This window comes from Lissotriton vulgaris, chromosome 7 (genome assembly GCF_964263255.1).
Source record: "Lissotriton vulgaris chromosome 7, aLisVul1.2, whole genome shotgun sequence".
Taxonomy (NCBI): Eukaryota; Metazoa; Chordata; class Amphibia; order Caudata; family Salamandridae; genus Lissotriton; species Lissotriton vulgaris.
In genome coordinates this window covers 1212059874-1212636589 of record NC_141695.1, presented here as the reverse complement: position 1 = coordinate 1212636589, position 576716 = coordinate 1212059874, and the positions used below count along the sequence as shown (strand labels likewise).

General features: G+C 43.7%; 1 non-coding gene across 1 annotated transcript; it reads right to left on the bottom strand.

Annotated features, from left to right (window-relative positions):
* Window positions 1-407824: 407824 nt before the first annotated feature.
* On the bottom strand, window positions 407825-407931 carry LOC147703260 (U6 spliceosomal RNA). The gene has a single exon (XR_015298495.1). It is a non-coding gene; the product is annotated as a U6 spliceosomal RNA (small nuclear RNA).
* Window positions 407932-576716: the final 168785 nt, after the last annotated feature.

Genomic DNA, 576716 nt, shown 5'->3' with positions numbered 1-576716 from the left:
TCATATAGATTTTGTAGAGTTCCTCAAGGCTATACAGAGAGAGTCCCAGTATTTACAGTCAGGCTTTGAAAAGACAGCTTGATTCCTTTAAGTTACTGCCTGGAGTCACTCTTATTCAATATGTTGATGATATTTTGTTAGTGGCAGATACACCAGAGCAATGCGAGGATAGCACTCTCTCCCTGCTTTCTTTCCTTGCCAAGAATAATCACAAAGTGTCACAAAAGAAATTACAATATTGTAGACCAAAGGTGACCTACCTCAGTCATCTTCTGTCTAAGGAGGGGCGTGCGCTGACATCAGATCGAATTCAAGCAATCCTAAATACACCAGTTCCCTCCACTCAGAAAGATGTTCGTGCTTTTATAGGGTTGTCGTCCTTTTGCAGACAGTGGATATTGGGATTTTCACACATTATAAAACCTTTGTTAGCTTTGTTGTCCAAAAATACACTGATTCCCCTTGAATGGACAGATGAATGTCAGAATGCTTTTGAACATCTGAGACGGGCTCTTTGCTCTGCACCAGTGTTAGGTACGCCAGATTATACAAAGATTTTTACACTGTATGTACACGAGAAGGATGGATGTGCATTGTCAGTTTTAGTGCAGACACATGGAGATAAACAGCAACCCTGTGCGTACTTCTCAGCAGTACTTGATCCTGTAGCATGAGGATTACCTGGGTGTTTTCGAGCGGTTGCAGCAACAGCAGTGTCTATACGACAGAGTGAGGGAATACGAGTAAATTCTTTATTGCTTGGTTAGTTAAAACCGTTACAATATATAACATTCTACGACGTTTAAAACAACTTTTAAGAAATAGGGAAGGAATAGTAAGTAGCAACAGGGAAGGGGAGGAGAATTTTAAAAAATGAGGATAAAACTATGTTACAAAAAGGCCGCCACTGATTTCAGTGGGCTTTGCTAGAGCACGAGTTGTTATTCAAACAGTGTTCTTAGCTCTCGACGAAGGTCGGTTCGATGGCTGTGGGCCTCGTTTTTTTTCACAAAGCTGTCCAGAAATTTTACTGATCGGCAGATCAGTTGTGGGTCCGCTGAACATAGAATCTGGACAATCGCAGATCGACAGGTGCGGACTCCTTGCTCGTTGAGTTTGTCTTTCAGCCAGTGCCTTCGATCTTGATACATTGCAGGACAGATACAGACTATGTGCATAATGTCTTGTTTACGACAGAGTGAGGGAATAGTTTTGTCACACAAATTATTGGTGTTAGTGCCCCATGCTGTAGACGCCTTATTGAACCAAACGAAAACACAGCATCTGACTAGCTCTCGTTTAACGGGATACAAGTTAACGCTGTTGGCGCCACATGTTACACTGAAAAGGTGCACCACTTTGAACCCTGCTACTTTACTGCCATATCCTGTTTCTGAGTCTCAGAAGGAAGAACAACATGATTGTGCTTTTCTAACTGAAGAACAGACAAAGGGCCATATTGACTTACAGGATACGCCACTTTCAGATGTAGATGGGGAACTGTGGGTTGATGGGTCATGTTTGAAGTTGCCAGATGGTACGACTCCTGCAGCGTATGCAATAACGATACTTAAGACAGTGGTGGAAACAGCCCGCATCCCTTATAAGTCGGCCCAAGCAGCTGAACTGATAGCTCTAACGAAAGCATGTGAGCTAAGTGCTGAATCATGTGTGAACATTTACACCGACAGTCGCTATGCTTTTGGAGTAGTGCACGATTTTGGCCTACTCTGGAAGGAGCGAGGATTTTTGACTTCACACGGGTTGCAAATCATGCATGGAGAGTTAGTACGCGATCTCCTGAATGCATTGATATGTCCAAAGCAATTAGCAATAGTTAAATGCAGTGCACATAAAAAGGTGACAGACAAAATAGGCAAAAGAAATGCTTTTGCAGATTACACAGCCAGAGAGACCGCAATGTTAAAGAATGTCTCTCCCATGTATGTGGTAAAATCGCAGGCTGAGAGATGGCACGATGTCAGAGAGGGAATACTGGACATACAGAAATCAGCCTCTGAAGCAGAACTTAAAAGCTGGGCTACAGAGGGAGTGTTGGATGATGAGGGCTGTTGGCATAGCAAGAATATGGAGAGATGGGAATTGCCTGCTGCCTATTTGCAAGCAATGGTTCAAATGACACATGAGCTGGCACATGTTGGCGCTCTTGCTGTTAAGGGTTAATGTGTATATAGGTCTTTTCATGGTGCCTTTTTGATATGATATTCTTCAATCAGAAAAGTATTGTTTAAACCACTCTCTCCAGTTGGTGTTTTCATGATATCATAGCTATATGCATCTTAATACAATCCTAATTGAATTGCTGCATTTACCAATGCTTGTTGGGTTTTCCTCTACAAGCCAGCGTTTACCGATAGACGGTTCCATAATTGAACACGTTGCTCAACCGCACGTGTAAACCGTCTTTTAACCCCCACGTGTGCAGCATGTGGATGCAGGGAAGCAGCAAGGTATAAAAGGCTGCTAGAAACATGCGATGACTCTTCGCTTCACCTGAGCGTCATCGTGAGTGCAGCTGAGTGTTTCCTCCTCCCACCCTTCCTGCTGAGTCCCGCCCTCGGAAGCTTCTTCTCCTAGAGACTCTAGGGACCGAGCTGATTTCCCGACTTACCTGGGCATCTTCGATTCCTCCGGACACTTCTTCGGTCTTCTCTGCACATCGGAGCAGTTCCTGGTGTTTCCCTTTCGACGGCACATCATCTCCGGTTAAGGAGTACAGTAAGATTCTGTTAACCTCTTCCCTCCTGTGAAAACAAGAACATTGAGACATTTTTTAGTCCTGAAAAAACGATCGTTTGAGACTTAAATGTACTGCGAATAAGAACCTTGACCAAAAGCATTGGAGCCTTGATGTTAAGTATTCAAAGAAAACAAACAATCATTGACTCAACCTAATCGAGCAAACAAGCATTGGCTCCTCTAAATTGAACAAGAGTGTTAGACTGATTTAAGTCTGATGTTCAGTAATGTATGTTCTAATGTATTGTAATTAGTGCTTATTGAATATAACCAGTGCTGTGAAGCAGGCAGCAAGCATTGGTGTGACACAAAGTATTGATCAGAGGTTTTCTGAAATAGGGTGCTTGGTATTTTCTTGTTTTGTCTTTCTTTATGTACCTTGCAGATCAGAACTCCATAATCCTCGACAAGACAACAATTAATCAGGTATGCTGGAGTTGTCTAGTATAATCCAAACCCCTACTGATAACACTGACTCAGTTAACGACAATATTTATGTAATTTGTTCATGATTCATTATTGTGTACTTTTATTTAAGGCCTTCACTAAACACGAAGAGTTTGATAATTGTAGAAGTGTAAGCCAGGGCCGAAATCTAAGAAGTATGTTCATTGTATTTATGTAGAATAATTTATCAAGGATTTCGAATATTTGCCGTGAGTAAGTGATTATTATTTATAACACAAAAGAAATCAATGCAGAAGGCCCGGCACACTTATCCAGAGAAACATTGTTGGACCAGACAAGAACCAGTGTTTTGTCTTTTGTTTCTCACTCCACTTCCCCTTTCCCTTGCGGAAAAATCAGAGTAGTCAAGAGTAAAGGCCTTGCTACCTGATTGGTCCAAAAGGGGGTTGGGAGCTTGCAGCTACAAAAAGAAACAAACTCAGCAGCCTCGTGGTGGAAGCTCAACAGAAAGCGAAGCCACTATAATTGTTTCTCTTTGTTGCTGCAAACTAAGAAAGTTATCTAGGATGGATGTTACTCAACTTACTCAGTTGGTACAGAAATTGAATGAAGAAATGCAGGAATTGCGTTCAGAGAATCAGTCATTACGACAGGAACTTGATAGAACCAGAACTGGTTTTACAACTTGGTGGGGACCCTCTGAGGAAGGTCGTCCTATTTTGTCACCTCCTAAGTTTGGTGTATCAGCTTTTGGCTCGCCAATTTTTGCACCCAGTCATCTTCTGTTACAGAACAACCAGTACAATTAACTGTGGTAACTCCCACACCAGTTCCTTTGGCAAACCAAGAAAGGTTTACTGGGGATTCCAATAGATTTACTACTTTTATGAGCCAGTATCAGTTGCATTTTTTATGTAAAACACAAATCTTTACTACAGATACAGCTAAAGTGTCTTTCATAATTTCATATTTGAGTGGGGTGGCAGCGGATTGGGCTATGCCTTTGGTAGATGCTAACGATCCTCTTTTGCATAATCTAAACTTTTTTAAAACAGCCATGACTAGTTTATTTGCTAAACACGTTTTCCTTCAAGCTTCAGATAACAAATTATTGAATTTAAGACAGGGTTCTAAAGATGTAATCACCTATATTACAACTTTCAACAGTGTCACTCTTCGATCAAGAAATGAGATTAAGGACTCTTTAGCCCATATAGTCGAATTGCCTAATGATTTTGCTGGATTTCAAGAATTAGTTGTTGAGCTCGATCATCGTCTAGGAGAAGGTAAGGGAAAAAGACCCAAAAGTGATTTTAAAAATCTACACTTTAAGTCAGAGAAAAAAAAATGACATCAAACCCTCTTCTGTAGAACCTATGCAGATAGGAGGCATAAAGGGACCTTTATCAAACAACGAAAAAGAAAGAGGTAGAAAAGGTAATCTATATTTATATTGTGGAAAGGCCGGTCACTTTGCTAAGAACTGTCCTGTAAGACCAGTTAAAAAGAATGTTCTAGCTATTAGTACCGATAGGGAGTCGGAAAACCAATCATCTCAGGGAATGTAGAGACCGATTCTTTGAGTGGAATGTCTAATCAGGTCTCAAGATATGCACCTTGTGTATTGAATCAAGTGCCCAAACACTTTACGGTGAGATTACTTCTCATTTTGACTACTCAGAAGAGACATAGTATTCCTGTGCTCATATATTCAGGGGCCAAGAGTAATTTCTTCAATCTAACCCTAGCCAAACAGTTACAGTTAAACCAAGTACCCAAAAAAGAACCAGAACCTGTAAGGGCTGTTGATGGATCAGCCCTATCCTCTGGTCTGATAAGGTTTAATACTACACCACTGTTGTTTGTTGCTGAAAATGGCCATTCTGAATATGTAGTCTTTGATTTAATAGACAGGCCATCATTTTGGGTCATTCTTGGCATCCCTTGGTTGGAGTATCATAATCCCAAGATTGATTTGGTCAAACGTACTGTGACTCTTGATTCTGCTCACTGCAGATTGTTACCAAGATATAAGAGATCCTATTATGCCACTTTGTTGTGCTGCATTAAACCCCACTCACTCAGAATTACCTATTGAATATTAGGACTTTAGTGAGGTGTTCGATCCAGTTAAGGCAACTACTCTTCCGCCTCATAGAATCTACGATTGTAGAATTGATCTCATTCCAGGGGCTAAGTTACCTTGTAGCAGAATATACGCCTTAACGGAACCAGAAAATCAGTATTTACAAACCTACTTAGACGAACTGTTAGAACTAGGTTTCATTCGTCATTCCACCTCACCTGTATCCTCGCCTCTTTTTTTTGTAGCGAAGCAGACAGGAGATTTGCACGCTTGCATAGATTATCGCGCGGTTAACAAGGCAATCATTAAGAACAGGTACCCTTTACCTTTGATCTCCATTCTCCTTAACCAAGTAAAAGGTTCCAGTGTATACACCAAATTGGACCTGCGTGGAGCCTACTACTTAATTTGCGTAAAAGAAGGTGACGAGTGGAAAACGGCTTTTAGTACCAAGTTTGGTCTTTTTGAATATACTGTGATGCCTTTTGGTCTATGCAACGCTCCTGCAGCGTTTCAATACTTCATAAATGAAGTATTGCATGATTTGCTGGACATCAGCGTCATAGTATATATGGACGATATTTTAATCTACTCAAAGAATCAAGAAGAACATACTAAACATGTGCGTTTAGTCCTTAATAAACTCAGAGACAACACTTTGTTTGTTAAATTGGAAAAATGTGTCTTTAATTCCTATAAAGTGGAATTTTTAGGGTATTGGTTGTCCCCAGAAGGAATCACTATGAATCCTAAAAAAGTGGACGCTATCCTTAATTGGCCTTCACCAAAATCTGTAAAAGATGTTCAGCGCCTTCTTGGATTCGCGAATTTTTACAGGCGCTTCATAGCAAGATTTTCAGAAATTGTTGTGCCAATCACTACATTGCTAAAAAAAGATAAGACATTCCTTTGGACTCCAGAAGCCGAAGAAGCTTTCTTGATCTTAAAAAAGGCTTTTACTTCGGCTCCTATTCTTGCACATCCAGATCCGGATATGCCTTTCTTTGTAGAGGCTGACGCCTCTCAGACTGCAATAGGAGGAGTCCTAATGCAGAAAGACAATAGAACAGGTCATTTACATGCAATTGCCTTTTTTCAGAGGAAATTGTTGCCAGCTGAGCAAAATTATACGATAGCTGAACGTGAGTTGTTTGCTATTAAAGCTGTCTTTCAGGAGTGGAGACATCTTCTCCTAGGTGCTAAACATACTGTGACTATTTATTCAGACCATAAGAATTTGCAGTTTTATTCGACAGTGAAAGCCTTCACTCCAAGACAGATGCGATGGCTACAATTTTTCAGTGAATTTGATTTTTTAATTACATACCGTCCTGGGGAGAAACAGTTAGTCTCAGACACTCTCTCTAGGTTAGTGTGTGAAAAGCAAAGAGATCAAGTCAAGAACTCTCAGAGCATAATTCCATCTGAAAAAGTGTGTGCTGAGATCTCTTCAAATACCTTCTTTGATCTAGTTAAAGAAAAGGTTAGATTACTTGATCAAGAAGATTGGTTATCTCAAAATCACAATTCAATTAAGAATGATTTTTTCTTTCACAAAGAGAAATTGTTTATTCCAGATGAAGAGTTATGTCAGCAAATAATAAAATGGAATCCAGATTTGGGCACAGCAGCACACCCGGGAATCAATAAAACTTTAGAGTTATGTCAACAACATTTTAGGTGGAAGGGTATGTTTCCGGATGTTCAGCAATTTATCAGCACTTTTCCGGTGTGTACTCGTCAGAAATCTGTGCACACAGCCCCTAGAGGTTATTTGCAGCTAATGACCATACCTCCACATCCATGGCATACAATTAGTCTAGATTTTATCACAGACCTACCAAACTCTAAAGGCTTTACCACAATCTTGGTGGTGGTAGATTTGTTGTCTAATATGGGACATTTCATTCCATTAACTAAATTACCGTCAGCAGATGAATTCAGGCAAGTATTTTTACAACACATAGTAAAACTACATGGATTACCAAGAAAAATTATTTCAGACAGGGGCCCCCAGTTCGTGTCCAAATTTTGGAAAACATTCAGTGACAAATTAGGAATAGAATTAGGTTAATCATCTGCCGTCCACCCTCAAACAGACGGGCAAACCAAAAGATTAAATCAGAGTGTCAAGCAAAGTTTACGTTGTTCATTAAATACAGTATCATCAAATTGGGATGAAACATTGCCTTTAGCTGAGTTTTTTTATAATAATACTATTCATTCTGCATTAGGATGTTCGCCATTCTATTTCATGACCGGTCTGCATCCTCGTTCATTGCCAGAAACAATTCCTGAATTAGATCAAGACATGCCAGCTGTAGCTGAAAGATTAGCTAAATTACAATCTATTCAGGAACACGCTAAGAAAGCCTTGGCTAGGATTAAAACAAGATGAAAGAGAACGCAGACACGCACAGATTACCAAGTCCTGCCTATAAGAAAGGAGACCTGGTTTGGTTGTCAACAAAAAATATCCAAATAGAAGGGGCCAGAAAACTGAAATTGACCATTTCCAATAGATAAAATTCTAAGTCCGGTTTCCGTAAAATTGCAACTTCCTGATGAATATTCAATCCATCCAGTCTTCCATGTATCCCTCCTCAAACCCTTTGTCCCTTCTACTAGATCAAACAACCCCCCTCCACCAGTTGTAATTGGGGATCACCTAGAGTATGAAGTGTATAAGATAATTGACGCCAAAAGATTCCATGGTGAAATCTATTACTTGATTGACTGAAAAGAGTATGATTCTAGTGAAAGATCCTGGGAACCGGAAGCTAATGTTCATGCTCCCCGTTTGATTAAAAGATTTCATGCTCTTTACCCAGAAAAACCCCGACCCATTAGACGACTTTTCGGGGGGAGAACAGTTTAGGGTTAATGTGTATATAGGTCTTTTTATGGTGCCTTTTTGATATGATATTCTTCAATCATAAAAGTATTGTTTAAACCACTCTCTCCAGTTGGTCTTTTCATGATATCATAGCTATATGCATCATAATACAATCCTAATTGAATTGCTGCATTTACCAATGCTTGTTGGGTTTTCCTCTACAATGCCAGCGTTTACCGATAGACGGTTCCATAATTGAACACGTTGCTCAACCGCACGTGTAAACCGTCTTTTAACCCCCAAGTGTGCAGCATGTGGATGCAGGGAAGCAGCGAAATATAAAAGGCTGCTAGAAAAACGCGATGACGCTTCGCTTCACCTGAGCGTCATCGCAAGTGCAGCTGAGTGTTTCCTCTTCCCGCCCTTCCTGCTGAGTCTGGCCCTCGGAAGCTTCTTCTCCTAGAGACTCTAGAGACCGAGCTGATTTCCCCAAGTACCTGGGCATCTTCGATTCCTCCGGACACTTCTTCGGTCTTCTCTGCACATCGGAGCAGTTCCTGGTGTTTCCCTTTCGACGGCACGTCATCTCCAGTTAAGGAGTACAGTAAGATTCTGTTAACCTCTTCCCTCCTGTGAAAACAAGAACATCGAGACATTTTTTAGTCCTGAAAAAACGATTGTTTGAGACTTAAATTTACAGCGAAAACAAACCTTGATCAAAGCATTGGAGCCTTGATGTTAAGTATTCAAAGAAAACAAACAATCATTGACGCAACCTAATCGAGCAAACAAGCATTGGCTCCTCTAAATTGAACAAGAGTGTTAGACTGATTTAAGTCTGATGTTAAGTAATGTATGTTGTAATGTATTGTAATTAGTGCTTATTGCATATAACCAGTGCTGTGAAGTAGGAAACAAGCATTGGTGTGACACAAAGTATTGATCAGAGGTTTTCCCAAATAGGGTGCTTGGTATTTTCTTGTTTTGTCTTTCATTTTGAACCTTGCAGATCAGAACTCCATAATCCTTGACAAGACAACAATTAATCAGGTACGCTGGAGTTGTCTAGTATAATCCAAACCCCTACTAATAACACTAACTCAGTTAACGACATTATTTATGTAATTGGTTCATGATTCATTATTGTGTACTTTTATTTAAGGCCTTCACTAAACACGAAGAGTTTGAGAATTGTAGAAGTGTAAGCCAGGGCCGAAATCTAAGAAGTATGTTCATTGTATTTATGTAGAATAATTTATCAAGGATTTTGAATAATTGCCGTGAGTAAGTGATTATTATTTATAACACAGAAGAAATTAATGCAGAAGGCCCGGCACACTTATCCAGAGAAACATTGTTGGACCAGACAAGAGCCAGTGTTTTGTCTTTTGTTTCTCACTCCACTTCCCCTTTCCCTTGCGGAAAAATCAGAGTACTCAAGAGTAAAGGCCTTGCTACCTGATTGGTCCAAAAGGAGATTGGGAGCTTGCAACTACAAAAAGAAACAAACTCAGCAGCCTTGTGATGGAAGCTCAACACTTGCAATTACCAAATTGCTTACACGAGTTTGGGAGCATCCTGAGATTGCCAGCACGGCTAAAAGAGTGGTGCAAACCTGCTTGATATGCTTACAGTATAATCCTGCAAAAGGGACTTATACTCCTAAAGGAAGGTTTGCTCCACTGACTGCACCATTCTAAGTAGTACAGATGGATTACATCCAGTCTGAGTGCTGGAATAACCTGCAGTACATCCTGGTGGTGGTGTGTGCCTTCAGTAAATGGATAGAAGCCTACCCCACGAAGGACAATACAGCGCTGACAACAGCTAAGGTGTTGCTCAATGAGAACTTCCCAAGATATGGTGTTTGTTAATTTTTGTGGAGCGACAATGTGCCCCATTTTGTGGGGAAAATTGTGGAGTATGTCCTGAAAGGATTGGGGATAAAACAAAAATTCCATGCTGTGTTTCACCCGCAGTCAGCAGGTTTGGTGGAAAGATACAACGCTACTTTAAAGCTGAAGCTAGCAAAGATCGTGGCATCCACGTCTTTGAAATGGCCAGACGCCTTGCCCTTAGCATTGCTATCTATCAGATCAGTGCCACTCTCCTGATCTGGCCTCACACCATATGAGGTGGTGTTTGGAAGGCCAATGAATATCTGGGGAGTCCCTAAACCCCGCCCAGTGCATGATGTCCCATGTATAATGATGAACGATTATTTGGCACGATTAACAAATGATTTGCTTTCCATTCACCAACAGGTTCGAGAGGCTCTTCCGGACAAATATATGGGTGAGGCTCACAATCTCCGACCTAGGGGACCATGTAATGGTCCGATCGTTTGAGAGATCCAGCAGTCTAGAGCCGAGGTGGCGTGGACTAGAGCAGGTGTTGTTAGCGACCCGAACAGCAGTACGAGTCACGAACAAGGAGCGGTAGGTGCATTCCTCGCACTGCCGCCGCGTTTCTCCGGACCTGGTGAAACCTGCTGTGTTGTCTGATCATCAAGACATCTTGAATGCGGAGAAGAGTCCAGCCACCACGCCCAGCGAATCTGAGGAAGCCCTCCCAGACCACACAGTTTCTGGTGCAGCGAAGTACAATCTGCAACCGAGAAAAGCAGCTGTTTTGTGCGAGACTGGTTGAGTTACCACCTTGAGGTTTGGGAAAACGGATCCTGAGAATATCAAGGGGGGGATCAGTTCTGTCTAGTGTAGAGACACCCGTCTTGAATCTCGGAGAAGATACCAACGGCTACCTTGGGGTCAGCACTCATTTTCGTCTTGGCGTTATTTTAGTTATTTTGTTTCGAGACTATGGCATCTAATATGGCAAGAAATAAGAAAATTCTTGGTGCTGTAATTTTTCTTTCAACAATTGTGGTAATAGCAATAATAGCTTGGGTTGTAGAGAGAATGGCCCGGCAAGAGAGTATTTGCTTCCTACCACTCCAGCTCCATCCAAATATTTCCATTTTACTTTACCCTATCATGAAGAGAGACATAGACAGACTTACCTGAACAACACTTTCATTCAAATTCTCCATCACACCCACAATATGACCAACACTTCGAACTGTTGGGTGTGTGGTATGTTGCCTGGACATCAAAAGAAAGGAGGAACTCCTCTTATTCCTCTTCCGTTTTCTCATGATGGTTCCTGCAATGCCTGGTATACCCTTTTGTTCACTTTGCGATGGCCAACAAAAGAAGGATTACTTTTTCGACTTAATAAAGTTTGCCACAATGATAAAGATGGTCACCCCCAAGCAGAAGGGACTAAAATTAAGTAGGAAGAATACCGACCGGACAATATATCTTCATCTCGTATTTTTATTAATTTGAGAACTGTGAATATGTCCAACCTATTCGTAATTACGGTCATTAAAGTAAGAGCCGAGCTTTGTGTTAGAATTAAAGGTACTATCCCAGTTGGCAAGAGCGAATGCGTTACCACACTAGCATTTGATACACCAAATAATGTTGCCTTTGTAACGTTATGTAACACCTGTTTCATTTGTGGGGATAAGGGCTACCACCGTCTTCCCGTTGGGTGGTCAGGAACATGTTATATATCTTTTTTTTTGCCCCCTGTTTTTATTGCCTACCCATGTACCACAATGATTTTGTATTATACCATGATTTTTTACTGAATAGAGAAAAAAGGGAATTAGATTTTGACGATATTGATCAGACAGATACCGCCTTACAGCAATATGTTGATTTTAATGTGGGCTTATTTTCATTTGTAGGAGCAGCACTAAATAGTAGGAAAATAAGGCGGCTGACACATGTTGTGGAAGCTGTCACCAACCAAACTACCTCTGCTCTAGGGAACGTGACTGAGGAGCTTCAAATTACTAGAATTGTGACGCTTCAGAATCGAATGGTTCTTGAAGTCATGTTGGCCGATCGTGGGGGTGCATGTCGCATTATCGGGAGTAGTTGCTGTGTATACGTTCCCGACAACTCACCTTCTGTATATGATGCTATTTCCAAATTACATTAGATTGCAACAGAAATTCACCCCGAAAATGGTACAGGGACCTTCTCAAATTGGTTCTGGATTTTGCTTAGTACCTGGGGTTGGAAATTATTGACTATCCTCTGTATTATTGTTGGAATATTCTTTATGATCTGCCTATGTATCCAAGTGGCCCTACGCTTGTTAGGGGTGTTACAGGTCGTCTAGCTTAATTCAGGTTTTCTAGGTTCAGTTGTGTATAGTGAAACAGCAAATCTAATTTAATTTTTTAATAAGTCACAGAATTTGTTATTGAATGTTATTTCTAAACTTCAGTCATTGTAAATAGAAGGTTTGAAGTTTGCTTTTAACAATGCTTGTTGATTTCTTGTCTATGGGTAAAGCTTATTTATTTTCACTGCTTAGATTGTGCGCTCCTTGTGAGAGAGGCTCGCGCTGGTTTTCGTGGCTGGAATCCTCTTGAATGGGAGCTCGCGCTGGCTCTCGTGACAGAGCTCAGTCTATAAATACATGTTCCTGTCAACGGTCGGCGCTTCGTCTCATGTTGGTATCCTGCCGAGCGCTTCTGACCAAATGTTGCTGGATCGAGTTTACGATTGCTTTCCCCTCTCGGAATCCACTCCTGAGGTCCCTAAATTCAAACCATTTATTTCCCTGCCCCAGTCGTGTCTTTCAAGTTGACGGCTTCCAGCTGATGAGAGGCTTTGCTGAAAACCAAAGCTCCGTGTCTCTCTCGTCAGTCAGCTGGGATATCGAGTTTCATTTCCTTCGCGCCTGAAGGCGGTTCGAGTCTCCAGTCGTCGTGTCAAGTTAGAAGGGACAGTAAGATTTATTATTTTCTGCTGTAAAGAACTGAAGAGTTTAGCGCTTCTCCAGAGCAGACGTTCATAAATAGAATTTGAAGACCTTCGCTGTTTAAATGTTAAGAGAATATTTTTTGTAAACAGTCAGGAAAAAACAAACCTTGGCAAGTCAAAAGGTTAATCCAGTGAAACAATCTGAAGAGTCTATTTTGGAGTCTACAGGGTACTTTTAAAGCTAAAGACTAAACTCCAGTTTAGAAGCAAGCCTTGGCAAATGCAAGGAAACAATTGTTAAACAGGTTGAGTCTGTATTCATGTGTAAATAGGAAACTGTTAAGACTCAGGGAGGAAGAGTTTATTTTTCAAGTAGCTTGCTGGTTTTTCCAACTAGATAAACAGCTGTTTAGGAGTAGGTTATTGTATTCTTCTTCTATCATCCAACTGCAGATATTCCATAGAATTGATGAATTGCAGAAGTCTCCAGGTATGATTCTTGCATGAGTTAAACCAGTTTAGTTCACTAACCTAATATGGGCCGGGATGCCCGCCACCCCTCCCAACACCAGTTTCCCCATGGGAGGAGACAGACACAGGTTTGAACTTTTGGAAGGCGTGGGGGCCTCACTACCCCCCCGGCCGTATTTATTAAAATATGAAACAAAATGTAAAACTTTAGATTAAAAACGTTTCATGAATCATGTACAAATTCAACTTCAATTACATTTTTTAATGAAGACAGGTTTTTCCGGCTAACCTTAACAAATCTCTAATACAAAGGTTTCCTAGCCGAGTCTAGCATCCTGATAAAATGCATTACATTTTTGAATTTGTACAACCTAGCATTAAGGGCCAACGGCAAGGTCTTAAACGGGGTCAGATCCCTATCACCAACTTCCCGCCCTCACGGTGTGAGTGGCGCATGCGCAGAGGACTTTACCCTCGCAGCCAACTGTAACTTCCCTTGTCGTGGGGGCCCCCTTTCACTCGACGCCATCTTAAGGTCGTCTGAGTTTGTGTGCGAGGTATCCGTGAGAAGGACAGCGTGGACTCCCCCCCTTCCCCACACTCTCTTCCGCCAGAGCGGATATCCGGCCCCCTGGAAATTCGTGGGAGGGGCATATAGCCGTCTCCCCCTGGGAGGAGCCGATGGCCGTCTCCCCCTGGGTGACCCATTCGTTGTGGGTGCCGCCCCTCCGTGGGAGGGGCCAATGGCCGCCTCCCCCGGGCGCTCCCATCCATAATGGGTGGCGCCCCCCTAGGGACCTTGGAATCACTGCTCACTGATCATGACCTTACCGCCCGACCAAAAAATAAATACAACAGTTGTTTTACCCACTAAGAAAAGAAAACTATGCCTAAATCTGCAACAGTTTGATAATTCACCGACGTCAACTTTACTACAAAGGGAAAAAAGTCCTAAAGCAAAAAAAAAAACACAATCTTTATTGAATCCATTCCTTTACGTCTCTACAAAGGGAAAAAAGGCCTACAAGCAAGTATTCGATTATATGCATACTCCGTCATACATTCATGATGCAAGAAATGACTGTCATACCTTTTATTACATAAAAATAAACACCAAGCACATTTCTTTATTTCACAAAAAATCTGCAATAAGGGGCTGGTGGGTGGGTCAAAAAAGTGCAGCTTTTTCCCTTGAGGGCTCACGAGCGACGAGTGGTGCAGCCTTCAGAGCACAGGAACAAGAAGAAGCTTTGTTGTATTCCCGCACTATTTATCCAGCTGCGGGAGGGCGGGGGCCCGCCTCCAGCACGCCCATACGGGCACTGACTTCCGGCGGGTGTTTCAGGACAACCTCTTCTGGGCGGGAGGGGCGTGCTCCGAATACGCCGCTTCGGGCATACCAGCCGGGTCATGCCCCCCGCCCACAATGGCTTCCCGGGGGATCGGGGCACCCATCCATACGTTTGGGGGGACCGAGTGGTCTCCCCTTTCCATTAACAACGAAAGCATTATTAGGAGGAGTTTTTTTTCTGAATTATAACTTTCATTTTTAAGGAGTCTTGAGATTGAGGCAGAGCAATTCAGATTCAAATTGAGTGAGAACTAAGGCCACAAGAATCTATGGTCAGTAAAATGTGTGTTTAAACAATTTCTGAGTTTAGATGTTGGCTAAGAAGAATATTTACTGTAAACCTTTAACTACAGAACTGCGTGGAACCAGTAGCGCATTCTAAAGAAAAAGTCAACGGCCTGGAACACTATCAAGAGAAACAACAGCAGAAGCCAATGTTTCTTTATATGTTGTTAGTTTCTCTGTCCACTTCCCCTTTCCCTTAGGGAAAAGTTGATTCAGTCAGAGTTGAAGTCCTGATTGTGTTGATTGATCCTTGAGGGAGTTGGGAGTTTGCAGCTTAAAAGGAAACGTCGGAAGTGACTCCCAGGACTTTCTCAACAACGCTATGTTCCATATGTATCACAGCTTGTATTCCGTCTAGACGAGCTATTGCCAGAAATGAACAACTAACTAGCAAAGAAATAACGAAAATAATGCTAATAAATATCGATGATGAATATCCAGATTGCTTTAGATATGACGTAGCTTCAGCAAAATGCTAAAAGGGCCGTCTGTCATATTTTGACAGCGATTGGGTTAGCATTTGCTTCAGCTACACGAGTTTTCCCCTGTTAACTTGACAATATACCGGAGGCCATTTTGTATTCCTAACCTCCATTTTAACTGAATGAACTGCCTCGTGGTCAGCATGCCCTTTCGTCCTTTCTCTCTTCCAATGACCACTTGATCTGCCCGGCAACAGGCTACCTTTTAGTGTTGGTCAAGCCTGCACATGCGCACTCAGGCCCCTGAGGTTAACGATCAGTTACTGCTCAGGAACGCTCCTAAAACTGACCAGTAGTACTAAGCTCCTCCCACAAGTTGGCTGTGCTCCAAAAATGCCCTGATATGTACCTGAAATTGTTCATATGTGTGTACCGCCTATTTTTCAAACCTCTGTATCTGTATAAAAGAGCCACTTGCTCGATATTCGGGGTGCTACTTCTTGCATTGCCGAAGGGTATTGTTAGAATGTACCACCACCCCATGGGGTATTATTAAACTGGTCTTTTGTATTTCAGTGTCCGTGCCAACTTCTGTTTTAAGTTGTCGTAAAGTTTGCAGAGCATGTAGACCTGCTAGAACCGAATACCACAGAGGCGCAAGTAGAGGTGCAAGGAGATGCGCAAGTAGAGGCGCAAGGAGAGGCGCAAGTAGAGGTGCAAGTAGAGGCGCAAGGAGAGGCGCAAGTAGAGGCACAAGGAGAGGCACAAGTCGAGGTGCAAGTCGAGGCGCAAGGAGAGGCGGAGTAGAGTTGCATGAAGAGGCGCATGGAGCGGCACAAGGAGAGCCACAACTGCCCACAATACTTGTACCTCCAGAAGTAGTGGCACATCAGGAAATCGAGATTCATGCAGAGGTTTCAGCCGAGTAAGCCACTCCTGATGATCCATTGTCTTCCATATCCCCAGCAAGGAAAAGGAGGGCTAGTACAACTTCTTCTTCAATCCCCCTTCCTTCTGATGATCTAGATCTTGATTGGCAGCCACCACCAATTCAGTCTGAGAGGTAGGCACGCCATGAGCTGACAAAGCAAGGTAAAAGGAAGGTTTCCGCAAGGCTTTCACTTATGGGTGATGAAGAAGAAGAGGTAGAAGTGGTGTATTCTGCAGATGAAGAAGAGTCTGACGATGACAAGCCAGTCATGACAGTCATCAATCCAGCCCCAGTGGGCATACAGCAGACAGACATTTTTACCCTATCCCGAAATGCTGCAGGGGATGTGGGCGGTATGGCACTGTTACCACCACCAACACAGGTAACTACTACACCAACATGACCCACAGCTTCCATATTTTCTCTTCAGAAGGGCTGGCATGGATCTCCATCCAGCTCGACCTCCATTACCTCAGGTAGTGGTGCTGTAAGTGCACAACCAAGTCAAATTCCGCCACGCCAATCCTCAACTTCATTTGGCATTGAAAGTAGGACCTCCACCACCACCAAAAATCGCAACTCCCCAGTTTGGGACTTCTTTAGTATTAGCAAAAAAGCAGAAAATCTAGTTATTTGTTCGATTTGTAAAGGAGTAGTTAGTCAGGGTAAGCTTGGTACCAACTATGGCACCGGAGGCCTGAGAGGTCATCTCCAAAAACACCACATCATCCAGTCGGAGGCGCACCTAAGTAACACCTTGAAAGCCAAAAGACCGGAAATGTAATTGTTAGATATTGAGCTGGAGTGAGTGTTTTATATTTGGATATAACCATACAGGCGTGTTTTCTTGCACTAAAATGGTTTTGTCAGCTAGCAGTGAGTGGAATTTTGCTGACTTATTTATAGCTTGCTTAAAGGCTGGGTCGGGCTGATTGGTTTCCTAGAGGTTTCTTGTACAGGTATCTGTTAAAGCTTTGTTTAGAAATTGATTGCGTCCGTTTTTATTTCATCCCACAAGGCCTTGTGCAATTCTGAAGCTGCTGTATTCTGTTTCAGACTATACCAATGCTTGATCGTTGCATACATCCTTCCAATTGTTTCATTTAGTACTCCAAATTTTAATCTGATCTACACTGGTGAAACACCCTGGTTGATTTGGAAGGTTGATTTGTAGATGGCCGTCTGTTCTTTATTCAGCAGGTCTGCATCTTTCCCGTGGAGGGCTACGCCGCTGTATGTCAGCGTCGAAAGCACCTTGGCTTTTATTGTTGCCAGTAAGGGTTTGTATGATGGCCCCTTGAGCTTTTTTGTTAGGGACCTAAATGAAAATGATAGAGCGTTTGCTCTCTGGACAATGTAGGCTTTTTGCCGCTGGTGATTGTGTCGATTATCAAAGTAAAGGCCCAAGTATTTGTAATTAGGCACTGCTTCTATCTGTTTTCCCTCTATTTGGGTATGTTGATTGACTGTCCGTCGTATGGTGATGAGCATTGTTTTTGTTTTTTGTGGTGTTTATCTCCAAGTTGTTATTGGTTATAAATTCTGCCAGTCCCCCCTCAAGTGACCCTTAAAGGCCGATCTTAGGTAGACTCATCAGTACGACGTCGTCCGCGTAGGATAAATGGGTTAGAGGTAAAGAGCCTACTTTGGGTGGATGGTATCAAATCTTGTTAAGACTTGGCGCTAGGTCTGCCATAAAAAGATTGAAAAGACGAGGGGCTAGAACGCAGCCTTGCTTAAGCCCTTTGCTGATTTTTATTTTTCTTGATAGCCGCGCTCCGTCCCCCAATTTTACTTCCATCCATGTGTTGGGATAAAGGAGCAGGATTCCTCTAAGTGTTTTGTCTGGAATATTTCAACTGCGCAGTTTCCCCCATAAGATATTTTGATCTACGCTGTCGAAGGCCACCCTTAGGTCAATGAAACAGAGATGCAGCTGCTGTTTCCTTCGTAAATATTTGTCGGCTAGCAGTGAGAGTGATAGGATGTGTGTCATTGTCCAGCTCCTATTCCTGAAGCCTATTTGATTTGGCGGGATTCTCTTTATGCTGTCAGCCCAGCTGATCAGATCTTCAACGAGTAATGATGCATAATACTTTGCATCTACATCCAGGAGAGCGATCAGTCTGTACTTTGCTGGGGATGTTCTGTCTCCTCCTTTGAAGATAGGTTGGTTGGTTGATTGCTTTATTTCGATATGCATATATCATACAAGCAGTACAAAAGATAAAAACAGCATGTCGAAAAAGTATGACTGTACATTAGATAAAAGAGTAAAACACATTTGATCAGCATAAATTAGTTAAAAAAAGGATTAAATTGATATGGACAGTCTTCTAAGTCTAATCAACCAAGCCCATTTTAAAAACTTGGCAACGGCACAAACAATAGGAGGGGCTGTATTGGTTAAAAGAATCCGAAGGGCGACAGAGAACTGGCGGGTACCCAATTCTCTGCAGATAGGTCCAAGCCAACGTGATCTGGGGCGACCATAGTCCGGGCATTCGAAAAGAAAGTGTGGCACCGTCTATGGTTTATTGGGACAAAGAGCACAATAGCGTGATGAGGGCTGGGATTTATTCCACCTGGAACAGAGGTCGGCCAAGGGTAGAGTTCCTAGCCGGAATTTGATGTACAGGGACCGGTCCATGGCGATTGTTATTATGTCCATGTACGGCTCGTAGGCGACGACATCTTTTATCAACAGAAAAGCTGCGGTGGTTTTGCAGTGCTGCTGATTACTGATGCGCTTCACTCGGACCCACTCCCAAAAAAGATTTTTTAAGGTCTCCTTCGGGGGAGCGGAGTGGCTATGCCAGCAGGAGTCCAGGCCTAGGTCCCCTAAAAGATGTTTAATGTCCTTCAGCCATTTAATGCTGTGCCAACCGTCGGAGTGCATCACCTCAGCTAGGCCATCGGCATAAGGTTTTAGCTCCGGTACCCTCCACAGGCGAGCCCAGAGCAAGAGGGGTCGAAGACGGGCCTGTTCCCCTATTGCTTTACAGCCAGCATCCATGAGCACTGGGATAGTCGGACTACTCGATGGGATGGCAAGGAGATCTTTAATGAATTTGTTTTCAGCCTTGCTCAGTAAATCCACTTTGGCCAGGCCCAACAGTTCGGCTCCATAAAGTGACGCAGGGACTGCACGTGCTTTATATATATCCAGTAGAGGGGCAACACAATGTTTTGTTTGAAGATGGGTGAAATTATTGAGCCTTGCCAGCTTGATGGAATTTGGTTTTCACTTTCTACCTCATCAAATAGTTTTTTTAATCTTCCACTCCAGAAATCCAGGTCAGATTTAAAAACCATTGGGGGGGTGCCGTTCGGGCCTGGAGCTCCACTGTTCCTAAGTATTCTTCTTATGTCTTCCTCGCAGAAACCTGGATGTCCGAACGTGTCTGCTGTCCCATTGCTCTCCAATGATTGTGCATCTTCTTGATAGGACAGTGATGACCGTTGACCAATATCTGGGGGTTGAGTTGCACTGCATTCTTCATTCGGGTATGCTACGTTTGTACAAGGAGTTATATGTTGGCCATTGGTTTTGAAGCTCATTTTTCTTTGTAAGGCCTTTTTGTTGTTGATTTGCTCTTTATTAATAGTGCAACCCAGTCCACTTCTTGGACATTTGAAGTTGTTGAGTTTGCAGGATGGTTTAGTCCATTAATGGTTTTCCAGAATCACTTGAGTTGGTGTTCTTTGCTGTGCAGAGTAATTTTGCCCAAAAGTCATCCTTCAGAGTTCTTTTATATTCCCACATTACCTTTTTGTATTTTTTCTTGAGATTCTGTCTTTGGGCCCAGTCCTTTGATGACGTAATTGTCTTTTTTAGTGCTCTTGCACTTCTCCTTATTTCTAGTTTGAGCTTAACCAGACTTTTTGGAAGTGCAATATTGTGGGTTGGGGCCCGTATTTTTTTCTGAGAAGTGGACATAATTGTTGTTTACTCTTCTGTGAAGCTCTCCCATTGTTGTATCTGGTTACCTATGGTTGTCTCACTTCCCATTTTTATTCCCTGAACTATTACCTGAAGATCTACAATGTTAGCCGTTGTCCAATTCAATCGTTTCAGGTTGGTAGAGGAGGAACTTTGTACAAATGTCATAGTGTTACGATGTTTGGTGAGCTTTAAATTGAAATAAGTATCCTGGTATGAATGGTCGCTTTTTGATGTAAATTCAATTGAAAATTGCTGAACAAAGGCAATAATGGAAGTGAGACTGCTGTATAGTCAAATATAGATATGGTCGAGCCTCCCAGATGGGTTTAATGTGGCGGATTATCACCCGGAGTTTTCCCATTAAGGAACCGGAGGCCAAGATATCCGAGGGTTGTTACCAGCTGGATCATGACCCTCTGTTTTGAGATGGTTTTGTGGCGTCACGTCCCAGAATTCGTTGTCTGCAGATAGCTTTTCGTCCTCATCGGTGTATGGATTAAATTTGAGTTGAAGTCACCTGTTAAGATGACTTCCCAGGTGTGATTGTTGTTTCGAATTTTACTGATTGTAGTTACTAGCTGGTTTAACTGGACTTGTTTCTCTTTCAAATAAGGAGGTACATAGGAGTTCACTAGTAATACAGGGGTCGCTTGGCCTGGGTGAGACAGTTTTATTAATTGCATGTTTGGCCCGCACAGGGCTATTTGCTCTGATCTGATGTCTGTTGCAATGTAAATGACAAGCCCCCCTTTTGGGCGGCCATATTTGCTGTTTTTTTCTGCTGGAGAGCTAAAGTGTGTGTATCCAATGAGTGGTAGCCCCTCTAATGCCCATGTTTATTGAAGGGCAATGATGTCACATGATGGCCAATTATAGAGGGGCAAACCGTCTTCCAGCCATTTTCTGGCACCGGCTTTGTTCCATGATAATAGATGGAAAGTGTCTTGGCTATTATCCTTTGATGGTTTTTGGCAGGGTCAATTGTCTTTCTCTTGATTCAGTGTTCTAGTTAGCCAACGCCAGTAATCAACATCTTCTTTGGTTTTTTCTTGTTTTCCTAAGATGTTTTGCCGGTGGTGGACTGTTCCCTCTTCCGTTCTGTAGTACTGAGTGAACCTGCTCTTTTTTGTCTGGTGTGCGTTTCGTTTTGCCCTTCATCACCAGTGGTTCCCTGAATGGACCTGGATAACGTGGTTTTGCCGGTCTTGAGAGCCTTATGCCACATGTATCGAATATTTTCCTTGAGAACAATATTAACTGTGTAATCTCCTCTGTTCGCCAGGTTGTAAGTGTTTGTTCCAGTGTGTTATTATTTTCTTGTTTGCAGAATTTTACTGAAAGTAAATCCCCTGTGGTTAGGTGTTGTAGCCCTTAAATGTTGGCATAGAGTTAAAATATATTGCCCCTCTTGAGAATGTCATGCATCCCCTGTATTTCATATTCTGGAGTAAAAGTCAGATGTTTAAGATGTTGGTCATCCTTACTAGTCCAACTTCCGGCACTTATTTCTGGTTCAGGTCTGCAGTCCGTTCTAATTCCGCAATGAGGACCCGTTGAGGAAGATGTTTGTGATACGTGCATACCACTTGCCTGTTTATTGCTTGATTCAGCATGTTGGAATATCAGTGACCATTAGGGCTGATTGATCTCTTTCCTCGGTTCCTGGTTTGTGTCAAAGACAGTCGGGGAGTCTCTTGTGTAGTCTGCCCCTGCCCCTCCCACAGGGCTGGCTTCCTCCTTATTATTTATATTTACCCTTCGGTCACCATGATGTAGTAAGATCTTTATATCAGCGGTAGGGGGTGAGCTCTTTTCTATCCTTACAGGAAATTTCAGAGTTTCAATGCCTTTAGCATTTTTGGATAATTCTTCTTTGTTATTGCTTACGTTTTCCAGCTGGCCTTGGTCATTTATCCCTCGTGCCGTACCTTGTTTCTTGCTTTTTCAGGGGTTTGATTCTTCTTTGCCTTATGTGAGACGTGTAGTCCCTTCGGGCAACTTTTCCAGATTTATGTTGAATTTAGGCCTAGTCGATATAGATTTTTTATTTTGCCCTACCTTTTTATGTTGTGGGCTGGTCTCGGAGCTGCATGGACACCCTGTGTGTCCACTTATTTGGGGGAAGCCCGCGTTACCTTTGCGGGTACTCTTTGCCACAACCCCATCTATACAAAACTTGCTCTGTTGTTTTGGTGTGTCTTCTTTCTGTGTTGCATGGCCCACACTCGACCTCGGACTTGCATCTCTGTCCCTTACGTCGCCTATGGACTCTACTGCGTTGTGTGTAGAATAGTGGCTTTCTTCCTTTATGGATAAATCATCCCTTCCTTTTTTTGATAGAAGCGTTTTTTTTGGGTGATTCGAGCAATAGGTCCATCAAGTCTTCAGATAATCTTGTCGTATTTAATGTGTGGCCCTTACTTTTAGCTGTAGTAAATATGGGGAACATTCTCACCCCTTCCTCTGTGTTCCCTGCTGTTTGTTTATTCCTTGCTTTCCTTTCCCATTTTTTTTTTACGTCTATTTAACGTAGTTTGAGTGTTTGGAACTAATGTATTTGACGTTGGATCTACTTTTCCCAAAATCTTCCCTTTTTGCTTTTCTTTTTCTAATTTTTTGAAGGAAGAACATTGTGTATTGTTATCGGCAGATTTAACTTTTGAGGAAAGTGAGCCTGATTCTTTGAAAGCCAGTATTTGTTCTATAAGATTGGGAAGAATGTTCAGTTTGTCTATGATTTGGCCACAGGAACAGGGGCTTTGTTCCAGTATGTACTTTGATTGGGCAGTTATTATCAGATTATTCAATTTGTCCAGTTTGGTATCAATCCCCGCAATATAATGAGCTATGGTATTTATTAAATCTATTTGAACATCCATTTGATCAGATTGCCAGTTTAGTGCCTTTGCTGACGACTGAAGGGTTTCTATTACAGACAGAGGCAGCCCTGGATGGGTTGCGCTGACCCTATGTTCAAACCTTTGGTGCGATAAGTAGTCAGCACTTTCTTGGTGAGGTGAGCTGTTACTGGAATTTGGGGTTGAGGTTATTCCTGCTCTGTTTTTTTCCGGAGTTTTTTCTGGCTCCTCGCCTGGATGAATTGCTCCTCTTTTTTTGCCGCAGGTATTTTTCCTTAAATTTAGTTTTGCTTATGTCTTGCAGCGATTCTTTATTTGCTATTGGGCTTGATGTAGAGCTTAGGAGCTTCAACCATGAAGTTTCTGAGTCATTCTGGTTGTTTGGTTCCATTAAACTTGTCTTTTGCGCCCTGTGTATCTGTGCTTCAGTTCTCCAAGTCTCTTTGGCAAGTGATTCGTGTATTGGTGACTTTATTAAGGGGCTCGGTGATATGGATTTTTGAAATGTTGTGAAGAATGTTAGTGCTATTGTAAGTGTTTAATTAGATTCTGATCTTTCTCCATGCATCTGTTCTTCCTTCATCCTGTTGCAATCTAAGGCAGCCTAGATTGTTGCTCCTATCGCCTGAGTTTTACCCTGGCCCGGTGCAGAAATTTCTCCTATGCTAAGCCTTTCCTGGGAGGTAGCTCTCCAATGGATTCTCTCGCCAGTTTCCTTCCGCTGTTGGTTGATTGCTGTTAATTTGTCTTGGTGTGGACTTTGGTGGCTTGAAGTCATTTGGTTTGCAACAGGGGATATTGGACCCCGGGATGGCTGGGGGGTAGATGCACTTGATGTGGTAATTAGACCTTTGTTGTAGGCTGCTTTCTCTGGAGTTAAAGGAGCAGGCAGGCCTGGCAAGGCTCGTGAAGTCATGAGGAGGATAGCTCCTGGGTGTTTTAAGAAAAAGAAAGCCTTATTTATCCCTGGTTTCTCTCCCCCTCCTTGCTTTTTATTATTGTTCATAGTTGCAATTGGGGAGATTAGTGGACTTTTGGAGCTGTTGATGTTTCTTTTTTTGTTCGCGTAGGGCTATTGGATACTGCTTTTTTTTTTTTGCTTTCCCCTGATCGACGTTAGGAGATTTCGTCGCCTTTAAAGTTTTTTCAGACTGCTTCGGTGTCCGCCTGACCCTGCCTGATCTCATCCTCCGTGGGCAGGTGGCTAAGTTATGATTATTGATTCCGATTTGAAAGTTTTTTTTGTTTTAGTTTTCTGGTCAGGGTTCTACACACCGAGTTTCAAGAACTGCTCTGATTCACTCTGCCCCTGAAGTCTCTAGCCCAGCAGGCTTACGAGGGAGACGGTGGAGAAGCACGGGCTGTGAGCAACATCCTCAGCTCCACATCGACAGCATTTGTCTTCACTGAGGGGGTAAATAGGGAAAGCAAGTGCTGCGCCATCCAGCCGGAGATGGAAAAGCGCAGCTGACCACTGCAGGCCACACCACTGAAGCCAGTGCCCTCTTCCCCCTCTGCTGTGATTAGCTGGTCCCTCCCTTCTGCCGCACACTGCTGCCTGCATGCTGCGGCACACTATTGCCTGGGCTTGCTGCCCCACCCTTCGGCCCAGAGCCCACAGCCCTGCCTGCCCGGACAATTGTGCCACTCTCCTGCTCACTGGCAGCACACAGCAGAAGGAGCAGATCCGTTCACTCCGGGGCACTCCGGGGGGGGGGGGGGGAAGGTGAAAGGCAAAAACACAGCCGCACTCCCATACTTAGCTAGTAGAAGTTACAAACTGAAGTCAAATAGAACTATGAGGTGGAGTGGACAAGCATGACCTTTAGTGCTGGAAGGATGATGATGCTTTCAATTATGACTATTGAATACTATCTGTGCATGGGTGGGCAATCTATTGGTTATATTGCCAGAGTGGGCTATAGTAATACTTCGAGCAGAACATAAAATCCTTGCCCTGCTTGACCTCCTTGAGTTGGTGTTGGTTTCACCACATCCACTCCACAAAGTGTGTGATCAATTAATGGTGTAAATTTTATTTAGTCACACCAATAAATCACACAGCTAGGGGGAAGAGCAATAGGGGTTCAATGAATGGATAGGAAGGGGAATTTGATGGAAAGGTTTGACAAAGACAAACACTACTACAAAAGAACAACACATTAATCATGGCAGCTGACCATCATAAATCTGTTACAGTATAAAAAGGAAATTCATGCATGATGATGAGTACTACTTAACTGGTACATGTAAATTAATTTTCTGTCTGCCCCCTAAGAGACCCATGCTATAGTTTGTTCTTGAAGCGGTCTTTGAAAGATAGCAAAAATAAATGGAATCTCAATAGGACTCAAGTAAACAAACATGAACAACACACACAGTTGTAATGATTGAAGAGAAACAATTATACTGTTTTGTCAAATGAGAGTTGCATCTTTCTGCTCTGCATTCCTCTCGGACTGTCCGTTTATCTTGGGTGCCTGATGGATGTGGTTTGGTAAGGTAAGTGTGAGTTGTTTTTCCAGTATGGTGCAGGGTAAGGGCCAGTAGATCGGAAAAAAAAGATATTGAAGAATCAAGGGGGAAAGTTAAACTGCATAAAGAAGTGCAAAAAGAAGACTTGTTTTCAGAGGCAGCATGGCTAAATGTCTGTTTCTGGCAGTTACCGCCTACAACAGGCCCCTACTCAACCTTCACTTAACTTTGAATTTGATCTAGACAGCACTGAGCACAGACACACACAGTCAGCAACATAGCATATAACCACAGACAAAACATATTTCCTTTTATTCCTTTCTTTCCAGTTTGTCTGGACCATAGAAATGCACCCCGCCCCTGGAGGTGTTTCTATTTTCAGAGCCGTTTGTTTTATCAGTTATATACCAGAGTCTTTTTATAGACCCAGGTCTCTTGGGGTTACCAGTCTCTGTCACCCCCAAATAGTGACCTCCCTCTTATTGGACCGATTTATCTATTGTCTTTCCACTGCGTAACCTTGAGTGGTAAGCCGTTTAGTCGTCCACTTGGGCGGCTATTCGTCACTATCACATTGTAGACTTTAGGACAGCCCATTAACATCTTGCATTTATAGTCCCATTTTTCAGATATACCCTGGGACTCATTTTTTCATTTATCTTTTTCACATTCCTGTTCAGTATCTTTGCTGAATCGCAGGTAGCGCATGGTTGCGTTTATTTGTTAAAGTCTTCTGTCCATTTCTTTTTGAGTGTGACCATCTTTTTAATGGGCATCATTCCTGTTTTTGTTAATTGAATACCTTCTGGGGTCACTATCACATTTCTTTAGTTATGCACTTTATGTCTTTTTGATGTACCCACACGAATTAACACTTGGGTCGGGACACATAAATAAAGGTTTTCATCACTTAAGAGCACTAGTGACGGGACTATTCGCTTTTATCTTCCTTTGATTGTTTATGTTTCTTTCTTTTCTGTTTCATTTACTAAGCACTAACCATGGGCACGCGATCGCTTTTATCTTCCTTTGATTGTTTATGTTTCTTTCTTTTCTGTTTCATTCACTAAGCACTAACCATGGGCACAAAGTAGTGCTATGCGTAGCTATGCGAAGTGACTTCGCACTATGTGAGCTACACGTAGCTACGTGTAGCTACGCGAACTGCGTAGGTCACTGTGCAAAATGCTGCTCGCACTGATTGCACAGTGCCGGATGCTTGTCCACACTGTGCAATAAGTGCAAACTGCATCTTGCACAATGCAAGCGGTTATTTTCTGCTGCTCGAGTAGATTTCTACTCGAGTAGCAGCTTTCTCAACGCGGACTAGTAGTTTCTCATCTCGAGCGGTCACGAGCATACGCGACCACCCGCAATGAGAAACCTGATCTCCCCATGTTGAAAATCTCATGGGGAGGTTTATTTTCCACGCTCGCGATTGGCAACTTGATGTTGCTGATCGCGAATGAGGTAAAAGTCTCGCCGGGATGTCATTTTGCTTGCTCGTGGTCGCAAACTTGACGTTGACGACCGGGAGCAAGCAAAAAATGACCGCTGTGCTACGCTACGCTGCACTACGTGTGTTTGCACTGTGCTATGTGCAATTTGTATAGTGTGAAGCAGCGCAAACTTTGCAAACTATGCGAGGGCAGCGTAGTGCTTCACCCAGGGTTACTAAGCACCCATTTAACTTCTATAAGACTTTTAATCCTGTACTGCAACTCTGCCTTTTAACTGTAATTCTTTTGGACCACCAAGATTGATACATCCATCACTTGTATGATTATTCCAGATGTTGTAATTAGGAAAATCCTTGGACTATTATGTATTTTGTTTATTTCAGGCACATCCCTTGGTCATTGTTCTGTCAACATTTAAGCCCTGAACATGTGTCAGTGTCTAAAGATTTCTGTGGACCCCTTCTGATCATCATCCTTTTTCCTCTATCCCTTTCTAGTTTTATTGCTGTAACTCAGGTTTGAAGTATATATGTTTAATTTGATGATATAGTGGAAAAATTTTATCTACCACTTATCTTGTTCATGTTGTTTCTTGCAAAAAATATTCTGTACCCCTAAATGCAACAAACATTGATGTTATTTATGAAGGAAATCGGTCCACCTGTTTTTTCCAATTGTTAATAATGCATTACTGGATCCTTGAACATCTGGACGTATGAATATGTGTGGGTATGTAACTGGTTGTTTGGATGATTGAGTGTGTGCAGTGTGTGATGTGCCTTAATTTTATTATGTTTTCGTCTATTGACATTTTTCACCTATTTATGAATTGAAAAAAATAAAATTCATTTTGATATGACTTGGTAATTCTAGACTGGTGTGTCCTTGTCAGTTGGCCAGTAATTCAGATGTTTATATAACTGTGATGTTATGCACATTATTATTAAGCATAGGTAGAGAATTCCTAATTTGGAGTATTCTAACTCCACACCAACAGTGTCCTGAGTAAGTGTCAATGCAACAGATCGGCCTGTAGTAGTACAATTTTGTTATTGAACAACAAGTCAGGAAAGATTGACTTGATGGAGTCACTTTTAGTTTGTGTAGAGTAGATTAGAGTAGAATAGATTTGTATTTGTAAGCTTTGCATTTACAAAGTGACTGGTCAGGTCTGAGTTTTTGAGGAATATGAGTAAGCATAAAACAATTTAAAAAAAAGCAGTGTGCACAGTGTGGAGTGGACTCGGTGAAGGAATCTCATTATCCAATATTTCAAAGGGGAAGAAAAAAATAACCTTCTGGGGAAAAATGAATGTTCAGCCATTGGTAGGCCACCACAACATCGTGAATCTCAATCATCATCATTACTAAAACAATAAGCGTAATAAACCCAAACGCAGTATCACACTGCCTACTTCCACCACATAATTCGTCTTTTCTTCCCACGTCTCAACTCAAGTTGACAGACACCTGATTGATGATGATGACATGTCATCAATTATTCACAAGTTGACATCACAACAAACAACATTCACTCAGTGTGCAATGTATGCCATCATTTGCCTTTTTTCTGACGTGCTTACCGTGATCGATTTGTGGCACATTGCAGAATGCATATCATCCATTGCGTTGTTGTAAATTGAATTATTAATAATCTGACATGTGGGTCAGTCCCTCTAGGCTAGGAGGAAAGAATATATATAGATAGTTAGGGCCCAGGGTTGAAGGCAAAGGCAGTTACACATTTGTTTGCATACTTCATAGAAGGTCTGGTTTGAAGCAAATGGCGTTAGGGCAAGTCGTGAGTTCTTCACTGCAGACTGTGCAACTCCAATCGGCAATAAAATATGTCAAAGAGTGAGATGGTGGGTATGGATTGTCAACCAGACACAGAAATAATAAAGTAAATAATGTTCCTTGGCTATTTCTTTTTTGTGTTTTCTGGGATGTCAATGAAAGCAAGGAAGGAACTAGAAACTGAAGCTTAGTTGTCAGAGAAGTAGAGCTCATCCTCAAACTCTGGTGTTATGCCCAGAAGTAGGTCACCTAACACACTACTTCCATGACCTGAGTCACCATCATCACTGTGGTACTTCAGGTATGGTGTAATCCAGTGGTGTAAAGTGCTGATTAATTTTGATCGTGGTTAACCTCTCCACATTTTGGTGTGAGAGAATGGTCCTTCTCACTGTCAGAATACACCACGGAACTAGTGTCTCTTTCTGGTTTTTAGAATTGTATAATTTTTGGGGCGGAGCCAAGATGGCGGGCTGAAGCCGCTCTGTGGAGGAGCCTGCATGGAGCCCTCACCGCGCACGGAGTGAAAAGAAACTGTCCGTGTGAGACATCGATTTAGAACACTTTCTTTTTTTTCTGCAGTACACGCTGTAGCCAAATCTGTATGCTGCGACTTGCCTGCTGACTGGTCGGAGGGGCTCCATCGACCGGGAAAGCCTGGAATATCGGCTTCTTTCGCCTTCTCTGCCGGGAGTGGTGCTGGGCGGGTCCTGGTCTACTCCCTGCGTTTACTACACAGCTGCGGGAGGACTGCGGAGGCAGAGAAGACCGGACAGCACACCTCGCTCCGCTGCGATTAGCCGATAAAGTCATAACGGCACACTCATCACCGGGTCTGAACCTTTCTGCTGCTATCGTGCAGATGACAACACGGCAACACCCCCGGTCCACCCGAACTACCAGAGCTGGGAAAGCGGCGAAGACCGACGAACCAGGTATGTCAGCCAGCGAGATTAAAACAATGACGGGGGCTCGGCTGCCAAATTGAAAATCGTTGCAGGACCTGCGGGTCTTACAGGCACTCCCCCTCCAATCGATGCTACTAGCAAAAGCGGCAAAGGCTGCAAGGGCACAGTGGGCGCCGGGGGAGAGAAACAGGCACACGATGTAACTATCAATGAGCACAGTGCGGCAGCGCCCTCTAGTGAGGAAATTACACCAGGGGTTTTGACCAAGAAAAACGTTAACTCTATCTCTCCAGATAATGCAACTACAAGTCTTGGACATACTAAAGAGAAAGTCGCAAGCAAAAAGACTACAGACTGTATAGATAAAGTGGGAACTAATACAGCTGATATCCCTGCACATGCTGCCATCGCTGCTCCTGAGCTCAGCACTACCTTATATCTCGATCCTATCTCTACAACCAGCCATGGCCTCTCTAACATTGATGAGAATGTCAATAACAATCTGGCATTTACACCTAATGCGTCTGAAGCTACTATGGATAAGGATATGGATAAAGAGCAAGAGATAGAGATAGAGACTAACAGATTAACCTGCAGCCCATCTCCTGTATTGACAACCATGCTCAGTAACTTAGAGGACGACAATGAACCCAGAAGGTCTGAGTGTATGTTAAATGAGGAAAACGTAAGAATTGAAGAAAACTCAAATCAAGAATATGAAGAGCTATCCGAAGAAAGTGAACAAGAAGTGGAAACTAGGAACAATACCGGTCGAGCTATGGACTCAAGAAAATCTAAACTAAAAGTTAAGGCCAGACAAAAATCCACTACCCGTAAACTACTGAGCAAAGACACTACTGTAAATAAAAAAGGACGCAAGGCCCTCATCGATGATAGCCCGCTGAGGAGATGGATTAAATCCAAGGGAGGAGTCAAGGGCATGGCCCTAAGATTATCCGGTGCAAGCTCTGATGGAGACCTGTATTTGCAAAACAGGGATACACTTCCCGGAGACGAGAACGCAGAACATGTGGAATTCGATAGTCAGACCAATGAAACGCTAATGGGTCTACCAACTACATCAATCAAAAATGGATCAAACGCTGGATCAACTACTGCCAAGACTGCCGATACTGCTGACACCTCAAGAATACTGCCTTGCGATCCTTCCACCTCCCACGCCGCCAATAATTTGGAGACCAGCAAACCTACTAACACACTTACTCTGACACCAACAACAAATTTTAATATGAGGCCAATATTGATAGAAACTAACTTGGAACCATACCAGCTAGAAGCTTCGAATAACTCAACGGGAACAATGGGAACAATACCTATCAATACCAATCAGACTTCTCAGGCTACTAATCATTTGACTACACAAACTACAACGCCAATACCAGATGATGAGACACCGCATCAGCAAAATAATATTTCTATGGATTTAATAATGCAAACTCTCATCGCTCAGAGGCAGGAGAGCCACCAACAACACCTCCAGCTGAGAGATGACAATATAAAACTACAGGCTTCTATGAGCGAAATGTGTCAGAAACTTGGCGGGGTTACACAAGAGATTGAGGATTTGAAACAACGAGCCGTGACAGTTGAAGAAGAGACTTCACGCTCACAGTCAACTGCGAGAAACCACTCTTCCCGCATTTCTCAACTAGAATCCAAAGTCGAGGATTTGGAGAATAGAGCTCGCCGACATAACCTCAGACTGTTTGGAATACCAGAAGGCGCTGAGGGGGGCGACCCTCGTACCTTTGTAGTGAAACTCTTTGAAAAAGCCTTCAGCGACCTATCAGACTGGGATTGGGACTCTCAATTACAGCGTGTACATAGACTGCCTTCTTTTCAAAAAAATCAGAATAGCAAATTCCCTAGACCAATAATGATATATTTTGGAAACTTCCTACTGAGGCAAGCTGTTGCTCTCAAAGCCAAAATCAATAGCCCTGTCACCGTAGGCAATTTTACTTTCTTCGTCCGCTCAGATCTCTGTAAGGCTACAATGGATCGACGCTGGGAGCTGCGTAAATTTATCGATCCTTTTAAAGCTATCGGCTGTACAGTGTATCTGCAAGAGCCTGCACGCCTCAAAGTTATCAGGGGTGGACAATCTCTATTTCTCACTGAACCAGAAGAGGCAAGCAAAAATCTAGAGAAATGGACAAGGGAAAAAGAATAAGGGAAAAAGAATATGAACTATACAAGATAGAAAGCTACAGGACATAACTTCTCTTTCTTTAACAATTAGAGCAATCTGAAAATTAATTAGAATGCAATATAGCCACTGCCATCATGTCTGAAACATGAAACTCTTATTTTCCTATTTTTCCTTTCGATCCTTTATATTCTATCTCACTATCAAGGGGGGGACAAAAGGAAACAATATATTCACTATGAGTCACTCTAGCGGTGGGGGAAGGACTCCATGCTCACGACTCCACTATGCTGCCCTATCAGCGGCAGCCAAGATAGAGGGGTGCTTCCCCTTGGGGGCATCAAGGTTAAGGGGGTGGGAGGGCGGAAAGAAGCCATCTGGGTGGGTTGGGCAAGAAAAAGGGGAAAACATTTTTTATTGCAAGAACAAGAAATGTATTAAAAGTTGTAACAAGGTCAACGAATTCGTTTTGTGGAAGAGATTGAGAAACAACAATATAAGATATGTCTTCTCTTAAATGCTTAGTCTGGAATGTGGCCGGTCTCAACCATACAGGCAAGAGAAAATTGGTACAAGAAGAAATTAATATGTACAAACCACACATGGTATTTATTTCGGAGACCCATATTAGATATCAAGATCGCAAAATTTTATCACAAATGGGCTACGACCTGGTTGTTTGCTCTACTTTAGGGGCACCAGTTCGAGGAGTCGCCATTCTAAAACAGAAATGGCTTAGAACAAACGTTATCAAGACTGCTGCCGATGTTAACGGCAGATGGGCAATTGTACAATTGCAATTTAACAAAAAGCGATATGTATTTTGTATAGTTTATGGGCCAAATCTAGATATACCGAAACTATATGAACAATTGACCATTGAATTACTGGACTGGGACGGAGAGTTATTGATAATAGGGGATTTTAATTGTGTGATGAATTATGCTATAGATTCTACAAGCAAAGGAAATAGAAACAGGATGGGTAAAGTGAGATCGTCCATTCTAGAACTAGCCAGAATACACAACCTAAAAGATGCCTGGCGCACTAAATATCCTACTACACCCGGTTTCACTTATTACTCCTCTCCACATCAAACTCTCTCTAGAATCGATATGATTTGGGCAACAGACTGTATTCTAGAAAACTATGAGATAGAAATTTGCCCTAAAATCACTTCAGACCATAACCCAATATTATTCGAATTTAAAAATCTAGACACTAAGCCTATCGCCCGACAGTTTTCATTTCCCAGATATTTATTAACTGACCATCAATACATTGCCGGTATTAAAAAACACATTCTAGAATATATATCATTTAATATTAATTCAACATCTATCAGATATGTATGGGATGCATGTAAAAGCAGCATCAGAGGCTACACTCAGCAATATATATTCAAGGATAATGCTGAAAAACTAAGACTAGAAAAAATCACTATATCAAATATTTCTCTAGCCGAGCAACAACTTTCTGACGCTATAACAGAGGGCAGAACTAACATCAAGGAGCTAAGTCTAGGACTTATTTCACTAAGGGCATCACTTAAGAAAACTCTCAGGGAAAAATTCAGTTCCAAAATACACAAATATAAACTCGCACAATATGAAGGTGGAGACAGAATTGGGAAAATTCTGGCGTATAAGGTGGCTGATAAAAAGGCTAAAACTACTATTAAAACTATCAAAGGACTAGACTCTAAAATATATAGAAAACCAGAACAGATTTTGGAACAATTTGCCAAATACTACTGTCACCTCTATACTCCAGAAATAACACCTACTCCAGAAGCAATTAAATCATACTTAGAGAAATACGTACCTGAAAGTTTGGACACAGAAGTAACAAGATCACTTAGCACTGCAATTTCTATTGAAGAGCTTGGTAAAGCTGTCAAGGCGCTCCCCTCAGGCAAGGCCGCAGGAGAAGACAGTTTACCTGTGGAGATTTATAAGATTTGTGAACAGGAACTTCTCCCCCTACTTAAACAAGTGATAGATTCTGTGGGAGAAACAGGAGATGCCCCTACCTCTTGGCGTACAGCTAAAATTGTTTTCTTTTTAAAAAAGAACAAAATACCGGAAGAACAGGGTTCATATAGGCCTATTTCGTTAATCAATACCGACGCCAAAATATTTGCTAAAGTACTTGCCAATCGATTAGCGCCCATAATGCCTTCTCTAGTCAATTGTCAACAACACGGCTTTGTGGTGGGCAGAGATACTACTGCCCACGTTAATACTGCAATAACAGCTTTCGATGTTGCGGCGACCACTCTCACCCCACTTGGAATGGTCATGTTAGACGCAGAGAAGGCATTCGATCGAGTGGGGTGGGAGTACCTCTGGGCAACACTAACGGCGTATGGCATACAGGGGCAGTATCTGGGATGGATTCAATCCTTGTATGAGACGCCTACAGCAATAGTTAGCTATTTAGGGAAGAATTCCGATAATTTTCTAATAAAAAGAGGCACCAGACAGGGGTGCCCTCTATCACCATTATTATTCGCTATAGCTCTAGAGCCATTCCTCAACGCACTAACTGCTCAGGTACATATAACTCCAATAGAACATGAAGACATGTGCCTTAAAATCACAGCCTTCGCTGATGACATTGCTATATATACTACAGACTTGGTGCGGGCCATACCTAAAATCATCCAGGAAGCTAGAGAATTTGGCGACATATCGGGATATAGACTTAACGTAAACAAAACACAAGTGATAGCTAACTATCAACCTGCACACCCGATAATAGGACTTTGTCATAATGCTACTTATTTAGGAGTCAAACTCACTGCAAATATCGAGAAGATTGTCCCTTTAAATTATGACCCCCTATTCAAAGATATCGACTCCATGCTTAAAAAATGGAACAAAATACCCCTTAGCCTGATCGGACGTATTAATATAATAAAGATGAAGATAGTCCCGAAAATATTATACTTATTTAGATCTATCCCACTGCAACTTAATAAATCATACATTAAGAAAATAGAAAGTATCTGCAGTAGATACATTTGGGGATACAAAAAAGCCCGTCGGTCAATGACGATACTGAAATTACCTGTCGACAAAGGGGGACTAAATTTCCCGCATTTAAAAATGTACTTTCTTGCCACTTTTATGCAACGCATACGTAGCCTTTTAGCTAGTGAGGTCTCCACATTCTATCACCAATTTATGCTAGGCTCACATAGCAATAAGTTTCTATTCAGGGTACACGATCCAAATTACTATAAGAGAGTCAAATTCAAGACCGCGAGAGCCATTAAAAGAGTTTGGGACCAAATTATGGACATTGAAAAAATGTCCTTCTACAATGCTGAACTCCCAATATGGGGAAACCCTGGGCTGCCAACCATCTTCGCAGATAGTGCTTGCACCTTATGGATAGATCAGAACATCAACAAGCTAGGGGATCTTTATGGCCCTGATGGCCTTCTAAGCTTTAATGCTCTAAAAACACTATATAACATCAATGAGACAACATATTTTAAATATATTCAGATACAAAATTTCTTAACTAATCACAAGAAAATTGAGAATGTTGAACATTCAGATATCTTACAATTTATTTTTTCTAATCAGACCAAAGCGATTATTAGTAAGAGCTATATTATCCTTAATAAAGGTCAAGCTGGAGATTGCGAGAAAATGGCAGATAAATGGACCACTAGGCTAGGAATCAACATCTATCCTAACCAGATTGAAAGTTCACTAAAACAAATAAATCGAGTTGTCCAGTCATCAAACCTGAGGCTACAACATTATAGGACAGTAACCCAAATTTATTACACGCCTCAAAAAATCTCCGGCTGGTCATCAGGCAATATCTCTACTGAACGTACCAAATGCCCAAAATGCAATTTAGAAGCAGCTGGCATAGAGCATATGCTCTATGAGTGTCCTTATCTTACAACTTTCTGGTTGGGAATAGTGGACGTCCTCAACAGGAAACGTATAACTATGCCTGTACTCTCTTCCCATCTGGTCTTGCTGGACATACAAGATACGAATAGTATCCATAAAGATCTGTTAACAATCGTCTTTGCATGTGCCAGACTGGTTATCGCGCGCACATGGATTTCGAACGAACCACCTAGCATTAATGAATGGTGGTACCTCATTAATGAAATACACACTATGGAACTCTCTTTGGCTAAATTAAGAGGCCCTAAAGCGCTTAAAAAAAGGGAGAAAATGTGGGGTACATTTACTAGCTAAATGGATAAATATACTGTGAGACCGACATGCCACACTCCTTTGACACGATTTTTTGTAAAATTGTTTTGTTAACATCTGTGTTTTTTTCGTTTTTTTTTTTTTTCCCTTTAACTCTCTTTCCAATGACAATAATATCTATCGAGAACTATGTATATGTATACGATCGAGATGATTTTATTTGTTGTATCCATGTTTTTTTTTCTTGCAATAAATAAAAAAACAATTAAAAAAAAAAAAAAAGAACATCTGGACGTATGAATATGTGTGGGTATGTAACTGGTTGTTTGGATGATTGAGTGTGTGCAGTGTGTGATGTGCCTTAATTTTATTACGTTTTCGTCTATTGACATTTTTCACCTATTTATGAATTGAAAAAAATAAAATTCATTTTGATATGACTTGGTAATTCTAGACTGGTGTGTCCTTGTCAGTTGGCCAGTAATTCAGATGTTTATATAACTGTGATGTTATGCACATTATTATTAAGCATAGGTAGAGAATTCCTAATTTGGAGTATTCTAACTCCACACCAACAAAGTCCTGAGTAAGTGTCAATGCAACAGATCGGCCTGTAGTAGTACAATTTTGTTATTGAACAACAAGTCAGGAAAGATTGACTTGATGGAGTCACTTTTTGTTTGTGTAGAGTAGATTAGAGTAGAATAGATTTGTATTTGTAAGCTTTGCATTTACAAAGTGACTGGTCAGGTCTGAGTTTTTGAGGAATATGAGTAAGCATAAAACAATTAAAAAAAAAGCAGTGTGCACAGTGTGGAGTGGACTCGGGGAAGGAATCTCATTATCCAATATTTCAAAGGGGAAGAAAAAAATAACCTTCTGGGGAAAAATGAATGTTCAGCCATTGGTAGGCCACCACAACATCGTGAATCTCAATCATCATCATTACTAAAACAATAAGCGTAATAAACCCAAACGCAGTATCACACTGCCTACTTCCACCACATAATTCGTCTTTTCTTCCCACGTCTCAACTCAAGTTGACAGACACCTGATTGATGATGATGACATGTCATCAATTATTCACAAGTTGACATCACAACAAACAACATTCACTCAGTGTGCAATGTATGCCATCATTTGCCTTTTTTCTGACGTGCTTACCGTGATCGATTTGTGGCACATTGCAGAATGCATATCATCCATTGCGTTGTTGTAAATTGAATTATTAATAATCTGACATGTGGGTCACTCCCTCTAGGCTAGGAGGAAAGAATATATATAGATAGTTAGGGCCCAGGGTTGAAGGCAAAGGCAGTTACACATTTGTTTGCATACTTCATAGAAGGTCTGGTTTGAAGCAAATGGCGTTAGGGCAAGTTGTGAGTTCTTCACTGCACACTGTGCAACTCCAATCGGCAATAAAATATGTCAAAGAGTGAGATGGTGGGTATGGATTGTCAACCAGACACAGAAATAATAAAGTAAATAATGTTCCTTGGCTATTTCTTTTTTGTGTTTTCTGGGATGTCAATGAAAGCAAGGAAGGAACTAGAAACTGAAGCTTAGTTGTCAGAGAAGTAGAGCTCATCCTCAAACTCTGGTGTTTTGCCCAGAAGTAGGTCACCTAACACACTACTTCCATGACCTGAGTCACCATCATCACTGTGGTACTTCAGCTATGGTGTAATCCAGTGGTGTAAAGTGCTGATTAATTTTGATCGTGGTTAACCTCTCCACATTTTGGTGTGAGAGAATGGTCCTTCTCACTGTCAGAATACACCAGCAGCACTGAAAACCCACTCAGCAGAGACACTTGCTACGGGCAAGCCAGATATTTTATCGCCAGTCTGCTGAGCACTGGCCATTGGCCCCTTTTCCCATACTATACAGCAATGGGTTTTGATCAAAGTAGACCTATGTTGGGTCATCCAGAAAGGCCTGGACCATCTGCTCAATGGTTATGGGTTCTCCACTTTGCTCAGCCTCTTTTGCCTTTGCCTCAGCACTGGACTTAAGACCTGCCAGTAGAAACCATTCCTCTGAGGATTTTGGGGCTGATGCTCCTGTTCTTGTTGTTGTTAATCATTAACCAACCATCAATGCAAGCACATGGCAAAGGAGCACACTGGCTGACTGCATAAAATGGCTACCAGCCACATGGCCAGGCCACAACAAGAAACAAAAAGCCAAGAGGAACATAGGGAAGACATGTAGGTCTATAGCAAAAGAACACTGACTGCCTCCGCAAAATGGCTGCCAGCCACATTGTCACAACAACAAGCAGAAGGACTGGAAAACAATCAGTACAAGCAGGCCTATGGACAGAGTGTTTATAAAATGGACCCTGGCCACATGGGGAACCAAGGCAAATGCTGGCTTTCTATTGCAAATACACTCACACATGGCCAGATAAATGAGGCATGCTAATTAATACATCTTTAATGCAACAATGACAAAAATGAAAATCAACATGGCTAAAAAGGTTTGCAAGTTACAACCACACACACCCAACAAAGGCATTAATTTAAAAATTATAAAAAAAAGAGTAATACCACAAACCACCATTTTGTATTTCAATCCAATGACATGCATGCCCTAAATAATGCTTTATTTAAACAGACAGCACAAAAACAGTTGTTTGATGCACCCATGAGTAGCTCTGGGCCTACTGGCTGAGAATGGCCTATGAATTGGCAGAGTACTGGGATACATAGTGAATTAAATAAATACTGCAAATTGATTTCAAAACATGGAAAACATAGAGTGAACTGTGCAACAAGTTTCTTTTTTAAAGAAGACAAATTACTCACAAAAAACAACTAGGCCTCTAATGAAACTGCAGGCTACCCACCACAATAAATTAAAAAAAATCAATGAGAAGTACAAATAAGTTTAGGTGCAAGGCTTCAATCAAACAAACAACACCAGTTTTCGCTGTAGATTATGTGAAATCAGGATCGCGTTCTTTACAAAACCCCCGCTGGTGAGATTGAATGATGTGTTGGTAACCGCAAACTCTTGTAGGACAAAATGGCCACTTAACAAATCTTGTGGCTCTCACAACCAGCTCAGAAATCTCATTAGCGAACTCAGTCACCCTGTAAGTCGCTCCCGAATGGGGGAAAGTGCATTTTGAGCAAGTAAATGCAAAAAAAACTCTGTTCAATTACAGAGTGCAGAGTTTTTTGGCAAGTTAGCTATCTACGCGGAACGTGGAGATGCCATAAGTCTGCAAACTCTGCAAGTGTAGGGGAGTTTTGTGCCCAGGGTTAGCAGAAAGGAGGAAGTGGGGGCATGTACGGAAACATCACAGGGCAAGTGGAAGGAGAGAAGGAGCATCAAGCTAAGCAGGAGGGCAATGATGAGGCAGGCATAGAATTGGGCAATGGAGGGCAGGAGGAGGGGGCCAAGACCTCAACCTTAATGGAGGGCAATGGCAGCATATCAGGCCATGCAGGGCAGGAGGGAGGGGGCTTGTGCATGGCATTGGACAACAGAGAGTAGGAAGGAGGAGGATAGGGCAGCAGGCTAACTGTTTAGGGCAGGGAAGAAGGGCAGTGGCAGAACAATAGTTGTAAATGGCTGTAATGAGGGAGCAGAGTCATGGACTTGGCCGATAGATGGCAAGGAGGAAGGGGGCAGGAGCAGCATGCTTGGGTGGGGACAGTACATGCCAGGCCCTGTGTTTAACCCCCTACTATGTATAGCAATAGGCATTTTACCTAATGTTAAATCAACTGTAGAAATTTCCTAAAAAAACAAAGGTTACAGGGTCATTACACTTAGGAAATAGAATTAAAAACCTTAGAAATTGACAGAAAAAACAAAGGTTACAGGAGTGTTATAGTTAGGCTCAGACGTCACTCATACAAAACCAGTGAAATTCAACAGTTATAGTTCCCGGAGCTAAATATAATGTGCGCCCCCACAATGCCCTGCTTATGACCTTACACATTAGGGGCCAGATGTAGGTAAATATCATTTATTGATTCTAAAATACCGAATTTTACCGATTTAGTATTTTAGAATCAGTAAATGATATGTAGCTAATGATTGGGTACATTTTACCGAATCGGTAAAATTCGGTAAATACCGACTCGGTAATAGGGGCTAGACCTACAAGGGTGGCAGGGTGTCACATTGACACCCTTTTGTACCCCTGCATAGTGCATTGGTGCTCATGTGGCACACATACATGCCCTAAGGGCATGTATGTCTGCCACATGGCACAGTTGAAAAAAGCCCAAAATTGATTTTTCTACGGTTTTCGATATTTACCAACAACTATTAGTTGGTGGTAAATAAGGAATCCTTACAAGTGAAAAGCCCTCACGTGAGTGCTTACTACATTAAGGATTCAGTAATTTACCGAATCAGTATTTAAGAATTTGGTAATTTACTGATACCTTAAATTACTGATTCCGTAAATTACCGAATCCTTAAATTAGGCCCCTACATCTCAAATGCCTTATACCGGTCGGTAACGGCAAAAATTCGGTAATTTTGGCTGTTACCGACCGGTATTAGGCTCCCTACATCTGGCCCTAGATCACTCATGACGTGGTCAGTGACATTACTCATGACATCACTGATGTCATCTTAAATGACATCCCTGAAGATATTATCCAGTGATAGTTAGTGTTTTCTAAATGTTTTTGCGTTTTAAACATATAAATTAAGGTACCACAAAAGTACCATATATGCCCGGATATACAAATCTGGTTTCCTATATTATTTAAAAAAATAGTGAATTGATTTACACCAAAACAGAAAAAGCACAATGTCTGGAATAGAATCTACCTGACTCCTAGATTTTGTGTAATTCTGTCCAGCGGTTAGGACTTTTGAGTCCTCTCTTTTTCTATGCCCCCAAAACTTCCCATACACAGCTAGAATCCCTGGCACACTTTTAAATAACATTTTGTGAAGATTTGAAAACTGGTGCAAAAGACATAGACAAGTCAAAAAATACTAACAATTCCCTTGCCATCCAATAACCCATACCCACCCTAACCCCTATAAATTCCTTTGGCAATCAAAAACCCATACTCAACCTAAAGCCTAAACATGTGCCTGACACCCTAAACCCCAGAATATCCATTGCAACCCAAAGAACCATACCCACACTAAACCCTAAAAATTACTTGCCACCCAAAAACCCATGCCCACTCTAAACCCTAAATAATCCTTTGCTACCCTAACCCCAAACCAATCCCTTACTACCCACAAACCCATCCCAAATCTAACCTTAAAAAAATCCCTTGCAAAACAAAAAACAATACCCACACTAAATACTAAAAATTCACTTGACACCCAAAACCCCCCAAACCCTAAAAATGTCCTTATCACCCAAAAACCATAAAAAAATACCACCCAAATACTTCCACCCACCCTAAAACCTAACTATGGCCTCGCCACCGAAAATCCTTACCCCGTATACCCTAAAAATCCCTACCCACCCAAAAACCCATTCCCACCCTAAAAAAATATTTACTAGTCAAAAACCACCCAAAACACATTCTGACCTTAAACCATACTTAACCCATTGCCACCCAAGACCCATATTCACTCTGAAACCTAAAACATCCCTTACCACTGAAAGACCCAAACCCACCCTGAACCCTAAAAATGCTCTTGCAACTCAAACCCCTATATCCACCCGAAATCCCAAAAAATCTCCTCTCACCCAAAAAACCATACCCACCCTAACCCCTAAAAAATACTTTACTACCCAAACACACACCTGCCCTAAACCATAAAAAAATCCCTTAGCACCCATAAACCCATACCCACCCAAAACCATAAAATCTCCCTTACACCCAAAAACCTATGCCCACCCTAAGCCCTAAATATTCCCTTGTCGCCCAAAAACCCAGTTCAACCCTAAACCCTAAAAAATCTCATGCCACCAAATAACCGACACCCAACTTAAATGCTGAGAATTCCCTTGCCACCCAAAGTCCCATACCCACCCGAAACCCCCAAAAATGAATTAGCAGACAAAAACCAACACACAGCTTAAAGTTCCCTTGCCACTCCATCCCAACCTTAAACCTAATAAATCCATTGCCACCCAAAACCCATTTAAACCCTGAAACCTAACACATCCCTTACCAGACAAATTCCCATACCCACCCTGAACCCTAAAAATTCCCTTGTGTCCTAAAACCCCATACCTACCTGAAATCCTAAAAAAGGCCTTATCACCCAAAAACCTATACCCACCGTAAACTCTAAAAAATACTTAACCCCTAGATATAGACACCTGCCATAAACCCTAAAAATCCTCTTAACACCCATAAACCCATACCCACCCAAAGCCATGAATTTTCCCTTACCCCGAAAAACCTATGCCAACCCTAAACCCTAAATATTCCCTTGCCACCCAAAAACCCAGTTCCACCCTAAATCCTAAATAAAATCTCTTTGCCTCCCAAAAACCATACCCACCCTAAACCCTAAAAAATCCGATGCCACCAAACAACCCACACCCAACCTAAATGCTGAGAATTCACTTGCCACCCAAATCCCATACCCACCCTGAACCCTAAACAATCCCTTACCTCCCAAACATCTATACCCACCCTAAACCCTAAAAAGTTAATTAACAGCCAAAAACCAATACCCAACCTAAACTCTAAAATTTCCCTTGCCACCCAAAACCCATCCCAACCTTAAACCATAATAAATCCATTGCCACCCAAAACACATATTCACTCTGAAACCTAAAACATCCCTTACCACCCAAATACCCATACCCAACCTGAACCCTAAAAAATACTTTACCACCCAAACACAGACGCCTGCCTTAAGGCATAAAAATGCCCTTAACACCCAAAAACCCATACCGACCCGAAACCATAACATTTCTGTTGGCACCCAAAAACCCACACTCACCCTAAACCCTAAATATCCCCTTACACCCAAAATCCCATTTATACCATAAAACCTAAAAAATCCCCTGCCACCCAAAAATAATACCCAACCTTAATGCTGAGAATGCCCTTACCACCCCAAATCACATACCCACCCTCAACCCTAAAAAAAACTCTTACCACCCAAAAACCAATACCCTACCTAAATCCTAAAGAATCTCTTACCATCTAAATACCCACACCCACCCTATATCCTAAATATTTGCTTTCCACCCAAAAACCTATACCCACCCTAAACCCTAGGAAATCTCTTACCACCTAAACCCTAAAAGAACCCTGCCACCCAAAAATCATACCCACCTTAAACATTAACAATCCCTTGCCACCCAAAAATCCATACCCATCCTAAACCCTAGAAATTCTGTTGGCACCTAAAAACTCATACACACCATAATTTCTAAAAATTCCTTATCACACAAGAACCCATACCCACCCTAAAAACTAAAAAATTCATTACTACCCTAAAACCCAAACCCACCTAATCCCTAAAAAGCCCCTTGCCACTCAAAAACCCATACTTAACCGAAACCCTAAAAAGGCCTTATCACCCAAAAACCTTAACCCCTAAAAAATCCATTACCACCCAAAAACCCATATCCACACTAAAACCTATAACATCCGCACCAATACCCATATTCACCCTAAACCCTAAAAGTACCCTTGTTACCCAAACACCCATGGCCATTCTAAACCCTAAAAATGTGCTTGCCACCCAAAAACCCATACCCATCATAAATCATAAAAATGCCCTTACCACCCAAAAACCCATATCTACCCTAAACCCCCAAAAATAACCTACCAGCCAAAAACACCAACCCACCCTAAACCCTTATAATTCCTTTTAAGCCCAAAATCCACACCCATCCTAAATCTTAAAAAAAATCCCTTGCCGCCCAAAAGCCCATACCACCGTACACCCTACAAAAAAAGCAGTAGTTGTGTTTAAAATCCCTATAGGAAAATGAATGGGGAAAAAATGTTTTAGGTCCCTCCTTTTTTACCGGCCCCCGCTTGACAGAACTTTCAGCACAGCAACTGAACCAATTAAAGTATATGATTTTGAAAGTCTTGTGCAAATTTATCAAGCGACACCAAAGTTATAAACAAATCAAAAACACTCTTCCTATGGTGACTACCTCCTAACGATATATTTATATATATTACCTACAGGGGGTCACCAGTAGGTAGTTATAGTTAGGTCCTAGTTACCATAGGAAAAGTATTTTTTGACTTGGCTATAACTTTGGCTTTGTTTAACTAATCTGCATGAAATCGTGCCAAAAAAGTGTCACAAATCTGTGTGAAAGCAGACATAAGGGGTCAGAGTAGAGATACTCCGACCCCATGGTTCAGAAATGGAGGTGTTAGTGACGGAAGTTATATGTCTAAAATTGATTGTTTTAAATGCATGTAATATTTGCTACATTGACGTAACCTCTAGCACTGCCCTTGTGTACCTTTGTGGGGACATCGCGACTATCAATGTTGTTGCGAATATTGGTGAAATTTTTTTTAAAACATATACGTGAGTTATCTACTGTGATGGTTAGAATTAATTATATAGTTAACATTTTTTTATGTGGTGATGGCTATTGAAATACTGCTTTTGTTTTTGCAACATAACCGCAGGTATGGCGATAACTGACATCATTGCGATCACGGCCTCACAGGAAATAGGTTTTAGAGATGGTTGTTTTAGAAATACAATAGAAAAACATGAGTTGGGAGTGTACAGTAAAATTCCTCTAGTGTGTAGAATACTGTAATGTGTGTGCATATACGTGTTTTCACTTAATGGGAAAGGAGCAATCATCCCAGTTAACAACACCATTACGACCTCCCGAATAATCACGAAAACGGGAAATAGGACTGGAAGATGGTGTTTAAACATGCTTTGAAAGAAGTATGCATATAGTAATGAGTGTGGGCCAATGTTCAGAACATTTTATTTTTGGATGTGTTGGTGGCCATTGAATGTCTGCTTTGGTTTTCTGTTTTCGTAACTTGTCTATGGGGATCGCAACGTCATCGCGAAGATTCCCAAAAACTAAAGAAAAAAAACCTTTTATTAAAAAACTTCACAACATTTTGGGTACTTGGGTGGTTCTGACAAGAACCATGGTGTTGATTGTGTGTATAAGGCTGCTACAACTCAGACTGACGCAGAGTTTCAGGTTATTTAGAAACACACTGTTGCCTTCATCTGTAAAGTGCACTCCATCATTTCTATAAATTCAATGCATGTGAAAATGCAGATTGTTGTTCTAGATACAGCCCATACAATGGTATCTGAGGAATGCAGAAACAGGTTTATTAACATTATAATTATTAACAAGTTTCCTGCCTTTATCAATCTGTGGACTGAATGTATATACCACTTCCCTTTCTGTCTTGACATATATTAGAGTTGCAGTTCCAGGATCCTGGGCGGTCTCACAGTGCAGAGGCTTGTTTGCTAAGTAATCTGCTAAATTTACTGAGACCAATCTTTTCTATAACTTTTAATTCTTCGTTTATTTCATTCTTCAATCGTGATATTTTTCTTCACAAGTGTTAATTCATCATGTTTCAATTTTCATATTGCGCAACCACATAGATCATAATCCATCTAGATACTTTCTCAAGATGTGTTTATTATTCCCAATGCATTTTGGCTATTATGTGCCTTCATCAAGGGACATCTAAATGAAAAATATTTACCTTTGTTACAGGAAACCTCACAATTAATGTGCAGCCACCATTAGCAATGTGGGTTTAGTACTTGTGAACGCTGTTAAATATGCTTTTCTACATGTTGAAAGTTTGTGTAATATTGACAACAATTTGCAAATGCCTGTTGCAAAATTCAGACTCGTTTAATGTCTTATGCAAGTAACGCACTGTATCTTGTGAGTTAGTGACCGCTATAGTGCCTTTACTTAAATCGCGTTTCATTAATGATCACTGTGTCGGCTCGCTGTGCGGTAAATACTGTGTTAATCCTGATGCCGAATATATGCTAGCCAAAACACGCCCGGTTATATATTACGGCACTTACCGGTTGCTTAAGTGTGTATCGCTCCTCTGTTGACCGGTGTAACGCGCGTGTAGCATATATATGCATATGCATTTATATATATGTATGTGTGTATATGTATATATAAACATATATAATCTGCATATCTATATAAATACAAATATAAATGCATGCATACATATACATATATGCATACATATGCATGTTATTTACATGAAAGTTTTAAAAACACTAATAAAAGCAAAGCTAAAAAGCCACCTCATTGCAAACAGAATGGCTTTAACTTAAACAAGGGCGAGATCTATTGCATGTTCAATGCTTGTTTACTTTGGTTCCATCATCAAGAAGGCATTCAGATATGTTGCACATTTGCCATAAATTCTGAATGTTAGTACTCTAGTTGCTCATTAGATCACTGTAGTAAAGCTACTGCTCACCAGGGAAGTCTGCTGCTGGTATTCAAAGTGCATGTTTCAGTCTACATGTCAGAATTTTTTTAATGAAATAGAAGAGGATTTGAGAAGTCACTCAAAATGTGCCCTAATTTTTCTTTCAGAAGCACCAATCATACCTTCTATGTCAAAATGAGCCCCCTCATTTTTGTTCCTTTTCAAATTAAATGTTTTCAGACTTACCACTTCATTCCAATCAAGATGGCTTCTGCTGTGCCATACCGTTGTCATAAGTAAGACTGTTAGCGCTCAAGTTGTTCTTTAGAACACTCTGGGACATTCTGTCATTGGGCTATACTTGGGCTACATCTGGGTGATATTTGGGCTACATTTGGGCTCTTTTGTCTCTGGTGGCCATCTTGGGAGACTGCATGTCAGAATTCTTTAATGAAATTGAAGAGGATTTGAGAAGTCACTCAAAATGTGCTCTAATTTTTCTTTCTGTAGCACTAATCATACCTTCTATGGCAACATATCCCCACTCATTTTGTTCCTTTTTAAATTAAATGTTTTAAGAGTTACCACATTATTCCAATCAAGATGGCTTCAGGTGTGCCATACCTTTGTAATAAGTAGGAATGTTAGCGCTCTAGTTGTTCTTTAGAACACTCTAGGACATTCTGTCAATAGGCTATACTTGGGCTACATCTGGGTGATATTTGGGCTACATTTGGGCTCTTTTGTCTCTGGTGGCCATCTTGGGAGACTGCATGTCAGAATGTTTTAATGAAATAGAAGAGGATTTGAGAAGTCACTCAAAATGTGCCCTAATTTTTCTTTCTGCAGCACTAATCATACTTTCTATGGCAAAATATACCCTCTCATTTTGTTCCTTTTTAAATTAAATGTATTAAGAGTTACCACTTTATTCCAATCAAGATGGCTTCTGGTGTGCCATACCTTTTTAATAAGTAGGACTGTTAGCGCTCTAGTTGTTCTTTAGAACACTCTGGGACATTCTGTCATTGGGCTATACTTGGGCTACATCTGGGTGATATTTGGGCTACATTTGGGCTCTTTTGTATCTGGTGGCCATCTTGAGAGACTGCATGTCAGAATTTTTTCATGAAATAGAAGAGGATTTGAGAAGTCACTCAAAATGTGCCCTAATTTTTCGTTCTAAAGCACTAATCTTACTTTCTATGGCAAAATGAACCCCCTCATTTTGTTCCTTTTTAAATTAAATGTTTTCAGACTTACCACTTCATTCCAATCAAGATGGCTTCTGGTGTGCCATACTTTTGTCATAAGTAAGACTGTTAGCGCTCTAGTTGTTCTTTAGAACACCCTGGGACATTCTGTCATTGGGCTATACTTGGGCTACATCTGGGTGATATTTGGGCTACATTTGGGCTCTTTTGTCTCTGGTGGCCATCTTGGGAGACTGCATGTCAGAATGTTTATTAAAATAGAAGAGGATTTGAGAAGTCACTCAAAATGTGCCCTAATTTTTCTTTCTGAAGCACTAATCATACTTTCTATGGCAAAATGAACCCCCTCATGTTGTTCCTTTTTAAATTAAATGTTTTCATACTTACCACTTCATTCCAATCAAGATGGCTTCTGGTGTGCCATACTTTTGTCATAAGTAAGACTGTTAGCGCTCTAGTTGTTCTTTAGAACACTCTGGGACACTCTGTCATTGGGCTATACTTGGGCTACATCTGGGTGATATTTGGGCTACATTTGGGCTCTTGTGTCTCTGGTGGCCATCTTGGGAGACTGCATGTCAGAATTTTTTAATGAAATAGAAGAGGATTTGAGAAGTCACTCAAAATGTGCCCTAATTTTTCTTTCTGCAGCACTAATCATACCTTCTATAGCAAAATATACCCCCTCATGTTGTTCCTTTTTAAATTAAATGTTTTAAGAGTTCCCACTTTATTACAATCAAGATGGCTTCAGGTGTGCCATACCTTTGTAATAAGTAGGACTGTTAGCGCTCTAGATGTTCTTTAGAACTCTCTAGGAGGTTGCATTAGAACGCAAATGAATCAACTGACAGTCTCTGTCCTTGTTGGATGTACATGTTTTACTGAGAATGTCAGACTTCATTCTCACATGACTGAGAAAGATAATGTGAATTTACAGAAAATATGCTTTCAGTTTAGCTTATAGACCCCCTTCCAAACCACTGTGGGAAAAGCATGAGATAATAGTTTTCTTTGAAACATGATTCATGATATCCCAGCAGAATTACTTTTTCACATGGTAAAATCACCTAAGAACACACCACAATTCCTAAAATGAGAGTGGTACTGATGGAGCAAGGATTCGCACGTAAAGCGACTTGCTCTTACTCATGAACCTCGCCTAACTTATAATCATATTAATCCAACTGTCCGTCATTTATTTAGCATTTTCCCCAACACGCGGGTGTCCCCGAGAGGCTTGCCTGTGTGTCTTTTCATCCTAACAATGCTTGCACTAGGGAAAAGGCTGCTTTGCAGAAATCCAGCCTGCGCATGCGTCGGTCATACTCACGTGATGTGACGCACTCGCATTTTGGAGGGACTTTATTGCTCATGCGCACTGTTGCAAGCATGGCCGCTTGTATCTCACCACGCTCTCTGCTTGCCACTGCTGCCTCAGCCTATCTGTCTTTTTGCACTAAACTTTAATGCTATAGATATTATAAATTAAGGGATGCAGAAAAGTCTATAACGGTATACAGTGTGATCATTTTTACGTATGATTCTAATTTGTTTTCGCTTACTTTTCATGTACCGCGTATCTGGGGGCTGGGGAAAACGGGAGCTGCGCCATACTTGAAGCTCTTCTGAACCCTGTCATGTGACATGGGAGAAACCCCACTGCGCAGAAGCTAAAACCAGCCAGCTGGCTCCTGAAGCTCGATGCGCCTGAGAACCCACCTAGAAGACACGGCAGTTTTCCTTGACTGTGCAACAATGTATCTGTAACATGCTCTCTCTCATTGTCTTCTATATTCCTATGCCTGGGAACGTGAACCCAAGGGGCGGGTATGCAAAATTGAATAATAATGATGGGAACACTGAATTCTAGGAGGTGACAATGACCAAATCACCTCTCCTGTCCAATCATAATGTGGGAAACTGTCACTTGCAACATTTGTGGGTGGTCTAAGGGTCCCCAAACCGTATAACTGGCCTAGTGTCCGACTTGTCCGAGTAGCAGACCTGTCACTGACCCTACGAACTCTATAGGTGATCAATCTAGAGTGCTGCGGAGCACTCTGTCCATACTTTCCACAAACTCCTAGGGGTGGAAATAGTCCTAAGTGCTGGCGAAGCACTTTGCTGGGGAAATTCGAAAACCCAATCGGGGTTACTGGCGGATTACTTGCAGAGAGGGGTAACGCAGGCGTTGCATCCGAAGCTGTGGGTGTTGGTCGTACCTTGGTGAGCCCAGTCCTGCCCCAAACCTGAGGGGTATCCTGTCCTGACTGTCCGTGAGCTGTACCTGCTCGCATTCTGGTATTCCACTCCTTGAGGGTCCTTGTCCCCGTCTTTCCAAACTGACCCGTGGCCAGGGTTAGTCCTCATTCCTATCTAGGTAATTATTAAACTGTGGGTTTACGTCTTGCTATCTCTCTTTCTTTTCTTCTTAATAAAGCACTCTTGCCTGTGATATTGCCCTATCACCTTTGATTGCAAGTTATATGCAATTGTTTATTAGAAATGTTCCACTTCTCTCCCTACCTGTAGGATATTATTAAATTGTCGTATTATATTAGTATGTTCCACTTTTTTCCCTTCCCTTTAGCATGGTTGCAGTGAACTTAGTAAGAATAGCATAAGTAGCCTAGTTTAAAGTATGCTTTTTAGGCCCTGTTCATGTCCCATGCCCTCTTGTTAAACTTATGGTGAATAGCTCTGTTCCTACTTCCCGTACCCTGTAGTGTTCTCACTTACCCTAATGGTACTTGCCCTAATCCATAGTTACATTGTGGCATTAGTTTTATTGATTGATGTGTTAATTTGTATTTGGCTTATCATCTCGGCATATTCATTCTGAAATTTCTTGATAAATCTTTAAAACTCATCAGATGTCTGTGGTCATTTACAGTATAAAGTGTGGATAAATGTACTTGAGATATAAAGGTTTTCTCTCCCTTTAGGAATCTTGTCACCTATCCACTGCTAGCTCCTGATCCGTCAGGAGTAATGTGCCTGTGGTAAGTCAGGTACATGAACAGTAAGTGGTGTAAAAGTCACCCCCCGAATTACTCATAGTAGCGTGTAAGAAATCACCCGGTTCACGCAAACTCAGTCATCTATATGCACGCCAGGGCCCAGTGCGTGGAAATTGGTAAATTAGTGACCCGGGTGACCTGCGCGCTCTATCAGTAATTTTCTGGTAGCAGTAGTATGGTTAGGACTAGTTAAGATAGGCAGACAGGATAGTTGATAAACAAACCGTGAAAATAAAATGTGCTGCTGAAGTTTATATTGCATTGATTCAAATATTGCGCAAATGTTTAACGGATTTGTATATGTATGTACCTGATTTTTGCATTGCTGCTATAAGTGTTATATGTAATATTAACAAAGAATTGTTTGTAAGTGTTCAGTGTAGTCCGAATCCCCGGGGAGGTATATAGCTAACGGTGAGCAGAATCCGGTTAGCTGGAAAAGTCACTTGTTGTCAGTCATTAGTGCAGGGTTAGGAATACCTGGAAGCACTAATTAGGATCTTCTTGCATCTGAATAAATGATAGCTACGAGTCCGTTATTAAACTTCCATTGTGATATCACCTAGTAAGGGTCACATACGGGAGGAGTAATAGGGTCTCCGAGGCTTGAATGGTAAGTAAAATAGTCCGCTGGTGAAATTCTGACTTAGTATATATCCCGGAAAGAAGTGGATGAGTCAGAGGAGTAACAGGTTCTATATTGCTCGAGTGAGAGGTTAGGCAAAGAAGTCTATCCGGAGTGAATGAAAAGTAGACAGAAGTGGTTTACTTGTAGTGAAAGAAAACTTTTCTATCTATTTAGAACCCTCAGACACAGTGGCAAACGTTGCGTGTTGTTGACTAAGATTTGCACTAGCACTTTAGGAAAAGTTAAAAGTTTCCGTTACCTTGTGAAGGAGGGAGTCGGTCGGAAGACTGCTCTGACGTCACTCCGTGCCGCGCTGGTATTGGTCGAGACAGTGGGTGTGTAGTGAAGCTGAAATTGTAAGGGAGGGGTGAGTGCCGGAGCGTGAGACCTCGTCTCGCGAAAAGGCCGCGCACCCATTGGACAAGGATTTTTGTAATCACAGTGTTGATTGGTTACTACGAAATAAAAGTCGCATTAGCATTGGAAGCACAAAAGTAAACAAAATTAATCAACGGGAGCTTGAGAGAGGTCTGGAAAGGTGTATGTGGTATCCTGAGTTCTTACCCAATCCGCAAAACTTAGGCTTCTATAAGGAACAGATTTTACGAGGTAGACCGCACATGATGTATGGAGTAAAAAAAAAAAATGTCATTTACCGATAAAGTAAAGAATTTTTTTTAAACGGACAAGCCCATTAGAACGAGGGAGGGGGTGATCATCCCTCCACCGAATACTCCTGCTTCTTTCATGTTGTTTGAAAAGGGGTATCATACCTGTGTATGGCTAGAGAATTGGGCGAAGTATACTGCAGATGACGGAGTTCTAGCATTTCCTATTGATGGTACATTTAATGGCAGAATCTTGTTTAATTTGAGGACCCGTATGAATGAATTACATCCCAGACCCAGGTTAACGCAGTACGAAGCCCTAGAAGAATGGGAAATTGAGGCTGTAGAAAGAGATAGGCCCCGGATGGACAAGGGAGTAAGCAAATGGTATCCGAGGGTCCATAGGGAAACCAAAGAACAGAAAATGAAACATTGGAGACAAAACATGATGGTGGAGGGATTGTTTCCGATGATGGGGGTATTAGAACAAGGTAAAAGGAAATGTAAAGAGAAAACCCATCACTTAATGGCCGTGGGAGACTCTGAAGATGAGCACCTAGAGGATTTATTGATGAAAAACCCCCCTCCCTATGTTGCGGAGTCAGAGCCTCTGAGTTCACCAAACCCGTTTTCCAAATATCCTAGATGTCGGAGGGATAGTGAGACAGATGGAACGGGAACAGATAGTAAAACCAGTGATGGGGATGGGTTTTGCAAACCTAGTTCTACGGTCCCGAATTACCGCCCATTTGGAGAAGACCCACCTCGGTTGGTTACTCCGACAGCCCCAAGTATATACCCTCCCTTAGTACCCCATGTATTGCATGACAATTCCGCAGAAAAGGCTTTACGTGAGCGAGAGAAGGAAGCCCTGGCTAAACAGCAAGATGATTTAATTCGGACTATCGCCCAGATACATCCTCATCCAGATTCACTGACTATCCCAGTAACCATTGGCCCGGCTATTCCTCTTTACGGAGATAGGCTGGCTAGTCCACATCCTCCGGTTATGACTCCAAATATGCCCACTCCTAGCATTCCACTCCCGAGAAAGGAAGTGCTCATAGATGATGATCAAGAAAGCGAGTGCGAATCAGTGGTCCTAATGGATATGCCCATTAGGGAATCTAGAGCTAGCATGCCAGGACCAAGGAGTCAGAGTAGGGCAAAAGAAGTTCTGATTGAAAGCACATCAGGGGTTAGGAGTGCCACAGTAGTATCTCCAGAAGAATTGGACAGATGGACCAAGGAGTTAGAAAAAGAGACCACACCCCAACCAAAACACTTAGAAATCTATACATTAAGGATAGAAATAGAGGAACTAATGGCTGGAAATGTAGGATTAGACCGATTAAACTCCTTTAGCGAAGAAGAGTTACTGTTCATCAGCAAAAACCTTACCCGGAACGCTAGATTGCTACATGAGAGATTGATGGACACTGCCACAGAAATGGGAATTGATGTCAGCCGCTCCAAAATCCTTCAGAAACCCTACAGAGTAGATTTTTCAGACAAAGACTTAGAGAGTTTGAATGTGGTAGGAAAACAGATCCAGATAAAAGAATTGCTGAAACTCTTACAGAAATGGGGGGATGTAGGAAAATGGAGAACCCGGTGGGCAAAGAAAAAGGAAGACAGTAGGGCTAAATCCCAAACTTCAGAATACGTACTCAAAGAAGTAGGTCCCGCAGAAAAATTGTGTCCCATGAGAGAGGTCCCTGGGGGAAAATATGTCCATGTCCCTTGGTCCCGACAAGACATTGTGTCATTTACTAATGACTTTCCAAAATTGCGGGAGAAACCAGTCGACTGGTACCGACAGGTTGAACGCTTCATAAAGGTTCAGAAATGCCTTTTGAAAGACCTGGATGGGTTTTTCGACATTGTGGTGCCTGTAGATTTATGGACTGAATGCAAAATTGAAATTGATTGGCCAAATGATGAATATGTGAGAGATCCCAAAACTGAGGCTCCCTCACCCGAAGTAATGAGGAAGTATGATCAAGTCATACAATACCTCAAGAAAAAAGTGCCCGCAAAAGAAACCGATTGGACTCGGATAGATAGAACTACCCAAGAGCGCGATGAAACTGTCCACTCCTTTTATGAAAGGTTGCTGCAAGTATTCAAAACTTACAGTGGAATCGATAATGTGGACATGAAGGACATGACCCATTTCAGTTACAGATTCGTGCTAGGATTAAGGCCTGAAATATCCCAATGGATTCGAGACAATAAAATCAGTTGGCAGGGAAAGCCCATAGATGATGTCCTTAAGTACGCCAAGTACTGCGAAGATGAAATAGAGAATAAAAAGAAAGCCCTCAAGGAAAAAGTTATGTGGGCACAAGTGAAATTGGCTGAACAGCAAGAAAAACAGTTAAGTAAATTGAATTCTAATAATAATGCCCAGAATACCAATGCTGGGGGAGGAGGGAAGGCCCGGGTAAAAATGAGCCGGGAAGAGGGTATGAAGAAGTTCCCCTGCCACGGGTGCGGCCAGATAGGGCATTGGAGAGACGAGTGTCCACACCTACAGGCCGGTAATGCCCCTATAAATGGTTTAAATCCACAGGTGCAGAAAGAGGGGACAAGAAAGAACCAGCAACAGGTAAAACTACCTCCAGTACCTCGCGCTCCTAGACAGAATTATAAGAATCAGGGTCAACAGAATGAAAGGGCGGAGGTATGGGAAGGAGAGAATGAGAGAAATGCAGCAATTCCACAGTACTTGTTGAACGATTCTTTCCTCTGTGATGAACAAGATTGACGGGGCCTGAGGGGGGAGGATAAGGAGTGCGTGCTTGGCGCCTCCTTACAGGTAGACCAGACTGGACCATACATTGAAGGAAAGGTTGAGGGAAAAGACGTCACCTTTTTGTTGGACACTGGTGCTACCCGGTCCACTGTGAGAACAGTGGATGTTCCTAACCTACCCCTCTCGGGAGAAGCAATCCAAGTAGTGGGTGTCTCCAATCAAATAATCAGTACTCCAGTAACCGAACCCATGGAAATCTCTATAGGAAATTTTAAAGAAATGCACAGATTTGTGGTCTGTGATTCCAGTCCTGTGAACCTTTTAGGACGCGATTTGTTGTGCAAAATGAACTGCACCATCTTTTGCACACCAAAAGGTGTCGAAATTCAGACCCCCGATGAAGATGGCTTGTACAAACTGATGTTAGTGAGACCTGACACTGATATTAGACCCTTGTCTGTTGAGGACTTACCTGAAGAACTCCAGTTAAGAGTGGTACCCGAAGTATGGGATTTCACGGGAAAAGATGTAGGCTTAATGGCAAATGTGGACCCAGTTAAAATAGCAATAAAAACAAATGCTGTATACCCCAGAACAAGACAGTACAAGATGAGTGCAGAAGTAAAAGCAGGAGTCGCAATTGAAATTAACCGGTTGCTCGAAGCAGACATCATACAGGAAGTAATGAGCAGTCCCTGCAATTCACCCATCATTGGGATTAAAAAGCCTAGTGGAAAGTACCGGGTAGTGCAGGACCTACGCAAGGTAAACCAAATTGTTGTACCTTGCTGCCCCATTGTGCCCAACCCTGCAGTGATACTATATCAGATTCCTTGGAATGCGGAATGGTTCACTGTCATTGACTTGTGCCATGCATTCTTTTCCATCCCCTTGCATCCAGAAAGCAAGTTCCTTTTTAGTTTTGAATTTGACAGCCATATCTATGTCTGGAATCGTGTCCCTCAAGGGTACACTGAAAGTCCATCGATTTTCAACCAGATCCTAAAGAAATGCCTTGAATCTTTAGTACTGCCAAGAGAGTCCGTTTTGGTGCAGTACATAGATGACCTTTTAGTGGCATCTAAAACTCAAACTGACTGTGTCACAGACACCATCGCCTTGCTGAATCACCTAGGAAAGGGAGGACATAAAGTATCCCCTGACAAATTACAGTTCTGTAAAAACTCAGTAAAATATCTGGGGCACCAGATAGAGAAAGGGATCCGAAAAGTCACTACAGAAAGGATCAAGATAATTAAAGCAATGGACCTACCCCGAACTCAGAAAGAGGTAAGGATGTTCCTAGGAGATGTGGGGTACTGCAGGCAGTGGATTGTGGGATTCGCAACTCTAGCCAAACCTTTGATAAAATTGACCAAGAAAGGAGTAGAAGACCCAGTCAGCTGGGACAGTGAAAGCATGTCCGCTTGGGTAACCTTACGAAATTGTCTATGTACCGCTCCAGCATTAGGTATGCCTGATTATTCCAAGCATTTTGAACTATTCTGTGACACAAGAGAAAATTGTGCGCTCTCAGTCCTGACCCAGGAGCATGGGCTGGTCAGGCGTCCCGTGGCCTACTTTTCGGCCACTCTAGATCCAGTGGCTGCTGGATTACCCGGATGCCTGAAGGCAGTAGCTGCTACTTGTGTCAGTCTAGAACAAAGTGAGAATATTGTCATGGGACATCCTGTCACCGTATATGTTCCACATTCTGTTGTAATCCTACTGACAAGAACCAAGACTCAGTATCTCACACCTAGTCGGCTAACTAAGTATGAGAGAATTTTGATTGGTGCTGAGAATGTAACAATTTCTCGGTGCAATGTCTTAAACCCTGCAACTCTGTTACCTGTTCCTCTGGATGAGGACGCCGAGGATGAAATGGAACATAACTGCATCGATTTAACAGAATTCAGCACTAAGCCCCGTCCTGACATCCGAGAAATAGCCTTACTTGATGGGGATCTTACAATCTTTGTGGACGGCTCGTGTTTAAGACATGAGAGTGGAGGTCTGTGTGCTGCCTATGCTGTAGTCACATTGACAAACACCCTGGAAGCCTCTTACCTAAGCGAAGTGAAATCTGCACAAGTAGCAGAGCTCATCGCGTTGACAAGAGCATGTAAGAGGGGTAAAAACAAAAGAATAACTGTTTATACTGACAGCCAGTACTGTTATGGGGTTGTTCATGACTTCGGCCAACTATGGTTACAAAGAGAATTCATGACTTCCTCAGGTACCCCTATCAGGAATGGAAAGGTGGTACAAGACTTACTGGAAGAATTAGCTGTGGTCAAGTGTGCGGCTCACAGATCCGGAAATGATGATGTGACAGCCGGAAACCGATACGCTGACCCGACACCAAATGTCCCTCCAAATTGGGTTATGGGGTGGAAACAGCTGCCAACTGATGTTGTTTGAAAATGTGTCAACATGGGAGGAATTGAGAGACCTACAGCAAGCCACAGACAGGGAAGAAAAAGGTAGATGGAGGGCGAACGAATGCAGAATATGAGATGATGGTGTGGTGGTAAACTCGACTGGGGTACCTGTACTGCCCAACAGCCTGATAGATCCCATGATCAGAATGATACATGAACCAACACATATGGGAAGGGACGCAATGTGTCGTGTGTTTGACAAAGTGTTCTATAATTCAAAGTTCAGGAACCAGGCGGAAAGGCTTTGCCAGAGGTGCCTAGTGTGTCAGCAATTCAATGCAGGAAAGAGGACTGTAGTAGAACAAAGTACCATCGGAAAGGCAGTAGGTCCCTTTGTCAGGATGCAGGCGGACTTTATAACAATGCCCAGATGCAAGGGATATAGGTACGTCCTGGTCATAGTGTGCCTGTTTTCCAGGTGGGTGGAGGCCTACCCAGCAAAGAAAAATGATGCCTTGACTGTAGCCAAATTATTACTCAGGGAGTTGATACCTAGGTTTGGAATTCCTGAGACGATTGAAACAGACCAAGGTGGGCATTTTGCCAACAAAGTCCTAGAAGAACTCTGTACGGCCTTTAAAATGAAGCAAAGACTGCACTGTGCATACCATCCCGAGGCTTCTGGGGTGGTTGAGCAGATAAATGGTACAATCAAGTCCAGATTGGCGAAGATGTGTGATTCCACCAAAATGAACTGGACAGAAGCTTTGCCCCTTGTGCTGATGAATTTGAGAAGTATTCCAAATCGAAAAACAGGCCTGAGCCCCCATGAGGTGCTAATGGGGAGAGTGATGCGACAGGCATGGGTACCTGGACACAAACTGCTAAGCATTTCTGATGATTTGGTGCTAGAATACTGCAAGCAGCTGGGTGACCAAGTGCGTTCTCTCTCCCACCAGATTGGAGAGACAGCTGACGACTGGCCCAAGACTCCAGCACATAAGCTACAACCAGGTGATTGGGTGGTGTTAAAGAAACACACCCGGAAGAGTTGCCTTGGACCAAAGTGGAGAAAGCCAAGACAAGTGATCCTTGTCACCACTACTGCTGTAAAGTGTGCTGGTGTACCGAAGTGGATCCATGCCAGCCACACGAAGCGGGTAACCGGAGAAAACGCGACTGAAGCTGAAGGCAGCACAGCTGAGGAGACTCCCGAAGAGGGTCCGGATCTCGCTGACATCGAACTGCCGAGCACAAGTCGAGACGTTGATTGGTACCCTGCCGACGACCAGGTTCTTGATCCAATACGAACCAGGAAATATTCCTACCTAGACAGTGAGTGGGATAGTCCAGGTGAGACAGAACTAGAGGACGAAGGTCAGGTCAACGAGACTCACATCACACCTGATCAGGAAGTAGGACAAGTAGGGACAGATCAAGACATCAACACTCCTCCTGAAACTCCGGAGTCTGGAAAGGGACAGATAGTGGTCAAAGTTGAAGTTCATGCGGAAGAAAATGAAGGGAACGAAGTGCATGAACAAGAGCAGATAGAAATAGATGAATGTGTTCAGGAATCAGAATCCAGATCGTCTGAAAGCAAAGAAGACATACAAAGCAAACCTGAACAAGGCCAGCATAGAAACCAGGCAGAAGAAATAGATGAAAGACCTGGAACTAGTCAGACAGGAAGGGAAATAGACTCTGTCAAACCCAAAGAACAAATAAAAAGAGTGCACGAGGAAGGCCAGGTGTCCTCAACCACTGAAAGTCACAGAAGCAAGGGTGAACCCCGATACGTCAAAAGGCTGAGACTCCGAATAAAGACAGTGGAAGAAAAACTAAAAGACCGAAAAAGGGCAGAAAGTGAAAGAAAAGCAGCCCGAGGCAAGTCTCTGAGAAAGAGCGACAGAGTAAAGAAACAGAACAGGCTGTATCGGAGCCCTGAATGGACATACTTGGTGTTGGAAGAGATTGATGAGCCCAACCTCAGTGGCAAAAGTGACGAAGAGTCCGGTACTGATCGGAGTTCTGACGAAGACCCTCCTTGAGACAAAACCCGAGTGAACTTTTGGTGTAAGAAGACAAAGAGGGGTTGCAAAAGCCACCTGTAAGCTATATTGTCTGATTCAAACGTAGCTGGAAGATCCAGATTTAGATGTTGCAAAACGTGCTGTAAAATATGCTTATGTAGTTTAGCTATGTTGATAGTGATGTTGATAGGACTAACAGTCTTTATTCCTTTCATGATAAGTAAAGATCCTAACTTGTCCCCTACTGAACCTGAAGCGTTAGACACAGACGTTGTACAGACTGTAGAAACTCCACAAATCTTAGAACGACGTGACAACCCAGTTAGTCTGAGACACACACGACCAAATTTAGAAGCATCAGATGAGGGCGGACTACATTTTCACAAGATGAGAAACCGGACACATTTAAATGTTTTCGCTAACCTTTTAGTGCATTACGTAGAAGCTATGGAAATAGAAGATTGTTATGTCTGCATGAAGCTACCCACTTCTGTAGCTGAAGGTGTGACATATCACCACTTACCCCTAACCTACGGAATTTCCTGTAGTATATTGGCAAGTTTGTTTTATAGAACCACTTTACAGTACTACTATTCAAATGCTGATGTAATCTTTTATGAACTTCCTATTAGGGGACACCTGAACCTTGTACATATTAGGAGCGAGGTAACCCGTTATATGGGAGAATATTTCCTGACAATAGGTGACATAGACTTAAATGAAGCAAGACAAGCTAATCTGACCTGTTCTTTGCAAGAGCAGGAAAAGATGTTTATAAAAATGGCAGACAGAAGGAGGGAAAAGTTTCAGAAAAAGGCAAATGACGAAAAGGATAGAGTCCCTAGGTGGGCAGGGCACATGGACAACACCTCGCAAGGCGAAGCTACTCCTGCTTTGTTGCTGGATTTTGAACGGAAAGGGAAACTTTGTCTCCATAGAGAAAGGACAGAATATTATAACAATGTATTCATCGGTTCCAGCGAGTGTGAACATAATTACAAGGTAATTGGAGGTTGGGGTTTCAAAAATGGGTCAGAACCTGTGTTTCCTGGAATTTATTATATATGTGGGAACAAGGCTTATTTCAAATTGCCGGATCACTGGTATGGAAGCTGCTACTTTGGCATTGTCTTCCCGAAAGTAAACCATGTGAATAATGCTGCTGGAAGCAATGAAGAGACTAATGGCTTAGTGCGTAGAAAACGTGAAAGCGTAGGCGAAATTATAGGTGATATTTTTAGTGCACTGATACCTGGAATGGGGGTAGTTCTGAATACTCACAGAATCTGCAAATTGTCTACAGTAGTGGATCGGTTATCTACTGACACTGCTGCTGGATTCCTGCTGGTCAATACTGAGATGGTTGCGATCAGATCAATGGTTTTACAGAATCGCCTTGCTCTTGATACCTTATTGGCAAAAGAGGGCGGAGTCTGTAGAATGCTGAAGGCGCAACATTGTTGCACCTACATACCTGACAAAAGTATCGAACTTAAGAAATATGTAAGGAACATAACTAATTTGGAAAAAGAACTCAAACCATTGGAGGTTGACAGTGCCTGGACGAGACTGACTGGAGGTCTCTCCTCTGTAGGTAGTTGGTTTTCTAACTTAGGTAGAAGTCTTCTGTGGAAAATACTGATGCCAATAGCTGGAATAGGTGTGGTCGCACTGATCATATTCATCTGCTGTAAATGTCAAAAATGCAAAAAGTACACTGTAAATAAGAGAGGAGTGAAAAGAAATATTGATGAGTTAGAATTAGAAGAATTGAAGAATAAAATCTACAAAAAGGCCAAGAATCACCACTCTCATAGAGAAGCCGAAAGAAAACTCAACAATAAGTTTATCGAAATTGAGATGCATGATATGGAAGAATGAAAGTTGGCATCTGTTTTCTTTGTAGTGATGATAGTAAATATCATCAACGAGGGGATTGATGGAGCAAGGATTCGCACGTAAAGCGACTTGCTCTTACTCATGAACCTCGCCTAACTTATAATCATATTAATCCAACTGTCCGTCATTTATTTAGCATTTTCCCCAACACGCGGGTGTCCCCGAGAGGCTTGCCTGTGTGTATTTTCATCCTAACAATGCTTGCACTAGGGAAAAGGCTGCTTTGCAGAAATCCAGTCTGCGCATGCGTCGGTCATACTCACGTGATGTGACGCACTCGCATTTTGGAGGGACTTTATTGCTCATGCGCACTGTTGCAAACATGGCCGCTTGTATCTCACCACGCTCTCTGCTTGCCACTGCTGCCTCAGCCTATCTGTCTTTTTGCACTAAACTTTAATGCTATAGATATTATAAATTAAGGGATGCAGAAAAGTCTATAACGGTATACAGTGTGCTCATTTTTACGTATGATTCTAATTTGTTTTCGCTTACTTTTCATGTACCGCGTATCTGGGGGCTGGGGAAAACGGGAGCTGCGCCATACTTGGAGCTCTTCTGAACCCTGTCACGTGACATGGGAGAAACCCCACTGCGCAGAAGCTAAAACCAGCCAGCTGGCTCCTGAAGCTCGATGCGCCTGAGAACCCACCTAGAAGACACAGCAGTTTTCCTTGACTGTGCAACAATGTATCTGTAACATGCTCTCTCTCATTGTCTTCTATATTCCTATGCCTGGGAACGTGAACCCAAGGGGCAGGTATGCAAAATTGAATAATATTGATGGGAACACTGAATTCTAGGAGGTGACAATGACCAAATCACCTCTCCTGTCCAATCATAATGTGGGAAACTGTCCCTTGCAACATTTGTGGGTGGTCTAAGGGTCCCCAAACCATATAACTGGCCTAGTGTAGCTTAGAGAAATTGTCCGACTTGTCCGAGTAGCAAACCTGTCACTGACCCTACGAACTCTATAGGTGATCAATCTAGAGTGCTGCGGAGCACTCTGTCCATACTTTCCACAAACTCCTAGGGGTGGAAATAGTCCTAAGTGCTGGCGAAGCACTTTGCTGGGGAAATTCTAAAACCCAATCGGGGTTACTGGCGGATTACTTGCAGAGAGGGGTAACGCAGGCTTTGCATCCGAAGCTGTGGGTGTTGGTCGTACCTTGGTGAGCCCAGTCCTGCCCCAAACCTGAGGGGTATCCTGTCCTGACTGTCCGTGAGCTGTACCTGCTCGCATTCTGGTATTCCATTCCTTGAGGGTCCTTGTCCCCGTCTTTCCAAACTGACCCGTGGCCAGGGTTAGTCCTCATTCCTATCTAGGTAATTATTAAACTGTGGGTTTACGTCTTGCTATCTCTCTTTCTTTTCTTCTTAATAAAGCACTCTTGCCTGTGATATTGCCCTATCACCTTTGATTGCAAGTTATATGCAATTGTTTATTAGAAATGTTCCACTTCTCTCCCTACCTGTAGGATATTATTAAATTGTCGTATTATATTAGTATGTTCCACTTTTTTCCCTTCCCTTTAGCATGGTTGCAGTGAACTTAGTAAGAATAGCATAAGTAGCCTAGTTTAAAGTATGCTTTTTAGGCCCTGTTCATGTCCCATGCCCTCTTGTTAAACTTATGGTGAATAGCTCTGTTCCTACTTCCCGTACCCTGTAGTGTTCTCACTTACCCTAATGGTACTTGCCCTAATCCATAGTTACATTGTGGCATTAGTTTTATTGATTGATGTATTAATTTGTATTTGGCTTATCATCTCGGCATATTCATTCTGAAATTTCTTGATAAATCTTTAAAACTCATCAGGTGTCTGTGGTCATTTACAGTATAAAGTGTGGATAAATGTACTTGAGATATAAAGGTTTTCTCTCCCTTTAGGAATCTTGTCACCTATCCACTGCTAGCTCCTGATCCGTCAGGAGTAATGTGCCTGTGGTAAGTCAGGTACATGAACAGTAAGTGGTGTAAAAGTCATCCCCCGAATTACTCATAGTAGCGTGTAAGAAATCACCCGGTTCACGCAAACTCAGTCATCTATATGCACGCCAGGGCCCAGTGCGTGGAAATTGGTAAATTAGTGACCCGGGTGACCTGCGCGCTCTATCAGTAACATCAACAAATGATTTATAATGTAACTAAAGTCCTAAAACCCTCTATTAACTACAATGCTTTTTAATGAGGTGCTATCATGTATATTGGTCCCAAGATGGCTGCCAACACTTCTTGGATGAAGTGCTGACAGCCAATCAGATCTCACAATGAGATGTGTGGTTAGGCTTCGCCCAGATATATATGTGTTTCTGAAGTTCATTTTTGAAAAAACCACTGGAGCAATTTTCACCAAATATAGCAAAGGCACATCTGCGTACCAGTTCCTACAATTTTGCAAAGTTTGGCGTAATTCAGTTCAGCGGTTCGTGCTGTAGCCGTGTCAGAACGTCCTACGGAAATTAACATGGGGAAACACGTTTTGGGACCCCATTTTTTCTCAGCCCCCACTTCACAAATCCCCCCAAAACTTTCAGGAAAGGAGCGGAGCGGAGCTGGACAAAATTTTGGAAAATTACACGCAAATTCTTCAACCGGCGCCAAAGTTATTCCCAATAGAATGTTGCGGATTTCCTATGGTAGCTAGGTCCTAACTATATATGATAGAGCGCGCAGTTCACCCGGGTCACTGGGTTTCCCGATTCTCACACGCACTGGGCCCTGGCGTGCACATTCAAACCAATGACTCGCGTTTTGGCGTGAACCGGGTGAGTTTATACGCGCTACTATGAGTAATCTGTGGTTGACTTGTCACCACTGCTGATCATGTACCTGACTTACCACAGGCACATTACTCCAGACAGATCAGGAGCTAGCAGGGAAGAGGCGACAGGGGTCCTAGAAGAAAATACACTTTACAAAATCACCATACATTTTCCACATTATAAATCGGTAAAAATAACCACAGACACCTGATGGGGTTGAAAATTTATCTGAAGATTTCAAAGTGAATAGGTTAGGACAAGCAATATACAAAATAACACATCAAGCATTAGAATCACAACTAAAATGTAACTATGAATTAGAGCAAGGACCATTTGGGTATACGGGAGAACTATGGGATATGAGTATTGGGAAACACACTATTGAACCCAAGCTTAAACTAAACACGAGGGACCTAAAATGTATATTTAGACTAAGCTACTTATGCTGTTCTTACTAAGTTCACTGCAACCATGCTAAGGGAGAGGGGAAAACGGGAACACACTAATAAAATATGACAGTTTTGACAATCTCCTAAAGGTGGGGAGAGAAGTGGAACAGTTCTAATCAATACTTGCATATAATTTGCAGTTCAAAGTGATAGGGCGATATCACAAGCAAGAGCGCTTTATTCAGGAAAAGGAGAGTAAGTGAGAAAAAGACGCAAACCCATAAGGCAATATTTACCTAATTAGGAATGAGGACTAACCCTGGCCACGGGTCAGTTGGAAGGACGGGGACAGGGACCCTCAGAAAAGGAATGCCAGAATGGGAGCAGGTACAGCTCACGGGCAGTCAGGACAGGATACCCCTCAGGATTTGGGATCAGGACTGGGCTCACCAAGGTACGACCAACACCCACAGCTTCAGAAGCAACGCCAGCGTTACCCCTTTCTGCAAGTAATCCGCCAGTAACCCCGATTGGGTTTTCGAATTTCCCAGCAAAGTGCTTCGCCAGCACTTAAGACCATTTCCACCCCTAGGAGTTTGTGGAAAGTAAGGACAGAGTGCTCCGCAGCACTCAAGATTGGATCACCTATAGAGTTCGTAGGGTCAGTGACAGGTCTGCTACTCGGACAAGTCGGACAACTTTCCTAAGCTACACTAGGGTAATTATACAATTTTGGGGACCCTTAGACCACCCACCAATGTTGCAAGTGACAGTTTTCGCATATTGTGATTGGTCAGGAGAGGTGGCTCGGACATTGTCACCTCCTAGAATTCAACGTTCCCATCACGAATTTGAATTTTGCTTATCCGCCCCTTGGGTTCACGTTCCCATCCATAGGAAGACAATAGAAAATACGAGTGTACAAGGTATGGCAACAAAGTCTCTGGGTTTCAAGGTGAATCACATCGTCTTGTGCTGGGTTCTCAGGCGCATTGGGCTTCAGGAGCCAGCTGGCTTATTTCAGCTTCTGCGCAGTAGAGTTTCTCCCAGGTCACATGGCAATACTCAGAGGAGCCTCATCATGGTGCCGGTTATGATTTTTCCAGCCCCAGAGACGTGATACATGAAAAGTAAGCGAGAACAAATTAAAATCACACATAAAATGATCACACTGTATACCATGATAAATTCTACACACCCCTTACTTTATAACAGCAATAGTATTAAAGTTTAGTGTGAAAAGACAGATAGGCTAAAGCAGCAGTTGCAAGGGTAGAGCGTGGTAAGAGACAAGCGGCCATGTTCGCAACAGTGCGCATGAGCACAGATTCCCTCCAGAATGCGAGTGCGTCACATCACATGGGTATGACCGACGCATGCGCAGACTGAATTTCAGCGAAGCGGCCATTTCTTTAGTGCAAGCTTTGTGAGAAATGAAAAGACACATAGGCAAGCCTCGTGGGGACACCCGTGTGTTGGGGAAAATGCTAATTACAAGACGGACAGTAGGATTAATATGATTATACATTAGACGAGGTTCTTGAATGAGAGCAAGTCGCTTAACGTGCAAATCCTTGCTCCATCAATCCCCTCTTTGATGATATTTACTATCATCACTATAAAGGAAACAGATGCCAACTTTCATTCTTCCATATCATTCATTTCTATCTCAACGAACTTATTGTTGATTTTTCTTTCAGCTTCTCTATGAGAGTGGTGATTCTTCACCTTTTTGTAGATTTCATTCCTTAATTCTTCTAATTCTAATTCATCAATGTTTCTCTTCACCCCTCTTTTGTTTACAGGTTTTCTTTTGCACTTTTGACATTTACAGCAGATGAAAATTATCAACACAATCATACCTATTCCAATTATTGGCATCAGTATTTTCCACAGAATGTTTCTACCTAGGTTAGAAAACCAACTACCTATAGAGGAGAGACCTCCAGTCAGTCTCGTCCAGGCACTGTCAACCTCTAATGGTTTGAGCTCTTTTTCCAAATTAGTTATGTTCTTCACATATTGTTTTAATTCGATACTTTTGTCAGGAATGTAGGTGCAACAATGTTGTGCCTTCAGCATTCTACAGACTCCGCCCTCTTTTGCCAATAAGGTATCAAGAGCAAGGCGATTCTGCAAAACCATTGATCTGATCGCAACCATTTCAGTATTGACCAGCAGGAATCCAGCAGCAGTGTCAGTAGATAACCGATCCACTACTGTAGATAATTTGCAAATTATGTGAGTATTCAGAACTACCCCCATTCCAGGTATCAGTGCACTAAAAATATCACCTATGATTTCTCCTACACTTTCACGTTTACTACGCACTAAGCCATTAGTATCATCATCATTGCTTCCAGCAGCATTATTCACATGGTATATCTTCGGGAAAACAATGCCAAAGTAGCAGCTTCCATACCAGTGATCCGGCAATTTGAAATAAGCCTTGTTCCCACATATATAATATATTCCGGGAAACACAGGTTCTGACCCATTTTTGAAACCCCAACCTCCAATTACCTTATAATTATGTTCACACTCGCTGGAACCAATGAATACATTGTTATAATATTCTGTCCTTTCTCTATGGAGACAAAGTTTTCCTTTTCGTTCAAAATCCAGCAACAAAGCGGGATTAGCTTCGCCTTGTGAGGTGTTATCCAAGTGCTCAGCCCACCTAGGGATTCTATCCTCTTCATCATTTGCCTTTTTCTGAAACTTTTCCCTCCTTCGGTCTGCCATTTTTATAAACATCTTTTCCTGCTCTTGCAAAGAACAGGTCAGATTTTCTTGTTGTGCTTCATCTAAGTCTATGTCACCTATAGTCAGGAAATATTCACCCATATAACGGGTTACCTCGCTTTTAATATGGACAAGGTTCAGATGTCCTCTAATAGGAAGTTCAGAAAACACTACGTCAGCATTTGAATAGTAGTACTGCAAAGTGCTTCTATAAAACAAGCTAGCTAATATACTGCAAGAAATTCCGTAGGTTAGGGGCAAGTGGTGATATGTCACACCTTCAGCTACAGATGTGGGTAGCTTCATGCAGACATAACAGTCTTCTATTTCCATAGCTTCTACATAATGCACTAACAAGTTAGCAAAAACATTTAAATGCGTCCGGTTTCTCATCTTGTGAAAGTGCAGTTCACCCTCATCTGATGCTTCTAAATTCTGTTGTGCGTGTCTTTGCTTAACTGAATTGTCATGTCGTTCTAAGCTTCGTGGTGTTTCTGTAGTCTGTGCAACGTCTGTGTCTAATATTTCAGGCTCAGTAGGGGACAGGTTAGGATTTTTACTTATCATGAAAGGTAAAAAGACGGTTAATCCTATCCACATTACTATTAGCATTGCTATACTACACACGCATATCTTACAGCAAGTCTTACAACACCCAAATCTGGATCTCCCAGCTACGCTTGAATCAGACATTTTAGCTTACAGGTGGCTTTTGCAACCCCTCTTCTTTTCTTTATGCAAGGCTTCGCTCTGATTTGTCTCAAGGAGGGTCTTCGTCCGAACTACGATCAGTGACGGACTCCTCGTCACTTTTCCCACTGTGATTGGGCTCATCAATTTCTTCCAGCACCAGGTATGTCCATTCGGGGCTCCGATACAGTTTGTTCTGTTTTTTCAATCTGTCGCTTTTTCTCAGAAACTTGCCTCGGGCTGGTTTTCTTTCACTTTCAGCCCTTTCACGGTCTTTCAGTTTCTCCTCAACTGTTTTTATTCGGAGTCTTAGCCTTTTGACGTACCTGGGTGTACTTTTGTTTTGGTGACTTCCAGTGGTCGAGGACACTTGGCCTTCCTCGTGCACTCTCTTATTTTTCTGCTTGTGCTTGGCAGAGTCTATTTCCCTCCCTGTCTGACTAGTTCCAGGTCTTATATCTATTTCTTCTGCCTGGTCCTCAAACTGGTCCTGTTCAGGTTCGCTTTGCAGGTTTTCTTTGCTGTTAGGTGAACTGGAGTCTGATTCCTGAACACGTTCATCTATTTCTATCTGCTCTGGTTCATGCACTTCGTTCTCTTCACTGTCTTCCGCATGAACTTCAGCTCTGACCACTATCTGTCCCTTTCCAGACTCCGGAGTTTCAGGTGGAGTGTCAACGTCTTGATCTGTCCCTACTTGGCCTATTTCCTGATCAGGTGTGGTGTGTGTCTTGCTGACCTGACCTTCTTCTTCTAGTTCTGTCTCACCTGGACTATCCCACTCACTGTCTAGGTAGGAATATTTCCTGGTTCGTATTGGATCATGAACCTGGTCGTCGGCGGGGTACCACTCAACGTCTCGACTGGTGCTCGGCAGTTCGATGTCATCAAGATCCGGACTCTCCTCGGGAGTCTCCTCAGCGTTGCTGCCTTCAGCTTCAGTCACGTTTTCTCCGGTTACCCGCTTTGTGTGGCTGGCATGGATCCACTTCGGCACACCAGCACACTTACAGTAGTAGTGGTGAGAAGGATCACTTGTCTCGGCTTTCCCCACTTTGGTCCAAGGCAACTCTTCCAGGTGTGTTTCTTTAACACCACCCAGTCGCCTGGGCGTAGCTTATGTGCTGGAGTCTTGGGCCATTCGTCTTCTGTCTCTCCAATCTGGTGGGAGATAGAACGTACTTGGTCACCCAGCTGCTTGCAGTATTCTAGCACCAAATCATCAGTAATGCTTAGCAGTTTGTGTCCAGGTACCCATGCTTGTCGCATCACTCTCCCCATTAGTACCTCATGGGGGCTCAGGCCTGTTTTTCGATTTGGAATACTTCTCAGACTCATCAGCACAAGGGGCAAAGCGTCTGTCCATTTCATTTTTGTGGAATCACACATCTTCGCCAGCCTGGACTTTATCGTGCCATTTATCTGTTCCACCACCCCAGATGCCTCGGGATGGTAGGCACAGTGCAGTCTTTGCTTCATTTTAAAAGCCTTACAGAGCTCTTCTAGGACGTTGTTGGCAAAATGCCCACCTTGGTCCGTTTCAATCGTCTCAGGGATCCCAAACCTAGGTATCAACTCCCTGAGCAATAGCTTGGCTGTAGTTAGGGCATCATTTTTCTTAGCTGGGTAAGCCTCCACCCACCGGGAGAATAGACAAACTATGACCAGGATATATCTATATCCCTTGCATTGGGGCATTGTTATAAAGTCTGCCTGCATTCTGACAAAGGGACCCACTGCCTTGCCGATGGTACTCTGCTCTACTACAGTCCTCTTTCCTGCATTGAATTGCTGACACACTAGGCACCTCTGGAAAAGCCTTTCCGCCTGGTTCCTGAACCTTGAATAATAGAACACCTTGTCAAACACACGACACATGGCATCCCTTCCCATATGTGTTGGTTCATGTATCATTCGGACCATGGGATCTATCAGACTGTCGGGCAGCACGGGCATTCCACTTTTGTCTACCACCACACCGTCATTCCTCATTCTGCAGTCATTTTCACTCCATCTAGCTTTTTCTTCCCTGCCTGTTGACTGTTGTAAGTCTTTCAATTCATCCCACGTTGACACATTATCAAACAACATCAGTTGGCAGCTGTGTCCACCCCACAACCCAATTTGGAGGGACATTTGGTGTCGGGCGCAAAATTGGGCAATTTGGTCAGCGTATCTATTTCCGGCTATCACATCATCATTTCCTGACCTGTGAGCCGCACACTTGACCACAGCCAATTCTTTGGGCAATTGAATAGCTTCCAATAATTCCTGTACCACCTTTCCGTTTCTGATAGGGGTACCTGAGGAAGTCATGAATTCTCTTTGTAACCACAGTTGGCCGAAGTCATGAACAACCCCGTAACAGTACTGACTGTCGGTGTAAACAGTTATTCTTTTGTTCTTTCCTCTCCTACAGGCTCTTGCCAGGGCGATGAGCTCAGCTACTTGGACTGATTTCACTTCGCATAGGTAAGAGGCTTCTATGGTGTTTGTCAACGTGACAACAGCATAGGCAGCACACAGACCCCCACTCTCATGTCTTAAACATGAGCCGTCTACGAACATTGTATGATCCCCATCAAGCAATGCTACTTCTCTGATGTCAGGACGGGGCTTAGTGCTGAATTCTGTTAGATCAATGCAATTATGTTCCATTTCACCTTCGTCGTCTACATCCAGGGGAACAGGTAACAGAGTTGCTGGGTTTAGGATATTGCACCGAGAAATCGTTACATTCTCAGCACCAATCAAAATTCTCTCATACTTAGTCAGCCGACTAGGTGTGAGATACTGGGTCTTGGTTCTTGTCAGTAGGATTACAACAGAATGTGGAACATATACAGTGACAGGATGTCCCATGACAATATTCTCACTCTGCTCCAGACTGACGCAAGTAGCAGCTACTGCTTTTAGGCATCCGGGTAATCCAGCAGCCACCGGATCTAGAGTGGCAGAGAAATACGCCACAGGACGTCTGACCAGCCCATGTTCCTGGGTTAGGACTGAGAGCGCACAATTTTCTCTGGTGTCACAGAATAGCTCAAAACGCTTGGAATAGTCTGGTATACCTAATGCAGGTGCGGTGCATAGACAATTTCGCAATGTTACCCATGCGGACATGCTTTCGCTGTCCCAACTGACTGGGTCTTCCACTCCTTTCTTGGTCATTTTTATCAAAGGTTTGGCTAGATTTGCGAAGCCCACAATCCATTGTCTGCAGTACCCCACAACTCCTAGGAACATCCTCACCTCTTTCTGAGTTCGGGGTAGGTCCATTGCTTTAATTATCTTGATCCTTTCTGTGGTGACCTTTCGGATCCCTTTCTCTATCTGGTGCCCCAGATATTTTACTGAGTTCTTACAGAACTGCAATTTGTCAGGGGATACTTTATGTCCTCCCTTTCCTAGGTGATTCAACAAGGCGATGGTGTCGGTGACACAGTCATTTTGAGTTTTAGATGCCACTAAAAGGTCATCTATGTACTGTACCAAAACGGACTCTCCGGGCAGTATCAGGGTCTCAAGACATTTCTTTAATATCTGGTTGAAAATCGAAGGACTTTCAGTGTACCCCTGGGGGACACGATTCCAGACATAGATATGGCTGTCAAATTCAAAACTAAAAAGGAACTTGCTTTCGGGATGCAATGGGATGGAAAAGAATGCATGGCACAGGTCAATGACAGTGAACCATTCCGCATTCCAAGGAATCTGATACAAGATTACTGCAGGGTTGGGCACAATGGGACAGCAAGGTACAACAATTTGGTTTACCTTGCGCAGGTCCTGCACTACTCGGTATTTTCCACTAGGCTTTTTAATCCCAATGATAGGTGAATTGCAGGGACTGCTCATTACTTCTTCTATGATTTCTGCTTCGAGCAATCGGGTAATTTCAGTTGCGACTCCGGCCTTTACTTCTGCACTCATTTTGTACTGTCTTGTTTTGGGATATACCGCATTTGTCTTTATTGCTATTTTAACTGGGTCCACATTCGCCATTAAGCCTACATCCTTTCCTGAGAAATCCCACACTTCTGGAACTACTCTTAACTGAAGCTCTTCAGGCAAGTCTTCGATTGGCAAGCTTTTAATGTCAGCATCAGGTCTTACTAACATTAGTTTGTACAAACCATCTTCATCGGGGGTCTGAACCTCGACGCCTTTTGGTGAGCAAAAGATGGTGCAGTTCATTTTGCACAACAAATCGCGTCCTAACAGGTTCACAGGACTAGAATCACAGACCACAAATCTGTGCATTTCTTTAAAGTTTCCTATGGAGATTTCCATAGGCTCGGTTACTGGAGTACTTATTATCTGATTTGAGACACCCACTACTTGGATAGCTTCTCCCGAGAGGGGTAGGTTAGGAACATCCACTGTTCTCACAGTGGACCGGGTAGCACCAGTGTCCAACAGAAAGGTGGTGTCTTTTTTCCTCAACCTTCCCTTCAATGTATGGTCCAGTCTGGTCTACCGGTAAGGAGGCGCCAAGCACGCACTCCCTGTCCTCCCCTCTCAGGCCCCGTCAATCTTGTTCATCACAGAGGAACGAATCATTTAACAGGTACTGTGGAATTGCTGCATTGCTTCCATTCTCTCCCTCCCATATTTCCGCCCTCTCATTCTGCTGGCCCGGGTTCTTATAATTCTGTCTAGGAGCGCGAGGTACTGGAGGTAGCTTTACCTGTTGCTGGTTCCTTTTCGTCCCCTCTTTCTGCACCTGTGAATTTAAACCATTTATAGGGGCATTACCGGCCTGCAGGTGTGGACACTCGTCTCTCCAATGCCCTAACTGGCCGCACCCGTGGCAGGGGAACTTCTTCATAGCCTCTTCCCGACTCAATTTTGCCCGGGGCTTCCCTCCTCCCCCAGCAGTGGCATTCTGAGCATTATTACTGGAATTCAATTTACTTAACTGTTTTTCTTGCTGTTCAGCCAATTTTACTTGTGCCCACATCACTTTTTCCTTGAGGGCTTTCTTTTTATTTTAGATTTCATCTTCGCAATATTTTGCGTATTTCAGGACATCATCTATGGGCTTTCCCTGCCAACTTATTTTATTGTCTCAAATCCATTGAGATATTTCAGGCCTTAATCCTAGCACGAATCTGTAACGGAAATGGGTCATGTCTTTCATGTCCACATTATCGATACCACTGTAAGTCTTGAATACTTGCATTAACCTTTCATAAAAGGAATGGACAGTTTCATCACGTTCTTGGGTGGTTCTATCTATTCGGGTCCAATCTGTCTCCTTTGCGGGCACCTTTTTCTTGAGGTACTGTATGACCTGATCATACTTCCTCATTACATCCGGTGAGGGAGCTCCTGTTTTCTCATCTCTGTGATATTCTTCATTAGGCCAATCATTTTCTATTTTACATTCGGTCCACAGATCTACAGGGACCACAATGTCGAAAAACCCATCTAGGTCTTTCAGAAGACATTTCTGAACTTTTATAAAGCGTTCAACCTGCCGGTACCAGTCAACAGGTTTTTCCCGTAATTTCGGGAAGTCATTGGTAAATGACACAATATCCTGTCGGGACCAAGGGACATGGACATATTTTCCTCCCGGGACCTCTCTCATGGGACACAATTTTTCGGTCGGGGTTACTTCTTTTAACACGAATTCTGACGTTTGAGACTTAGCCCTGCTGTCTTCCTTTTTCTTTGCCCACCGGGTTCTCCATTTCCCCACCTCTCCCCATTTCTGCAAGAGTTTCAATAATTCCTTTATCTGGATCTGTTTCCCTACCACATTTAGGCTCTCTAAGTCTTTATCTAAAAAATCTACTCTGTAGGGTTTCTGAAGGATTTTGGAGCGACTGACATCGATTCCCATTTCAGTGGCTGTGTCCATTATCCTTTCATGGAGCAACCTAGCATTTCGGGTAAGATTTTTACTGATAAACAGTAACTCTTCTTCACTGTACGAGTTTAGGCGCTCTAATCCTATGTTTCCAGCCATCATCTCTTCTATTTCTATCCTTAGTTTATAAATCTCTAACGGTCTGGATTGGGGAGTGGTCTCTTTCTCCAACTCTTTGGTCCATCTGTCTAATTCTTCGGGTGATACTACTGTGGCACTCCTAACCCCAGATGCACCTTCAATCAACACCTCTTTTGGCCTACTCTGACTTCTTGCCCCCGACATACTAGTCCTAGGTTCTCTAATGGGCAAATCCATCAGAACCACGGATTCACATTCACTCTCTTGATCATCATCTATGAATACTTCCTTTCTCGGGGGTGGGATGCTAGGAGTAGGCAGTATTGGGGAGATAACAGGAGGACGAGGACTAGCCAGGTTATCCCTATAAAGAGGAATAGCGGGTCCAATGGTTACTGGGATAGTCAGGGAATCTGGATGGGGATGTATCTGGGCTATGGTCCGGACTAAATCATCTCGCTGCCTAGCCAGGGCTTCCTTTTCTTGTTCTCTCAAACCCTTTCCTGTGGGATTGTCATGCAAAACTTGAGGTACCAAGGGAGGGTAAATACTTGGGGCAGTAGGAGTGACCAATCGTGGTGGTCCTTCTCCAAACGGCTGATAATTCGGGACTGCGGATTTTGGTCTGCAAAACCCATCTCCTTCACTGGTTTTACTGTCTGTACCTGTTCCATCTGTCTCGCTATCCCTCCGGCATCTGGGATATTTGGCAAACGGGTTTGGTGAGTTCAAAGGCTCAGACTCGGCTGCATAGGGAGGGGGGTTTTTCATCAATAAATCTTCTAGGTGCTCATCTTCTGAGTCCCCTACGGGCATTATGTGATGGGTCTTTTCTGTGCTTTTTCCTTTTCCTTGCTCTAATACCCCCATCATTGGAAACAATCCCTCTGTCATCATGCTTTGTCTCCACTGTTTCATTTTCTGCTCTTTGGTTTCTCTATGGACCCTCGGATACCATTTACTCACTCCCTTGTCCATCCGGGGTCTATCTCTTTCCAAAGCCTCAATTTCCCACTCTTCTAAGGCCTTGTACTGGGTCAATCTGGGTCTGGGATGCAATTCATTCATGCGGGTCCTTAAGTTAAACAGGATCCTACCATTAAAGGTACCATCAATAGGAAATGCTAGAACTCCGTCATCTGCAGTATACTTTGCCCAATTCTCTAGCCACACACAGGTATGATACCCCTTTTCAAACATCATGAAGGAAGCAGGAGTATTCGGTGGAGGAATGATCACACCCTCTCTTGTTCTAATGGGCTTATCTGTTTTAAAGAAATTCTTTACTTTGTCGGCAAATGACATTTTTCTCTTTATTCCATACATCATGTGCGGTCTACCTCGTATAATCTGTTCCTTATAGAAGCCTGAGTTCTGTGGATTAGGTAAGAACTCGGGATACCACATATGCCTTTCCAGGCTCGCTTCTAACTCGGCCTGATTAATTTTGTTTACTTTGGTACTTCCAATGCTAGCGCGACTCTTATTTTGTAGAAACCAATCAACACTGTGAATGCAAAAATACTTATCCAATGGGTGCGCGGCCTTTCGCGAGACCAAGTCCCACGCTCCGGCACTCACCCCTCCCTTACAAATTCGGCTTCACTATACACCCGCTGTCCTGACCAATACCAGCGCGGCACGGAGTGACATCAGAGCAGCCTTCCGCCCGACTCCCTCCTTCACAAGGTAACGGAAACTTTTAACTCTTCCTAAAGTGCGAGCGCAAAACTTAGTAACTAACACACAACGTCTGCTACTATGTTTGAGTGTTCTAAATAGATAGAAAAACTTTCTCTCACTACAAGTAAACCACTTCTGTCTACCTTTCATTCACTCTGGATAGACTTCTTTGCCTGTCCCTTCACACTAGTAATATAGAACCCGTTATTCTTCTGACTCATCCACCTTAGTCGGGATATGTACTGAGCCAGGATTTCACCAGCGAACTATCTTACTTACCAGACAAGCCTCGGAGACCCTATTACTCCTCCCACATGTGACCCTTTCTAGGTGATATCACAAGGGAAGTTTTATACAAAGGACTCGTGGCTATCAATTATTCAGATATGAAAAGATCCTAATTAGTGTTTCCAGGTATTTCTTCACCCTACACTAATGACTCGAAACACGTGACTTTTCCAGCTAATCGGATTCTACTCACCGTTAGCTATATACTTCCCCGGGGATTCGGACTACACTGAACACGTACAAACAGTTCTTGTTTAGTATTACATATAATTATCTATAGCAGCAATATATAAATCCTTAAACATTGCAAAATATTTAAAAATGCAAATAGAGAAATCAGCAGCATAGAAATTTTAGCAGCACATTTTAATTTTCACAGTTTGTTTATCAACTATCCTGTCTACCTAATTTAACTAGTCCTAACCATTACCTCTGCTACCAGAAAATTACTGATAGAGTGCGCAGTTCACCCGGGTCACTGGGTTTCCCGATTCTCACACGCACTGGGCCCTGGCGTGCACATTCAAACCAATGACTCGCGTTTTGGCGTGAACCGGGTGAGTTTATACGCGCTACTATGAGTAATCTGTGGTTGACTTCTCACCACTGCTGATCATGTACCTGACTTACCACAGGCACATTACTCCAGACAGATCAGGAGCTAGCAGGGAAGAGGCGACAGGGGTCCTAGAAGAAAATACACTTTACAAAATCACCATACATTTTCCACATTATAAATCGGTAAAAATAACCACAGACACCTGATGGGGTTGAAAATTTATCTGAAGATTTCAAAGTGAATAGGTTAGGGCAAGCAATATACAAAATAACACATCAAGCATTAGAATCACAACTAAAATGTAACTATGAATTAGAGCAAGGACCATTTGGGTATACGGGAGAACTATGGGATATGAGTATTGGGAAACACACTATTGAACCCAAGCTTAAACTAAACACGAGGGACCTAAAATGTATATTTAGACTAAGCTACTTATGCTGTTCTTACTAAGTTCACTGCAACCATGCTAAGGGAGAGGGAAAAACGGGAACACACTAATAAAATATGACAGTTTTGACAATCTCCTAAAGGTGGGGAGAGAAGTGGAACAGTTCTAATCAATACTTGCATATAATTTGCAGTTCAAAGTGATAGGGCGATATCACAAGCAAGAGCGCTTTATTCAGGAAAAGGAGAGTAAGTGAGAAAAAGACGCAAACCCATAAGGCAATATTTACCTAATTAGGAATGAGGACTAACCCTGGCCACGGGTCAGTTGGAAGGACGGGGACAAGGACCCTCAGAAAAGGAATGCCAGAATGGGAGCAGGTACAGCTCACGGGCAGTCAGGACAGGATACCCCTCAGGATTTGGGATCAGGACTGGGCTCACCAAGGTACGACCAACACCCACAGCTTCAGAAGCAACGCCAGCGTTACCCCTTTCTGCAAGTAATCCGCCAGTAACCCCGATTGGGTTTTCGAATTTCCCAGCAAAGTGCTTCGCCAGCACTTAAGACTATTTCCACCCCTAGGAGTTTGTGGAAAGTAAGGACAGAGTGCTCCGCAGCACTCAAGATTGGGTCACCTATAGAGTTCGTAGGGTCAGTGACAGGTCTGCTACTCGGACAAGTCGGACAATTTTCCTAAGCTACACTAGGGTAATTATACAATTTTGGGGACCCTTAGACCACCCACCAATGTTGCAAGTGACAGTTTTCGCATATTGTGATTGGTCAGGAGAGGTGGCTCGGACATTGTCACCTCCTAGAATTCAACGTTCCCATCACGAATTTGAATTTTGCTTATCCGCCCCTTGGGTTCACGTTCCCATCCATAGGAAGACAATAGAAAATACGAGTGTACAAGGTATGGCAACAAAGTCTCTGGGTTTCAAGGTGAATCACATCGTCTTGTGCTGGGTTCTCAGGCGCATTGGGCTTCAGGAGCCAGCTGGCTTATTTCAGCTTCTGCGCAGTAGAGTTTCTCCCAGGTCACATGGCAATACTCTGAGGAGCCTCATCATGGCGCCGGTTATGATTTTTCCAGCCCCAGAGACGTGATACATGAAAAGTAAGCGAGAACAAATTAAAATCACACATAAAATGATCACACTGTATACCATGATAAATTCTACACACCCCTTACTTTATAACAGCAATAGTATTAAAGTTTAGTGCGAAAAGACAGATAGGCTAAAGCAGCAGTTGCAAGCGTAGAGCGTGGTAAGAGACAAGCGGCCATGTTCGCAACAGTGCGCATGAGCACAGATTCCCTCCAGAATGCGAGTGCGTCACATCACATGGGTATGACCGACGCATGCGCAGACTGAATTTCAGCGAAGCGGCCATTTCTTTAGTGCAAGCTTTGTGAGAAATGAAAAGACACATAGGCAAGCCTCGTGGGGACACCCATGTGTTGGGGAAAATGCTAATTACAAGACGGACAGTAGGATTAATATGATTATACATTAGACGAGGTTCTTGAATGAGAGCAAGTCGCTTAACGTGCGAATCCTTGCTCCATCATATATACCTACTGGCTACCGGTCGCCAGTAGGTAGTTATAGTTAGGATCTACTTTCCATAGGAAATCCGCAACATTCTATTGGGAATAACTTTGGCGCCGGTGGACGAATCTTCACGAATTTCTCAAAGTAGGTGGCCCGCTCCGCTCCGCTCCTTCCCTGAAAATGTGGGGGGGAGTCGTCAAGCGGGGGCTGAGATAAAAGGGGGTCCCAAAACGTGTTTTCTCCATGTTAATTTCCATAGGGTGGTCAAACTCACTTTTAGCCCGAACGGCTGAATGGATTTCCACCAAACTTGGCAAAATTGTAGGGACTGGTAGCCCGATGTGCCTTTGCTATGTGTCAGGATATGTTCTCCAGTGGTTTTTGAGTAATTTAGGTTAAAATAATATATATATCTATAAGCGCGCCCCGGTACGCGCACCGGGTGCGCTACTCGACTTGCGCATGGAAAGCTGACTGGCTCTCGGGTGTCTGTAATCATTCGAAACAGTCCGGAGCGGCCGCCATCTTGTGTCTCGGTAGGATTGAGACACAAGAGGTGGCAAAAACAAAGGGGGAAATGACCATAAGGGGGCAGGGTAGACCTCCCCTGACCCCCTAGTTTCGATGTGGGGGCCATAAAAGGGCCCCGGCGCTGAAAACAAAAAAAAAATCAATTTTCGCGGGGGGAGCGACTGGTACGTGCATGACAGAGTTTCCCAAAAAAGTTGCTTTTTTTTTATACATTAGAGGTAGTTCTAAAAAGAACTTGTTTTTTTTCTTTTTGTTTTATATTGTTTTTTTAGTTTTTTTGAACATTTTTTACTTCTTTTTGACTTTTCTGAACAGTTTTATATTTTTTTTGTATTTTTTAAGGGGAGAAACAAAAAACAGGGAATTCTAAAGGGCTTAACAGGAGCAAAAAAAAAAGCGGAAAAAATGAATGTTTCCTTGGGCACTTGTGGTTATCCCAAGCACGGTTAATAAGTGTGATGCATTTCTCTCCATAGCATATTGTTTGTCCACAAAAAATACAAACCATTTTAAAATTGGAAAACTTGGTTTGTATGGTGGAGCACATCTCCCTAACTTCCGGTCCTGATGGGGTGGAAACATTAGTTTGGGAGGTGCTGGCAGAAGATTGGACAGGGTTTCTGGCCAGTTCCCTGACCTCTGCCCTAGCATAGTTATTTGGATGCTTTCGTTTTATATGCCTGATCATGGTGTGGTTGCCAAAGGAGTATTTTTTGTTGGGATTCCCCCTTGACAGCTCCTGATGACATATTAAGCAGGTTGCCTTAGGCGCATTTACTTTTTTTTTGTCGATGGGGATTGAAAAGAACTTATAAACAATTGTTGTACAAAGTTCCCCAAGAAGTGATGTTCGAATGGCAGGAGGGGTCTCTCTCTCTCTAAGAGAATGTGTAGAGATTTGTAAGGGAAACAGTCCCTTATCGGAACTTAGGATGCCTCACACAACTAATTAGCTTGACGACAGCTGTCATCTCGCCAGATGGTTGTCTCGTCTCATCATCAGCTTCCTGCTCCAACGTCAAGCCGGCGCTGCAATGCCTGATGGGTAGCACAGAATGCTACACTTTTGTGGAGTTCTTTTGTTCCTGGCCGTTAGTTGGGTGCGTGTGAGGGGCCTAAGGGGGGAATGTGAGCATGCAAAGGTGTATCTAAAAAAGGTAAGTTAGTCTACTAAGAAAACTAATCCCTCAATCCAGACATACGACAATGATTCCAATAAACTCCGTTTACAATCTTCCCCTCATTCTTTACTCCATTTAAACATGGCGCACCATTACGGCGCCCCGTCATGAAGTTGCTCCCTCCCACATGCATCTCCTGACTGAGTTTGGTCACGTCGTTTAGCAACGAAGCCTTAGACACGCCCACAAACAATGGCCTCGCGGGACCGTATTTAACAGTGGCAGTAAGCACTGTACTGTGCCAGCTGTTCTACGTGCCGAGCCACGTCGTATTGTGGGGGCAGGTGTTTAGAAGCCACGACCAAACGCTGAACAGGTAAGGTGTTGCACTGTGCCATGGGACTAACTATCCCGACATACTCGGACCCTCCAGCGAGGCCGTCTGGGTTTTGGTCCCGCCACGAAGGGGTGCCAGGAGACTGCTCTCCACCGGGTGAGTGGGGTAGTTCGGACCCGCGTGAAGCCTTAGGGTTATCAGCCACCACGGGGCCCCACGGGGATCATCGTGATCCTATTTGCTACCCTGTCAAGGACTATGGAGTTACCACCACAAGGGGTATGGAGTGCGAAGCATTCCAGGGGCACTGTGTGACCAGGTTGAGGCCCGATAGACACCCGCGGCGTCTGTTCTTGCGCTGCTGCCTGACTCGAGTGGTATGTCTCACGGGCACCGTCGGGTGGTGGGATGAGACCACAGACGGGCAGCTGGTCTGTTCCTTACCACCCCGGGTTGTCACATTGCCCACTATTCTTTTCCTCCATTTACAGGTATATTAACTGACGCAAAGGTCCCACAAGAACAGTCTGTGGAGACTATTACTAGGGACTGGGGGTAAGATTTCTCTCTTCCACACCCTCTTTTCCCTTCATCGCTGTTCTTTTGAGCACTCATAGCTCCTCGCTTTTTGCACTACCAATCAAACCTGACTGACGAAATTGGAGCAGGTCTTTGGTTAAGCACAGAATATAGACACAATGCGTCTTTATACACGCATGAATAGATGTTTGGCAAATTGTGTGTGTGTGTGTCTCTCTCTCTCTCTGTCATTTTTTTCACACAACCAATTTGAGGCGATATCCCACGCTCAGACTATGGTCGTTATATACAACCTTGACCCGCATTGAACAAATTGTATGTGTTCTTAAACAAAACATTTTTTGACTGGGTTAATTTCCTTTCAAGACTGATCTTCACGCAGGACCCCTTCCTGCCATGGTGACTGATCCCTCAGGTTGTATATTGCTCGATTCTTAGCCCACACCGGGTTCCGCATGAGTTTATGAGCACTGTTAGGTCCTGAAGAATTGCCTATAGGGCATGAAACATGTTGACCAGAACATAGGTGAGTGTTGAACGAGGCCAATCTACATTGCTGTTGAGCCTCGGTACCCCTCCCTTCACTCAACTTTTAATAAGGCAGTTAGCTACACTAATAAAGTTTTCTTAGTAGACTAACTTACCTTTTTTAGATACACCTTTGCACGCTCACTACTTCACCACTTAGGCCCCTAACACTCACCCAACTAACGGCCAGGAACAAAAGAACTCCACAAAAGTGTAGCATTCTGTGCTACCCGTCAGGCATTGCAGCGCCGGCTTGACATTGGAGCAGGAAGCCGATGATGAGACGAGACAACCATCTGGCAAGATGAGAGCTGTCGTCAAGCTAATTAGTTGTGTGAGGCATCCTAAGTTCCGATAAGGGACTGTTTCCCTTACAAATCTCTACACATTCTCTTAGAGAGAGAGAGACCCCTCCTGCCATTCGAACATCACTTCTTGGGGAACTTTGTACAACAATTGTTTATAGCTTCTTAGGACACGTACACTGGACCCCCATAAATATTGTCCTTTTAGGTCCCCCCCTGTTGTATACTTACTTTACGTGGGTTCCCCCCCACCGGACTCTGAGGTTACCAACAGTGACACTACTTCACTGTCTTGGCCCACCACCTAACCGCTATAATTGAGAAGGCCACAGGTACGGCTTGAACTCTCTTGGTTAGCATATATCCCCAAACCCGGCCGCCCTCCAACAAACATGGAAGATGTACCGGGACTTAGCTTCGATGAGGAAACCATCGCCAAAGCCCTAAGAACAGCACCATCACTACTCAATACACCGACAACCTCTACTCCAGGCATCTCTAATGATGATTGGGTGACTCTAACTGAGATGAAGAAAGAACTGATCAGGATTACCATACATGGTATAATGATGACAGAATACCTCAGGAGCAATATAGCACCACAGGGACTGGTTGTGAACATTGTTCCAAGACTCTTCTTAGAAGACAAACAATTCAAGGTTGACTGGTGCCAGGTGTCCTGGAAATGTACCAAAGATTTACTTTTCCTCATAACACAAACTGCTAAACGACTATCAGACGCCTTATTAGAAAAAGTTGCAGCCATAGAAGCCACGATGAAGAGTGCTGTCAACAAAAACAACAAAGCCGCTTTTACCACCAAACTAGCTGACATAAATCAGGAAATGGCAGACCACCATGAATACCTTCTGAAACAGAAAACTGCAAAACTTCAAAAAGATATTTCGAAATTTGAGAAAGAGAAGGAATACCCTTATCTAAAGGAGGGTTACAAAAGCAAAAGAACAAACTACTCTTCAGATGACAGCACGGATGCCAACAATAGACGAGGCTCTACGAGTAGCGACTCCAGTGGTAGCTATAACCCAAAAAATAACTGGTTCCCACAACGACCAAATTGGCAACAAGGCTACCAACAAGGACCAATACTCCACGGCCCTCCACAGATGACTCCACCATGGCCGTACCCCTTCTACCCACAGGGTCTACCGCAATTTTACCCTTTGAACCAGCCACCTTTTCAAGGCAGAGGTTGGGGCAGAGGAAGAGGGCAAAAGCGAGGCGGACAGAAAGGGGTACAATGGCAAGATCAGCCCACACCACAGAACATGATGGAAACCAGGAGCACCACGACCAGAAGGAGAAGAGTCTAATAGTCAACCTCTCAACAAAAGTCCTGTCCCCAACAGAAAAGAGCGTTTTAGAAAAAGGATTGGGGTTTTTTCCCTACACCTACCCCGGACAACTTCCAAGAAATGATTGAAATCAGACAACTGTTCAGAAAGATACGCTTATGTGCTTTCTTTGATGACAAACCGGAACCAAGGAGTCAACATACTGGATTAAGGAAACCTTCCACTTTTACTCCAACAGATGGGATGGTCCCTCCAGAGGTCCTTACATTTGAGCGAGCAGTTCTAGCCAGCCTCAAGTACAAACCTCACATTAACCAGTTCCACAACTTGTCGAATGCTGAGAGACAAGCGTCCATCACCTTGGGTAATGACGAAACCATTGTCATTAAACAGGCAGATAAGGGGGGTGCCACGGTCATCCAAAATCATGACGACTATGACCGAGAATGCAGACGGCAGTTATCCAATAACACCCACTATAGACCCCTCACCATGGATCCAACGAAACGTTTGACTACTACCATCATGAGTCTGGTGATTGAGGGTGAAACGAATGAATGGATAACCAAGAAGGAAGCGGACTTCCTCATTACAACGGAACCCGTCACACCCTACTTCTACACACTCCCCAAAATCCATAAGGGTGTCACCCCTGTTCCCGGTAGACCAATCGTCTCCGGGATAGGGTCACTACTGGAACCACTGTCCCAATTTTGTGATGTCTTTTTACAACCAGTGGTGAAGAAAATCCCTTCCTATCTGCAGGACACTAGGGACGTCCTCCGCTTGATCAACGATGTGGATGGCAGAGAAGATGTCGACATCCTCCTAACATTGGACGTGGAAGCCTTGTACATGAACATCCCCCAACAGGCTACCTTAGAGGCAGTTGAGTCAACTTTGAGGTCTGAAGAATGGTCATCTCCTACCCCGATCTCTTTTATCATGGCATTGGCTAACATAGCCCTAACGGAGAACTTCTTCAAATACGAGTCACAACTATACCATCAGATCCGTGGAACATCAATGGGATCGACTTTCGCACCGAGCCTGGCATGCATATACATGGCCACTTTTGAAAAATACTTCATCTATTCTCGACCATAACCCCTTCCTAGAAAACCTGACCTTATGGCGGCCCTATATCGACGATATCCTGATTTTCTGGAAAGGTGACCGGGCGAGTTGTGATGCCTTTTGTACATGGATTAACCTCCAGGATCCATTCTTAAAATTCACAGGGACTATGTCTTGACACTCACTACCCTTCCTGGACTTGACAATCCTCTTAGGACCCACAGAAATTACAACAACTCTCTACACAAAAGAGACCGACAGAAACAGCCTCCTCCTCTACAACAGCCACGACACCAGGGCTTTGAGGGACAATTTGCCGTTTGGCCAATTTCTGAGGGTCCGCAGAAATTGCAGTACAGTCACCGACTACAAACGGGAGGCGAATACCCTACAACATAAACTCCGGGATAGGGGGTACCCCACCAGATTACTGAAACAATCGGTGAAGAGAGCACTCAACAACAACAGAGAATCTCTCCTAGAGACACATACTAAGGAGACAGAGGATATCATTACATGTGTAACTTCTTACACCAAGGACTCTACGTTCATTAAAAAAACTGTGAAATCTCATTGGGGGATCCTCAACTCAGCTGGTTTGGACATCCCCCGGCCTCGTTTTGCCTTCAAAAGAACAACCAATCTAAAGGATACCTTGATTCACACCCGCCCCAAGAAAACGAGTACTCGTCCCGTGAACACCCTATGGGAACTACCCCCAGTTGTGGGACATAACCGGTGTGGTAATTGTGTTGCGTGTCCCCGGTCCAAACAAGAAAAATCGGTTACACTAACTGATACCTTCACATGGCATCTCAACAAGCATACGAACTTTAATAGCAGTAAATGTATTTACATGCTCATCTGCCCTTGCGGGCTCAAGTACATTGGGATGACGATGCGTATTGTCAAGGTACGCATTATGGAACATAATAGCAACATCCGATGCAACAAGACACATACACGCTTATATGAACATTGCAAACAACAAGGCCACACTGCAGAAAGCATACAATGGATCGTGTTGGAATGTCACCCATCGATTAGCCAACAGGCCCTATACAGAATTGAACAAATATGGGTACATCGCCTACAACTAGACACCCAGGGACTTAATGACTCTATCCCGTGGAATATGCTGGCCAGATAGTTCATCCAGCTGGGGCCGTCCCTAAATTCAATGGAGAGCACAACCACCACCCGAACCCGACCCCCTTATTAAGTCATCCTGAGGGGTCAATCGTTCATAATAATATTACTCCATTGCAAGATGGCGCTGATATGGGAGACTCCCAGTGTATAGTCACCCGCGTTGTGCCGCCGGTCTCAAAATATTGGGCCATTGATTGGTTTTGGTTAGTCGTGAATATGACTGCGGGCATCCTTGCCCCCTACCCATTCCAAGTGTTACCTAGCACTGATTATGAACGTATATGACATAGTGGCCAGCGCTACCCATGACTCCCAGTTTAATGAGGATAAGTCTGGATCGACTATTCCAACACAACATAATAATCCCTCGATCCAGACATACGACAATGATTCCAATAAACTCCGTTTACAATCTTTCCCTCATTCTTTACTCCATTTAAACATGGCGTGCCATTACGGCGCCCCGTCATGAAGTTGCTCCCTCCCACATGCATCTCCTGACTGAGTTTGGCCACGTCGCTTAGCAACGAAGCCTTAGACACGCCCACAAACAACGGCCTTGCGGGACCGTATTTAACAGCGGCAGTAAGCACTGTACTGTGCCAGCTGTTCTACGTGCCGAGCCACGTCGTATTGTGGGGGTAGGTGTTTAGAAGCCACGACCCAACGCTGAACAGGTAAGGTGTTGCACTGTGCCATGGAAGTAACTATCACGACATACTCGGACCCTCCAGCGAGGCCGTCTGGGTTTTGGTCCCGCCACGAAGGGGTGCCAGGAGACTGCTCTCCACCGGGTGAGTGGGGTAGTTCGGACCCGCGTGGAGCCTTAGGGTTATCAGCCACCACGGGGCCCAACGGGGATCATCCTGATCCTATTTGCTACCCTGTCAAGGACTATGGAGTTACCACCACAAGAGGTATGGAGTGCGAAGCATTCCAGGGGCACTGTGTGACCAGGTTGCGGCCCGATAGACACCCGCGGCGTCTGTTCTTGTGCTGCTGCCTGACTCGAGTGGTATGTCTCACGGGCACCGTCGGGTGGTGGGATGAGACCACAGACGGGCAGCTGGTCTGTTCCTTACCACCCCGGGATGTCACCTTGCCCACTATTCTTTTCCTCCATTTACAGGTATATTACCTGACGCAAAGGTCCCACAAGAACAGTCTGTGGAGACTAATACTAGGGACTGAGGGTAAGATTTCTCTCTTCCACACCCTCTTTTCCCTTCATCGCTGTTCTTTTGAGCACTCATAGCTCCTCGCTTTTTGCACTACCAATCAAACCTGACTGACGAAATTGGAGCAGGTCTTTGGTTAAGCACAGAATATAGACACAATGCGTCTCTATACACGCATGAATAGATGTTTGGCAAATTGTGTGTGTGTGTGTCTCTCTCTCTCTCTCTCAGTTTTTTCACATGACCAATTTGAGGCGATATCCCACGCTCAGACTATGGTCGTTATATACAACCTTGACCCGCATTGAACAAATTGTATGTGTTCTTAAACAAAAATTTTTTTGACTGGGTTAATTTCCTTTCAGGTCTGATCTCCACGCAGGACCCCTTCCTGCCATGGTGACTGATCCCTCAGGTTGTATATTGCACGATTCTTAGCCCACACCGGGCTCTGCATGAGTTTATGAGCACTGTTAGGTCCTGAAGAATTGCCTATAGGGCATGAAACATGTTCACCAGAACATAGGTGAGGGTTGAACGAGGCCAATCTACATTGCTGTTGAGCCTCAGTACCCCTCCCTTTACTCAACTTTTAATAAGGCAGTTAGCTACACTAATAAAGTTTTCTTAGTAGACTAACTTACCTTTTTTAGATACACCTTTGCACGCTCACTACTTCACCACTTAGGCCCCTCACACGCACCCAACTAACGGCCAGGAACAAAAGAACTCCACAAAAGTGTAGCATTCTGTGCTACCCGTCAGGCATTGCAGCGCTGGCTTGACGTTGGAGCAGGAAGCCGATAATGAGACGAGACAACCATCTGGCGAGATGACAGCTGTCGTCAAGCTAATTAGTTGTGTGAGGCCTCCTAAGTTCCGATAAGGGACTGTTTCCTTTACAAATCTCTACACATTCTCTTAGAGAGAGAGAGACCCCACCTGCCATTCGAACATCACTTCTTGGGGAACTTTGTACAACAATTGTTTATAGCTTCTTAGGACACGTACACTGGACCCCCATAAATATTGTCCTTTTAGGTCCCCCCCTGTTGTATACTTACCGATTGAAAAGAACTGCCAGATGATGTGCTCTTTAGCTTTGTAGGTAATATTGTCCTCTGGGAAGAATCTCCTCTCCTCCTCCTCCTCATCCTCCTCCTCATCCTCCTCCTCGTCTTGATCTCCACCACTGTGAAGTTGTGGTGGTCCTTGTGGTGGTGGTGGTGGTCTAGAAGATCCAGCAGCTGCAGCTAATGTAGCCATTTTCGACTGAAATACCTGCAGGCCTACCTCTCTCAAAGCACAAAGGTAGAATGAGGAAAAAAGGTGGGGTCTTTCATCATTTGGAAAAGAAAACTGTTCTGAACTAATGAAAAGTGTTATTTTTAGGTCACATGACCTGGCCTTACATCATTAGGAAACCAAAAGTGAAATGAACCAATAAAAAGTTTTATTTTCAGGTCACATGACCCGACGCGCTTACGCTACGCGCCCCTGGCCGCGCCCCGGGGCACGCCCGTAGTCGCGCTCCGGAGCGCGCCCGGGGGCGCGTAGCGTAAACGCGTCAGGACGTTGCGTAATCGTATGTGCTCGTGTGCTCCCAGGTGCGCTTATGCAGTGCGTCATATGATGCATCACGCGGTTATGCGAAACGTCACGATGTTGTTTTCGTATGCAACAATAGCGCTAACGGGACGCTCACCGGTACGCGCCACGGGCGCGCCAAAGCACTGCGCTTACCCGTGCGTTCACCGGTACGCGCCCCGGGAGCGCTCCGGGGCAAAAAATTAAAAAAAAAAAATATTACATAATTATACAATATAAAATTCGTTATAAAATTTTTTACTTTCTATACCTATAAAGAAATGCTATTAAAAAACCATTGAAATACACTGAAAAAACCATAGATTTCACACCAGTTATAGTTAGGAATTAGCATTTTAAAAACCTATTAAATTCACTGAAAAAACCATAGGTTTGACACCAGTTATAGTTTGTCATGAGTAGGATTATGGAAGGGTTGCCACCTCAGCCGGGTTGTACATAAAGAGAAGAACTACAAATACCAGAAAGCTTAGCAGGGGGGAGGCGTCATCGACTATATAGTTACCTGCCTGCTGAGGCGCTGTGTACGTGATTTTGACTTGTTACCGGAGCTTCGTACTTGTGTTTCCCCGCGTTGGTTGTGAGCCAGCCAAGGCGGAGTTCTCGATTGACGAGAGAAAGCGTGCGGTGGCTGCCGTGTGCCTCAGCTGTGTTGCTGTTCGGATTTTCCCCTCAATCCCCGATGGGAAGTATCCGGCGTTACAGGAGGGGTGAAGCGGCTGAAATCCAAGGCGGCCTTTCCGAAAAGCCTTTGTTCTCTCGGCTGAGAGAACTAACGAGCGGGGAGTAGTGGCTTCCCTTTAGAGCGTTCAGCGGCGGTTGAACGCGGTTCTAGCACCGGCTGGTGTTAACGGAGTCCTTCAAAGCAGATAAGGATTGGACTTCTCCTGAAGTAAAAGGATTCCATGAGTTATGCGCAATGAATGAACTAGTGAGCACTAGCGCTTTTTAGGAGACGCAGTCTAGTACTTTGGAGCTTGATTACTAAAAATCCTGGGATGATAACGTTTCTAATTTTGGAATACTGATCATTGTGGTTGCAAGACTGTGTTCTGCTTTGGATCATTCTCGAGACTTTCAAAGAATAATCAAGTTATTTGTGTGCACATTTACCTCTTCATTTGGATTTAAGAAAGTTCACTATTAGGGAATATAATTTGGTGCAAACCCAGGAAGGCTGGAAGATTTGTGTGTTAAAGTGGAAGAAGGTCTTTACACTACCTACCGAGAGGGAGAAGAGGAAATTATAGCTAGTGCCCGTGCCTCCCGTCCCATTCCAGTCCCTTCCTGGTCTTTTTTCCCTCACCTGATTACCTTATGCTCTGTGTGTTTCGATTTCAGAGTATAGGGCAGTCTGGAGGTGGACCCCTATATAGCATCGCCCTGATCCTGAGGATACGCGGTCGTGACAGAATCACATACCCAAGTATTAACATCCTCCTGGTCAGGGGGTGCTGTAGGGATAGCCACTCTAGACGATGTGTTGCATGCGTTGGGTGTGGTTCAACATGAACTCGAGGCTTCTAGAGCTGAAACTGCAGCGTTGAAAGAGCGTTTTGATAGACAAACGCGCAACCCATTTGATACTACTACTGGTGGTTCACCTATGCAGGTTACAGTGTCTCCCCCTATACCGTTGGCAAGTCCCGAGAGGTATTCTGGGGATCCGGCCACGATACAGACCTTTTTGACCCAGGTTTCCTTACACTTCTCGTGTAGACCAGCCTCCTTCCCTACTCACATATCCCGTGTTGCCTTTGCGATTTCCTATCTAACAGGGGACGCTGCCAACTATGCAGTGCCTTTAGTAAGATCAGATGATGCTCTTTTGTCTAACTGGGAAGAATTCCGCGCGGAGTTTGAGAGGGTCTTTGATAGAAGGGCCACCACGTTGAGCACAGATAAAGAGTTGTTGGGGTTGCGTCAGGGGAGGAAGGAACGTGTAACCTATATGACTGCCTTTAACCGATTGGTGGTAGAGACGTCTTGGCCTGAGGCTAAACGGATGGCATTATATTATCAGGGTTTGAATGAGGACCTCAAAGATGTGTTAGCACAGATAGACCCCCAACCTAAGACCTGTATTGATTTGATTAATCTTACTTTGAGATTAGATCATCGTATGACCGACAGAGACGGAGAACGTAAGAGGGGTGACAGATCCGGAGGAGGACCGCCCCTGGGGGGTCGGTCTAGTGTAAAGGATGCGGGACCAGAGCCCATGGAGTTGGGGGCGATTCGGCAACCTTTAACGAAAGCAGAGAGGGAGAGTAGAAGAGCTATGGGTCTCTGCATGTATTGCGGTAAAAAGGGGCATTACGTTAGGGACTGCACCATGAGGCCAAAAAAGACTAATTATTTCCCTCCCGCGAAGCAGTTAGCGGTGACTAAGGCAGCAGTTAGTGATGTCGGTTTTCCCAATACTGAGGTTTCGTCTATGGAACGGAAGCCATCACCTGAGTGGAAAATTCCGTCATTGGAGGTACCCACATGTAAGAAGTCTGAGACTCATATCCTGTTATCTATGTTCTTGAACACTAACTACGAGAGTCATCCGGTAGTGTCCATGATTGATTCTGGTGCGACGGGCAATTTTATAGATCAAGGGTTGGTTGACAGACTGGGGTTGGTGAAGGTGCCTATTAGTAAACCTGAAATGGTGTTGGCTGTGGATGGCACGCAGTTGAAATCTGGCCCGGTTTCAGCCCATACTGAGAACGTGGAACTGGTTATGCCTGGGGGGGTAGGTAGTCACAGAGAAAGGATTGTGTTGAACATTATTGAGGCTCCTCAGTATGAGGTAATACTTGGAATGCCCTGGTTGTGGCAACACAATCCTTCCATAGATTGGAGAGCAAGGACAGTTGGTTTTGAGTCCGAGGAATGTGAAGATCGTTGTTTGATGTCCTCGGCTTCCCATGTGACCTCCTTGGCCCATGGGTTCACCATAGCTACGGCGGTGGAAAAGGAGGTGGAATTGCCCTCCGCATACAATCGTTTTCGGGATGTCTTTAGTGAAGTGAAGGCGGAAACATTGCCCCCGCATAGGGATTATGATTGCCAAATTGACTTGGTGGAAGGGGCGGTGGTACCTTCATGTAGAGTGTATGCACTTTCAGTGTCGGAAACAGAGCATCTGAGGAAATACATTGAGCACTTTAGCGCCCTTGGGTTCATTCGTCCTTCCCGCTCCCCTGCTGCCTCGCCACTTTTTTTCATCTGAAAGGCCAATAAAGAGTTGAGGGCATGCATCGATTATAGACAGCTGAACAAGGTGACTGTGCGAAACAGGTATCCGCTTCCACTCATCGCCGTCCTTTTGGATCAGGTCCGGGAGGCGGGGATTTATACACGCCTGGACTTAAGAGGAGCTTATCATTTAGTCAGGATTCGGGCTGGTGATGAGTGGAAGATGGCTTTTAAGACCTGTTTTGGTCTTCATGAGTACCTGGTAATGCCGTTCGGGCTTTGCAATGCCCCGGCGGCATTACAGTTTTTCATAAATGACATTATGAAAGAGTACCTGGACAGGTTTGTTATCATCTATATTGATGATTTGTTGATCTATTCTGTGACGTCAGCTCAACATGTGAGTCATGTGTTCTTGATATTGCAAAAACTGCAGGAGCATCACTTATTCTCTAAATTGAGTAAGTGTGAGTTTGGTGTGGAAGAGGTGGAGTTTCTGGGGGTGATCCTTAACCCTCGGGGGTTCAGAATGGCTGACAGAAAGGTGAAGGCAGTTCTGGAGTGGCCGGTCCCTTTGAATGTGCGCGACATCCAGTGCTTCCTGGGGTTCTCTAATTATTATAGGAGATTTATATCACATTTTTCACAGCTGGTTTCTCCTATTACTCGCTTGTTACAAAAGGGAGTACCTTTTTTGTGGACACAAAAAGCTGCGGAGGCATTTGAACAATTGAAATCTGCGTTCAGTTCTGCTCCCATTCTAATGCACCCCCAGATGGATGTGCCGTTTATAGTTGAAGCCGATGCCTCTGATGTGGCAATTGGGGCTGTATTATCCCAGCGAGACCAAGCAACAGGATTGTTGCACCCGGTAGCATTTCTCTCGTAAAAACTGAATCCGGTTGAAGTTAATTATACCATCGCCGAAAAAGAACTGTTGGCAGTGAGGAAGGCGTTTCAAGAGTGGAGGCATTATCTGTGGGGAGGACATCATCCAGTGACAGTATATTCTGATCACCGTAACCTTGTGTACTTGAAGACAGCCCGGCACCTGTCACAACGGCAGATGCGTTGGATGCTGTTTTTCGCAGAGTACGAGTTTACGATTACTTTCTGGCCGGGGGTAGAGAATAGAAAAGCTGATTCCCTATCCCGATGTTTGAATACTGACTGTGATAAGTGGATGGCTCCCAAACCTATTCTATCGCCAGAGGTGGTGTTGTGTTCGATCCATGTGGAACATTTTCTGGAGGTGGTAGCTAAGCAGCGTACTCCGCAGCAATGGGAAGAGTGGGCGGCCGTGGCAGTTCATCGGTCTCTTAAACATGGATTACCAATGGTGCAGAACAGGTTGTTTCTTCCGACCCATGCGCTCCGTTTGATGGCATTTAACTGTTGTCATAATGCCTTGATGGCTGGTCATCAGGGACGTCAAAAGACCGTACATGAAGTGCAAAGACATTTCTGGTGGGAAGGCCTGGTAAGGGATGTAAGACAGTGGGTAAAGCAGTGTGAAACCTGTGCGAGAGCCAAGAACATTCAATCGAAGCCAGCAGGGCTACTCATGCCGTTGCCGACTTCATTGAGGCCGTGGCAGGTCATCAGTTTGGATTTTGTGGTGGGTTTGCCCATGGACAAAGGGAATGATGGCATATTGGTTGTGGTGGATAGTTTCACCAAAATGGGACATTTCATCCCCTGCAGGAATCTTCCCTCAGCTTCTCAAACAGCCCAGTTGCTATTAACTCAGGTGGTTCGGCTTCATGGGGTTCCGCAAGTCATCATCTCGGACAGGGGTCCGCAGTTTGTGGCCAGGTTCTGGCGTACCTGGTGTACAGCTTTGAATATCTCTGCGGCCCTGTCAACCAGTTTCCATCCTCAATCTGATGGTTAGACAGAGAGACTGAACCAAACTCTGAAAAAGTATCTTCGCTGCTATGCAGATGAGGCTGCGGATTCCTGGGTTTCTCTGCTGTTGCTAGCGGAACTGTCATATAACAATGCTTGGCACTGTTCTACTGGGGAAACACCTTTTCGGGCAAATTCCGGGTTCAATGCTAACATCCTACCTGTGACCATACCCTGTGATGTGGCCAATCATCCAACGGCGGCTGACCAAGTTAAGGCGCTTTTGAAGATCCATCGGAAGGTGCAGGCCTCTTTGGATAAGGCGAAGGTGTCGTACAAGAAATGGGAAGACAAGCATCGGAGGGAAGGGCCAGAGTATAAGGTGGGAGACATAGTGTGGCTCTCAACAAGAAATATCTGTTTCCGATTCCGGAGCGTTTTCCATCCCCGCTACATTGGGCCTTACACTGTGGTGAGACGGGTGAATCCGGTGGCCTACAAACTAAAGCTTCCAGCTTCATTACGGATTCATCCTGTCTTCCATTGTAGCTTATTGAAACCAGCCTTCGCTGCTCGCAGGAAGGCAGTCCCTCCTGTATTACGCAATGGGAACATGGAATATGAGGTGCGCAAGATTCTGGATTCCCGTTTCAGGCAGAGGATATTGTGGTTTCTTGTGTCCTGGAAGGGGTATTCTGCTGAGGATGATTCATGGGAACCTAGTTCCGGGGTTCATGCTCCTGTGGCTATCCGCCGCTTTTTTGCCAGTCATCCGGGGAAGCCTGGAGCAGGTAGGCGCTGGTAAGGCGGGATATACTGTCATGAGTCGGATTATGGAAGGGTTGCCACCTCAGCCGGGTTGTACATAAAGAGAAGAACTACGAATACCAGAATGCTTAGCAGGGGGGAGGCGTCATCGTCTATATAGTTACCTGCCTGCTGAGGCGCTGGTTACGTGATTTTGACTTGTTACCGGAGCTTCGATCTTGTGTTTCCCCGCGTTGGTTGTGAGCCAGCCAAGGCGGAGTTCTCGATTGACGAGAGAAAGCGTGCGGCGGCTGCCATGTGCCTCAGCTATGTTGCTGTTCGGATTTTCCCCTCAATCCCCGATGGGAAGTATCCGGCGTTACAGGAGGGGTGAAGCAGCTGAAATCCAAGGCGGCCTTTCCGAAAAGCCTTTGTTCTCTCGGCTGAGAGAACTAACGAGCGGGGAGTAGTGGCTTCCCTTTAGAGCGTTCAGCGGCGGTTGAACGCGGTTCTAGCACCGGCTGGTGTTAACGGAGTCCTTCAAAGCAGATAAGGATTGGACTTCTCCTGAAGTAAAAGGATTCCGTGAGTTATGTGCAATGAATGAACTAGTGAGCACTAGCGCTTTTTAGGATACGCAGTCTAGTACTTTGGAGCTTGATTACTAAAAATCCTGGGATGATAACGTTTCTAATTTTGGAATACTGATCATTGTGGTTGCAAGACTGTGTTCTGCTTTGGATCATAACGAAGAAACGTGACTTTGGACTCTTCTTGGGAGAACATTTGGATCTCTTCTTTCTCTTTTCTCGTGAATAATATGCATGCTGAGCATTTATACAACATTTGGATTTCTTTTCTCTTGTGAATACTATGCATACTGAGCATTAATACTATGTCTAATTACTGGCTTTGGTGTGCAGGGTCAATTTGTTGAAATTTGATGTATGAAACAAATAGTTTTTTGTTTCATGTTTTTGGGATTTAGGGGACTGTATCCCAGACCTTATGCACCCACACTATAGGAATATTAGGAACTTGGTTACCGGTGCGGCCTCAGTAGCCTCAATCCCCTGTATTTGCTTGAACATTCACTTACTAACACACACATATACACACTCATCCATCCATACAGTCCTGCACATATGCCGTCTTCCAAACACATACAAACAGTGAGTCAGTCATTGATGCATCTATGTACTAAGTAATACCCCCACCAAACCATACAGACACTCACACTGATACTAAAAAAAATTTAATAAACTATATACACACACATGTAGCTACTCACCAACCCATGCAGCCACTTATACACAAAGTGAAACACTGATACAAACATTTAAATATTTAAATAATACTCCCTAATATATGTATTCTCTAAAATACACTTAATAAGCCAGTTAACCAATCAATTTTTTTTAAAAAAAACATCCATTAAGACACTTATTTAAACATTTATTCTTCCATCGACCTTTACATATACATATATAAAACATATTTATTTTTCAGAAAGACACACATTCACTGGATGGTGTCATCGGTGATTACGCAAGTTATAGTGAGTCCAACTAACTATAACGTGGGAATTTCAATGGTTTTATGTCAGTAAAATCTCCAGCTAACTATAACTGGTGTCAAACCTATGGTTTTTTCAGTGAATTTAATAGGTTTTTTAAATGCTAATTCCTAACTATAACTGGTGTGAAACCTATGTTTTTTTTAGGGGAAAAAAAAAAAATAAAAAAAAAAAATATATATATATATATATATATATATATATATATATATATATATATATATATATATATATATATATATATATATATATATATATATATATATTACCTACTGGCGGTCGCCAGTAGGTAGTTATAGTTAGGATTTTTTTCAATGTTAAATCTCAAAATTCTATTTGGAATAACTTTGGCACCGGTTGACGAATCTGCCTGAAAATTTCCTGAAAATGGCCTCGTCGAGCTCCGGTCCTTCCCTGAAAGTTTGGGGGGGATACGTCAAGCGGGGGCCGAGATAAAAGGGGGGTCCCAAAACGCATTTTCCCCATGTTAATTTCCATAGGGCGGTCAATTTCACTTTTAGCTTGAACGGCTGAATGGATTTACACCAAACTTGGCAAAATTGTAGGGACTTGTAGCCCGATGTGCCTTTGCTATGTCTCAAGATATGTGCTGCAGTGGATTTTGAGTAATTTAGCTTCAAAAAAATATATATATCTATAGGCGCTCTCCGGTGTAATTTACACGAGCTGTGCCTTGGCGCGTGCAAACAGAGGACCCGCTGCTTAAGTGACCCGCAAACAGTGAAGGCATCGTGGCAAAATTCACCAAGGTATTGGTAGTTTGCAAGGGTCCACCGCGAGAAACATTATGGACACGGGGCTGCTGCTGAATGCAGTCTGACATTGCACAGAGACGCTGGATCACTGCACCACGGCGTCACGGCTCCGTCCAAAACTGCTCTTGGGTTGCAGCGGTGGGGACCCGAGGTGGCCTTTCACGTCAGTTATTTACGGGACTGTCTGGACTCAAATTTGTCCCCTTCCTCCCTTGGCAACAGGTACATCAAGGCGCACTGAAGCATCGGCTTCCTCCGCACTAACTGTGAATTGATGAGTGCATTCTGGGATATGGAGTCCTGGAGGTAACAACCACAGCTGCACAACATCAAGGCGGAGCCTGCTTTGACTCTATATACTCGGAGTTACCGTGATGGCCACGAGAGGAAAAAGACAGACCTATGGCATGGTTAGGCATCTGATGAAGGCAACGAAAACGCCGAAATGCATTATGCCCTAATGCGACAAATTAAAGGTTACCTGGAATCCCCGTTGTTGTCCTCTGGTCTTTTCTGCTGAAGGGACTTTACATGGATAATTTACACGAGCTGTGCCTTGGCGCGTGCAAACAGAGGACCCGCTGCTTAAGTGACCCGCAAACAGTGAAGGCATCGTGGCAAAATTCACCAAGGTATTGGTAGTTTGCAAGGGTCCACCGCGAGAAACATTATGGACACGGGGCTGCTGCTGAATGCAGTCTGACATTGCACAGAGACGCTGGATCACTGCACCACGGCGTCACGGCTCCGTCCAAAACTGCTCTTGGGTTGCAGCGGTGGGGACCCGAGGTGGCCTTTCACGTCAGTTATTTACGGGACTGTCTGGACTCAAATTTGTCCCCTTCCTCCCTTGGCAACAGGTACATCAAGGCGCACTGAAGCATCGGCTTCCTCCGCACTAACTGTGAATTGATGAGTGCATTCTGGGATATGGAGTCCTGGAGGTAACAACCACAGCTGCACAACATCAAGGCGGAGCCTGCTTTGACTCTATATACTCGGAGTTACCGTGATGGCCACGAGAGGAAAAAGACAGACCTATGGCATGGTTAGGCATCTGATGAAGGCAACGAAAACGCCGAAATGCATTATGCCCTAATGCGACAAATTAAAGGTTACCTGGAATCCCCGTTGTTGTCCTCTGGTCTTTTCTGCTGAAGGGACTTTACATGGATATATATATATATATATATATATATATATATATATATATATATATATATATATATATATATATATATATATATTACCTACTGGCGGTCGCATATATATATATATATATATATATATATTACCTACTGGCGGTCGCCAGTAGGTAGTTATAGTTAGGATTTTTTTCAATGTTAAATCTCAAAATTCTATTTGGAATAACTTTGGCACCGGTTGACGAATCTGCCTGAAAATTTCCTGAAAATGGCCTCGTCGAGCTCCGGTCCTTCCCTGAAAGTTTGGGGGGGATACGTCAAGCGGGGGCCGAGATAAAAGGGGGGTCCCAAAACGCATTTTCCCCATGTTAATTTCCATAGGGCGGTCAATTTCACTTTTAGCTTGAACGGCTGAATGGATTTACACCAAACTTGGCAAAATTGTAGGGACTTGTAGCCCGATGTGCCTTTGCTATGTCTCAAGATATGTGCTGCAGTGGATTTTGAGTAATTTAGGTTCAAAAAAATATATATATCTATAGGCGCTCTCCGGTGCGCGCACCGGAGTGCGCTCCAGGCGCGACACGCAACTTGCGCGCAGAAAGCTGATTGGCTCTTGGGTGTCTGTAAACATTCTAAACAGTCTGGAGCGGCCGCCATCTTGTGTCTCAGTAAAATCGAGACACAAGGGGTTTGAAAAAAAAAGGGGCAAATGACCATAAGGGGGAAGAGTAGACCCCCTCTGACCCCCTAGGTTTGATGTAGGGACTAAAATAGGGTCCTGCAGGGCATTAAAAAAAATTTTTCGTTTTGCGCGGGGGAAGCGCATGGTACGCGCACCGGCGAAGCACGGGGAAAATCCAGGACCATATTTATGAAGGCCTTGCGCTGTTAGTTTTGCGCCTCCTGTGCGTCAATTTTTGTGACGCACCAGCGGTGTAAAAAAATGCGCATTGTTATGCAATATTTAAAAAGTGACGCATCTATCTAGATGCGTCACTTTTTAAATATAGTGTAACGAGGCACATTTTATTACACTGCTGGTGTTATGCGTCACTTTTCTGTGCGCACTCCTTATGACATTCCAGATGTGTCATATTTAATGTATGATGAATCATGTTGCAAGGAGTTACAGATACGTCAGTATTTCTGACATATCTGTAAACATAAAAGTGATGCGAGGCAGGTGCAAGATTTTGACGCAACAGCATCCTAAAAGTGACGCAGAGAAATCTTATAGATTTCAGTACGTCGTTATTACCAAGCTTTTTGCGGGGGAATGCCCCCTTTGCATACTTTATACCTGACGCAGATATAATGTGGCGCAGAGTTTTAAAAAGTGACCCATGTACCTAGATGCGTCACTTTTTAAAAATGGCGTCAGGTATAATGCATGCAGAGGGGGTGTTCTCCCGCAAAAAGCTTTGTAATAGCGACGCAGTGAAATCTTTGAGATTTCACTGCGTCAGTTTTAGGATGCTGTTGCGTCAAAATCTTGTGCCTGCTTTACAGCAGGTGTTAGACTGAGGCAAGACCTTTCACATGCTGCTTTCCCCATTTGAAAGGACACATTACTGGAGTTGCGTCACTTTTGTGACGCACTCCAGCAATGCGTTACTTGGAATGTCATAAGGAGTGCGCACAGAAAAGTGACGCATCGCACCAGTGGTGTAAAAAAATGTGCCTCGTTGCGTTATATTTAAAAAGTGACGTATCTAGGTAGATGGGTCACTTTTTAAAATCAAGCGCCACATTATATCTGCGTGAGGTATAATGCATGCAGAGGGGGTGTTCCCCGACAAAAAGCTTTGTAATAGCGACGCAGTGAAATGTTTGAGATTTCACTGCGTCACTTTTAGGATGCTGTTGCATCCTTTAAATATAGTGCAACGAGGCACATTTTATTACACTGCTGGTGTGATGCGTCACTTTTCTGTCCACAGTCCTTATGACATTCCAGATGTGTCATATTTAATGTATGACGAATCATGTTGCAAGGAGTTACAGATACGTCAGTATTTCTCACATATCTGTAAACATGAAAGTGACGCGAGGCAGGCGCAAGATTTTGACGCAACAGCATCCTAAAAGTGACGCAGAGAAATCTCATAGATTTCAGTACGTCGTTATTACCAAGCTTTTTGCGAGGGATTGCCCCCTCTGCATACATTATACCTGATGCAGATACAATGTGGCGCAGAGTTTTAAAAAGTGACCCATGTACCTAGATGCGTCACTTTTTAAAAAATAGTGTCAGGTATAATGCATGCAGAGGGGGTGTTCCTTGCAAAAAGCTTGGTAATATTGACGCAGTGCGTCACTTTTAGGATGCTGTTGCGCCAAAATCTTGCGCCTGCTTCACAGCAAACCTTTCACATGGTGCTTTTTCCATGTGAAAGGACACATTACTGGAGTTGCGTCACTTTTGTGACGCACTCCTGCAATGCGTTACTTTTGTGTTTACAGATATGTCAGAAATACTGACATATCTGTAACTCCTTGCGAATTGATTAGTCATATATTAAATATGACATATCTGGAATGTCATAAGGAGTGCGTCCAGAAAAGTGACGCATCGCTGTTTTCACGTAGCGATGCGTCACTTTTCAGAAATGAGGCCTCCAGTTTATTCACTGTGTCATAACTTTCTTTTCTAACACTCACCTTCTTTCATTCCTCCTACTTCACTTCCTTTCACCTCTCATACCTTTCTGTTCTTTCTTACTCATTCTCCTTTCAATTATCAATGCACTATATTTCACTTACTCTTCATTTTTTAAGAATATAGCTCTTTGATGAGAATTGGAGGTAGTTCTGAAAAGAACTTTTGGTTTTCTTCTTTTAACTGAACAGGAACAAAAACAGGGAATAGAAACTGCTCAACAGGAGCAAAAAGAAAAGAAAAAAATTAGGGGTGGGAAGGGCAGCGATGGTTCTCCAATGCCCGAACCATGAGCAGGACACTTTGCTCCCCATAGGTGAGGAGTTGATTGCAGTATCTGCATCTGACGACCCCATGGTTAAATGCAGGTTGAATGTTTGCTACCTGCTCCTGTGATTGTTCTCTTCCAGAAGAAGTTGCTCCTCCTGTTGATGTAGAGGCCCCATCTCTGGGAACCTCTTGTGCCAGAGCCCTGACACTTTCCCGGGCAAAATTCTGGGGGTGCCTCCTCTCCACATGGCGAATCATGGTGAAGTTGCCAAAAGAGTATTTTTTTGGGGGGTTACCCCGTGACAGGACCTGTTTGCAGATCCTGCACTCTACTTTTGGTGCATTCACCTTCTTCTGGTCTGCTGGAAACTTAAAAAATTTCCAGATGAAATGTTCTTTGACCTTCGGCTGAGGAGGCTCTTCATCAATTCATTGGAGTCATCTTCACTGCTGGATGGTCTGGCAGCCATGATTAATCCAGGAATATGGAGCAGCAAAAAAGGCAGGTCTTTCAGTCACAAAAGTGAAAGAAGAAGTGAAGGAAATGGGTGGGGATTTCATTCATTGTAAAAAAAAACTGTTAGCAACCAATGAAAAGTGTTATTTTAGGGTCACATGACCCGACGCGTTTACGCTGCGCGCTCCGGAGCACTTCCGGTGCGTTTACGCAGCGCGATCGTAGGCGCTTCCGGGGCGCAAACGTGGCGCGATCGTAGGCGCTTTTGCGTGCGTTTATGCGCCGCGAACGTAGGCGCTTCCGAGGGCACTTACGTTGCGCGCCGAAGTGACGTCATCAATCTTTTATAGAAATGCATAATCATTTTCCTTATTAAAAAAAACTAATTTTATTTGTATGGTACGAAATGTTTTGCATTATTATTAACTTTTCATTCATATTTTTTTTCACGAACGACAGTTGCGCTCTGGGTGCGCTTTCAGATGAGCTCTCGGAAAAGCTTACCGGAGAGCTTAGCTGAAAGCTTCCCGGAGCGCGCACCCAGAGCGCAAAAGAAAAAAATTATATAAAAAAAATGAATACTTAAAAAAAAACAGCAAATTGTAAAAAAAAAAAAAGGTTAGAAACTCGATATACAAAGGAATTAGCATTTAAAAAACCTATGAAATTCACTGAAAAAACCATAGGTTTCACACCAGTTATAGTTAGGAATTAGCATTTAAAAAACCTATTAAATTCACTGAAAAAACCATAGGTTTCACACCAGTTATAGTTAGCTGGAAATTTTACTGATATAAAACCATTGAAATTCCCACGTTATAGTTAGATGGACTCACTATAACTTGCGCGTGCAATGCACTGCTGATGATGTCTTATTAAGCCAGTTAACCAATCAATTTTTAAAAACCATCCATTTAGACACTTATTTAAACATTTATTCTTCCATCAACTTTTACATATACATATATAAAATATATTTATTTTTCAGAAAGACACACATTCACTGGATGGTGTCATCAGTGATGTCATGAGTGATGTCACTGACCATGTCATGAGTGATGTAATATGTGATGTCATCAGCAGTGGATTGCACGCGCAAGTTATAGTGAGTCCATCTAACTATAACGTGGGAATTTCAATGGTTTTATATCAGTAAAATTTCCAGCTAACTATAACTGGTGTGAAACCTATGGTTTTTTCAGTGAATTTAATAGGTTTTTTAAATGCTAATTCCTAACTATAACTGGTGTGAAACCTTTGGTTTTTTCAGTGAATATATATATATATATATATATATATATATATATATATATATATATATATATATATATATATATATATATATATATATATATATATATATATATATATATATATATATATATATATATTCACTGAAAAAACCATGGGTTATAGACCATATATAGTTAGGAATTAGCATTTACAAAACCTTATTTTATTCACACAAAACCATTGAAATTCATATATAGTTAGTTGCAACTAACCATATATGAAATTTCAATGGTTTTGTGTGAATAAAATAAGGTTTTGTAAATGCTAATTCCTAACTATATATGGTCTATAACCCATGGTTTTTTCAGTGAATTTTCAAGGTTTTGTAAATGCTAATTCCTAACTATATATGGTCTATAACCTATGTTTTTTTCAATGAATTTCAATGGTTTTTTAATAGCAAATATCAAAAGCTGTAAAATGTCAAGTACGTGGTAGGTAAAAACATTTTCGTGTTTATGCACGCTGATGTGCTTTGAACGCTGCCCCCCCCTCTTTTCTTTTAGGAGTATTCTCTCTTTGCAGATAGTGAAGGGTAGGTAACACAGGCCTTTGCCCCCGTTATAATCCGTCGTGCCTGCTTCCCTCTCCATTTGATTGATTGTTATCCTAGCATTTATTGTTTTGGAATTGGTTCTCTTTGGTTCATTCTCTATTTACAAACAAGCACAGAGTCGCAATACTCTGTTTAGTCTTTGCAGATAGTGAAAAATCGTTAAAAAAACAACAGGAATCAAGCAAAATCAATAGGCCACTAATGGGATCTCTTTTTGACCTCGCTAAAATAGAAACATTATGAACAACCCCTCATGAGAAATACGAAACTAGTGAGAGGAACTGAACTCGACACCATGATGGCTGCAAGACAGCTCGGCTCCGCCGCCCACCCCACCCAAAATAACGACAAACCCTATGCAAATATTATAAATATATACAACACACCAGCAAAGTAACAGGGTAAAACGTTTTATTAAATAACTATTTACATGGCAGCCTGCTGCAACATCGATCCAAACAAGCCTTTGTATTTGGGACTCAAAATCAACAAGTAACAGGGTAAAACGTTTTATTAAATATCTATTTACATGGCAGCCTGCTGCAACATCGATCCAAACAAGCCTTTGTATTTGGGGCTCAAAATCAACCATCAATAGTAAGGTTTTCATAGGTGAGTGTAGGTTCATGGTTTTCCATCCACAGACTAAAAGCCTGGAGTGGGAGTGAAAGAACAATAACTAGGTAAGAAGGAAGGCAGAGGTTGTGGTAAGGACTCTGGATATAATATGTTGCTTGGTCCCTGAGATGCTTCGATGTCACTGCCTTGCACAAATGGCATAAGTCCTGGATGTTGGGTGCCATAGTTGAGGGTTCCGAGCAGCGCTTGTAACACTGTCTGAAGCTTATGTGCACCTGCTGCAGCTTCACTATTCTCAAAGTAAGTGGGGGCTGTTTGTGGACCTGACTGCATTGGAAAACAATGTGATGCGGTGCCTCCCTGAACCGCTTGACGGAGGCCCCCGAGATAATTGCGCCTGCTCCACACCTTGTCCCACAATCTGTTTGACTTGAAGACACGTCCTGCGGTGCCCTGGTCCGACCATCACATATACCTGCACCAGGAGACGGCGTGGGGTGAAATAGAAGGGAGAGGCGGCGCAAACGAGCCTCCCCTACCTCCCCAGGTGGAGGTTTCTCAGCTACACTCCAGTGCTTCACTCGACCAGCTGACTTGCGCCCGCTCTTGCGACACAGTGCCTCGCTCGGCCAGCTGAATTGCGCCTGCTCTTGCTATTACAATGTCTCACCCGCCATCCAACGGAATTGCACCCAATCTTGCAGTACAGCGACAGGCGGCTGCTACGGAGCTCACGAAAGGGCGGTCGGCTCCACAGACTTGGGCCTGGCCTGCAAAGATGGCTCTGAGCAACCGTGGAACTCGGACGCTTGACTGCTAAGGCATGGGCCCCATTCCCAAAAGAGTCCCCTCAGCCTTGAAGATTCTACAACAGTCACCGGGACCCCGACTCCCGTAGACTTCCGGTGGGGAGCGACTGCCATGATTGCTCGCGGAATGGCCACGACGTAGCCACGAGATGGTGGTGCTCTCATGCTGATGGCAGCTTCAGTCTGAAACATCCAGAAACACTGTAGACTACCAATTCGATCAGTTCCGGTGGAGCCCCAACGTGACCCGGTAGCGAAGAACTTGCCCTCCCCTCTTTGACTGATGGTTCTTGTTGCCTGTCCCTTCTGTTGTCATTTAACAGAACTTTTTGGACTGCTGAAAGGGGTTGTATTCCGACCGCTGGTTGGTGGAGACATTTTGACTATATTCTGGACCTGCGTTGTCGCGTAATGCGTCATATGACGAGCCGCGTTAGCGCACCCGGAAGTGCTCCGGTGCGCGAGGCGCAGCTTCCCGGAAACGATCCAGGTCGCGGCGCGCAGTGCGTAACCTAAGCATAACAGGTCATGTGACTTGTTAATAAAACTTTTCATTGGTTCATTTTACTTTTGTTTTTCTAATGATAGAAGGCTTGGTCATATGACCTAAAAATAACACTTTTCATTGCTTTCGAACATTTTTTTTTTCCCAAATGATGAAAGCCCCACCTTTTTTTTTCTCACTCTTACTTGTAAAGCAAAAGACCCAGATGCATTTACAGTTTATCACTAACAATGTTCCAGGCTAATGTATTTTCCCGGGAAATTTACAACTGTCCTGCAAGTAAAATATTCCTATTTCGAGAAAAAGGGCCATGAGGGAGCCGTTGAACAAAAGAGGCTCGGCCTGCTGTCTTAGTCGCTGATAGGCATGAATATCGGATTCTTATCGATCACTTTATGTTGCAGGAGTGGAAAACACAACAGCCCTTGACCATTTATCTTTACTGCGTTCCTGCGTATTATACCTTTTAACCGTCATGTAATCGGGCTGCTTTATTTCACTTGCCTTTTACTGATTCGAAAACAGTGGCTATTATTCAAAACTTTACCAATCTAGGTACTACTACCGTGTTTTGTTTTAAAAACCTTTATTGTGAAAATGTCAGTATACAAATACGGGCCTATAACCACGTGGGCCGGCCACGGAGCAAACTTGAATCGTATATGATGAAAGGAGATTAACACTGTTAAAGAACGTAACGGGCGACCCATTAGGTTGCAAGAACTAAGGTGTCTAACAGTTGCGGAATCAGTGGACGTACATTTTATAATTAAAGTACGACAGGGCCAGTTACAATAAAATTATCTAGATATATATTTGCGGGCAAGTACCATGGGTAACGTTCATTCGAACTTTCAATAGTACAGTAATCAATAACACATCAGAACTTAATATCCATAGGGATGTCCAAATGTTCAATCAGTACTCGTCCCCGCCCGCCATGTGCTTCAAAACTGCATACGTATCTTGTGATATCAAGGTTGGGCAACCAGTACACAACAAGGAGTTACGAGTCCCATTTATACCGGCGCCATTCTGGGCGAGGCCCGGCAGGTCCAGGATATAATCAAAATGTCTCCACCAACCAGCGGTCGGACCAGAACCCCTTTCGGCAGTCCAAAAAGGTTCCGTTCAATGACAACAGAAGAGATAGGCAACAAGAACAATCAGTCAAAAGAGGGGACGCTTTCGGGAATGGGGCCCATGCCCTAGCAGGCAAGCGTCCGAGTTCCAAGGTGTCCCAGGGCCATTTTAGTGGACCAGGCCCAAATCCAAAGAGCCGGCCGCCATTTTGAGAGTCCTGTTGCAGCCGCCTATCGCTGCACCGCAAGAGTAAGCACAATTCAGCTGGATGGTGGGCGAGACGCTGTAGCCGCAAGAGCGGGCGCAACTCAGCTGGATGGCGGGTGAGGCACTGTGCCGCAAGAGCGGGCGGAACTCAGCTGGATGAAGGGTGAGGCACTGTGCCGCAAGAGCGGGCGGAACTCTGCTGGACGGCGAGGGAAACGCTAAGCGGCGCCCCACTGCAGATGAGGTGCCTCCATCTGGGGAGGCGGGAGAGGCCCGTTTGCGCCGCCTCCCCCCCCGGGCACCCCACGCCGACTTTCGGCGCAGCATTGTAGGATGGCCACACCAGTACAACAACTTGCTGGACACCACCTCGGTGCCATCCGGATCTCGGCGCGTTCTGCTGCCTTCGGCCTACTGTAGCAGCAAGTGCGGGCGCAACTCTACTGGACGGCGAGTGAAACGCTAAGGGGCGCCCCACTGCAGATGAGGTGCCTCCACCTGGGGAGGCGGGAGAGGCCCGTTTGCACCCCCCCCCCCCTCCCGGGCACCCCACGCCGACTTTCGGCGCAGCATTGTAGGATGGCCACACCAGTACAAAACCTTGCTGGACACCACCTCGTGCCATCCGGATCTCGGCGCGTTCTGCTGCCTTCGGCCTATTCGCACATCGGTCCGCTACTGACGCCGCCTCACAGGCCAACGGATTTTGTAGGCTTTTTATAGCCCAAAGCCGCATAACAGGTCATGTGACTTGTTTATAAAACTTTTCATTGGTTCATTTTACTTTTGGTTTCCTAATGATGGAAGGCTTGATCATATGACCTAAAAATAACACTTTTCATTGGATTGAAACATTTTTTTTCCCCAAATGATGAAAGCCCCACCTTTTTTTTCTCACTCGGCAATCCAAAAAGGTTCCGTTAGATAACAACAGAGGGAACAGGCAACAAGAACCATCAGTCAAAGAGGGGAGGGCAAGTTCTTCCCTACCGGGTCACGTTGGGGCTCCACCGGAAGTCATCGAATTGGTAGTCTACAGTGTTTCTGGATGTTTCAGACTGAAGCTGGCGTCAGCATGAGAGCACCACCATCTCGTGGCTCCGTCGTGGCCATTCTGCAAGCAATCATGGCAGCCGCACCCCACCGGAAGCCTGCGGGAGTCGGGGGCCCGATGACTTTTGTAGAATCTTCAAGGCTGAGGGGACGCTTTCGAGATGGGGCCCAAGCCATAGCAGGCAAATGTCCGGGTTCAAATGTGTCCCAGGGCCATTTTAGTGGACCAGGCCCAAATCCGAAGAGCCGGCCACCAATTTAAGAGTCCTGTGGCAGCCGCCTATCGCTGCACCGCAAGAGTGGGCGCAACTCAGCTGAATGGCGGATGAGGCACAGTGCCGCAAAAGCGGGCGCTAAACAACTGGAAGGCGAGTGAAACGCCAAGGGGCGCCCCACTGCAGCAGAGGAGCCTCCACCTGGGGAGGCGGGGGAGGCCCATTCGATCCGCCCCCCCCCCCGGGGCGCCCCACGCCGTTTTTCGGCGCAGCATTGTAGGATGGCCAGACCAGTGCGACAACTTACTGGACACCACCTGGGTGCCGTCCGGATCTCGGCGCGTTGTGCTGCCTTCGGCCTATTCGCACAACGGACCGCTACTGACGCCACCTCACAGGCCGACGGATTTTGCCAACTAAAAGACAAACCAAAGCAGCCCATTGTTGCTTTGAGATGGATGTTGCAGCAAGCTGCCATGTAAATAGTTGTTTACATTTTTTTTTTTAACATGTTTACTTTGTTGGAGCGTTGTATATATTTATAAGTTATTAAAGAGTTATAATCCTACTACTTTTTTGGAGTGCTATATATTTTTAATGTGACACATAATTGTGAAGACTTTGATGTACAAAAAGGCATCCCTGGAATCTTCCGCTTCGGGCTCGGTCCCACACACCCTTACAGTGAGAATCCCCTCCCCAATCACAATACAGGATCGTTATCAGATAGTAGGAACGCGTGTGGTGTGACGGATCTCATGGGGTGGGGGCCTTGATCTACTGTAACTCCTTTCTTCTTTACAGTTGGGGCCATAAACTACATCTGCACGGCTAGGTGATAGCCTGGGACCGGCCTGGACAATCAGACACAGAAGAAGAGGAGTGTCAGTGGGTGCGGAAGTGAATAGGGTGAAAGGGAGGAGTCGGGCGGGCACAGGGTGTGATTCTTAGGGAAGAGCAGTGCAGATGGGGGGAGGTTTATGGCCCATGCATGAGAGAGAGAGCGGGGGTGACCAGTGCGTGGGGGAGATGCTTGCGAGGGTGGGGAGCCATGCTGAGGATCGGCGGTGTGCAGAGAGTGGTTCTGGGCAAGGCATATAAAATGGCTGCCGTGCCCGACAAAAGTTTGGCATTGGAAAAAAGGCAAGATGGCGCAGACAATGTTTATCAATACGGATTAATTTATAATATTTACTCGCAGTGACAAAATAGCGGTCAACACTTCCAGATTTCCTTCGAATCGAACGTTAACAGACGTCACGCAGACAAAAAAAAAACCCGCTCACGCGCAACCGCTGGAAGACATGTATCAACATATATGAGCATCCTCAGCCACCCTCAGAAAACATAGGGGGTCAGGATACGTCTCCCGTACCCCCTTATACCCATTTCTCGCATTGTTTTTCCTCCATCTTGTAATTTAATTAAAACGAAACACAAAATGGCGAACCGGGAAGCACTTCTACCGTGAAAAATCTAATTTTTTTTTTGCCCCACGGGACCCTTTAATAACCCCAACATCATTCCTAGGGGGTCAAGAGGGGTCTACCTTGCCCCCTTTCATTAAATTCCCCCTTCGTTTTTCTCCTCCTCTTGTCTCTCGATCCTACCGAGAGACAAGATGGTGGCCGTTCCGGACTGTTTAGAATGTTGACAGACACCGGAGAGCCAATCAGCTTCGCTTCGCAAAGTTCTGTATCGCGAAAAGTACGCGAACTGGAGCGCTACCCAGGACGCTGTCACAGATATATCTGTTTTTTAAAACGTTAATTTCTCAAAATCCACTAGAGCACATATATTGAGACCCAGCAAAGGCACATCGGGCTAACAGTCCCTACAATTTTGCCAAGTTTCGTGCAAATCCATTCAGCCGTTTGAGCTAAAAGTGAGGCCAAACGCACTAAGGAAAAATGAATGGGAAAAACGTGTTTTGGGACCCCCCTTTTTTCTCGGGCCCCCCTTGACGAAACCCCCCCCCCAGATTTTTAGGGGCTGCTCAGAAACAAAATGTGCCATTTTCCTGAAATTTTCAGCCGATTCCGTCCACAAACGCCAAAGTTATTAGACATAGAATTTTCAAAAGTCCCATAGAGAAAAAATCCTAACTATATATACCTACTGGCGACCGCCAGTAGGTAATATATATATATATATATATATACGAACAAATCCCTTTCCAGCGGGAAAGGGAATGAGGCAGCACTCACGGATACAAAGTTTCCCAAAGTTCTTTTATTCGTCTTTCCGTTGTCAAAATACTCCAACCAATACACAAACCAACGCGTTTCGCAACAGCAGTTGCTTGATCACGGTCGATTGCTAATGTGGATTCTCCTCCTATATGTTAGAGGGACCCGCCTTGTGTATACATTTACTTCCTGTTGGTCAACAGGAAGTTGCTGGGAAATGTAGTTTATATTGACACATTACATTTAAAGCATATATATAAACGGTGCAAAAAGTGAGATCCGGTTTAAATAAAACAAAACATCAGGTGATCCGAAATTAACCAGTGTCTATATGTCTGTCACATTGCTAGAGACATCTCATTCCATCTCTGTATTGTTATTTTATATTTCACGGAACCAACGGCATAACAACATTGTGCGTTACCAAATCGCCCTCTAGTGGGCAGACTCAGTATTTTAAAGTAAAATATTACAAAAATAAAGCCCTCCAGTGGGCAATTGTATGCTTCATGTTTCCTTTCCATTATAACAATTATCCAGATTCTAGCGTTGCACCACTTGTAAATAATTTAGACATCACCTTCAATATGTTCCTTAGTTACATCTCATACACCATTTCACATTTTATGTTATGTTTATCGTCCCATTGTTCTTTGAAAAGTTTTTTAAATCAATGCTTTCTCTCTGTTCCGAACAAAAAACAACTGTTATTTAGACAACACCCTCCAACAAGTTTTCACAAATGTACATACAGTTCCTCGCTCTGGTTAAGGCCCCAAGGGGTCATTGTGCGAAAATTTAGAATTTGTCGCGATTCTCTGCATCTCAGTTGTTTTTCCTGATCCCCTCCTCTTTCATGTGGCAATATACATTCTAAGGCATAGGTCTTTAGTAATGTCCAATCGCTGTTGTGTGTAGTTTCCATGTGTTTAGCAATTGCATTACTACGATCTTTGTTATTTGTTGCCCTTATGTGTTCCAGGATACGTTTCTTGAACTCCTTCTTTGTGCTTCCGATATATTTGAGCGGACACGGGCATTCAATCACATACACTACATGTGTGCTTGTACAGTCAATTAGTTGTTTTATTTGCCACATTTTTTTGTTTGGTAACCTTACTTCCTTTGTATTTACAGCTATTTGGCAGACCTTACAGTGTTGACACTTGATGAATCCTTTAGTGTTCATCCATTGGATTCCTTTCTTTCTTTTTGTATGATCTTTGTGGTGGCTCTGGATTAGTCTGTCCTTTAAGTTTCTGGCTCTTCTGAACGTGACCAATGGGTGTTTACCCATTATTTTCCCAGTTGTGTTATCCAGGTGTAACAATTTCCAGTTTTTTCGTAGGATGCTTATGATTTGTTTGGATTCCCTGCTGTAATTGAGAATCAATCTTATTTCTCGTTTTGGGTTTTCTCCATTGTCTTGGTCTTTCCTTTTGGATTTGAGGGCCTCCCTTCGATTCTTCATGTTCGCTCTTTGCCATCCTTTCATTATGATCTTATTATTATATCCTCTGTTTTTAAACCTCTGTGCCATTGCCTGACTAGTTCTCTCCCATTCCATTTCTTCTGAACAAATCCTCCTTAGTCTCAGAAATTCTCCGTATGGGATATTATATATATATATTTATACATATATTTGGGAGCTGTCAGCATGAAAGTGAATAACATTAGTTAGTTTGTTTGATGGCTCGGGAAGAAGTCTTATTATTGGCTGTTGTTTAAAAAAGGAAATGCAGTACAGCCGTTGCTCTGCTTTTGAATCTGTGGAGTAAACCACACCTGCTGCATCTCATTTGGGAGTAGCATGTTCCTTCCAGAATGTGTTGTGAATTTGGGACCTACTGGTTCAACTGGGTTGCTAGGTTCAATGAGCTAAGACAATATGGGGGAAGGGTGTTAAAGAGGCAGAACATTTTTTTTAAAGTTGAGGTGTGATGACTCAATGTAAGTAATGACAAGTTTTAATTTCCATCTCAGGACTATGTAATAAACTGTTGTGTAGTATTTAAATGTCAGAAAAATGAAGCTAGATATAGGTTTGAAATCCTGTTTTTTTTCGCAATTATTCTGCGGTTATTGAAAAAACATTGCAAAAACGCGCAGGCAATAACCTCATTTTGAAAGAGAGGGAAGTTAACAGATGCTAATCATTCGCAACTGGAGAGGAAGTAGTCTAAAATAAAAAAAACATGATTTCAGTTGCTGCTTTTCTCATGATGATAGAGTGGAAAGTTGAGTAGCTTGCCATTTTAGAGTTGGTTTGTATGAGAGTGGTGTACCATTCTTGTGCAGAGTTTTACAAATCTTAACAGTGTGAAAACTATCCAGTAAGAGTTAAAACAACAATGGAATCTACAAACTGTATTTTGGTGTATGTATATGACGTTGTAAATATTTAAAAAATGTACATTAGAGATGAAGATGTATATGGGAGTTTCAATAAAGAGAGTATCACAGTGATGAGAAAAAATATATCAGATGTACTGTATGTATTAGAGGGTATGTGTTTAAGAGGTTAGTGGTGAATATTTTTGGGATTAACAGAAATATTAATTAATGCCTCTTTATTACATTGTGTACATTGTGTATTTTGTTGCCAAATAAGAGTATAGTCATGTGGAAAGTTGCAATGAGGAACTAAGAATGTTTTAAATGTCTAATCATGTGCTGAATAGATGCATTTGTTATTTGCATTCTGGGAGATGTAGTACTTTTAGTAACATTATGAAACAGGAATAGTGTATTGAGAAATAGAAATTTAGAAAATGGTTTTCGCCTGCAAATGAATTAGAAAGAAGTAATACTTGATAGGTATATATATTGGGAAGTGTTTGTTAACGTGATGTTTAACTTATATGAACGCTTTGTATATGCTTAGATGGTGAGATATGATTTTTGTAGCGACACATAGTTATATATACAGTGGGACTCACGAGTCTGCATAAAGATGCAGAGAGGTATATATTTAAGGAACAATGGCTTGAAGGTGTACATCTATTAAGAAATCGCATATATGTTTAGATGGTGATCTATGTTCAGTAAGCTGATGGATTAATAGTGGAGACTGCCTTGAGAATTCTTGTGTTAGCTTAATTTTGTGTGCAATTTTTCCTTGAGATACGCTGAATTTATGTTTTAGAAGCCGAAGAAATTTTTATAAAATGGTGTAGGTATGCCATTTGCAAAAGGTTTAGTGTTTTCAAAAATTTCAAAATGCAATTTTCTGTTTTGGAAACTTACTGATGCATGTGCATGCTCAGTAACAAATCAATGTATGTTTATAGAGGCTATGTATGGAATTATATATCAAGTGTGATACCTAGATTTTACTCACGCATAGCTCAGGAGAAAAACATGTATACTGTAAAACAGGTAGTTTGATACTGACAGAAGAAGATAACAGATGAGTCAGAGGTATAGAGACAATTGTTATGCATGAAGGTACTTTCTTAGTATGTCATAGTCAGCACTCATGGAGTCACCAAGCCACTAGTCAGGCAATCATCAAATCAGTGATTGACTATTTATAGAGCTATTCAATTTTCCAGAAACTACACGTTTACTCTTGAAATTAGGCAGGCCGAAATTATGTAGTCATTGAAGTACGCAGCTACTATGTATACATTCATCTAATCACCTAGTTTACTAACTATTGTCTTATGCTAATAACAAGGCAGTAACTAAGCAATCATTACACCATTTGTGTAGAATCTTTGCAGCCGTCTAAACACCCACTTACAAACCATGCATTCATTGAAAGACTGAGGCACAGACGTGCACTGATGAAACACTCAGTCTCTACTTATGTACTCATGTAATTACACCTTTTAAAATCAGTGATGTTATCCATGATGTCATTTGAGATGTCATCAGTGATGTCACTGACCATGCCATGAGTGATGTAATATGTGAGGTCATGACTAGTAAATTGCAGGGGTGAAATATATAACTATAACTCCTTAATTTCCTTGGTTCCGTAGGAGTGAAATATCAGCCTAACTATAACATCTTTAGGTTTTTAGTGATATTCTAAAAACATTTTAAAATGTGAATTCCTAACTATAACGTCCCAGTTACCTTTGATTTTTTCACTCAATTTATTTGGTTTTTAAAATAGGAGTGTTGGAGAAAGGGGGCGGGCCACCGACCAAGTCTCAGGAATTCCACTGTGTAGAATATAGAAGAGGTACAAGGAGGGTTTCTTGGCCCCCAAGTTCCCTCTGCAGTGGAGTGTATTTCATCCCCCAACTACCCCTCTACAATTCCCTCTAAGCAATCCTCTAAAACACCAACCACAGCGCTGCTAACAGCAAACAAAAGGTAACAAAAAAGCTCCTCCATCACCTGTTAAACCTTTTTTCTCTATCCCAATGGAGATCCTTCTAGATGAGATCTGCGCTGACGTACCATAAATCATAATATAAGGGCTATACTTACCAATAACCCAATACCAATTAACATAATAATCAGTCAGTTGGCAGTTAAGAAAGTTCAATCTTTTATTATACAAAGTACTCGATAGAGGAGCCTCTCTCATCCTCACCCCTCAAGGTGTGTGGAGAAGACTACTGGCTTATACTGAAAGCGTTACATATATACCTTCGAAACATGCATGAGAACACTGTAAATGGAAAAATACCAGTCGGTCCTCGAGCTCCAAGGAAAGACCACATGTGGCACATGTGATTGGTTTCAATATTAGATGCAGCTATAATGGGGGAAGGTCAGTAGGGGTGACTCCCTTTCGTCTTGGGGCCTGGGAGTGCAACCACGGCACCTCCAGGAATGCACTTATCGCACTAGAAGCCAGATGCGACCTTGGGCTCCCAGGCCAGGGAAGAATTACACGTATTCAGCTGCTTGCTATAACTCATTGTACCCATGCGGCAAGTAACTCATTATCACTGCTCGGACCGGACAGGAGAGAATCAAAATGACGTCGGTCTAGTTGTGGTCTAGATTTTACATGAACAATACACCACTCTACTACTTAACTAAATAAATGCAAAATATGACCTATTATCACAAGGGGACAGGTACTTATAGATACATCATGCTAACAACATATACGTATACACCTATTATTATATTACGGGGCTGGGTAATCGGATTTTTATACCTCAGATCCACCCTTTTAGCCTGATGTAGCTAATAAGTACTACTCAGTCTTCAAAAGTCCCCTCATCGATCTGCATAAGGTTGTATATTTCCTGCTGAACCAGTTGAGCCTTAACTTTCAGGGGAGAGGGTTTGGTCATAGGGGAAGTAAGCCTGGATGCGCAGTAGGAGCAACAGGCAGGCCCACAATAAATACAGAGTCAACAAGTAAACAAGATAGCAGCTAGACCAGCTAGTACCATCAGAATTTTCCATCCCCAGGTAGATAAGAGATCCCAGAACTACCCAGACAGGGACCAAGTACCAGTATCTGCCCGAATTTCGGATGCCAAACGATGAAGCTTTTGGATGGCTAGATGAATAAAAGGGGCAGAATCAGGAATATACACGCAACAGGAGCTACCGATCAGGCAGCATGCTTCTCCTCGATCAGCCAAGATAACGTCCAAAACCATTTAATTTTGGAGCGAGACAAGTCTGGTAGCTTGAACTCCACAGTTAAATTAGTCAGTATACCAGCAGTAATATTTATTACTGTTTCCACCACCCTAGATAGACACCGTACTTCCTTACTGGTGATAATTGGTCCCCATGTAGGAAATACCCCCTTTACTAAGTGCTGCTGTGGGGTGTCAATCAATCAATCAATCAATCATACAAATTTGTATAGCGCGCTACTCACCCGCTAGGGTCTCAAAGCGCTGGGTGGGGGGGAGTCGCTACTGCTCGAACAGCCAGGTCTTGAGTTGTTTCCTGAAGGAGAGGTGGTCCTCGGTCAGCCGTAGGTGGGTGAGGAGGGAGTTCCATGTCTTGGCTGCCAGGTAGGAGAAGGATCTTCCTCCAGCGGTGGCTTTGGGAATTCGTGGGACGGAGGCAAGGGCGAGGCTGGCGGATCGGAGCTGGCGGGTGGGTGTGTAGAATGTGAGGCGGTTGTTGAGGTATTTTGGGCCCATGTCGTGGAGAGCCTTGTGTGCGTGGGTGAGGAGTCTGAACGTGATCCTCTTGCTGACGGGGAGCCAGTGCAGGTCTTTCAGATGGGCAGAGATGTGGCTGTGACGGGGATGTCCAGAATGAGTCGTTCCGACGCGTTCTGTATGCGCTGGAGTCTTTTCTGGAGTTTGGCTGTGGTTTCAGCGTAGAGGGTGTTCCCGTAGTCCAGGCGGCTGGTGACGAGGGCCTGTGTGACCGTCTTCCTGGTTTCGGTGCGGATCCACCGGAAGATCTTTCGGAGCATGCTCAGGGTGTTGAAACAGGAGGAAGAGGCGGCGTTGACTTGCTTGGTCATCATGAGGCAGGAGTCCAGGATGAAGCCCAGGTTGCGTGCATGGTTCGTTGGCTTGGGGCCGATGCCCAGGGCCGGGGGCCACCAGGAGTCATCCCAGGCAGAGGGGGATGGGCCCAGGATGAGGACTTCTGTCTTGCCTGAGTTTAGTTTCAGACGGCTGAGCTCCATCCGTTCCGCAATGTCTTTCATTCCTTCCTGGAGTCTGGCTCTGGCGGTGGCGGGGTTGTTGGTGAGGGAGAGGATAAGCTGGGAGTCATCAGCGTAGGAGATGATGTTGAGATTGTGTTGCAAAAAACACAGTTGATAGACAGAATGTAGAACAATGTCATACATTCACCCAGTACAAGGATCTGGGCCTAAATCCATCGTTTTTTTGCACTCCACACCACCCTGGGTTAGACACTGGCTATATGCAAATCAGTTCTGACCCTGTGCCTCATGGGAACAGTCCAGTCCGAACTACCAAGCCATGTCTTTCCCAGACCGGAATCAAGCATCCAAGGACCGGTTTCTGGCTATCAGCCTTCATCAGCCTGAATAGCTTGACTCCAGTGGTGTGGAGAGCCTGGGACTCACGTCTGAGTATACCCAGCACACTCGGGTGAAAATTGCAAAAAACACAGTTGATGGACAGAATGTAGAACAATGTCATACATTCACCCCAGTACAAGGATCTGGGCCTAAATCCATCATTTTTTTGCACTCCACACCACCCTGGGTTAGACATTGAGATTGTGTTAGCATACGATGGCTGCGAGATGGCTCATGTAGATGTTGAAGAGGGTGGGGCTGAGCGAGGATCCTTGCGGAATGCCGCAGATGACTTCGGTGGCCCCGGATCGGAACGGGGTGAAGCGGACTCTCTGGGTTCCTCCGGCGAGGAATGAGAGGACCCACTTCAAGGCCGTTCCTTGTATTCCGGTGTTGCTGAAGCGCTTTATCAGGGTGCAGTGGCATAAGGTGTCGAAGGCTGCTGAGAGGTCCAGGAGGATGAGGGCAGCTTATTTCCCGTTGTCGAGCAGGGACCTGATGTCGTCGGTAGCAGCGATGAGGGCGGTCTCGGTGCTGTGGTTTGCTCAGAAACCAGACTGCGAGGGGTCGAGGGATCCGTTTGTCTCGAGGAAGGCGGAGAGTTGTTTGTTGATGGTCTTCTGATGACTTTGGCAGGAAAAGGGAGGAGCGAGATGGGGCGGAAGTTCTTGAGGTCCGTGGGGTCCGCATTGGGTTTCTTCAGGAGGGCGCTGAGCCTGGCATGTTTCCAGCTTTCCAGGAAGGTGGCGGATGCGAAGGAGCTGTTAAAGATGTCCCGGAGTTGGGGTGCGATGATGGAGTCAGCTTTGTTAAAGATGTGGTGTGGGCATGGGTCAGTTGGGGAGCCGGAGTGGATGGTGTTCATCGTACGGGTGGTGTCTTCGGTGCTGACTGAGGTCCAGGTGCAGAGGGTGGTGGTGGGGGCGCTGGTTCGGTGGTTGGGTGCGTGGTCTGTGCGCCAAAGCTGTTGTGTATGTCGGCGATCTTGCTGTGAAAGAATGAGGCGAGTAAGTAGCAGAGGTCTTGCAAGGGTGTGATGTCGTTGTTGCAGGCGCTGGGGTTGGAGAGCTCTTTAACGATGCTGAAGAGTTCTTTGCTGTTTTGTTGTTGTTGTCCAGTCGTTCTTTGAATGTTGTCCTTTTGGTGGTGCGGATCAGCTGGTGTTGTTTGCGGGTGGCGTTCTTGAGGGCTGTTATGTTTTCTGTTGTCTGGTCGTGGCGCCAGGCTTTCTTGAGGGTGCGGCAGGTTTTCTTGGAGTTTTTGAGGTCGTTGGTGAACCACGAGCCTTTCTTGCTGCCGGGTCTGCTGGGAGGGTTCTTCAGTGGTGCGAGGTCATCGGCGCAGTTGGTGAGCCACTGTGTGAGGTTGCGGGCTGCTTCGTTGGGGTCCATTGTGTTGGTGGGAGGGTTCTGGCTGAGGGAGGTGGTGAGCTGGTCGGCGGTGATCTTGCTCCAGCTTCTGCGGGGAGCCTGTTGCAGGTGGTGGTGGGTCGTGGTTCTTCTGAAGTTGAATTGGACGCAGCTGTGATCTGTCCAGTGAAGTCCGGTAAAGTGGCTGAAGGCAATGTGCTTGCTGGAGGAGAAGATGGGGTCGAGCGTGTGGCCGGCGTAGTGGGTGGGGGTGTTCACCAGTTGCTTGAGTCCGAGGTTGGCGAGGTTGTCCAGCAGGGTGGCGGTGTTGCTGTCATTGTTGTTCTCCAGGTGGAAGTTGAGGTCCCTCATAAAAACACTCAATTTCCAGAAGTAGTTGTAGAGTAGTTTTATTATGTAACCATCAACAAGCACAGCAACAGCAACTGAATACTCAGCAATTGAAATGTCATCATTCTAATAATGATGTAATCAGCTAGGAGACTCTTAAAGATACAGCAAACATAACACATCCCCTTTACATAATAAAGGAAATAAAACAAAGCTTGAAAAACAGTGTAGAGTATCAATAAAGAAAGAAACACAAGCAATGCAATAATTAATGCATTACAAAGTCATTGAACTTCCTAGGAAGCTGTAAAGTCCTCCTAGAAGTAACTCTTTGGAAACCGGTAGGAGGAGCAGCACTAGGATTACTGGAGATTCTAGGAGGAGCAGCACTAGGAATATTGAAGCTTCTGAAATCACTATTGAAGTGATGCTTGACATCATTGCACTTGGCTAACTTAGACATATTCCAAGTGCAACCATTATCCAAAGTGACAACACTTTTCCTAATGGAAACAATGGTGAAAGGACCAGTGAAGTTCGAACACCCTTGTGACCAAATTTCATTTTTTTCACAAGGACACAATCTCCTACATTCCATTTCCTAGATTTGACAACCATCCTAGAATCATAACGCTGTTTGTATTTCTGCTGATAGTTTGTCAAAGCCTCTCTCCTTCTCACTACCTTTTCAACACTGTCACTACAAACTCTCTCTGGAAGCCAAGTAGGATTCAGCTTAGAGCAAGCTAATCTACCCCTCAAAGCTTCAAAAGGAGATCTCTGCATGACAGCATTAGGAGTCGTTCGATGTGCCCACCACGTCTCCCTCAAAACACTGGCAAAAGAGACCTTGGACTCCAAAGCCCTCTGCGCACAACTCTTCACCACTCTATTCATCCTTTCTGTGCGACCATTCGCCTGAGGAGAGTAAATAGCTGTTTTCTGATGAATGATCCCCAAGTTACTCAAAAAACAACTCATCTCATTGGATGTGAATTGTACCCCATTGTCAGTGAGTAAGAATTTAGGCACACCCTCAGACACAAACACTTCTTTCAAAAATTCAATCACAGTCCTAGAATTAACAACACCCATGCATTTGGAAACCACCCATTTGGAAGTGTAATCCACCAACAACACAACAAATCTCTCATGAGAAGGCATAAGTTCAAACGGACCTGCAATATCTAACCCCAACTTGGTCCAGACAGTAGCAGGAACCTCAACAAGGTAAAGCGGAGCTTGACTGGTGGTGCGTGATTTGTCATTGACAGCACATAAATGACAATCTTTGACTACAGATTCCACCATAAGATCCATACCAGGCCACCAGTACCTTTCTCTAGTCCGAGCCTTCGTGAGATTCCTTCCCAAATGCCCTTCGTGAGCAAGATTAACAACTCTTTCCCTTAGACTAGTTGGGGGCACGATTCTGTCACCTCTCATTAAATTATCTTCGAAAATAGACAAGTCATCCTTCACTGTCCAATAAGGCTTCAAATCGCACTCAAGAGTATTATAATTTGGCCACCCGTTCTTGATGACATTCTTTAATAAACGAAAAATGACGTCATCCTCGACACACTGTAACCATGCTTCCTTGGATATGCTAGACTCCAATATCCAATTTATACATGTAGTGACACCATCAGCAACACAATCTCTATGAATGGGAAGACGTGATAAACAATCAGCAGGCTTATTATTCTGTCCTGGAATATACTGCACCCTGAAATTATACTCCTGCAAGCCTTCACTCCATCTTTTTAATCTAGGAGTCATATGATCACTCTGATGACAAGAGAAAATTTGAACCAAGGGACGATGATCAGATTACACAATGAACGGTATCCCCCACAAGTAAAATTTAAAGTGAAGTACAGACCAAAAAACTGCCAACGCCTCTCTTTCAATACATGAATAATTAAACTCAGCTTCCCTTAAGGCTCTTGAGGCGAAAGCTACAACAACTTCTTCTCCATTCACAACCTGGGTAAGTACAGCACCAAGACCTTTAAGACTGGCATCAGTTGTCAAAATAGTCTTAAGTTTTGCGTCAAAATGACCCAGAGTAAGCATTTTACCAATTTCCTTTTTTACCAATTCGAAAGCTTTCTCACAGTCAACAGACCACAAAAAATGTACGCCTTTCTTCAAAAGAGATCTAATAGGCTCAACAAGACTGGCAAAACCCCTCACAAACTTGGAATAAAATTCCACCATTCCTAAGAATGATTTGACTTGATCTTTATCCACGGGTGTTGGTGCGTTAACAATACTCGCCGCCAATTCTAATTTGGGTTGAATCCCGCTCCCAGAGATGACATGTCCCAAATACGTGACCGACTCCAAACCAATGCGACATTTTTCTCTCTTGACAGTAAGTCCGCTAGCATTTAACTTATCTAAAACTGATCTCAACACCTTGTCATGCTCACTCTCTTCCATTCCATGAACCAAGATATCGTCTTGAAAAAACAATACGTTGGAAAGGCTGCCAAGAACCATTTTCATTACTCTTTGAAAACACTCTGCAGCCGAAGCTAGACCAAAAGGCATTCTTAGGAATTGGTAAGCACCCAACAGTGTGACAAAAGATGTCAAATGTCTAGAATCCTCATGTAAAACGATTTGGTGATAGGCAGAGGAAAGGTCAAGAACACTGAATATCTTTGCTCCTTTCAAAATACTAATACTCTCCTCTATGTTGGGCAATGGTTGTCGGTCCACCCAGATCCATTCGTTCAAACCATGCAAATCCACACACATTCTGATCGATTTCCCACCATCCTTGGGTGCCAAAACTACTGGACTTAACCACTCAGAGGACTCTATCTCTTCAATCACTTTCAGATTCAACAATCTCTCAATCTCATGCTTCAGAGGCTCCAGCATCATATTAGATACTTTCCTGACCTTGTGTACACATGGCTTGGCAGACTTCTTAACAATGATTCTGTGTTTGAATCCCTTCAAACACCCCAAGGTGTCAGAAAAAACTTTAGGATAATCAGCAAAATATTTGTCAGATCCACTCACAAAATCTATCTGAGTGGGAGGCAAACTAGAAAGGAAATCTTCCATCAGCATGACCTGATTCTTGGGATCTACGGCCCCAGGGTTAAGGATAATACCTAAATCATGCGGATGTCGCCATCCCAGAAGATTGTCACCTCTGAAAGCAACATAAACCTTGCCATTGATACTCTTACCTCTGAAAGAGATGTTGGCTACAGTGTATCCCAAAATTTCTATTTTGGACTTATTATAACTTAGTGGAGAAATGTCAGCAGGTAAAAGTTGAACATTTTCTAAACCTACAACTTCATCCCAAATCTTGTTTCCAATCAAGGTAAAAGGAGACCCAGAGTCTGCCATGAGCTTAAATTCAAACTTGTCAACTCTTATATCACAGAATGGCATATAAATATGTTCTGTGTCAACCAACTCATTCTTAACATTAGAAACTACAATAGTACGTACAATATCAGAATTTGATTCATTGGTGTCCCTCTTCTTACCAGACCTACACACATGTGCATAGTATCCTTTAATCCCACAGTTATTACAAATACTGTCTTTGGCATAACAATTGGGGAAATTAGAAGTGTGAGAAAAACTCCCACACCTAAAACATCGCATTGTCTGGCTGTTAAAAGGACGTTGTTGATGAAATTCACATTCCTTAGACGAAGCAGATTCTTTAGAAACAGAAGGACGATTATCAAAGGAAGTTTTCTGAGGAACTGAAGTCTTTTGAAGTGGTTTGTTTTTAGAGCCAACACTGACTTTGGCAACTTCTTCAAAACACTCACTAGCAAATTCCTCTTCTTCTAACATATGCACAGAGTCAGGAACTTTCTTTTTATTATCACTAACAGTATGACTTTCATCTTCTTTATTTTTCCTTATTTCCTTGATCCACGTAGAGGTGTTCTCCATCCCCTCAACAATACTTACAGCTTCTTTCAAAGTGAGATTCTTGGACAATAACTTCTCTTGAACCCTAGAACTATTCGTACATCGAACAAGTTGATCCCTTACAAGAGATTCAGCCAAATCTCCAAAATCGCAAGTACGAGAAAGAGTTTTCAAAGCAGCAACATTGGTCCCAACACGTTCACGAGAACCTTGGACACGAGTAAAGAACCTATGTCGTTCCAACACAACATTGATTCTTGGACCAAAATACTGTTCTAACATTGTCATTGACATCTCAAAAACATCTGCAGGTTCACCATCAGCTCCACCAACAGGTATACTGTCCATACTATCATAAGTGTGTCTACCTTCAACTCCCAAATTATGTAACAAAATGGCTTGTTTCCTAAAAGCTGAAAACTTTTCTCCACCAATTGCAACTAAATAAGAGTCAAACAAGTTCCTCCATCTCTTCCAAGGAAGAATGGGTTCACCTTCCTCTGAAAGAAATGGTGGTTGCGACATACTAGATGTAGTGGCCATAATGAAACAAGGAGTAAGTAAAAAAAATAAAATAATGAAAACTTGGAAAATGAACGTAGAAAAATGCAATGAAAACTAGAAAACTAACAAGTAGTGGTACAAGACTATAAAGTACTCAATTCCCAACTGTGCATCAACCTAAAATACAGTTAAAATTGTAGAATATAGCTGTGCTGTGCACATCAGCGTAGTGTAAATAGTCCAAACCTTAAAATTAATTGCTGTGCACATCAGCGAGAAAATGATGACCAGATTGAAGATTGAAAGTGACAGAATTATAGCTGACTCCTTTGGTTCAAGGCAAGTACGTATCAGCACTGAAAGTCAAAGCGCTGCCGTGTGTATCAGCGTATCAGCGCTGAAAGTCGTAGTGAAAGAAAGAAAGATTTACCGATGCACAGCCGTGCGCATCGGCGTTCAGACGGTTGCCATGGAAGCAGGGCAACAAATGGCTGTCAGCGTGAAGAGAAGTGACGTTGCGCGTGAGCGTCAGGACGTCAGGACGTTGCGTGTTTACATCAGGCTCTTCTCAGAGGAGACACGTCAGGGAGCGTAGAGACAAAGCGCGATGGTTACCAGGCTGCTCGCGATGTTCCACGCGAGGTGGATTTCAAAGGTAAACAGGCTGCTCGCGATGCTCTGCAATGTAGAAACGTTACACACAACAGTGTGTCAAATCCAAATAGTCAAAGAAAAGGTAAAATACATACGATTACCAGATTTCCTTGTAGCTTACACACGAGTGTGACGTGTGTAATCAGGTGACAGTAGATTTTCATAAGGAGGCAAGGCAAATAGTCAGCCAAAAAAAAGGAAATAAAAGTTCAATAAATGCACAGATCCAATAATCCAGGGTAAATTAATCCAATGAAAGGATTGCCAGATGTGCAATTGCACTAGTGAGTTCAGAATAAGTAAATCCAAACTGTCCAGACCAATCCAAAATCGATAGAAACAAGTCCAAGTAAGCAATCCCGGTGTGGCGGAGTTAATGGTTGTAGATGCCTGTCCCCAATCAGGCCTTGACCCTCATCGCCAGTGATAAAAGCACTCAATTTCCAGAAGTAGTTGTAGAGTAGTTTTAATATGTAACCATCAACAAGCACAGCAACAGCAACTGAATACTCAGCAATTGAAATGTCATTCTAATAATGATGTAATCAGCTAGGAGACTCTTAAAGATACAGCAAACATAACAGTACCCTAGGAGGATGTAGTCTGAGGAGGTTAGGGCGTGAGGGCTGACGAAGTCTGCGATGGCTTCGCTGAATTGCGTGAGTGGTCCCGGGGGCTGTAGATGAGAGTGCCTCTGAGGGTGGTCTTGGGGTCGGTGTGTATCTGGAAATGAAGGTGCTCGGCGGCGGTGAGGGTGTCGTCGGAGTTGGTCGTGATTCAGATGGTGTTTCTGTGGACGATGGCGACGCCTCCTCCGGTTTGGTTGACACAGTCCCTCCGGGTGATCTTGTAGCCATCCGGGATGGCTATGGCGATGTCGGGGGCTGGTGATGTTGTGTTGTGGAGGTTCCAGAGTTCGACGGCGTGCCTGTGTACGGAGCGGGTGTTGAGCAGGATGCATTTGAGGTGATTGTTGCTGGTGCTAAGCTTGGCGGGTGCCGGGCAGGGTCGGAGGTAGGTGAATTTGCAGGTTTGGCAGGTGAAGGGTCCGTGGGTGCGTTTCGGGTGGCTCAGTAGCTGGCGGGGTTCCGGCCAGCATTGAGTGCGTGGAGGGTGGCGGCGTTGTATGTCCGTCGGGTGAGCTGGCATCGTTGAGGGCCAAGGGTCCTGGCGCGGTCCAGGCGCGGTCTGGGTGCAGACGGGCTTGCCTTAGGCGCGTCCGCTGCACATCCGCTGCGCGGCCCCCATATGAGGGCGAGAGGGAGGGAGGAGCAGCTGGGAGGTGGAAGCGGGGCGGCCAATAGGAAGTGGGGGTTGGGACCACGGGGATCGTGTGTGGCGGGAAAGCGGGTGGCACAGAAGGCAAGAGGGGGCTGTGGGGGTAGAGGGCACAGCCGCAAAGAAAGCAAAAACACAGTGATAGGATCAAGGGGCACAAAAACGAAATAGACAAGGAACACACCAAGGGGCACAGAAGGGAGGACACAAGGGGCAGAAACCAGGGGGCAGAAAAACAAAGCACAAAGGAGAAGGGGCCCACAACCAGACAGCAGGCAGCAGAGTAAGGCACACGCCAGTCAGCTGAGGCAGCAGTCAAGAGGAGCAGCGGCGCACAGGGGGTCTGCGCGGTGGCAGAGGGAGCGACCTGCCTGGTCACAGGGTCAAGGGTCGAGGGGTGTCAGTTTGATCTGTATCAGCTGTGTCTATCATTCTCGGTTGTCTACTCAAGGACAGACTTCGTTTATTTAATTGATGATCCTTATGATAATTTGAGGCTGCTATATAGACTGGAAAATACAAGAAGTACAAATAACAATGCCCAGCCCAACCTCGAGGAAGCAAAGTATAGGCAAATTCCCCACAAACAAAATATACATTCGGAGGAGTCAATAGTGGAGGACTACTAACAGTATGTATCCGGTAAGTATAGTTACATTGACATTTTCCTACTGGGATATGACCTGTTCCCTGCAAAAGGCAGAAGTACTATTTAGAATGGGTATTGGAAGGGCTTTATCATCTGTGACATTTCGCTCCCGAAATTGCTGAAAATACTGAGTGAAGTTAAATTCCTCGAAATCTAATATCTCCGTTTTTAAACAAGTGACATTCTCGTATTCAGTATAAACATTCATACATGCTTCAGGGTCTAAAGATCCCTGTCCATCATTCCCTTGGGGCTCAAAACCTTGATGTTTCTCTATATATGCTAATATCATCTCATAATCCTTCTCTGAGTACTGCTTTGGATCTACTGTGTAATGCATATACATTGACGAGAACAACTTAAACCAGGCCTTGCAGCTTCCTAAATATGATAATGGTAAAGAGATAAACAAATCCTGTTGGTGCATAACTGATGGTAGAAGGCCACAAACCCAGCAATTTGTGGTATTGGTGGCATTATGTGTTTGGTGGAGCATTTCAATAAAAACATTCTTACTATAGGTCTGGCGGTGTGTTTCCTAATGTGGGGCCAAAGTATAAAATAAATGTTCCGGTGGCGGGATAGTTGTCCCTAAAACCATATGCATGGGATAACGAAATTCCAGATAAACAAACACACTCATTAAGATCAACAACAAAATCGCTATAGTGATTACAAAAACTATTTTCATACGCAGAGTCCAACTAGAAAAGATGGGTATATTAACAAGTTAATATCGGGGTGCAAGAGGGCGTTCCTCCTTAGGGGCAAAACGAGCAAAGGGATACATTCTAGCTAAAAGTCCAGTACTAAACTCGGGCAATGCAGTCCGGCCTGCCAGATGGTTTCTTCTTTCCTGTGTCCGTCTAGAGCCTCACAGGCAGGCTCATATTGTTCATCACAAAGAACCTCAAAAACAATCCTTGTGTTGGAGTTATTCTGCCAGTATAACTCTTGAAGAATTACAACCTGGGCCTTTCTAACGGGGTGCAGTCTTTCTTTCTGATCAGAGCAATATCAAATGTTCAAAGCTCTCAACAAGTTCAGTCCAGTGTCTCGCTCAGTACCCCAGATAGCTTCTGACCACCCTTGTAACTCAAGTCTTTACTTATCTCCTAACACCTTTTCCTGGGGTACCGTGTTGTTTTCTAGGCCGCAGGTTGTACCATAAATGATCAGGTATTTCCTGATCAGGGAACAAAACAACTCTGAGAGACATCCCCTGTATCAGGGATAGCATGAGCTCCTCGTTCAGCACACGAATCAGCAGACTCAGAGGCAATGACTGGTGCTGTTAACAAGGCTCCTTCCGATCCTGCTACACCTTTCTCTTGCACTTCAGCAAATTCCAGGGCATCAGAAAAAGGTAGAAAGCTGGTTGCCCACTCTCCCTCCTGAGTTAGGACTTCTTCTTTTCTCCACTAATCGTAGGGAAGCTGGAGAGGCAACCTTTTTACGTGGGAAGCATGAATCCAGTGTCTCTTCCGGTCCACTTTTACTGCTGTGCGGGTGGCAAGAAGGACCTGATGAGGTTTGAACCAGAGGGGCTCCAAACTAGATTATCGTTGATAGTTCTTGATCAGCACCCACTGTCCAGGTTCCAAAGGATGTCCAGGACCCTCTGGAGGAGGCTGCAATACTGCTGATACCTGTTGATGAATGGAACGCAAATCTTTAGTCAAAGCATACAGATAGTCTGTCATCATAGGATATTCTACGTCGCGAAGGATTTAGGTCTCGGGACACCCCATACATTGGCTGGTTGTCCAAAAATGACCTAGTGAGGAGACAGACCAGCTTGGGAATGTGGATAACTCGTATGGACATCTAAGCTAATGGGGGCGCACTGGGCCATTCTAACTCAGTTTCTTCTTGGATCTTAGCCATTTTTAGTTTCAAAATGCCATTGTATTTTTCAACCAATCCTGCTGGCTGTGGATGTCGAGCTGCATGGAACTTTTGCTTAATGTGTAAACCATTACAAATATGTTCAACCAGTTCTGCATTAAAATGTTTCCCGTTATCTGACCAGATCACCCGAGGTAATCCGTATTGTGGGAAAAACTTCTTAATCAAGGCTTTTTTTGTAGCTAGTGCAGTGTGTTCCTTAGTCGGATAGGACTCCACCCATTTACTAAAGGCACATACCACCACTAGGACATATTCAAATTATTGACCCGCTCCAGCTGGATATAATCTATTTGGAGCACTTCAAACGGTAGTGAGGGCGGTGCAAAATTCCGACTAAGGATGGATTCCCTTCCTCCTGGATTATGTTGCAGACAAACCATGCAATACCTAACCAAATGGGCAGCCGTTTTAGGAATACTGGGATTGTTCCACACAGGGTCTAGTAGTGCACAGATGCCTTTCGCTCCACATGAGCTGCTCCATGGGCCATCGTGACTACGGCATATACCAAGGCATTAGGCAGTAACCACTTCTGTTTTGCTGTTAAATCAGTCCTGCAATCATTCTCATCCAACCTCCCTACTTTCTTTTTCCAGTGATCTAATTCTGCGGGGGTGGACTCCTTCTGTATCTCTCGAACACTCTCCATAGTGTTATTAAACAATTCTGTTTCTGTCACCCACCTAGCTGAAACGGCCAAGAACATTGAGGACATTTTGGATTTTGCAGTTTCTTTTGCAACCTGATCTGCGAACACATTCTCTTCACCTACCGCGTCTATCACTGTTTAATGTGCACTGCATTTATCTACAGCTACCTACTTGGGCAAAGTTAAAGCCATTAGCCATCGTAGGATCAAAGTGCCATGTTGTATTTTCTGACCATGAAACGTGAGAAAACCCCTCTCTGCCCAGAGGCGACCAAAACTGTGAGCCACGCCCAAGGCGTATTGTCTATCTGCGTAAATGTTTACTTTCAATCCTTCACTTAGTTCGCAAGCTCGAATCAATGCTATCAGCTCAGCTGCTTATGCTGACAAATAGGGTACTCGTGAAGTCTCAACCACATTGTGAAGAGTAGTGATCGCATATACAGCTGTTGTTGTGCCATCTGGTAACTTAAAACAAGAGCCATCCACATACAATTCCCCTTCGGGGTCAGATAGTGGAATGTCTGTGAGGTCTACCCGTCCCTTCTTTTCTTCTTCTGTCTGAAATATAGAATCATGTATATCATTACTTGGTGCATTCAAAGGGGGGAGTAGTAACGTGGCTGGGTTCAAAGTGGCACACGGTTTGACGGTAATATGAGGAGCAAACAAAGTTAGTTCATATCCAGTTAATCATGCACTCGTAAGGTGCTGGGTCTTAGTTTTGTTCAACAAAAATCGGAGACACTCTCTTCCTTCTTCTGCTTACACGCTGTTAATTGTCCCAATCTACCATCGGAGGTGGAATCAAAGAATGCATGTATGTAATAATCCATTCTGGTAGGGCAAAGATTTCTGCTCTCGGCTTATCTCCGGTTTCCATTCCTTGTCCCAATCTTTAAACTGTTCCAAGTCTCTCCTAGTTCAGCGACATGATTTGCATCATGCACCTGACGCCATACATTGACTAGGACTAATAGACCAAAAAATACCTCGATGTCAGCTAAGGTCATGACAGCTGAGGCCGCTGCCTCAGTAAGCTCTTCATAGTAGGCAGTAGGATTTTTATGGGGATCGGGAAGGTATGATTTTAAGGAGAGAACCTCACTCCGTTTCTATGGAGTATAAACCCATTGCTCCTGGAACCGAGACTCCACCCGGGCCCTTGTTACTCGATCCTGATCATCTCTTCATTCTGGTATTTCGTGATGATGAATAGGATGGACTTCCCTCATGGGATGTTGTGAATCATATAACGGGGATTTCAAGTGCATTTGTTCCCGATATTTTACCAAGGTTGCAACATTGTTATATACATCTTCCAACCCTAACTCAAATCTATGTGCTCTATCCAAAATATTGTATATTACTTGAGGGGCTCGTCCATCTGGGAAGCTTAATTCCCATAGGGAAATCAGACAAGATGCTACATGCTCTAGAGCAACTGTTGCATAAAAGGTTCATATTCTCTAAGTGTACTTAATATATCGGGTATGGTATGAATAGGGTTCTGCATCCATTTGGATGCTTTATCTACCACCTTTATTTTTTCTTCCGGTCCCGCAGATGATCGGGTAAGCAATCTCCGGGAGTCCATATCTCCCACAGCTCGAGATGGGGTGGCCTCCATGGAAGTGGGGGGTCACACCCGGAGATTGGGAGACCCATGTCATAGTCTGAGGAGGGAAAACCACTGGGGTTACATGTGACACAGAAGATGCCATGGGCAGCAGGGTAATTAACACAATGGCTGAAGGGGAAAGTACGGGAGCAGCCCCAGCAGGGACAGAGGAGATGGGAGCAGCAGGGACTGAAACCCCCTGCACTGGTGGAAGGACCACAGGGACTGCAGGATATATACGTTGAGGAGCATAGGGAGGCGGTGGACTTACATCTAATAAATCTTCCAATTTGTCCTCAGGTTCCGTGCGGTGGTATAACTTTTAGCTATCTGTAGTCTAAATTGTCTATTCGCGGCATCAATATTCTTTTCTACCTGCTCCCTATCGTACGCTACAGCATTCTGAGTAACAGTCTGTCCTGTTTCATTTTACCTAATTTTTCTTCACAAATGCATCTCCGTTTTGCCCCTTTTTGCGGTGCATTTAAAGAATCAAACAGAACCTGCCGGCTTTGTTTGGCAAATAATCGGTCTTACAAGAATTGAATCTTTTTTTCATCAAAAGACCCGGTTAGAGGCCATTGTAATTCTACATTTTCCTTTGTATACTTATGCCACAGGGTATTAACCCCTTCAGCGCTGCGTGAATTCCGCTGCGGTGCTGAAGGTTCTAAAGAACCTATGGGCTCATGACGGAACGGTTCCGTCATGAGCACAGGCCAACCGACGCTCATGACGGAACCGTTCCGTCATGAGCATCGAAGGGGTTAAACAAAATTGGGGAAATGCCATGTTTAACGTACATATCATAACTCGGGCTACCCTCCGGTGGGGCAGGCTGACTTTCACTTAATCGCTTACTTTTCTGTCAACAGCAACATCCAAAACATAATTTACTGAAACACAGCATTTTATACACTGATTATTTTTCTCCCACTCAAAATAACAACCTTACGGACATGGCCATGTCTCACGCACTCACACTCATACACCTCATTTATTCAATCCCGATACAATGCAACAAAATACCTATATTCAAAGGTTCAAATCGACATGGCCTCTTTCCAGAACGAAAAAAAACAGAGCCCTTCGACTCTCGTTTGTGGAGAATTGATCAAAGCAGGTTCCAGGCCAACAAATACTCAAAACAGGCAGTCCAAAGACTACCCAGAGACCGTCAGACAGAGTTTAGCTACAGACTGGCCTACAGACCTTCCTTTGACCTTCCTGGTTCAGCCTGAGGGCTATTCCGACTAAGCCCGCTGCCTTAGCGTTGCTTCGGATGTGCCCCAAAGGCTACCCAGGTACAGCCACAGGCATTTCCGAGAACAGTCCGGCTAAGTGCCCACCACATGTGCTACACCAAGGCGTCCGAACAAATCTCTACAAATCACCAAAATAGCCTGTAGAGTGTCTGCCCGTGCAGCCACTCTGCTGCCCTGTAGGACCACCAATTCCAGACACAGTTAACTGTTTTCGATCACCAAGGGATGCTCTCCAAATCAACAAAGACAATTCACTCACCTGGTGCAGGCAGGTTTGATTGCAAATTTCTGCACTGCCAACTCCTGAAGAACAACGCAGTCACTCCCAGGGTTACGCCTGCAGGACTCCGGGCAGGGGCGAGAGCAGCTGGGGCTCTCCGATCACGAGAGTGGAGCACCCTCAGGTGGTCCACCCCGTTGAGCAGAGCACACCTTTTCTTGTCCTCTTTCACCCGGTTACGGGAGGACGACCCCAACATAGAGTCCCACCAGAGTCGCCAACTGATGTACCATAAATCATAATATAAGGGCTATACTTACCAATAACCCAATACCAATTACTATAATAATCCATCAGTTGGCAGTGAAGAAAGTTCAATCGTTTATTATACAAAGTACTCCATAGAGGAGCATCTCTCATTCTCACCCCTCAAGGTACGTGTGGAAGACTGCTGGCTTATACTCAAAGCATTACATATATACCTTCAAAACATGCATGAGAACACTGTAAATGGAAAAATCCAGTCGGTCCTCGAGCTCCAAGGAAAGACCATATATGGCACATGTGATTGGTTTCAATATTAGATACAGCTATTATAGGGGTAGGTCAGAAGGGGTGACTCCCTTTCGTCTTGGTGCCTGGGAGTGCAAGCATGGTGCCTCCAGGAATGCGCTTATCGCACTAGAAGCCAGATGCGACCTTGGGCTCCCAGGCCAGTGAAGAACAACACATATTCAGCTGCTTGCTATAACTCATTGTACCCGTGCGGCAAGTAACACGTGATCACTGCTCGGACCGCACAGGAGAGAATCAAAATGGCATCAGTCCAGTTGCGGCCTAGCTTTTACATGAACAATACACCACTCTACTTCTAAACTAAATAAATGCAAAATATGACCTATTATTACAAGGGGACAGGTAATTATAGATACATCATGCTGACAACATATACGTATACACCTATTATTATATTACGGGGCAGGGTAATCAGATTTTTATCCCTCAGTGCCTTGAAACCCTATATGCAGGAAACTAATACAAAGCTTCAGCCATTGTACGCCAAATGGTCTCTGATGGAAAATAGAGTTGCAAACATTGAACATTAGATGATTTCTGTTTAGGATCCTGCTCAAGTTGTAATGCACCTCAAAGCAAAATTGTCCTACCTTAGGAAAGTTACTGAAGATTTAGACAACCACAATTGAAGCAACAACCTACACGTTTACGGTCTTGCGGAGGAAACTGAGAATTCTCAACCTATTCCATTTTCAAAAATGTTCTCCCAAAAATGTTAGACATGCCTGGATCCATAACGTGCTCATAGACTTGGTCATCAATCTCAACATGTCTCCTCATCACAAATAACCCAGGTTGTCATAATATTTTTTCTGGAATATCAGGATCAGCTCACAATTATCAAAGCAGCAAAAACCAAATCATGTGTTACTTGATCAGGAAGTCCATTATATTTTTTTCAAGATCTGGTAAAACCTACAGCAGATAGATGGAAGAAATTTCTAGGCATGCAACCAGTGTTATGGTCCCTTGGACTAAGATTTGGTCTTTTTTTTATCAGTGCTTCTTTAAAGTAACTTACAATAACAAAACAACAACATAGGAAGATCCCTCTATGCTGTAAAAATGTATTGGCAACCATAAAATGGAAACAATGGACACTTCTAAATACCCTTTCTCTTGAAAGCTTTCTTTTTATGTTTCACATTGTTTTTGCTGTATTTTTTAATATCTAGATTAACCTACTTGTTAACTTAACGATTTATCATTGTATAAGATAATATATATATATTTTTCTTAAAATCTTAGGTACTCTTTTTTGTGTTGTGTCCAGCAAATACTCCTATTTTTATAACTATATCCATGGTCTGGATGTCTCCCCTCCGGCTGCCTCCAGAACTCGGTTATTGACATCTTCGCCTTTTGTGATCGCATCCCTCCCGTTTATTTTGTCCTGGTATTTGGTATGTTTTTTGTCTTATTTATTTCTGCCAACATCCTTATTTCTTGTATCCTTTTCATGTTGTCTTTTCTCTATCTGAATATCCTTCTCTTTCCTTCTATTTTCATACTCTCTCCTATGTTTTTCCCTTCTATGTTTCATATTCTTTATCTTAGCCTTCTCTTTCAACGTGTTAGTTGCTACTAGATTGCTCTTTCTGCTAAGAAATGCATTGTTTCATTATTTACTTGATTAAACAATTTAAGTAATTGTTATTCTTCACTTATAAACTATGCTAAATTCACTGCAATTCTTTAATCATGACTTTATGCATTATTACTTAGAATGAAAAAGGGCTAGGTTCCCCTATTAAAGGACACAGAGGGGCATATTACCAACGAGTAGCGATATTTATCGCTAACGAGGCTTTGCAACGATTTGTTTATCGCTAAGCATCGCCGGAAATTATCGCTGAGATAACTTGCTATTAGCAACGTTTATCTCAGAAGTGATAAAAATCCTCACGCTAACTGCCAAATGAGAGATTATCGCTGCAAAACCAATGATAATCTCTCGAAGTTTGGCATTACCTTGATGATAGGAGCTCACAAACTTAGCCATGATATCCACCTTCCATAGGATATCATGGCTAAGTCAGGAAAATACCAGGTGTAAAAAAAGCAGTGCTAACCGCGGTTAGCGCTGCTTTTTTTATCACTAACAGGGTTAGCGATATCCTTAATAATAGGAGAAATGGCGCTTAACAAATTTTCTCCTATTATTTTTCTCTGGACCGCCCCCTTTGCATCTCATTAGAGATGCAAGGGGAAGCGTAGAGAAAAATGGTGCTAACATGCGAATTTGCGTGTTAGCACCCTGTTGCTGAAAGGGAGATAATTTTATCTCCGCTTTCTTGGCTTTTAAAGCCAAAAAAGCAGACATAAATCCCTTGATAATATGCCCCAGAGTTCTTAATCATTTAGCCACATTAAATGCTGATATTGCCCTGTTACTGAATTGGAGACCAAAACATTTGTTAGACATTGGGTGGGATATGCATTTTCCTCACCAGGTAACGAGAAACATAATGGAGTTGGTATTCCGTGTAAAGAAATCTTTGGATGTTACTTTATTATCACATGACCCAGAATAAGAAGGTTGGTTGCTTCTCATAAGATTACAAGTAAACAAAATACCAATGCCTGTTTTTCATATCATCCACACATGCTGATGAAACATTTTGGCCCTCAATTGCACCCAAACCGATGTCTATTTCTGATGACTACTTATTTTTTGGGGGGGGGGATTGCAATCTGGTTATGGATCCTTTTTAAGATCGCTCCTCCAAGCCTTTTTTGTTCCTGCCTACAGCCACAAACAGTTGAGCACAGCCATCAAACAAAGATCCCTTATTGATTACTGGAGAATTTTCAACACCTGTTTACAAGAATATACTTTTTCCTCCCCTGTACATTTCTCTCAATCTAGGATTGATCACTTTTTTGTTTCTAAACCCTTATCTCAATGCATTTTACGAGCTTAGATAGATGCCTTTTTAATTTCTGATCATAGAACCGCAATTCTAGATTTAGACCTCTTTACACTTCCCACAAAAGTTAGATGTTAGCACTTCAATACTTCTCTTTTATTGGCTACCTCTTTCGCACAACATTTTGATACTTTATAACAGTTTTTTTTAAATTCCTGACTTATTTCAAAAAATGTGCTATACATTCAAAGATGTTCCTAGAGATTTTATCATTACTTTTGTTTACACAAAAAAGAAAATAAGTTAGGAAAAAGCACTTGATTTCAATGAAACATATTAAATCCTTAGAACAATCCTACTTCTTATTCAAATCTAAGATTTGTTTAGATAATTCAATTAAGGCTAAATTTGATTCCAATAAACTCTCCACAGAACAGGCTAATTCTTAGCTCCTTAAATCTAGTTTCAGATACTATGGTGGTCAAAATAAAACCAAGTAGACTCTTAGCAAATTGTATTAAAATTAAAAAAAAGTAACTAAAATAGAAATGATTTTAGGAGATGTTTCAATGTCTCTTTTAAGAGACAATGATATCCTTAATGAATTTACTAAATTACATCAAAAATTTTATACACCATAATTAGATCCTCTAAAATCTGAAATAACTCATACATTCTTCTATCGGTAAGAAATTCAATGTATCTACTGATTTTTCTTCCTGTGATTCTGCAATCAGAACCTATGATATTTGTACTGCCATTAACTCTATTAAAAAGGTTAATCTCCTGGTCCTGATGGTTTTCCTATTAAAATCTACATTCATTTCTCTGAACAGTTGATCCTACACTACATTGGTTATTTACCTTCTTTACTTATTCCAATTCTGTTGCCGGGACATTTCAAGAGCCTTAATATGCCTTATATCAAAAGATAACAAAGGTCGTAAGGTATGCAACAATTATAGACCTATTTCCTTAGTTAATTATGATTATAGGTCTTTTGCCAAGATTCTGGCGTTCCGCCTTGATACTCTCCTCCCCTATCTAATTGGTCGTAAACAAACTGGTTTTGTTAAAGGTAGGCATGTTTCTGATAATACCAGGCTTTTCTTAGATGTTCTGAGTAAATCTAAAGCTTATAAACATTCTTAAGCAGCCATTTCTTTGAATGCTACGAAAGCTTTTGATCGGATACACTGGAAATTTTTATTCCGTACACTTTCATAGTTCGGTTTTTGAGAAAAGTTCATTAACTTAGTCTCTCTTTTATATTTTTCCCCATCTGCATTTATATTTGTCAACGTCCTTATCTCCTCTCCTTTTCTTTTACACAGATGTGTAAAGCAAGGCTGTCCCCTACAGCCCCTTTTTTTTATTCTGGCTCTCGAACCTTTTCTATCTAAAATTCAACAAAATAGTGCCATACAAGGATTCAAATATGGAGGTAAACAAATCAAATTTTCAGTCTACGCTGATGATATGCTTTTATATATGGCCCCTCAAGATTCTTCTATCAAACCCTTTTTAAATACAGTTTCCTCTTTTGCCTCACTTTCAGGTTATAAACTTAATTCTGACAAATGTTACATCCTTCCACTTAACAAATGGTGCATCAAACATGATTTCCTCCCTTCGGGATTTCTTTGGAACCTGAAATAAATTAACTATTTGTGTTGGTTCACTACTCCCATAAGAGGCACTATATCACTCAATACCACTACTTTACTGTCTACTTCATCTAACCATACTTCACAATGGAATCACCTATTTCTTTTCAGGCGGAGTAGGTTAGATTCTATTAAGATGATGTTAGTCCCCATGATTCTTTTCTATCTTTCAGCAATTCCAATTATCTTTCCCACCTCTACTTTTTAGAAAAACGATGGAGAAAAAGGAATTGTCGAAAGCCCAACCAGACCAACTAGTCATACCTACAGCATCGCACGGAACAGAGCAGGCTCACAATTGTACGGAACCAGCTAATGAGTCAATGAAACGCACAATGCAATGCCCATGCCCTAGTACACAGGAACAACGATACGCACGAACCAGTAGTAGGAACCGACGCAGAGGAAAAAACTGCAATAATGCGAGACTCAAACACAACCCTGGTTAACTTGCTAGAGGGTCGCACGTGTAACGTTACACCAAAAAACCAGGAACCCAATTCTGACGTGCCTAATCACCTGCGACCAGTTAGTAAAAGGGACAACCCTCCTAAAATTCACCTGAGGGATCCACCAGACAAAGTTTACCTCAACAATCACTCAACCCCCAGAATGGTTCCACGCTTAAACGAAAATCTAAAACTGAGGACAGCTAATATAACAGACTCAAAGCAGGTACGGAACCCTGAAACATCCACAACAGCTGTCAACGACAGGTCCACAAGGCGTAGGGATTGCCCGCCCACCAACATAACTGGAAGTTGAACGGAGCAACCCAACATAAACGATAAATCACTGCTTGCTGCACTAGAGGACTCAGTAATAATGATTCACGACACACAGTCAGTAATCTTACCCCTTTCACCAATTACAGGTCCTTTGAGCACCAACCAGGTAACAACCCTCAGTGGAACAAAACCGGCACAAGAACAGATACAAGAAAATGCATTATCTACATACGCAAGCATCTGTGGCAAGGATAACTCAAAGTCAGTGTCTATACTAAAAATTTCAAGTTCCTTGACACCAGACATTGCAATCAACGAAAGAATTTTTATTATTAAACAGCTAACCCATGAATCAAAACACACAACATTGCCAAGTGGTCAGACCCACCCGGATCCGGTTACTATTCATAACAAAGAACATAGCACACAACCAGTAGTTGAAACAGATGTAAAAAGCAATCTAGAATCCATACTCACGCTACACCAGGTGCTGGGTCACATACTGGAAACTTCGATAAAAACGTTGAACATGCAGTCGGACAAACTAGATGTATAAATATACTTAAAGGGCACAATAGCGGAACACATAGCTGGCATAAATAAAAAACTTGACGCAATGGCCGGCACATTTAATCTCCTAACAGAACAAGCCTACCTAAGTAAGCCAATGCCCCCCTGCACTTGTCATCCCATACTGGAAAAACTTCAGGATTTGCCATTTATTCTGAAGGACATCTTGCAGAAATGTAAGCAGACCAACTTAATCGCCGCCAGTACTCGACCGAGTAACGACTTGATTTCCTTCGATCACAAAGAGTTTCAAGCATACAACGCAAGTAAGCCCATGACCATAGAGGCAGCTAATACAGCTGTCCCCTGCCAACAGCTGATAGAAGGAAACGACAAACGCATCAACCCGACTTTTACTATACTCAATCACCCAGAGAAGCTAAATCCAAAACCTGGCATCGCTGTGACCAACCAGTAGAGTAGCATCAAACTTCCTACCATTGACCAACCCTCTGAACTCGACTCCGGGACAAGACTCACCAAACGACAAAAGAAAAGGGCTAGAAAAAATAGAAACCAACGTCACAGCAGCGAGCTTGATCATAAGCAGATGATACCAAACTTCCCTATTTTTGACCAAGCCAAAGCAAAAATTAGGAGTGCCAGAACTACTAACTCACCTCAGATGACGAAGCCAAAAGACAACAAGCATTGGAAATGCAATAGGTCTCGCATTAGAAAAGTTGGAGCTATTGGTCTTGTAAATGACAAATATTTTATTTATGTGTTTGTTTTTTAAATAGCTAAATTGATAGCTTTGTCATTTACAATGCCAATAGTTATAACTTTGGCGAATGTCAGTACTAAAGATTTTTCAAGCATTTAGGTGGCAACACATGCCCGCTTTGGCAACAAAAGAAAGTTAGGGTTTTGGGATTAACAGCAGAAGGATTAAAATACCAAAACATATCCCAAAGTGTTCAAAAAGCAATAAATAGCAGCCAGTTCATAAGCAAAGTATAAGGGGTGGGGGTCCTGAATGGAGATCGGTCGCAGGGGTAGGCGAAGGCGGAATCTACGAGGATATTGAACAGGAAAATATCATTGTATGAGGGAAGCACGGTGGGGTGTGACAATGCAGGGTGGAAGCTAGGCTGAGCCTGCAAATTTATAACACAAGGCAAGCGGACAGGGTGTGGGCATATCAAATTCATTACATTTGCTGTTGTGTAATAATTATGTGAAATTTTTACAACATTCTGCAAAATTTCATTTAATGCCGAACTGCCATTTTGCGCTTGATTTCGGCGTAAAATTGTAATGGACGTGAGGAAACATTTGGAGTTAAAAATAATATCACAAAAAATAACAGCATTTTAAGCCGCTGAACATATTCTGCTTGTTGTGATGTTCTCATGGCAGGCAGGGGAGGAGAGTAGGAGGAGGAGGAGGGAGGAGAGTAGGAGGAGGAGGGGGGAGGAGACTACTAGAAATGAATACCCTCCATCCCTCCAAAAATAACCGTATTTTGTAGTTCAGTGCAGAAATATTTGTTGACATAAAATTAAATTTAAAGCTAACCCTGTAATATTGTTAAACCCTGGGAGAAGAACATTCATCTCCAAAATATGCCCACTCCCTGCGTGACCACCGCGTTTCAAAAGTGAAAACCTAATTACTCACTGTAACCCGGAAATGAGCCCTGCCTGGCCGGTCAGGGCAGCCCTTGGTATTTTGGAAGGGCCCGGGTGGCGAGCAGGGGGGTGGGGAAGATGAGGCGGGCGAGGGAAGGAAGACGTTTTGAGAGGGGGAGGGAAGGAAGGACAAAGGTTAAAAGGGCGCGTGGGATCAGAGGAGTAAGATTAGGAAGAAAGCGGACATGAGAATGCGAGGCAGAGGGCACAACGAGCACCCCCATGGATGAAGGACGTGGATGAGAGCCATAAAGGGGTTGTCACTGCTTGATTCGGAGGGTGAGAGCGGAGAATATAGACAAGTATTAAAGGTTGAGAATATTATGCTGGAATGAGCAGATTGCTTTGCCCAGGTAAAGGAAACAAAGTGAACCTGGGTTCGGTATGAAACCTGCAAGTTGTGTGATACCGACTCCGAGGAGTGAGAGCGCCCTCCCTCCGTTCCGTACTGGTCACCACCACATCTGTGCTTCGAAGCTGGCATTTGCAGGGTTAACCTCTCCTAGAATCTGAAACCCAGTTCAATCAGTTGCTGGGCCTTTTGTACAACCCATGCCGTAGGTTAGTGGGTAATGACGCTTATGAAGTCGGAATGTGTTACCCAACTGGGACAGAAGCGCTCTCATAGAAATCATTGAAAGCTCCTACTCCTGTCCATCCAAAGCGCTACAGCGTGTTCTCTGTAACATAAAACGCTATGTACATGCATTTGCTATTGTTTTCAGGCTTGTGAGATGGTATTTAACTTTTTTTAAGGTGCATTCTGGGAGTTGTAGTTGACTCAGTTCGGCTCAAAATCGGCTATTTGTAAAATGAAACTAACCCAAAGGATTGGAAAACCAAGGTCCACTGATTCATCTGGCAAAACCAGGCTGTGCGCAAAGTACGTGTTATCATTATTTGAGATGTCAATTTTTTTTTAAGCTAAAATAAGCAAAACCAGTCCAGTTTTTTTTTGCATGGTGGCTCTCGTAGTCCTTGAACTAAATGTAGGACAAGTATCAAGAAATGAAAAGCGGAGAGAATGCTGCCAGCGCGTGATTGGGAACCTTGCGCCTCTGATGCCTCGTATCACAGTGAAACGCGCTCAGCCAGCAATGGCTTTTTAGCCGCCGAAACGCCCAGCTGACCAGAGGGGGTGACGCGCCATGGTGGAGAGTAACAAGCAGCAGAGAGAACGGAAATGGTGTGTCCGGCTATTAGCTTTAAGCGGGGAGAGGTGCGACACGGCAGGCAGGGGAGGAGAGGAGGAGGAGGGAGGAGAGTAGGAGGAGGAGGGGGGAGGAGAGTAGGGGAGGCACGGCCTAGCGGCCGTGCAATCAAGAAGTGAGGGGGCGGAGCTGGGGGAGGCTGTGACACAGAGAGTAGGCAAGGCAGGCGGCTGGGGGCATGTGCACGCGCTTTTAAGCTCAATGCGCATGCGCATTGAGCTTAAATTTCTCGTGCACTGCAAGGAATCGCCACGATTCCTTGCAAGTTGGTTCAAGAGTGGATAAGCCCCCATAGTCTCGCAAGCTCGATGCACATGCGCATCGACAGGCGAGACCTAAAAACTCCATGGACCAGAGGACGTCAGTAATATCTGAGGCACACGCCGTGAGAATTGACCCCCACAATACGTACCCTCAGAAAAATTGGCCAAACAGAACATCACACCCAGCAGGAGTCACCTCGTCAAAAACCTTGGGCACAGGTAATATTCCGGGTACAGAACTCTGTGACTTAATGGGACTAAACGTCACTACCGACCAAGAAGACTCTCTTGAGGGTCAGTCTAACAATCCACCCGTAACTAATCTATCCATATCGGGAAAACCCAAATCACTCCCCAAACAGATCCCAGGCTCACAGAACAAGCAGAACCAGTTAACACACATTGAGGAAGAACCAACCACTGTTAAGTTTGGAAAATACAGGCCCAACAGAGAAGTCGCAAAAAAGACAGCTACTAATGACACAGCATCTCCAAACTCAATCACCATTTCCAGAGCGGCCACAGAACCTGATAGACAAGTGGCAGCAACAAATGCTATTAGGAATAACCTTGATCTCATTAAAGTAACCTTTCCAACTGACAACAAGGGGGCTAACTTCGACACAAGTAGAGAAGTGGGGGAAAGTTGCCACACAGTGAATCTAGCTAACGTAAACGACCGCGTACCAGCAATAGGGCACCCGATAAACCCAGAAAACGAAGGAAAAGCACTAAGCTTCCTACATAAGCAATCCCTGAACGTCTTTCAACCCTCTCTTGGGAACAGCCATATCGTTAATGTGAAAGATACTGGAAGCCATAATCAAATGATCCTGCGCAAAATCGTCAGAATTTGTGACAATCCACTAATGGACAAGGAGGACGCCCCCAAAGTGGGGAAACTTCTTTTCATTCCTGAATATGAGCAACAAGGCCTGCAAGACTACCTAAATTGCAGAAACATACTTCACCTAACTTCAGCTATCCCCAGCCTTGGCTATCTTACTTCAGCTGACCTCCTGTCGGTTGAGTTCATAACCACGGATGACGAGTCAAAGAAAGAGTGCACAGTCATGACTCGGAGGGAGATAGGAATAGCAACCCACATCCTCTCAGAAACTGTCAAATTCAAGGAATGGGGAATTCTTTTGAAGAAAATGGTTAAGCCAGCATATCCATCCCCGCTCCTAAGAAGGCACACCAAGAGCGCAAATTTAGTACTGAGGAACCAACCAGCATGCTCGGTCCTTCAAGGAGCTAGAGGAGCCGAAATCTCAGCTAATGAGAACCTACAGCCGCAAATGTAACTTCCAAATTGAACCCCCAACAGATCCGTTAACACTGAAAGCCACGTAATAAAAATCCTCTCCTGGAACATCGCGGGCGCAAAAGACATTGTGAACAAAAATGGCAAAGCCGCCACCTGGGACCCATATGCAATAATAGCTTTACAGGAAACGTGGCAAATTGATCCAATTGACATCCCAGGCCGTCTGTGCCATCACGTAAGTGCAACTCGCTTACAGCGTTTTAGGCGAGCCCGTGGGGGTATTTCCGTCTATATATCAACAGCCCTAAAAATGAGAACAACACAACTTTCTGACTCCACCACGGACATGCAAATCTTAAATCTAGAGAGCACAACAATGGTCACTACCAGAACGCTGATCCTAATAAACATATACGCACACCCAAAAAAATCTCTCAAAAAAGTACTGTTCCAACGTATTATTTCTGTGATCTCAAATATGCGTTTGGAACACCCAGAATGGGAGATAATTCTTACGGGTGACTTCAATTCAAACATTCTGCAAGAACCGGAGGATGAGGCCAATATCAGCGCCGCAAATGAACTCTGGAACGTTCCGCCGCAGGTGATCCCTCAGGTAAGGAAGACCGACAAGGAGGGTAAACACCTCATGCAGGACCTTGAAAACCTTGGCCTAAGAGCATTAAACGGAAGAACCAGCCAAGACAACCCCCCTTCCATGACCTACATAGGCCATAACTCCTGCTCTGTACTGGATTACACATTTGTCACATTACCCCTACTTATCCGAATACCAGACTTCCACATCATATGCTCCTTGGACAGCGACCACTCTAAACAATACTTTGAGATCATGACGGACATACCTAAACTCGCACCTGCTCCTATGCTACCAGGTAATGTCACAACAATCAACCGGATGCGGCTCAATTGGACAAGTGAATCTCTCCCTCAGATAGCAAATGACGCTAAAAACTTACTAGAAGAGTTCCTGACAGAGAACGCCCTGGAACAACTACTTGAAGCAACTTCCAAGGACAAACTTAACCAATAAAACAAGATTACCTCTTAAATCTAACATCGTACTCAATAGATCAGTACTAGAATTAAAAAGGCATCTGAATAAATTAACACACCAAGCACGTGGCCAAACCCAACATGCCAGTGTCTGGGCAGCAGTGCGCAAGGCCAGGACCCAATATAAGAAATTATTATGGATCGAAAAACAAAAACTCCAAAATGAGTTCTGGTCCAAACTGCTGCATAATATAAAGAGAGCGGACTCGCGGGCCTTCTGGCTACAAATTAATTCTGTAAATCGGACAGCCCAACCTACAAGCATGGCCTGCCTAACCGAGTCTGAATGGTCCAAACGCATAACGGAAACATTCTCAATCAACAACTTGAGCACAGCCACAGCCCTGTACACGGATACAACAGAAAATTATGAGCAGGAAGACATCTCCCGAGCTCACCAAGGGAACTGCGCAAAGGCTTCCGGAACAACTGCATCATGCCTCAGGCAAGTTGACGTACAAAGCATTGCAAAAATAATCAGGAAAAGTCGACATGATAGCGCCTCAGGTCCAAATGGCGTTCCGCAAGCCATCTATAAGGAGATGCACCGTACTGGGCTAACAAACTTAACTTACTGTTTCGATCGGTAACTAACACAGGCGGCATCCCCTAGAGCTGGAGGGGGCGATCATAACTCCTATCTATAAAAAAGGAGATCGCAAGGATCCTAATAACTATCGCCTGATCGCCCTCCTCGACGCAGAATCAAAATACTATGCATCATCGATACTAGCTGACCTGATCGAATGGTCTGAAATGAACAGCAAAATACTGCCGAACAAGACTGGATTTCGCCATGGCATGGGTACAATGACGAATGCCATGGCCCTATGCCTGATCGCTGAAAAAAGTCTACAGAATTCCCAGGAGCTTTACACGTGCTTCGTGGACTTTAAGGCGGCCTTTGACCGTTTCAATAGGCAAACGCTTTGGGCAAAACTAAAGCATCAGGGCCTACCAGACTCAATTATTTTGCCCATTATCAACCTACATACCGGAACGTGGATGCAGGTAAAAACCGACAACGGGCGCCACTTGACCAGGAAGATCTATACCGATGATGGACTAAAGCAAGGCTGCGTCTTGGCTCCACACTTTTTTAACTTGTTTATGAGTGGCCTGACAGAATGCTTTGACAAGGTCAACGCACATCCTCCCAGGCTAGGTACCCTTCGTCTAACGCACCTATCATACGAGGACGACGTGGTACTGTTGAGCCAGACAAGAATCGGCCTTCAAAGCCTGCTATACGACCTGTCCAGCTATACAAAAAGGAACCTGCTAACAATAAACATCAGGAAAACAAAGACATTACTCATAACACGACGTCGCAAAAAACAGCCAATTTTCCAAATAAATAATGATCATCTGGAAGCCGTGAACAGCTATAAATACTTGGGGGTATACCTAGATAAGCGCCTAAACTTCCAAGAGCATTTTAAAGCCGTAGAAAATAAGGGGGCAACCCTATTGCACGCCTTTGCCAGACTGGCAACTGAGCTAAAGGGTCCTCTTGTATCCCCTTTACTAATCGCAATGAAAGCAAAATTACTGCCTACAATAGCATACGGCAGCGTCTTGCACCACGGAAAAAGTGCCACCCTCCTGGACAAAATACAAACTAAAGTCTTCAAACGGGTTTTTGTGTTACCAAATAGTTCTTCTCCAGCTCAAGTTAGACTTGAGTTCGGACTACAATCTCAGGTTTTGCTGAAAAAATATAAAGCCATCAAATTCTGGTACAATGTCTGTATGAATAAGGAGAACATAATGAACGGTGCACTCTGGGAAGCAATCCAGACTAGTCCGAACTACGACTACTCAAAGTACCTAAAACTTTCACTAGAAGAAACCGAGCTGGGAACCTTGTGGGAAACAACACTGCCAGTTCCTTCGTTTAACCAGGTGGTTAAAAGGATTGCTAAGAAACACTAGTTTCTTACTGACAAAATAACTTTTAGCACCCGAACCCACGCTTGGATGGCTATTAAATCGTACACAAGGCTCGCTCCAGCAGTTTACCTAGACACCGCATTCTCACTGACACTTAAACGTAAATTTCTCCTTTTACGGATGGGCATTCTGCCCACAAAACTAGACCAACCTAAATGGAGACCGCAAGAAACAACGGAATGCGATCTTTGTGGTGCAGGTAAACAAGACAATATGCACATAGTCTGTATCTGTCCTGCTATGTATCAAGGTCGAAGGCACTGGCTGAAAGACAAACTCAACAAGCAAGGAGTCCGCACCTGTCGAACTGCAATAGTCCAGATTCTATGTTCAGTGGACCCACAACTGACCTGCCGATCAGTAAAATTTCTGGACAGCTTTGTGAAAAAAACGAGGCCCACAGCCATCGAACCGACCTTCGTTGAGACCTAAGAACACTGTTTGAATGACAATTTTGTGCTCTAGCAAAGCTTACTGGAACCAGTGGCAGACTTTTTGTAACATAGTTTTATCCTCATTTAAAATTCTCTTCCCCTTCCCTTTTGCTACTTACTATTCCTTCCCCATTTCTTAAAAGTTGTTTTAAATGCCGCAGAATGTTATACATTGTAATGGTTTTAATTAACCGAGCAATAAAGAATTTACTACTACTACTACTACTTTTTAGAAAAGTTTTTTTATTCTCACTGCATTTTTAGGGAATAATAAAAACCCTTGTACATCTTTGACCACAATACAAAGGTAAAAGCAACAAGGGGAAGTTTTTTATCCTCATTACCAGTCTCATCAAAATGCTTTATTTTAAAACAGTCAATACATGTTCAAGATGGCCCAACCACACTTCCATTACCCTTATGGTCAGAATTGAAGTTATCAATTATTCAACCATTCACCTTTGCAGAATTTGTATCCATTACTCAATGCCCTTCTTCCATGTCTCTTCCTATTCTCAAAAGTGCTTGCAGAATAGTATGTCCATTTTATATTACTTCTCTTCCACCTCTAGATCTATTCCTCCAATCATCGAAATGGTATAAAAACATTCATTAAAATTAAGAATAAAACTATCTTTTGGTAAGCCTGGAGAGATAAAGGCCTACTATGGACTTATAATTTGATACATAACCACTCACCTGCTTTTTTTGCAGGTTCAATCCATCTTTCACTTCCCTCTTTCATATCAACCCAAATTTCAGTCACTGATCTCTTCTATTTCTACCACATACTATTCATTTTATTCATTACCCATTTCCCTTCTTTCTATTTCACTTATACCAACATTACTGCTAACTTCCCCTACTGCTTCTCATATAGATACCCACCTTTCCTCTCCCACTGTTGATCAACAAAAGTCAACCCTAGAACTACAATGGGAAGCAGATCTTCACACTTCATTTCCTATTCCCTTGTGGAACAAATTATGGCTTAAAATATGCAAAACGTCACAACTCACACACTCTTGTGTGATATATAATCACCTTCTAACCACTCCTGCTTCTTTACACAAATTTGATAGTGCCACTACATCGTCTTGTTGGTCCTGCTCTGCATCGATTTCTGATATTAAACATATTTTATTTGAATGTCCCACCACCTATCAATTTTGGTTGCAATTATTGAAACAAATGAACTCTAGTTTTCATACACATATATCATTCTCCTTTACTAATTTATTTTTAGGTTGTCTTTCTGATGATTGGCATTGTTGTGCCTTTAATGTGCAAATTGTAGACTTACTAATTACTGTGGCATTTAAACAGATTACTAAAAACTGGAAGAATGCTCTGCATACCTCCTTTCAAGCATGGTGATATGGTGTAAGTTATATTCATAAACCAGATGGTGTGTATACTGTCCCAATGTGCATTACTATTAAATTAAATTCTCTCTGGTCTCCAGTAACCATATTTCTAGATTTCTCAGCATTAAAGACTTTCATACATCAACCCTTAGCTGATGAAGTATCTAAACCTCCTTTTAAATATATTTTTTTCTAATTAGAGTTTCTATTCTAATAGTGATATGTTTTTTTGTGTCCCTGATAGTATGTACTCTATGATTTTTGTAATTCCACTACTGTTAAAAATAATGCTAATTTCATTACATGAGAAGTACTTTTATTTTGCCCTATCTATTTTCTTTTTCCTTTATCCAGTTGGCTGCATATAATTGCATATATTATCCTGTTCTATCTTAATATTATTCAAATGTTTACAGTACATTCTTATTATATTATATTTTGAACCTGCAGTTTTGTTATTTCCTTTCTAGCCTATTTAAGAAACTTTACAGTTAAAACTTAAAAAAAGAAGTAGGAGCCCATACTTATATTATTAAAAGGAAAAGTAACAAAATTCAGTTTTCTGTCATGAAAAGGTATGGACTGACTGAAAGTATCACCCAAGACAAAGGGCCACTTGATATCTTTAAACACATGAGGAAAGGGAAGAAAATGTGGTTTCACCAGGATATAATTTCCATCAAGAGATTTCATCAGTTCTAATCCGATTTTCTTGGTAAATGTATAAAAGTTCCATTTAGACAAATGTCATCAACATTTGGCAAGCACCTGCGACTTAAGAAGTCTGTGTATTTAACATGTGTAGAGCATAGCTTATCTGGCTCTTCTAAATTAATCTGAACCTTCCTGTCACCAAAGAAAAGAGAGGACTTTACAGGCAAAGCATTAGCTCTAAGCTTCCAACCTGAACTTTAAAGCAAACATTTCACATTGTAATTGTTTAATGCCAAATAATAAATTTCAATGTTGGAACCTAAACTTAAACCTTAAACAAGTTATTTGCTGAATAAACTGTTTGGTTGTTCCAAATGTTATAATGGATTTCATTCTATGATTTCTTCATTTGATGGGCAAGGTAGGATGGGTATGTATCTGAGATTGCAAATTTTGGATATTTTGCAACAACGTATAAACTCCAACATATGTCCCTGTGCAAAAAAAATAGATCATAGCACAGAACAAATGTATTATTCATCAACTAAGTTGAGAATGGAAATGTTATCAAAAGTACAAGGAAAATCATTATGCATTTTGATCGATCATGTCATATCGTGTTCCAGTTATAGCAGGAAATTGTTTTCAACTGACTCCTTCTCATGTTTGAGGCTGATAAAACATATTTCCATGTATGTGTAAAATAACAAAATGTTCAGACTATGCAGTCTAGGCCCGCCAGAAGAGAATGAAGAGTTGTAGTCAACACAAAGGGCCTGAACGCACCCAAGCCATACTTTATCATGTGACACAAAGGTTTTTTTTCACCTCTTTGCACCTCCCCCTGGCAATGCGTCATCATTTTGACACATTCCAAGGTTTAGCACTCTTGGTAAATCTGGGGATGCACCAAAATCCACGGATGGATGCATGGAAGAGCCTTCCCACAATAATACAAGGAAGAAACATGCCCTCTCCTGCATCAATCCAGATTTACCAAGCAACACAGGGCCACACAAGGTGGCCTTACATTGCTTGGTAAATGTGACTTTTGTGTTGTTTTGCTCTTAAAACATCTTGTGTGATGCAAGGGCAATGCAATACCATGCTAAATCTGGGCCCTGAAATCAGCCTCACAGAAGGGCATATAATTAGGCATGGGCGAATTTTGCGAATTCGCGTTCCGCGAATTTGCGGATTTGCAAACTCGCGATTCGCAAAATCCGCGAATTCGTGTGAATTTGCGAATTTGCTGTTTTTGCCAGTTTGCGATGGTTTTGTACAAGTTCGGGAACGCAAACTTACTTGAGTGGTCACAACGGTCGCGACCATGTCATTTCTACATGTCCAGCCTGTTTGCGACCCTTTGGTTCATCGCGGCCACTCTCAGGTTCATCACTGCCATCCTCTGGTTCACCAATGCCACCCTCTGGATCATCACTGTCCCCCTCTGGTTTATCACAGCAACCTCTGGTTCATCACTGACACCCTCTGGTTGATCACTGCCACCTTCTGGTTCATCAATGCCACCCTCTGGTTGATCGCTGTCATCCTCTGGTTCATCACTGCCACCCTCTGGTTTGCCACTGCCACCCTCTGGATCATCACTGTCCCCCTCTGGTTCAAGGCTGCCACCCTCTTGTTCATCACTGCCACCCTCTGGTTCATCACTGCCACCCTCTGGTTTGCCACTGCCATCCTCTTGTTCATCCCGGCCACCCTCTGGTTCAAGTCTGCCACCCTCTGGTTCATCACTGCCACCCTCAGGATCATCACTGTCCCCCTCTGGTTTATCACAGCACCCTCTGGTTCATCAATGCCACCCTCTGGTTGATCTCTGCCATCCTCTGGTTCATCCCTGCCACCCTTTGTTTCATCACTGCCACCCTCTGGTTTGCCACTGCCACCCTCTGGATCATCACTGTCCCCCTCTGGTTTAAGGCTGCCACCCTCTGGTTCATCACTGCCATCCTCTGGTTCATCCCTGCCACCCTCTGGTTTGCCACTGCCACCCTCTGGATCCTCACTGTCCCCCTCTGGTTTATCACAGCACCCTCTGGTTCGCCACTACCACCCTCTGGTTGATCACTGCCACCCTCTGGTTCATCAATGCCACCCTCTGGTTGATGGCTGCCATCCTCTGATTCATCCCTGCCACCCTTTGGTTCATCACTGCCATCCTCTGGTTTGCCACTGCCACCCTCTGGTTTGCCACGGCCACCCTCTGGATCCTCACTGTCCCCCTCTGGTTTATCACAGCACCCTCTGGCTCACCACTACCACCCTCTGGTTGATCACTGCCACCCTCTGGTTCATCAATGCCACCCTTTGGTTCATCACTGCCACCCTCTGGTTTGCCACTGCCACCCTCTGGATCATCTCTGTCTCCCTCTGGTTCAAGGCTGCCACCCTCTGGTTCATCACTGCCATCCTCTGGTTTGCCACTGCTACCCTCTGGTTTGCCAGTGCCACCCTCTGGATCCTCACTGTCCCCAGTCTGGTTTATCACAGCACCCTCTGGCTCACCACTACCACCCTCTGCTTGATCACTGTAGATTATGGGGGGAAAGCAAAGCACACCTTCCCAGCCTCAACTGAGATGAATTAATTTGGGGCGGGTTAATGTGTCACTGAATTTGTGCTTCAAGTCTGGCACCTGCTTCCTTAGCTGTAAGACCTTCCTGTTGCAGTTATTTTTTTACAGGAGCATTGTGCCATACTTGTAACTATTCTCTGACCCTGCTTTGAGGGTCAGGGAATAGTTGAAAGTAGGCAACTGTACTCTGGAGAGGCCCCTCAGAAAGCACTACAGGGAATGGTTACAAATTAGTTTGAACTTTTGCACCTGCTAAGTGCTTTCAGTTTTCCAAAATGTGTTTTTCTTCCATTTTGCGAGATTTGCGGGACGCGAAATCGAACTTGCAATCCGCAAATTCGTGCGAATTTGATGATTTCTCTTTTTTTTGCATTTCTCGTGCAGTTTTTCTTTTTTTGCGTGTTCGTGCGTTTTTTTGCTTATTCGCGGGCCGCTTGCAACGCACCGACCCTGAGGTTGCCCATGAGGTCATGTACGGGCGCGGCCATCTTGTTTGCGTGACGTGTTTCCGTTTTCGGGCGCTCGTTGCAAGTTTGCGTCGTATGCTGCGCGCGATTATATATTTGTGGGCGTTTTTGCTTTCTCGCAGGGGAAATATCGCACAAACTTACCCACGCGGTCCTCTATGGGCGCGGCCATCTTGTTTTTCATTCACTGCTATGGTTTTGGGCATGCTACCTTTCTATCCACCCAACATCTTTGCAATCCTATGTTTTTCTGAACTTTTTTTTTTTTTGCTTATTACCTCTCTCTTCAATTTCCTACATCTATATTTTGTGTTTTTTTAAACTTTTTGTTACTTTATTACCTACTTTTTTCTTTTCCTCTCTCTCTTATTTTTTTTCAGACCTATTCTTCTTTCCTTCTTTTTGTGCCCAGGACCATGGCTAAGGGAGGCGACAAGGGCAAGGGGAAGGGCCCAGCCCCACGTACCCGGCTCCCTTGCGGGCGTTGGGGGGGGGAGAAGTACAGCACAGGGAGATCTTTTCTGCGGTGGAGGTGGCCGCCCTGCTGGTTTTTGTCCAGGTCCACCTCCCTAAGACCGTGGCAGCAGGTGGGCGGATTGCTTCCGGTTACGGCCTCCGGGAGCGTCGCCAGCTGTGGGAGAAGGTGTGCCGGCGCATGCATACGGAGTCTGGGGTCCGGGGCACCTACCACCAAGTGACGCACCGGTGGAGTGACATCTTGGACCGGGAGCATGACATGGTCGACCTGCTTGGTGTGGAGATCCCTGGGCTTGGTAAGTAGCTATTTAATAACTACTTTTTTTCCTTCTGCTCAGTTATATTGCTAATCTATTTTTTTCCTGAAGAGTACGAATGCTGCTGATTAGATTACATTGCAGGTAAATTAATGTTTAAATAGCTTCTGTTATTGCAGGTGCTCGCCTGGTTATTGGTGTTGCTACTATGCTTACTTGTTTGCAACTTTTTAGTCATTTGAGAGCATTACTACGTAATGCTAGAGACAGTAGACTCAAGTCTAGTCCTTCTTTGTACTCCTGCTGCTACCACGTTGAAGAGATAGTGGTGGATTGATACGTTGAGTATACTATTTATTACTTGTTCTAGGACATTTGTTAGTGGTCTGCAATCATGATGACGGACTGTGTCTGTCACGCGACGTCTCGTGCTGCTGAGTGATGGCAGTCGTAGTAGAACCTTTTTGTTGTTGATGTAGTTAGTGAATTACATAACTTTCCTATTAGACGGTCTGCGAATCCTGCAATTATTTACTACTATCCTCTTAGTTGACCAGATCAGATGCAATTGATGTTAATTTGTTTCCCCGACATAAATTTAGATTGAGTACAAAGAAATCAAATATTTCCCAAAAAACAATCATACATGTTGTGTTTCTTTATTTCATGATCACCAGCAACTCCCAGGGGCAAGGCGACGGCGGCGACAGAGACTCCGGTGGCAGAAGTTGGACAGGAGCAGTCCCTTCCAGGCTCCTCTGCTGGCCCCAGTAAGTTGTCTTATTGTTATCTTAATACTTATACTTCCCTAACTTTTACAGCTCCTATTTATTATCTTCTAATGTAGACTTCTTTCATCTACATTCTTATCCTGCCTCTACCATCACTCTCTGTGCTACTACTATTTACAATTATGAGTCGGTCTGTGTAGGTAGCTAAGCTTGCCCATTCGGCAAACGGTGTGAAACAAAACTCTGATACAGCAATAGCTCTAGGCACTGAGTGCAGTCCTCTGGGTTGCCCTTGCTGTCTTTTCCAGTCTTCTTAATGTAAGTGCTTTGACAATTTGCAACAACAAAATGTGATTGTTTACACCAAGTAAAAGGTATCAGTGTCCTTTTTGATTTGAGAGGAGCACATCCCATACCGCTAGTGTTTCAGGGACTATTCTGTAAGCACACAAAGAAGTATGGACAAGATGATAGTTGCAGTTCGTCTTTCGACTTACCTCAGTCCGAACAGAAGCTGAACCCCTAATCCCCTGACCGACTATCGAGAATGTCTGACCAATGATTTTATGACCCAGAAGAACAGATGAAGACTACCTCCGAGTCCCGGCCTATCTGAGTCACTGAAACATGACTGCCAAGTGCAGTAGTTCAAACCTTTCTGCTCACTCTCTCGTAAACAAAAACCACACAGTGTTTGTTAGTTTTCAAGTTTTATTTTCAATGAAGAAATAAAAACACTATTTCTTTATTTTTAATAGCGTAGTATTCTGATGGATGAAGATGACGTTAAAGTTGCAACAACATTCCCAAGAATGAAATTAGTATGACTCAAAATTAATAATAGTTAACAGACACATGAAATTATTAGAATAACTGTGCGGAAGCCCCCACCTTCTTTAAAGTACTTAAAGTACTGCTGGTGATGACTTACTAGTAGTTGGAGAATTGTCTGGCAAAAGGGCAATGGAATCTTCTTTCTGTAATGAGAAAAATGGTGCCCGTTAAGCAAGCATTCATCAGTTGTCATAAGAACAAGTGTAGCATTTAATGGAATAAGCATATAAAAGTTTAACACCCTTCCCAAAACCGTTACTTTTTTTCAATCCAAGTAATAAAAAAAATGTGTTATGTAACATTTTCTTCCGTTACGAGACAAAATAGGGGGTTGTGTATGGCATCTGAAAATATGACATGTTTTTCCTAGACGTCACAACATCTGACGCGGCACAGATGACAACCAGTGCCGGGGCCAGCAGTGCGGAGGGGTCCACTCAGGATGCGGCGGCGCCAACATGAGGAGCTGGGGGGGAAGACTCAGCGGCGGCGGACGGTGGTAAGTTATTATACTCCTTACTTATTGAAATTTTTTTGAGTAGCCTCGCAAAGGAGTGGATGATGTACTGTACAGTAGTACACAGTACACTAGTATAAGTACACTGTACTGTCAAGACCATTTACTAATTTAGAACTACTTTTTGGGCTATCACGTAGAAGACAGTCAACCTTGACTTTTAATAGCATTAGCTGCGGTACTTATCTGGTAACCAATGGCCCCCTCTCTTACACTTCAACTCAGCTGGCAAATTTTTATTGTGATTTGTGAAGCCAAGTCATATCAGATGAAGTTTAGGGATGTGAAGAACGAAAAGTTGAAGAAGGGTGAAACGAAGAACGAGCGAGTCTTAATATTTATGACTGTAAAGAATTGTTTTGTTGAATGCAATTCAACATAAGGAGACAGCGCTTTCCAAAAAATAATGAAAAGGGTGTTAGTTGGTTTTTGACAAAAATAAATTTTGGTACATTTGAGACATCAAGAAGAATCATAGACGTACTTTCGAAGCCTGGATGTTATCTTCTTTATCCTCCTCGTCGATAGCAGAGGTGTATGATGTAGTAGAGCAGACGCTGAGTGGAAGAAGTATGGCCAGTGGCAGTGCCACCCCTATAGAAAAGTAAGACATTCAGATCCCTACTTGCATGTACTGCTTAAAGTACTGCGAGTCTGCATCATCATGGCCTGTGTCTGTATTTCTTGGGTGAAAGCAGAGTGAGCTGCCATTATGGCGGCGAGCACAAGTTCACGTACCAGTGATTTCTTTTGCAACCCAAGAGAAAAAAAGTAAAAAAAGGCCTTTTTAGTACTCTCTGACTAGGTATGTAGTGGTGAGTCCACCCATAGTGCTGCTAGTGGAATTCCTGAAACTCCCAGTAATGTCACAGGCTTACAAAGACGGCGGAAAGATACATGTCAAAATGTTATACTGTTACAACAGGTATCTGTGCACATGTCGCCTTTTACGGAGTAAATGCTGTAGGTAATCAAACAACACAACCAATAGACAAACAATGTGGAAGTAGTCTTGATATAAGTTTTTCTTCCATTCAGATTTTATCCACCACGCCCAGCCAACACGTGTTTTGTCAGAGCTAGTAGCCCGCAACTTCATCAGGGCTCCCGAGGGCAGCGGTTCCAAACTATTGCTACAATGGCTAGGTGCTCTCAGCCGCTTCCAATTCCGACCCGGCTACCGGGTACTGTGAGGTTCTCGCTGATTCGTCTCAGCCGTCTCAGCTTTACAGCGTCTCCGCGTGTAAACTGTAAATGATTTCCGCATTTACACGCGGAGATGCTGGAAAGCAGTACGGCTTAACCTGCCGCTCACACGGATACTCCTATGGTGTGTCACATCTTTGGTATTAACCATCACACGGACGGCTGAGACGAATCAGTTAGAACCACGACATTACCCGGTAGGCGGGTCGGAATTAGAACCGGCTGAGAGCACCTAGCCATTGTGGCAATAGCTTTGGAACCGCTGCCCGCGTACGCCCTGATGAAGTTGCGGGCTACTAGCCCTGACGAAACACTTGTTGGCTGGGCATGGTAGATAAAATCTGAATTGAAGAAAAACTTCTATCAAGACTACTTCCACATTGTTTGTCTATTGGTTGTGTTGTTTGATTACCAACAGCATTTACTCTGTAAAAGGCGACGTGTGCACAGATACCTGCTTTATCAATTATGTTTGAATCTCTGTCCTCCTAATTGGAGGTTAAGGTTCTTCCACCTATCTGGGGCACCCTCAAAATAGTGGTTAGAAATTATAAATAACGTCACATACGGGAGGCGCCAGTTGTGGTTCGACAATCAAAAAAACCTGGTCCGTTGTCTTCAAAATGTTATACTGTGTTTGCTACTTTCTGGTGTTACTGATGCTGGTTTTACTGAGTGTCAACTTTCTGTTGAATTATTTTGACTTTATGTTAAAGACTATTGGCTACAGTATTTTTCTTTCTTTTTTCATAGATGCTACTCCCAAAAAGCTCACCCGTAAGGAGATGGCTGTCCGGGCCAGGGCCCGTAAGCTGGAGGCTATTTGTGTTGAGTATCAATGGTTGTGGGCTCGGGAGCATGAGGATGAAACTACAACAACCTCCAGTCCATCCTCCTCCACTGCCCCCGGGTCCACCAGCCACAAGCCTCCAGCCAAACGGAGCCGTTGCCCGACAGCCTCCCGCCGCCGCCGCACAGCAGGAAAATCAACAGCTGCCCCCACCCAGAGCCTGGATGGTATGCCAGCGCCGCCTCCGAAAGCGAGTGGACTACCTGGAGCGGTTGGCCGAAAAACATCAGCGCCAGCTCCGGGACCTCCCCAAAGAGCTGCGGGACGTGCAGCACCAGCTGTCCAAATGCCACCGGAGGAAGTGACTGTCCTTTGTCCCTTTTTTAAAGACTGTTGGGGGGGCAGGAATTGGGTTTTTGGGAAAGGGTACTTTTTGATTTTTGGACATTGATTTGGTTAGGGAGGGGGGTGAGTTGGGGTAATTCTATTTTTGTGACGACAACAACATCCCTAATTTATATTTCTTAATAATTATATTTTTAATTCAAAAACACAGTATATGCGCTCATATTATTTTGTGTGGGGGTTGGCGGTGGTTACTGGACGTTTGGTTTTACAAACTTACCAACATGAATGAATTATCTTGTCCTGAAATGTACCAAAATGCAAATAACCGAGTTAGTCAATTCAGTAGCCCTACTACTGTACTTTACTAGTAGTACTGTTAGTCTCTGCTCTCCTCCAAACTTAGTCCTAGCCCATTATTCTACTACCTCCCCAATATGCTTATCTTACCTGTGCTTTGCGAATCACGGTTGGTGAATAAGGTTGGTTGTTGACTTGAATCCTCGATGGATGCAATATCATTGTTGTGCTGGTAGCAGTAGTGGTACACACTGGCAGTATCACCATATGAAAAAAAGAGGAAATTAAACATTGAGTGGCCTGAGCGTAGCATTAGAAACAGTACAATAGATAGTACAGTACAGAACAGTGCCCTAGCCTAAGCAGTGCCAACATAAGGTAAGCATTAATCATTTCATTGTTGTTAACGTCGTGTAGGAAGAGGATGTTCTTATCAATCCACGATGGCGCACATGAACTTCTGGTTGCTTTGACCTTATCCTCCCCAGCAAGTGTGTGGAATTTATTGTTGTTGTCAGTCACACCTCAATGAAATACCACACAGCCCGGGCGAAGAGGGTTAGGGTTTGAAAATTGAATGGGAATGGGGTTTTTTGGGAAAGTTTGGTAGAAAGGAAAAAAAACACAGCATGGACAGTCAAACAACAAATGAAGAGAAACAAATTGATTAGAAGATATTGATGAATCTTGAAAGGGACATAAAGGAAGTGCACTACTGCATGCCATGAGTAGTAAATGGATGGTTAGGTTACTGAAAAGTAGTACTACTACTTACTGCAACTTACTAGTAACTACGAAGAAACAAGTTGACACTAGAGGGATGCAGTCATTACGCAATTTCACTTGCCTCTCTGCCCTCAGAGAGAATAAACACTTAGAACATTAAATTAGTGTTAAACATAGCAAAGATGTATCTAATTGCTGGAGGGAGTGAAGAATTTGAAGCAGAGATCAAAAAAACGCACAGAGTCACACTCGTAGAAGTAAGTTCAAGTTCACAACAATATCATTTAAAGGATAAGGAGAATTTTGGATGCTGTTACTGTTTTTTGTAGTTGTCCCGATGAATTTGTGAAGTCGATGCATCCAGCCATTCCTCTTATTCGCGGTACTCCCCTTCATTCCATCGGATGCTCCCTCGATCAATCTTGGTGACCGTACACACTGTCCACTGCCTGCTTGATGCAGATTTGCGGATCGCTAATTGTAAGCCTGAGTAGTACATCGATGGCACAGGGTAAAAGCCTGCCTGTAATTGATGATGGAAAAATACAACAGTAAGTGTTAAAGACACCTCGGAGAAAAAAATATGTAAGGCACGCTGTGTAGTGCAAAAATTATACTGTCACTTTCAGAGATGACAATCCCCAAAATCTAGAACACCCCACATCACCCTCCAAAAAACATGCAGAATACTGCTGCTACCTCACAGAGGCCTAATTTCAAATCGTTTCAAAACGCACTCAGAAAGTATGCCCAAAACCCCCCTTTCCCACCATGGATTATGTTCAAACGACTTGAAATCAAAATTAGACATTACAACAAGTTTTCCAAGACCCCACCCAGTCGTAAAAATCCATAACCCTGCCCAAACACATGCAATACAAAACTGCTAACCCTAACGAGCCCTAAGTTAAGAATAGTGGCAAACGCTTTCTTTAACTAGGCCAAATCCACCCTTTCCCACCATGGATTTTCTTCAAACCACTTGCAACCAAGATTACACATTCCCACGAGTGCTGTAAGACCCCAGAAACCAGTTGCAAAAATCTAGAACACCCCCAAACACATGGAATACTGCTGCTAGTGCTAACCCTAACAAACCCTAAGTTACAAAAAATGCCAAAAGGCTTTTCAGCATGGATTTTGTCCAAACCACTTTTATCCGGTATTAGACCTTCCCAGCAATGCCCCAAGACCCGCCAACCCACCCGCAAAAAAGCACAACACCCCCAAACAGCCAAAAAGCAAAAATGGAAAATCTTATACTTACAATATTTTTTGGCATTCTTTCAATTCTGTCCAAACGCGCTGTGCAGCTAGGCCATAACTCCCGTTTTCCACCCTGGATTTCCTGAAAAACAAATGCAATCAAAATTAGACTGTGCCAGCAGTGCTCCCAGACCCCAAAACCCACCCAAAAACACCCGGAACCCCCCCAAAGAGCACCTCAAAGACAAGCAAGTCAGCAAAAACGCAAAAAATAAATTTGCCTCCGATTTTGTCCAAACCACTTTTATCCGGTATTAGACCTTCCCAGCAATGGCCCCAGAGCCGTCAACCCAGGCAAAAACAAGTAGAAGACCCCCAAACAGCCAAAAAGCAAAAGTACAAAAATGGGGACTTTCAGCCCAATTTCCAAAATCACTCTGCGCGCGCTCTGCAGCTAGGCCCTAACTCCCCTCTGCCACCATGGATTTGCTTCAAACCTCTTGCAATCAAAAGTATCCATACCCAGCACTGCTCCCAGACAAGACCCACCCACAAACACCAGGAAGCCCCCCAAACAGGCCCCCGAAAACGCTAAATTGACCGAAATGTCAGAAAAAGCAAAAACTTTTTCCGCATGGATTTTGTCCAAACCACTTTTATCCGGTATTAGACCTTCCCAGCAATGCCCCAAGACTCGCCAACCCACCCGCAAAAAAGCACAACACCCACAAACAGGCAAAAAGCAAAAATTGAAAATCTCATACTTACAATATTTTTCGGCCTTCTGTCCAAACGCGCTGTGCAGCTAGGTCATGACTCCACTTTTCCACCATGGATGTCCTAGAAAACAAATGCAATCAACATTAGACTGTGCCAGCAGTGCTCCCAGACCCCGAAACCCACCGACAAACATCAGGAAGCCCCCTAAACAGGCCCCCAAACATGATAGTGAGCAAAAAGGCAAAAACTTTTTCAAGTCTGATTTTCGCCAAACCACTTTTATCCAGTATTAGACCTTCCCAGCAATGGCCCCAGAGCCGTCAACTCACCCGCAAAGAAGTAGAACACCCCCACAAGTGCAGAGTCTTTCTTCATTGGGCATAATCCAGCACTCTGCTTTGAGAGAAATAGGAGTCTGTAGGAGGAGGATAGAGGAGCATGTACTTGTGAACTTGTGAACCTGAGGAATGCAGACTGTGGCACCTTCAAATCAATAAGCAAATAAGTGAAGACAGTTCTGTTGATGGGCTTGTTTTTGTGATTAGGTGATTAAAGTGTTTATTTATATTGACTTTACAAAACAAAGAAAGACATACACACAGGAATAAAAGTGAATAAGGAAGAAAAAAAAAGTTATTGATTCATTGGCTCATTTTCAGGGCTCGGTGTCAGGGAAGAAGACGAGTTTGTCCTCATACTCTGCAAATTCAGGCGGGAGTAGGTCACCTAACAGAGAAGAAATTCCCTCATCTAAGTTGGTGTCCTCCTCGTCTTCTTCCGGCGTGTATTCTCGTACTATGTAATCTGGTGGTATGAGGTGCTGATTCATCTTGATCATTGTTAACCTCTCCACATTTTTGGGCGAGAGGCGGGTCCTTTTGCAAGTTACAATGCCACCAGCAGCACTGAAAACACGTTCAGAAGACACGCTTGCGAGTAGGCAAGACAAGTAGTTTATAGCTAGGTTGGAGATCTCTGGCCACAATTTTTTTTTCCCATGCAAATACGACAAAGGGTCATCATGAACATAGACCTCTGTTGAGTCATTCAGATAGTCCTGAACTATCGACTCAACGTTCTCCACGGTTCCTCCACTTTGCTTACTTTTTGCTGGGACCTTTTGAGAAGCAAACGCAAGCTGAGTTAGCCACTCCTCTTCTTCACACAATGTTACTGTTGTGTCTGGTGCAGATGATCCAGTTGCTGGTGTCTTTAACGGCTGAGAGGTCACTTCTGCCACAGCCACAGGTGCAGAAGTGGATTCTTTTGACGCCGGATGGCCTGCTGATGCTGATGTACTGCCTTTTCCTTCAATTTCCTGCCGTTCTCTTTCAAACCTCATGGCTGACACAGCTAGCCAATGTTTGTACTTTAAAACTTCTGCGTCACCAAAAGGAAAGAATGCTCTGCCTGCCAGTGCCTTTTTGTAGCGGGGATCCAGAATAGTAGCACAAATGTAACGCTGTTCTGTCTGGATCTTTTGAAGACGTTCATCGCAAAGTAGGCGCTGTAATATTTTCTCCGCCAAATCAAAAGCTTCTTGCTTTTCTTCATCTTTTTGAAACATTAACTACATTGGTGCCATTATCTGTGGAAACATAACCAATCTTGCTTTTTTTTGGGGACAGCCATTGAAAGACCTTGGTGTTAAACTCCTGCAAAATGTTTTCTGCTTTATGACTTGACTCCATGCCAAACATGGCTAGTGTTGCATGTTTCTGAGAAGCTTTGAAAACGGTTTACGGGTCAACACCTGCCCTTAACTTTGCTGTAACTCCTGAAAAAGAGACCCAGTGTGCAGTGATGCACATGTAATCAGTGCCTGCGCCACTGGTCCACATGTCTGTTGTCAGATGTATAGTGTGAACAGCACTCTTCTTTAAAGCTGCCCCAATCGCCTCCAGCACATCTGCATGTATTACTGGAACCGCAACTCTGGCAAAATAGAACCGGCTAGTAACCTTCCATTTAGGGCAGAGCGTTGCCACTAATTCAAGAAAACCAACCCATTCCACAAAAGAAAAAGGGAGAAGGTCCAGAGCTAGCATTTTAGCCAGCTTAGTGTAATACAGACGCGTCATTGGGTCGTTGCGTTCAAATGGCGCTTCTGAAAACAACATGCTTCTAATAGTGGGCTGGACCATGATTTTACGGGATCATGATGATGACTTCTTCGACGCAGTTACGCTCGGTGATGATGAACTTTTTCGCATTGGTGTCTCACTCTCACCCACACTCTTAGTGTGGCTCACAGGGGGTGTGCTGCTGACAGGGGTACTGGGTGTAGGTGAAGAAATGTTTGACGCTTCTTCCTCCTCGTCATCATCAGATGAAACATCAACGGATACAGTTTGTTGATTTCCAATTCGGGCTTCCTTGATCTCCTTTAGGAGCGCATGCCATTGGACAGTGTGCTGTCTCTCAAGATGACCTCTCTGGCCTCCGGTACCATAGTTGGTACCAAGCTTAACACGACTAACTGCAAGCTTACAAATGCTACAAATGGCTATGTTTTCCCTTCTTGCGCAAACACTAAAGAAGTCCCAAACTGCGGACTTCAAATGTCTGTGGTGGGCGGAGGAGGCGATACTGGTCATGCTGCTAATGCCAGATGAAGTGGAGTATGTGTGTTGCCGAACTTTACTATGTTGTGCACTTGCACCACCACTAATTGAGGTCGAGGTGGATGGAGGTCCCTTCTGGCGAGAAAAAAATATGGAAGCGGTAGGTGGTGGTGTACTAGTTAACTCCAATGATGGTGATCCCATTGCCTCCTCGTCGACCAGATCACGTTCAGCAGCTTTTCGGGCTAGGGTAAAAATGTATGTTTGCTGCATGCCCGCTGAGGCTGGAGTGGCGTGTATGAAGACTGCGTCGTCCTCATGAGAGTCTTCATCAGCAGGAGTAGTATACGACACTTTTTCAGCATCGTCATCATCACACCACATAACTATGAGTCTTTCGGGGACCTTCCTTTTACGCTTATCTACCTTTGTCAGATCATGGTGTTCCTCACTCTCAGACGGCAGTGGTGGTTCCCAAGTTGGATACATATCATCAGAAGGAAGGGGGCTTGAAAAGATGTAGACACCATCCTTGATCTTTTCCTTGCTAGGGATGTGGAAGACAATGAATGATCAGGAGGAGTGGCTTCCTCAAATGATACCTCGGCTTGAATGTCGATTTCCTGATGTGCCCCTACTTCGGGAGGAACAACTATTGTGGGCTCTTGTGCCCCTTCATGCACCTCTGCTTGCGCATCTCCTTGCGCTGCCTCTCCTTCCACATGTACTTGGGCTTGTACTTGCACATGTGGTTGTTGTTGCGGCTGTGGTTGTTGAACACTCGTCAGATGAGTTACAACAACCTGTGTTGATTGAGGGACATTTCTACTACTTTCTTGCGATGAGCCAACATCACTGGTCGATGGTGATTGAACAACTAGACTAAGTGCCTCTGCAGCACTCAAGGGCTTGGACTTAATTTGGAGTGGTGGTGGTGGCGGCACTGAGCTCAATGGAGCAGGGGTGCTGCTTCCAGCTTGGTCCCCAGCAGATCCCGCTGCTGCTGCAGGCGTACTTTTTTGTTGCACGAGTTGCAGAGTTGTCTTGTCTGTGGCCGCACGTGACGTCGCGTGACGTTATGCTACACACACACCGCTGCAGGACTTCTTCCTGGCACTGGGGGTTCTCTTGTGCACCTAAAAGCAATGGAAGACAGAGGAACATCAGTTATACACCCCAAAAAGTCGAAAAACACATAACAATCATCACAATCCCATGCCATCCATGCCCTCAATGATGTTAAATTCAAGACACCCCACAGAAAGACTAGGCCCATGCACCACTCACTACCCCTGGCCATAATGGATGGAAGCTAGGCAAAATGGGTGCAGGCCTGAGAACACTGTCTGCATTCAAAATGGCCCCTTGCCCCCAAGCACATGGCCAGGGACTGCCTGTACCAGCACTCAACATGGCCCCCACCCACATGGCCAGTCCCCATCAACACCCCAAAAAATAAAAAAACACACAAAAATCACCACAATCCAATGCCATCCATGCCCTCCATGATGTTTACATTAAAGAGACCCCACAGAAAGACTCAGTCCATGCACCACTCACTACCCCTGGGCAAAAGGCCCCAACAGCAGCCCAAAAATCGAAAAACACACAGAAATCAGCACAATCCCATGTCATCAATGCCCTCCATGATGTTTAAATTCAAAACACCCCACAGAAAGACTAGGCCCATGCACCACTCACTACCCCTGGGCATAATGGATGGAAGCTAGGCAAAATGGGTGCAGGCCTCAGAACACTGCCTGCATTCAAAATGGCCCCTTGCCCCCAAGCACATGGCCGGAGCCTGCCTGTACCAGCACTCAAAATGGCCCCCACCCACATGGCCAGTCTCCATCAACACCCCCAAAAAATCGAAAAACACACAAAAATGTCCACAATCCAATGCCATCCATGCCCTCCATGATGTTCACTTTAAAGAGACCCTACAGAAAGACTCAGTCCATGCACCACTCACTACCCCTGGGCAAAAGGCCCCAACAGCAGCCCAAAAAATCGAAAAACACACAAAATTCAACACAATCCCATGCCATCCATGCCCTCAAGGATGTTTAAATTCAAGACACCCCACGGAAAGACTAGGCCCATGCACCACTCACTACCCCTTGGAATAATGGTTGGAAGCTAGGCAAAATGGGTGCAGGCCAGAGAACACTGCCTGCATTCAAAATAGCCCCTTGCCCCCTAGAACATGGCCAGGGCCTGCCTGTACCAGCACTCAAAATGGCCCCCACCCACATGGCCAGTCCCCATCAACACCCCAAAAAATCGAAAAACACACACAAATCACCACAATCCAATGCCATCCATGCCCTCCATGATGTTTACATTAAAGAGACCCCACAGAAAGACTCAGTCCATGCACCACTCACTACCCCTGGGCAAAAGGCCCCTACAGCAGCCCATAAAATCGAAAAACACAAAAATCAGCACAATCCCATGCCCTCCATGATGTTTAAATTCAAGACACCCTACAGAAAGACTAGGCCCATGCACCACTCACTACCCCTGGGCATAATGGATGGAAGCTAGGCAAAATGGGTGCAGGCCTGAGAACACTGCCTGCATTCAAAATGGCCCCTTGCCCCCAAGCACATGGCCAGGGCCTGCCTGTACCAGAACTCAAAATGGCCCCCACCCACATGGCCAGTCCCCATTAACACCCCAAAAAATCGAAAAACACTCAAAAATCACCACAATCCAATGCCCTCCATGATGTTTACATTAAAGAGACCCCACAGAAAGACTCAGTCCATGCACCACTCACTACCCCTGGGCAAAAGGCCCCAACAGCAGCCCAAAAAATCGAAAACACACAAAAATCAGCACAATCCCATGCCATCCATGCCCTCCATGATGTTTACATTAAAGAGACCCCACAGAAAGACTCGGTCCATCCACCACTGAGTACCCCTGGGGAAAAGGCCCCAACAACAGCCCAAAAATCGAAAATTCCAAAATTGTAGTTGCAGCAACTGTAATGTCCCAAAGAAACTTACTTGTGAAATTTCTAATCCAAAAGTGATCCAAAGAAAGTCAAAAAGGCCTCAAATCCAAATATCCAGCAGCATCCACAAAAAGTAAACCTTCCAGGTCAAGAATCCAAATGAAAGTGACCAGCACATGAGGAAAGCACTGGGAGGAGGCTGCTGGACAGGAACAGGAAGTTGAAGACTGTGGGGCACTTCCTCCCCCCCCCCCAATGGACTCCTTGCAAAGAAAAGTGCAGGCAAATGTCAACCTGAGGAGTTATTCTGATAAAAATCATCATTTTCAGAAGGTTTATGCTGCTTGCTGGTGGATTTCTTGTGCAGAATTGCAAATTTTGCAATTTCGCTAGTGCGAGATTGTTGCTGCACGCCGCATCTACGTGTTCGCAATTGTTTACTCCTGCGATGCGTGATCGCGAGCCTTTATGACGTACTTGCGTTGACAAACTCTCGATGTGCAAGGTGGCAGGCGCGATGACGTAATCACGCAGCACACGCAAATATGGAGAAAAATAACTCTTCAAAAGCTGAATGACGGTAAGTGAACGGCGCGCGCCGCAATATTGTATTTGTCAAGGGCGACCAAGCAAAAAAATCCGCTGCGTGCGAATTTGCGAATTTTCTGCAAATTCGCGAGAATTTGCGGATCGCAAATTTGACGAAAATCCGCAAATTCCGCAAGCGGAACGGATTTTACGCCCATGCTTACTTATAATCGCAGAAGACTCCAGACAGCCCACTTTTTTTTTTGCGTGGCGGATAAATCTGCACTGAACACCAACTTACTTATCCACCCATCCCCTTAATTTAGGTAATATGGAGGTTGCAACTCGAAAAGGAGAAAAACAAAGATGAAGGATAAGTCTATGGTACCTGCTGTCCATTTAATATTAGTCTGAAGTGAATGGAATGTGGACTGATGTGAGGGGCTCATCTTCCATTGGTGCAGCAGGTGCAGTGATACCAGGCCAATGCGGCCTGAGGAGCCAACGCAACCCAGAAAGTTGCTGTATTTTTCAACTCAAATAGTAGCAAGGGGCCCGTTTCTGTCCTTGGTCTAGGACTCATGACACACTAGCTATGTCACTGCCTAGCGTATCACTGCCTCAGTAAAAACTGTCAAGTAAGCACCTAGGCATTCTCAACCGTCTTCTTTGATGTGAAGACTTTTGCTAGTGAAATAATCGCAGGCTTTAGTCTGGATGATAAAGATCTGAAGGACGAGAGAGCCACGCAGCGGTGGTGGCAAGATGGCCGCACCCTGAGGAGGCTCTGAAGCGCCGGGACGTATTGCCTCATGAAGGGACATTTTAATTACGTGCGCTTTCGTCAGAAACTGACAGGAGCTGGTGGGCGAGTTTCCAACTCACGCTGAAGATGCTGTGACCCGTTTTTTGAGGATTTCGGCTTGCCCTGATAATCCCTGATGCTGTGGCTGCCATTTTGATCCTGCTGGTAACGGAGCCTCGTAAATCCTGTCAAAAGGACTCGCATTGTGCCCTGCACAGAGAGGGACCTCCACAATACAAGTAAATTTGCTTAGTCTCTTTGTTTGTTTGGCGCCTAATACTAAATGTGCACATCTGTGGCTTATTCTTATGAGGTCTTTCTCCACAGCCTGTATTCTCACTCGAGTGCAGTCACTATTGCCTCAGTTCTTCGCTCTTGCTGTGTATACACCTAGAGAACTCAGAATCTCATTTGGTGTTACTGCTGCTGCTGCTACAGTGTGAGCACCTTTTAGCTTCGCATTTAACTCCTCACTACTCTCTAAGCAGTGTATGAACTGCCAGGAGCTACTAGGCGATCTTCCGACTTGCACCACTGACGTGTTGACCTATTTGCGGGGCTTTGTGAATCTCCTCAGAATAACCTTCGTTGTCACTGGCACAGAATAAAAACTCCACATTACAACAAACCCGCCTAATTTCTTTGTTTGCTCAGAGGTTATCACTAAACGTGCACTTTTGAAGCTTATTCATCTGGGGTATTTCTCTGCAGCGTGTGAACTCCTTCAAGTATAGTCACTTTTACTTCAGCTTGTGGCTTTTGTTGTGAACATACCTAAAAGACTCTGCGTTCCACTCAATATTACTGCAAATGCTACTCGATAATCAATTTTTACTTGGCATTCAACTCTGTATAGCTCTATTGGTAATATAGTTGATAGTTTTGCGGCAGTCATGCTATTGGCGCTAGCTTATTCCTGTCTTCAACTGTTATGCAGTGCATTCTGGCAACATCACGCTGAGTTCTCCAAAACGCTCCTCTTATAAGTGGACTATATTTGATTTAACGCAGATTTTTGTTCTGGCGGACTTATACTTGTGTTTCTCACCCAGCTTTTAGACCTTCTTCCTTAAAGCTTTAACATGGATCTTGCACTCTCTAATAAGTTGCATGGTAATGCCGGGACTTCTTCAGGAGTTCGGAAGGACTCTACAGCCAACAATAGTAAGCGCCTCAAAAAAGACCCTTCCTCTCCAACTAAGTCCCCTCGTGTCTCTTCCGCCCCTTCATGCTGGAAAACTACCACCACCCTCCAAAGAATTAAAGAAAAATGGTCTGGCCTTGATATGAGATTATCTGATGTGGAACAAAAGGTGAGGGACGCACAGGATGTCGTGGCCAAAGTTGAGACCCTTACCAAGGATGTTTATCAACTTAAGAAATTCACAGAGGATTAAGAAAATTGGAGCCAACGGAATAATGTTCAAATTCATGGTATTCCGGAAGGAACTGAAGGCTACGACATGACCACATTTCTGAAAACTCAGGTTTTGCCGATTGTTGGCCTATCAAAATCAGCAGTTTTTAATATTCAAAGAGCACACAGACTAGGGCATCAAAATGCATGTTCCTCCACCACACCACGAGGTATCATCGCCTATACTCTGATCTATTGGAAATTCTAATGGCTGCCAAACAACATAAACAACATAAACAACTGGTCAGGTCATACGTTTTTTTCAGTCAGGATTTATCCAAACCAACTGTCAGCAGACGCAAGGAATTTCTCGACCTCCGGCCAGCATTAAAATCAATGAACGCCCGCTATGGCCTCCCTGTTTCTTTAAAGTAACCTACAAGGACAGAACTTTTTCTTTTGAGGATCCAGCTGATCTCTGAAAGTTTATTCATGCACATCGAGAGGAGCACATGGAACTTGGCAAACATTGATTGTTTAATATGTCTTCTGTTTAAATTCTTAGGCTGTGCATTTAGTGTTTGTCATTGTTAATTTCTCCTTTGTCCCGGTTTTAGGTTTTCTAATGCTGTGGCTGAAGATTCCAACATATTCCATCAGTTTGTGTGTTTGTTTGATGTCTCCGATCGACTTGTCCCCCTGTCTCTGGTAAGCACCTGTTTCCTTGTCTCATTTGTTATACCTGTTTTTTTTTTCTCGGTTTCAGACTGCTTTACCCCTTCCTTTTCTTCTGATTTTGCATTCGTGCTATTTGCTTCTTGGTGCCCCCCCCCCCAGTCGTGTGGCTCTTCTGGATTTGCCGTCCCCCCTCCTTCAAAAATGTTCCTTGTTCTTTTTTATTCCATTGTCATGACTAAAGCCCCTTGGCTTTCTGTCATCTTTTCTTCTTCAGCTTCTTCCACACATTTTCTTTCCCCTCCATTGTTTTTCTGGCAACATTATCCTTCTTTTTACTTTCTTCTAACTTTTTTCCTTCTATTTTATCTCATCCTTTGGTTTTGTACTTTTCTCTCATCTTGTTCCTGCTGTGATTATTTTTTACGAATACCTTTCCTTTGGTTATTCTCCACCCTTTCTGTTTCTCCACTCTTTACCTCACTCATGTATTCTCTACTCTCTTCTCTAGCTCACCTTTCTTCATTATTACGCTTACCTTTACTTAATATGTACTCATGAAAGGTGTTCGCGTTATTTCCTGGAATGTTAAAGAAATTCACAACCCTGTCAAAAAACTGTGAGTTTTATGTCATTTGGCAAGATTGAAATGTCACATTTCATTGTTGCAAGAAACACACCTTAAACTACAAGATTTTTTCTCCGGCAGTGAATAATAAAAAGGCTGTGGTTATTTTGTTTCATAAATCATTACATGTTCAGTTATAAAATGAGTTTCATGATAACAATGGTAAATGGTTGGTTTTAAATACTACTGTTAATGATATACACCTTTCCTTTTGTAATGTATACGGCCCTAATGGCATTGATTTAGCTTTTTGTAACAAATTGTCTACTGCTGACAGCTTAATTGTAGGTGGAGATTGCAACCAACACATGGACCCCTTTTTAGATCGGAAGTCACAAACCAGAAATGTTCCTAACAAGATGAAAAATCCTTCAATAGAGCCATTTCTTCTAGTGGCCATATAGACACATGGAGAATTTCCCATCCTAATTTATTAGAATTTTCCTTCTTTTCCCCTGTTCGTAAATCTAGCTCTCGAATTGATTACATGTTCCTTATACAACACGCCTTGCAATTCATGTCTAATTCAGAAATAGGCTCCATCCTCATTTCTGACCTCTCCCGTGTCATCTTAGATATGGATTACCCCTCACCCCCTTCCACATCTCGTCGCTGGTGCTTTAATAATTCCCTGCTCTTAGATTCCCAATTTGTTGAAAAATGTACTCTCTTTATGAACACATTTTTCCTTAATAATCTTCATTCTACTCCTCAATTTCATTCTGTTTGGGATGCCTTTAAAGCTGCTGCACAAGGATTCATCATTGCTTATGTATCCCAGAAGAAGAAGAAAGCGCTCTGGCAGTCTTCCATTATCTTTAAACAGATTAAGGACCTTGAACATCAATATTTCACCACAAATTCCACTTGCACACTATTCTCTCTTATTAAAGTTAAAATGCAATACAATAAACACTCATGGGATTCTGCCAGTAATAATCTTCTTAGATTTAATGCAAAGATGTATGGGGGAAGGAATAAGGAGGATAAATCTCTTGCAAACTATCTTAAAATTAAGAAGCAAACATCCAAAATTATCGCTATTTAGGATAGTTTGAAATTTTGTCATTCTTCAAATAATGACATTCTTGACTGTTTTGTTCAGTACTATACCTCCCTATACACTCCAGAATCTATTCCGTCATCTGCGCAAATTGATTCCTTTTTCCAAACCATTCCTAAATCTCCCGACACTTCTATAGATCTCACATCTTTAGATGCTGCTATTTCAGACAAAGAAATAGTCAATGCTATTACCTAGTTGCCCAAGGATAAAACTCCTGGCCCAGATGGCTTTACTGTTCACTTTTATCTTCATTTTAAATCAATCTTAGTCCCCCATTTACTCTCACTAATTAACTTCTTTTTAACTACTGGTAAATCCGCTGCCTCTTTCACTCAGGCAATGCTATACTTGATCCCTAAAAAAGATAAAGATCCTTCCATGTGTAAAAATGATAGACGCCTCTCCTTAATTAATACTGTTTGTCAAATGTTTGCCAAAATTCTTGCCATTCGCATTAATAAAGTAATCCCTGATCGTATTAATATTTATCAATCGGTGTTTGTTAAGAACTTTTCTCAATATCATTCACCTTGCTTCAAAGATGGACTCTCAGGTTGCTGCTATCACATTAGATGCTGAGAAAGCATTTAATAGGGTGAGCTGGGACTTTATGTTTGGAGCATTGAGATGGCATGGTTTTAGTCCCCGTATTATTCAGCTTATTCAACTACTATATTCTGCCCCCTCTACTTCCATTTGGGTCAACGGTTCTCAATCTAATTACTTTCCACTCCACAGGGATACTAGAAAGGGATGCCCCCTTTTGCCTCTTCTTTTCATCCTTGCCTTAGAACCTTTTCTAGAAAAATTAGGCGCTCCTCTTCTTGTACTTGTTTTAAATTTCCTCGCCCTTTCTATGCAAACACTATTAGAGAAACCATTACAATTTATCATGCAGATATCCTGAAAAAGCTATCTAATCTCATTGATGGTTGGTCCCCCCTTTTTCTATCCTTTTTCTATCCTGGTGGGGATGACACTCTACTATTAAAATGATGCTCCTTCCCATCTTCAATTTTTAGCTTTCCATGCTCCCCATCTCCCTCCCTTTCTTCTTCTTCAGAACCATCAATCAAACCTTTATAAAATTCCTATGGAATAATCGAAAGGCCAGGATTTCTTTGTCCCGACTTCAACAACCTAAAAGTTTAGGTGGAATAAATGTTCCTAATATTAGCCGATATCATTCCGCTTTTACATTAAAACAGATCTAGCCCTTTCTTCCAGATTCCACTTGCCCGACCTTAACCACTTGGAGTTCAATTGCATTGGCACAACCTTCACCTTTTTCATTTCTTACTGCCACTCGTTTATCTCAGCCCCCGAAATGCTTTATCACTCCCTTGTTTAAACATTCTAAAGCGCTCTCTCTATCGCTGTCTCGCTTCTTTACTCTATCTATTTACTCTCCCTACAGACCCCGATTTGATACAATAAATTCTTAAAAATTCACAATAGGGCGTTTTTTGGCAGGAGTGGATCGATAAATGAATTCTCATTTATGGCCACTTACTAGAAAACAACTCACCAAAAGATTTCCCGGATATTTGCTAATCTTTTCAGCTCTCAGATACATATTCCTCCCAATACCCCCTATTTATACAGGCCCTTGCCTTAGTACTCTGTCAAAACATCCCTCAACCCATTACTGACTCGGCCCTCTCCCCTGTGCCAGATTATTCTACCCCTTTAAAAGCTGCTGGTATATATAAGCTGCTTTCTATTTCACTAGCTGTTAGGTTCAAATCAAAATTAGAACTCATATGGGAACAGGACTTAGCACAGGAATTCTCCCTCCCAACGTGGGATTCTCTGTGGTTGAAAATTCACACAGTTTCTCGCTCTGCGAGTACTACACAGACTTTATATTTATTCTACAATAGACTCCATCTCACCCCTTCTGATCTTCATACATTCAAATTAATTGATTTCAAGACTTGTTGGTCCTGCTCACATGCTAACAGTGATTTCCTTCATATGTTTTTTTATTGTCCCCTAGTTAACTCCCTTTGGTCTCGTATATGGCCTAAGCTTAATGATATTTTAAATACAAATACACATTTTGACATTGTACATATTTTCATGGCTGGCTCCTCACCTTTTTGGAATGTTGCTAGCGATGTACGAAAGTTTATAGATTTGTTCCTAGCTATTTCCATTCAGATCATTAGAACTAATTGGAAGGACACTTCTAAAATCTCATATAATGCTTTGTGGAACTTGTTTTGTCATCAACACAGACTTGATCGTGCTTATGCCACCACTTTACTTTTATTAATCAAATAGGATTTGTTATCTCGCTGCCTGTTAGAGCTCTCCCTAGAGGGAGGACTAGGGCTGCGAGCTACCAGTCGAGCAGCATTCGAGTCCAGCGATAGCATTGTGATTTTAGAACGTGTTTTTGTGACTGTTACAATTTTAATCTGAGGGGGGCTTTTTATTCCTAGAATTAAATGGGAATTGTTTTTTGAGGCACTCTGACACCTCTACACACGCTACTTCGTCGCTGACAGCCTCGCCCAGCCGCTCTATACTCCCGGTTGAGGCGGCGGCGGGCGCCATCTTGGGTGTGGGCAGGGGCTGCGCTCTAGTCGCGCCGGCCTCCCACCCTCCTCATCACCTATAAAATGTGCGTAGGGTTCAGACGGCGCAGTGGGCTGGCACAGCGGGCGCGCCGGACGCGCGCCGAAGCCACGCCTAAGCCAAGCCCATCTGCGCCCGTCCGCGACCGACCGGGGCCAGGGGCTCTAACCCCTACATCTCACGCGTGCCACAGACAGTCCTACACAAGTAAGAGGCTGAGAGATCTTTGCCCCGCTCTACCCACCCTCTGCCGTCACACGATGGAGCCTCTGGACCTAGGTCCATGCCCTCACTGTTCATTTAGAGGAAGTTGTTTAGCGCCCATTGTCCCTGACTCTGAAGCGATTCTTGTTAAAGGGGGTCTTTTAAACTGTAGATCCATCAGCAAACACACTCTCCAGCTGTGGGATCTCTTATTGGATGAGGACATGCAGATATTGTTCTTAACTGAAACATGGTTAGGAGAACACTCTGATCCAGATATAATGGACACTATCCCACCAGGCTACACCCTCCACAGACTTGATAGGATAAAAGGAAGGGGAGGTGGCATTGCCATTATCGTCAAACACCCTCCTGAGTGTGTTCTAAAGCCAGTAAAAATTGATGACAGCGAAGCAGGTGAATTTAGTATTAAATTGACTCAACACGAGGCTATCTCGGGCATCCTAATATACAGACCTCCTGGCTCCCTGGGCAACTTCCGAAGTAGCTTATTAGAAGGGGTTGCTCAGACCGCAATTAAACACAATAAGGTTTTGGTGCTGGGTGACTTGAACCTACACCTAGAGGATCCCGTACAGAAGGAGGCAGAGGATGTTCGCCTTGTTCTACAAGAATTACAGCTCAACCTGTTAAGTGTCGCAGCTACACATCAGAGGGGTCACTGTTTGGACCCTATCTTCGCCAGTTGGGATATGATAAAAGTACTCACCCCTTGTCAGCTCCCTTGGACCGACCACTTCCTGGTCCCTTTTCAGTGTTTTTACCAGCCTGCTAGGACTATTGACAATGGAATGGGAAACACTATGAAACGCAAATGGAGACAATACTCTAAAGAAAACTTTATAGGTGCCATCCAGAAAGCACAACCATTATGTGCCACGGACAGTGATCAGGCGAACAAGGAATTTAATCTACTTGTAACTGCCACCTTGGATGAGCTAGCTCCCATGAGCAAGGGTAAAGCTAGAGAAGGCAGACAACGTACTGCCCCATGGTTCACTACTGAACTCCAGCAAATCAAATCTAACTGTAAAAAACTTGAAAGGAGATGGAGAAGGAACCCGAGTGAACAAGCAAAAAACAGTTATAGCTCAGCACACCGGAGCTACCAGTATGCGGTGCGTAGAGCTAAAGCCAAATACTTTCAGACACGCATTGAGGCTGCCGAGAGCTCCTCGCGCGAACTGTTCAAAATATATAAAGAAATATCTTTAGTCTCTAGCTTTAACACCCCCATAAAGACCTCCAAGGAGGGATGCAATAGAGTCGCCGACTTTTTCTCTAGTAAAGTTAAAAAGATCTATGCTTCCTTCTCTCAACAACCAGATAAGGGCATAGATTTTATAGCAGGCAGCTCACCGGCAGCCCCTGATTCCTCATTACTAACTTTCGAGGTCCCCGCAGCTGACAAGCTAATAAAGATCTGTTGAAGTGTGAAATCCGGTTCCCCCAATGATACGGCTCCGGCCTGGGTCATCTCAGAGGGCCTGATAGCCCTGGAACCTCATATCAGACACGTCCTACAAACCTCCTTTTCCACTCAACAAGTCCCTATGGAGTGGAAGAAGGCCATAGTACTGCCAATAAGGAAAAAACCGAATGTAAGCATGGAGGTGCTGGAAAACCTTAGACCTATTTCCTTATTGCCGTACGTGGCGAAGGTGGCTGAGAAGGTGGTTAACGCTCAGCTTACGGAGCACCTGGAGAAATGGAATCTACTCCATCCCTCACAATCAGGTTTTAGGGCGGGCTACTCCACGGAGACGGCTCTTCTACGAGCCACTAAGACCTTAAGAGCAGGGGCAGATGCAGGTCATACAATGGCCTTGATCATGCTCGACCTAAGCGCGGCTTTTGACACCGTAGCGCATTCCATCTTGCTACGGTGTCTGAGCGAAGCCGGGGTCGTGGGTCCTGCGCTGTGCTGGCTACAATCGTTTCTTACGGAAAGGTGTTTCCAGGTACAGCAAGGGACATGCCGCTCAGTTGAGATGTCACTAGACCAGGGAGTGCCTCAGGGCTCAGCTCTGAGCCCTACTCTTTTTAATCTATACATGGCCTCCCTGGCGAAAGTTGTACATTCATTTGGGGTGGAATTGGTGTCGTACGCCGACGACACCCAGCTGCTGATCTCCCTATCGCAGAACACCTCCAACACCCCTAACAACTTTAAATCCTGTATGCAGGCACTAGCAGAGTGGATGGATGCCCATTGCTTAAAACTCAATGGCTCTAAAACAGAGGTGCTGGTGGTAGGGGGTAAAAGCGAAAACTGGTCGGCCGAGTGATGGCCTTCATGTCTGGGCCCTACCCCCATACCATGTCAGGAGGATAAGAATTTAGGAATCTGGATGAACCCCTCTCTTTCATATGATGGCCACATAAGGCGTCTTGTGGGCAAATGTTTTGAAGTACTAAAGACCCTAAATAAAACTTTAGACCTCCTTCCCTTAGCGGCCAGAAGGACACTAACTCAGGCACTGGTGACCTCGCGGTTAGATTATGGAAACATTCTGTTCCTTGGGGCAACCGAGGGCAGCATAGGCCGCCTACAAGTCATACAGAACTCCGCCGCCAAACTGGTGTTAAGAAGACCCAGGAGAGCTAACTCGAAAAAGGCGCTGGACGCGCTTCACTGGCTGCCTGTGAAGAAGCGTGTGCTGTTTAAGTGCCTCCTCTTCTGTCACCGAATTGTCTGGGACAGGTCCCCCGCATACCTAAAGGATCTAGTCAGCCGATATGAACCAACTAGGACCCTCCGTTCGGAGGGTGCCGGACTGCTGACAGTCCCCAGGATTAGGAAGGCTAGAATGGGTGGACGCTCTTTTGCGCTCCAAGCAGCTCAACAATGGAACAAACTTCCCCCTGCTCTGAGACTGGAGAGCAGTGAATCGCGGTTTAGGGCCATGCTTAAAACACATCTTTACACTGCGTAGATCCTAGGCTCTCTCGCTGTTCACTGATAGCTTCAGCGCGGGGACACGCCGTGATGGCGTTACTGAGCGCTCTATAAGCTCTTTATTATTATTATTATTATTATGGTTACCACTTACAGATTTTCTTTCCAGACATGTTGTTTGAAAATTCACTAGATTGTAAACTGTTATACTTTATTTAATTATATGTGAGATGTTGCTTCTTTTTTCTTCTCTCTCTATCTTTCTTGCCCTCTCTTTTTCCTCCTTTCTCTTTTTCCCTCTCCTTCCTAAACAACAAAAAAAATCCCCAATAAATGCTTTTTGTAATATTGATAGCCTTTACATTCTGGCTTGGATTCTACTTTCTCATATACTTTGTTTTGCAATTTTTAACCAATCTTATGGTTGTACTGATGTTTTACTTTGCCTAATTTATTCAATAAAGCTTTATACACTTAAAAAAATAATATCTGAAGGACATCTGGCACATTAAAAAACTAATTAAATTCATTAGGGGAAGAGATGGCTGATATCATTCCAAAAGCCAACAGCTGCTTTTGGGCCCTCAGTATTTAAGGGGAGCTGCGATGGAACCCTAATGCTGTACAAAAAAAGGCTGAGAGCATGGTTTTCTTCAATGTCTGCAACAACTTCATGAGGTAGACAATAAGATCTGCACAGATGTGAATTAACCCCTAGTTTGACCAGAAAGGTGAAGCTGGATGCATCCAGTTCTTGTAGGATAGGATTTCGTCGCACCAGAATGTCAGCAGTCCCAAAGTCGCTCCTGTAATCACAACTTCCCTGCAATTGATAAAGCACAGTTGTTTCAGCTGAGTAGAAGAAAGCGGAAGTGAGAGAGAAAGATTGGGCCTTATTTATGAGCCCTTGCATCACTTTTGCACCGTTGGTGTGTCACTTTTTGTGACACACTACCAGGGTAAAAAATGCGCCATGTTGCGTCATATTTACAAAGTTACACATCTAGGTAGATGCATTACTTTGTAAACCCCTGCACCACGTTATACCTGCGCCAGCAAATAATGTATGCAGGGGGGTGTTCTGATGCAAGTAAGCCTCGTAAAGTGCTGCAGTGAAATCTATGAGATTTCACTGCGTCACTTCTAGGATGCAAATGCGTCAATATCTTATGCCTGCCTCAGAGCAGGTGTAAGACTGATGCAGGCACATTTGAAATGGGACTTGCCCATGTGAAATGACGCATTGATGGACTTGCGTTACTTTCGTGATCCACTCCAGCAATGCGTCATTTTTGCGCCTACAGATACGTCAGAAATACTGAAGTATCTGTGACTCCTTGCGACATGATGCGTCATACTGTAAATATGATGCAGCCAGCATGTCGCAAGAAGGGCGCAAAGAAAAGTGACGCATCGCTGTTTTCACGCAGCGATGCGTCACTTTTCATAAATGAGGCCCATTGTCTCATCTGACATTTGACCCCATAGGGTTAAGGTCTACCAGTGATGTCAGATACTGAATAACATGAGTGAGGACTGGGTCAGAAGCAGCTACATAAAAATAAAACATATCAGCAAATTTAACTGATGCCTACAACATAATACAAATGTATTAGCCAACACTAAATAACAAAACAAAAATGAACTTTCACCTTAGTCCTACTTGCTTGTGGCTACTTCGTGTCCCTTTATAGTTTTTTTCTACTTACATTAACAACCAACATGGAGCTAAAAATCAAATAAGAGGAGCAAATGTCATCAATGTGCATGATTCTTGAGAGCAACGCATGCCTCCAATGATCCTCGGTGTGTTGTGAGACATTCCATAGATATAGCTCTCAATGGTTTCTGAGGTGTTCATGTCTGAACAGCTCACCCACTTCAGGCCCCTGTGGTACTTGCTGTCAGGCAGTTTTAGCTAGATATAACAACATTGGCCAAGTCAATGGGTCTGATGTACCCATTTAGCTGTAAACCAGACCTATTTGTTTTATCGTAGCTTGTTATTGTACTGTATGAGTGACGTTGTTATATTGGGCTGCTACTGTAATTCGATTGACATTTTTAGTTATATGCACAATATGGAATATATCTTTCATAGCCTACATGAACAGTATTACCTATTCAATTAGAAATACATTTTCTCACAAACGTAAGCTCTTTCCCTCACTCTTATGCGAGTGATCTATACTACGTAAATATTACTTTGAGATGAGATAGCCGTATTTTAATAATGTGGTCGCAGACATGAAAAAAGAAATACTAAATATTTGGACAAAGTGATATTAGACACTGGAAAAAAACTATGGGGCATATTATCAAGGGGGTTTATCTCCGCTTTTTTGACTTTAAAAGCCAAGAAAGCGGAGATAAAATGATCTCCCTATTACCAAGCTGTCGCTAACACCAGTTAGTGACAGCTAATAGGAGATAGCGACCATCTTGGGCCCCGCTTTGCATTTCAGTGATATTTATCACTAATGACATGCAAAGTGGGTGTGCCAAGATGTTAGCGACTGGAAACAGTCCCTAACATCGCTATCTCCTATTACCAACTTTTGGAGATATTCGCTCTAAGCGCGAATATCTCCAAAAGCTAACACCTGCCCTGAGCAGTTCTTAGCCATGTTATCCAATGGGAGGTGGATAACATGGCTAAGAGCATTTGCTCGATAATGCATGAATATCGCTGACTTTTCAGCGATATTCATGCATTGCGGCCGTTTTTTATCGCATTTGCGATAAACCTTGCTAATAGCAAGGTTTATCTGCGATAAAAATCGCTGATGTGCGGAGATAATTTTTGTCTCAAAACAAGTTAGAGACAAAAATTATCACTAGTTGTTGGTAATATGCCCCTATTGCTTTCTGTGTTGTCGAACTATTTTTACATGATCGTGCAGATTAATACGGCCCCCTTTTATAATTATTCTTATCTTTTACTATTGTTTCAGTGCCATACCTACTGTTCTAATATTACAATTATGAAATACTGTAGGACTGTGATTAACGTGGTTTGCCTAACGAAGCAACGTTTGAGCAATTAGCGATAAACTTGTCATTTTTGTTGCACTTGGGATCACTCAATATGCACTTGATTTGCATGAGTTAATTCTTTAAATTCATTCTGAGGCTGACAAATGCATAATGATTGAGAGTCTTCAAATCGATAAAAAGACAGGAAAATATACAAAAAATTCAGGATCTACATAGGTTGACTATCAAGTCATCGTGGAGAATGTGTTGTACCCTTTCAGTCTTCATATGTACACAATGATAGTATGCTGCCTTTACAAAAAGTCTCGGTACTCAGCCATAAGTCATGTGGCGGGATCCTAATGGCATTAAGGTGGGGATGGGCTGCAAATATAAAATGACGGAACATCTTTCACCTTCCCCTGCTTGACCTCTGTGGCAATGGCACAGTTTCCCTGCTGGGTGTAGAATGGCTGGTGTTTGGGGGTGAGGGTGGCTGTTCATCCAAATGAGGGGATGTGGCCTAATGGCTAGAGTAATCGACCTCGAAGGTGAGGAACTGGGTTCGAGTCTAGACAGGGACGCTTACCGTCCTGTGATTCTGTGAAAATCACTTAGGGCCACATTACAATGTTGGTCGTTAAGCCTCCGACCACCGAATTACAATTTCAGCAGTAGTAGTGTAAACCGATCTGAAGCCGCACATAATCCTTTAAGGACAGCCTATCTGCGCTTCTGCTGTCGGGATTATGATGTGGGTTTCTGACAGCCTTTCGATGTAGGAGTTCCAACATGGAAAGTCTGTCCGAATGAGACTTTGGGGGAGCGGGCCCCCATCCCCCTGCAGCCTACGATTGTGGTCATGGACACCATGTGGCAGGCCCTGTGAGGTGCATGCCACAGGGTGCAGGAATGTGCAAAATCTGGGTGTTTGCCACACAGTGTAGGGATATGCAAAAACTCCCATTTTACAATGGAAGCTTGTGCTGTGACAGGTTTCAGACCACCGCACAGGCTCCCATTGTAAAATAGGAGTTTTCGACCGCACATAGGGGCCGATTACGATGGCGGGCAGACAAATTCCGCCCGCCATCGTGGTGCAAGTGAGACCGACCGCCATAGGTGCGGCGGTCCCGCACGACAAATTAGGATGCGTCCGCCACACTGGCGGGCACATCCCGTATGTTTACATTGTGGCGGGTTACAGCACCCACCACAATGTAAAAACACTGGTTTTACATTTGAATGTAAAACGTGGCAGGAACCGTGCGGTTCCTGCCACCTTGTACATGCAAATGTAGGTGGGTACCATAGGTACCCCCCATGTGCTGCACCCCACCCCCTCATCCCCTGGGGGCTGGCAACGGGCCCCCAAAGACATTTTCCGCCTGTCTTTTTGTGGCGGAAACTCTGGCACAAAAGACTGGCATTCTAATACCCACGGCGGTGCCTGCACGGCACCGCCTCCATTGACCCCCTGTACCTGGTCCCGCAAGTTGGCCGGAACAGGCCCGCCTTGTGGGACCACGGCGGACGGTCTTTCTGTGCGCCGCGGTACCATTTCCCTTCACACCGCCATCCTAATATGGCGGTGGGAATTTTAAGGTCGATGGTGGTGAATCCGCGACCGCCGGGCCGGCGGGCCCATGGCGGACGGTCTTTCTGTCCGCCGCGGTACCAATTCCCTTCACACCGCCATCCTAATATGGCAGTGGGAATTTTAAGGTTGATGGCGGTGAACCCGCGACTGCCGGGCCGGCGGACCTCACCGCCGGCCCGGCGGTCGCGGATTCACCGTCATCGTAATCGGCCCCTATGTGTGGTCACATCATAATTGCGGTGTTAAGACTGCTGACTGGAGGTAGGTCGGTTTCACATCAGTCAGAGCCAACTCCGACCAACATCGTAATGTGGCCCTCTATCTCCCCGTGTCCAACAAAAATAAATGTGTCCATCTGAAAGCAAATGGTGCTCATGTAAAGCCCTCTGATACCTTTGAATTAAATTTGCAATATATAAAACTCTCCCCCCAAAAAAAACGTGATTTCGGGAGTGTATAAAACTTCAGCTTCCTGAGTTTGAGGAGAGAAGTAGATCACTGACTGCTATCCGTTGACAATGTTATGTTATGTTATGTTAATTAATTTGTAAAGCGTGACTGTTACCAGAGGGTGTCCTGGCGCTGTCTGCTGTCCATGAGAAAAGGTAACATACACTATCAGGAGGAAGAGTCTAGAATAACCAGGTTTTAAGCATTTTCTGAAGGGGAGTAGTTCGGTACAGCATTTCAGGTGTGTGGGGAGCTGATTCCAGAGTTTTGCTGCTCAGACCACAAATCTCTTACTACCCCAGCGAGCCTTTTTCACCTGTAGTGCGGTTACTAATCTTTGCCCTGATGAGCGCAAAGATCAGGATGGTGAGTACCATTGCAATTGGGCCTGCAGATATAATGGACCCTGCTTCTGAAGCGATCTAAAAACAAGGCACAAAGATTTAAAATGTATCCGTTGTCGTACCGGTAACCAATGAAGTTTACGGATTTCACTAGAGATGGGAGAGAATTTAGGTAGGCCCACAATCAGCCTGGCAGCTGTGTTCTGCAACAGCTGTAGCCTCTGCAACAGCCTCTCCTGGATATTTAAATAGAGGCTGTTGCAATAATCAAGTCTAGACATAACAAGTGCCGTGACCACCGTCTGCCGACTTTCCTTAGGCAGAAAAGGGAGAACTTTCTTAGTGGTTCTAATAGTGAACATTGTAGAAGAAACCACTGCGTTGATTTGTTTCCTCATGTCCAATCTATCCTCCAGGTAGACTCCAAGGTTCTTCACCTGTGTAGAAGGAACAGGAAGAGGACCCAAGGAGTTTGGCCAGCAATTTGGGGTCCAGGTGCTTATGTCGTTACCGAATAGGATGACCTCAGATTTATCTGAATTTAGTTTCAGACAATTGCTGGCCATCCAAAGTCTGACTGCTTCCCTATAATCGTGTAGCTTGTGGCAAACCACTCCTTCTGAACTAGGGAGGAGGAAGATCGCTATCTGTGTATCGTCTGCATAAGATGTAAGCTGGAACTCATAAGATCTTATTAGTGGCGCCAGGGATGATACATACACATTAAATAGGGTTGGACTTAGTGATGATCCCTGAGGGACCCCACAGGGCAAATGAAAAGGGGTTGAGCAGAAATCTCCGAGAGGTAATATATGCTTACGCCCAGAAAGGAAAGATTTTAAAACCTTCCAGGCGGAGTTCTTTACTCCGCAGGCTTACAAACGGTCCATCAACAATAAGTGATGGACCGTGTCAAACGCTGCAGAGAGATCAAGCATAATCATTGCTGCTTTGCCCCCTTGATCCAGTGCTTTCCTAAATGGTTGTTTTCTCATCAAGCTACAACCTGGAAGAGGTGACAGAGGATAATGATGCCTCCAAATGTGTTAACATCTGTCTCAGTCACTGAAATCATTACTCCAAGTTCCCTGCTGCTGCACTACTAAGGCACTGCTGGGTGGTGTTTTGTGTGCTGACAAAGGACTTTATATGCAAATCAACACAGAAAGGACTTTGAATGGTACAATACAAAAAAAAATACCAGGGCGTGATGTGCCACTCACCCAATGGATGTTAGAAATCTTGGAGATATATTTATATGGGAGTTAGGGGTGCCACGAGGTGGTAGTATGAAATGTAAAAAAAAGGAATGGGGAGATTAATGTGAGCACAAGGATTTGGGTGAATGTCGCATGAGCCACAACCAAATGAAACTGCTACTTTTGGAGTCGGAGAGAGACAAGTCTAGCAAGACTTTTATTTTTAACTGCTTTTTCCAATGAATTCATCATTCCATTGGTTACACCGAGGTGCTCATTAGAACTATCTCAGGAGTACCACATTGATAATTCCACACCCAGAATGAAATAATCGCTAAGCTACAGTTATTTTGGGGGTGCAGAACTAGATTAGGATTACAATTTATTCCATAGAGAACGTGGAATATCGATTGGAATTGGTGTTTCCAGAGCAATACAATCCGGAATTTTCGTCTTTTTCTGTTCAGTCTCCCATAGCAAATATTGCCAGGTTTTTCTTGGCTGAATGTGAGTAGGAAATAAACCTCCCAGTGTGCTGTGTCAGCAAATCTTGTAATTCCATTGGTGTTGAAAGTCCTGTCTGTGCGCAAATCAGAGTTACCATCATAGTCAGAATAAGGTAAGGGACTTACTAGTTTAAGGAACATCAGCATGCTTAACAACCTATATACTTTATTGTTCAATGTGGTAACAGCAAAGTCTCCTGCATGGTATATAGGCATATACCCAGCCCTGATTTGCCCAAATATATGAAATCACATTTATATAAGGAGGTTGGGCTTCTCGGTTAGGATGGGACAGGTACCAGCCTAAAAAATTGATTGCGGCTAGGCAGGCAGGGTTTACAAAAGTTGTGTCCCTCTTGCTAAAATGCATCCTTAACCTTTCTGCACTTAATCATAGTTTGAACATGCTTTGACATTATCAGAAGAAAATTGATGTTACCAGCATATAGAATGCCAGAGGTTTGCCGGACAAATGATCTAACTATATGACCAATCATATACTTTTATGAAAATGGATTAACAGAAGTGGGTCCCAGCTTAAATTGGGAGAGGCTCAGATTTTATACGTTTTTTATTATTTTGGTTTACTGTCGTGGATTATGGTAATTTAAAATAGCGTAGGAGTAAAAATTACTATACCCACTTTACGTACAGAAAACTGTTGGTGGCGCCAGAGAGCAGAACCAGAGAGACGGACCGCCGACCAGAGTGGAGCGGAGCGGAGCGAAGCAGAGCGAAGCGGAGCAGGAGCGGAGCGGGAGGCTCGTCGTCAATACCACGACCGAAAGAACCCCCGCCTGCCCAACGGCCCACCAGGCACCCGCAGTGTGACCCGCAACGCAGCAGGCAGCCCAAGCGGCGGTACCAACCCGTAGCGACGACCAAACCGAGACCAAGCAGTCGGGTCTCTATAGCGCGGAGCGGAGAGGAGCGGAGCAGGAGCAGAGCGGCAGGCTTGAAGGCAACTCCGCGACGGAGAGCAACCCCGCCTGTTCGCCAGCCTGTTGGGCCCCCGCAGCATGATCCGAAGCGCAGCAGGCAGCCCAAGTGGCGGTAATCAACCCGCAATCTGCTGACGACAACCAAAACGAGACCAAGCACTCGGGTCTCTATAGCGTGAAACGCAGTGCGGCGGGCGGCCCCAGCGGCAGACACGGCCTGCACAGCTAAAGGCCTGCCGTCGACTGGCGGAGCGGAGGAAATCGAGGAATGGATCGAAGCGGACCGGAGTAAGAGGAGAAGACCTGAAACAGCACTCCGATGTGCCAGCGATACGCCAGCACCAAAGCGGCTTGAAGTACCAGTGTAAAGCCCCAAGAACTGGTGGACTCAGAGGCAGGAGACGGCCAACTTGAACGGAAACCTCCAGCAGTAGGACGGTGAGAGGGGCACCTGGGACTCGGGGAAAGGGGTGGTGGTGACTTCAGCGGTCAGTAATACCATTCCCCGCCCCAGCGACCCCCCTAAAGCGCCCTACGCCTCCAAAGAGTATCCACTTAAGCATTTATCTCATGCCTAGAGTGATTCTAACACCTCCTTATAGCCCATTATCCTCCTGATAACACGTGGGGCAGCCCAAAATTACCACCCCCCCGGGAAGGCAGAATAACTACCGCCCCAGGATAAGGAAATGGCTTTCAAGAAATTTAGGTCGCGAACCATCTTTATGAAACGAATGGGAACTGAAGAGGCAATCAGAAAGTCCTCCAACAAAGCGGTGAAAAGTGGACAGATAACAAGGACTCCGGCAATAACCAATTATTTTTCCACACTTACCACCAAAGGTCAAATAGAAAGTCAACCGCAAAAAGAAGGAATAAAACCTGAGCTGAAGGAGGGTGGAGAAGACAAACCGGGAGCTTTACAGGACGAATCAGGTGAACAAAACCTAACGAACCCTGAATTTGAACATGAACAAAAAATCAGTTCATCAGTTATAGAGGAATCCCCCCTGGAATCAGACTTACCTGGCCTAACTACTCCGAGTCTATTAAATATCCAACGCAGCACTGACTGTAACAATCTATGTCCAGAAACAATTGTTAAGGAGGACGATAAGAAGCTCGAACCGCATATAAGGCCAGATGAGATACTTACCAGTACACTACAAATATCCCCGGATCGAGAAGTTGATCTCGAATATTCACCAGACCTCTACATGTACAAATCTACCAGCTTAACTAATCACAACACTCCTGTGTCTAAGTCACTTTTTACCTTGCAAGAAATTTTAGAGTCTGTCCTCTCACTCTTAGGCCATATTCTGGAGAATTCAGACCAAACTCTTGATGTCCAAATAGGAATATGAAAATTCCTAGTAGAAGAAAAGAGGAAAAAAGACCACACCGAGTCAACAAAAATACAAGAAACGCCAGTAAACATTCAAGAGGCAATAAGTAACAAGAATACCATCAACACGCTGCAAGTCCAGGGAAAAAGCGAAATTGGTACTCAAACGAGAGGAACATCATATAAGGGAACTCGGAATAACCACAAGGAACCAACTATATATTCTCTAAAGAAGCTCTTCAGAGAAGATCCAATTAACGCCCATAACCAATATCCTATTTTCACTAACACCAAAAATAAACCAATAACGTCCAATTCGGTGACTGATCAAGGAAAGAAGGCTAACATCATCCTCGACGGCGAACAAGCGAGGGATACACAAAAAATCAAGAAGAACCAAGAAGGAGCTGGGAAAAAAAGAGGAAAGCCGCAACGAAGAATCAAAAAGAAGAAAGCGCGTAGGCTCAAATTCCACATAAGCCATAATCCCTCCTGCATCCCAGCACGAGCAAGAAGAAAGTGCGAAAACTCTGACTCCCATAAAGGGAATAAATCGAAACGTGGCAGTAAACGCAGACAAAAAAACTCCTCAACAAAACACTACTTTAAACCCAAGAGCCGAAGAATTTCATCTCAATCCAACATCCACAGGGTCAAGGGAGCGCTTCAAAGGGCCAGAAGACCATGACAAAAAAAGCCCCACCCGGGAAAGAAACATCGTCAAAACACTCACAAATAGCAGAGCTTTTTCCCACAGATAATGTCCCACTAAATCGAGGTAGAATTGTTAACCTCCTCCATCGTATTATTCCGTTACAAACCTTAACAAAAAAAGAAATCGATTTAGTAATATTCCCAGACAAAAAAATACCAAAATAGCGGTGGTAGTATTTTGGTCATCGGTGTTACCAGGGATCATCTTAAGAGAACAGGAGGCCTTACATAAATGTGGCTATGATTTGATCCCAACACAGGAAACCATAGTCAACAATCCAAAAAAATGGTTCAGAGGACCTTTATGGAAAACCCCCCATATTCAAAATAAAACTACCTACAGCACAGAAGACTCAGCAACAAATTCAAAATTAAATAAAAATCTAAAGATCTCAGTAAAGAATGGAGAAAGAGAAGTTTGGAGCCATGACGCAGAAGCAAAGGAAGCAGCAAAAACGCTCCAGTCATGGTCATGGATCTCTGAGTCACTGAACGGTAGGAAAAATGCGAAGTATACGACTCATACCGTTTAGCAACTGCCTTTCGATAACATCTTGGAACATGGCGGGGAAAACTACAGACAAAATGACGGAAGCCAAAAAAAATCGACCGGACATATTGGCATTACAGGAAACCTGGTTAACAAAACTTTTAACCAGGACGGATAATTTGTTTACGATACCCCCGCGCAGGAAGCAAAACCGGGACACGCTAAGGGAGGAATAGCCATCTGTTATGACCGGATTCTCAGACCAGATAGGACCAGCTCACCAGAGCACCACCAACCCGGCCAAAACGTAACCACCTCCCTCCTCAGGACCCATCTATCCAGGCACCTGGGTACCTGCCTGAGGATGGGGAACTCACAATATACAAGTTCATATCATCAGAAACACCACTAAATCTATAGGGATTACTAGGAATACTCACTGATTACTAAGGATGTCCATGCCCTACACCACACTCATACCTCATAGTCTTGCGACCACATGGGCCCAGACCATTCTACCCTGGGGCAGTTCTGATTATATACCATTACACACTGGTCACAACCAGTGCTCCCTCAAGCCACAATCTTGTGGGTATAAATACCAGTGTCCCCCCTGGTACTCTCTCTATTTCCACACCAGTGTCCCCCCTGGTGCTCTCACTATTTCCACACCAGTGTCCCCCCTGGTGCTCTCACTATTTCCACATACACACCAGTGTCCCCCCTGGTGCTCACTTACTTACAAGCCACAATCCGGTGGGTATAACGCCGCATCCCAACGACGATCACTTTCTTATGAATACCTTCAGCTCTCTCTCTCTCTCTATATTGGGAAGTTTCTCTCACTGTTCACTAGGGGATCACTACTACAATATTATGGAATGGCCGAATTACTTAGTATATAACTTATTCTCTTAGCTCAAGGGCTCCTCTCTCCCTAATTATTCAGTTGTTACTTACCTGATCAGGGGTAGCATCTGTTCCAGCTGTAACACCTGACTAGAAGAAAAGGTTACCTGCACTATAAGAACAAGAGGCACACACTGTATGCAAAAGTTATTCCCTGATTTAAGAACAACACATGCACACTGGTTCATTAAGAACTGGGGTATATTTATTACAATAACAATAAAATGGGAATAGACACACACACAGATCTGTGGGGTCTCTGTAAAGCTTTAATACTATACCACATCCACATGTAACTAACAGGGACTGTAAATAGACTGACCACATCCACATGTAACTAACAGGGACTGTAAATAGACTGCACACCGCTGAAAGGAAAAGGATTAGCAATACAGTAGGGGAATTTAGCCTAGGAAATAAAAGACAAGATTAAGGTGTAAGTGTAAAGCAAACTAGTTTAGAATACCTCACCCTATTAGAAGGAATGTTTCTCTCTCTCTCTGGTGGAATCAGGGCTCTCTCTCTCCCTCCGTCACCACAGCTTCACTCCTCTGGCTCAATTGCTCCAGCTGGCAGCTTCAACTCCTCCATCTGACTGGTAACTGCTTTAATGCATTCTGATAAACTGGCAGCTCCAGCTGACAGTTCCAACTTTGTTCATCTGACTGCTCTCTCCAGCTTCAGCAATTATCTGCCTTCTCTCTCCATTCCAGAAAACAATTGAACTGAACTGTTATCTTCAGCTCCAAAAACCATCTTACTTCTCTCTCTCCAAGAACCAAACTGACTGACTGACTCTTCTGCACTTCACTAATATGGAATGCTCTCCCCTCATGGAAATTTCCAACAGAGGGCTGCCTCCCACCGAATTCCTGTGCCAGCTCCAGGGCTCTCCGCGCAAATGCAGTGGCCATCTGCATGTTACGTCTGGGCCCAAGAGACAAACACATTCTTTCGATAAGAACCAGTCTCGGCTGGTTTTCCCCTAGCGAACAACACCTTAAAACTAAAACATTACCTTTACCCTGCAAGCATCTCAGTCTGCAGGGACAGAAAGCAAAATGGAGTCTCTCTAGTTCTGGGCCTTGTAGGCCAGAGAAGGATGAAATAACACTTAGCTCTGTCAGAATACCTACACAAACCATACCAATATGTAATATGTAATATAAAGTCAGGACTACAGGATCCACCCTCTACTATAGGTAGGATGATGAAGGGACAAATAACTATGTCAAAGCCAATAGGCAATAGATGGATTAGAGTCAAGAATAAGGGATCTATCATCATATAAAGCAGCTATCCTCTAGTTTATGCTTCTAGGTCTGGAAAAAGGCTTTAAAAGGACCAACACAAGGCAAGAATACAGATTCAAGATGTTAGCAAGCTTAAAGTCACCATCACTCAGAAATAGAGCCAAAAACCATGTCAGCACACCATCCTATTAAGGGAAGAGTATCTCTGGGCTCAAGAGATTGTTGACACTAAATCTAAGCAATTCCAGTGTATAAAGATCAGGTTGGAGACTCATCCCTCAGACCCACAAAAAGGTCTATTACTCTTCAATGTATATGCTCCTCCCGGATCAAAGAATGATATCCAATTTGAGGAAACCTTCGACGCCATTCAGCAAATAATCGAAGCTCAATCCTATTTGCCATACCTGATCATGGGTGATTTCAAAGGTAAAATATTAAACACCGAAATCTCCAACTGGGCGAACTGGTACAAAGATGAAGCTCTAAAAATTCCGGTGCCGACATTCCCGATCAGAAGCAGGGCTGACAAAAGGGGGAAAATGTTATTAGCGTCACTTCCAATACTAAATGGAATCATCTTGAACGGGAACGTGGAAGGTGACATCCCTGCATCCCACACAAGACGGGAAATAGAACTCCTTCAATCCTAGATTATATGATTTGCAGTTTGGAGTCGTTCGAGTCCGCTTCACATTTTCGCACCTATTTTACTGAAGAGAGCGACCACTCAATCCTGTTATTACACACGCAATGGAAAATAAGAACCTGCACATCCAGTCATATCATGTTTAAACATAGCACAATAGAGGCAAAAATAAACCAAAGGCGGATCTATTGGAACTCAACCATGTTAGATAAAATAACCACCTTAATTGACACAAACCATCTTTTATCTATAGAATATTCCGCTGATCCAATAACAAATTTTGAATCCATCATCGAGAAACTAAACCAAGCTTTTCAAAACAAACTGCAACAAGCTGCACCAGTAAAGAATATAAATACAAATAAAACCTCGAATTCATCAATTGCAAAAAGACTAAATAAACTTATTAGAGCACAATACGTGGACGTTCAATCTCAAGACAGGCAGAAATTAATAAACTGAAAAATCAACTCAAGCGAGAAAAGCGTCGTTTAAAAAGAATAATGCAGGACAAAAACTGGGTCGACCTACAAATTGCGGTAAAACAGCGCAACCAACGATCTTATTGGTCATTAATCGCAAAGGAAACCGGTACAAAAAAGGTCCTGCAAGCCATCCCAGTTCCCCCTCAAAAATGGGAAATCTATCTGACAGATTTGTATAGAGCAAACACGAGTAATGAAGAGGCTGATAACACTGGGAATAACAGCGAAGGAAACAACGTTCCGATTGGAACCGCCTCCCTGTTTTCAATAGAAATGCAAATCCGAAAGGCAAGATCTACAGGAGCCTCCGGCCCAGACCAAATACCAATCAAGGTCCTACAGGCAGACCTCAAGGGTTGGAGTAAGATGCTCTCCCCCCTTTTTAACTTCATCTTCAAAACAGGATCAGTGCCAAAAAAATTTGAACTAAATGAAATAGGATAAACAAAGGTTCATCTACTAGTATGAGCACCAGGTCCTTGTCCTTGATCCTTTGATGTTGAAGTTGAAGGAAATCTTTTAGAACTTTGGCATCCATGTTCTAGAGGATTTGCCTTGGTATGGAACCTTAAAGAAACAAGGGTGAACTCGATCATATTTTGCATTGATGGTCTTAAGTTGAGGGCATAGTGATAGGAACTGTTTTCTGCAGTTAACAATTGTACAAGAAACATTCTAGGAAATCTAAATTGCATTTCCAGACCATTTAAGAGTCTTTTGCAATTTGGCAGTTGTGGCAACTTCCATTACGTCCTTGTACTACTGGGTCTGGTGGCTTAGGAGACTAATGCATCTGCTGTAGAGGCCTGTGTTTGACCTCATGATCACAGATTCGAATCCTGGCGGGTCCACCAAGCCTTTCTTCCTTCTGAAGTTGGTAAAATGAGTATCATTGAGGTGGGTAACAATAAACATTTGTTATTCAACACCAAGATACCCTTCTGGGTGAAAATGTGCTTTACAAATATACATGTTAAGTATTACAAAAAAAGCATGATGATTCCTCTGGGCTTAGATTTAGATGATGAACAATGTTTTTGACCCAAACAGTGTGCTCTTTAAATAATAATAAGTTATTTAACATTCAAGTTAACAATCTCGGGTAATATTTCTTGAAAAAATTACATTATATCAGGACCTTCAGTCACTTCCGGGCTACCATATATCTGACATTGTTTCTTTTTCCTAATCCTATTTTCCAAATTCTCTTCACTTTCTTGAGCATGTCAAAAACTCTTGAGATGTGATATACATCAGGAACTGAATCTTCAACATCACTAATATGTTGTTCCAAAGTAGACTTTATTTTAAAGAAAAGACCAGTGTTCCTCTAGTCTCTGTAACATGGTGTTAGTTTCAACAAACAAATGGTCTAACGCTCTTCGTTCATCCATCAAATCATCCAAAGTGAGAGCAAACAGAGATTTGGGATTGTAATCTATATCTACATCTTTGGTCAATTAACTGAACCTGATATATTTGTCATTTTATCCACCACCCCTTAAGCATGTGAGGAAATCGAAATATCTCACGTTGCATCAGCACCATCGATTTCTATAAATTCTAGATCTTTTAAAATGACAGGTGTAAGATGGGAAGAGTAGGTGAGAAAGGTGGACTAGTGGCACTGATATATTTTGAGCTTCTTTCCTTCTTCCTGTTAAATAAGGAGAGTGTATTTAATGAGGTAGAAGCATTTCATGTCACAAAGCAGTGGAGAATCTCTTCAATGAGAAAGACAAAAAAAGAAATGACAAGAGGAACACTCTGCTATCAAGAATTATGTTTTTTTACAATGATCCTCACAGTAGAAAGGAATAAAACATAAAGAAACATCATCATTATATGCCACAAATGTGACCTCTAGCTTTTATTCATTTTGAACAGTGCTGCAGGGTAAAATAAAGAAAGCAGCAAAATCTCCTCACTGACAACAGCTGAAAATCAAAATGGCAGCCAAAACTATCCACTTGTAAAAAAGTTTTAAAAATATAGTGATTTTGTAAAGAAAACACAAGAGATTTACATCTTTATAGACCCAAAGTGGTAACTCAGCAGTATTCACATTTTGCAAGCAGTATCAACCCACATTGTCACTGCAATATGACTGGCGTTTTTGGAGCTGGATCGGAACTTCAGGGGAATGATGCCATCTTCATCTATATACAAACCATGCCCCATGAAATATTAGTTTTTACCAGACAATTTTCCTATTTTAGAGCGTGGTCTACTGACTGCACAGGTATAAATTGGTACTTTAGTGTGATCCCCCTAGATCCTTGCCCTGACATTACTTGTAAGTACTGATTGTGTGTATGTAGTATTAATGCATAGCAAAATGTGCGATCAATAGAAAATTCTATTGTCTATCAACTCTTATAATACTTCTAATAATTCTACCCACTTGACAAATAGCACGCAAACAAGTGTAATCATGAATTATGAGGACATAGCACATTCGACCGAAGCGAGAGCAGACACTTTTGCATTTGACATTGGAGAGGCCAACAGATTTTATGCATTAATACAGGATGACATAACAAAAGCCTCTACAGTAAGGAGCAAAGAACAGAAAGTTAAACAATTATTGTACCTCCAAGCGCAAAATAAACCAAAAATTACATGTGGCTACATTGATCAAATATCATAAGACTCTTCGCATTCCAAGGGGCCCACGAATTGCCCTCAAACCTTCACTCTGTAAGAACTCTAAACCATTTCAAGATAAGTGGTATGCTATTCTTAACGAGTGCAGCCTTGATTTAATTCTCCTAATAATTGAAGAACTATCCAATATCATAATTAAAATTGAAAAAGAGATATTAGAAACTACAGAAGAACTCACCAAAAGTATACCTACAGAAGAATGGGATACATTCATTGAGGATATTAGCCGACAGCTTGACAAACACAGCAATGAGATCAATGAACAGAATATTAGGAAATACAGGCGTGATACGCTGGATTACAAACTAGGCGAGGTATACACCTGGGCGGAGGTGTAAGCCCAGAGACGAAGAGCCCACCCATACACTCAGAACACGGATACGTCTTCTTCAGGAAGTGATACCACTGAACGCCAACGTAAATCCGGACAACAGAGTGGTCGCCCCCAGGGACCACGTCAAATCGAGAGGACAGGCGAACAAGTACCAAGCACATCAACAAACCTCGGTGAAACTCCTTTTTTAGCACAGGCAGGAGAGGAAGACGACCCAGGAGGGGCAAAGCAAAAAGAACCACCGCAAACAAGAAGTGTGACCAAACCAAAGACAAAGAAATATATAAAGATAAGCAACTGGTCATCAACATTTCAGATTATACTTTCACTAACCAAGAAATGAAACTATTACAAAAAGGAACTTCATTTGTACCCACCAACAAGTCTGATTTGCTTGAATTAGAAATTAATACGTTTAAACTCACCAGGAAATTAAGATTGCGACATTATTTTGAGAACATTGTTAACCCTCAAGGTGTGAAAGAACCGGACCCTCTGATGGGTCTCAAAGTTTCTAGCACATTCCAAGTTCCGGTGAGCCACAAAACTATTGATTTATTTGAAAAACTCATCAAACAAGACTTGACCTCTATCAATTATCAAAAAGTCACCCATAAGAACGTCACTCAAAAGGATCAAGACAGATTAAGATCCATTGCGAACAATGAAGCCATAACTTGCACTAAAGCAGACAAGGGTGGCGCTTTAGTCGTCATGAACTCATCCATGTAGCACAAAAATTGAGTGAACATGTTTCAGATTAGAAAACTTACATGAAACTACCTGGCAATCCCACACAACAGTTTGCTACTGTTTTGAAAGACATTGTTGACAAGGCTTTAACACAAGGCATCATCAACCAAAGGACAAAACATTTTCTATTACTATCAAACCCTAGGAGTCCATCTATATATGCGATGCCAAAAATTCATAAGAATCTAACTGACCCTCCAATTTGTCCGACAGTATCTACCCGTGGAAGCATTCACGAACCAGTTGGACAATAACTGGACCAAAAACTTCAACCCACGACGGTTCAATCTTTGGCCAGCTATATCCGTGACACTACAGATTTTTTATGCAAATTACAAAACATCAACATTGATCCCGAAGAACCATTGTGGATGTGCACGGCAGATGTCAGCGCACTTTATACCTCTATCCCACACTTAGGGGGTATCGAGGCTATGGAACAAGCCATTTTGAAACTTGATTTAGATGAGCCCACAAAAGTATTTCTAATGGAACTAGTGATGTTTACTTTATATCAGAGCTACTTCAAATACCAGGATGACTGGTATTTACAATTAGTAGGCACAAGCATGGGAAATTGCGCAGCCCCAGTCTACGTGAATACCTACATGGGAGAGTTTGAGCAGACCAATATATGGTTGAATCCTGATTGGAGTACAAATCTGAAAATGTACGTACGCTTCATAGATGATCTATTCATATTGTGGAAGGACATCAAAGAAAGTTTAGAACTAGCCCTAACCACCCTGATCACCATCAATGAACATATCAGATTCACATGGAACATAGACGCAGAATCCATTACATTCTTGGATGTTAGGATTACACTAAAGCACAATCAAATACATACGGATACATTTCGTAAACCTACGGATCGAAATAACATCCTAAGTACACGAGTTTCCACCAGGCATCTCTCAAAAAACATTTACCAAAATCTCAAATGTTAAGAGTCAAACGGTTCACTTCAGACAGCACAATGGCTGAATTAAGAATTAATGAAATGACAGATAGATTCCACCAGAAAGGATATCCTAATCAGATACTGGAAACCGCCAAGAATCAAGTTGTCCCACTTAACCGACAAGAAAGTTTGCTAAAAACAATGACAAACTCAAAAAGCGACCGGATGGTTGTAGTTTCTAAATTTTCCAATGTAAGTAGCACATTCAGGAATATAGGGCCCGATGTAGGTAAACGCGATTTTCCGATTTCAAAATACCGAGGCGGGCCGAATCGGTATTCTGAAATCGGAAAACGAGATGTAGGGAAAAAAAACCGAATGAATACCGAATCGGTCGGCATCGGTAATGAGAATCGGTACGTTCCGATTCGGCTCGGTCCGAATCGGAAAGTACCGAATCGGCTAACAACGAATCGGAAATTACCGAATCGGCTACCACCGAATCGGATAGTCCCGAATCGGCGAATACCGATTCGGTAAATGCCGATTCGGTAAAATCCGATTCGGCAATCATAGATTCGTAGCCATGAAAACACACCCATGGCGAAAAAGCCCATAGGAATGCATTGAAGGAACCGATTCGGCTTTTACCGATTCGGATAATACCGAATCGGATTTCACCGATTCGGATATTACCGATTCGGTAAAAGCCGATTCGGCAATAGGCGATTCAGCCAATGAGGTGGCTCCCCCTCCCCCACCCAAACAGGGAGTGGCAACCCTGGCAGGTGCAGCTAATTAAGAAGTTTCTGGAAAGCCAGCCTGAGCTCAACACTCACAGTTAGCAGCAGTGGGAGAAGGAGGTTGCCAACTGAACTGGAGAACATGGCAGAGCAGTCAGAAAGCCAGAAGTCCTCCCAGAAGAGGAAGCCCAAGTTCACCACCACCGAACTTCAGGTGCTGGTCGAGGAGGTGGTGAGGGTGCACCGCCAGCTGTTTGGCAAGCTGTCCCTCAACGTGCCAGACAGCACCAAGAGGAGAATCTGGGCCGACATCGCCCAGAAGGTGAATGCTGCGGGTGTCACCCCCAGGTCCATAGAAGAACTGAAAAAGAGATTCTATGACATCCGCAGCCTCACTAAAAGGAAGTTGGGTGAGATACAGAGGCAGGCTGGACACACTGGAGGAGGCACGAACCCGGCGCCACCCCTCACCGAGCTGGAGGAACTGGTCTCCAGCACCATTGAGAGGGAGAGTGTCGTTGGAATCGGGACCCTGGACAGCTCTGCGAGAGCTACAGCTACAGGTAAGAAGCATGCACATCATGACACACCCTACCAGACACCTCCCCATTAGACACAATGCATAGGCAAACCCCAGCACAGTACTGTCACCAACATACAAGAGACAAGCATCATGGTACATGTAGTCAGCAGAAGTTAGCTAAATATGGCAGTGCAGAATCACAAGACAGGAAACAGTGTGACACAGTGTAAGGAGATGCAAGGACATGTGGAATGCCATAATTGTACTGACTGTAATACATCGGCACTCAGTTTACAAATGCTTCTTTGTACCTAGGGGCCCCATCAGGCGGAACAACAGTGACAGCAGAGGGAGCAGCACCGTCCAACACTGCAGTCGCAGGGCCGAGCACCAGCCAGGCTGGCCAGGAGGAGGATGAGGAAGGAGACACCCCAGGGCTAGGTATGGAGGGAGTCCTGGTCATTGACTTCCATGCAGTGCACTCCCCAGTACTGCCCAGCACACCCCCCTTGCAATTCTCCCCAGAGAACTCCCCTACAAGGGACACCATTCCGCCTACACCAGCTCCTGCCACAACCGTGGCCTTGCCACCTGTTCAACCTGTCCTGGGAGCAGGGGCTCAGGGCCCGGCCAGCACCACACCCCCACCAGTGGCACCCCAGCCCACTCAGCAGGCCGGCAGCAGCGGTACCCGGAGCCGTGCCATCACCACCACTGCTGCACCAGCACGGGAGGGCAGTGTATTCCTGGGCCTGGAGGGACAGATGGTGAAAATTCAGAGGCAGCAAGCAAGATCCACTATGACCTGCCAACGCCAGCTCCTGCAGCACAACATGCAGATGGGAGAGTTGGTGAAGGGATTCCAGGCCGTGGTGGAATCGAACAAGGAGGTGGCAGCAGGGTTAGGCAGGCTAACCACTGCCATCACCCACTCATCAAGCAAACAGGAGGAGCATGAGCTGGTGCGCAGGCGGGATGCCCGGGTTTTGAACCGCGCCATGGGCCGCCTTGCAGTGGCGATGGCACAACTGTGCCATCGCAGCGCCAACCAGGAATCTGTCCTTAGTCAGCATACGGCTGAGCTTACTAGGGGGATGGCCCGGATCACCACTGCCATGGAGGCCATGATAATTTCAAACACCGCCTCCAACCCGGCCCTGGACCTGGGTGATGCTGGGGACAGCAGCAGCCGCAGCAGCCTGGCCAGCGCTGTGTCTGAGCCACGGAGGAGCACCAGGCGCTCCGCTGATGCTGCAGGGCATTCAGATGGGGCTGAGGGACACCCCAGTGGGTCTGGCAAGCGGGCAAAGAAATAGCCTGGCAAGGGCGGGTGAGGCAACCAGTACCTTGGACTTTATTTTATTTACCATACTCCATTTTTTGTTGCACATCAGTGCTGTAACTGTGGTGCAACACTATTAAAATTTGTTTTTTCCAATTAACATTTAGCTGTCTTTGCATCTGTACTCAGTCAGAAATAGTTCTCAGTGATCTCCTCACGTCTGTATCTGCCATCACTTGGCGTACACACCCCAGCTGGCTGTGTCAGTGGCACAGCTTCGTCGTCGTCATGGTCCTCGTAGTCAGACAACTCCACCTCAGTGCCCTTCTTCACCGCAAGGTTGTGTAACATTGCACATACAGCTATGATCTTGCAGCAGGTGATGGGGGTATACTGCCTTGCACCTCCACTCTTGTGCAGGCATCTGAATCTACTTTTCCAGATGCCAAAGGTCCGTTCGACAACATTCCTTGTGCGTATGTGGGCCCGGTTATACCTCCTTTGGCTGGGTGTGGAGGGGTTGAGGTAGGGGGTGAGTATGAATGAGCGGAGGGCATATGCACTGTCGCCTGGAAGAGAAAGGGGTCACATTAGACACATGCATACATGTATTCCACCTACCTACTATGTGTTATGGGGGTCTGATGATGTGTCTCACCTAGGAGGTATCCTTCTCCAAATTCGCCAGCCATCAGCCGTGCATAGATGCCGCTCTGTTGGAAAATATAGGAGTCATGGGTACTCCCTGGAAATTTTGCTACCAGGTCTGTGATGGTGCACTTTGCATTGCAGATCACCTGCACGTTGATGGTGTGTGTAGACTTGCGATTGCGGTATATGTATTCGGTGTCTGCTGGTGGGCAAATCGGAATGTGCGTGCCATCTATGCAACCGATGATTTGGGGAAATTGTGCCATCTGGTAGAAGTCAGCTTTGGTTTGTAGCAGTTCTGCGTGGGTTGCAGGGAAAGAGATGTATTGGTCCATCCTGTGTATAATGGCGTCAAGGAATGTGTGGAAGAACCTTGACAGGCTGCTCTGGCTCACCCCTCCTGCTGCTGCTACACCACTTTGATAGCTGCCAGACGCTAGCAGGTGTAGGCTGCATAGCACCTGGATGTGCGCAGGGATGGCGTGTGCCCTTGGGGTGTGGTGGTCCAAGAATGGCTTGAGATCCCTGATGAGCTCAAGTATGGTGTCAGAGTCCAGCCTGTATCTCTGTAGTATCTCTGCCTCTGTGAGCATGAACAGGGTTATCCTCTGTCTGTAGACCTGTTCATTTCTTAGCCATTCCCTCTGTCCTTCCTGCTGTAGCCGTAGCCGCCTCGCAATGACATAGAAAGCTGCCATCCTGCAAGTTGCAATGCATTTTGGGACTGTTTATATGGGTTGGAGTTGGTTACCACCTGATTGCAATCCATGGTAAATACCGAGTGAATTCTACCGATTCTGAGCCGATTTTGGTGTTTCTGTGCCTCCCTACATCTCCCCAACTGTCGGAATCGGGGAATTTCCCGATCGGCGATTCCTACGAATCGGCATGTTTTCCGATTCGGCTCATGTCCGAATCGGTCTTTCTACCGAATCGGTACATGGACCGAATCGGTGATTTTCCGAATCGGTGTCACTAACGAATCGGTACATGGACCGAATCGGTGAATTTCCGAATCGGTGTCACTAACGATTCGGTACATGGACCGAATCGGTGAATTTCCGATTCGGTGTCACTAACGAATCGGTACATGGACCGAATCGGTGAATTTCCGATTCGGTGTCACTAACGATTCGGTACATGGACCGAATCGGTCTTAGCATCCGATTCGGAGTTTTTCCGATTCGTTACATATCTGATTTTCGGTATGTACGTATCGGATTCTTTCCCATTCGGTACTCATTCCGATTCGGTTTTCACTCCGATTCTTTATGTTTTTCGTTCCCTACATCTCGATGGCTGTTTACCGATCGGTAAGGGCAAAAAATCGGTATTTTCGGCCGTTACCGATCGGTAACGCCCTACCTACATCGGGCCCATAGTACTAAAACACTGACCACTATTACAATTGGAAACAGATTTTAAAGACATTTTTAAGAAAGGTTGATGACAGCCAGGTACAGAGATCTTACACTTCATTATGCTGTTTTGTTTATTATTCTTGCTTGGAGACAGATTTTTCACTTCTTGCGGTTAAAGCATCACATTGCAACAGCTAGGAGCATGTGGCCCCTGCCTTCCATGTTGCCCCATGGCAGTGGGTCTGACACTAGGCAGCATGAAAAGTGGGAACTGCAAGTTCCAGTTCCAATATTTTTGAATGGAACAATGCGTTCAGTTTAATTACAGCATTACATGTATTTCAGAATGCAAGATATATTGTTTGTGGTAATCATCATTGAAAACATTTCCTTAGAGCTGTGTATGTAAAAAGAGTGGCGGGTTCGCTGGAACAAACATGGAGAGATACGTGTTGGATTTGTTAGGGTCAGTTAGAGAAACTGGGAGGTAGGGAAAAAACTGTGATGTTCTCTGAATAGTTTGCCATGATAGGAAACCAGGGAGGAAGTGCTGTGCTGTCATGCAGCACTCTTTGACCCTTAGCACAGGGTTTACCTAAACACACCCTGAGTATATTTCCAAATTTGCTTCCTATGGTTTTCTTGAGATATTATCCCCACACCGCTGATTTCAAAAGTACCACAATCAATGACTCCGGAATGTATTTCCTTGGGTGAAGCAAGCTTGACTGGACCTAACACTGAAGATGGCATTCCAAAGAGCTAGGTTAGAGGAATAGAAGGCCAGTGTCGTAGATGGAGAAGTTGAATTTAGCTCTCCAGGATCAAAGTGAAAGGATATGATAGAGACAGGAGGAATGGGCCCAAAAGGAATGAAAAAGTAAGCAAGCAATAGGAGAGGGAAAAATGGAAAGAAAAGCAGGAAAATTAGATAGAAAGACAACACGTAAAAGAAAGACAATTGGAGAGAGATTATAGCCTTAGAGTAAGAAACACTCACAATGGCAGCAGAGGTAGCTGCACCTGAGAAAGGCAATTCCTTCCAGGACCACAGGAGGACTGCTTGTGAAGATTGCAAAAGAAATTGTTCTATGTTGAAAGCCAGAGTATTTTGGAATGTTTGGTAATTTTTTAGAATGTTTGTAGAATGCAGAGTTTAAGTAATGTGACCAAGGCACCCACTTTAATAAGTGCCTTGCCCATAAAATGTACAACAGGCATCTGTGAATAGTAGAAACTTTGAGCAAATGGAGGGAGAGCTGGTAAGATGCTTTTGGTTGAAGGTAAGAGCAGAGGATGGTACTCCATTTAAAGCTTGGTTTTATGACATGTTGCTTGATTGAAATGAATAGATAAGAAGACAATGGTATTTCAAGACCCTAACCAATTGATGGCAACAGGCCTTAGAGAACATAGTTCCCTTTCCCATATAGGCTATACATGAGCTGACAGAAGAGGATCCAGAGAAACATTCAGAGCTAGCTTACAAAGGCTTCACTGTCAATATTTACCAAGGGGGTGGAGCAGCATTCATATAAAGTAGAGGGAAGATGAAACTCTCAACTCACTGGTTGCCAACTGGAAGTTAAGTTCCAGGGTAAATCCCAAATGTCCAATGAAGCACACAAATAGAATGAGAATTTGGTTCCTAGTCATGAACAAAAGGATAGATGAGAAAAGGAAGGTTACTCCAGGCCAAAAATTATTATTTGTGCAGGTGTTACAAGAAGGGGCACAACAAAATGGACAGGCTGCTGAAAGACGATGTACCTGCTGCACTCATCACAGTCATTGTGTTAATGCTCGGTGAAGGGACACAAGAGTTTCTCAAGGCATCCAACCTAGAAGAAATGGACATTTAAGAAATGGACTCAGATATCCTCAAGCACATCCATCAAATGTCCATGGGATTTGTCTTGAAAGCAAGTATCAATGTGTAGAAGGTTTCTGCCCAGGCCCCTATTTTGGTTGTACTGTACTGGGGCATGATAAAATCACAAAGGAGATCTAACTGTTAATGTAAAGTAAATTCACCCCAGTACCATGAAATTACAAGCTAAGCCTCATGGAATGGGAAATTACAGGATAGGATTCCCCTCAATTCCTTGGGATACATTTACCATCTGATCTGAGCGTGTGGGAAATGTATGCAGTTGATGGATGTCTCTTGTGCAATTAATTGATTACCACTGGTGTAGTACCAGGACAAGAGCCCTACATGACTTGGACTGTTGTATGATTTTGCTCAGTTACAGAACTATACTTGGGGACATGGAACACCAGTATGTAGGGACTGAGTCACCATGCCACCTCATTCTCTATGACCCTGAGTATGACTAGCTATAGTGCCTCATTCGCCCTTCTTACCTTACCAGGTAAACAAGTGAGTTAGCACCCCAGAGGACAACACACTCATCTCTCTCAGGGATCACAGTAACAGGACACACCTTTGCTCTCCCTCAGTTATACTTGCCCACAATAAAGTAAAGAAAAACCACAAAGGAAGTTTAAAATGTCTTTTCATACTATTGTGTCCTAAAATGTAGTATACATGCCACAATTAGAAAACTGTTAACATGGCTATTGAACGATATATACTAGAAAAGGCCCTGTCATCGGTTAATACTGAGTAACCTAAACACCCCCCACCTTCTACAGAAGCAAAATGATTATATATCAAAGATATCTGGGATTAGTGGTGGACCTCATAGCTTAGCATATACACATGGATGCTCTACAACTCAACTGCTGCAATGTTCTCTTGTCTCAGGATTCTCGCTCCATGTTGTTTCTTGGCCTCGTCAATAAATGACAAGCCATGTATGCTCATAAACATCAGCTGAATTCTCGTCTTATGTCTTAATTCTAGTGCCTGGCCAGAAAGAGTAACAGGGGACATTGTTGTTGGACCTTGTCTGTATTGTTCAGACTAAATCCCAGGAAAAAAACAGAACACTAAAACATATTCAGGTTATGTGTGAAAATATAAAGTGGCACAAAAGCAAGCATGTTTGTATAGTAACGTGTGCAAAAGAAATGAGGAAACACACAACAGGAATACGTGTGTTTTGTTGACCAGAGCACAGACTGCATGTTTGTTTCAGAATGAGACTGGGACCATCCCAGATTCGCAATGGCAGTAAAAAGGTAGTGAGCATAGCAGTGGAGCAGAAGAAATTCTAAGAAGGCACTGTTCATGTTGCCCATTGTCCCTGCTGCAGAAGGAAAGCAGGATAGGTCCCAGAGATGTACACTAGGTGCTGAAGTCAAGATCACTGCCTCACCTGCAGGCAAAAGTCAAATGTCCTACACTTATGGGACTTCAGAACAAACCCAAGCAAAAGGTCAGAAAGTGAGTGGTTTTATGGCATTATATTGGCTGGGAGGATGAATTACCATATAATGAAACCTTGACTCCTGAGTCAAGAGCTAGCGTTTCCCGAGTATTCAGAAACTGTCACTACTATCCCTCAGGTTGTGTTTAGCAGGTCTCTTGGGCATTTATAAGTCCTATGATATGATATATGCTTTGCACTATTGCCCAGGAGTGTACTGAGAACCTTTTCCTCTTGCCAATTGATTGGTAAGCAGGAGGTAAGGCTAGAAAACTGCTAGTGTCACTACCAGAAGTTGGGGTTCCACTCAAGCTGGGACATTGCCACTGTTAGTCTATTTAATCTCTATTCAGCATAAGGCAACAGTTAAATCTTGGTTGTGGTAGATCATGCTGAAAGATTGAATAGCATAACTTTAACACTCTGGTGGCAGCAAGGGGTGGATTACAATACCCAGCAAGCCTCTTCATAAGAGAAGGCGGGGAGAGCAGAGGAGTGCCAGTCGGTGCCACAAAAGGTCTGCTTTCTTCCCACAGCATGGGCCACTTTAGTGGCGGCAAGAGATGAAGTACAATCCCCTGCAAGCCTTGTCAGGAGAGGAGGAGGTGGGAGAACAGAGGAGCACCGGTCTGGCTCCACAAAAGGCCCTCTTTATTCCAGCGGCTCAGGACGAATACAGGACATGCCTGGGTGCTTGCCCAGGCCAAGACTAATCCAAGACCAGTGTTATGTTTGAAATCCCCATTTCTACTATGCACTCATTTCATGCTATTTTATGTTAGCAGTGTGAGGCTAATTAGACACCATGTGTATTCACGTTATGCAACCCACTGAGTTATACACGTAATGTGCCGGCTTTAGTTAGCGAGTGTGACTCCATTTTGTATTTCGTAATCCCTACTAGTCTGCTTAGGCTGTGCCTGAACGAGGCCTCATCACTCGTATTGCTTGCCTCAGCAGAACACTGTATTTCATTATTTTTTTCTCTGATGTTCAAGGCTGTTTCGACTTACTAATAAATAGGCCATTCTGCCCTCGCATACCAATCCGAGTGTGTATTTCTGCTTTAGATGGGAGGCCTAGGACTTTTGGCATTGCTTTTATCGGTGACAGCATCCTAGCTGGGGAGCCTGCTTGGTTGTAGGGTAATCGATGGTCCATTGATGGGGCAGAATCCCAACTTGAAATACAAGCAAATGGTGTGTTAACTAGAGGCAAATCGGGTTAGAGGAAGAGAGTTGATGGCAGGTTAAATCAAAACATCAGTGCCCTGGCCCATCAACCCCAATACCAAGCCTTGACCTTAATTTTGGGGGGAAGGATGAGATCGGTGCCACCAAGATAGTGTAGGATCTGTGTAATCGGGTCCTGATATCTATGATGGGCTTATTGAAGCTAATCCTGGATCGCCTAGAGAAGATCAAGAAAGAACTGACAAAACTGAATCTTACCTCTGTGGCTCAGCCCCCTCCTATGGTGCCTCCTGTTGACACCCAAATGGTCTCTTTGTTTCTTAGCCCATTACAAGCATCTGCAGATCTTGCCACATCATCCAAAGGGCTGCCCGATCAAGCAAAAGGGGGCAAGGAGGAGGAACATGGCCGCAGGTTGATGCCGGTCACGGGATCTCCTGCAGCAGCAAGACTAAAAAGCATGATAGACTATGGAAAGAGCAATATATAATGCCAGAGAAATTCCTGATAGGTAATGACTACAGATGCTATACAAGTAATCTGATTTTTCAGTCTCTAAACATACTATTATTCTTGTTTATTGTTCCCTACCTTGTCTTCTGGTGGAATACGTCTTTAACGAGACGCATGGGACGGGAGGCGGAGGTGCGGTTTGAGGAGACAGCCGCGGTGCAGAACGGTGGGGGTCCAGAATGCAGAGTGATACTGTGGCGGAGAGTGCTGGTGGCAGTGGTTGAATAGATTTCCGGGCTGGACGAGGCTTAGGCTTACGGCGCTGGCAAGGATTGAAGGGAGTACAGGAGGACAGTAATACAAGGTGGAGAGACGATTTCCCGGGAGAAGTCGGGACCCGGGTAAGCTACACGTTAAATCTGGATGAGGATCAGCAGATGGAAGAACAGCCGTTTGTTTCCCACTTAAAGGGGCATATTACTAATCCCGAAGGGGGAGTTGAGGCTGGTGTTGGAGTAGGGGAAAAGGACCAAGTTCCCGCAAGATCATCGGTGGATAGTCTAGAAACAAATAGAAACGTTCAGGTTCAGAATAAGCTGCAGCGGGGAAGCAAAGGGTGACATTTGGGGTTCCCAATTTGAGGCAAAGAGCAAAGGTAGTAAGGGGAAAGGGAAGGGTACAGCTGGAGCAACAGGGGTGAAAACAGTGGGAGAAGTCCTTCCATTAACCCCAAAGAAAAAAGTAACTACATTTGGAGAGTGTAGGAAAAGGAGGGAGGCCAAGGCTGCACGAATCCATGTAAAGACCACCCCCTCGCTAAAATCGTATTTCAAGATTATGGAGCAGGTAACCAATTCTTTCAAGGGTGGGCAGGTTTTATTGCAGTCCTCCACCCCCCTTCCACTGGAAAATTGCTATAACCCATTAGCGGAAGATGTTGGCATGAGGGAAATAGGTGAGAGCGAGAAAGAAGGTCTACAGGAGGGACACCCCACCAAAGAAGTATCTCTGTCAAGTGAGGCCATACCCTTAACCTCAGGGCAGGAAGATTGTAGCTCCGTGTATAGAGGAGAGATGGACCCTTCACTGGGAGCAGCAGGAGGAAAGTCTGATTTGAAGTCTATTTTGATAAGTTTGAGGGGGGATTTTCTTTCAAAGTTCAAGATCCCTGAGGCTAATCTGAAGGGCATACAAGATAAATGTGAGGTTTTGGAGAGTAAAATAGATGATATAGCCTCCCGCACTGGGGTGCTAGAGTTGGAGGTTAAGAGTCTCTCGGAAGAAGTATCGGTTAACACGAGACAACTGGAAAACTTAAAAATTCAGAATAAAACTTTGCAGGATGATATTGAGAGATTGGAAATGCATGCAAGACGGAACAACCTCAGATTTTTAAAAATCCCGTAGAGGCAGAAGGGGGGGATTTAAAATTTTTCATATGTCTGATTCTTAAAGAAGGAATTCTAAAAGATAGACCGGATATCGACTTGGACAAGGAGATCCAAAGAGTGCACAGAGACCCTTTCAAACTGAACCCAGCAAGGAAGGAGCCAAGGAAAAAATTGATATATTTTCATTCATATTCGGTCAAAGAACTAACATTGGGAAGAGCCCTGAAGGAACAATCACAAACCTTCGGCTTGATTAGTTATCAAATTAGGTCTGATTCCCGGGAAGAGAAGTGCACAGAGGCAGTGGGACCTTGGCACAAGAATGCCAGAGTTGAGAAGCCGTAGGGCGCAAGTCCAGATGAGATACCCTGCCATGTTAAAAATAATGTGGAAAAACAAAATGTATAATTTTAGTTCCACTGAAGATGTAGATTCTTTCTTGAAAACAAGGAATCAGTAGTGAAGTGTAGTTAGAGCTGAATTTTAGATTAAGGGGGATGTACAGGGAGAGGAAGTTGAAATACAGCAAAATGGTAAAGTAAATCAAAAGGCTAGATAAAAATAAAAAATAAAAAATAAAAAAATAAAAATATATATATATATATATATATATATATATATATATATATATATATATATATATATATATATATATAGTAGGCAGTTATAGATAGGATTTTTTTCAATGCAAAATCTCAAAATTCTATTTGGAATAACTTTGGCGCCGGTTGACGAATCTACCTGAAAATTTCCTCAAATTTGCCTCGCAGAGCTCCGGTCCTTCCTTGAAAGTTTGGGGTGGGGTTCGTCAAGCGAGGGCCGAGATAAAAGGGGGGTCCTAAAACGTGTTTTCCCCAAGTTAATTTCCATAGGGCGGTCGAACTCACTTTTAGCCCGAACGGCTGAATGGATTTCCACCAAACTTGGCAAAATTGTAGGGACTGGTAGCCCGATGTGCCTTTGCTATGTCTCAAGATATGCGCTACAGTGGATTTTGAGTAATTTAGGTTCAAAAAAATATATATATCTATGGCCGCACCCCGGTACGCGCACCGGGGAGCGCAGCGGGCGCGACACGCGAGGTGCGCACGGAAAGCTGATTGGCTCTCGGGTGTCGGTAAACATTCGAAACAGTCCGGACCGGCCACCATCTTGTGTCTCGGCAGGATTTATTACTTTATTGTTATTCTTTCCATTTTAAAAACTTCAGGATCTTGATGAATAAGCCTGATTCTTCATCATTAGGTCTATTGTTTAAAGCCATGTTAAAGGATGTGATTCGGGGTCAGGTTTCTTTCCTGTACAAATATGGAGATCCTAAATTCTATAAAAAAGTAAGGTTAAAAATATTGAGGGCTGCATTAGAAACATGGATTTCATAAGGATAAAAATGGATATTCCGTACTATGCAATGCAGGCTCCAGTTTGGGACTCTCCTGGTACTCCAGAGTGCCTACAAGATCAACTGAGTATGCCACTCAAAAGAGAATTTTGGGGAGATCTGCAATATGGTGGTAATCTTATGAGCTGGCAGGCACTGTGCAGGTTAACTCAAGGATCAATCACGGCGTTCAAATATTATCAGATCTCATCTTGGTGGTTGACGCAGACATGGCAGGCCGAGGAAGTCCGTGCAGAAGCATTAGACCAAGTGACTAGAAGTGGTATATGGAAAAAGGAAGTTGCATATTGGTATGGAGCACTATTGAATTTTGAAGACAAGGGTGAAACAGAAGTACGGAGATTATGGGAGGAGGAATATGGAGAGAACGGAGGGAATAGAAGAGATATATACAAGGTCTGGTGTGATTCTTTTGTAAAGTTACAGGATGTTGTAAAACCTGCTGCACTGAGAAGAAACCATCTATTTACCGTTTATAGAGTTTATTGGTCTCCAGATAAATTACTAAGGTAACCGGGACAATATATAGTTGCCCGAGGTGCAAATTCCCAGATGCAGATGATGTACATATATTTATGGAATGTACAGAAATCAAACTTTTATTGGAACAAGGTATGTGATTTTTTGGAATCTGTTCTGGGGAGACCAATTGATCTAAGCATTAGTCTGATTTTTTGGGGTTTACCAAAAGACTATTGTATGAACACACCTATATTTAATTTTATATTTTATGTTATTATTTTGGCCAGAAGAGAAATCTGTAGGCTTTGGAAATCGGAAAATCCCCCAGTTTTTTCAGAACTTTTAAGAAACGTGATGTATACTAGTGAGAGTGACATGGCTTGTGATCTAGAAAGTAGGGTGAAGACATGGGCAAATCTGTTAACTTGGAGAGAAAGAGATACGGGGTCCAATGATTAAGCCATAACACCGTCGGACCAAGTCTCCTTAGTAACTTAGACGGATGAAACCGGATAAAGTGAACGGGATTGGAGAAGGTATCAGTGTCCTCTTGAAGGGAATGCTCTATCTTTCTCCATTGCCTGTCCGAAGGGCTGGTAAAGATTGGTATGGAGTAGTAAGCGGAATCCCATCTTGAGTCTTGCCCTATTTTTTGGCAGTATGAGGACAAATAAAAGCAAAGTGGGGCAAGAGTGTCCCATGGATTCTGTTGGTAAAAAATTAACTTCTTTTTTTGGTTGACAGGATGTCAGAATCTAAGGACCGAGCCTCCCTACCACATCAGTATCTGTCAGCCCAAATCCTGGCTAGCTCCCAGTGCCTCACCTGAACTCCTAACCTGCCCAGAGTAGCAGGTGTTTTTGGCAACCTAGAACATGACCCTCTATTCCCCAAAGAAACCATGAAAACATGTCCTCACCTTTCATCACTCATGCTTATCCATAGTAAACATCTGAAAGACCCAAAGAAAGTTCACAATACATTTATTGAAACTATTGTAATCTATTATGAAGCAATTGTGTTGCGATCACTAGGCAGATGGAGCTAAAGAAAGTAATTAGCATTACTATCAGGCTGTATAAGATACACATCTCCACTGATAGAGCATGCAGGTCACCTGACTGTGATTTACCAATACTCACCTGGGCCCATAGTTCAAAAGCATAAGATGTATTCAATCCGATAACCCACGCTCTACTACCAGTGTAATTTTGTTCTACTAATTCCTATTATCATTGGCTTACCAATCCTAAAACCATGATGAATCTGGGAGTTAAGTAAAGAAAGGCACTCAAAAATACCATAACATTTGCATTGATATAATGACCACAGACTCCGGGTAGGTTCAAACTCTTTATCTAATCATCATCAAAAGTAATAAGCCACACATTGAAAGTGATTAAACTATCAATAACCAAGATCAGAAACAGGGTATAGCTATGTTAAAGATAGATTATGCCAACCATTTAACAAACTTGAAATAAAGGGAAGGTAAGAACAAGGAACATGCTGTTTCGAGAAACGGACTTTCGCAACTTGACTAAAGGAAGGTAAAGAAAGGGATTATACTAAAGCCAAGAACTTCCACAATTATTGACAGTTTGGAAAGAACTCGATATGCAAAATCAAGACTCAAATTTAGCACATAACTATAGGGAAGGTAAGAATTGGAACAAACAATAAATTCAGCTTAACTCCTTTAAGGGGAGGGTAAGAAAAAGGAACATATACTATCTTGAAAACATTTAGTATTGACTAAAGGTGGGTCAAAAAGTGGATCATGCTAATAAACAGTAATACATGAAAACATCTCATATACCAAGAGACGGGAACGAAAAGGAACATATGCAATCAAAGCTTTGCAAATTCAGGGGAGGTAAAGAAAAGGACGCAATTTAGAATGACAATTACCCACACAGATTATATTTACCTAGAATAGTGTGAAGACCAACCCTGGCCACGGGTCAGTTGGACGGGACAGGAGAAACCCCAAAGACTTCAGTGCCAGTAGGCGAGCAGGTGCAGATCAAGAAAATCAGGACAGGATAACCCGAGAATTTGGATCAGGACCGGACCATAAAAGGTTAAGACCAGCACCCGCAGTTTCGGTTGCAACGCCTGCGCTACTCCCTCTCTGCAAGGAATCAGCCAAAACCCCGATTGGGTTACAGCTATCACCAGCAAAGTGCTTCCCCAGCACCACAACTTTCCCAAAACTCAGATTGGGTTCTCGAACCTCCCGACAGAGTGCGCCGCAGCCCTCTGCTCTTAGTCACTTATTGAGTGCGTTGGGTCAGTGACAGGTCAGCTATTCAGACAAGTCGGAAAATTTCTCTAGCTAAGCCTACGCTAATTATACTGTTTTTCAGGTCAGTGTACCACCCCCCAATGTTGCAAGTGTAAGGATCCCCAATTTTGATTGGACAAAGGAGGTGGACAGGTCATCACACCACCTAATATTCAGAATTTTGCCATCTCCTATTCAAATTTATGTTCACGCCCATCAATTTTAGGTTCTCAGGGTATCTCCATGTCACATAACAATAAATGCTCTATTGACAAATACATTGAAGTCTTTTGACTTCTTCTAGTGGGGTCAGACACAAGTTCCCAGGCATATTTTGGCGGTGGCTGCCATCTGGCTCGGGTTCAATGACACAGAGTTCATCTTCTTGCTGCAGACTGTCATGTGCCGAAAAGACTTCCAAGATGGAGTAATAAGCACCTCCCAGGCCCAAAGATTATGATACATGAAAAGTAAAAGGAAACAATTTCAGAACACAGAAATAAATGATTACACTGTATCCGTTGAATTTCTACACTCTACCCATTACTTTATAATAAACTATAGCGTTAGGATTAAGAAGAACGAACAGCTTAGCAAAAGCAGCAGTGCAAGCCTCTTGCATGTCAGAACACAGAGTGGCCATATTAACTCTAGTGCGCAGATGCGACAAACTTCCCTCCAAAACTGCAAGTAAATGTAAATGTAAATGTATAGGCATTTATATAGCGCACTACTTACCCGGAGAGTCCCAAGGCGCTTCGACCGCTGCGAAACCCTTCCTGGCTTTCCTGAGAGATGGTCCCTTAATGGGTATCTCCAGGGTGAGACCAGGCATCCCCGGAGGTCTGGTGGGGCCGTTAGTGAAGATGAGGCAAGCTAATGCCCAGAGTTGCCGAGTGTGATCGCTGATCAGAGTGGGCACCGAGGCGAGAGAATTATCGAGTCCGCTGACCCTGGTCCAGAAACCTGCCGTGCCGGGAATCGAACCCTGGTCCCGGGCCGTCCTCTGCTCTCGGGTCTGTCGCCTCTAACCAGTGAGCCACACTACTACAAGTACGTCATGTCACGTGTGTATGACAGACGCGTGCGCAGTAGAAATTCCAGCGTAGCAGCAGCCATTTTAGACGCAAGCGTATTAGTATTAGAAACACATAAGCAAGCTTCACTCGGATACCCAATGTCAAAGGGAAAAAGAAAAAAGAATTAGTAAGACAAACATGTTGATTATATAGTTAGGGTTATTCGAGGTTCATGATACAAGCAAGTCGCTTTTCATGCGAATCCTTGCTCCATCAATCCCCTCTTTGATGATATTTTATATCATCACAAATTAATGAAACAGATTCCAACTTCTCACATTTCACCCATTTCAATCTCTTCAAACTTCCTATTCTGCTTTTTCTCATTATCTTTATTTCGTGAAAATGTTTTATCTTTTTATAGATCTGGGTATTTAATTCGTCTGATTCAAGTTCTTCAATATTTCTTTTCATTCCTCGCTGATTTACGGAATATTTCTTTTTATGTTTTCAAAATTTGCAACAAATTACTATTCCTAAAACTAATAAACCTATTACCGCCATTGGCATCAGTATTTTACTCTCAACTACAAGGAGCCTCAGGGGGAAAAAAGAAGGGTTTATACAGGCCGCCCCCCACTCAATACAGCTTAAACAATCAGTGGCCTGCCCTTATGCACTATGGGGTCGGGGACCCCTACTTGTTGTATGTTAATCTAGTCAACAGAGAGTGTAGTAGATCCTTCTATCTACATGTGCTAAATAAAGTCACCACTTTGCAAAGTAAAAAGATAAAAATATAAAACAAGTAATGTGTGTGCGTGAAACCCACGTGCAAATCCCACACCTCACTAAACCTTTCTCAGAGGAACAGACCTTCCAAAAAAAGGGGCGAGGGAAGTTGGCAGAGCCTCACGGGAGCAACACCCGGGGGAGGATATAACAGGCTGGTACTCGCCTGTATCCTCACGTTCTCATCATCCGCATCTGCCAACCGGTAAAAGAACGGGGATATAAACTGTGCAGAAAAAGAAAAACCTATATGTGTTCTACGTGTTAGTGACCCACTGTGGTTTACCAAAACTCCTGTGCTTGAGATCTGGTCCCACCACCATTTGATTTGATTTGATTTGATTTGGACTTGTAGAGCGCATGGCTGCCCTGGAGCGTCCCAGCGCTAATCCTGATCTGAACCTGGTGAACTCAAGCGAGAAGCAAGGTTAGGGGATGGGAGGGAACAACAAGGTTTTAAGTGCTCTTCTGAATTTCAGGTGATCCGGTTCCATTCGAAGTTCTCTAGGGAGGGCATTCCATTTGTTTGACACGTTCAGGGAGAACCGTCGGCCTCCTGTTCGTGCTTTCCTCACTCGTGGGACAATGACCAGATTTTCTCCATCCGAGCGTAGGGCCCTGGTCGACTTATAAGGTCGGATCAGTCCTCTCAAGGCCGGAGGGCCTTTACCCTGCAAAGTCTTATGTGCAATGCAGAGAGACTTAAAAGAGATCCGCTCTTGGATGGGGAGCCAGTGCAGGGCTTTCAGCAATGGCTTGGCTGAGGCCCGTCTCGGCGCCCCCATCAGCAGCCTGGCTGCGGCATTCTGAGCTCGCTGAAGAGTGTTGATGGTGACAAGAGGGGCTGCGAGAAAAAGGGAGTTACTATAATCCAGTTTGGACAAAATCAAACCCTGGATTAGCAGCTTTCTAGATTGAAACGGAAGGAGAGGGAGGACCTTCCGGGCTGCCCGAAGCAGGCCGAAGCAGCCTCCAACCACTTTCTGCGCATGGGTCTTGAAGGTCAGTTGGGGTTCGAACCAGATCCCTAGGCTTTTAATTTGCTGCTTGGGGAATGGAAGATCTCCCATACAGGCAGGCCACATCTCAGGGGGCAGAGAGGTGAATTGATTGCCTAAGAGCATGATCTCCGTCTTAGATCCATTTAGTTTGAGTTTCGAACTGGACATCCAGGAGGAAATGGCTGTAAGACAGTTTGGGAGATCGACCGGGTTGCCCTCATGTTGCGACAACGAGACGACGAGTTGGGTGTCGTCGGCATAGCTAATGGATTTGACCCCAAATGGGGCTATCACCTTCTCCAACGGGGCCATGTAGACATTAAACAGTGTGGGGCTGAGGGAGGAGCCCTGCGGCACCCCACACTGCAGAGGGAAGGCCTCTGACATGGACCCATTTTCCCAGATCCTGAAGGATCTCTCCTCCAGGTAGGACTGCAACCATTTGAGGGCTGATCCTGTAATGCCCAACAGGGCCAGGCGTTGGGCCAGGACTGCATGATCCACAGTATCGAATGCAGCACTCAGATCCAGGAGGATCAGAGCTACTGATCCCCCTGAATCCAAGATGCATCTTACCTCTTCAGTCACCGCCAAAAGGGCGGTGTCTGTGCCCTGACCCGGGCGAAAACCAGTCTGGGAGTCACTGAGGAGATGGTTAACCTCTAGGTACTCTGAGATCTGCTTATTCACCACTTTTTCGGACACTTTGCTCAGTCCAGGTAGGAGCGAGATCGGGCGAAAGTTGGCCAGATCGGAGATGTCTAGTCCTGGTTTCTTTAAAAGCGTTTTGACTCTGGCCTGTTTCCAGCTCGGGGGCACTATGCCCGAGGATAGTGACGAATTAAGTAGCTCAGTGGCTACAGGGGCAGTGATGTTTAAAGTTTGCTTTAAAATGTGCATCGGGACTGGGTCTGAGGGAGAGCCGCTTTTAATAGTGGAAAAGATATTACAAAAGTCTTCTTTGGATATAAGACTGAAAGCCTCAAATTGAGGGCAAGTAGGGTCAAGAGAGGGGGTCTCAATGATTTCAGTGGTAGAGGATTGAGGAAGGCTATCTAGAATTTTCCGAATTTTGGTATCGAAAAATTCTGCTAACTGGTTGCATCTCAGTACTGGATCATTCTGGACCAGGGAGGGAGCTGGGACTTTCAGAAGCATATTCACAATTTTGAATGTTTCTCTGGAAGAATTAGAAGAGAGACTAATTTTTTCTTCAAAAAAGGCAGCTTTGGATTTTGTTTAAAGGACGCCCCAGACACTTCTTCCCCAACCTACCAACCTTCAGCGATAGGACAAAACTGCATGCTTATCTTAGCAAGTCCATACCTGAATACAGCGTGCTTCGAAGAGCAGCACATGCGTTTCTCAGTGTCGACCTAAAAAGTCTCTGTTTTAATAGCATTATACAATATGCTCGGGTATACAGGAAAGAGCTGGCAGTGTTGGATAGTTGTCAGGGGCTATTCAATTGTTTTTGTGTTAAGCGCTACACATGGAACATTGTTTAATGTAATTGATACCTAGTGTTAATTTGTCCTTTTTTTCAGTGACTTTGTGTGCATGCGTGCGTGTGCATATATGTATGTGTGTGTGCGTGTGTGTTTATGTGTTTGGGTTTGTTTGTGTGTGTTTGTATGTATGTGTGTGTGTATGTATGTGTGTGTATGTATGTATGTGTGTATGTACGTATGTGTGTGTGTGTGTGTTTCTCTGCAGATTATAGGTTCACATCTCTGCTGTGCAGCCTCTGCCTTTCATCCTTTGGTGTCATTCTCCCTCTGACACGTCATTGGTTTCACACGAGTCTCACTGTGGTGAGAGTGCTGCAGGAGAGTATCAGGGGTACTGGGTCTCTGGATGACAGTTTGTGTGGAATAATGTTTTTACTAGAAAAGTGCTTTAGACCGATGACCCCAGAGCCTGCTCCCTTCCAGTGTGTGGTGAGATTTTTAGGGTGTGGGGGCTCTGAAGTGACAAGTTTTATAGCGCTTGGGAGCGCTGTATTCACCTGCCTAGCGCTTGGGAGCGCTTCATTTCCCTGAAGCGCCTGGGAGCGCTTTGTTGCAGGAGGCCAGTGCCCACCCGGCATTGGCCGCGGGATTTGCCTCCTTAGCACTTGAGAGCGCTGTGTTTGCCGTTGAAGCGCGTAGTGCTCCAAGCCGGTGCCCACTCGGCATTTGCTCCAAATTGCAGCGTATTTCCACTTGTATTAAAAAGAGCTAAGCTACACTGGCAAATCCAACTTTATTCCGTGGTGTGTGCCCGCTCTATTTAAAAACAACCAACATGTTTCATCGCCGAGTTTCCTTTACCGGCAATTTCGTCAGGGTTTTGGGTCAGCGTGAATACTGCCCGTCTAGATTCTCTCTTTATTGTACCTGTGGTTGCACATGGGATAAAATCATACACACATACAATTACTCACTGTGTCTCTCTGGAATTTCAAAACGGCAACTGTACACGCGGCTTCACATGTATCATTCATACATTACTAGGTGGCTTTTTAAAGTCGAGCCTACCAGGCTCCCGTAGAAGAATCTGGGATGGTTGGACCATTTAGTTTACAATGAGTTCCATGAACCGCCCTTCGGTCGGTATCTATAAAAAATGTAAGGGCACAGTAAGTGTGGCGCTAACATGCCCCCCTCATTCACCATGCTCATATATCACTCCGGAGTCTATGCTCATATCGTTGTTTACTGTGAGCCCCTATATAACCATGCCCGGCTCCTGTGGCCCAGCCGGTACTCACAATTTCAGTGCCCCATTGTTTGATTTAAAATTGGTAGCTGATAGGGAAGTTGCGCCTTCACATGTGCAAGTATTTCAAAAAGACACCACGCTGCGTGGCGCTTATCACTCGAGAGCTATCCCGCTGTCTAGGTCACCTCTCTCCTCAATGTAAATTCTGTAGTGTCCCAAGGCCTTAAAAATTGTCTCCAAAACCCTTCTAGTTTAAAGATCGCTCTCCTTACCGGTGTTACGTGCAGGAATGGCCTCCGCTCACCCACCGATAGCAAGAGTCTCACATGTGTGTGTGTTTTGTGGACGGGACCCAGTCACGTGGTGATCGCGTCTGTATAGATAGGTTGGGCTCCTTGTTCGAATGTATTCTGCAGGTATGTCAATTACTGGAATCTAATCATCTTGACTGGTGCTCGGTTGTTCTTCTTCAGCTATTTCAGGATCGATATCTTGGGACCCTTCAGCTGTGCAACCTTCAGCCTCAGTTTCGTCAGCTCCCGTCACCTTCTTTGTGTGACTGACATGGATCCAGTGTGGAACTCCTGCACACTTTACAGCTGTGGTGGTAACCAGAATCACTTGACGTGGTTTACCCCACCTCGGTGCTAGGCAAGTCGTTCGAGTATGTTTCTTAAGTACAACCCAATCACCTGGGTTCAGGTCATGTGCTGGTGTTGCTGATCTGGCAACAGCGTCTTCCGCAACCTGGCGAGAGATAGAATGCACTTGGTCAGCCAGTTCTTTGCAGTATTCCAGTACTAAATCATCAGATATGTTTAGCAGTTTGTTTCCGGGCACCCATGCTTGCTGCATTGCTCTTCCCATCAGTATTTCATGGGGACTTAAGCCTGTGTTCCGGTCTGGAATACTTCTAAGTCCCATCAGAACAAGTGACAGAGCATCTGGCCATTCCAATCGAGTTGAATCATACATTTTTCCCAATCTTGACTTGATAGTACCATTCAATTGTTCTACCACTCCAGATGCTTGTGGACGATATGCACAGTGCAGTTTTTGCTTAATTTTGAATGCTTTGGAAAAATGTTTTCCTCTGTCTGATTCAATTTTTACTGGAAATCCGAACCGTGGGATAAGCTCTCTAAGCAAAAGCTTAGCCACAGTGATGCTATCATTCCTACGTGTGGGGTATGCTTCCACCCATTTGGAAAACAGGCAGACAATGAAAAGTACGTATTTTAGTCCTCGACAAGGGGGCAACTGAATGAAATCAATCTGCGATTGAATAAAAGGACCTTCTCCCTTTTTAATCTTTACTGGCAATACCACTATTTTCTTCCCTGGGTTAATTTGCTGACAAATCAAACACCTCTGGCAGAGTGCCTCTGCTATGTTCCTGAATTTCGCATTAAACCATGTTCGTCTGAACAGACGTATCATAGCATCTCTTCCCAAATGTGAATCTCCATGAATCAACCTAGCCCTAGGAACAAGCAGACAATTTGGTAATACTATTGTTTCATCAAGGTAAACAATGACAACATCAGCAGCCCTTCTCTGACACCCTCATTTCCTCCATTGTTCCTTTTCTTTAGGTTCTGCTGCATTCTGCAAATCTCTCTCTTCTTCCCATGTATCCACACCATCCTGTAACATAAGTTGGCAGCTGTTTCCGCCCACCTCAACCTTTTTGTTTACAGCCATTTTGTATTTTACACAATGTTAGTCTAACTGGTCAGCATATTGATTACCAGCTGTCACTTTGTCATTGCCAGATTTGTGAGCAGCACACTTGACCACAGCCACTTCTTTTGGCAACTGGATTGCTGCCAGTAAATCTTTCACATATTGACCATTTCTGATGGGGGTGCCTGCGGAAGTCAGAAAGTCCCTTTGCATCCACAATTGGCCATAGTCATGCACAACCCCGTAATCATATTGGCTGTCAGTGAATATGGTTACTTTCCAATTTTTCTCAAATTTACAGGCCTTTGCTAGGGCAACCAATTTGGCTACTTGTGCAGACTTGACTCCAGGCAGACAGGATGCTTCCACTGGACCTCCCAAGGTACACACTGCATAGGCAGTGCTTAAACCTCATTCTTCATGTCTCATGCATGAGCCATCAACAAACAGCTCATAGTCTAGCTCAACTTCTTCCTTAAGTTCTGCACTATACAAATTTGGCAGTAAGGTTGCTGTGTTCAAAATGTTACACCTAGCAATGATTACGTTTCCTGCACCTACAAGAATTCTCTTGTACTTAGTCAGTTGACTTGGTGTGAGATACTGAGTCTTAGTCCTGCTTAGCAAGATTACAACTGCATGTGGAACATACACGGTTACAGGATGTCCCATTAAGAATTGATTCACTCCGCTCAAGGCTCATGCAAGTTGCAGCTACTGCTTTCAGACATCCAGGCAATGCAGCTGCCACTGGGCCTAATGTGGAAGAAAAATAAGCCACTGGGCGTCGCACTAGTCCATGAATCTGAGTCAAAACTGAAAGTGCACAATTATCTCGTGTGGGGCTGTATACAGGCAATCTCGTAAATTCATAAAGGCAGTCATGCTTTTGTCATCCCACTCTACTGGGTCTTTGGCTCTTTTCTTTGTCATTTGTATCAGGGGCTTTGCAAGAACTGCGAATCTCACAATCCATTGCCTGCAATATCCTACAACTCGAAGAAACATTCTGATCTCTTTTTGTGTTTTTGGCAAATCCATGTTTTTCATTATACTGATTCTTTCTGTGGTAACCTTCCTGACACCTCTCCCTATCTGATGTCCCAGATATTTCACTGAGGTGGCACAAAATTGCAATTTCTCTGGGGACACTTTATGTCCTCCTTCACCCAGATGATTCAGTAATGCTATGGTATCAATCACACAATCTTTTCGTGATTTGGATGCCACCAAAAGGTCGTCTATATACTCAACCAAGACCGACTGTCCAGGTAGTACTACCGACTCAAGGCACTTTTTAAAAGTCTGGTTAAAAATTGAGGGGCTTTCTGTGTATCCCTGAGGGACACGATTCCAGACATAAACATTACTGTTGAATTCAAATGAAAAAATAAATTTGCTATCTGGGTGCAATGAAATAGAGAAAAATGCGTGGCATAGGTCAATGACAGTAAACCATCCAGCTTCCCATGGTATCTGATAGAATCACTGCAGGATTTGGCACAACTGGACAGCAAGGAACAATGATCTTATTTAAGGGTGGGCGGGCAGCTACGCTCCGTGCACGGAGTGTGCATAGTGCCGGCTTCTACGCATTTTGCGTAGCATGCGTAGAATTTGGCACTACGCACGCTCCGCAGACGGAGCGTAGCTGGCCGCCACCCGCCTCCCTCCCGCCCTCCCTAAATACTTTAAATTAAATCTGTAAAAGAATTAAAAGGCACTTACCTTGCCCGCCGCTGCCCGCCGCGTCCCCGGGGCTTGCTCTCTTCATCGCTGCCGTCTTGGGTAATAATGCGCATGCGTGGGCGGCCGCGCATGCGCATTTCTCACGAGAAATGCGCATGCGCGGCCGCCCGCGCATGCACATTAGTACTCAAGATCAAGAAGGCGGCGATGAAGAGAGCGAGCCCCGGGGACTCGGCGGGCAGCGGCGGGCAGCAGCGGGCAAGGTAAGTGCCTTTTAATTCTTTTACAGATTTAATTTAAAGTATTTAGGGAGGGCGGGAGGTAGGCCTGCGGTGCATAGTGGGGCTACGCGGAGTGCGGAGGTGGGCGTAGTTTCTCGCCCACTTCACGTAGCTCCGCGAAGCCCCACTACTCCCACTACGCCCAGGGTTAATCTTATTAACCTTTATAAGGTCTTGCACGGTCCTGTACTTACCACTCGGTTTCTTTATACCAATTATGGGGGAGTTGCATGGACTTCTCATTACTTCTTGCAAAATGCCTGTTTCCACCAAATGCTTTATTTCTATTGCAACACCTGCCTTTATTTCTGCACTCATTCTGTACTGTCGAGTATTTGGGTAGACTGCGTCTTCTTTTATGGTCACTTTTATTGGGTCAACATTTGCCATTAATCCTACGTCTTTTCCAGTGAAGTCCCACACCTCTGGGCTTACCGTCTGTTGTAATTCTTCTGGTAAGTCTTTTATTGTCATTCTTGCAATTTCTGTCTCTGGTGTTGCTAACATTAATTTGTAAACTCCGTCTTCGCCTGGGGTTTGTATTTCAACGGCATTTGGAGTGCAAAAGATGGTGCAATTCATTTTGCACAACAAATCTCAACCTAGCAAATTTACAGGACTTGAGTCACAGACTACGAACCATTGGTTCTGTGACTGGGGTACTAATTTGTTTATTAGAAACACCCACTACTTAGATCGCTTCTCTAGAGAGGGGTAGGTTTGGAATGTCTGCTGTTCTCACAGTATATCAGGTAGCACCAGTGTCCAACAGAAAGGTGACATAATTTCCTTCAACCTTTCCTTCAATGTATGGCCCTGACTGGTCTACCGGCAAGGAGGCGCCAAGCATGCACTCCTCGTCCTACCCCCTCAGGCACCGTCAGTAAGGGTCTTCACAAAAGAATGTGTCATTCAAAAGAAATTGTGAAGTTGATGCATCTCTTTTTTCCCTTCCTTCCCAATTCGAAGTAGCTACATTCTGTTGTGCTTTGCTCCTATAATTAGGCATAGGCGCCGGGGGTATCTGGTTCTGTATTACCTGCTGCTGGGTCATAAGTGGTACCTCAGGCTGCATCTGTGGATTTAAATCATTATTTTGCACATTACCATTCTCCACAGCCTTACACTCGTTGTTCCAGTGCCCCAACTTGCCACATCCGTGACAGGGTAATTTCTTTTTCGTATCTTCCCTATTGAATTTTCCCCTGGGCTTCCCCCACTTCCATCTCCCTTATTTTGATTACCGGCCATTTGATTTAACTGTTGTTCTTGTTGCTCTGCTAATTTCACTTCTGCCCACATGACTTTCTCTTTTAACTCTTTCCGCTTATTCTCTAGCTCATCTTCACAATATTTTGCATATTTAAGGACCTCATCTATGGGCTTAGCCTGCCAACAAATGTTATTGTCTTTAATCCATTGTGAAATTTCTGGTCTTAATCCTAACACAAATCGATAAATGAAATGCGTCATATCTTTCATGTCAATGTTGTCTAATCCACTGTATTGCTTAAATGTCTGTAATATACGTTCATAATATGAATGCACTGTCTCGTCTTTATTCTGAGTGGTTCTATCTATTTTCATCCAGTCTGTTTCCTTTGCAGGCACCTTTCCTTTAAGGTAAAGTATGACCTGATTGTACTTTTTCACTACATCCTCGGAAGGTGCCCCTGTCTTTGAATCTCTTGGGTACTCATCGCTAGGCCAATCAACAGCAATTTTGCATTCTGTCCACAAATCTACGGGGACTACAATGTCGAATAAACCATCTAATTCTTTCAAAAAACACTTTGACACTTTTACAAATCTCTCGACCTGTCTGTACCACTCTACAGGTTTTTCTCGAAGTTTTGGAAAATCATTCGTACATGACAAAATATCCTGTTTGGACCATGGAACATGCACATAGTCTCCACCTGGTACCTCTTCCATGGGACACAATCTTTCTACCTTTTTTGCTTCTTTTAAAATATATTCTGAAGTAATTGGTCTTGATTGAATTTCTTCCTTTTTCTTTGCCCATCTTACCTTCCATTTCTCTAGTTCTCCCCATTTTTGTATTATTGTCATCAGCTCTCTTATCTGCACCTTTGTTCCTGACACATTCATGTTTTCCAAGTCTTTGTCAGAGAATTCTACTCGGTAGGGTTTTTGCAATACTTTAGATTTACCAATGTCGATTCCCATGCTAGCTGCAGTGTCCATTAATTTCTCATGAAACACTTTTGTATTTTCTAGTGATGCTTTTACAAATAAACAGTAATTCATCTTCACTAAGGGTATTTATTCTCTCTTTGCCCACATTCCCAGCCATCATTTCTTCTATTTCAATCCTCAATTTGTATATATCTAGTGGCTTAGGCTGTGTCTTTGGTCTCTCTATTTCTTGTGTCCATCTGTCTATTTCTTCAGGAGTTACTACACTGGCACTTCTCGTACCTGAAGAAGTCTCTATCTGTACTTCCCTTGAGGTTGTAGGTGTGGTTTACCTCATTGAACCACCTTTAGGTTCCCTTATTGGTAAATCCATTAAGGATATCACTGATTCCCATTCACTTGCGTGTGCATGATCATCTACTATCAGTGGTTCTTGTCTTGGCTGTACTACTGATGCAGTTATAACTGGAGCTTTTGGACTAGCTTGCTTATCTCCGTACAAAGGAACAACATGGCCAATAGTCACTGGAATTGTCAAAGCCTCAGGACTTGTGTTTAATTGAGAAATGTTCTAAATCAATTCACTTCCCTGTTTATTGGAGGTCTCATGTATCATTAGCGGAATTAAAGGTGGCTTTAAAAACGGGGTAGTCGGATTTGCTGTACTTGACTCCTCATTATAAGGTGGTTTAAAAAATGGGTTATTCGGATTTACTGTTCTTGGTTCCTCATTATAAGGTGGTGGATTTTTCATTAATAAATCCTCCAGGTAATCATTATCTGAATCCCCACTAGTCATTAAATGTTTAGTTTTCTCAGTCCTTCTCCCTCCCACAGGTTCCTCTACAGTTAATACTGGGTAAAGCCCTTCCACTAACATATTCTGTCTCCATTGTTTCATTTGTTTTTCTTTGGAATCTCGTGAAACCTTTGGGTAAAATGTACTCAATCCTTTGTCAATTCTAGGTCTGTCTCGCTCAAAAGCCTCAATCTCCCATTCTTCTAATGCCTCATATTGCATTAATCTAGGTCTGGGATGTAAATCATTCATTCGAGTCCTTAAATTAAACAAAATTCTTACATTAAATGTGCTTTCTAAGGGAAATGCCAGAATTCCATCATGTTTTGTGTATTCCACCCAGTTCTCTAACCATAAACAGGAATGGTATCCCCTGTCAAACATCATGAATGATGCAGGAGTATTCGGTGGTGGAATAATGACTCCTTCTCTAGTTTTAATGGGCTTGTCTTTTTTAAAATAATTTCTAACTTTGTCTACAAGTGACAATTTTCTCTTACTTCCGAACATTTTGTTAGGTCTGCCTCTTAACATCTGATCCTTAGCAAACCCTAAGTATCTTGGATCAGGTCGATTTTCTGGAAGACTTGGATACCACATATACTTTGCAAAAATTAAATTTGTGCGAAAATACTTATTTCTGTTTACTAACTGCTTCCAATACTAGCGCGCCTTTTATTTTTCTTCAACCAATCAACAATACGGTTTCAAATAATTTTAACCAATGAGTGCGCAGCCTTTTTCCCGTGAGACGAGTTCCCACGCTCCTGCGCTCACCCCTCCTTCACAATGGTGTCTTAACTACACGCCCGCTGTCTTGACCAATACCAGCACGGCTCTGAGTGACGTCAGCGCAGCTCCGCAACTGACTCCCTTCTTCACAAGGTAATACGAAAACTCAAGTCTTTCGAAATCTTAAAGTGCAGATTTAATATTTAAAGACGGAAAAACATTCGCCACAGTACCCGAGTGACTAGATAGGAAAGAAATATTTCACTGCAAGTAAATCCCTTCCGTTTACTTGTCATACACTACGAGTAGAACCCTTCTGCCTACCCTTCATACAAGCATTAGAGAACCTGCTACTCCTTCAGACTGTATCCACTCCAACATATATACTAAGACCAAAGTTTCACCAGTGAACCCCTTTGCTATCAATCAAGCTCAGACGAACCTGCTACTCCTTCCGTGTGACCCTTACTAGGTTATATCACAATAGAAGTTTTGCCAGCGAACTTTTTGCTATCACTTATTCTTACATTTACACAGAAACCCTAAATAGTGCTTCCGGTTCTGCCCAACCATGCACTAACTTCCTGCAGGTAAGTGACTTCACCGCGATGTGGCTTCTATTTACCACTCGCTATTCTGCCCCCGGGGATTCCAGACAAAACATATAACAGGTACGAACGACTTTGGTTAATACATAAATTCAATATAGCAGCATCAAATTAATAAAAACATTTCAATAATACCACATTTGATCAATCAATAAAACATGAATTATAACCAATGATTTAACTACCTATCTATAACTAATCCCTAACCATACTACTGCTACCAAGTAACTATACTGATAGAGTGCGCAGGTCACCTGACTGTGATTTACCAATACTCACCTGGGCCCATAATTCAAAAGAATAAGATTTATTCAATCCGGTAACCCACGCTCTACTACCAGTGTAATTTTGTTCTACTAATTTCTATTATCATTGGCTTACCAATCCTAATACCACGATGAATCAGGGAGTTAAGTAAAGAAAGGCACTAAAAAATACCATAACATTTGCATTGATATAATGACCACAGACTCGGGGTAGGATCAAACTCTTTATCTAATCATCATCAAAAGTAATAAGCCACAAATTGAAAGTGATTAAACTATCAATAACCAAGATCAGAAACAGGGTATATCTATGTAAAAGATAGATTATGCCAACCATTTAGCAAACTTGAAATAAAGGGAAGGTAAGAACAAGGAACATGCTATTTCGAGAAACGGACTTTCGCAACTTGACTAAAGGAAGGTAAAGAAAGGGAACATACTAAAACCAAGAACTTCAACAATTATTGACAGTTTGTAAAAAGGAGAACTCGATATGCAAAATTAAGACTCAAATTTAGCACATAACTATGGGAAGGTAAGAATTGGAACAAACTATAAATTCAGCTTAACTCCTTTAAGGGGAGGGTAAGAAAAAGGAACATATACTATCTTGAAAACATTTAGTATTGACTAAAGGTGGGTCGAAAAGTGGATCACGCTAATAAACAGTAATACATGAAAACATCTCATTTACCAAGGGACAGGAAAGAAAAGGAACACATGCAATCAAAGCTTTGCAAATTCGGGGGAGGTGAAGAAAAGGACGCAATTTAGAATGAAAATTACCCACACAGATTAGAATAGAATAGTGTAAAGACCAACCCTGGCCACGGGTCAGTTGGAAGGGACAGGAGAAACCCCAAAGACTTCAGTGGCAGTAGGCGAGCAGGTGCAGATCAAGAAAATCAGGACAGGATAACCCCAGAATTTGGATCAGGACCGGACCATCAAAGGTTAAGACAAGCACCCGCAGTTTCGGTTGCAATGCCTGCGTTACTCCCTGTCTGCAAGGAATCAGCCAAAACCCTGATTGGGTTACAGCTATCACCAGAAAAGGGCTTCGCCAGCACTTCAACTTCCTCAAATCCCCGATTGGGTTCTCAAACCTCCCAACAGAGTGCTCCGCAGCCCAGTGCTCTTAGTCACCTTTTGAGTGCGTTGGGTCAGTGACAGGTCAGCTATTCAGACAAGTCGGACAATTTCTCTAGCTAACCCTACGCTAATTATACTGTTTTTCAGGTCAGTGTACCACCCCCCAATGTTGCAAGTGTAAGGATCCCCAATTTTGATTAGAAAAAGGAAGAGGACAGGTCATCACACCACCTAACATTCTGAATTTTGCCGTCTCCTATTAAAATTTATGTTCACGCCCATCAATTTTAGATTCTCAGGGTATCTTCATGTCACATAACAATGAATGTTCTATTGGCAAATACATTGTAGTCTTTTGACTTCTTCTAGTGGGGTCAGACACAAGTTCCCAGACACATTTTGGCGATGGCTGCCATCTGGCCCGGGTTCAATGACACAGAGTTCATCTTCTCGCTGCAGACTGTCATGCGCGGAAAAGACTTCCAAGATGGAGTAATAAGCACCTCCCAGGCCCAAAGATTACAATACATGAAATGTAAAGGAAACAATTTTAGAACACAGAAATAAATTATTACTCTGTATACGATGAATTTCTTAACTCTATCCATTACTTTATAATAAACTATAGCGTTAGGATTAAGCAGAACGAACAGATTAGCAAAAGCAACAGTGCAACCCTCATGCATGTGAGAACACAGAGTGGCCATATTAACGCTAGTGCCCAGATGTGACAGACTTCCCTCCAAAACTGGATATCACGTGGGTATGACAGAAATTACCGTGTAGCAGCAGCCATTTTAGATGCAAGCGTATTAGTATTAGAAACACATAAGCAGGCTTCACTCGGGTACCCAATGTCAAAGGGAAAAAGAAAAAAGAATTGGTAAGACAAACATGTTGATTATATAGTTAGGTTTATTCGAGGTTCATGATACAAGCAAGTCGCTTTTCGTGAGAATCCTTGCTCCATCACCAGCATGGCAAATTATCTATCAGTCCAGGCTTACCCTTACTGTGTGAGCACAGGGATATATATGTCATCTCTAGGATTGAAAACACGCTCCATACCTGGTGTGTGTATTAGGTGATCCGCATCATAGTGTAAACTCAGTTTACGCAAGGCCGCATGTCAGGCTCTGCTTGTGCTTGTTCAAGAATAGTCGTCTTTGGCCCCCACTTGGACAAGACACAATTTATATGATAAGAACTACTGTGTTGGAAAGATGCAGCTGTGCTACTGTGTTATGTATAAAACATTAGGAGCTGTTGCTGAACGAACAAAGAAACCACTGCACCATCTTGTTATGTGTTCTAGGCAACCTTGTAAAAAATGTACAAACTGAGTCCCAAGCAGAATCACTGAATGACTGAACAACGTGTATGTTATGTTATAGAGTTTGTAAAGTGCATAGCTGTCCCAGCAATGGGGCTTCCCAGTGCTAGTCCAAATGAAAAACAGACTGAAGCATGCAGATTTAAAACAGCAAAGAGAAAAGGGACCTTAAATAGAAAAAAGCCAGGTATTTGGGGTTTTCTTGATCTGAAAGTGATTCTGAATGATTCTAATAGAAAGGGGAAGCACATTTCAGAGAGCCAGGCCCCTTGCACAGAAAGAATGGCCTCCCGCTCTTATTGTCTTAACACATGACATAACAGCCAGATTGAGATTGGCCGAATGCAGAGGACGTGAGGGTCAATACAAAGATATCAGGTTTGACAGAATAGGAGAACCCTGGGAAAGCAGAAATGTATGGGCAGTACACAAGGTCTAAAAGTGCATACTCTGGTCCACATGAAGCCAATGTGGTCTGTGAAGAAGGCCGGAGGCAAAGCAAAACCTCGGAAGGAAAACAAATATCCTGGCCACTGCATTTCGTGCTACCCGGAGTCTTCCAGTTACAGACTTGTTGACCCCCAAATACAGAATGTTGCAGTAATCTATCCTGGATAAGATAAATGTCTTAATAGTGGTTTGCCGATTACCTTGATATAAAAAATCCAAAGATGGGTTTAAAGCCTCTCAGGAGCCCGAAGCACGAGCTGGCTACTGATTTGGCCTGCGCTTCGAAAGTTAGGGTTGTTTTTATTTGCAACAAAATTGCATCGGTGCATAGCATTTTCTTTATCATATTGGTGTGCCCAAAACAAGAAACTGACATCATCACATTCCGTACAATATTGAACAGAAAATACATCATTTTGCTGCCTCTGGTCTGTGCCCAATCCCATGTGCGATACATCATTAAACCAAGGAAATACATACATTGATAAGTCCCAGTTTTTTTTTAAAGGTCTTGGGTGTATGGGCATCTAAGGGATGGAGGTCATGTACATTTACAGTGTATTCCTAAAATAATGTCACAAAAACAAATGTATCATGTGTGGCTGTGCTGACCAGAGACACCATAAAACCTCTATTACATGAAACTAAGGGGGAACTAATTTGGGACCAGAAGGGAAATCACTACAGTTGTAGGTTGGCACAGAGGGAATTCCGTCTTCAAGGCATTCTGGAGGGTAGAGGCAAACCCTTGGAGGAAGCCAAGGGGCCTCTTGAATTTTTGAATCATGAAATGTACATTGTTTTACCTACAGCTTCTTTCAGCGTGTATGCCTTATGTCATAGGGTTGAAAGACATTCCAGTGTTAGCCCCTCAGCAGCACGACAATTTTTTGTACCTTCAAAATGAAGTAATACATTGGTTAATGACCAAGACTATTGTCTTTTACAGAAAGATTTTAATGATCAGAAGAATGTCCTAGGTAGGGCCTGGAAAGAAGAAGGTTCCCTGGGACTGTATAATTATGAACTTTAAGTCACCTAATTTGTCTGAATCATTGTTAAAACACTTTTTATCTCAGGTCCTATTCAGGTCTTACCATTGGGTTATTTATGTCTTCAGGTAAAAGGTGCTTTTCTTTAGAGCTGCTCCGAAAAGCATTTTCAATCGGGCTGTGAGTCAAGTCTTTGATGTTGAAGTACTGAATTCTTTTGAACCACTTGCATCTTTGGAGGAACTGGACGGACTTCTTCCTAATTTGGAGGGGGTACACTGTATGGATCTCATTCTGACTCAAGGGAAATGGAGTTCTATGTGCATGCAAGGCAGGAGGGACCTTTAGAGCACAGTGTTTCTATGGCCTGAGAGGCCCCTATGCCCGGTTCTGGTGGCCCACGATCAAGAAGGTGGGGTCAACATTCTTGACCTAGAGCATTGCTGGTCTCCTATATTAAGTTAACAAACCCAGATTTGCTCTCTGTTGTTGATGAAACAAATATTGTGTTAGTAAGGGAAAGCTAGCTTTTAGATGATGATTTTAGTGTCAATGGTTACCACTCCTTTTGTAGCGCAACTACTACATCCAGCTCTGGGTGCGCTAAAGGGGGCCTAGCCATTTCAATTTCTGTAAAATGAATACATCTCTCATCCAGAATAATTAGTCTACCACCCAATTTCTAACTGATTTTATTGCAGAGTTCATATTCAATCGATTTTATTTTGATTAGCTTGTATAATAATGTCTTGATCAACGAGTGATGGATTTTTTTTAAGGGAGTGGAGATTTATTATTAGAGGTTTTTATGGAGAATCACAATAGGGAAACATTATTAGCTTGTGCTGGTGATTTCAACATTAGACTGTGTGGAAATAGTGAATTCTCTCTCTGTGGATCTAAGGATAAAGATGGGGGAAACTCATTGCTCTTCCAACATACCCCAGTGGGGGAGGTTCTGAATGGGATCATGGTTTCTACTAATTTGGTCTTTGCCAAGGATTTTAGGGCAGATGGGTCCTCCCTGCTTCCCAGTTGTAATGGTACTACTAAGGGAAGCAAATCAGACTTTTTTTATCCTATCTTTGGATTTAACTGAAGTTGTTTTGGGGTATGAGGTTAGTGTATCTTGCATTAGTGATCATAGTCCCTTGGCACTGGCTCTTGATTTGCATTTGAGGGGACTGTGGGGAGCCAGGAGACCATGCCACTAACCAACTCATATAATAAGGGCACAAGCATAAAATGGGAGAATCTAAATAAGGCGGACTAACCTGGTTGAAGAGAATTTGCAATTGATTATAAGATTAACATCGGCAGAGGATGCCTTGAGATCCATAATAGATGCTTTTTGTGTACTCTGTGTTGAAATGGATTATAGTTCGCAGTATAATAGAGCATCAAAACCAAAGCCTCCTATAGGTCGGTTCAATCATGTTTGTTTCCTGGCCAATAGGAAGCTGAATTTGGCACTTTCCAAAATTCATTCTCCTAGAGAAATAATTCAGAGTGCATGGCAATCCGACTAAGCAACCCTGGATGCCAGGAGATCTATGCTAAGAACATATGCCTGGGGAGATTTGGAAAGGCTGTGAGACTAATGGACAGTGTTGCATTCTGGAAGGTTGGAAACGAGCCTGCCTTTATTTGGGTATGAAAACTTATCACTAGATGCAGTTATTCCAATGAAAGTTTGGGTTGAACATTTTAGATATATTTCTAGTCCTGGTAACAGAGAGGTTGTGAGGGACCACAGTGAGGTAGAAGTCCATAACCTAGGGATGTGTGATGCCCAAAAGTGAATCTATTGACATAAAACATGTTATTGAGGTTCTTATTCAAAGCCCTGCGGGTGAAGCTCCTGGTCCAGGCGGTATCCTTCTGTATCTCTTTACAGAAAATACACGGCTTTGGGCTCCCATTCTAACTAATGTTATTAAGGCAGCTAATAAATAGGAACTTATTCCTAACTTGAGTGAAGTCATTGTTTCCCTCCTGGACAGTACTCTCAGGATACTGGGAATGATCCTTGCTTCCAAACTGAAATCTTTGTTGCAGTAGAATCAGTGTTTGTCTAGAGTCCAGCATAGATTCTGTCTGAGGGTTGGCTCGGTAGAACAATGTCTAAACCTACAGTTGATCATTGGTAAATATGCAGAGGATAGGAGAGGGTCCATTCACCTTCCATTTCTGGACCTCTCCTCTGCCTTTGACATGGTCAACAGAGTAAAGTTATGGGATAGTGTGGCCAGGATGTGATTCAATCACGGTCTAACAGGGCTAGTACAAGAAATGTATTTGGACACCACAATAAGGGTTAGGTTTGGCAAAGATGGTGAACTTTACCCGAGCATTAAGTCTGAGTTAGAGGTTAGACAAGGGTGTGTCAAGGCACCACTCTTGTTTCCTATGTATATCAATGATCTAGAATCTTATATGGCCAAAGTAGCTAAGGGTCTGCCTAAACTAAAACCTAGAGGTCTCTTGATTGCATTAAATGGCTATAATGCAGTTTAAATGTCAAGAACTGCTAATAGACTACAGCTCCTTTTAGATGATTTTATAGTTTTATGGTGGGGTCTGAATCTTAAAACGAATCTTAAAAAATTATTTTCATTGAGTGTTGGCCCCAGAAATGTGAAAGCTATAGACCTCATTTACAAGGCACCTGCGCCGCCTGAATGTTACTTTTCGTGGAGGTCCGATGGCGCACACTGCAGGGCCATATCTACAATGCCAAGCAAAGCAACCCTGGTTGGCGTTTCATGGCCTTGTAGATATGAACTGAGGCAACGCAGCACAAGTTGCTGCGTTGACTCACCCTGTGAAAGGTAGGTGTGCCATTGGTGTTACAGTGGGTGGTCTCATGTAAGACCCAGGACATTTGACACAATCACAGATTTACGAGCCTATGCCGCCCCAGAGGTGGCAAAGGGTAGGCACAACATGGAGAAAAAACATTATTTCTCTGTGTTTGTTTGATCTTTCTCTGTATGCTGCATTTTTCAACAGACATCCCTGATCAAATAAATGGTTAATTGCAGATTGCATTGATGCCTAGTCCAAGAGAAGATTTCAGTCTGTATGCCTGCGGGTTTGTACAAGTTTATGGACATGCCTTTTAGGCTTAAGGTTACCTCTGACACTTTTTACAATCACGCATGCTATGTTCTGGATACATTTTGTGTGGTCTACCTTGATGACATTACCATCTTCAGCAATTTCTGGGTGTACAAACTGAAGAATTTTGAACAGGTGTCCATCAGGGTACAGTGAGCAAAACTGAAGATCAAGGTGACCAAATTCCAGGTGGGACATCCCTCTGTAGTCTACCTTGAGCATCAGGTTGGCAACAGGGAGATCCAACATTCGGATGCTAAGACTGAGTCTGTATTGGATTGGGAGATTTCTACCATCCAGACCTAGACAAAGCACCAGTAGCTAATTTCCATTTTCAGCATGGTCGCCTGAGATGGTTTGAAAAGAAGAACTGTGTGGCTGACCAAGGTCCAGCACCTCAGTTTCAAAGTCAATCCGCTAATTTTTGGTTTGCGCACAACACATCCAGAGCTTGCCCCACTAACGCTCCGCTGTAGAAACAGATACAAGGTTTTTTTGGGAACAAGGATGGTGCACCAAAGACAAGTCCAAAGAGCTTCATGTATTATCACAGATAGTTCTTTTTATTTTTTGCAAAATTCTTAAAAAGCCTCAGCTAATGCGTTTCCATCCTTGCAGAACTTCTTCAGGGCTCGACAAGGTAACTAAAGAGTCCAAAGTTGGAAAACATGGAAAATAAGGGTCCACCTGCCGTTCACAAAATGAGACGTATAGTTATTATAAAGCTTTTTAAAGTCTTCTTCTTAGGACGGTAAATATCACTGTGATATTAAGACGACATTCTTCCAAAGCGCTATATGCCAAAATTATCACTTGAGACAAGCCTATATGATTCTCAATCATAGTCTGAATGAGGAAAATATCAGAGTCACCATCTGGAACAGAAATCATCCAGCTTAAGTAAAAACGTTCGGGCATATATAACCCCCAGTTTCTATTCAGACAAGCGTCATCCCTTAAGTGTCAGGAACACAGCCAAAAATCTGGCGATGTCAAAACCAACATCACCGGATGAAAACCGGTCTCAGGCTCAGGATGCTTGTTTCCGGTCCAGGGAAGACATGGCTTGGCAGTTTGGGCTGGACTGTTCCCATGAGGCACAGGGTCAGACTGATTTGCATATGGCTGGGTCCAAACTGGAATGGCATGGTGAGCAAAACAATGATGGATTTAGGCCCAGATCTTTGTACTAGGGCATTTGAAGAGGTACACTATGCATTGATGTAAGATTTATTTTACAGGACTTATTAGCTGCAGAACATGTCACACAGTTTCTAACAAACCTTTCTGACTTAATGTCCATACTAGGCCACCAAAAATAAATGCTCAAAACTTCATTCCCAGATGACCAGTGATGCAATCTTTAAGAACTATATCTCTCATTTCTTCCATGGTACACATTCACCAGAACACAATTTAAAGGGGGGGGGGGGGGGGGGGAACATTTAGGAAAGCTACAGGTCCAGTACCATTGCTCCCAAAAACTGATGTAGTATTCACTAAGGGTTAACTGTTCCTAAAGAAAGAAGAGAAAGCAACCTGTTGTGGTTCTCCCAGGTGTCAGAGTGGTCTCGCTCAATAGAGTTGAGTTTTTATGACAGTGAGGGAATTGCTCCTTTTGATTATAGTGCCCTCACAAACCCTTCTTATCGTCATGCTTCATCATCAGGCGTTGCTCCTTGTGGGGGTGGCACTGCTGTCCTCCTCCGGCCCCGCAAGAGGACTCTTTATCGGAGATATTTTAATGAGACGCCGCAGTTGTGCATCTGGGTGTGTGGGCCTTGGACAGTGAGTGGGTGAATGTGTTAGAATTAACTTGGTGGTACTCGGAACCTAGTTTTATTCAAGGGTCTGAAAGGTAAGGTTAAAAAAAAAAAGATTGGGAGTACCTCTTTGAAGCAAATGCGGCTGAGGAATAAATGCCTTCACGCTGCTCTCAAAATCCGTGTGAATGGGTGAAAAGTGAGACTGTGTCAACATGTTTCCCGCTTTAAGGTGGTCCCTAGTGGATCCAGGAGTACTTCGTTAGGACCTTGAGGTGAAAATAAAAAGAAAGAGAGAATAGGAATGAGGGATAAAAAGAGAGAGAGACATACAAACATACAGAACAGCATGTGAATCACTTGTTAATGGAGGCAGTCACTGGGACTCAAGTGCGCTCACAGACAGGCATTCAAATTCTCAGACATACTTGTTAGCATGCTTAGTGAAATATGCCCTTGTCGACATACTGCCATGTAGTCATTAGTGCCAAATTTAGCATACAGATGAGACCCGTGCCATGATGCACATACAGGTCTGGTGTCTCCTAAGACTGGCTGTCTATAGCCAGAGGCAAAGGGTGTATTGCATGCATATATCTAGTTCGTAAACCTCATGGTTTACTTGGTGGTTGTAAGGCTGAATCATTAAAATCGTTTGAATCCAAGCTGCACTGTCATGCTGCTCGTGGCCGTGTGCGAGCCTTATTCGTCGGACGCGGTGGACATACTGCATGCAACTACCTCGTCGGTGAACCTAGCGGAAAACAGAGGGATGTCCCAGTTAACTCAGTGAAAGCAACACGTCACTGCCTTCTTTCTCCAGGCAGTCGCATCGCTTTAACAAATGAGTGACGAGCCTGTCAAAGACATTGCACAAATACGACAGTCGTGGCAGCAAAATTGGAGGACGTAGTGTCACAAACATACAACACTTGTGAAATAAGCGTAACTGGATACCCCGTAATTCATAATGGTTGGCCTGGCCGGCGCTCACTTCTGATATGAGGGTCAGTCTCTATGGTGCAAAAAAACACAAGACAAAGTGAAATCATGAGTATGTACTACTAACGCCGCCCGTTATTGCCAAAAGAGTCTTTACCTAGGATCTTTTGCAGCAACAGCAGGAAGACACTTACATTCACTTGCCCCTGTAGACACACCGTTACCTGCCCCTCCGTCAGTGACTCGCCTGTATTATCGGAAGGTCCAGTCTGCCAAGTTATAATGGTTGGGCTGATACTGGGAGGAACTGATGTTTCCAAAGGACGTGGTGGGAAGGGGATGTCATGCATATAGACTATGTGAGTGTTACTGTAGTCTATTGGAGCGGTGGCAGCCATATTGGAGTGGTGCCAGCACCACTTAAAGAAGCATAGTCATGTCTCATATGACTAATAATTAGCGTATGGGACACGATATCAGAAGAAGACAAATAGTCTTTTCAATTGATGGAAACAATGCCTGAATCTTCATTGTCAACGATAAAACTAAAAGTATTGGTTTATGGTACTGTATTTTTATATAGCAGCCGGCTGCCAAGTTGGAGTGTGTCCTTTATGGTCTAACCAACCTCATCTTTGTTGGTGAAGTTGTGTGGCACGTACAGATGTTGTAGGGAGAACCATGTGATGTGAACAGTGTAGTTGGATCTAAGATATGGATTGGGTGACTTAATGTTGATTCAAGTATTTCATGCTGTCCCAGCTCCTGGGTAATGTACAAGAGATGTATCGTATATATGATTGGTCCCTCAATGTTCCCAAACTACTAGTTATGTTATAGGTCCCTTACCATCGAGACTCTTAACGTATGTCAGGTTCAGCGTTGTGTGCACAGTGTATGCGGCAACACCTGCAGAGTATGGATAGGAGATGGTACATCTATCCTGGGTAGGGAAGAAGGTGTAGTGTGGGTGGTCTACCCTCGTGCCATCTAAGGTCATTGAGGAGTGTGTAAGGGAGGGATCCCGGGGGTATAAGTATGTTCTAGTTCTAGATGATTAATTCTGCCCAAGGTATTTCATTGTTAAGGCCCTCTGAGTTGCTCTTTAGTCTGTGGATCCAGCGTTCTTCCTGCTTAAATAGTGTTCTCCTTGTCCAATTAGGATTAGATTCGATTCTATAATTGTCCATCTGAGACTGTCTGGATTATGATTCTTTTCCGAGAAATGACGCAGTAGTTTGGTATTATTTTTTCTACAGCTTATGGTACTTTTTTACTCCCCTATTCAAATTTTGACTGGTCTCGTAGTCATCCCCACATACCTCTTGTTGCATGGGCCAGTGATGACATATATTCAGTTTTTTGTGTTGCAGTTGCCTCTGATGCCAAGGTCAAGCCATACCAAGGTTGATCTGTTTAGAAACCAATGTGAGGGGACACAAAAAACAATACCCACAGGAGTATTGACCTTCTACCGGGGGTAGAGCCCATAGGGTGGATTGTGAGTGGGGGTTGCCTTGGGATGTGTGTGGACCAAAAGGTCTTTCAGGTTTTGGGTGCGTTTAAAAGTGAAAAGAGGAGGTGGCCCTGGGGTAAAAACTCCTGTCTATAGGATGCCCCAGTGTTTCCTAATCACTTTCTGGATCTTGTTGGAACTAGGCATGAACGTGGTCAAACATGTGAGCGCCTTTGTCTCTTGGCTATCCTTCACCTCAAGGAGGGCTTCTCTATGGTTGTTCCGAGCCCGTTTTTGTGCCTGCGTATTATTTTCTTTTGATATTGTCACTCTGATATGTTATTAGATAGAATTTGGGTTTGTTTCTCAAACTCATTCAAGGTGTCACAATTTCTACAGAGGCTTAAAAATTGTCTCACCAGCAGATTATTCCTCTATGCTTTTGAATGGTGGCTCTCATACATCAGGAGACTATTTCTCTCCAAGGATTTTCTGTAATTAGATGCATGTAGTGACCCTTCATGTAGGGAGATCTGGAGGTCCAGGAAGGGGATGCTTTCTTTCGACTTTGTACATAAAAACCTCAAGAAGGCGTCTAGAGTGTTGATTGTTCGTTCATCATGATGGGAAATAGAGTTTAAATGGTAAAAGGGTCCGGTTGAGGATCAAAGTTGCTGTATTTGGGAGGTGATTTTGTTACATAATAATTCAGAGAGCAAAGGTCATGTGAGGGGATGATGTTCTCGGAGGTTTCAGGAGGCATGTTGAAATCTTTGACGATGCTGAAAATGTGCTTGCTGTTAATAGGGCTGGCATCGATCCAATCTGCAAGAGCTGAGCACCTGGAGTTCCATAACTGCTGGTGGCAGCATCGTAGGGACTATTTGATAATGTCTTCATCCACAGTATTTTGACTTGTTCTTCATTTATGCTCCCTGAGCCACTTGTAGTTTCCCATTCTTATTTTTATCTTTGCACATTATAGAAAAGTGTTTTTGACTTTTACATATGGAGCATTTTTCTTTTATGGCAGGGCATCTTCGAAAGTTGACATGTATAACTCACTTCCACACGTATAAAATTTGTATTTTTCTTTATTCTTCCTTTGATTGCTCAACTTTCCTTTGAAAGATCTTCCACTCGCAAAACAAATAACCTCATTTTGTTTTTTAAGTCCATCTTCATTTACTTCTTTTAGACTAGACACTGACTGTTTGATAGCTTTAGCTGCTTTATCACTTCTTCCAATGAAGGATCTCCAATTACCCTAAGGTGTTCTTGGAATCTTTTGCAATTAGTGTTGATCATTAGTTGCTCCCTGATCTTTTGATCTGTGGTGGACCCAAATTTCATGAGCATGAAACATTTCTAAGTGCTGTCATAAGCTCATCAAAACTTTAATTTTCCCTTTGACAGCACGTGTAAGATGATATCTTTCTAGAGTTTTGGTTATTGTGGATTTAAAACATGTTTTCAATCTTGCTAAGGCTTCCTCAAACTCATTTAATTTTTCTTCGCCCTGAGTTGTTTTAATTTTAGGAAAGGATCCTTCAGATCCTAGTAAATTTAATAGAATGCATTTCTTCCTTTCAACAGGCATGCTATTTGCAATCTATTGTAGTTAGATAATGAGGAATTCTTCTTTTCATTTTTCCATTCCAGTAGGGGTTCTAATTTGTACTGAAGGAACTTATTTGAATGGTCAAATTACATATTGATGTTGTTTGAATGTTAAGCACAGTAAGAGACTAAGCAAGGATACAGTATATCATGCAGGATGTAGTGTCTGAGAAGAGTTATGCTAGAGGAAATTTTTTTTTCAAAATATATATTGTAATTGTAAGGAAATAGGAGGAGCAGTGGCCAAGATAGGTAGTTATTTACTCAATAAATATATTTTCTTCTTAATTTGTTTTATTTTTTTTATGGACAATACATGAGTACAGAGCAACAACCGAAATAAGTGCGAAAAAAGAAAGAGATATGGCACTTACAAAATGAATAATTACTTCAGATGCATCAACATATGAAATTGGCCCTTATAAATATTACAATAAAGCGCATCATATGAAGCCCCAAGGTTTATATACCCATATAAGTCATCACTGAGTCCCAAATTTGACACCCTAGTTTCATTTTCCGCCTGCCTTTGAGAGTATATAAAATATACTCCATGTTAAATATAGCTAGAAACCTAGCCCTACAAGTTTCAAATGAAGGGGCGTCTTTTTGCAACCAAATAGATACGATGCAGAGTCTGACCACTGCTGAGGCTAAGAAAATTAAATAAACTGATTTTCTGGGTACCATGTCTGCAGTTGCACCCATCTCTACTCCCAACAAAATCTGCTTAGCTGACATATGCTCAGGGTTGGCCAAGATTTCAGTTAGGAATTTATCCATATGTTCAAATAGCCTGCTTAACCGCGGACATGAGTAAAAAACATGACCACATCCGCCGCATGCAGTCCACAGCGAAAACATTTTCCCTCATGCCCACCCCCCCATTTTACAATTTTGTCAGATGTGAAATATAAATTGAAAATTGTTTTATAATGTTGAGATTGAAGATTGGTAGACATAAAGAGTCGCCCCGCCAAATCAATAGAAGTCTCCAGTTGTATACCCTGACATCCCAATCTGTTGTTCCATTTGCAACTTTGAACTGCCAGGTCATAAGGCATCGTGCTAAGCATTAGAGTGTAGTGCGCACCAATTGGTGCCCCTTTCCTTACTGCTTCAATGAGGGGATTAGGTTTTTTTTTTTTTTGTTTTTTTTTTAAACCTTTATTCGCAACAAGTAGTGGAAGACAAGCATGAGATCATCAACAATGTACATACAAAGCATACAAAGAGTCAGGTGTAGTGCAGTGCAGCGGCATACAGAGAATGTCCAGGTTGCATATGCAGTAGGTAAACATAGCGGGCAGAAATGGAGTTATGGCAACAGCAGTGGCCTGTGGCGCAATACATCATTACTAAGCAAATAAACAGATCAATAACATGAACAACAAGCAAATATCGCTCAGGAGAGGAGAGCTGCGGCAGGGCCGCAGGTACGTATTCACAGTGCAATAGTCCCCGATGTGAGGCCCCATAAGCAACACCACCAGAGAGAGGGCTGTAAATCCCCGCTCCCCCCGCCGATGGCCACAGCATATTCCCCGTATGAAAAGAAGCAGCAGTGTAAATAGAGGAATCCACACATCGTGTAAACGGAACGAGTGGCAGAGAGGCTTGTAAGTCCAGCAAATGAAGCCCCATTAACCTACCCCAACCCGATCAGCACTGTCCGAGTCAGAATCCTGCACAGCCCTGGTAAGGAGGTACACCTGCAGCGGGCTCCAAAAGTCTCTGGGTCTACAGCGCACAGGCATCATCTCTGCGTAAACATTATATTGGTCCTGCCAATAAATGACATCCTTCAACCAGTCATCGAACTGTGGTATCCTGCCCCTCCCCCAGCAACAGGCCACCCGCCTCTTAGCTAGAAGTAGAGTTACATCCACAAACCTACGATATAGCGCCGGCACCGCCTTGGTATAACCCAACAACAGGACCATAGGGTCAAGTGGTACTCCATCGTCGGTCATAATCTGAAGGGCATCATGGACCTGCACCCAGTACTCCGAAACCACCCTACACTCCCACGCCAGATGAAGAAAATCGGCACCTGGCATATGACAACGAGCACACCTATCATCCTCCGCTAGCCGGAACTTGAGTTTCCGAGCCGGGGTGTAGTAAAAACGCTGTATGAACTTGTAGTGTATGATCTTTAGGCGGCAGCTAGAGGAAATGTTGGCGGTCACACCACAACAATACGTCCACTGATCATCGGTGATGGAAATGCCAAGCTCAGCATCCCACTGGGCCCGCGCCCGTCCAGGCAAAACAGCACGTTGTTTCCTGATGGCACCATATAACCTAGACACCAAGTGACGTCCATCAGAAAGTAATAGCACATGAAGCGGAAGAGTCACACCCGGCTCTCCAGGGAACTCAGGCAACAACGATCTCAGGCCCTGTCGCAGCCGGACATAGTAAAACATTTCAAGCGGGGAGTACGCCCCACCCCCGAAGAACTGCTCCAGGGTACGGAAGGTGCCCTCATGAAACAGGTCACCCCAGGTAAGTATCGCAAGACGACCACACAGGCGCTGGAACCCAGTTTCCTGCAGAAGAGACAGAGCAGGGTGATAAACCAGAGGCAACGCAGGCGAGTAAAGAAAATCAACATCCAGCGCCCTTGCGATACGCTTCCATGCATCAACAGTGCAGGTAACCGTCGTATGATGTGTGTCAATGTCCCCAGCATTACCCAGGACCATGCCCTCCAATGGGAGAGGATGAGCAACCCACTGTTCAGCGGCCACCTGAGGCATAAACGGCGTGGGGCGCATCCAGTGGTAGGCGTAGTGCGCTTGAGCACTGACATAATACAGTTCAAAGTCTGGGACGTCGAAGCCCCCGTCGACATAAGGCAGCGTCAGCGTAGCCCATGCCACTCGTGGCTGCTTGCCCCCCCAGAACAGCCGAAGCAACTCCGAACGGAGACGTGCAAAAAAGTAAGCCCCAGGATAATACGGAATGTTTTGAAACATATATAAGAAGCGGGGTAAGACCACCATTTTAATGAGAGAAGCTCTGCCTGCCATGGACAATGGCAAAGACATCCACCTCGTGACGCTATCTGCTAACTTAGTTATAGCCACACCGTAATTAAGCCTCAGCGTCTCCTCTTTGAGCAAGGATACAACAATACCCAAATACCGCAGTTCCGAGTCACACCACTCCAGGGGGTAGTCAAGTGGGAAGCGATGAACCGCTGCAGTGAGTGGAAAGAATTGGGATTTCTGCCAGTTGATATGAACTCCAGATATACCGCCAAAGACAACAAATTCTCGTAACAACGCATTAAGATTCAACTGCGGATCCTTCACGTAAAGGGTAACATCATCAGCATAGAGGGATATGCCAATCTGCCGCTGAAGACAATTAAACGCGCTTTGTTGATGCAATTGCCGAATTCTACATGCAAGGGGCTCTATAGCAATGGCGAACAAGAGGGGAGAGAGCGGACACCCCTGCCTGGTCCCTCTCGTGATCGGGAACGGGGAGGACAACACACCATTCACAATAACTCTGGCCATAGGGTCAGTATAAAGTAATTTGACCCATGAAATAAATATTCTGGGAAAGCCCATCCTGCACAGAACGTCTATTAAATAACCCCATTCCACAGAGTCAAACGCTTTTGTCGCGTCTAGAAAAACAGCAGCCACAGGGAGCTCCGGGGATATGGTTGGAATCAAGGAAAATAACGTACGAAGGTTATGGGACATCGCTCGTCCAGGCACAAAACCTGACTGGTCAGGTAGCACTATAACGGGCATAAGTTCAGAGAGACGAGTCGCCAACACCTTGGCCAGAATTTTAACATCGCAGTTGAGTAAAGAAAGTGGCCTATAGGAGCCCACGTCTAGGGGATCTTTTCCGGGTTTAAGCAAAGAGGTGATAGCAGCTTCCCTCATAGACCCTGGCAGGCGCCCTACCTCAAGGGATTCCTCAAAGACTTCCCGCAACACCGGAGCCATAATATCCACGTAACATTTATAAAATTCGGCGGGGAGACCATCAAGGCCTGTAGCTTTACCATTATTAAGAGACATGATGGCACTCCTGACCTCGTCGACCTCCAGGGGCCTACCCAGAAAAGCCCTATGATCGTCAGAGAGCCAGCAGAGCGACAACTCATCCAAAAAACCCCCATATCTCACATCTCCTGAGTGCTGGGAAGTGTATAAGTGTTTGTAGTGTTGCAGAAAGGTGTCCCGAATGGTCGTCGTGTCCGTACAGCGCGCACCATCAGCCAGGACCAGTTCCAAGACATCAGAGCTATGCCTCTGGTGTCTCGTAAGAGCGGCCAGTACCTTCCCCGGTCTTTCACCTTCACAATACCGTCTAGCCACCCAGTATTTTCCCCTATGTTTCGCTTCCCTGGCCGCTTCTTCCTCGTATTCCGAAAGTTTACCTCTAAACTGGTGTAGGAGATCAGGGTCAGAGCCAGCAAGCAGTTCACGCTCCAGGCGTCGTAGGTCGGTTTCTAAGTCAGCAAGTGTACGAACAATAGTCCTGAGTACCCCACAACTTTTGGAGATTGTGACCCCCCGGATCGTAACTTTGAAAGCCTCCCATATCACCTCCACACTGTCCACGGACCCCCTATTTCTCGGAAAGAAAGCCTCAATTTCCTCGCCTAGCTCCGCCTTAAAGATGGGGTCCAGAAGGGCAGATGGGAAGAGCCTCCAAGGCGGGCGCGGTCGGTGCAATCCAGGCACCGATACCACAACCCGGACTGGACAGTGATCAGAGTATGTCCTCGGGAGATGTTGCACCCCATGCAGTCCAGCCACCAGTCCTCTAGAAAGGAAAACATAATCCAGTCTCGCCCAGGTACGGGACTGAGTCGTGAAATGCGTGCCCTCCTTAACAGTGGAGTGTACATAACGCCAGCTATCTACCAGCCCCGCCTCCTCCACAATGCCTCGCATGACATCCCTGGCCTGAATGTTGTACTGATGACTCCCCTCCGATCTGTCCTCATGAGCCCCCATTGCCAGATTAAAATCTCCCCCCCCATACAATATGGGAAGCGTCCACAGCAAGTACATGCCCCCACAGTGCAAGGAAAAAAGCAGGAGTATCGACATTCGGTGCATAGCAATTCACAAAAAGCACAGTGATTTGCCCAACCCTCCCCCACAGCAGTACATATCTCCCGTCAGAGTCTAAGTATGATCCCATCTCCTGGAAGGCAAGTGATTTTTTAATCAATATTGCAACCCCCCTTGCATAAGAGGAGTACGATGAAAATTTCCTCACAGTGGCCCACCTCCCCCCAAACGCATGTGCCGGTGACCGGCGCAGATGTATTTCCTGCAGAAGCGCCACCTGTACGGCATGTCGGTCAAGGTACTGCAGCACATTGCGACATTTCCTGGCATCATTGAGCCCACGCACATTCCAAGAAAGAATCGATATCCTATCCAACACTTCGACCGACATTACTCACAAGGAATATGCACCAATAAACCCCGAAATCCCGCATCAGGCACACCACACGAGCCAACACAGTAGACCGTTGCCGCCACACACTCACTCCACCTAGTGACACGAAAAACACAACCATACACGCCGTCTTCCAAACCCAGAACCAAGCCCCCCCTCCCAGAACCAAACAGAGCACAACCGTGCAACAGGCACGCCGCGCCACACGTGAACATTCCGACCGCAGCACATCCAGCAAGTGAATGTAAGATTACCGAAGTGTCCCAGCTTCCCACCACCCACCTGACCAACCCCAACCGGCCAGGGCCCCCTACCACCCCCCCTCCCCACACCCCAGGCAGCCATCCATCCGCACAGAAAAACAGTCGTACAACAAAGTAAAGCGTAAACATAAAAGGGGGTATTCCCGTTGGGGGTGCCCACCAGAGGTGCACTTCACCACCCTCTCACACAATGCCGCCCTTCCAGCCGATTAGGCAAAGATACGAGGCAGGCACCGTGCAGGGGGTGGGTGCCCGGAGCTAAGAATAAAAGAGTCCAACCATCGCCACTCCAATAGTCACAACATACAGCCTCTCGGAGCGGTCCGGAGGTCCACCTATCCGCCCACAGTAGTACATATCTATGGGAAAAAAAACAGCTGTTAGCGGCAGGTGCCTCAGTATCAATATGAAGTATTCAACACAGTCAACATGTCATCAAAAACCTGATCAGGAGTCCTCCTCCTCTCCCGCCGATTGGCGATCATCCTGATCCAGTCCATCTTGGCGGCCAGCAGCAGCCCGTTCCCTCTTCAGCCGCTTCACAAAGTCTTCCGCCTGCTGCGGGTTCGTAAAAAAAGTTTGCTTCGCCTGATGAGTAATCCTTAGTTTTGCAGGGTAGAGCAAGGCGTAGTCCACCTGGAGGTCCCTAAGCTTTTTCTTAACCGCTAAAAATTTACGCCGTTGTTCCTGCACCATCGGAGTGAAGTCCGGGTATATGGTGAAATTAACCCCCTCGAAGGAGAGTGAGCGGGACGTGCGAGCCGCACGAAGAGCCGCATCACGATCCCGATAGTTCAGGAGGCGAGCAATGATAGGGCGCGGAGCCGCACCGGGGGCCGGTCGCGGTCCGAGCGAGCGGTGTGCCCGTTCCACAATAAACTGGGTAGAAAAGGCTTCCGCCCCAACTGCCCCAACCAAGAGCCTCTCCACATACGTTTCCATCTTTCCAACATTCGTCGTCTCTGGCACACCTACTACGCAAATGTTGTTGCGCCGACTTCTCGCCTCCAACTCCTCATTCTTGGCGGCTATCACTCGCAGGATATTGTCCATCCTCGCCAATTGAGTGGTATGAGTGGTCGCAGTGTCGTCGTGATCCGAGATTCGCTGTTCCGCCGTAGTCAGGCGCTCTTCGTGGACATCCAGTTTCTGCACCACCGCGTCCATGCGGGAGGATAGCTTGTCCACCTTGTCCACTATGGTGGCGAAGCCCTGTCGCATCTCCAGCATCATCTGCTGGAAATCAGGGGTGGCTGGCTGCGAGACAGCATCTGCGGCAGGCGGGGGCGGAGATCGTGAGGCCCCAGTCTCCTGTACCAGGCGTGCGCCCCTTCTAGAAGCCGCCGAATCAAAGGAGAGTTTAGGCTGCTTATTGTCAGGTTTGCCCATGGTGACACACACTCAGCCTGCACTACTGGCGTGAATAGGGAGGCAAGGGGGTCGATCTCCAGGAACAAGTCCACGGTCAACCCAGTAGTGTACTCAACAGGAGATGCGACGCAAACAACGTCAAAAGTGAGCCGCAGAATGCACACCTCCTCACAGCACCGCCAGCACCCCCAGCGCGGACACAGCAAGCTGACACTGCCAACAGGGCAGCCGCCCTGAAGAAGATAGGACGCAGTACAGTAGGGCACAGTAATGACCCCGTACACCTCACCACAAGGTAGAGAGGGTAGTGCCACTTACAGCCCTCGGACAGGGACAGCGTGCAGGAGTCAGCTCCAATAACGAAACGTAGGGTCCAGGGTGATGCAACCCAGGATCACCGGGCAGAGCGGGCACAGCAGGGGTCAACTGTGGGCTATAGCAGGCGCATGGCGCCAGTGTCGCGGCATCTAATGGAGGGTCTCGCCGTGAACATCGACATGGCAGGCTCCACAAGACAGCGGCTGTTGCAATGAAAAATGGCGCCAAATAGGAAAAAACCTAGGTCCGCTGTGCCACGCTACGCAGCATCATCTGTAGTTCCCAGTGGACACACCAAGTTGCAGCTTCCAGGAAGGCAAGAGGCAGGTACATTAACACCAAGCAAGGGGGGGGGCTGAATGAGGATAGCCGCGGACCGTCACGGCACAGCACAGCCAAGCAAAGGTAGCGCTGCTTACCGGGTATGACGGGATTAATGCGCAGGTCTTAGCAGCTATGTCGGTCATCTAGATGCAAAGCTGCACAATCCGAGACAGAATCACCACAGGGGGTGCCGGTGGGTAGGGCAGGCGGAGGGGTCCGGCACTACGATAGTCAGCATAGCGTCCCGCTGCAAGCCTTCACTCAGCAGGCTCCGCCACACAGCAGCCTCCGCAGCGGTTATGGCGCCAAACGAAGCAAAAAGAGGGCTCCCAGTAACGCGACCAGCAGGACCTCCCTTAGACCGTACCTTCAGTCACGGTCCGCCTCCGGTCCCAACAAGCAGCGCCAAAGCGTCCAGGGACGTATCTCCGACTGGGGGCACGAGCAGGCAGACTTGCCCCGCCACTCCCGTCCGTGCAGCAGTAATGTCCCAACCTCGGGGGTGAGATCGGTGCCCCCGCCGCAGCTATGCCTCCGCTGCACAGGGTAGCCTCAGTATCGACGTTGTGCTCTCACTGCCCCCGAGCACTGGCCACCGGGACAGCAGTCGAGTAGGTCCGTAGAGTCCCTGAGGGGGGAGGGGATCAGGCCTCCACCCCACGTGTGAGGCAGCGGTCCACAGTAGTCAGAGTCGCCAGGTCGCAGCGCGCCTGCCCTCCAGAGCGCCTGCCGGTGAACACTCCGGACCTCCTAACTCCGGATAGGAACCACCAATCAGTCCAGGAGTTGGACCGAGTGTAGTGTGCAGCCCTCCTAGAAAGATGCCAGGGTCAGACTAGGGATCGGCGAAGGTCAACAGGATAAATGACCGGATGAACGCTCCGGGCAGCAGGAGCCTCACGGCAGTGCGGCCATGCTGCAGTGCGCCCTCTAGCGCCCCCGGGGATTAGGTTGAATATTCAAAAGGGCTCTCAGTAAACAGTGCCGGACTTGTAGGTATTTAAACAAATCTCCCCGTGAGAGCTGATATTCCTACTGAAGCTGCCCTAAAGATTTAAGCCCACTCTCCGTATACAAATCGCCAATCATACATAGTCCTTTATCCTGCCAATTGTATATAACCGGATCCCAGAATGTAATTAGGAAGAACATAGATGATATTAATTGGGTGTACCAGGAGACACGTTCTACCCCATACATCTTCTTTGCCACTTTCCATACTTTATAGGCAGCTGCGATGGTCTTAAATCTTGTGCGCTTAAAATCACTCCAATCCATATTTACGAACAAACAGTTTTTTGCCTCACTCCCAAGCAGCATTTGATATGTAGCAGGAGACTCAGACCTATCTGTTGGTCCTGCCCCAGTAAAGAAAATGTTCATATGTTGTAGCATGCATGCTAAATAATATAAAGTAAAATCAGGAACAGCCCGACCACCTTGTACCTTTGGGAGGAGCATATAACACATTGCTGTTCGCGCTTTGCCTCGTGCCCATATAAATCGCCCGCATATCAACTGTAATTGTGCAAGGCAAGTACATGGTACCTCCAGTGGGACACATCTAAATAAATATAGCATTTTTGGTAAAATCAGCATCTTTAGTACATTGCGTCTGCCTACCAAAGATAAATGGAGGCATTGACATTGGTCCAGCTGTCTACGAACCCTGGCCATCAGTTTCACCCAGTTTGACTGGACTAACGCAGGCAAGTAGGCCCTTATCCCAATCCCCAAGTAAGTCACCTCTTGCGCTACCCTTTGATCGACATATGATCCCGTATTAATGCATAGAATTTGTGTTTTAGATGAGTTCAAATTGTAACCCGATATTGCTCCATACTCTGCAGCGAGTAGCTCTATTTCACGCATTGCCACTGCTGGATTGGAAGACACCACAGCCACGTCATCAGCATATGCGAAAAACACGGTATTGTTGCTGCTGCAGGGGTACTGACTGGATAGGGGGATTACTTTCTATCATTTTTAAAAATGGATCTATATATAATGAAAATAATAATGGGGAACAGGGGCAACCCTGCCTAGTCCCACGCATAATGTAATCTGGTTTAGGTTCGAGACCCATTGTACAAATCCTAGCAACGGGTTGATGGTATAACGTCTGGAGAGCAGTAATGAATTGCTGCCTAAACCCACATCGACGCATGACAGCCCATATAAATCCCCACAAAACTTGATCGAAAGCCTTCTCAGCATCTAATAAAATAAGGCTGATCGCGTCACCGCTGGTATTGGCGTGATCAAGCAATGTTATTACCCTATGATTTGTTGTCCCCCGTTTAAGAATAAATCCATGTTGTCTCACCAACACCAATGGAGTTATCACTTCCGCCAGCCTCTTTGCCAAGATCTTTGAGTATATTTTCCCGTCCGCGTTCAACAAAGATATCGGACAGTATGAAGCCGGGAGCTCAGGTGGCTTACCCTTTTTCCTAAAGACAACTATGCTAGCCTCAACCCATGACAATATGAGGAAATTCCGATGCACACAACTTGGTATGTGTGATATGATTGATCACAAACAACGTAGCAAGGAAGGAGAGGTGCACCCGGCGAAAACCGATACCGATGAGACACTGATTTCCAAACAGATCAAGTGCTTTACACCGCTGCCACCGGACACAGCATTACCCGCCGCCGCCGCAGCTTGTGATCACTTCAGATTTTTACCCAGAAACTGAACGCGCACTCTGGAAGTGCCGTCCACCTTGACAAACCCGACCAGGACCGGGTTGGAATTATCACCGGTCCCCCAACCCCTCCTTTCACGACCCGATTACAGCCCTAAAGAGCCAAGGGTTATCACCCTTCTTGACGAAACACGTGTCGGCTGGTCTCTTGTTCCAACTAGATGCATTCCAATAAAACAACACAATAAGAACACATTTGTACGTCTCCTTCCTTGCTACGTTGTTTGTGATCAATCATATCACACATACCAAGTTGTGTGCATCGGAATTTCCTCACAATTATTCACAAGGCAGGATCTCCTCCTCCCCTGTTTTCAGAGTTCAGGGTTCTCTCTGATCCAGTTGAACCAACCACAATTAACATTGCCCTTTGACCTAACCACTACCTGTTGTGCGCCATTCAATTTCTGAATACTTACAAACCCTACGCAGAACTCTCATCCCATGACATTTGTGGCACACCAATCTGAGGGCTTCTTAATGTAGCTAGCATGTACTCCTTTAGGACTTCAAAGAATGTTTTATAAATCTCCAATGGGAGTTTGTCAGGCCCTGCCGCCTTCCCGGCAGCTAGTTCACTTATAGCTGTCTTTAACTCTATCAGAGTGATAGGGGCCTCCAGTTTCTCCACCTCTGCCTATCCCAAATCCTGCTCACAAAAACACTGTAAAAGTAAATCACCTTTGTGATGCTCATACTCTTCACCAGTATAAAGGTTTGCGTAGAAGTCTCTAATTACTTCCAATATACCACTTTCATCTTCCACTGGAATCAAGAATAGCATTTATCCTATGAGCAGCTTCCTTGGATCTAAACTTTTGGGCAAGGCACCTGCCACTTGCCTCCCCATATTCATAGTTTAATTGACGCTTAGTGAAATATTTCTTGGCTGCCACTTGGGTCCAGCGAAGATTCATTTTTGCCTTACACCTAGCTACATACTGTAGTCAGCTCTCCAATATTAATACCGACATGTATGCCCAGTGTAAGTCGCTCCTCAGCTAAAATAAGATCCTGGCATAGTTCCTGCAATTTTGAACCCAAACGCTTTTGCAAGGATAACCCAAAACTAAGAACTTCCCCCTAAATGCAGCTTTAAAAGCGTCCCAAACAAACCTGAAATTTGCGCTACCTTGATTGATACGGAAAAAAATCACAATCCATTCCTTCACATGAGATATAAAACTTTGATCAACCAGTAACTTCCGATCAAAAGAAAACCCACAAAGCTTAACTATTACACCAATAGATGAGAGGGTTAACACTACGGGACCATGATCAGAGGTGATCCTTGGATACACCTGAATTCGAGCATCTTTCAACAAAAGATAAGGAGAAAAGGAATAATCTAGCCGCACCAGTTTTTGGTGGGGACAGGAAAAGAAAGTATATCCTGAGTCACTACCCCACAGTACAGACCATGCATCTGTGACACCATGCCCGGATACCAGAGATTGCAGCGCCTTAAAAACACTTTCGGTTTCCTCCCTACATACCTATACCTATCATTCCCCAAGCAGTTGGGCAGAAGATTTATGTTGAGATCACCAGAGATGGGGAGAGGCAAGATGGCGGCCGCTTAGTTGTGGCTGTGCACAGCGGAGCAGTGGAGATCAGGCGGGAGCCCCAGTAACCATCGGTTGTCACTCCGAAGATATCTGACCTCTCTGTCTCTTGCCGGAAAATGGTTACGTTAAGATACTGAACTAAATTAGCATGAAGCAAATGGTTTCCTCACTTACCTGCCGCGGTTCTGCAGAATGGCTGCTGCGGGAACTGATGCTGGTCTTGACGGCTTTCAACGCTGGCTGCCGAATCCACCCACGAACGAAGGGGCGGGGCACAGGTGAAGCGTCTCTGACCTTGCGGTGCAGAGTGGAGGCATCTGAAGAGTCGGTGCAAAGCTGCGGGGGTAGCAGGCTTCGGAGGCGTTGACACAACGAGACTGAAAGGAGACACGGTGCAATGGCCCCAAAAGTGAACACTGGAGGCAAAACAGCCGGCTGATAACGTCCAAAAAGCACAAACACAAACACCCCCGGTAAGAAAGCAGATCGCAGCGAGGACAAGGCTGCTACTGCCACTGCCCCAATTGCGGATATATTTACTAAGTTCAGCAAAGAGAAGGGGGTGAAGGCGATAGTGCCAATCGGCGAGGGAGTCCAGATGGAGCTAGAGGCGGGGGCTGGGGCAATCGAGGTAACCCCCTCAGGCATACTTGAAGCACAAAACAGTCCAGAGGCAGCAAAAATAGCATCCGCCCCCCCAGAGATCTGTAGTAAAACCCAGGGAAGTATAGAAGGGTCCAACGCTGCTGATACGGAGGACTCAGCGCTGAATGCCTGTACTAATGTGGAAAGGATTGCGGTTTGTGATTCAAGGCAACAGGAACACAGGGGACTCGATGTCGGGATGACCCTATCTACTAATGTAGGCAACCTTACCTGCACGAATCCAACTACGATGCAGGTGGAATCAGACAAAGCAATGGAGAAAGACCCGAGCAAATATTTTTACTCGGTGTCGGAGGGTGGTGAATGGTCAGAAGACGATGAAGGAGACCCATAGCTCTTTTCTGGAGGATAGTGACCCTGATTTGGAGAGCGACCCTGAGCATGAGTCCCCGGCAACGGCAGTCAAAACTCAAATCGGGTCAAAAGGACAGAAACCCCCCCAAAGAGAGCTCAGTTGGGATCACTCCTCTGCAATGCCTCTGCAAGGGAGCCGATTGTGGGGTAGGTGCCCATATGTCGCTCCTGGAAGTTATCCATCAGGAGATTCTTGCCCATAGAGAGGAAACCCGGCAGGACAGCCGTCCCAAGCAGCAGTAAGGAAAATGCAGGGCGTTGTCAGGAAACTTTCCAAGGTCTGCACCAACCTGGGAGACCGGGTTTCGAATCTTGAGGAGAGAGTTGTTTCAAAGGAGATGGAGGCTGCTGCTGCTACCAGCAAGGTTGATGCCCAAAGCTCCCAAGTCACGGACATGCAGTGGAAACTGGAGGACATTGAGAATCGCCTTAGGCAGGACAATCTCCGGATCCTCGGGGTGCCCGAGGGAGTCGAAGGATCTGATGTAAGAGCCTACATAATTAAGCTATTCGATCAGGCTTTTCCAGAGCTCTCAAGCTGGAATTGGCCCGAAGAAATCCAGCGGGCACATCGTACCCTGTTCAAACTGAACAGAAACGCAAAAGAAGGTGATAAACCTAGGGCAAATTTAATTTTCCTAGGCAACTTTGTGCTAAGACAAGCAATCGCGGAAAAAGCTAGACCTGATGCCAAGAGGGTAGTCGAAGGGGTGGCATTCTTCGTCTGCCCGGACTTTTGTCATACGACAGTTGAAAGACGCTGGAGACTTAGACAGCTGATTAATCCGTTTCAGGACAAAAAAAATGCAGGCTTATCTGATCAATCCGCCTCAATTAAAAATAATTAATGAAGGAAGGACACTATTTTTTGCCTCAGAAATTAAGGCTAAAGAGTATCTAGAATCCCAGGGGCAGTAAATGTATTGAATGCTGTTTTTTTCCGCATAGGTAAATGAAGCACCTCACAGAAGGTCCTGCGGGTCGGAGGACTTTGGAGCACTGTTAGTTTAAGAGATGTAAGGGGTAAGGTGATAGATGATAATTGAATGTATTGTATTTTCTCCACTGCTCCAACTGTGACCATCACGTGCACAGACTAGGTCTGAGCGCCTCACGAGTGAGGGTGCAGAGGAGGGGAGGGAGTGGGGGTTGGGCAGGGTGGGGACGAAGGGAGGAGGAGGGAGGGAGGCCAGGGAGGCCAGAGGGGGGTGGTTGGGGGGACTGGGGTCAAGGGGGAAAAAAGCAAAAAAATAGATGACTTGGTGTTTTGAGGTAAACAATTTTGGTTTGTTGGTTTCATTGAAAGCTGCAGTAGCAGTAGTAGTCAAGACTTGTTGGAAAAGCCCAGCTCAAAGACATGTCAGGCATTAGAATCTGTACAGCTAATGTGGGGGGGCTAAGTATAATAACATCGATATTCTCTGTTTACAAGAGACTAATCTCCCTTGGGCAAAAAGGAACCAGATGAATATCAGGGGTTATGAGCTGCTGACCTGTTCATCCCATACATCGACAATAAGGGGGTTCGCTATTCTGGCAAGGCCCTCACTTGGGGCAAGTAAGCGATTCAAGGCAGATAGCTCAGGGAGGTGGGTAGTAGTGGAGCTTAATATAGGCTATACCCTGTGTGTAGTTTACGGTTCCAACCAGGACGACCCATAAGTCTATGATTTTCTGAAAGGAGAGCTAGCCAACTGGCCAACTCCCATCATAGTCTGTGGGGATCTAAACATCTCGGTTGACTGAAATAGGTCAGATGGTTATTCAGGACGAAAAGCCAGAGTATTTTGTGCTCTGGACGCTCTCATGAAATCTCATGGGCTCAGGGATGACTGGGGGGCCAAGGAGCCAATGGACCCTGGCTACACATATTTTTCTGGCCCTTCTCAGCGATATTCTAAGCTTGATTATTTCCTGATTTACTCTTTAGAGATAAATAAGGTGCATATTAAGAAACTACCGAAACCAATCTCGGATCATAACCCCCTGATGTTATTCTGTGAAGTGACTAAGATGGAGAGGAAGCACACTAGCTGGACATTTGACAGGAAACTACTATCAGATGCTAGGTTTGTGGAGCACATCAGAAAATGGGCGAGAGAATTCTATGATGCAATCCGCTATAGCAGGTCGCGTAATGGTGTCTGGGAAGCATTTAAAGCCTCTTTAAAGGGGGAAACGATAAGGTGCTCAGCAAGGCTAAGGAGAGAGGATAAGAGAGAGATCAAGAACCTCATGGGGGAGCTAGCGGTAGCGGAAGAGCAGCACATCAAAGACATTGGTCAAAGGGTCGATGGTCAGGAAAACTTAAATAAAATTACTACTACTAAAGCGGTTCTCCAGAGAATAATAACACAGAAGGAAGTTAGCCAATACCAGGCTTCTAGGGCAAGATGCTATGAAACAGGGGAGCAGGCAGGGAGGGCACTGGCACTACGGATAAGACAAGAGAGGACCAAGAATACTATCTCTAGTATACAGGAAAACGGCAACGAGTATACCGAGCCTAGAGATATTCTAAGAGTCTTTAAGAACTTTTACCAAGAATTGTATGACAAGGAGGGCGGGATGTGCGATCAAAGCCCGGTTTACGAGGACGGGGGTCCAGGGCTGGACGAGCATACCAGGGAAGACCTCGATAGAGACTTGGCTATGAGTGAAATAACTACTGCCCAGCAGGAGCTAGCTGCCGGCAAGGCCGCAGGCCCAAACGGGATCCCCCTGGAGGCTTATAAATGCCTAGAAAAAGAGATCGCCCCTATCTTGCTTTATCTGTTTAACGGTATCTTGTGTACAGGTATAATACCGGACTCTTGGAAAGAGACTAATATTGTCATTTTTCATAAGAAAGGGAAGCCCAAAGAGCTGCCGGAGTCCTATTGCCCAATTTCGCTTATTAATGCAGACACAAAGCTATACTCTAAGGTCTGGGCCAATAGATTGGGGGGGATCATAGGTCATCTTGTCTCCCCGTGGCAGCATGGGTTCATGCCAGGTAGAGGCACGACGGACCATACTAGTCGAGCAATAACCCTATTTGATGTCCTAGGTGCTACTGGGAGGGAGATGGCCATGATCCTCTTCGACGTGGAGAAAGCTTTAGACCGCATGGTCTGGGACTTTTGTGGGTCATATTGGCCGGTAGAGGCTTCGGCAGCAAATTTGTGAGGGCTATCAAAGCTATGTACGCTGATCCGGTGGCTAGGGTCCTTGTTATGGGCCAGCGCTCAGATGAAATATCAATTAAGAGGGGTACGCGCCAGGGTTGCCCCTGCTCCCCGATTTTCTTTTCCTTGTATATAGACCCTCTCATACAGATAATCTTAGCCTCCCTTCAGATCAGTTGGGTAGTATGTAATGGCTTTACCACAAAATTGCTACCTTACACCGACGATCTGGCAATAATAACTACGGATCCTCATCGAGCCATGCCTATCTTGTCACAACTGGCCAAGGAATTTGGGCGTCAATCATGTTATCGGTTGAATGAAGGGAAAACTCAGATCATATGTACTAAGAATATCACTAAGACGGATCAAAGATTCGAATATTCAGCTGTATATCTAGGGGTTGGGGTGAATGCCTCGGAAGATAAGATCATTGAAGAGAACTACCCACCCCTTATGGAATCAATTGAATCCGACCTGAAAAGAATTGATGTGTTATATCTCTCTTTGATCGGCAGGGTCAATGTACTAAAAATGACTATGTTCCCTAAAGTGCTATATCTTTTTAGGGCTATCCCATTGTTATTAGGAGACAGTCTGATTAGGAAAATAGAAGCCACTTTCGTAAGATTTGTATGGCAATATGGTAAGATCAGGCGCTCGATTAACCATCTGTTACTTCCATTGGCAAGAGAAGGATTGGCTATGCCGAATCTTAGACTTTATCATCTGACGTGCCTCCTCACACAAATGAATATACTGTTCCAACTCGATCCCATTCCTCAGGAAGTTCAGGCCGAGAATTAGGGCCTCCCATCTATTTTTGAGCAGTTGTTGGGGAGGAAGGCTCTAGGGTTGCTGAATTGTGAAGTTGAGCATAGGTACTACAGGAAAGCCAGATATAAGATCCTGGAAGGGATCTGGGGGACCTGGAAGGCCATTAGAAAAATATTGAATATCCCTAAAATCAATGTCAATATGAATCTGTGGAAATCCAGCCTTTTCCCCCACCTTGGCCAGAGTAATAACTGCATGGTTTGGAGGGAACGCGGGGTAAGGTGTCTGGGGGATATTATGGTAGGCAATGACATCCTTAGCTTTGAGGTGATACAGCAGAAATACCGTGTCCCTCAAAGCCATTGGTTTTTATATGGGCAAATTGTTCAAACATTGACGACAATTAGATCAAGGATCACAGTGCCTCCTGGTAACTCAATGGTTGACTATTTAATTAGAGGGGGCAAAAAGATAAGAATAGTGTATAATCATTTGCTCCTCGGCCTGCAGCACGACCTGGAGAAAACTGAAGCCACACTGGCGCAGAAGTTGGGAGACCCTGATATCGATTTAGATCTTGCCCTGCTCCTAAATAAGAAAACATTTTGGTCCTCAAATTTAAGGGCCCATCATTACTAGACCCTGTTTCATCTCTATTACACCCCGCAAAACTATATGGATGGGGGTAAGAGAAGATGATAGATGCCTTAAATGTAATAGCGGCCCTGCAGATCTATTACATATGTTCTATTATTGCCCCAAACTTGTCTTAATTCGTAGGGAGATAACTCTGTTTCTGGAGAGGCTGCTAGGTCACAACATCAATCTAACCCCTACCTTGGTTTTAATAGGGACAGATGACAAGCTAAAGGCGGGGAGGGACGCCCAAGCCCCTGTTTTTATCTCAGGCGCTGTATTAGGAATCCTTAATTTTTGCAGGTTGGAAGGACACCACAGCCCCAACTTTCCAGATGTGGCTCGCCATACTCCTGGGCATGCACAATGTAGAGTCATGTCTATACGAATTTAAGGGCAAGAAAGCCCAAGAAATGGGCAGAAACATCGGGGCACCACTGAAAGAATGGAGGGATTCGAAATAATAAGTCTTACGATACATATTTATTTGGGGGTATTGGGTTTTACATATCTTTCTTTTTTTGGGGGGGTCATCTTAGTATTTAAACTTGTATAAATTGTATATGCCTTGACCGTTTTATAATATTGTTCAATGCCTACAAAATTAACGTCTATCAAGAATATTGTACTTTTTGTATCAGGAATAATGAACTGTATTTGTATTGGTCTATTTCTGGATTACACCATGTCTCTTAATAAAATATATTTAAAAAAAAAGAGATCACCAGAGATGATTACTGGAGTTGGCCATAGTGCAAGCTCGACATTCAAAAAATCTAGGAGTGCTGCCTTGTCTAAATTCAAACCATATATAGAGCACAGCGTAAATCTCGATGACCCAACTGTACACTTTACTACTCCCCATCTCCCAAGTCCGTCCATCAGTGTCCTTCCCGTTTTGGCAGTCTGTTTCTTAACCAATATTGCAACACCCCTTGTTGTGCATGCCTGTTTAGTGCAAGCCGCTAATGTGTATCCAAGCTCTGACAGCACGTTTCTATTAGCCCAAGTAATGTGGGTCTCCTGGAGACACATCACCTCACATCGGAGCATCTGTAGCTCACATGCAACCCGCTGCCGTTCACTAAAGTGATTCAGCCCCCTAACATTCAGCGAACCCAATCTAAAGCCCTTAGCCACCATCTATCTCTATTATACAACAAGACACCAGCGCACATCTGATACAGTCTCTATAATCCTTGCGCATTTTGCACCAACATTTCAATACAGAGCTTTTTTTATCCCCCTTTTTCTATTATGAACACAAATAGTAGAATCATGAACCTGCCATATCTAACTCTCTTACAAATAACAGATATGTACTCATGTATTGCTTTTACTTTTAACCCCTCCCCTTTACCACCCCACACCCAACCCATTCCACCCCCCATTCCTCCCCCACCCAAAACCACCCACGACGAGGCATAAGGACCATGTCCTCAATGATGGCGAGTAATATTTGTCAACTGCCCCCTCCCATGGCCCACCACCCAAGCTTGACCCTACAACAAGTCACATTATCAGCCCTGCAACAGTATACCTCACTTTCCGATATAGTTGAATTGTTGTTGTCCTATATATACATACATAAACATGTCACAGAAAAACCTTCCATTGATAATCATTTATCATTATGATTACACAACACAGAGCATTAATATCCAAATATTACCCTCATACTGAACACAAACTCTGTCCCCTGCTACACTGGAAAGAAGAGAAAATGAGGGAAATAAAAAGAGGAACTGAGAGGAAAACCCAATGTCTGAAAAAAAGAAACAGACTGACGTAGAAGAAAAGAAAAAAAAAAGGAAAGAAGCAAGGACAAACAATACTATAAACTATTAATTACCTAGCGACTTTAAGAATTCTTGCGCCCCCGCCTCTAATGTGAAATACTGAGTCTGTGACTTATAAATCACCTTCAGTTTGGAAGGATTAAGGAGAAATGCCTGCCCCCTTTGGCCTGAAAGAGTGAAATCAATTGCCTCAATTTCCAACGCTGCTGTACCGTGGCCGGACAGAAATCAGGGTGCACGAAAAATTAGCACCCTTTACCTGACCGTCGCCTATTCGGTCGAGCCAAATCATATATAGCCTCGCAAAGCAGATAATTAGTAAGGCATATCAAAATTGGCCGTGAATGCACATTTCCCTCTCCACTAAGACCCCCTGCTCTCATTCGCTGAGTAAAAGGAAACTGGTGTGCCCTAATGACCTCAGTCTCCCACTTCCAGTCCTTCAGATCAGGGAAGGCCTCCTTAAACATATCAACAATAAATTGTCTTGCATCCTGTCCTTCTTTAAATTCAGGTATGCCCAGCACGCAAAGGTTATTACGCCTTGAGCGATTTTCAAGATCTGTTAACTTCCAGTCCACATCTGTTTTAGTCTTTTGCAGTACCTCAATGCCTGCCTGATGTTTAGCCAGAGAGTCCTCTACACCTGAAATGCGTGCTTCGGTCTCCACCACCCTGGTAGTCAGATCTGCACAGGACTTCGCGATTCGCCGTACAGTGTTTAGCAGTTTACGCACAGCCCCCTGCGTACGCAGGCCTTCAGCCTTTGTCTCAGCCCGATGAGCCGTAATGATCTTATAAATAGTGTCCAAAGTGACCACACCATGTTCATTTTCCGGGTTATTCATACTAAATGCAGCTGCACGCATAGGCGGTGTGCTGTCCCATATAGGTTGTTCGACAGGATTCAACAGCTCATGCTGCGGCTGATCCCCAGGCTCATAATGTTTCCGCACAGTCTCCTGATTCCAGGACTGCTCAACACAAGAATAATCATCTTCATCTTGTATTTCCCCCCAGTCCCCAACAATACTGCCGTTATCACTCTCCTTCTCATTCTCATTCTCAGATTTCAATGATAAATCAGATATCGAGTAGAATTTGCCCCCTGAGCCGGCAGACTCTGCATCATTCTGTTTATCAGGGAGACTGCTTGTACATCTACTACAGTCTGAACTTAAGCCACCCGGCTTCTCAGTAGGCCCTGGCATTGGGTTTTCAATGAAGTTAGCATCACCCTCAGATACGCCAGTGATTGCCGATGGTAAGACCACTGATACACTATTGCTGGTAGCTGCTAGTGAAGCTTGTACATGAGCTTGTACATGATCTACCAAAGTCGTGTCTACATCTAACCTGGCTTTTGAAGTGATTTTTTTATGAAAGATAGCTGGAACAGTCACAGTTATATTTCTTCCAGGGGTATCCTGCAAAGATTTCCGCCCAGGGGCCCCAGTATCCATGTGCTCACCAAAAGCAGCGCCAGGACCAGCGCCTGTAGCATCGCATACCTGCTGCCTCCGTCTGATTGTACCTTTACCGTCTCCGCAGCCATTAGCACTTGGTGTAGTAACTGCTGCTTCGTTTGCCGCTGAGATGCTCCCGCCCTCTGAAACTAGAGCTCCTGCTGTAATGCCAGCAGCAGCACCCCCGTGGGTTTTTGCCCCTCTGCCCTTCGGGGCCATCCTCTGAAATCATTCTGACCGGCTAGATTCATTGCGCTGTACACAGTCAGATCAAGTCAGTGTAGCCGCGTTACAGAACACGTCCCCAGCCTCCGCCTCCGCCTACTCTGCTCTGCTCTGCCCCAATCCACTGCACCGCACTGCAGCTCCTCCAAGGCAGGCAGTCAGAGTATCGAGGACGCCGCTCACCGCCGCTCACCGCCGCTCAGCTCGCCAGTCTTCGCACAGCTACACCCAACAAAGCCTCGATCCACGGAGAGAAATCTGCTACTACCACGGGGGTTACCGCGAAAGCATCCATCGTCCAGGTGGGAACCACGGGTGAGAGGTGCACAAACAACTCACTCGGCCAATGCAGTGGCCGCCATCTTGCCCCTCAAGACTATTTTCTTCTTCTTTAAAGAATATATATATATATATATATATATATATATATATATATATATATATATATATATATATATATATATATATATATATATAGTTACTAGGGCAGTGGAGCCGCATTCAAGGTATGCCATCAACTACTACAGCCTGCCTTTCTTGATCCCCATAAGTGATGCACACTGTGTTGGCTTAAAACACCCTAATTTAATAAAAATTAATGATAGAGAGTCCTTCCTACCGCAGTGTACTTCTGTACTCACCAGCCTTACCGTAATTTAATAAAAATATAAATTCATAACAATATTATATATATATATATTCTTCTTCTTTAAAGAATATATATATATAATATTGTTATGAATTTATATTTTTATTCAATTACGGTAAGGCTGGGGAGCACAGAAGTAACAAAACACAACACCGATCATTTAAGGACTCAAGGGAATTTAAAGACCAAGCTATGACACATTCCCTACTTAACTCAACTACCACAAAGTGTCACAGGGTCTACAATAAATGTGTATATACAAGGAACTGGACAGGGCACCTATCACTCCCCACTGGTGTGTCTGTATCTGATAACTACCCTCCAAATAAACCTACTGAATGGTCAATTGGGGATACCCATCAGTCACCACACAGAACCTCCCTTCATCACTTGGGGTTCCTTCATGACCATTCGAAAAAGAGCCCCCAACTTTCACGGAGGAGGGCCAAGATGTTTAAAAGCCCTCTTCAGCTCAGACAGGTTTCTCAATGGTCTTGCTACTCTGTTGTGAGGATGTAGTGGAACAGAGTGACTGATGCTGCAGTGCCAATAAAGTGTAAAATAATAAAAAAAAGGGTGTGAATATAAAATTGGATGAGAGAGTACTGAAAATTATTTTATTCTGTTACTACTCACTCTTCCAATGTTAAAAAGTAGGCAGTGACAGTTTTAAACAAATAACTGTTCAGCTGAAGTACGAGGTCAACATGTTTCAGCAATTCTAAGACACATTTTGTCCTTGCTTTCTTCAGGACCTATGTAACTGGTGCTACTGTAAAAAGTGATAAATGTGATTAATCATAAATGTAGTGAAAGGGAAACAAGGAAAGAGGTCACCTGGATTTTCTAGGTGTCCAGATCGTCTCCTGTTACTGGAGTTGTGTATCCCACTACAAACACAGGAAAAAAGGTATAAAGCGAAGGTACCTATCCATGTTCATACATACACAAAGGAATATGAAGTCACTGTATATGGACCATCATATTGTGTTCCAGACCAATACACACCAACACATATCAATAAAGTGTCCCATTATCTCATCATAGAATATATCATTATATTCCCAGAGGTAATTAGCATACATCTTACGAGCTGGCCCATATTTATACCAGAAATATACAGCCATTGTTTTTAAATGGGACATATTTAAAGTGCAGTAAAATGTTCCACATTATGAACATTTTGCAGAACATTTTTCTGCACTTTAAATATCTCCCATTCAAATAACCAATGGTTGGACATTTGTGTTATACATGTAACAGTGCCACTTATGCCAAAAGGCATGTCCTGTGCTGCACGTACATACAACACATGTTCTTAGGCACCCATACAACCCATTCTTAAGGACACATGTTCATATACCCCACAGACCACGCTCTCACTCACACACACACACACACACACACACAGCTCTGTCATCCTAGTGCCCCTAATCAAAGTATTTTGCTCAATCATAGTATCTGGTTCTATGGACATTATGCTTAAAGTCAAAAAAGCTGGGCATGCAGGTGTCTGGTAACAATTCCTGAGTTGCTCACACTGATTTTCACTGATCAGAAGTAGTTCTCACTACAGAAAGGTTTGGAGACCCCTGCTCTGAGACTTTTGTTGAGTATGGTAGGAGGAACATGGGTCAGTATTTGGAAAGCTTGGTTGGTCTAGTGGATGGTTTCTTGAGCAGGGGCATGACGGTGTCATGTTTCAAGGTGTCAGGGCAAGTGGCTTAGTCGATGATGGCATTGAGGATGGGTGTTAGTGCTTCAATGATGGATAGGAGAATTTGGAGAAGATTTGGTGAGGGCAAGGGTGAGATGCAGTCCTCGAGTGAATGGTCTCCGTGATAGCAGTGATTTCAACAGTGGTGATAGCATGCCGTGGCATCAAGGTTCGTTCATCATGATGGGAAATTGAGTTTAAATGGTAAAACGGTCCGATTGAGGATCAAAGTTGCTGTATTTGGGAGGGTATTTTGTTACATAATAGATCAGAGAGCAAAGGTCATGTGAGGGGATGATTTTGTTGGAGGTGACAGGAGGTGTGGTGAAATCTTTGACGATGCTGAAAATGTGCTTGCTGTTAATAGGGCTGGCATTGATCCAATCTGTAAGAGCTGAGCGCCTGGAGTTCCACATCTGCTGGTGGCAGCATCTTAGGGACTATTTGATTATGTCTTTATCCACAGTATTTTGACTTATTCTCCATTTATGCTCCAGTTGCTTGCAGTGATGTTTTATCATCCTGAGTTCCTCTGTGTACGAGCTGGCCTGTAGCTGGTCTCTCGCCTTTGAGTTGCACTTGTTTGGACTCAAGGTATCGGCACATACAGTGATCCAGCTGCTGAGGTTTTTGACGGCTTTCAGCAAACCAGTGGTGTGCTTGTGCCTAAGTTCAGACAAGGGGGAAGCCCACTCCTCTTCAGAGATGCTTTTCCAGCTATGGCGGGTGGGGGTAGGTCTCTGATGTTGAAGGGATGACCTCTGACCCTGCCTGCATGTAGGTCGCCTCCCCCAGCCTTTTCACGGTCCTCCTGCCGCGCCATGACACTGTCGCCTGACCAGCCTGACCCCTGCAGTAGCGGTCGCTCCTCCCTGGTATCTCCTCTTGGTATCGTAGCGCTTTGCTCCCCACTGCTGCCAAAAACAATTCTGACCAGCCTGACTCACATTTAATTGTTGCCTGCTCAGTTTTGTAGCGCTTAATTGCCTGCTCAGTTTTGTAGCGCTTAATTTTGCTCCAGCGCTCGCATTGCCTATAATAATATTTGTGATTAATTGTGAATTGTGCCTGTGTACTATCATAGCGCTCCACTACTCGCATTGCCGCATAGCTTCCTTAGTTTAATTTGTGCCTGATTGTGCCCATAGCTGCATTTTCACATCGTGCCCCAGTCTCGTCCTGTTTGCCTTGTTGTCACTGCAATTTGGTGGTTGTGCCTCCAGCACGTCCCCCCACCTCGCTCCTGCCTCCCAGCTGCCCCTCCCTCCCTCCGCCCCCTCCAATATCCATTTATGACATATGGACCTACGCGCAGCGGACGCTCCCCATGCACGCCGAAGGCGCGCCAAAGGTAAGCCCGTCTACGCCCGTCCGCGCCTGGACCGCGCCCAGCGCCAGATTCCCTGGTCCTTGCAAAACCCACTCCTCCCACATAATGTTTGACACTGCTACCCTCTTTGCCCTTTACCCCGGATGCACACCACAATGCTGCGAAGCTGCCCCAGGACACACCATTGGTCCTTTCGCCTGCCACTCCTGCAAGTTCGCCTGCACCAGGACCCACACCAAATCCACTACCTCCAAACACAGCTCCAACTCCAACCACCTGAAGTGCATCCTGCGGAACACCCGCTCGGTCCACAGACATGCCACTGAACTCTGGGACCAACTCGACACTGCATCGCCGGATGTCGCCTTCCTTACAGAAACCTGGATGAACACTTCATCTGCGCCCGACATCGCCATAGCCATCCCGGACGCTTACAAGATCATCCGAAAAGACCGCACCAACCAAACAGGAGGAGGCATCGCCATCGTCCATAAGAACACCATCCGAATCACAACCTGCTCCGACGATAACCTAGCGACCGCCGAACACCTTCATTTCCAGATCCACACCGACCCCAGGACCACACTTAAAGGCACCCTCATCTACAGACCACCAGGAACCCGCACACAATTCAACGAAGACATCACCGACTTCATCAGCCCACATGTCCTCACCTCCGAGAACTACATTCTACTGGGAGACCTCAACTTCCACCTGGAAAAGAAAAACGACAGCAACACCACCACCCTTCTGGACAACCTGGCCAATCTCGGACTCAAACAACTTGTTGACACCCCCACCCACCTTGCCGGACACACGCTCGACCCTATATTCACCTCCAGCAAACACATCTCCTTCGATCACACCACAGCTCTCCATTGGACAGACCACAACTGCGTTCACTTCAGCTACAAAAAGACCACGACCCACAACCCCCCACATCCTAGTCCTCGAAGAAACTGGAACAAAATCACCACCGACCAACTCTTCACATCGCTAAACCAAAACCCTCCTGCCATATCATCGGACCCAAACCAAGCTGCCACCAAACTCACACAATGGATCACCCACAGCGCTGACATATTAGCACCCTTGAAAAACCATCAGATCAAACAAGGTAGCAAAAAGGCCCCCTGGTTCAACGATGACCTTAAGAAATCCAAGAAGTTATGTCGTACCCTCGAGAAAACCTGGAGAAAAAAAATAACCTCTGACAACCTGACCACCTTCAAGGACGCCACCCGCAAACACCACCAATTGATCCGATCCACCATTGAATCAGCATTCAAGGATCGACTCGACAACAACGCCCACAACAGCAAGGAACTATTCAACATCATCAAAGAATTTACCAACCCCACCGCCGGCACCAACGACGTCACTCCCTCACAAGACCTCTGCGACTCTTTATCCTCTTTCTTCCACAACAAAATCGCCGACATACATAACAGCTTTGAAAACCAGTCCGATGAACAGCCCACTTCACCCACCTCCGAACCAAAACAGCACTCTCACAACCTTTTCGCCTGGAACCCAATCACCACTGAAGACACCATCCGCCTGATGAACTCCACTCACTCAGGATCGCCAACCGGCCCATGTCTCCACCACATCTTCAACAAAGCAGACTCCATCATCGCACCCCATCTCCGCGATGTCATCAACTGTTCCTTCAACTCCTCTACCTTCCCGGAAAGCTGGAAACATGCCGAACTCAGCGCCCTTCTGAAGAAACCCACAGCAGACCCCTCTGAACTTAAGAACTACCACCCCATCTCACTCCTCCCATTCCCTGCCAAAGTCATTGAGAAAGCCGGCAATAGTCAGCTCGCCGCCTTCCTTGAATCCAACAATTCCCTCGATCCTTCACAGTCCGGCTTCCGAGCCAAACACAGCACCGAAACCGCCCTCATCGCAGCTACAGACGACATCCGAACGCTACTGGACAACGGAGAAACAGTTGCCCTCATCCTACTCGACCTCTCCCCCGTCTTCGACACAGCATGTCATAGCACACTCATACAACGCCTCAACAATGTCGGAATACAAGGAAAAGCTTTGGATTGGATCATCTCGTTCCTCGCCGGAAGAACCCAGAGAGTCCACCTCCCCCCATTCAAATCAGAGGCCACCGAAGTCATCTGTGATGTACCACAAGGATCTTCACTCAGCCCCACCCTCTTCAACGTATACATGAGTCTCCTCGCATCCATCGCGCGCCAACACAACCTCAACATCATCTCCTACGCAGACGACACCCAGCTGATCCTCTCCCTCACCAAAGACCCAAACACCGCCAAAACCAATCTACACGAAGGAATGAAAGAAGTATCCGAATGGATGAAGAACAGCCGTTTAAAACTTAACTCGGACAAAACGGAAGTCCTCATCTTAGGATCATCCCCCTCTGCCTGGGACGACTCATGGTGGCCACCGGCTCTAGGTACAGCACCCATACCTACAGATCACGCACGTAACCTGGGATTCATCCTAGACTCCTCCCCCTCGATGACCAGACAAGTCAACGCCGTCTCATCTTCATGCTTCAACATCCTACGCATGCTCTCAAAAAAATCTTCAGCTGGATCCCCACCGAAACAAGAAAGACAGTCACCCATGCACCGGTCACCAGCCGATTGGATTATGGAAATACCCTTTACGCCGGGACCACAGCCAAAATACAGAAAAAACTCCAACGCACCCAAAACGCCTCAGCCATACTCATACTGGACATTCCCCGTCATGCTCACATTTCCGGTCACCTGAAGGATCTCCACTGGCTCCCCGTCAACAAGAGAATAACGTTCTGTCTCCTCACCCACGCACACAAGGCCCTCTATGACCTAGGACCCGAATGCCTCAACACACGACTGTCCTTCTACACACCCACCAGCCAACTACGATCATCCAATCAAGCCCTCACCGCAATTCCGCGCATCCACAGATCCACCATAGAAGGAATATCCTTCTCCTACTTACCAGCCAAAACCTGGAATTCTCTCCCCACTCACCGCCGACTTACACAGAACCACCTCTCCTTCAGAAAGCAACTAAAAACCTGGCTATTCGATAAGTAATGCACCCACCCTCCCTCAAGCTCCTTGAGACCCTCTGGGTGAGTAGTGCGCTATACAAATACCTGAACTTGAACTTGAACTCACCTTGCTGCTGACCCTTGTGCCCTTGTGCCCTTGTGCCCTTTGCCCCTTCCCTCGTTGCTCCCTGTGCCCCATCTCCCACTCTTGCCTGGTTCTCACCCCCTTGTTTTTGCCACCGTTTTTTCCTCTCTGTTTTCCAAAGTTTTTTTCTCCCTCTCTGTGCCGCTGCTGACCCTTGTGCCCTTGTGCCCCATCCCTCATTGCTCCCTGTTCCCCTTCTCCCACTCTTTGACTGGTTTTCACCCCCTTGTTCATTCTACTGTTTTTCCCTCTCTGTACCTCCGTGCCTGTTTCCCCTTCCCCCGTTTCTCCCCCCCTGTCCCTCCGTGCCTGTTTCCCACTGCTGCGTCATTCGCCACCCCGCTCCTGCCTCCCAACTGCTTCGCCCTCCCACACCCCCTCTTAGGGAGGCCACGTGCAGCGGTGCCGCAGGCGCGCCAAAGGCAAGCCCATCTACGCTTGTCCGTGCCTGGACCACGCCCAGCACCAGGACCCCTGGACCCCGTGCCCCCACAACGCCACACTGCACTATGACTCCAGCACCCTCCAAGCACTCAACACCAGATAAGACCACCCCTGCTACCGGGCCACCCCGAAGCGTACCCAAGGACCCTTCGCCTGCCGGAACTGCAGATTAACCAGCATCCAGCCCACCAAACCACCAGCCAGAGAACCCAACCACCTCCGCTGCATCCTCCTCAACACCCGCTCCGCTCGCAAGCACGCCATCGAACTCTGGGACCTCCTAGACTCCACCAATCCCGACATCGCCTTCCTGACAGAGACTAGGCTGAATGCCACCTCAGCACCAGACATCGCCATAGCCATTCCACAGGGCTACAAGATCTCCCGCAAAGACCGCACCAACGGAGTTGGAGGAGGAATCGCCTTTATCCGCAAGGACACCCTCAAAATCTCGACCAACGCCGACGACAACCTCACCACTGCCGAGCACATGCACTTCCAGATCCACACCGACCCCAACACCACCCTCAGAGGAACACTCGTCTACAGACCACCCAAACCGCGACCACAGTTCTGCGACACCATCCCCGACCTCGTCAGCACCCAAGCCCTCGCCTCCACGAACTACATCCTCCTCGGGGACCTGAATTTCCACCTCGAGAACAACAACAATGCCAACTCCACCGCCCTGATCGATAACCTCGCCAACCTCGGACTCAAACAGCTCGTGACGACACCCACCCATGCCGCTGGACACACGCTGGACCTCATCTTCTCCACAAGCCCACACATCTCCTTCAACCACACCACCGAACCCCACTGGACCGACCACAGATGCGTCCACTTCACCTTCAGGAAGCCCGCCATACACCACTGCACCCAACAGCTACTACGCCGCTGCTGGGGCAAGGTCACCAAGGACCAACTGACTACCACCTCGCCCTGAGACCACCCTGTCGACTCCACCGACCCAGACACCGACACGACCAACCTCAAACAGTGGATTAATTACTGCGCCGACACCCTCACCCCTCTCAAGACCTCCACAACCTAACACACCAACAAGAAAGCCGCCTGTTTCACCGAAGACCTCCGGATCTCCAAGCGCACCTGTAGGAAGCTGGAGAATAAATGGCTTCTCGTCCAAACACCAGACAGCCACACAGCTCACAAAAGCGCCTGCCACAGACACCACCAACTCATCATGACCGCCAAGAGGACCGCCTTCAAAGACCGCCTGGACAACAACGCACACAACACCAAAGAGCTCTTCTGCATCGTGAAAGAACTCTCCAACCCCAGCTCCAACACCAACGACATCCCATCATCACAAGACCTATGCGACTCCCTGGCCACCTTCTTTCACCACAAGATCGCCGACATCCACGACAGCTTCAACTCCGACACCCCCGCACTCACCACCCGCACCAGCCACCTGACCGCCTGGTCTCTCGTCAGTGACGAAGACACCATCAAAACCATGAATTCCATCCACTCCGGATCCCCTTCCGACCCCTGTCCTCACCACGTCTTCAACAAAGCCAGCATAACCATCGCACCCCATCTCCGGAAAACAATCAACAGTTCCTTCGAGACAGCAAACTTCCCGGAAAGCTGGAAGCACGCCGAGATCAATGCCCTGCTGAAGAAGCCCAAGGCGGACCCTAAGGACCTCAAGAACTTCTGGACAATCTTGCTGCTCCTGTTCCCGGCAAAAGTGACAGAGACGATTGTCAACAAACAGCTAACCCGCTACCTCGAAGACAACATCCTGGACCCTTTCCAATCTGGATTCGGCAGCAACCACAGCACCGAGACCGCCCTCATTGCCGCCACTGACGACATCAGGATCCTGATGGACAAAGGAGAAACAGCCGCCCTCATCCTCCTGGACCTATCAGCAGCCTTTGACACAGTCTGCCACCGAACTCTATCAGCACGCCTCCATGATGCCGAAATTCAAGCGAAGGCCCTGGCCTGGATCACATTGTTTCTCTCTGGCAGAACCCAGACCGTCCGCATCCCACCCTTCCGCTCAAAAACCACCAAGATCATCTGCGGCGTCCCATAGGTATCCTCCCTCAGCCCAACACTGTTCAATATCTACATGGCACCGTTCACCCACGTCGCACAACAACATAACCCTTAAAATCATCTCCTACACCGACGACACTCAGCTGATCATATCCCTCACTGAAGATCCTCACACAGCCAAAGGCAACCTCCACAGAGGAATGAACGCCGTAGACGACTGGATGAAGGACAGCAGACTGAAGCTGAATTAAGACAAGACGGAGGTCCTCATCCTCGGACCCACCCAATCAGCCTGGGACGACTTCTGGTGGCCCACATCGCTAGGCACAGCTCTGGAACGCACAGACCACGCACGCAACCTGGGGGTGATCCTCGACTCCACCCTCTCCATGACCAGGCAAGTCAATGCGTCTCCGTGTCCTGCTTCAACACCCTCCGAATGCTCCGCAGGATCTTCAAATGGATCCCCCCTGGCACGAGAAAAACCGTCACCCAGGCCCTCATCACCAGCAGACTCGACTACGGGAACGCCCTCTACTCAGGAACAACAACCAAGCTCCTGAGACGACTACAACAAATCCAGAACGCCTCAGCACGACTGATCCTCGACGTCCCCTGACGCAGCCACATCACACACCACCTGAGAGGCCTGCACTGGCTCCCCGTCAACAAGAGGATCACCTTCAAAGTCCTCATCCACGCACACAAAGCACTACACAACACCAGACCCACATACCTCAACAACCGACTCAGCTTCTACACCCCTACCCGAAACCTTCGCTCAGCCAACCTCGCCATCACCACAGTTCCTCGTATCCGGAAAGCCACTGGCGGCGGCAGATCCTTCTCCTACCTCGTCGCCAAGCCCTGGAGAGCTCTTCCTACCAGCCTACGACAGACTCAGGACCTGCTGGCCTTCAGGAAACTTCTAAAGACCTGCCTCTTCGATCAGTAGCAGCCCCCCCGCCCCAGCGCCTTGAGACCCTTACGGGTATGTAACGTGCTTTAGAAATGCAGTGATTGATTTATAGATTGATTGATTGACACTTTTACTGACAAGCGTGTTGTATGTCAAGGTCATATTTGCTGGATTGTGATGCGTATCTTGAACATGAAGTGTTCCATGTTGCTTGTATGGGTGTTTGTAGAGGTGGTGCAGTTGGCGGTATCTTTGAGTATGAAGGCGACTCCATCTCTGGGCTTATGCTGATGGTCTTTCCTAAGGAACATTTTTCCAGCTGGGATGGCAATAGCTATGTTCAGTGTCAAGGTTGGGTTTTGGCATGTTTATGTGAGAAAGGGTTGTCCGGTGGGAGGTCATGCAGTAGGTCCCATATCTCTGTGGCAAGTTTGGTGATTGAGTGGGTATTGAGGAGCATGCATGTGATTATGGCTTTTTGTTTGGGTGGTGTTTGGTCTCTGTGTGCATGAGTGAGTGGGGTGCTGGGTACTGTTGTTGTGTGAGTGGTGGGTGTGAGGTGTGGGAGAGTCCATAAGAACTTGCTCAAGGCTCAAGTGAACACTCCTCCCATGGTCTGTGGTTCTGTTTGGCAGCAGTGCAGTGAACAGCTGCCAGATGAAGAGCATGGAGGAGCACAGCAGGGTATCTATGAGTAGGGGGGAGAACAAGGGTTCTCCAGGGATGTGTTGTCCTTTGGACCAGCTAGCTCACAGTGCCAACATTAGACCACAAGACCTAATTGGGGGCTCAACAGTTCTGGAAACCAATGAAAATGACAACTCTGTCCCCTCAGAAACTTATGTGGCAAACGTAACTTTTCACTGAGTCGCTCTGCTTTCTTACGCTCAGAGAAATACACAAGGAATACACAGATGGGTGTTTTCCATATTTATTGAACCGTAGTGATTCTTGCATAGAATATAAGGGCTGCGATGGTTAATAGACTGAGGCAGACATCAGTTATACTGAATACCAGAATGGTAAACAAAATGAATAGCTCGACCATTTTGTTGACACACTTATATATGCACACATATACAATAGAGCGACTATGTAGTGCAGTTCTAAAATACGAGACCATGAAGCCCTCGCCTGGATGATCTAACCCCATTACCTGATGGATAAGAGTGTAAGATCCCATCTTGGCCACAAACTGGACACCCCTCATGGAGATGTTGGTCAGCTGCTAGGCAAAAGCTTCAGCATGCATAGGTCCCTCGAAGTCAGCAGAAGTGTCTCCTCTGATCATGTTAGCAAACAAAAAGTTGTATTTAGAAAATGGTATCCTTGCCTCAGGCAAAGATTGGGATCAGCCTGCCATTGTGGAAGACATTAGGCAGGTGATGGAGGCAGGGGGCAGAGCAGCCCTGATCCTATTGGATCTCTCTGCGGCCTTCGACACGGTCCACCATAAGCTATTGGTGGACCGGTTGAGGGCCTGTGGAATTCAGGGCAAGGCTCTAAAAATCTTACAAGCCTTCCTATCTGATAGATCCCAGACAGTGGCATTGGGCAGCTACGAATCTCACTCCTCTGTACTTCCTTGTGGAGTCCCCCAGGGGTCTTCGTTAAGCCCAACCCTTTTTAATGTGTATGTGTCCACCCTCGCCCCGGTGATCCGATCGTTCGGCTTTCAACTCACGGCATACGCCGACGACACACAGATTGTGGTGTCCCTCCTCCCCAGCAACACGGAAAACACCGCCGATAGATTCAGAAACTGCATGCTTGAAGTAGGCCGCTGGATGGCACAAAGCTGCCTTAAGCTAAACTCCTCGAAGACCGAGGTTTTGCTCTTTGGTGCCAGAGACAACTTTTGGTCCCCGAGATGGTGGCCAGACGAAATGGGACCTCTCCCCGAGCCGGTGGACAAAGTGAAAAATCTCGGCATACTGGTGGACACCACCCTGACCTTTAAATCCCAGGTGAGCGCCCTCTCCTCCTCCCTCCACTTCACACTCAAAACCATCAGAAATATTTTACCTTATCTTGAGAAGAAACACAGGAAAACAATAGTCACTGGTCTAGTGCTCTCACGCCTAGACTATTGCAACAGCCTGATGCTAAACGCCCAGCAGAGCGTACTCAATAAACTCCAACTTCTGCAAAATGCAGCCGCCCGCCTAATCACTGACACACCCAAATTTGCCTCGGTATCTCAGGAGCTGGTTAAGTTACATTGGCTACCCATCCGTAAAAGAATCACTTTCAAGGCAGTATGTATGGTCTTCAAGGCCCTCCACGATACGGGCCCTAGGCACTTGAAATCACTTTTCTGCTGGCATAAACCAGCAAGAACCCTGAGGTCAGGACAACTGGCTCTGGTTACGGTCCCCAGAATTAAAAAAGCTCGCTGGGGAGGCAGGAGCTTTTCTCTCGGGGCGGCTGAGGCCTGGAATAAACTTCCACTTGCGCTCAGACAAACCCAGAATCTGATGGCCTTTAGAAGAGGTCTAAAAACATGGCTCTTCACTCAGTAAGCACGCTCCATCACACCAGTCTATCCTTCTAGCGCCAGGACACCTCCGGGTATTAGAGCGCTCTATAAATATGTAAAATAAATAAATAAATAAAATTGTTTGTATTTCACAGCTGCTGTGTCGCCACATAGACGTAATAATAAAACAAATTTTTGTCAAGCTTGTCAGGGCCATGTCTACTGCCAAGGCAGTGTGATAGTATGTTCACAAATTGTTCCATGTCAGCAAGGCCAGTGTTTCCATGAAACTAGTCTAAGAGTCACAAATGCAAATGTGTTCCAAATGTTGATGTGACAAAGAGAAGGCAACTTTAGGAAAGGACTGTGCGCATGTAAAGTGGCACTAATTCCTACGGGGCCTAACTCATGAACATGGCACCCTGAAAGAACCCCAACTTGCCACATTACTCACTCTTGCCCCAGTGAACAAAGTACCTTTCATGTTGGCAGCAGTGAAAAGTGTTGCGTACGTTCTGAAGACAGGTGCCAGAGTTGAGAGGCATCAAGCGATGAGCTGGATTCTGTCACGTAGTCAAGAGGATGCGTCAATCTTACCATGCCTCAGCAGTAGCGATATGCTGTCCGATGCATTGATCACTGGAGGCAAAGTGCTGGTTTAAGTGCGATGTGTTGATTTGACTCCTGCAACCCGATGGATTCACTAGTTCTGTTACATAATGGCAGGACAGGCATCAAAATCCATGTTGCAAGTATCTGGGCCACTTCCAGTGAGCCAGGCACAGGAGCATGTGTAGAAACGTTGATTTCCCTGAGTCTCAGACAACAGGAGGAAAGCCAATAAGACCGTAGAAATCACTTGGAGTGATGGCAGAGTCCGCCTCTTTTTTTTCAGAATCAGAGAGCAGAAGACCGCAGGGCAACATAAGAGAAAATAAGTCAGTCCTAGACTTAAGTCCAAAGATGAGTCCTTTTAGCAGCATAGCAGTCCTTTTACCAGAGGCTCAGTACAAGATCTAGAAGTGTCTGATTTTAGGGGATATCCAGTACTTATACCCAAAATTGCCTTTGTTGTGGGGGTTACATCAAAGAAGCTCTCTGAAGTGCACAGGTTCCCCTTCCAGCACAGTCCTGTCTGCCAGACAATATATGAGCTATAAATCAGGACTTTGTGTGGCGACAGGACTAGGCCTGGGCGGTAAATTCTGTTCCGCTTGCAGAATTTGCAGAATTTGGGTAATTTTGCGTTCTGCGGAGAACCCGTAATTTCCAAAACTTCCACGATCCGCCTCTTTGCAGAATTTTTTGCTTGTTTGCGCTTTCAAAATGTGTGTTCACAAGATATTTCTCCCCGAGCACCCAACCAGCGTTCGCAAACAGGAAAAAAGCATTGTGAATGGGAGGAACAAGCAATTCTGCATGTTCGCAGAACTTTTGCATGCTCGCAGAGATTTTTTACCATTTTGCAGTGCTTTGCGTAGCGCGACTATGCAAATTCCGCCCACCCCTAGTCAAGACATGAAGTGTTAGCCCCTCCGTTCCATCCTGCCCAGGCAAGGCCATCAGAATGCAAATGTATGCAGATGGGTACTCAGACACACCTATCCCTCCTGTGTTGTGACTGTCTTCAAGGAATGCACAAAGTGTAGCTACCACTCACCCCAAACATATATTGGAGACAGACTGTCAGGCATATGGAGCAGTAAGTACAGAGAAATTATCACTTTATAAAAGTGGAATTTGTAAAATAGTAATGTTAAATCCAACCTCACTAGGATGTAGAATTTATCAATACCATTTCAAAAATATGAAAATGAGAAAGCTACTCCACTCTGATCAAGAATTGTAGTTTAAAACTGTATTAAGGAATTCCCTGCAGTAGTGAAAAATGAAAGACTGTTTGTTACTACCAGAACAAGCAAAACATAGAAGTACATGTCCTACATTTTACTTACATAGAACCCTGCCCTTAGGGCTACCTAGGTCCTACCTTAGGGGTGACTTGTATGTAATAAAAGGGTAGTTTAAGGATTGGCAAGAGGTTTTAAATGCCAACCCTGCTTATAGCTGCTAACCCCTGGAACATTTAAGGGAGACTTTAGAGCTACCTGATATCTAACAATAATATAGGTTATCACTTTTATAGTGCCCCTGCCACCAAAGTCGAGCATATAGTGAATATACTTTTCAAAGAGCAGTGCTGCAACCCAGGGCTGCTTTTATAAGGACCTCAGTCACTCAGCAGTGCACACATGCAAATGCAAAGAAAGGTTGCTGGCCTCTATACTGCCAGGCCCTATCATATACTCAGAATGTATAGGTCGTTTTTCAGCTCTTTGCTCTATTATTTACTAGGGACTTATAGGGCAGGTCATGCCATTAAAAGGGTACCTCAATGCATGTGTGTGTGTTTCACAAAGCACTGGCCCTGGGCCTGACTAGCAGGGCTCAAGGTACAGTCAGAGGCAGCTACCATAAGACAGTACCAGTCAGCACGCGAAAAGTGGGGGTGAACAGGCCAAATGGGTGATGTGGAAACCATTACTTGAAAAGTAGAAGGTGAAGCACTTCAGACCTGAGGTGCCTTATTAGAGCTGTGTACTCTTAAGTGGCGTCAGAAGCAGTGTGTCCAAAGATTTTTTGTTGATGCAGATTTATATAGCACAAACTCGACCTGAAGCACCTGTTACATTACACAAGGACACATTCATTTTTTTTATTTTTAGTAGGCACGGGTTAGATTAAGTGATTTGCCCAGAATCACACGATGTGGACATGACCTGGAGGCTTGAACCTTGGTTTACCAACTCTAAAGTCGGGCAGTCTAGCCCTCAGACCACATTTTCTCCCCATGTACGAATACAACCTTCTGCAATGTCCTTCACCATTGTGTTCAGGAAGACACTTTCACAAATGCCCAGCAATAGACTATCTACATTATCATTGCTTTCAAGTTCGGTTCAGGTAACGTACAAAATGAAATTACTTGGACGATATCTAAAAGAACAGACTGTGATGTGATCGCATCTCTTACTCGATCACTTACATCAGACTCCTGAGACTTGAGTTTCGTGTTCCTACAAGACATGCAACAAATATTTACATAGGTTTAGAAGAGGCTGGTGAACCGCAACAGGCATCACGTCCCATGTACTCCATAAACTGAGCCGTCTCCTGACGCTTCTTTAAAAGATTTCTTTGGGCGGAAACGCGACTGTCGGTTATACAAACACAATCTCTTTACAATGTACACAACTTAGATGCATTTGCTTTCTTGACCTTTTCTTTTTTTCAAACAATAGCAGAATTACATTTTCCGGATTTAGTTGTATTTGCTTCCTAATCCTCCATTTTAGATACCAGGTGCGCCTAACATTTACCTAAGTTGTTACATTCTCGAAAGCTCTGCCAGTGTCACAAAATGAAGAACGCTGAGAAGCAACGTTTTGCGCACGAGCTGCAAATCCTTAGGTCCGATTCCCTGATATTCAGATCTCCTGACCATTTGCACTTAACATTCGTCTTTACAATTGATAAACAGAGGCAATTATATTATGTTGTGTTTTCTGATAAAATGAGTAATTTTGCAAAGTTTTGCACAGTTTTTTTTCCACTAAATGACAAATTCTTAGATACCATAGTAAGGGAAGGTAGTGCTCTATTCCCGTTATATTTAAAATTACTGGTGGACAATTGCTGTAGCGCCAATGCAATGCCTGTAATGATTGGGGGGAGGGGGCTAGATGTGTGTGTGGGGGGAGATATGGGGGAGGGGTTCTCTGTGGAGCTTCTGGGCAGGCTTCCACAAAAATATCACGACTGAAACCAGCACGATATTTTTTGGGTGAAATGGTCCAGATAATCACATTTACAGATTTTTCTACACACGCTACTAAAGGAACTGAAAAAAATACGAAATTAACGAGAAATGCTGCACAGGTATTGTGGGGCATATTATCAAGGGGGTTTATCTCCGCTTTTTTGACTTTAAAAGCCAAGAAAGCAGAGATAAAATTATCTCCCTATTACCTAGCTGTCGCTAACACCAGTTAGCGACAGCTAGTAGGAGATAGCGACCATCTTGGGCCCCACTTTGCATGTCAGTGATATTTATCACTAAGGACATGCAAAGTGGGCGTGCCAAGATGTTAGCGACTGGAAACAGTCGCTAACATCGCTATCTCCTATTACCAACTTTTGGAGATATTCGCGCTAAGCGCGAATATCTCCAAAAGCTAACACCTGCCCAGAGCAGTTCTTAGCCATGTTATCCAATGGGAGGTGGATAACATGGCTAAGAGCATTAGCTCGGTAATGCATGAATATCGCTGACTTTTCAGCAATATTCATGCATTGCTGCCTATTTTTATCGCATTTTGCGATAAACCTTGGTAATACCAAGGTTTATCTGCGATAAAAATCGCCGCAGCTCAGCGGTAAATTGTTGTCTCTAACCAAGCAATAGCGATAATTATCACTATTGTTTGGTAATATGCCCCTGTATTCGTTCATTCATTCATTCGCCTAATACTTTGTTCATGTATTCATTCATTCAGTGTTATCAGTAGATGCATGTTTAGCCTGCAGTGAGGGAAGAGGGCAAGAGTGCAAATTAGACTTGGCAGTCAGTCTACAACCTGTCGCAGGAATTGTTGAGCAATCATTTAAAATGAGATTGGGGAAGGGAAACTGGTTGTGAGAAATCATTTTCTGAACTTGATCTATAGAGCCAGTCATTAAAACATCAACTACCAAGAGAAGTAAATATATATGACTGTAAGAGTTGCCTTTTTTTTATGTTTACTGCATAAGCATGGTGATAATACAGTCCCCTGCAACCGCTGCTGTGCGGCCAGCCCCAAACCCTTTTGGGGGCCTCGGCCCTTCAGGGGTCCCCTATTTAGCTCAAGGTCGGTTAACATCTGTGAAATATAGTAGACTATAGGGCCCCACTTCACATATTGGGGTGTTGTAGGGAAATGGGGGAGATCATTTTGTATTAAGCCACTGTCAACATAGGGGCAGATTTGCTAGCCCCTTGCGTAATTTCACGCTGCCGTTGCATCACTTTTTGTGAAGCAATGGCAGCGTAAAATGTAGCCCATTTACAACGTGATGCATTTAGAGAGATGAATCACATTATAAAGCCCTGCGTTACATTATACCTGCATCAGGTATAATGTATGCAGGATGGGCGTTCCCATGCAAAAAAAGGACGCCACTGCTTCAAAAGCTTACACCTGCTTGAAGCAGGCGTAAGGAGTGACGCAGTGTAGTGGAAATAGGCCTCAAAATGCTTTGCTGGAGTTGGGTCATGCTAGCTACACAACTCCATCAATGCATGACCTTTGCGCTAACAGTTGTGTCAGAATTTTTGACGCATCTGTCAATTCTTGCCCCATGGTGCGCAGTATTTACAAAACGACACATCCATGGTGGGGCAAGGGTTTCTCAGGGTGGCGCAGGGAAAGTGACGCATCTCTACAGATGTGTCAGTTTCTTATAAATCTGCAACATAGTCTCTTTTATAGACTTGTCTGTGCCACCTACTCACATGGATTCTCAAATGTTGTGTTCTCCCCAGCCTGGGAGCATGGAAATAAATATGCCACTAACGGAGCTCTGGATTGAACGTCTTTAGGGCTGGCTCTAGGGTGGTGCGACATGTGCTGAAATTCCTGGACTCCAGAAATTTTCAGACAACAATAAAAATGTAAAAATAACTAGTGGATGTTTTGACTCATGGGAATGTAGTGCAGAGGGTTGATATGCCTGCTGCAAAGAACGTGTACAATTCAGATCACAGAGTGCATATAATGTAAATACACCAGTGGGTTACTGCTTTCGTCTGAGAGAACCTTTGTTACTAGCAGTTTATAAGTTATAATTTTAACATAGGACAGTGAGCTGTTAACTGTAATCAAAGAGCTGCATGCAAAGTGGCACGTATAGATTGGAGCGATAGATTGTTTCACCCAGTCCTTCTCTATCCTAATGCTGGAAAAGGGGTTTATTTGGATAGAAATCAATTCTGATAATGAAAGAGAACTCCCACTCATGTAAAGTGCTCCAATACATTCTGGGCGAGGTTTCTCAAAAAACGGAATGAAACATGAAACTTTCACCTTAAAGAATAGGCAGATACTTTGAAACCGATCCTCCTTTCTTTTAATCATCACAAATGAGGGCACCTTCAAATACGTGAATTCAGGCTTTGTATGGACGAAACAACTCTTGTGTCTGATTTAAAAACCTATAAAGTTGCTCTATCTATGTGTGCACCTACACCACAAATAGGGTACATATAACCCCCTGGCTTGCCTTTTAGTTCACTAATAGCGTTGTCTTTTGAGGGGAGGGAGGCAGGAACTTTTGTCAATTCATGTTTAAAAAAACTTACTTTTAATATATAATTTGTACATAATTTGATGTACCAAATTGAGGTGCTTTCGCGTTTTAAGTTTTTGAAACTTTAAGACACCTTACTACATTCTAACAGAATCTGTGCTTCATTATTGACATGCCCCATATTTTCAAGGCTTGCTCATGTATGGACTCTCAAGAGCCAGAGCCAACACTTGGCTCAGCTGTCCCTGTTAATTTGTAGGCTTGTCCACCTCTTCCTTGCACCATAGTCAGGGCCACTGGAATTATGTGGCAAGAGAGGACCAAATTACGTGGGAGGGTTGAAATATGCAGCAAGAAAAAGCAAGTTACACAGCGTAATGCATGCACATTTTGTGATAGTACTACTTAATTATTTACTATGCCACAGATTTCAGTAGCTTGCACACCAAACATGCTTGCATATTCACTTGTTGCTTATCTTCTGTGCACACAACCTTAGCTGCAGTCCACAAAACACCTTTATTGCTGCACATAGGGATACAATTTAGAGGGAACATTGGTCAGGAGTAACACCCCCATTAAAAAATAAGTGTCTGCGGCGTGGTCTCGCTAGCGATGTAGTGAGACGCACGCTGAGGGAGCTGCGGCGGATCGCTGCCATTAGACGCTATTACATCGGAGCTGGGGCCTTGTTGGTGCCGCTTTTTGGGGCACACTGGCGGTGTAAGGGAAGAGGCACCCCTTGGCGAGCTACAGACACTAAAGATCACCAATTGCGGTGATCCGATTGACCTGCACTGGTCCCCAGGTGCTAGAGGCGGCCGCTGCCATTTTGTGGAATCCGGGATTGATCTGCCTGAGGAGCTGGCGGGTGCTATCCTGTGCCTCCTCGGACTCCGTTGACTCTATACCGCCCTGATGATGTCGCCGGGGAGTCCCGGTGGCGGTTGCCACACGGGGGGTGCCGCTAAGCAGACGGAGGACCTTCTTCGGGGCCTGACCACCTGCCATTTTGACATCTGGCGTGGGCCTCCTCAAGGCAGAGGTGGTCAGAGGCAGACCTGCGGCGAGGGAAGGGGATCGTGGCTGGAGAGAGGGCCGGTGAGTAGCGACACTGAGTGGCTGGCGTTGGGTGAAGGTGGCAGGGGAGGAGACCCAGACGCGGAGGGCCCAATTCTAGCGTGGAGCGCTTTCACCTAGGCACACTGGGGCCTTGCATCGAGGGAAGACGAGAACCCTGCCCCTGGGAGAAGACTGTCACCGTATGTGACTATCCTGCTGCTTCACTGAAACGCTCCTGTGGGAGAGGCTGCCTGTGCCAGGTACGCTGATCGTCATCCCCGGAGTGGTCTCATTCCAGCGCTGGCCTGTGTGGGACTGGGAGGTGTCAGCTTTAACCTGCTTGGGGCCGCGGTCTCTGAGTAATGAGCGGGGCAGAGGCTGCACACCCTCTTTAACCACTTGTGTGCCCCCCTGAAGTAGCCCCACACAGCCCAGGACCGGAGGGTCCCTTGATCACCCTCAAATAGCTCCAGGGACCCGGAGGTATCTCATTATTCTTGGAGACCGGCAGGCGGGGCCCTGACGGGGGCAGTGAAATGAGCTACAAGCAGGGCATCTCAGAGGGAAAAAGACAGTGCATCGGGCTGAGAGTATCTATATATCTGCGGGCAGCTCCACACAGCCCGGGACAGGAGGGTCCCTTGATCACCCTCAAATAGCTCCAGGGGCCCGGAGGTAGCTCATTATGCTTGGAGACCGACAGGCGGGACCCTGACGGGGGCAGTGAAATGAGCTACAAGCAGGGCATCTCAGAGGGAAAAAGACAGTGCATCGGGCTGAGAGTATCTATATATCTGTGGGCAGGCGTGTACAAAGGGGCTTCGTCCGCGATCACCTCTACGCCCCGGGCTGCCTCTTACTGGTGGAGGTCGCGGCAGGCCTGGTGGAGCAGTGCTGGTGGGGCGGCCTAGAGAGACCTTGGGACACACAATCTGGCAATCACAGACTGATTGTACCAATGGTAAAAGGCCTGGATACTCTTCAGTGCTCCGAACCATCACAGGCACGAGCTGCATTGACTGCAGGTGCGCCCCGGCTATAGATATTCAGAGCCAGGCGGGCACAGCTACAGCCATCATTGCACTCTCCTAGGCCCTACGCCTGCTTTCATCTAGTACACCTGTCTCTGACGAATTTGGGCTCCAGCCGGGAGATGACAAGCAACAAGGCGCCTAAGGATGCAACAAGGTGCCTAAGGATGCAACGGCCCCCCGAAAGACAATGCTGTTGCTGCGTTATAGGGAAAAGCGGGTGCAGCAGCCCCTGAGGGCACGGCTTCACAGAATGAGGGTGGCTCACAACCTGACACCCAGGCTTTCATGGCTGGGTTTATGTCTGGGCTCTAAACTGAAATCGGGTCCATGCGTACAGAGGTGCACTCCTGTGTGCGAGAGCTTAGAAAGGAAGTCAATGATTTAGGAGAGTGAGTTGATGGTCTGGAGAAAACGGTAGATGCACTAACGGAGAACCAAGAGAAACTCTGGCAGCGCCTGGCCACCATCGAGGATCAGCACATAGAGCTACAACTGAAGCAGGAGGATTTGGAGAACCGGAGCCGATGGAACAACCTCTGCATCAGGGGGGTCCCATTGGGGGCTGAGGGGGAAGACATCATGACCTATTTGGTGCAGCTCCTGCATTAGTTCTGGTTGGATGACGACACCTCACCACCGCCTCTGGACCGAGCCCATCGAGTCTCCGGCCCCTCGTCCGCCCGGGCCTCCTGCCTGATATCCTGACCCGGGTTCATATTTTTACAGAGAAGGAAGCGATTCTGAAAGCGGCACGTGCAAAAAAGGACCTTACTTACAACAGAGCTAAAATACAAATCTTCCAGGATCTGGCGCCCACTACCCTTCGGAGACGTCGAGACTTTCGCCCTGTGACGGACAAGCTGAAAAGTTTAAATATCCAATAACAATGGGGCCATCCCTTCGCCTATATCTTCCAGTGGGAGTTCAGACAATGGATGGTGCCGTCCTTCCAAGAGGTGCACAACTTCTCCACATCTCCCAGTCACCACCGGATACACCAGCTTGCCTCCTGCCCCTCACACTGGCTCCGGCCAACCAGCCTGGTCTCTGGTGCGCCACAGCCGGCGCCTCTCACACCCTGGAGAGCAGAGAATGAGATCATCCAACACCTCCGCTCTATGGAAGGAGAAGGCTCAACGACCAGTTCCTGACCTTCGACCCTTAAATTTCATCTTTGCTGATAGCGGAGGGCACTACTTTCTAAGTCTGTCTCTTGACCCGGGGGGGCCTGGGGTCTTGCTCCCTGAATTGATTTTGCCCCAGCTCCTCATTTGCAGTGCTGATGGTGCCAGAAAACCTATCCGTAGGATAGTCTCCATGGCAGGAGACCTGCCCCCTCCCTGTTCCTGGAAGAGTGACTTCTCCGGGATCACTCGTGCCCTTGGGTCACGACCGACCTACGACTGGAGCAGGACACTATGGCCTAAATGGCAAATGTTGGTTGAATATGTTTTGGTTCTTTGTTTCTCTCCTTTCTCTTTCTTTTCCTACTGTCCTTTAATACCCTTTTTTATGGCGGGCGGGGGCACCTTTTGTAGGGATCTACACCCTTTAGCGAGAACGGCATCTTTATGCTCATTTTCACTGACGCTCCGTTCTGGTCCCGGCGGTGGCACGATGGACTAGGCCGGACGGTGATTACCCTATGGCGGTCGCCAACCACCTGAAGATCCTGTCCCTAAATGTGAAGGGACCAAGGGGCATATTATCAAAAATGGCGATAATGGGCTTGCTAATATGCCCTTGTGAATCCCCACAGAAGCCCAGGTTAACACCAGAACATGGGCTGCTATGGGAATTCACAAGGACATATTATCAAGCCCATTATCGCCATTTTAGCGGCAGTTTATCGCCGTTCTTGGTAATATGACCCTTAATTCCCCCAATAGGAGACAACAAATATGGCGTTACCATTTTGCAGTACAATCCAGATATTATCTTTCTCCAAGAGACCCACTTGCTTAAGGCTGACTTCCCCCGCATGGCTCACCCCCGCTTTCCCCTCCAATTCTGGCCGGCGGCCCGCACCAAAACGACAGGAGTAGCAATAGTTTATAGATCTGGCATCAGGCTGAGGGAATCTAGGGTTTTTCGCAGTCCGGACGGCCGCTTTGTACGAGCAGGGATCAGGATCGGGCATTGCCCTTTCACAGTATGCAACATTTATGCACCCAACCAGGCGCAGGACTCCTTGCTCCGGGCAACCTTGCGGGAGCATGTCCCACAGTCAGATCCCTCCATAATCTTAGGGGGGGCGTCGATATGGTCTGGGATGCTACAATAGATCGCAGCAATGCTTCCTTCCAAGGGACAGGAGCTATGTATGCGACCCTCAAAAAACAGCTGACTGACCTTGGTCTATTGGACACCTGGTGCTACCACTCCCCAGAAGCATGCGAGTACTCATATTACTCACAAATGCACCACTCGGACTCGCTCATTGATCATATTTTTGTCTCCCATGCCCTAATCAGCTAGTCACTGTCAGCGTCTATGTCAGACATTTCTATCTCAGATCACGTCCATCTAGACCTCCTTCTTAAGGACCCTGCAGAGTGCTTCTCTCGGAACCCCCGCTGGCGCCTGCCACCACATATTGCGCGAGATTCCGCAGATGTGGCAAGTTTTCGAAACTCTATTGACTCATACTTCGAAACAAATGACATTCCTGAAACTCCTTTCCTGTCATATGGGATCCATTCTGGGCCACAATGCGCCGTAAAATTACATCTCTTTCAATCACACGGGCACGTGAGGCATGCCTCGTGGAGGATAACCACTCCAGGGACATTAGGGCTTTGGAGAGACAAGATCAAGAGTGACCCACACTTACACTTACACTGAACGCTGTCTTGCAAACCTTCGTGGGCAAATTCGCACTCTCCGCATGAACAAGGCAGAGAGAGCACTCCTGGCATTGAAGAAGCGCTACTTTGAGGGGGAGGACAAGGTAGGAGCGGTCTTGGCCATACACCTATGAGTGAGAGTAGCATAAGCACACATAGCCAATATTCAAGCTGAGGATGGCAAGCAGACGGCCAAATGCGAAGCTTTCCACGCGTACTATTCAGCACTATACATGGCGGACGAACCGCCACAAGCCGCGGTGAAAGATATTCTAGATAATTGCTCCTGGACACGAATCGGTCCCTACCACGCTAAACAGCTGGAAGAACCCCTTATCCAGGAGGAGCTTAAGGGCGCGCTGAAAGACCTGCCCTTAGGGAAGTCACAAGGCCCAGACGGACTCCCCCTATCCTTCTACTGCATGTTCCTGCCGCAACTCCAGCCATATCTCTTGCTTCTGTTTAACTCCTTCACTGAAACAAAGGGGCCGTCCCCCTTATTGGGATTAGCTGCGATAGCCCTCATTCCCAAACCGGGAAAATACCCCACCCTATGCTCTTCATTTCGACCCTTAGCCCTCTTGAACTCGGATCCCAAGATCTATAGCCAAATATTGGCCAAAAGATTAGATCCACACCTGCCTGGGCTCATTGATCCAGACCAGGTTGGCTTCATTCGGCATCGCCAGGGGGCCGACAATGTCCGTAGAATTGCTCACATTGTAGGAAAGGTACAGCACTGGAACATACCAGCATGTTTGTTATCACTCAACGCAGAAAAGGTGTTTCACCGGGTGGACTGGGCTTTCCTACAGACAGTTGTACAAAAAAATCGGGCTAGGCCAATCCATGAGAATCATGGCACCCTACCTCTCCCCTCAGGCTCGGGTGAGAGTCAATGGCCAACTCACGAACTTCATCTCCATACGACGGGGCACCCAGCAGGGCTGCCCTCTCTCTCCCATGCTATTTTCCCTTGTGGTAAAGCCTCTAGCCATGATTATCCGCCAGGCCTCGGACGTGCATGGTATTCCTCACGGCAGTCAACAGCACAAAGTAGCTCTTTTCGCTGACAATCTTATCCTCACGTTATCTCGCCCACACACCTCTCTCCCAGCAATTAATTATTTATTGGAGTCCTTCGAGCTGCACTCAGGACTTAAAATTAATCATGGAACGTCTTGGGCCTTAAATCTGACAATACCTGAAGAGGAAATACCTGTGTTGCAATCTCTTGTCCAATATCGGTGGCCTAACGGCTACATACGCTACCTGGGGCTTCAGTTGACCCCGTCATTGTCCACCTGGTCCCAAATCAACTGGCGGGAGTGCAGGAGATCAGTCCTTGAGGGCCTGAGGGTTTGGAAATCCCTCCCCCTCTCCTGGCTGGGTCAGCTAAACGCTATCAAAAATGTCAATCCTTCTCAAAATCTTATATTTATTCCAGTATTTTCCCACTCCAATCCTGCCTCACCAAATTCAAAACCTGCAGAGAGGCATCAAGAGCTTCATCTGGGGAGGGTGCAGGCCGCGATTCTCCCACAAAATTCTGATTCCCCCGCGTGATAGAGGCGGATTAGCATGTCCCAATCTGCTCGAATATTACTGGGCCTATCACCTCCGCTTTATCTCCGAGTGGAGATAGGGCGGTAACTGGAGAAACCATCTGGGACCTGGCCTGGGTACACAGGAGCGTGCGGTCTTGTAGCGCCTACATCGCCGTACCATCAAAGATGGTACTGGACATCTGGGACAGAGTTGCGGTTACCAGGGGACTAACCTCTTTCCCCTCCCCCCCACACCCCTATCACAGGCAATCCACTATTTCCACCAGCTCAAAATCCGAAGGCGTTTGCCAGCTGGCTGGAGGGCGATTGCAAGACGATACAGGATTTGTACACAGGGATACGCTTTAAAACTTTGTGCAATGTAAAGAGGAGTTCCAGCTCCCAGTGGGAGGCAGGCTCCAATAAGCGCAACTCCGTCAGTGGCTTTCCACACAAAAAATGAAGCAGGCTGCCACACGAGCACTCACTCCCTTTGAACGCCTAGTACGCTCCTTTGATGACTCGAAGGGACTCCTTTCTCAGACATATACGATCTTACAGCACCCCCGCTAATACCCACTCACCCATACCAAATACAATGGCAATCGGCATCTCCCACTGACATTTCACATCCTCAGTGGAGTCGTTTGTGGCGAGACAGCCCGAAGATCTTTTGCAGTATACCACAACGGGAAACTGCATACAAGATTATGACACAATGGTACTATACTCCTTCCCGTCTGCATAAGATGTTCCCTACATCCTCACAAATGTGCTGGAGATGTTCGAGCTCGGCAGGTGACTTTATTCATATTTGGTGGACATGCCCGCTCCTGACTATAAAGAGGTACTTAGTCATATTAAAGTGGTGCTTGGCTTTCCCCTGCCTGAATCTTCAGCTGCAATCTTCCTAGGTATTAGGCCTAACAACCTTTGGGCGCTCACCAACAGTAATTGGTATATTGCTCTCCACATGCTAGGGGCCGCTAAACAGCTAATTGCCTTGTATTGGAAAAAAGCAGAGAACCCCCCCATTAACGTCTGGTTCACGTGCTTGTGGCACACAGGGACAATGGAACTCTTTACAGCACGCTTACAGTCACGCGACACACGGTTCAATAAAATTTGGAAACCACTGATTGACTTTCTCAGTAAAATAGAGCATGCATGTTTTCTACCCCCAAAGCTCCGTCCCCTGCACCTCTTTGAGGATGCAATACTTCCACCTGAACCTGACAGATTATTGGCATAGTCATACTGATTTCGCGCCTGACCCCATGAGATGAGTGACAAGTAACAACCCTCTAACTACATGCCAGCGCTACACCCCTAACTCCCGCCTGCCCCTCCCAACGCACCCCCCTTTCACTCTACGTTATCCTTGACCCCCACTGCCTGAAACTCAAAACACAATGGTGGTCTCTCCCTGTCCTGCGCTATACATTTTAACCCCCTTGTAGTAGTCACTCTATTTCACCTGGTTACCCAATAGACATTTCCCCCCTCTTTACTTTCCTTTAATCTCTCACTGTTCTTGTCTATAGGCTCTTTGCTGCTTTCTCTTCCTTCTTTCTTTGTTATTGAATTAAGTTTGTTTAGCAAGGGTCTTGAACCGCTACCACTGTGCAACCCTATGAGCCACACACTGTAAAACGCGGCCAGCACAATGTGGGGTGTAGGCGACTTGCTGTGTAATGCCTGCATGATGTATGTCACCACTTCAATGGTGCGGGACTGCAGTAGTGGCCTTCTACCATACTTAATCTGCTGGTGATTGAGCAGCACAGCAGGACAGCTCAGAAAGCACTTGTATTTACAAAATCTTGAATCAGATAGGTGATTGCCTTTGACCGTTAAGCCCTCTGAGCAGGGAAGAGGAGTTCTAATTTGGCATAACTAGCTTTCGAGCTTGATTTCTTTACTCATTCTAATGTGGGAACCACACTGGCAGGATGCGAGACCCCTCTCAACATAAATTTGCTCCAGGTTTACTCTGGATGGCAGGTAGCTGCTCCTGGAAGTTTCTAACACTAGGAGCACAGCTGTGTGTCTCCTCCTAGGCAGTTCCTCCTCCGGCAGTGCCAAACGCTGATGATATTTCAATGAGCAGGCAGACTTACAGGCATTAGGCAGAACTTCAGATTCCCTATTAGGTTACACATACTTCAGATGATGTCCTCTCACTTCTGGGAGACAGAAACTAGCTGTGATCACACAACTGTTCCTTTGTTGGCTACTCGTGATAGGAAGGGGGAACATGGCGGCCAACTAGGATGCCAGTTGCAAGCGTTTCTCCACTAACCTCTTTGACATGGACTCCCTTTAATGCTGCATATCTGTGGTTGACGAGGCCGTTTTGCCTCTTTTCACCTCCTCACCATGGGCAAGTTATGTGTCCTCCAGTGTACTTTGACCACTCTCCGTGCATCTTGTGAACTTTGGCGGTTTTGGGGACTCCGACCACCTATACTCCTCTGCATCTCACGGCTACGTTTCACGGCTACGATTCCGGGGCGGCAAGGAGTGTGCCGTGAGCACCTCCCATGCCTGCGAGCCTGGGGTCATCCATTTTGCCCAAGAGCTGCGAGTAAGCAGGGACAAGACGCGGCGTGGTGGTGAGCGGTTATTGTGGTACATGGAGAGCTGCAGCAACCTGGCGTTAGTGAGCCTGTACTCTCTTTTGGATTGTTTTTGTCTTTGCTCCTGGATGTACAGCGGACCTGTCTTTGTGCTTCTCAGGGCAGCCGAAGCGCTTGGTGAGTCCTGCCAAGCCCGGTCTCGTTCTTTTGAGCTGACCCCTTGTCACTGGCTCGGCTCAGGCAGAGCCAGCAGATGCTGCTTACGCTGTTCCCTAGTGGGAGCCCAGGGCGCTGGCTGGTCTGAAACTGAGGTGTGCACTTTGCCCCTGGGTGTTTTGGAGGGTTGCTTCTCGGAAGTCTGCCCTGTCAAGGATTTAAGCCAGCTAAAGGCGGATAAGTTAAGGCATGATACGGCCTCCAAGTCTATGGAATTAGCTTCTCAGCATTGTGGGGGAAAAACTGATCTATAAGGGGGATCACCCAATACAACAAAATACATTATCTGCCCTCCCCACTAGCCTTATTCTGGATAGCGAGACACTAGTAGGTAAAAGGTACAGATTAAGATCTAGTACAGTCCTTGAGAGAGAACCTCCCCCTCAGCAAGATATTTGGTCCAGTAAACTCTAGGGGTCTCACTGAATAAACATAACTACAGGAAGCTGCCAGTTAAGTCAGGGAAAGCCAATCCTGTAAAGGAGAGAAAGAAAAAAAAATATTTTAGCACCTGCAAAGGTGACCCCTTCACTCAGATCCTATTTCAAACTTAATACACAGGGTGGTTTGAAAACCACTAAGCAGGGAGTATCTATGCCAGGTGACTCTCCGCTAACAAATCCTGCCATCACTATTTCAAATAGATTCTCTCCCTTAAGCGACTCAGCCTCTGCACCGGGGGAGGCAGTCAGAAGGAAGTTGACATGATAAAAGATGCATATCCAGAGGTGGCCCCCATGGTAGCTCAGGGCTCGGATCCAATACAAGGGATGTTGAGCCTGTTTTCTTTGGAAATTAAGGAGCGTTTCTCCGCCTCAGAAATAAACCCAAAGAAGAGACAATCCAGCCAGGATTTTTATGCTCCAAGAGACACTCTTGTCAAGTTCAGAATGCAAAGCATTGTTTGATAAGCAAAGATGGGTCGATAAGATTGTAGCTTCTAAACCATCAATGTTGCTCAAGAGGGGTGGTCATAATTTTTAAAATAAACTCAGGAGTATAGCTTATTAAGATGAAGGTGGATGACAGAAGATGTTGGGTAACAGCAGAGGCGAGGTGTCAGGGTACCAAATATACGTTAGCCAACTACTATTGTCCCAACGAGGATGATATCACCCCTCTAAATAATCCTTGTCTTGCTCTGGCAGATTTTGAAGCCCCCCTGATACTAGGAGGAGACTTCAATGTCCTTTTAAACAATAAGCTAGATAGATCCTCCCCTAGAACTCAGATTGCGGCACCACGGGTTAAAGCCCATCTCTCTGCAATATTAAAAATTCTTAATCTTTGTAATGTTTGGTGGAAAAAAATTGGGTGATACTAGGGAATGCTCTTTTCACAGTAAGAAAAACAGCCATTATTTCAGAATTGATTACATCCTTATTGAACCTTCGGAATTAGGAAAAGTAAGGTTAATAGAATATCTACCTTTCCACCTCTCTGATAATGGGGCTATAGCCCTAAATTTAGAACTTCTCTCAGAGCTCAGTTTGAGGTGATCGACCCTGAATAGGAGACTTCTCCTACAACCTTTCATCCCAGACATGAAAAAGAGAGAAACAGCCATCTTTTTTTCAGCATAATCTGGATTTGCCTCCTTATATGTAGTGTGAGATGCCTTTAAGGCCTGGTTGAGAGGGACTTTAAAGGATCCTGCCCTGGGCTGGGCTCTAAAAAAAGGGAGATGGCTGATTTGGAGTAGCAGCTAGCAGTGGCTGAGGCAGCTTTAAAGGTTGGGCAGGCTTCTGGCGTGGAGAAAGAAAGTTGATTAGGGAAGGGTGACGATCTCCAGCTGAAGTTCAGACTTAAAACTGAGCAGATTATGCTTCAGAAGTGGGAGGTAAGCAAAATGAGGGACTTCGATCAGGGTAAGAATTGTGGCAAACTTCTTGCCATGAAGAGCAGAGTAGATAGATCATGCAATTATATTAGCAAGATTAAAGTGGGTAGTTAAGTTATAGAGGACAAAGGGGATATTGAGCAGGCTTTTATGGAATTTTTCGAGGCCTATATCGTGAGGATTGTGAGGATTTATCAGTTGAGGAAGATGCCATAGATCATTGGTTTACTGGGAAACAGCTTCCAAAGCTGAATCCGGATAGCCAAAAAACCCTCACCCAAGATATAACAGGGAGTAAAATACTTGCTGTCCTAAACAAAGCTAAGAAAGGGAAAGCTGCAGGACCCAATGTGATCCCAATTAAGGTCTATATTTTAATGATCAATGAATTTACTCAGTTCTGGCTGAAACAGTTTAATGAAATTCTTAGAAGCACTTCCCCTTTACGTGACTCATGGAGTGAGGCTGCCACCACACTGATTTTGAAGCCCGGGAAGGATCCAACCAAGTACCAGTCTAACTGGCCAATATCATTACTAAATTGTGATTATAAGATCTTTGCAGGGATACTGAATGCCTGGCTCTGTAAGATCCTGGGGCCGATAATTCATGAAGATCAAAAGGGCTTCCTCCGGGCAGGCCGTTGTTGGATTTGGTTTATACCGTAATTTGTTCAGTCGATCTGGCAACTGTACGGGGCGTCCCTCTTTCAATTATTACTGTTGATGCAGCAAAAGCCTTCGACTGAATCAACTGGCACTACTTGAATAGGGCCTTAAAGGCTTTTGGCTTTGGTGACATTTTCCGGGAGGTCCTTAAGAAAATATAAAAAGTCCTCTGGGCTCAGATTTTGGTCAATGCAGCCATACTGCAGTGGTCAGAATAGTGCTTGGTACAAGGCTGGGGTGCCTGATGTCTCCCATTCTTTTTTATTTGTATATTGAGCCTTTGACCCAGAGTTTAAGGCAGAATGAAAAGATCATCACCTTTGCAACACATGGGTTCACGAGGAAGTTATTACTGTATGCTGACGACCTGATTTTATTATCATCAAACGTCAATCTTACTCTATCTGAGTTACTTATTGAAGTTCAGGCTATTGGAAAACTGTCTGGCTACGAGGTTGTAACAATAAGACAGAGATCATGGCCTAGAACATCGCAGCTCAAGGGGCCAGGCTCTTCAAGGAGCTAAGATACCTTGGAGTAACAATAACCCAAGATTTCAGAGATATTCATCTGGGCAGGCAAAGGCATCGAGTTGTCCTGGAAGAAATTAAGGTGTAAACTTTCCCACAGTGGCATGAACTTGCCAGATCTACAGCTGTACTGCTGGGTGTATCAATTAATGAATTGTAGGATACTGCTTCTTTGGCCAGATAGCTCTCTGATCGGCAGCATGTTTAAAGCTATGCTACTGGATTTAGATGAGGTAGGCTTTATGTATAAATTTGGCTTTCCTAAATGATTTTAAAAAGTCCGGCTGAAGATTCAGTATGCTGCGGCCAAGCTATGGTTGGACTGTGGAGTCTGTTTGGGATTGTCCTATTACAGTGAATGGGCTTCAGGGTGGGATTCCCCAGGAACACCAGAGTGTCTTTTAGACACTTTAGTCCAGCCATTAAAAGACGCAGGTGTCACACACTGGAAGGATATTGTGAACAGCAACAAATGTTTTTCCTTGGATTTCTGGAGGAATAGTACCAGCGGAGTTCTCTCTGGATCTAAGTACAACCAAATTTCATCAGGGTGTAAGAGCCAACACTGGCTTTCCCCAGAGGACAATTCCATGGAAGATGAGTTACAAGATCTGATTCCAAAAAAGAAGAAAGTAGCACAGTGGTATAATCATCTCCTTGCTGCAGGGGACATGAAGCTAGAACACCCATACTTGGTCAGGGAGAAGTGCTTGCCGAGTGAGGAGCTGAAAAATCTTTGTCAAGTATCTTTAGACACACTTTATCCATTGATTAAATCTACTGTACTAACGAGAAACCACTTTTTTACGCTCCACAGGATGTACTGGTCCCCACTCAAACTTTCCAAAATAAAGGTCAATGGAGAAGCAAGGTGTATGAGATGTGGAGCCTAGAAGGTGGATGATATTCATGTGTTTGCTTACTGCCCCGTGTTTCAAGAATTCTGGGGCAACGTGGGTAAGACTCTGTCTGTTGTCCTGGGCATTGAGGTTGAGGTAAGCCCTTCTCTTATCTTGTTTGGCACTGTATTGATGCTCAAAGGGGCATTGGGCTTCATGGAGATACAAAATAAATTGGTGTTTTATTTGGTCCTTTTGGCAAGGAGGGAGATCTGTAAGTTATGGCATCAGGTGGTACCTCCAATATGGGGAGTCTGGTTAAACTCAGTAAGATACTATAGAGATTCAGATCAGAAAATTAATGTGTATAGAGACTGAACAGAACTTGCGTTATTTGGGAATTTGTTAGAACATTTTGATCCTGATTAGACTACTTTATAGAGTCCAATGGTTATACCTCCTGGTTAGCTCATGAGGTGTGGTGTCGGTAGCTTTCACAAGAACATCAGGTGAGACTGGACCCCCAAGTTGCAAGCAGCAGGGGTGGATCAGACTGAGAGGTTGCTTTAGCTACAGAGGTCATATGAGGACAATAAAACATTTTTAAAAATAGTTCCTTTGTTACACCACAGACATTTTCCTTCTTTGGTCAAGTAGAACTTAGAACTAGAACAAGTGGAACAGTGGTTAACTTGGGTCACACTTTTATACTAATTTTGAAGACACAGCATGTGTAACCACTCTCTAAGATCTTGAGGGCGACATATGCAAAAGAAACAATTGATGGACAGAATGCTGGACAATACAAACTTTCACCCCCAGTGACAAGGATCGGGGTTAAATCCATCACTCTTTTGTGCTCACCACACCACCCAAGTTTGGACCCAGCCATATGCAAATCAGTCTAGACCCCGTTCCGTGTGGGAACAGTCCAGCACAAATTGCCAAGCCAGGTCCTCCCAGGACCGGAAACAAGCATCCTGGGACCGGTTTCAGGGCATCATTCTTTTGCTCACTATTTAAACCATTATAAAGATTTTTTCTTTACCACAACCGTTGCATGTTTTTTCACATGGCTGGACATCTCTCTTCATGTGGATATCAAAATCCACATCAGACACACAATCTTTTCTTCTTGGTAGTTGGCAACTTACATGTGTTTCCCCGCTGTTTCTTCTTTCTCTTTAAGGCCAACGCTGATTCACTTTTCACTGACCCGGCTTCCATGTCAGTGGCTTGCCAGTCTGCTATTTCTTTGGCCCTGGCAGCCATTAGTACTTTCTCTATGCTGATCGTATCTCTTAACAAGCGTCTTCTGAAGGAGTCTTAAAAAGACAGCCATCGATGATTTGGAGATGTAGGGCTTCTTCATAATTAAACTCACTAAACTTGTACTGTCTGATTAGCTCAAGTCTTTCAACAAGCTTATCCCATGGCTTCACCAGCTTGCTGTTGTGTTTGATTGAAAATGTACCTTTCATAGTCAATGATCGGCATCAGATTGAATTTGGCTTCTAACGCTTCAATGATTTGACGTTATGATACTTTGTCAGCTTGTGATATTTTCTTCAGCACTTCTTTTACTTCATCACCCGCAAGGTTCTTTAGGTTCTTAATTATGTTCTTGACATCTACATCTTACAGGGCATCTATGAAATCATAGTACGTCTCAATCCATGCATTCTCTATGGTGCCAATATTCTGCTTCTTCTCCAAGTCGAATGGTGGTGGTGGTTTCAGAAACACAGCTGAATTGTACTTCTCATTCTTCTCTAAATGCTTTGCTGCTGCTGGAATTCCCCCCTGGCGGTGAGGAATTTTGACACATGCGTGGTTCGGACAGCCCACGGCTGTCCTCCGCACACGCCCTCCATGACGTCAGATGGCTAAGGGCCGTCCGACGCACAGAAGTGGGTAATGCCATTGAAAGTATATACTGTTCAGGTTAAGGCAACAGTTCTTCTGGGCCATGTAAGCACTGGCTGTGTGCCTGTACTTGGGTCATCAAACCCAACCAGAGGTTGTAAAGAACCATGTATTTGTTTGTCAGCTCTTTGAAATGTACCTGGTTGTGGCTGCCTCTAGTGTTTCACTTTGTATTGATAATGTCACTGTGTTATGCTGTGGTGAAGTATCCCTCTTCCTGGCCTTAACAGTGAGTTTCTGGTAGGTTTTTCATATGTGATCCTCTGCAGGGCCTTCAACTTCTTCAAGAGATTTATGTGGGCTGGAGCAGGCTTTGATTCCATACACAGCAAATTGAAACTGCTTCTCATTGAAATAGATGCACATGGCACACACAAAGAGTTTGCTGTAGCATTGTTAACTTCCAGGGATGGCAGTCTTGTTTTTTAGGGGCACAGATCCCATTTTCACCGCCAGTTGTAGCATCCTCATTAGCCGGGGAGCATGCAAATGAATATACTACACACTGAGTTTGGGATGGTACATTTCTATTCCTCAGATTACGATCTCACTCTGTCAGAACCATTATTAACCACACCTCAACACCTCCCTACAAGTTACGTACTTCCTCTATTGAGTCTGCCTATAACCTGCAAAGGTCCTAGCACACAACACTACACAAAACACAGTAAAGAATGTGTTTGAAAAAAAAATTGAGGCCTGATTCACTTGAAAATCTTAAAAACAAAACGCTTAATTGTGTGTCCTGTAGATTTACCATTTTAGGCAGCTCTCTATCATTTTGAAGGGTACTTTGGGAAATCGTGCACCATTTGCAGGTAGCCTAACAGATTCATGGAACATTTTAAGTGATTTGTTTGTGTAGGCATTTCAGCAATGTGGAATTGTATGCACAGTATAATTCCACATTGGGAAATGCAAAGCTTCTGTGCAATGTGTGAATATGTTTTCCAACAGAGAAATATTTTCATCAATATTCCACAAACATTGGGGTGGTTCTGTTTCCTTTCTCACCATGGAATGTTGTTTTCTCCAATTCCTTTCTCCTGTAACTTTCTGACCAATTCCAGGGTGGGAAGCCGACTTGGGAATACTCATAAACACATGCAGTTGTCAGTTCCAAGACCTACAAGCCCACTCCTCACTTCTTTCATAGGATTTACTCCTGTGTAATGCCATACATTTTTGGAAGCGGTACAAAAGGGGGTGGTAATGGACGGAGCATCTGAACCAATCAAACACTCACACCCAGTCAAAAGATCTGGGTTTAATCCATCACCGTTCTTTAGCCCACTCTGCCACCCCAGTTCAGACATGCCTATATGCAAATCAGTCTGATCCTGTGCCTCATGGGAACAGTCCAGCCCGAACTGCCAAGCCATGCCTTCCCTGGACCGGAAACAAGCTTCCTAGGACTGGTTTCTGGCATTCCAGCCATCTTCAGCCCGGCTTGCTTTAATCCAGTGGCAAAGTGAGCAAGGGACTCACGTCTGAGCATACCCTGCCACACTTATGGTGGCCAAAAGCGGTACAAAAGGGGGTGGTAATGGACGGAGCATCTGAACCAATCAAACATTCACACCCAGTCAGAAGATCTGGGTTTAATCCATCACCATTCTTTAGCCCATTCTGCCACCCCAGTTCGGACATGGCTATATGCAAATCAGTCTGACTCTGTGCCTCATGAGAACAGTCCAGCCCGAACTGCCAAGCCATGCCTTCCCTGGACCGGAAACAAGCTCCCGAGGACCGGTTTCTGGCATTCCAGCCGTCTTCAGCCCGGCTTGCTTGAATCCAGTGGCAAAGTGAGCAAGGGACTCACATCTGAGCATACCCTGCCACACTTATGGTGGCCAAAAGCGGTACAAAAGGGGGTGGTAATGGACGGAGCATCTGAACCAATCAAACACTCGCACCCAGTCAAAAGATCTTGGTTTAATCCATCACCGTTCTTTAGCCAACTCTGCCACCCCAGTTCATACATGGCAATATGCAAATCAGTCTGACCCTGTGCCTCATGGGAACAGTCCAGCCCGAACTGCCAAGCCATGCCTTCCCTGGACCAGAAACAAGCTTCCGAGGACCGGTTTCTGGCATTCCAGCCGTCTTCAGCCCGGCTTGCTTGAATCCAGTGGCAAAGTGAGCAAGGGACTCACGTCTGAGCATACCGCTTTTGGCCGCCATAAGTGTGGCAGGGTATACTCAGACGTGAGTCCCTTGCTCACTTTGCCACTGGATTCAAGCAAGCCGGGCTGAAGAAGGCTGGAATGCCAGAAACCGGTCCTCGGAAGCTTGTTTCCGGTCCAGGGAAGGCATGGCTTGGCAGTTCAGGCTGCACTGTTCCCATGAGGCACAGGGTCGGACCGATTTGCATATAGCCATGTCTGAACTGGGGTGGCAGAGTGGGCTAAAGAACGGTGATGGATTAAACCCAGATCTTTTGACTGGGTGTGAGTGTTTGATTGGTTCAGATGTTCCGTTGATTACCACCCCCTTTTGTACTGCTTTTGGCCGCCATAAGTGTGGCAGGGTATACTCAGACGTGAGTCCCTTGCTCACTTTGCCACTGGATTCAAGCAAGCTGGGCTGAAGTAGGCTGGAATGCCAGAAACCGGTCCTCGGAAGCTTGTTTCCGGTCCAGGAAAGGCATGGCTTGGCAGTTCAGGCTGCACTGTTCCCATGAGGCACAGGGTCAGACTGATTTGCATAAAGCCATGTCTGAACTGGGGTGGTAGAGTGGGCTAAAGAACGGTGATTGATTAAACCCAGATCTTTTGACTGGGTGTGAGTGTTTGATTGGTTCAGATGCTCCGTCCATTACCACCCCCTTTTGTACCACGTAATACATTTTTGGAAAGCATTCATCATCCTTCTATTTCTGGAAAGATAGAATAAAGCTGCCTACCTTTTTTTTAGCTACTAGTGCCCACCCACACTCCTCGTTGTGAGTTGGGAGCCGGGTAGCGAACGCAAACACACAGAGAACAGAGAATGAAGAAGGAGAGAATCCCTGCGAATTGACAGCAGAGCAAGTAGGGATCAGTTGCAGGGTGATATCCCAGACACCCTAACTTAGATTTTCCCTGCTGCTGCACCCTGTTACACATACGCACACCAGTGAGTTCTGTTGCATGGGCCATTTGTGACATCACTGTTGATGCTATCATCAGACGTGGGTCCCGTGCTCACTACGCCACTGGAGTCAAGCAATCCTGGCTAAAGACGGCTAATAGCAAGAAACCGGTCCTAGGATGATTGATTCCAGTCCTGGGAAGACATGGCTTGGCAGTTTGGTCTGGACTGTTCCCATGAGGCACAGGGCCAAGACTGATTTGCATATGGCCATGTCTGAACTGGGGTGGCTTGGTGAGCAAAATAATGATGGATTAAACCCAGATCTGTGACTGGGGGTGAATGTTTTGCCATTGTGCAACATTCCGTCCATCATCTTGTGTGCTTTGCCGTTCACCCTATATGGGAAGTGTATGCCCAGACATGGGTTCCGTGCTCACTACGACACTGGGGTCAAGCTATCCTGGCTGAAGACGGCTGATAGCCAGAAACCGGTCCTAGGATGCTTGATTCCGGTCCAGGGAAGACATGACTTGGCAGTTCGGTCTGGACTGTTCCCATGAGGCACGGGGTCAAGACTGATTTGCATTTGGCCATGTCTGAACTGGGGTGGCTTGGTGAGCAAAATAACAATAGATTAAACCCAGATCTGTGACTGGGGGTGAATGTTTTGCCATTGTGGAACATTCCGTCCATCATCTTGTGTGTTTTGCTCTTCACCCTATGTGGTAAGAGTATGCCCAGATGTGGGTCCCGTGCTCACTAAGACACTGGAGTCAAGCTATCCTGGCTGAAGACGGCTGATAGCCAGAAACCGGCCCTATGATGCTTGATTCCGATCCAGGGAAGACATGGCTTGGCAGTTCAGTCTGGATTGTTCCCATGAGGCAGAGGGTCAAGACTGATTTGCATATGGCCATGTCTGAACTGGGGTGGCTTGGTGAGAAAAATAACGATGAAATAAACCCAGATCTGTGACTGGGGTGAATGTTTTGCCATTGTGCAACATTCCAGCCATCATCTTTTGTGTTTTGCTGTTTACTCTATGTGGGAAGGGTATGCCCAGACGTGGGTCCCGTGCTCACTACGCCACTCGAGTCCTGCTATACTGGCTGAAGACGGCTAATAGCCAGAAACCGGTCCTAGGATGCTTGATTCTGGTCCAGGTTAGACATGGCTTGGCAGTTCTGGCTGGATTGTTCCCATGAGACACAGGGTCAAGGCTGATTTGCAGATGGCCTTGTCATAACTGGGGTGGCTTGGTGAGCAAAATAACGATGGATTAAACACAGATTTGTGACTGGGGATGAATGTTTTGCCATTGTGCAACATTCCGTCTATCATCTTGTGTGTTTTCTGCTTTTCACCCTATGTGGGAAGGGTAGCCCAGACATGGGTCCCGTGCTCACTGCCCCACTGGAGTCAAGTTATTCTGGCTGATGACGGCTGATAGCTAGAAACCGGTCCTAGGATGCTTGATTCCGGTCCAGGCAAGACATGGCATGGCAGTTCAGTCTGGACTGTTCCCATGACGCACAGGGTCAAGACTGATTTGCATATGGCCAATTCTGAACTGGAATGGCTTGGTGAGCAAAATAACGATGGATTCAACCCGGATCTGTGACTGGGGGTAAATGTTTTGCCATTGTGTAACATTCCGTCCATCATCTTGTGTGTTTTGCTGTTCACCCTTTGTGGGAAGGGTATGCCCAGACGTGGGTCCCGTGCTCCCTACGCCACTGGAGTCAAGCTATCCTGGCTGAAGATGGCTGATAGCTAGAAACCGGTCCTAGGATGCTTGATTCCGGTCCAGGGAACACATGGCTTGGCAGTTCGGTCTGGACTGTTCCCATGAGGAACAGGGTCAAGACTGATTTGCATATGGCCATGTCTGAACTGGGGTGGCGTGGTGAGCAAAGTAACAATGGATTAAACCCAGATCTGTGACAGAGGGCAGCACAATCGCATTATAGCACAATAGTAGAGGTGTACAGAGTGCCTCACACCAAAAAATTTCTGTGTTCAAATCCTCTGACTATGCCTTCCACAACATCCACAATTGAGTAAAAACTTGGCCCCATTCTAAAAGGAATGACCGGTAGACTAAAACCTTAACTAACAGCAAGAAAGTGGATTATGAGTTGAGGCGAGTGAGTACCCACCTCAAGTATTATTCACAATCCTTGTCAGGTTGAACTACTGAAGTCACTAAATAACCCCCTGATGCAGACAGGACTCATTTCAAGGCAATGTGTAAAGTATTTATGCAGCACTGAAACAGTACTAAAGTCACAATTCAAAACAGTAAAAATCCAAACATGAATTAGAAAAATAGAGTGAAATTTAATAAACAAATTAACACCAGGAGGACAAGAATCCAATAAGACAAACAGGAAATGTGATTTTGTAAGTTTAAATATTGGCAAGAAGCTCAAAGCACAATGATAGTCAATTGTCATGGTAGAACAGGACCTAGCCACAATGTGATGCTGACTGCAATGAAGCATGGGTCAGATACACCAACCAGGTTTGCCTTGACAAAAGATTTTATTTTTAGACTTTAGTCCTTAAAGTCCAAATCCTCCACAAGTATATTCTCCTAAAGCCTCATCGGACATCAGGGGAGGCACTTAGAGACTTACTGGGTATCAGGCAGAGTCCATTCCAGGTGCAACTGATTATCTAGGAAGCTGCAGGAAAGATCTCTTATAGCTTGTTATATCTATGCAGTTTGAAAAGAAGAACCGTCTTATGACCCATGGAGTTCACTTCTCTGTCCTAGGTATTATTATTATTATTATTATTATTAGTCGGGTTTTGTAGAGCGCAAACAACCCAAAGGCCTCGTAGCGCTAAGTACCGTCATACTAAAAGAAAAGAAGGATCAGATGAACAGGTGGGTTTTCAAATCCTTCCGGAATTTTAGGAGGCTAGGTTCACTGCGAAGGGAGGTGGGCAAAGAATTGCATTCTTTTGCAGCGTTCCAGGAGAAGGAACGCCCGCCCCATCTGGTCCGTCTGATTTTATTGACAGTAGCCAGGAAGGCAGTGCTAGATCTTAAGGACCTGTGAGGAAGGTAGGGTTTTGCCAGGGAACAGATCATAGTAGGGGCATTCTTCCACATAGCTTTGTGCATAAAGCAGAGAGACTTAAACAGCACTCTGGCCCTGACCGGAAGCCAGTGCAGTTTCCTAAGGGCAATGCTAGCTGAGTCTCGATTATTGAGGTCTAACAGGAGACGGGCTGCAGCGTTTTGGGTTACCTGTAGCTTTTTGATTGTAAAAGCAGGGGCACCTAAGTATAGGGAATTCCCGTAGTCTAGGCGGGACAGAATGATGGCTTGAACCATTATTCTGCGGGCTTCAAAAGGGAGAAGGGGCAGCACCTTTCTCAGCATACGCATTAGCCCAAAGCATGTGGCAGAGATAGTAATAGCTTGCTGCATGAAGCTGAGGTTGGAATCGAGCCAAATGCCTAAGCTCTTTATATGGCATTTTGATTGAGGCATAGGGCCCATACATGGTGGCCAGTCTAGCAAAGGAATGGGAATGGTTGAGTTACCCAACACCATAAGCTCAGTTTTCTCGCCATTTAATTTTAAATGCGAGGTTGCCATCCACTGAGCCACTGCTACCAGGCAGTTACTTAGATTGGAAGAGGAAGAGACTGCCTGATTCATAGACACGACTAATTGCGTGTCATCGGCGTAAGTTATTATGTCCAGACCGAATGAATGGACTATATCAGCCAACGGCTGCATATAAATATTAAAAAGAGTAGGGCTCAACGAAGAGCCCTGAGGTACACCTCGATCCAAGGGCCAGACTTTAGAGTAGGTAGTACCCTCAACTACCCTAAAAGAACGGTTCTCCAGGAATGACTGGAGCCAAAGCATGGCCTTCCCCGAGATTCCCATCTGGTTGAGGCGATGAAGAAGAATGCTGGTGTTAACGGTATCGAAGGCGGCACTGAGGTCAAGCAACATGATTGCTGTGGTGCCGCTTTGATCCATTTGCTTCCTGGCCAGCTCAGTTACCGCCAGGAGAGCCGCTTCAGTTCCCAGTTTTGGACGAAAGCCAGCTTGGGAATCGTGGAGGAGATGGTTGTTCTCTAAAAATTGAGTAATAACCGAGTTGACGTGTTTTTCAAGGAGTTTGCTGATCCACGGAAGGCGGGAAATAGGCCGATAGTTGGCCATATTTTCCGGATCCAGTGTGGGTTTTTTCAGCAACGCCTTAACCTGTGCACATTTCCATGCAGTGGGTACTGAACCTGTGGAAATGGAAGTGTTTAGTATGTTGAGGATTACAGGTTTGACTATATTCTCAATTTTTACTATCTGAGAGGGGGGGGCAGGGTCTGTGGGGGATCCTGATTTTATTTTCGTCATGATAACCGCAAGTGAGTTTTCATCCAGCAAAGGAAACTCAACTAATTTTGGAGTCGTGACGTTAGGTAGACTGGTTCCCATGTCCTGGGGTAGATTAGGTGGCTGAAAGGCGGAAGCAATTTTTTGTATTTTCCTGTAAAAATACTCAGCTTGACTCTCACATCGAGCCTGAGCTTTACTAGGGTCAGCGGGAACCAGGGGAATATCAATCAGGAATTTTGCTATTTGAAAGATTTCTCTAGCGGAGTTGGAGGCAGTCAAAATTTTTTCCTCGAAGTATAAAGTTTTGATTCGTCTAATTTCTAATTTGTACTTTTTGATGGCTTCGAGATGTGTAGTTTTATCTACCTTACTACGAGAGATCCTCCAATTTCTTTCGAATTTTCTGCACGCCCTTTTTAGTTCTTTAAGATGGGGGGTGTACCAGGGTGAGCCCTTGGATTTAGTTTTTTCTTTAAGGGCCTTAATAGGTGCAATAGTATCCAAGGCTGAGCACAGCCATTTGGTATAATTCTCATATTGCAGTGCTGGGTCTGTCGCCCTTTGGGGGGGGGCAGCCGAAAGCAGGTTAGCCCATTGGTCTGGAGAAACTTTGGACCAGTCTCTTCCAGTTAGGGTGGTGCGAGGAAGGGGCTGTAATGGCGTCGCTGGAGTCCACTGAATGGATATTAAATAGTGGTCGGTCCAGGTAAGAGGTAATGGGGTCGCTACTTCCAGTCTGGTGTCGTTACTGAGAACACCATCAAGAAGGTGGCCCTTTTCGTGCGTGGGCTCGAAGCCCTTTAATATAATCTGAAGGGCTGCCATACTATCCAAAAATGCCTTGGCCGTGGGGTTGTTAGGGTCCTCTAGGTGGATATTTATATCTCCTAGTATAGAAAAGTAGGATTTGCTAACCACCAGGTTGGCTATTTTGGATTGGAGTGAATCAATGAAATCTCCTATTTGATTGGGGGGACAGTAGATAAGCACACCAGAGAATGAATCTATAGGTGAGAGATCAAGAGTAAATAGCATACTCTCACAGTTAGAGATATCAGCCGAAGAAGTTCTACAGCGGTAGAGGTTTTTGTGAAGGATGCCTAGGCCGCCTCCTCTACCTTCTGGTCTGTCTAATCTCTGCAGGGTGTACCCCATTTGCAGAATGGAAGTAATATCTGAGTCAGAGGCGTCTTTTAACCACGTCTCCGTCAAGAATACCACATCTGGCTCTTTTTCCTCCAACAGGAGAGTCATTTGCGTAGCATGTTTGGTCAATGACCGGCAGTTTAGAAGAAACATTTTGTAGGATTTGCCAGGATGCTTATCTAGATGGCTAGTGAGTGAGAAAGTACAGTGAGGGCAGATCCCAGAGGGAGAGTCAGGGAGAATGGAGTGCCGACAGGCATGAGTAGTCAGAGGCATTAAGTTTTTCAGTGTGATAGAATCATACCTCATCGGTCTCCTACAATCTGGTCCGCCTTGCACAGGGGGTATGGCCCCGGGTCCCGTCCGGTCACGGACGGGCGCAGACGGGCTTGCCTTTGGCGCGCCTTTGGCGCGCCGCCGGCGCGCCCGCTGCGCCCGCCCGCTGCGCGGACGGGGGATTCTGATGTTTATATCCACTATAGGGGGCGTGAGGAGGGTGTAAGACAGAGAGCTGGTCCAGCCCTCAAGAGATCTTCTCTGGTTGCAGACAATAGGATCAGTCCTCTTCTGATCTTCCGCATGTTCAGAAAGTATTTGTAAGAAAACAGACAAGTTTCACCCTCACTTTTTGCCCCTGTTTGACCCACCTGCTGCTGGTTTTTGAGGTCTGCATGTGCACTGAGATCTGCTAACCAGACCTCAATGCCACTGTTCTAACCCTTTACAAAGTGTTTGTGGAATTGGCTAACCCCAATTGGAAGAGACTAACTTACTTATAAGTCCCTAGTGTTTGGTACCCAGGCCATAAAAAGCAGAGTGTCCAACCAGCACTGACTGTGCCACCCTGTGTCTAACAAAGTACAAAATTGCTCCCAGCCTGCCTTGCGGCCTGGAAGGGCCGTGTTGAAACTGCTAATAGCAATCTAATGGCAAACCCCCCAATTCCCTTAGCAATATAGTTAAGTCTTCTCTATGTAAGGCCCACTGTTCCCTAAGGCAGGGACTGATATATTATTAGCTAGTATGTGTGATATTTACATATGTACTCACACCGACACTTCTGAATTGTTGCTTTGCTGTGGAAGAGCTAGTAGCCCCATTGCCTCTTTCTACCTACGTCATGCACTTCCATCAAGAAAGACGTAGGTAGACATACCTGGGGCTGAGGAGTGACATGTTGCCATGAGGTTTCTGCCCCATCCCACACCTATGAGGCAGGCCAAAAAAGATTATAGGTCTTTGGCTCAAGGCCGCTGATGACTCTTTCCGAAAAACCAATTTGGATTAAAAACCCCTGGGGATACCTAACTAAAGGGCGTAAAGGTTCTTGGGGCTCAATCTACCCACGATGGATATTTTCAAGATGGCTAATATTTTCAGTCACAATAAACCTTTGCTCTGAGGGCTGTAGGTGTGTGTCAGGCGTAAACTATGGTGATTCTAGGGTCCTCCCACTTCCAGCACTAACATCCACTTTAAAGCAGGCACTAAACCCCAAACAACTTCATTGGCATAAGTTTGGTAGGTCAACCGTTCTGTTTTTAGGAACCAGACAGTAATTACACATCAATTGTTTTGCTATTCTATTTCCTTCCTTTGAGGTGCAACCCAAATGTTGTATGTAAACCTAGCAGACCATGCAAATAGTATTTGACACTGTATTATCAAAAAGAGACCCTTTGTGATTCGGGCCTGTATGGCTGGGGGGCAAACAAAGGGCCCCGCTCAAGTGTCAGCTGCCATTTGCCTGTGACAGTGAGACCTCTTTGAAGATAACCCCAGGTGTCATATTAAAATCCCAGCAGACCTGCCGATCAGGAAGTGACAACCCAGCAGGTTTGACAACGTAACATCACAAAGCCTCCTCACAGCCTCAAACTAAATATTTTTCTCAGGTTCAGATAATTCATTCCAGTCCATTCAAATTAGTTTATTGTTTGCTCCTGGGAGCAAGTTCACACTTCATTCATGCATAATCAAATGCTAATTACTGGCAGGCAGAAGTGGGAGAGCAATATGCTACCACAGACAACCCTAAGGGAAAAAACTAAATCGAAGGTATCACCATGGTACACTTCCAAACTTAAAGAAATGAAAAAACACTGTAGGAAGCTAGAAAGAACCTGGAGGGCCTCTCGTAGCAGCTCAGCTAAAACAAACCATCATGATGCCATAAGAGAATATAAAGCTGAAATTAACTCAACCAAGGCCCGCTTCTTTGAAGATAAAATTAACAATGCTCATAACTGTCCCAGAGAAATATTCTAAATTGCAAAATCTTTAATTGACACCCCACCCATCCCCCTGGACCCCAGCAAAGCACAATTCAGATGTAATAATCAAGCAGAATATTTTTACAAAAAAATACAATTAATTTCATCGGCATTTGTCGCTCCAGATCTAGCTGACCTTGAAGCAACCAAGCCACCTGGCATTACACCCTATAGACTAGTAGATTTCTCCCCAGTAGGAGCGGACGCTCTGGAACATATCATGAAAAAAGTTAAATCTGGATCCCCAAGTGATCCTGCACCTCCATGCCATCTAATAAAGATTACAGACACAATACGGCCAGTTATTCTTAACATCCTTAATAATTCCATCACTACTGGCATAGTCCCTACGGCCGGGAAGAAAGCCCAAGTACGGGCTCTTCTGAAAAAACCCTCCTTGGATCCAGATAACATGGCCAATTACCGTCCAATATCCCTGCTCCCCTGGGTCAGCAAACTGCTCGAGAGACATATCAATATATCTCTCACTCAGTACCTAGAATCAAACAATATACTTCACGATTCCCAGGCAGGATTCCGCCCCAAGTTGGGAACGGAAGCGGCCCTTCTGACAGTGACTGAGTTAGCCAGGAAACAGATGGACTTAGGCGGCACTACAGCAATTATTTTGCTTGACCTTAGTGCCGCCTTCGACACTGTAAATACCATCATCCTCATCCATCGTCTTAAGCAAATAGGAGTATCAGGAACAGCCATTCGTTGGCTACAATCCTTCCTAGAAAATCGCTCTTTTCGAGTAGTTGAGGGCACCACTCAATCCAGTACTTGGCCTCTCGATCAGGGTGTGCCTCAGGGCTCGTCCCTGAGCCCCACCCTTTTTAACATATATATGCTCCCCTTGGCAGACATCGTCCACTCATTTGGCCTAGAATTAGTCACATACGCTGACGACACGCAACTGATCGTCTCCGTGAACCAAACTATCGCCTCCTCATCTAATCTTGAGAAATGTTTAGTGGCAGTCAATAAATGGATGGCCAGCTCCCACCTAAAACTTAATGGGGGTAAAACGGAGCTTATGATTCTTGGAAACCCAAACATCCCCTGCCCACTATCTAACTGGCCCCCATGCATGGGTACCCAGCCTCAGTCCAAACCCCAAATAAAGAGCCTGGGCATTTGGCTTGATGCCAATCTTAATTTCAACCACCAAGCAACGATCGTATCTGCCACCTGTTTTGGCCTGATGCGTATGCTCAGAAAAGTACTACCACTTCTCCCCCCACAAGCCCGCAGGATCATGGTGCAAGCAATTATTCTATCCCGTTTAGATTACGGGAACGCGTTGTACCTGGGGGCTCCGGCCATTACAACAAAGAAGCTCCAGGTCACGCAAAATGCAGCAGCCCGTCTCCTGATGGGCCTTAACAGACGGGACTCAGGGACTGCTGCTCTAAAAAGACTCCACTGGCTACCCATCAAGGCTAGAACACTGTTTAAATCAATGTGCTTTATGCACAGGGCTATGTGGAAAGAAGCGCCAGCAATGATCTGCTCGCTGGCTACTCCATATCTTCCCCATAGGTCACTGCGCTCCAGCACAGCCTTTCTGGCCACTGAGAACAAAGTCAAACGTGCCAGATGGGGACGACGCTCCTTTTCCTGGAATGCGGCCAAGGCATGGAACTCTCTGCCAGTCTCCCTGCGCGGTGAGCCTAATCTCGTAAATTTCCGGAAGGAATTAAAAACCTTTCTTTTCATGTAAATCTCACTACCTTCACTTGCCCCCCAGTTACACTCAGCGCTACGAGGCCTCCGGGTTGTCTGCGCTTAATAAAATCCATTTAATAATAATAATAATAATATGTAGATTTCCAAGGACTTCAGGCATGGCAAAGATATCTCTCTAAAAGTTATCTTTCCAGAACATTTATTTTAAATCCATTCTCACTAGTGATTTTGGCTTTTATTAACTCCTTGGACGCTCATGACGAGCTCAGCTCAGCTCATGATGTACACCTCCATACACTCATGACGAGCTGAGCTCGTCGTGAACAATGGGATTTTAAAAAAACCAGCATTGACAATGAATTGTGTAAGCATTGATGTGGTTAAAAATGTCAAAAACTCCCAAATTGAAATTTGTAGCCGTTTCTTAGCCAGAGATACAATGCTTTCCTATGGCTCAGCCCACCAGTAGAGTGAAAATAGGTTTTAAGGATTTTTCACTGTAAGGACAAGTTTAATATTAAACTTTTAAATATCCTGCACCCGCTTTGTGAGCAGTAAGTCCAACTAAGGGATCACATTAATATTAGGGGTGGGTGGTAAACTCCTCTCCAGTGGTTGAATTTGTGGCATTTTTCCCACTCTGCATTCCATGTAGTGCGCAGTTCCGAAAAACTCTGCAAAGCAGAGCAGAGTTTTCTCTCTCACAAGATTCCCTGACGTTAAGTTGGCGAGTGAGGAAAATCACACAATAGACCACCTCCTGACGAGATTTCTCAAAGCAGGTGGGCATGGCTGCACCTCGAATAGAACATCCATTTGAGAGGCAGAAGGAATTAGCACCCTCTTCCGAACTGTACGACCTAACGCACTCCAGCATAGTGCAGCAGAGTTTTTGGGCCACTTTGCTGAGTTCCATGAAGGAGAACTCTGCAAACTCCACCCAGGCATACTCCTCAAATAGGTACCCTATTAGAGGGAGGTGACATCAGGCTCCAGTGTACCACTTATTTCCAGACCTACAGACCATAGAAGAGTGACATGTTATCCAGAAGTGCAGATTGAATTGTCAAACTATCCCGAATTTATGTCCTAAGTTGGAGCCTGACAGCCTACCTCACATCAATAATCGTACATCAATCCCATTACTTGTTAAACCTTTGTCAGTTTTGCGTTTTCTTTTTTACCACAGGCTCAATTCGATTCACTGTGGCTATTTCAAGTGAAATGTTACAGCCTATGCTCAGTCTGGTACTCACAGAGGTGCTAGTAGCACTTTTGAGGAATGTGGGCAGCTACATTCAGTTCCCCAGACGTGAAGATTTAGCCACTGTGAAGGCGGATGTCTTTGGATTTGGTCACATACTACATGTGATTGAATCTATTGATGAAAGTCATAATGCCTTAGTATCATCACACAACAGGAAGCAAGTCTACTGAAAAAGGAAGCACTCCCATCCTATCAATGTGCAAGTTGTCAGATTATTAGATTTGTGCATCACAAACGTCTCTGCACAGTTTCTGCCTATGATGTCTTCATAATGTGGAACAGAACCATACTGGAAGTGATGTCACAACTACTACCCAAGAGGGCCTGGCTTGTACATGAGTGTTATCTGTCCTACCTTTGTGTGGAAAATGTCAGGTAGTATGATCTGAAAGTGTGTAACTAAATGTTGCCCTTCTTTCATTCTTCTTTCTAAGAGACTCAACGAATCCCAACCGGCCATGGTTGTTGCCACCGCTGAGGAATCCTACAATGCCAAGGGAATTCTGCTTCAATAAGTCCCATGGAGGAACACAGCAACCAGTGGAGTGGGCTTTGGGTTTCCTGAAATCCAGATTCATATGTCTGAAATGGACTTGGGGAGCGCCCCTTGACTCACCTGGAAGGTATGCAAGATCACTGTGGCCTGTTGCATACTCCACAGCATCGCCCTGAGATGAAACAGATCTCATACAACAGAAGATGCAAGGCATGAAGAGCCACCATATGGGGACCCTAAAATGCCAATTTAGGATGATGATAGTGGTGAAAAGGGAGGTGCTGACATCTATCAGAATGTCATACAGAACTTCTTCGCCTGAGTGTAAGTATAGTATGCAATGTGTTGACTTTGACTATTATTTGGCGGCTTAGTGATTTTGTGAGAAGGGTGCTATTGCTACACATATTAGGGTCTGGACATATCTGGGTAAAGGTGTTTGTAGTGGTGAGTAGCCAAAATATCGAAATTAAAATATCGATATACAATAATATCGATGTTTTATTTTCGATGGTACAAAATATCGACATGCAATAATATCGATGGATAGAATATCGACTTTAAGGTAAGTAATATCGATGTTTTTAATATCGAAGTTAGTAATATCGATATCAAATATATTGACGTTACTAATATCGATTTTTTGTTTAGTGTTATGTATTTTATTCTGTATTTTTTATGTATGTTAAAAAATGTTTTTTAATGTATTTTTATAATTTTTAAAATAAATGTTTAGAAATTTGTATTTTTGTTAAAGTACATTTTGCGCTTTAGTATCAGAGTGGGTTGTGGGTTTATAGGGGAATAGGGTGGGAAGTAATTTAATTATAATTAATTATTTATTATTATTTTTTATTATTTTTGATTATTAATTATTATTTCCACACCCTCTGGAGTGGAAATAGTAATTTTTACCCCTACGCTATCCAACGCTTTCCCTACTGTTGCACCCTCTGGAGTGGGAATAGTAATTTTTATCCCTAAGCTATCCAACGCTTTCCCTATTGTTGCACCCTCTGGAGTGGGAATAGAAATTTGTACCCCTACACTATCCAACGCTTTCCCTACTGTTGCACTCTCTGGAGTTGGAATAGTAATTTTTACCCCTACACTATCCAACGCTTTCCCTACCGTTGCACCCTCTGGAGTGGGAATAGTCATTTTTACCCGTACGCTATCTAACGCTTTCCCTACTGTTGCACCCTCTGGATTGGGAATAGTAATTTTTACCCCTACGCTATCCAACACTTTCACTGCTGTTGTACTCTCTGGAGTTGGAATAGTAATTTTCACCCCAACGCTATCTATTGTCTTCCCTACGTTTGCACTCTCTGGAGTGAAAATAGTAATTTTCATTCTTAAGCTAACCAACATTCTCCTCACTTTTTAAAATTTGTTTAAAATTTTTATTTAATTTTAATTTTTAATAATATTTTATGTTTGTAGATGTATTTGTAATTTTTCATGTTTGTAATTATTTATACGTTATTAAAATATTTATTAAAAGTTATTATTAAGTAAGTATATATGATGTTTTATATATATATATGTTTAATTAATTGTTTTAATAAATTATGTATATTAGTTATTCATTTTAAATATTATAACATAATTTTAACTATGTTTATTACATTTATAAGTATTATTTAATTTATTTTACATATATATATTTTTTAAAACAATATTTTTAATTACGATATTTTTGACATTCGATATTTTTTTGCGATATTTTTGTACTTACCTTTTTGGAGATAGGATGTCGATATTGTTGACATCGATATTTTTGTCCCGACATTTTTGTATTTCGATATTATGTCTATCGACATTGTGTCAGACATTTGTTTGTAGTGTAAGTGTAGCTTTGTTCAGCTGTAAATGTTGTTTTGGACTGTGTTCTCTAGAAGTTGACCATGTGATGTTTGTCATATGTATGTTTTCCTAGCTAATCTCTCTGTGTTGGTCTGTTTAAGGTACCTTCACCATGTCATCTTTATTTGGACATTTCAGAGTTGTGACATAAGCAGGTATATGATGCTTTTCTGATGTACAAATTGAACATGGATTGGTCCTGGGAATGTCGGTCACAGAGTCTGGGAGTACAAAGCTGGTACCAAGACATCTTGCACAGCTATAGAATGGAAGTTACTTGGCTTCCATTGGACTTGTTCTTTGTGGTGCGTTGGCCCTAATGCAATATGTGAGCCATCATTTGATCCAATAGAATGTTGTGTTGTGCCCTAGTCATTCTATCCTGCCTCCACATTGGCTAATTCCTCACTGTGTATGAACTGTCTTCACCTGTTGATGTGTCTCATTGTAGGCCAAAGTGCTTGTAGCATATCACTGACATTTGTTTGTGACATTTCACCAGATGCAAGCAGCACTGGATTGAAATGAGTCTGTGGTCAGAAATGGTTGTACTGAGATGTGCCTTTTTGTTTGTATATTTTTTGTAGGATTCCTTTTGACAGGTAAGCAATATAGCTCTATCTGATGATGTAGACCTAATTTATTGTTGCCTACTGTGCAGAATATTGTCAGATTTAGCCCCTCCTTCCATGTTGTAAAAGTCTGCAAGTGATTATGTGAGTCATGTCTTATTTGCTATGTGTCTGACATAAGCATGGGCGAATTTTGCGAATCTGGCGTTCGCGAATTTTGCAAATTTGCGAACTCACAATCCGCGAATTCTCGCGAATTTGCGGATTTTTTTTTGTATTCGCAAGGATTTCTGCCAGTTCGCAAGGAATTCTGACAGTTCGCGAGGGTTTTGTAACAGTTCGCAATTGCGAACTTACATGTCGGCTCGCAACGGTCACGATTATGTTGTTTCTACGTCTGGTTCATCATCACAGGTTCCCAGCACCCTCTGTTTCACCCCTGCCACCCTCTGTTTCACCCATGCCACCCTCTGGTACATCAATGCCACCCTCTGGTTCATCATCACTGTAGATTATGGGGGGAAAAAGCAAGCACACCTGCCTGCTTCAACTGACATGAATTAATTTGGGGTTGATTTATTAATGTGTCACTGTTTTAAAATTCCAGTCTGGCACCTGCTTCCTTATCTGTAATTTGCTTTCTGTTGTAGTGCAATTTTTTTTTCTCCAGGACCTTTGTGGCCTACTTGTAGCTATTCTATGAGCCTGCTGTGAGGGTCAGAGCAGGGTCATACAATTGTTGCAACTAGCAACTGAACTCTGGAGGGGCCCTTGTCAGGAAGCACTACAGGGAACGGTTACTAATGATGAGTTTGAACTTTTGAACCTGCTTTCACTTTTGCAAAACTCGTTTTTCTGCAGAACAGCATTACAGCAACTGTAATGCCCCACCAAGCTTATATGAGAAAGTTGATTTCTAATCCAAAAGTTATCCAAAGAAAATCAAAAGGCCTCAAATCCAAAAAAGTGCAGGCAAATGTCAACCTGAGGAGTTATTCTGATAAAAATCATCATTTTCAGAAGGTCTATGCTGCTTGCTAGTAGATTTCTTGTGCAGAATTGCAATTTTTGTAATTTCGCGAGTGCGAGATTGTTGCTGCCAGCCGCACCTACATGTTCGCAATTGCGAACTTACACCACAAAGAAAAAAAATCCGCTGCATGCGAATTTGCGGATTTTCGGTAAATTCGCGAGCGTTCGCGGATTGCGAATTTACCGAAAATCCGCAAAATCCGCGAGCGTAACGGATTTTCCGCCCATGCTTAGTCCGACATCATGTCAGCCTATGAAGTGAACAAAGGAAAAAAGGTGTTCTCAGTCCAGACACTTGTATGTATGTGTTGTTGAGACATGGTAGTAATCCTGAGTTGAACATTGTTTACATACAACATACCCATGCTTTCAGCAGTCCCTAGTTTTGACATTGCAAAGTTCACCTGATAGTATATGCACATTTTTACATGTGAGAAATACTACAGGAGATACTGCTTTGGTGACATGTTTTAATGAAGTGGATAAGACCACAAAATTACCTTAAAATTTAACAGTGAAAATGAAAAGTGATGTCTTCTGTCATCGAGGATAAAACCATTGCAGTGGAGTCCAAATGGTCTGAGGTCCAAAGTCTAACATACTCCTCTCATCAGATATTGAAAAGTGGGCCTGGATAGTCTAACAAAGTGAATGCGTAGCACACACAGGAGGACATTAGGGTCAAAGTCTCTTACTCAAAGTGGTGGTTATCTTGCCATTTTGAGCTCCTGGGTTTTTGCTTGAATGTCACTTCCCTATGGGATCTGGAACTGCTGAAACTGGGATGCTTGCAGGCTTGTCGTCCTCTGACATGGCCTCCCTTCCCATGGCTGTGGCAGATGTTGATGTTGTGGGTGTACTTTGAACACAGGAAGGGGTAGATGCAGGTAGCAAAGCCCCAAAGAGGGTGGTGTTTATATCACACAGCACCCAACCAGGGAGGATACCTTGTTGTGGATGCCAGCCACCTCAATATGGACACTGTCCACCTCAGTGTGGATGACAACAATTTTCTAGTATGTGCCCCTCTGCAGCTCCTTAATTTCTTGGATTTCACCCAATACCTGGCCCATGACATTATGGAAGTCTTGGTATACTCCCAGGACTAGGGTGATGGTAGACTGGGTGTCCTTCTAGGTGGGCTCACTCTGGGGGACCACAGTTAACCTCCCCAAGCCCCTCACCACAGCCCTGTGCCCTTGACCCAGACTACACCCTCTAACTGGGTCTTGGTTCCTCCATGACTGGGGTGGTGTTAGCCATCTCAGAATCCAGGACTATGGGCACAGGATGGGACTGACTGTGCTAGGTGCACAGGTTGGGGGCATTGTAGGGCTGTGATGTTGCAGCAGTGGTGGGAGGTGTTGTAGTGGGTACAGTAAGCACTACTGGTTGCATCTGCCCAGGCTGACCAGATGTGCCAGGACCGTCATCCATGTCCACCTCTCTAGGAGCGTTGTCATTCCTGAGAGCTTAATCTTGGGGTGGAGAGAAACTCTGTTTGGCTTCTAGCATCTGTGCAGGTGCAGTGCTGGATCGACCTATTAAGAGCTTGAGAATATTGTTAATGGTGGAAGAGAGGTATCTTCATCATCATTGTTTGTGTCAAAGTAAATGGAAACCTATAATGGAACAAAATAGATAGAGGTTAGCAGTGTCATCTATTTGTGTTGAATTGAAGTTGGTTACTAGACATTTGCAGATGTAGTTGATTTCATCAGCTCATTATGGGGCCGATTCCGATTTGGGAAAAAAAAACGTTGTACGACTCGTATTCGAAGCCGTCTCCGTACGAATGGTAAAAGACCGTCCGAACTGCGTAGTACGATCCTTATCCCGAAAATACGTCCGAATATCAGCGAACCGTACGAACCATAAAGGAAGACCCGTACGAAATGGAGTCGTAACCCAACCCGTACCACTTGTAAACATGCCGTACGAACTAACAAGTACGATCCAGACCATGGACCAAGTACGCGATTTGTATGGGCAAACGTAGTCAATCATGATTCGTACGAAAACATCGCGTATAAGTGAGCCGCACCAACATATATGACCCGCACAACCCTCAATCAAGCATACACGAACCCCCCGAAAATGGACCGTAACAGCCAGCCGCACGAGCAAATATGACCCGCACACCCCTCAATCAAGCGTACATGAACCCCCCCAAAATGGACCGTAACAGCCAGCCGCACCAGTAAATATGACCCGCACACCCCTCAATGAAGCGTACACGAACCCCCAAACGGAAAACGGACGTAACAGCCAGCTGCACGAGCAAATACGACCCGCACACCCCTCAATGAAGCGTACACAAAGCCCCCGAAAACGGACCATTACAGCCAGCCGCATCAGCAAATACGACCCGCACTCCCCTCAATAAAGCATACGCGAACACCCCAAAAACGTCCCTTATGAGCCAGCAAAAACAACAAAAACTAACTGCACACCCCCCACTAATAAAGCGCACACAAACCCCAAAACCAGAACAAGGAGGGTGCAAAGGAGTTGCACAACCCCACTAAACATGTCTCCTGTGCACAAACCATAGGAAAACAATGTCCTGATCACATGCAAACAGAGGGCCCAAGTCACACCCACCCCTTATAACACACCCACTAAACATTCTACAAAAGCCACACCCACAAATGGATCAATTTAAAGGGCCCACACATACAACCCATCATCCTTTGCAACATACCTATTTGTACAAAGACACTGATAGCACACCAACAACTGCAGCCATACACCTTCACACATACACCCTATCTCCTTCACACACATACCACCCCTTCACAATCAGACCCACACACCCTCATCTATACACACCATCACCCCCCATCACACACACCCCACACCATGACCACTCCAAAGAATCCAAAGCTCACTAACCCGGAGATGGAGATCCTTACAGATGAAATCATCAGAGTTGAGCCACAGCTGTTTGGCGCATTGGTCAGACAGACCAGCATAGCGGACAAAACACGCCTGTGGGTGAGGATAGTTGATAAGGTGAATGCTGTTGCACCCATCAAGCGCACCAGGCAGGAATTGCAGGTCAGGTGGTACGATCTGCGGAGGATGGTCAAGAAGAAGATGGACCAAGACTACGCCTATGCACACCACACTGGAGGTGGTGGTCCCCGCAGACCTCCACAATACCATCCCTGGGAGGAGAAAGTCATGGCCCTGCTACCACCGGTGGGAGTTCACGGAATCAAAGGAACTGTGGAGCCTGGTGAGTATTCAAACAACTCATGTAACTCCCAGCAGTGCCTAACAGTATGGGGTGTGTGGCCATGACTCCCAGCAATGCCTAATAGTATGGGGGTGGTGTGGGTGTGTGGCCATGACTCCCAGCAGTGCCTAACAGTATGGGGGGTGTGGCCATGACTCCCAGCAGTGCCTAACAGAATGGGGTGTGTGGCCATGACTCCCAGCAGTGCCTAACAATATGGGGGTGGTGTGGGGGGTATGGCCATGACTCCCAGCAGTGCCTAATAGTATGGGGGTGATGTGGGGGGTTGTGGCCATGACTCCCAGCAGTGCCTAACAGTATGGGGTGTGTGGCCATGACTCCCAGCAGTGCCTAACAGTATGGGGGTGGTTTGGGGGTGTGGCGATGACTCCCAGCAGTGCCTAACAGTATGGGGGTGGTGTGGGGGGTGTGGCCATGACCCCCAGCAGTGCCAAATAGTATGGGTGGTGTGGCCATGACTCCAGCAGTGCCTAACAGTATGGGGGGTGTGGCCATGACTCCCAGCAGTGCCTAACAGTATGGGGTGGTGTGGGGGGTGTGGCCGTGACTCCCAGCAGTGCCTAAGAGTATGGAGGTGGTGTGGGGGTGTGTGGCCATGACTCCCAGCAGTGCCTAACAGTATGGGGGTGGTGTTGCCATGACTCCCAGCAGTGCCTAACAGTATGGGGTATGTGGCCATGACTCCCAGCAGTGCCTAACAGTATGGGGTGTGTGGCCATGACTCCCAACAGTGCCTAACAGTATGGGGGTGGTGGGGGGGGGGGTGTGGCCATGACTCCTGGCAGTGCCTAACAGTATGGGGGTGGTGTGGCCATGACTCCCAGAAGTGCCTAACAGTATGGGGTGTGTGGCCATGACTCCCAGCAGTGCCTAACAGTATGGGGGTGGTGTGGGGGTGTGTGACCATGACTCCCAGCAGTGCCTAACAGTATGGGGGAGGTGTGTGGGTGTTTAGCCATGACTCCCAGCAGTGCCTAACAGTGTGGGGGTGGTGTGGGGGGTGTGGCCATGACTCCCAGCAGTGCCTAACAGTATGGGGGTGGTGTGGGGGTGTGTTACCATGACTCCCAGCAGTGCCTAACAGTATGGGGGTGGTTTGGGGGGGGTGGCCATGACTCCCAGCAGTGCCTAACACTATGGGGTGTGTGGCCATGACTCCCAGCAGTGCCTAACAGTATGGGGGTGGCATGGGGGGTGTGGACATGACTCCCAGCAGTGCCTAACAGTATGGGGGGTGGTGTGGGGGGGTGGCCATGACTCCCAGCAGTGCCTAACAGTATGGGGGTGTGGCCATGACTCCCAGCAGTGCCTATCAGAATGGGAGTGGTGTGGGGGGTGTGGCCATGACTCCCAGCAGTGCCTAACAGTATGGGGTGTGTGGCCATGACTCTCAGCAGTGCCTAACAGTATGGGGGTGGTATGGGGGGGTGTGGCCATGACTCCCAGCAGTGCCTAACAGTATGGGGGTGGTGTGGCCATGACTCCCAGCAGTGCCTAACAGTATGGGGTATGTGGCCATGACTCCCAGCAGTGCCTAACAGTATGGGGTGTGTGGCCATGACTCCCAGCAGTGCCTAACAGTATGGGGTGGGTGCTAGGGGAGTGCCAGAAGGCTGCAAGGGGGAGGGTGACAGGGTGCAAGGTATAGGGTAGGAGGCTGCACACAACCCATATGGCCCAGGTACACACCCATGCACCATGCTCAATGCATATGGACTGTGAAAGTACTGACAAGATATCGGACACTGGGCCCTGGTGTAGGCAGCACAAGGGCCTACTGTAAGCAGTGCAAACACTAACACCAGGACAAGGGCTGGTATCCTGCACAGGAACTCACAACCACTATCATGGTAGCATGCCTCATGGGGGGACAGACACCACGAGGGACGCACACTTGCAGATCACACTCAAACTACTAGCATGGGGTGTGACACACACCCCTTACAGGAACTGATCCCCTGGGGACAGGCAATGGAGTGCACCACTGTCACAATTGTCATGTAATACAACCTAAAAAATACTGATCTGATGACCCATACAAGCAAAAAAAACACAGTGCTGAATCACAAGTCCATTGTGCCACTCACACAATGCTGTTGCCACAGTTTTTTGAGGCTGTGGATGCACTCAAGTAGCACCATGGAACTGGGTATTGACAAGGTAATGCATCTTGGAGAAGTGCCATGCTCTAAAGCCCACTGCCAGAAGTAGGTGTACTGGTCCTGGGGGGTTGGCATTGGGTGGCCGTCACGGTACAGCTACACCTCTCAAAAGTTGCTGAATGAAATCAGCAAAATTCCACTCAGTCTACATCATAAACAGCCTGCATTACAACCCTGTGCATGCTTGAACCAGGCATTAGGATTGACGTGGCATTGTGCAGATTGGGCCACACTGAGCACAGCTGGATCTGTGTGGTGGTTGCGACACAAGCCACAGCAATGGCTCTGCCAGTCACCGAAAACAGTAGCCAACATGTCAAGCACCCCTGAGCACATGTCAATCTCATCCCACAACATACCCATACACAAGTGAACAATTACAACAATCCAAAGCAGGTGGAACAGTGCTAACGGCAATGGATTTTAAAATTGGATGTTGCATTATAGTGCATTAACAGTGTTTGTCTCTCACGCCCATGGGGGAACGAGTGGAAACTACCCCCAACCAGGGGGGAGATGGATCCCAGTCCCAGGCTCAGCAGGACCCTGACCCCACCGACAGCGACGCCTCTCAACAAACCGTGGTTGACCTCAACCAACCCAACCCCTCTGGATCCAAAACCCATGCAGCAGCTGGATCAGATACATCTGTGCCAACCACCACACCCATTCCCGCCACATCCCAGCAGACATCTGGGAGCTCTGACCATAATCCACAACAGAGCCAGTCTGACAATGAGGGACAAGGTTCGCCGGGCACCCACGAGGTGGCAGATGACACCACCACTGCCAGCACTCATGGGTCCCGTCGACCTGATGTGCCCACAAACGCAGGCCATGCTAGTGTGGGCAGGGGTGGTGGGAGTGGCGCAAAGCGGAAGCGAGAAGCTGACCAGACAGTTGCAGGGCCCGGTATGTCAGAACTCAGAGACATCATGGATGTATACCGGCGGGATACCAGGGAGTTCAGCCTGGTAGTGAAGGCCCTCAACAAAATGACAGAGCAGCAGGCCCAGCTACATGCCAGTCAGGAACAACACCAGGGACGGATGGAGGCAAGACTGGATGAGCTCCTGCCGGTGCATAGAGAAATCACTCCATCTGATCGCTGCCAACATGCAGTACCCTCCCTGTGTCACAAGGCCAGAAACATCTAGTCAAAGACCAACAACAGGCACATGGAGGGAGGAGGAGGAGGATTTGTCAGACGGAGCATCCCACGCATCGTCAAGGCCTGCACATGAGGGTCCCCCAAGGAAGGTGGGACTTCCACAGACAAGACGTTGAGAGGCATAGGGCCATGCACAACTCCCAGGTCACCTGGTCTGGCATCTTGCCTTTGTGTGCAACAACATCGCCTCATTGACTTCCGGACTCGCCCACATGGACTTGCTGGTCGCAATGTGCCCAATGATGCCAAGCACTGTGGCCTGGACTCTGTTGACTCAACCTGTAAGGCATCAACTCTCCAGCTGTGAACTTTGGATTCCCCCCTTTTTGTACAGCACCTACTCACTTCTCACGCACAAGACCTGTAAATAAATGTAAATAACATAATACGCAGTGGTGGAGACATTTTTTACCCAGATGCAAAAACATATGTGTGGGGACATGGAAATAATACAAGAGTATTGAACAAACTGCATCCATTCACACACTGGGATCTGAGTCCTGTTGAGGACACATATAGGTCACAATATTCCAACAACTACATACATGGATAGCAATACACACCTGTGATGGTTGCAAAATGCAGAAGGGGAGGTTGGCTTGCAATACTGCAATTACAGACTGGTACGGAAGAGTCGCTTGGAGGTGTACAGATCATGGGTAATATGTAGGTGTCCACGGAGGGAGTACCAGGATCTGTGTCCAGAGGTATGCGAACTATCAGCCGCATGCAGTTGTACTGTGGATGTCATGAATGGTGTCCAGGCCAAGGGTGGCAGGACGGACTGCGGGCAACGGGGTGTTGGATGGTAGATGTCCATATTAGTGTATTAGCCTGGGCCTGTGGAGTGCCTACTGAGTGTGGCTTTGGATTATGAAGGAGAACCTGCAGTTGACTGTGGGACTATTGTTGGTATCTCAGGTGGACAGTCATGTCAAGACTTTTCTGTTCCCTTAGTTTTTTCCCTTTTATCAGTCCACTCTTTTAAGTTGTGTTATGTTACATCATTGTCAGGCGCCGGGACGCTCCTTTGCTGGAGCAGCTGTGCGCGTAATAAATGCTCGTAACATAACATGTGGCAGTAGCAGGGGATGTTGAGGATGAGGTGTGTGCATGCACCCTAGAGTTGCACAAGTACTCCTGGAGTCTGGTACTTGTACCTGTGTAGAGGTTCTTGCTGTAGTTGTGCTGGCTGGTGTCGTTGGTGGCGACCAGGCTGAACACCACCTCGTCAACAGACATCTCCATAGTCATCCCAGAAGACCATAAGATCTCCCGCAGACAACGCACCAACAGAGTGGGAGGGGGATTCCCCATCATCCAGATGAACACTCCCAGAGTCACTACCAACACCAACGACACACTCCACACCGCCTACCACATGCACTTACAGATACACACTGACGCCAACAACACCCTCAGAGGAACACTCATCGACAGACCACCTGAACCATGACCACAATCCATCAACTCCATCCCTGACCTCATCAGCACGCACGGCCTTGGCTACACGGATTCCATACTCCTTGGGGACATGAACTTCCAGCTTGAGAACAACAACAACGCAAGCTCCACTGCCTTGATCGGCAACCTCGTCAACCTCTGATTAAAACTGCTCGTGACAACACCCACCCACACCGCTGGACACACACAGGACCCCATTTTCTTTGCAACTCAACATGTCTTCTTAAACCACACCAACTTACACCACTGGACAGACCACAGATGCCTCTACTTCATCTTCGGTAAACGCACCACACCACCCCGCACACAGTACATGCCACGCCACTGTTGGTGCAAGGCCACCGTGGACTAAGTGACTGCCACCCTCAAACTGGGACCACCCGCCAACCACACCTACCCCGACTCTGCTGCCATCAACCTCAAACAGTGGATCAACAACTGCAACAAAATCCTTGCCACACTCAAGGCCTCCGCCACATATCACAACAACAAGATAGCCGCATTGTTCACCAAAGACCTCAGGACCTACAAGTGCACCTGTTGGAAGCTGTAGAGGAGCTGGCTCCGCAGCCAAACACCATACAGCTACACTGCACACAAGAACGCCACATGCAGACACCACCAACTCATCAGTACCGCCAACAGGGCAGCCTAGACAGCAACGCACATAATAGCAAACAGCACATCAACATCGTGATTGAACTCACAACTCCCACCTACAACACCAATGACAGGGCACCATCACAAGACCTCTGTACACCTTCTGACTCTGTAAGATCATCGACATGCACAACAGCTTCCACTCCGCTACCCCCCAAACGAGTACACCCCCCCCCCATTAGACCAACATCTACAAATATAACCTGACCGCCCGGTACTAAGTCAGCAATGAAGACACCATCAGGACCATGGACTCCATCCACTCCGGATCCATATCTGACACATGGCTCCTCAACATTTTCAACAAATTCAGCTAAGCCAGCGCACCTCTCCTCCCAAAAACAATCCACATCACCTTCCAGACACCTACCTTCAGTGGGGGCTGGGAGAATGCTGAGCTCAACGTCTTAGTGAATATACAAAATGCAGACCACAAATACCTCAAGAACTTGTGGTCCATCTCCACTTCACATAAAAGGTCACATAGAAGTTCGTAAACAGACTGCTGACCCGCTACATCGAAGACAACAACATCATGGGACCAACTCAGTCTGGATTCCGCTGCTGCCACAGCACGGACACCGCCGTCATCACCGCCAACAACGACATCAGCATCCTCAGGGACAAAGGAGAAACAGCCGCCCTAATCCTTCTGGACCTATCACCAGCCTTCCACACGGTCTGCTAAGCACCCTAACATCACGCATCCATGTCGCCGGAATCCTACATATTGCCCTGGCCTGGGCCACATCCTTCCTCTCCCACAGGGCCCAGAGCGTCTGCCTCCCACACTTCCATCCCAAGACCACTGAGACCATCCACAGCGTCCCACAGGGATCATCCCTCTGCCCCATGTTGATCAATATCCACATGGCAACACTCACCCATGTTGCACTACAACCTATCCACACCATCATCTCCTACGCCAATTACACACAGCTGATCATATCCCTCACCAAAGAACCACAGTCTGCCAAAGGAAACCTCCACAGAGGAATGAAGGCTGTTGCCAAATGGATGAATGACAGCAGGCTGAAGCACAATTCCGACTAAACGGAGTACCTCATCCACGGCCCCACCACGTCAGCCTGTGACGACTCGTGTTGGCCAACATCGCTAGGAACTGCCCCAGAACCCACCAACCATGCATGCACCCTGTGGGTCAACCTCAAATCCTCCCTCACCATGAACATGCAGGACAACGCCATCTCATCTTCCTGCTTCAACACCCTCTGCATGCCCCACACAATCTTGAAATGGATCACCTCAAACTCTTGAGAAACAGTCATCTGGGCCCTCTCCACAAGCTCACTGGATTACGGGAACGCCCCCTATGCAGCTACACCAACCAAATACATGAGACGGCTGCAATGCATCCAGAACGCCTCGTCGCGTATGATCGTCAATTTCCCCACCACGGCCACATCACACCACACCTGAGAGGCCTGCACTGGCTCCCTGTCAACAACAGGATCACCTCCAGACTCCTCTTACACGCACACAAAGCTCCTAACCACGCCGGAACAGCATACCATTACAACCGACTCAGCTTCTACACACCCACCCGCTGCCGACGCTCTGCAAACCTTGCACTTGCCACAGCCCCTCACTTCCAGAAAACCACCATCAATGACAGATCCTACCTTGCCTCAAAGACCTGGAACGCACTCCCTACAAGTCTACAACTGACCCAGAACCTGCTGGCCTTCAGAAGACTTCACCAGACTGGGATTTTTGATCTGTAGCAGCCCCCCACAGTGCATTGAGACCCTCAAGGGTAGGTAGGGCGCATACAAATTGAATAGATTTATTGTTTGATAGATGGCTTAGCCAAATTGTGTGTGTAGGATTGGAGAGATGTAGATGATAGTTACAATGAGTGTGGACAGGCAGTTGTTGTGATCCCAGATGTGCAGATGTTTGACAATGCCGAGTGTGTCCTTGGTGTTGTATGTGACTCTGAGGGTGTACCTCCTTAAGTTGGACCAATCATAATCCTGGTTTTGGTCTGTGGTCCCTGTGGGTTTTGGACTATCCGTCTGTGATGTCTATGTAGAAGTTGTGTTTTAATGTTGCGTACTACCACGTTACAGTAATGAAGGCGATGTGTGGTGCAGTTGTGTTGACGAGGTAACAGTACAATGTGGTGCTGCTGGAAGTTGTGTGTGTGCTGTACGAGGCCCATATCCTGGTTGCACGTAGAAGCACTGTTAGGTGGGGCTGCATTGTGTTGCCAGTATGAGTTGCACACACAGGCTGAGAAGCTGTCATGGGTGTGTTTGTGTTAGCGTGATACTAGGTGGATGATTGTCTGGTGTTCACTGTGTGGAGGGTGGCTGGAGCAAGAGTCTGTTGTGTCACATGAGTCATGAAAAGAGTGAGCGTCTTGCAGTGTGCTTGTTGCCGGTGCTGACGGACCTGCCTTTCTCATGGAGGTTGTGCAACAGTGGCACAGACAAGCTGCGGCATGCTTTAAGAATAGATGGATGGAGGAGTGTCTTGTAGGTGTGTGTGGTGTAGGATCTGGCCACTCGGTGTTGCGTTGTGGCTTGGGATGCAGCAGCACGAATGAGTGAACACATGACGGCAGAAGGGGTGTGACAACATGCTAAACATGCACACAAATCCAAGGATTCTAGCATGGCACAAAGTGACATGTGTATGTGAAGGCTGGAGTGTCTGGTCACCAATGGCTCACCGCGAGCTAAATGTCTGAACAGTCGCCAAAGATCATGGGCATAGGATTAGGCAGCCTAAGGCCAAGAGTGGCACAGGACACACAGCGTCAGCAGGTGTAGCCTGCACGTCGTGTGTAGCAAGCTAAACAACACATACACAACCATGTACGTCAGGCACTATATGGTACATTTGCCATTCCCAACAGCATGCATGTTGTCACTGTACACGTAATCACATATGAACAACCATCATAAACAATGCCATATTCAACGCATGCAGACTGGTAAGAGATGTGCGTTGACAGCAATGAGGCACAATGTACTGTGTTAAACACACTTACTACACAATAGGATAACGTGGTTTGTGAGGCCATGCTGCATTAGCCATTGTACATTCCCAGTGGCATTGCTCTGAAGACAATTACAGTCATGCAATGATGTCACCTGTAATGCCGCTGAAAGATTCTCCACATGACTGCCAGGGACTTGCCGTACCTTTGATCGTAAGAGTGTTGCGATGCTGAAAGGGTTCCATCTCCAAATTGCCCCTTGGTCTGAGTCCAAATGACAGACACAAAAGGGAGATCAGGCGAGGGAAGGAGATGATGGAAACAGCATGGAGGGAGATCTGAAACAAAGTTAAACATGCATAAGGATTCAATGCGTTTGTCACAGGATCACAGAATACCATTGGACCTACACTGTACCAGTCACACCTGTGAAGTGTAACCACTGATACTGTCCCTATGTGTGATCACAGATTTAGCAATGAGACTAGATCAGATGCTTGAATGCCAACAGATAAATAGGTAGTACAGTTTCTCACCTGAACAAAGCAAGTGTAACCCTCACAAGGCTGCTACTATGCAATTAGATCCATATGGCCATCAAATATTGTACAGTGTATGATTGAGGGTCCTAATCTCAGAAAATGTAATGTATAGCAGTGCTACTGACACAAGGCCTACAATCCGTATGTAGCCCTATGAATCTGTAAGGGCCATGACAGGAAAGTAGACATCACCCGCAAGAGCCGTTAGCAGCTCCTCAAATGAGGAAAGGAATGACCTAAACACAAGGAAGCCCCACAGGAGCCAGTCATTGACTCTTGCAACTGTGCCCCACTATGCTAAACATGACAAGCAGGTGTGACCAAACTCAACAGGGAGTAATGAGGAACAAAGCCACAAAAACAAGCCTACCGTGACCATGAGATGCTGCACGGCACAAGATAATCCTGTTAATTACCTCACTCGACTGGTGCCACGGAGATTTAACATTTGCTACAGACTAACGTAGTGATGACATCAGCGCAACATACATGGCATCGTGAAAATGGAAAGTGAACATCAACTCACAGAGAAGGCTAGCGAAGCAGTGTTCTCCTTCGGCAGTGAGATAACGACATGACATTGACATGACATACTGCCACTAGGGGCAATGCATCCATGCAAACAGACTCACAGGACAGTTGACAGAACATGTGGGACATACACAGGCCCACACCGACACAACATTGTGTACTGGAAATCAAACTGTACTGGCCCACAAGGTTGAGTGGATGATTCGGACACATCCTGCTGCACACAGTGAGGCTGCAGTTCTCCACGGAGCCTGTGTTTGTGATGTCACACACAATGGCAAGCCGTGTTATCCGCAATGTGTCAGGGTCAATGTTACTACACATTAATGCATTCACCAAAGTCAATACTCAACTACAGATGACTGTCAAGAAAGGTGAGTGTCTTGTCATGGGAGAGGCGCAACATTAAATTGATACATGGTAACATGACAATGTATGTATGGGCCTACAACATGCGCATGAACAGTTCCACACATTTATGAACCATACCAACAATAAACTGCCTGTTTGTAATCCTTACCCAAACTGACATTTCCACATGTCCGTGCAGGGAACGCAGATTCATCCGACGTTGCTATCATCAAGAGGAATTGCAGGAGGACCAAGATGACACAATCAGACAGCAGGCAGGGCGACCTGGAAAGGACAGGCACACAAGGGGTCACGTACTCGATATATCAATTCTGACATGGTCATGTACAGAACACTAACAATGTAGTACACTTATACATTCAAAGTTCAGTCATTGCGCTCATGTGTGTGGCATCACATCGGCACTTGGGTGACACTGCACCACAAACATCAAAGTGACATTGTAGACAGTCTGCTGGACACACAGTATGCTACACATGTCACTCCATGGTAGTAGCATGAACACTATTTTACAGGTATCCACCGTTATGAGAAGAAGTTGCGTATGAGCTGACTCCGGATATCATCATCCTCCTCCTCATCGCTAGCATCCTGGCCAAGGCCTTCATCTTCAATGGGTGGATGTTCCTCATCATCAGGATCCAGGATGAGTGGCACGTCCTTCTCCACTGCCATGCTGTGCAGCATGCAGCACACAATGAAGATGTTACATACCTTGAGCGGGGCGTATGGTAGGGATCCGCCTGTCTTGTCAAGACACCTGAACCGGCTCTTCAGGAGTCCAAACATACGCTCAATCACACGCCTGGTCTGCCCATGTGCATTATTGTACCGCTGGTCTGCAGCAGTTCTGGGGTTGCATAGTGGAGTCCTGAGCGACGGCATGTTTGGATTTCCTGCGTCTCCTACAACAATACATCATGGCAATGAGTGTGTAAAGAGAAGCCGTGAGAGAGACAAATTACATTTAGACATACATGAGAAACAGTGTTTACCCACCAACAAGACATGCATGATGGTTGCGCAGCTGCAGCATTAAATGTGGTACCCTGCTCCGCCTCATGATGAATGCATTGTGGCACGATCCTGGAAAACGTGCACAAACATGGGAAATCATCATGTTAGCAAGACACACCACCAGGGCATTTATGGAGTGGTAATGTTTCCTGTTGCGCAAGGCCTGCTCCTGAGCCTGTGGTGGCACCAGTCCAACATGTGTCCCATCAATGGACCCAATTACATGTGGCATGTTTCCAAGGGCATAGAATTCCCCCTTGACATAGGTCAACTCTTCTGGAGTAGGGAAATTAATGAATTCATCAATGTGCTCCAACATAGCAGCTAAGACATCACGTAGTACACGGCTGAACATGGTCTGGGGCATCCCCCCCACATCAGCTTTGGTGAATTGGAACGTACCTGTGGCAAAGAAATGTAGGGATGCCATCACCTTTACCTTGGGGGTCAGCGCAGTTGGATACCTGTGTCGCGGTTGGAGATGCGGTTCCAGCCTGTCCATCAACTTCTGAATCAACTCGCGAGTGAATCTGTAGCAACGTATGCAATCACGTTCCCTCATGGCATCCAAGTCAGGCAACAGCCTTGGCAGAGGGGGTACCCTGCACAACATGTTTGGGGAGAAAGGTGCACAACTATCAGCAAACAACAACTACAAAGTACATAGCACAATCATACTGCTTCAACACATAAAATCACAAATGATTCTGCCGTGGGCTATACATCATGGACACTTATGCCAGCTAGTTGGCACTCCTACAACAAAACTGATTTACCTGTTGTCAGTGAAATGGACATGACATGCACTGAAATGTTTAGCTGGGCTGGTCTGAGTCAGCAGAACAATGTATCACGTCAGTGACACACATCACGTGACCTGCATGAGTAGGTTGTCAACACATCCAGACAGCTGACTGCAAGGAACACACCCACGTCACAAGTGCTGTATTGTTAACATATCTGTGATATTGTGCCTGAGTTGTGCATTTGACTAAACTACAACACACCCATCCTCAGAATGCAGATCTGCATGTCTGTGGACAAAAGCTCTATGATGCCATCATACACATGAGCTGTAGAAATGCCCCTGTGGCATGGTGTGCGTCCATGTGAGACACTTGCAATCACAACACAGACCCATCACAGATGCACCTAAAGAGGATTACGTTTACCGGATACAAACAGCATGTCCAATCTGTTACATGGCACACACATTACATTGTCACACAAGGTAATGCTGAGCGTCAATTGGTCAAGTGAGACAGTGTCCCTGTCCCTGGCATCATGTGACAGATGCCCCTACTGAAAAGTGTGACATCCCAGTGTCCATGTGTATCACAACATGTTCATGATGTTACTCATGTGACAAGTGTGAAGGTAATGTGAATTACATAGTGGCCCATCACAAATGTCATGTCTCCACAGCCCATCACACATCAACTGTGCCACTAGATCATCTGCCCTCTGCTATAGAACTTTGTGCCATACCAAGGGCCTGCTCATGTAAGTATGCCATGCCAACACATACATGGACATTCTCATGATGACCCCACACCCAGATCCCTGCCATTTGTTTTCCTGTTCTCACTATAGTCATGGTGCCATGCGTGAGCTTGTTGAATGCACTGTACACATGCATTCACTGGAGCATGTGAAACGCCCATTACCCCAATAGTACGTGCATGTGTACGGGTTGTTTCACTATTGCATTGTAGACATACGCGAGCAGAGCCTACCCCAATAGCACATGCGTGTGTACGGGTCGTTTCACTTTTGCATTGTAGACATACGCGAGCAGAGCGTACCCCAATAGTACGTGTGTGTGTGTACTGGTCGTTTCACTATTGCATTGTAGACATACGCAAGCAGAGCGTACCCCAATAGTACGTGCATGTGAACGGGTCGTTTCACTTTTGCATTGTAGACATACGCGAGCAGAGCATACCCCAATAGTACGTACGTGTGTACGGGTCGTTTCACTATTGCATTGTAGACACACGCGAGCAGAGCGTACCCCAATAGTACGTGCGTGTGTACGGGTCGTTTCACTATTGCATTGTAGACATACGCGGGCAGAGCGTACATTAATAGTACGTGTGTATGTACGGGTCGTTTCACTTTTGCATTGTAGACATACGCGAGCAGAGCATACCCCAATAGTACGTGCGTGTGTACAGGTCTTTTCACTATTGAATAAGTTTAATTTGTGACGGATAACGCACCGTACTTGTGTGGGGATCCCAGAAAATACATAGGGAACATCAAGGGGACGAGTAGAATGCCCAGAATGCAGGCTAGTTGTCAAGGAAACAGAGATTTGAGTGTGTTCTACAGGTGTTCTGGAAAAATCAGTTGAGCAAAACTATACAATGTTGCAAAGTTTGTTGTGGTGCTCAAGCTCAGTTTTTGAACCATGCAAATGTGTGTGTCATGGCCTTATGTGTAATGGAATTGGATGAAACATAGGCTGCAGGAGACCCATAACCTGCTCCATCCAACCCAAACCGGGTTTCGGAAAGGACAGGGTACGGAGACGGCACTGCTGAGGGTGGTAGAGGATTCCAGGAGGATTCTGGACGCAGGTGGCAGCGCGGCCATTATCCTCCTGGACCTCAGTGCCGCCTTCGACACGGTGAACCACCGTGTCCTCCTGTCTCGTCTCAAAAAACTGGGCGTCAAAGGCAGGGCACTCATGTGGCTGGAGTCCTTTCTTGGCGATAGATCCTTTAAGGTCTTTACAGAAAATAGCTGCTCCCCATCAATGCCATTACAGTGTGGGGTGCCACAGGGCTCCTCCCTTAGCCCCACACTGTTTAATGTTTATATGGCACCCCTGGCGGAAGTAGTAGCCCCCTTTGGGATCCAACTGGTAAGCTATGCTGACGACACCCAGCTAGTTGTCTCTCTCAATCAGGCGGAATCCTCCCCCTCCAGGCTCTGCCGTTGCCTGGAGGCAGTAGCAAATTGGATGGACCTGTCCCACCTGAAATTGAATGGAGGAAAAACGGAGCTGATGCTTCTAGGAAAACGAGCTACATTTGACAACTCGATACATTGGCCCTCCTGTATGGGTCCAGGACCCACTCCAAAGACCGAGATAAAGAGTCTCGGTTTCTGTTTGGATGCAGAGTTGTCATTTAAGACCCAGGCAAGGAAAACAGTGGCCACCTGCTTCGGACTGCTGAAAACAATCCGGAAAATCCTTCCTCAGTTACCCGAGGCAGCAAAGAAAACCATTGTCCAGTCCCTTGTCCTATCCAGGTTGGATTATGGAAATGCGCTCTTTCTTGGAGCCCCCGTGTCGGTTATCCGGCAACTTCAGGTTGTCCAGAATTCCGCAGCACGGCTACTCACGGGCACTAGCCATCGTACATCAGCCAGGCCTGCACTCTGTACCTTGCATTGGCTCCCCATAAAGGAGCGAATCCATTTTAAGACCCTTTGCACGGTCCATAAAACACTCTATGGGAGTGGCCCCCCCATTCTAGATGATATGATCAGACCTTACAACCCTACCAGGAATCTTCGCTCGAACCAACAAAATCTGCTGACAGTTCCTAGGATCAGCAGATCCCGCACAGGAGGTCGCCTGTTCTCGCACAACGCGGCTGGGTTGTGGAATGCTCTTCCTCCACCTCTTCGCCAAGAGCCTAACCTCCTTGTCTTCCGGAAAAAGTTAAAAACTCTTCTGTTTCCAAAAAACTAGATAAAATAGTTCTCCATTTTTAATCCATCTCTGTTTGGTTAGTCTTAAGCGCTGGGATGCTCCCGAGGGGCCATGCGCTATAGAAGAGCTTTTTAATAATAAATAATAATAACGTTATCTGGCCAATCACACTGTACTCCTTGGGCTGACAGGCCCTCAGCAGCACTGATTTTAGGCTGCATGTAGCTGTGAGAGGGCACTTGCCTGCACAATATTGGAGTGGACAACACTGCTGCTGTCTCTGCATTCCCTGGACCCTGATTTTACTGAGCATGGAGAGGGCACCTGCATTCAGTGAGGAGGAGAACAAGGCCCTACTGGATGCCCTCCTGCCAAACTACAACAAGCTGTATGGGAAACCAGGGGATCAGGTGAGTGATGACTGCACTACCTTGAACTGTGCACCTGTAGTGTGTGTGACACTACAGCCATTGTGTAGTAATGGAACTGAGATGCAATGTTGTTTTGAGTGAGTGCAAGGTGTGTACATTGTGGTATCTCCTATGCAGTGAATGATGTGGTGAAATAGTGTTTAATGCTCACCTGCATTGTGCTAACTGTGACTTTCAATGCAATGTGAATCACACTTTCTGCTGTGCCACACCTTGCATGTTTTTGTGGCATGATTTACTGAGATGTGACAGTGTTCCCCCCAGAGTGGCAGATGAATGTACTCACTGTTGATGATTGTTATTCATCACCTGTGTGGATGTTGGACAAATGCATGCTTTGAAGTAATGGACATTGAAGAGTGTGAATGTTCTTTGTCACCTGGCTAATTGTGTATGTGCTGTTTAGCAACACTGATGCATGACGTATGCCACAGCTGTACCCATCTGATGTGACAAGTATGCAGTGCCGTGTGCATGACTTGGACAGTTAGCATGAGGCCTGTGTAACATCTTCCTAAAGTGTGACATGTGCAAAGAGAGGTTGTATACACTGTTGACAATGACAAGCAAATGATCTGTGCCAGGTTGTGCATGTGTGGTCTGCTGAGGGTTCTTAGGTGTAGTGGGATATGTTACAGCATGTCACGTGCTGTCCAACACCCTGAAGTAGCATATCTTGTTCAGAGTGTGCCATGCTCAGTGAGTGCTTTGCAGCCCTTATGACATCTGTAGCCTTTCAAAGACATGTAGTGCATTGGTGTTTGCTCACAGGCCACATTCACATGGACAATGATGCAAGTCCGGTCAGCATCCTATGCCCTGTTGTCATCGTCAATGTGGTGCAACTGTGTGTCTTTGGGACTTGGACCAGGTGTACTGATGTTGGTTCACTTTATCTTCTTGACAGGTACCTGCCTATGAGAAGGGAGAGATCTGGCTGGAGATAGCCAGGGCTGTCAGGAGTAAGGGGGGCCATCGCCGGAGGCTCCGTAACATCAGGAAGAGGTGGCAGGACATCCGGTGCTGGAACCGCCGTTTCGCCTGTGTCCAGCTGAAGCTGTCACCTCCACGCCGGCATGGCGGCATCCGCAAACTCACCCCCCACATGCTCCGGGTCCTGGAAGTGGTTTTCCCAGACCTCCAAAGGCAGATGCAGGAGGGACAGCAGCAAGATTGGGGTAGGTACATGTCTGTTTGTTGTCATGTGTGTCACATGCTACCTGCAGTGCTCCGAAGCCTGGTAACACTGCCACAGTTGGGGTGGTGTGGTCAGACAGGCACTTTATGCATTGTCATTTAAATGCCCCATATTCAGCAGATGCTCTTTTACATCCCTTCCCCTCCTCCACATTTGTCCCCTGCTTTGGGTCTTTCATTTTTGCGCATGTCCTCCTAGGGCGTAATGTATTAGTATGCATATTGCTTATCACATCATCATGTTGGAGGGAGGTCTATGACACGTGTTGGTACCTTAACTGTTGAACGACATGTGCACTGTGTTTTCCCTTCATAATATTTTGGCACTGATCATGAGTCTCTACATGGAGTTCAGCAGGGGTCTGCCTCAGTGGCCTTTGTCCCTGGTATGCTTTGTACTTCTCATGTGTTAGCTACATGTGCACACTGTCCATGTATACAACATTTGGCTGGTGCGTAGTCCCACTGGGCAGTGCATGTGTGCATATTCACAAGAAATGTTGCAGGTTGTTTGTAAGTAATATTGATGGGCAGCCACACAATGTGACCTTGGCTTAATTGATTTAGCTGCCCAGTTATTGATACCCAGATTAGGAGTTCTCACTACTTGAGCTGTGTGACTCACATTGACGGAGTGATTGGGGTGTTGTGCATGGGAGGTGTAATGGGCCTGCCTTTTTGGCCTTGTCAGTGGTGTGCTGTGTATGTGATTTCTGATGTGAAATAGTCACTGTGCACTTAGCCTGTGCTGCTGGACAATGCAGTCATTGTTGGATTTACAGGTGAAGTTATTGGCTTCCAGAGATGATTGTTCCACATCGTTTATTGCTACATGTATGGATTTGTGGTGCCACTCAATATTTTCTTGGTGTGCACACTACAGTATTCAGATTTACCATGTGGTTGCAGGTGTGTCAAGAATGCATCAATGTTTTTCACATTCACAATTGTAGGCACATTAGCTTTGTCATTTCCCGAATTTTGGACATACGTGCCACTTCAATTGACAGTCTGTGTGTGTTCTGTGCTAGCAACTGTATGGTGTGGTGATAGTGTCCCCTGTGAGGAGTGTCACTACAGTGTGTGAGGATGGAGGGTGCCTCTGTACCAATCATATACTCGCACCAAGTCAACAGGTCAGGGTTTTATCCCTCACCTCTCTGTTGCCCACTCTGCCCCCCAAGTTCAAACATGGTCATCTGCAAATCTGTCTGTCCAGGTGCCTCATGGGAACAGTCCAGCTATAATTGTCAAGCCATGCCTTCCCTAGACTGGGAACAAGGTTCCTGGAACCACTTTCTGGCATTACAGCCGTCTTCAGCCATGCTTGTTTGTATACACATCTGTGTTTCACACAGGCCTGGCTGTAGACAGCTGTGATGCCAGTGAGAGGTGAGTGAAAACGTGTTTCCGGTCCAGGGATAGCATCACATTGCAGTTCGGCCAGGACTGTTTGCATATGGCACAGGGTCAGACAGATTTGAACATGACCATGTCTGGAGTTGTGTGGCAGAGTAGGCACCTGAACGGTGATTGATCCACACCTATCCTGTTGACAAGCAGTGGCTCATCATTGTGACTCTCATACAAGTGGTGGCCTTGTCTGTTACTTGTATCTTTGTATACAATGAGCGTTGTGTGTATTACAAATGCGCATTACTAGACTTATATATGTGCAGAGTTATGTGGCATGTGACTCATGATGCATGCCATGAATAGAAATGTCCACAGAAGATTTGTTGCTGATATGTCTGATGTGTACAGGCGACTAATATATTTGTCATTTTCTCCTTGCCAACAGCATCATCACCACAATCTGGAAGAGACACAGGCAAGGACCGGACAGAGGGACCCAGCAACAGTACCACCAGCTTTGAGGAGTCGGAGGGAGGCAGTGGCACAGAGGGTGAGGGGAGTCAGACTGCCGGACCTCATGAGCACGACACCTCTTACCATGCGGATGGCTCGTGTTCTGACTCCCAGGAGGAGGGGGAATATGCAGCTATGCCATCTACAACAACTTTGCCTGTCCCCTCCTCCTCCGTAAAATCTTCACCCTACCAGTTGTTAGGGTCCCTAGTGTCCGTGCTACTCCCCGTGTCTCCTTTGTCCCCGGCACCACAGCCCCTGCCACTGTCTCCCCTGCTGCCCTCAGTGCTGAGTCTGTGGACCTGCTCTGGCAGATCCAAGTTGGTCAGACATCGATGCTGACTGTCCTCCATGGCCAAACACACATCATGACCCAGTTGTTGTCATACATGGATGGCATGTCATCAGCCATGTCTGGCCAAAGTCGTAGTTTGGCAGCCATAGAGTCTTCACTGACGGCATCACTGTTCATCCGGCAGCGTCAGCCCCCCCACTACGTCTGACCCATCCACATCACCCTCTCCCATACCTGTCCAACTTACACACAGACGCCACAGGTCAGACACCACAACAGACACACCCAGCACACCCACACGGCAGTAGAAACGCAAATCTCCACACACCCAATCTCAAGGGGATGTAGGCACACCCACAGGGAGAGGGGACAGATGCCACACATGCATCCACCGACACACAACACCTGACTCACAGCCCTCTACCTCCACCCCCATTGTGTCCCCGGGTTCAGGTGGTAGTTTGTCAGAACTGGCAGCAGTGTGCAGCGCTAAATATTTGTCATCCTTTGGCGCTGCACCAGACACTGTGGAGGATTCCACCCCACCTGCACCCACTACACCTGCCCTTCCCTCTCCTGTCCCTGCAGTGCCGGACAATTACCCCAATGATGCCCCCCATGTGTCCACAGACATCTGATCTGCATGTGCAGGCAAGTTTGGGTGTGACAACATCCACTACGCCACCACTGTTGAGGACATTTATTTGGACTGGCCATTGGCCTTCTGTGAGCCTGGACTCATTATTTTCGTTCTTCAATTGTGGCGCTGAATAAAGATTTTCATTTTTCATTCTGAACTTTTGTATTTCAGGACATTGCTTTGACTGCTGTGTGCCTACGAGTTGTTGTGATGTTCATATTTGGTTACTGTAACATATGTCTATTTCTGTATGGGAATGAGCTGGACCATGGTATGTTTGTGCTATCCCAATGTTGCAGCAATCTATCTAGATTGGTGTGTCTGCAGTTTGCATGCAAACATTGTCCAAAGAGTGTCCCTTCCTCAGTGACACATGTGATGTTCACTACGGACAGTTACACATTTGTGGTGATGACGTTTCTGTTGATTCCATTTAGATTTGTACCTTCCCTTCATCAATGGCCATGCTTGCTCACAAATGAATTCAGATAATTGGTCAGTGCTATCCATGCTACTCACTGTGCTTGGGTTTGTAGTATGTAGTAATGCCTTCAGGGAGACCTTCATACTTTATCAGACTATGCATGACAATGTTCTCAGCCTTGACGTTATGATTCAGATTGTACTTTTCATATCTTTGGACACACAAAATAGAATTAGTTTCTTTGTATCTAGGGGATTTCTACCCTGTTACATCCATGAGGAAGTACATGTTGCACCACCTGGACATTCACATCATGTCCGGGATGTACATGACACTTTATTATTACATTTGTGCTTCATTTGTTTGGTGGTCTTTTACATGACTGCACACTATTGAGTCATGATGGCGGTTTGGGGTGTGCCACCGAACTAGACGGGTGGATATACATTTGGGAAATGACAATACACCCACATGTGGTGTGTCACACAGTGTGTGAAAAGATACCATTCTCCGTGGAGTAGGTCACTGCTGTGTGTGATGTGTTGCTATGCAACTATTATGAGTGTTCCCAGTTAGGGATGTACATATAAAGGTGTATACTTAAGGCTTGCTGTTGGACATGCACACCCCCATGACTGGGCACTGCTGGGGGTCCTGTACACACCCCTCTCCTACGTCTGGGCACTGCTGGGGGTCCTGTACACACCCCTCTCCTATGTCTGGGCACTGCTGGGAGTCATATCCACCCATCCCTGTCATGTCTGGGCACTTCTGGGAGTCCTGTACACACCCCTCTCCTATGTCTTGGCACTGCTGGGTGTCCTGTACACACCCCTCTCATTTGTCTGGGCACTGCTGGGGGTCCTGTACACACCCCTCTCCTATGTCTGGGCACTGCTGGGAGTCATATCCACCCATCCGTGTCATGTCTGGCAACTGCTGGGAGTCCTGTACACACCCCTCTCCCATGTATGGGCACTGCTGGGGTCCGGTACACACCCCTCTCCTATGTATGGGCACTGCTGGGGGTCCTGTACACACCCCTCTCCTATGTCTGGGCACTGCTGGGGGTCTTGGCCACCCACCACTCAGATGTGACGCACCGTACCCGACATTTCAGACGTGTGTGCGGCACGTATCACTATTGGAATAGTGATATGCGCTAGCGTGTGGTGCACCATGCCCCCCCACACATTGATGGCGTATGTGTGGCATGTATCACTATTGCAATGATGATATGGGCTAGCGCGTTGTGCACCGTACCCCGACGTTAATGGCGTATGTGCGGCACCTATCACTGTAGCAATGGTGATATGCGCTAGTTTGTGGCGGACCGTACAGGTGTACTTCCGTTGTTGTGGTACGTTGTATTCACCGTCTGCGCCGTCGTCGGTTTCTGTATACGAGGTCGTAGGCGTACTGGGCTGGGAAGACACGCTCGAGGGGGTTCATGTCGTGTATATCGCGTACCGGGGTGCAGTTCGGGCCGGACTCTGGTTTTACGGCTGTTTACAGCTCTCGTAGCAAAAGGGCCGTACGGAGTGTTGTCAACACGGATCGTACTTCCTGGTTCAGAAATGGCTGCCTATTTACGTACAGACGTAGCGTACAGCGTCACCCGTAGACAATCCGTACGTAATTTCAAGTTGTACGGTGTTTGGTACGAGTCGTACGGAGTGGCGCATTGGGTTCAGATCGTACTTGTTCGTACGGGGACATTGAAGGTGTATGATTCGCACAGGAAAAACGCTTCGTACGACGATTCGGAGTGCTTTTTACCGGATTGGAATCAACCCCTATATGTGCATATATGTGGCATTTTGGCTTGAGGGATAGATATGACATCTCCATAACTCTGCTACAAACACAATGTGGTCATAACGTGTATTTATCCATTACAAGGCCTTGTTGTGTGTAATACAGGCAAACACCCAATGTGGTTGTATATTTAGCATTGATCATCATTTGTGAAGTGAAGAGCCAAGGAGTCACCTGCCATTGCTAATGAGTTGAGTTTCCTTCATGGCTGACATATATGTGGGGTAAATCTACTGGACCCCAGGAGTATCATAAGGACTATAAAAGAGGAGACCCCAAAGGAGGGGCACAGAATCACATTTTGAGAGAGCAAGAGTGCACTCTATTTTCCTTCTTGCACGCAGAAGGCTTTTTGGAACCCTCAGACCTATGATTTGCCTATGATTTTAAGAACCATTCTCTCAGCTCTTAATTTTAGGCTATCTTTGATTCTACTACACTTAGCAGACTAATTCGAATCCTTCTTTGCTGACAACCTGATTTTCTTTTTACAATGTTTTTGCCCCTTGCTAATGATTTTGCCTACTGACCGTTCTTGGGCTGTCTGGTGAGCAACCAGATTTTGCCCTTTCCCCTTTAGCCCATGCCCATGGACCTGCCCTTGGTGGACTGTAAACATGATTCTTTTGTACTTTGTTTAAGATCCTTTTAAATATTGTTAAGTTAAACAAATCATCCTTCTGCCTTTGATTTTGGTAAGGGTCTGAAGCTTTGTAATTGATGTGAGTCTTTTAAAACTCTTTTTCTGCGATGCAGTGGTGATAAAAATCAGTATGTTAATAACAATCCTCCTCCGTATTAGAACTTTGACTAAATGTGTGTTATATACTGCATGCTGTAATATTCTTGACTGAAATGCTTAAAAATATACTTTTATGTATTGATTTTGGATTATTATTACAATAGCCAATTTAACTAAATTTGCCTGAGTCCGTTCTTGTGCCCTGATGTTCTTTCTTTGAAACTGTGTTATTAATGAGTCATTTTAGGTGCATAACAGAGAGAATCATAGACTGGTTTCAGAACATTAAGTTCAACTAGAAAACTCTTGGCTTCTCATTTACAATATTTTGGCACATGGCAGTGCAGCAAGTTTTTTTGCTTTCCTGCCATGTGTCAAAAGAAAGGGGCAGGAATGTGCCCTATCTACAAGATGCAACACATTTCTGTCTGTTTCCCTTGCGCTGTACTCAATAGGCTGCCATGCGCCAATGCAGACACCCTTGTGCCATGGTTCAAGGGTATCTGCATTGTAGGGGTGATTGTTTTTGAGCAGGAAGGCACACCTTCCTGCAGAAAAACAATCTTGAGGGGTGTTTTCCTCTTTCTATGTGTGCTGCAGTATGCAGGAAGGAAAAACAAGGAGAAATAATGGTATTTCTGCTTGTTGCATCTCCCTTACACCTCTCCGGGTGAGGTATATAAATCTGACGCATTCCCAGGTTTACCAAACCTTGTAAATCTGGCAATGCATCAGCTTTCATGGATGCTTTGTTGAAACACCCACAGTAACACCCATGGAACACCCCTTCATGCAGAGTAATGCGTAAAAGGGGCCATATTTACAGGGCCATGAAAAGCCACACAGGGTTGTTTTACCTGGCCTTGGAAATATGAGCAGGTACACTGCACAACTGGTGCATCAAAAAAGTGATGCACCAGCAGTGGAATGAGGTTGTAAACAAGCCCCTTTCGGTGTATGATCCAGGTTAGACTCAATTTTTCAAGAGATTGGGTCTACCTATTGCAACACATTATTTCAATGGTATGGTCCTGAGAGTAGTGTATTTGAACCTCATCTTGAACTTGTGTGTAGGGAGTCAATTTATGGTCCTCATTGAGTGGTCAATATGGTTTTGAATACCCTTAATCCCACCCCTCAATATCTGTGGAGGAAGATCCATCAGAGGGCCATCGCCTCTGTGGTAAGGTTCAGTGATGAGAGTTGCCTGGCCATAGAGGGCCTACTACTGTTAGAATAGTGAGTGAGTCTGTAAAAATGCTTTTGCTGGATACATTTTTGGTAGCAGAGCTATGGTTCCGCCTGGTGAAGTGAGGTTTTAGGGTGGCAAAGATAGTTTTCCCCTGCCCAAGCCCAAAGATTCCCACATTTTTGATTCGGTACGAAGAATGATTGATGGAGTTTCGATTGAAACAACCTAAAGCAGCAAATAGTGTGAGTATTAATAGGGATGCATATTTTGAATGCTTTTGCTCAAGGTTACGTTTTCGAAATGGCTGTGTGTTCTTTAGCTGAGTAAAAAATTGTGTAAGCCCATATGGTTCAAGTCTATGTGTGATTGTGGTGCCTAATGCAAAGAAGTTGAAGTTGAAAACAGGTCCGGCATGGCCAAAGAGATCGAGATATACTCCTACGTGGACAACACTGAATATGTTGTCTGCTGGTTTGTTGTGTTGGTCATGATACGTAGTAAAAACATCTTATGATAAAGGTTTTCTTTTGTGTGTTAATGGTAAAATGGTTGATATGGTTGATCTCAGATGCATTAGAACATTTTTATCAATTAAGGTGAAATCCTGCTTGTTGAAGTGAATGATTATAGAAAAAGTTTTATTACCTTTTTAGGACTACTAACATAGATGAAAAAATGTAGGTTTCATTCCAAATCAGTCACAGTTTGACCCGACATGCAGAACGGTTCAGACATTTGCACCTTTTTGTTTCTCGTCTTGAAATGACTTAAAATGCTTCTGTCATGACTGTGCCAATGGGATTTTCCGTTCCAGATACATTGCATTACATGTGCAACCTGGAACGAGTACAAATTTGACTAATGAAAATTTTAATACTCCAAGAGAAAAAGCAGGATTTACTCCTCAAGAATTCTAAGAGTGGCTTAAAGGATATAGTACCCTGATTAACACCTTCGACGCTCATGACGAGCTCAGCTCGTCATGATGTACACCTCTCATACACTCATGACGAGCTGAGCTCGTCATGGAGCATGGGTTTCTGAATATTTCAGCACCCAGCGGGAATTGCTCTAGCAGCCATGGAGTTAATATTCAGAATGCTGAAACGTTCCAGTTTTAGCTCCAGTTTAAAACGTGGTATCAGTTGCAGCTCCGGCTTCGATTTCAACTTTAATCTCAAATTCAATTGCAAATTTAGTTTAAAAAAAAGGGAAACCCGATAGATGTGAGTAGAGTAAAAGGAGATTTAGAAGAAATGATTCTGGGAACTTCTAGTCCATTATGAATAGATAGCTATGAGGACTAGGAACAATTTTTTCTTTGTAAAGATATTACTAGATGAGCTAGATTTAAACATAAGTAATTGACTTAATTGGCTCAGAAATATGAAAGCAATATTCGAGATCAGAAGTTTTAAACAGGTCATATAGATGGGAATGAAATTGCAGATTAAGGAACTAATAACACTGATCAAGAAGTGCAATGAGAGAGAAAAATGGAAAGAGAGATGGTCAAAAAAGAAACATAGAGAGGTATAGTGCAGACACCCTCAGTTATTTTCGATGGAGGATATAGAGATAAATAGATGCTTCCTATGAGTGAAGTACCTGTAGGAGTTTATGCACATGCACCTTGTACACAAACTGATAATTTGTCACTTACAAATACATTTCCAAAACTGAGAGAAAATTCAGTGGAAAGGCACAGACAGGTTGAATGATTTGTGATTTTTTTTTTTAAATAATCTTTTATTTTTCAAGTCACAGGTATAGCATAAAAACAGAAAAGCATTTATAGCACCAAAAACAATAAGAACGAAAGAATAACCCGACTTATCGGGCATTAGAGTCATATCAGACAGTCAAATAGATAATATTTGTCCAAACCAGGTGAGATGAAATAAAAATACATAAAAAAATAAATGAAAAATAAATATAGTAAGACAGTCCTAAATAATATTATAGACATTGAGCATACAGCAGTTAGTCCCATTGCAGGCTTGACCAAACCCTCCCAAATGTCACCCTTGACAGTAGACCCCGAGCTTTCACTAGCGCCAGTTCCATTTCATAGACCCCCGTTAGTACTAACCAAAAGTCAGTAATATTGGGACTAGCTACATCAATCCAGGCCCTGGCAATGCAGAGCCGCGCAAAAATAATAATAATTGCAGCTAAAGGTTTGGATAAACAGCATGAATCAATGACCGACCCCAAAACTATTTATTTTTCCAATAAATGAATTGATGTACCTGATAACCGGCTCAGCAACGATGCGACCTCAGATCAGAATGTAGTTAGGCGGGGACACGCAACAAACATATGTCTAATATCAGCAGCATACATGTTACACTTAGGGCAGTATAACTTCGAAGAGACCTGGGAGGTAGCCCATTTTGAGATTAACTGCGGGGTGTAACATAGCATGAACATAATACGATGTTGTTGCAGCTTTAGGTTCATCGAAGAAACAGCAAAGTTGATTGTAGCCAAGGATTCGAAAAACTCTTCCATATTAATTCCAATTGCGAACATACGATTAATTTTGGCTACCATCACCATGTGGTAAATAAAGTATTACCCTGTCATAATTTCTATACTTAAACAAAGGGTCATGCATTAAATGAGAGGCAGAGTCCGTGGTGTCCGATTCAAAAGGGCTTTATTTCAATAACTCGAGTTAAGGGAGAATCGGGTTCCATCACCACTAAGGTTCAGGAAGGGTCTTCATCTGAACTTTATTCACAGAGTACAATATTTATACATTACATTGCATAGAGAAGGAGGAGCGCTCCAGGCAGAGCAAGAGAAAGAGAGATAAGAGCATGTGGGCGTGCATGAGGGCGTACATGTTCATGTGGCCGTTCACTTGAGGAGTCATAGGTGATTCATAGGTGGGTGGATACATGGAGGGGGTCTGCATGGCCAGCTGGAACCTTTGCCCTACTTGTGTGCGCAACTTGGTCATGACGTGCAATTGACGTGTAACTGGGGAAAGCTGGGGGAGCTGACTTTCGTTCTAGTAGAGAGGCCTTCGGTGTCAGGACGACCTGCACGTCTGGTATTATCTGATATCTTAGGTTCGGAGGATGTATTATCTGAAGTAAAGGTCGCTCAAGCAAAGGTTGCTCATCACCAAGAGCCAGTGCGGGCATATATGTCTTCGTTCATTGCGTGGGGGCTTTGGGCTTTCTATGGATGCGAGCTCTGTAAATCACTTAAACGGAGACAGAAAGGCTAGGCCCTATCTCTGCAGACGGGTTCTGTTTACCTTCTTCACCAGGCAAGAATGTGATTCTGTAGAGCAAGCAGATAACTGTTTTGCAAAATACTGTCTTGGCACCCCGGGCTGGGCCCCTCTCGGCTGTGCCAGAAGTATGCGAGAGGTCAGGGCTACGTAGCTGCAGCCCTCAGAGTGTCTGGAGGCATGAAAACCTTAATTCGGGTCCTGGCTCGGGCTGAGCTACAAAATGGGTTCATCTCGACTTTTAAACGTGCACAGTGCAAATACATGGACAACATGGGCCTCAATGCAGAATTAACATTTCTTTCGTAAAAGACTTGGTGACTGACATCCTGAGGCAGGACGTAAATGCAGAGGCATCATTATGGCGGCCATAGAGGGAAAATGCATGGATGACATGCACATACACTAAACGTTGGGGTACACGCAGGGGACACATTGGCCATGTAAAATTTCATTTTCCTCATTCCCTCCTTGTCCCCTACGTACCCTTCAGGACACATCTACATTCATGAGACCGTATATCTGATCATACAGCATCATTTGTTCATCTTTGATCATTTGTATACGTGGATGTGGAACACAGGCAGTGGCGCACAGGCCGCAAATCGCCGGGCCACATTGCAAACAGAGACAACAGCCGAATAACATAAGCAGTATCATTCCTAGGAACGACAACACTTTCCATCCCCAGGCCGCTATTACACTCCAGAGCCAACTGGACCATGTGCCTGGGTCTTGATGTATATCATGAGCAATTTTGTGGAGCCTTGTTATTGCTGCGTACACAGATGGCGCATTATTAGGAATGAAAACGCAACAACTGGAGCCGATCACTCTACAAGCCCCGCCCCTATCCGCCAGGATGACGTCAAGAACAAGGCGGTTCTGAAGAACAACAAGTCGCATGGCAGACTGCTCCTGGGTCAAGTTAGCCAGGGCAGATGTAGTCTCATTTACTACTGCTTCCAGAGTTCTTGTCAACCTGCGTATGAGTTTACTGTTTTGGACGGGACCTATGAAGAAAAAGAATCCTTTATTGAAATCTGTATATTGCTCACGAAAAGATGAGGGTATGACTCGCTACTAGGCTTAAGGCCATTATTAATAGAAAAACATTTCTCGAATCTAGAATAGAAATCACTTGTGTCCTCGTCTTGTTTCTGTTTACAGGCTGAAATAGCATCCCAATCTTCCTTTTTAGTAATCAATAATCTCGGCAAAACTTGTATTAGGAGTTCAGGTAGTTCTTTAGCTTTGTCCCCAAGACCAACCCCTGGAAGCCTTGTTCTATCCTCTGCTTCCAATACTTCCCAACTTAACTTTTTCTCTCCCACCTCCCAGTCTTTTTCCTTAAGCTTTTCATAAATACCTGCAGGCAACAGTACTTTCAATAATATCAGAATGTCAGCGTACGTGTAATCTCCGATGCGGAGAATGTCTTTTAATTCTCGGTGAAACCCCCCCGGGTCTTTATCATGACAGGGCAACATCTTTTTCATTTCCAGTATTTCTAATTTCGTCAATGGAGTGTAAACATACACTCGCTGAAGCTCACCCGCTGCATTTTTGACGGGATGTACCTCTCGTAGGGGGTTCTGTCTGTCTATGTACAGGTGCTTTCTGTCGTGGTGTAGGACAGGAAGCATGCATGTGGTCAGAGAAGTCAAGTACTTATGCCGTTGATCCAGGATCACATTAATTAAGTCAGTACCTAGGCCTGTCCATCTCTCCAGAAGTATGTCATCCAGTAATTTATACAACGGACCGGGATCAGAATATTGACTCTCATACAACGTTATCAAATGTTGGAAAAATGTAAATACCAGCCAAACGCTGTTCGTTCGGCGGAAGACTCAAGAAAGTCTGGGCCACTATATCATTGCTATATATGTTGGAATTGGACACCCATTGGACGGCTGACCGGACCAATTCCTTTTCGTGTGGGGTGTGGGATCGCTCGCTCTCTACCCGTCGTTTCAGGGCTTTTTCAGTAACTTGGAATAAGTTCTCAAGGGAATATCTTTCTTTTATAACTGGCCCCTGTTTACGGTAGTCGAGGCACTTGGGCCTGTCAAACTGTTGTGCTTTGCCTACGTAATTCATTTTGTCCTTTGCCTCATTTTCTGACTCTAAATCTTCCGTTGATGACTCAAACTGCCCGTCAGACACTTCACTGTGTATTTCTAAGATCTCCTTTCGTATCTTCTTGTACATACTTTCTGTCTGTCCCTTTTTGTCATGCCGACCGGCAGCTATGTTGTCACTCCAATCCTTCAGACCTTTCTTTACATCTTTGTCTGGTTGGTCTTGTTCCCTGATCAGACAGTTAATCATGAAACGTAGAATGATGTTCTTAACCTCCACCTTTCTGTGTTCCATGGCCTTTTCTATACATTCGGGTCCCTCCCCTGTTCTAATGAAATGGTATATTTTATCTAGGTGTTCCTTCATGTCTGGTAATGTGACCAAATAGTCGACGGCATGTCTTAATCTTAGTGAAAACACGAGCATTGAACCCTCTCCTGGTACTGGATCGTATATACACCGTGGGATCGTTACACCTTCGGAATACTTAAATGGCGTTGATGTCGATTGTGGCGTTCGTGGTGGCCCTAGCGGTGTTCGTGGTGTTGGCGGTGGCCCCCCTCCCACTGCCCCGGACCCTACGTCGTCTTTCACGATCTGTTGGAGCTGTTGGAGCTGAGCCACTGTTGGGGGCGGAGGGAAATCTGCGTTTGCGTAGTCTGGTGCGGGCTCTTCTAGATAGGAGGAAATAAAAGCTTCAGAGGCTGTCTGCTTCGTTCTACGTGCTCTAAAGGGTACTGGTGGTGGTGTATGCGACCTACGGGGTATTTCTGAGGGGGTCACTCTAGCTAGTTCTTCTGAGAGGACAGGATAAATACCAGCCCCCATCGAAAACAGCAATATCAGGATCTAAGGAATTAATTATTTTAAACCATGCACCACAGGAGCCATTGTGAGTGAACGGGTACCGAAAGAGGGGCAGAGCTCCCTTGTAATTCTGGTAGGGAGGGAGTCGGCCACATATCCAGCAGTTTGTAGCATTATTAGTCTGATGGGAATGATGAAGCATACTAATGAATGTGTTGTTGCGCAGCGCAAGTCTGTAGGAGAGTTCATGTGGAGGTAACTCGCTAAAAGAATGTTCAGCAGAGACATTGTAAGCAGATTGTTCACGCTTGAAAATAGGGTAATAGATAGGGAGAAGTATGCTTGCAACAATAATTAGAAGACTTAGAAAAAACATGATTAATAATGTCACTATACAGTGACTACGCAGTGATTTGCAGTATGTACGTTTCTTGAATTCTCTCTCTCTCTCTCTATCTCGATCTAGGGGATACATGTCAGAAACTATTTAACCGATTCACCTAGGGGAGGACTTAAACAATTAAACTGTCTGACTTGCTAGATCGGAGCTTTGATCTATATTCTTCTTGTGGAGTTTTCTCTCGTTCAGAGACTTTAAAGTCATTAGTTTTGATACAGTCTTTGGTGGGGGTGGACGAGCCTGGGTCTGGTTTCAGTTCATTGTATTTCTTGATATGGCTCGTGTGGACCCACCCCTTTCTGCCTTCCAGTTTCACTGCGGTCCTCGTTGTAAGAAGGACGGTCTTTGGCTCCTTCCAGCGGGGCTCCAGCGGACTCTTCCTGTCGAAATTCCGTACTAAAACTGTGTCCCCAGGACGGACATCGTGTGGCTTTACATCAGTGTTGTCGGGGAAAGCTGCAGCAACCTGTGAACGACATGATTGGAGTGCAGACATCAAGGAGGCAAGGTAATCTGTCAACATATTACAATCAACATCAGTAATTTTCTTAGGAATGGGCGTCCCCCACATATTCGGTGGTCTACCAAAGACCACTTCGTACGGGGATAGTCCTGATCTCGAGTGGGCAACCATTCTCATATAGAACAGTGCCACTGGCAGGGCGACTATCCAGTCGACCCCTTTCTCTTGACATATTTTAGCAAGGCGTGTCTATAATGTCTGATTATGCCTTTCTACAAGGCCTGCGGCTTCGGGATGTCGGACACAATGGAATTTCCATTGATATCCTAGCAGCAAGGAAACCTGCTTCATTAATTCGGATGAGAATGGCTGACCGTTATCTGAATACACGACACGAGGCATGCCGTACCGTGGGAAGAATTCACGAACCAACTGCCTGGCAGTGGTCGGGGCAGTATAATCTGGGACTGGATATGCTTCGGTCCAACGGGACAGAGCACAAACAATTACAAGGACATATTTGAATCCTCGACAACGGTCCATCTGGATATAATCCATCTGGAGGACTTCAAAAGGGTGATCGGGAAGATGAAATCCACCTTGCTCTACAGGGACGCTTTTACCTGGATTGAACTGACAACAGATCAAGCAAGTACGCACTTTCTGTTTTGCTGCTGCTCGTAAGTGTTTATTGCTCCAAAGATTTTGTAAACTATCTAACATCGCTTTTTCTCCTAGGTGTGCTGGACTATGTGCTGTATTGATCATGACTTGAACCATAGAATCAGGGAGAAACCATGTAGATTTTCCCTTCGTCATCCAAACTTGATCTGTCTGGATCCCTCCTAGTTCAATCCATTTCTTTATTTCTTCTGCGGTAGCATGTGCCTGAATATCGATTACATCTAGTGTGGGATCCCTGACTGTCATGCAATTTGTCGGTCCTATTGTCTTTGTCACATCCGTTGTCTGAGTGTGAGTCAGTGCTGTATGTTTTGCTGTCTGGTCTGCCAGGTCGTTACCCTGGGAAACAGAATCTGTAACTTTAGTATGTGCTTTACACTTCATGACGGATATGCCTGAAGGCAGATGTATTGCTTCTAACAGTGCTTGAATGAGGGGACCGTGTTGGATCTTGGCACCATGAGAGGTCAGAAAACCTCGTTCTTGCCATAACATGCCGAAGTCGTGTACAACTCCGAACGCATAACGGGAATCAGTATATATATTAACATTTCTGTTCTTGGCTAGAATACAGGCTCGGGTCAGAGCAATAAGCTCTGCCGCTTGAGCGGACAGTGTGTCAATACGATGTGTTTCTTTTACTTCGGTTTCAGTGGTCACGGCATATGCGGCCACTAATTCTCCTGTATTTGTTCGCATACATGAACCATCCACATAAAGTGTCAGGTCTGGATTTGTCAATGGAACATCTGTTAAGTCTCGTCGGGGCTTTGTTACTGCATTAATGATCTCTATACAATCATGCGGGGCTGGATCTGTCATAATTGTAGGTAACAGTGTTGCGGGGTTCAGAATGCTGCAGCGTCTGATTTCTATGTGCGGCTGGAATAGCGTCAATTCATAACCTGTCAGTCGTGCTATAGTCAAGTGTTGAGTCTGGGTTCTGTTTAACAGAACCTCTACAGAGTGTGGAACTTGTACTGTTAACTGATGTCCTAAAACAATCGAATCGCTCTGTCTTATTGCTAACGCTGTTGCTGCTACTGACTTTAAGCACGCAGGGAGTGCCTGGGCTACTGAGTCCAATGTACTTGAAAAATAAGCGCAAGGCTTATGTGAACCTGCTTGGTCTTGAGTGAGGACAGACAATGCTGTACCATCACGTTCTGTAACAAAAAGTGTAAACGGTTTGCTGTAGCATGGTGTCGCTAAAACTGGTGCTTGACATAATGCTTTCTTTAGTTCCTCAAAGGCTTGTGTATGTTCCTGAGTCCAAGGGAGGACAGTCGAAGTCGCTGCCTCCTGTGTCGTTAACTGGATGAGTGGTTTAGCTAGAAATGCATATTGAGGAATCCATTGTCTGCAGTACGAGGTGAGGCCTATAAAGGCCCGCACTTCCTTTTGTGTCTGGGGTCGTGGCATATTTACAATTAACTGAATGCGATCGGGAGTGAGCTGTCTCCCCACTTTGGACAGCAAGTGACCCAAGTACACAACTTGCTGAACACAGAATTGAAGCTTCGAAGGAGACACCTTGTGTCCCTTGTCGGCCAGAAAATATAAGACTGTCAGTGATGCTTGCTCACATTCGGGCTCACTTCGTGCGGTGATCAGCAGATCATCGACGTATTGCAGTAAAGCGGTGTTAACTGGCATTTGAATACAGTCTAGTTGTCTTTTCAGTGCTTGACTATAGATGCTGGGGCTTTCTGTGAATCCTTGAGGTGCGCGGGAAAATTTGAAACTTCGTCCATTTAAACTGAATCCGAAGAGATATTGGCTCTCTGGATCAATAGGTACACTAAAGAAGGCGTTCTTGAGATCAATTACAGTAAAGAACGTTGCTTCTGAATCAATAGCAGTCAATAAGGAAGAGATATCGGGGACCACAGGGTACTGTGGTACAATACATTTATTCAGCTCTCGAAGATCAATCACCAGCCGATATACTGGCGGTGCATTGGGGTCAGTACGTTTAAGAATTGGAATGATGGGTGAATTACAGATATTGGAGTCGGTCTCTACGACCACTCCTTGGGCAATGAGCTCTTCAATGATTTCCAGTAAAGCCACTACAGCATCGGGTGGTAACTTGTATTGTCTGATTCGTGGTAGAACAACTCCTGTCTTGAGTGTAACACGGTATGGTGTGATATGCATACAACCTACATCAGTTGGGCCTGTGGCCCACAAGTGATCTGGTACCTTTTTCAATCTGACATCGAATTCTCGTAAGACATAATGGCCCTTGAAATCCCGCAGAAAGAGTCTAACCCCCTCCGGGGAACAGCAGATTATGGCTCCTAAAGCCTTCAATGTTTTAATTCCTAACAGATTTTCTGGGCATGATTTCGTAAGTAACAAGTCTGTAACTCGTGATAATGGACCCACAGCCAGGGGGACTGGTTCAGATACTTCATTTACAATGGGCTGTCCTGAAAAACCAAGGGAAACATTCTGTGAGCCTGAGAGGGGTGCCCCTGGGACTTCATTATGACTGATCGTTGTGCGGCTTGCCCCTGTGTCAATTAAAAACTTTCTATCTTTTCCCAATACTTGACTGTGTACATAAGGACCCTCTTGATCTACAGGAATTTCAATAAGAGGCAAGCCAAATTCCCTCTCTAGGCTGTTTCATGTGTATCGTTGATACTCTGGATAAGCAGATTGGGCATACTGGTACATCTGTTGGGAAACTTGTTGAGTCGACGCGGTGGGCTGTGGTACCGCTACTGTCTGTGCTGTATGAGATGTAGCATGCATAGGCTGTGTGCTCTGCATAGGTTGTACATTCTGTGAGGTCTGTTGCTGGGCCTGATCTTGTCTTGGTGGATGCGGTCTTTCTTTAGTTTTACCTGTTGCTATGTTATGTTTCAGGACTGGACATTCATGTACGTAGTGACCTGGCTGCTTGCAATAATTGCATGTCCCTTTAACGGGAGCTGCAGAATGATTTGTCTGGGTCGTACCCTTTCTGTTTCCGTCGGTATGTACCGACTGGGCTACTAACATTTTCATTTTCGTGTCTTTCATACGTTTCTGTTCTTGATCCTGTTCTTCTCTAATTCTATTCTGATGGTATTGTAACATTTGTAACATCTGGGATGGCGTATTTGCTTGCCATGTACTCTCAACCTTGTATACTCGATTCTTGACTGCTAACAGGGAATTTTCAACTAACTTGGATACAAAAAGATGCGGGTACGACTCGCTACTTGGTTTAAGACCACTATTAATAATAAAACATTTCTCGAATCTTGAATAAAAGTCACTAGTATCTTCGTCTGGTTTCTGTTTACATGCTGAGATTGCATCCCAGTCTTCTTTTCTAGTTGTCAATAATCTTGGCAGAACCTGTACTATCAAACCTGGTAATGCTTTAGTTTTCTCCCCAAGGCCTACCCCTGGGACACGTTTGTTCTCTTCGTCTTCTATTTCTGCCCATACAATCTTTTTCTCTCCCACCTCCCATTCTTTTTCCTTCAGTTTCTCGTAGATGCCCGTGGGCAGCAGTACCTTTAACATTTTCATGATATCTTCATATGTGTAATCCCCCATCAGTAACATGTCTTTAAGTTCTCTGTGAAAACCTGCAGGGTCTTTATCATGGCAGGGTACTAGTTTCTTCATTTCTAACAGTTCTAACTTAGTCAGTGGCGTGTGTACATACACGCGTTTCAAGACATTATCCTCACCCATAACTGGGTGTACTTCTCGCAAGGGGTTCTGACTTTCAATGCCACTCAGGCGTTCCTTATGATACATTTTTCTTTCTGGGTGTGGGGCGGGAACATATTCGGTGCTTACAAAAGTGTTATATCTGTGTCGTTGTTCTAGAATTATTTGTATTAACTTGGTACTTAAACCTCTCCATCTATCCATGAGTAGTGCTTCTAGTATTTCGGGTAAGGGGCCTGGATCAGAATGTTGGTTTCTGTATTTCGTGAGGAGGTGCTGAATCATGTATACACCTGCTAATTTCTGCTCGTCTGGCGAAAGATTCAGAAATGTCTGTGCTACCGTGTCATCATTATATATGTCGGGATTTTCAGACCATAATATGGCTGACCGAGCTAATTCTTGTTCATCCATAGAATAGAGTACGTGGTACCCCACTCTCTCTCGGAGTCTTTTATCAGTTTCCTGGAACTGATGTTCAGAAGAATTCGGGTTGGTTAAGGCAGAGAGAAAAACTCTCTTGCTTTCTGGGCGAATACCTTTCCTAAGGTAAGTTCCCTTACCTACATACGCTATAGTATCTGTAGTCTTTTCTGATTCTTCAGGTCCTTCTTCCTCCTCGGAGGAAGCCTTCTCTTTCTCTTCTTTGTGTGTATCTATCACTGCTTTTCTAATTTTCTTGTACATACTGGCTATGCAGGTCCCCTTGTCATGTTTTCCTTCAGATATATTTTGACCCCACTTGTTTAGTGCATCTAACTCGCTCTGATCTGTCTCGGGCCTGTCTCGTTCTCTTATTAGGCAATTTATGAAAAAACGTAGTATCTGTGCTTGAACGTCAACTTTCTGACGCTCCATGGCATCCTTAATACTGTCAGGGTCTTTCCCAGTCTGAACAAACTCATATATTCTATCTAGGCGTTCCTTCATTCCTGCACAGCACAGCAGGAAATCAGTAGCAGATCTTAGCCGTAGTGATGCCATCATCATTATATCGTCTTTACCGGGAACTGGATCATATCTGCAAACTGAAAGGTTTTCTTTGAATATGTCAAGGCGGGGTGACTTGAACGCAAAAGAATTCTGCAAATCCCCGAGCTGTAACCTGCGTGTTAATGGCGGAGTGTGAAGACCCCCGGTCGCACCCCCTGAGGCGGAAGCTTGGGCATTATCTCTCTGTGGAGTCTGTACCTGAACTTGAATTTTTCTTTTAGTAGGATCAGGTAGAAGTAGTTTCGGTAGATCAACTTTAGGTACGGGAAGTGGTGGAGGTGGTGGAACAGCAGTATTCTGTTGTGGTACTGACGGAATATGGTCTTGGGGCGGGTTACCACCCCCGTCCCTGTCGTTAGGCAGGGCGCGGACAGGCAGATTGGTGTAAGCGGGTACTACATCCTCTAGGTAGGAATTCAGGAATATGTCTTTAGTGGTCTTATGCATTACTTTAGTTGGAACTAATGGTGGCGGCAGATTTTTCGGTATTTCTGAAATGGCCTCAGGCGAACCCTCGGCCGCGAGATACATACCGTTTACGAGGTTATTTCGTGCGCGGTCTACTTGCTCTGATTTTACTCGGATCCCCTCGGTAACTAACTCGTTTTCTTGGGCCTTGTCTGATTCTTTAAGTCGGTCTTCTCTACGTAGTGCTTTTTCAGTACGCTTATGTGATTCCTTACGCCAAAACTCTATGGCGTCTTTCTGAGATTGTCTGGCTTTCTTTTTCCATAGTGCTTCCTCTACCTTCATGATGCGCTCGGCATCCCATGTTCCGGTAACAGGCCATCTGTGTCTTTCGTCTAGATGTTTAGTATAGTCAGCCCATAAATCTAGATACAATATGGCATCTATGCCATGCTTGTGGTACATAAAGTTTCCTGGAGTGTCCCTAGGGGGGATAGGAATTGCTTCCTCTAGTATCCCTTTCCTAGTTCCTATCTGCTTTAACTTGTTGAAAAACGGCATCTTGTTTACTTAATACTGAATGCTCAACCCTACCTACTTAATACTGAATACAGTTAGTTATACAAGAACACAATAATGCACATTAAAAACAGTCACACTCATACCACGACATTAATCACATGAAAGGACATTTGAGACATATATCACTACCCTATATAACGGATGTACTGCTAAACAGCACAGATACACTGCTAAAACAGCGCAGAAACTTGAATAACGGATGTACTGCTAAACAGTACAGATACACTGTCTAAAAACAGTGCAGACCGGACTTGTGTACCCAAACCCGTCTAGATACGTCCCAGCAATGGTACTCACCGGGAAGCACGGAAACTGAAGGCCTCGGAAAACTCGACTGGACTGGACTCGACTCGGCACGTGGATACTTCGGAAAAACTTCGGAAAACTTCGGAACACGGGTGGGCCTCTTGACACCTCGGACCTTGCTTCTTTCGGCTAGGCTCTGGTCGGGATCCTCCGCACTCCTCACCGCCTCGTCTGGGTACTGATCGCAGTCTTCGTCACCTCCGTGGGCCAGAGGGAGATGCAGGAAATCCTGCCGGTACGCGTAGTTTCCGTCTAACTGATGGCAGGGGACAGAGCTTGCAACGCACCAACCGGCGCGTGAGGTGGGGGAGGGGTCCCTATTCGGGCGCCAAAATGATGTAAATATATAATTTACCGTCTTAATTTCTATGCAGGTAAGTACTTAATCAATAATAACTCAAATCGGAAAGAAAAAACCAGAGTCCGTGGTGTTAGAGTTCTTAGGGGTTTTATTCCTCAAAAAGGAATGGTCAAGACCAGGATATCATGTTCTTCCCACCACAGGGGTGGAAGAAGGGATAGAGCGCTACATTTTATTGACAGTACATAGCTTATATACTTAATTTACGTCATAGAAAGCAATGCAATAGGCGTAACAGCTGAGAGAAGACAAGATAACAGTATCCACGTGTTACTAGTACGTAATCAGAAGGCGTGGACTAGGCGTGAACTGGAGGTGTGTGCTAGAAACGTCACAGGTAGGTGTCACAAAAGGGGGTGGCACTAACAGAAATGTTGCAATGTCAGCAGAAATCGGAAGCTTGGATGCGCGCGCAGCTGCATGACGTGTGATTGACGTGAAACTGAAGGGTGCAGGGGGCTTGACATTTACACTGACGGAAAGAGACAGAAGTCTGGCATGTCAGATCAACTTGTACTTCTATCATATCTGATATCTGATGTTTGGGAACCATATTATCTGAACGGGAAAGGTCTCTGGGGCAGAAGCTATTCTATACTGACTGTGAATGCGTGTATAAGCGCCTGGGTGTCTTGCATGAGAAGCGTGGGGGCATGGGGCCTTCCGTGGGAGCATGGTAACAGAGGCTATGAATTACTTGCACGGAGACAGGTTGGCCCTTTGCTCTGCAGATGAGAGGGATGTTTACTGAAACTAGTAGGCAGGAATGTATTTTCGAGGAGCGGAACAGATAACTCGAAGGTTATAGTCAGTCTTGGCAGGCAGCAGGCTGAGCTGAGCGCGGTGGGCCGCACTGGAAGTAAGTCAGAGTTCACGGGTACAGAGGCAGCCTGGGCTGAGGCTTTCAGAGTCAGAAGCCAGAAAAAGGCTCGATGGCAGAAATTCAGGGCCTACTTTGCCAGAGCATAAAAACGTGTAAGGTACACTACAAAAGGACGTTGGCATAGCATACTTAGGAACGGACTAATTAACCCATTCAGGGTGGGTCTGAAAAAGGACATGTTGACGTTGGACGCAAATGTATTTGCGTCTTCATAGCTGGCACAGGAGGGAAGTTACATGCACTTTAAGCTGGTACATGGAGACGGTGGGGTACGCGCTAGGGAACACAACTTGACCATAAAATTTATATTTCCTCAGGGGGCAGGAGCTGGACCTACATCACCGGCGCGTGGGGAAGGGGATTTGTCCCTATTCGGGCGCCAGATTTATGTGGTAAATAAAGTATTACCCTGTCATAATTTCTATACTTAAACAAATGGTCATGCATTAAATCAGAGGCAGAGTCCGTGGTGTCCGATTCAAAAGGGCTTTATTTCAATAACTCGAGTTAAGGGAGAATCGGGTTCCATCACCACTAAGGTTCAGGAAGGGTCTTAATCTGAACTTTATTCACAGAGTGCAATATTTATACATTACATTGCATAGAGAAGGAGGAGCGCTCCAGGCAGAGCAAGAGAAAGAGAGATAAGAGCATGTGGGCGTGCATGAGGGCGTACATGTTCATGTGGGCGTTCACTTGAGGAGTCATAGGTGAGTCATAGGTGGGTGGATACATGGAGGGGGTCTGCATGGCCAGCTGGAACCTTTGCCCTACTTGTGTGCGCAACTTGGTCATGACGTGCAATTGACGTGTAACTGGGGAAAGCTGGGGGGAGCTGACTTTCATTCTAGTAGAGAGGCCTTCGGTGTCAGGACGACCTGCACGTCTGGTATTATCTGATATCTTAGGTTCGGAGGATGTATTATCTGAAGTAAAGGTCGCTCAAGCAAAGGTTGTTCATCACCAAGAGCCAGTGTGGGCATATATTTCTTCGTTCATTGCGTGGGGGCTTTGGGCTTTCTATGGATGCGAGCTCTGTAAATCACTTAAACGGAGACAGAAAGGCTAGGCCCTATCTCTGCAGACGGGTTCTGTTTACCTTCTTCACCAGGCAAGAAGGTGATTCTGTAGAGCAAGCAGATAACTGTTTTGCAAAATACTGTCTTGGCACCCCGGGCTGGGCCCATCTCGGCTGAGCCAGAAGTATGCGAGAGGTGTGGGATACGTAGCTGCAGCCCTCAGAGTGTCTGGAGGCATGAAAACCTTAATTCGGGTCCTGGCTCGGGCTGAGCTACAAAATGGGTTCATCTCGACTTTTAAACGTGCACAGTGCAAATACATGGACAACATGGGCCTCAATGCAGAATTAACATTTCTTTCGTAAAAGACTTGGTGACTGACATCCTGAGGCAGGACGTAAATGCAGAGGCATCATTATGGCGGCCATAGAGGGAAAATGCATGGATGACATGCACATACACTAAACGTTGGGGTACACGCAGGGGACACATTGGCCATGTAACCAAACCGTCATCTTCCATTGCACGCATGAAGCTCTGATAAGCTTTCCCAATCTTACCCTGAGCAGAGGTATTAAAGATAACCCGCAATGCATCAGAAGTATGGGGGAGGGAAAACAATCCCTTCCCTTGTAAAAAATAATTCCTGACTTGCAGGTACTTAAAAAATGAATTCTGGGATATCCCAAACTCGTCTTTTAAGGAGGAGAATGACCTAAAACCACATTCATCATACATCTGCCCTAGCTGTATTATTCCACATTGTTGCCACCTTGGACAGATGGTGTCCGAGAATATGCCCGGGAGCCTAGGATTATCCGATAAGAGAGTAAATTCTTGCAAGTCTGGCAGAGCAAAAGATTTACATATATCTTGCCAGATGCTATAAATGTGCCTAATAACCTTGAAACGAACTCTCTTAAAATATTTTGGGTCTGACATGTAATAGAGAAGAAACCCACTGTTAAGACAAGATGTAAGCTGATATTCAAACCATATTTTAACCACTGTGGGTATAAAAAGTAAACTCTGAATGCGATTAGGAAAATCAGCCTAAAAGTAAGTTTTGAAATCGGGGAGTTGGAACCCACCTTGCTCATACGTCAACTTAATATATCTAAGAGCTCTCTTAGCTCTGCGATAGCCCCAGATAAAGCTACCGATAACGGAGTCTAGCCACTTAAAAAATGAGATTGGGACTCTTAAAGGAATTGAACGAAACAAATAAAGAAATTTATGCAAGACATTTATTTTCACTATATTGCATCTCCCAATGATAGTCAGGGACAACCTGTGCCATCTCCGCAGATCTGCGGTAACTTTTTTGAGCAAAGGTTCATAGTTCAAAGTCATGAAATTGTCAGCACAGCTACTGAGACAGACTCCATGGTAAGTAACAGTGGTAGTGACACCGAGCTGAGGTGGAGGAGATGCGGACACGTAATTGAGAATAGACTGTGTTTTGTTTAGATTGAGCGTGTAGCCAGAGAGGACACCAAAATATTGTGCCTCGTGTGTGATTGAAGCAATAGTCACCTCTGGCCCAGTAGTAAATACAGCAATGTCATCTGCATAGGCCATAATTTTTAATGTTATACCATTAAAACAAATAGGTGAGATAGACTTATTCTGAAGGAGAAGCCTGATAAACGGCTCGATGTAGAGGGCAAATAATAAGGGTGAGAGCGGGCAGCCCTGGCACATACCCCACTGTATGCTGACTACCCCAGATGTACAACCAATAAGTTTAATAGCTGCAGAAGGATTGCAATAAAATCGCTGAACGCCAAGACAAATCTCCGACCGAGGCCAAATGATTGCATAGTACTCCATAAAAAACCCCAAGCAACTCGATCGAAGGCCTTCTCAGTGTCCAGCATTAGCATCCTAATCCGCTGACCCAAAGGACATGCAGCATCAAAAGCCGCAAAAGCAGTATTTATATGTGCGACCATATCCCTACTTGGGACAAAACCGTGTTGTTCTTCAGAAACCAATAGCTAAACAATTGGGGCAAATCGAGAAGCAAGAAGCTTTGAGAAAATGTTACCATCCGCGTTAATTATAATTATTATTAATTAATTATACCGTTCGATAAGACCCAAGATCCTCCACAGGTTTGCCCTTTTTGGGGAAGACCACAATATTAGTTTTATTCCAGGAAAGGGGCGCATCCCCTCCCTGCAGTATATCGTTGACCAATTCAAGGAGAACTGGTAACAACACTTCTCTAAAAGTTTTGTAGAATTCCAGCGGTAGGGTGTCCTCTCCCACCGCTTTACCGCTGGGCAGAGCCCCTAAAGCTAAGTTTAGTTCCTCAAGGCCGACGTTGCTCTCTAAGACCAAAGTGTGAGAGACATCCAAACAAGGCAGAACACTCTCTTGCAGAAAAAGCCTAGCCGCTTGGTGATTATATGTACTAGTTTCCTTATATAAACTACCATAAAAGTTCCTAAACTGCTCAGCTATATCTTCAGACTTTGTATAAATAATAGAATCCACTCCCTTGATTGTCTTGATGTAGGAATTATCCCGCTGATCTGCAAGTTGATAGGCAGTACTCTTCCCACCCTCTCTCCGTACTCATATTGCTTTATTCTATGCTTAAGGAAGTTGTTGGAAACTTTATCCTTCAGCCTTCTGTGAAATTTTGCTTTAACATCAATAATCTGGGCATATATCTGTTGTTCACCAATATCCTTTGACGCTATTGCGCAGGCATGTTGCTGTTCTAGCTCAGTATACTGCCTAAATTAATTGGCCATCTGAGTACAGTTTAGTCTATTCTGCTTGACGACATACTGGAGAGTAGCCCCTCTCAAACATGCTTTTGAACAATCCCAAACCATGGCAGAGGACGAGGTTAGGAGATTGTTCAAAATAAATTCCTCCAAAACCTTTTGCATGTGAGTAACAAACTCTGGATTGCTTAACAAATGCTGAGGAAAAGACAATTCCCTAACATGATCCTGTATAGACATTCCAAAAGTTACAATAATCATGATGGGATTGTGATCCGAGGTTACCTTTGGACATACGATCATTGATGCATTAACCAACAAATCATAATTAATAAAAATCATATAAATCCAGGAGTACTGTTTATGGGGGTTAGAAAAGAATGTAAACCCTGGTGTTGTAGGATACAGTGCCCGCCAGGCATCATCCAGTTGATGAATATGCAATAAATTACGTATAGCAGCCCTTACCTGGACCATTCTAGCTCTTGCACACGTGTTGGTAGTATCAGTTTTTTTTATCCAAGATACAATTAAAGTCACCCATAACAACAAGGTCACCATCCCAACCTAAAAGTTCAGAATGTAAGTATGAAACAACCTCAGGACAGTCAACAAAAGGGCCATTAATCATACAAACTGTAACCTTTTTTCCAGAGATCAGAAGCTGCTCATTGCCCACCTGCCCCGACTATCAGCAAGGGTTCGGTGCAGTTATTTTAGAGTGTTTATCTTTCAATAATGCAACACCCTTTATCGATACCATCTGTGAAGTGCAGATGATCAGGTCATAGCCTAATTGTTTGAAGAAACTTCTGTCTTTATAGGCCAGATGTGTTCCAGCCGATCCCACTATTTGGGGCTTAAATCCTTTAAGCTCTTTGGCAACCAAACGCCTTTTACTAGCCGTATTGAGCCCACAGATGTTCCAACTCATAAATTTGACTCTAGACATTACTGAAATTCAGAAAGGCAGAGTAAGGCTCTATTCATACCCACATATGCATTTTCCCGGCCAACAGAAGCTCATTATTATTTCCACAAATTGCCTGTGCTACTTTAAAAAATCCTTGACGTTTTAACCCCCTCCTTCCACCCAACCCCCTTCAGACCACCCCCAGTCCCCCCACCCCGTTTCTTGGAAAAGGAATCACCCCCTTGAGGCTGCCCTGACCAACAGCAAGTGAAAGACAACACAACCGCCCCTCCCCAAGGGCCCCCAACAAACCCACGCACCATCCCCCCTCCATCCAAACTACCCCAGCAGATAAAGCGTGATGAGACTCCAACAGCTATTACTGAGAGTAGCGAGAAAAGCATTTGACTATTGCACAGTTACATCCTGAAACAGCATTTCCTACTATCCAGTGCCTAAAAAAAAAAAAAAAGAAAAAAACTGAAAAACCCCAGACAGAGATTAAACCAGAACACTAAGTTAGTCAAGGATTAGGGGCGGTTTGCGAGCTGGCCAATGCTTTTTTAGCCTCCTGCTCAAATGAAAAAAAATAGGAACGACCACCCTTAACAACTTTGAGCCGAGCAGGCTCCTGCAAAAAACCTGAGCGCAGACAGACTTAAATGTGTCCATGAGCTGGCGAAGCTGCCATCTCTTATCCATGGATGACTTGCACAAATCAGTTCTCACAAATATTGACTTAGCATCAACTTGTACAGGAGCCATTGGCCTGGCCTTAAATAAAATTGCCTGACAAAGCAGGAAGTTTCCCAAAAATACCAGAATAGGACGAGAATATATTTTTTAGCTTGCAAGTTAGGTGACAGAAAGAGTGGGAGACGGTGTGCTCTTTGGACCTGCGTGTCCATATCCCAGTCCTCCAGGTCCGAAAAGGCTTTCTGTATCAGGTCCACAACAAATTCACGAGGATCAGAGCCTTCTCTTCCCTCCGGTACCCTGAAAATCCTCAAATTATGACGCTGCTGACGATTTTCAAGGTCATCAATTTTAGGTTGCATTAAGGCAAGCTGTGACTCTTGTGCGGTAACCACCTTGACTGTGTGGGAGTTGATTTGCTCCACGCCTGCCATCCACTCCTGCAGCTCAGTGACCTCCACAGCTAGGTGGTGGACCATGGTGGTTACCTAAGATAATGCTTTTTTAATTTCGGTAGAGTCCACCCTTGCCTGTTGGTAGTAGGCTTGTGCTTCCGCTCTCTGAGCATTAAGTGCCTGCATGACACTAGAGAGTGAGGGCTCGTCTCGCCTTTTATTTTCCCCGCTCAAATGGTTCTGCTCGTCATTAAGTCTTGTTTGCGCTTCTTTGAAGCCCTGAGAAGCGAGGGGGGAGGGAGAATATCCAAACACTGTGGATGAAGTATTAAATCCAAGAGGTGTTGACTCCTTTGAGTGAAGAGGCGCCCTGTCAGCAACGTTTTGAACCTGACAGCGCACAGTGCCAGTTTCTGAAGCTTTTGGACGTTCCATATTATGTGGGCTGGTATCAATGACAGAAACATTGCTAGTAATTTGTTGTACTGTAGAGGCAGCACAGGCCATAGTAACCACCGGGTAACTGCCTCCTTTCAGTGGGGTACGGGTAGGGGCAATAGTGTCCCCCTGTGACCCTGCAATAGAGAGCCTGGAGACAATAGATCGACTTCTCCCTTTGAAGAGACCCATTTTCGAAGAGGACTGACTCCCGGAATAAACGTAGAAATGCTTGATGCACCCTTCAATCGTCCAAGTGTATCATTGATCTGCGCCGTGTTGCCAGTCCCTCCACGGCCTCTACCATCTTTACCAGTCGGACCGATTTTAGGGCCTTTTTCTTTTTCTTTCGGGGTTCTCCCCCATCGGGGTATTGCCCCTTGAGCTGCTAATAGCATTGACCAAACTGAGTGAGGAAGGGTCATTAGGTGAATCCGCGCCCAAAGCCCTCCCTGTTTCCGCAATTTTGTTTGCCTGTTCCTTACTCCTTCCAACTCTATCACCAATACGATCTGTAGGGCAATTGTCGCTCCTGCCTGAACTACTCCCCTGTGCTAATATATTTAGCTGACGAAGGGGGCTTTCGTTATTTGGGCCCTCCATTTGGGGAAGGAGGCTTGCCAACCCAGAAGAAAGAATTCCAGTCCCACTAGCCCCAGCCACGAGTAGGGCGGATTCAGCAAGGCCTTCGTGCACTGAACATATGCCCCGAGAAAAAAGAGGAGAAACAGGAGAAACGGGAGAAATTTCCACTATACCATTGGAATCCTCCATGCTCTCCTACCCCTCATTAACTGCAGCGTTCAATGCCTATGCCATCTGGGCAAGGGGAACAGCAGATTCAGATCCGCAGGACCGGAGAAGCACTGTGGCCTTCCCTGAGCATAGTAGTTTAAGAATAGGTTTCCCCACCTGTGGGTCTGTATGACAACTTAAAACACCATTGCCTACTGGAGCTTTCCCAGGCATTATAACATTGTCTACGGGGGAATCATCTTGAGTACCCATCTGGCATTCTGTACCTTCAGTTGCTGTAGGTAGCCCACTCTCTGCCTGTGCCTACATGCGCCCTCATCGAGTTGAGCGAGGCGGAGCCATCACCCTTCACTTTCCCCTAAGTTTTCCCTTAAACTGAGATGCAAATCCCATCGTCAATATTGTGTTGTCTACCCGAGTGTCCCCCACTCCTCTAATAGGACTATAACAACTCTTTAAGGCAACAGATTCCATCAAAGAGAGCCGCACTGATGTTTGCAGCACCCCCCTAACTGAAACCAACCTCGCAATGCGGGCGGAGCAAATCAGGCAGCTGGTGTGGGTGAGCCGGCACATCCATCAGTAAGCAGGGACCAAAATCCGGAGGAAAACCAGGAGACTGCCGCTGCAAAGCCGAGAACACTGCAAATCTGTGGCCGTAGCCGCACCCCCACACTGACAGCAGCTGAAGCAGAGACAGAGGAAAGATACTGAAATTGCCGCTGGACACCTGCAGGAGCCGGAGCCGTTGTAGTCCTCACTGCCCGCAGACGAGAGGCCGCAGGTACCAAACACTGATTCAATATTTCTCCGACAGAAAGTCAGCCATCGGATAGATTTATTTCCAGCCGAACTGGGAGCTGGATTGGAGGGCACCGCGGCGGGCAGCTAGAAGCTCCGGAGAAATGCGGCCAAGTGTCTTTCAGTGGCAGCGCCAATCTGCCATCTTCCTTCCCCCAATTTGTGAAAATTTAAAAGGCTTTGTGGAATGATTTGAATACATTGTTTGACATGGTGGTTCCAGGAGATTTGTGGACCGAGTGTAACATTTCTGTAGATTGGCCCAATTCAGAACCACATAAGGATCTTAAAACAAAAGCACCATCTCCAGTAGCATTAAAGATATCCAACACTTTCCCTACTGTTGCACTCTTTGGAGTGGAAATAGTATTTTTTACCGCTACGCTATCCAACACTTTCCCCACTATTGCACTCATTGGAGTGGGAATAGTAATTTTTACCCCAGCACTATCCAAGACTTTCCCTACAGTCGCACTCTCTGGAGTCGGAATACTAATTTTTACCCCTATCCTATCCAACACTTTCCCTACTGTTTGACTCTGTGGAGTAAATATATATATTATTTTACATATGTATAGGTTTAATTTATTTTTAGTATTATATGTATTCGTTTTTAGTTTTTAAACATGTTTTAATATGTTTAACTATGTTTCTTTTAAATATATGTGTGATTTACTTTATTTTACAATAATTTTTTTAACATTTAAAAAAAACAATATTTTTTACAATTATATTTTTGACATCAATATTTTTTTTTCAATATTTTTGTACTAACCATGATGTAAAGATGATGTTGATATTCTTGACTTCGATATTTTTGCATCAATATTTTGGGACCTCGATATTCTGTTTGTCAATATTTTATCAATGATCAGTACAAATTAAGGTGATGCAGAAAGGTCAGAATCAGACAGGTTTTGAAAACACTGTTTCAGTTCAGGAAAGATATAATCAAGTTCCAATGATGCAAGGTGTCAATGGTTTGAAATCATAGGGTAGAGGGCTTGCTATTGCAGTAGATCCTAGAACTTGTATAGATGTGTCAAATTTGAAGAAAACTACTCAATGTCACATGTGCAGAAAATTAGGAATTGGAAATGCAAATGTTTAATTTGAATAATACAGCAAATCAGATTAAAAATGGTGGTTATGTACAGACTCAAGGAAATAACATGGTTCAGACTCAGCAGCCTCAAGGACAAATAATTAAAAATCCTAATGCATCCCAGTAAAAGCTGGGATGTACAAGTACAAGTACAAGCTCCGATGCCTCATAAGACTATTCAGGTACAGGAGTATAATGTGAATCATAGTCAGCAGATGAATGGCAATTCATACCCAGATCAGAATGCATTACAACTGTATTTGATTCGGATTGATGATTTTCATCAGGACCAGTCAGGCTGATGGTGCCTGAGAAGGGAGTAGGAGTGTGAGCTTGATTCATCCTTGAAGGTAGACCAGAGTGGGCCCCATGTGGATGGGGATGTGATTGGGAATCATGTCTCATTCCTTGTTGACACTGCTGCTACCCGCTCTACTATAAGAACACCAGAAGTTCCTAACTTACCCCTCTTGAGAGAAAGTATTCAAGTTATAGGAGTTATAGAAAACTAGTCGTCCATCCCAATTTCTGAATAGTCCCGTGACTTGATTTATTATGTAAATTAAATTGAACCATCTATTGCACACCAATAGATATTGAATTTCACACAAATGATGAGGATGGTGTTTTTAAACTTGCCCAACAGAAAGCTGATGTGTAATGTGCCCTTTCATGAAAAGAGAGAATTAGCCGATTGAACGGAGAGATACTGTGTTACTTAAAGTTTAGACTTTATAGGTAAGGATATCAGACTAATTAAAGGTTTTAAACCAGTCTGAACAACTGTCAAACTGAATGCAGAATTCCCAAGAATCCCCCAATACAATTTTACTCCAGATACTGTTACCCGGAATTACTCCTGTGATCAACTCAATGATTGAATAAGGGATCTTGAATGAGATAATGGGAAGTCCATGTAACTCTCCCATTATGAAATTTCAAAGCCAAATGGAAAGTATTGTATTGTGTAGAATTTGTGGAACATAAATGCCATTGCTATTCCAGGTTGACCTTTGGTACTGAATTCAGCTGTGATACTGTACAAAATTCCATTTGTAGGTCAATAGTTTTTAGTCATATACCTTTGCAAAGCATTCTTTTCTATTCCACTACATGAGGATAGTCAATATATTTGCGCTTTTCATTGTGGCAATCATGTTTTGATACGCAAAGACAATCTCAAATCCCTAATGATGCCAAATCACCCAGTGCTAGTCCTGTACTTTGATGACCTACCGGTGGTATCATTTACTAAAGAAGCTTGCAAATTTGATACTACTGTCTTAGTAAACTTGCAGGGAATGGACATAAAGTATCTACAACTAAGATACAGTTTTGCATTTTGTAGGACATCACATCGAGAATAAAGCAGGGAAAGTGTCACAGGAAATAATTGCAGTGATTCTTGAAATGAATCCACCTGCAACCCAAAAAAGAAGTCTACATGTCCTTCGGAATGGTGGGCTAATGTCAGCAGTGGATTTTCAAATATTACTTTGACAGAGAAACCTCTCCAGAGTTTGGCACATAAAGACGTGTTTGATTCGGTAACATGGGATGACATTTGTTTGACTGCCTTCACTGATTTACAAGAATGCCTTTACAGGGCACCAACTCTGGGAATGCCTGATTATAACAGATGCTTTGTGTGTTCTGTAGTGAAAGAGAAAGCTGCGTTCTTTCATTACTGACACAGATGCATAGAAGTAGTTGTAGGCTTATCAATTCTTTTTATGCAACCCTTGATAGTGCTGTGGCAGCTTTGTCTGGATGCTTGAAAGTGCTTGCATGTGCATGTGTGAGTCTTAAGCAGTGTGAAAGTAAAGTCCTGGGACACCCACTGACTGTATTTGTAACCCATTCAGTGGAGATACTGTTGACACTTTTGTTGTGTGGATTAGGGCCACCTTATGCGTGTATGTTATATTAGCATGGCTTTTCTGAATTTAAACACCATCTTTTTCCTTTGTTTGATTTTGCGCACAACACTGCTGCTAGTTGTTTTTGCATGTTAGCTTTCTCGAAGGTTCTCACAGAGGAAAGAGTTTGTTTTTCTCTTCCGTAGACATACATCGTACCCTCAGTCTGTACAGTGAGTGCTGAGCCGCTAAGGTCATCATAACATGTGAGCCTGTTTTTCAGCACGCCCGTGTAACACTTTCTAGACACAATATGTTGACAGCCGCGAGCTGAGTGAGATTCTGCCGCGTTTATCATAGCACACTTGACATGATCGCACACACTTGGAAGAATCCAGGGATGCAGAGAGACATGCTGATCCCAATGTAATTTATACTTATTGAACGGAGAGGTGATGGGGTCCCCAAATGCTCATGAGACCGTCTGTATTTTATAATATAATGATCCTATATAGGGAGGGTGTTTAAGCTAGGCACTATATTTTACCTAGTTGCACTATCATTGTAATATGGTTCCTCCTTTTGTGTTTTATGGAATTGTAACCCTGCTAATCACATTATTGCTAATTATATGTGTGCTTATGTTGTCTAAGATACTGTGTATGTGGACACTTCGTTAAAATAAACATTTTAACCTTAATGTGTCTGGGTTGTCTGATCATTGGTTAATTTGCTATAGGACGAAGTTCTAATGTGACACTGATTGCTAGCTGGTAAGGGTTTTTTAGGTACGAAGGGGAGTTTTTGGCACTCCATAATTCAGTAATGTCCTTATGCTCTGTGCACAGTTCTGTATATGAGCAGAAATCCATGCAACACTTATTTGTACACAGTATTTAATTAAAATCTGGCTTGCGAAGTATGAGCAGATGGCTTTAGGTGCAGAGAAAGTGGCCCTTAAAGGTGCACAATTCTAAATCCATCCACTTCCTTGCCATTGCCTGGAAATGAGCATTGACTAATGAAGTTGAATATGATTGACTTGATGTTACTGAGTTTTGTATCAAACCTCATACAGATATACAGGTAAGCCATTGTGTGATTCCGATCATGTCCTCTATGTTGATGGTTTCTGTTTTAGAGACAATGAAGGAAATCTGAAAGCTGCCTATGGTGTTTTTTCTGTTGCAGGTGTGGTGGAAGCGTCATGGTAGCAAGGAGGGTATTCTGTGCAGGTTGCAGAACTGGTGGCTTTAACACGAACCTGCAGCATTTCAGAACAGTTTAGAGTTACAATTTATAACAATAGTCAGTACGAATTTGGAGTCAGGCATGGCTTTAGGAAATTGTGGTCAGAGCATGGGTTCATAACTTCCTCAGGATCACAAATACAAAATGGTGAAAGTGAAGAAACCTTTTATGTCACTAATTGTTGATAGCTACCTCAGCCTCATTTCCCCCATTAAAACCCACTACATCTTCTATTCCAAACACCCCTCCAAATGGAAAAGCATCTTCCTTCGACATCTCCCAGTCATTAACACAACAAAAAATCCTTATGGATTTCAATTATCCACTACTCTCTCCCCAGCCTTTCTAGGTGAAATTGACATCTCCATTTTTAAAACAAGTAATATCCTCATATTAGCCGCTGAATCCCAACTCACCATCTTTAAGCACCACTTCAGCACCCTGTCTCTCCATCTTGACCAAGCCATTCCTAACCTTCAGTCTACCCAACTGCACAATGCCCTCCCGCTCTCTCCCTTACCTCCGACCCCATTCTCCTCCATCATCCCTCCAACTAATACCATCCTCCAATCACTGACATCACTCTCCCCCTACCCTGATATCTCTACAGCCAACGCCATCCCCTAATCACTGACATCCAAATATTCTCTCCCTCAAAGACCTTCCATCTTCCTGACATTCCTACGGCACACAGCCCCTTCCAATCACACACACACACTCCAACGACCTGTCCCCTCCAACCCCTATTAAAATCCGAAACCCCTATCCTTCCTTCTGCTCCTCAACCTGAATATCTACCCCTCTACCCTGATTCTCCTATTGTGCCCCCACCAGCCCCATCATCTCCCCTCTGAATCCATTATTCCACCCCCAAGTTGCACATCACCCCTAAACCCTGACGCAGTCTATCTCTACACTCTTCACGTCCTACTAACATCTCTGACCTGATCCCCTGAGTTCTTAAATCTCCTCTCCTCATCACGCCACCCCTCACGCCCAGCAGCCTTAACACTCCTCATCCCTCCCCTCTGACCTCTCACACCCTACACACAACAGTCCTCCCCCACAGCAAACACAGACCATTCCCTATCCCCCTCCACCTCCCCAAAAGTGTTTCCCCTCACTCTAATTACCCAGACTCTACATAACATAGAACATGATCTCTCTACGTTGATGACTGAACTCTCTCAACTTAGAGATGATTTTAATTCCATCAGCACCAGAACCCTCCTCAACCTTGCACACTCCGCATACTCCAGCCGAAAAACCCCAACTTACTACATTCATTGGATAACTACCCCTTTCCTCTGCCTTATTTTTGACCTATGCAACTCTTACCATCCTAGCTCATCAGTCAACAATCCTCCACTCCCCTACTCTAACATCCCTGTTATATTATGGGGTAATAGAATACCTTCCTCCCTTATTTCCCCTAGACCCCTTCCTCAACTTTACCACTATCCACTCATGCCTACCCCCCAAAAGCAACTGTTACCATCCCAGTTCATGTTAATGTTAATGTTAGTTGGGATTTGTTAAGCGCTCGTACGCCCGGAGGCTTCATGGCGCTGTAGGAGGAACCAGGCAAAGCAGTCAAAGAATAAAGCAGTGCTATCAGTAGTAGGCTTGAGAAAACAGCCAGGTTTTAAGGGATTGTCTAAAGCTGAGGATGTTATCATTCTGCTTTATATGGAGAGGAAGGGAATTCCAAAGAACCGCAGCTTGGTGGTCGAAGCAGCTGCCTCCGAGGCGTTTCCTTTTGAATGGAGGTACAATCAGAAGTGATTTATAGGTGGATCGGAGGTGACGGGAGGGGCAGTATTTTTTGAATAGATCTCTGATAAATGAGGGGCCAGAGTCGTTCAGAGACCGGAACAGAATACACCCAGCCTTGAAGGCCACACGTTGCTCAACTGGCAACCAATGTAGCTGCTTAAGGCCAGGTCTGATGGATTGCCTCCTGGATATATTCAGAAGGAGCCTGGCGGCTTGGTTCTGGACAAGCTGGAGGCGTTTAAGCTCACCAATTTGGAGGCCGAGGTAAAGGCTGTTAGAGAAGTCCAGCCTGGACAGAACCAAGGAGAGGACGATCTGTGTGAGGGCTGCTGTAGAGAAGAAGCGAGCAATTTTTCTTATTTTCTTCAGTTGAAAGATGCTGGAAGATACCACCGCTCCAACCTGTCTTTTTAGCGAGAGATCCTCGCTGATGAAAATGCCTAGGCTTTTAACCACGGAAGACTTAGTGGGGGGCGCTCCCATATTAGTGGGCCAGAAGTTGGAATTCCAACTAAGTGAGCTCAGTCCGGGCAGGACCAGCTCGGTCTTGCCCGGGTTGAGCTTCAGGTGATTGCAGCTCATCCAACTCAATATGTGGGACATAGTTCTTTGGAATTCGTCCACTGAGTCCATGTTGTTAAGAGGGAAGATGAGCTGCAAATCATCCGCATAGTTAAAGATGGTTACATTAGCATTCCGCAGGGAGTGCAAGAGAGGGCGTAGGTAGACATTAAAAAGAAGGGGAGATAACGAGGAACCTTGTGGTACCCCGCAGGTGGTGGGTATGGTGGGAGCGGAGAAGGAGCCCAGTCTGACCGATTGTGTGCGGCCCGAGATGAAAGAGCGGATCCAGCTCAATGCGGGGCCCCTGAGACCTGCCTGCTCGACACGGTCGACCAAGATGGTATGGTCGACCGTGTCGAACGCAGCAGAGAGGTCCAGTAACACAAGCGCCTGATGGATTCCTGCATCTGCATTCCGCCTCAAAGTATTTAACACCGAGAGGATGACCGCCTCGGTGGAGTGGCAAGGACGGAACCCTGCTTGATTCGGTGCCAAATATTCAGATTTTTCCAAGAAGCTGGAGATAGTCTCGCACACATGTGACTCCAGCAGTTTGGCACAGTATGGCAACAACGATATGGGTCTATAGTTGATGGGATCTAGCGGGTTAGCTCCTGCCTTTTTTATGAGGGGAACAAGAAGAGCTTTTTTCAGGTTGCATGGAACTTTGCCCTGTACAAGTGACCCATTCAATAAAGAAAGTAAGCACTCAGGGAGATTGGTGCCCACTTCTTTCAAGATGTGAGGGGGGCAAATGTCATCAGGGGAGCCAGTTTTAACTTTGGTTAATAATTTGAGTAAATTGATATTGTCTATGAGGGGGTAGAAGTCTAAAGTGGCAGGGTTGTACCAAGTGTCAGCAAACAAAAGAGGGGGCTGAGTAGTAAGAATACTTTGCTTGATCATGCAGATTTTATCAAAGAAAAAAGAGTTAAGTGTGTTGCAGAGTTCTTGGGTAGGAACCATAGGAAGAGAAGTTCTGTCGCAGGAGCTGAGATTTTCCACTATATTGAACAACTCTTTTGACTTATTTTGGGCCTTGAGAATTTTATCCGAAAAGTAGTCAGTTTTGCATTTGAGGATGAGATTTTGGTATTCCCTGCGGGCCTTGCTAAAGTTGGCTCTGTCATGTTCTAAGTAGGCTCTGCGCCATTTGCGCTCCATTTGACGAACTTTAAGTTTAAGGGCTTTTAGGTGAGGTGTACACCACCTGTGAGCATCATTGGGGCGAGAGCGGGAAAAGTTAACACAGGGGGCATGAACTTCAGCTGCCTGAAGTAGCCATTCGGAGAAAACCTCTTCTGATTTCTCTATGTCCAGATCGAATGAAGGGCAAGTAGAGGTTAGCAATTGGAGAAAGGCCGGAATGTCAACCTTCTTCCACATTCTTGCCTTCCCGCCTTGTTGAGGCAGAGGTTTGCTATTTTTTGCAATGGTTATGGTGAAATTGATCAGAAAATGGTCCGACCAAATGCAAGGCAGGATGGAATTAACTGCCAAAGAGATGTTTTGAGACCAAATTTGGTCAAGGCTATGACCTTTCTCGTGTGTGGGAAGGTGAATGTGTTGGATGAGATTAAGATCAGAGAGAGTGTCCTTCAGTGTGGCTGCCTTAGAGTCAGATTCCACCGAATCCTGCCAGAGATTAAAATCACCCAGCAGTAGAATTTTGTCATGGGAAATAATAAGGGGGGCAAGTTGTTCCGATAGGGATGCAGCGAAGGTAGGCATATTTTGAGGGGGGCGATAGATGAGGATCACGAGGAGAGATCCAGTGTCCATATCCATTTTAAAGATTACATTGTCTGATCCTGTCAGATCAAAAGATGGTAAAAGAGAGACTTTAAGGTTTTTGCGAATAATCGCAGCGACCCCTCCGCCCCTCTTACCAGCTGGCCTATCGACATGCAGTATATAGTACTCAGCGGGAACTGCCGCCAAGATGTCAGGCAGGGATGCATCATTAAGCCAAGTCTCAGATAGGCATAGAAGATCTGGTTGATCGGCTTGAAGCAGAAGAAAGATGTCCAAGTGGTGTTTTACCATGGACCTAGTGTTTGAGTATAAACATTTTAAAGTAGTCTGAGGCACATGTGGGGATAAGGGAGTAGAGCGTGGTGAGGGCTTACAGGCTTTAGTGAGCATAAAATCAGGTTTTAGAATACCATACATGGCGGCGCGCTTTAAGATGTGAGAGGGCGGGGAGAAGGTAGCGCTGTCAGAGGGTCTTAATGACAGCAGCGAAACTGAGGAGTAAATATGTTTTTGACCAGGGGGTCTGGCCCCGAGCCCCGGTCTGCCGCGGACGGGCGCAGACGGCCTTGACTTATGCGCGACTTCGGCGCGCATTCGTCGCGCCCGCTGCGCTCGTCCGCTGCGCTCCTGAATACACATTGTTTATATGGCCTGCCTCCCGTGATAGCTAGACCGCTAAGTGTGGTCCGGCTACACCAAAGATGGCGGCACGTCTCACCCTCCACACAAACGGCACCAGCCGCGATGGAACGGGGCGGACAACAGAAAGAACAACAATTGAGGTAATTGGTAACCACACAATGCTGAAATGATCTAAAATGATTTAAAATGATTTAAAATACCAATAGCAATTTTCCTTCGCGCTAGCACCTAAAATGCGCTAGAGCGAGCAACCGCTTCTGAGGAGTGACTGCGCTGCAGAGAGTAGTCAGCGGGGTTCACGAGGGCCAGGCTGCTGCCACCAGCCGAGCGTTCTCGAAAGGCCCTGGAACAGGAAGTGTTTTATGGCCTGCCTCCCGTGATAGCTAGACCGCTAAGTGTGGTCCGGCTACACCAAAGATGGCGGCACGTCTCACCCTCCACACAAACGGCACCAGCCGCGATGGAACGGGGCGGACAACAGAAAGAACAACAATTGAGGTAATTGGTAACCACACAATGCTGAAATGATTTAAAATGATTTAAAATGATTTAAAATACCAATAGCAATTTTCCTTCGCGCTAGCACCTAAAATGCGCTAGAGCGAGCAACCGCTTCTGAGGAGTGACTGCGCTGCAGAGAGTAGTCAGCGGGGTTCACGAGGGCCAGGCTGCTGCCACCAGCCGAGCGTTCTCGAAAGGCCCTGGAACAGGAAGTGTTTTATGGCCTGCCTCCCATGATAGCTAGACCGCTAAGTGTGGTCCGGCTACACCAAAGATGGCGGCACGTCTCACCCTCCACACAAACGGCACCAGCCGCGATGGAACGGGGCGGACAACAGAAAGAACAACAATTGAGGTAATTGGTAACCACACAATGCTGAAATGATTTAAAATGATTTAAAATGATTTAAAATACCAATAGCAATTTTCCTTCGCGCTAGCACCTAAAATGCGCTAGAGCGAGCAACCGCTTCTGAGGAGTGACTGCGCTGCAGAGAGTAGTCAGCGGGGTTCACGAGGGCCAGGCTGCTGCCACCAGCCGAGCGTTCTCTTCATCAATCAACATTCCTCAGCTCCCCTACTCTAACATCCCCGTTACTCTGGGGACTAACATAATCCTCTCCTCTCCTGTCTTCCGCAGACCTCCTCCTCAACTCACCACAATCCACTCCTGCCCACCCCTCAAAAACAACCCCAAACCCCTCGCCTGCATGCTTGTGAACTGTAGATCTGCCGTCCGACATGCCACTGAAATTTCTTAAACTATCCTAAGCAAATCCATTGACATTGTATTCCTCACGGAAACCTGGCTTAATGACCACTCAACGAGCATACTTGACCTACTCTCCCCTTGAATACTCCATCCTTAGAAAAGACAGACCCGACAGAATAGGGTTTAGCCATAATCTTCAAAAACAAACTCCAACTCTCTCTTGTTAACAATTCTGCCCATCCACCTTTGAATACCTTGAAGCTAAACTGAAAGTGCAAGGTCCCCTCCCAATTCATCTACATAACATCTGCCACCCTCCTGGAGATCCTCATGCCTTCATTGAAGAACTATCCGACCTTCTGACACAATCCTCAATATCCAACTCAAAAATCTCTTCCTTAGAGATCTCAATCTCCACTGGAACGATACCGATGATCCCTCAACCACCCTCCTCACCAATCTTCTTGAGATTAATTACCTCAAACAACCATGGCAGTCCCCAACCCACACCAAAGGAGCCATCCTGGACGCCATCATTACCAACAAAGATTTGGTCTTCCTGACCAATATCATCCCCATCGACTAGTCCGATCACCACCTCATACTGTTCGCCATTGCTACCACGGCACCGCCCCAGCGACTAAAATCATTAAACCTAAGAAATGGATCAGAAATCTAAAACTTATCACCCCAGGTGAACTTGAGTCTAAACTCTAAGCTCAACTTCTCCTCACTCCTCTTTAACAAAAAGCAAATGAGCTTACTGAAAACTTTAATAAATCTGTCACTGTTGTCCTTGACCAACTGGCCCGCTCAAACTTAAAAATCAAAGAAACATCCCTTTTAAATCATGGTTTAACTCAGAGCTCAACAATGAAAGACGCTTGCTAAGACTGATGGAAAGAACATGGAGACAGCATCCCTCTTCCTCACATCTGGCACTCCTCAGATTAGCTAGATCTAAATACAAGAAACACATTTTTAATGAAAAGGCGTCCTTCTTCCATACACAACTCGATTGGGCCAATAGCAAACCCAGAGAACTGTTCAACATAGCTCGTAACCAAACATCCTCCACACCTCCAGATCCGATGGCCTCAACTGCTAGATGTGTAAAAGTAGCCCACTTCTCAGAAAAAAATCACCAAAATAAAGCAATCCTTCCTTTCAACTTAGATCCCATCCAACTCCGAACATACACCCAACATCAACTCAAACGCTCATACCACATTCCCTATCCCCGATCCCTCCTCTCACTTGCCCACTACTGCACCTCACCCTAACTACTCCTCTCACATACCCACTACTTCACCTCATCTAAACTACTCCCCTCACTTACCCACAACTCCACCTATTGAAACCACCACCCTAACTCACAACTAAAAAACAATGACTCTTGGCAATACTCCCTCCCTGTAACCGAGCACAAAGTTTTCAACATCTTGGTTAAACTTAAACTGTCCTACCATACTAAAGACCCTCTCCCATCTAACCTTGTCCAAGACCTAAAGCACATCATTGCCCCATCTTGGACCACAACTATTAGCACCTTCCTCGCCACAGGATGTGTCCCTATCTCCCTCAACTTGGAAGAATCATTCCCATTATGAAATACCCTAATGTCGACCCCAATGACCTTAACAAACTCTCCCCATCTCTAATCTCCTCCTTCTTTCCAAACCTCTTGAAAAATGTGTCCTACTCCAATTAGACAAACACATCACAAATTTCAAATTACTGGACCCCATACAATGCTAAACATTGTTGATGACATTCACCACTCCTAAACAATGGCGAGACCTGCCTACTTATCCTCCTCAATCTCTCTGTAGCGTTTGATACAGTCAACCACTCTGCCCTACTTAATTTGCTCAGAGATCGTTTCAGCCTCAATGGTACTAGCCATAAATGGTTTTCTCCTATCTACAACACCGAACACAGCAAATCAAAATTGACGACCGTCTATCTAACCCCACTCCGGTCTCCCTAGGAGTCCCCTTAGGACTTATTCTTTCTCCCTCTCTCTTGAGCCTCTTTATGGAACCCCTCACCCTCATTCTAAAACATGCTGGAATCAACTACCCCCTCTACGCCGACGATACCTACTCTTCTATAAGATCAAAACCCATGCAGACATCATACACCTTAACGATACCCCTACTAAGATCCAATCTTAGTTTCAATTAAATCATCTCAAACTCAAACCTAAAAAAAAATGATTCTCTTCTCCCCTCAAAATAACCCTCTCCCCATTCAAAACTGGATCTCTGATCTTAATGCCGACCTTAATGCCCTCAACTGCTCACTCTCCCTGTTCAACTCAGTAAAATATCTTGGTATCTCCATCGATAATCGCATAACTTTCATTGTTCACATCAAAAACTTGGCCAAAGGAGCCCTTTTCACTCTCTGTCCTCTCAAAAAATGTAAGCCCTTTATTACAATGGATGACTTTAAATTAGTAGTCCAGTCACTAGTCCTCTTACGAATTGATTACGGCATCGCCATCCTCACCGGAATCCCCAAGGTCCACCTGGCTCCACTCAAATCTGCACTCAACCTTGCAGCAAGGCTCATCACCGACTGAAACCGTTTTGACCACATCTTCCCAGCCCTCAACACTCTTAAATGGCTCCCCATCGAAGGCAGATCCACCTATAAACTGCTTGCATTACACATAAAGTCCTCCATCAAAATACACTGACGAACCATTGCCAATAAACTCTGCAAAGCAGGTAGCACACGACCTATGAAAAGCACCAATGCTCTCCTCCTAGTCCAACACCTGCTAAAAAAGAAATCCACACAATCCTGCTCCTTCTCCGGAAATGCCCTCCCCAAAGACCAGCGATGCAACCCTTTCTATATCAGCTTTAAAAAAGACCTCAAAATGCACCTCCTCAATAAATGTTGGGAGTCTTATCGTGTGCCCAGAATTCGATCTCTCATTTCCAAGTTATATATGTATATAGCTATTGCTCTATCTGTGTATTTGATTTGTGTTCTTTAAAGCCGTTTCGCTTTTGTTAACTTGTTGGTATTCCATGCCGTTGAAATATTATCTTCAACTGTTACTATCTTCATATTCATGTAAAGGGCTCTGATACCTCTGGGTCTAGCCAGCGCTACATAAAACCTCTAGAATAAAATAAAAAATAAAATAAAACGGTCGATACAATTGCCTGCCCAAAGTAGTCAACTACATAGCTCACAGACATGGCACTGACAATGTGACCGTCGGCAATAAGTATGCCCACTAAGTTGGTATTGTTTATTAAATGCAAATACTTTCAATGAGGATAGTTTAAATTGTAATTGTAATTGCATTTATATAGCGCTTACTATCTATGACAAGGCGTCAAAGCACTTTTACGGTGAGTAAGTACGCTGCTCCGGAACCCAAAAAGGATTAGTGGTGAAGCAGTATAGTGAAATATGTTCTAAACACTGGAAACGCGCTTTGCGTCCCTGGCGCTCCTTCTAGCTAAAAGATGCATAGCAATGCATTGGAAGGCACCGTGGGGACACTCATTAGCGGCATGAGAGGGAGCAGTCAAAAAAATGGGGCGCAGCAGAAGAGGAGGTACTTCGGTCCGAAGAAGTTAAGGGAACACAAAAAACACCCTAAATCCATGTGGTGGGCTATTTTACTTTACTCCTTTGCACAAGAAATCTCTGACGAGTCAGGGTCCCAGGCAAACCGCTCAGCCAACACACAGCCACGCCCCCCAGGAGTCTCTGGAGGGTCCCTCTGGGGAGCAAGCGCTGACTGGGTACCGACTGGGGACTGAGCCGGACAGCGAGCACAGCATTTTCTCTATGATGTTTCAGTTGTTCCCCCATCCGCGCAGAAACAACTTGAGACTTAGCCAGACAGTGGTAACTAGACGACCCTTTTCAGGTGACTAAATATTAGACACGGTGTGCCCCCAGTTATATCTCCCCAGTTCTCCAGTTAAAATCATTGGCTGGAATATAGAACCATTTACAGCACAGGGCTGAAGTTCAGAGCGATCGCCCTACCGTAGCTACGGCCTATTGACTACCATGCATGGACTCAAATCCAGTCATACCTACCACCCTATAATAATGATATCCTGCTTGACAATGTCTGGTGTGACATGTATTCAGATGCTACTGTACTCCATGACAAGATGTATAATTAATGGATGTTACGCTACACTCTCAATAATTACTACTGTACCGTTATTTTTTTTAAATGACAATAAAAATGGTTTTATAAAAAAAAAGTGTACCCAGAGATGAGCGAAAAATAACATATGATGTTAGAGACAACGGGGATTGCTGTTGCATTATCTTCTGAAAAAATAAGAACATCATCCGCATACGCGGCCGTTTTAAGCATGTACGAACAAAATTGAAACCCCTTAATACCCTGATTTGGATTAAGTAGACTAAGAAGCGGATCTATAGATAGAAGAACAAGAAGGGGAGAAATAGGGCACCCTTGTCTAGTGCCCTGACGAAGATTAAAAAAGGAAGATGAGTAGCGCCATTGATTTTGATATTAGCTTTTTGTTGCTCGTACATGACCATATCAATAAATGAATCACCAAGGTTATGCGATTCTAATACTGCTAGTAAAAAAGGCCAATAAACTTTTTCAAAAGCCTTTTCGGTGTCAAGGGCGACTGAAGAAACTGTTGACAGGTAGTCTTGGTAGATTGATCTTTAGGAGTGTATAATGTTTCATAAAATTCTCGAAAGACCCCAAGAAAGTTTTGGTTATGGAATTTGTTTGAACAATTTTTTATCAGTAATATGAGAAATGCGAGTCGTATTGACATTCGTGTTTTGATATTTTAGTGTGGCAGCCAAGAGCTTACCAGCTCTATTCCGTAAAAATAATTGATGATATTTTTGGGCCTGTTCCCCAATATAAGCTATTTTAGTGACTATGGAATTAAATGAGTATTTCAGGTTTTTGATATCCTGCAGGAGTGATTTGTCGTTTGATTGTCTAAATAATTCCTCTTTGCATTTAACCTCATCACCCATAGATTGAAGTGATTTTCTAATGTGACTGTTCCTTTTGGTCATTTTTTTAATAACATGACCTCGTATAGTACGTTTAAATGCATCCCACAAAACAATTGGGGAGTTCACCGAAGATTCATTATCCTTAATAAAGTTATCATTTTCCACATTAAGATCTTTAAGTTCATTATTATCTTCCAAAACTTCAGCATTAGGACGCTAGTTAAAAGGGCCTCTCATATCTGTGGGATTACGAATAGTTAAAGACACCGCTGCATGGTCAGAAACGAATATTGGCTGAATCATGACATTTATAGTATGTTTTAAAAGAGAGGCCTCTACCAAAATATAATCAACAGAGAAAAGCTAGAATGTGGGGAGGAGAAAAACATGAAATCCACATCCGTAGAATTATGCAATCTCCATGCATCAACCAGATGATGAAACAAGCACATACTGAGTAAGTGTTTATGCACCCATGGGGGGGGGGGGGTCGAAATTTAAATGCAGAGTGTCTATCCAAAATAGGATCAAGGGGAAGTTTAAAATCCCCTCCAACAATTGTTCTAGAATCCTGTGGAATATCAGTAAGTTTTTTATGTATGGTGTGCCAAAAAAGTGGGTCATCAATATTAGGGGCATATAAATTCATAATGTATAGATCTTCCGAATAATTAGTCAAACAGGTAAGTAGCCATTTACCACTGGTGTCATGCTCAGCTGAAACAATAGACAAACCAGAGCTTTTGGAAATAAGAGTGACAACCCCATTTTTTCCCAGAGGCCTCAGAACAAGTAACATAAAGAACCCAATATTTCTTCTTAAGAAGAGCCTCATTAAAGGTTATCTTCGTCTCTAGAATTAGAACCACATCACCTTATAAACTTTTACAATAATCCAAAATTGTGTTTCTTTTAACTGGATGATTCAATCCCTGAACATTGAGTGAAACTACATTTAAGCCCATCATAGCTATGTATGAAACAACACAATTGAGTACATCTGGTAAAGAGGTAGAAAGGCAGTCTATAAATAATTAAAAACTAAAGGAAATGTAACATAAATCCCAAAATAAAATGAAGAAGAAGTCCAAGAATTAGGATAAAAAGAAAGGAAGAGAGTAAAAAATTAGAAAGAAGAGAAGAAAGAGCAAGAGTACTCTGGAAAAAAAATGGAGCATTAAAAAAGTGTAACCCTACCAGGGGATATCTGTAATTGACAAATTGCATGGGGGAAACAACGTGGAGGAGCAACAGCAGAAGCCATCAACCGCGGTGCAGACGGTTCAACGATAAATATGTTGCTAAGGGACGAAACAAGTGTAATAATACCAGTGTTTTACTATACTGCCTATAACCCATCAATAAGATTAAATAATGAAAAATCTAAAAGTATGACATACTTGAACATTGAAAGTGACATATATGATGTCATAAATAGTTACGGTAAGGTTATAATAGCAGATAAATATCAATGTAAGGCATTATAAATAGCAATATGAGGCATTATAAACATCAATCTAAGGTATTATAGACTGGCCCATAAAGTTAATATAAATAGGATGCAAAGAAGATAATTAAGAAATATAGAATGTAAAATAGCTAATCCCCATTAAATTGATGGAAATCAGGAACAGTCTCATACAATTAGAGCAGTAGAATTAAATAGATTATCTAACATTAAATGCAATTCAGAAGTTAAAAGAAAAGGGTCAAATCGACAAATGAGTAGATAAGTTAAAATTGTGCATATAAAACAAGAGTCAGCAAAATAATTTGGCATTTCAATAATGCACAATAATACAGATAGATAATAAACAAATATAAATAAGTTATTGCCAACGCAGAGTGATAAAAAGAGATAAGTCAAACAGAAATTAGAATAAACGAGCCAAATAGGAAAAGCTAGTAAAAGGCAGAATAAAGTAAAGAAAAGAAAATAGAATATAGAAAATAGAGGATAAGATACTTACTTTTGTCACATGACTATTGAGAAAGAAAGGTAAAATTAAATCCAAATATAAAGTGTTATTTCACCAATGAGATTTTATAACTATGACCTAAGATAAATGTATAACTATTATAACATTGATGATGAATGATGTCATGAAATAATATATCTATTAAAAGAAATTACCAACTAAAGGGACCACAGAACTGAGGAGGAACAGAGTAAGGAGCAAGATCGAAATTGGAAAAAGCAAAAGAAATAAAACACAAGGAGATAAAAAAGATAGAAATGAGTAAGAGAGTAGATATACATTGACAGTAGTACAGTTTTAACAATATACATATAGAAAAGCCTCAGAGAATTAGGTCAACCAACCTATACATAACCTGCAAGGGATGCAATCCCAAATAACATTACTAATAGTACAGCAAAAAGCATTATCCTGTAAAAAGGAAACTGAAGTAATAGAGAATAACCAATTTAAGAGGAAGGACACTTCAGTGTGTAATCACCAGTTGTAGGAAGAGCACAGAAAAACAGCAGTAAACACAAAGAATGTAGCAAGGCACAAAAAGCATAGAACTATCATGTGTAATAGATGAATGAGAAACATTAGGCACAGACATATCAATAGATATATATCAATAAGGGCGAGAAGTATCAGGAAGAGAGTCTGAGTCCATCTGCGATTCAGATTGATTGTGCAAGAATGTCGAGAGATCTGAAGGTCCATAAAAAATGTGTGGATGGCCTTTGAAAGTTATTCTGCATCTTGAGGGACCAGCAAAGGAAAGTGGAATATGCATATCACTGAGTCTCTTGCGTATATTCTGGAAGCCATTGCGACGAATAACAGTGTCTCTAGCAAAGTATTGGGATATTGATATTCTGTGACCTTCCTATTGTATTATTTTAATCTTCCTCATTTGTGCCAGAATTTGCTCAGTATGTTGGTGACGCAAAGGTTTAAAGATCAAAGGTCTTGGACAAGACATTGTTTTAGGTTTAAAAGTTGGAACTCTATGAACGCGTTCTATCTCAAAATCTTCTGGAACAAAACATTCAGAACATTTGGGATCCGAGTAAGTAAGAAGTCAATCACTGAAGGAGCAGATTTCTCACAATCCTCTGGTATCCAAAAGTATGAAGATTACTTATACAATTTCCGATCTCCCTGCTCAGTTAAGTCCCTTCTTAATGGAATATGGCTGAGCCCACCCTGAACTTTAGGAGTCAGGGTGACCCAATCAAGCACGACACTACTAGAGTGTGTGAGGGTAATACTAACAAAAGGAATTGTTTCCTTCCCCACAATCTAGTGTGTAACAACTAGAATGCTTCCACAAACCTTCCCATGTCTAATTAGGGTTAGTTTCAGAGGCCTGTGAATGTGATTTACAAGGCTGTGGGGTACTTTCTGTGGAATAGTGTCTAGCACGGGGGGACGTACTCCCACCAGAGGTTCACTCTCTGCCCTTGCAGCGCTAGAGAAGTTTCTCTTCTCTGTGCGCCTTAGTTTTCGAGTAATTTAAGCAGCGCACAGCTGTGGGGCCACTGGAAATTTTTCAAAACAGTATAAAATCCAAGCAATAGATTTTTAGTCACAAGATACCACCCCTCTCACCCACACACTACAAGTGACGTTACACAGTCTTCGCCAAGGACACTGAATACATTCTGGACTTCAGGAACAGTAACATAGTAACACAGGCAGAAGCCTTAGGCACTGGCTACTCAGATAAGATGGCATCAGCAATTTTAACAGCTCTATCATTGCTGCCAGACACTAATATTAATCAAAGTCTCAGGTAGTCCCAGAATTGGGATGAACTGAAAGAACTAAAATGAAACCAGATGAAGATATTACTACAGGGGCGATAATGACTGAGTACCTGTGGGGCAATGCTGCATCCTCGGGTCTATTTGTCACAAATACAGCCAGATAATTTCAGGGCAATCCGCTGTTCAAAACGGAATGCTCGCTAATTGCGGGGCGATGCACATGCGATTGGCATTTCCTAATAATAAATACAGCAAAACGCTTATCCGAGGCGCTCCTGATGAAGATCAAAACCAGTGAGGATGCACTGAATACAGAGATCAAATTTACGCTCTACAAAAAGAAATTAGAGGAGGTAAACAAATAAATTGGTGAGCAAAGGGTTACTTCAGGCAAAGTAAAATAAACAAACTTCAGAAAGATCTGAAAAAGTTCTTTCATGAGAGTGTCTACCCGTATATCAAGGATGATTACAAAGGGCAGCAAGACTCGGACGATGGATTCTCCAACCAGGGAGATGCAGGCACATCAGACTCTGAGCCGGATGAATGGTCAAGTGATAATTCATCGAAAAGCTGGAGGGGAAAATCTAGACAACCACCGAGAGGTGGTTTCAATCAAGGATACCCACCACAACAGATTTACCCATGGCAAGGTCCATTCGGCCCACTTCCATTCCAGGGACCACCTCAATATCAAATAGCACATTTCTTCCAGCCCAACTACAACCAAAATCTTTTCTTAGGCCAAGGAGGGAGGAGAGGAAGACGTGGGAGAAGAGGAAACAAAAGGGTCCAGTGGGAAGACGACCGGATGAGCACGAATACGAGGAGCCAGACCAGAGGCCAGCAGCCCAGCAAAAGCACGATGATGGACTAGTGGTCAACCTAACAAACATAACCCTAAGTCCAGAATACCTGATGGTTCGAAATAAAGTGTTGGGGTTTGTTCCCACCACCTTCTTGGATAAATTGCAGTTGAGATGTGAATTCAGCAAATTTGTTTGCAAAATCAGACGTAAAACATTTTTTATGGGGAAGGAGGAACTGGAAATAGACACCAGCCATACCACCCTTTGCTCGAAGTGTACCTTCCACCCTCCTACTTCACTTATGCCACCAGAAGTGATCGCTTTTGAGGAAGTAGTGACCAAGGAAGTGGAACAGCTTAAACCAAGGAGAAATGTATGCAATAACCTGAGCAAGAAGGAACGTGAGGCTTTGAATTCCCTAAGCACTAGAGAGGACATTGTTTTAAAACTGGCCGATAAAGGCGGGGCAACTGTCATTCAGAGCACCAATACCTACAGAGAAGCATGTCCGACCCTCCGGTCCGATGAAAAACATTACAAGAAGATCTAATGGGACCCGACTACACGTCTTAAGAATACTATCACGACTTTCACAAAAGAAGCACTTGAGAATAACAGGATTACTAAGAAAGAACTTGACTTCCTCATCTCTGAAAACCCCAGGATTACCCAACAATACACAACACTGAAAATACATAAGGGAAAAGGTCCGCCTCCGGGAAGAGCCATTGTATCGGGATTTGGATGACTTCTTGAACCCTTGTCAAAATATACTGACTGGTTCCTGAGACCACTGGTTACGAGGATATAATCATATGTAAGGGACACAAAACATCAGTTAAACCTTCTTGCTGACCTCGAGTATGACCCAGAGGAGAACACCATGATGTGCTTAGACTTAGAGGCACTGTACACTAGTATCCCTCAAGAGGAGAGCCTGCGTGTAATTGAGAAACTGTTACACAAGGAGTAATGACAATGGGGTGCACCAGTGGAATGGGTCATTACGCTAATGCACTTGGCCCTCACAGAAAATTTCTTCAAATTTTAAGATCAACTGTTCCTCCAAGTCCATGAGACTTCCATGGGCAGCACGTTTGCACCGAGTGTAGCAGGTCTGTTCATGAGTAAATTAGAGGAACAACATGTCTGGTCCACTAATCCATTCTCGGACAGAAAGTGTAAATGGTTTAAGTACATAGACAATATCCTCATCATCTGGAAAGGGGATGAAAACAGTATGGCAGATTTTGCCAGGTGGATTAACCAGCTCAATCCATACCAGCGCTTCACAAAGACATCAAATAACAAAAGTTTATCCTTCTTTGACGTAAACATCACAGCAAAGGGAGGCAGACTAATGACCTCACTATATACCAAACCCACAGTTAGGAACAGCCTGTTGCACTTTGATAGTGCACATCTGCGGTCCTTGAAGGAGAATCTGCTATGGGACAGTTCCTTAGGGTTTGTGGGAACTGTGCTGACTTAAATGACTACAAAAAAGAGGCCGAGAAATTGACTTGCAAACTACAACAAAGAGCCTATCCTAAAAGAATCAATGATAAGGCACAAAAAAGTTCACAAAACTGAGGAAATATAAATTTTATGGTCAAGAAATGTTCCCTAACGTGTACCCCACCGTCTCCATGTACGAGCTTAAAGTGCATGTAACTTCCCTCCTGTGCCAGCTATGAAGACGCAAATACATTTGCGTCCAACGTTAACATGTCCTCTTTCAGATCCACCCCAAACGGGTTGAATATTCCGTTCCTAAGTATGCCATGCCAACGTCTTTTTGTGGTGTACTTTACACGTTTTTCAGCTCTGGCGAAGTAGGCCCTGAATTCTGCCATCGAGCCTTTTCCTGCCTTCTGACTCTGAATGCCTCAGCCTGGGCTGCCTCTGTACCCGTGACCTCTGCCTTACTCCCTGTGCGGCTAACGGCGCTTAGCTCAGCCTGCTGCCTGCCAAGACTGTATTCAACCTTCGAATTATCTGCTCTGCTCCTCAAAAATACATTCCTGCCTACTAGTTCAAGTAAACATCCTTCCAGCTGCAGAGCAAAGGGCCCGGCCTCACTGTCTCCGTGCAAGTAATTCATAGCTTCTGTTACCATGGTAGGCCCATGCCCCCTCGCATCTCATGCAGACACGTAGACGCTTATACACGCACTCACAGTCAGTATAGAATAGCCTCTGCCCAAGAGACCTTTCCCTCTAGATAGTATGGTTCCCAAACATCAGATATCAGATATGATATAGGAACGAGTTGATCTGACATGCCAGACTTCTGTCTCTTTCCGCTAGTGTAAATGTCAAGTCCCCTGCACCCTCCAGCTTCACGTCAATCACACGTCATGCAGCTGCGCGCGCATCCAAATCTCAGATTTCTGCTGACATTGCAAGATTCTGCTATGTACCCACCTACTTGTGACACTTTCATGTGACGTTTCTAGCACACACCTCTATGTTCACGCCTAGTTCACGCCTTTTGATTACGTATTGCTAACACGTGTGTGTTTTATCTTGTTTCTCTCAGCTGTTACGCCTACTGTATTGGTTTCCATTATATGATTTAAGTATAAAAGTTATGTCTTGTCAATAAAGTATGCTCTATCCCTTCCTGAACCCCAGTGGTGTCAGGAACATGATATCCGGTTCAAGAACCATTTCTTTTTAAGGAATAAAACCCCTAAGAACTCTAACACCACGGACTCTGCGTCTTTCTTTCCGATTGAGTTATTCTATTTTTAGTACTTACCTGCATAGAAATTAAGACGGTAATTAAATATTTACCACATTATTTTGGCGCCCGAACAGGGACCATGTCCAGCCATTGCCGCAACAAAGTTCACCCGTTCGACAGCTTGCTCTACCTGCTCCTCCACCTCCACCACTTCCCACATCTAAGATTAATATACCAAATCCGATTGCGCCTGATCCTAATAAGAGACAAGTTCAGGTACACATACAGACTCCACAGAGAAATAATGCTCAAGCCTCTGCCTCAGGAGGTGCGACAGGAGGTCTCCAGACCCCGCCATCAACACGCAGATTAAACATTAGGGACTTAATGAAGCAACGTACACCCCAATCACCAAGTTTTGACATGCTTAAAGAACCCCTTCCAATTTGCAGATACGATCCAGTACCCGGAAAAGACGATAGAATGTTGTTAGCATCACTACGCTTACGACAAGCTACAGATTACCTAGTGTTATTCCCAGGGATGGCTGATCACCTAGATAGAATATATCATTTTGTCCAGACTGGGGAAGATCCTGAAAGTATTAAAGAGGCCCTGGCTCACCAAAAAGTTGATACTCAAGGTTGTATATTACGTTTCTTCATAAATTGCTTAATAAGAGACCGAGACAGGCCTGGAGCAGACAAGGAAGAGATGGAAGCACTAAACAGATGGGGTCAAAATATAGCCGAAGGAAACCATGATAAGCTGAATTGTATAGCAAGCATGTACAAGAAAATCAGAAAAGCAGTAATAGAAATACACGAAAAAGAAAAAGAAAATGACAGGAATAACTCCTCCGAGGAGGACGAACCTGAAGAACCAGAAATGACTAAAGAAATGATAGCGTATGTGGGTAAGGGAAATTACCTTAGGAAAGGCATTCGTCCAGAAAGCAAGAGAGTTTTTCTCTCTGGCATATCAAAACCAAGTTCTCCCGAATATCTGTTTCAAGTTACCGATAAAATTCTTCAAGAACAAATGGGGTATCATGTACTCAATTCCATGGACGAACAAGAACTAGCCCGGTCAGCAGTACTATGGGCTGACAATCCTAGTACATACAATGATGATACAGTAGCACAGACATTTCTGAACCTTTCCCCAGACGAGCAGAGATTAGCCGGTGTGTACATGATTCAGCATCTCATCACGTTATACAGACAACAACATTCTGATCCAGGTCCCTTACCTGATACATTAGAAGCACTACTTATGAATAGATGGAGAGGCCTAAGTACCAAGTTAATTCAAATAATTCTAGAACAACGCCGCAGATATAACACTTTCTTAGGCCCACAATATGTTTCAGCTCCGCCCCCAGAAAGAAAAATGTTTCATTTTGACAGGCAGAATCCTTTACGAGAAGTACACCCAGTTATGAATGCCAATAACGCCTTGGAACGTGTGTTTGTGTACACACCTTTAACAAAGTTAGAATTGTTAGAAATGAAGAAACTAGTACCCTGTCATGATAAAGACCCTGCAGGTTTTCACCGAGAACTTAAAGACATGTTACTCATGGGAGATTACACGTATACGGATATTATGAAATTGTTAAAAGTACTGCTGCCCACCGGCATTTACGAGAAACTGAAGGAAAAAGAATGGGAGGTGGGAGATAAAAAGATTATTTGGACTGAAATAGAAGACGAGGAAAAAGGTCGTACTCCTGGGCTAGGCCTTGGGGACAAAGCTAAAGCATTACCAGGTTTAATAGTACAGGTCTTGCCAAGATTATTGACAACTAAAAAGGAAGACTGGGACGCAATCTCAGCCTGTAAACAGAAACACGATGAAGATACTAGTGACTTCTATTCAAGATTCGAGAAATGTTTCATTATTAATAGTGGCCTAAAACCAGGTAGCGAGTCATACCCACATCTTTTTGTAACAAAATTAGTCGAGAATTCCCTGACACAAGTTAAGAATCGTGTATATAAAGTTGAAAGTACATGGCAAGCAAATACGCCATCCCAGATGTTACAAATGTTACAATACCACAAGAACAGAAATGTTAACATATACACAGATTCACGTTATGCTTTCGGAGTCGTACACGACTTCGGAGTGTTATGGCAAGAACGAGGTTTCTTGACCTCTCACGGTGCCAAGATCCAACACGGTCCCCTTATTCAAGCACTGTTAGAAGCAATACATCTGCCTTCAGGCATTTCCATCATGAAGTGTAAAGCACATACTAAAGTTACAGACTCCATTTCCCAGGGTAACGACCTGGCAGACCAAACAGCAAAACATACAGCATTGACTCACACCCAGACAACGGATGTAACAAAGACAATAGTGCCGACACATTGTATGACAGTTAGGGATCCCACACTAGATGTAATCGATATTCAGACACATGCTACTCCAGATGAAATAAAGAAATGGACTGAACTAGGAGGGATCCAGACAGATCAAGGATGGATGACGAAGGGAAAATCTACATGGTTTCTCCCCGACTCTATGGTTCAAGTCATAATAAATACAGCACATAGTCCTGCACACCTAGGAGAAAAAGCGATGTTAGACAGTTTACAGAATCTCTGGTACAATAAACATTTACGAGCAGCCGCAAAACAGAAAGTGCGTACTTGCATGATCTGTTGTCAGTTCAATCCAGGTAAAAGCGTCCCTGTAGAGCAAGGTGGATTTCATCCTCCCGATCACCCTTTTGAAGTCCTCCAGATGGATTATATCCAGATGGACCGTTGTCGAGGATTCAAGTACGTCCTCGTAGTTGTTTGTGCACTTTCCCGTTGGACCGAAGCATATCCAGTCCCAGACTACACTGCCCCGACCACTGCCAAGCAGCTGGTTCGAGAATTCTTCCCACGGTACGGCTTGCCTCGTATCGTGTACTCAGATAACGGACAGCCATTCTCATCCGAGCTCATGAAGCAGGTTTCACTTCTGCTAGGATATCAGTGGAAATTCCATTGCGTCCGACATCCCGAGGCAGCTGGCCTTGTAGAAAGGCATAACCAGACACTGAAAACACGTCCTGCGAAAATATGTAAGGAGAAAGGGGTCGACTGGATAGTCGCCCTGCCAGTTGCACTGTTCTATATGAGAATGGTCCCCCATTCGAGATCAGGACTATCCCCGTATGAGGTGGTCTTTGGCCGACCACCAAGTATGTGGGGGACGCCCATGCCTAAGAAAATAACCGATGTTGACTGTAATATGCTGACAGATTACCTTGCCTCCTTGATGTCTGCACTCCAATCATGTCGTTCACAGGTTGCCGCAGCCTTTCCCGACAACACTGATGTGAAGCCACACGATGTCCGTCCTGGTGATACAGTCTTGATACGAAATTTCGACAGGAGGAGTCCGCTGGAGCCCCATTGGCAGGATCCGAAGCTCGTCCTTCTGACCACGAGGACTGCAATTAAAGTTGAGGGCCGAAAGGGGTGGATCCATACGAGTCATATTAAAAAATGTAATGAACTGTTGCCAGAAACGGACTCTTCCACCCCCTCAAAGGACTGCCCCGATTCTAGTGACTTTAAAATTCCCAAGAGAGAGAAAACTCCGCAAGAGGAGTATAAATCCAAATTACGGTCTAGCAAGTCAGACAGTTTAATTGTTTAAGTCCTCCCCTAGGTGAATCGGTTAAATTAGTTTCTGACATGTATCCCCTAGACCGAGATAGAGAGAGAGAGAGACAACTCAAGAAACGTGCATATTGTAAATCACTTCGTAGTCACTGTATAGTGACGTTATTGGTTATGTTTTTTCTAAGCCTTTTGATTATTGCTGCCAGTATATTGCTGCATATATATTACCCTATCTTCAAGCGTGAACAATCTGCTTACAATGTCACTGCCGAACATAAATTTTAGCGAATTACCCCCACATGAGTTATCTTACAGACTTGCGCTGCGCAACAACACATTCATTAGTATGTTACATCACTCCCATCAGACTAATAATGCTACAAACTGTTGGATATGTGGCCGACTCCCTCCCTATCAGAAATACAAGGGAGTTCTGCCTCTCTTTCCATACCCGTTCACTCACAATGGCTCATGTGGAGCATGGTTTAGATTAATTAATTCTTTAGATCCTGATATTGCTGTTTTCGAAGGAAATTGGGTTTGGGGAAACCTGAACTTAGTCCTGCTTAACGCCTGTTATCCTGACAAGAAGGGACTTCCCACTAGGATAGGAACTGATCTTGAAAATGAAGTATATGGATTAGGTAATTATACAATTAACCTCATGATTCTTACTGTTGAATCCGAAGCTGCACCAGTTTTGCCTGCTATGTCAGTATTACCAGTCACAGGTGACTTATGTGTCAGAAAGAAGGGTTCAGAATCAGTACACTTAGGTCATAGTAAATGTACTACTGTGGTCGAATTCAGTGATCAAGGCAAGTCTTCATTTAGAGCTACTCGTCATTCCTACTTTGTTTGTGGCCATACCGCATACATACGCTTACCTCCAGATTGGGATGGTACCTGTTACATTGCATTCCTTCTGCCACCCGTTTTCCTGGCCCCTCCTGATTATCACAGAAATACAAATCTAGTAAAGAATAGACTCCGAAGAGATCTCCCGATTGTCGACTATACTGAAACGGCATGGGAGCAATACACAGATTTCAATAAAGGTTTCTTCCCCTACTTAGGTACTGTCTTTAATAGTAAACTGATTCGAAAATTAACTAGAACCCTCGAAGCAGTAGTGAATGAAACTACCTCCACTCTAGGCAACTTAACAGAGGAGCAATCTGCCATGCGGGTTGTTGTTCTTCAAAATCGTCTTGTTATTGACGTCATCCTAGCAGATAGGGGCGGAGCCTATAAGGTCATCGGGTCAAGTTGCTGTGTTTTCATTCCAGAAAACGCGCCAACAGTATATAAGGCTATCACACGTCTTCATAAAATTGCAAGTTTGATACATCAGAATCCCAGGACCTGGACTTGGTCTGGTTGGTTCTGGACAACGTTGACCGCTTGAGGATGGAAGATCCTATCCTTCCTAGGCATTGCCCTTCTCATAGTATTCAGTTGCTGCCTGTGCCTACAATGTGGGCCAGCGATTTGTGGTCTGTGTGCCACATCATGTATTCCGCATTCAAGTTTTCACTCAAAACGCGAAAAGAAGAAAGAAGAGCAAATGATGTTACACGAACAGACTGATCGATTCATGAGGATCGATATATCATGAAGGGTCCGTAGGGAACAAGGAGGGAATGAGGAAATATAAATGTTATGGTCAAGAAATGTTCCCTAACGTGTACCCCACCGTCTCCATGTACGAGCTTAAAGTGCATGTAACTTCCCTCCTGTGCCAGCTATGAAGACGCAAATACATTTGCGTCCAACGTTAACATGTCCTCTTTCAGATCCACCCCGAACGGGTTGAATATTCCGTTCCTAAGTATGCCATGCCAACGTCTTTTTATGGTGTACTTTACACGTTTTTCAGCTCTGGCGAAGTAGGCCCTGAATTCTGCCATCGAGCCTTTTCCTGCCTTCTGACTCTGAATGCCTCAGCCTGGGCTGCCTCTGTACCCGTGACCTCTGCCTTACTCCCTGTGCGGCTAACGGCGCTTAGCTCAGCCTGCTGCCTGCCAAGACTGTATTCAACCTTCGAATTATCTGCTCCGCTCCTCAAAAATACATTCCTGCCTACTAGTTCAAGTAAACATCCTTCCAGCTGCAGAGCAAAGGGCCCGGCCTCACTGTCTCCGTGCAAGTAATTCATAGCTTCTGTTACCATGGTAGGCCCATGCCCCCTCGCATCTCATGCAGACACGTAGACGCTTATACACGCACTCACAGTCAGTATAGAATAGCCTCTGCCCAAGAGACCTTTCCCTCTAGATAGTATGGTTCCCAAACATCAGATATCAGATATGATATAGGAACGAGTTGATCTGACATGCCAGACTTCTGTCTCTTTCCGCTAGTGTAAATGTCAAGTCCCCTGCACCCTCCAGCTTCACGTCAATCACACGTCATGCAGCTGCGCGCGCATCCAAATCTCAGATTTCTGCTGACATTGCAAGATTCTGCTATGTACCCACCTACTTGTGACACTTTCATGTGACGTTTCTAGCACACACCTCTATGTTCACGCCTAGTTCACGCCTTTTGATTACGTATTGCTAACACATGTGTGTTTTATCTTGTTTCTCTCAGCTGTTACGCCTACTGTATTGGTTTCCATTATATGATTTAAGTATAAAAGTTATGTCTTGTCAATAAAGTATGCTCTATCCCTTCCTGAACCCCAGTGGTGTCAGGAACATGATATCCGGTTCAAGAACCATTCCTTTTTAAGGAATAAAACCCCTAAGAACTCTAACACCACGGACTCTGCGTCTTTCTTTCCGATTGAGTTATTCTATTTTTAGTACTTACCTGCATAGAAATTAAGACGGTAATTAAATATTTACCACAAAACATCCAGAGATCAGCTCTTTTAGAAACTAACCAAAGGCCTGAGACAAACTTGTTGATATGTGTTGCCACATACAATTCATCCTCAAATGAAGTTAAAAAGATCATAAATAAAAAGTGGTCATGCTTGACTTCAAACAAACTAACATTTGAAAGACCAATGCTCTCTTTTAAAAGAAACAGAAGTCTTAGGGATACACTAGTCCATACAGACACATAAAACCTAAGTGCACAAACCAAATGACATTGTGAAACCAACCACCGGTCATGGGCCACTATCTGTGTGGGTTGTGTGTTGTATGCCCAGTTACGGAACAGACAAAAGAGATAGACCTAGGCTTAGGATATCCATGGGAACAACGGGCACACATAAACTGCAATTCTGACAATTTGGTGTACCTGATTGTGTGCCCTTGGCAACTAAGGTATGTTGGGATGACCAGCAGAAAGGTGAAGTTATGAATGAATAAGTGAGCACCATAGCACAATAAGACGATCCATAACAGCAACAAAACTGACGGGTCACTATCTAGACAAGGGCCATAATGACCAAGCCTTAAAATGGACCATCATACAGAAAATCAAGGGGAGTGGAACCCTGACAAAGAGGCCACTAGAAAGGGAACAATGCTGGGTTTATCAGTTGGGGACCCATGGGAATGGATTAAATGATTCCATTCAGTGGAACCAAATTAACCAGAAATGAGCATAAAATAGAGAAGGGGTCTCATGTATCTCTCAGAGACATACTTGAATAACTAACACATATGTGGTGTTAAAGGGGGTGAAAATAATCCTAAGAAAACATATTGACTGGACCCGTACGAGACCAGTCAACACAAGCACTTACATTCTTATTACCGCAACATCCATCTATATGTGGTATAATTATGGGACTTGCCTGAGATTAACAAATCCCATTGACTGGGATCTTGGGCTGAATAAAGTAGTTGTACACCGAAGAATGGGGGTATTACCCCCTTCGCAGATTCCCCTTCATTGACACCATCTTGGAAGGATAACAGTCACTGAGTGAATATTGTTGTAATGAGATTCGAAATTTAAAGGTTGCTTGGTATCAGCAAATACCTCAGAACTACATATCCCAGAATCCTTGCAGCTTCCGTGGAATTCAAGCCCACGAATTATGTACTCCGACGTGCAGACATGCCGTGTGGGCATGGCTACCCCCCAGAAAAACACGGAAATGCTGTTTTGTAAAACACGAACAATACATGCGTCAGGGCGCACGCCCGGGGAGACAGACTGACTAGGTTTGGCTATGGGGCAGGTTCCTTGGCAGAGTAAGTATATGGTGGGGCAGACTGCTGTAAACGTTGCACACAGTTATGCTTTGATCCCAAGATAATGAAACGAGTGACTAAATGCACCAGTGGGGCCTTTTCTTTCTTTGTTTTTTCTCCCTCAACCTTTTTTAATTTACAAACGGCACAGGTTGAACAACCAACAGAGTATGACTAAAGGGCTACCCTTGATATGCTGCAGTCCTCAGTGATGTTTTCAATTTCCAAAAGTAGGGTAAGGGAGAAAGTCAGTTGTGGAAAGTGTGCGTGTACATGATATAATGATGAAAGTCCAGGAACTTTTTAGCCAGCTTTTGGATTGAAACATGTCAACACTAGGGTCATAGGACCATAAAACTCCAATTGACCCCCTCCTTGTTTTAGTATTTCAATATTCCTGACAGTTCCGCTAATAAAGGGATACTGGGATCTGTCTGAGGATTTTTAGATCATTAAAATCCCCTGCCTACATCTTCATAAGATCTTCCTGGATTATGGTTGAGCCCACCATGACCTTTAGGAGTCAGGTTGACCCAATGATGAAGCATGACACTACTAGGGTGTGAGGGTGTAATACTAACAAAATGAAATGTTTCCTTCCACAAAGTCTAGTTGGTAACAACTGCAATGCCTCCACAAACCTTTCCATGTCTAATTAGGGTTAGTTTCAGAGGTCTGTGAATGTGATTTACAAGGCTTTGTGGTACTTTCTGTGGAATAGTGTCTAGCATGGGAGGAAGTACTCCCACCAGAGATTCCCTCTCTGCCCTTGCGGCACAGGAGAAGTTTCTCTTCTCCTTGTGCCTTAGTTTTCTACCCCTTCTTAATGGAACCATGGAACGCTCCAAACTTTGGATGTGTTTACCTTGTTTGTTTGTAAAGTCTTCTACACTACTCATTCGTGTTTCAGCATTGGAAACATGTAATGAGAGATTTTTGTGGTAATTTTGAATTGCCGCCACCTTTAATGAAGAAGATCTGTGTTTGTTTTGGTACTTTGTGCTATATCATGGACAGTATTAAGTTTGAGTGATATAGTTTCTAAAGTTGAAGCAGAGTCAGAATAACCCTTAGCTGGTAAGTCTGTCGTAGGTGAGGTCTGTTTGGATTGTTTCAAATTCCCCTTATCATCCCTGTCCTTAGTGGTAACACCCATACCTTCTGCAATTGGTAATGATCACAAAAATCGCCACTAAATGACTTAAAATGTGTAGAAATTACGCTGTAGCAAGTATTCTCAGAGTATTGTAGGAATTAATCAGGGAAAACGAGGTATTAATGCCAGACAGAAAGAAGGTCAACATATCAATAAAATATGTGATAATCACCACACGCTGAGAGAAACTCCTTGAGTAAAATAGAATCTTTTGACTGACAGGGTTTCACACCATGAGAAAACCAACAGCGATAGTCAGTTGTAGCCTTCAGTAATGAATGAGTTCCATACATCCAACATTAAAAGGATAAGACCAAAAGCAGTGGAATGATCTTAAAAACTAAAGCAAGCAGGACTTTTGAAATGTGAGGAAGTTAACAGATGGTTCAACACATAATCACCACAGCTCAATAATAACAGCGGATAATAGACACAAAACTGCTCATGTGGTAGTTCAGCACCATTAAAGTACATCTAAACGCTGTTCTTGAGGCCAGAAATTAAGAGATATTTTCCTCAAAAAGATCCTGTCAGCGGCCGCCATTTTGAAAATGCTAATGACGTGATGGAAAAAGTCTCACTCACTAGATTGTAAAAAATAGCGGGTCCTGACATAAAAAGTCCTAAAATTGGCATTTACAATACCTCAGGCTCAACAGAGGGATTACGCCTAGGCAAGAAGTACAAGAGCATATTCCATTTCTTGCCCTCCGTGTCATGGTGAAACTTCCGTAATAGGTGCCATTTCAGAGCCCTGACATAGTGAGCAACAGCTTCGAGTTAGGCCACAAACGGAGACGCCGACCAACTAATTTCTAATTCGTCCCCCAGGCACACACGCTGTTCCGTGGCTTATCTCAATCCAATGGTGATCGAAAATCACCCGACACGCATGATAATTTGAGCATCCGCACAGGTGATATCGCAGAGCTCAGGAAACTGCGGCCATCTTCGTTGAATGCTAATCCACGCAACCAGCATTTTCTTGTTCAAACCCTTGTATGCCTGTAGCCTATTCCTGGGTTCCCATGACAAGGTGTAGGTCATAGATGATCTTTGTGTATTCCTTCCAGACAACATAACAATAGAGGGTCTTACTTTCTCATCTATCACACTTGCACTTCAAGGGTACTGCGTTAGCTCACACACAAAGGTCTTCACACTTGCCTATTGTGCCAGCAGACAGACTGAGACCAGGACAGGGTGGCAGAAAATACTGAACACCTCTGTAGAGGGAAACTCCAGAAGCTTCTCCCACTTCAAATAAGTCTCCAGGTATAACTATTGGACCCTCAGTCCCACTCTTTAGATCACTTCTGGACCTGTGGAAGACTCAGAAAAAGGACTGCTCTGCTGCAATAAGGACAGCTCTCCTGCCCTACTGTCTGAGTAAGAAGAACTGGACCTCCACTAAGAACCCAGGACCAGCAGAGTGACTCAAAGGGTTAGATGGCAGCCTCCTAATTAGAGCCTCAGGGACAGAAACTCTCCAACCATGTTGAACCCTGCATCTTAACTTTTAATGCTGTCAGTCCTAACCCCCCAAGTGGTGCTTCTGCAGTTCTGTGACTTTGGAAGTGGGCATAAAGGTGCTCTGCCAGCCCAGCTTTGGTCCCCATCAGAACCAACACAGTGTAATGTAACCTGATCTACCCCTTGCAGTTGTATGATAGAGGCATGCAAAGCTCAACCACATGTGCCTCTACCACGCAGTCCGAACCACAAATGTGACTTAACAAAGCATTCCTTTACAACGCATGCCTTTACCCTTCAATATTGTGGTAAAGGCATGAATGGTAAGGGTGTATGCATGGCTAAGTTTGCCACTACTCCGACCCCCATCACCTCCAAGCCCTCAATTACAAACCCCCTATCTGCCCCCCTGCAATGAGTCCTAAATTACAAACCCTTACCTGCCCCCCCACCCTGAGCCCTAAAAGTGTCCCATTCCCTAAATACTCCTTAAACTTAGCCCTTAATAACTACCCCGACCCCACTGCCCTGAGCCCAAAGAACGTGTCTCTACCTTAAAAGTACCCTAAACCCCTCCCCCTCCATGAGCCCTAAAATGTTGCCACCAACCCTCAGAAAGACACTCTCAGACCTGACCCCAGCCTCACTTACCTGCCAGTGTACGCTTCCCTTTCTGATGGTCCTGTTCCTGTTTCGCGTCCCCGCCCATGGCGAACACTAGAGAGCATTCACCTTAACCACGCATACGTGTGCTTTAGAGACAAATGCGTTATTTCCGAAGTGTATTATGCTTGCAGGTTTGCGAAATGAGTGGCTCTGGCCATGTAGTTCTGGAAGTTTCCAACCCTCACAGCACCTCATTGGAACTGACGCAGCAAGATGCAAGTCGATGAAGGCCCCCACATTGCTCCTCGGAATCAGTGCTGCACATCACAATATCCTGCATCAAGGACATAATGTACAATTCCCAGCGGGTCTAACCTGGTCCCTATATACAGTCCGCACTCCATCGTGCTCAGCCTGTACCTGTGACTTTTTCCTGGTCCACCGTGACCAGATAACGACAATTGGCGATGTTTTTTTCTGGTTCTACTGAATTGTTTTTTCTTTCTTTTTGATGTCAAATAATTTATCACATTTTACTCTATTTTTCTAAACTCGTGTATGATATTTCTTGCGTTGTGTTGTCACTTTATTACTCTTTGTATGCTTTAAAAACACTTTACACATTGCCTCTAAGTTAAGCCTAGCTGCTTCTGGCCCAAGCTACCAAAGCGTAAGCACAGGTTAATTTAATGACTTCTTGTTCATCTGACACCGATTGTGGATGTTTTCTTGAGAAGGGTTCACCCCCAAATAACAGCCCAATTTCTGATAGAAGCACACCACCCTGAGCAATTTTTGTCCTGTCGCCGATGAAAATGACGTGAGAGGCACCAATTCCTTAGTAACCACAGTCTTGCCAGATATGGTTGCACAGTGAAAGTCTTACACTGCTGATTATAAGGCCAGCGGTATTCGAATGTAGCTATGACAGCTCTTCTAGAAGAGACAAGAACGAGAAAGATTACATAGGCTCGTACAACTGGATATAGGAATGGGGAAATAAAAATGCTATTGGTATGGAGGAGCATAAAAAAAATAAACTAGGTTGAGAAGAGGGACATTGTGCCACGTGTACCTTTTCCGGAGCTTGGACAAACATTCCAGGTTTTAATGCTGTGCGCACATGAAACGTCCAAACGTGGGTGGAGCGTTCCGCCTCAGTGAGAGCGCTAACACTATAAAGAGGTGGACAGGTGGAGGAAGGCCTTGCGGGGAGTCGACGCTGAATGCTTGGATTCAGCAGGCATCGATAGTTAGCCCTCTCCCAACCATGAGGGCCTCCACGGCTTTCCTGCTGGTGGCCGTTGGCTGCTGCTTCAGTAAGTGACCCCGTGACAATATGCCAAAATCTGTCATGCTTGTAGACAGTACTCTAATGCTGCCTCTGTTTAATCTGTGGACCTGTTCTAGCCTACGAACGAGCTTTTTTAGAGCGGTGCATTTTTATTTCTAATGTTGCTAATGGTACTGGTAGCTTAGAAGACTATGCTTTTGGTACGCACGGCAGAACCTTACAGTAAGTAGACCAATAGAGACTTGGCAGACATATGTTTTTATCAAATGGCCTAGAGGGGTATTTGAAGTTATCACAAATCGATGATGAGGTGAGTTGGCAATCCAGGCATTTCCGTCAGGGTTGGAGATCTTGCTACATATTTCCACATATACAATGCGGAACAATAGAGGGACATGCGCACACTTTTCAGCAAAAGTCAAAACTATTTAAAAAATTATAATAATATTTATATATTTTTTAACTTCTTGCCCTACAGCCTGACACTTTAAAATGTGGGTTAAAATGTTTCTTTTCCTTTAGGTGGGACAGCATGACAACTATAAGGACTCTTTGACAAAGAGTCTTGGGATTTATAGGGGAGCAGGAATCCGAGTGGGGTCATGAACACATCAGCAGAGTACATGAGGGTGGCTCCTGCTGGCAGCAGTTTGTCCTATGTTGTTAGTGACTCCAGTATCTTTTGCACCGGTACTGCCTCAAGAGGGAGGAGAACATATGATTAATGCACACTATGGAGTTAATTTTTATTTCAGTGTCTTGGACAGAATGGCCCCAAGTGAAAAATATTAAGGGGCAGATTTACAAGAAAGTGGCGCATATAGAGATGCGTCACTGTCCTTGCGCTACCCTAAAAAAATGCTTGCACCACCATGGATGCGTCGTATTTACAATAAGACGCACCATGGCGGAAGGATTGACAGATGCGTTAGACATTCTGACCCATCTGTTGGGGCAAAAGTCATGCATTGCTGGAGTTGTGTCTCAAGCATGACACAACTCTAGCAATGCATTTTGTGGCCTATTCCCACTACACTGCATCACTCCTTACGCCTGCTTCAAGTAGGCGTATGGTGGCATCCTAAAAGTGGTGCAGTGAAATCTTGTAGATTTCACTGCGTCACTTTTACGAGGCTTTCCTGCATAGGAACACCCCATGCATAAATTATACCTGACGCAGGTATAATGTGACGCAGTGCTTTACAACATGACGCATCTCCCTAGATGCGTCACGTTGTAAATGCGGCACCTTGTTGTCGCCGCTTTTGCATCATAAAAAGTGACGCAATGGCAGTGCAAAGAGGCGCAAGGCGCTTCTAAATCTGCCCCTTAGATGTACGTAGGTGTCACTTACGCTTGTAATACTTTTCTCTTACTCTCAGCTCAATCCTGCATTTGGAGAAAGCCAGGAGTAAGTCACAACTACTCACAGTCACAACCAAGCCCAGGATCCTTTTATTGGTGGCAAATCAGTAGGCTGTAAAGGCTGCTGGTCAACAAGAAACAATAAAATGCAGGTTAATTGACCTTTTAAGGGAAATGTTAAGCAGAAGCTATCATAACTTAGTGCATGATAGGAAATGATTGAGGCTATTCAGAAATTACATTCCTTTCCTTTAAGATCAGATGCCTTGGTCATAAACGTCAGGAGCATAACAAGGGGTCCTCAGCCCTTTAGACTTCTGAGCTATGTATGGCGATCGTCTAATACTTTTATATAATTGTGGTGTCCCCAGGCCCTACAGCATGCAGCACTGAGAGAACAATAAACGAAACACTGCATGTTAAACTTGTTGCCAAAAAATCATTTAAAGTTGAGGAAGTTGATTTTGAGCAATTCTGAGCCAGCAAATCACGGGAGGGGACCATGAGGTCATTGCAGAGCTATTGATCAGCTGCTCCACTGGGTCAAGAGAAGTACCCTGGTGTCGTAGCTCCCTGGAGTGGGGTAAAGGGGGCGAATGCTGTGCCTGCTGCAATGCTGACGCGCATAGTAAAGCTGCATGTTTTAAGGGAATCGAGCGTCTCTTTTGTTTGAAATGTTGTGCTACAGCACAGAAGAGCATATTTAAATATTGTAATAGGCAGTATAAATAATTAGAGATGACTCTGAAAAAGAAAAAAAAATAGGTCCATGTCTATTTCTCCACGGGATCTAAGATAATTAAATGAGTTCCCAATTTTGTGTGCCTTGAAAAATTCCACAGTTACATTTTAACAGATACAATCGGTTGAAATATACTGGGGAAAAGGTCCAGTGAATTCTGATACATTCTGAATTTTTAAAGAAAATAGATAATTGGACAGGTGATTCCCAGTTTTCTTGGAGAACTATGTGACCTATAAATATGTAACCATGCGGCGTCGCAATTTACAGGTCAGGTAAACACTTCACTCCCCCCAAGCTCAAAGCACTCCTCCCCACCCCCTGGTCACATGGATTTTGTTTTCTTTGTGCTAGCATTGTCTATTTAAAACATATTCCTCCTGGGTAACTTTACTTTTGTTCTGTCACATTTCTTTTGTTAAGCATCTACTGATGAAGCAAGGGATGTGTTGTGAACTATACCACACCCTCCACCCAAAACACATTATTCCCTATGGTGAACAACCTTTACAACGAAACTTTAACAACGCACTACCATTACAACGCGGTCATTACAACGCAAACCATTACAACGCATTGCGCTGGGCGGCGCTCTAGGGTAGGGAATAAGTTTAATTTGCTATCCAACACCTTCCCTAGTGTCCACGGGACTGGAGTTGGAATAGAAAATTAAACTTTTCACTATCCAGCACCTCTTAAGCGCTATGCGTTGTGAAGGTATGCGATGTGAAAACAGTGTTGGAAAGTCAGGCGTTGTAATAGCCTGCGTTGTAACGTCATACATCCTAATCCCTATTACTATCACCATTACTCTCCTCGCCTCCTGCCTCTTACTCCATTACATCCACATGTTTTTCTAGACATGTGCTCTTGCTTTTCTAATCTAGAATTGTAGGATAGGTTTCAATAGTATCTGTAATCAGCAAAAAGATGTTAACAAATGTGTGTATTTCACGAAATAAGAGCTTCATTTATGAGGAACTGGCAGAGGGCAGGGCATCAAGGCTTCTTGCTGTGCTGCCCTATGCCAATGTGAAAGGGCAGGAATGCCCTGGAGTTATGAAATATGGTACATTTCTGTCCTTTCCTGATGATCTGGTGTAGATGTTGCTGCCAAGTGCGAATACAGGCACCCTTGCACCATGGTGGGACGGTGTCTGTATTCCAGGAAGAGGCACTTTCCTGCACAGTAAAAACAATCCAGAGAGCCATTTTCCTCTTTCTATGTGTGCTGAAGACTTCAGCAAACATGGAAAGAGAAAAACGAGGAGAAATAAAATAAAACATCCTTATTACGCCTGCTCTAGGGAGCCATAAGGGGTTGGCACTGCCTCAGGTTTACATGATTAAGTAAATCTGGGGCAGTGTCAAAATCCCTAGGTGTTGCATGGAAAAACCCATCGCAACGCCTCCCTGCAGCAGAGTAAGGCAATTAATTAACCTGCTCTGCTTTGTCTTACTCAAAATCTATGAGGCCATGCAAATCTAGGCAATGTGGTTTTGCATGGAGATGCTGGCACCGCCGGAGATGTAGAAAAAGTGATGCTCTGGCGGCGCAAGCCTCTCATAAATAAGCCCCTAAAGGTGGACAGTACCTGGTTCAGGGCAGACATTTTGAAATTGTGCCCATGTATGCATTTGCTTGATCCCTTTAGCAACAATTTATCCACCAAAGACAAAAAGCAGCAGCGGGTCCTCAAACGCCGCACCTTAGTCCCAGTTCAACAGTGATTATAGAGTTTTGTGCAAACAACCCCTGCGTCAGCTGCTGAATGACGCAACAGAGGTCCAGATCACTAAAATGTTTATGGGTTTGGTTGGGGGTGCACGTAGTAAAAAGAGTCCAAAGAGAATGACATTTATATGCAAAAAGTGTCTTCTTTAGTTGAGTTTTCTTCTCAAAAAACGGCTTCACATTTATCAACATATATCAACCATGTATGTATGTTGATAAATGTGAAGCTGTTTTTTGATAAGAAAACTCAAATAAAGAAGACACTTTTTGCATATAAATATAATTCACTTTGGACTCTTTTAACTACGTGCACCCCCAACCAAACCCATAAACATCCCTTAAGCAACAAGTTAGGTAACAAACCAGGATCTGTTTGTAAGGTGCAAATTTTAAAAAAAAAACCTGCATTGAAGCATTATTGACATTTGAATTCTCATCAGGGCTTGATGTTTTATCAAATGTATTTATGGATTTATATTGTATCTAACCAGCTGCGCCTGACGACTCTTCAGAACGTCATAACAATTACAATAAATTAAGTTAAATTAAGTTAGGGTTTACAAATGAATGTGTTGGAAGAGAGAGCCTGAGATCGAACAGGTCTTCCTACACCTGTAATATCTTTGAATTTTTAATCCACTGGTTCAGCAATGGTGAACCTCTTCTACTCCCTGTAATTAAAGGAATATCCCAGAAGAAATATCGCCCTCATTTACTAATATTCTAATGATTGTATAGGGTTGCATTCTGGCAGCCTGGTTCTCTGCCTTCGAGTCCTGAATACAATCATTTTATCTAAAATGCAGGCCAAGGAAAGGTGACATTTTATTGCTGATAACAATCTTTGAGATAAAAAAGTTGATTAACCCCTCAGCTCGTCATCAGCCACGGGGGCGTGTGCGGATGACGAGCTGAGCTCGTCATCTAACGCGGCTTTTTGAAAAAAGCAGCGTTGCGCAAAAATCACCACAGCAGCGATGCGGTTAAAACATTTCTAAGTTGAGCATAGAATAGGCGGTGGCTGTCCTTGGTTTGAAGGTTAGAGCTTTGCTACGGGTAAGTGAAGCTGTTAGTCACAAGAAAGAGTGAGGAAAATGGCAACACATTTGGTTAGTATGGACAGTAACCATTGTGCAAAGGTCTGATTGAGTGAAATCAAAACGGTAGTGGCGGGGTTAAGAGAGCACTGTAATGGGGTCTTCTTTGTACGTTCATAAAAGGGGAAAGGGCATCGGTAAATAAAGAATGAAATTAAAACAGATATATCTTGGGATTTCCAAAAAAAGCCAGGAATTAATGAAAAATCAATAAAAAACGAAATAGCAATAGCGCCATGAAAGTAATCACTCCTGACAAAGGCATGTGGAGACTTTGGAGAGCTTGTGAAATGTGTTCCACGGGGTGCATAACCCATGGCAGGAGATACCACCAGCCACACTGCATGCCTGTAACACCCAGAGGTCTACAGATATGGTACAGTCATGCGGCGCAGAAGCAGCAAGTCACCTTCCTGTGCTGTGTGTCAGGGAAAGGGCAGGAATGCTCCATATTATAATAACATGGCACATTCCTGCATTGCCATATTTATAATAATATGGCACATTCCTGCATTGCCATATTTATAATAATATGGCACATTCCTGCATTCCGTGTTGTTGTTTTGTTGCCATTTTGATTGCGGCAACACAGTCACCCTTGGACTATTGTCCAAGGGTGCCTGCGCTGTAAGGAAGATTGATTTTCCACACAAAGGGGCACCTTTCTGCACAAAAGCAATCCCCTGAGACATTTTCTTCTTTCTATGTGTGCTGTAGAATGCAGCCCACATCAAAAGATGAAGTAATGAGTAGAAATAAAGATATTTCTCACTGTTACGACTCACCAGGTAAGGCATAGCATTTTGGCTCATTCCCTGGTCTACCGCTTTTGGTAAATTTGGAAATGCATCCAAATCCATGGATGTTGCATGGGAACACCCAAGCGACACACATGTAGTGCCTCCCTGGTGCTGAGTAACGCAACAGGGCGAATTGCACAGCATTGCTTTACTCTCCAGGTTAATCAAGCCACTCAGGGCCATGCAAGGTGGATTTGCCTGGATAGATAAATCACAATTTGGGCTTGTATCGCACATGCACCACATTTCCTTAAGCACATGAAATGCAGCCCCATTCATAAATATGCCCCCCAGTTAATAAGTCAACTTACTTATGGAAAACTGTTTTTCTGACTCTCCTAGTTTCAAACATACATGGCATGTTTTACGCACATATCGTTATGGCAGGTACCTGAATGCAACATATTCAGTTGCCTTACAAAAAGTTCTACGTATTGAGGAAGACTCAACATGCTACCAAATCTATATTTACATATGTAATCCGACTGTTGTCTCTACCTGCTCCCACACTAGCAAACAACACCTGAATAGTGTTCTGCGCGATTAGCTTCTCTCCAGCAGTACAGTCATCTAATAGCTTCCTTTGAAGGTTCACCATGTCTACACAGTATGGTATGTACGACTGGCATATACCAGCCAAATATATACACATGCAACTGTTCATAAAGGAGAAGGTGGAAACTGTTCTTAAACTTTTGCTTTAAGAATCATTCTCAAATGATCTCCTTTGGCAGAACCCTTAATTTGTTTGATAATAAAAGAAAGACATAGGGACATATGCACAAGCTCCTAGCACCACCGAAGCGTCACTTTTTTGACCCTCTGGTGGCAGTATGCCCTGCACCTTGCTTGCAATGTAACTTTAAAGCAACTTTCTGTGGCTTACCGCCGCTTTCACGCTGGTATCTGCATTAACGTGGCGTGCAGTGGGTGTTGCTATGGGCATTCCACCTCAAACCCCCTGCTATTTGACGTTGCCTCAGATTTACAAGGAGGTGTAACTCTGTGGCATCACCAAAAACTAACACTTTGCAAGACAAGGCGTTAGAAAGGCGCACAAGGAGAAATGTTTTTTGTTTCTCAGCGTTTTTGCTTTTGCTGTGTGTGCTGCGTTTTGCCAGAGTGCAGCGCTGCCCAAATGTGGCACAGCTCCGCGCTCTGACATTTTCTAGTAAATATGCCCCATAGTGTGTCACAATTGCCCATTGCTAAATGTATTAACCTTTGAATAAAATCTAAATAATAACCTGAACCTTCAAAGTGTACATTTCCAGAGAAGCTTGTAAAACCTCTGAGGTTAGCTATTATTCAGCAATGGATTTCTAAAAGCTAAACCAAAACTGACCTTTCTATTTGCATTACGGGATTGTTGTTTGCCCAACATTGCTGAAGTAATTTCAAAATTACTTGCCATATTACTTAATGAACAGTCTATTCATAAATGTTGAGCATTCTAATTGCAATACGAGTCTATTGTTTATACTGCCTTGCTGGTACTTATTTCAACAGTCCCTGATTTCAAAAGGCAGAATGTGTTTTTAATGAAACCCTGCCTTTTCTTAATCCCTGTATTTTTAAATACACAACGAATGACATTTCTCTTCTATTTACTGCAATTAATCATTTTAGTTCAGCATTGCACTTACTGTTTTCAATAAACCTGTTTCTATATAAAATATTAGTCACGAGTATTGAGCTAATCAATTTAAATATCAAAAATAACAATATATTCATAATTTACTCTTCTTTAAAAAAATATTTTCTATGAATCTAACAAATCTCCCGCATAGCAGCGGGCCACCACCATTAAAACAACGAAAAGATGTCACAGCAGGCGTGTGGCAGGATTTGAACCAATGCAGTATATATAGCGATCTTAGCAAGTTTCTCCATTTTCGAAACAAAGTCGGACAAGAGCACAGTAAATAAATCACGTTTCTGCTTGCACTCGTGCATTTTTTGCTCAGTTTGGCAATCGCTTGTAACTCCGTCCCACCCCCCCCCGAAATTTCACCATTGGCAATTTAAAGAAGCAAAGACTAATAATTATTATTAAAAAGAAGTAAAAAAAAAACAGTGCGCTACAGGTGTCAAATGTACATTTGGGTCAGGCCTAGCGAGAATTAAGTAAGGCACGCCAACCTTGCTTTCTTATGTGCAAAAACTGAACTATCATTTCACGATGGCTAATTCCAAGCTAGAATTCTTCATGACAACGTTTCTCTCTTGTCTACAGATGCTGCAGCTGGACTCTGGTTACCGACTCTGGGTTCCTCCCAGTCCGGCAAAGCTAAATCAAAGGGTGAGTGTTTATGTGTCTGTTCTAAACTCTAGAGCATGGGTACTCACAAACTTTCTCTCGGGGACCAAATTTACAGGGTGGTTTGTGGCAGAGGGCCGCACCAGTGGGGGTGGGGTCAGTGGGGAGGGGGCGGGGCTAGAGAAAAAAAACCTGTGACCATGAGGTTGAACACAGGCCCCTGTAGCGGATACCCTCGTTCGCTGAGCCACAAGACCCGGCATACACACATCTTTCTCTTTCTCTCTCTTCTCTCTCTCTCTCTCTCTTTCTCTCTCTGTTTCCCTCTGTATCACTCACTGTCACTGTCTCCCTCTCTCTGTCTCCCTCCCTCTGTCTACCTCTATCTGTCTTGCTTCCTCTGTCTCCCTCCCTCTGTTGCCCTTCTCCCTCTGTCTGTCTCCCTCCCTCTGTCTGTCTCCCTCTATCTGTCTCGCATCCTCTGTCTCCCTCCCTCAGTTGCCCTTATCCCTCTGTCTGTCTTCCTCTGTCTGTCTGTCTCCCTCTGTCTTTCTCCCCCAGTCTGTCTCCCTCCCTCTGTCTGTCTCCCTCTGTTTCGCTCTGTCTGCGTCCCTCTTTCTCAGTCTCCCTCTCTCTCCCTCCCTCTGTCTGTCTCCCTCTGTCTGTCTCCCTCTGTATCACTCACTGTCACTGTCTCCCTCTCTCTGTCTCCCTCCCTCTGTCTACCTCTATCTGTCTCGCTTCCTCTGTCTCCCTCCCTCTGTTGCCCTTCTCCCTCTGTCTGTCTCCCTCCCTCTGTCTGTCTCCCTCTATCTGTCTCGCATCCTCTGTCTCCCTCCCTCAGTTGCCCTTATCCCTCTGTCTGTCTTCCTCTGTCTGTCTGTCTCCCTCTGTCTTTCTCCCCAGTCTGTCTCCCTCCCTCCCTCTGTCTGTCTCCCTCTGTTTCCCTCTGTCTGCGTCCCTCTTTCTCAGTCTCCCTCTCTCTCCCTCCCTCTGTCCGTCTCCCTCTGTCTGTCTCCCTCCCTCTTTTGCCTTCCCTCTGTTGCCCTCCTCCCTCTGTCTGTCTCCCTCTGTCTGTCTCACTCCCTCTGTCTCCCTCTATCTGTCTCGCTTCTTCTGTCTCCCTCTGTCTCTGCCCCTCTGTCTCTCTCCCTCTGTCTCCCTCCCTCTCTCTCTCCCTCAGTCTCCGTCCCTCTGTCTCCCTCTCTGTCTCCCTCTGTCTGTCTCCCTCCCTCTCCCTCTGTCAATCTCCCTACCTCTCTCTCTCCCTCTCTCTCTCCCTCTGTCAGTCTCCCTTCCTCTCTCTCTCCCTCTGCCTGTCTCCCTCTGTATCCGTCCCTCTGTCTCTCTCCCTCTGTCTCCCTCCCTCTCTCACTCTGTCTCCCTCTGTCTCCCTCCCTCTGTCTCCCTCTCTCTCTGTCTCCCTCTCTCTCTCTATCTCCCTCTCTCTCTCTGCCTCCCTCCCTCTGCCACCCTCCCTCGGTCTCCCTCCCTTGGTCTCCCTCCCTCTGTCTCCCTCTGTCGGTCTCCACCTATCTCTCTCTGTCTGTCTCCCTCCGTCTGTCTCCCTCTGTCTGTGTCCCTCTATCTGTCGCCCTCTATCTGTGGCCTTCTCTCTCTCTCTCTCTCTGTCTTCCTCCCTCTGTCTCCCTCTCTCTCTTTCTCCCTCTCTCTCTCTGTCTCCCTCTGTAGCAGCCGGGGCTGAGATAATTTCCTGGGCACTTACACAACTGCACCCCAGTATTTCACAGGTCTTTAAAAGACCATTTACTTGTTAATGAGGCTTTGTTGTATTTCACCTCTTAGCACCCCTGCATCTCCACTCTGACTATCACTCGAATCGTAGTCCCTGCTGTGGCGGGGTTTCCTGACACTCTTCAAAAATAATAAAAAAAGAAAACAACGGTACAATGTCTGCAAAGTTTGCGGGCCGTGAAGAAAGGCTTGACGGGCTGCTGGCGGCCCACGGGCCGTACTATGAGTACCCATGCTCTAGAGTTTTTTATAGGGTGCATTTTATACCTACACATTTTTGTTCATTATGACTACAGCATAGATAGATGCCTAAATCAGTCACAGGGTGCTAACTGGTTACACTTGTTTTTCGTGTTTCCATTTGTCTGTCATTCGGTTATCTGTACTAAGCCAGCTAGTAATGTTAATAACACCTCTCGAGATCTCTTTCTAGCAATGTTTCCAATGTTTTCATTCTTTCCTATTTAATATGAGTTAGGTCTAATGAGACTCAAGCTGTGCCCGAATGCAATAATATTTTTCCTGCGTTATACGTGCTTGTTTTATAACATTGAATGGTTGAGTATGCAGAGTGGAACTTTTATTATTTTGAGAAGCATTGAGACTGGTTCACGTTAACAATGGTTTAATAGTGCCACCTTGTGGAAAAAAATATTCGATTCTTGTACGGGCAAATACAAAGCTTCAGATAAATAAAAGGAGGGAGACTTTTATCTATGCATAAACTGAGCCACAGCATGCACTTCAGTAAGCACGCTGACATGGCACACACGAAATAGCTTATGCAATAGAAAATAGGGAGGATGTGACTTAACCTTAGCTCCCTTATGCCTGCATTCCTTCACACACCAAAGAACTAGCGCCTCCCCATCAGGATCTTGCGATACATTATCGCCGCTTTATCGGCAGGAAACTGCCGATAAAGCTGCGATGATGGGCCTGATATTATGCCCTTGTGAATTCCCATAGCAACCCAGGTTAACACAAGAACCTGGGCTGCTATGGGAATTCACAAGGGCCTATTATAAAGCCCATTATCGCCATTTTATCGGCAGTTTCCTGCCGATAAAAGCGGCGATAATGTAACTCCTTTTGTTGATAGTATGCCCCCTTGTTTTTAGACCGTGTTCTGGACTGAAGAGACAGGGGTGTATATTCACAAGAGAATGGCGGAGTGCAGCGTTAAGCTGCTAATTCTGCGCTCCACTATCCTGCTTTTTCCATAGATATGGTGCTAAATTCAGCTGCCTAGTGCCAACGCAGGCACCCTTGCACCATAGTACAAGGGTGCCAGCTTTGACGGAATGAATGTTCCGTCAAAGGAACATTCAGACTGGGGGGTGATCGGCGCTATGCGAGTGTGACCAATCATTCAATCAAGTCGTACAACCTCACAACCTGGACACCCGATGAAGACTTGAGGCCTTCTGGTCTTGTAGTTCTTGACCTTCCTTGCTTCTTTTTTAACTGATGTGCCATTTTATGGCTGTGAAATCATTAAAAGAAATTATACAGCAGATGCCCAGGTATGCAGCAGGCCGAATGTACATTTTGCATTTTATGTTCACTTCCATGCAAGTCAGTCCTTATTACTCCCTGTATTAGGATTATGCATTATTTAAAGCTGGATTATGAATTGCTAGGGCACCTGCTTCTGTTGCCTTTTTCTAAATAATGTTTGTATCTTCTCTGCAGATGTTGCAGGTAGTGTCACCTTGAAAACTTCTGGTTCATCTCAGTCCATCGGGTTGACAGGTGGCCTTTCGGTAAAAGGTGAGTGTTGGTGGAGATGTAATTAAGGTTCTTTTAAGGGAGATTGGGTTCTTCCGTTGTCTGTTCACTATGAATGGTTATATCATAATACCACGGCCATTGATGGCCGCATCTTAGTCAGTGAGTCTGAGTTGTGCAGACAGCCACCACAGTGCATTCAACTACAATGAAGGTGCTACAGTGCTGGACAACATTGGCTGTCAAGGGGCACTTGGAGGGTGGTGAGATGTCAGGGATGCTAGATGGAAGGACGAGAATAATCTAAAAATCAATTAATATCCATGAAGAAAAGCAGACCAATCTAGGCTTTGAGGGGTCTGTTATATAAAAATATCTTGAGAAATACTGCAAACAAATTGATCTGTGAGTTATCGCCCACTTTCCGCATAGTCGAGAAACCCTCAGGGTACATCCCCAATGGCAATGAGATAGCTCCGGATATTGAGTTTCTGTTGAAGTGGTGTGTTTAAGAGAGCAAGGGAAAGAAAAGAAAGAGCTAGTGGAGCGAGGAGAAGAGAGAGACGATGGAGTTTGTTTTACTTTATGTTAGGTATTTGATATAATGTTGTGGCTGAAACTAGTTCTGAAAATAGGATAGAAGCATTGTTAATGTCAGCTGGGCCATTCAAACATATGACATGATAAGTAGAAAAGCATTGTGGGCATGGGGCCTTGTTGAAAGCAGACGTCAAAAATCACAAAGTTATTAAATAATTTGAGCTAGCACCATGTCAGTCGGGCCTAACCAAATAATACACTGAAAAGTACGTTTTTACATTACATATGTTATGTTATGTTATGTTATGGGAATTTGTAAAGTGCACAGCTGCCCCAGCGAAGGGGCGTCCCGGCGCTGATCCTGAACAAAACACAACAGAGAACAGAGAGACACCCGGAAATTAAGGGAATAAATGAGTTTTGATGGCTTTCCTAAATTGGTACAAATCATATATTTCTTGGATATGGCCTGGTAGAGTGTTCCATAGCTTGGCTGCGCTTGAACCGGAGGACTTCAACCAGATTCTGACCAGCTGAGCGAAGGACTCGCGTGGGCACATACATTTTCAGCAGAGGTTTTAGCATTTTGGGGTTAGACTTTTAAAAGAGATTCAGACTAAAGACAGACTTAATACAGACTTAAGACAGACTTAAGACAAACTTAAGACAGACTTAAGACAAACTTAAGACAAACCTAAGACACAATCCTAACTTAAGTCTGTCTTAAATTTGTCTTAAGTCTGTCTTAAGTCTGTCTTAAATTTGTCTTAAGTCTGTCTTAAGTCTGTCTTAAGTCTGTCTTAAGTTTGTCTTAAGATAAACTTAAAGACAAATTCCTCACTTCTGTGAATACCAAAAGTAGTACGTTTAGGATTTTGTCTTAAGTTAGTTCTGTGAATCGGGCCCGAAGTGCTTTAGCGAGCACCCAGAGGAACCCCGTCAATAAAAACGATCATTGGAAAAACCAATAGCTCTGGATGTAAAGGTCTATCGCTTGCAACATTAGCCCCCTGGAATGACACACATAGAAGAGTGGCAGTAAGATCGAACTGCCCACTACCACTGTAAAGTAATCCCTCATGCAATTCAATTCAAGTACAGAAGGGAAGGATCCAAACAAACAATAGCATTAGGTGAGAGATGAATACTCTTCAGGATGAACTAATATATGATTGACGTAGTCCCAAGCCACTTGCTGAAAGAGTCTGGCCAAATAAAGCCAATGGATGAAACAGGTGGACCCTAATCTTACCATATGTACATATTTTTTGCAATAGGGATGTTTGTACGTTACCGTGCAGTCAAAGCGCACGCCGAAAAAAACAAAATAATAAACCGAAAATACACACTAAGACACAGTAATGAAGATTGGGTGCACTGAGAGTCCCTCGTCCCTCAAACACAGACACCTAATAGTTGCTGAATAGCTAAACAACGGTATTGTATTTCTCACCAATGTTTCTGATTGGTTGTCTAGGCTCCAGCATTCTGCAGTGGATGCTGATGAAAATTGTGAAGAGATTTGAACGTATATACAAAAAGACAACTGCAGACTTTAAAGTAGTTATTTGTGTACTCTTATTCATTCACTCATTAAAATTAATATGAGCCTTAAGAACGATAATAAATTAATAAGAAATGTTAATGTGCTTTTAAATAGATTGTGTTGATTTTTTTGACGCCGTTTCACTCATCTCCGCAGGTACGGCTGGTGGGTCCGGGTTTTCACTATCTGGCTCAGCACAGTCTGGTGCATCGGCCGGAGGCAAACAGCTCAAGGGTGAGTGTGTATGTCACTATTACACAGTAGAGGGAGCGTTCAAGGTACCACTGATCAGATGTGTTTCCATCCCTCGAAAGCACATTAGATATTTTGTTATTCCATGACCGTGGTCTGGATATTATTTGTTAAATCTCAACGTTACTTTTCCCTTCCAAGACTATTGATTTAATTATTATTCATGTAGTTCATATTTTCAATGCTAGAAATAGTACATCAGTCATACTCTATCTGTCTCTCATTCTTAGTCTATGTCTTTTAGGTCCCTTCAAATCTATCTACTTTTGGTATTCACAGAAGTTAGGATTTTGTCTTAAGACAAACTTAAGACAGACTTAAGACAGACTAAAGACAGACCTAATACAGACTTAAGACAGACTTTAGACAAACTTAAGACAGACTTAAGATAGACTTAAGACAAACTTAAGACACAATCCTCACTTAAGTCTGTCTTAAATCTGTCTTAAGTCTGTCTTAAGTCTGTCTTAAATTTGTCTTAAGTCTGTCTTAAGTCTGTCTTAAGTCGGTCTTAAGTATGTCTTAAGTTTGTCTTAAGACAAACTTAAGACAAATTCCTAACTTCTGTGAATACCAAAAGTAGTACGTTTAGGATTTTGTCTTAAGTTACTTCTGTGAATCGGGCCCGAAGTGCTTTAGCGAGCACCCAGAGGAACCCCGTCAATATATACATAACATATATACAACGTATATACAAAAAGACAACTTCAGACTTTAAAGTAGTTATTTGTGTACACTTATTCATTCACTCATTAAAATTAATATGAACCTTAAGAACGATAATAAATTAATAAGAAATGTTAATGTGCTTTTAAATAGATTTGTGATTTTTTTTACGCCGTTTCACTCATCTCCGCAGGTACGGCTGGTGGGTCCGGGTTTTCACTATCTGGCTCAGCACAGTCTGGTGCATCGGCCGGTGGCAAACAGCTCAAGGGTGAGTGTGTATGTCACTATTACACAGTAGAGGGAGCGTTCAAGGTACCACTGATCAGATGTGTTTCCATCCCTCGAAAGCTCATTGGATATTTTGTTATTCCATGACCGTGGTCTGGATATTATTTGTTAAATCTCAACGTTACTTTTCCCTTCCAAGACTATTGATTTAATTATTATTCGTGTAGTTCATATTTTCAATGCTAGAAATAGTACATCAGTCATACTCTATCTGTCTCTCATTCTTAGTCTATGTCTTTTATGTCCCTCCAAATCTATCCATGTCAATACAAAATGTAATATATCTCGACCACAATATATAAGGGCTAGATGTACGAATAGTAGTAATAGCGATTACTAAATAGCGATCTTTTGTGAATCGCTATTTTGTAGTTGTTATTACTAATGTACAAAGCGGTTATTTAGGTCTTATTTAATGAATAGCGATTCATGCCCCGGTTACTTACCGGTAATCTTCATTACTCCGAGTATAGTCTTCCTCGCCACAAGAGTTACAAAGTGAGCTTCAGCTCCACAACAGAACCCTCCAAAGCAAAAAGAAACCACCTCCCACCCCCTCCCAACATGGCCGACCAGTCCCACCTGACCTCTATAAGAGGCGGGCCGGCCCAACCAATCAGCCTGATCTACCAAGCAAACAATGAAGCCGATAGCCAGACAGGGAGGGGGGGAGGGAACTCATGTGGCGAGGAAGACTATACTCGGAGTAATGAAGATTACCGGTAAGTAACCGGGGCATTACCTCCTCGTTAGTCTTCCTCGCCCCCTGAGTTACAAAGTGAGCCAATACCCAAGCCAACAAGGCTTCATTGACCACCATAACAACACCACCATACGGTGATGCAGAGAAACCAACCCAAGGTTGATGTAAAACAACTGAAAAGAAAAACAGGGCCCACAGGAAACCTGAAATCAAGACCTCCAGGAAAAGGAGGACAACCAGGAGTCGCAGCCCCAGCACTCCGAACGGCCCCAGCGAAGTCCCCCCCGGGACCGCTAGAGACCCACGTACCAGGCGGGTGATGACCACGCCGAAGTCAGACAAAACTCCACAGAGGAGACACCCACTAAGGGGGCCCAGGGAACAGAGCCACACCTCGCAGACCGACCCAGGGCCCCCGCCGGATCCACCGAACCCAGCGAAGCGGAGGGAAGGATGCCAGCCTGTGTAAGCCCGCGAACCATGGGGGAACGAGGGCAAGTGGCCCGAACGAAACGGGTGTAATGGCTGAGTGGACAGTGGGATTCGTACCTGTGACCTTGAGGTCAAACACAGTCCCCTGCAGTGCAGGTAGTCCACTGAGCCACCAGACCCGGTTACCCCCCAAAGGGCACAACACAGGTCATCCCACCGGGAAAGGAAAAACGTGCGGCTAAGAGAAGCCAAAACAGCACGCCGAACAACCCGCCCGGACAAGGGAGGAACCCCGCTGGTCGGAAAAAGCGGGAAGACACCACCCGAGTTCGAGGCCCCCGGGAAAGACACGGGGGACACGCCGGAGGGGCAACCCCGTCCGGCAAAACCCGCAAGTAGGGCGGGGAGCGGAGGAACGACCCCCGCACGCCCATCCGCCCGGCAGACACCAACGCCACCAGGGAAACCTGACAGGCTAGGAACCGCCACCGAGGGCCGGGTCCCAAAAGGGCGGGCCCCGAAGAGCTCGTAGAACGAGAGAGGGAGTATGCAAGTGTATTGCGATGTGCCTGGCGCACGTATCGCCCAAAAGGCAACAAGGCGCGTGCCTCGGGAACCCGACCATGTATTCACTTGCGAGACCTTTCCAGGTACCAACCAGGCCCGACCCAGCTTAACTACTGAGATCGGACGAGAACAGGCGCCTTCAGGGTGGTACGACCGTAGGCTGCAGGATACAAGGTGAGAGTCAGGCATCCCGCCACAAGGGTCCCAAGTGGAGAATAAGCAAGCATCCGCCCAGAGATGCAGAGTGTGAGCCCGTGAGACGAGTAGGCACCGGCATGAGACTTCTCGAGTTCATGGAAGCATTGACGCCCAAGACCCACCGTTAGGCGGGGAATCGAACTCAGGTCCAGGACCACTCTCAGCTACCGGGACCGCCGCCTCCAACCCCTGAGCTACACGTCTCCACTAACATGGAACGCTCCACGAATCCTGCGGGCCCTCCTCGTGCAGGAGCCGTGTCAATCTACCCTGTATCTTTCCAAATATGAATACGTGCTGCCGAAGCGAGCACTGGAATGCCTGCGGGAGCCCAGCAGCCAAGCCACAACCCCCGAGCCAGCAGCGTCCTCCGCTCCAGGACCAGGCCTGCACAAGGAGGCAGGCCAGCCGACAAGAGCCGGCTCAAACGCCGAGAGCGTGGGACCCAACCACTGCCCGGGGAGATCCGGGATCGGCCAGGAGGCTCGAATCGCCAGCCCGGACAAAGGAGAGGGAACCCGGGGCGGAGGACCCCGCCGGGAACCAAAAACAGGAACGCCCCCACTGCAACGTTCCAAACAAGGCCATGCGCCGCCGGGCGTCCATGAGCACCCCGGCCCTGCCCAAGCGCCACCTGCCGAGGAACCGCGATCGCAGAGGGCACGGGGGAGATCCAGCAGACCGAAAGGCCACGCGAAAGACCGGTAATAAGGACCCGGAAGGAGGAGTAGAACCCGGGCCGGAGGGCCGAGCCCCCCTCCGTGAACAGAGACCTCGGGGGCAGACCGAGCCGAGGCCCTAGGCGTAGAAACACCACCGGGGCAGGGCGAGACCATGCCACGAAGGCCAGACCCGACTCCGTTGGCCCCCGGGGGAAGACCGCCCGCAGGGCCAGGACCGGTGACACCCCCATCAGGGCGCCCAACCCGACCCAGACCCGGGGACCCAAGCCCCGGCAAATGGAAAGCCACACGCAAACGTGCAGGGGTCAAGCCAGTTACTCCACGTGTATTAACAGTGCTGCCGAAGCGAGCACATCAAAAAAACGGCCGGCCAGGAAGACATCCAGCAACCCCCGAAGCACGAGGTGCTGAGCGGCCGCAGGAGAACTCAACGCCAAACGACCCGGCGCCAAAGGACGCCCCCCCCCCCCCCCCTGAAAGAACCAGAGGGTGGAGGACAAGCCCGAGACGAGGACCGAAGGGACCACCGGACATGGGCCAGGAAGCCGACGGATGAGATACACCGCCAGATGTGAAGCCCTATTCCCCTGGAGACAAAAACGAGGCCGTGAGGAAGCACACGGCCAGACAGGGAACCCCCAAGACCCACACCCGGCGAAGAAGATCCACCAGGCGGGCCAGGAGTACAGCTCCCCCCCCAGGGCCAGAACGTCAGCCCAACGGAAGTACTCGTCACCGCGAGCGGGAACCCCCACTCGCAGGCATTGACAGGTGAGGCACGGGAAGGGGCCGGGGCCCCAACCCGTCGAGACGGTGGGACCCCGCGGGACAACTGCCAGACTAGCCAGCCCGGACAGCAAGCCCGAAGCGCCCCAGACAGTCAGTCTCTCGGGCGTAAAGGGGGGTGGCAGAACTAGCCCGAGACTGGCCACAGCCGAAACTCGGGCCAGGGCCTTCACCGAAGCGCAACCTGATACAAAAATCGCGCACAATACCCCAGCCAGGGTACAAGGCGGCAGTACGAAAGCCGCTGTTTCCCAACATAATATATGTCTACGGAAAGTGTCATACCCCCCTACGGGTATGTTGGCGCTGAAATACAGATGTTCGTTGTGACCCAACTCAAGGGAACAATGTTTCACGACCACAAATGGATGAAAGGCAGAGTGTACCAGTCGGTATACGAACCCGTGACCCTGAGGACAAACCCCAGTCCCTCGGAGGAGACCAGGCAACTGAAGCCCCGAGGGGCCGTGTGGAGGGCCCTCCAAAACCCAGAGGAAATAAACAGTTCCCCGGGATTTCGAACCCAAGCCCCGCCGAGGCAGGGAAACGAACCAGGGCCCGGGCTAAAATCCCAGGCCGTATGGCCGCCCGTAGAGGGAAGAGTACACTACCCCTCCACAGCGTGTCGTATGCACACAGCCCGGAGTAACGGGATGTCATCAAAACTTGGTGGAAATGGCCACCTTGGGACACCCCTACAGCCTAGGCGGGATCCGAACCCCGGCCTGCGAGGGCCGACCGCACCAAAAAGGACCATCACCAAAGAGCTATAGCTCCGAAGTACACAGGGCTCCCCAAGGGACCTGATCCCAGGATGCACCGCGCCCCCATAGAGCGCGCCAGCGCCGCACAGTAAGCCTGGCCAGGAGCCAACGTCAGGACACATGTAGAGGCAAGAAAGCACCTTGTGATGCCTGCCACCGTCAAGCCCCACAGGGTCGATATCCTGGGATACAAATGAAAAAACGCCCCTACCGAGGAGCGAACACCGGCCCCTCGAGGATGGGGCAGACGCGCCCTGCACGCCGTCCAAGACGCTTTTCTAAAGCAGTCTTTTAATCTGAGTCGAATCTGTACTTTCAGTGAAATGGTTTATGAAAACCAATCAGCTGCTCCAGGTAAGGCTCGACTCCCAACCTCGGCATGGCGCAGTGCAAGTACTGCTGTATAGGTTAAGCCTACAGCACCTGGGATTCCCAGGCGGTCTCCACTGGAGCTCTCCCAACTGAGCCTATTTCGGCCTCCTTGAGGAAGCAGGATCCGCGCCAGTACATTGGCCGCACCTGGCGGCAACCAAACTCCGCCCTCGAGAGGCGGGAGGTGGGAGGTGCTCGTTCACCTCCAGCGCGGCAACCCGCCGCGACCCGTAGGGTCCAAAATGAAGCGAGGCGGCAGCGCACAGCGCCGTGAAAACCGTGCTGCCGGGGGGAGCCCCCGGACCCGTCAGAGCCCCGAGGACCCGCCGACCTAAAAGGTAGGACCGCCCCGAGTAGGGAATTCGTCCCGTACATAACGCACGGAAAGCCCCAGTCCGAAGACCAATTGAGAACTCCTCAGGCACAGGGCTGCCATTAATTAAAACACTGTTTAAAAAACATCCCTACCGCACAGGCAGGCAACGAACCCCGTCTTGTGAGGGCTCTGCGAAGGACAAGCTCACACGCGCCTGTCGCCTCAACAGTTAACCTGCGCCCAGGAACCTCTTGTCAACGTAGGCAGAGCGACAGCGCCACCTGGTGACTCCCCACCATTATAGTGGGAACGGCGGCTCATTAGAGAGGGGAATACTCATTAATATGAGCAGGAAGATTATCCTGGTTGTCCATCCTCAAAGCCGGCCGCCCTGACGGTTGTTCATTTGCCGAGTGCATGTCCAGGCGGCCCAAAGCCAGGCCCGAGGCACTTCAGACATGGCGCAAACTCCTGCCATCAACGGAAACCCGAGTTTCCGGACTCGAACTAGGGTCCCCGCATACAGCGGACCCAGAGAAGCCCATCCGAGGCGTAGAGTCATTCTCAGAGGGGTGTATCAACCCCCCGCATGTACTACAGGAGAATGCGCAGGGCCCAAGCGTCCACCTAATGGGTAGGGCCCCACTGTAACGACCGGGGGAGCCACGGGAATGTACAGTCACCCCACACCCCCGGCCGCCCCCCCCCCCTGTAAACCCATGGCACGCTAGAGCAGCACCTAACCGGCCCCACAGGACCGGGGGAAGGAAGAGGGGGGGGGATTTAGATAGGTATAAGGCACTCGAGACCGCTAGAGCAGGTCCTCCACCCTAAACCCCAAGGGCCAGCTCACGCCGGCCCATCTTACCTGAACAGTGCTCTGGAGAGAATCGTGCAGAACAAAAAAAACAGGCTGATTGGTTGGGCCGGCCCGCCTCTTATAGAGGTCAGGTGGGACTGGTCGGCCATGTTGGGAGGGGGTGGGAGGTGGTTTCTTTTTGCTTTGGAGGGTTCTGTTGTGGAGCTGAAGCTCACTTTGTAACTCAGGGGGCGAGGAAGACTAACGAGGAGGTAATAGAGGATTATCAATGAATATTAATGAGGTAGATCGCAATTTCTGACCCACTAGAATTTGCTGCCATCACGTGGAGGGTGGCCTCCATTATGTCTGTGATTGTTTCTAAATAAAGCAATTTGATTTTCAAACACAGCCTGTTTTCCTTGAAGGAAAAAATAAAACATTTACATTTCATATTTTAAGAGTAGGTGGTAGTTCTTTGGACCACTGCCGGCTCTTAAAGAATATTTTTTCAACCATTCTCAATGGTAAAGGGATCCTTCCCATTTGTGAAAGGGTTAGCACCAACTTTGATCTGGTGGTAAGGTGCAAATGATTTAAGGCCGCATTTCGGACACTAAACAGTACATACCAGTGTGAATCAGTATTTAGAAGGGACGCCCTAAACACACCACTCCCAAATACTGATTCGCAAACCCAAATTGAGATTCAGTAACAGGTTACTGAATCGCAATTTGGGCTTTGTACATTTGGAAATATCATTTGCGTTCGTAAGTGGCCCTATTCTGTGAAACAGGCCGTTTGCGACCTCAAAAAATCTTCGTACATCTAGCATAAATCAACTAGTAGGTTTGAATGCAGTTAATACTTGAATCAAATACATCTATGCGTGGATATATCCATTTGCCTGTTTGCCAGCAATTTCAAAGCAAGAATGATGAATTAGATCTACATTCTGTTGAACGTACGACCTGCTGCATATGGAAACAAAGGGGCATATTATCAAGGGGGTTTATCTCCGCTTTTTTGGCTTTAAAAGCCAAGAAAGCGGAGATAAAATTATCTCCCTATTACCAAGCTGTCGCTAACACCAGTTAGTGACAGCTAAAAGGAGATAGCGACCATCTTGGGCCCCGCTTTGCATGTCAGTGATATTTATCACTAATGACATGCAAAGTGGGCGTGCCAAGATGTTAGCGACTGGAAACAGTCCCTAACATCGCTATCTCCTATTACCAACTTTTGGAGATATTCGCGCTAAGCGCGAATATCTCCAAAAGCTAACACCTGCCCTGAGCAGTTCATAGCCATGTTATCCAATGGGAGGTGGATAACATGGCTAAGAGCATTTGCTCGATAATGCATGAATATCGCTGACTTTTCAGCGATATTCATGTATTGCGGCAGTTTTTTATCGCATTTGCGATAAACCTTGCTAATAGCAAGGTTTATCTGCGATAAAAATCGCCGATGTGCGGCGATAATTTTTGTCTCTAAACAAGTTAGAGACAAAAATTATCGCTAGTTGTTGGTAATATGCCCCACAAACTCTATGATCCATAAATTTGGGTGAATGAGTGGAAGCAGGAAGAGCATACAGGTTTGAGAGGAGGTGTGATAAAGGTCAGTATCATCAAGAGGGAGTAGATGACAGTCAACCTAAACAGTTTCTAAAAACTCTAAACTCAAGAAAACAGTAAAAAGTACAGGTGTGATAGCAAACCTGTTCTGACCATTTCAAATGGTGACCGATAGACTGCATTTTAAAATGTTTCATGTGTGAAGACATCACTGCCAAGGAGATTTATTCTGGGGTATTGTAGTGGAAAGAGAACTATGATGGTTAATATGCTTGCTAGAGTGAGTACTGTGAAGTTGGTAATAGATTTGACTCATCAAAAATTTGCATGAAAGGTTGACTTTCTTGCTGCAGAGCTCCATGTGCAACACGAAGTTCACGGAGTTGTATTTTATGTAGCACAGCTTAGTGAGTTAATGATTTTATTCCAGAGATCCTTGTGATATCACAGGTAACAACTTACCATTGTGATATTAATGCTCAGTGCAGTATATTTACAAAGAAATGTTGAAGCGTGGAGCTGGGACAAATTTGGCAGTGCCACACTCTGACATTTTCAAAATGCAGGGATGTGCCGTATTTAAATAATACGGTACAGCCCTGTGTTTTTCTTAGTGATGGCACTAAAATGAGATGACTATTTCTGGTGGCGCTATCCTCTTTAAATATGCAGCAGTGTGTTGGAGAGCTTCCTCAAAGAGCTTAGGGCCATCATGTATCAACCAAATTTACGTTCACAAACGGGCTGATCCACAGAATCAGACCGCTTGCGAACGTAAAAATGGCTTTTTACATGTACCAAAACCCATTTCGCGATTCGTTACCGAATCACAAAATGGGTTTGCAATTTGGAATTTGGAAGGGATGTGTTTAGGGTGTCTCTTCCAAATGGTGAATCCTACTGGTATGTATGAATGTTTTATGACCATGAATGCAGTCGCAAAACATTAGCATTTTACCACATACTTTAAGTAGGTAGAAACCCATTTGCAAATGGTATACGGTCCCCACGGACCCCTTTCCCTTTGGGAATTGTTGTAAAAACGTTTTGACCACTGACTGCTCTTAAAAACATGAACATAAACTTTCCTTTTTTTTTTAAACGCACCCCGATTTCCTTTACGGAAAACGAGCTCAAATAAAAAAAAAAGATTGCTTTATTTAAAGCAATCACGGACATGATGGTCTGCAGGCCAGCATACCCATAATTTTAGTGATTCCTTAGGGATGCTTTTACCACGCATGCTGTTACAATGCAAGTATTACAACGAAAACTTTTACAACGCATTACACTTGGGGGTGCTGTATAGTGAATAGTTTAATTTACTATTCCAACTCCAGTCTCCGTGGACACTAGGGAAGGTGTTGGATAGTAAATTAAAACTATTCCTCATCCTAGAGCGCCCCCCTGTGTAATGCGTTGTAATGGTTTTCGTTGTAATGCATGCGTTGTAACAGCACTGCGTGGTAAAAGTTGCGTTCCTTAGAGAACGCAAATTGCGATCTACCTCATTAATATTATTGAGGTAGGTCGTTTGGAAATTGCGATTATCTAATTGCAATTCTCAGAAAATCGCAATTAGGTAATTCAAATTTCAAATTTTGATACATGTGACCCTAACTTGCAAGTCATAATTTTAGAGCCTCCACTATTTCTTTCTTAACTTGTATTATTTTAAAGTTGTTAAAGAGGGTTCTTTTGGGAAGTGCTAAGCACATATTAGTAAGTGATATGTGTAACTGATCCTTAGCATTATTACAAATTTAGACAGAAATACCTGAAATTCTTACTTGCGCATGTCAGTTTCTTTCTTAGCACCTTTTAAAGTCAACAGCATGTGTCTAAGTTTCGTCTTATCTGTTTCTTTCTGAGTCTGCAGCTAGGTGTGGTTTCGCATTTCTCAGGGTACTCATACCAAATGAGTTGCTTATTGTTATTTAAGTGAGGCATCTGTGCATTGGCAAGTTGGAATGAAAGTAGGAGTTGTCCCGAACCAGATGTAGGCCGGCTGCCTCAGGCAAACATGCTGAATGTCCAAGCACTACTACATTTGTTCTAGTGTTGCCAAACGGCACTAAAACATAGCGTGACTCCTTCAGTTGGCCAGTATTTTGGACTCATCTGAATAATTGTTGCCATTTTCAGAATTTGAATAGCCTCCCTCGATTCCAACAGTCGGTGAAAGATCAAACTTTTTATTTACACTAAACCAATGCAAGTTTTAACTCTCTGTCCAATGGGGTACAGGATTCTAAATGCACACACTTTTTGCTCTCAATATAAGTTCCTCGCATTCTGGTGCTGAGAAAATGTAAGATTGAACCTCCTATTTTGGCCAGTGTCCTATACACTAAGATACACAGAATGAAAGATACTTCCCCTGTATGGAGAATAACATACAGATTTAGGGGTACAAAGTCGAATTTTAAGTGGTTTACATAATTTGAGGGAAAATAACATGCACACATTACCATCAATTTATTATCTGCATTAACCAAGTGGTAAGTGAATGTGGGGTTTATTTTTTAGAACTTGGTGTGGGGCGGGTGGGGAAGGTCAGCAGTGGCGGCTCCTCCGCTATGGCGATCACCCCACTCGTTTTGCGCAGTGCAAATTGAAGGAAATATAAAATGATAATAACTTATCATTTTATGCTTCCTCAGTGGACGGGGCTGCTCTGCTCTCGGAGCAGGATGGGGAAGAGTGATCTGCCCACTCCTTAGTGCGCAATAAATGTTTGTTTGGCCTTCTTGGGCCACCCAAAACAGTCATGTCCACTTTCCTTGTTCTCCATGCAGGCTGCATTATGGCCTGCATGGAGAACATATCCAGGCTAACATTTCCTGATAGAGCGTCGAACCAGGATGCTAAAAACCAATCAGCAGCATTGTGATTTGTCAGGGGAGCCTGGCCGTTTTTCCCTGGCTTCCTGTCCCACAAGGAGAGCATGAGCAAAGACGCAGGACCCGGAGGTAAGGTAAGTGTATATATATATATATCCAAAGATTCCCCCGACCACTTCCAGCAAGCTCCTGGCGAGGAAGGAGACTCAGGCCTTGCAGCAAATTTTCAGGCAAAAAAAACTTTATTGTTCACTTCTCACGACGACGCGTTTCAGGCTGTGCAGCCCTTGATCACATTCCACTGAGGCAGGTGTTAAGGATTACAAAAGATGCCGGCGCCTTACACACTGTTTGAATCTGAAGCCTCTGAAGAAATGCTAATATATATATATATATATTTATATATTATTACGGGTCCGACGCGCTCTTTACCCACTTGATGGACAGCTCACTCGAGGGACCCCGGCGCTCTTTGGTGTGATGGCAAAGTTAATCAGCCCCCCCAAAAATGTGTGTTTTGTCGAGGCTGGGTAGGTGTGCGCTCTCCCCATATCTATAGTTGAAAATTAGCTATGATGCTTGATGGAGGCCTTTGCATAATTGACTTTCACTAGCTCAATCCCTGTGCAGTTCCTGTGACCACGAGCTTCTCTGATCCGTGCCTGTCCTTTTATACACACAAGAGGCATGTGAACTCGCATATAAGCCCCATCCGTTTGGCCACTCACCACACATTAGTGGTGTGTGCATCGTCTTTGCGCCCTTTACCTACTTGATGGACAGCTCACTCGAGGGACCCCAGCACCTCTTTGGTGTGATGGCAAAGTTAATCAGCCCTCCCAAAAATGTGTGTTTTGTCAAGGCTGGGTAGGTGTGCGCTCTCCCCATATCTATCGTCGAAAATTAGCTATGATGCTTGATGGAGGCCTTTGCATAATTGACTTTCACAAGCTCAATCCCTGTGCAGTTCCTGTGACCACGAGCTTCTCTGATTCATGCCTGTCCTTTTATACACACAAGAGGCATGGGAACTCGCATATAAGCCCCGTCCGTTTGGCCCCTCCCCACACACTAGTGGTGTGTGCACCGTCTTCGCGCCCTTTACCCACTTGATGGACAGCTCACTCGAGGGACCCCGGCACCTCTTTGGTGTGATGGCGAAGTTATTCAGCCCCCCCAAAAATGTGAGTTTTGTCAAGGCTGGGTAGGTGTGCGCTCTCCCCATATCTATCGTTGAAAATTAGCTATGATGCTTGATGGAGGCCTTTGCATAATTGACTTTCACAAGCTCAATCCCTGTGCAGTTCCTGTGACCACGAGCTTCTCTGATCCGTGACTGTCCTTTTATACACACAAGAGGCATGTGAACTCGCATATAAGCCCCGTCCGTTTGGCCCCTCCCCACACACTAGCGATGTGCACCGTATTCCCGCCCGGCCATTACCCACACAATCTGCAAAATTTGCGGATTTTGCAGATCGCGAATTCTTAAATTCGCGAATTGCGAATTCGCAAAATTCGCCCATTCTTACACGTTAAAGTTGGAAATTAGTTTTTAAAAAACCTTAGAAATTCACTGAAAAAACTATAGGTTTCAGGGGCGTTATAGTTAGTTGGACATTTCACTTGTACAAAACCAAATAAATTCCCCATTATAGTTAGTCAGCTAACTATAACTCGCGCCCCCGCAATGGACTGCTGACGAGTGATGATGTCATATATTACATCACTCATGACATGGTCTGTGACATCACCAATGACATCACTGATGACATCTCAAATGACATCACCGATGACATCACTGATGACATCATCAATGTGATAATTTGATGCATCTTCTCACACCCTAATATAACCTTTGATTCACCCATTCTAAATTACAGACTGCCATTCTCAAAACCATAAACACTCCAACACCAATAACTACATACCCATGCAGTGATTCTTAGGTTTACACACACATCCACTCACTCACCCGTACAGTCACTCATATTTATGGTCACTCAGTACAGGACTATCATATGCACTCATAACCCTATATACACATTCACACACCAACACTCATCCATAGAAGTACTCACACAACTAGTTATTCATGCAAATAATGAATCACACTGCCATTTACTCGCCTATACAGTTATACATACACCAGCTCAATTACTCATACAAATACTAGCACATTATTATGCTCTTAAACAATCACTGATACAATCACACACTCTTCCATGCAGTCACTCTCACAATCAAACACTCTCACTTATAGCCATGTATATACTCCAACACACATATATACTGCCTTTCACATATGTAGTGACTCACACATGTACCCTTGAGATATACATTCACTCACTAACACACCCATACACACTTTCACCCACCCATACAGTCCATCACAGATGCACTCTTAAAACCATGCACCCAGTGAATCTCCCACTCACACATCCATGAGCAGAGTCACACACACTCCACCCACACAAACACTCAGGCACCCATACAGATACTGACAACCAATCATTAACCCATATAGACACTCATGTAGCTATTCGCAAACCCATGCAGCCGCTTACACACCAACAGAGAGACGGATACAGACATTCACACAATTTAGTCACTAACCCATGCATTCAGTAAGATACTTTTAATCACTCACTTACAGAGTCAGTCACGCACCTACTAAATCATCCATTCAGACATTTATACACCCACTCATTCTTCAATACGCCTTTCTCTATATGTATATTAAACATATTGAAAATTTAGAGAAACACACAGTCACTGGACGATGTCATCAGTGATGTCATTTGCGATGTCTTCAGTGATATCATCAGTGATGTCCATGATCATGTCATGAGTGACATAATATGTGACGTCATCAGCAGTGCATTGCGGGGGCGCAAGTTATAGTTAGCTGAACTAACAGGGAAATTTATCTGATTTTGTACGAGTGAAATGTCAACTAACTAGAACGCCCCTGAAACCTATGATTTTTTCAGTGAATTTCTAAGGTTTTTTAAACGCTAATTTCTAACTATAACGTGCCTGAAACTTATGTTTTTTCAGTGAATATATATATAAATTATATATTCGTTTTTTTTTCCATTGCACAACAAACACGCACCCCAACCCCGATGCCCGCCCCTGCCTCACCACCCACGAGTCATACCGGCCGCCACTGGAGGTCAGCAGAGGGAAGGAGAGAGCCCGGCTGAGCTTTTGCAGCTGCCCCTGTTGTGCATAAACAGGGCATGTTTGGGTCCAGAATAGGTGTACACAGTAATTTGGGGCCAGTGAATGCTGGGCAATTTGTAAAGGTCTAGAACGTTATTCTGTTTTGAGGGTTCCGCTCCCGGTTACTCTTAATGAGGGGCACTGTGCCTATTATCACTAATGTCTGTGAATGAGTGTGAGTTTTAAAACATCTGTTTAGCAGCATATCATGAAAGCAAAAGCAACTGAATTCAAAAAGGTACATAGTTCTACGAAATCAGTACCAGTAGAACACGAGAAGTATGTGACTGAAGCTTGTAATACCACATGTACATCTTGCTTTATTCTATAAGGTTCCTCTACCAGCGCAAGAGAGAGCTCTTAATTTTACCACAAACATCTAGTCGAGGTACCTGCTTGTTTATGTCTTCACTACCCTCATGCTTCCTATCTCCTGGCAACTCCTTGCCATGCTGAGGAAAATTGATTAGAGTCCTCCTTCATTACTGTCTGTCTAATGAAATTGAGATAGATTCTAATTATCAATGTGATCAGTATCTGCTGAATTTGCCTTTTATTGATGGTGTGTTGATTCCACTGCAGGTGCTGGATCTGGACCGGGAAGTGGATCTGGATCTGGATCCGGATTCGGGTCACAGTCTCCCGGTACGTCCCAGTCCATGTCAAGGACAAGTGGGGCACTGAAGAATGGTAAGTGGCTGCGCCAGTCTTCTAATTTGCATGTAGACTTCTGCTATTAGGCCAATGGATTTTCTCTTCTGATCACCATGATAGCACCGGAAACTGCTAATGACATCTTAGCCATTTGGACATTCACAAATCAAATTAATCGCTTAATTGTTCCTGCTGAATTCATGCAATTATTACCCATTACCACGCTTGTTCTCTATCCCATTAAAAATGCTTTTTGATTAGCCCTATATCAATCCGACTTTTTCTAAGGTACTCCAATTCAGCCCCCTCCATGATTGATGGTCTTCACTCTATTATGTAGCAATATTCTGACATGGATCGATCCATATGTTTCATCTGGAAATAACACGATTTCACTACATTTTTGATTCAATATTTCTAGCCTGTCTGAATCCATCCATCCATCTACCAATCCATCTAGCCATCCTCCCGCCGTCAAACCACCTATTCATTCATCTCCCAAGATATTCAGATTTCAAACTACTCATTCTGACTGTTCATGTTTACCTGAATTTCTGTGTGTCCACCCTTTCATTGGCAGATGATTCTAAATGCACCATGCCTTCCAGTTTTCAGAGCAGCAGTCAAATGTTCTACTATTTTGAGTTGACATTTTTTACTCAGCACTTCATCCAAAACAAATGTTTCATTGACTCGCCAATTAGGTCAGCTTTCATTACTGTGAATGCCAGTTCGCACTCAGATGTGGATTGTGAGTTGTATATTATGCCTCAAACATCAAAGAAAAGGGTAGCACTCTGTTTCAAGTCACCTTGACACGTAAAAGGAACCTGCGAGAGCCCAACCGATTTAAGGTCTTACATTTGCCACAAAGCAATGCAATGTTCTGGGGTTAACATGAGCAAATATACGTACAATCAAATGGTATGGTAGTTGAAAGAAAATGTCATATTTTGCACAGTGGATGTTTTCCATTATATACAAAGCCTTGATCGTACATCATTATTACTACCTTCTAATTGATTCTTTGGTAGCTAGAATAAGAAGTGCTTTTGCACTTCTGTGGGTTTGCTGCTCTTGCCTTCTTCTTAATGTTGTGCTGCTCATCTTTCCAGGTGGTGCATCAGGATCTTGGTCCCAACCTGGTTCAACACAAACCGGTGGTGCACAGGTTAACGGTGAGAGTTTGCATCCCTGTTCTGAATGTTGTAGTGTTTCCTTTGATAATAATATACACACAAGCTTAACTCTGATATAGTAACATGACCCTCATCAATTTTCTCAAATTCTTTGAATTCTTCCTCCAACCAGCTCTACTACTTTCCTTTACTTCATTCTGAAATTAGAGTAACCATGTATCTATAGATCAATTCACATATCCATTGTGCATTACCATCCATCCATCCACCCATCTCTCTTTGGTACTCTACTTAGATGTCTATCAGTATTCACGCATTCAATGACACAGAATATCCAGGGACATATTTACTTACATTTGACACAATGCAGTGCAAAAATCAAAGTTGCTGTGTTGCACCAAAAGGAGAGAGCAGAAGAATCAATACATACTAAGATATGGTGCTGTTCCTCTCTCCCCCTGTGCTGACATGCTTCTGGCTACCTTGTGAAATGCTGTATACAATAATAATAACTGTGGTAGACCCCCAGTTATTATTATTGTATACAGTGTTTTGCTTAGGGGCTATAACTGTGATTGGGTCTCTAAATATTTCCCCTGGACCCTACTCTCTCCGTATGTGTTGCGGTTCCTTGTGAAATGCCCACACCCAAGCACCATAGTGCAAGGGTATGTGATTGGTTTAGCATACAGTTTGTACTTGAAGGGTTCCCTTCCAGTAAAACATACTAAGCTGATAAGTAGTTTAATACGTTTCAAAGGCTGCATGTGCACTGTAAAGTACAGCACATGTCTCCATTATACCTGCCTCAAGGAGGCGTAATTTGTTTTAAACTTATCCCAGTCCATCAACATTAGCAAATAGGACATTGCTTTAAAACCCCTGGATGATTTCATGGGAATGTCCGTGTACCACCATGGTATGCCCCATTAATGTAACGTAGAGGAAAGAAGAGCCTAGCGCTATTTTGCTTTAATTTATGGCTACTTTCAAGTGCAATATTGCATTGGAGAGTAAATTTCAATGATTTACTTTCTGCTAGTTTTCTTCACTTTAGTAACTCAAACGCAGGCTAATTAGTCTTTAATAAAAGCCCATTTAATTTCCACTTTTTGTATTGAAAATGTCATATTTTGCACAGTGAATATTTTCCATTATATACACAGCCTTAATTGTACGTCATTATTACTACCTGCTTCATTATTCTTTGGTAGCTAGAATAATAAGTGCTTTTGCACTTCTGTGGATTTGCTGCTCTTGCCTTCTTCTGAATGTTGTGCTTCTCGTCTCTGCAGGTGGTGCATCAGGATCTTGGTCGCAACCTGGTTCAACACAAACCAGCGGTGCACAGGTTAAAGGTGAGAGTTTGCATCCCAGTTCTAAATGATGTAATATTTCCTTGGATGCACTCATTCTATAACTTATGGCACCTTTGAGGTTCCTGCTAATAACTCATTCATCTGCCAATGAGCTAATCAATATCCCTGTTTAGTTTTTCGATTGGATTTATCCATGTTCATAAATGAATGAATCATAATATACACATAATCATTCTTAACTCTGATATAGTAACATAACCCTTATCAATTTTCTCGATTTCTTTGACTTCTTCATCAAACCAGTTCTACTACTTTCCTCTACCTCTTTCTGAAATTAGAAGAACCATGTATCTATAGATCAATTCACATATTCATTGTGATTCACCATCAATCCATCCATCCATCCATCCATCCATCCATCCATCCATCCATCTATCCATTCATATCTCCTTAGTACTCTACTCAGATGTCTTTCAGTGTTCAAACATTCAGTGACACAGAATATCAAGGGGCATACTTACTCGCAATTGACACAATGTAGTGCATCAATCAAAATTGCTGTGTTGCACCAAAAGGAGAGATCAGAATAGTGCAATTCATACTAAGATATGGTGCAGTTCTTCTCTCCTACTGCACTGACATACTTTTGGCTTCCTTGTGAAATGTGCACACCCAAGCAGCACCATAGTGCAAGGGTGTGTGATTGTTTTGGCATACACTTTGTACTTGAAGGGTTCCCTTCCACTACAAAATACTAATCTGAGACATAGTTTAATACCCTGCAGCTGTGATAATTTTTCTAGCCAAACTCTTATGCATTTTATCATGTTCTGGGATCACTATGCCGATATCAGGAAACAATTTTTGGTACCACTCTTTATAGAGGCGGAGTTCGGTCAAGTAAGGCCCGCACTCATGTACTTACAACTTTTAGGCAGTCGCCGGGTCATCTACGGGGTTGCTTGTTTCCTGGTGGCTGCGGTTCGAAACAAAGCCAAAAGATTGGCTGCAATAGAGACTGTGATGTGATTTTATTCCTTCTGCTACTCAATTTTTATCTTTTGTATTTTAACCTTTTTATGAAATGTATGTATATTTATGATGAACATTGGTTTTATTGTACTTTTAACATATGTATGAATTATTGTCACGCTTTTATGATTTTAATTAATAGAATAAAGTGTTATTTGACCTGAATACGTTTCAAAGTCTGTATGTGCACTGTAAAGTACATCATATGTCTCCATTACACCTGCCTCAAGGAGGCGTAATTTATTTTCAACTTATCCGAGTCCATCAACATAAGCAAGTAGGACATTGCTTCAAAAATCCTGGATGGTTTCATGGGAATGTCCTTATACCACCATGGCATGCCCCCTTGACTCAAAGTAGAGGAAAGAAGCACCTAGCGCTATTTTGCTTTAATTTATGGTGACTTTCCAGTGCAATACTGCACTGGACAGTAAATCCCAATGCTTCACTTTCTACTAGTTTTCTTCACTTTTGTAACTCAAAAGCGGGCCAAATAGTCCTCATTATTGAAGAAAACCCATTTAATCTCCCCTTTTTGTATTGATAATGTCATATTTTGCACAGTGAATATTTTACCATATATACACAGCCTTAATCGTACATCATTATTACTACCTGCCAAATTGTTCTTTGGTAGCTAGAATAAGAAGTGCTTTTACACTTCTGTGGATTTGCTGCTGTTGTCTTTATTTGAATGTTGGGCTGCTTGTCTCTGCAGGTGGTGCATCCGGATCTTGGTCGCAACCTGGTTCAACACAAACCGGCGGTGCACAGGTTAACGGTGAGAGTTTGCATCCCTGTTCTGAATGTTGTATGGTATCCTTTTATACACTCATGTTCTACGTTATTGCGACTGTTCGGTTCCTAAAAACAACTCATTCATTTGGCTATGACCTAATCAAGAGTTTGCATCCCTGTTCTGAATGATGTATTATTTCCTTGGATGCACTCATACTATACCTTATTGCACCTTAGAGGTTCCTACTAATAACTAATGTATCTGTCTATGAGCTAATCAGTATCCCTGTGTAGTTTTTCGATTGTATTTATCCATGTTTGTAATATACTCAAAATCAATCTTAACTCCGATATAGTTACATAACCCTAATCAATTTTCTCGAATACTTTGACTTCTTCATTGAACCAGTTCTACTACTTTCCTATACCTCATTCTGAAATTAGAGGAACCGTGTATCTATAGAACAATTCACATATCCCTTGTGCATCACTATTAATCCATCCATCCATCCATCATCCATTCATCCATCCATCCATCTCTCCCTCCTTCCCTCCTTGGTACTGTACTTAGATGTATTTCAGTATTCAAGGATTCAATGACAGAATATCTAGGGCCAAATTTACATACATTTGACACAATACAGTGCAACAATCAAAGTTGCTGTGGTGCAAAAAAAGGAGAGAGCAGAAGAGTGCAATTCATACTAATATATAGTGCTATTACTCTCTACCCCTGCACAGGCACACAATTGGACTCCTGAAATTTACACTTCTAAGCACCATAGTGCAAGGGTGTGTGAGTGGTTCATCATATAGTTTGTATTTGAAGGGTACTCTTCCATTACAAAATACTAAGCTGAAACGTAGTTTAATACATTTCCAAGTCTGTAAAGTACAGCACATGTTCTCCATTACGGCTGCCTCAAGGAGGTGTAGTTTGTTTTCAAATTATCCCAGTCCATTAACCCCTTCGCTGCGGCGGCTATTCCGCCGCAGCGCTAAAGGGGCGGGGCGGCCGCGCGGCGGCCGCATGCTGGTGACGGAGCCGCTCCGTCACCAGCCGCGGTTGAGCTATGCTGGTGACGGAGCGGTTCCGTCATGACCCGCCCCGCTCATTAGAACGCCCGCGCAGGCGCGAAATCAGCGCCGCGCAGGCGCGGCGGCCGGGCCATGACGGAACCGCTCCGTCATCAGCACAGCTCAACTGTAGCTGATGACGGAGCGGTTCCGTCATCAGCATGGAAGGGGTTAACGTTAACAGATAAGACATTGCATCAAAAACAATGGTTGGTTTCATGGGCTTGTTCTTGTACCACCATGGTATGCCCCTGTGACGCAAGGTAGAGGAAAGAAACTGCTTTACCTTCTGGCTGCTTTTCAGTGCAATGTTGCGCTGGAGAGTAAATCCCAAAGGTTCACTTTCTGATAGGTTGCCTTACTTTCGTAACGCAAATGAAGCGCATACAGTCTTTATTATTGAAAAAAAGCAAATTTCACTTCCCCTTTCTGTATTTAAAATATCATATTTTGGAAAGTGAATGTTTTCCATTATATACAGAGCCTTAATCGAACATCATTATTACTACAAGTTAAATTATTCTTTAGCAAATAGAATAAGAAATGCTTTCGCACTTCTGTGGGTTTGCTGCTCTTGTCTTCTTCTGAATGTTGTGCTGCTCATCTCTGCAGGTGGTGCATCAGGATCTTGGTCGCAACCTGGTTCAACACAAACCGGCGGTGCACAGGTTAAAGGTGAGAGTTTGCATCCCTGTTCTGAATGTTGTATGGTATCCTTTCATACACTCATGTTCTACGTTATTGCGACTGTTCGGTTCCAAAAAACTACTCATTCATCTGGCTTTGACCTAATCAAGATCCCTGTGTGGTTTTTCGATTGAATTTATCCATGTTAATAATATACACAAAATCAATCTTTACTCTGATAAAGTACTATAACCCTCGGTCTATTTTCTCATTTTCTTTGTCTTCTTCGTTGAAACACTTCTAATATTTTGCTTTTCTTCATTCTGACATTGGTGGAACCATGTATCTATAGATCTATTCACATATATTCATTATTCATAACTATCTATCAAGCCATCTATCCACTCACTTGCCCATCCATCCATCCATTCATCCATCCATCCATCCATCCACCCATCCATCCATCCATCTATCCAGCCATCCATCCAACCATCCATCTCTCGTTGGTACTCTACTTTGATGTCTTTCAGTATTTAATGACACAGAATATACAATGGTATATTTATTTACATTTGACACAATGCAGTGCAATAACCAAAGTTGCTGTGTTGCACCTAATGGAGAGAATAGTAGAGTGCAAGACATACTAAAATAGGGTGCTGTTCCTCTCTCTCCATGCGCTGACATATGCTTTGCTTCCTTGTGAAATGCACACACCCAAGCACCGTAGTGCAAGGGTATGTGATTGGTTTATTAAACTGTTTGTACTTGTAGGGTACTCTTTCAGTACAAAATTCAAAGCTGAGATGTAGTTTAACACATTTCCAAGTCTGTATGGGCACTGTAAAGACCAGCACATGTTCTTCATTACGCCTGCCTCAAGGAAGGGTAGTTTGCTTTAAATGTATCCGAGTCCATCAACGCTAGTAGATAGGACTTTGCATCAAAAACCCTGGATGGTTTCATGGCACTGTCCTTGTACCTCCATGGTATGCCCCATTGACGCATGGTAGAGGAAAGAAGCTCTTAGCGCTATTTTGCTTTACCTTATGGCTACTTTCCAGTGCAATACTGCGCTGCAGAGTAAATCCCAATGCTTCACTTTCTGATAGTTTTCTTCACTTTTGTAACTCAAACGCGGTACAAACAATGTTTATTATTGAAGAAAGCCCATTTTATCTCCCCATTTTTAAATGAAAAAGTCATATTTTGGACAGTGAATAATTTCCATTATATACACAACCGTAATTGTACGTCATTATTACTACCTGCTAAATTATTAATTGGTAGCTAGAATAAGAAGTGCTTTTGCACTTCTGTGGGTTTGCTGCTGTTGTCTTTTTCTGAATGTTGTGCTGCTCGTCTCTGCAGGTGGTGCATCCGGATCTTGGTTGCAACCTGGTTCAACAAAAACCAACGGCGCACAGGTTAACGGTGAGAGTTTGCACCCCTGTTCGGAATGTGGTATTGTTTGCTTGGATGCACTCATACGCCAACTTATTGCACATTTGAAGTTCCTATTAATAACTCATTCATCTGCTCATCAATATCCCTGTTTAGTTCTTTGATTGTATTTATCCTTGTTTGGAATATACACATAATCAATCTTAACTCCAATATAGTAACATAACCCTCATCAATTTTCTCGATTTCTTTGACTTCTTCATCAAACTAGTTCTACTACTTTCCTTTACTTCATTCTGAAAGTAGAGATACCATGTATCTATAGATCAATTCACATATCCATTGTGCATCACCATCCATCCATCCAGCCATCCATCCATCCATCCCTCCTTGGTACTCTACTTAGATGTCTTTCAGTATTCAAGCATTCAATGACACAGAATATCGAGGGGCATACTTTTTCACATTTGACACAATGCAGTGCACCAATCAAAGTTGCAGTATCACACCAAAAGGAGAGAGCAGAAGAGTGCAATATATATTAAGATAAGGTGCTGCTCCTCTCTCCCGCTGCGCTGATATCATTTTGACTTCCTTGTGGAATGCACACACCCAAGCACCTTAGTGCAAGGGTGTGTGATTGGTTTAGCTTTCGGTTTGTACTTGAAGAATTCCTTTCAAGTATAAAATACTAAGCTGAGACGTAGTTTAACCTCATCACTGTGGCGTGAATTCCGCCGCAGTGCTGAACATTCCGATCGCAGGCGTGGTCATGATGGCTCCCGGTCGTTATCAGCACACGCCGCCCACCGTGACTCATGACGGGTCGGAGCCGTCATGAGCATGGAAGAGGTTAATACGTTTCCAAGTCCGTATGTATGCTGTAAAGTACAGCACATGTCACCAATACGCCTGTCTCAAGGACATTCCTTCAAAAACCCTAGATGGTTTCCAGGGAATCTCCTTGTCACAACCATGGTATGCCCCATTGAGGCATGGTATAGAAAAGAAGCACCTAGCGCTATTTTGCTTTACTTTATGGTTACTTTCCAGTGCAATATTGCTCTGGTGAGTAAATTCCAATGCTTCACTTTCTGCTAGTTTTCTTCACTTTTGTAACTCAAATGCGGGCCAAATAGTCTTTATTATTGAAGAAAACCCATTTCATCTCCCCTTTTTGTATTGAAAATGTCATATTTTGCACAGTGAATATTTTCCATTATATACACAGCCTTAAAAAGTACATAATTATTACTACCTGCTAAATTATTCCTTGGTAGTTAGCATAAGAAGTGCTTTTAGACAACTATGGTTTGCTGCTCTTGCCTTCTTCTGAATGTTGTGCTGCTCTTCTCTGCAGGTCGTGCATCAGGATCTTGGTCACTTCTCGGTTCAACAAAAACCAACGGCGCACAGGCTTATGGTGAGAGTTTGCATCCCTGTTCTGAATGTTGTATTATTTCCTTGGATGCACTCATACTATACCTTATTTCACCTTTGAGGTTCCTACTAACACCTCATTCATCTGCCTATGAACTAGTCAATATCCCTGCTTAGTTTTTCGATTGTATTCATCCATGTTCGTAATTTACACACAATCAGTCTTAACTCCAATATAGTTGCATAACCCTAATCAATTTTCTCGATTTCTTTGACTTCTTCATCAAACTAGCTACCTTCATTTTCTTTATTTTGAAATTGGAGGAACGGTGTATCTATAGATTAATTTACATATACTCATTGTGTGTCATTATCCATCAAGCCATCCATCTATATTTAGATGCATCTATCCATCCATACACTCACCAGCCCATCCATGAATACATCCATCCACCTATCCTTCCTTCAGTCCATCCATTCATCCATCCATCTTGCCTTGATACTCTAATTAGATGTCTTTCAGTATACAAGCATTCAATGAGACAGAATTTCCAGGGCCATATTTACTTACATTTGACACAATGCATTACAACAATCAAAGTTACTGTGTTGCAAAAAAAAGGAAAGAGCAGAATAATGCATTATATACTAAGAATTAGCGCTGTTCCTCTCTCCCGGTGCACTGGCATACCTTTGGATTCCTTGTGAAATGCACACTCCAAAGCATCATAGTGCAAGGGTGTGTGATGGGCTTATCATATGGTTTCTACTTGAAGGGTACACTTCTTGTACAAAATACTAAGCTGGGATGTAGTTCAATACATTTCCAAGTATATATGTGTGCTCTAAAGTACAGCACATGTTCTCCATTACGCCTGCCTCAAGGAGGCATAGTTTGTTTTAAACTTATCCCAGTCCATCGACGCTAGCAGATAGGACATTGCATCAAAAACACTGGATGGTTTTATGGGATTGTTCTAGTACCACCATGGTATGCCCCATTGACACATGGTAGAGGAAAGAAGCTCCTAGCGCTGTTTTGCTTTACCTTATGGCTGCTTTTCAGTGCAATATTGCGCTGGAGAGTAAATCTCAATGCTTCACTTTCTGCATGTTTGCCTCACTTTTGCAACATAAACACAGCCCAAACGGTCTTTATTATTGAAGAAAGCCAATTTTTTATTGAAAATGTCATATTTTGGAAAGTGAATGTTTTCCATTACATACACAGCCTTAATGATACCTCATTATTACTACCTGGTAAATTATTCTTTGGTAACTTTTGCTTTTGCACTTTTGTGGGTTTGCTGCTGTTGTCTTTTTCTGATATGTTGTGCTGCTCGTCCTTGCAGGTGATGCATCTGGATCTTGGTCGCAACCTGGTTCAAAACAAACAAGAGACGCACAGGTTGACGGTGAGAGTTTGCATCCCTGTTCTGAATGTTGGATGGTTTCCTTTGATACAGTCATGACCAAACTTATTGCACCTCTTAGGTTCTTACCAACAACTCATTCATCTAGTTAGGACCTAATCAAGATCCCTGTTTAGTTTTTCGATTGAATTTATCCATGCTTTTAATATACACACAATCAACCTTTACTCCTATATAGTACCATAACCCTTGTCAATTTTCTCAATTTCTTTGTCTTCTTCATCGAACCACTTCTACTACTTTCCTTTTCTTCATTTTGACATTGGTGGAACCTTGTTTCTATAGATCAATTCACATATATTCATTGTGAATAAGCAGCCAACAAGTCATCCATCTATGTTTCCATCCATCCATCCATCCATCCATCCATCCATCCATCATCCATCCATCCACCCATCTCTCCTTGGTACTCTACTTAAATGTCTTTCAGAATTCACTCATTCAATGACACAGAATATCAAGGGGCATACTTACTCGCATTTGACACAATGCCATGCAACAATCAAAGTTGCTGTTTCAGACCAAAAGGAGAGAGCAGAAGAGTGCAATATATATTAAGATATGGAGCTGTTCCTCTCACCCCCTGCACTGGCATACGTTTGGCTTACTTGCAAAATGCACACATCCAAGCACCATAATGCAAGGATGTGTGATTGGTTTAGCATACGGTTTGTACTTGAAGGGCTCCCTTCCACTACAACATACTATGCTGATATGTAGTTTAATTAATTTCCTCGTCTGTATGTGTGCTGTACAGTACAGCACATGTTCTCCATTATGTCTCCCTCAAGGAAGGATAGCTTGTTTTAAACTTAACACAGTGCAGTTTTAGCAGATGGTACATTACACCAAAAACCCTGGATAGTTTCATGGGAATGTCCTTGTACCACCACGGTATGCCCCATTGACGCATGGTAGTGGAAAGAAGATCCTAGCTCTATTTTACTTTACTTAGTGGCTACTTTTCAATGCAATAATGTGCTGGAGAGTAAATCCCAATGCTTCACTTTCTGCTATTTGCTTCACTTTTGTAACTTAAACGCGGCACAACAGTCTTTATTATTGACCAAAGCCCATTTCATCTCCCATTTTGGTATTGAAGATGTTATATTTTGCACAGTGAACATTTTCCATTATATACACAGCCTTAATTGTACGTCATTATTATTACCTCCTAACGTATTAATTGGTAGCTAACATAAGAAGTGCTTTAGATCCCTGTTTAGTTTTTCGATTCTATTTATCCATGTTCGTAATATACACACAATCTTAACTCTGATATAGTAACCTAACTCATCAATTTTCCCGATTTCTTGGACTTCTTCAGCAAACTATTTCCACTACTTTCCTTTGCTTCATTCTGAAATCAGAGGAACCAAAATCTTTAGATCAATTCGCATATCCATTGTGCATCACTATCTATCCATCCATCAATTCATCCATCATCCATCCATCCATCTCTAGTTAGTACTCCACTCCGAAGTCTTTCAGTATTCAAACATTCATTGACACAGAATATCCAGGGGTATATTTACTTACATTTGACAAAATAAAGAGCAATCACCAAAGTTGCTGTGTTTCACCAAAAGAAGAGTGTCATATATACTAAGATATGGTGCTGTTGCTCTCTCCCCCTGCACTGGCACACCTTTGGATTCCTTGTGAAATGCACACACCCAAGCACCATAGTGCAAGGGTGTTTGATTGGTTTAGCAAATGATTACTACTTGAAGGGTTCCCTTCCAGTAAAACATACTAAGCTGAAATGTAGTTTAATACATTTCCAAGTCTGAATGTGTGCTGTAAAGTACAGCACATGTTCTCCATCACGCCTGCCTCAAGGAGGGGTAGTTTGGTTTAAACTTATCAGAGTCCATCAACGTTAGCAGATAGGACATTACATCAAAAACCCTGGATGGTTTCATGGGAATGTCTTTGTACCACCATGGTATGCCCCATTGACGCATGGTAGAGGAAAGAAGCTCCTAGTGCTATTTTGTTTTACCTTATGTCTACTTAGCCGTGCAATATTGTGCTGTAGATTAAATGCCAATGATTCACTTTTTGCTGGATTCCATCACTTTTGTACCTCAAATGCGGCGCAAAAAGTCTTTATTATTAAAGAAAGCCCATTTCATCTCCCCTTTTTTAATTGAAAATGTCATATTTTGGAAAGTGAATATTTTCCATTATATACACAACCGTAATTGTACGTCATTATTACTACCTGCTAACTTATTCTTTGGTAGCTAGAATAAGAAGTGCTTTTGCACTTCTGTGGGTTTGCTGCTCTTGCCTTCTTCTGAATGTTGTGCTGCTCATCTCTGCAGGTGGTGCATCAGGATCTTGGTCGCAACCTGGTTCAACACAAACCGGCGGTGCACAGGTTAACGGTGAGAGTTTGCATCCGTGTTCGGAATTTTTGTAATATTTCCTTGGATACACTCATGCTATACATTATTGCACATTTGAGGTTCCTACTAACCTCTCATTCATCTGCCTAGGACCTAATGAAGATCCTTGTTTAGTTTTTCGATTGTGTTTATCCATGTTTGAAATATACACACAATCAATCTTTACTCCGATATATTAACATAAGCCTCATCAATGCTGCCATACCTTTGGCTTCCTTGTGAAATGCACACACCCATCCACCATAGTGCAAGGGCGTGTGATTGGTTTAGCATATGGTTTGTACCTGAAGGGTTCCCTTCCAGTACAAAATACTAAGCCAAGACGTAGTTTAATACATTTCAAGTCTGTATGGGCGCTGTAAAGGACAGCACATGTTCTCCATTATACCTGCCTCAAGGAGGCATTGTTTGTTTTAAACATATTCAAGTCCATCAACGTTAGCAAGTACGACATTTCATCAAAAACCCTGCATAGTTTCATGGGAATGTCCCTGTGCCACCATGGTATGCCCTATTGAAGCAAAGTAGAGGACAGAAGCACCTAGTGCTATTTTTCTTTGCCTTATGGCTACTTTCCAGTGCAATACTGCGCTGGAGAGTAAATCCCAATGCTTCACATTCTGATAGTTTGCTTCACTTATGTAGCTCAAACCCGGTGCAAACAGACTTTATTATTGAAGAAAGCCCTATTTCATCTCCTATTTTCGTATTGAAAATGTCATATTTTGGACAGTGAATGTTTTCATGATATACACAGCCTTAATCGTACGTCATTATTACTACTTGCTAAATTATTCTTTGGTAAATAGAACAAGAAGTGCTTTTGCACTTCTGTCAGTTTGCTGCTCTTGTCTTTTACTGAATGTTGTGCTGCTCGTCTCTGCAGGTGGTGCATCAGGATCTTGGTCGCAACCTGGTTCAACACAAACCAGTGGCGCACAGCTTAACGGTGAGAGTTTGCATCTCTGTTTGGAATGTTGTATTGTTTCCTTGGATGCACTCATAAGCCAACTTATTGCACATTTGAAGTTCCTACTAATAACTCGTTCATCTGCCTATGAGCTAATCAAGATCCTTGTTATTTTTTTGATTGTATTTATCCATGTACGTAATATACACACAATCTTATCTCCGATATAGTAACATAAGTCTCATCAATTTTCTCGATTTTTTTGGCTTCTTCAGCAAACTAGTTCTACTACTTTCCTTTTCTTCATTCAGAAATTAGAGGAACCATGTATCTATAGATCAATTCACTTATCCATTGTGCATCACTATCCATCCATCCATCCATCCATCCATCATCCATTCATCCATCCATCCATCTCTCGTTGGTACTCTACTTAGATGTCTTTCAATATTCACGCATTCAATGACATGGAATATTCAGGGACATATTTATTTACATTTGACACAATGCAGTGCAATAACCAAAGTTGCTGTGTTGCACCTAATGGAGAGAATAGAAGAGTGCAAGACATACTAAGATAAGGTGCTGTTCCTCTCTCCCCCTGCGCTGATATGCTTTTGTCTTCCTTGTGAAATGCCCACACCCAAGCACCATAGTGCAAGGGTATATGATTGGTTTAGCATACAGTTTGTACTTCAAGGGTTCCCTTCCAGTACATATTATTAACAAAACACATACAATATTTTTTCCATAGGATAGCAAGAGGGTTAAATTTACTATTCAAACTCCAGTGAGTGCAACAGTAGGGAAAGCGTTGGATAGCGTAGGGGTAAAATTTACTATTCCAACTCCAGAGAGCGCAACAGTAGGGAAAGCGTTGGATAGCGTAGGGGTAAAAATTACTATTCCCACTCCAGTGAGTGCATTAGTAGGGAAAGCGTTGGATAGCGTAGGGGTAAAAATTACTATTCCCACTCCAGAGAGTGCAACAGTAGGGAAAGTGTTGGATAGCGTAGGGTTAAAAATTACTATTCCCACTCCAGTGAGTGCAATAGTAGGGAAAGTAAATACTTCATATATAAATATAAATAACATAAATATTAATACCAATTACAAATTAATTAAAATATTTTACAATTTTATAAAATATATATTAAAAATTACCTACTAATACTAATTATTGATCAATTACCAATAAATTAATTTACAATATAAAAATAATTAAAAATTAGACACAAAAAATAGTTTTAAAATGTAATTACTTACAATTAAATTACTTCCCAAGCTATTCCCCTAAAAACACACAACCCACTACAGAAAAAAATGTAATAAAAGTAACATATTTATCAATTAATCAATTACAATAAATTACAAATTATATTTTAATTAATTACCAATTAATAATTAATCAACAATTAATTCTAAATAAATAGCAATAAATAAAATAACATATTTAATTATTTTAATTAAATTACTTCCCACTCTATTCCCCTATAAACCCACAACCTGCTACAGAAAACAAATTACTAAAATTAACACATTTATCAATTAGTCAATTAAAATTAATTACCAATTATATTTTAATTATTTACAAAGTAATAATTAATTCACAATTATTTCCAAAAAAATACCAATAAATAAAATAACATCTTTAATTAATTATAATTAAATTACTTCCCACCCTATTCCCCTATAAACCCACAACCCGCTACAGAAAATAAATTACTAAAATTAACATATTGATCAATTAATCATTTAAAATTAATTACCAATTATATTTTAATTAATTACCAATTAATAATTAATTAACAATTATTTCTAAATAAATACCAATAAATAAAATAACATATTTAATTAATTATAATTAAATTACTTCCCACCTTATTCCCCTATAAACCCACAACCCGCTACAGAATTATATCACACAAAAATTAAAAATGAATATTAACTTACCTTAATATCGATATTTTTGTTGTCTATATTCTGTCTAGTCGATATTATGTCCATTCTATATTTTTGATTCGATATTATGTCCATTCTATTCGATATTAACATTTTCTAGTCGATATTTTGGTAGTCTATATTCTGTCTAGTCGATATTATGTCTATTCTATATTTTTTACTCGATATAATGTATAGTCGATAATAAAAACTCGATATTTTGACTCTATACCATGTTCTCCATTATGCCTGCTTCAAGGAAGCATAGGTTGTTTTAAACTTATCCAAATTCAATGTTAGCAGATAGGACAGTGAAATAAATTCCAGGATAGTTTTATGGGAATACCCATGACCACCATGGTATGCCTCTTTGAGGCAAGGTAGAGGAAAGTTGCTTGTAGCGCTATATTGCTTTCCATCCATCTATCTCTCTTTAGTACTCTACTTTTAGACCTGGCATCTTTGGTGTGGTTTCCTCCTATCTTTTTGCGTCTACCGCCTGAATTTTTGATGCTGTGCTGGATTTCGTATTTTGCTGGTTTAGATGGTTTGGGCACTTTGCCACTGCTGTTCAGTGTCAAAGTGCAAGTGCTACCTGTGTAAATTGTTATTATGATTGGCATATTTGTGTCACCAAGAAGTCCCTAGTAAAGTGCACTAAGTGTGCCAGGGCTGGTGATAGCAAATGCTACTAGTGGGCCTGCAGCACTGATTGTGCCACCCACATGAGTATCCCTAAAATGGTGTCTCAGGCCTGCAAGCTCAGTGCCTGTGTGCAGTCTGTGAACTGCCATGTCCTCCTGGTCAGTGTCCCCACTGGCCAGGCCTAACCCTTCCCTTTCTGTACACATTGGTCACCCCTATGGAAGGCCCAATGTACCCCCTTGGGCAGGGTGCAGTGTATGTGAAAGGTAAAGCATGTACTTGTGCAGGTGACATGCTCTGGTAGTGAATTACAGCCGTTTTCGTTTTTCACTATTGTAAGTATATCTTGCCCCATAGGCTGTCATGGGGGATGCTGGCGACAGTGGCTACCAGCATGTCTTCCCATAGGAGCAAGATAGGACGTACAAGTCTGGTATCCCTGAACTCAGAATTTAATAACACATGTTTTAGGAAAGGTTGTTTTTAAATCCTGTGTTTGAAAGCAGCACTTTTAGAATGCTGCTGTTCTCCTGTCTGACCCTTCTGTGTGCCTTGGCCTGTTTGTGAATTGACTGTCTGGTTTGTGAGTGACAGGGGCTGGGTGGCTCCCAGAGTCTGAGTGGGTCATCCCTGGGCTGAATAGCTCCATCTGCATCTAGAGTAGTGGGAGGGGAAAGCACCTGGGCCTGAATAGGGCTGTGCCTGCCTTCCACAATGCTGGCTCCGCCTCCTGCTGGGTGGTTGACGACCCTGCCCCTCTCTCTGAAAGGAAAGGAGAGGCCAGGAAAACAAAGTGCTCAAGGAACACCCAGAGCCGGTTTAGACTGGGCTCAGAGCCCTCCTGCACAAAGGCAACAAAGACTTTTAGGGGTATAAGTACAGGTGCCCTGACTACTGAAATTAGATGATCCTGGATTCAAGAAGGAACCTCTGCCAAGGAGAAAGCTGAAATTGAAGAAGGAAGACTGTCCTGCTGTTGCTCTGATGGACTGACCTACTGTTGCTTTGCTGCCAAGGAGAGGGGAAGGACTTTGCTTTGTGCTGTGTACCCTGTCTTGAAGGAATCTCCAAGGGGCTGAGAAGAGCTGGGTCCCTGTTAAGAAGTCTCAGGAACAAAAGGACTTCACCTCCAGCTTCCCTGAACTCTTCTGAGAGAGTTCTGTCCTTCAAAGAGTGCTTGGGCCAGTTGCGGTGCCTCTGGAAGTTGTACCTATGTTGGGAAGCTGGAAACCAAGCTTTAAAAGACTTTCTGCAAGTTTTGTTGCATCGCTCACTTGCGGAGCGCATCCCCGACAGTGCAATAAAATTCCCGCTGCTACGAAGGTCGGGACCGTCGCATCGCCTGTTGCCGCTGCCAGAGCTGTCGCATCCTTCGTTTGCGGGACGCACCAGACCGGTGCAGGAAGATTACCATCGCTGCCAGTGTCATCACAGAGCCTGTTGTTGCTCAGTGAGATCGTCGCACCGCTTGCTTGCGGACCGCATCACGTCGCTGTGAGTGTTGTTGCAGAGCCATCACTTCGAGGAGCAGCGAGAGGAAGATCACTGCTGGTCCACGCATCGTCACCCCGGTGATCGTCGCAACTACAAAGATCATCGCATCGTGCCTTCGCAAACTTCTTTCACTACGGAATGTCCGCACCGGAATCCACGAGAGGTAACGCATCCCTCCCCATACAGACCGGAGTCACTGCATCACGCCCACTATATCCAGCGGGGCTGTCGCATCACCTCCCCAGGGTTTCAGGAGTGATGCATCCCTTGTTTTCCACTGCACCTGCTCTGTTTTGAAACTTTGCCGCATGTAAAGGTACTGTTGGCTAAATGTGACGGAACTGTGAACTTTTCATGCAACTGTGGATTATTTTATCGCAACCTTAAGAACTCTTTTGAAACCATATTCTTTAACTGTGTATGTTGGATTGTTGTTGTTTTGGTCTTGTGTAGTTTAGATTAAATACCTTTATTTTTAAAAAACTGTTGTGGAGTCAGCTTGTGGTGTTTTCACTGTGTTACTGTGAGTGTTGGTACAAATACTTTACACATTGCCTTTGATAAGCCTTGACTGCTCGTGCCAAGCTATAAAGGGGGTCAGCAGGGGTTATCTAAGAGTGTATGCTCCTTACCCTGACTAGAAGCAAGGGTCCCTAATTGGACAGTGGTACCTACCTCTGCCAACTAGAAACCCCAGTTCTAACATCTACTAAGTCGTTTTTCAGTATTCAAGCATTCAATGACACAGAATATTCAGGGGTACATTTACTTACTGACACAACGCAGAGCAATAACTTGCTTTATGGCTACTTTCCAGTTTGATATTGCATCGGAGAGTAAATCCCATGCTTTACTTTCTACATATTTGCTTTACTTCTGTAACTCAAACGCAGCGCAAACAGTTGTTATTATTGAAGAAAGACCATTTTATCTCCACTTTTTGTATTTCACTCGCCCATGCATATTCTTTCAGCGTTTTGAACATCTTGAGGGTCCTGCATTCTGCTAAAGATGCAGAATTTCCAGACACCTAAAGTTGAAAAGCTTAAAATCTTGCCATCGTCTCGCTTTTTGGATTTATAAGTCACCTCAATGTCTTATTGTTGATAAAAATGTGTATATTATTTTGAAGAAAGTCAAATTAAAAAGACACATTGCATTCTATGGACTACGGATGCATCTCTATCTTTGTTTCTTTAGTATTTATTAATAGTGGAGGCAAAAAGTGATACAATGTTTTCTGAACTTCACTGATGTTGCCGTTTTGTTGATGATGTTTTACTCTTCCTTGCAGGTGCAGGGGGTGGATCCTGGTCTCGGTTTCCAGGGTCATCAAAGTCCAGTGAATGGGCAAAAGGCATTCAGATGAATGGTGGGTTTATTGTGACACTGATGTGAATTGTTTGCTGCTTTCAGCTTTAGAAAGGGCTTCCATGTATGCTGGCCCTTAGGGGTACAATGTAGATAATGCCTTCCATCATAGGCCTCTATCTACTGATTCAACAAGATCTTTGAAACTGTAACTCTCCCAATCTCTTCCACGTTTTTTGCTCCAGCTTCCTCATCTTACTCTCTGTTCCTCGTCAGTCTAATTGTGTCTGTATGACAGTCTTTGGTAAATATATCCATATTTTTGTAATTATCATATCAATTGCATTCAATTGATATATGCATAAAAAGGTATTCCAGCCACTCTCTCTCTTTCTCTCTCTCTCACTCTCTCTGTCTGTCTATCTGTCTTCTGTTTGTCTCTCTGTCTATCTAGCTAATATCTATCTATCTATCTGTGTGATTGTTTGTTAACTCCGTTTCCATTGGTATTCAGTCATTTATTGGTGCAGTTTCTTCTCTGTAAGGAGTTCCCACTTGCTATTTTGTTGTGTAGTAAACCCCTCTCTAGCCAAATTTTTAGCAATCTAAATATAATTGTAAGCAGTCTATTTTGGATTTAAAAAATCTATAAAGCAACATGGCCAGGATGTGTTGGAACAACAATTTGAGGAAAACAAAAAAGAGACTTAATAGCATTATTTAAAATGCATACGCTAAATCGTAGAACGTCACCAAAGTGTACGTGCAATACAAGAGATAAATAGCATCCTTGATGAAGGAATGCCCGTTCCATTTCAAGGGAATATTACATTACCATTCTTAATAATAAGATATGGCAATGCTTAACTGCAAACTGGATTATATCCTTTTACCTAAAGGCTCCAAGTGAGCTCCAATGGTTCCCAACCTACAAGGTAACCTATAATAGAGTCTAATAATAATAATAATAATAATAATAATAATAATAATAATATTAATAATAATAATAATGATAATAATAATAATAATAATAATAATAATAATAATAATAATAATAATAATATAATTGAGCCCCAATAATTGAGTCTGCTTAATGCCAAGCTTCCATATTACACACAGATATATCCATAAGACAGCAATAGAATCAGGGGGGCATGCCGGAATCCAAATGCTCATCTCTTTTGTTCACTCCATTTCTGTATGAATCATGCTGCATGCATATATTTGTATACTGCAATGACAATGAATGCACTAGTGTCTGTACGGCCAAAAACGTGCACAACTGCTTAAGCAATTTCCTACATGGGAAGGCATAAGCACTGCAAAAGAAGGCAATTTTTTATTGAAGAGTGATTGAATGGGGGTCGCTTGCTAGTGATGGAATTAACAATGGACCAATTTGCTGTACATTTTTAACAGTAGGTACACCATATCTCCATTTCAGGAATAGTAACTTTGCAAGGCACCCTGGGATGACGTCAGGAATGATTCAAATGCGGGAATAATTTTAATACACATTGGGCAGAAGAGTGGGCACGAAACATTAAATCAACCAGGAGACTTGTTGGTTTGAGTTGGCTGTTTCATATCAAACTCTGAGAGTCACATTTCTGGACATAAATAAGCTGTCTGAATCGGACTGTAAGCTAAATTTTGATACCCAAGTTGCGATTAATAAGAAATAAGAAGAAATTAAAGAGAGCAATCTCTATTGCCTCTGCCCCATTTCTTCACACAAACCGTGTTCATGTTCAGCAAGAACATTTTCTCACTCCCTTCAAGAAAAGTGACAGTGCAAACCTTTCTAAAGTACCACTTGAGATTTGTAATTATTGCACTATTTTGGCATGTTCCATTTTCATGTGGACTCAAGGCAGCATGTGAAATGAAATAGAAGTGCATGATATATACATCACTGGTCCTATTCCTGTGATAATCCATTGATCCACGAGTTGATCTTTATTGCAGGTGATGGAGGTGGATCCTGGTCAATTTCTCCTGGGTCATCAAAGTCTTGGTCAAGTGGTGTTAAAATGAACGGTGGGTGATTGTGTCACTGATGGGATCTACACCTAGCTTTCATGTGTACACTATGTTTGCATGTCTTTTTTACATCATGGCAGCATTAGAGATGATGCTTCTGGGTCTACTCATTGCTTAATGTCATTGTGATTTTTACTACTGTTTTGATTGGTATTCGAACAAAATATTGACTCAAAAATATAGATTTACAGAAATATACATTTTTTAGTATCATGACAAAGAAATATCACTCAAAAAGAGACTAGCTATGGGTTGGGATGGTATGATGTTTACAATGTAAAAATCATGGTGACTCAGGTAAGTTTTGTAGGTCAGGGGTGGCACCCATTGGGTGTCTTTAGAAAGCCCTCACCCACCAACCTAGTTGGTGGCATGCTTCATAATCGGGCCCACCCAGTGACACATAGCGTGTCCCGGGTGTGCTATGATGCCTGAATACAGCGGAGCAGGTATGTCACTGTGTGTGCGGTGAGGGATGTTAAGAAAGTGAGTTTAAAACGGCTTGGCGGGGGTCCCTATACCGGGAGGGTAAAAGACTTTATTGGGTGGACCCGATGATGAAGCATGCCACCAACTAGGTTGGTGGGTGAGGGCTTTCTAAAGACACCCAATGGGTGCCACCCCTGACCAACAAAACTTACCTGTACATTGTAAACATCATACCATCCCAACCCATAGCTAGTCTCTTTTTGATTAATCTACATATAAACCGTGGATCTGGACTAGCTATCTGGTCCTCTCTCTCCCTCTTGATACACGCAAAGAAATATCACTGTCAACATTTCATTGACAAGAATATCGATTTTTAAGGTAAGAAATATCTAAATGTTCAAATAATATTGTAAGTGTATATGTTTTATTTTTTTGTGTAACTATTGTGACTGTTGGTAATGGTTTTAAACATAGTTTGTAATTTTAAGTTATGCATGTTTTAGATAGAATTGTAAAATAGTCATTTACAGTGTTGAAGTGATTTGTGAGGTTTGTTGGGGAACATGGTGCGAAGTTATTTAGGTAACATTTAATATATATTTTTCTTAATTAATATGAATTATTTATTTGATTATTATGTATGGTATTTTTGTAAATACATGTTTTGAAAGTTATTTTTTTGGGAGCTGGCTGTGGTGTTTGAAGGGGTATAGTGTGGGAATTCAAATAAATACCTGATAATTAATTATTGGTACATTATAATTCAATTAATTGTTAATTATTTACGTTTTAGGTGCAGGTTGTTGGGTTTTTAGGAGTACAGGGTGGAAAGTTAATTGAATAATAATTGAAAAAATATTAATGATAGATATATTAACAACAAATTTAGTGTTAGGTAATTATGTTAATTGTTTCATTTTATTTTTTTAATATTGATTTTAGATGTGGGTTTTTGGGTTTGTACAGGTATTGGGTCAGAAGTTAGCAAAATCATTTCTACGACTACGACCCTGGCAGTCCAGCACCTGCTGTTACGTTCTGACTGTCTGACCGGCCACATACCTGGAGGTCCAAATGTTACATTTCTGGTCATAAATAAGCAGTCTGATGTGGCCTGTGAATTAGATTCAATGCCCAAAATGTGATTAATAACAAAGAAGAAGAAATTAAATAGAACATTATATCTTTCCTCTGCCCCATTTCTTCACATGAACTGTGTTCCTGTTTAACAAGATGTGTCATATTCCCTTCTAGGAGATTTGCAGAACCCAGTGTAAACATTTCTAAATTATCACTTGAGATCTTGAATTGTTGCACCACTTGAATTTAAACTCAAGGCAGATTTGTTATGTAAAAAATAAATAGTATATTACCTTCTTTTACACATCATGAGATGTATACCAATGTTTCTGTCCCAGTGATTATCCATCCAGTTGTAATGCATGTCAAGAGTTTTTCTGTTGCCTTTTTTCATAACAACAATTTGATTTTCATTGCAGGCGATGGAAGTGGATCCTGGTCAATGTCTCCTGGGTCATTAAAGCCAAGGTCGAGTGGTGCTCAGATGAACGGTGGGTGTTTTTGTCACTGTTGGGAACTTTCCTAAATAGTTTTCATGTATTCAGTTGGTTTGCATTCAGTTGGTTTGCATGTTTGTCTATTCATTATGACTGCATCGATTAAGGTTATTGTGATTCTTGCTACTGTGTTGAATAATATATGATTTATATAATAATCTATTCTACATCAAAACAATCTAAAAGAGATCTATCTATCTATCTATCTATCTATCTATCTATCTATCTATCTATCTATCTATCTATCTATCTATCTATCTATCTATCTATCTATCTATCTATCTGTCTGTCTGTCTGTCTGTCTGTCTGTCTGTCTGTCTGTCTGACTGTCTGTCTGTCTGTCTATCTGCCTATCTATCTTTGTGATGTTTACTATCCTCGTTTCCATCAGCCTTCAGGTATTTATTGGGGCAGAGTTTCTTCTTTGATTAATTTCACATGATTAGCCTAATATTGTTTTGAGGAGTTTTCAGTTGTACTTCGTTGTGTATTCAACCCCTCCCCACCCTATTCCGTGCTGTCTAAACATAATTTGAATACACTTACTTTAGAAGAGCAGACACAAACATTAAATTAACCAGGAGACTTGTCCTTTTGAGTTGGCTGTTTACTAATGTCACCTGTATGGTCATAAATAAGCAGTCTGAAGTGGCCTGTGAGTTAGATTTGATGCCCAACAATATGTGATTAATAACAAATAGAAATTAAATAGAGCATGCTCTATTTTCTCCACCCTATGTCTTCACCTAAACCATTTTCCTATTTAACAACAATATTTTCCTACTCGCATCAAGAAGATTTGCAGAAACCAGAGCAAATCTTCCTAAACTATCACTTGAGATCTTGAATTGATGCACCTTTTTGGCATACTCCGCTTGTATGTGAATTCAAGGTATTGTTGTTAATGTCAAAAGAAATATTTATTTGAAAAAAATCTAATAATTTCATATATCACCTTCATTTACACACCATGATATGTACAGCAATGTTTCTGACCTAATGATTAGTCATCTACTGTCAATGGGTGTCCAGAGCATTTCAGTTTTTTGCCTTTTTCACAACAACAATTTTATTTTTATTGTAGGTGAAGGAGGTGGATCCTGGTCTATGTCTCCTAGGTCATCAAAGTCAAGGTCTAGTGGTGCACAGATGAACAGTGAGTATTTGTGTCACTGTTGGGGAACTTTCTTAAATTGTTTTCAGGCGTGCAAGTTATTTGCATGTGAGTCTAGTCATCATGACCGCATTAAAGGTTATGCTTCACATCACAATTCTGTGTCTACTCATTATATAATGTTATTGTGAATCTTACTACTGTGTTGAATTATATATGATTTATATATCAATCTGCTCTAACAACAATACAATATAAAATAGAGCTATCCATCTATCTATCTATCTATCTATCTATCTATCTATCTATCTATCTATCTATCTCTGTCTGTCTGTCTGTCTGTCTACATCACATCCCTGTGATGTGTAGTTTGCTGTTTTGATCATTTCAATTGAATTGACCTGCACATTTTCCCCTCAATTTCAATGTATGTAAGTTGATATATAAAGAAAAGGAGCAATATCAGCAGAGTTTAGAGTTACTGCTTCTGGGATAATTGTCATACCAGGTTTATATCCTTTTTGGATTTTGCCAAATAAAGCCAGGTTAAACCAGAGTAAAATTTACAAAGGGGAAACAAACATATTTTCATGCCCTCAATTTGAATGGGCATTATTGACAGGAATTTGCTAATTTCTCATCATGAATTATATATGATTGGCAAATATCAACCCCTAGTCTGCTGATCTCATAATCAAGGTCTCTGAATATTGTTCTAGCTTTAGTGGGGTAAAGATGACACCTTCTGGTATAAAACATTTCATTGAAATATTATGCTGGAACACGTTTATGATCTTCAAGCTGTAGACCAAATGAGCTGCTCTACGTTTCATGGTGATACACCACGTGTAGTCTAACTGAAATGGAACACACACTCTCTGAGGATGTTTCCATAGAATGGGCATCATTGGCCAATGTATTATCTGAGATTCAGCTTTGAATTACAATTAGCAGACAGATGCAACTTGCACAGATGGACTGCTTTTTAAATTCCAATAGGCATTCTATACATTTTTTTGGTGATTATTGGGATTTAATATACACCACTTACAGCACAGAAATGTGACCTATCAAATTGATTGAGAGATCTGTCGGATTTAAATTATGATAATCTTTGCTAGACATCTTTTTGCTGTGTGTCAAAATATCATTTTCGGAAATATCATGTTTCATGAATATGGTGTACTAAATATTGTTTAAAAATACCACATTCTGCTAGTAGAATTTGTATTACCTCCAAACCAGTGATATTTCTTTGAACTATACTTTTCTTGTCTTCGTGATGTTCTGCTCTTCTGTGCAGATGTTCAAGGAGGATCGCAGCCATCAGCTCCAGGTTCATCGATGCCCAATGGGCCATCAAGTGCAAAGCAACCAGACAGTGAGTGTTTTTGCCAAAACAGTAAACCATTGATGTTCTTTCTAGTGTTCACCATGCTTAGAACCATCAATTTAACCGCTTAACCACGGCGGCAATTCCGCCACGGTGCGGCGTTTTAGCGGAGTGGGCGGGCCGTGTAAGCTAATGGATGTGCGCAGCACTACAGAGATAGTGCTCGCGACGGCCGTTGGCCGACGAACGCAGCTAAAGGGTTAAATGACAAGGGTTAGGTCTATCGATTAATGATGCATTATTGTTCTTTAACTCTGTCAACTGATTTAGGTATTATTCACCTTAACATTTCCTATAGCAATAACACATCTCTTCTGTCCATCACATTCCTGCTTACAGACTGTAAACACCTGTTTTTCCAGCTTGGGCTCTCTTCTGCATTTGGCCTATACGTACTCATATTTGATGGAAAGTGGTTCAGCAAACACAGTTGCTGCACTGCCTTGCATTAAAGGGAGAGGGGGAAGCGTGCAGTCGCCAATAAGATATGGCACATAGTTTCCTTCACTAAGTGCTGGAACACTTTTGTCTGTTTTACATCAATGGCACCCACTTAAACCATAGGCCATGGGTGCGCTCAATCTCTAAAGAATAGCTTTTTTACTGAAATAGGCCACCAGTACAAGAACTATATCTATGCATTTACACTTCTCCAACTTTGTACTGTACAATGCAGAACAGAACCAAAGTTGGAAAAATAAGGAAAAATAACAATATTTCTCCTTGTTAACCCTACTTCAGAGAGGCAACCGAATATGGTACAAATCTGTCTTCGCCAATGCTCCTAAATGGAGATTACAATAAAACTAATTGGAGTTTGCATGGGAAGGAAGAACATCACCTATGGAATGCACTGTTATATAGTACAATATAGTGCAATGTAGTGCATGGGGCAACTTCAAGTTACTTTAGGATACTTTCCAAATCTAAGCCTGATTTGTGTTGGATATTAATTCTCAACCCAAAAATTTGCATCGGTTGTGTGTCATAAAAGTGATGCAAATCTGTGCGAAGAGTTGGTACATCTGGACCTTTATATTTATACTTGTAATTATTTCAATTGGCCTATATAAATGATTCTTCAAGTAGCTATTTGTTTGGTTAGTTATAAATTCTTCATAGTGTAGATTTGTGTGTGTACTTTTCTGAATCTATCTATCTATCTAGCTATATCTCTCTCTCTCTCTCAAGCTCTCTCTCTCTCTATCAATCGATCCATCTATCTAACTATCTATATATCTATCTGTCCATCTGTCTGACTGTCTATCCATCTAGCTACATCACATACTTGCGAGGTATATTTTGGTGGTTTTATAATTTACATTGAATTGACCTGCACATTTTATCATCAGTTTCAATGCATTTATGTTGATACATGAAGAAAAGCAGCATCAGCAGCAGGTTTTAGAGTTACTGCTTTTGGGATAATTGCCATACCCAACTTATTTCCTACTTGAATCTTGCCAGGTAAAGTCAGATTAATCCAGAGTAGATTGTAAAAAGGGAAACAAATGTTATTTCCATGCCCACAATTCAGAATGGGCAGTATTTACTGGAATTGGCACATTTCTCATCACAGAGAATCCGTATTTACGCAGTGTGGCAAAAATCACCCCCAATTCTACTGACCTTGTAACGTGGGTCTCGAGAATATTTGTGTATCTTTAGTGGACTAAAGGTGACACCTTCTGTTATAAAACATTTCATTGCATTATTAAGCTATATTATGTTTATGATCTTCAAGCTTAAGACCGAAAGAGGTGCTCTAAGTGTGATGATGATACACCATGTATACACTAGCTGTGATGTAGCACACAGTCTCTGAGGTTGTGTTTATAGATCGGGCGCCACTGGACTGGCCAATGTTTTATGTGAGATTCAGATGTGAATTACAATTTGACTGCAGAAGCAACTTTCAACTATGGGCTGCTTTTAAAATTCCAAAAGCGGTTTCTACTCATTTATTTGGTAATTATTGGAATTTAAAAGACACCACTTAAAGCACAAACATATGTCCTATCAACTGATTGAGAGATCTGTTGAATTTCAATTGTGATAATCTTTGCTAAACATCTTTTTATTTATTGTCAGAATATGAGCTCCCGCATTATCATATGTCTTAAATATGGTGTACTAAATATTGCTTAAAAATGCCACCCATTGTTTGTGTAGAATTTGTATTATTAATTGTAAAATAGTGATATTTCCGCGAACTAAAATGTTCTTTTCTTCATATTCTGCTCTTCTCTGCAGATGTTCGGGGAGGATCACAGCCACCAGCTCCAGGATCATCAATGCCAAATGAACCACCGAGTGGCAACCAACCAGACAGTGAGTGTTTCTGCCAAAGCACTGAACTGTGGAAGATCACTAGTTTTCATCATGTTTATAAGCATCAATTTAAATTACAATTGTTCGGTCTATTGACAAATGAAGCACTGTTGTTGTTTTTCTCTTTTAACTGATTTTGGTATTATTAGCCTTAACATTTTCTATAGCAATAGAATATCTGTCTTTCCAGCTTGGTGTGTCTTTTGCATTCTGGCCCATACGTATTCATATTTTATGGAAAGAGGTGCAGAAACCAATGTTCCTGTGCTGCCACTGATCTCGGCATCTGAACAGATCAGAGAGATGGTCGACATGGGGGAGCAATAGAATATAGGTCCCTACAACGCATGTGATTTGATCGCATGCCATTGCAATGCGGTTGTTACAATGACCGCATTGTTAGCACGCATTACCATTACATCGCAAGTCATCACAACAACCTGCGTAAGGGGTGCGCTGGATTTAGGAATAGTTTTATTTACTATTCCTACTCCAGTTTGCACAACAGAAGCAAAGGTGTTGAAGTTTAAATCCAATACCAGTGCGTGCCCAACTGCATGTACCTTGACTTGCAATGTAATGGTATTGCGTAACTAACAACGCCGTCATTGTAACAACTGCATCGTAATAGCATTGCGTTGTGGAAACAGCGTTGTAGACCCTGTTTCTCGGTGCAATGCAGCATTGGTGCTGCTTAACCTCTCTGCCGCATTCAATATCATCAACCATAAAAGACTGCTGGAATGCCTTGACGCGACAGGCAGAAAAGTAAAAGCTCTGAGGCTATGTTTGTCTTCTCTGTAGAATATCCAGCAGCATCCCAGACCAATAACTCACCAAGTGGAACTCAGACAGACGGTGAGTTCTAGTGTCACTGTTTTGAACATCTCTCTGATTTTAAATTGCATTCGGCTTATATAAAATTGTAATTTGTTTACAGTCGCTAGAGTCATTTCTCTTCCCTATTGATAGAGTAAGGGATTCATGCACACTTTCGAATATTATTAATCCCTTTCCCTTTCTCTCGCTACTTTGGTGATTTTCATTCTATCTTCATTTTCACTTTTTTTGCATTTAGAAAAAGGCAATATGTAGTACATAAAAAATTACATTTCGCAAATATAATCATTGTGTGTAGTTGTACCACTACGATCAACATACTGCTACCCCACACAGATTCACCCTACTCTGCTTTAGAGTAACCTGGTCACCGTTTTATTTCAATGAAGTTCAGGCATTCCACATAGCTGGAATAATTCTGACTGTTATATTGGCACATTAAAAACTTCCATCTCTTTTGCAAATTATTTTTCATCACATACCCAATTATGAAGATTCACAGTACTTGCATTTGGCAGACATTTTTGAAGTGTCTGGGTGCTACTTGAGAGGATTATTTAATCCAGCGGATTCCTAATGCTTTACTTCAGTTGTTGGCCCTTAGGCCTTATGGCTACTTGTCTGCTTGGCTGTGCTGTTTGGTATACTAGATATTGAGGGATTTTCTTTCCTTTTCCTTTTGGGCCTCTTGAGGCCTGGGGGTTCCTTAGGTTTGCTGCATGAACCGCCAGCACACTCTTGCTCTACTACAACATATCTCTTCTTGATTGTTTGCCGGGTGCTGTTGAGTGTGTGATGTCCACAGTGCTCTGCTTTCAGTGGCTCATGCTCCAGGTAGCCTTAACCCTCCACTTCTCATCTGTTCATGCTGCCAAGCCATTGGTTAGGTTAAATTCCGCCTTTGACCTCAACCAATCAGTTTGCAAGGCACTGTGGTGGAAAGCCTCCTCAATGTTCATACTTTTTGGCTCCTAGCTGCCAACCTTGGTGTGCAATTGCCCTTGCCCCTTTGTGGCCCATACTACCACCATAGCTTCACCTGCTGGCTCTCCATCTGGTTAAGGCTGCAGCTCGCTCACTGCATGGTTCACATGCTGTGTTTTTTTATCAATTTCTTGCTACATATTTGAATTCAAAGAGGTCAGTCTATCGGTTAATCTGTCTATATATCTGTATGTCTATCTATCTTTCTATCTACCTACCTATCTGTGGCTAGCTGCTAGCTGCTTCGATCATTTGCATGGATTTAATTGCCCTGCACATTAACTCACCAGTTTCAAAACATGTGTTGATACATAAATAAAACAGAGAAGGAGCAAGGTTTAAAGTTACTGATTCTATGATAATTGTCATACCTGGTCTGTTTCCGGATGTGAAACTTGCCTGGTAAAACCAGCAAAATGTATCAAGGGAAAAAGCTCATATCTACTGCCAAAATTCTGAATAGGTGGTGTTTACAGTAATGAGCAAATATCTCACACCAGAGTATCAGTATTTACCCAGTACGGTCCCCCTTCCTGGACAAAAACAATCCTGTGTTCAACACAGACACCCTTGCGCATTGGTGCAAGGGTGTCTGCGGTGGCACTAGGCAGTAAATGGTGCATCAGTGCAGGGGAAAATGATAGGAATGCACAGTATTTTCCTAATACAGTGCATTCCTACCATTTCAAATTGGCATAGGGAAGCTCAGCAAGTATACTTTCGGTGTTGCCTTACACCAGCTTGACTGTTTGCAGCCGTCGGATGAACAGCCGTGCTGCATAACCACAGCGTGATCTTTACACATCTCCCGATTAAAGGACTTTGTGCCAATTCGGTCAAGGTGACTTATACGCACTTGCATCCCAGGACTGTCGTGCCCTGTACACTTGTCTTGAGAAAGACCCGCTGCAACCTTAAACAGGGGCGCCCCAAGGGTCGAAACGTCAACATCTCTTCACAGGCCCTACAATTCTAGAATTCTAGCAAACTGAAAGAAACAAATAGGATTCTGGAAAATCATATTGACGGATGGCCTTCATGAAATAAAAACTTGTATGTATTTGTATAGATTTATTATTTTGGAATACATCATTATTTTATATATTGCTTTTGTCACGTGATCACTATTCACTATTGTCACTTATTTGCACTTTAATTAATATATTGACAGTCATTGTATAAAAAACTATTTTGAATGAATTTAACTTAGATAAACATATAAAAAATGCAACAAGTCAAATACAAGTCCTCCTTTCATTCATTGTAAGAACCTGGTTTCATTTTGCTTTTGTCAGAGGGAGGTTTCTTCTTTTCCTTTTTGTAAAATGCATGGAATAGCATTTGCAAACCATTTGTGTTGTTACCCGATAGAACCACTTTATATTAACCATTGATTAACCAGGTTCTGAGGACACAGGGTCAACTCAATTTTTCCTACAAATCTACTAAGATATGGCACATTGTTTCTCTCAACAAGAGCTTGAACACTTTTGACTGCCATCTAGCAATGCCCACACCCTTGAACCATAGTGTATGGGTGTGTGGATTCTCTAAAGAATAGGTTCTGTGCTGGAATGGGCCCCCTAGTACTAAAATTATGCATATGCATCAAGACTTCTCTGCCTTTTTTATGTGTGCTGTATAACACAAAACACAACCAAAGTTGGAAAAATAAGGAACATTTCTCTTTGTTCCTCCTACTTCAGTGAGTCATATGAATTTGGCAGCAATCCTTCTCCTCCCACATTAGTGAATGCAGATTTACATAAACCCCATTGGTGGTTGCATAGGAAGGACATGTACCACCCATGTAAAACACCCTGGATGCAACATAATACAAAGTAGTGCATAGGGCAACTTTAAGTTACTTTGGGATACTTTCCAACACTTATCCCTGTTTGCGGTGTGTTTCATAGAAGTGATGCAAACCTGTGCAAAGAGTTTGTATATGGGGGGCTTTTATATCTCTAATTGTATTTATTTCAATTGTCCCATAAAAAGGATACAAGCAAGCAGTACATTTTTCTCTCTTTATATATCTTTCACCATGCATGTTTTTGTGTATATTTTTGTGAATCTATCTATCTATCTATCTATCTATCTATCTATCTATCTATCTATCTATCTATCTATCTATCTATCTATCTATCTATCTATCTATCTATCTATCTCTCTCTGTCTGTCTGTCTGTCTGTCTGTCTGTCTACATCACATCCCTGTGATGTGTAGTTTGCTGTTTTGATCATTTCAATTGAATTGACCTGCACATTTCCTCCTCAATTTCAATGGATGTAAGTTGATACATAAAGAAAAGGAGCAATAGCAGCAGGGTTTAGAGTTACTGCTTCTGAGATAATTGTCATACCAGACTTATATCCTTTTAGGATTTTGCCAAATAAAACCAGGTTAAACCAGAGTAAAATTTACAAAGGGGAAACAAACATATGTTCATGCCCTCAATTTGAATGGACAGTATTGACAGGAATTTGCTAATTTCTCATCATGAATTATATATGATTGGCAAATATCACCCCCTATTCTGCTGATCTCATAATCAGGGTCTCTGAATATTGTTCTAGCTTTAGTGGGGTAAAGATGACACCTTCTGGTATAAAACATTTCATTGCAATATTATGCTGTAATACGTTGATGATATTCAAGCTGTAGACCAAATGAGCTGCTCTACGTTTCATGGTGATACACCATGTGTAGTCTAACTGAAATGGAACACACACTCTCTGAGGATGTTTCCATAGAATGGCCATCGTTGGCCAATGTATTATCTGAGATTCAGCTTTGAATTACAATTAGCAGACAGATGCAACTTGCAAAGATGGACTGCTTTTTGAATTCCAATAGGCATTCTATAAATTTTTTGGGTGATTATTGGGATTTAATATACACCACTTACAGCACAGAAATGTGACCTATCAAATTGATTGAGAGATCTGTTGGATTTAAATTATGATAATCTTTGCAAGACATCTTTTTGCTGTGTGTCAAAATATCATTTTCGGAAATATCATGTTTCATGAATATGGTGTACTAAATATTGTTTAAAAATACCACATTCTGCAAGTAGAATTTGTATTATTATCTCCAAACCAGTGATATTTCTTTGAACTATACTTTTCTTGTCTTCGTGATTTTGTGCTCTTCTGTGCAGATGTTCAAGGAGCATCGCAGCCATCAGCTCCAGGTTCATCGATGCCCAATGGGCCATCAAGTGCAAAGCAACCAGACAGTGAATCTTTTTGCCAAAACACTAAACCACTGATGTTCTTTCTAGTGTTCACCATGCTTAGAACCATCAATTTAACCGCTTAACCACGGCGGCAATTCCACCACGGTGCGGCGTTTTAACGGAGTGGGCGGGCCGTTTAGGCTAATGGATGTACGCAGCACTACAGAGATAATGCTCGCGACGGCCGTTGGCCGACGAACGCAGCTAAAGGGTTAAATGACAAGGGTTAGGTCTATCGATTAATGATGCATTATTGTTCTTTAACTCTGTCAACTGATTTAGGTATTATTCACCTTAACATTTCCTATAACAATAACACATCTCTTCTGTCCATCACATTCCTGCTTACAGACTGTAAACACCTGTGTTTCCAGCTTGGGCTCTCTTCTGCATTTGGCCTATACGTACTCATATTTGATGGAAAGTGGTGCAGCAAACACAGTTGCTGCACTGCCTTGCATCAAAGGGAGAGGGGGAAGCGTGCAGTCGCCAATAAGATATGGCACATAGTTTCCTTCACTAAGTGCTGGAACACTTTTGGCTGTTTTACATCAATGGCACCCACTTAAACCATAGGCCATGGGTGCGCTCATTCTCTAAAGAATAGCTTTTTTACTGAAATAGGCCACCAGTACAAGACCTATATCTATGCATTTACACTTCTCCAACTTTGTACTGTACAATGCAGAACAGAACCAAAGTTGGAAAAATAAGGAAAAATAACAATATTTCTCCTTGTTAACCCTACTTCAGAGAGGCAACCGAATATGGTACAAATCTGTCTTCGCCAATGCTCCTAAATGGAGATTAAAATAAAACGAATTGGAGTTTGCATGGGAAGGAAGAACATCACCTATGGAATGCACTGTTATATAGTACAATATAGTGCAATGTAGTGCATGGGGCAACTTCAAGTTACTTTAGGATACTTTCCAAATCTAAGCCTGATTTGTGTTGGATATTAATTCTCAACCCAAAACTTTGCATCGGTTGTGTGTCATAAAAGTGATGCAAATCTGTGCAAAGAGTTAGTACATCTGGACCTTTATATTTATACTTGTAATTATTTCAATTGGCCTATATAAATGATTCTTCAAGTAGCTATTTGTTTGGTTAGTTATAAATTCTTCATAGTGTAGATTTGTGTGTGTACTTTTCTGAATCTATCTATCTATCTAGCTATATCTCTCTCTCTCTCTCAAGCTCTCTCTCTCTCTATCAATCGATCCATCTATCTAACTATCTATATATCTATCTGTCCGTCTGTCTGACTGTCTATCCATCTATCTACATCACATACTTGCGAGGTATATTTTGGTGGTTTTATAATTTACATTGAATTGACCTGCACATTTTATCATCAGTTTCAATGCATTTATGTTGATACATGAAGAAAAGCAGCATCAGCAGCAGGTTTTAGAGTTACTGCTTTTGGGATAATTGCCATACCCAACTTATTTCCTACTTGAATCTTGCCAGGTAAAGTCAGATTAATCCAGAGTAGATTGTAAAAAGGGAAACAAATGTTATTTCCATGCCCACAATTCAGAATGGGCAGTATTTACTGGAATTGGCACATTTCTCATCACAGAGAATCCGTATTTACGCAGTGTGGCAAAAATCACCCCCAATTCTACTGACCTTGTAACGTGGGTCTCGAGAATATTTGTGTATCTTTAGTGGACTAAAGGTGACACCTTCTGTTATAAAACATTTCATTGCATTATTAAGCTATATTATGTTTATGATCTTCAAGCTTAAGACCGAAAGAGGTGCTCTAAGTGTGATGATGATACACCATGTATACACTAGCTGTGATGTAGCACACAGTCTCTGAGGTTGTGTTTATAGATCGGGCGCCACTGGACTGGCCAATGTTTTATGTGAGATTCAGATGTGAATTACAATTTGACTGCAGAAGCAACTTTCAACTATGGGCTGCTTTTAAAATTCCAAAAGCGGTTTCTACTCATTTATTTGGTAATTATTGGAATTTAAAAGACACCACTTAAAGCACAAACATATGTCCTATCAACTGATTGAGAGATCTGTTGAATTTCAATTGTGATAATCTTTGCTAAACATCTTTTTATTTATTGTCAGAATATGAGCTCCCGCATTATCATATGTCTTAAATATGGTGTACTAAATATTGCTTAAAAATGCCACCCATTTTTTGTGTAGAATTTGTATTATTAATTGTAAAATAGTGATATTTCCTTGAACTAAAATGTTCTTTTCTTCATATTCTGCTCTTCTCTGCAGATGTTCGGGGAGGATCACAGCCACCAGCTCCAGGATCATCAATGCCATATGAACCACCGAGGGGCAACCAACCTGACAGTGAGTGTTTCTGCCAAAGCACTGCACTGTGGAAGATCACTAGTTTTCATCATGTTTATAAGCATCAATTTAAATTACAATTGTTAGGTCTATTGACAAATGAAGCACTGTTGTTGTTTTTCTCTTTTAACTGATTTTGGTATTATTAGCCTTAACATTTTCTATAGCAATAGAATATCTGTCTTTCCAGCTTGGTGTGTCTTTTGCATTCTGGCCCATACGTATTCATATTTTATGGAAAGAGGTGCAGAAACCAATGTTCCTGTGCTGCCACTGATCTCGGCATCTGAACAGATCAGAGAGATGGTCGACATGGGGGAGCAATAGAATATAGGTCCCTACAACGCATGTGATTTGATCGCATGCCATTGCAATGCGGTTGTTACAATGACCGCATTGTTAGCACGCATTACCATTACATCGCAAGTCATCACAACAACCTGCGTAAGGGGTGCGCTGGATTTAGGAATAGTTTTATTTACTATTCCTACTCCAGTTTGCACAATAGAAGGAAAGGTGTTGAAGTTTAAATCCAATACCAGTGCGTGCCCAACTGCATGTAGCTTGACTTGCAATGTAATGGTGTGGCGTAACTAACAACGCGGTCATTGTAACAACTGCATCGTAATAGCATTGCGTTGTGGAAACAGCGTTGTAGACCCTGTTTCTCGGTGCAATGCAGCACTGGTGCTGCTTACTTCTCTGCCGCATTCAATATCATCAACCATAAAAGACTGCTGGAATGCCTTGATGCGACAGGCAGAAAAGTAAAAGCTCTGAGGCTATGTTTGTCTTCTCTGTAGAATATCCAGCAGCATCCCAGACCAATAACTCACCAAGTGGAACTCAGACAGACGGTGAGTTCTAGTGTCACTGTTTTGAACATCTCTCTGATTTTAAATTGCATTCGGCGTATATAAAATTGTAATTTGTTTACAGTCGCTAGAGTCATTTCTCTTCCCTATTGATAGAGTAAGGGATTCATGCACACTTTCGAATATTATTAATCCCTTTCCCTTTCTCTCGCTACTTTGGTGATTTTCATTCTATCTTCATTTTCACTTTTTTTGCATTTAGAAAAAGGCAATATGTAGTGCATAAAAAATTACATTTCGCAAATATAATCAATGTGTGTAGTTGTACCACTACGATCAACATACTGCTACCCCACACAGATTCACCCTACTCTGCTTTAGAGTAACCTGGTCACCGTTTTATTTCAATGAAGTTCAGGCATTCCACATAGCTGGAATAATTCTGACTGTTATATTGGCACATTAAAAACTTCCATCTCTTTTGCAAATTATTTTTCATCACATACCCAATTATGAAGATTCACAGTACTTGCATTTGGCAGACATTTTTGAAGTGTCTGGGTGCTATTTGGGAGTAATATTTAATCCAGCGGATTCCTAATGCTTTACTTCAGTTGTTGGACCTTAGGCCTTATGGCTGCCTATCTGCTTGGCTGTGCTGTTTGGTATACTAGAAATTGAGGGATTTTCTTTCCTTTTCCTTTTGGTCCTCTTGAGGCCTGGGGGTTCCTTAGGTTTGCTGCATGAACCGCCTGCACACTCTTGCTCTACTATGACATATCTATTCTTGATTGCTTGCCGGGTGCTGTTGAGTGTGTGATGTCCACAGTGCTCTCCTTTCAGTGGCTCATGCTCCAGGTAGCCTCAACCCTCCACTTCTTATCTGTCCATGCTGCCAAGACATTGGTTGGTTCAAATTCCTCCTTTGATCTCAACCAATCAGTTTGCAAGGTGCTGTGTTGGAAAGCCTCCTCCATTTTCATACTTTTTGGCCCCTAGCTGCCAACCTTGGGGTGCAAATTCCCTTGCCCCTTTGTGGCCCATACGACCACCATTGCTTCACCTGCAGGCTCTCCATCTGGTTAAGGCTGCAGCTCGCTCACTGTATGGTTCACATGCTGTGTTTTTTTTAATCAATTTCTTGCTACATATTTGAATTCAAAGAGGTCAGTCTATCTGTTAATCTATCTATCTATCTGTATATCTATCTATCTTACTATCTACCTACCTATCTGTGGCTAGCTGCTTCGATCATTTGCATGGATTTATTTGCCCTGCACATTTACTCACCAGTTTCAAAACATGTGTTGATACATAAATAAAACAGAGGTGGAGCCAGATTTAAAGTTACTGATTCTATGATAATTGTCATACCTGGTCTGTTTCCGGATGTGAAACTTGCCTGGTAAAACCAGCAAAATGTATCAAGGAAAAAAGCTCATATCTACTGCCAAAATTCTGAATAGGTGGTGTTTACAGTAATGAGCAAATATCTCACACCAGAGTATCAGTATTTACCCAGTGCGGTCCCCCTTCCTGCACAAAAACAATCCTGTGTTCAACACAGACACCCTTGCACATTGGTGCAAGGGTGTCTGCGGTGGCACTAGGCAGCAAATGGTGCATCAGTGCAGGGGAAAAGGATAGGAATGCACAGTATTTTCCTAATACAGTGCATTCCTACCATTTCAAATTGGCGTAGGGCAGCTCAGCAAGAACACTTTCGGTGTTGCCCTACACCTGTTGCCAATAAATGAAAACCAAAGTCTCTGAGGGTTTTCTCATTGCCATTGCACACTTTGCCCGTGTATCATGTGAGAATCAGATTAGAATTACAATTAGCAGTCTAAAGCAACTTGAGACTATGGACTGCTTTTACATTTCCAATAAACATTCTATCTTGTCGATTATTGGGATTTGAGAGATGCCAGTTACAGCAAAACACTATGACCTATTAGTTGATCAATAGATCTATTGAATTTTCAGTTATTATGCTCTTCCCTAAACATCTATTTGGTGGGTGTCAGAATATTGTCTTTAGAAATATCATGTTTCATAAATATAGTGAACTAAATATGTTTTAAAAATGTCATATATTTTATATGTAGAAATTGTATTATTCACTCCAAATGTGTGATATTTCTATATACTATTATATTCTTTATGATGTTGTACTCTTCTCTGCAGATGGTCAAGGAGGATCCCAGCCATCAGCTCCTGGTTCATCCATGCCCAATGAATCACTAATTGGCAGCCAACCAGAAAGTGAGTTTGTCTGCCACAGCACTGAACTGTGGACTGTTCTCAAGTGTTCACCATTTCTATACTCATCAATTTACCTTACACTTTGTCAGGTCTACTGATTAATGAAGCATTGCTGTGCTCTGTCAGTGCATTGTAACCCTGTCAACCTATTTAGGTATTATTTACCTTAACTTTCCATATACCAAAAACATACCTTTACTGTCCATCACATTTCTGTCTAAAATACTGTAACACCAGTCTTTCCAGCTTAGACTCTCTTCTGCATTGTGGCCATATTTATTAATATTTGATGGAAGTGGTACACCAACCAAAGTTGCTGTGCTGCCTTGCATAAGACGGAGAGCATAAACATGTGGGCCTCTACTAAGATATGGCACATTGTTTCTCTCAACAAGTGCTTGAACACTTTTGACTGCCATTTAGCAATGCCCACACCCTTGAACCATAGTGTATGGGTGTGTGGATTCTCTAAAGAATAGGTTCTGTGCTGGAATGGGCCCCTAGTACTAACATTATGCATATGCATCAAGACTTCTCTGACTTTGTATGTGTGCTGTATAACGCAAAACACAACCAAAGTTGGAAAAATAAGGAACATTTCTCTTTGTTCCCCCTACTTCAGTGAGTCATATGAATTTGGCAGCAATCCTTCTCCTCCCTCATTAGTGAATGGAGATTTACGTAAACCCCATTGGTGGTTGCATGGGAAGGACATGTACCACCCATGGAAAACATCCTGGATGCAACATAGTACAACGTAGTACATAGGCCTACTTTAAGTTACTTTGGGGTACTTTCCAAGACTTATCCCTGTTTGCGGTGTGTTTCATAGAAGTGATGCAAACCTGTGCAAAGAGTTTGTATATGGGGGCTTTTATATCTACAATTGTATTTATTTCATTTGTCCCATAAAAAGGATACTAGCAAGCAGTACTTTCACCATGCATGTTTTTGTGTATATTTTTGTGAATCTATCTATCTATCTATCTATCTATCTATCTATCTATCTATCTATCTATCTATCTATCTATCTATCTATCTATCTATCTATCTCTGTCTGTCTGTCTGCATAAATCACATCCCTGTGATGTGTAGTTTGCTGTTTTGATAATTTCAATTAAATTGACCTGCACATTTTCTCCTCAATTTCAATGGATGTATGTTGATACATAAAGAAAAGGAGCAATAGCAGCAGGGTTTGGAGTTACTGCTTCTGGGATAATTGTCATACCAGGCTTATATCCTTTTTGGATTTTGCCAAATAAAGCCAGGTTAAACCAGAGTAAAATTCACAAAGGGGAAACAAACATATTTTAATTCCCTCAATTTGAATGGGCAGTATTGACAGGAATGAGCTAATTTCTCATCATGAATTATATATGATTGGCAAATATCACCCCCTAGTATGCTGATTTCATAATCAGGGTCTCTGAATATTGTTCTAGCTTTAGTGGGGTAAAGATGACACCTTCTGGTATAAAACATTCCATTGCAATATTATGCTGTAATACTTTTATGATCTTCAAGCTGTAGACCAAATGAGCTGCTCTACGTTTCATGGTGATACACCACGTGTAGTCTAACTGGAATGGAACACACACTCTCTGAGGATGTTTCCATAGAATGGGCATCATTGGCCAATGTATTATCTGAGATTCAGCTTTGAATTACAATTAGCAGACAGATGCAACTTGCACAGATGGACTGCTTTTTAAATTCCAATAGGCATTCTATCCATTTATTTGGTGATTATTGGGATTTAATATACACCACTTACAGCACAGAAATGTGACCTATCAAATTGATTGTGAGATCTGTTGGATTTAAATTATGATAATCTTTGCTAGACATCTTTTTGCTGTGTGTCAAAATATCATTTTCGGAAATATCATTTGTCATGAATATGGTGTACTAAATATTGTTTAAAAATACCACATTCTGCGAGTAGAATTTGTATTACTATCTCTGAACCAGTGATATTTCTTTGAACTATACTTTTCTTGTCTTCGTGATTTTGTGCTCTTCTGTGCAGATGTTCAAGGAGCATCGCAGCCATCAGCTCCAGGTTCATCGATGCCCAATGGGCCATCAAGTGGCAACCAACCAGACAGTGAGTGTTTCTGCTAAAGCACTAAACCATGGAGTTCTCTCTAGTGTTCACCATGTTTAGAACCATCAATTTAACCGCTTATCCACGGCGGCAATTCCGCCACGGTGCAGAGTTTTAGCGGAGTGGGCGGGCCATGTAGGCTAACGGATGTGCGCAGCACTACGGAGATAGTGCTTGCGACGGCCGTTGGCCGACGAACTCAGCTAAAGGGTTAAATGACAAGGGTTAGGTCTATCGATTAATGATGCATTATTGTTCTTTAACTCTGTCAACTGATTTAGTTATTATTCACCTTAACATTTCCTATAGCAATAACACATCTCTTCTGTCCGTCACATTCCTGCCTTACAGACTGTAAACACCTGTGTTTCCAGCTTGGGCTCTCTTCTGCATTTGGCCTATACGTACTCATATTTGATGGAAAGTGGTGCAGCATCCACAGTTGCTGCACTGCCTTGCATCAAAGGGAGAGGGGGGAAGCATGCAGTCTCCAATAAGATATGGCACATAGTTTCCTTCACTAAGTGCTGGAACTCTTTTGACTGTTTTACATCAATGGCACCCACTTAAACCATAGGCCATGAGTGCGCTCATTCTCTAAAAAATTACTATGTCTATGCATTTAGACTTCTCCCACTTTGTACTGTACAATGCAGAACAGAACCAAAGTTGGAAAAATAAGGAAAAATAACAATATTTCTCCTTTTTAACCCTACTTCAGAGAGGCAACCGAATATGGTACAAATCTGTCTTCACCAATGCTCCTAAATGGAGATTAAAATAAAACTAATTGGAGGTTGCATGGGAAGGAAGAGCACCACCTATGGAATGCACTGTTATATAGTACAATATAGTGCAATGTAGTGCATGGGGCAACTTCAAATTACTTTAGGATACTTTCCAAATCTAAGCCTGATTTGTGTTGGATAGTAATTCTCAACCCAAACATTTGCATCGGTTGTGTGTCATAAAAGTGATGCAAATCTGTTCGAAGAGTTAGTACATCTGGGGGCATATTATCAAGAAAGGGAGTTACATTATCGCCGCTTTTATCGGCAGGAAACTGCCGATAAAGCGGCGATAATGGGCTTGATAATATGCTCTATGGAATTCCAATCGAAGCCCATGTTACATGTCTTTACATCTAACATGGGCTTCGATTGGAATTCATAGAGCATATTATCAAGCCCATTATCGCCGCTTTATCGGCAGTTTCCTGCCGATAAAAGTGGCGATAATGTAAAGCCCTTTCTTGATAATTTGCCCCTTTGACCTTTATATTTATACTTGTAATTATTTCAATTGGCCTATATAAATGATTCTAGCAAGTAGCTATTTGTTTGGTTAGTTATAAATTCTTCATAGTGTAGATTGTTGTGTGTACTTTTCTGAATCTATCTATCTATCTAGCTATCTCTCTCTCTCTCTCTATCAATAGATCCATCTATCTAAATATCTATATATCTCTCTGTCCGTCTGTCTGACTGTCTATCCATATATCTACATCACATACTTGTGAGGTATATTTTGGTGGTTTTATAATTTACATTGAATTGACCTGCACTTTTTATCATCAGTTTCAATGCATTTATGTTGATACATGAAGAAAAGCAGCATCAGCAGCAGGTTTTAGAGTTACTGCTTTTGGGATAATTGTCATACCCAACTTATTTCCTACTTGAATCTTGCCAGGTAAAGTCAGTTTAAACCAGAGTAGATTGTAAAAAGGGAAACAAACGTTATTTCCATGCCCACAATTCAGAATGGGCAGTATTTACAGGAATTGGCACATTCCTCATCACGGAGAATCATTATTTACGCAGTGTGGCAAAAATCACCCCCAATTCTACTGACCTTGTAACGTGGGTCTCTAAACATTTCTGTTTCTTTAGTGGACTAAAGGTGACACCTTCTGTTATAAAACATTTCATTGCATTATTAAGCTATATTATGTTAATGATCTTCAAGCTTAAGACCAAATGAGGTGCTCTAAGTGTGATGATGATACACCATGTATACACTAGCTGTGATGTAGCACACAGTCTCTGAGGTTGTGTTTATAGATAGGGTGCCACTGGACTGGTCAATGTTTCATGTGAGATTCAGATGTGAATTACAATTTGACTGCAGGAGCAACTTTCAACTATGGGCTGCTTTTAAAATTCCAAAAGCGGTTTCTACACATTTATTTGGTAATTATTGGAATTTGAAAAACACCACTTAAAGCACACACATATGTCCTATCAACTGATTGAGAGATCTGTTGAATTTCAATTTTGATAATCTTTGCTAAACATCTTTTTATTTTGTGTCAGAATATGAGCTCCCGAAATATCACATGTCTTAAATATGGTGTACTAAATATTGCTTAAAAATGCCACCCATTTTTGGTGTAGAATTTGTATTATTAATTCTAAATAGTGATATTTCCGTGTACTAAAATTTTCTTTTCTTCATATTCTGCCCTTCTCTGCAGATGTTCGGGGAGGATCACAGCGACCAGCTCCAGGATCATCAATGCCAAATGAACCACCGAGTGGCAACCAACCAGACAGTGAGTGTTTCTGCCAAAGCACTGAACTGTGGAAGATCACTAGTGTTCATCATGTTTATAAGCATCAATTTAAATTACAATTGTTAGGTCTATTGACAAATGAAGCACTGTTGTTGTTTTTCTCTTTTAACTGATTTTGGTATTATTAGCCTTAACATTTTCTATAGCAATAGAATATCTGTCTTTCCAGCTTGGTTTGTCTTTTGCATTCTGGCCCATACGTATTCATATTTTAATGAAAGAGGTGCAGAAAACCAATGTTCATGTGCTGCCACTGATCTCGGCATTTGAAAAGATCAGAGAGATGGTCGACATGGGGGGGTCAATGGAATATAGGTCCCTACAACGCATGCGATTCGATCACATGCCATTGCAATGCAGTTGTTACAATGACTGCATTGTTAGCACGCAATACCATTACAGTGCATGTCATAACAACAAATGGCGTAAGGGGTGTGCTGGATTTAGGAATAGTTTTATTTACTATTCCTACTCCAGTTTGCACAACAGAAGGAAAGGTGTTGAAGTTTAAATCCAATACCAGTGCGTGCCCTACTGCATGTACATTGACTTGCAATGTAATGGTATTGCGTAACTAACAACGCGGTCATTGTAACAACTGCATCGTAATAGCATTGCGTTGTGGAAACAGTGTTGTAGACAGTGTTTCTCGGAGCAATGCAGCACTGGTGCTGCTTACTTCTCTGCCGCATTCAATTTTGTCAACCATAAAAGACTGCTGGAATGCCTTGACGCGACAGGCAGAAAAGTAAAAGCTCTGAGGCTATGTTTGTCTTCTCTGTAGAATATCCAGCAGCATCCCAGACCAATAACTCACCAAGTGGAACTCAGACAGACGGTGAGTTCTAGTGTCACTGTTTTAAACATCTCTCTGATTTTAAATTGCATTCGGCGTATATAAAATTGTAATTTGTTTACAGTCGCTAGAGTCATTTCTCTTCCCTATTGATAGAGTAAGGGATTCATGCACACTTTCGACTATTATTAATCCCTTTCCCTTTCTCTCGCTACTTTGGTGGTTTTCATTCTATCTTCATTCTCACTTTTTTTGCATTTAGAAAAAGGCAATATGTAGTGCATAAAAAATTGCATTTCGCAAATATAATCAATGTGTGTAGTTCTACCACTACGACCAACATACTGCTACCCCACACAGATTCACCCTACTCTGCTTTAGAGTAACCTGGTCACCGTTTTATTTCAATGAAGTTCAGGCATTCCACATAGCTGGAATAATTCTGACTGTTATATTGGCACATTAAAAACTTCCATCTCTTTTGCAAATTAATTTTCATCACATACCCAATTATGAAGATTCACAGTACTTGCATTTGGCAGTCATTGTTGAAGTGTCTGGGTGCTATTTGAGAGGATTATTTAATCCAGCGGATTCCTAATGCTTTACTTCAGTTGTTGGCCCTTAGGCCTTATGGCTACTTGTCTGCTTGTCTGTGCTGTTTGGTATACTCGATATTGAGGGATTTCCTTTCCTTTTCCTTTTGGGCCTCTTGAGGCCTGGGGGTTCCTTAGGTTTGCTGCATGAACCGCCAGCACACTCTTGCTCTACTACAACATATCTCTTCTTGATTGTTTGCCGGGTGCTGTTGAGTGTGTGATGTCCACAGTGCTCTGCTTTCAGTGGCTCATGCTCCAGGTAGCCTTAACCCTCCACTTCTCATCTGTCCATGCTGCCAAGCCATTGGTTAGTTCAAATTCCGCCTTTGACCTCAACCAATCAGTTTGCAAGGCACTATGGTGGAAAGCCTGCTCAATTTTCATACTTTTTGGCTCCTAGCTGCCAACCTTGGTGTGCAATTGCCCTTGCCCCTTTGTGGCCCATACTACCACCATAGCTTCACCTGCTGGCTCTCCATCTGTTTAAGGCTGCAGCTCGCTCACTGCATGGCTCACATGCTGTGTTTTTTTGATCAATTTCTTGCTACATATTTGAATTCAAAGAGGTCAGTCTATCTGTTAATCTATCTATCTATCTGTATGTCTATCTATCTTTCTATCTACCTACCTATCTGTGGCTAGCTGCTAGCTGCTTCGATCATTTGCATGGATTTAATTGCCCTGCACATTAGCTCACCAGTTTCAAAACATGTGTTGATACATAAATAAAATAGAGAAGGAGCAAGGTTTAAAGTTACTGATTCTATGATAATTGTCCTACCTGGTCTGTTTCCGGATGTGAAACTTGCCTGGTAAACCAGCAAAATGTATCAAGGGAAAAAGCTCATATCTACTGCCAAAATTCTGAATAGGTGGTGTTTACAGTAATGAGCAAATATCTCACACCAGAGTATCAGTATTTACCCAGTACGGTACCCCTTCCTGCACAAAAACAATCCTGTGTTCAACACAGACACCCTTGCGCTTTGTTGCAAGGATGTCTGCGGTGGCACTATGCAGCAAATGGTGCATCAGTGCACGGAAAAGGATAGGAATGCACAGTATTTTCCTAATACTGTGCATTCCTACCATTTCAAATTGGCATAGGGCAGCTCAGCAAGTACACTTTCGGTGTTGCCTTACACAAGCTTGACTGTTTGCAGCCGTCGGATGAACAGCCGTGCTGCATAACCACAGCGTGATCTTTACACATCTCCCGATTAAAGGACTTTGTGCCAATTCGGTCAAGGTGACTTATACGCACTTGGATCCCAGGACTGTGGTGCCCTGTACACTTGTCTTGAGAAAGACCCGCTGCAACCTTAAACAGGGGCGCCCCAAGGGTCGAAACGTCAACATCTCTTCACAGGCCCTACAATTCTAGAATTCTAGCAAACTGAAAGAAACAAATAGGATTCTGGAAAATCACATTAGCGGATGGCCTTCATGAAGTAAAAACTTGTATGTATTTGTATAGATTGATTATGTTGGAATACATCATTATTGTATATATTGCTTTTGTCACGTGATCACTATTCACTATTGTCACTTATTTGCACTTTAACTAATATATTGACAGTCATTGTATTGATTGTATAAAAAACTATTTTCAATGAATTTAACTTAGATAAACATATAAAAAATACAACAAGTCAAATACAGGTCCTCCTTTCATTCATTGTAAGAACATGGTTTCATTTTGCTTTTGTCAGAGGGAGGTTTCTTCTTTTCCTTTTTGTAAATTTCATGGAATAGCATTTGCAAACCATTTGTGTTGTTACCCGATAGAACCACTTTATATTTAACCATTGATTACCCAGGTTCTGAGGGATACATGGTCAACTCAATTTTTCCTACAAATCTACTAAGATATGGCACATTGTTTCTCTCAACAAGAGCTTGAACACTTTTGACTGCCATTTAGCAATGCCCACACCCTTGAACCATAGTGTATGGGTGTGTGGATTCTCTAAAGAATAGGTTCTGTGCTGGAATGGGCCCCTAGTACTAACATTATGCATATGCATCAAGACTTCTCTGACTTTGTATGTGTGCTGTATAACGCAAAACACAACCAAAGTTGGAAAAATAAGGAACATTTCTCTTTGTTCCCCCTACTTCAGTGAGTCATATGAATTTGGCAGCAATCCTTCTCCTCCCACATTAGTGAATGCAGATTTACATAAACCCCATTGGTGGTTGCATGGGAAGGACATGTACCACCCATGTAAAACACCCTGGATGCAACATAATACAAAGTAGTGCATAGGGCAACTTTAAGTTACTTCGGGATACTTTCCAACACTTATCCCTGTTTGCGGTGTGTGTCATAGAAGTGATGCAAACCTGTGCAAAGAGTTTGTATATGGGGGCTTTTATATCTATAATTGTATTTATTTCAATTGTCCCATAAAAAGGATACAAGCAAGCAGTACATTTTTCTCTCTTTATACATCTTTCACCATGCATGTTTTTGTGTATATTTTTGTGAATCTATCTATCTATCTATCTATCTATCTATCTATCTATCTATCTATCTATCTATCTATCTATCTATCTATCTATCTATCTATCTATCTATCTATCTATCTATCTCTGTCTGTCTGTCTGTCTGTCTGTCTGTCTGTCTACATCACATCCCTGTGATGTTTAGTTTGCTGTTTTGATCATTTCAATTGAATTGACCTGCACATTTCCTCCTCAATTTCAATGGATGTATGTTGATACATAAAGAAAAGGAGCAATAGCAGCAGGGTTTAGAGTTACTGCTTCTGAGATAATTGTCATACCAGACTTATATCCTTTTAGGATTTTGCCAAATAAAACCAGGTTAAGCCAGAGTAAAATTTACAAAGGGGAAATAAACATATGTTCATGCCCTCAATTTGAATGGGCAGTATTGACAGGAATATGCTAATTTCTCATCATGAATTATATATGATTGGCAAATATCACCCCCTATTCTGCTGATCTCATAATCAGGGTCTCTGAATATTGTTCTAGCTTTAGTGCGCTAAAGATGACACCTTATGGTATAAAACATTTCATTGTAATATTATGCTGCAATACGTTTATGATCTTCAAGCTGTAGACCAAATGAGCTGCTCTACATTTCATGGTGATACACCATGTGTAGTCTAACTGAAATGGAACACACACTCTCTGAGGATGTTTCCATAGAATGCCCATCGTTGGCCAATGTATTATCTGAGATTTAGCTTTGAATTACAATTAGCAGACAGATGCAACTTGCAAAGATGGACTGCTTTTTAAATTCCAATGGGCATTCTATAAATTTTGTTGGTGATTATTGGGATTTAATATACACCACTTAAAGCACAGAAATATGACCTAGCAAATTGATTCAGAGATCTGTCCGATTTAAATTATGATAATCTTTGCTAGACATCTTTTTGCTGTGTGTCAAAATATTATTTTCGGAAATATCATGTGTCATGAAGATGGTGTACTAAATATTGTTTAAAAATACCACATTCTGCGAGTAGAATTTGTATTATTATCTCCAAACCAGTGATATTTCTGTGAACTATACTTTTCTTGTCTTCGTGATGTTGTGCTCTTCTGTGCAGATGTTCAAGGAGCATCGCAGCCCTCAGCTCCAGGTTCATCGATGCCCAATGGGCCATCAAGTGCCAACCAACCAGACAGTGAGTGTTTTTGCCAAAGCACTAAACCATTGAGTTCTCTCTAGTGTTCACCATGTGTAGAACCATCAATTTAACCGCTTAACCACGGCGGCAATTTTGCCACGGTGTGGCGTTTTAGCGGAGTGGGCGGGCTGTGTAGGCTAATGGATGTGCGCAGCACTACGGAGATAGTGCTCGCGACGGCCGTTGGCCGACGAACGCAACTAAAGGGTTAAATGACAAGGGTTAGGTCTATCGATTAATGATGCATTATTGTTTTTTAACTCTGTCACCTGATTTAGTTATTATTCACATGAACATTTCCTATAGCAATAACACATCTCTTCTGTCCATCACATTCCTGCCTTACAGACTGTTAACACCTGTGTTTCCAGCTTGGGCTCTCTTCTGCATTTGGCCTATACATACTCATATTTGATGGAAAGTGGTGCACCACCACAGTTGCTGCACTGCCTTGCATCAAAGGGAGAGGGGGGAATCGTGCTGTCTCCAATAAGATATGGCACATAGTTTCCTTCACTAAGTGCTGGAACACTTTTGGCTGTTTTACATCAATGGCACCCACTTAAACCATAGGCCATGGGTGTGCTCATTCTCTAAAGAATAGCTTTTGTACTGAAATAGGCCACCAGTACAAGAACTATGTCTATGCATTTAGACTTCTCCTACTTTGTACTGTACAATGCAGAACAAAACCAAAGTTGGAAAAATAAGGAAACATAACAATATTTCTCCTTTTTAACCCTACTTCAGAGAGGCAACCGAATATGGTACAAATCTGTCTTCACCAATGCTCCTAAATGGAGATTAAAGTAAAACTAATTGGAGGTTGCATGGGAAGGAAGAGCACCACCTATGGAATGCACTGTTATATAATACAATATAGTGCAATGTAGTGCATGGGGCAACTTCAAGTTACTTTAGGATACTTTCCAAATCTAAGCCTGATTTGTGTTGGATAGTAATTCTCAACCCAAAAATTTGCATTGGTTGTGTGTCATAAACGTGATGCAAATCTGTGCGAAGAGTTAGTACATCTGGACCTTTATATTTATACTATTAATTATTTCAATTGGCCTATATAAATGATTCTACCAAGTAGCTATTTGTTTGGTTATTTATACATTCTTCATAGTGTAGATTTGTGTGTGTATTTTTCTGAATCGATCTATCTATCTAGCTATATCTCTCTCTCTCTCTCGCGCTCTCTCTCTCTATCAATCGATCCATCTATCTAAATATCTATATATCTCTCTGTCCGTCTGTCTGACTGTCTATCCATATATCTACATCACATACTTGTGAGGTATAGTTTGGTGGTTTTATAATTTACATTGAATTGGCCTGCAAATTTTATGATCAGTTTCAATGCATTCATGTTGATACATGAAGAAAAGCAGCATAAGCAGCAGGGTTTAGAGTTACTGCTTCTGGGATAATTGTCATACCCAACTTATTTCCTACTTGAATCTTGCCAGGTAAAGTCAGTTTAAACCAGAGTAGATTGTAAAAAGGGAAACAAACGTTATTTCCATGCCCACAATTCAGAATGGGAAGTATTTACGGAAATTGGCACATTTCTCATCACAGAGAATCAGTATTTCCGCAGTGTGGCAAAAATCACCCCCAATTCTACTGACCTTGTAACGTGGGTCTCTGAACATTTCTGTTTCTTTAGTGGACTAAAGGTGACACCTTCTGTTATAAAACATTTCATTGCATTATTAAGCTATATTATGTTAATGATCTTCAAGCTTAAGACCAAATGAGGTGCTCTAAGTGTGATGATGATACACCATGTATACACTAGCTGTGATGTAGCACACAGTCTCTGAGGTTGTGTTTATAGATAGGGTGCCACTGGACTGGTCAATGTTTCATGTGAGATTCAGATGTGAATTACAATTTGACTGCAGGAGCAACTTTCAACTATGGGCTGCTTTTAAAATTCCAAAAGCGGTTTCTACACATTTATTTGGTAATTATTGGAATTTGAAAAACACCACTTAAAGCACACACATATGTCCTATCAACTGATTGAGAGATCTGTTGAATTTCAATTTTGATAATCTTTGCTAAACATCTTTTTATTTTGTGTCAGAATATGAGCTCCCGAAATATCATATGTCTTAAATATGGTGTACTAAATATTGCTTAAAAATGCCACCCATTTTTGGTGTAGAATTTGTATTATTATGATATTTCCGTGTACTAAAATTTTCTTTTCTTCATATTTTGCTCTTCTCTGCAGATGTTCGAGGAGGATCACAGCCACCAGCTACAGGTTCATCAATGCCAAATGAACCACCGACTGGCAACCAACCAGACAGTGAGTGTTTCTGCCGAAACACTGAACTGTGGAAGATCACTAGTGTTCATCATGTTTATAACCATCAATTTAAATTACAATTGTTAGGTCTATTGACAAATGAAGCACTGTTGTTGTTTATCTCTGTTAACTGATTTTTTTATTATTAGCCGTAACATTTTTTATAGTAATAGAATATCTGTCTTTCCAGCTTGGTGTGTCTTTTGCATTCTGGCCCATACGTATTCATATTTTAATGAAAGAGGTGCAGAAAACCAATGTTCCTGTGCTGCCACTGATCTCGGCATCTGAACAGATCAGAGAGATGGTCGACATGGGGGGGCAATAGAATATAGGTCCCTACAACGCATGTGATCCGATCGCATGCCATTGCAATGTGGTTGTTACAATGACCGCGTTGTTAGTAAACAATACCATTACATCGCAAGTCATCACAACAACTTGCGTAAGAGGTGCGCTGGATTTAGGAATAGTATTATTTACTATTCCTACTCCAGTTTGCACAACAGAAGGGAAGGTGTTGAAGTTTAAATCCAATACCAGTGCGTGCCCTACTGGAAGTACATTGACTTGCAATGTAATGGTATTGCGTAACTAACAACGCGGTCATTGTAACAACTGCATCGTAATAGCATTGCGTTGTGGAGACAGCGTTGTAGACCCTGTTTCTCAGAGAAATGCAGCACTGGTGCTGCTTAACCTCTCTGCTGCATTCAATATCGTCAACCATAAAAGACTCCTAGAATGCCTTGACGCGACAGGCAGAAAAGGAAAAGCTCTGAAACTTACTAAGGTCAGATGATTGAGAACAGTTTGTTGCTTTCTCTGAGGTCAAATTGCCCAATTTTACATTACCTTGCGGGGTACCCCAGGGCTCATCATTGAGCCCTACCCTTTTTAAAATGTACTTCGTCCGTTTTGCTCAGTTGATTTGATCTTTGGGTCTCTCAGCAATTTCTTATGCCGACGATACCCAAATTATTGTATCCGTGATAAGCACCACTTCTGATACTGCCTCGTTGTCATGCTTGCATTCTTCAATTCGGACAGTGAAGGGCCACTAACTGTGTAAAACTAAACTCCAATAAAACAGCGGTCCAACTTTTTGGTGGCAACACCACTTTTTGGTAGGTGATGAACGGTACACAGTATCTGTTGGCTATGTCACTTGCACCTGTATGCGACCAGGTGGTGTTGTCATTAACTGAGTACCTGTGTGCTACGTATTCTGAACGTGATTGAATGCTTTTGCTTTGGAAATACTAAAAACATATCTACAAAAAAAACACCACTTTTTGGTCTCAAGCCTTCTGGCCGCCGAAAGTGGGTTCTCTGCTCACCACAACAAATAAAGCGAAAAACCTAGGAGTCCCCTTTGATTACAAGCTTAAGTTTGAAGGGTACATGAATAATGTCATCTCTGCTTCCTTCTATACATTAAAACTGCTCAGAAAAATCTTTCTGTTTATACCTGCTAATATCCGCAAACTTGTCATCTCAGCCATGGTCCCATCCAGAGCCGATTATAGTAACAGTCTTTTTTTATTAATCTAAGGTCAACATGTCTAACAAAACTACAGATTGCATAAAATGCTGCAGCGTGTGTTTTGCTGGACATTCCCAATAATAAATCAGTTCCTGCGGCATTATGACAATTACACTGGCTCCCAGTAAAAAGACACATTGAGTTTAAAGCTCTCTGCATAAAATTCAAAGCAGTACATTATATAGGACCCATCTTTTTTTAAAAGAATTTTCAACAATATGTCCCCACCGACAGCTATGTTCTGCTCATGCTCACAATTTGGTTATCTCCAGGTTCAGGAAAACTACCTGGGGAGGCAGAAGTTTTCTGGTGGGTACTACCAGACTTTGAAAGCCTTAAAAACCTGGCTGTTTATTTCTTGATCTAGCTAGTCAGACTTCAAGGAATGGTGCTCCATGAGCTAGCACCTAGGCACTTTCGGGTAATTGTTTGTGCTTTATAAATCCATTTTTCATTTCATTTCATCTAAGGAAGAGAGCAAACATGTGCTGTCTCTATGAGAAATGGCACGCTGTGTCTGTCACCCAATTATGGCACACCGTTGGCTGCAATAAGCCAATGCACACATTCTTGATTGACAGGGTATAGGTGTGTACATTCTCTAAAGAATAGTTTCTTTACTGGAAGGTGACCACAGTACTAAAACTATGAATAGGCACTTTGCATGTGTGCTGTACAGTGCAGTAGACATGGACAATTGGGAAATTAGGAGAAATTAAAACATTTTTCTTCATTTCCCCACTTCGGAGAGGCATAATATTTTGGAGTAAAAGTGACACCTTCTGGTATAAAAGATTTAATTTTATTAGTAAGCAATGATATTCTTATGAACTTCAAGCTTTAGAACAAAAAGGCTCCTCTACATTTGATGGTGCACACTAGCTGTGATGGAACACAAAGTATATGAGAATGTTTTCATAGCTAGTGCACAATTGGCCAAAGTATCATCTGAAATTCAGCTTTGAATTAAAATTAGCATCTTGTGACTATTAACTGCTTTTAAATTCCCAATAGGCACTCTACCCATTTATTTGGTGATTATTGGGATTTAATGTACACCACTTACAGCAGTAAAATATGACCTATCACCTGATTGAGAGATCTGTTGAATTTAAATTATGATACTCTTTGCTAAACATCTTTTTGTTGTGTGTCAGAATTTTCATCATCGGAAATGTAATGTTTCATAAATAATGTGCACTAAATATTGGTTAAAAATACCACACATTCTGGGTGTACAGTTTGTATTATTATCTCCAAAAGGATGATATTTCTGTGAACTAAACTTGTATTGTCTTCATGATGTTGTACTCTTCTCGGCAGATGTTCAAGGAGGATACCAGCCACCACCTCCTGGTTCATCCCTGCCCTATGAACGAGCAAGTGGAACTGAACCAGACTGTGAGTGTTTGCGACACAGCACTTCACTATGCCTGCTCTCAACAGTTTACCATGTTTATACCCATCAATTTAAGTTGCAAGTGTTAGGTTTAACGACTAATTTCTTATAGCAAAAACTCTTCTGCCTATCACATTCCTGCCTGCCTCAAAGATTGTAAACAACTGTCTTTCCAGCTTGGCCTCTCTTCTGCATTTTGGCCCATACATATTTGATGGAAAGTGGTGCAGAAATTAAAGTTGCTGTGCTGCTTTTTATCAAAGCAAGAGTGGAAAAATGTGTCTTTACTAAGAAATGGCATGTTGTTTCTCTCACCCAGTGTTTGCACACTTTTGGCTGCAATAAGCCAATGCACACACCCTTGTACCACAGGGCATGGGTGAGTCCATTCTCTAAAGAATATACCTTCTACTGGAAGGGACCCCCAGTACAAAAACTATGCATATGTATTAAGACTTCTCCCACTTTGTATATGTGCTGTACAATGCAGAACACAAGCAAAGTTGAAATAAATAGACGAAATGTAAATATTTCTCCTAGTTATCCCTACTTCAGAAAGGCATTTGATTTTGGCACAAATCCCCCTCTACCAGCATTAGTGAATAGAGATTTACTTAAAACCCATTGGATGTTTCATTGGAAGGACATTGTTAGAAATTAGATTTCTGGTTGGCTAGGGTATGCACCTAAGCCAGGCAGAACCCACCACTCTAGTCAGGGTAAGAAAGTTACACATCCACGGTAACCCCTGCTCAAGCCCTTTATATCTTGGCTAGAGCGGTCAGGCTTATCCCAGAGGCAATGTTTAAAGCATTTGCTAAAACCACACACACATAAACCACAAAAGAGTCTCTGCACCAGGTTATATAAAAACATCTAATATATTATGTAAAAACACAGAGAGCAAATCAAATAAATAAATAATCACTTTGCCAACGGTGCAATGTCATAATATTACAGTTAGTGCAATAAAGTAAAAACGATATGTTGCACATGTCATAAAAACACCATATACCACCACATAATATGCAGATCCTGAAATGATACCTACTATCCTGTCATAGGAAGGTATAGAACGACATGAATCATAACATCAGGGCATAAAATGCAGGTGGAAACAAGGGAACATGTGCATCACTCATTCTTTGCATACTTGACAGTGCAAGAATCAGAAACAGTCTGCATCACTACATTAGGGCATGAAATGCAGCAGTAACATTCATGGATAAAAAATACATGGATCAGCACATGAGTGCAAGAATGTAGATCAGGTTATGCCATGGCACAGAAATCACCATATGTCACCAGAAACTCATCATCCACCGTAAGCCCATCAGTGAAAAGCCACAGGAACCCCTGTGCTCCTCATACTTAGAGTATGGTACCCCTATATCCTGGCTGTACAAGTACTATGTAGGCTGTAGGAGCAACAGCAGGCCTACAAGAAGGAATACGGTAATTGCAGTACATGGGGAAATCAAGATTTGGGCCTCTGTTGAGGCTCCACCCCACAATGTCCCCACACAGAACAAGTGCCCCCAGGTATGTGATCACACAGGGCACAAACAAGGAAGGATCCAGCAAACGTGCTGCGCTGCTGCTGCTTACAGGCATGGCAGTGGAAACTAATGCCCCCAGTGGTGACTCGTTAGGGCACCTCTCGTCCCAAGAAATGGATGGATGCCGGACTAATTCCTTACCTCCGGCACAGGATACTTCCTGACTGTGTTGCGAAAGGGAAAGCCTCAGAGCTCTGAACTGCTCCCAGGACCATTCATTGCTGTGGAGGCCGTCTCGCTGAGTGGGATACACTGTAGTCTGGTTCCACACAGGGAAAACAGAAGAAGCAGCTTTTTTTGTGGAGCCAGCCCCTCTCCTGAGTGGGTCATTACAAACAATTGCACGAGGAAGCCCACATTGGCTGGGTGTCCTGGGTAAGGTTCCTGCTCGTTGGCTCATGCTAGCTCTGCCTCTGTGCTGTGAGCACATCTCTTGATATCAGGAAAGAAATGGCTGTCATCTGCACTGTGGTGCTGGTTTAGGCAATTCCAGTCCGTTCACCCCATCTTACTTGGTTCAGCAACAGCCCGGCACACTGAGTCCAGCACATAGGAGTTCTAAGCAGAGTGGTAGTCCCTCCAGCAGCCCAACAGGCAGCAGACCAGTACAACAAGGTATGCAGTCCCAATGGTGGTCTCTTCCCTGCAGCACAGCAGTCCCTTCTGTTGTTGTATGCAGAGCCAGCCACATCTGGTTACAAGTCCCAAGCAGTGTCTAAAACATGGGGTCACAGCTCCTGTACTTATACTCACATATGTTTTGTTCTGGGGTAACTTCAAACAACTTTAGAAGTGCACAACACCCATAATTAATCCCTAACTCTGGCTCTAGACACACTACAGGGGTCAGAGATATCCTTGTGAAAGTCAAGCACAGCCCTATTCAGGTGCAGATGACAACTTCTTTCCATCGCTCTGGCCCAGAAAGACTCATCAGGATATGAAGGGCACACCTCAGCTCCCTTTATGACTGTCTATAGTGACTGCACAAAACAGGCCCCTGTCAGTCTAAACCAGATTCTGATTGGAGTCAGGGTGCAAAGCAAAAAGAGTCATAAGCACACACAAAGGCCCTCTTCTAAAAGTGGATTTTCTACAATAGTGATAAAAAATCTGCTTGCACCAGTAAGTCAGATTGATCACCACTATTCCAAACATATTAAACATGGCAACGCTACTCATTCCAGATTAGAAATTTCCACTGAAATACATATCAGGGAGTTCCCAATGCAAACCTATGAGAGGAGCAGCCTCACAGAAATGAGAACCAAAATAGGCTGTTTGTCACAACCATGACATGCCACACAAAAAATGCACATGTCCTACCTTTTACCTACACAGCACCCTGCTCATAGGCTCCCTAGGGTCTACCTAAGTGATTAACTATATGTAGTAAAAGGGGATTTTCAGACTTGGCAAACACTTTAAATGCCACAGCACTGTGGAAGTAAACTGAACATGTACACCCTTCAGTCGCATAGGCATTAGACAAGCTTGAAAGGCTACATCTGTGGGTGGCACAAGCAGAGTTGCTGGCCCACTAGTAGAATCTACTGCCATTTTTTTCTAAGGTGATGGAAAGACATATTCACCAACACTTAGCCCAGTTTGTCACCACTAATAACCTATTGCACCATTCTCAGTCAGGGTTTCGCCCAGGCTTCTCGACCGAGACGACGCTCCTGGGCGTCACTGAAAACCTCCGCCTTATGTTCGACAGAGGTGACACAGTCGCACTGATTCTTCTTTATCTCAGTGCAGCTTTTGACACCATTTCCCACGACATCCTACTGGGAGCACTGACCGCCCTAGGCATTGGCGGCATGGCTGGAATCATTTCTAACTGATCAGACATTTCAAATCTTCTCCCAGTCCTCGACATCCATGGCTCAATTCTAAGCCCTCTCCTCTTCAATCTATATGTCACTCCCTTGGCCCTCATCGCCAAGCGTGCAGGGCTCACGCTGTTTACCTATGTTTACCTATGCGGATGACTCGCAGATCATTTTCTCCCTATCTCAATCTGATCAGTCCTCCACCTCCCTCCTTCAGACGGGCCTCAGAGATATAGCCATCTGGATGAGTCACAACTTGCTCAAGCTGAATGGAGGGAAGACGGAGGTTCTGATCCTTGGGGGAAAACAGGAGCTGTGGAGTTCTAAGCACTGGCCAGCCGAAATGGGTCCTATTCCAGAGGCATCTGAGCACGTTCGCAACCTGGGAGTGACTATAGATAATGGGCTATCAATGCAAGCCCAAGTGAAGAAAGTAGCCGCCATCTGCTTCACAATCTTGCGTAGGCTGAGGAAGATTCTCTGGATGTTGCCTGTGGACACCCAGAGCTCTGTGGTTAATGCCTTGCGGACCTCCCGATTGGATTATGGTAACGTGCTCTACCTGGGGGAGACCAAGGCAGTCACTAGGCGCCTCCAACTGGTCCAGAACGCTGCGGCGCACCTACTCTGCGGCTGCAAGAGAAAGGACCATACTTCAGGGCGCCTAAGGGAGCTTCACTGGCTTAGAGTGGAGAGCCGTGTGAAGTTTAAATCCCTAAGTTATATGCACAAAATTAAATCTGGTATGGCTCCCAGATATCTGCAATCCCTGGTAAATATGTATTCTCCTGCACGCACACATCCTCCCAAGTTCTTTTTTGCGTGCCAAAGGTCAGACTCTCAAGGATAGGCAGGAATTCCTTCGCCTTTATGGGTCCCAGGCTCTGGAACTCCCTCCCCTTAGACATTCGATCTGAAAGCTGCTACGACCGCTTCCGGAAAGCCATCAAAACCTGGCTATTTAATCAGTAACCCGTGGTTCTGCCGTGTCATGTGGCTCTTGTCTCCGTTAGCACCGGGAAACCCTTTTTGGGTAGCTGCGCGCTCTATAAGCTGAAAAAATAAAATAAATAAATAAATAAATCTAATTGACAGGCCCGGCATATATAGGGTACAACTGTGCATGGGACTTTCAGGTAAATTAAATATGCAAAACAGGAGTAAACCAATCTTTCCAAGTTTACAGGAGAAGGCACATGCACGTTAGCACTGATCAGCAGTGGTAAAGTGCCAAGAGTCATAAAACCAATAAAACAGCTCAGAAAAAAACATATGGAAAGCTAACAGTTTTGAAATAACCTTGCAAAAAGAGCCAGGTCCAACAGACATGTACCACCTATGGAATACACCCCGCACAGTGCAACTTTAAGTTACTTTGGGATATATTCCAAGACTAAAACTGGTTGACATTGGATATTAAATTCCCCCAAGACTTTGCACTGAGTTTGTGTCATAGAAGTGATGCAAACCTGTGCAAGACTTAGTCCCTCTGGACCTTTATATATATTATTGTAACCATTTCAATTGACCTGCACATTTACTCACATGTTTCAAAGCATATATGTTGATACATGACCAAAAAAGGAGCATGTCATGAACAGCAGGATTTAGAGTTAATCCTTCTGGGATAATTGTGATGCCCACATTATTTCCTTTTGGGAGTTTGTTGATTAAAACCAGGTTAAAATTTACGAAGGGGAAAGACTAATTTTCATGGACACAATTCAGAATTGGTAGTATTTACAGGAATCCTAGTCATCAAGTATCGGTATTTACGCAGTTTGGTACTATCACCACCTATTCTGCTGACCTCATAATCAAGGTCGCCGAATATTTCTCTTTCTTTAGTGGAGTAATGGTGACGCCTTCTGGTATTAAAAATTTAATTTATTATTAAACTATAATATTCGTATGAACTTTAAGCTTCAGAATAAAAGGGATGCTCTACATTTGGTGGTGATACACCATGTCTACACTAGCTGTGATGGAACACAACGTTTTTGAGGATGGTCTCATAGATATACATCATTTGCCAATGTATTATATAAGACCTGTGAATTATAATTAGCAGTTTGAAGCTACTTGTAACCATGGGCTGCTTCTAAAACTCCAATATGCTTTCAATGCACATGTTTGATGATTATAGGGATTTAATAGGCACCACTCACAGCCCAGCATTATGGCCTATCAATTGATTGAAAGATCTGATGAATTTTCATTTATGATGGTCTTTCCTAAACATCTTTTAGTTTGTGTGCCAGAATATCAATTTCGAAAAATATCATGTGTCATGAATGTGGTGTACTAAATATTGATTAAAAAGATCATGCATTTTGGGTGTCAAAATTGTATTATTGACTCCAAATGGGTGATATTTCTGTGAACTATGCCTTTCTTTTCTTCATGATGTGCTCTTCTCTGCAGATGCTCCACGAGGATCCCAGCCACCAGCTCCAGGTGCCTCAATGCCCAATGAATCACCAGGTGTAACTGAACCCGACTGTAAGTGCTCGCGACACAGCATTGAACTATGGCTGCTTTCAACTGTTCACCATGTTTATAACCATGAATTTAAAATCAAAATGTTAGGTCTACTGATTAATGAAGCATTTTTGTTTTTTTAACTTTGTCAACCGATTTAGTTATCAGTTGCCTTAACTTTCCGTATAACAAAAACATACCTCTTCTCTTAGTCACATACCCTGCATCAAAAAATTGTAAACACCTGTCTTTCCAGCTTGGTTTCTTTCCTGCACTTTGGCGTGGATTTATTAATATTTGACAGAAAGTGGTGCAACAGCCAAAGTTGCTGTGCTGCCTGCATCAAAGGGAGAGAGAACATAAGTGGCATGACTTTTAAGAGACGGCACATTGTTTCTCTCACCCAGTGCTGGCACACTTTTTGCTGCCAAGTGCCTATGAACACAACCTTGAATAATAGTGGATGGGTGTGTGCATTCTCTAAAGAATAAGATTTGTACTGGAAGGGGGGCCCCGGTATAAAGTCTATGCATATGCATTAAGACTTCTCTCACTTTGCATGTGTGCTGTACCATACAGTACACATGTAACAATTGAAAAGTAAGGAAAACTTAAAACATTTCTCCTTGTTACCCCTACTTCACAGAGGCATAGAATTTTTGCACACATCCCTCTCCACCAAAGTAAGTGAATATGAATATACGTCAAAACCCTTTGGTGGCTGCATTGAAAGGCCCATGTGCCACCCATGGGATACCTGTGTGATTGATATACGGCACAGTAGTGCATAGTTCCACTTGAAGTTGCTTTGGGATACTTTCCAGTACTAGAAGTGATGCAAACCTGTGCAGAGAGTTAGTACATCTGGGGCTCTATATCTATAATTGCTTTGAGCTCAATTGAACCATATAATGAAGTAGCTTGTAGTAATTTGGTTCTCTAGTAAATTAGATCTTACACTATCCAAGTGTTTGTGTATATTTTATTAATTTATCTCTCTATATCTATCTATCTTTCTATCTATCTTTCTAGCTATCAATGTATCTATTTATCTATGTGTCTGTCTGTCTGTCTGTCTATCTTGCATACATGTGTGACATGTTTAACTGCTTTGATCATTTACATTCGATTGACTGAACATTTTCCTATCAGTGTCAAAATATGGAACTTGTTTAATATATCCCTAGTTTAGGCAATGCATCTGTTTTTTTCTTTTCCATTTAGACCAGATTAAGCCTAGGCACTTACATTCCAATAGATGAACAAACAGGAATGCAAGCTGAGCTCAGAGCTACTGTTTCTGCAAGAACTGTCATGAGCTTACTTTTTTTCAACGTCAGATTTTGCTAGGCAAAATGTATCAAAGAACACGGTTTAGAAAAATTGGATAACATGGAGTTCAATGGAATAAATCTAAAATCTGCAGTTTAAAGCCTAATTTCCAGTGCTAATATTCAGAATAGGGTGTAATTATAGCATGGTAAAAAACATCCCCCATTCTGCCCGCCTTATAGTAAGGCAGCTGCATATATCTCTTGAGTGGCATTCTCTTATTTTCCTCAAGCTTTAGACCAAATGTGGTGTCCTGCATTTGATGGAGATTCATTATATGTGCATTAGGTCTGACGAAACAGAATGTTTCAAAGTCTCTTAGGATGTTCTGATTGCTGGCACACCGTCTACTAATGTATCATGTGGAATCCAGTTGTGAATTACAATTTGAATTTTGGAATTGATTTGCTACCCTCACATAGACACAAGAAATTAGACTGGGAATAAGTATGCAATATAAGTCTTGTAGCCACTTGGATTTAATCAAAAATCCAGTTCCATCTCGTAAGAGTGGTGGTTTCGAATGTGCCAACAAAAACATATAGGTCTATTAACATTTTGTTATGGCCATGTTGTGTTATCTCCTTAGGCTGTGCTCCCATGAAATATCCTGTTTTTGTGTCAAATAAATGCCGTTAAATACATTTTCTATAAAACAAAACAGGAGTACAATAGCATAACAACTGAGAATATATCTGAATGTTTTTTAGACTGTAAATGTAATTTATAACAATGCCTTATACACCCACTCTAACTATATTTTAATAGATAAGACTGGAGGTATAGGGTGTTTTAATGGTCAAGTGTTAGACCTGTTAGCCTTAGGGTTGACGTCCCTCAAACTTGTTCTCTCCCAAACTTGTTCTCTTTTCCCTCCTATTTCCGATGAATCTGTTTTTGATGGTCTTATGACTCTGTGCACTGTGAACACTTCTAAACTTTGCTAAAGTGCTTGTGCTCACCCCCTAAAACATGGTACAATTGGCTTGAACTTCATTGTCATCTTTGATTTACTTGTAAGTTTCTAGTAAAGTGGCATACGATAAAACAAGGGCCTGTAAGCTAAATACTACTAGTGAGCATGTTACACTTATTGTGCCACCCACGTCAGTAGCCCCATAAAACATGTCCCAGGTCTGCCATTCCAACAGAAATGCAGTTGTGAACTGCCAAACTGGCTTGGCCAAATAGCCCTCTTGCCAAGCTTTAAACTCCCCTTTTTTACACATTCGTCACCCATAAGGAAGACCCTAGGTAGGCCACAGGGCAGTGCGCTTCGTAACTGAATGATTGGGCATGTTTTCCATTACTGTGAGGACTTTACCATAAAATAACATTGGGTTGAATTAGTACATTTGATAAGTGTTAATCTTTTATTTGGAGCAAGAAAAGATTTCGGGGCAAACGAGCCAACTATTTTGCGGTCGCATAAATGGGCAGCCCCATGTACAAACCATATATTGTGAGTTGCTAACCTATTAGCGATTTGCAAACTGTGGTTTGCAACTCGCTATTAGGAAGAGGTTTGCCAAGGGCGTTTCTTCCTAATAATGAGTGCAAATGGCACATAAGATTGTTTTGCGACTGCACATGCAGTCAAAAAACACTTGCAGTTTAACACCCTTAAGCCACCCACAAACAGGAAGGAGTGTGTAAATATTTTTTAGGAGAGGCAGTGGTCCCAGGGACTTCTTGCTTCCCTTAAAAAAATGAAACCGAAAAGTTGTATTTTTGTAATGCATCCCGTTTTCCTTTGCATTTAAAAAGAACTTCTTTATTAAAAAAGCAGTCACAGAAATGGTGATCCACTGACCCCAGCAGGCCACCAACCCTGTTAGTGCGAGCCTTTCCCAATGGGGTCGCAAACTGCCACAGACTCATGAATATTAATTAGGCCTGAAATTTGCAACCCCATTGGGAATCACAAACAGTGTCTGAGAGACTGTTGTACATTCGTTTTTGCAAATCTCAAATTGTCTGTTACAACTTGACGCAATTTGCGAATCGCAAAAATGAATGGTCGTACATCTGGCCCTCCATGTTTGTTGTCTGAGAAATTGTAATTGCAGAAAAGTTGGTTTTTGAGTCACAATTCTAAAAATGCCACTTTTAGAAAGTTGACATTTTCCTGCCCTAACTTTTTGGTGTCTGCAGCCTGTTGCTAGGTCACATGACTAGGTGAAGTTGGCAGTTGAACTTTACTTATTCTTCACAGACAGCCAAACAGCTGAGGTTAGGTATGCCTGGGTGGGCCATCATTGGCAGGATGGGGGACGAAGTTGGGCAGAGACCTACCTGCAATTCAAGGGGCTGTGTTCTGTCTTCACTTAAAGGACTTGTCACCACTGCATTGTACATGCAACCAGCCTGGGGCCTTTGCATGCGGGGGCAGGAAACTTCAAGAGCTGCAAAGGTATTATCTAGAAACTTCTCTTACTTCAAAGAAAGCACCAGGTGAAGATAGGACTTTCGGACCCGCTCTTCAGTTCACTCCTGGACCTGTGGAAGGACTCTCAGAGTACTGCCTGCTGCTGTGGCTGACTGTGTAATTCAGAGGTCTGCTTTAAAGTACCTGTAAGGACTGCTTTGCTGCCTAAAGCCTGCCTTGAACGTTCAGAGGCCCCCTCTGCTACTTCAGCCCTGTTCTACCTGTTGAACCCAGGAATACCTTTTTACACCAAGAGCTAGTGTGCTGGCTTCCTGATGAGAGCCTTGGGGACAGAAAAGGCACCAAAAATCTTGACCCCTCAACTGGACAGTGAGCGAGTCCTAACCACCCAAGTGGTGCCCCTTCAGTCCTGGACCCTTGGTGGTGGTGTTAAAGATGTCCAGATTGCCAAAATCCCAAACTTGCGACTTAGGTAGTTTTCATCTAAAAACTGCTCTGAGAACTGAGAGACCTGGACCAACCTGCTTGCCTAACCGCCCAAAATGCATCGCCAGTTTCCCCGACTTCATGGCAGCTCCAGCTACATTCTTCTCCGCAGCAGTGAATCCGGTTCAGCATTCCTTTGTAGGCGTTGTTCCCAGTCTTGTGGAGCCCTCGTTGGCTAAGTTGGAAGGTCAGCGCCAACAGAACTCAAACCACTCTTTATATCCAACTTGTGCTCCCTTTATTTTTTACCATATGTTTTTACTTTGACCTGGCCTTTCAGAACTAGATATCTGCAGTTGGCGCGTTGATCTTTTAGGTGCTAGTTTTTACATTTAACTTTAGAAATCCATAACTCCAGTTCCGCTGTTTGGATTTTTACTGTTTTGGTGTCTATTAATGTATTAAAATGTACTCTGTTTTTCTAATTTAGGGGTAGATTATGATCGCGGTTTTCCCGCATCCTCTAGGCCGGCGGAAGCCACCGCCGGCCCGGAGGATGCAGCGAAATTGCTGCTGAGCCACAAAAGACTCACCGCCATGTTAGGATGGCTGTAGGTCTGGAAATCTGTCCGCAGCTCTTCTGCCGCGGTCGCCTTCCAACCGCGGCGGAAAAGCTTTAACATGGCTGGCGGTGTCTATCAGACACCGCCAGCCATATTACATGGTGTAAGATGTATGCTTTTCCGCGGCGGCTTTTCCGCCGTGGAAAAGCATACAGACCTTCACTTCGGGGGCCTGTTGCGGGCCCCCTGGGTGAAGGGGGGGTGGGGGATGCACATAGGGGGTGCCTATGTTACCCCCCTGCATTTGTGTGAACAAAGCAGCAGGCACCGCACGGTGCCTGCCGATTTGTGCATGCAAATGCAAAACTTACATTTTTAACATTGCGGCGGGTGCTGCTTGAAGCAGCAACCGCCGCAATGTTAAATATACAGGATGTGACCGCCAGGGTGGCGGTCACATCCTAATTTGCACAGAGGGACCGCCGCTGCCCCTGCGGACGGTCCCTCCTACTCTATGGTGGCGGACGGACTTAGGTCCGTCCGCCATCATAATCGACCCCTTAGTGTGGACGTTGTCTTGTGTTGTGTTTTCACATTATTACTGTTTGTGTGTTGCATAGATACTTTAAACATTGCCTCCAAGTTCAGCCTGACTTCTTTTGTGCCAAGCTACCAAAAAATTAAGTATAGGCTAATTTAGTTACTTTTTGTGGTTTACCCTGATAGGGATTGTGGCTGATGCTTGAGTTGAGCTAACACCCCAATTACCCAACAGCCCAATTTCTCACAAGTAGCTGCCATTTTCATTGGCTTTATGATTTTTGCTCTTCTCTGCATTTGCTCCAGCTGGATTCCCACCTTCAGCCCCCAGTTCATCACAACCCAAAGAATCACCAAAGGGCCCTAAAATGAATGGTGAGTGTTACTACCAGGGATCTGAACTAAGGCCTGGTTGAAAGTACCAAATGGCTTGCATGTGCCTGGTGATTATTGGGATGACTGAGCCACATAAAAACAGCTGGGGTCCCCTGAATAAACTAGCATACCATTGCAAAACTATTTGTGAAATCTATGCATGTTGTCAATGCAGAACTCAGATCGCAATAACAAAAAAGTATAAAGACAAATGACAAGGCATTTTAGCAGTCTACTGAAAATATTGACTTGACCAACATTTTTATATTTTATGTGTACGCCTAAAAATCCAGTCTTATTGCTTAGAAAAAAATATGATAGATGAGGTAGACTTAACCAAATGGTCAATATTAGTGCCAGGAATCTAAATTATGGGTGTTTCTGATAAGCCCAATAGCCTTCTATCTGTGAGCAGTTATTTTTAATCTGTAAAAGAGACCTGCTTGCATCCTTCTGATCTGACTTAATAATTAATGAAGAAAACTGTTGAAAGTTAAGTTTTATCCCTCTACACCAAAGATCTATAGCGCCTATTCAAAGTCGCCATTTGTACTTTGTTTAATGAAGCTAAAATTGTGTTACTAACATACTACAAAATGATATTTAGAAACCTACGTGCATGAGTGTCTGCATCGTCTATGTATTTATGTGCAGAGATCATTAGCACCTTGGCGGAGATCTCCATACATGTAGGCCTAAATTTCAGTAATAATCATGGGAGGCACAGGGGGAAAAATGGGGAACATTACTAAAGGGGACAGGTTAATGGAGGGGTAAGGAGGAGTGTAGGGGTGTGGGAGGGGTTTAAGGAGAGATATGCAACTACCAACAAAAGAGTGGGTCCACTCCTATTCACAAACTGCAATATATTCTTCAGAAAAAAGAGCCTAAAACAGTAGTAAATATTTCTCAGCTAAGAGATGGAGTAAGTCCAGAACCATATATGGACAAACACCAATACTTTAAAGTCCTCGCTTGGAAAATAATTGAAACAGGGACTTATAATTAAAATCTCATGTGACAATATGGTAAATTTTTAAAAATATAATGACAATGAATTCATTATTTACAAATATTATACAAACATAATGTTTGATTTGCTTTTTTACAAACTATATTAATAGTTTTCTCTTGCAATTATAACATTATTGTAACTAATTTAATGTAAATTGATCTAACTTTACAAATATTGTGGTTATTTTAAAGGAAATCCATATATAGCATTACTATTTTTTACTATTTTATACATAAATATAAATATTATACTTTAGGTTAGATTATTTTAAATTTAAATTGAAAGAAAGATAGTTTTTCTTTAATTTAATTTAGTCCGAACAATTTAATATTTAATTCAAAATTAAGTTAATAATGCTGTAAAATGTTTGGTTTATACGTTTACATTAGTTGATCTGAAGAATGTATGTAGCAATTATTTATTTTCATCTCACTATTGTTTGTCAGCCATGTTTGACATTGTGTGTGTTTCTGAGGGTCTGTGTCGATATAGAAGCAAACTAAGGGGCTCATTAGGATGTGGTGCGGATCGCCACCTCCCGGCCGGTGGTGGCGATCCGCACGACATCACACCATGATTTACTCCCCACCAAATTACTAAAGTGGGGGCACCGCTTTTCCGCCTGTCGGATTTCCGGCCGGGCAGAAAAGGCTCACAATGTGGTGGCGGTGCCTTGCAGGCACTGCCATCCATATTATGATGTGTGCCGTGGGCATGCCTTTCCATAGTGGAGACTCCACCATGGAAAGGCATGGGGAGACTGACTTTGGGGGCCGGGTGGGTGGCTGCATGGGGGTTACCTGTGGTTCCCCCATTAATTGCCACACACAAGGCGGCAGGCACCGTGCGGTGCCTGGCACATTGTGGATTGCAATGCATGACATGCACCTTCAACATTGTGGTGGGTGCTGTTTACAGCTCCGCCCGACGCAATGTTAAAGGCAAGAATGTGCCCACCAATATGGCAGGGGCATCCTAATTTGCCTTGTGGGACCGCCGCACCTCTGGCAGTCAGTCCCATTTTCTGTTTTGGTCGCCATTGTAATGGTGCCCTTAGTGACTTGTTGTTTAGCACATAAAAATGGTCAATGACAATAAAAACAAATTTGAAAAAAAAATGGTCAATGGCAAGCTCAGTAGGACTCATCCTAAAAAAGACAAAAAAGGTATTTCTGGTCTACACTTTCAGCTCTCTTAAGTTAACATAATTGTGAAATTAACAACATTTTGTGATCCCTAAGGCTATTGTGTATATATATTTAGCATTTAAAATAACAAAAGATAAAGACAATTGAATGCCTCAACTGACAATGCTGCATGACATATTTTGTTTTTGTACGCCTGGGGCTGCAGTATACAATGCAGTGCATCTTCCTTGTTAGCACTGAGCACAAATTTAACAATGTGCACTCCGAGCTAAAAGGAGAGTACACAGTATTAGATTGAATGTGCTACCCCCAGGGAAGCTGCAAACTTGTCTTCCCCTGGGGGCAGAGCATTCAAGTGAAATAATGAGCAGCTTTGAAGCAGCCACTCTGTGTTTCACTGTGCAGGCAGCAATGCACCTGCACATTTAAAGAGTGGTGACTCAATTTACTATCCTATTTTCACTATATTAATTTATCACTAATACTTTCTAGGTTTTGAGGTAGCGTGCTAGTTGACAAAAAAGCACTTAAACACCCCATCAAGAGTAGCAATTGGTATATAAATGCAAGTGTTTTTCCATCTTCAATCCCTTCACTATCCTTCTCAATCCAAATAACTGACTAACATTCACCACTCAAATTACTTTCATATTTTTTCTATACTAATTTACCAATAATCCTTTATGGGTTCCGGAGTAGCGTGCTACTTGCCGAAAAAGCGCTTTGACAATAGGCAATTACAATAGGTCTCCTTGCAGGTGGGGGCAGTGAGTGCCTGCACCCACCCTCAAGGGGTTGTCTAGGGGCCCCATAGGACCTCTTTAGCCCCCTGTAGAGGACTGCCACTGGAAGGGGGGGCACTTACAGTGCACCACTTTCAGGTGACATCCTGTCAGCGTCCCTTATGATAGATTCCTTACCTTTGCACTGGCATTTATAATATGGTGTGCGTGCAGAGGCAAAGAGATTCCATCATTTACATGGGGCCACACCCCCATGCAAATGAGAGAACGCTCTCTGATAATAGTGCTGGCTATGTGCCAGCGCTGTATGTAATACAGAAGGGCCTGTACATGTGCCTGCAGCCACTTATGTAACATCAAATTACCCCGGGGGAGCACAAAGCAGGTGCAAATGCCTGTTTCGCCGCCGGGCACTTTGTATAATCTCACTTCTATTGCTCTCTTTTTGCCACTGATGCACTGTTTGCTACAGGATAATGTGTCTATAAGGCTGTGGCTTTACGGCCGAGTCCATTTTCTTGAACATGTATGCTTTTCTTTGCAGGTAGTTCAGAAGAATCAGAGCCGCTCCCACCTCGATCATCCCAGCCCTATGCATCACCAGCTGGCTTTCAACAAAATGGTCAGTTCTTGTGCTTTGGCTCCACAATATAGCATGCTTTTAAAAATACAATAAGCTTCCCTCAGTTTCAAAGACCCTCATTTGGATGGAAGAGATAGTTGCTTACATCACAGCCATCTAACCTATTGCCTGATCAAAAGATCTCACAAACTTTCCACTATGCTTTCAATGCACATGTTTGATGATTATAGGGATTTAATAGGCACCACTCACAGCACAGCATTATTGCCTATCAATTGATTGAAATATCTGATGAAATTGCATTTATGATGATCTCTCCTAAACATCTTTTAGTTTGTGTGCCAGAATATCAACTTAGAAAAATATCATGTGTCATGAATGTGGTTTACTAAATATTGATTAAAAGATCATGCATTTTGGGTGTCAAAATTGTATTATTGACTCCAAATGGGTGATATTTCTGTGAACTATGCCTTTCTTTTCTTCATGATGTGCTCTTCTCTGCAGATGCTCCACGAGGATCCCAGCCGCCAGCTCCAGGTGCATCAATGCCCAATGAATCACCAGGTGTAACTGAACCCGACTGTAAGTGCTTGCAACACAGCATTGAACTATGGCGGCTTTCAACTGTTCACCATGTTTATAACCATGAATTTAAATTCAAAATGTTAGGTCTACTGATTAATGAAGCATTGTTGTTTTTTAACTTTGTCAACCGATTTAGTTATCAGTTGCCTTAACTTTCCGTATAACAAAAACATACCTCTTCTCTCAGTCACATACCCTGCATCAAAAATTGTAAACACCTGTCTTTCCAGCTTGGTTTCTCTCCTGCACTTTGGCGTGGATTTATTAATATTTGACAGAAAGTGATGCATCAGCCAAAGTTGCTGTGCTGCCTGCATCAAAGGGAGAAGCACATAAGTGACATGTCTTTTAAGAGACGGCACATTGTTTCTCTCACCCAGTGCTGGCACACTTTTTGCTGCCAAGTGCCTATGAACACAACCTTGAATAATAGTGGATGCGTGTGTGCATTCTCTAAAGAATAAGATTTGTACTGGAAGGGGGGCCCCGGTATAAAGTCGATGCATATGCATTAACAGCCTGATTCATCAAGGTGATATTTGCTATTCCTTAATAGCGATTATTAAGGAATCGCTATTAAGGAATAGCAAAATGCTATTCACCAAGTAATCGCTAAATAAATTGCGATTTCTAATTATTCCTTAATTGCGATTAGCAAATTGCTAATCGCAATTAAGGAATATCTCCCCATTCATTCCTATGGGCCCAAAGGCCCATAGGAATGAATGGGAAGACATTTCAATGTGCGAATCGCTATTAGCGATTCGCATATTGAAATTGCGATTTTAAGGGTGCAGGGGTGTCCAAAGGACACCCTGTAGCACCCCTGAAATGTATGCTACATTGGTGTTGCGTACACACATGTCCCAAGGACATGTGTGTGTGTAACATGAAACTTAGAAAAATGCATTTAAATGCATTTTTCTAAGTTTCCGCTATTTACCACGAGGTTTGACCTCGCGGTAAATAGCGGGAAATTTTTGCGAATTCGCAATTTAAAAATGTTTCGAGAATAGCATTTAAGGAATCTCTAATAGAGATTCCTTAAATGCTATTCCTCGCAAATATGCAAATTCTTAAATAGCGATTTTTGCATTTGGGATGATGAATCCCAAATGCAAAAATACCGCTCGCAAAGGGCCAGATTCTCAGAATCTGGCCCTTTGCGACCGGATTTAACAATGATGAATCAGGCTGTAAGACTTCTCCCACTTTGCATGTGTGCTGTACAATGCAGTACACATGTAACAATTGAAAAGTAAGAACAACTTAAAACATTTCTCCTTATTACCCCTACTTCACAGAGGCATAGGATGTTGACAGTTAGTGAATATCAATTTACGTCAAAACCCATTGGTGGCTCCATTGAAAGGCCCATGTGCCACCCATGGGATACCTGTGTGATTGATATACGGCAGAGTAGTGCATAGTTCCACTTGAAGTTGCTCTGGGATACTTTCCAGTACTAGAAGTGATGCAAACCTGTGCAGAGAGTTTGTACATCTGGGGCTCTATATCTATAATTGCTTGGAGCTCAATTGAACCATATAATCAAGTAGCATGTAGTAATGTGGTTCTCTAGTAAATTAGATCTTACACTATCCAAGTGTTTGTGTATATTTTATTAATTTATCTCTCTATCTCTATCTACCTATCTTTCTAGCTATCAATCTATCTATCTATGTGTCTGTCTGTTTGTCTGTCTGTCTATTTTGCATACCTGTGTGACATGTTTAACTGCTTCGATCATTTACACTCGATTGACTGAACATTTTCCAATCAGTGTCAAAATATGGAACTTGTTTAATATATCCCTAGTTTAGGCAATGCATCAGTTGTTTTCTTTTCCATTTAGACCAGATTAAGCCTAGGTACTTACATTCCAATAGATGAACAAACAGGAATGCAAGCTGTGCTCAGAGCTACTGTTTCTGCAAGAACTGTCATGAGCTTACTTTTTTTCAACGTCAGATTTTGCTAGGCAAAATGTATCAAAGAACACGGTTTAAAAAAATTGGATAACATGGAGTTCAATGAGATAAATCTAAAATCTGCAGTTTAAAGCCTAATTTCCAGTGCTAATATTCAGAATATGATGTATTTACAGCATGGTAAAAAACATTCCCCATTCTGCCCGGCTTATAGTAAGGCATCTGCATATATCTCTTGAGTGGTGTAATCGTGACACCTTGTGGTTGGAACATTTAATTTCACTCTAAAGTTAAAGGAATTCTCTTATTTTCTTCAAGCTTTAGACCAAAAGTGGTGTCCCACATTTGATGGAGAATAATCATATGTGCATTAGGTCGGATGTAACAGAATGTCTCAAAGTCTCTAGGATGTTCTGATTGCTGGCACACCGTTTACTAATGTATCATGGGGGATACAGTTGTGAAGTACAATTGGAATTTTGGAATTGATTTTCTACCCTCACATAGACACAAAAAATTATAGACCGGGAATAAGTATGCAATATAAGTCTTGTAGCCACTGTATCAGAAATCCAGTTCCATCTCGTAAGAGTGGTGGTTTTGAATGTGCCAACAAAAATCATATAGGTCAATTGAGATTTTGCTAGTCCATGTTGTGTGATCTCCTTAGTCTGTGCTCCCATGAAATATCCTGTTTTGTGTGAAATAAAAGCCTTTAAATACATTTTCTATTAAAAACAGGAGTACAATAGCACAACAACTGAGAATATGTCTGAATGTTTTTAGACTGTAAATGTAATTTATCACACTGCCTTATGCACCCACTCTAACTATATTTTAATAGATAAGACTGGAGGTATAGGGTGTTTTAATGGTCAAGTGTTAGACCTGTTAGCCTTAGGGTTCACGTCCCTCAAACTTGTTCTCTCCCAAACGTGTTCACTTTTCCCTCATATTTTTGCTGAATCTGTTTTTGATGGTCTTATGACTCTGTGCACTTTGACAACTTCTAACCATTGCTAAAGTGGTTGTGCTCACCCCTAAAACATGGTAAAATTGGCTTAAACCTCATTGCCATCTTTGATTTACTTGTAATTTTCTAGTAAAGTGGCATACGATATAACAGGGGGCCTGTAAGCTAAATACTACTAGTGGGCCCGTTACACTTATTGTGCCACCCACTTAAGTAGCCCCTTAAAACATTTCCCAGGTCTGCCATTCCAACACGAATGCAGTTTTGAACTGCCAACTGGCTTGGCCAAATAGCCCTCTTGCCAAGCCTTAAACTCCCCTTTTTTTACACATTCGTCACCTATAAGGAAGACCCTAGGTAGGCCACAGGGCGGGTGCTTTGTAACTGAATGATTGGACATGTAAAAACTCATAAACTAGTTTTCCACTACTGCGAGGACTTTACCATAAAATAACTTTGGGTTGAATTATTACATTCGATAAGTGTTAATGTTTTAATTGGAGCAGGAAAAGATTTCGAGTCATACGAAACACCTATTTTGCGGTCGCAAACAGGTATTCCGACCATTTGTGACCACAAAAATAGGCAGCCCCATGCACAAACCATATTTTGTGAGTTGTTAACTGTGGTTTGCAACGCGCTATTAGGAAGGGATGTGCCAAGGGCGTCTCTTCCTAATAGTGAGTGCAAATGGCACATAAGATTGTTTTGCGACTGCACATGCAGTCAAAAAACACTTGCAGTTGAACACCCTTAAGCCACCCACAAACAGGAAAGAGTGTGTAAATATGTTTTAGGAGCGGCAGTGGTCCTAGGGACCATTTGCTGTCCTTAAAAAATGAAACGGAAAAGTTGTATTATTTTTTAATGCATCTCCTTTTCCTTTGCATTTAAAAAAAACTGCTTTATTAAAAAAGCAATCACAGACATAGTGATCTGCTTACTCCAGCAGGCCACCAACCTGTGGAAGGACTCTCAGAGGACTGCCTGCTGCTGTGGCCTACTGTTTAATTCAGAGGACTGCTTTAAAGTACCTGTAAGGACTGCTTTGCTGCCTAAAGCCTGCCTTGAACGCTCAGAGGCCCCCTCTGCTACTTCAGCCCTGTTCTACCTCTTGAACCCGGGACTACCATATTTGCACCAAGAGCTAGTGTGCTGGCTTCCTGATGAGAGCCTTGGGGACAGAAAAGGCACCAAAAATCTTGAACCCTCAACTGGACAGTGAGTGAGTCCTAACTACCCAAGTGGTGCCCCTTCAGTCCTGGACCCTTGGTGGTGGTGTTAAAGATGTCCAGATAGCCAAAATCCCAAACTTGTGACTTAGGAAGTTTTCATCTAAAAACTGCTCTGAGAACTGAGAGGAGACCATGACCAACCTGCTTGCCTAACCGCCCACCATGCATCGCCAGTTTCCTCGACTTCATGGCAGCTACATTCTTCTCCGCAGCAGTGAATCCGGTTCAGCATTCCTTTGTAGACGTTGTTTCTAGTCTTGTGGATCCCTTGTTGGCTAAGTCGGAAGGTCAGCGCCAACAGAACCCAATCCCCTCTCTATCCAAGTTGCGCTGCATTATTTTTTAACATATGTTTTTACTTTGACCTGCCTTTCGGAAATAGATGTCTGTGGTTGTCGCTTTGATCTTTTAGGGGCAAGTTTTTACATTTTAAATTTAGAAATCCATAACTCCAGTTCCGCTGATTGGATATTTACTGTTTAGGTGTCAAATAATTCATTTAAATGTACTCTGTTCTTCTAAATTAGTGTGGATGTTGTCTTGTGTTGTGTTTTCACATTATTACTGTTTGTGTGTTGCATATATACTTTAAACATTGCCTCCAAGTTCAGCTTGACTTATTTTGTGCCAATCTACCAAAAAAGTAAGCATAGGCTAATTTAGTTACTTTTTGTGGTTTACCCTGATAGGGATTGTGGCTGATGCTTGATTTGAGCTAACACCCCACTTACCCAACAGCCCAATTTCTCACACGTAGCTGCCATTTTTATTGGCTTTATGATTTTTTGTTCTTCTCTGCATTTGCTCCAGCTGGATTCCCACCTTCAGCCCCCAGTTCATCCCAACCCAAAGAATCACCAAAGGGCCCTCAACTGAATGGTGAGTGTTAGTACCCGGGATCTGAACTAAGGCCTGCTTGAAAGTACCAAATGGCTTGCATGTACCTGGTGATTATTGGGATGACTGAGCCATATAAATACCGCAGGGTGTCCCCTGATTAAACTAGCATACAATTTCTAAATTATTTGTGAAATCTATGCATGTTGTCAATGCAGAACTCAGATCGCAATAACAAAAAATATCAAGACAAATGACAAGGCATTTTAGCAGTCTACTGAAAATATTGACTTGACCAACATTTTTATATTTTATGTACACGCTTAAAAATCCACTCTTATTGCTTAGAAAAAAAATATTATAAATGAGGTAACCGTGTCAGTCTCATAGTGTATTTGCTACCATCTCCCTTTACTACATCACATCATGCTGTCCTGTGCCGATGCACCTGCTGGATCCCAGTCACTCTCTCCTAGTTAACCACAGCACAATGAACACCAAGTGAGACTCAACCAAATGGTAAATATTAACGCCAGGGATCTAAATTATGGGTTTTTCTGATAAGCCCATTAGCCTTCTATCTGGGAGCAGTTATTTCTAAGCTGTAAAAGAGACCTGCTTACATCCTTCCGATCTAACTTGTGAATTAATGAAGAAAACTGTTGAAAGTAAAGTTTTTTCCCTCTTTACCAAATATCTATAGGGCCTATTAAAAAATCGCCATTTGTAGTTTGTTTAATGATGCTAAAATAGTACTACTTACATACTACAAAATGCTATTTAGAAACCTACATGCATGAGTGTCTGCATCGTATATGTATTTATGTACAGAGATCACTAGCACAATGGCGGAGATCTCCATGCATGTAGGTCTACATTTCAGTAATAATCATGGGAGGCACAGGGGAGTACCTGAAAAATGGGGAACACTACAAAAGGGGACCGGTTAATGGAGTGGTAAGGAGTTGTGTAGGGGTGTGGGAGGGGTTCAAGGAAAGATATGCAACTACCAACAAAAGAGTGGTCCCAATTCTATTCACAAACTGCTATAGATTCTACAGACAAAAAGAGCCCAAAACAGTAGTAAATGTTCCTCAGCTAAGAGATCGAGTAAGTCCAGAATCACATATGGACAAACACCAATACTTTAAAGTCCTCCCTTGGAAAATAATGGAAACAGGGACTTATAATTAAAACCTCATATGAAAATTGGGTAAATTAAAATATTTTAACTATTTAAAAATATAATGACAACTAATTCATTATTAACAAATATTATACAAGCATAATGTTTGATTTGTCTTTTGCAAACTATATTAATAGTTTTCCCTTACAATTATAACATTATTGTAACTAATTTAATGTAAATTGATGAAACTTAATAAATAATGTAGTTATTTTAAAGGAAATCCATATTCAGCATTACAATTTTTTACTACTTTATACTTGAATATAAATATTATGCTTTAGGTTATATTATTTTAAATTGAAATTGTAAGAAAGATAGTTTTATTTTAATTTAATATAGTCCGGACAATTCAATATTTAATTCAATATTAAGTTATTAATGCTGTAAAATGTTTGGTTTATACTTTAACATTAGTTGATCTGAAGAATGTATGTAGCATTTATTAATTTTCATCTCACTATCGTTCGTCAGCCATGTTTGCCATTGTGTGTGTTTCTGAGGGTCTGTGTCGATATAGAAGGAAACTAAGGGGCTCATTAGGATGTGGTGCGGATCGCCACCTCCCGGCCGGCGGTGGCGATCCGCACGACATAATACCATGATTTACTTCCCACCATATTACTAAGGCGGGGGCACCGCTTTTCTGCCTGTTTGATTGCCAGCCGGGCAGAAAAGGCACACAATATGGTGGCGGTGCCTTGCAGGCACTTCCATCCATATTATGATGTGTGCTGTGGCCATGCCTTTCCATAGTGGGGACTCCGCCATGGAAAGTCTTGGGGACACTGACTTTGGGGGCCGGGTGGGTGGCTGCATGGGGGTTACCTGTGGTACCCCCATTCATTGTCACACACAAGGTGGCAGGCACCGTGCGGTGCCTGTGTGCATTGCAATGCATGACATGCAACTTTAACATTGTGGTGGGTGGTGTTTACAGCTCCGCCCAACGCATTGTTAAAGGCAATAATGTGCCCGCCAATGTGGCGGGCAATCCTAATTTGCCTTGTAGGACCGCCGCACCTCTGACAGTTGGTCCCATTTTCTGTTATATTCGCCATTGTAATGGTGCCCTTAGTGACTTGTTGTTTAGCACATCAAAATGGTCAATGGCAAGCTCAGTAGGACTCATCCTAAAAAAGACAAAAAAGCTATTTCTGGTCTACAGTTTCAGCTCTCTAAAGTTAACATAATTGTGAAATTAACAACATTTTGTGATCCCTATGGCTATTGTGAATATATATTTAGCATTTAAAATAACAAAAGATAAAGACCATTGAATGCCTCAACTGACAATGCTGCATGACATATTTTGTTTGTGCGCGCCTGGGGCTGCAGTATACTATGCAGTGCAATTGTAATCTGTAATTTCCCAGCCATTCCTTCGGTTCCTTCTACATTTATTACATGTATGACTACATGTGAATATAGCTCCACCACCTAGGCAGAGATCTTCATACAGGAATAATAGGAGAGTATAAGGCAGAGGTCTCGGACACATATTTCTCCATTGAATTTTGTATTACATGAGTAGTAATACTGTAGAACTACTTCACATACTACAAAATGCAGTTTGTGAATTGGGCCCATAGAGATTACAAAAAATATTGTGAATCAGGCATATAGACATAGCAGAGTATATTTGAAGTCTATGGTTTGAAAGCTCTATTTACGATATTGAGTAATATCTAGCTTGTTTGTGAACTCTATGCCTATTGTGAATACAGAATGAAAATCTTAATAAATAACTATCGAGACAAATGACAAGGAATGCCAGCAGTAAACTGAAAAAGTTTACTGAAATGTGTCATATTTTTTGTGCACACCTTCCATCTCACTTCTATTGATGATTTTTCAAAGATGATGTTCCGAAAGATAATGTAGATGATGTTTCTGTGGTAGTGACTTCACAGCCATTTTCCTTTTGCTGATGGCGGTTTACTGTTCTCTGTAGGTGCTCCTGCTGTTAAGCCCAATGAAATGCCAAGTTGGCCTCAACCCAACAGTGAGTGATAGCGCTGTAGACTTGAACTCTGGGCTGCTTTTAAAAATCCAATAAACTTCAACACATTTTTGCAGTGCCTTTTAGAATATAAAAGAGATTTGCTTACATCACTATGATCTAGGCTGTTACTTTATGAAGATATCTACAGCAGTTTCGATTTATGTCTCTCTTGACAAAATATCTGTCTCTAGTTTGCCTTGTACTTGTTCTCCATATTTCCACAATGTTTGTTAATTTAAAAGTATTTTCACATTTCCACTTTTTGTTCTTATTCGATATTGGCTACTGTGTTCTTTGAAATCTGTTTGTCTATCTTTCTAAATTAGCAGACATACAATGTGTCACTTACGCATCATTTTTCTGCTGAACATGCATTAAAGCACATAACTAAAGTATGGGCAGCTCCGGATATCTTATTTTAAATATTACACGCATGACTAAAGTTTTTTCTAGTTAATGGTTTGAAAGTTCTTGTGTTTACACTATTGTGGAATTTCCCAGTTGTTTGTGATCTCCATACCTGTTGTGAATACATAATTATGATATTGAATGGAAAAAGGCGATCGATGGCTAATAATTCTTCCGTTCTTGATGTCTTTTGCTTAAAGGAGACGGTCTCTCTTCATGGCTGTGGTTTTACTGAATTTTTCGTTTTCTTGAATACATTTTATCTTTTCTGTAGGTGCTCCAGGTGGATCCCAGCCGCTCCCATCTGATGCATCCCAGCCCACTTCATTCTCAAGTGACACTCAACAGCATGGTGAGTGTTTGTAGCGAGGAAACATGGGCTGTAAGTAGACTACGAGCCACACTGATCTCATCTAAAAGGAGATGAAAAGACCTGCTGAATATTGCATTGCTATCTCTCTTTCATTGACGTCTGAATCTTCAGTCTCTTCCCTCTTTCTCTAATCATCCAAACACTATTACTAAATCTAGAAAGCCATTAATTCTAAGTATGCTAAAGATAAGATGAACCTTATCTATCTATCTATCTATCTATCTATCTATCTATCTATCTATCTATCTATCTATCTATCTATCTATCTATCTATCTATCTATCTATCTATCTATCTATCGATCTATCGATCTATCGATCTATCTATCTACCTATCTATCGTTTTGTCTGTCTGTCTGTTTTTCCATCCGTCCATTCATCTACTCATCGACTTGTTATCCATCTGTCTACAGATCATACACATTTCATGTTTGCATCACTGAAAAATTGCCTGATATGTGGCAAGTCAATAGAATGAGGTTAAATCAAAAATAATTGTTTAATTAAGAAAAATCTTAAAGACAAGTATCAATGCTGGCGATTAGTTAACTGAAACATGTTGAAAATATGTGTTTTGCTTTATATGCACAGCCTTATGAGCCCATTTTTGTTCCTGTGTTTTTAAGGAGGATTCTTCAATAGCCAAAGCAAGAGATGTTTGAGTGGTGTTGAAGTTGCTACTTTTTTCCTTTTCTTGATGATTTGTTCTTTTCTGTGCAGGTGTTCCAGGAGGTTCACAGGCACTAACTCCAGGTTCATCCCAGCCCAATGAATTACCAAGTGACACACAACCGGGCGGTGCGTGTTTGTGTAAAAGTCAATTGACTATTGCATGTTTGCATCACTGAAAAATTGCCTGATATGTGGCAAGTCAATACAATGAGGTTGAATCAAAATTAATTGTTTCATTAAGAAAAACCATAGACAAGTATCAATGCTTGTGATCTATTAAACAAAAAATATCCATAATATGTGTTTTGATTTAAATGCACAGCTCATTTTTGTTCCTGTGTTTTCAAGGAGAATTCTCCGCTATCCAAGGCAAAAGATGTTTGCTTGGTCTTGACTTTGCTACCTTTTTTCCTTTTCTTGGGCATTTCTCTACAGGTGTTCCAGGAGAATCCCAGACACCAGCTCCAGGTTCATCCCAGCCTAATGACTCACCAAGTGGCACACAATCATTCAGTGAGTTTTTGCGTAACAGCTCTGAACTATGGCTACATTTTTCTCTGTCTCTCTGTCTTTCTGCCTGTCTCGCTGCCTGTTCATCTCCCTGCCTGCCCGCCTGTCCGTCTGTCTTTCTGTCTGTCTGTCTTTCTATCTAGCTATCTATCTATCTACTTAACTGTTTGTCTATACATCTGGATGGAGAGTGTCTTTAGTCTGCTAATCAAGCTGTTTAAATCAATTTCGTTCATGGTTTAAATTGCCTTGCAAAGGGTTCCTTTATAGGATTCAATGGAGTTTATTTGAAACTGTCATATTTTATCTATTGAATTGTTAGTTTTGTTACTTATCTGTATAAATAAATCAATTAGGGCCTGATTCACAAAAGTAATCTGGTACAACATCCTAACTTTAGGACTTTTGGTATGCACAAAGTGGCATTTAGGAGTAGTAAAGTTAGGAATCCTAACCTTTTAGGAGTAGTGAAGTTAGTATTCCTAACTTTACAACTCCTAAATGCCCTAAGTGAATACCCAAAGTCCTAAAGTTAGGATTTTGTCTCAGAATACTTGTGTGATTCAGGCCCTTAGTTTCTTCCTCACAATTATTTTTGTGTCTTTTCACTTTGTCATATTACATTCTCTTTTCTGCACAACTCTTTCTATATTTTAAAATTAACTTAAAATAGTTAATGCATATATATAAACCTAGCATCTAACTTATAAACCCATTGCACCACAGTTGTGCCACTTTTATTGATGCTCTGACAGCACAATCTGTTTCCCCATATTTACAAAGCCATATAAAGTCACCCTGTGTACCTTTTCATGTGCTTTATAAATATGCTTCCCTTTCACGCATAACTCTGCATGAAAGAGGCATTCCATAGGTGTTGCTGTGGGTGCTTCCTTGCAACATTGATGGAACTTGATGCATTCCCAGATTTACATTTTATAAACCTGGGAATGCGTCTTAACCCTACACTTCCCCAAGGGAGGCGTAAGGAGGCTCAACGAGGGGGAATACTTTTCTTTCTTCATATTTTTCCTTTTTCTATGTGTGCTGCATTCTGAAGCATACACATAAAGAGGAAAATGCCTTTAATGATTGTTTTTATGCAGGAAGGTGTTCCTTCCTGCATAAAAATCAATCTTCCCCTCAGCAGAGGCACTCTTACAAAATGATGAAGGGTGTCTGCTGGTGCGCACAGCTTCTGTTTGTGCTTTGGCGGAGGGGGGAAGGACAGGAATGTACCATATCTTGTAAACACAGCACATTCCAGCCCTTTTATTGTGATGCATGACAGCACAGCCGGAAGGGTTGCTGCTCTGCAGTGCATTAAAATATTCTAAATGAGGCCCTAATTCTAATGTCTCTTTCAACATATTGTTAGGTATCTAGCTCAAATTGCTTTTCAAATATTTATACATAGAAATTACTGCTACCTCAGGCCAATCAAGAATAGCTTTGAGAAATGAATGCAACTGTTTTAAAGATTGCACCTTACACTACTCCTTTATGTTATGTAGAACCTTCAGTTGAATCTACCAGACCTAGAAAATGGCCCCTAGGGGTAAGTCATTTATACATAAATAAAGCTATAAAATATACTGCAATACTATATTCAAGTGCCTTTTCTCCAGATCATTCTGTGAATTCTAGGAATGCATGAACATACAAAGGACCACCATGAGCATCTACTGGAGGGAACTGGCTTTTGCATAATCCCGCCCAAGACCCGCCACCTACCTCTGGTCCAACTACTTGAGAGGACTAGCTGATATGGTGATTCTGCCAATCTCAGTTTAGTTCCCATTTTTGACCTAATCAACAAAATAGCAGGAATTCACTCTACATGTATCAGGAGTCGCCACCTTTGTAGATATTGGAGGTCAGAGATGGGTGGTGACAGACTGCAAAGGAACCCCTAGGAATCGCTGGAACCCAAAGAAGGCACCAAGGTCACTCATGACCACTGTTCCCTCAAAGGTGCCTGTGTGCGCACACATATGTTTCCCGTAGCCCACATGCTAAAATATAATGCGCGCACAGGCAACTGAGGACTGTCATGCCACTCCTTTTAAAATGCGTGCGGCACGAAAAAGGTCCTGTCACAGCCTGTCATGCACTTCAATTAACATGATTAATTTAACAAAAGCATACAATCTGACCTGCGGTCGTGGTGGGGTAAAGGAAAGAGAGAGCTTGATGGCAGCATGATCTGAAATACAAATAGGCTCAAATGAAGAAGAGGAAACATGTTGTAAAAAGGATGGGTCAGTTAGAAAATAGTCAATTCATGAAAAACTATAGTGGAGAGGCGAAAAGAAAGTGAAGTTTCTACCCGAAGAAATGTAGAGTTTCCGGACGTCCTCCAGTCACAGAGTAGAGCAGACTTCACACAGGGCCTTATGTGTTTTAGGGGGTTGGAAATTAAAGATTCAATTTCTTTCTATAATTGAGTCCATAGGTAGATTAATATTGCTGCTGCAGATATTATGAGCTAACAAGAGGAGGGTTGCTAATTTAGAGGTGAGTGACATCCAGAGGCGAGGTACATCACTGTTAATAGCATAGATATTAACCCCTCCCACGCTGGTGACGGAACCGTTCCAACACGCCCCTCGGGTGGGCTGTGCTGGTGACGGAACGGTTCCGTCACAGCCCGCTCGCTGCGCCTGCGCAACGCTGATTTCGCACCTGCGCGGCGCGTTCTATTAAGCGGGCGGGCCGTGACGGATCTGTTCCGTCACAAGCACAGCTCACCCGAGGGGCGTGATGGAGCAGTTCCGTCACCAGCGTCGGAGCCCCGCGCGCTCCCCCACCCCTTAGCACTGCGGCAGAATAGCCTCCACAGCGAAAGGGTTACCCACATATACCTCACAGTCATCGCATTGGTGCCTACTGATCATCCACCTACCATTGATATCTTGTTCTGAAAAAATTATGGACAGGTTCGTGGGTCTAAAGACAAGTGTAATGACACAATTGTTTTGGAGGCCGCTTCTGAGCACGCCAAGTCATTCACCCATCCACTACACATTGAAAGGGCTTACTTGTTGCCTATTTTCGTTTTGTGAAGACATACTATATTTCTGGCTAGCTTATGACAACATTCAGAGATTTTACAGTGTTTGGCTGGGTGTCGAGGTCTTTGGTGTTTAGGGAGATGACGTTTATGGTGGCCGTACGTTAGTAAGGAGTGCCATATTAGGTTATATAGGATAAGAGAATGTGAAAGAAAGAGATTATAATTAGCATAGTGTGAAGAGGCAAAAGCAGCATTGGGATATCAGAAATCTTAATATCGATGATCGGGGGACATCAGACACAATTCTATGAAGGCATGTATTTGCAGGGAGGAACACCACATGAGCTATATAGTGAGCTGTGGCACAGAAAGGAAGGGGAACGAAAAGAATAATAAAAAAAACTAACATTTTTGGAGCAGAAGTAAAAGTCTCAAGCTGATCAGGAAATGAATATAGGGCTTGTTGCCGAACCCAGCATGAAGGGAGCCCACAAGCAGAGAGGCTTTAAAGTTGAAATATGAACCAGAAGAATAGGTATAAGCAACAGGAGGACGAGTGTTGAGTAAGTAAACAGGAGGGAGCTCAACAGACCTGCATTGAGATAATAAAGAACAACATTACCAACAAGGAGGCATGTGACAGTGTCATTTCACTGACTGTAATAAACAGCAAAAGGGTCCAGAACAAAACTTGCAATGATTGTCAATACCAAGCCCCTACCTATATTTGAGATGAGGCTACATTGAGAATAGGAAGACTTGAGACAATTATGTCATGTCCAACATTATGCAAACTCCAAAAACGAGAAACCAGGAAGAAGTAAATATTCAAACACTGTAATATCTCAAGGTTTCCAATGATAACACAGCAGGCGTTGTAAAAACATCAAGAGGAGGGATAAACAATGCTATGCAGTGTTATGCATGCAAGTTAATAAACAAATATCAGCTGTAATGAAGTAGTCACCAGAAGGGTTGACCAGTACTTTTGAGGAATAACAACCAACTAAGAAAAGGTTACTGTGTGATTCATACTAGGTAGTTAAAGTATAACGTCAATGGAGCAACACTTTTGAATAAGAAGCCTTGATGGTGCTCCTTCATCAGAAAGGCACCATTGCAGAAGCAATAATAGAGCCTAGAAGGACAGGATAACAGATAGTGGTTAAAGAGCATTATCAATGTCGACAGCAGCGCGAGTAAGGCGCTGGGCGACGTGTTGTGGAAAACCTCATTTTAAAAACTACTTTGTATTTATTTTTTACGTGTACTGTGACTTTGACAACTCCAGTAGCGTGTGCAATTTTAAAAAACGTATTTTCTGGCGGGAGCATGTAATTTCATCTGCGTTGATACATACACTGTTAGGCTAGTTGTACGAGCTTTCTGGCCCCTTGTAGTGTCCCGGTCCGTCCCCGTTCCGCCACGGCTTTTGTGTGCCGCTTGAGCGGAGGGACACGACTCCTCCCACCCAAAGCATCACTTCCGGACTAGGCTCCACTAGAGTCAATGTGCATCCGGCCGCGAAGCGGACGTGCGCAGCGGGCGCGACGATGGCGCGCCGAAGTTGCGCCTAAGTCCAGCCCGTCTGCGCCCGTCCGCGGTCGGACTGCGGCCAAGGCCAGTTATGCTGCCCCATCGGGGTCCGAGCCTGTCAGGATCAGTTGGTCTAGGCAAGACTTGTTGGCATTCGATCTAACAGGTCCGTGCAAAGCCCACTCTCTTGATCCTGAATCGTTCTCAGAGTCGGTTACATGCCCAGACTGTAGAAGATGGTTGGATATGGCCGACCCTCCACAAGAGGCCATAGCGAAGGCATATATAGATCAGCCGGGCAAGGGTCTTAGAGCGGGACTTTTGAACTGTAGATCGATGCCCAAGCATGGCACTGATATTTGGCTACTCTTAGAGAGCCAGGAATGGGATGCCCTGTTCCTAACTGAGACTTGGTTGAAGAAGTAGAATTTGACAGCCATTGCTCTAGCAGTACCAGAGGGCTTTTTTATGTGTTTTTTCAACCGCGAGGATCGTAGGAGAGGGGGAGGCGTGGCCTAAATCTGCAAGGACTGCTATACCTTGTCATCCGCCTCGCCAGTTCTAATTACCGGGGTGGAATGTCTATACTTCTGCCTCCTTCTCAATCCTCAATTGGCTATTGCCGGGCTGGTGGTTTATCTCCCCCCGGATTGCTTAGACAGTAGCACTTTGCGACTCATTGATGCTATTGCCCAAAGCTTGCTGAAGCAAAACCACTTCTTAGTTGTAGGAGATTTTAATATCCACATTGATAGCCAGAAAGTTCACAAGCAGAACAACTCGTGGCCTCATTAAGTGCGGCGAATCTGATGCTTCAGAATAAAGGTCCCACACACAGAGCAGGGCACACACTTGACATGATCTTTGCCACATTTAAGGATATATTGATTGAAGATGCACAGCCATTGGTCTGGTCAGATCATTGGCTTATTCCCTTCTCAATAGTGGTAGAAGGCATAGTGCCCATTAAGGGCAAACGCTCGTATCTCAAGAGGCAATGGAAAAACCTTACCCCGGATATTATGGGCCCTATTCTGGCGCAAGCTCCGCCCAAATTTACTAATAATGTAAGCGCTGATGCGCTGGCTTTAAATCAATGGATTGGAGATATGGTGGAACAAGTTGCACCCGCTAAGAGGATGATGTCGCAGAGAGAATCGCCCACAGCCCCGTGTTTTCCGCCGAATTACGGCAGGAAAAAACAGCCTGTAAAAAGTTGGAGAGACTCTGGAGGTTGGGTTATTGCCCCTTAGCTAAAATACAATATAAAGATGCTATTAGATCTTTCCATAAATCGATTAAAAAGGCAAAAAAAAGCTACTTTGCGGCTTCTGTCGAACAGGCAGAGCATTCTAGCAAAGAAGTCTTCAAAATTGTTCAGTCCTTTTTTAAACCACGCTGCATTGAGAGAGAGATCCCCCATCCATATCACTCTGGAACAAAATCTTTCTCTTCTTTGATAATAAAATACAGAGAGTCTACGATTCTTTCGGGCCGCCCAAACCTACGGTCAAAGTGGAAATAGGGAGCGAGGGCCCGCTGACAGCCCCCCTTGGGAAATTTCAGCGAATCCCATTGGATATGGTGAGGCAAGAAATAATACGCTGTAAATTAGGCTCGCCCGAAGATCCTTGCCCTCCCAAATAATGGGGATGTTGGCAGATTTGATCGCGCCAACTCTGCAGCACATCCGGAATTCCTCCATATGTACTGGGGAGTTCCCATAGGGCTGGAAACATGCCACCCTTTTACCCTTAAAAAAGAAGCCAAACGGAGATCCGGAGGATCTGAATAATCTTCGTCCTATTTCTCTGCTGGCAGACCCCGGAAAAATGTTGGAGAAGCTGATCCAGCGTCAGCTAAATGCCCATATTGAGGCAAACAATATACTACATGAAACCCAGTCAGGGTTCAGGCCCAGTTTCAGTACTGAGACGGCGCTGATTGAAGTGGCCTAGTCACTAAGATGGTCGTTGGATTCGGGAGAGTCGGCTATGCTGATTCTCCTGGATCTATCGGCCACTTTTGATACAGTGGATCATGATAGGCTGGTACATCGGCTTACAGCAATTGGGCTGCGTGATCAAGCACTTGGCTTGTTGCAGTCCTATTTATCGAATAGAACACAGAAGGTTGCACTAGGCCAATGCTCCTCGAGGCGCAGGGCGTTGAGTTGTGGGGTCCCGCAGGGGTCGGCTTTAAGCCCCCTACTATTCAATATCTATCTTGGCCCACTTTTTACACTCATTGCCAACTAGGGAGTCACCGCTATCTCATACGCGGATGACACCCAGCTGGTTTTCCCCTACTCAGAAGTGTCGGAGGTGGCCTTTGCGCGCTTTAAGGGCTGCCTCCAAGATGTGGCAACTTGGATGAATACAAATAAGTTGAAATTGAATCCGGGAAAAACAGAAGTGATATTCTTTGGCAAAAGCACCCCCCCCCCCACGGCAGAACTATGGTGGCCGGCTGAGATGGGGACCACCCCACCCCCAGCCACTGGGCAAAGAACCTTGGGGTAAAATGGGACGATAATCTTTCTTTCGCGCCCCGAATCCAGCAAGTCACCGGATGCTGCTTGAGTAAAATGAGGAACCTCCGTCAAATCTTGAAACTATTGCCTAAGTTCTGTCGGAAAACAGTGATCCATGCCACAATTACATCGAGGCTGGACTATGCCAATGGCCTGTATATGGGTCTTCCTAAATATCTGACCCAACGGCTGCAAACTGTACAGAATGCTGCGGCTAGGCTGCTGAAGCATATACCATTTAAAGAGCACGTTTCCCCCCTTCTTCGTTCTCTGCATTGGCAGCAGGATTAAATTTAAAGCTCTCACACTGGTCTTTAGGGCTATGCAGGTTACATGCCCCAACTATCTGAGATCACAACTCCCCAGATACACTCAGACCCGCTCTCTTCGCTCGAATGATCGAGTTTTACTGAGTGTGCCACGAGTCAAGAGGGCAAGACTGGGCGGTCGCACTTTTTCAGCTAACACGGCTCGACTGTGGAAAACCCTACCACTTGATTTGCAAAGGGCCCCGTCAGAACTGAACTTTAGGAAACAGCTCAAGTTTTGGTTATTTTCACTGGATCATTAACTTTGCTCGCTTACCCGGCAGTCTGGCTTTGTTTTGCTCTCACAGCGCCGGGACACCTCCTAGTTGAGGTAGCTTTTTGCGCTATAGAAAAAACAGTATTATTATTATTATTAATGAGAAAACTACTTGCTTAAGCATCGCTAAGGCTTATATTAAAAGGCACCAATGGGGATAACAATGAAAAGCATCATGCATGGGAGCACTTAAAAGAGTTATAGTGTAGACAAGGAGGATGATAGGTCTTTATTCATACAAGTTTCAGCTTTATTATCAAGAACGTTTGCCAACTCAGAAGACTCTGAGAATACCATTGTTTTGTCTTTAGAGCTAATTTAAATTGGAGTGGTTTAATAAAGAAGCATTGAATTGAGTTCTCAGGGATTCTCTTTAGCAGCACAAGAAAACCTTTTTATTGCAATACAGTGCATCTTGCAAAGTCTTGGGCATTTAAAATCTTGGTGCCGCTCCAAGATATAGATTTGATCTTAAGCATGTGGGCTGTGATCTGTTCAGAGGGTTGGTGTCTCAGAGGTATGAATACCAAGGGTCATGGAAAAGTATAATTTTTCATTTAAATGGTCGAACCCTGTAAGCATGTTCAAACTAAAAATGTTTAGTGAAGGAGATGCCCAAACACAAAAGGAATCCAGGTAGAAATAAAGTCAGTCACAAAGGGTAAATCATTTTTCACGTCCTCCGGGAGGTCGAAGATTCTGAGATTGCTTCTTCCATTTCTGTCCTCTAGGCCAGTTAAGTCCCTCTTTGGACAAGCCAGCAAGGAGCCAGCTTCGTGGGGCATTTCGCTGCAAATTGTTATATTCTTCAAGGAACTTGTTCTGCCCTTGGCATTCGAGATCTGTACTGTCAGGTTCTTCAAAACTTTTTTCTTATTTCAGAAACCTCAATTTGCAGAAGGTCTGTGTTGTTTTTTGTGCTTTGAGTGATATCATGGACCGAGTTCAATTTCTTCAACATGGTGTTGAGCTTAGATGAGTTAATCGCCTAATTTTTGACCGGAGATTCCAGAATAGGAGGGATTTGTTTTAGTCTGTTAAGGTTCCACTTTATGTTTCTTTCTTTGTGTTCCTTTATTGTCTTTTGTTTCATTATGCTGTCTAACTTCTGCCATACTCCTTCTGATAGGCCACAAACAATTTGAATATGCAGGATAGAGGATCGCCAAGTCACTGATGGAAAAAGTAGGCTGTAAATGGTAAAGTTAGTGGAGATCCTGGTGTGGATTGTAACTCAATAAGACACTGAGTTTGTATCTCATTATCACTGCTTTGGATGAATTAGGCTGAGTCTTAGCTGATGAGGTGTACCACGATGAAAAGTGAACGGTGGATGTGGGATATTTAATCACACAATCTGAGGATGAGTATGATGCTGTTGGTAAGATATGTCATAAAATCTGAGAAAAATGTATCCTGAGGATTGAGTATGGCAAGAGCCCAAAGGTTGTCTTGGGGTAGCTGCACCTGCTGCTCCTGGGATGTCTTGTTAATGGTTGGGTCTAGCCAATTGACTACATAGGTGCAAAGACCACTGCCTCTGCAACCTAATCAAAAGGACCAACAAAGATGTGCCTCACGGTACAGAGCAAACCTTGAATTCCTGCTTTGCCCCAAAATGTGGTAAAGGATGTATTTTTATAGAGTACCTTCTTGCATCATCAACATGCACACCACAATGGTGGGCCATAGGAATACTTGATCCCGAACCCACAGTGCATGCAGCAATCTAAATTGGTGATTGCACAGGCCCCAGGCCACAAGTCATGCAACCCGCCAGGCCAACTAGGCTGCTGAGGTAGGGTGAACCTCATTCCCACAATGTATGTTAAAGATTGCTGTGTCCGCTAAGGGTCTAGGCCACATGCTCGGCAGGCCAATTGAGTGCTGGGCAAGTGGAGCTCCAATGTTGAAGTCAGGCAGGTCATCAAATCTGGACCTCCCTGGCCCCTGCTGGTCTGTAGAACTAGTTTACCTGGTTACTTCAATGTATTGCAAAAAAAAAACCCTGGCAGACTTACTTATTCTTCTATCAATGCATACAAAATTGTGTACGGCTCAGAGAATGTGAGTTTTCATTATAGCAAAAACTTAATACATAATCGTCAAAATGATGATTTTATACACAACATTGACACCAATCATGGTTGGTGTAAATGTGTGTGAAATCATTATTTTTTACTTTTATTGTGACATTTATAATAGATTTAGGAGACACTGTCATTTTATTGGAGAACAAATGTATGCATTTTCTATTGACGATTATGAATAAAGGTTTGACAATAATGAAAACTCATATTCTCTGAGCAACATACATTTTGTATGCATTGATAGAAAAATAAGTTGGCTGCTAGGGGAATTGTGCAATGCAGCTAATTCCTGTGCTCTAAGAGCCTTCATATAAAGCAGGGGGTCACCTTCTTTTTCCAGGGAACTTCATCGCCATCTCAGCCATGGTGGGTACTGGGGGGCATATTAGCAAGACCCTCGTTAAAATTATCACTGTTTTAGCTGCAGCAAACTGCCGCTAAACCGGCGATAATGGGCTTGCTAATATGCATCACAGAATTCCAATAAAAGCCCAGACTAGTTGTCCCGCACATCTAACCTGGCTTCTATTGGAATTCTATATGGCATATTAGCAAGCCCATTATCGCCTTTTTAGCGGCATTTCCCTGCCGCTAAAACGGCGATAATTTTAACGAGGGTCTTGCTAATATGCCCCTAGAACCGAAGCGTAGCCCAGATCACGGGCCAGGCAGGCTGTCATCATGCTACGAGAGAGGCTTTTCCAAGGCCTCTACCGCATGTTTGCCAACACCTACAATGAACTTCTGTTAGTCTTTTGGTAGGTTAGAGACTCACCATAGGGCATATTATCAAGAGAACAGTGTTAAAATTATCGCTGGTTAAGCGGCAGAAAACTGCTGCTAAAGCGGCGATAATGGGCTTGAAAATATGCTGTTGTGAATTCCCATAGAAGCCCATGTCCTGGGGTGAACATGGGCTTCTATGGGAATTCTCTAGGGCATATTATCAAGCCCATTATTGTCGTTTTAGCAGCAGTTTTCTGCCGCTAAACCGGCGATAATTTTAACACAGTCTTTGATAATATAACCCCATATGCCTTATCAGAGTTGGACTCCGAGGATGGATCTAAAGGAGAAGGGCCGCGGAAGGCTCCTAGAATGAAAAGCAGCAATGGCCTGACTGGAGCTCCGAGAGGAGCCGACAATATACTTGGGCTCCAAGCCAAGTTCCTGTTGCTAAATTATAATTGAAAAATACTAAATTAAAGAACCCCTCTATGAATCAAATGTGACTTCATGCAGTATTGCAATTTGAGGATTTTCGAAATATGCCTTTTCGTCTTCATCACACACCCCATGCAAAATAAATCTTTTAACCCCTTCTTGAGCTCGCGTTTTGTAAGAAGCCCAACGTATAGGAAATTAAACACTAAAGCCCTGCGTGTATGGATGCTGTTAATGATTGATGTTGGTAAGGTTTGGGTAGAAGCACTCTGCTACGAATGCCTTCCAGTACCAGACCCATACAAAATTAAATACGTGATAGATATTTATTGCTTACAACATCCTTGACGTACGTCACCAATGTTTCTTACACTCCTTTTGCCCTGTAAAACAGAGATTATTGGTCCATCAATAATTAAAATACATGTGTTTTATGTATTTGCCAATGATTATTTTAATGTACTAATATGCTTAAACGTTCTTTCAGGTCATAGAGGCTCGATTCTACGTTGTTCAGCTCAGGGAAATTATGAACAAGTACTGTCAAGTGAAGGTAACCTATATTTTCTTATTTCTTGCACCCCGGCCTGTGACTTCAAGCACAGATTGAAAAAACAATTACTGCGTTTAGTGAGGTGGAATCACAGGGACCACTTAGGGACAATATTATGAACTTGTATTCTCAGGACAGACCTGAGGGTGGCTTCACCGTGGTGGTCTGTGCTGTTCTCAGCAGCCCTGAGGGCTTTTTTCATGCACTTGAAAAGTGTGACGCAAATCCATTTAACCCATTATTTCTGTGAGTTTGTGGTTGTTTTTCGCACATCACAGCTCAGAAACACAAATAACCAAACTGTATTCACTGTTTCCGTGCTATACTGGCTGAAAATAAGTTACTACCTTTGTGAAACATTGGGCTAAATGAATTCACTTTGCGCACTGAAGGCTCATAACAAAGGTACCTGGCTCTAAATCCCATTGTGATAAAGTCCCTGATTTTATGTGATTGCATTGTAAAAAAAGAAAACAAAGTAACTGATTTTCTCTGAATGTGTGTAAGCCGCAGACAGCACAGCGAAGAAAAAATGGGGTATATTTAAAAGCCCCTTGCGCCACTAGAGCATCATTTTTTGTTCATGTTACGGTCATGCAGAGCCACCTTGCGTGGCTTTTCATGGCCTTGTAGATAAGGTTTAAGATCATGCAGCGTTATTTGCTGTGTTGCCTAACATTGCAACAGGGAGGCGTGCCATGAGTAATGCTGTAGGTGTTCCCATGTACAGTGCTCCCCATAGCAGGCGTAATGTGGAGAAATGCAGAAGATGCGGAAGAGGGGTGAAACCCCAAAATCGGTCCTTGGATGCTTTTTTTCCGGTCAAGGGAGGACATGGCTTAGCAGTTCGGGCTGGACTGTTCCCATGAGGCACAGGGTCAAGACTGATTTGCATATGGCCAGGTCTAAACTGGGGTGGCATGGTGAGAAAAAGAATGATGGATTTAACACAGATCTCTTGACTAGGGGTGAATCATTTTTATTTGTTCTGCATTCCGTCCATCAATTGTGTGTCTTTTGCAAAATTACTTGTGGCATTACCCTATGTCAATTCTTTGTAAATATGTCCCAGTGAGTACTGGGCGGCTGCATGTTTGTGTGTCTGAGCTGTGCTGTATGTACTGCATTCCACCAAAAAGAAAAATTGTAAGTTATCTGTAGACGCTTTAAACAGACCCACATGTGAGCGCACATGTTCATGATGGCAAGCCTAGGTGGGATCATGTATTTTACCTCAGCACTAGGCAGTTTTCCCTCCTTAGCAACTTATGATTCATCTGAATGTGAGTGTTTTTCAAAAGAGGCAAAACTTATTTTTGACATGTTTTCTAGATGTGTACATTTTTTGCACTTAGGTTTAAAGTCTGTAAAAAGCCTCTAATGAATGCTAATTTCTTCTCACAATTTTCTCCAACATTCAGCGAAGTAAAGCACCAGACCGAGAGTTCCATTTCATATGTGTACTGAACGACCTTTTGGCATATATGGTAAAATACATTTGATCTCTTTATTATTTTTTTATATTGTCTTAGATTTCGGTATATCATTCAAATGTATATTAAACCACATGTGCCATTTATGATATAGTTGGTAATGAATGAATGACCTTGAGGATAAATGGGAAGATTAATCTCAGCTCAAGGAAAAGAAAACTACCACATTATGTGTTTTGTAACAGGCGTATTTAATTCCACTATATTCCAAATTCCTTACCCTAATTTTGAAGTGGCTGAAGAAAACATTTGATTTATTATGTACACAGAGCTTACTGAAGGTTAGAGATCTTGAAGGCAACTAGGCTAACGTTTTCCTGGGTTCTACTAGAATTATTTAAAAGTAGTTCACTACTTTATTGTTGGTAAATACACAGCCAGCCTGTAGGAATGTCTGCTCTGCCAGTCACCAAGATACATAGTTATATATTGCCTGTGTTGCACAGCGAGAAATTCGGTTGTCAATTGAATGAGGTGTTAACTCTGTTCAAGTAACAGCCAACTATCACTGTCAAGGTGAACCACACATGTCACTAAATTACCCTGTGCTTAACCCTGTGGTAGCTTGGCACAAAATCAGTAAGACTTAAATTAGAGAAAATATGTAAAGTAATTATGCAGCACACAAACCGTAATAAAGTGAAAATATAGCACAAGGAATATCCCACGTCAATTTAGAACTATAGAGTACATTTTAATAAAGTATTTGTCACCAAAATGACAAAAATTAAGTTGGAGAACTAATGTTATGAATTTTTAAAGTGTAAAGTAAAAACTAATGCCTGAAAGATCAAGCTAGTAGCACAAGACTTGGTCAAAGACAAAACATATGGCCGACTGCTATGGAGTGTAATTCAGATACAATGAGTGGATTGGGCACGCTCTGCACTTACTTTCAGACTTATTAGAAATTTCAACGAACGTCTCTGAAAAGGTAGACGTTCAGCAGGGCAAGGCTGCTGAAGGTCTGAGGAGGAGATATCAGGCCTGATTTAGATCTTGGAGGACACATTATTCTGTCACCTCAGTGATGAATATCCCGTCCGCCAAAATATCAATCCCATAGGATTTAATGGGATTGATATTTCTAGGGGTGGGAAATCCGTCACCATTGTGACAGAGTAACCCGTCCACAAAGATGTAAATCAGGCCCATAATTGTCAGGGAAGATCTCCACAATCATATGTAGTCTCTATTTTGGAAGTCAAAAATCTCCAGCAGGACCAGGCTAGGGGCTGCAGTAGACGAGAGGCTGGTTATCCCTTTGCAAAGAACACCCTAAATACGATTTGCTGCTCCGGACAAGAACTTACCAGGATCTACCATGAAGTCAAGCCAACTGACGGTGCACCTTGAGTGGATAGACAAGCAGATTGGACATGGTCCCCTCTCTGTTCTCAGAGCCACTTTTAGCCCAAAAACTTTTAAGTCCCAAAGTTTGGATTTTTTCTATCTGGGCACCTTTAGCACTACCACCAAAGGCCCAGGACTGGAGGGACGCCGTTGGAGGATTAGGACTCACTCAGGATGGCTCAGGTTCAAGATGGCTGGAGTCTTTTCTGTCCATTAGGCTCTGATCATGAGTCCAGCCAATTCGTCCTTGGAGTCACTCTAGTGGTCCTGAGCCCAGGTCAAGAGGCAGAGCTCAAACAGCAGGTTTGGCCTCTGAAGATTTAAAGGAAGACTGCAGGCAGCAAAGTAGTCCTTTAAGGTGAAGCAAAGCAGTCCTGTTAAGTACATAGCAGGCCACAGCAGCAGGCATTTCTTTGAGAGTTCTTCCATTGGTCCAGAAGGTAAGCTGCAGAGTTGGGTCTGAGGGTCCTATTTTTATACCGGGTTCCGTCCTTGAAGCAGGAGAAGTTTCTAAGGAATTCTCTCTAAAGTGCTTGAAGTTTCCTGCTTGCACTGACTAGGCTCCTGGCTGTCTGCATGACCAATGCAGGGGTGACACGTCCTTTTTGTGAAGGCAGAGCAAAGCTTTTCAATTGTAAGTGGGGCTTTGCCCAGCTCTGCCCCCATTCTGTTCATCCAGGCACTCCTTAACCCTATACTGTCTTGCTAACTAAGAGGAATAAAAAAAGTCCAACTGCCTACTACACTCAACCATGTGACCCATCAACGTGATACAGGCATTAAATAGTGCAGGAAAAAGCAAACCTTCTAAAAGTGTGATATTCAGAAGTGTAACTTAAAAACCTACTTTACCAGTTAAGAGGGTTTTAAATTGCTATATTTCAGACACGAAACATGACATGTTTTCCTGTTCTAAATCAAATGTTATCACTTATTAACTGTAATAAGGCAACCCAATGTTATTCTATGGGAGAGGTAAGCCACATGGTAGCGGGAAACAAATTTAGGAGTTTCCACTACCAGGACATGTAAAACTTAATTACTATTGGTCTTGTCCTATGGGCTACCTAATGCCTACCCTAGGGTTGACATATGTACGAAAAGGGGTATTTAAGGCTGACAGTGGGGCTATGTTGCCAACTATAATGGATAGTTTAAAACTGCATTCTGGTGGCAATGGAAGACCTAGGACATGTTGTATGACGCTACTAAAGTGGGTGGCACAATAAGTGGTGCAGGCCTACTAGTAGCATTTAATGTACAGGTCATGGGTACCACTCTACAAGGGACTTATCAGTAAATCAAAAATGCCAATCAGGTTAAGTCAATTTTAACATATTTAAAGGCGTGAGTACACATATGTTACCACTGTTTAGCAGCGGTAAAGTGTACAGATTTCGAGAACCAACTAAAACTAATTTCAGGAAAAGTAAGAGATTAAAGGCTAAACCTTTGCAGTAAGACCATCCCAAGTCTGACATCAAAATTATCAGAACAATGTGAGTAACTTAAATGCTCACAAATTAAAGATGATGGATCGATCCTTATGGCACACCAAAATTATACTTTGTGAAATTAGATTAAAAGGTGGTGCATCACCAATGCTCAATTAGTACAATAAATATAGTAATAATATTAATAATAATATTAATAATAGTAATAATAATAATAATAATAATGATAATAATAATAATAATAATAATAATAATAATAATAATAATAATAATAATAATAATAATAATAATATTAATAATGATAATAATCAGTGTAGGTGCCCACATGTTTCCACAAGAGATTAACCAGTGGAGTTGCTGACTGCCTGGACATCCAAACACCAGACCTGCCCAGTCTTGATTCCACATCTTTCTTCAAACACATACACCACCTTGCTGTCTGTTTATATCACTCTTGAAGATTATTTTCATCCATGACTTCCCCCTTTGTTACTGCTTCTCTTTCTTTTCCTCCTTTTACCCTTTTCTGCCTTCCCCTTTCTTGCTCTGAGCCAAAGTCTGATGAGAAATATGTCCTTGTTTCCACAAATGAGTGTGAATATTTTAATATGAGGCCATACTTCGTGTAAGTAAAAGGACACACGGGATACCAGTAGGAGAATGGTTTGATCCAAATATGTCACTCATTAAGACATTTGCTGTGTGAACCATTCTTCTGTGGTGAAAATCAACCCAAACAACTTATTTAGAAGGTACAAAAAATGTAAGAATTTCACATAAAAATACCTTTAGTAAATTAATACATTTACTAATGAAAATTTCACCCAGACCAAGTAATTACATTCAATATATTAATTGTAAATATAATTACATTAATTATAATCTCCACTATCTATATGAAGTTCTTGGTAAAATCGTAGCACCCAAATTGTTATGAAACTGAACAGAAACCCAAATATATTATTTTTGCGCAGAGAAAATACTTAATTCACTTAATTCTTTATATGTGAATCAGAATATTCAATTTGTAAGTGTTGTTCATGTAATAACACTACATTTTCATACATTTTAAATATGAGGAAGCACCTTCTGTTTCTTTTTTGCATTTCACAGACTTGGCAGTGAAGGCACCAATTTAGTTAAGGTTAGATCAAAGTTTCCGTAGGAAAGCCATTTCTGTTCCAAATAAATTTTGCGTGCTTCGACAAATCTGCACACAAATTTGGCAAAAAGTATATCCAGCAATCATGGGACATAAAATAGTGTGGAGTGATTCAAAAGGGCCATTTTCCATTTCAGTTTTCATAAGATTCTTTCCTTCTCAATATGGAAAAATATGGATGAAACAAATTATACCAAATTTGGCATGAAGGTAAAACTTTTGTTGTAAATCTGTTCTGTACCATGTAACTTAGGCATGAATAGGTTAAATTCTAGACATATATGGGCTGTTAACTTGTGGATCCTTGCACAACAACCATAAGCCAACAAAGAAAACCATAACCTGCAAACCAAACACAATTCTTATGACCTCAAAATATTTATACCAATACATACTAACATCTAAATGTGAAATGCAACTATACAAAAATAAGTAATTAAACCAAATAATGATACTATATTTACAATCATTACTGTCAAAGTAGTAACATTATTGATCTGTAATATCTGTAAGATAATTTACAACATTTGCAATTACATCTGCTTCATTAATGGAATGTTTATAAGTATTTCATTTGGTGTGCAAAGTGTCATTATGGTTAGCAAGTGCTGGTTAGCATGGTGGTTGTAAGAGTTTTGGAATTTGTTCCTAACCATAACTTGCAAATTTCCAGACATTTGCAGAATCATTGTAGGTAATTATTTTTGCATGTGTGTCACCTTAAAAACACAAGTTTGAATGAAGCTGTATCTTCCAAGTACTGATTCTTAAATTATTCTCAAGTCAATTCTGTTTTTCTTCAGCCACCAGTAAACCTCTTTTCCAGAGAAAGTAAAAGTCTGTGGTCTGTTCATATAAATGTTTTCTTATCCTTGCAGCATTACATGACTTCATCAAATCTGTAAAGTCTAAAAGTAAAAACATATCCAAAAAATATACTTTGTAATTCAGCCCACCTCGGTTTTATACTCTTTACCAAGAGGGGTTTCTGGAGCCCAATGGGTGAGTCCTTTTGATATTTAAGGTGTATGACTCTAGCACACCCAACATTTCTAGGACATATTTTTTTTTAAAGAAAACAAGCCATATCTTCGCCTTCTAGTCCATCCTGGATGTTATAGAGATGAAGCTCATTTCTCCTATTCTGATGTTTGTAAATCTTCAGTTTTCCACTTAAGGTCTATCATCACTGTAATAATTTTACTTACCATACCCAACACATTCTAAGAGTTATAAATTCTATTTCCACCTCTGTAGATAAAAGTCTTTTGAATTCAGATACATCTCCATCACGCCCAGCACTAAATGCACTAAGTGATATCACCACTGCATGTCAATGGCATGGCATTACATCATAATTGTGTGACATTTCATTAAGTCAGAATGTAATGTGAAATCTGAGTTTTCAATCGCTGTTTGGGTTTCAAAGTAAATGCAAATGGATATAATGGAGAAGGTTTTTGTTTGCTTTTTGATTATGCTTGGAGCAGATCATTTGACTGTGAAAACCATCAGAATGAAGTGTGTCTTATTTCAAAGTGTGAACTCCAGGAGTCAGTATTTAAATTAATTACATGCTACAAATTGTCTTTCAGAGGGAGCTCTTCAGAGCACTTGGATATCCTGTTGGGAACATGCTTAATAAGTCGGTAAGGCCAATGTAATCTCTTACTAATTATAATTGGGCCATTGCAGGACTTTTTCACACCTGCATGAAGAAGTTAATTCATCCCATTGCCCTTCAATGTTGCTAGACTTACAGTGGAATAACTCTAAGTGATAGGCTGGACTGCTGAGTGTCATTTTCAGTTGCCCAATAACCCCTGGCCAAATAGTAACAGCATGTATGCAAGAGAACCTTCCAGCAAGGTTCGAAAGTTTTACTCCACCCCAAACAGGACACATGGATAAAGTTACTTTTCTCAGGCAGTGTTTTGCAGGTGAGGTCTACTGTCCTCCCACCACTAATGATATAGTTTGCATAGCATTATGTGGCTATGTAAAGGCCTGCTCTACTCACATAACAGATGTCATACTTTGCACAGTGTTCAGCACATGCAGTTAATACTTGGTGTGCTCTTTCTACTATTGTTACTGTTTGCACATTGTTATGATAAATTAGGTGTTGTATTTTGATGATACAATGCTTTAAATGGATCCTTTGTTTGGAAAACTGAAAAGATTTTTTCTTTTGGCACCAAAACATGCAGAGTAGTTTGAACATTCATGAAGCACTCTGTGAGGAAAGATGAAGTTGAAGATGTTCATTTGAAAACAAAATGTTCCAAATAATGAATTGTAGTTGATCAAAATTATGAGGGTTTGAACTAAGATACTTCTTCCAATAGCTGTCACTAATATACATAAAAGTACTGGGATTTTGGAAGTGCGACATGGAGGCTATAAATACTTTTACAGTAGCAGAATGTCCCCCAAATTGTACTTGTTTATGTTGTAGAATGAAAAATAGGGTACGTAAAGTTCTCAGAATTAAGAAGAACTGAATATTTAAAGGACTCAGTGCTCCAAATGTCATAGTTTGATTTAGGACTGCTGGTGCCTCTTCTGTAGTACTGAGAAATAAAATAAAATCTCTGGCTGATCATAGTCATGTGTAAAACACTTACGTATTCTGAAGAAAGTTATGTCACATAAGTGTGTCATATGCATTATGCATCAGCAAAAGTCTATTATTAGAGAAGCATTTTCTTTATACAAATGGAGATCCAGGAACTCGTAGATCCATGACACAGAATTATGGAGTTGTGCAGCCCCGCTTTTTCCCTATATTTCCTGATGGTATCCCTTCTTTCAACACTAATTTATCTTGCCCCATAATGAGCATGAAAATATTGATGCACTGAAAACAGGTTGCACCTTTTATAAGTAGTTATTTATTCATTGATATTGTCGATGTTATCTCTGATCTGGTCAGCAACATTAACAAATGAAATTGAAATGAATATCTACTCAAATTGGTTCTACAACCATATGACTTATGTTTACATGTGTGAATTAACATAATAAATTAGACTTATTGTTCTGCTTCACTTCCCTTTTAGAATCTTCCACCGGAACTTCTTAAACTCACTGAAAAAATCTTACAGGTAAGAGTACTTACACAAATAACACATATGGTGTTGCATCAGTGAATCCATAGGCTACGCACTGGGGGTTTTACAGACATGCAAAGACATGTAATGGTAAGGGTAAAGGAGGTAGTCTAACAGAAGGTAGAATATACTTTGTGGGAAAATATGATGTGACTACATTCAATTTCTTTAATTTAAGGGATAATGTATTGCTCTTATGTTATGCATGTTCAGGTATATTTATTTTCTGTCCAGTTCCAAGCAGGCATAATTTATGATACCCTTAAATGTAATTGATTTACTGAAATAAAATACAGGTACAATGCTTTTCCTAACCATAATTTATTCAGTCCATTCTTGGAACAATCACTTTATAAGGAAGAGTCTTTCCATCAGAAGGTAGAAAACTTTGGAACAAATTGCTGGACTTTTTGAGCTTGAATTCTAGAGAGGTCTGAAGACCAGCCTAAGTCTCAGTAGTGTGGGATACCCCCCACTATTAAATGTTTAAATTCCCATCAGATCGAGCATTGTGCAAGAAACTGTTGATGATAGTAAAGTGTGCTTATTTCTTGCACTTGAATTTAAAACTATTTTTGCTATTAGATTAACAGACACATTTTTTTAAATATAGAAATCTCTTCACTCATTCTCCAAAGCACCCTTTCATTTACCACCCCATGTAAAAAATGGCAAATCAGTGTGCCTGCCACACTTTCTGTGGAAATTTTGGGTGGACCTTCCATTGCTTCTTAAGTATTTATGTATATGTGCAGAAATGTATAGGAATTGGTCATAAACATACTTATAAATACCAAAACTATTACACCTTAATAGTTGCGTACCCCATTTGTGCTAGATTTTCTGAACCAGACCTTACACGTCACTTTGATCCCACATGTAAAGCTTAACATGGAACTTTAAAATGGGTAGGTTACAATCTATTAATTAAGTGACTTGTCAGTTGGACAAAATAAACATTCACAGATGAATATTTGCTATAAAAATGATAAAGTATGCACACTTTGTGAAACAGCAAACATTGTCACCTACAATGTGAGCTGGTCCATAAGTGCACAGAATATATACCTGTTAGTTGTCTAGTCTGGGCATATTTGTGAAAGATAGGCAGCTAAACATTATTCAAACTGTTTTGTCAGGGACAAACGCAGTTGATCTGTCTTGGTGAAGTTGATCAAATGTATGCCCTTTCTATTTATGAAAGGTGCTGGATAGCATACTATTGTGGGATGGGAAGGTATAGTTGTGTGAGTTGGAATGATGTCATGTACACCCAAGCTCTTAACCCTAAAGTAATTTACAAATGTTTTACATCACATATAGGGTCACTTTACCAAATCCTACCTCAAAGCACAACTTGGTGGCATAAAAATGGTAATCAAGTTTGAACTAATTCCAATCAGCTCTATTTTTACTAAGTGGATGGAGGAAGTGAATGTGTCCTGTGAACAAATATTTTTGGTCAGAGACAAATGATTGTTGTAAAATGTTTAAAGTTTTTGATTTGTATAGACAGCAATGGCATAAGCTGTGCACAGTATAAATGGCATCACTTCAGCATCTCACTGTTCTAACTGTGGAAAACAAAAACATAGAATTTCTAAAACAAATTAGAAGAAACAGAGTTGAAGCCAAGTATGTATTTGAATAAGCTACGATGCATCCATAATACCTATTTTGAAAGCTAGAAAAAAAGGGGAGAATAATTGTCTTTATTTTTTGCAGCAGTGGAAATATCACTAAATGTTCTATTGGATGTCATCCATAATATAGTAGTCTTTCTTTATCAATGACCAGTTTCTCTCAGTCACATAGTTTATTTTGTTTCAGAAAGAAGATAGTCTTGATTATCTTCTTGCAGCTGCAAAGCCAGAGAATTTATTCAGCAAGATAATGAAAGCACTAAAAGTTTACATGGTGAGAAAATATCTACCAAACATTTTTATATGATCAGCATGTTGACATAGCTGCATTGTTTTCATAAAATAAAAATAGGTAGAATGTATATAGGGTGTATATAATATGGAAATCAAGTTGCTAAAGGAAAAGAATGTAGAAAAAAAGGGTATGCAATTAGTTCTCTCATAAAATAATTCATTCAATATGTAGAACCCCCATAGAGTTAGGCAGATCTTTAAAAGAATGGTTTAGATGCAGTGCTTGAGCAGTACACTTAGAATGAATACACCGGTATTTAATATTTCTCAATATACATGTGGTTAAGATAAATATAAACAGAAACAATGTTGTCTAGTTTTAGATTTACAAATATCACTGGTAAGTATTTGTAAGGGATAATTATGAAAAATAGCACAAACTCAAATGGAATTCCAGTACTTGGTAATGAAAACTTTTTCACCAAGAATATTTTAGAACATAGAAGGAATTATTTCACCAAGAATATTTTAGAACTTAGAAGGATCCATGTCTTAAACTACAGTCTGTGCCATTACTATTACATGAATGCAGTTTACTGTTTTGCTGATGCTACTTGCACTAAACTGCAATTATTAAAGTTTTAAACAATCTGATATGATCTATATTATGTGACAATAAGTTATGTAGATATGTATTATATTTGAACATACCTGTATAATTTTTATGAAATAAATAATGGGCTCTGCTCTTTTTAGGGAGGACTATACACAGGTGACCAGTTTCCTTTATTCAATATTCCAGCAAGTGAAAATTGTGAGGAACTTTTGGAACAAAGTAAAAGTAAAAAAGATGACAGAATAACGACTAAACAGAAAAAGGGTGAAGGCGTTCCTGAAGAAAAAGTACCTGTTGGTGAAATAACTGACAGACCAGACATATCTGAAAGCAAAGGGCCTGTCGAAGGAAAACTTAAGGGGAGAAAAATTACGGGAGTTAAGCCCAGCAAAATAATTCCAAAGGTCACTAGAAGGAGAATGGTCCAAAGTGCTCCTGAGGATAAAGAATCTGTTGATGAAATAACTGATAGACCAGAAATACCTGAAAACGCTATTTCTCCAGTTCCTCTTGATGAAAGTCGGCCAGAGGATGGAAGACCAGATGGGAATGTTGTTGTTCCAAATAATGATCTTGTAAATGTTCCAGAAAAAAATGTTGATGATGAAGAACCTGGTCAAGAGCCAGTTGTCAAACCAAATGGTATTGAAGAACCTCAGACACCTGAAGAAATTGCTGAAGGAGATCAACTGCCTGAAACTCTTCCTCACAGAAAGGGCATTCCTGGAAGCACCACAGAAAGCACAGTGCCAGTCAAAACAACCATTAAGGGGAGAAAAGATACAGGAATTCAGCCTGTCAAAATAATTCAGAAGGGCATTGAACAGAAAAAGGGCCAAGGTGTTCCTGATAAAAAAGTACCTGTTGGTGAAATAATTGACAGACCAAACATATCTGAAGACATATTTTCCCCAGTTCCAGTTGATGAGAGCAGGCCAGAGGCAGAAAGACCTGATGGGAATGTTGGTGTTCCAATAGACAAATTTGTAAATTTTTCAGAAGAAAATGTTGATGACAAAGAACTTGGGCAAAAGCAAGTTGGCACAGAAAATGGTGTTGATGAACCTCAGCCAACTGAAGAATTTCATAATGGAGAGAAACCTGTTTTAACCTATCCTGGTAAAAAGGTAATTCCTGAAAAAAACCGAGAAAGCAAAGGGCCTGTCGAAGGAAAACTGAAGGGGAGAAAATTTACGGGAGTTAAGCCCGGCAAAATAATTCCAAAGGTCACTATAAGGAGAATGGGCCAAAGTGCTCCTGAGGATAAAGAATCTGTTGATGAAATAACTGATAGACCAAATGTATCTGAAAACACTATTTCTCCAGTTCCCCTTGATGAAAGTCGGCCTGATGATGGAAGACCAGATGGGAATGTTGTTGTTCCAAATATTGATCTTGTAAATGTTCCAAAAAAAAATGTTGATGATGAAGAACCTGGTCAAGAGCCAGTTGTCAAACCAAATGGTATTGAAGAACCTCAGACACCTGAAGAAATTGCGGAAGGAGATCAACTGCCTGAAACTCTTCCTGAACAGAAAAAGGGCGAAGGTGTTCCTGAAGAAAAAGTACCTGTTGGTGAAATAACTGACAGACCAGACATATCTGAAAGCAAAGGGCCTGTCGAAGGAAAACTTAAGGGGAGAAAAATTACGGGAGTTAAGCCCAGCAAAATAATTCCAAAGGTCACTAGAAGGAGAATGGTCCAAAGTGCTCCTGAGGATAAAGAATCTGTTGATGAAATAACTGATAGACCAGAAATACCTGAAAACACTATTTCTCCAGTTCCTCTTGATGAAAGTCGGCCAGAGGATGGAAGACCAGATGGGAATGTTGTTGTTCCAAATAATGATCTTGTAAATGTTCCAGAAAAAAATGTTGATGATGAAGAACCTGGTCAAGAGCCAGTTGTCAAACCAAATGATATTGAAGAACCTCAGACACCTGAAGAAATTGCTGAAGGAGATCAACTGCCTGAAACTCTTCCTCACAGAAAAGGCATTCCTGGAAGCACCACAGAAAGCACAGTGCCAGTCAAAACAACCATTAAGGGGAGAAAAGATACAGGAATTAAGCCTGTCAAAATAATTCAAAAGGGCACTGAACAGAAAAAGGGCCAAGGTGTTCCTGATAAAAAAGTACCTGTTGGTGAAATAATTGACAGACCAAACATATCTGAAGACATATTTTCCCCAGTTCCAGTTGATGAGAGCAGGCCAGAGGCAGAAAGACCTGATGGGAATGTTGGTGTTCCAATAGACAAATTTGTAAATTCTTCAGAAGAAAATGTTGATGACAAAGAACTTGGGCAAAAGCAAGTTGGCACAGAAAATGGTGTTGAGGAACCTCAGTCAACTGAAGAATTTCATGATGGAGAGAAACCTGTTTTAACCTATCCTGGTAGAAAGGTAATTCCTGAAAAAAACAGAGAAAGCAAAGGGCCTGTTGAAGGAAAACTGAAGGGGAGAACATTTACGGGAGTTAAGCCCGGCAAAATAATTCCAAAGGTCACTTTAAGGAGAATGGGCCAAAGTGCTCCTGAGGATAAAGAATCTGTTGATGAAATAACTGATAGACCAAATGTATCTGAAAACACTATTTCTCCAGTTCCCCTTGATGAAAGTCGGCCTGAGGATGGAAGACCAGATGGGAATGTTGTTGTTCCAAATAATGATTTTGTAAATGTTCCGGAAAAAAATGTTGATGACAAAGAACATGGGCAAGAGCAAGTTGGCACAGAAAATGGTGTTGAGGAACGTCAGCCAACTGAAGAATTTCCAGAGAGCTATGATGCTGCCCCAGAGGAAAACATAAAACCTTCCTCAGAAACAAATCCTGAAGAAGATACTACTGAAGGGAATGTTGCAATTAATACTAACCCAGGTAGAACAATAATTATAGGACAAGGGCATGGAATACAAGTTGGAGAGCCAGTTATTATACAAGATGACAGTGAAGAACATGAACCAGACAACAGTGAAGGTAAAAAAACAGTTGAAGAGTCTACCAATGGAGATCAACCTGAACCTCAAAACCCTGGTAAGAAGAGTATTACTGGAAAAGGGTATGAAATCAAAGAGACTATACAAGAAGCAGGTATTATTTCAAATGAAAGTGAAGAAAACAAACCTACTGAAGAAGAAGAAGAAAGACCAGAAGGAGACAGCCCGGTTGAGCAACTTCCTGATAGAAAGGGAATTCCTGGAAAAGACATAGAAAGTAAAATGCTAGTCAAAGGAATCCTTAAGGGCAAAAAAGATACAGGAGTTGAAGCTGGCAAAATATTTGAAAACATCATTATAAAGAGTAAGGATCAAGGTGCTCCTGAAGAAAATGAACCTGTTGATGAAAAAACGGACAGACCAGATATATACGAAAAGAGTATTTCTCCAGTTCCAGTTGATGAGAATACGCCAAAGGATGAAAGACCTGATGGGAATGTTGCTGCTCCAAATTATAATCCAGTAAGTGTGTCGGAAGAAAATGTAGATGACAAAGAACCTAGTCAAGAGCCAAATGGTATTGAAGAACTTAAGCCAATTGCAGAATTTACAGAGAGAGAGCAACCTAATAAACCCTATACTAGTAGAAAGGGAATTCCTGGAAGCACCACAGAAAGCACACTGCCAGTCGAAAAAACCATTAAGGGGAGAAAAGATAGAGGAATTAAGCCTGACAAAATAATTCAAATGGGCACTGAACAGAAAAAGGGTGAAGGTGTTCCTGAAGAAAAAGTACCTGTTGGTGAAATAACTGACAGACCAGACATATCTGAAAGCAAAGGGCCTGTCGAAGGAAAACTTAAGGGGAGAAAAATTACGGGAGTAAAGCCCAGCAAAATAATTCCAAAGGTCACTAGAAGGAGAATGGTCCAAAGTGCTCCTGAGGATAAAGAATCTGTTGATGAAATAACTAATAGACCCGAAATACCTGAAAACACTATTTCTCCAGTTCCTCTTGATGAAAGTTGGCCAGAGGATGGAAGACCAGATGGGAATGTTGTTGTTCCAAATAATGATCTTGTAAATGTTCCAGAAAAAAATGTTGATGAGGAAGAACCTGGTCAAGAGCCAGTTGTCAAACCAAATGGTATTGAAGAACCTCAGACACCTGAAGAAATTGCTGAAGGAGATCAACTGCCTGAAACTCTTCCTCACAGAAAGGGCATTCCTGGAAGCACCACTGAAAGCACAGTGCCAGTCAAAACAACCATTAAGGGGAGAAAAGATACAGGAATTAAGCCTGACAAAATAATTCAAAAGGGCACTGAACAGAAAAAGGGCGAAGGTGTTCCTGAAGAAAAAGTACCTGTTGGTGAAATAACTGACAGACCAGACATATCTGAAGACATATTTTCCCCAGTTCCAGTTGATGAGAGCAGGCCAGAGGCAGAAAGACCTGATGGGAATGTTGGTGTTCCAATAGACAAATTTGTAAATTTTTCAGAAGAAAATGTTGATGACAAAGAACTTGGGCAAATTCAAGTTGGCACAGAAAATGGTGTTGATGAACCGCAGCCAACTGAAGAATTTCATAATGGAGAGAAACCTGTTTTAACCTATCCTGGTAAAAAGGTAATTCCTGAAAAAAACGGAGAAAGCAAAGGGCCTGTCGAAGGAAAACTGAAGGGGAGAAAATTTACGGGAGTTAAGCCCGGCAAAATAATTCCAAAGGTCACTATAAGGAGAATGGGCCAAAGTGCTCCTGAGGATAAAGAATCTGTTGATGAAATAACTGATAGACCAAATGTATCTGAAAACACTATTTCTCCAGTTCCTCTTGATGAAAGTCGGCCTGATGATGGAAGACCAGATGGGAATGTTGTTGTTCCAAATAATGATCTTGTAAATGTTCCAAAAAAAAATGTTGATGATGAAGAACCTGGTCAAGAGCCAGTTGTCAAACCAAATGGTATTGAAGAACCTCAGACACCTGAAGAAATTGCGGAAGGAGATCAACTGCCTGACACTCTTCCTGAACAGAAAAAGGACGAAGGTGTTCCTGAAGAAAAAGTACCTGTTGGTGAAATAACTGACAGACCAGACATATCTGAAAGCAAAGGGCCTGTCGAAGGAAAACTTAAGGGGAGAAAAATTACGGGAGTTAAGCCCAGCAAAATAATTCCAAAGGTCACTAGAAGGAGAATGGTCCAAAGTGCTCCTGAGGATAAAGAATCTGTTGATGAAATAACTGATAGACCAGAAATACCTGAAAACACTATTTCTCCAGTTCCTCTTGATGAAAGTCGGCCAGAGGATGGAAGACCAGATGGGAATGTTGTTGTTCCAAATAATGATCTTGTAAATGTTCCAGAAAAAAATGTTGATGATGAAGAACCTGGTCAAGAGCCAGTTGTCAAACCAAATGATATTGAAGAACCTCAGACACCTGAAGAAATTGCGGAAGGAGATCAACTGCCTGAAACTCTTCCTGAACAGAAAAAGGACGAAGGTGTTCCTGAAGAAAAAGTACCTGTTGGTGAAATAACTGACAGACCAGACATATCTGAAAGCAAAGGGCCTGTCGAAGGAAAACTGAAGGGGAGAAAATTTACGGGAGTTAAGCCCGGCAAAATAATTCCAAAGGTCACTATAAGGAGAATGGGCCAAAGTGCTCCTGAGGATAAAGAATCTGTTGATGAAATAACTGATAGACCAAATGTATCTGAAAACACTATTTCTCCAGTTCCCCTTGATGAAAGTCGGCCTGATGATGGAAGACCAGATGGGAATGTTGTTGTTCCAAATAATGATCTTGTAAATGTTCCAAAAAAAAATGTTGATGATGAAGAACCTGGTCAAGAGCCAGTTGTCAAACCAAATGGTATTGAAGAACCTCAGACACCTGAAGAAATTGCGGAAGGAGATCAACTGCCTGAAACTCTTCCTGAACAGAAAAAGGACGAAGGTGTTCCTGAAGAAAAAGTACCTGTTGGTGAAATAACTGACAGACCAGACATATCTGAAAGCAAAGGGCCTGTCGAAGGAAAACTTAAGGGGAGAAAAATTACGGGAGTTAAGCCCAGCAAAATAATTCCAAAGGTCACTAGAAGGAGAATGGTCCAAAGTGCTCCTGAGGATAAAGAATCTGTTGATGAAATAACTGATAGACCAGAAATACCTGAAAACACTATTTCTCCAGTTCCTCTTGATGAAAGTCGGCCAGAGGATGGAAGACCAGATGGGAATGTTGTTGTTCCAAATAATGATCTTGTAAATGTTCCAGAAAAAAATGTTGATGATGAAGAACCTGGTCAAGAGCCAGTTGTCAAACCAAATGATATTGAAGAACCTCAGACACCTGAAGAAATTGCGGAAGGAGATCAACTGCCTGAAACTCTTCCTGAACAGAAAAAGGACGAAGGTGTTCCTGAAGAAAAAGTACCTGTTGGTGAAATAACTGACAGACCAGACATATCTGAAAGCAAAGGGCCTGTCGAAGGAAAACTGAAGGGGAGAAAATTTACGGGAGTTAAGCCCGGCAAAATAATTCCAAAGGTCACTATAAGGAGAATGGGCCAAAGTGCTCCTGAGGATAAAGAATCTGTTGATGAAATAACTGATAGACCAAATGTATCTGAAAACACTATTTCTCCAGTTCCCCTTGATGAAAGTCGGCCTGATGATGGAAGACCAGATGGGAATGTTGTTGTTCCAAATAATGATCTTGTAAATGTTCCAAAAAAAAATGTTGATGATGAAGAACCTGGTCAAGAGCCAGTTGTCAAACCAAATGGTATTGAAGAACCTCAGACACCTGAAGAAATTGCGGAAGGAGATCAACTGCCTGAAACTCTTCCTGAACAGAAAAAGGACGAAGGTGTTCCTGAAGAAAAAGTACCTGTTGGTGAAATAACTGACAGGCCAGACATATCTGAAAGCAAAGGGCCTGTCGAAGGAAAACTTAAGGGGAGAAAAATTACGGGAGTTAAGCCCAGCAAAATAATTCCAAAGGTCACTAGAAGGAGAATGGTCCAAAGTGCTCCTGAGGATAAAGAATCTGTTGATGAAATAACTGATAGACCAGAAATACCTGAAAACACTATTTCTCCAGTTCCTCTTGATGAAAGTCGGCCAGAGGATGGAAGACCAGATGGGAATGTTGTTGTTCCAAATAATGATCTTGTAAATGTTCCAGAAAAAAATGTTGATGATGAAGAACCTGGTCAAGAGCCAGTTGTCAAACCAAATGATATTGAAGAACCTCAGACACCTGAAGAAATTGCTGAAGGAGATCAACTGCCTGAAACTCTTCCTCACAGAAAAGGCATTCCTGGAAGCACCACAGAAAGCACAGTGCCAGTCAAAACAACCATTAAGGGGAGAAAAGATACAGGAATTAAGCCTGTCAAAATAATTCAAAAGGGCACTGAACAGAAAAAGGGCCAAGGTGTTCCTGATAAAAAAGTACCTGTTGGTGAAATAATTGACAGACCAAACATATCTGAAGACATATTTTCCCCAGTTCCAGTTGATGAGAGCAGGCCAGAGGCAGAAAGACCTGATGGGAATGTTGGTGTTCCAATAGACAAATTTGTAAATTCTTCAGAAGAAAATGTTGATGACAAAGAACTTGGGCAAAAGCAAGTTGGCACAGAAAATGGTGTTGAGGAACCTCAGTCAACTGAAGAATTTCATGATGGAGAGAAACCTGTTTTAACCTATCCTGGTAGAAAGGTAATTCCTGAAAAAAACAGAGAAAGCAAAGGGCCTGTCGAAGGAAAACTGAAGGGGAGAAAATTTACGGGAGTGAAGCCCGGCAAAATAATTCCAAAGGTCACTATAAGGAGAATGGGCCAAAGTGCTCCTGAGGATAAAGAATCTGTTGATGAAATAACTGATAGACCAAATGTATCTGAAAACACTATTTCTCCAGTTCCCCTTGATGAAAGTCGGCCTGAGGATGGAAGACCAGATGGGAATGTTGTTGTTCCAAATAATGATTTTGTAAATGTTCCGGAAAAAAATGTTGATGACAAAGAACATGGGCAAGAGCAAGTTGGCACAGAGAATGGTGTTGAGGAACGTCAGCCAACTGAAGAATTTCCAGAGAGCTATGATGCTGCCCCAGAGGAAAACATAAAACCTTCCTCAGAAACAAATCCTGAAGAAGATACTACTGAAGGGAATGTTGCAATTAATACTAACCCAGGTAGAAAAATAATTATAGGACAAAGGCATGGAATACAAGTTGGAGAGCCAGTTATTATACAAGATGACAGTGAAGAACATGAACCAGACAACAGTGAAGGTAAAAAAACAGTTGAAGAGTCTACCAATGGAGATCAACCTGAACCTCAAAACCCTGGTAAGAAGAGTATTACTGGAAAAGGGTATGAAATCAAAGAGACTATACAAGAAGCAGGTATTATTTCAAATGAAAGTGAAGAAAACAAACCTACTGAAGAAGAAGAAAGACCAGAAGGAGACAGCCCGGTTGAGCAACTTCCTGATAGAAAGGGAATTCCTGGAAAAGACATAGAAAGTAAAATGCTAGTCAAAGGAATCCTTAAGGGCAAAAAAGATACAGGAGTTGAAGCTGGCAAAATATTTGAAAACGTCATTATAAAGAGTAAGGATCAAGGTGCTCCTGCAGAAAATGAACCTGTCGATGAAAAAACGGACAGACCAGATATATACGAAAAGAGTATTTCTCCAGTTCCAGTTGATGAGAATACGCCAAAGGATGAAAGACCTGATGGGAATGTTGCTGCTCCAAATTATAATCCAGTAAGTGTGTCAGAAGAAAATGTAGATGACAAAGAACCTAGTCTAGAGCCAAATGGTATTGAAGAACTTAAGCCAATTGCAGAATTTACAGAGAGAGAGCAACCTGATAAACCCTATACCAGTAGAAAGGGAATTCCTGGAAGCACCACAGAAAGCACACTGCCAGTCGAAAAAACCGTTAAGGGGAGAAAAGATACAGGAATTAAGCCTGACAAAATAATTCAAAAGGGCACTGAACAGAAAAAGGGTGAAGGTGTTCCTGAAGAAAAAGTACCTGTTGGTGAAATAACTGACAGACCAGACATATCTGAAAGCAAAGGGCCTGTCGAAGGAAAACTTAAGGGGAGAAAAATTACGGGAGTTAAGCCCAGCAAAATAATTCCAAAGGTCACTAGAAGGAGAATGGTCCAAAGTGCTCCTGAGGATAAAGAATCTGTTGATGAAATAACTGATAGACCAGAAATACCTGAAAACACTATTTCTCCAGTTCCTCTTGATGAAAGTTGGCCAGAGGATGGAAGACCAGATGGGAATGTTGTTGTTCCAAATAATGATCTTGTAAATGTTCCAGAAAAAAATGTTGATGATGAAGAACCTGGTCAAGAGCCAGTTGTCAAACCAAATGGTATTGAAGAACCTCAGACACCTGAAGAAATTGCTGAAGGAGATCAACTGCCTGAAACTCTTCCTCACAGAAAAGGCATTCCTGGAAGCACCACAGAAAGCACAGTACCAGTCAAAACAACCATTAAGGGGAGAAAAGATACAGGAATTAAGCCTGTCAAAATAATTCAGAAGGGCACTGAACAGAAAAAGGGCCAAGGTGTTCCTGATAAAAAAGTACCTGTTGGTGAAATAATTGACAGACCAAACATATCTGAAGACATATTTTCCCCAGTTCTGGTTGATGAGAGCAGGCCAGAGGCAGAAAGACCTGATGGGAATGTTGGTGTTCCAATAGACAAATTTGTAAATTTTTCAGAAGAAAATGTTGATGACAAAGAACTTGGGCAAAAGCAAGTTGGCACAGAAAATGGTGTTGATGAACCTCAGCCAACTGAAGAATTTCATAATGGAGAGAAACCTGTTTTAACCTATCCTGGTAAAAAGGTAATTCCTGAAAAAAACGGAGAAAGCAAAGGGCCTGTCGAAGGAAAACTGAAGGGGAGAAAATTTACGGGAGTTAAGCCCGGCAAAATAATTCCAAAGGTCACTATAAGGAGAATGGTCCAAAGTGCTCCTGAGGATAAAGAATCTGTTGATGAAATAACTGATAGACCAGAAATACCTGAAAACACTATTTCTCCAGTTCCTCTTGATGAAAGTCGGCCAGAGTATGGAAGACCAGATGGGAATGTTGTTGTTCCAAATAATGATCTTGTAAATGTTCCAGAAAAAAATGTTGATGATGAAGAACCTGGTCAAGAGCCAGTTGTCAAACCAAATGATATTGAAGAACCTCAGACACCTGAAGAAATTGCTGAAGGAGATCAACTGCCTGAAACTCTTCCTCACAGAAAAGGCATTCCTGGAAGCACCACAGAAAGCACAGTGCCAGTCAAAACAACCATTAAGGGGAGAAAAGATACAGGAATTAAGCCTGTCAAAATAATTCAAAAGGGCACTGAACAGAAAAAGGGCCAAGGTGTTCCTGATAAAAAAGTACCTGTTGGTGAAATAATTGACAGACCAAACATATCTGAAGACATATTTTCCCCAGTTCCAGTTGATGAGAGCAGGCCAGAGGCAGAAAGACCTGATGGGAATGTTGGTGTTCCAATAGACAAATTTGTAAATTCTTCAGAAGAAAATGTTGATGACAAAGAACTTGGGCAAAAGCAAGTTGGCACAGAAAATGGTGTTGAGGAACCTCAGTCAACTGAAGAATTTCATGATGGAGAGAAACCTGTTTTAACCTATCCTGGTAGAAAGGTAATTCCTGAAAAAAACAGAGAAAGCAAAGGGCCTGTCGAAGGAAAACTGAAGGGGAGAAAATTTACGGGAGTGAAGCCCGGCAAAATAATTCCAAAGGTCACTATAAGGAGAATGGGCCAAAGTGCTCCTGAGGATAAAGAATCTGTTGATGAAATAACTGATAGACCAAATGTATCTGAAAACACTATTTCTCCAGTTCCCCTTGATGAAAGTCGGCCTGAGGATGGAAGACCAGATGGGAATGTTGTTGTTCCAAATAATGATTTTGTAAATGTTCCGGAAAAAAATGTTGATGACAAAGAACATGGGCAAGAGCAAGTTGGCACAGAGAATGGTGTTGAGGAACGTCAGCCAACTGAAGAATTTCCAGAGAGCTATGATGCTGCCCCAGAGGAAAACATAAAACCTTCCTCAGAAACAAATCCTGAAGAAGATACTACTGAAGGGAATGTTGCAATTAATACTAACCCAGGTAGAAAAATAATTATAGGACAAAGGCATGGAATACAAGTTGGAGAGCCAGTTATTATACAAGATGACAGTGAAGAACATGAACCAGACAACAGTGAAGGTAAAAAAACAGTTGAAGAGTCTACCAATGGAGATCAACCTGAACCTCAAAACCCTGGTAAGAAGAGTATTACTGGAAAAGGGTATGAAATCAAAGAGACTATACAAGAAGCAGGTATTATTTCAAATGAAAGTGAAGAAAACAAACCTACTGAAGAAGAAGAAAGACCAGAAGGAGACAGCCCGGTTGAGCAACTTCCTGATAGAAAGGGAATTCCTGGAAAAGACATAGAAAGTAAAATGCTAGTCAAAGGAATCCTTAAGGGCAAAAAAGATACAGGAGTTGAAGCTGGCAAAATATTTGAAAACGTCATTATAAAGAGTAAGGATCAAGGTGCTCCTGCAGAAAATGAACCTGTCGATGAAAAAACGGACAGACCAGATATATACGAAAAGAGTATTTCTCCAGTTCCAGTTGATGAGAATACGCCAAAGGATGAAAGACCTGATGGGAATGTTGCTGCTCCAAATTATAATCCAGTAAGTGTGTCAGAAGAAAATGTAGATGACAAAGAACCTAGTCAAGAGCCAAATGGTATTGAAGAACTTAAGCCAATTGCAGAATTTACAGAGAGAGAGCAACCTGATAAACCCTATACCAGTAGAAAGGGAATTCCTGGAAGCACCACAGAAAGCACACTGCCAGTCGAAAAAACCGTTAAGGGGAGAAAAGATACAGGAATTAAGCCTGACAAAATAATTCAAAAGGGCACTGAACAGAAAAAGGGTGAAGGTGTTCCTGAAGAAAAAGTACCTGTTGGTGAAATAACTGACAGACCAGACATATCTGAAAGCAAAGGGCCTGTCGAAGGAAAACTTAAGGGGAGAAAAATTACGGGAGTTAAGCCCAGCAAAATAATTCCAAAGGTCACTAGAAGGAGAATGGTCCAAAGTGCTCCTGAGGATAAAGAATCTGTTGATGAAATAACTGATAGACCAGAAATACCTGAAAACACTATTTCTCCAGTTCCTCTTGATGAAAGTTGGCCAGAGGATGGAAGACCAGATGGGAATGTTGTTGTTCCAAATAATGATCTTGTAAATGTTCCAGAAAAAAATGTTGATGATGAAGAACCTGGTCAAGAGCCAGTTGTCAAACCAAATGGTATTGAAGAACCTCAGACACCTGAAGAAATTGCTGAAGGAGATCAACTGCCTGAAACTCTTCCTCACAGAAAAGGCATTCCTGGAAGCACCACAGAAAGCACAGTACCAGTCAAAACAACCATTAAGGGGAGAAAAGATACAGGAATTAAGCCTGTCAAAATAATTCAGAAGGGCACTGAACAGAAAAAGGGCCAAGGTGTTCCTGATAAAAAAGTACCTGTTGGTGAAATAATTGACAGACCAAACATATCTGAAGACATATTTTCCCCAGTTCCGGTTGATGAGAGCAGGCCAGAGGCAGAAAGACCTGATGGGAATGTTGGTGTTCCAATAGACAAATTTGTAAATTTTTCAGAAGAAAATGTTGATGACAAAGAACTTGGGCAAAAGCAAGTTGGCACAGAAAATGGTGTTGATGAACCTCAGCCAACTGAAGAATTTCATAATGGAGAGAAACCTGTTTTAACCTATCCTGGTAAAAAGGTAATTCCTGAAAAAAACGGAGAAAGCAAAGGGCCTGTCGAAGGAAAACTGAAGGGGAGAAAATTTACGGGAGTTAAGCCCGGCAAAATAATTCCAAAGGTCACTATAAGGAGAATGGGCCAAAGTGCTCCTGAGGATAAAGAATCTGTTGATGAAATAACTGATAGACCAGAAATACCTGAAAACACTATTTCTCCAGTTCCTCTTGATGAAAGTCGGCCAGAGTATGGAAGACCAGATGGGAATGTTGTTGTTCCAAATAATGATCTTGTAAATGTTCCAGAAAAAAATGTTGATGATGAAGAACCTGGTCAAGAGCCAGTTGTCAAACCAAATGATATTGAAGAACCTCAGACACCTGAAGAAATTGCTGAAGGAGATCAACTGCCTGAAACTCTTCCTCACAGAAAAGGCATTCCTGGAAGCACCACAGAAAGCACAGTGCCAGTCAAAAGAACCATTAAGGGGAGAAAAGATACAGGAATTAAGCCTGTCAAAATAATTCAAAAGGGCACTGAACAGAAAAAGGGCCAAGGTGTTCCTGATAAAAAAGTACCTGTTGGTGAAATAATTGACAGACCAAACATATCTGAAGACATATTTTCCCCAGTTCCAGTTGATGAGAGCAGGCCAGAGGCAGAAAGACCTGATGGGAATGTTGGTGTTCCAATAGACAAATTTGTAAATTCTTCAGAAGAAAATGTTGATGACAAAGAACTTGGGCAAAAGCAAGTTGGCACAGAAAATGGTGTTGAGGAACCTCAGTCAACTGAAGAATTTCATGATGGAGAGAAACCTGTTTTAACCTATCCTGGTAGAAAGGTAATTCCTGAAAAAAACAGAGAAAGCAAAGGGCCTGTCGAAGGAAAACTGAAGGGGAGAAAATTTACGGGAGTTAAGCCCGGCAAAATAATTCCAAAGGTCACTATAAGGAGAATGGGCCAAAGTGCTCCTGAGGATAAAGAATCTGTTGATGAAATAACTGATAGACCAAATGTATCTGAAAACACTATTTCTCCAGTTCCCCTTGATGAAAGTCGGCCTGAGGATGGAAGACCAGATGGGAATGTTGTTGTTCCAAATAATGATTTTGTAAATGTTCCGGAAAAAAATGTTGATGACAAAGAACATGGGCAAGAGCAAGTTGGCACAGAGAATGGTGTTGAGGAACGTCAGCCAACTGAAGAATTTCCAGAGAGCTATGATGCTGCCCCAGAGGAAAACATAACACCTTCCTCAGAAACAAATCCTGAAGAAGATACTACTGAAGGGAATGTTGCAATTAATACTAACCCAGGTAGAACAATAATTATAGGACAAGGGCATGGAATACAAGTTGGAGAGCCAGTTATTATACAAGATGACAGTGAAGAACATGAACCAGACAACAGTGAAGGTAAAAAAACAGTTGAAGAGTCTACCAATGGAGATCAACCTGAACCTCAAAACCCTGGTAAGAAGAGTATTACTGGAAAAGGGTATGAAATCAAAGAGACTATACAAGAAGCAGGTATTATTTCAAATGAAAGTGAAGAAAACAAACCTACTGAAGAAGAAGAAAGACCAGAAGGAGACAGCCCGGTTGAGCAACTTCCTGATAGAAAGGGAATTCCTGGAAAAGACATAGAAAGTAAAATGCTAGTCAAAGGAATCCTTAAGGGCAAAAAAGATACAGGAGTTGAAGCTGGCAAAATATTTGAAAACGTCATTATAAAGAGTAAGGATCAAGGTGCTCCTGAAGAAAATGAACCTGTTGATGAAAAAACGGACAGACCAGATATATACGAAAAGAGTATTTCTCCAGTTCCAGTTGATGAGAATACGCCAAAGGATGAAAGACCTGATGGGAATGTTGCTGCTCCAAATTATAATCCAGTAAGTGTGTCGGAAGAAAATGTAGATGACAAAGAACCTAGTCAAGAGCCAAATGGTATTGAAGAACTTAAGCCAATTGCAGAATTTACAGAGAGAGAGCAACCTAATAAACCCTATACTAGTAGAAAGGGAATTCCTGGAAGCACCACAGAAAGCACACTGCCAGTCGAAAAAACCATTAAGGGGAGAAAAGATATAGGAATTAAGCCTGACAAAATAATTCAAAAGGGCACTGAACAGAAAAAGGGTGAAGGTGTTCCTGAAGAAAAAGTACCTGTTGGTGAAATAACTGACAGACCAGACATATCTGAAAGCAAAGGGCCTGTCGAAGGAAAACTTAAGGGGAGAAAAATTACGGGAGTTAAGCCCAGCAAAATAATTCCAAAGGTCACTAGAAGGAGAATGGTCCAAAGTGCTCCTGAGGATAAAGAATCTGTTAATGAAATAACTAATAGACCAGAAATACCTGAAAACACTATTTCTCCAGTTCCTCTTGATGAAAGTTGGCCAGAGGATGGAAGACCAGATGGGAATGTTGTTGTTCCAAATAATGATCTTGTAAATGTTCCAGAAAAAAATGTTGATGATGAAGAACCTGGTCAAGAGCCAGTTGTCAAACCAAATGGTATTGAAGAACCTCAGACACCTGAAGAAATTGCTGAAGGAGATCAACTGCCTGAAACTCTTCCTCACAGAAAGGGCATTCCTGGAAGCACCACTGAAAGCACAGTGCCAGTCAAAACAACCATTAAGGGGAGAAAAGATACAGGAATTAAGCCTGACAAAATAATTCAAAAGGGCACTGAACAGAAAAAGGGCGAAGGTGTTCCTGAAGAAAAAGTACCTGTTGGTGAAATAACTGACAGACCAGACATATCTGAAAGCCAAGGGCCTGTCGAAGGAAAACTTAAGGGGAGAAAAATTACGGGAGTTAAGCCCAGCAAAATAATTCCAAAGGTCACTAGAAGGAGAATGGTCCAAAGTGCTCCTGAGGATAAAGAATCTGTTGATGAAATAACTGATAGACCAGAAATACCTGAAAACACTATTTCTCCAGTTCCTCTTGATGAAAGTCGGCCAGAGGATGGAAGACCAGATGGGAATGTTGTTGTTCCAAATAATGATCTTGTAATTGTTCCAGAAAAAAATGTTGATGATGAAGAACCTGGTCAAGAGCCAGTTGTCAAACCAAATGATATTGAAGAACCTCAGACACCTGAAGAAATTGCTGAAGGAGATCAACTGCCTGAAACTCTTCCTCACAGAAAAGGCATTCCTGGAAGCACCACAGAAAGCACAGTGCCAGTCAAAACAACCATTAAGGGGAGAAAAGATACAGGAATTAAGCCTGTCAAAATAATTCAAAAGGGCACTAAACAGAAAAAGGATCAAAAAACGGACAGACCAGATATATACGAAAAGAGTACTTCTCCAGTTCCAGTTGATGAGAATACGCCAAAGGATGAAAGATCTGATGGGATTGTTGCTGCTCCAAATTATAATCCAGTAAGTGTGTCAGAAGAAAATGTAGATGACAAAGAACCTAGTCAAGAGCCAAATGGTATTGAAGAACTTAAGCCAATTGCAAAATTTACAGAGAGAGAGCAACCTAATAAACCCTATACTAGTAGAAAGGGAATTCCTGGAAGCACCACAGAAAGCACACTGCCAGTCGAAACAACTGTTAAGGGGAGAAAAGATACAGGAATTAAGCCTGACAAAATAATTCGAAAGGGCACTAAACAGAAAAAGGGTGAAGGTGTTCCTGAAGAAAAAGTACCTGTTGGTGAAATAACTGACAGACCAGACATATCTGAAAGCAAAGGGCCTGTCGAAGGAAAACTTAAGGGGAGAAAAATTACGGGAGTTAAGCCCAGCAAAATAATTCCAAAGGTCACTGGAAGGAGAATGGTCCAAAGTGCTCCTGAGGATAAAGAATCTGTTGATGAAATAACTGATAGACCAGAAATACCTGAAAACACTATTTCTCCAGTTCCTCTTGATGAAAGTCGGCCAGAGGATGGAAGACCAGATGGGAATGTTGTTGTTCCAAATAATGATCTTGTAAATGTTCCAGAAAAAAAGGTTGATGATGAAGAATCTGGTCAAGAGCCAGTTGTCAAACCAAATGGTATTGAAGAACCTCAGACACCTGAAGAAATTGCTGAAGGAGATCAACTGCCTGAAACTCTTCCTCACAGAAAGGGCATTCCTGGAAGCACCACAGAAAGCACAGTGCCAGTCAAAACAACCATTAAGGGGAGAAAAGATACAGGAATTAAGCCTGTCAAAATAATTCAAAAGGGCACTAAACAGAAAAAGGACCAAAAAACGGACAGACCAGATATATACGAAAAGAGTATTTCTCTAGTTCCAGTTGATGAGAATACGCCAAAGGATGAAAGACCTGATGGGAATGTTGCTGCTCCAAATTATAATCCAGTAAGTGTGTCGGAAGAAAATGTAGATGACAAAGAACCTAGTCAAGAGCCAAATGGTATTGAAGAACTTAAGCCAATTGCAGAATTTACAGAGAGAGAGCAACCTGATAAACCCTATACTAGTAGAAAGGGAATTCCTGGAAGCACCACAGAAAGCACACTGCCAGTCGAAACAACCGTTAATGGGAGAAAAGATACAGGAATTAAGCCTGACAAAATAATTCGAAAGGGCACTAAACAGAAAAAGGGTGAAGGTGTTCCTGAAGAAAAAGTACCTGTTGGTGAAATAACTGACAGACCAGACATATCTGAAAGCAAAGGGCCTGTCGAAGGAAAACTTAAGGGGAGAAAAATTACGGGAGTTAAGCCCAGCAAAATAATTCCAAAGGTCTCTAGAAGGAGAATGGTCCAAAGTGCTCCTGAGGATAAAGAATCTGTTGATGAAATAACTGATAGATCAGAAATACCTGAAAACACTATTTCTCCAGTTCCTCTTGATGAAAGTCGGCGAGAGGATGGAAGACCAGATGGGAATGTTGTTGTTCCAAATAATGATCTTGTAAATGTTCCAGACAAAAATGTTGATGATGAAGAACCTGGTCAAGAGCCATTTGTCAAACCAAATGGTATTGAAGAAGTTCAGACACCTGAAGAAATTGCTGAAGGAGATCAACTGCCTGAAACTCTTCCTCACAGGAAGGGCATTCCTGGAAGCACCACAGAAAGCACAGTGCCAGTCAAAACAACCATTAAGGGGAGAAAAGATACAGGAATTAAGCCTGTCAAAATTATTCAAAAGGGCACTAAACAGAAAAAGGACCAAGGTGTTCTTGATAAAAAAGTACCTGTTGGTGAAATAATTGACAGACCAAACATATCTGAAGACATATTTTCCCCAGTTCCAGTTGATGAGAGCAGGCCAGAGGCAGAAAGACCTGATGGGAATGTTGGTGTTCCAATAGACAAATTTGTAAATTTTTCAGAAGAAAATGTTGATGACAAAGAACTTGGGCAAAAGCAAGTCGGCACAGAAAATGGTGTTGAGGAACCTCAGCCAACTGAAGAATTTTCTGAAGGAGATCAACTTGGTAGGAAGGTCATTCTTGGAAAATACACAGGAAGTAAAGTGCTAGGCAAACAAAATCTTAAGAGGAGAAAAGTTACTGTAGTTAAGAGTGGCAAACAAACTCAAAAGGATACCATTCAGAAAAGGGGCAAAGGTGTTCCTAAGGAAAAGGTACCTGTTGATAAAATAACTGACAGACCAGTCCTATCTGAAGACAGAGTCTCCCCAGTTCCAGTTGATGAGCGCAGGCCAGAGGATGAAAGACCTGATGGGAAAGTAGTTGCTCCAAATGAAAATCATGTAAGTGTGCCAGAAGAACATTTTGATGACAATGAACCTGTACAAGAGCCAACTAGCACATCAAATGGTGTTGTAGAACTTCAGCCAACTGAAACATTTGCTGAGGGATATCAACCTGATGAAAGTGTTACTGTTAGAAAGGGAATTCCTGCAAAAGACAGAGAAAGGGAAGTCCCAATCAAAGGAACCCGTGGTGGAAGAAAAGGTACAAGAGTTAAGCACAGCAAAAAAATGCAAAATGGCACAATAAGGAGAAATGGCAAAGGTGCTCCTGAGAAAAATGAACCTGCAGATGAAATAAATGACAGACCAAATATATCTGAAGACATAATTTCCCCAATTCCAGTTGATGTGAGCAGGCCTGAGAATGAAAAAGCTGAAGGGAATGTTGTTGCTCCAAATAACAATTTTAGAAGTGTAATAGAAGAAATTGTAGACGCCAAAGGACCTGGTCAAGAACCTGTTCACAAACCTGATGAAAGTGGTCCAGATAGAAAGGGAATTATTATAAAAGGAAGCAGAGTGCCAGTCCGAGATCGTTTTGACGGAAAAAAAGTTACAGAATTCAATGATGGACAAAGCACTCAAAAGGGTAACTTTAGGAGAAAGAGTCTAGTTTCTGTTGGTGATAATGCAATGCAAATCGGAATCCTTAAGAGAGAATTTCAAGGTACTGGAGTAAATACTCCAGATGATGGAACCTTTAAAAGGCCTGAAAATATAGGAGTGGAAAACGTTGTAGGAGATAGGAATGATGTAAGTGGAATGATAGTTAAAGGAGAACGTAGACAAAAATTTGATTTTGAACCATATGAAAGTGAAGCAAAAGTCTCAACTGAAGAAAGTCCTGAAGGAGATGGTCATATTAATCGTGGTTCTCATAGAAAGGGATTAACTGCAAAAGGTGCTAGAGGAAAAGGAATTGTCATGGGAAATCTTGGTAGGAAAAAGGTTTTTCGCGTCATTAAAGGAGAAGTGTCTCAAAGAGGCAGCCTAAAAACAAAAGCCATTGGACAAGCAGTTATTGGTGAAAATGGTTCTAGTGATGAACAATTTGACATTCCTATAGATGATATGGAACCAGGTGAAGTAGAAGGTTCTTATGGTGAAACTGAAGATTTTGAACAAGATAATGTTGAAAATGTATCTAGTGAAGGTACCACTGATCTAAAAAGGTCACATGGAGGAAAGCAAATTCCTAGAAAACGTGTGGGTGGTAAAGGAACTCCTAAATGGAGTCTCAATATAAAGAGATTTCCTTTAGGTAAGAGAGTAGGGAGTGGTTTTAATGGTGGTAGCATTGGTGGCAATATGGTAGAGACCCAAGAAAGTCCTGAGGGAATTTTATTTACTGGTGATGTCACTGAAGGAAAAGAATATCATGATCATGGCTTTGGACAAAAGGGATCACTTAAAAAAGTGTATGAGTTGAAAGAATCTATCAAGAATACTGTAGATAGAAAAGGAGTTTTAGGTGTAAACCTTGTAGAGAATGGAATTCTTACAACCACTCGTAGAAGAAAAGAAGATTTGGTAACTGAAGGTACAACTAGCATAAATGAAGTTATTGGTGGTTCTTTAAATGCTATTGATTTGAAATTAAGGGAAGGAGAACCTAGACAAGGCACTACAGATGACGACAGACAAAATGCTGTTATTCCTAAACATATGGTACTTTTGGGACCAGACACTGGTCCAAAGGTAGCTAATGGTATCATCACTGTAGGAAAAGGCACTCCTGGGCAAGTAACAACATTTGGTGATGGAAACTCCGGAGAAAGCAAATGGATTGATGGGACACCTGAAGATAAATCTTTTGAAAATACAGTGGACCAAAATGGTGGAAGAGAAAGGGTTATTGTGGTCAATACAGAACCACATGGGAGTGTTAGAGACAATGTCAGTATAAATCAAGCCGCTGGAAGTGATACTAAATCAATAATTGGAAGAGATAGGGTTGGAAGTGTTGTACAAGAAGACAAAACTGTTGGTGTATTTAGCCTTGGGGAAAATGGACATGATGGTGAACATTTGATGAGAAATGGAGCAATAAGAGGTGATGGCATTCCAAGAGGTAGTTCAAGAGGAAATGTTTTAGATAGAAGTGCTGTCAGTAGACAGGAACGTACTGAAAGTGATCATGTATTTAGTGGTATCAAAGAAGGTGACCAAGAGGGCAAATGGTCTATAGGGGATGATGGTTCTCAAAAAGGGCAAGGACAAGATATGTTTGATGGAAATGGCATTGCAGAAGGTAGAGAAGGAGGAAATTGGTTCGCAGGTGGTAAAGTTGAAGAAAAAGGAAGAGCTGGAGTTTCTGTTGGTGGAAGCATTAATAATGTAGGCAGTAAAGGAGGAAAATGGTTTGCTGATGGAGGTGGTAATCGAAAGGTAAACACTGGAGATTCATTTGGATTGAATAGTATAGATGCAAACAACCAAGGAGGAAAATCGATTATTAGAGGTGGTGCCGATGGCAATTCAGCTAATGGTGGTGCTTTTGTAGGAAATAGAGTAGCAGCTCAAGGAGGAAAATTGTTTGTTGGTGAAAAGGCAAGTGTTGGAATGACATTTAGAGGAAATGATGTTTATTTAGGCAGCACAGGAGGGGGTGGTGCTGATGGAAAGGGAAGTACAGGAGGTTCTTTTGGAGGAGGTATCAAGGCAGAAGTGATCCAAGGAGGAAAGTGGTTTGTTGGAGGAGATTCTCAAGGAGCTGGCATTTCTAAGGGCAGTGAAGGAGGGCAGTGGTTTACTGGGGATTCTTCTGGGAAAAAAGGAACAAAAGAAGGTGCTGGGAGGAATATACAAGGGGGCATCACTGTAGGGCAAAAGGATAATTTGAGAAAACTAGGTAAAGTAAAATAAGCTGCTAATGGTAAATCTGGTAAACCCAAAAGACATTAATCATTGATCCAATCTATCGTTTCAGCTGTGTATTTTCATTATTTAATTGCTTCAGAAGATACATTCTCAAAAAAGGTTACTTAATTGGTATCTGTAGCACATGGAGACATAGTGTCATTTTTGTTGTTGTTTCATTCGCCGTCTTCAGTTCCTCACTCTCTGTACTATGTACCACCGTCTAAAGCACAATTTCTCAGACTTAAGCTCAATACCAATAACTTAAGCATGGACAATTTTGGTGACTGTTTCAATATTAACACAGTTGGGATCCAAATGTACAGTTGAAATGCTGATTTTGGAGTGTAAACAAAGCCTAAAAGAAATCCTATTGATTTAGTGCAATCATTTTAATTATTCCTGCCACAATTTGCAAATCTTCTGCTCTGGAAACACATCTAAAATGGAAATTACATGGATCCAATTCATATTTATGAGCAAACCTTTCCACCAAAGAAAGCACTCCTACCACCTGTCTCACACTTTTCACATTAGTGGGGAGAGAAAAGGGAATAAAGCTAATCAGTCTCTTTCAAGTTTGTCTTAATGCTACATTTATGTACATTTTATTTTTAAAATGTGTTCACCTCTTGATTACGAGAATGTGACTGCATTGTGTATTCTGTAAAAGTGAGTACAACTAATTCATATTATGCCATTGTTTGAAGAGTGAACAGTCAATGTTAATATGGAACGTATTGTGTAGGACAGTGCTAAGATAAGTGCTTGACTACTATAATATATTTTCACCCAGACCTTCAAAAATGATCTGTTCTCTTCTGAGTGTAAAACAGCTTGAGGGTTTGTGTCTCGAAACATGGTGTTAGTTGTTGTTTTTCATTGTGTTATTAAATTTCTCATTTTGGATTTAAATGAAAAAAAATTGCTTTTGTTGTTTGTTTCTTATTGTGCTCATGTATAGCATACCTTTTATCTCCATGACATGCAGCTTAATTTAACAGAATTGCCATCTGTTTTCACCTCTTTCATCTGTAGTGTCTGTGTCTTTGGTGCCTGTAGTTGGCAAGTGATGCAATAAAGTTTTGAAATACCATATTCATGCTGCAGCTGTGTTTGTTTACTAAATCGTAATAGTTTATTGTCAAAAGTGCAATGTATATTTGTAAATAAATAGGAAAAAACATTAGCTATTTACCCAAATATTTCTAAACAATGTATTTTGAGTGAAGTGGAGATGGATAACTATGGTAATAGGTCAACAGAAGTCCTCCGCCATTATTGCATAAGCATGAGTAGCTACTCAGCTGGTATTCAATAATCAGTAAATAGGTGCACTTTAACCTGCTAATTCTGTTGAGTGTATACAATATAACATCAATAAAAACATGTTTTGCCCCTTTACAGCGTAAACTACATGAAAAGGCTTAAGGGAAATTAGTTAGTACTGTTTTAGGGGGTGAGAGCCCCACTCAGGCAACAACCACAATCCTTGCAAGGGTGAATAACAAATGTCAGTTAATTAACATGTGGTTAAACCTCTGGTTGCTTGGCACAAAACAATCAGGCTTACTTTGGTAGCATTGTGGAAAGTATATATGTATCACACAGTTTCCAGACTCCCCTGCCATGGATCCAAGCTGGCTGAAGAGATAATGTGCCTGTGACAAGCCCCACGTGTGGAGGCAGAGTTTAGCCTGCTCATTGGCAAATGGGGATGTGCCTAGCTCTGCCCCCATCCTTTCTACAGATGCCCTATTCAGGACCACTTAATGCCTTGATTTTGTGACTGTCTAGGAGGCATTCACAAAGCCTATCTGTCATTTATACTTAGTTATGTGACACAGGGGAGGCTACTTGCACCAAGTAGCTATTGCCAGTAAAATGGCAACTTTCTAAAATTGACATTTTCAAAATTGTAATTTAATATCTGACCTTACCTTTAAAGAGGAAATGTATTTACAATTTCATAGACACCAAACATGACAAGCATATCTGTCCTATATCAGATGTTAACACTTATTAAATGTAATAAGGCAACCCAAAATTGTCCTATGGGACAGATAGGCCTCACGGTAGTGAAAATAATTTGAGAGTTCTTCACCACCAAAACATGTAAAATGTAAAGGTACATTCAACCTTTTTAATTACATTGCACCCTTCCCTATGGGCTACCTAGGGCCTACCATAGGGGTGACCTATATGCAATAAGAGGGGAGTTTAAGGCTTAGCAAAGAGCTCATATTTACAAGTTGAATTGGCAGTGTAAAGCTGTATTCAGGCTGAAATGGCAGGTTTGGGACATGTTTTAAGGGGCTATTGAAGTAGATGGCACAACATGTGTTGCAGGCACACAAGCAGTATTTATTTTACAGGCCCTAGGCCTATTGTAAACCCCTCTACAAGGGACTTAGGAGTAAATTAGATATGCCAATCAGGCGTAAACCAATTAAACCATGTTTAGGGGAGTCAGCACAAGCACTCTATCCCTGGTCAGCAGTGTCATAGTGCGCAGAGCACTAAGGCCAACAAAAACAAATTTCAGCAGAAGAATAGAGGCAAGTAAACAAAACAATGAAGGAAAGGCCACCTTAAAGCTGACAGGTCAAACATGACCCCACCCCTGATGAATGTGGGGAGAACTATCTAAACTCCTGGGAGTTCTCATCCCAAAGCTGGAAGAACCTGGATAGACCATCAGCATTGGAGAGGTCTTTACCCGGAAGGTGTTCCACCATAATGTCCAAACCCTGTAGGGAGATACATCACCTCAACAATTTTGGATTTTCATCCCTTCATTATCACAGGCTGTCTGAGGGGCCTGTGGGCTGTCTGAACCCAGATGTGAGTCCCAAATATGTAAACTTTAAGCTCTTCAGTGCCCAGACCACATCAAAGGCTCCTTTCTCAATAACAATCCAACAATCCACCTTTGTTCCCTGGGAAGGAACCTCCAAGATATGAAAGCTACAGACCAGTCTAGGCCCTCCTCATTGACCTTGATAGGACTGCTCTTATGCCATGCTCTGAGACATCTTTTTGTACTATGAATTGTTTGAAAAGTCAAGGGACTGCAGCACAGTCAAGCCTCTGTCCAGATCAACTTCTTGGACTGCTTCTTGAAAGTCAGCTCAATCAAAGGGGTGACAATTAGGCATGTGTAGTACATTTTGTTCTGCTCGCGGAATTTGGGTAATTTCACGTTCCACGGAGAACGCGGAATTAAAAAAAATTCTGCGGCTTTGTGGAACTTTTTGCTTGTTCGCGCGTTCAAAATGCGTGCTTGCAAGACATTTCCCCCGCAGCATGCAAACAGCATTTGCGAACAGGATAAAAGTATCGCGAACGGGCGGAGCAAGCAATTCCGCGTGTTCGTGGAAATCTGCGGGCTTGCAGAGATTTTTTACTGTTTCGCGGAGCTATGATTAGTGCGACTATGCAAATTTGGCCCACCCCTAGTGAAAATAGTGCCATGCTCCTTAAGAAACCTCCCATAATATCCAGTGAGGCCCAAGAAGTCACTCACTTTAGTCTGAGTTTTTCAGGGCTCCCAGACCACAATAGTCTCTATTTTGTCCTGGAGGAGCTGCACCTTATCCTTGCCCATAAGATGTACCAAGTCTGGCATTTACTGGTCTTGATAGTCAGGCCTTAATGTTACTGAACCATTTCCTGTAGCTGGAAGAGTTAGTCCTCCCAGCTGCTGCTGAAGACAGCTATGCCATCTAGGTAAGCAATGCCATCCAAGCCATGACCTGGTTTAACAGCCCCTGGCAGGTGGCAGGGACATTTTTCGGCTCAAAGGGCATAATCTTAAATTGAAAGTGGCCCTCTGTCGTAGAAAATACCAACCTTCTTTAGCCCAGTCAGGGCAATCTGCCAATTTTCGAAATTCACATCAAAAGAACTCAGAAACTTGGCAGCACCTAATCTTTCAATGAGCTCATCAGCTCTTAGGATGACATGAGCATCAGTTTTGGGGACTGAATTGAGTCTTCTGTAGTCTATGGAGAACCGGAGTTCTAGTGCATTGCCTTATGTGGCAGGTTTTGGTACCAGTGCCACTGGGCTACACCATGGACTACCGTAGTGCTACATCACCCTCAATTACAAAATCTTAGAGTCCTTCTGTTTGAAGCTGGCCCTAGCTTTGTCAGAAAGACTGTATATTTTATTTTAGACAGGAAGGCTGTCTCCAGTATCAATATTGTGAGTATGCAAATGTGTAAACCCTTAAGTGAGAGAAAGCAACTAGCTACTGAACCCTGCAATTCTGGAGTCAGGGTAGAGAACAGTGTGACACCCTCCACTGACCCATCTTTCTGTTTAGATGGCATAAGGTCAGGGAGAGGATCACTCTCCTCCCAATCATCTGTCACCGGCAGTACGGAAACATCAGACCTCTCATAGTGACGTTTGAGGCAGGTTGCAACTCTACCATGGTAATTTTCAGTCGTATCATTGCTTCTTAATTTTGTTGCCTAAATGTGAACTAACCTTGAAAAAAACAAAAGACAAGAGGCGGTTGCCAAAACAGAAACAGTTGGCTTAATCAAACACTTTAGCCGGAACAACAGTTATGGAGTTGGGGTTGATATGAGTGCCATTATATACAGTTCTTGGAGAATCATAAAACAATTCAGAAATCCTTTTTAGGAAAAGAAATGCGGGCCTAGTCATGAAGTTAAAAATTACTCGCTCCTGATAACTAATGCAGGTGGATCTCAACCTGGTGGGGACTCAATAAGGGCCAGTGAGTAATGTGTCCAGATATCTGGCATGGGGAGCACATTATCACTGGGTGGGCTGTGTATGGTATGTCCTGAGTGCTTCAGTGTTTGTAACTTCATGTGGCATATAACTTTCTGTTTATTTGGAAAGGTGCACACCCCTCTGCCATTTGTGCCTTATTGAGTTCAGTCTCCCTGGACCATTGTTAAGTCATGGGCTATCTGTGGGATTGATCTGTTTTTTTCTATTCACATGTCTGTCTACCAGGTATGTGACACCTACCTGTGATCTATCAATCAGTTGCTTCAGGCCTAGGTTGCATGGCCTGCCTGACTGCATATTTCTGACTTGGGGTTGATGGAAAGGTCATGTCGAGAGATTTTGACAAAGATATCATTTTGTTTTCATATACACATGTGTCATTGCACACATTGGCATTGACTTTTTCAATATTAACATTTCCCCCTATAATTTACTCCATGTTTCGTAGCAGTCACTTTTACTACTTCCCAGTAAACTGCATGCTATCCAATTTGAGGACTGCCTTTTTACTGCAGGCAACCCCCACTTGTAAAAACCACACAAAAACTTTATAAAAATGAGAACAGGCAGCAATGACATACACAGACGATTCAACCATTGGTGGAGCAAGGAAACCCAATTGGGCTGCCATTCCAGGGGCACCTTCCTCCTTACGCATGTCTGTTTGTAAACATTGCAATGCTTGGAAGGTAATAGTTACTGCCCAATTGTCCAAACTGTTGCCTGGGATAAAAGTCAGCAGGACGCACCGATCTTAGCACACACCCCACCCTCCATTGCGTTCATCAAGTCCTACACTTATCGATGTTCTATCACCATGAGGAGGATGGATACTACATTTTCCTTGATCAAATTTATGCTGAGCTCAGTGCTGTTCATCATCTTCAACATCTTCAACATTTTCCATCTGGCTATTTATAACCTGAAAACATTTTCTTTTGTCTGCAAGAAGCAGATGGCTATGGGTGATCCCACGTTTACTTGTGTGTCAGAAAATAGTCTAAATTCTTCCAGAATGTCCTTGTACTGAACCCAGCCATAATATTTAGCAGTTCTTTTTTTCTCAAACCTGATTAATAGAGTTGTCTTCTTCTGTAGCAGATGTTGGAACAGCTTTGATATATCTTCTCCAGGAATCAGGTTGGATTGTGTATGGTAATGAGTGAGCAGAGGCCCCTCCATCCAGGGACTAGTTGGGTACAGGATAACTCACCACACTGCCAGTATGTATCCATTAATGTGGAGGTACCCCATTGCATGTCCAGTATGTGTAGTATTGCCCTACAGTTCTTATTTGTCTCTAGTGGCATTGTTCCTTTACCTCTGAAACACAAGGAATACAGTACATGTTTCTCCATTCTATATCAGTAGTCAAGATTTCCTGACATGGGTTATCTATCCAGGTGTTCAACCCTCCCCTACAGGACTCCTTTTCCTTTGTATCCTTCTAGGTAGATGTCCCTACACTGGAACTCCATGTCTGGGGACCATTTGTTAAAATATAAGACTGCCTCAGACATGCTAAGGGCCACTCTGGGGCCACAGACGTAAGTGGGAGTGAATGTGTTTGTGGCTCTTGGTACCGTGGCTTTGCTACCTTCAAAAACCTATGATCTAGAAAGTCTTGGAGCCAAACAGTATCCTCTCCTATGTGCCAATACTGCACAACCTATGCAGCTCAGTTTGAATATCGCTAGGTTCAGCGAAAAGATATAGTGCTGTAAGATTGGTTTCATACCAAGTCATATTCTCTACTTCTCTATGGGGTTCTACTCTCTAGGTTGTATCCTGGCACTAATCCTACATAGGTACAGGTGTAGAAAACATTATGATCTTTAGGGGGCTATCTCTAGGGACAAGTAAAGCCTATCTGCACCTACTGCTTACAGTATCAGTGAACTTATTTAACATGACCTGGCTGATGCCAGGGGACCCACGGTGGTCATGTGCTGATTCCATGTGTTGTGTAAGAGTGCACTCTGTAGTGCGTGTGAAATACTAGTGTACGATTCAGAGTAGTTATAGGTGATATGGGAGCGGTCCCTATTCAAGCGCTTTGAATGTGTTAGGTGGACTCCGTTTGACTAGGCAGATTTTTGGCAATGAATAGATGAGGCAAAATCCATAAACACAGAGGGTATACAATTGTACAACAATACATAACTTATTGAACATTGCAGGTCTTGGGATGCCTTCCAAGTACAATGTCTGTAGTCCTCTGTCGATCAGGGGTTTCTTTACATTAGAATGGTTAAAATAAGTTTGTGGAAAAAGTATGTCCAAAAAGTTTGTGGTCTTTGACTCGCACACATGGGTCTTGTTGGGATTAAAGAAGTGGTTACTAAAGAAATGTTGGGCCACTGCAAAGGTGGTGTAGACCTGTTGGATAAGAGCTGATGTTCGTGGGTTAGTTCACAAATTATTTGCATTCTTATGTGTGTCATCATAAATAAGCCTTAGGCGGTTTGGTGCCTTTCTTTTAGAGGGTTTTTTTTACATTCATCTATGCAATTTTTTTGCGGCACCAGATGGTGGCCACAATCGGGGTATCTATTTTTAAAAAACAGTGGGTAATAATTTATAGGTCACATTAATTTTTTCTTATAGGTCATTGGTTCTCCCCCCCTCACCATGACAGAAAAGGATACCTTACTGGGTGATCTTCGTGAGCATGTGGATGATCTCAGTTCTTTAACTAACGTTTTATGGATGCTGCTAGCCTACTAATAGGTTATCTTCCCTTGTGTGTACGTTGGGATGCTTAAGGGGTACTGCATAAAGAGGGGGCACATCTCAGTTGGGTATTGTTGGCAATCGCAACTTGCCCAGAGGTCACATGTGTGACCATCTAGTTCTGGCACATGGTGTGCATTGGGATTCTCCCTAGTGGAATCAGGTATCTTGACTACGCCTTTTTTCTAGTGGCTTCTTTTTTGGTTTCTTTTTGCAGGTCTTTGGGAGCTTTCATAGGTCTTTACGTGATTTGTTATCTCAATGGCTGTGTACCATAGGGAGTTGGAGAGCCTTTCAGTGGCCCCTGTATGCGTCTGATTTGGCTGTGTACGATATTGAGCTTATCACCTACCTCAGATGGTATGTGTAAGGCCTTGTGTGTGCTAGTTGATCGTCGGCCAGCTACTGTGGGGGAGCTTATCTCTGTATATCTTGCACAGAGCTGTGATGGACTTCTATGGACTTTCTTTTTACCAGCACCCACACTCTCTTGGAGTACATCTCATCCAGCATATTTAGGCCTGCTCTCGCCCACTGTGACCAGGAACTTCTATCAGATGACACAGTACTTTTGTTGTTTTGGAAGGACATGTGTGCGCAAGCAGGCTTTTGAATGTTTAAAAAACTTTTTGAGGGAAAGGAAGAGGCAGAATATTGCTAAGTTGAGAGTCCTGTGCTAAGCCAAAACTTGTAGACATTCACCCAATACGGGTAATAGACTGGGGTGGCAGATGGTTCTGGGGTACTTCCATACTGACTTTGAATCATGCAGTGCATCTTAACCCCCTGGCCGCGGCCGGAATTCCGCGCCTGTGCTGGACATTCCGATCGCGGGCGTGGTCATGACAGCTCCCGGCCGTCATCAGCACACGCCCACCATAACTCATGACGGCCGGGAGCCATCATCAGGACCGAAAGGGTTAATCTTTCAGATTTTGGGTGTGTGCTATGGAGGTTATGGTTTCTTCATCATCCCAAGTGTGCAGGAAACCTGACTCCTGACAATGGAACATTGATTCGTTTTGGAACTGAAACCACCATTCGGATGAAGGTGTCTAGAATTTTAATTTTTTTTGGAGGGGTGCTGTAGTTGGAACCACATGCCATGAGGGAGATTTGGTCCAAGGCCGGATGTCGAAGAATAGGACCTTTTTTTATCTGGGTGTAGGAACCCGTCCCATTTGGACTTGGTTAGTGGACCTGGATGCCTGTTTTTATTCACCGGCCCGGAAGCAGAATTGCCCTCTCATCAGACTGCCCCCTCACCAGGGAGTGGCAAGCCAAACCCACCCTCAGGGATCACCAGCAGAGTGGGGCCTAGGCTTCTCCAGACGCCCAACTGGAGGAACTATTGGGAATTCAAGATTGATAAAATATACAGCATCCCTAAGTTTCCCAAACCCAAGTAAAAGGCTTAAATTCCTAATGTTGTTCACATGCTTTATTTTTCAAACAAATTTTGAAGTGTTCATGAAGTGGATGTTTCTCATTGGGGGTTTGAACTCACTGCTTATTTGGTTTTGTGATTTTGAAAAGTCATTTCCTCCCCAGACAGTTACACCTCCCTGTCGGGATTGTGACTGTAGTCCTTGTTAGTCAGAGTTCCCTGTTTATTGCTGTACTTGACATGCCTTTGAACAACCCCCTGATCCCTGTTGAGGTGGCATAGTGGTTGCTTGACTACCCTGCATCTAAATTTAGGGTGCATTAGGGTTATCCTAGGCTTGGTTCTGTGGATGGGGATTTTGCAGACTCTGGCCAATGCTAATCGATCTTTGCTCTTGATTTGCTTTTAGGTGGCAACAGTCGGCTGTGTGGCCATTTTGAGGCAGTAATAACATTCTCTAGAGTCTGTCTGCTGCCAACCTCCCTGACCTCTGCTGAAAGGAATGAGTTGGAACCCTCTGGGGTTCAGAGGTAGAGTCCCCTTTAAGATGGATTCCATTTGCACACTTGCGGTCAAAGCGGCTCCCTCAAGGGTGGACTTTCACAATTTATATTGGTCCAAATTAGCAGTGTCTTTCTGGACTTGCTCCTGGTTTTGACCTTTCCAATTGGCTGGAATGGGAGGGATGTGTGGCTCCCTGCCCATTCCATGTTAAGGGCCCTCTCCCATGTGGACGGCGGGTTCTTATTTAGCTTAGTTTTATGTTTGCTTTGCGTGCTGGATTTCTTACAATGGTTATGTTTTTGGGTACCAAATTGTGCATCGGAAGGAGGCTTCAGACATGGGGAACGCATCACATAGTGCCAGTCATAGAGGATTGTCCTGAGTTTTTCCTGTTTGGCGCATTTTTCTACTGGCTACTTGCCCTTTCACCTGTGATCTGTCAACCAGTTTTCTAAGGCTTGGTGGCAGGGCCTACCTGATCACATATTTCTGAGTCGGGGTTGATGGAAAGGTCATTTTGGATGATTTCAACAACATTGATGGGATTTTGTTTTCATGTACACATGTACCATTGCGTTCATTGACTTTTTCAATGCGCTGTCTGTGCATTTGAAGGACATTTTTGGGGGACGCTTCCTTGTCTGACCTGCTCTCTGGGTACCTGCAGCCACTCCCGGTCTCCCTCCCGCCGCCGCAGCTTGACACCTAGCGGCCGCTGAGAGGAGGGAGACTACATCTTCCAGGCTGCTCTGCTTCGCGACAGAAGCCGCTACCGCCACTTCCGCGCCCGGAGGCACTTTAAACGAACGGCAGCCCCGGTGGAGCGGGCGCTGTCTGTGCATTCCAAGGACATTTTTGGGGGACGCTTCCTTGTCTGACCTGCTCTTTGGGTACCTGCAGCCACTCCCGGTCTCCCTCCCGCCGCCGCAGCTTGACACCTAGCGGCCGCCGAGAGGAGGGAGACTACATCTCCCAGGCAGCTCTGCTTTGCGGCGGAAGCCGCTACCGCCACTTCCGCGCCCGGGGGCGCTTTAAACGGATGGCAGTCCCCGCGTCCCAGGTCCGCGTGCAGGCAGCGCCGGGCTAAGCCCGGGCCAAGGGCAGGCCAATTTGAGCCCGTTCAAGGCCACCCCCTTAGCACGTGGACAAGGACTGATGAACTGAGTAAGTGCCTTATTTTGAACTTATTGATTTACTGTGCTAAACCCATACTGTCATGGCTGAACATCCTGCAAGAATAAATACATGGGGAGGCATTGTGTCTGGGACCTTAGATAATTTTATTATTAGAGCAACTACAGTTTTAGCCGGCGAAATTGAGTTAACTGAACGCCGGCTTTCTACGGATCCATCATTTAAAAAATGGTCTTCGCTGGGCAAAATTGCTCTGTTTAAAAGCCCAGAAAGACACACAGCCATCAGCACAATTAATGATTCTGTTGCCATGGACCTAATCAGTGAATATAGCTGATGACCTTACAAGTATTGGCTCCAATGAAGCAACAAATTCCCAGCCAATAAATGCACAAACATCAGCTACAATCCCCCCTGAGGGTGTGTCAACTTGAGCACAGACACTGGCCGATACAGGGGGCTTAACTTCTTCAACAAGCACTTTACTGGGAGCGATACCCAAGCAGAAGAGGCCAGGGGCAACCAAAAAGGGCAGGCAAGCTAAGATCTTACCAGCTGACAAAAACGATTCTATACCTGTCATTCAATCCATCATTGAGAAAAACACAGCGGTACCTGAACCTAACTCTGTAAATATGGCAGCGTGTACTACTGCATTTTCAGGGTAAAACTAAATGAGATCCTGACAACCTCCATAAGGCCTATTAATGACAGACTAAAGCACATGGAGGAGCGCCTAAAAAAACTCGAGCAGCTAACCCTATCGAATCTTGAGCTAAACAAAAACATTAACTCAATAAACTTACCGGCGCTAAAGGAGAGATCTGCCGCACCAAAAGAGCTAAGAAAAACTAAGGACATACTTGCAGCATCTAATCCACCTGGATGCGACTTAACAACAAGCCCACCATAAACAAGGATGGAAAGTGCCCAGAGCACAAAGACTGTCGAAAAAACACCTGCGAAGGAGAACTCGGGGCACTTAACGGGTGGGGGAATCTTAAAATCCACATCAAAGTGGGAAATTCGTTCTGGCAGACCTGATGTAGCACCCTGTTCACTACCAACTATTGACTTGCTCCCAGAATCCATTCCCTATGTCGTCATTCTGACAGGAGTTCCTGAATTAGGGCAAGGTAATACAGAATCCTATGTAGAACTAAAAAATAAGACATCATATTGGCGTAATACTAACAGGCCGCTACCACCACATATCCATAGTAAGATCTTGTTCGTACGGAGGGTTAGCTGGGTTGGTAGAAGTAGAAAAAACATCAATGGTGATTGCATCATTATAAATTTTGGAGACAGGCAAGCCCCCAGATCCATATGTGAGGAGTGGCATCATATGACAGGTACTGTGACAGGTACTAGGATACAGTTGTTCGACCTCACATATTTCTATAGCCTAGAAACAGGTGCACCAAACTATCCCTTTCAGGGTAACTACGCGGCAGGGGACTCAGGAATAAGATACCCCATAAAACAATTAGCTAGTGACGATCTGAGTCAGGTAAGGGGCTTCCCAACCAGCAATACCAGCCTACTTGAAATGGTGGATTGACTCCCTATAAAAATTGCTATCCCAAACAAGCCGGTCAAACTATGTTCAGTGATTAACGACAACACCCCCAGTAGTTAACCTTCCGGCAATAGCGCTTAAACTATTAACACTGAGGATGAGCCGGTAATGATTTTAGCAGAACATAACACAATAGAGACAAAAATCGAAAGCACCCCTGCTGATACCACAATGCAGAAAACGGATAGCCACATAATAAAAACATGGAAATGACTGATAGCATCAGCCTGATGTCATGGAATATAGCGGGGCTATCGGGTAGGACCGACGATATGGACTGTCTAGCCCTTTTTCAAAAACACTCAATCATATGCCTGCAGGAAACCTGGACCTTGGATAACATTCACATAAATGGTTTCCGTACTTTTCACACACCAGTCACTTACATGACAAGGGGGAGGAACAAGGGGGGTCTTTGCACCTACATATCTAATCTCCTAGATGGCCTAATTGTAAAATTTGAACCAATATCTGAATATTACCAGATACTATTGATAACTGATGGGTGTAGTCAAAAAATAGTCCTGGTAAATGTTTACAATGATATCCCTACAATAGATATCTCAAAGGTCTTAGAGAATTTATCCCAAACTTTGAGCAGTATTGAAGAGAATCAGACAAATGACAATTGCGTCATTTTAGTGGGCGACTTCAATTCCCTCTTATGTTCACATAGTCATCTGAACATTTGTGGTCTGGGCTCTGATAGAGAGGATGTTACTGCACATTTTTCCCATACAACCTCGGGCAATTATCTTAATGATATAATTTTTCATCTACACTAGGGGTTTGTTAATGAATTATGTTCCCCACCGATCCCTTTCAAGCCAACTTTTATCGGGAGGGTCTGCCAATCAATCATAGACTACGCCTTAATATCTAAGCAGCACTCTAGTCGCATTTTAAATTATAGTCTATGTGAAGTAGCCATGAGCGGCCACTATCCTTGTAGCTTATCCCTCTTTTTTGCAGGGACGCGAGGTAAAATAAATACTTTAACTGAGAACCTATATAGCTATAAATTAACCCTGGCAAGGAGAAATGGTTACTCTTTGAAATGGAACAAAATAGAACCATTGGCCTTTTTTACAAATCTAATCAACAACAAATCGAGTGAGTTTGAGATCTGTCTCTCTGAGGAAAAATTAGATTCTCAAGTCTGTGAGGCTTTTCTCAAAATCACAAAAGAAATCCAAAATCTTCTTTCCAGGCCGCAGAGATCGGATAGGAGCACTGTAACAAGATGGTTCAATTCTGAGTGCAGTAAAACACATACACATTTAATGTTATCCCTAAAAAGCTTGCCACGAAACCAAATAGTTATAAGATCTGCAAGAACTGCCTATCACCTGGCAGTAAAAAAACGTAAAAGAGAGTTGATGCAAGAAGCTTGGGAGGCGCTACACAATGCATGCATGACAAAGGATAACAGCGGATTCAGGAAGGCTGTAAATGCCACCTTCTTCGTATCAATCAATCAATCAATCAATCATAACACTTGTATAGCGCGCTACTCACCCAGAAGGGTCTCAAGGCGCTTGGGGGAGGGGGGTCGCTACTGCTCGAACAGCCAGGTCTTGAGTTGCCTCCTGAAGGCGAGGTGGTCCTGGGTCAGCCGAAGGTGGATGGGGAGGGAGTTCCATGTCTTGGCCGCCAGGTAGGAGAAGGATCGGCCTCCGGCGGTGGTTCTTCGGATGCGTGGTACGGCGGCGAGGGCGAGGCTAGCGGACCGTAGCTGGCGGGTGGGCGTGTGGAAGGTCAGGCGGTCGTTGAGGTACTTGGGGCCCAGGTTGTGGAGAGACTTGTGTGCGTGGGTGAGGAGCCTGAACGTGATCCTCTTGTTGACAGGGAGCCAGTGCAGGTTCCTCAGGTGGCCGGAGATGTGGCTGCGTCGGGGGATGTCCAGGATGAGTCGGGCGGAGGCGTTCTGGATGCGTTGTAGTCTTTTCTGTAGCTTGGCTGTGGTTCCGGCGTAGAGGGTGTTTCCGTAGTCCAGCCGGCTGGTGACGAGGGCCTGGGTGACCGTCTTCCTGGTTTCGATTGGGAACCATCGGAAGATCTTGCGGAGCATGCGGAGGGTGTGAAAGCATGAGGAGGAGACGGCTTTGACTTGTCTGGTCATCGAGAGGGAGGAGTCCAGGATGAAGCCCAGGTTGCGCGCGTGGTCTGTCGGCTTGGGGGCGGTTCCCAGGGCTGGGGCCACCAGGAGTCATCCCAGGCGGAGGGTGATGGTCCAAGGATGAGGACTTCCGTCTTGTCTGAGTTCAGTTTCAAGCGGCTGTTCTTCATCCACTCGGCGACGTCTTTCATCCCTTCGTGGAGGCTGGTTCTGGCGGTGTCGGGGTCTCTGGTGAGGGACAGGATCAGCTGGGTGTCGTAGATAAAGCTTCTTCGTAGATAAAGCTTCGAACACAATAGAAGAGGCAATCACAGAAAATACCTGGGTAACACATTTCAGTGAGCTTTATAAGGCAGATGTCCTAAATGAGCCAGAGAGTACTGAGCAATTGTCTGGAGCCTTGGACATGGTTCAAACCTTCCCTATAAACATTAAATTTTCTTTATTAGAGGTACAATTAGCCATCAAAAACAGTGTTGCTGGGAAAGCCTCGGGATAGATGTATATCAATCTAATTTAGAACTATGGGCCCCACTTTTAACGAATGTCTTAAACAGCTGCAATAAAAACAGGTTCTTTAACACTTGGCAAGAGGCCATTGTTGTTCCAATTTTTAAAAAAGGCAATCGCAGAGATCCAAAATGTTATAGACCAATATCTTTATTGGACTCGCTAATGAATGTCGCCGGGAGAGTCATACTCGAAAGACTGCAGTCCTGGGTGGATGTTCAAGGTGTCTTTTCAAAATTCCAATACAGGTTCAGGGCTGGACTTGGCACCATGGAACAAGGTCTGAATTTAGCATTGATAATCTCTAAGTACACCATGGCCAAAAAGGAAAAATTATTTTTATGTTTTGTACATTTACGTTAGGCTGTACTGCTTGAACCACAATAAATTGTGGTCCATACTAGTGCAATTAGGAGATGAACCTGAACTGCTAGTCTTCATAAAGGAATTATACAGGGGGGCTGGGGCTAGGGTGAGGTATGGAAACAAGGGCGAATGTACCACAAAATTTGATATTCGAAAGGGGGTGAGGCAGGGATGCATACTAGCACCTTTTTTATTTAATTTGTACATAAATAGTGCAGCATCCCACCTTATTATTATTATTTATTATTATTATTATTATTATTTATAAATTTATAAAGCGCCTGGTGACCCGGAGGCATCCCCGCGCTATAGAGCTGTGATATCCCAAGAGGAGGGGGACCGGAGGATTATTTGGGGAATAAGAAAGTTTTTAGTTTTTTCCGGAAGAGGGCGTGGCAGGGTTCCAGACGCAAGTGGCGAGGCAGTGCGTTCCAGCCTGAGGAGGCTTTGACCGAAAAGCGACGGCCACCGGTCCGAGCCTTCTTAAATTTAGGGACGATGGCCAAATGCTCGTCGTCCGAGCGCAGTGCCCTAGGGGCTTTGTAGGGGGCGACAAGGTCTTTCAGGGCGGCAGGGCCGGCACCATTAATGAGTTTGTGACTGGTGCACATTGCCTTAAACTCAACTCGTTGGCGGACAGGGAGCCAGTGCAGGGCCTTGAGGGCTGATTTGGCAGAGGCTCTGGGGGGGAGGTCCATTATAATCCTTGCCGCGGCGTTTTGTGCCCGTTGGAGTTTGGCTAAGGTAAACTCCGGTGCACCGAGGTAGACGGCGTTGCTATAGTCGAGTCTGGCTAGGATGAGCCCTTGAACCAGCAGTTTCCTGGATATTGGAGGAAGGAGAGGGAGAATTTTTCGGGTTGACCGCAGGAGGCCAAAGCATGATCCAGCGGTCTTGGTTGCCTGGGTCTTCATGGTGAGGCTTGGTTCCAGCCAAACGCCTAGCGTTTTGACTTCTGACTTTGGAGTGGGTATCTCACCAAAGGTGTCCGGCCACACCGAAGCGGGGATTGATGACCATTTGTTGCCCAGGAGCATAATTTCGGTTTTAGAACCGTTCAATTTTAGGGAAGATTCGCACATCCAGGAGTAGATGTCTTGGAGGCAGTTCCGCAGGCTGTCTGGGTGTTTGTCCAGCTGGGAGAGGGAGACGACAAGTTGGGTGTCGTCAGCGTAGTTGACAATTTTGATCCCATAGGGGGTCACAACGTCTTCCAGGGGGGCCATGTAAACATTAAACAGGGTGGGACTAAGCGAGGACCCCTGCGGGACTCCACATGTGAGTGGAAGGGGGTCTGAGCGAGAGTTGCCGTCCCACACCTGAAATGAACGGCCTGATAGGAAGGAGTTAATCCAGGCGTGTGCTGAGCCCACAATTCCTGCCCTGGCCAGGCGATGTAGAAGGACACGGTGATCCACCGTGTCAAAGGCGGCACTGAGGTCCAGGAGGATCACTGCCACTGATCCTCCTGAATCCAGAATGCGCCTTGATTCCTCAATGACGGAGAGGAGGGCTGTGTCCGTGCCCTGGCCGGGCCTAAAGCCAGTTTGAGATGGGCGCAGGATTTTGTTGGTCTCAAGGAATTGGGAGAGTTGGGAATTAACTAGTTTCTCCGCCATCTTGCTGATGCAGGGAAGGAGTGATATGGGTCTATAGTTAGACATATTGTCAGGATTCAGATGGGGTTTCTTTAGCAGGGCTTTGACAACCGCATTTTTCCAGTTGGGCGGCACTGTGCCTTGGCGCAAGGAGATGTTAATGAGATCCCTGATGGTGGAGGCTATGCTGGGGGCGGCAGCTTTTAATAGTCTGGCCGGGGCTGGGTCAAGAGGAGAGCCGCTTTTCATTTTGGCTAACGTGGCGGAGACCTCAATGAGGGAGGTTGCTCTAAAGGAGGACAGCCGTGGGCTGTTGATACAGACCTCAGTATCAGTGGAGATGTGGGGGGTGATGCTGGGGAGAGAGTCCAATATTCGCGAGATTTTAGAGTCGAAGAAGGAGGCAAAGTCATTACTTCTGTCTGGGGGGGCATGGGAAACGGTGGGTGCTGATGGAATGTTGAGGAGTTCTTTGACAATCAGGTACGCTTCTTTTGTGGAATTGGTGGCGTTTTGTATTCTGTTGTCATAGAATCCTGCCTTAGCAAGTTTGAGAGCTGATTTGTAGCGTCTAACTGCACTATTGTAGAGGTCTTTGTTACTGTGGAGCCAGTCCTTTCTCCACTGCCTCTCGGCCTTTTTGCACTCTTTGCGTAGATCCCTGAGGTCAGGAGTATACCAGGGGGCCTGGCCTTTTATCCTGTTTTTGATCTCCCGATTTTTTATGGGGATAAGATTATCGAGAGTGGAGGATATCCAGTCTCTGACTTGGGAGTCGGCGGTGGAGGGGTCCTCAGAAAGACTGGGGGTCGAAGCGTCCAGGGCTGTGGACCAATCCTCCACCGAGAGTCTGGCCCACGCTCTGTCTCTGGTGAAGGTGGGGGGTTTTTGAGGCTTTTTGAAAGCTCCAGGGAGATGGGTCGTGACTAGAAAGTGGTCCGTCCACGGGAGGGGTTGAGAGTTAATGAAAAGGAGGGAAGGGATGTTGGAAAACACCGGGTCGAGAAGGTGCCCTTTCGTGTGAGTTGGTTCAGAGTTGGCGAGAAGCAGACCCAAGGCCGCTAGGTCGTCAATAAAGTCGGTTGCCCCAGTGTCAAGGGGATCCTCGAGATGGATGTTTAGGTCGCCTGTTATAAGGAAGTTAGGTGTCAGGTGTGCCGCGGAGGAAACGGTTTCCAGGAGGGCGGCTGTGAAGGGGCCAGAGTGGCCGGGCGGCCGATACACCAGAAGGCCTGACAGGGAGTTCGTCGAAGACAGCTGAATCGTGAAGAGGCAGCTCTCTGAGTCTTGGATCGCGCAGTCTTTGGATCGACAGATAAAGTGGTCCCTGTGGATAATGGCTAATCCACCTCCTCTACCTAGGGGACGGGGTTGAGACATGATGAGGAAGCCCGGGGGGAGAGCTAGGACGACGTCAGCGTTGGAATGCTCCGTAATCCAGGTTTCTGTGAGGAAAAGTATGTCCAGTTTAAGGTCGACAATAAGATGGTTGATAAGCAGGGCATGTTTGGGAAGTGATCTGCAGTTAAGGGTCGAGATTTTAAGGACAGGGGGAGGGACGGGGGGTTTTGGAAGGGAGAGATTGCCTGGTTTGCATTTGTCACAGCGGCGAAAAGGGACAGTGGGGTCGTGTAGTGCCAGACATGAGCTGTTTTTAGTGGGTCTAAGGCTGAGGAGCTCTCTGCGGGAATAGCTTACCTTAGAGGCGGCTGGGACAGGCATATAGTCTGGCCCTAGGCCCGGTCGTGCGCGGACGGGCGCAGACGGGCTTGCCTTAGGCGCGCCTTCGGCGCGCAAACGGCGCTCCCGCTGCGCTCGTCCGCTGCGCTGGAATGGCCGACACATTTGTAGTAGATGTTAAGGGCGTGGCCTCGCAGTGGGCGTGGCTTCGCCTTCGACCGCGCTGGCGGTGTGGGCGTTTTCCTCTCAGGCAGCGTGGGCTCGCTGTGTTTTGGAGGGTCTAGGAGGGCAGGCTGAGCGCTTGACTGCAGCGCTTCTGCTCAGGAAGATCAGTACGATTACCCTAAAATTAAGAACTCCCAGTACCCTTACTCTTATATGCAGACGATGCAGTAATCATGGCCAGGACACAAATTGGCCTCCAAAGATCTATGACCAAATTCTCCAAGTACATGAGTGACAGAGGCCTCAAGATAAACATCAGCAAAACCTTCATCATGTGCTGTACTACCAAAAAGACTTTAAAATGCAAGACCTTTCTTTCTGGTTTTAAAATAGCCACGATAGAGACTTTCTCATATTTGGGAATTAATTTCAATAAAAAGGGGACTTGGTCCTCGGCAGTGGAGGCAAGAAAAATGTCATTTAGTAGAGCGATTGGGGCCGTTCGATGCTTTGCAAATAAACTGGGAGGCCCCCCGATTCCAGTATTAATGGACATATGTAAAACAAAATATGTGTCCACAGCTACATACGGTGCAGGTCTATGGGGCATTACTGATTCCAATAATATACAGCTTGGAGAAAATAAATTCCTCTGTTACCTATTAGCTGTCCCTTACATACATTACATTTCAGACCTAATCAAAGTAGACCCCATTTTGTTGTGGCACAAGGTGTGGTCAACCGAGGAGACAGGCCTGAATAGGGATGTAATATTGGATTGCTTAAATCTAGAGGGGGTCACTAGGATACCCTGGCTCAATTATGTCAAGGCCTTTCTGATCGATATTGGGCATAAAGAGTATTTCGATTCACCAGAATGCCTAGTGTCAGTCCCTCGGAAGAAACTTAAGCACCAATGCTTGCATTTTCTTGAGAGTAAGCGCTGGATGGCCGAAAAAAAGTAAAACATTGGTAATGGAGAACCACTTGATTCTCCAAGGGCAGGGCACACAGCAATATCTGATCAAGGTGCAGAGCTGCTATTCACGCATGCTATTGACAAGATTTAGGGGAGGCACCTTTTTCAGAATGATCACATTCCCTGATCAAAACTGCTGGTCTAAAGACCTAGGGGCAGATTTATGTTAACTGGCGCATCCCATGTGGCCCTGTCCTGTACATAATCCCTTGTAAATTCTGCCCATGCCTGTTGGCACATTGTAAAGTTTGTGTGTTATCTAATGTGTTTTTACTATAATACAAAGGCTATTTTTTATATAACCTTGTGTGGAGTTTCCTTTGTGGTGGGCCTTGGGTGTTGTTACTGGGTGCGCGCGCAAACGCTTTACACATCGCCTCTGAGATTAGCCTTGCTGCTCGCGCCACGTTACCTAGAGGGTGAGCTGGGGTTATCTTGGTGTGTAACTCCCTTGCCCTGACCTTAGACCTAGTGGTCCCTGACTGACTTTGGCATGAGCCTTGGCCAGCCGGGGTTCCTGGTCTAACATTGGTGGCAAGCGGTGCGGATTGGACTTGCGTTTGCGTTGTACCACAGTAGCAACAGGCCGCACTACAAAACTCTACATTTTTAGATAACCACATTTTGGGGATTATTGTTTTTTAGGTGAAGTGTGGTAAATAAATATTTACCGTCTGAATTTCTATGCAATAAAGTTCAATAAAATAACTCAGTCGAAAATAAGAGGCAAAATCCGTGATATCTGAGTTTCAAAATGGGTTTTATTCCATAAAATGGAATGGTTCGAACCAGGGTATCATGTTCCTTTCACCATAAAGGATCAGGAAGGGATAGAGCATACTTTATTGACAGAATACAACTTTTATAGTTAATGCATACAATGGTGATGGATACAGAAGGCGTAACAGCTGAGAGAAACGAGATAAGAACACATGTGCGTAACAGAAAGGCGTGTACGAGGGCGTACACAGAGGTGTGTGCGAGGAACGTCACATAAAAGTGTCACAAGTGGGTGGATACATAGTGGAATCTTGCAGTGTCAGCAGAAATCTGTAGCAAGGATGCGCGCGCAGCAGCATGACGTGTGACTGACGTGAGGCTGGAGGGTGCAGGGGACTTGACATTTAACACTAGAGGAAAGAGACAGAAGTCTGGCATGTCATATCGACTCGTTCCTAAATCATATCTGATATCTTGTGTTTGGGGAACTATATTATCTGGAAGTAAAGGTCTCTTGGGCAGAGGCTACTCTATACTGACTATTAGTGCGTGCATATGCGACTACGTGTCTGCGTGTAATGCGAGGGGCCATGGGCCTACCATGGTAACGGGAGCAATGAATTACTTGCATGGAGACAGAAAGGCCGGGCCCTTTGCTCCGCAGCCGGGGAATTGTTTATCTATTCTGCTAGACTGGAATGTGTTTTCGAGGAGCTGAGCTCGGCTATACTGATAACTTGAAGGCAAAATACTGTCTTTGGCAGGCAAGCAGGCCGAGACGGGCACCGCTCGCCACGTAGGGAGTAGGACAGAGGTCAGGGATGTATCCCACGTTGCAGCTTTCAGGAGACAGAATGCAAGAAAGGGCTCGATGGCAGAAATCAGGGCCTAGCTCTGCAGGGCCAGGAAAAACGTGAAAGTGCACCATGAAAAGACGTTGGCAAGGCATACTTAGGAACTGAATTATTAATCCATTCATGGTGGATCTGAAAGAGGACATGTTAACGTTGGACGCAAATGTATTTGCGTCTTCATAGCTGGTAGAGGAGGGAAGTTACATGCACTTTAAGCTCGTACATGGAGACGGTGGGGTACACGTTAGGGGACATTTCATGACTATAAAAATTCATATTACCTCAGAAGATCAGTATTGCTTCTCCTGAAAGGTGTCATTTTGTATTTTGTCCAGTACCTTGTTCCCCGCCCTGCTCCCAGAGTTTGGTACCTGTGTCACTTGTGGTCAGGTTGAGAAAATCAGGGGTGGTAGAAACTGCCTTACCGGTCCGAGGGGAGGGTGTTTGTGAATGAGTGTGTGTTACACTGTACAGAGGAGTGCAAGTTCTCTGAGATAGGAATCTTGCTGAATTTTGTTAATTGTGTACTCCTGCTTAGCTCAGACCCCCAGGTTCCCTGTGTCAAACTTTTCTTGAGAACGTCCACCAAAATTGAGCCTGCTTTTGATCTCTGTGGTCTTTTTAGGTACAGTAGATTAGAGCTGGTCAGATTCTGTGAAAAGGGAGGCATAGAGGTGAGTGAGTTGGATACTCAGTCCCAGCTTAGGGACAGCCTGATCCTGTGGCAAAAGGGTCAGTGGGATCTTGAGCACAGTGAGAGAGATAGGGCCCGGGCCACACGCCATGAGGGTGGTGAGTCTGTGGGGATCCCTGAAGATTCTGATGAAGAATGTGAGTTGGATGATGATGACAGTGAATGGGCACCAGCAGATAGTGAGGACCCCATAGGTAGGGAGTCCCTTGCTGGGTCCAGTGTTAGTACCAGCGCCCCATCCCTTGTCCTGTCCCCCGAGGATTGGTTAGATAGGAAGGAAGAGAGGTAGCATCAGCTAGCGATGGAACAGCTCATGTTAGGGCATGCCCAGGCTATGGCGCAGCTGGGTGTCAAGAAACTACAGCTGGAGATCGAGAGAGCCTTAGCGTGGGAGAGGATAGAGGTGGAGAGAAGGGCCATCATCCGTGAGAGAGCAGCCCTAGAGGATAGACTCTCCCCTGCCCACAGTTGTAATTGTCTGGATTCCCCAGGGAGGGTGGAGTCCAGTGGTGGCAGCAATTTAAATGTCAGTGTGGACAGTCCCACTCCCAGTTCCCCGAGTATAGTACCTGTTCCCCTAGAAGAGGAGTATCGGTTGACATTCAGGAACCTTAGGAAACAGCCTCACCTGGATTGGGAGGATTATTCAGATGATTGTGAGGATGCACTGATTGAGTGGTTAAGGGTTCACGGGGAACCTGAGTATGATAGGCTGTTCAACCTAGTTGTCAGGGAGCAGATGCTCAATTGTTTTGCGCCAGAGTTGCGCCAACACCTGTTAGGGTGTGGATTGATTAAGCCTTGTGAGCTTGCAAGGGAAGCAGAACGCTGGGACAGTGCAAGAGGTTCCTTAGCGTCGCTAGTGAGTGATTCCAACAATAGTGGGTCAGGTTTCCTCCAACCCAGCGTGGTGGAGGAGGGTGAGAGTAGCCCAGCTAGGTCCCAGTATAGTGAGGAGGGTGTAGGGGCTTACCGCCTGTCTCAGTGGAGCGGGAGTGAGTGTGAGACCGAGAGTCCCCAGACGCCAGAAGCCCTGCCTCAGAGCCTGGATGGTTTCTTTAGGGAACACCAGGGTGGGGACCTAAGCTTACCTGTTAGTTCACTTGAGGGAGATCTCCCAGTGTGTGGAGGACCTGGAGCATCTGTAGGCGGAGCTTCTATGGTTATAGAGTCTGGCAGTACTGCTCCACTAGGGAGGGTACAGAAGTCCAGCGAAAAGAGTGTTTGGGGGATAGGATGTGAGTCCCCAGAAGTCCTGGAGTGCCAGGCAGTGATTCCACCAAACATTCTAGACCTGAGGTTGGAGGTCCAGGTTCAGGGTTTGCCTGACCTGAAGGGTGGGAATACTGTAATCAGTGTCCTGACCAGTTCTTTCTCCAGAGGTACCGCCCCGGTTGGGAGGAAGCAGGACTCTGGAAGGGGGTGCAGAGGGTGGGAGAGCCCACCTCTGACCCCGGTACCACCTGAGGGGTTAAACCCTAGGTTGGGAGAACAGTGTTTTGAGGGTACCCCTCGCAGGAGGAGGAGGAACCCTAGGAGAAGAGGTAAGGGGAGGAGAGCCTTCCCTGAGACTCCTGGTCCACCTAAGGTTGTAGACCCTAGGCTGGAAAACCAGTGGCAGTCTAGCCCTGTCTTGCAGACAGGAAGAGTGGAGAATGGCTATTATGTGCCAAGGGTTACTACCCCCCACTTTGTTAGTAGGCAGGAACCAGTGGCACCTGGGTGGCCTAGGGCCTGGTCCTGGCCAAGGGCAGCTGGAGAGTACCAGTGGGGTAGCCCAGTTAGTCCCTACCATAGTTTTAGAAAGAACCCCAGGGGTTCACCGTGGCGTAAAACAGGAGGGTGTCCCTGCAGTTGCGGGCCCGCGTCCGTGTTTTATCGCCTCAAGCAGGGAAGGCCATCACAGTGGTGTTTGATCTGCCCTGCGTTTTGGCTGGAAGGGGGTTGTGTTGGACTTGGCCCTTCTAGCAGGTTCACCCCTAATCTTTTTGCTTTTATTATGTGATCTGTGTTGATGATTTTCTGGTCTCTGCACACTTTTTCCCTGTGTCCCAGAGTAAAGTGCGTGCGTGTAGTTAGGCTGGCCTGCTCTCCCATAGGAATGCATGAGGAATGTCTGTGTCCCTGGTAGTTCCTGATGCGTGGGGAGTGCAGACTCGAATTTGGTATGTGCGAGCTCGTGAGAATGAATGCTTTGCAATGATGTACGTGGCATGAGTGTGTCATGTGTAGAAATGCCACTTCTAGGACTTGGCATATTAATGTAAGATATGCCTGGCGTGTGATTGGCTGAAGCTGGCTGGTGAGCCTGGCTCCAGGAAGGCTGGATGGGTCTGCCCGGTGCTGAGTGTGAGATTAGCATGTTGATGGCTTGGGAGGAGTGCACCTGGTCCCTGATATGGCTGTACTTTCCCCACACAATGCTGGCTCCACCCCCTGTAGTGCGACTGATGACCCTAGCCCTGCCAGTGAATGAAATGGGTGGTTGGGCTATCAAGGGTACTTCAAAACCAGCTGCGACTGGTTTCCCCCCACCCTGCACCTACAGACAAAGGAAATTACTGTATAAAAATGGGGCTGTGTCCCCACAGAATTTGTTCTCTTCCAGGATCCTTGCCAGAGGGGGCTGCTGCTGTTGCTGGGGCCAGGAGGACCACCACTTGGCTTGTCTCCCTGCCTGGAGACCCAGTGAGCTGGCTATGGCCCCAGCCTTGTCCCGCCTGACAGCCTAGGAGGACTTTTGCAGGGCTTTTTAGCCCCTAGCGCCTAGAAGCGCCCTGGTTGCTGTCCTAGCGCTGGAGAGCGCTTTATTTCACTTTCACGGCTGCCCACGCCGCATTTTGCTGTGTGCTTTGTCACTAAGCGCTTGGGAGCGCTTTTTGTGCAGCCGGTGCCCACCCGGCATTTGCCCGCTTGGATTGCCAAATTTTGGCAGAGCGAGTGCCCACCTCGCTTTATATCTTAATTGAGAGCCGGTGCCCGCCCTGCATTGCCCCGTTGTTATTTTATTATTTAAAACCGGAGCCCACCCGGCATTGCTCTGTGATCACCGCCGCAGCACCGGGCCGAGACAAAGAGCCGCTGAGAGAGGCTTGCCGGGAGAGCCGCGCTGGGATTGGCCCAGCCAGCCGAGCCTCCCGCTGCGTCATCGGAGGGAAAAGCGAAGGAGCAGGAAGTGCCTGCCGCGTCTTGCCGAGGCTGCCCCGGAGTAAGAGGAGTCCCGCACTGCCCAGGAGAAGCCGGTGAGTGGGGCCGGGAGAGCGAGTGGAGGGAGGAGAGTGTCGGGGCACATTGCCGGTGCCCGCTCCTCCCCTCCGGTTGTGTTAGAGCCCCGAGAGGCTCGCAGGGCGCCTAGTGGTTTCAAGCCCAGAGAGGCTTGTGGGACATTGGCCGTTGCTCCTGAGTCCCCCGTGAGGGACTCCAACGAGGCCCACAATTGAGATTGGAGCCCCGAGGCTCCTGGGGGCAATTTGTTTATTTAGAGCCCAAGAGGCTCCCGCCCTAATTATATTTACGAGCCCCGAGGCTCAAGGGGGCATTTGTTTTAAGAGCCCACGAGGCTCCAGGGCCCCGCATCTGTTCTTTGAGCCCGAGGGGCTCCAGCCACAGTTATTTTACGGGCCCGAGAGGCTCGAGTGCCATTTTCATTGTTTAGAGCGCTGAAGCTCTATAGTGCCAGTGTATCTGTTTTGCGAGCCCTGAGAGGCTTTTGGGGACACGAGTGCTTTGATCAGAGCCCTGCGAGGCTCCCATGTGATGTTCCACCCCAGTGTGTTCTTGAGCCCATGAGGCTCCAACGTTGACCTCATCTGGGATTCACAACTGTCCAGCACTTAGTGGACAGTTGCTACGTTTAGGCTTTGTGTTCTTGGCTGCCTGCGCAGCCTTTCCTGACATTGGACTCAGGGCATTTCAGCCCCTTGTGAGGCCAGTTGGCCTGAGGGACAGTTCTAGTGTTGTGCTACATGCACCCTGCGCATTGTGATTTACTTGCTTATTTTATTCCTGCGCAAATGTTCTACCTGCACCTCTGAATGTGTGTTAATGCCTCATGTGCAATTGTTTATGTTTTATCCCCTTTGCTAAAAGTGACCTGCTTAGAGGATTGTTTTATGTTCCATTACCTTTGCTAAAAGTGACCTGCTTAGGTATTTTATGTTTTATCCCCTTTGCTAAAAGTGACCTGCTTAGAGGATTGTTTGATGTTCCATTACCTTTGCTAAAAGTGACCTGCTTAGGTATTTTATGTTTTATCCCCTTTGCTAAAAGTGACCTGCTTAGAGGATTGTTTTATGTTCCATTGCCTTTGCTAAAAGTGACCTGCTTAGGTGATTGGTTAGGTTTTCTTCCCTTTGCTAAAAGTGACCTGCTTAGGTGATGGTTTTCCTTCTTTAGGTCCTGATGATAAGGTCCTAGTTCACTGCGTGATTTTCCTACTGTGTTTAGGGTTGCGTAGGAGGTATTTACCTTTACCAGTGATTACTGGTTGTGTGCTACATTTACTATTTTGGTGCTAGAGTCATGCTAGAGTCATTATATGTTTATGTGCTAAGTGTTATACCTACAAGTATTATTTCTAACAAGTGTCTACCCCTGACAGTGGTCCATGTGGCCCTGTCCTGTACATAATCCCTTGTAAATTCTGCCTGTGCCTGTTGGCACATTGTAAAGTGTGTGTGTTATCTAATGTGTTTTTACTATAATACAAAGGCTATTTTTTATATAACCTTGTGTAGAGTTTCCTTTGTGGTGGGCCTTGGGTGTTGTTACTGGGTGCGCGCGCAAACGCTTTACACATCGCCTCTGAGATTAGCCTTGCTGCTCGCACCACGTTACCTAGAGGGTGAGCAGGGGTTATCTTGGTGTGTAACTCCCTTGCCCTGACCTTGGACCTAGTGGTCCCTGACTGACTTTGGCGTGAGCCTTGGCCAGCCGGGGTCCCGGGTCTAACAATACCCTTGCGACAATATGTCAAAACAGTCTACCCTACACTGCATACTATTTTGCAAATTCTACACCCTGCCAAGAAAAAGATTTTTGATACCGCTCTTAAAAATCTGGGGCTTAAGGCAATGTAGGACTGCATTCATGAATTTACCATTGTTAGAGGACAATCTAACCATGTACCTTGTTTCATCTTTTTTTAAATCTATAATTAAATCCAGGAATACCATGAATTAAATATACATACCTGTTGTGTTGTAGTATTCTTAGTTAAGAATGTAGAAGTGTTCTTAGAATAGGAATGCATGTGTGGGGTTCCAGGGAGGGACAGTTGATGGGGGAATGAGGACAAGTAGACATCGTCGGTGATGTGTTATGAGCGGAGGTGCCAATAAAGAACATGGTAATGAATCTGGAGTAAGAGCCATCATTACAATTTTGGCGACGAGGATCGGGAAACTCTGCGTGGACCCACGGAGTTGTATAAAGAAGCCTGAAGTGAAATTAAATGAAGATAGAGACGGAGCACGAGGATAATTGATAAGAGGAACAGAAGAGTGAAATTGACAAAAGTCGGAGGTGAGAGAAACAACTGAGTATTCAAGTGAGAGGTGAATGACTATTTAAAAAAAAAAGAAGGAAAAATAACGTCTTACGAGTGTGAAGCACCGCGTGTCAGCTGAGAGGCGCGTGAAAGGAGGTTATCGCGTGCAGCAGCAGAAGCGAGGAAGGTGATTCAGACACTGCGCGCAGCAGCGGCAGAGGCAGCATCTTTGTGATTGTGACGCAAGTAAAAGGAAACAAATGCGCACACGCTGATTGGCGAGCGTATGACGCCATCACGTTGGCGGCCATTTTAACGAGTTGGGAAGACTTGTGTTCGTTTTAAAGAAGAAAAGGTGTGTAAAGGACCAGAAAAGGAGTTTTAAAGTTGGAAAATCAATTTTGAAGAATGGAATTGCAACAAAAAGGTTAATAAAAGTTGAAAAATAGAATTAAAGAAAGAAAAGGAAAGAACAAACACTAACAAAGAAGGAAGTTTATTGAAAGCGTAATTAATACTTTCAAAAAGAGAAAATGTATGCGGCGCAAAAGTTCACATTAACGCCACCAATACCATTTTTAACAGAACCTGGAGAACCAAAAACAAGATGGCAAGAATGGAAAGTAAATTTCAATAATTACATGTTCACTATCAAAAATGAAGAAATGACACCGGAAATTAAAAAAGGGATTTTGCTACATTCGTTAGGACCAGAAGGAATCAGGCAATATGTGCGGATGCAAAAGAAGGAAAGAGGTGAAGATTAAATGGATGTATATGAGAATGCGTTGGACGATTTAGAGAGATATTATGCACCAACGGTATGTGTGGCAATTGACAGATACAAGTTTTTTAGGAGGAAGCAAGAACAGGATGAGAAGATTGATGATTATTTGAGCGTTTTGAAAAGAATGGCGGAGAAATGTAGATTTGGACAGATAGAAGAGGAGTTAATAATAGATCAAGTCATTATGCTCACAAACAATAAAAGGGTGCGAGAAAGATTATGGACCATGGAAGATGGAACACTGAATTAGGTGCTAGCGGTAGTAAGAAAGGCTGAAGTTTTAGTCAGATGTGCAAAAGCAGCCCTGGAAGAAGAGAAAGGAAAAGATAGAGAAGAAGTGTGTGTTGTGAGAAAAACTATAAGAGCAAGCAGCGTTGGTGCAGAGAAGAGAGATAAATTTGATGAAGAAAATACGGAGAAGAAATATTTTCAAGCAACAAAAAATGAATATAGAAGAGGAAGCACAACTAATTTAGCATGTTTTAGGTGTGGAAGTTATACACATTTGGTGAACAGCCAAGCATGTAGAGCAAGAGATCAAAAATGTACAGTTTGTGGTTAAATTGGTCATTATGCAAGAGTTTGTTATAGAAGAGATAAAACTGCAAGGATAAAGTATGTGACAAAGGAAGAAGATGAGTTGAGAAAACAAGCTAAAGAAGACGATTCAGATGAAGACGATGACTTTTTTATGATAAGAGATTTTATTTTGTATGTAAAAAGTAAAGGAAGAAGTAAACCCAAATGTGAAATTGAAGTGGCAGGGGTAAAAGTGATATTAGTGGCAGATTTAGGATCGCCATATACTATAGTTAATTTGGATATGTGGAAGGAAAAATTTGAGAAGTGAATTGGTGTTGATCTAATGAAAAGTGACATAAATCCAAGAGGATTCACTGGGAAAGCATTCCTAAGGTGGGGTGTAGAGATGTGAAATTTGTGTTTAAAGGGAGAGTAGCAGAGGGAAGAATGTATGTTGCGGAATATGGACCAAGTGTTTTAGGATGGAAAGATCAGGCAAGCTTGGATATAATACTAAATTCGAATGCAAAAGAGCAAGTTATGGTGTTGGGTGAATTCAAACATGAGAAAAAATTGGAAGAGAATGCTGTTCCTGTAAATTATAAAGTCAGAAACGTCACGTTTACAGGAAGGAATGAATTGGAAAAGGAATTAATAAGGTTGGAAACATCAGGTAAAATTGAGAGGTTTGAGTCATCGGTATGGATGGGTGCGGTTTTGACAAAAAATGAAGGTGGAGAGAAAGAAGTAGTTATTGGATTTGCATCAAGGAGTTTGACACCAGCAGAAGATCTTTATTCTGTAATAGAAATAGAGACTCTTGATTGTGTGTGGGGAATGGAACATTTCGGAGTGTATTTATGGGGAGATGAGTTTGATGTAAAAACAGATCATAAACCATTGGTGAATTTGTTGACTACTAACGGTATGAATAGAGCATCGGCAAGAATAGCAAGACTTCCAATGAGATTGCAGGATTACAATTAGAGGATTAAATATGTTCTTGGTGTACTAAATAAAATTGCGGACTGTTTGAGTAGTATGCCCTTACTTAAGGAAGTACCCAGGAGTGAGTGGGATGAGTATCAAACTGCTGTAGTGGAGGAAGAGTTTGAGAAGTCAATTGATAAAAAAAGTGGCTTCTGCATTATGGAAAAGATGAGTTGATGGAGGAAATAAAAGAGAAGATTTTAGAAGGTTGGAGTGAAAGGAAACCGGATGCAGAAGAAGATAGGTGCTTTTGGGAAGTGAAAAGTGAGTTGAGTGTAGAATCAGGTTTTGTTTACAGAGGAGGAAAAGTCTTACCACCTAGAACTTTGAGGAAAAGGGTAGTAGATTTATGTCATGAAGGACATTTCGGATTGGTTAGGACAAAGGGGAGTGTAAAAAGTTCATATTGGTGGCCAGGTGTAGATATTGAGGTGGAAAGAGTAGTGAGGGAGAACAAGGAGTGTGCTGATTCGGATAAAAGTTTAACACCATTGTCATATGTAAAATGTCCTGAGATGGTTTGGGATTTGACTGCCATTGATTTTGTTAGCCCAGTCCAGAGCAGGATTGGAGAGGGTAGGTATATTATAGTTTTAATAGACTACTTTAGCAAATGGGTTGATTTAGAAATTGTCAACAAAGCGTGTGCAGAAACGGTGATAGACTTTCTTAGTGGTGCATTTTTGAGAGAAGGGTTGCCTAAAAGAATTATTAGTGACAATGGCACACTTTCTACAGCAGTAAAGGTAGAGGAGTTTTTAAAAAAAGAATGGAATTACACATTGGGAAGTTGGGATAGAGGAAATGTTGTGGGGTTATCGTCTCACACCTTCTCTCACTGGCTTGAGAACATTTGTGACGATGAGAGGTAGGGAACCGGTAACGAGAGACAACATAGGATGGATGGATAGTACAAAACAAGTAGAATGGTTTAAGGAGAATATTGAAAAAGAACAGCAAGTGTACAAAAAGAACTTTGACAAAAAGAATGTGACATGGGTGGAGGAACTTGAAGTAGGTGATTGGGTAAAAGCTAAGGAGTGGGGAATAGTGGCAAAAGGAGGAAGTGTATTTTCTAAGCCATGTAGAGTTGTGGAGTGTCTAAAGAACTCGGTTAGACTTAGTGATGGTCGGGTATGGCATATGAGTCGAATAGCTAAATGTAAAAATGTAAAAAAGCGGAAGAGGAGGATGTTGGGGGAGCAACAGCTATGTTCTAGGATTGGTTGTGGGAAGATGAAGTGGAAGATGAAGTAAGAACTGAAGAAGATCATTTTATAGGAAATGAAGAATTGTGTGAACAAACTTGTACAGATACAAGGGAACTGGGAAGATTTGGAAGAGTCAACCATACTCCTCACAGACTTAAAGACTATATGCTAGTTTAGTTTTGTTTACTTTCTTTTTTATTTTATTTTCTTCTTGTAGACCATTATGTTGTACATAGTTTTCCTTTGCTCATTTATTATTGTTAAGGGGGAAGATGTGTTGTGTGGAGTGGTGTGGCTCACTGGTTAGAGGCGGCAGACCAGGGAGCAGAAGTCGGCCGGGACCAGGGTTCAATTCCCGACGCGGCAGGGTCGTGGACTTTGGTCAGCGGACTCGATAATTCTGACTTCGGTGCCTACTCTAATCAGGGGTCCCACTCTGCAACTCTGGGCATCAGCTTGCCTAATCTCCACAACGGCCCCTCCAATGCCGGGGATGCTTGGCTCCACCTTGGGGACTCCCAGCAGGGACCATCCCACAGGGAAAGCCAGGATGGGTTCCCCAGCGTTACACAGCGCCAGGAAACCTCCGGGTAACAGGGCGCTTTACAAGCTAAAACATAATAATAATAATTATGTTATATATAGTTTTCCTTTGCTCATTTATTATTGTTAAGGGGGAAGATGTGTTGTGTTGTAGTATTCTTAGTTAAGAATGTAGAAGTGTTCTTAGAATAGGAATGCATGTGTGGGGTTCCAGGGAGGGACAGTTGATGGGGGAATGAGGACAAGTAGACATCGTCGGTGATGTGTTATGAGCGGAGTTGCCAATAAAGAACATGGTAATGAATCTGGAGTAAGAGCCATCATTACAATACCTCTGCAAATTCTACTTTGACTCTTCCCCACACAGATGCTTTTTTACTGTACCGTTTGTTATACTTCTAACCTTATCACTTTTATACTTAATCAATTTTAAACATTGTATGATTAATGACTTATATGTATATTTGTAAATTTATTGTGCTTTTATGATTGTTATCACCAGAATCGAATAACGCTGTTTTTGACTTTGACTTTGAATATTAATAATTTATTGGCTGGCCTCCAAGTGCTTAGAAACTTTTTTACTTGAATTTGGCCATCCGGTCCCCTAGGGCTAGCATGTTACTAACTACATCCCGGGGAGTTTTTGGGAGCTTACTCCCACTCCTCTTTGACCAGACATCTAACAGTATGACCGTACAGAAGTTTGAATAGGATAATCCCAGCTCCCTTCTGTGGCACCTCCATGTAGGCAAAAAGCAGGCATGGTAGGAGGACATCACAGTTCCAACTCATGGGTTCAGTCAGGCCCAAAATCATGTCTTTCAGGGTCTTGCAGAATCTTTCAACAACCCCATTGGTTTGGGGATGGTTTTGTTAACTTGCAGGTTACCTCACACTCCTTCTACATTCACTTCATGTCTGCAAACATGAAGTTAGTGCCCTTGTCAGACACCACTTCTTTAGGGAACCCTACTCGGGTGAAAATCCTCATCAGGGCCCTAGCTGCGCAGGTAGAGTTGTGGTTATAAAAGGGATTACCATTGAGTACCTAGTGGCATGGTCGGCCAAGACCCGGATAAACCTGTTGCTTAAGGCTATCTTGGTGTCCAAGGGTCCTTCAATGTCTGCGCCCACCCTTTCAACAGTGATGCAAATGACAGGTAAGAGGTTTGGGAGGCCTTCAGCTTCTTCCCTGTATTCTCACTGACCTGAAAGGTGTATCCTGCAGAATTCATCTTAGCCTATCCTCATCCAAGGATAAAAACATTGAGAATCGATCCTGGCAAATGTCTTGTCCTGCCCCACAGGTCCAGACAGGGAAATGTCATAAGCCAGCCCAATAGGAAGGCCCTCTAACATTGAAACACCAATACTTGTCATTATCCCAGTTCATGAGGTAGTCTACAGAGGTAAGAAAAACCAAAGGTGGTGATGGACAGAGCATTGACAGTACAAACACTCACTCCCAGTCAACTGATCTGGGTTTAATCCATCACCGTTCTTTAGCTCACTCCGCCACCCCAGTTCAGACATGGCCATATGCAAATCAGTATGACCCTGTGCCTCATGGGAACAGTCCAGCCCGAACTGCCAAGCCATGTCTTCCCTGGACTGGAATCAAGCTTCCCAGGACCGGTTTCTGGCATGACAGCCATCTTCAACCGGGCTTGCTTGACTCCAGTGGCAAAGTGAGCAAGGGACTCACGTCTGAGCATACCCTGCCAACTTAGGGCGAACAAAGAAAAACCAAAGGTGGTGATGGACGGAGCGTTGACAATACAAAAACTCACCCCCAGTCAACTGATCTGGGTTTAATCCATCACCGTTCTTTAGCTCACTCCGCCACCCCAGTTCAGACATGGCCATATGCAAATCAGTCTGACCCCTGCCTCATGGGAACAGTCCAGCCTGAAATGCCAAGACATGTCTTCCCTGGATCGGAATCAAGCTTCCCAGGACCGGTTTCCGGCATTACAGCTGTCTTCAACCGGGCTTGCTTGACTCCAGTGGCAAAGTGAGCAAGGGACTCACGTCTGAGCATACCCTGCCAGTCTCCAGAGGTATCATCAGCAGCTTTGGCGTTAACTTGCCGCCTCATGCCCTATAGGTTTGAGTAATATTTCTGTGCTTTACAAAAGTCCTCCCTAGTGAGTCTTCCTTCTACATGCCATCCATAAGGTTCATGTAACAACAAAGGGAGTTTGGCCCATGCGGACGGAAGTGGGGTAAGGGCCCAATTACTGTATAAAAAAGGAAGGAACCCACACTTCAGTAATTTCACACCATTCAACTTAAGGTGAAAAAGAGAGAGATAAACAAAGTTTAATATGTTTATCCAGGCGATTAGTTGCGCCGTTTTATTTTTTCAATTTTTGTCAAAAAGTGAAGAGTCACTTTAGTCTAAAGAAATCACAGTGTCTTGAACGTACTAGCCACCAGCGTACAGCAAGAAACTTAAATCAAACAGTGCATCAAAACACAATAATTTAGCACAACATACAACGTAAATTCTGAAAGCATACTATAAGTGAAACTAACAATGTGTGAAAAAACACAACAACATGTGGCAAATTATCACAAAAGAAGGGGGAAAAAAGATATATATAATCATATATTTTAACATGACATAATCAGAAAATTGTTAAATGTAACCAATAGGGAGTCTATTGATGAATCTCCAAAGAAGGAACAAAACGACCTCTCGGTGGCCGTATTAGCAGGCTTGTAGTTCCTAACAATTTAATCTGTTTGTCAGAACTGAGGACTTAATCCTGTCCGCCTACGCGTTTCGAGTTTGTGACGTGTCTTCTCAAACTCTCCTCAGGGCAAATTGAATTCTTTTCCCCGTT